The sequence below is a fragment of the Bos taurus genome, chromosome 5, assembly GCF_002263795.3.
Source record: "Bos taurus isolate L1 Dominette 01449 registration number 42190680 breed Hereford chromosome 5, ARS-UCD2.0, whole genome shotgun sequence".
Classification (NCBI taxonomy): Eukaryota; Metazoa; Chordata; class Mammalia; order Artiodactyla; family Bovidae; genus Bos; species Bos taurus.
Genome location: NC_037332.1, coordinates 97,831,934 through 98,408,649, shown reverse-complemented (window position 1 = coordinate 98,408,649; position 576,716 = coordinate 97,831,934). Strand labels below are relative to the sequence as shown.

General features: G+C 43.0%; 2 protein-coding genes, 1 long non-coding RNA gene and 1 other non-coding gene across 9 annotated transcripts; 2 read left to right on the top strand and 2 right to left on the bottom strand.

Annotated features, from left to right (window-relative positions):
* Positions 1–20,643: 20,643 nt before the first annotated feature.
* On the bottom strand, positions 20,644–23,733 carry LOC112446828 (uncharacterized). The gene is made up of 2 exons (XM_024992909.2): positions 22,500–23,733; positions 20,644–20,690 (listed from the first exon to the last, which is right to left on the bottom strand). Exons 1-2 carry the CDS (start codon positions 23,425–23,427, stop codon positions 20,644–20,646), a joined length of 975 nt encoding a protein of 324 aa, XP_024848677.2. The 5' UTR covers positions 23,428–23,733.
* A 159,441-nt stretch (positions 23,734–183,174) lies between these two features.
* On the top strand, positions 183,175–471,923 carry ETV6 (ETS variant transcription factor 6). Of its 6 annotated transcripts, XM_024991434.2 has the most exons (9): positions 183,175–183,516; positions 185,892–186,086; positions 305,729–305,858; positions 413,316–413,480; positions 430,037–430,171; positions 448,008–448,553; positions 462,098–462,240; positions 464,122–464,222; positions 467,872–471,923. In XM_024991434.2, exons 2-9 carry the CDS (start codon positions 185,952–185,954, stop codon positions 467,975–467,977), a joined length of 1,461 nt encoding a protein of 486 aa, XP_024847202.1. In that variant the 5' UTR covers positions 183,175–183,516; positions 185,892–185,951; the 3' UTR covers positions 467,978–471,923.
* On the top strand, positions 204,187–289,033 carry LOC132345336 (uncharacterized). The gene is made up of 2 exons (XR_009494627.1): positions 204,187–246,525; positions 246,846–289,033. It is a non-coding gene; the product is annotated as an uncharacterized lncRNA (long non-coding RNA).
* Positions 471,924–571,489: 99,566 nt separating the features above from the next.
* Positions 571,490–571,562, bottom strand: TRNAQ-UUG (transfer RNA glutamine (anticodon UUG)). Its single transcript has one exon. It is a non-coding gene; the product is annotated as a tRNA-Gln (tRNA).
* Positions 571,563–576,716: the final 5,154 nt, after the last annotated feature.

Sequence of the window (576,716 nt, the reverse complement as noted above, 5' to 3'; positions counted from 1 at the left end):
CATTCTAATCATAGGAGTCCCAGAAAAAGAAGACAAAACAAAAGACCATGATAAAATACTTGAGGAGATAATAGTTGAAAACTTCCCTAAATCGGGGAAGGAAATAGTCACCCAAGTCCAAGAAACCCAGAGAGTCCCAAACAAGACAAACACAAGGAGAAACACCCAAAGACATATATTAATCAAATTAACAAAGATCAAACACAAAGAACAAATATTAAAAGCAGCAGGGGAAAAACAACAAATAACACACAAGGGGATTCCCTTATGGATAACAGCTGATCTTTCAATAGAAACTCTTCAGGCCAGGAGGGAATGGCAAGACATACTTAAAGTGATGAAAGAAAATAACCTACAGCCCAGATTACACTACCCATCAAGGATCTCATTCAAATATGAAGGAGAAATCAAAAGCTTTACAGACAAGCAAAACCTGGGAGAATTCAGCATCACCAAACCAGCTCTCCAACAAATTCTTTTTTTTTTTTTAATTTATTTTTTTAATTTTATTTTATTTTTAAACTTTACATAATTGTATTAGTTTTGCCAAATATGGAAATGAATCCACCACAGGTATACCTGCGTTCCCCATCCTGAACCCTCCTCCCTCCTCCCTCCCCTACCCTCCCTCTGGGTCGTCCCAGTGCACCAGCCCCAAGCATCCAGTATCATGCATCAAACCTGGACTGGCAACTCGTTTCATACATGGTATTTTACATGTTTCAATGCTATTCTCCCAAATCTCCCCACCCTCTCCCTCTCCCACAGAGTCCATAAGACTGATCTATACATCAGTGTCTCTTTTGCTGTCTCGTATACAGGGTTATTGTTACCATCTTTCTAAATTCCATATATATGCGTTAGTATACTGTATTGGTGTTTTTCTTTCTGGCTTACTTCACTCTGTATAATAGGTTCCAGTTTCATCCATCTCATTAGAACTGATTCAAATGTATTCTTTTTAATGGCTGAGTAATACTCCATTGTGTATATGTACCACAGCTTTCTTATCCATTCATCTGCTGATGGGCATCTAGGTTGCTTCCATGTCCTGGCTATTATAAACAGTGCTGTGATGAACATTGGGGTACACGTGTCTCTTTCCCTTCTGGTTTCCTCAGTGTGTATGCCCAGCAGTGGGATTGCTGGATCATAAGGCAGTTCTATTTCCAGTGTTTTAAGGAATCTCCACACTGTTCTCCATAGTGGCTGTACTAGTTTGCATTCCCACCAACAGTGTAAGAGGGTTCCCTTTTCTCCACACCCTCTCCAGCATTTATTGCTTGTAGACTTTTGGATCACAGCCATTCTGACTGGCGTGAAATGGTACCTCATAGTGGTTTTGATTTGCATTTCTCTGATAATGAGTGATGTTGAGCATCTTTTCATGTGTTTGTTAGCCATCAGTATGTCTTCTTTGGAGAAATGTCTATTTAGTTCTTTGGCCCATTTTTTGATTGGGTCATTTATTTTTCTGGAGTTGAGCTGTAGGAGTTCCTTGTATATTTTTGAGATTAGTTGTTTGTCCGTTGCTTCATTTGCTATTATTTTCTCCCATTCTGAAGGCTGCCTTTTCACCTTGCTAAAGACCTATATATAGAAAACTATAAAACACTGGTGAAAGAAATCAAAGAGGACACTAATAGATGGAGAAATATACCATATTCATGGATTGGAAGAATCAATATAGTGAAAATGAGTATACTACCCAAAGCAATTTATAGATTCAATGCAATCCCTATCAAGCTACCAACAGTATTCTTCACAGAGCTAGAACAAATAATTTCACAATTTGTATGGAAATACAAAAAAACCTCGAATAGCCAAAGCTATCTTGAGAAAGAAGAATGGAACTGGAGGAGTCAACCTACCTGACTTCAGGCTCTATTACAAAGCCACAGTTATCAAGACAGTATGGTACTGGCACAAAGACAGAAATATTGATCAATGGAACAAAATAGAAAGCCCAGAGATAAATCCACGCACATATGGACACCTTATCTTTGACAAAGGAGGCAAGAATATACAATGGATTAAAGACAATCTCTTTAACAAGTGGTGCTGGTAAAACTGGTCAACCACTTGTAAAAGAATGAAACTAGAACACTTTCTAACACCATACACAAAAATAAACTCAAAATGGATTAAAGATCTCAACGTAAGACCAGAAACTATAAAACTCCTAGAGGAGAACATAGGCAAAACACTCTCCGACATATATCACAGCAGGATCCTCTATGACCCACCTCCCAGAATATTGGAAATGAAAGCAAAAATAAACAAATGGGACCTAATTAAACTTAAAAGCTTCTGCCAACAAATTCTAAAGGACCTTCTCTAGACAGGAGACACAAAAACGGTGTATAAACTCGAACCCAAAACAATAAAGTAAATGGCAATGGGATCATACTTATCAATAATTACCTTAAACATAAATGGGTTGAATGCCCCAACCAAAAGACAAAGACTGGCTGAATGCATACAAAAACAAGACCCCTATATATGTTGTCTACAAGAGACCCACCTCAAAACAGGGGATACATACAGACTGAAAGTGAAGGGCTGGAAAAAGATATTCCATGCAAATAGAGATCAAAAGAAAGCAGGAGTAGCAATACTCATATCAGATAAAATAGACTATAAAACAAAGGCTGTGAAAAGAGACAAAGAAGGACACTACATAATGATCAAAGCATCAATCCAAGAAGAAGATATAACAATTATAAACATATATGCACCCAACATAGGAGCACCACAATATGTAAGACAAATGCTAACAAGTATGAAAGGGGAAGTTAACAATAACACAATAACAGTGAGAGACATTAATACCCCACTCACACCTATGGATAGATCAACTAAACAGAAAATTAACAAGGAAACACAAACCTTAAATGATACAATAGACCAGTTAGACCTAATTGATATCTATAGGACATTTCACCCCAAAACAATGAATTTCACCTTTTTCTCAAGCACACATGGAAACTTCTCCAGGATAGATCACAATCCTGGGCCATAAATCTAGCCTTGGTAAATTCAAAAAAAATTGAAATCATTCCAAGAAACTTTTCTGACCACAATGCAGTAAGATTAGATGTCAATTACAGGAGAAAAACTATTAAAAATTCCAACATATGGAGGCTGAACAACACAGTGCTGAATAACCAACAAATCACAGAAGAAATCAAAAAAGAAATCAAAATATGCATAGAAACGAATGAAAATTAAAACACAACAACCCAAAACCTATGCTGCTACTGCTGCTAAGTCACTTCAGTCGTGTCCGACTCTGTGTGACCCCATAGACAGCAGCCCACCAGGCTCCCCCGTCCCTGGGATTCTCCAGGCAAGAACACTGGAGTGGGTTGCCATTTGCTTCTCCAATGCGTGAAAGTGAAGTCGCTCAGTCGTGTCCGACCCTCAGCGACCCCATGGACTGCAGCCTTCCAGGCTCCTCTGTCCATGGGATTTTCCAGGCAAGAGTACTGGAGTGGGATGCCATTGCCTTCTCCCCAAAACCTATGGGACACTGTAAAAGCAGTGCTAAGGGGAAAGTTCATAGCAATATAGGCATACCTTAAGAAACAAGAAAAAAGTCAAATAAATAACCGAACTCTACACCTAAAGCAACTAGAAAAGGAAGAAATGTAGAACCCCAGGGTTAGTAGAAGGAAAGAAATCTTAAAAATTTGGGCAGAAATAAATGCAAAAGAAACAAAGAGACCATAGCAAAACTCAACAAAGCCAAAAGCTGGTTCTTTGAGAGGATAAATAAAATTGACAAACCATTAGCCAGACTCATCAAGAAACAAAGGGAGAAAAATCAAATCAATAAAATTAGAAATGAAAATGGAGACATCACAACAGACAACACAGAAATACAAAGGATCATAAGAGACTACTATCAGCAATTATATGCCGATAAAATGAACAACGTGGAAGAAATGAACAAATTCGTAGAAAAGTACAACTTTCCAAAACTGAACCAGGAAGAAATAGAAAATCTTAACAGAGCCATCACAAGCACAGAAATTGAAACTGTAATCAGAAATCTTCCAGCAAACAAAAGCCCAGGTCCAGATGGCTTCACAGCTGAATTCTACCAAAAACTTAGAGAAGAGCTAACACCTATCCTACTCAAACTCTTCCAGAAAATTGCAGAGGAAGGTAAACTTCCAAACTCATTCTATGAGGTCACCATCACCCTAATCCCAAAACCTGACAAAGATCCCACAAAAAAAGAAAACTACAGGCCAATATCACTGATGAACATAGATGCAAAAATCCTTAACAAAATTCTAGCAATCAGAATCCAGCAACACATTAAAAAGATCATACACCATGACCAAGTGGGCTTTATCCCAGGGATGCAAGGATTCTTCAATATCCACAAATCAATCAATGTAATACACCACATTAGCAAATTGAAAAATAAAAGCCATGTGATTATCTCAATAGATGCAGAGAAAGCCTTTGACAAAATTCAACATCCATTTATGATTAAAAAAAAACCCTCCAGAAAGCAGGAATAGAAGGAACATACCTCAACATAATAAAAGCTATATATGACAAACCCACAGCAAACATTATCCTCAATGGTGAAATATTGAAAGCATTCCCTCTAAAGTCAGGAACAAGACAAGGGTGCCCACTTTCACCACTACTATTCAACATAGTTTTGGAAGTTTTGGCCACAGCAATCAGAGCAGAAAAAGAAATAAGAAATAAAAGGAATCCACATTGGAAAAGAAGAGTAAAACTCTCACTCTCTGCAGATGACATGATCCTCTACATAGAAAACCCTAAAGACTCCACCAGAAAATTACTAGAGCTAATCAATGAATATAGTAAAGTTGATTGATATATATCAACTTTATATAGTGAAGTTGATTGATTTATATCCTTGAATCATATGACAGGATATAAAATCAACACACAGAAATCCCTTGCATTCCTATACACTACTAATGAGAAAACAGAAAGAGAAATTAAGGAAACAATTCCATTCACCATTGCAATGAAAAGAATAAAATACTTAACGAATATATCTACCTATAGAAACAAAAGACCTATATATATAAAACTATAAAACACTGGTGAAAGAAATCAAAGAGGACACTAATAGATGGAGAAATATACAGTGTTCATGGATCAGAAGAATCAATATAGTGAAAATGAGTATACTACCCAAAGCAATCTATAGATTCAATGCAATTCCTATCAAGCTACCAACAGTATTTTTCACAGACCTGGAACGTTTTTATAGAAATACAAAAAAATCTTAAATAGCCAAAGCAATCTGGAGAAAGAAGAATGGAACTGGAGGAATCAACCTGCCTGACTTCAGGCTCTACCACAAAGCTACAGTCATTGAGACAGTATGGTACTGACACAAAGACAGAAATAGAGATCAATGGAACAAAATAGAAAGCCTAGAGATAAATCGACACACCTATGGACACCTTGTCTTTGACAAAGGAGGCACGAATATACAATGGAGAAAAGACAATCTCTTTAACAAGCGGTGCTGGGAAAACTGGTCCAACACTTATAAAAGAATGAAACTAGAACACTTTCTAAGACTATACACAAAAAATAAACTCAAATGGATTAAAGATCTGAATGTAAAACCAGAAACTATAAATCTCCTAGAGGAAAACATAGGCAGAACACTCTCTGACATAAATTACAGCAGGACCCTCTATGACCCACCTCCCAGAGTAATGGAAATAAAAGCAAAAATAAACAAACAGGAATTAATTAAAAGCTTTTGCACAAGGAAGAGAACTATAAGCAAGGTGAAAAGACAGCCTTCAGAATGGGAGAAAATAATAGCAAATGAAGTAACTGATAAATAATTGATCTCAAAAATATACAAGCAACTCCTGCAGCTCAATTCCAGAAAAATAAACGACCCAATCAAAAACTGGGCCAAAGAACTAAACAGACATTTCTCCAAAGAAGACATACAGATGGCTAACACATGAAAAGATGCTCAACGTCATTCATTGTCAGAGAAATGCAAATCAAAACCACAATGAGGTACCATTTCACACCTGTCAGAATGGCTGCTATCCAAAAGTCTACAAGCAATAAATGCTGGAGAGGGTGTGGAGAAAAGGGAACCCTCTTACACTGTTGGTGGAAATGCAAACTAGTACAGCCACTATGGAGAACAGTGTGGAGATTCCTTAAAACACTGGAAATAGAACTGCCATACAACACAGCAATCCCACTGCTGGGCATATACACTGAGGAAATCAGAATTGAAAGAGACACATGTACCCCAATGTTCATTGCAGCACTGTTTATAATAGCCAGGACATGGAAGCAACCTAGATGCCCATCAGCAGACGAATGGATAAGAAAGCAGTGGTACATATACACAATGGAGTATTACTCAGCCATTAAAAAGAATACATTTGAATCAATTCTAATGAGGTGAATGAAGCTGGAGCCTATTATACAGAGTGAAGTAAGCCAGAAAGAAAAACACCAATACAGTATACTAACACATGTATATGGAATTTAGAAAGATGGTAATGACAACCCTGTATGCAAGACAGCAAAAGAGACACAGATGTATAGAAGAGTCTCTTGGACTCTGTGGGAGAGGGTGAGGGTGGGATGATTTGGGAGAATGGCATTGAAACATGTATATTATCATATGTGAAACAAATTGCCAGTCCAGGTTCGATGCCTGATACAGGATGCTCGGGGCTGGTGCACTGAGATGACCCAGAGGGATAGTATGGGGAGGGAGGTTGGAGGGGAGTTCAGGATGGGGAACACATGTACACCCTTGGTAGATTCATGTTAATGTATGGTAAAAACCAATACAATATTGTAAAGCAATTAGCCTCCAATTAAAATAAATAATTTTTTTTTTAAGAAAAGAAACATGAAAGAAATGGAAGTTAGATACAGGAAGCTTGGGGCTGGTGCACTGGGATGACCCAGAGGGATGGTATGGGGAGGAAGGTGGGAGGGGGTTTCAGGATGGGGAATACTGTGTACACCTGTGGCGGATGCATTTTGATGTATGCCAAAACCAATACAATATTGTAAAGTGAAAAAAAAATAATTAAAAAAAAATTTTTAACTGCAACAGCCTATCTCTATAACCTCCAATATCAATGGACATAGCAAATTTTAGTATCAAGCTTTTTGTATCATTAAAAACATAATTCTGGGACTTCCCTGATGGTCCAGTGGTTGAGACTTCATCTTCCAAAGCAGAATGTGTAACACATTCAATAAAGATTTTTTTAAATGGTCCACATTTAAAAAGAAAACTTTTAAAAAACATAATTCTTATATAAATTATTCCAAAATAATATTAGTACATTTCTAAATTCATCCTGTGAGGCTCACAAAACAAAACATATACCGGCAAAAATATTTCACTAGGAAAACCTCTCAGTAATATCTAAAGTAGTCAACACTGTGTTAGAAGACTAATACATCATGTTGAAAGAGGATTGCAGGGTGGTTCAGTATTAGGAAATGGACCCTCTCCCCACTACTGATGGACTCAAAATTTTTACTGAGAAGTTCAAGAAAAATCAGAAAAGAACTCTTTCACCTGAACAACCACCAAGTTGACTAACCCACAGTCACTTCTAGCTCTATTTGCTGGCTTCTCTCCCATTGCAGTTGAAGTCTTCTTCCTCCTTTTACTTCTACTCTGAATTTCAACCCATACTGGCTAGTCAAGGGCTTTGCTGCTACAATTATGTCGCTTTTCTCCCCCTGCATCTTCCATTTCTACTTTTCTACAGCACCAGTCCAATCAGCACAAACCCATGGTAACATCTCCCATTTTTACAAACCTCTCCCTAGACCCTTAATTTAGCCTCTCCATCTAGCACACTGTGTGTCTGCCATCTTTATTGCAAAATTTCTTGAAAAATATGCCTAAAGTTAGTGCCCCCAGCTTTCTCACCTCCCATTTTTCTCTTCCAATCATTCCATTGTTGTTGTTTAGTCATTCAGTTATGTCCAACTCTGCAACCCTATGGACTATAGCCCACCAGTGTTCTCTGTTCATGAGATTTCCCAGGCAAAAATACTGGACTGGGTTGCCATTTCCTACTCCAGTTGATAGAAACTTGTGTACTCACCATTCCCCTTTTTTTAAGGGTTATCCGTGACCTGCATTCTACTAAATTTAATGGTCGGTTCTCAGGCCTCATCTCACCTAACTCAGCAATTTGGCAACATTGATCATACCCTTCTTTAGTGAACACTTTTGTAATAGCACCAGTGACTTCATGCTCTCTTCTAGGTTTTCTCCTACCCTACTGCTTACCTCCTACAGTCACAACGTTATATTTGCCTAACTTTTCTCCAGTTTAGTAAATAGCACCTACATTCACATATTTGCTGAAGTTAACTAGGAATCATTCCTGACTCTTCTCTTTTCCTCACACATCACATTACATCTCATCAAATAGTAAATTCTATTATTTAGAAACTCAGCCTTCAAAATAAACCTGAAATACAGCCATTTTCCATCACTTTCATTGCTATTTTCCCATGTAAGCAAGCACTGTCTCTAGCTTACTCCCATAGCCATTCCACTCTTGCTCCAAAAGTCAGTTCTCCACCCCAGACTCTTCTGTCCATGGAATTCTCCAGGCAAGAATACTGGAGTAGGTAGTCATTTCCTTCTCCAGGGGATCTTCCCCACCCAGGAATCAAACCCAGGTCTCCTGCATTGCAGGCAGATTCTTTACCATCTGAGCCACCAGGGAAACCCAACAGTCATTTTAAGATCACATTACTCTTCCATTTCAAAATTTCCAATGGATTGCCACTATTTTATCCCATCAGAAAAAAAAAATCCAAGTTTGTTACTATGGTCAGCACCATACTGTCTGAATTTCCTGACTTCTCTACCTAATTCTGTGCTCCATTCTAGACCCACTGATCTTCCTGGCATTTATCCAAAATTCCAAGCTTTTTCATTTGTCAGTCATGCGTCCTCACTATTCAAATCTGCTCAGATTTCACCACTTTAAATCCTTGTTTGAATACACAAAAAATATCCATCTCATTACCTACTTTAAAAAAGTTTTTTCTTCTGATAGATTTTTTAAAGACCTAATTTTTTAGAGCAATTCTATGTTTATAACAAAATTAAGAGGACAGTAAGGAGATTTCCTATGGACTTGTGCCCCAGCACATGCATAGCTTTCCCATTATCAGTGTCACAAGAGTGGTATATTTATTAGAATTAATAGGTACTTCCCTGGTGGTCCAGTGGTTAAGAATTCACCTTGCAATGCAGAGGACACAGGTCAATCCTTGGTCCAAGAACTAAGATTCCACATGCCACAGGGCAAGCCCGTGCTCTGCAATTACTAAGCCTTCATACCACAACTACAGTCTGTATTCCACAGGAAAAGATCCCACATCACACAGCGAAGATCCCACAGGCCACAACTAAGACCCAATGCAGCCAAATAAATAAGCAAATATTAAAAATACATTAATTAAATTAAAAATACAATTGATCCCATATTGACACATCATAATCATCCAAAGTTCATACTTCACCTTCAGGTTCACTCTTGGTGTTGTCCGTTCTGTGGGTTTGAACAATGGATAATAACATACACATCTACCTTTTTAATATTATATAGAGCATTTTCACTGTCTTAAAAATCCTTCACCATCCGCAGTGATTTTGGAACCCAAAAAAATAAGTCAGCCACTCTTGAGAGTCCCTTGGACTGCAAGGAGATCCAACCAGTCCATTCTGAAGGAGATCAGCCCTGGGATTTCTTTGGAAGAAATGCAGCTAAAGCTGAAACTCCAGTACTTTGGCCACCTCATGTGAAGAGTTGACTCTTTGGAAAAGACTCTGATGCTGGGAGGGATTGGGGGCAGGAGGAGAAGGGGACAACAGAGGATGAGATGGCTGGATGGCATCACTGACTCGATGGACATGAGTTTGGGTGAACTCCGGGAGTTGGTGATGGACGGGGAGGCCTGGCGTGCTGCAGTCATGGGGTCGCAAAGAGTCGGACATAACTGAGCAACTGAACTGATATCTCCCTGTTTTTTTAAATTACATTTTCCTTATTGGAGAAGGAAATGGCAACCCACTCCAGTGTTCTTGCCTGGAGAATCCCAGGGACGGCAGAGCCTGGTGGGCTGCCATCTACGGGGTCGCACAGAGTCGGACACAACTGAAGTGACTTAGCAGCAGCAGCAGATGACATGTGATGTGGAGGATCTCGTCATATGCTTGTTGCCATCAGTTTTCTTTGCTGAGTTATATGCTATGGTTTTTGGTTCATTTTTAATCAAGTTGTTGTTTTATTATTGTTGAGCTTTAAGAATTCTTTGTATATTTTGGATAATGGTCTTTTATCAGGCGTGTCTTTTGCAAATATTTCTCCCAATCTATGACTCCTTTTCCAACTCTCTTGACTGTCTCTTTTCAGGGCAAAAGTTTTTAATTTTAAAGAATCCAGCTTATTAGCTATTTTTTTCATGCATTTTATATTTGATGTGATATCTAAAAAGACATGCTTTAAAAAAAAATTAAAATAGTCATCACTGGCAGATAGCCAGCATTCAAAATCCCTACCTCTTTGAAATCACCCTCTAGTGTAATTTCTTACTATATCACACCAGAATTAGCCTGTGTGACTAATAAAATATGGCAGAAACGGTAGTATGTCCCTAGTAAGATTGAGCTATAAAGGACATTGTGGCTTCATCAGGGTCACTCTTTCTTGCCCTGTCTGTCTGTCTGTCTGTCTCTCTCTCTCTCTCTCTCATCAGTTGCTTTGGGAGAAGCCAGGAGTCTGAGCCCTGTAGAGAATACCCATCCTTTACAAGTGAGTCTCTTGGAGGCTCCCTCATTTGGTTTCACAGAAGGGAAAGCACAAGAGGGGGAAAGAAGAAAAAATCTTGTACCTCCAGTACTTCCCACTTGACTTCTTTTCTTTTACTTTCCTTTTTTGTTGTTGTTGTTGTTGCAATGGGTCTTCATAGCAGCATGCAGGTTCTCTAGCTGTGGCATGGGCTTAGTTGCCCTGCCATATGTGGAATCTTAGTTCCCCAACCAAGGATTGAACCCACATCCTTGCATTGGAATGTGGATTTTCAACCACTGAACCACCAGGGAAGTCCCCTACCTGACCGCTGATAACATCTTCACTATCCCCAAATTGTTTCTAACCTGGCCTGAGGTGGGGTGAATGACAAGGGTGGGTCTGCTTCCTCACAGTAAGCCCTGCACTAAGGTGTCAAGCTACAAGTACTAAAGAGTCTTTGGGGTGGGGGTGTGTCTGTGTGTCTGTGTGTGTGTGTGTGCTCAGTTGTGTCTGATTCTTTGCGACCCCATGGACTATAAACCTCCAGGCTCTGCTGTCCATGGAATTTTTCAGGCAAGAATACTGGAGTGGCTTGCCATTTCCTCCTCCAGGGGATCTTCCTGATCCAAGGATAGAACCCACAGCTCCAGTGGCTCCTGCGGCTCCTGCATTGGCAGGCGGATTCTTTGCCACTGGGCCACCTGGGAAGACCAAAAGAGTCTATGGTAGTGACTATTTTTAGAATGAGAAAGATTTCATTTATAAGTGTATCCTATAATCACCAAGGTAAACTCTACTCCGTAACTAAAATCACCTGTTAATTACTTACAGTTCCTTCCTTGAAAACCTTTTTGTTTTCCTGGAGTTAATAATTATCTTTTTCTTCATTTGCTTGGTTTTCTTTAACATCTAAGTCTTCCTGCAACTGTCAACAGACCCATAAAAATCTCTCTCAACACAATTTTCCTCACCTTTAAATTTATCAGATAATTTGCTTTTGTCCTGGAAATTCCCTTTTCTCCTTCTTAAGTAGGATGATGTACATCCTGAGTTAAAGCCTTTCTCTTTCTTGGTTTTCTTCTTTGTTGGGTGAAATATGTCCTACCATATCTTCTTACAAATGAGTGCAAGACAAGCAAAGTATTTTGAGATTTTTATGTCTGAGAATGACTTTACCCTAGCCTCATGCTCAATTAATAATCTGACTAGATATAAGATCCTAGGTTAAAATTATTTTTACTCAGAAGTTTTACAGGACAAATCCCTGAATTCCCACTGTTTTTCCACTATCATTCTGATTCTCGATTCTTTGCATATGACTGCTTTTCTCACTGAGAACTTCAGTATCATCTTTTTATCCCTAAAATTTAATTGGATATAAATTGGTTGATGTGGATTATTTTTCCATTTATTGTATGGGGCACTCAGTATTCCAAGATGGTCTCCTGTCCTGTGGTCTGCACTTCAGAAGGGGTCCCATGCAAACACCAGAACAAAGGCATTATTTTTTTCCTTTCATTCTCATTAGAAAATATTTTTAAAGTTCAGCAAGTACATTTAAAAACAAGAATTGTGAGAGAGAGGCACAGATTGAACATGGGGCCCCCAAGGCCTGAGTACACAGGATTGAGCATGTGTTAAAAGGTTCAGTATAAGTGCACATCTTCTGTCCTGGTACATCAGGCAACAACGACAAAAATTACTTTTGCATAAATTTAGTGAAGTGAAGTCGCTCAGTCATGCCCGACTCTTTGCGACCCCATGGATAGTAGCCTGCACCAAGCTCCCCTGTCCATGGGATTTTCAAACCAAGGGTACTGGAGTGAGTTGCCATTTCCTTCTCCAGGGAATCTTCCCAACCCAGGGATCGAACCCAGGTCTCTCGCTTTGTAGACAGATGCTTTACCATCTGAGCCACCAGGGAAGTCCTTAACTTCCCTGTGCATAAACTTAGTCACCTAAGTGACTAAGTGCATAAACTCAGTCACCTCAAATCAACCAAAAACACATCTAGGCAGACAGGTTCGCCCACCTCCCCCCTACTGTAACTACTCTCCCAGTCGCCCCTGTGCTCAGTGGTATATTTAGGAGAGATGCTTAAAAATTCCTGGAAATCCTTTTCCAGAACTGAGACAAGGGGAAGGGAAACTTGTCCAGCAAGTTCCCAGAGGAGCTTGACCAGGTCAGTCCTGGGCCTGACTGGCCTCCAGCCTGCTGTTCTGCAGACACCCTGCCCCGACCCCCCTGAGCTTGCAGAGATGACCCAAGGGAACTCATGGATCACTTGGTCTCTAGGCTTGGTCAAAAGGACAGTTTCCAAGGAACAGGCTTTGGGAGTCAGACAGCATAGGAAACTCAACCTGAACCTAGGGTCTAACTTAGCTTGTAACATGTGAATATTCAGAGTTATGTATGCAGGCCTCCATTTGTATTCCTGCACTGGATTCGGCAATGTTAAGTGTAAGACTGTAGATAATAATTGGACAGTTTCAGCATGGAGGAACATCCTAAGTTCTTGAAAATGTATCACATCACTTCACTTATCGTTTCTTTCCCACTATATTCTATTTTCTCTGAACTTTGTGTTAGTTTAATTTTTTATCACCTGTTGACCATGCCTTTGAATTTCTGTTCTATTTTAATGAAGGAGTTCCTTAACTTCATGTTCCATTTAACTTATCATCAACTGTATTTACAAGGGCCAATATTTCTTTTCATCTTCTGGTTGATTATTTAGCAGCATCCCATTCTTCTTTCAAGGATGCAATGTGTATTTTTGTCTCTCAGAATATATTAATTACAGCTTCTTAAAGGCTAGGAGCTGACTGTGGCTCAGACCATGAACTCCTTATTGCCAAATTCAGACTGAAATTGAAGAAAGTAGGGAAAACCACTAGCCCATTCAGGTACGACCTAAATCAAACCCCTTATGATTATACAGTGGAAGTGAGAAATAGATTTAAGGGCCTAGATCTGACAGATAGAGTGCCTGATGAACTATGGAATGAGGTTCGTGACATTGTACAGGAGACAGGGATCAAGACCATCCCCATAGAAAAGAAATGCAAAAAAAGCAAAATAGCTGTCTGGGGAGGCCTTACAAATAGCTGTGAAAAGAAGAGAAGTGAAAAGCAAATGAGAAAAGGAAAGAAATAAACATCTGAATGCAGAGTTCCAAAGAATAGTAAGAAGAGATAAGAAAGCCTTCCTCAGCGACCAATGCAAAGAAATAGAGGAAAACAACAGAATGGGAAAGACTAGAGATCTCTTCAAGAAAATAAGAGACACCAAAGGAACATTTCAGGCAAAGATGGGCTCAATAATGGACAGAAATGGTATGGACCTAACAGAAGCAGAAGATATTAAGAAGAGATGACAAGAATACACAGAAGAACCATACAAAAAAGATCTTCACGACCCAGATAATCATGATGGTGTGATGACTCACCTAGAGCCAGACATCCTGGAATCTGAAGTAAATGGGCCTTAAAAAGCATCACTATGAACAAAGCTAGTGGAGGTGATAGAATTCCAGTTGAGCTATTTCAAATCCTGAAAGATGATGCTGTGAAAGTGCTGCCCTCAATATGCCAGCAAATTGGGAAAACTCAGCAGTGGCCACAGGACTGGAAAAGGTCAGTTTTCATTCCAGTCCCAAAGAAAGGCAATGCCAAAGAATGCTCAAACTACTGCACAATTGCACTCATCTCACACGCTAGTAAAATAATGCTCAAAATTCTCCAAGCCAGGCTTCAGCAATATGTGAACCGTGAACTTCCAGATGTTCAAGCTGCTTTTAGAAAAGGCAGAGGAACCAGATATCAAATTGCCAACATCTACTGGATCATGGAAAAAGCAAGAGACTTCCAGAAAAACATCTATTTCTGCTTTACTGACTATGCCAAAGCCTTTGACTGTGTGGATCACAATAAACTGTGGGAAATTCTTCAAGAGATGGAAATACCAGACCACCTGATCTGCCTCTTGAGAAATTTGTATGTAGGTCAGGAAGCAACAGTTAGAACTGGACATGGAACAACAGACTGGTTCCAAATAGGAAAAGGAGTACGTCAAGGCTGTATATTGTCACCCTGCTTATTTAATTTATATGCAGAATACATCATGAGAAACGCTGGGCTGGAAGAAACACAAGCTGGAATCAAGATTGCCGGGAGAAATATCAATAACCTCAGATATGCAGATGACACCACCCTTATGGCAGAAAGTGAAGAGGAACTAAAAAGCCTCTTGATGAAGGTGAAAGAGGAGAGTGAAAAGTTGGCTTAAAGCTCAACATTCAGAAAACGAAGATCATGGCATCTGGTCCCATCACTTCATAGCAAATAGATAGGGAAACAGTGGAAACAGTGTCAGACTTTATTTTTCTGGGCTCCAAAATGACTGCAGATGGTGACCGCAGCCATGAAATTAAAAGACGCTTACTCCTTGGAAGGAAAGTTATGACCAACCTAGATAGCATATTCAAAAGCAGAGACATTACTTTGCCAACAAAGGTCCGTCTAGTCAAGGCTATGGTTTTTCCTGTGGTCATGTATGGATGTGAGAGTTGGACTGTGAAGAAGGCTGAGCGCTGAAGAATTGATGCTTTTGAACTGTGGTGTTGGAGAAGACTCTTGAGAGTCCCTTGGACTGCAAGGAGATCCAACCAGTCCATTCTGAAGGAGATCAGCCCTGGGATTTCTTTGGAAGGAATGATGCTAAAGCTGAAACTCCAGTACTTTGGCCACCTCATGCGAAGAGTTGACTCATTGGAAAAGACTCTGATTCTGGGAGAGACTGGGAGCAGGAGGAGAAGGGGACGACAGAGGATGAGATGGCTAATGGCATCACTGGCTCGATGGATGTGAGTTTGAGTGAACTCCGGGAGTTGGTGATGGACAGGGAGGCCTGGCGTGCTGCGATTCATGGGGTCGCAAAGAGTCGGACACAACTGAGTGACTGAACTGAACTGACTGAAAGGTTTCTTCTACTCCTCATATTGTCTATTTCCTCTTAATTCTTTTACTCTTTCTTTACTTGAGCTTTATTTGATAGAGATTTTCCTCAGATGTCTGATGTTTGTTTTCTGTTCACATGTCAGAGTTAGATACTAAGATGATCAAAAAACTCTATGTGCATGAAAAGAATTTTTGTAGAATCTTGTGCCTCACAGTAGGATGATTGAATGGCATGATAGCTTGTTGAGACTTATTTCCAGATGCTGTCTCTCAGATAGCCCTGAATCTTCAGAAGAATCTTCTGTCTCCTGTTTGGGAAGCATAATCCTCATACTGGCACTTTGGAGCTGGCTAGAGGTTGGACATCCTCCATTTATTATAATTTTTATTTATTTGTAAAGGTTTTTTTTATATACTTAGTCACTCAAGTCATGTCTGACTCTTTGTGACCCCATGAACAGTAGCCCACCAGTCTCCTCTGTCCATGGGATTCTCCAGGCAAGAATACTAGAGTGGGTTGCTATTTGTTTCTCCATTTTTTGATGTAGACCTTTTTTAATTTAAATTTATTTATTTTAATTGGAGGCTAATTACTTTATAACATTGTATTGGTTTTGCCATACATCAACATGAATCCGCCACAGGTGTACTCGTGTTCCCCATCCTGACACCCCCTCCCTCCTCCCTCCCCGTACCATCCCTCTGGATCATCCCAGTTCACCAGCCCCAAGCATTCTGTATCTTGCATCGAACCTGGACTGGCAGTTCATTTGTGTAGACCATTTTTAAAGTCTTTATGGAGTTTGTCATAATATTGCTTCTGTTTTCTGTTTTGACTTTTTGGCCCTGAGTCATGTGGGATCTTTTCTCCCCAGCCAGGGATCAAACCCATACCCTGTGCATTGGAAAGTCAAGTCTTAACCACTGGACCACCAGGGACATTCCATCTCCATTTATTTTATAGGCTTTCATTGACTGTCCAGTTTTTTATTAGAATCTCACTTGTATCTTCTAATGTAACAGTTGTCCCCAAGTCTAGTGCCCCTTTGATTCAGTTTTCCTATAGAATAAACCTACTCTCTCCACTGCAACAAGAGAGGATATGAACCTGTTTCCTACCACCTGTCTCCCCACCATCATCACTCCTCCTTTAATCTAATCTCACCAGGGTTCTGTAAGACCATCTGCTTACTTCTATTTGGTACCACTGTACCCACCCTCAGATGTGCACAGCTAACGGAGTGTTACCTTTCTCCTTTCTGGTATATCACTAGCCAATTTGCCAGGTTCCCATCTGTGTGTGTGTGTGTGTGTGTGTATATATATATATATATATATACATATATATGTATATACATATATATACATATATATATGTTTATATATACATATATATATATATTTACAGCCTGAATATATTATGGCTTTTAATTGTACTATATATTTTATCAAAAATGATATTGCATTTCTGTTTCTTTACCTGTTGTTTTTGTTTAGACTTTGAGGGAAAAAAAGGATAGGAAATGTTTTACTATTAACCGTTAAGTCACTCTCAGCTATATTTTAGGAAAGCAGTTGACCAATAGGCTAAGAAAGCAAAGCAAAATGGCTGCTGCCAAAGGCTTATAAACAAAGGCTCCTGTTCCCATCCTTCCACTCAAACAAGTCACATTAGGGTAATGAATGACTTTCAAGTTGCTGAAGTCAATGGACATTTTTCAGTCATTATATTAACTTGCTTCTCAGGAATAGGACATTTCATCCTATTTAAACACTCTTCCCTTTGGCTCCATGATGCTGTATATACCTGTTTCATATCTAACTCTCTGATTGCTCTTCTTACTTCTTTCATTTATCAAATATTTATCAAATATTTCTTGAGTCCCTCCTATATGCCAGCTATTCCACCAGGAGTTTAGGATGTAAGGATGAATACAAAATCCTGATTCCCACTATCTAGGATTTAAAGACTTGCATGTCCTTTGCAGATGCATCTCCTTACATTTAGCCATGAAATTATGAAATTCCTCTAATTTTGTTTTAGATTATTTTCTCATTATATACTATCATCTTAGAAATTTTCATCCTTTAAAAAAAAACAGTGACAGGTATGTTAATCAACTTTATTGTGGTAATCATTTCACTATGCATGTGTATATCAAATCATCGTGCACTTTAATTCTATACAATATTTTTTATGGAACTTTTACAAACTTTTGTATCATTCTTGCCCAATGAATATGTTAAATTACACAGCAAAGGGAGGAATAAAGGTCATTAGTCAATTGACCTTGAAATAGAGATTTTCCTAGATTATCCAGGTAGGGGCTCAGATGTGCAAGACAAGGGACAGCATGGTACATGTTGGTGACTCTGTGATATATTATGAGAATCAGTCAACTTTTGCTGGCTTCAAAGACATAAGAGTGCTATGGGAAGTGGGAAAGGAAATTGATTCTTCCAGAAAGTATCCAGAAAGAAACTCACCCCTGCCAACATGTTGTCTTTGTTTTTTAATATAAATCTATTTATTTTAATTGGAGGCTAATTATGATATTGTATTGGTTTTGCCATACATCAACATGAATCTGCCACGGGTGTACACATGTTCCCTATCCTGAACCCCCCTCCCACCTCAATCCCCATACCATCCCTCTGGGTCATCCCAGTGCACCAGGCCCGAGCATCCTGTATCATGAAACTCAGTGAGATACCTTTCAGAATTGTGAGCTACAAAACTATAAAATAAGAGGTTTATATATTATTTTAGTCTACTACGTTTGTAGTAATTTGTTATACTAGGAATAGAAACACCAATATATTTTCCATAGGCTCATTTCATACTTTTCTGTGGCCGGAAAGAGTTAGGATCTGATTACAGAGTCCCTTGGACAGCAAAAAGATCAAACCAGTCAACCCTAAAGGAAATCAGCCCTGAATATTCATTGGAAGGACTGATGCTGAAGTTGAAGCTCCAATACTTTGGCCACCTGATGTGAAGAGCTGACTCATTGGAAAAGATCTTAATGCTGGGAAAGATTGAGGATAGGCATCGAAGGGGAAAACAGGGAATGAGATGATTGGATGACCTCATCGACTCAATGGACATGAGTTTGAGCAAACTGGGAGATAGTGAAGGACAGAAAATTCTGGCATGCTGCAGTCCATGGGGTTGCAAAGAGTTGGACACAGCTCAGCAATTAAACAACATAAAGTATGTATCAGAGAGGAATAAAATGGCTATTGGTATGAAAACAAGGCAACTAAGCAATATGTTGCCTTGTAAAATAACCTCCCCCCTCAAAATTCAGTCAGTGCAGATGAACATGTATTGAGCCTGTTTTAAATGGGACATGTTTGAGAGATGCTTTTCTTCTGTCTGTGTATTGTCAATCCCTGCCACTCTGTTTATCCTCAAGTGGGTACATTCTCACTAGTCTTTTATAATTATCCAAGCTCCTATGATGGAATGGAAGTCTTGTTCAAAGGCTCAGAACCTTCTTGGAAAATTGTGGTTAATAGAGCAACAGTCACAGGTATGAGAATCTGCTTCATTTTCTAAACTGAAAAACAAAACAAAAACAAAGAAACATGAGTTCCCAAGAGACAAGAACCTAGTGTTCAAAGATCAGGCTCATCTTTCCAATTTCCCACTGTGACCATGGGCATGTGACTTAATTTCTTAAAGGTGTAAATTCCTCGTTCTCCCTCCTCTTCTTTTAGCCTTAAGCAATATACCTGCACACCATCCAGGTTTACATTTTACTACATGAAGAAAGCACTTTAGAAATTTCCCAAAATGCCAGAAGTGAGGCAGAGTATTAAAACAGGGACCTCCTAATTGAGAGCTTCTGGGTTTTATGACTTTTAATTGAATTATGCTGCTGCTGCTGCTAAGTTGCTTCAGTCATGTCCAACTCTGTGCAACCCCATGGACTGCAGCTTACCAGGCTCCTCCATCCATTATATATATTTATAAATCAGAAAATCTGATGCCTTTTCCTCAGGCTGTCCCTTAAAAACATTCCATGGACTGGACTAGAATCCTCATATTAGAGAGACAGGAAATCTTGAAAAACTCAGAAGAGAGAACTTGTTTATCCTACGCCTATTCAATGACTGAAAATCCAGACAGTTTGACTTAGAAGGTAAACCTCAGAGAGGAAAAAAGCTGTCTTTCATCTCTGTATTAAAATTATAGCTGATCTCAACATCTTGAAAGTTTTAAATTGGAATCCTTTCCAAGTGGATTAATACCAGCATTGAAAATGGTATGAAATTCCTAATAAGGTATTGGAGACAAGAGAGAAGAAACTTACCAAAAAACACTGCATTGGACTTGTTCCTTCCCGTAGAGATACTGGGTCATCTGTAATTAAGAAATGGCTTTTATTCACTTCCAGTAAATATCATTCAGAGTGTATCTTTAATTCAGCTCACAGCCTCAAGTAGCCCCCTAGGAAATGTAGGACTCCACTGAGAATGGCAGCAAAACCTCCCTCCTCCTAACTACCGAGTCACCCTGCCATGCCTGAAGTCCTACCAGTGGAAATGAAGCACAACAGCACTTCATGAGAAAGAGTTGGTTAAAGGGCTGGTCTCCACTGACACTGGAAGAAGTCCCTGAGAGTCGCACATGACTGGTCATACCTTCATGTGAAGAACCATATTCTCTCTTCTCCCCCAAAAGTAGATTCAGCTAGTAAACATGGTGCCTGGCTGAGAAGGGTGTAGACATGGTAAGAGTACCTACCCCAGTCCCACTTCTTGAGTCTGTCCTGGAGTGCCTCCCAAGAAAAAAATCCCTCAAAGACCAAGAAGAGCAAAAAAGAGAGGTCTTTGAACTTGCCTTATGCTTCAGTCACAGGCTCTTCAGAATAACCAGCAGTGACACCTTCTAGAAATAAAGGAGTAAATTTCCTGATTTAAAAGGTTAAAATCTCCATAGATTTACTCTTCCTATTAAAAACCAAAGCTTCTCAATATATACATGTATCAAATAATTGTTACACACCATAAACTTATAAAATATTTTATGGCAATTATATCAATAAAACTGGGGGGGGGGAAACTATTAAAAAATAAATGTATTATAGGAAAAACAAAACTGCAAAGCTTATTGGTAATTGGCACAGTTAAAATGATCTCTAGATAAACAGGTTACAGGGTCCAATACATTAGCAGAAATGACCAAATGGATCTGGGCCATAAGACTGCTTCATACTCCTACATTCAAACACGAGTGTTTTCCTAAAATCCCATGGGATGGAGGTGGTGGTGGGGATGGAGGAGGGACAAAGAACTAACTCACATTAACTTTTCAATCAATTACTACAGACTGGGTAGTTAGAGCATAGTACTCAGGTGGAGCTCCATTTTGCAAATGAGGTATACTCTACAAGGAAGATAATTAGTGGAAAAGGAAGAATTTAAAGCCAGAAAAACAATCTTGTTTAATTGGCCCTTTGAAAGTGAAAGTGAAGTCGCTCAGTCATGTCCGACTCTTTGCAACCCCGTGGACTATAGCCCACCAGGCTCCTCTGTCCATGGGATTCTCCAGGCAAGAACACTGGAGTGGGTTGCCATTTCCTTCTCCAGGGCATCTTCCTGACCCAGGGATCGAAGCCAGGTCTCCTGCATTGCAAGCAGACACTTTAACCTCTGAGCCACCAGGGAAGCCCTTTGGCCTCCACTAAAATACAATTTCTAGATTCCTTCAACTAGTATCTAAAGTACCCCGTATGCTTAGAGCTGTGTTGCAAAACAGTAGATTTCAATCAGTGTTGGCTATTATTTAAGACATAAGAATCAGACTGTTTAGAAATTTACATTTGCAAGTAAGAACCAAGGGTCTTTCTTAGCAAAAATTGCAGGCATTCCCTCAGACTATTGGGGTTTGTTTGTAGGGGTAGAAAGCATTGAAATCTTACAAACTCTTGGCTGAGTGGCAGGCAGAAAATTGGAAAATAATGGTGGCTTAGGAGAGGGTTGGACAGAGGTAGGAACACTGCTTAATTCCAAAAGCTTTTAAATCAAAAAGCTTCTGTTCAGTCTATATTTAAATAAGATTTACATTTAGTGTAATATTTACTTCAAAATTCTATATGAAATGAATTGTAATCAACTGGAAAGGAAAAGGAAATTGTTAACCCCTTTACTGATACCACTTCCATCGGCCCTACAGAGACATGAAGTAGCTTGTCCTTTCTAGCAAATCCCAGAAAGTGGGTCCCAGAGTTCAGATCAGGACAGAACTTAGAGCTGGAGCTAGGTTGATATTCAACTGATTTCAATTCCTGACATTCTGTGAAATACTTCAGTTTTCCTCAAGTTTCAGTGAATTTTTGACAAAATTTACTCCACCTCAGAGAACAAAGCCACAAAAATACCCCCAAATGTATAAATCATGATAGCACATTCCTTTGCAAAGAGCTATAAACGAGGAAAGGGAAAGCAGGGACACATTTCTACATTTTTGAAGAGAGGAATCCTCACTTGTGACCTGATTGGCTTCTCTCTTAGAGCTGAGGGTGTTTAATTCCATATTAGCAGGCAATTCTAGGAAAACAGAATGGAGGATGGGTGTGGTCACAGGCTTATGCTGGGAATCAAGTACACTGGAAAAAAGCAGACTTTCCCTCAATAATACAAAAGAGGGAGCCCACCAATCTCCACCCAGGCTTCCTGTGCCAGAACCCTCACTTACCAAAAGTCTGTGTGTTCTCCAGATACACTTCAGTGGTTGTTTCTGTATCTTCAGTGAAGTCATGGTGAGTGGTCAAGTCTGATAGGCCAGTGGTTGACTCTAAGCCAATGGTTGACTGTAGGTGAGTGGTTGACTCCAGGTCAGTGGGGCTAGTAGTTGACTGTAGGCCAGTGGTTGACTGTGGGCCAGTGGTCGACTCCAGGTCAGTGGGGCCAATAGTCAACTCTAGGCCAGAGGTTGACTCTAGGTCTGTGACTGACTCCAGGTTAGTTCGGCCAGTGGCTGACTCTAGGCCAGTAGTTGACTCCAGGTCAATGGGGCTAATGATTGCCTCTAGGCCAGTGGTCGACTGTAGGCCAGTGGTCGACTGTAGGCCAGTGGTCGACTCCAGGTCAGTGGGGCCAGTAGTCAACTCTAGGCCAGAGGTTGACTCTAGGTCTGTGATTGACTCCAGGTTAGTGCGGCCAGTGGCTGACTCTAGGCCAGTGGTTGAATCCAGGTCAATGGGGCCAGTGGTTAACTGGAGGCCAGTGGTCAACTCCAAGTCAGTGGGGCCAGTGGTTAACTCTAGGCCAACTGTCAACTCCAGGTCAGTGGGGCCAGTGGTTGCCTCCAGGTCAATGGGGCCAGCTGTGGACTCTAGGCCAGCTGTGGACTCTAGGCCAGTTGTCGACTCTAAGCCAATTGTTGACTCGAGGCCTGTGGTTGACTCTAGGACAGTTGTTGACTCCAGGTCAGCAGGGACAGTGGTTGACTCCAGGTAAGTGGAGCCAGTGGCTGACTCTAGGCCACTGGTTGACTCGAAGCCAGTGTACTCTATGTCAATGGTTGACTCGAAGTCAGCAATGAATTCTTGAGGAGATAAGAAGAAAAAACAGCTCAAGTACTTTCTAGTGAGAATATTTCCACCATCTCCACACCCTTCCATTCATAGCTAGATCTTTTTCCAGGAAAAACATAGAACAGAAAAGGGTATATTGAATCATACTGGTCTCCCCACAAGTTTCTCTTTTACCAAGTGCTAGAATGTCCAGAAGACTAACTACCAGGAATATGCTCATAGGCTACTACTCCTCCCTCTTTGAGGGGCTGGTTTAGGAAGGAGCATTTTATACTATGCCTCTAAATATTAATCAGTCAGACTGCAATGGAATAAAATTTCAAAAACTCTCCTATATAATTCTTTCAATTCCTAAAACAAAATTATCAGAGAGGGCAAGGAGCAAGGACAACTATTTCCAAGATGCAAAAGCACGGATGGATTTGACTCTAAAATAGGGCCTCCTACCATTTTCATTTAGCAGGCTATATTTAGTACTTCATTTTCCAGTCTGCCCCAGAGAATGCATAATCCGGTCATTCTGGAACTTGTGAACCATAAAAGCATCATAACCTGATGAACTTACAACCTGGGCCTGCTTGGGCTGGAATGAAAGACTGCAGTCCTCATGGCTGCCTAGCCCAGCAGGTTGTGGGCAGCCTGCCAATGAGGCCAAAATCATGAACTCTAATTTAGTAATTTGCTTTATCATTCTTTCATATGCAATAAAAAAAATCCAGACCCAGCAGTGGATAAATTGAGAGCTACAGGAGAAGAACTGGGAGAAAGTAGAGGGGAAAATCAGCACTTATATTAAAATGAATGAACACCCCTCCTCTTTTTTGTGTTTTTAAAAAATTAATTTTAATTGAAGGGTAACTGCTTTACAATGTTGTTTTGGCTTCTACCATACAACAACATGAATCAGTCATAAGTATATATGTCCCCTCCCGTTTGGAGCTCTCTCCCACCACCTCCCCTGACCCTATCTCATCCCTACAGGTTGTCACAGAGCAACACGTTGAGCTCCCTGTATTTGCCACTAGCTATCTATGTTACATATGGTAATATATATGTTTCAATGCAATTCTTGCAATTCATCCTATCCTCTCCTTTCCTCACTGTGTCCACAAATCTGTTCTCTATGTCTGCATCTCTATTCCTGCCCTGCAAATAGGTTCATCAGCATCATTTTTCTAGATTTCATATATATGCATTAATATGCATTATTTGTTTTTCTCTTTCTGACTTACTTCACTCTGTATAACAGGCTCTAGGTTCATCCACCTTACTGGAACTGACTCAAATGTGTTCCCTTTCATGGCTGTGTAATATTCCATTATATATATAGACCACAACTTCTTTACTCATTTGTCTGTTGATGGACATCTAGGTTGTTTTCATATCCGAGCTATTGTTAATAGTGTTGCAGTGAACATTGGGGTCATTATAAGTATAATGTCCCAGTCATTCTGGGACATGTGTTTTTTCAATTATGGTTTTCTCAAGTTTTATGCCCAGTAGTGTGATTGCTGGGTCATATGGTAGTTCCTAGGTTTTTTTTTAAGGAATCTCCGTACTGTTCTCCATAGTGGCTGTGTCAATTTACATTCCCACCAATGGTGCAAGAGGGTTCCTTTAAATTTAAAAGCTTTTGCACAGCCAAGGAAAATATAAGCAAGAAGAAAAGATAGCCCACACAATGGGACAAAATAATTGTAAATAGAATGACTGACAAAGATTCACTTCCAAAATACACAAGCAGCCCAGGTAGTCCAAGATCAGAGAAACAAACAACCTAAACAAAAAAATGGCCAGAAGACCTAAATAGACATTTCCCTAAAGAAGACATACAGATGGCCAATAAACACGTGAAAAAAAGCTCAATATCACTCATTATTAGAGAAATGCAAATCACATCTCTAATGAGGTATCACCTCACACTGGTTAGAAAGGCCATCATAAAAAAGAAAAATCTACAGACAAAAAAATTGTGAAGAGGATGATGAGAAAAGGGAACTCTCCTCTTGAGAAATTGAGTCCAGGAAGAAATGGAGTGGCCCTGATAGTCGACAAAAGAGACCAAAATGCAGTACATAGGTGCAATCTCAAAAACAACAGAATGATCTCAGTGCTTTTTCAAGGCAAACCATTCAGCATCACAGTAATCCAAATCTATGTCCCAACTCATAATGCCTAAGAAGATGAAGTATACTGGTTCTATGAAGACCTACAAGACCTTCTAGAACTAATACCAAAAAAAAAGATACCCTTTTCATCATGGGGGATTGGAATGCAAAAGTAGGAAGTCAAGAGATACCTGGAATAACAGAGAAGTTTGGCCTTGGAGTACAGGGCCAGGGCTAACAGAGTTTGTCAATAGAACACGCTAGTTATAGCAAGCACCCTCTTCCAACAACACAAGAGAAGACTCTACACATGAACATCACCAGATAGTCAATACTGAAATCAAATTGATTATATTCTTTACAGCCAAAGATGGAGAAGCTTTATACAGTCAGCAAAAACAAGACCTGGAGCTGACTGTGGCTCAGATCATGAGCTCCTTATTGCAAAATTCAGACCTAAATTGAAGAAAGCAGGGAAAACCATTACACCATTCAGTGAAGGTGAAAGTCCGACTCTTTGCAACCCCATGGACTATACAGTCCATGGAATTCTCCAGGCCAGAATACTGGAGTGGGTAGCCTTTCCCTTCTCCAGGGTATCTTCCCAACCCATGTATAGAACCTGGGTCTCCCGCATTACAGGCAGATTCTTTAGCAGCTGAGCCTCAAGGGAAGCCCATGCCATTCAGGTATGACCTAAATAAATCCCTTATTATTATAGTGGAAGTGATGAATAGATTCAAGGGATTAGATCTGATAGACAGATAGATCTGAAGAACTGTGGACAGAGGTTTGTAACACTGCACAAGAAGCAGTGACCAAAACCATCCTGAAGAAAAAGAAATGCAAGAAGGCATAGTAGTTGTCTGAGGAGGCTTTACAAATAGTTGGGGGGGAAAGAAAAACGAAAGGCAAGAGACAAAGGGAAAGATACATCCAACTGAATGCAGAGTTCCAGAGAATAGTAAGGTGAGATAAGAGAGCCTTCTTAAATGAACAATGCAAAGAAATAGAGGAAAACAATAGAATGGGAAAGACTAGAAATCTCTTCAAAAAAACTGGAACATCTCATGCAGGATGGGCACAATAAAGGACAGAAATGGTATGGACCTAACAGAAGCAGAAAATATTAAGAAGTGGCAAGAAAACACAGAAGAACTGTACAAAATAAGTCTTAATGACCCAGATAACCATGTTGGTGTGGTCACTCACCTACAGCTGAACATCCTACAGTGTGAAGTCAAGTGGACCTTAGGAAGCATTACTACAAACAAAGGTAGTGTAGGTGATGGAATTCCAGTTGAGCTATTTCAAATCTTAAAAGATGATGCTGTTAAAGTGCTGCATTTAATATGCCAGCAAATTTGGAAAATTCAGCAGTGGCCACAGGCCTGGAAAAAGTCATCTTTCATTCAAATTCCAAAGAAGGGCAATGCCAAAGAATGTTTAAACTATTGTACAATTGCACTCATTTCATATGCTAGCAAGAATATGCTCAAAACTCTCAAGCTAGGCTTCAGCAGTATGTGAATAAAAATTTCCAGATGGAAATATGGGTTTAGAAAAGGCAGGAAAAAGAGATCAAATTGCCACCACTCACTGGATCTTGAAGAGAGCAAGGGAATTCCAGAAAAAAATCTATGTCTGCTTCATTGACTATGCTAAAGCCTTTGATTGTGTGGATCACAACAAACTGTGAGAAATTCTTAAAGAGATGGGAATATCAGACCACCTTACTTGTCTCCTGAGAAGCCTGCATTTGGATCAAGAAACGACAGTTTGAACCAGACATGGAGCAACGGACTTGGTTCAAAATTGAGAAAAGAATACGTCAAGGCTGTATACTGTAACCCTGCTTATTTAACTTCTATGCAGAGTACATCATGGGAAATGCCAAGCTGGATGAAGCACAAACTGGAATCAAGATTGTCAGGAGACATAGCAACAATTTCAGATATGCAGATGATACCACTCTAATGGCAGAAAGTGAAGAGAAACTAAAGAGCCTCTTAATGAGAGTGAAAGAGGAGAATGAAAATGCTGGCTTGAAACTCATTATCAAACAAACTAAGATCATGGCACCTGGTCACATCACTTCATGACAAATAGAAAGGGAATAAGTGGAAACAGTGACAGATTTTATTTTCTTGGGCTCCAAAATCAATGTGGACAATGACTGCAGCCATGAAATTAAGACACTTGCTCCTTGAAAGGAAAGCTATGACAAACCTAGACAGCATGTTAAAAAACAGAGACATCACTTTGCCAACAAAAGTCCATACAGTTAAGACTATGGTTTTTCCAATAGTCATTAGAGTTGAACCATAAAGAAGGCTGAGCACCTAAGAACTGATGCTTTCAAATTGTGGTGCTGGAGAAGATTCTTGAGAGTCCCTTGTACTGCAAGGAGATCCAACCAGAAGGAAATGGCAACCCACGCCAGGACTATTGCCTGGAAAATGCCATGGACAGAGGAGCCTGGTAGGCTACAGTCCATGGGGTCGCAAAGAGTTGGAAACAACTGAATGACTTTAGTTCACTTCACTTCACTTCAATCCTAAAGGAAATCAACCTTGAGTATTCATTGAGAGGACTGATGCTGAAGCTGAAGCCCAAATACTTTGGCTACCTAATACAAAGAACTGACTCACTGGAAAAGACCTGATGCTGGGAAAGATTGAAGGCAAAAGGAGAAGGAGGCAAGAGAAGATGAGATGGTTAAATAGAATCACCGACTCAATGGATAGGAATTTGAGTGAACTCCCAGAGATAGTGAAGGACCCAGGGGAGCCTGGTGTGCTGCAGTCCATTGGGTCACAAAGAGATTGGACACAATTGAGTGACTGAACAACAACAGGAAGGACTAAAAGAGAAAGAGCCTTGTGGGAAAATCAGCCTACCACTGGTTCTGGAGACACTGATTCTTTCCTCCCTCAAGCGGCACAAATTTCTGCTCCAGACCCACTGATTCCCACCGCATGTGTCCCAGCCAGTGGCTAGAGCACTTTGAATCTTACTCTCCTGTAAAGTGAGAATATACCTGAGGACTTTTTAACCTGACCAAAATAAAGTCTCTTTTAGCACCTGACAGTGAAGGGGACCATAAGGAAACCCCAGGAGCCCTCTCATCATCAACCCTAATTCCATCTATCATTCAGGTAGCCTGACTATATGAGGCAGGTTCAAAACACAGCCTTAATCTTAGCCAAGCCACTCAAATTCCCCAAGGCCTCAGAGCTCAGCTGCCCATCCCCACCACGCTTTAGAAGGCCTCTGTCTCTATCTCACACATACACACACAAATACACTCACACACACAGTGAATGGATTTTAGCCCTCTTCTTCAAAAGATTCCCGATGTCCACTCACCCTGAAGCAGTGCAGGGTAAGTCATAGCCAGAGCGAAGCAGGTGGAGAGAAGAAGGGCTTGCCGGAGCATGATGCTGGTGGTGCTGGGTGGAGAGCCCAGGAGGCTGGCAGAGGTGGGGAGGCCAAGAGTGCGGGACTGCAACTCCACAGGACATTTAGACAACCTCAGGCCCAGATCTCTGGAGTCAGCATTCCCAGGGGGATGGGGGAAGGAAAAAAAAAAAAAAAAACTTCAGTCACAAAGGATGAAATTGCCCTGGAGCAAAGGAGGGAAAAGGTAAGTGGAGGGGTGAGGGGCAGAAGGAGGAAGCAAGGAGTTTGGAGGAAACCATCAATGAGATCCTTGTTGATGACACTAGAGTCCTTTGCCCCATTTACCACCAGGGGCAGGGCTTCTTCTTCCACCAGATCGCAGACACTTCCCTCCCGACTCAGGACTGCAGGTGTATCCTATAGCATGCCTCAGCATGTGTCTTGTGCTCAGTCATGTCTGACTCTTTGTGACCCCATGGACTGTAACCTGCCAGGCTCTTCTGTCCATGGGGATTCTCCAGGCAAGAAAACGAGTGGGTTGCCATTTCCTTCTCCAAGGGATCTTACCCACCCTGGGATCAAACCCACATCTCTTGTGTCTCCTGCATTGCAGGCAGATTCCTTACCTGATGAGCCATCAGGGAAAGCTGTAGTTGGGAGCCTAATATTGCTTTACTGAGCCACTGAAATGCCACTGTTTGTCAGGCTGTGAGACTAAGAACTGTGGTGAGAGCCTGCTGGCTACTTTGGTGCTAACTGTCCAAGCCAGGCTTCAGCAATGCATGAACCGTGAACTTCCAGATGTTCAAGTTGCTTTTAGAAAAGGCAGAGGAACCACAGATCAAATTGCCAACATCCCCTGGATCATCAAAAAATCAAGACAGTTCCAGAAAAACATCTATTTCTGCTTTATTGATTATACCAAAGCCCCTGACTGTGTGGATCACAATAAACCGTGGAAAATTCTGAAAGAGATAGGAATACCAGACCACCTGATCTGCCTCTTGAGAAACCTATATGCAGGTCAGGAAGCAACAGTTAGAACTGGACATGGAACAACAGACTGGTTCCAAATAGGAAAATGAGTATGACAAGGCTGTATATTGTCACCCTGCTTATTTAACTTCTATGCAAAGTACATCATGAGAAACTCTGGGCTGGAAGAAGCACAAGCTGGAATCAAGATTGCCAGAAGAAATATCACTAACTTCAGATATGCAGATGACACTACTCTTAAGGCAGAAAGTGAAGAAGAACTAAAAAGCCTCTTGATGAAAGTGAAAGAGGAGAGTGAAAAAGTTGGCTTAAAGCTCAACATTCAGAAAACGAAGATCATGGCATCTGGTCCCATCACTTCATGGCAAATAGATGGGGAATCAGTGGAAACAGTGGCTGACTTTATCTTTTTGGGCTCCAAAATCACTGCAGATGGTGATTGCAGCCATGAAATTAAAAGACACTTACTCCTTGGAAGGAAAGTTATGACCAACCTAGACAGCATATTAAAAAGCAGAGACATTACTTTGCCAACAAAGGTCCATCTAGTCAAGGCTATGGTTTTTCCAGTAGTCATGGATGGATGTGAGAGTTGGACTGTGAAGAAAGCTGAGGGCCGAAGAATTGATGCTTTTGAACTGTGGTGTTGGAGAAGACTCTTGAGAGTCCCTTGGACTGCAGGGGATCCAACTAGTCCATCCTAAAGGAGATCAGTCCTGGGTGTTCATTGGAAGGACTAATGCTGAGGCTGAAACTCCAGTACTTTGGCCACCTCATGCGAAGAGTTGACTCATTTGAAAAGACCCTGATGCTGGGAGGGATTGGGGGCAGAAGGAGAAGGGGACGACAGAGGATGAGATGGCTGGATGGCATCACCAACTCGATGCACATGAGTTTGAGTGAACTCTAGGAGTTGGTGATGGACAGGGAGGCCTGGCGTGCTGCGATTCATGGGGTCACAAAGAGTTTGGACTAATTGACTGAACTGAACTGAACTGAGAGCCCTGTGCTAACAGGCTTCTAACTCCAGCAGACCCCTGCAAGAGAACCGTGATCAGAATGATAACTAGTGCAACTGTTATAACCACAGAAATACCTAAAATGGTAAGATTTCACATGTGCCACTCTCACTGGATATTCACCATGATTCTGTGCGAGAGTCACTCTTATTCTAATTTTTTTTTTTTTTTCTGGTGAGGAACCTAGAGGCTGAAAGACTATATGACTCCAGATTTCACCTGAAGATACTCACGCCCTTCGTCCATTCCTTGAACATGGAGCTCTTAGCTGTGAGGACTGGCTCCTGCTAATGACCTTCCCAGTCCTCTAGGGGGCAGCAAGAAGCTGGAAGGCGTCCTTAGCTGAGCACTGAACCCTCCTCAGTTCAGTTGCTCAGTCGTGTCTGACTCTTTGCGACCCCGTGGACTGCAGCGCGCCAGGCCTCCCCGTCCATCACCAATTCCCAGAATTTGCTCAAACTCATGTAATTGAGTCAGTGATGCCATCCAACCATCTCATTCTCTGTTGTCCCCTTCTTCTGCCTTCAATCTTTCCCACCATCAGGGTCTTTTCAAATGAATCAGTTCTTCGCATCAGGTGGCCAAAATACTGGAGTTTCAGCATCAACATTTGTCCTTCCAATGAATACTCAGGACTGATTTCCTTTAGGATGGACTGGTTGGATCTCCTTGCAGTCCAAAGGACTCTCAAGAGTCTTCTCCAACACCACAGTTCAAAAGCATCAATTCTTCAGCACTCAGCTTTCTTTATAGTCCAACTCTCACATCCATACACGACTACTGGAAAAACCATAGCCTTGACTAGAAGGACCTTTGTTGGCAAAGTAATGTCTCGGCGTTTTAATATGCTGTCTAGGCCAGTCATAACTTTCCTTCCAAGGAGTAAGCGTCTTTTACTTTCATGGCTGCAGTCACCATCTGCAGTGATTTTGGAGCCCAAAAAAATAAAGTCTGCCACTGTTCCCACTGTTTCCCCATCTATTTGCCATATTTGCTAACCCTCCTGTTAGACACCAAACAGGCTGAAGAAACAGAAGTTTGTGAGGCAGGCTCACCTAAGTCGGCCTCTGCCCATTGAAGCCAGGACTGTTACCTGGAGAGGAGGTCTGTAAAATTCCAGTCACAGGGTCAAATCCCGTGAGACCTTTTGGTCTTTTTCTTTACTTAAAAGGTCACGGCTGATTCCTGCTCCTCAGAAACCACGGGGCTGACAATACCTCTCAGAAATAGTAATAAGAGCTAATAGTTATAAAGAACTTAACTGTTGGCATAGGCATATGTTTCTTTATCCTAATGCCAAACCTAAGGTAATCTTATTATTCTCCTTTTCCAGATAAAGAAACCATGGCACAGAGAGGTTAAGGAACTTTTGAAAGTAAATGTTATAGAATCAGAAAGCAAACCTTTGGGCAGCCTGATGCTGGGGCCTCTGCTTTCAACCAGCTCTTCCGTTTGTGCCCCCAGCCCGGTTGTCTGGCTGGGCTCACTGACAGTTTTGTCCTAGGAAATGTGGTACTGCACAGGCTCTACCTTCAAGGCAGAAGGAAAACAACAAATTCTGCTTTTCGGAAACTACATTTCCTTGGCAAGGCCTGTACAATGAAGTGTAACCAAACCCAATTGTCAGGAGCCTAAGAAGCAAGAAGCTCATGAAAAAACTTGCAGGCTAATGACACTAGCAAACAATAGACTCAAATTGGACAATCATACAGCAAGTCACTGGCTGGTGGAAAAGGAAGGATTTCATCTGGGTCAGCACAATGTGAGAGTGTTTCCTACGCTAGAAAAGTGGAAGAATCGGCTTCCAAATGTGCAAAGTAGAATCTCTGGTCTCTTTAAGGAGTTGCAGGACTTAGACCAGAGTCATCAGAAATGACCAACTTCTTCTAGAAGCTTCCTTTAGAAGCTTTGTTTCAAAACTCAAAAACCAAAAAATGTAGACACTGCTTTAGATGTTCTTCCAAAGCTCAGATGGTAAAGCATCTGCCTGCAATGCTGGAGACCCAGGTTCAATCCCTGGGTCGGGAAGATCTCCTGGAGAAGGAAATGGCAACCCACTCCAGTATTCTTGCCTTCAAAATCTCATGGACGGAGGAGCCTGGTAGGCTACAGCCCATGGGGTCGCAAAGAGTCGCACACAACTCAACAACTTCACTTTCCTTTCTTCTTTTTCCAAAGATCATGGTACAATTTTTATGTGCCTCAGTTTCGACTGGAGTTAGTGCAAGTACAGCTTCCAGGTGACCATTGTATTGAAATATGGGAGCAAGTTGGTCTCCTTTCATGAAAATGTTTTATTCTTTCTCATCACTTGAACATAGTTAGGTCATTAACACAGTGGGTTCCAGAGACGTCTCTGCTAAGGTGGAGATGTAATAACATTGTCAGGTTACAATTATAGGGTCTTTTTATTGATATGGCTTTGTAGGTCTGTTTTATAGTATTAAAATAATTTGGCTTTCTTAACTTTTTACATTGCTATCAACTGTTATAGAATCATATCATCTCAAAGCTTGAAGGTATGTATTAAACTGTACCCAGCTCAATCAAATAGCCAATTCTTTTTTTAAAGTGAGAATAACTTTTTCTTTAAATAACATCCCTAGTAATGGAGAACTCACTGCATTGAGAAGAACAGTTCATCTTTGGACAATTATTCCTCGCAGTGGAAAAAATGTGTCTTCTTGCAATTTCAACCTATTTGCCCTAGTTTTATTCCTGGGGTGCATACATATATATATATATATATATATATATATATACACATATATATGTATATATATATACATATATAAAATTAGACCCTTTTTTCCCTCTCTTCAGATATCAAAAGTGGCTATCATTTTACTTTCAAATTTCTTCACCATCCTAAAATATAATGGAAGTTTCTTACTATCTTATTCCCTCAAATTTCTCCAAAACCTAGCAAAGTGTCTGGCACATCAGAGGTGATAAAAATATTTATTAATAATTTAATGATAGATGACTCTTGGTCTTTAGTCTCTGGTCGCATTAATCTGTGGTCTTCTGAAAAGGAAACACTATAATTGAAACAAGTTAACACAAATTTGATTTAATTAAAGAGAAGAAAAAACTTTCACTATCCTTCTTTCTAGAAAATTTGCACATTAAATGCCAAATTAACTGCTAAAATGTAAGCCTGGCAGGAAGTGTGGAAAGTTTCCTGAAAGCACAAAAGAAATGCAAAAGCTTTTGCAGCTACTTTCTCCAGAATGAGATCAGTTTCTGGCAAGTGGGCTGAGCTGAGGATTGACATCCTTCAGACATGCCTCTATGTGCGCGTGCTTGTAAGTTGTTTCAGGCATGTCTGACTCTGTGCAACCCTATGGACTATAGCCCGTCAGGCTCCTCTGTCTATGGGATTCTCCAGGGAAGAGCGGGTTGCCATGCCCTCCACTAGCACCATCTCACCCTCAACAGGTAGAAGCCCTGGAAGCACCTAGCAGCTGTGGAGCCAGCAGTTTGGCCCAGGGCAAAGTGCTCCTTTCATTCTCCATTCCAAACTCTAACAGTCATTCTCCCCTTAAGGGGCAATTTCCAGAGAGCAAGACAAGTTTCTCCCTTGAGGATCTAGGTGTCCAGAATGACTACCTGACCTCACAGATTATATACCGATAAAGGTTAGCCTAGTCTTTTTAGGGCCAGTCAAGCATTTTTCCAGCATATGATCAGTGACCTAGCAATTACACTAAGTATCTTGAACAATTCAAAAGAAACCTCAAAATCGATTGTTTCTCAGAGATTATAACCATGGAGTAAGTTTATTTATTTTTACATTTACATTACAAAGGCAGTTTATAACATGATACTGAGACTCCCAACCCAGTGCTAGATATACAAAAAATGTCATTTACTTAAAAAAACATTTACAGAGTCACTGAAATACCATGACTAAAGCAGAACAGGCACTAGACAAAAGGTCAAAACCACAGACTCTGGCGTCCAGCAGCCTGGACTCCATCCAATATATCCTGGCTCTGCCAGTAATAATTAAGCAACCACGGACAAGTTACTTAACTCATAGGAGTGCAGTTTTTTGTTTACATGAAGATAAAAATAGGTTTACTTTATTGGATTGCCATAAGGATTAAATTAATGTGTTCATGTAAAATGCCTAGAATAAGGAAAACCATAAGGAAAATGAGCTATTATTAGGTGCTAAAAATTAGCTACTGTTAGGTGCTAAAAAAAAGGCTCAGGTCTCCAAAGAGTTGATAATATTAAGGTGGAAATACAAAGAAGCATCATCCTGAAAAGTTCCATGGGGAAGGTGGAACAAGTTAAAGAGTTAATATTCACTCGAGTTTTTATTTACTTATTTTATACATATATATATATATATATTTTTTTTTTTTTTTCTTTTTTTTGCTGTCCTGGGTCTCCTTTGGCCTGCGGCCTTTCTCGAGCTGCAGATGTGAACAGGTGCCACTCTCTCCTTGTGGTACACGGGTTTCCCACTGTGGTGGCCTCTCTTGTGGAGCTCAAAGGCACACAGGCTCAGGAATTGTGGCACATGGGCCTGGTTTCTCCATGGCATGTGGCATCTTCCCAGACCAGGGATCAAAGCTAATCCCTTTCATTGGCAGGTGGATTCTTAACCACTGGACCACCAGGGAAGTCCCACTTGAATTTAATATATTCCTGGGCTAATAGAAAGAAGGTAAACAGAAGGGACTCTAGGCAAAAGAAGTAATGCTGTATTGGAAGAGACAAAAAAGGGCACGAATAATAATGTTCAAGGTGTCATGTCATGAGAACGATAATCAATTTAGGAACATAGAGGAAATATATATTAATTGCTAGATTCTAAACCACTGAAAGAGGGTGCTGTCTTCATCAACTTTGCATTGCCCACTCCTACAGAGTCTATGATAGTCACATAATGATTGCCAAATAATTATTAGTTATCTGTATTGAACTATAACATGGGATAAGTGGGAAGGCATCATTATTCAAGCAACAAAATAGAGCTAAAAACTTGAGTTTTGGACTGTGAATCCAGGTCTTTGTGAGAACTCAGTCTTGTGCAAGTTACTTGAACCTTCAAAATGCAGGCGACAATAGTAATCATTTCACAGGGTCATTGTGAATGTTAAATGTAATTTAATCCATTTACTCCATGGATTAAATGTAATTACTGTACTGTAAATGATCAATGATTGGCAGCTATCATTATTATGACTTGAAATGGGCCTTGAAGAATGAATTAAAAGTGCAAGAGTGGCTATTCTCATTCAAAAGAAGTTCCTGACTGGAGAACATAGTGAGAGCATGAAAGGAAAGAGGGTAGAAGGAGAGAAGTTTATTTAAAAAAAAACAGTCTGAAATGGCATTTGGGACCAGAACAAGAAACGGGTTGAGTCATTATTCTGCCAGCAGAATGGAGTCCTTAAGGTTGTTAAATCAAGGACTATTCTGGTAGAGTCATGCTTTAGACAGGCTAACCAAACCTGCACAGAAAGAAAACAGGTCAGCTATGACGCAGCACAAACAAGAACTGCTGCAGGTTAAAAAGTGTGGTGGCCTTAGGCATGAAAGGAAATACACAGATACCAGAGACATTACACAGAAAACTAACCAATCTGATCACACAGACCACAGCCTTGTCTAACTCAATGAAACTAATGCCATGTGAGGCCACCCAAGAAGGACGGGTCATGGTGGACAGGTCTGACAGAATGTGGTGCACTGGAGAAGGGAATGGCAAACCACTTCAGTATTCTTGTCTTGAGAACCCCATGAACAGTATGAAAAGGCAAAATGATAGGATACTGAAAGTTTTCTCAAACTTATGTCCATTGAGTTGGTGATGCCATCCAACCATCTCATCTTCTCTCATCCCCTTCTCCTCCCACCTTCAGTCTTTCCCAGCATCAGAGTCTTTTCAAATGAGTCAGTTCATCGCATCAGGTGGCCAAAGTATTGGAGTTTCAGCTTCAGCATCAGTCCTGTGAGAGGTTGGAAAAGGTAAATGAAAGAACTTCAGTTTCCCCTATCACATTTCGAGTTACATAAGGAAAAAGAAAGAAAAGGTTTGAGTGTGTTTTGCTGACCTCTCCAAGAGATGTAATACAAATTCACCATGGAATTTTATTCACCATTATTTTCCTTACAAATGAGCCTCCTCTTAACAACAACAAAACTCATTTAGATAAAGTTGAATAGAGGTTAAAGGATCGATAAAGAATGAAAGAGCCCATATTTCATTATAAGATTTTATATAAGCTGATGGATGTTCACTGAACTTACTGTGGTAATCATTTCATAATGCATGTTAAGTCAAATCATTGTGCTGTACACCTTAAATTTATACAGTGCTATATATCAATTATATCTCAATAAAACTATAGAAAAATAACATATTTATTCAAGTAAAATGAACATAGTACCTGATAAAAATTTCAAACAAGGCTTAAAATATAAAATTGTAATGGAAAATACCTCTGCTTCCTAACCCTGAAACCATGATTAACAGTTTCTTCTATTTCTTAAAAAAAATTCATTATTCTTACTGCTCAATACTCATGGAGGATTATAGTCATCCTATATGACTATATATAGTCTCTTAGAATATGAGATATTCTAAATTTTATTCTTAGATTCATACATTTAACAAGTATTTGAGTCTTATTTTATCCAGGCCCTGCTTCACTGCTTAGTTGTTTTTTTTTTTTTTTTTAATAAAGTGGGAGGTTCTTTAAAGTCTATAATGCCTTACAGTTTTCATAAGTTTAACACACGTAATTTCATATAATCCCATAATGACCCTTTTTCCCCCTCTAGCCCTTTATTTACCCTCTCCCCTTCCTCTCCCCACTGGTAACCACTAGTTTGTTCTCTATATCTGGGAGTCTGCTTCTTTTTTGTTATATTCACAAGTTTTTTGTATTTTTTAGACACCATGTATAAATGGTATCCAGAGAAGGTGATGGCACCCCACTCCAGTACTCTTGCCTGGAAAATCCCATGGATGGAGGAGCCTAGAAGGCTGCAGTCCATGGGGTCACTGAGGGTCGGACACGACTGAGCAACTTCCCTTTAACTTTTCACTTTCATGCATTGGAGAAGGAAATGGCAACCCACTCCAGTGTTCTTGCCTGGAGAATCCCAGGGACGGGGGAGCCTGGTGGGCTGCCGTCTATGGGGTCGCACAGAGTCGGACACGACTGAAGTGACTTAGCAATTAGCAATAAGTGATATCATACAGTATATGTCTTTTATAATTTATTTCACTTAAAGCATAATGCCCTCCAAGTTCATCCATGTTGCTGTAAATGGCAGAATTTCATTCTTTTTTATGGCTGAGTAGTATTCCATGATGTGTGTGTGTGTGTGTGTGTGTGTGTGTGCCACATCTTCTTTACCCATTTCTCTGTTGCTTACATATTTTGGCAATTGTAAATAATGCTACTATGAACATTGGAGTGCATGCATCTTTTTGAATTAGTGCTTTTGTTTCTTTCAGATATACATCCAGGGGTGGAATTGCTATATCATATGGTAGTTCTATTTTCAATTTTTTGAGAAATCTCTATGCTGTTTTCCATAGTGGCTGCACCAAATTACATTCTCACCAACAGTGTAGGAGTGTTCCCTTTTCTCCTTAGCACCAGTTTTAACCATTTGAGCAAACTTTCTGATTAATAACCCAGCATACTCCCTATGCCCCCTGGAGTTCATTCATTTAACATATATTGATGAATCACCTATTTTTTTTTTCAGAATTTTTCACTATTGCAAGGGCTTGAAGCTATGTATACAAATGAAGTAAAAGATATAATATGACAAGAGCCTTAAGGAAGCATAGGGTATTCTGGTGATCCAGAGGAGATAGAGATTACACTCACTAATAATGGTTAAGTCAACAGTTGTTCAAAAACTCAGTGAATCAGGAAGTATGATAGACTCTAGTGACATAAAGACATAAAGACTGTCTCTGACTCTAAAGATATTCTTGGCTAGTTGTTCAGGAAGCTTTCATAAAGGAGGTTACATTTTAATTTGATCTTAGAAGGTGGAAAGATTTCATTGGGGGAAATGATGGGTGAAACAGGGAGGATTATCGATGGGTAAAACAGGGAGGATTATCAGGAAGAAGAAATAATCCAACTAAATACACATAGAGGCAAGATAGGAGAGCAGAGGAATATTCAGGGAGTAGCAATTAGGCTCATTTCTCTTACAGGGTGGTTGCAGAAAACATAAGGAATTTGAGACCATAGAATGGAATGCCTACCCCAGACCAAAGAGATCTGACTCATTGGTAGATAATAGCCTGTTAGTGAAGGGCAACCCTGGTGGCTCAGTGGTAAAGAATCCACCTGCAATGCAGGAAATTCAGGTTCAATCTCTGGGGTCTGGAAGATTCCCTGGAGAAGGAAATGGCAACCCACTCCAGTATTCTTGCCTGGGAAATACCATGGACAGAGGAATCTGGCAGTCTACAGTCCATGGGGTTGCAAAGAGTCAGATGCAACCAAGCACACATGCATGAAGGCTTGTTAGTAGATTACGCTGATCCAACTCATATTGTATGAAGACAATCAGAGAGAATTTTAAAGAAGAGAAGAGGTTGTTACAGTAGCACAGTCAAGACGTTAAGTAGAAAGAATAGCATACAATCAGCAAATTAAATTTGTGTGGATGGCATGGGAAGTGAGGGTCCAGGGAGTGGGAAAACAACACCAAATTTTAAAGACTAAATTATTCCAATGACATACACAGGCGGTCAAACCAGGAACCAATTTCTGAATGCTGTTAGGAAGAGAAGAGCTTGGGTGAGGAGAGAATTTTCAGCAGGGGGCAAGATCAGTTTGGCTAGTGGAAGTTATTTTGCTTTAAGAGAATCTTCATGGGAATATTCCATAAGCAGCAGAAACCATGAGGCTGAAGTCCATGAGATTTTTCTTTATGCGTAGTTATGTGTGATTCATTTGCTCTGAAGTGATGACTGTGACCAAAGAGTAGATATGATTCCAAGACAGATGGGGAAAGACAGGAAGACTAGGAAGAAGCTTGGTATAGGAAGTTCTTTCATTTAGGACGACCAAGGAAAAGCCAGCAAAGGAGACAGAGAAGTAGAAAACCATAATGTTACGTGGACAACGAAAATGAGGAAGGAGAATACTTCAGGGTGATAGTAAACAGCATCAGATGCAGCCAAGACAGGTCAAGAATAATAAAATTAAGGAAGTAAGCAGAGGAGAAAAACCAATCAAGAGACAATGAGCAGGGGGCAGTCCTAAAATGGAGGAGGAATAGGATAGAGAGACCACTTTCTCCCCCACAAATTCATCAACAGAACATTTGAACACAGCAAATTCCACAAAACAACTTCTGAATACTGGCAGAGGACATCAGGCACCCAGAAAGGCAGCCCATTGTCTTTGAAAGGAGGTAGGACAAAAGATAAAAAGAGAGACAAAAGAGGTAGAGCCAGAGATCCGTCCCAGGAAGGGGGTCTTAAGAGAAGTTTCCAAACACCAGGAAACACTCTCACCAGAGGGTCTGTGGGGAATCTTGCAATCTCAGAGGACAACATAACCAGGAGGAAAAATAAATAAGTAATTAATTAAAACCCACAGATTACATGCCTAACGGCAACTCCCAGCGCTGCAAGCTACCAGCAAATGAGGGCTGAACAGGGAGGCACTGGCTGCATTGCTTAGGGCACACCTGGCCAGAGCGCCCTGAGGGCAATCAGGGAACTAACGTAAGATAGCGACCCAAACTCTGGGGTAGCCAGAGAAAGAGAGGGAAAAAAAAAAGAGAGAGAGAGAGAACTGTCCTGCAAAAAGCCCTAAACTGAGGCACTGCCAGGCCCGCTCACAGAACAAAGGACTGAGTGAACACCAGAGGAGAGCTAGCAGGCTGCGGGCTGATCCATTCCCTGCCGGATACAAGCAGGCGGGGTGGGGGTGGGGGGGTGCGGGCAGCCAGAGGTGGAAAGGGGCAATCGTGGCCCCAGAGAGGCATCCTCTACCACACTGCAAACAGGCTCCATTGCTAACCAAGAGTTCTTGGGACTCTGGACAGTTGACATCCCCAGGAAGGTCGCAGCCAGAGATCAGCTCCCCAGAAGAGACACATGGCACACCTGAGAAGATGCACCCGTTGTACACCCAGAAAACTGAGCGGCTTGGATGGGGAATGCGATGAGACACACCGCCCACCTAGGGGCAACTGCGCTCGCCAAGCACCTGGTCACCTGAGCTGCTCAGACCTGGGAAGGGCACAAAACGCAGGCCCAACCAAGTCTGCACCTTTGGGGAGTACTCCAGAACCTGAACCTCAGCGGCTTAGACCTGGGAAGTGCATGCAACCCAGGCCCCGCCTCAGAGAGTTCCCTGCAGAGCAACCTTGAGTCTGAGCAGTGTAGACCGGGAAAGCACACACACCATGAGTGGGGCAAACCCAGTGTGGCTGAAACACTGCAGCACTCCCCACACACGCCAGTGATATTTGTTTGCAATGTTCCTCCCTCCCCATAGCACGACTGAACAAGTGAGCCTAAATAAGTGACCACCTTCGCCCTCCTTGTGTCAGGGCAGAAATTAAACAGCAAAGAGACCAGCAAACAGAAGAAGCTAAAATAAACAGAGGGAACCACTCTGGAAGTGACAGGTGCAACAGATTAAAACCCTGTAGTTAGCACCAACTACATTGGAAGGGGCCTATAGATCCTGAGATCTATAAGCTGGATCAAGGAACTATCTGAAACTGAACTAACCCCACACTGTCCACAACAGCTCCAGAAAAATTCCTAGAAATATTTTTACTATTATCACTTTTTTAATTTTAAAATTTTTTTATTTTTAAGTCCTCTATTACCACTTTAATTTTCATTTTTATAATCTATTATCTTGCAAAAAGAAGCCCATATTTTTAAAGCAAACTTCATGTATATATATATTATAGTATATATTATATAATATATATTACTATATAATATAATATTATTTGTTTATTGTTATATTATAATATTATTGTAATAAATATTATTATTTATTATAATAAAGTATTGTTATAATATTATTATTTATTATAATAATAAAGTGTTACCATATTATTATTATAAATATTATTATTTATTATAATAATAATAAAGTTTTGTTTTGTTTTTTTAATATTGTATTTTTGAGAGTCTAACCTCTACTCTAGATTTTTAATCTTTGCTTTTTGGTATTTGTTATCAATTTTGTACCTTTAAGAACCCAATCTTCAGTACCCATTTTTACTTGGGAGCGAGATTACTGGCTTCACTGCTCTCTCCCCCTTTTGATTCTCCTTTTTCTCCACCATGTCGCCTCTATCTCCTCCCTCCTCCTTCTCTTCTATTCCCAACTCTATGAATCTCTTTGTGTGTTCTGGGATGTGGAGAACACTTAGGGAACTGATAACTGGCTGGATCTTTCCCTCTTCTTTTGATTCCCTTTTCTCCTCCTGGTCACCTCTGTCTCCTTCCTCCTTCTTCTCTTCTCTGTATAACTCCGTGAACATCTCTGAGGGGTCCAGACTGTGGAGAGCACATAGGGAAGTAATTACTGGCTAGCTTGCTCTCTCCCCTTTTGATTCTCCCTCTTCTCCTCCTGGTCACTTCTACTTCCCTCCTCCCTCTTCTCTTCTCAATGTAACTCTGTGAACCTCTCTGGGTGTCCCTCACTGTGGAGAAACTTCTCATCATTAACATTGATATTTTATCATCAGTGCTGTACAGATGGAGAAGTCTTGAGGCTACTGTAAGAATAAGACTGAAATCCAGAGTCAGGAGGCTTAAATTCAAAACCTTAGAACACCAGAGGAATCCTGACTCCAGGGAACATTAATTGATAAGAGCTCATCCAAAAGCCTCCATACCTACACAGAAACCAAACACCACCCAAAAGCCAACAAGTTCCAGAGCAAGATATACCATGCAAATTCTCCAGCAACACAGGAACATAGCCCTGAGCTTCAATATACAGGCTGCCCAAAGTCACACCAAACCCACTGACATCTCAAAACTCACTAGTGGACACGTCATTGCACTCCAGAGAGAAGAAATCCAGCTCCACCCACCAGAACACCAACATAAGCTTCCCTTACCAGGAAATCTTGACAAGCCACCCTTCCAACCCCACTCACAGTGAGGAACCTCCACAATAAAAGGAACCACAAACTGCCAGAATATGGAAGGGCCACTCCAAACACAGCAATCTAAACAAGATGAAAAGGCAGAGAAATATTCAGCAGGTAAAGGAACAGGATAAATGCCCACCAAACCAAACAAAAGAGGAAGAGATAGGAAAATCTACCTGAAAAAGAATTCAGAATAATGATAATGAAAATGATCCAAAATCTTAAAAACAGAAAAGAGTTACAGATAAATAGCCTAGAGACAAGGATTGACGAGATGCAAGAAACCTGGAAGAAGGACCTAGAAGAAATAAAAAACACTCAATATATAATGAATAATGCAATAAATGAGATCAAAAACACTCTGGAGGGAACCAACAATAGGATAATGGAGGCAGAAGATAGGATAAGTGAGGTAGAAGATAGAATAATAGAAAGACATGAAGCAAAAAAAGAAAGAAAGAAAGAAAGAAATGAAGCAGAGAGGGAAAAAAAAAAGAATTTAAAGAAATGAGGACAACCTCAGAAACCTCTGGGACAATGTTAAACACCCCAACATTCGAATCATAGGGGTCCCAGAAGAAGAAGACAAAAAGAAAGACCATGAGAAAATACTTGAGATAATAGTTGAAAACTTCCCTAAAATGGGGCAGGAAATAATCACGCAAGTCCAAGAAACCCAGAGTCCCAAACAGGATAAACCCAAGGCGAAACACCCAAAGACACATATTGATCAAATCAACAAAGATCAAATGCAAAGAACAATATTAAAAGCAAGAGAAAAACAACAAATAACACACAAGGGGATTCCCATAAGGATAACAGCTGATCCTTCAATAGAAACTCTTCAGGCCAGTAGAGAATGGCAGGACATACTTAAAGTGATGAAAGAGAAAAACCTACAACCCAGATTACTATACCCAGAAAGGATCTCTTTCAAATATGAAGGAGAAATCAAAAGCTTTACAGATAAGCAAAAGCTGAGAAAATTCAGCACCACCAAACCAGCTCTCCAATAAATGCTAAAGGATCTTCTCTAGATAGGAAACACAGAAAGGGTATATAAACTCGAACCCAAAACAACAAAGTAAATGGCAATGGGATCATACTTACCAATAATTACCTTAAATGTAAATGGGTTGAATGCTCCAACCAAAAGACAAAGACTGGCTGAATGGATACAAAAACAAGACCCCTATATATGTTGTCTACAAGAGCCCCACCTCAAAACAAGGGACACATACAGACTAAAAGTGAAGGGCTGGAAAAAGATATTCCACGCAAATAAAGACCAAAAGAAATCAGGAGTAGCAATACTCACATCAGATAAAATAGACTTTAAAATAAAGTCTGTGAAAAGAAACAAAAGACACTACATAATGATCAAAGGATCAATCCAAGAAGAAGATATAACAATTAAAAATATATATGCACCCAATATAGGAGCACCACAATATGTAAGGCAAATGCTAACAAGTATGAAAGGGGAAATTAATAATAACACAATAATGGTGGGAGACTTTAATACCCCACTCACACCTATGGATAGATCAACCAAACAGAAAATTAACAAGGAAACACAAACTTTAAATGATACAATAGGCCAATTAGACCTAATTGATACCAATAGGACATATCACCCCAAAACAATGAATTTCACCTTTTTCTCAATTGCACACGGAACCTTCTCCAGGATAGATCACATCCTGGGCCATAAATCTAGCCTTGGTAAATTCAAAAAAAAATGAAATCATCCCAAGCATCTTTTCCGATCACAATGCAGTAAGATTAGATCTCAATTACAGGAGAAAAACTATAAAAAATTCCAACATATGGAGTCTGAACAACACACTGCTGAATAAACAACAAATCACAGAAGAAATTAAAATATGCATATAAACAAAATGTAAACACAACAACCCAAAACATATGGGACACTGTAAAAGCAGTGCTAAGGGGAAGGTTCATAGCAAATCAGGCTTACCTCAAGAAACAAGAAAAAAGTCAAATAAATGACCTAACCCTACACCTAAAACAACTAGAAAAGGAAAAAATGAAGAACCCCAGGGTTAGTAGAAGGAAAGAAATCTTAAAAATTAGGGCAGAAATAAATGCAAAATAAACAAAGAGACCATAGCAAAAATCAACAAAGCCAAAAGCTAGTTCCTTGAGAAGATGAATAAAATTGACAAACCATTAGCCAGACTCATCAAGAAACAAAGGGAGAAGAATCAAATCAACACAATTAGAAATGAAAATGGAGAAATCACAGGAGACAACACAGAAATACAAAGGATCATAAGAGACTACTATCAACAATTATATGCCAATAAAATGGACAACTTGGAAGAAATGGACAAATTCTTAGAAAAGTACAACTTTCCAAAACTAAACCAGGAAGAAATGGAAAATCTTAACAGATCCATCATAAGCAGGGAAATTGAAACTGTAATCAGAAATCTTCCAGCAAACAAAAGCCCAGGACCAGACGGTTTCACAACTGAATTCTACCAAAAATTTAGAGAAGAACTAACACCTATCCTACTCAAACTCTTCCAGAAAATTGCAGAGGTAGGTAAACTTCCAAACTCATTCTATGAGGCCACTATCACCCTAATACCAAAGCCAGACAAAGATGCCACAAAAAAAAGAAAACCACAGGCCAATATCACTGATGAACATAGATGCAAAAATCCTTAACAAAATTCTAGCAAACAGAATCCAACAAAATATTAAAAAGATCATACATCATGACCAAATGGGCTTTATCCCAGGGATGCAAGGATTCTTCAATATCTGCAAATCAATCAACTTAATACACCACATTAACAAACTGAAAGATAAAAACCATATGATTATCTCAATAGATGAAGCCTTTGAAAAAATTCAACATACATTTATGATAAAAAAAAAAAAACCTCCAGAAAGCAAGAATAGAAGGAACATCAGTTCAGTTCAGTTCAGTCACTCAGTCATGTCCGGCTGTTTGCAACCCCATGAATCACAGCACGCCAGGCCTCCCCGTCCATCACCAACTCCCAGAGTTCACTCAAACTCATGTCCATTGAGTCGGTGATGCCATCCAGCCATCTCATCCTCTGTCGTCCCCTTTTCCTCCTGCTCCCAATCCCTCCCAGCATCAGAGTCTTTTCCAATGAGTCAACTCTTCACATGAGGTGGCCAAAGTACTGGAGTTTCAGCTTTAGCATCATTCCTTCCAAAGAAATCCCAAGGCTGATCTCCTTCAGAATGGACTGGTTGGATCTCCTTGCAGTCCAAGGGACTCTCAAGAGTCTTCTCCAACACCACAGTTCAAAAGCATCAATTCTTCGACGCTCAGCCTTCTTCACAGTCCAACTCTCACATTCATACATGAAACTCAAAATGGATTAGAGATCTAAACATAAGACCAGAAACTATAAAACTCCTAGAGGAAAACATAGGCAAAACACTCTCTGACATAAATCACAGCAGGATCCTCTATGATCCACCTCCCAGAATAATGGACATAAAAGCAAAATTAAACAAATGTTGGTGGATTCATGTTGATGTATGGCAAAACCAATACAATATTATAAAGTAATTAGCCTCCAATTAAAATAAATAAATTTAAATTTTAAAAATAATAAAAAAATTTTTAAATGGGACCTAATTAAACTTAAAAGCTTTTGAACAACGAAGGAAACTATAAGCAAGGTGAAGAGACAGCCTTCAAAATGGGAGAAAATAATAGCAAATGAAGCAACTGACAAAGAATTAATCTCAAAAATATACAAGCAACTCCTGCAGCTCAATTCCAGAAAAATAAAAGACCCAGTCAAAAACTGGGCCAACTGACTAAACAGACATTTCTCTGAAGAAGACATACAGATGGCTAACAAACACATGAAAAGATGCTCAACATCACTCATTATCAGAGAAATGCAAATCAAAACCACAATGAGGTGCCATTTCACGCCAGTCAGAATGGCTGCTATCCAAAAGTCTACGAACAATGAATGCTGGAGAGGGTGTGGAGAAAAGGGAACCCTCTTACACTGTTGGTGGGAATGCAAACTAGTACAGCCACTGTGGAGATACCTTAAAAAACTGAAAATAGAACTGTCATATGTCCCAGCAATCCCACTGCTTGGCATACACACCAAGGAAACCAGAATTGAAAGAGACACGTGTACCCCAATGTTCATCACAGCACTGTTTATAATAGCCAGGACATGGAAGCAACCTAGATGTCCATCAGCAGACGAATAGATAAGAAAGCTGTAGTACATACACACAATGGAGTATTACTCAGCCATTAAAAAGAACACATTTGAGTCAGTTCTAATGAGGTGGATGGAACTGGAGCCTATTATACAGAGTGAACTAAGGCAGAAAGAAAAACATCAATACACCATACTAACACATATATATGGAATTTAGGAAGATAGTAATGATAACCCTATATGTGAAACAGCAGAAGAGACACAGATGTATAGAACAGTCTTTTGGACTCTGTGGGAGAGGGCGAGGGTGGGATGATTTGGGAGAATGGCATTGAACCACGTATATTATCATATGTGAAATGGATTGCCAGTCCAGGTTTGATGCATGGGACAGGGTGCTCGGGGCTGGTGCACTGGAATGACCAAGAGTCATGGGATGGGGAGGGAGGTGAGAGAGTTCAGGATGGGGAACACATGTACACCCATGGCTGATTCATGGCAATGTATGGCAAAACCACTACAATATTATAAAGTAATTAGCCTCCAATTAAAATGAATAAACTTATATTTTAAAAAAGAGACAATGAGCAGTTGTTAGTGGGGGGGCAATTATTTGGGGGTTTAGGTAAAAAGTATTGAAATCAAGACAACAAGCCCCAAAAGAAGGTGTTTATGCTAATCCCTATATCACCAAACTGAGACTTAATTACAGTTTCAGTTCTTCTAGAAATGGAATCTTAAAGCAGTCAATCAGGGTTCTCTTGATGAGCACTATTTAGGTAATGTGCCTGTTAGACTCTTTGCCAATACCTGAAGGAAAGCAACTTTGCCATAACCAACCTGGTTGGATGGTTGGTTGGTTGGTTGGTTTTTTGCTTTGTATAACTTTCTTGTTCCTGCTTGCTTCTGTGTTTGAGTTTTTCACCTAGTACATCTCCTGGGAATTCCTTTCTATCTGCTAGATTAGATGCAGCCTGATTCACAAACTGTTGAATGAAGTCAATAAGATCTTTGAATTCACTCAGGTGAATTTTGTTTTTTAACAGTTGACAAGAGCATAGACAGAGATAAGGGAGAGAAAAGAATAAGAGAATCAAGGTATTAGATGGTGAAAGTGTTGGGATAAATGACCACACAGAGTTGCAAAAAATATGTGTAATTACCTATTTACACTTCTGTTTTCTCCCATTGAAGTAAGCTGCTTTCAGGAAAGGACCAAGAGCTGTTCATGTCTGCACCCCAATTAGAGACTGCTTCTTATCATTAATATGCATTCTTCTATTTTCTCACAGAATCACAGAAGCTCTGATGCTTCACTGGGCATTTATGACAGCCCAACAGAAGACTGCACTTCCCAGAGGATATGAGCAGAAGTAATGTGTGAAACTTCTAGGTTTTGTTCTTAAAGGGAAGAGACATATCCTCATTTCCACTTGCCCCCTTTCTGCTGCATGGGATATAGGTATGGTGATGGCTCATCTTGAACCATCTGGATGAAGGCAACACCATAGGGATGGCAGAGAAGATACAAAGGAAGGATTCTGCATTCTTCTCAAAGTTGTAGAACATGGCCATCATACCAGCTCCGAGAAATAAGCCCCTGTCCTGTTCAAGGCCCTGATGGTGTAGTGTGAGGAGGGATACACTGGCATTGTACCCCAAGTAGCCCGGACTAATCCACATCCCAACACTCTGCATAGCTTCTACTGGTTGCTTCATAAAGATGCAAGGGAAGGAGGGAAAAGATGTCTAAGAAGACATTTTAGATGTTGGCAGGACTTTAGCAGGAAAAGGAAATGCTGCTTTGAGTTATGAACACACAATTTCATTCCTTGTGTCTCCATTTCTTTGTACCAAATCAGGTTATGAAAAAAAATCTCCAATGTGATCTTGCTTCAATTTGCTATTAATTTAGTGAAAAGTTTTCTTATTACAAGTCTAGTCTTAAAAGAGGCAAGGACTTATTTTGATTTCTAGCCTTCTGTTCTGAGATGCATGAGATTTACAAATGTTTCAAAGGGCTTTCAAATCCAAATTCACTCTGATACCAATACTGAGAGATCGGCAGAGTGCATATTAATATTTTTCTACAAGTGAGCCCCCAGCATATTGTTGCCTCCATAAATAGTTAAATATTGAGTGCTAACCAAAGAGATAGAAATCCAAAATGGTTAATGACCTGCTCAAGGTCATAGCTCTTTAGCACAATGCCAAGTGGTAGAACCAAAACTTCTAAAAACCTTTTTTTTAACAACTGCTTATCGATTTATTAAATAAAAGTCTTCTTCTAAAACTCTTTTCACCTCTAATCATAACAGACTTAGTGGACAATAACCTCTGATGGCATAAACCATCTCACCCAGAATAAGGTTTCTCTTGAAACACTTTGAGGCATCCAATTCCTCATTCTTTCTGTTTGAAACCCAAAACATCTCGTGATTGGCATTTTGTTCCACCATCACTTCTGGGGAAGTACATACAAGCACATTTTCCTAATCTATTTTATACCTCAAATGGGAAATTGTGAGAGGCAAGGAAAATTCTAATTCATTTCCAAGAAACTAAGATCGATACTTTCTCAACTTATCCCACTCTTTGCTTCTATGAAAAGCAGTTCTTCCCATAAGAACAAACACCCTGTTCATCTTCATTCTCCATCTTTAGCTGGAAGCCCTACCATGAGCATGTAAGCTTGCAAGTTCTCCTGCTTAAAGCACAAAACCATATTTGATGGCTTAACTGATAATTTTTCTAAGAACTACAGGAAAAATCCATGGAATTTTAATCCTGGGAGCATTTCTAGAAGGAAAGCCAGATAGATGTTTTGCCTTCCAGGCCTTTGTGGTTTATGATAACGGTACCTCATTTGGATGGCCTCTTGCAGGCAATTACTCAATATCAATGATAAGGAAACACTGCTGTGTTCTTTCCATCCTCCGTGGCCAGCAAGAAGTTCCAGTATGCCTAGTAAGATCAATTCCTTTTTTTTATATCCTCAACCACGTTCTTCATATGGTGGGAGACCAATAAAGTAAATACTCATTGAATCCATGAGCGAATAAATGAAGAAACTGACCTTTTCAAACCAACTTTGTTTATAGTCTCTGTCCTCAATTCAGGGGGCCATTCTATGACAGCCATTCTGTGTGATCCAGCAATGGGTACTCCCAAACAAGAAAAGTACATGTAACACAAGCCCAGAGATCCAGGAAGCCAGGAAAAAAGAACCCAGGAAATACCGACATGTATCCTGCTTTTCCATACAAAAAACAAATACAGGTGGGTGATATGGATGGGGTGAGCAGCCTGAGATCAAGCAGAATGCTAAATTCACAATTCAAGCTGCGTTTTAGATGAAACCTGCAGGAATTGTGCCCTGCCTGTACTTCTGTTTTTAACTAGTTAGGGGAATTTAATGGAAAGTGGAGCAGCGTGGTGCCCCTAGGTCTCTGGCTAACGACTAAACATACTAGAGGTCTGTTTATGGAGGTTATTGTGTCCTGACCCTAGAAAAGCAAAATCAAGGCTGGAGTATTTTACCCTTTAGTCAGCACAGATATTAATCCTGGCAGGCAGAATGTATGTTATTTAGGCTTCCTAAATGCACCATGAATAGAAATCAAAAAGGAAAACTACCCAAATTTCTGACCTGTGAATCAGTATTACATGGCAATACCAATAGTTCCTGCATTTATGTGGAATTTGACAAGTTACAAAACAGTTCCTAAACATCATCTTATTTGAGTCTAACAAGATCCTTGTGTTAGTTATTATTCCAATTTTACTGAGTATCTTCAGGACTTGATTCTGGTTCTTTAGAGGTAGGAAAAACAGGTTGATCCACACTTCCTTTTAAAGAACAGTTATTGGTTCCTTTGTCTGAGGTGATGCCAACTTCACACCCTAAAAAACAGCAACCTGAACCAAAATGACAGGGAGTGAAAAAGGAAAGTTCTTGAAGTCCTGATAAAGGCAGCTATCCAGGCCATTACTACATGAAATCAAACCATCCTGCAATTGTTATGGTCGGGGGAGGGGGACCAGAGACCGGGGTAGGGGTCCCTGTCTGTAAAACCTCAGAAACCCAGAGAGTTTAGGATAGATACGAACTCAGCGATCATCTGGCCTAATACCTTCATTTTAGTGAGGAGGAAATAGAGATTCAGAAAGATTAGGTAAGATTATTTGGCTTCCAATGACAACACTGCCTTTTGGCAAATTCCTTAACATATCTCTGCCTCAGTTTTCCCATAAGGAATATGGGAATACCAATACCTACCTCCTGGGGTTGTGATGAGAATTAGGATACTTAGCAATACTGAATATTTAGTAAGTACTAAAAAATACCATACTGTAACCATCATCATATACCAAGAGCACATAGAAAAGTGGGGGCTAAAATATGACTCTAAATACAGTATTCTTTCCACCACAGGACACTATCTAATTCCTCAGGAGGAGCTCTTCCACCCCCCACTGTGAGGCGCCAAACGCATTAAAAGTAAATTCTTGTTTTCCACATCTAAATGCATGGTAGAAATTGGATACAGAGAAGTGATTCAGAGGCAATGGGCACATAAGAAATTTGGTATTAGATAGACATCCACCATCAAAATCAGGTATCTGAAATCTGTATTTGGATGAGAGTTTCAGACAAAAGAGCTACAGGAAAAGAAAAAAAAAAAAAAAAACACATGGTAACCTCAGTAGTAACAGGATCAAAGAAATTATGATTCACTCTCCTCATTTCTAGTGGCTGTTTTCCCATTGTTCTGTATGTGAAGAGGAGGTGGGGGGGAGTGTTGTTGTTGTTGTTGTTGTTTTGAAAGTTATTGCAGACAAAAAATAAAATAAACTTACCCAGGGGATAGAGGGAAGGAAAGGACGAACAGGCAGAGCAGGGTGGTTGTGGTTTAGTTCCTAAGTCATGTCTGACTGACTCTTTGCAACCCCATGGACTGTAGCCCATGCAGCTTCTCTGTCCATGGGTCTTTCCAGGCAAGAATACTGGAGTGGATTGCCATTTCTTTCTCCATGGGATTTTCCCAACCCTGGGAACCTGCGTCTCCTGCATTGCAGGCGGATTCTCTACCAAGAATCCAAGAATTATCTACTGAGCCACCAAGGGAGATTTAAAGGCAATGAAACCACTCTCTGATACTGTAATGGTAGACATGTGTCATCAGTTCAGTTCAGTTCAGTCGCTCAGTTGTGTCCGACTCTTTGTGACCCCATGAACCACAGCACACCAGGCCTCCCTGTCCATCACCAACTCCCGGAGTCCACTCAGACTCACGTCCATTGAGTCAGTGATGCCATCCAGCCATCTCATCCTCTGTCGTCCCCTTCTCCTCCTGCCCTCAATCCCTCCCAATATCAGTCTTTTCCAATGAGTCAACTCTTCGCATGAGGTGGCCAAAGTACTGGAGTTTCAGCTTTACCATCATTCCTTCCAAAGAAATCCCAAGGCTGATCTCCTTCAGAATGGACTGGTTGGATCTCCTTGCAGTCCAAGGGACTCTCAAGAGTCTTCTCCAACACCACAGTTCAAAAGCATCAATTCTTTGGCGCTCAGCCTTCTTCACAGTCCAACTCTCACATCCATACATGACCACAGGAAAAACCATAGCCTTGACTAGACGGACCTTTGTTGGCAAAGTAATGTCTCTGCTTTTCAATATGCTATCTAGGTTAGTCATAACTTTCCTTCCAAGGAGTAAGCGTCTTTTAATTTCACGGCTGCAGTCACCATCTGCAATGATTTTGGAGCCCAAAATAATAAAGTCTGACACTGTTTCCACTCTTTCCCCATCTATTTCCCATGAAGTGATGGGACCAGATGCCATGATCTTCGTTTTCTCAATGTTGAACTTTAAGCCAACTTTTTCACTCTCCTCTTTCACTTTCATCAAGAGTCATAAATTTGTCCAAATTCATAGAATGTACACTAAGCGTGAAACCTAATGTGGACTTTGGATGATGGTGTGTGAGAAAACTGTAAAGCATTTAAAGAATATTTCATTCAATAATTTTTTAATTTTAAGCAAACTTAGGTGTCTGAGTGCATGCTAAGTCACTTGAGTCATGTCCAACTCTTTTTGACCCTATGGACTGTAGCCCACCAGGCTCCTCTGTCCACAGAATTCTCCAATCAAGAATACTGGAGTGGGTTGCCATGCCCTCCTCCCAGGGATCTTCCCAACCCAGGAATTGAACCTACATCTCTTATATCTCCTGCATAGGCAGGTGGATTCTTTACCACTACACCCTCTGGGAGGCCCATGTCTGAGTATAGCACTGACTGATTCCATCTCAAGGCCAAATGTCCATGAAATAATGTAGGTAACAAAACACAGTTGTTTCACGCAAAAGGAGCCTACTAGACTCCTTACTAGAAAGAGTCTCACTAGAGGAGAAATAAGTCACAGCATCCCAGAAATACTCTGCTACAGATGCATATGGAATAGAGCCACAGACTGTTAGTCTGTAAGAACCTAGAGAAGAAGGTCCATCTAAATATCCTCGTCTGTTCTCCAGAACTTAGCCCTATGCCTGGAACATGGTAAGTTTTAAAGCTTAATAAAGAACAGGGAGAAACTCTCTGAGATAGAATATCCATGAGATTAGTATTGGTGTGATCATAAGACCCCATTTATCCAGTGTGGCATCGGGATCTCCTTTGATGAGATGGTCCACAGGAATGAAATCAGATTCTGGAGCCTGTTGATCTAGGTCCCAGGCACCCGCAGCTGCCCCACGAAGCACAGGGCCTTGGTTTCCATGGTGTAGCCAAGCAGCCCTTCCCCATGAGACAGCAGGATAAAGGTCTGATTTTTCAGCTGTCCTCTGATTGGAAGGAGCAGTGTATCACCAGGGCCCAAGCCCCAAGGGCACAGTGCTATGGCTGTAATCCCACTAAAGCCCATAAAAAGAGTTTTAAAATCTTACTGGAAGTAGAGCAAGAATCCCAGACCCCTGAAAACAGTATTCAAAAGAGGAATTTACTTATTAATTTTCCTATTTTTATTTTTATTTTTTCTCTTTCTCGTCCACTGGATTCCCAAGCAGGCTACTGCTTATCCTCCCACTCATATCAATCAGGATTGCCCTTCCAATTGTACTCCTCACTGGAGTTAATTTAGGGCTATTCTGACTTTTCTTTGGATTTCTCAATAGGTTCTTTCCTGGACTCTTCACTCAACAGTTCAAATGACTCTTTGGTGAACTCCCAACTGAAATCTTGTTCCCAAATGTCACTGAATTATCCACCTATGTGTCTCAATCTGTGGGCACTGTCTCATGCAGAAAACATGAAATAAAAGGCAACCAAGCAAATACAAGCCAGAGACTGAGCAGTTCAGCAAAATCTAGGGTAAGCCTTTCTCCCATAGCCCTTACTCTGAGACAGGAGCAGAGGGCACATCCATGGCTTTCCACCATCTGGAAATTCCTCTATCTGTGCTGCAAGTCATTGGTCACAGGTGGACATTGAGTACTTGCATTTTTCATTTTCTTTAATTTTAATTAATTTATACAGTTAACTACTGATCATGGCTATGGTACTAGACAGTTTATAGCCTTTGCTGCACTACTTGTGTGACAGAGAGAATTAATTCTCATTTAAGGAGCAAAATGCCTTTTCCCTGCTACTTGTCCAGTCAAATTTCTCTTGTCAGGAATGGAAATTTCCTCAGGGGAAAAAAAAATGAAATAACTGAGAGGTTTGGACTTCACTAGCACAAACAGCTGAACCACTCCCATAGGACCATTCTCATGGTCCAGCTCTATCTGACCAAACTGATTGTCATTTTTTATTGCCATATTTATTTATTGTCCAAATTTATTCTTATTGCAATGTGTGCATACTCAGTTGTGTCCAATTCTTTGTGACCCCATGGACTGTAGCCTTCCAGGCTCCTCTGCACTCCACTTTCCAGTGGAGAAGAAGAATTGATAGATGAGCCACTAAAATTCATTGGAACAGTCACCAGAGGCTGAATGAGTAGGAATCATTAAGGGACCAAATCAAAGATTTCAAAGCACATCAAGAACAACAAAGACTGTTGATCAAAAGAAAAATACACAACCTAAAAGTTGCAAGTTGAGGGGTTTTTTTTTAACTTTTTATTTCATATTGGAGTATAGTTGATTGGCTTCCCAGGTGGTGTGGTGGTAAAGAATTCGCCTACCACTGCAGAAGACACAAGAGACACAAGTTCGGTCTCTGGGTCAGGAAGATCCCTGGAGTAGGAAATGGCACAACTGAGCACCCACAGTAATAGTTGATTAACCAATGTTGTATTACTTTCAGGTGTACAACAAAGCGATTCAGTTATACATATACACACATCTGTTCTTTTTTCAAATTCTTAGATTGTTACAGAATATTGAGCAGAGTTCTCTGTGCTAGACAGTAAGTCTTTGTTGGTTATCTATTTTAAATATTTGGAGACCTTATTGAGGGCTTTTGAGCCCAGGAGACAGCCTCTCAGATAACCCTGAGGAACTGCTCCACAGAGGAAAGGGGAGAGTCAGGATATATATATTAATATTTCATGGGGGGAAAAAACTTGTAGTTGAACATCAAAAGAGTACTGCTAATCAAAAGAACAGACATCTCAAGTTAATGATTTTTGTTCTTTTCAAAGTATGAGAAATGGCAAGGATCTGGGGTCATCCAAATTTTTCCTCAGATGTGCATCATAACCATCTAGGCCAATATCCAGAGCACAGAGTTCTTCCTATTTTCCTCCACCTTGAATTCCCCACAGGGTGCACTGTCCTGGGTGACTGCAGTGGCTGATGGCTTGATCCTGGTAAAACTAGAATGGCAGGCAGTTTTCCTTTCTTTACAGAAGGCAAAAGGGGAAAGATTATTAGAATCATTAAATATAGTTGTCACTTTCAAATAATAATTACTAAGTACCTACTTACAAGTATTAAAAGTATTAAGTATAAGAAATATTAAGTACCTACTGGGAATTGAGCAGAAATAACCAGTTTGGTAATTCAATGGAAGGATTTGTAAGAAAGGCTAGTACAAAGCATCAGAGATTAATCCAAATCATTATGACCAGGTCCTCTTACTTGTAATAATCAGAAAAATAAATAAAACCAAAAGGATTCAGAAAGAAAATACCCACAGATAATGAAAAACGTGAAATATATTCTGTAGCTTATAAAGTACATTCTAGAAACATATTAGTATTAGCAAATCCAGCTAGCTGTTAGCTATGTTTTGGCTTTAAAATTAGTTTTCCTCCATTGAGGACATAAATTCAGGGATGGGGAAGGTGAAGATGAGAGGAAGACTGGAATTCAATAAAATCCATTAGAAGGTAAGGAAGAGGTAAAAGGGAAAATCAGAGCTAAACTGATCTCAGGGGCAAGGTGAGAGGATGAGAAGTTACTGCGTTTGAAGAAACTCTGAGAAGTAACAGGATGAAGGAAATCTTCACATATCCTATGCAAACCAGGCCGGATGAGGAAGCTGAGGCACAAGAGAAGTTAAGTAACTTATCCAAAAACACAGAACTATTTATTGTCAATTTCAAGGGTTAATGAAACATCCATAACAACCTTGCTGTATATTATTTTGATAGAATTTCAATCCTCTTGTTTATGACTTCTGTGGTTTCAATCCACTTGTTTACGGCAAAGACAAAGAGCTTTTTGACAAAGAGCTGATTTTAGGAGTAAAGCTGTTTTGCTATAAGAATGAAGTAAGCTGTGTTAGGATGTCACCATCTCATCTATTCTTGATAAGCACTCAGTGATCGGCTGCTGAGGGGCTGCCTTAGAGACTTATCAATAAAAACATTTGTTGCTCATCACTAAGTCGTGTCCGAGTCTCTGCGACACCATGGACTGCAGAGCACCAGGCTTCCCTGTCCTTCACTGTCTCCAGAGTTTTCTCAAACTCATGTCCATTGAGTCAGTGACGTCATCCAACCATCTCATCCTTGATCTCCTCCTTCTCTTCCTGCCTTCAATCTTTCCCAGCATCAGGGTCTTTCCCAATGAGTCAGCTCTTTGAATCAAGTGGCCAAAGTATTGGAGCTTCAGCTTTAGCATCAGTCTTTCTGATGAATATTCAGGGCTGATTTCTTTTAGGATTGACTGGTTTGATCTCCTTGCAGTCCAGGGACTCTCAAGAGTCTCCTCCAGCACCACAGTTGGAAAGCATCGTTCTTTGATGCTCAGCCTTCTTTATGGTCCAACTCTTACATCTGTGCATAACTACTGGAAAAACCATAGCTTTAACTATAACAGACATTTGTTGGCCAAGTGCTGTTACTGCTTTTTAATATGCTGTCTAGGTTTGTCATATAGCTTTTCTTCCAAGGAGCGTCTTTTCATTTCAAGGCTGTAGTCATCGTCCACAGTGATTTTGGAGCCCAAGAAAATAAAGTCTCTTACTATTTCCATTTTTTCTCATCTATTTGCCATGAAGTGATGGTGCCAGATGCCATGATCTTAGTTTTTTGAATGTTGAGTTTTAAGCCAGCTTTTTCACTCTCCTCAACATATGAGGCACTTAAGTGAAGGAAACATTTAGGCTATAAATACCCAAAGTTTGTAAGGACTACGTGAGAGCTTCCTCTTGGCAAAGCTACCCTTTGCTGATCTAGTCTCTAAAGACCTTAGTGCTTTAGCTCCTGTCTTGGTAAAGTCTACCCTCTCATTGGCAGTGGCCAAAGCTATGCAGCATTCTGAGAAAAAGCCCATCTTGGCCCCCAACACCAACACACCCTTGTTCCTGAGCAACTGCTCTAACAACATGGGAATTTTCATTCGAGTTTCACCACTGCTGGGCAAACCCGATTGTGGTCGGTTAAGCCAACTCTCATAAAACGTGTACACCTCATATGAATTTGAACTTTATTTCTATCACCTCCCTTTGCCTGGAAACAACAGTGTAATTAATCTGTCATTTGTTTGGGGTATGTGATTTCTTTATTGGCTTATTGAGATGTTACTAAAATCCTGGTCTACAAGTCCTGGTCTCAGGACTTGAAGCTCAGATTCTTCTCCTTTTTTAAATGTTTATTTATTTTGGCTGCACCAGGCCTTTTTTGTAGCACATGGGATCCTCCTTGCTCATATGAGACGTTCCAGTTGTGGGACTCAGACTTCTTAGTTGTGGTGTGAATGCGGGCTCTAGTTCCCCAACCTGGGACTGAACCTCGGGCCCCTACATTGGGAGCACCGAGCCTTATCCACTGGACCACCAGGGGAGTCCCAAGGCTCACGTTCTTGATGTCTTCTCTCAGAAAGAATTCAGTGACAAATGGAGTGATAGGTAAGAAGTGGATTTATTTAGAGAAAAACACACCCCTCACACAGAGTATGGATCTATCTCAGAAAACAGGAGGCCCAGAAACATGGGATGGTTAGTTTTTATGGGCTGGGAAATTCCACAGGTTAATGAGTGGGAAGATTATCCCAACTATTTCAGGGAAGGAGTGGGGATTTCCAGGATTGAGCCACTGTCCACTTTTTGACCTTTTATGGTTGGCCTCAGAACTGTGAAGGTGGTGTCACTTAGCTTATGCTAATGTATTACAATGAGCATATCATGAAGCCCAAGATCCATTGAAAGTCAGATCTTCTGCCATCTTGGACCTAGTTGGTTCTTCCCAATTTTTGTCATATCCTATGGCTATGTTATTCTTTTAAAGTTTGTGCCCTGCCCCTTCCCTCCTGTTTCATTACCCTATGTGCTGTTGGTTTGTGAAACTGTTGTAATTCCTGCAGTGAACCTGAGTTCAATTAACTACTGGCAGAGACCATTTCAGCCTGAGCATAATTTACTGTTCCCTGAAGCAAAACAAGTATCAACAGATAAGATTCATCAAAAACTGATTCACGGCTTATAAACAAGACCTGAGCTTAGCTCACAACCTTCCAGCAATTTTTCTTTACCCCAAATTCTTCCACCCAAATACTAAGGGAACAAGGGAGAGGGAAAAAAAACTCACATAAACAAGCACATAACCACGGTGATAAGAAGCAAGCCAAGGTCTTTGATCATTCTCCATTCTGTTTCCAAAAATACACCAGAGAGTAGGAGCCAGGAAAAGGAGTAGAAGAACTGCCAGGACTGTGGGCTTAGTCCAGGGTCCTGGGCCAGGAAGGATGTCATCTTCCTAACTGAGCCCAGCCCACAAGGCCCAGGCTACACGCTGCAATGTTCCTATTCACTGAAAGTGAAACAAGCAAACTTGTGTGGAATAAGAAGAGGAAGAAGAAAAAAAGATGAGAGAGACTCCAGGAGAACAGAACATCAGGGTCAAGTGAGGACTAGATGATTCCCTGAAAAAGCAAGCAAGATTTAAAATGCATGTGACCTGCAGCAGGAAAGCACATTTAAATAGCCAGAGCCTCTGAATGTCGTCAGCCACATGCACTGCTCCTGAGTCACTGAGAAACAAACCTGGAACAGACAATGGAAAGCAGAGAAGACCATCCCCTGCTCCCACAGATTATACCGTTCACTGCTCATGCTGCAAGGCACTTGGGAAAAATTGGTACCTCATTGTGATTTTCACTTCCCAGGTCTCACCTGCCAGGTTCTTTGCTCCTGAACCTTGGCTCAAAGGTTCAGAAACCTCCACAAGGACTCCAAGAGAGATTTGCAATTCTTCCTTTAGATTTTGCACAGCGACAGAGTACACCCACCTGTTCAGAGAATCTGGGCAGTCAGAGTGGCCCTGGCCTCCTTTTCCAACTATCTAACCAATCCCCTCAATTCATCTCTCCCCTTGTTCCTTCAGCTGTTCCATTATTTTAATAAGAAATTCATTGAGTGAGCATGATTCACCTTTATGATAAGGGGTAAATTATTTTCTAAAGAAAATATAAACACTGCCATCCTTTTTTACTTGTTCTGACATGCATATTAACTTGTTCAACAAATATATATTGAGTGTCAGACGTTGTTCTAGGTATAATAGTAGTAGAACATGAAATAGGCTTACTTCCTGGCATCATGGTGAAGAAAGACATCAATAAATAAATAAGTAAATATAAGTAAGCTAGATAGAATTAGTGGTATAGAAAAAATCAAGGAAGGTTTATGGATAGTGCAGGTGTGGCAGGTCTGGGGTAAGTCAGTGGATATGCTATTTTGCATAAAGGCTCCAAGAAGGGCTGTCTGAGAAAGGCTTCAACAAAGTGCGGGAGGGAGACGTGTGCTCTCTGGAGAGGTTTCCAGGCTGCAGGAAGAGTAAATGCAAAGGCCCTGAGGTGACATGGGAATGGGCTTGGTTAATTTTCTTCATTCCAAGTTGCCTGGTCTTCTCCCAATATAGTATGAATAAAATTAAGAGCCACCACAGAGAAAGAAGCATCAGACACAATCCTTGTGGATGAAGGAAGCAGTTAAATGTTAACACAAAGGTCTAAGATCCAAAATGATAGACATCATGCATGCTAAGTCGCTTCAGTCATATCTGACTCTGTGTGACCCCGTGGACATAGCCCACCAGGCTCCTCTGTCCATGGGATTCTCCAGGCAAGAATACTGGAATGAATTGCCATGCCCTTCTCCAGGGGATCTTCCTGACCCAGGGATTGAACCCATGTCTGTTATGTCTCCTGCATTAGCAGGCAGGTTTTTTACCACTAGCGCCACATGGGAAGTCCTTCCTTGGTGAAAGGCCCTCAAGAGGAATCAAATATTCATACAGTTATTAACTAATTTATGCGGTAAGTATTTTTGAAGTAAGCTAAAGAAGAAGGCTGAGGTAAAGCTGGAGGAGAAACTAAACGGACTCAGGGAGCAGAGAGGAAAGAGAGGGAGCCAGGAGAAGGGAAGAGTTAGAAAGGGTTGTGAAAGAACCTCACCAGGGAGACAATAAAAAACTGTTCAGTTCAGTTGCTCAGTATCGTCCGACTCTTTGTGACCCCATGGACTGCTGCACACCAGGCTTCCCTGTCCCTCACCAGAAACAAAGGTAAAAGGAAACAGGAAAAAATCTGAAGAAACCATGTTGCAGAAAGATTGGAGAAGGCTCAGCATATGCAGTGATGCTAAACTCATACCAAGGATGTCATTATTCACAAAGATCCTGTCAGCCTCTCCTTTGTGGCAGGAATCATTGCCATCTGACATTTCAAGTACTGATTCCCACCTGGCTGGTCACTTGGCTTTGCTGGTAACACATTCCTTGGTTTAATAAATCTCCATATCTCTTATAGTCAAAACAGTAATAACTAAACCATTAATATTGGTGATCCTCTATAGTTTGGTTCTATAACAAGTCCAGCTTCACAAAGTAATAGTCATTCCCAAGTCTGGAAGCAGGGTGATATAACATGGAACAACAGACCGATTCAAAGTCGGGAAAGTAGGACATCAAGGCTATATTTTGTCACCCCGCTTATGTAACTTCCATGCAGAGTACATCATGAGAAATGCTGGGCTGGAGGAAGGAAAAACTGGAATCAAGATTGCCGGGAGAAATCAATGACCTCAGATATGCAGATGACACCACCCTTATGGCAGAAAGCGAAGAAGAACTAAAGAGCCTCTTGATAAAGGTGAAAGAGGAGAATGAAAAAGCTGGCTTAAAACTCAAAAAACGAAGATCGTGGCATCCAGTCCCATCATTTCATGGCAAGTAGATGGGGAAATGATGGAAACAGTGAGAGACTTTATTTCTGGAGGCTCCAAAATCACCGCAGATGGTGACTGCAGCTATAAACTTAAAAGACGGTTGCACCTTGGAAGAAAAGCTATGACAAACCTAGACAGTGTATTAAAAAGCAAAGACATTACTTTGCCAGCAAAGGTCCATCTGGTCAAAGCTATGGTTTTTCCAGCAGTCATGTATGGATGTGAGCTGGACCATAAAGAAGGCTGAGTGCTGAAGAATTGATGCTTTTGAACTGTGGTGTTGGAGAAGACTCTTAAGAGTCCCTTGAACTGCAAGAAGATCAAAGCAGTCAATCCTAAAGGAAATCAATCCTGAATATTCATTGGAAGGACTGATACTGAAGCTGAAACTCCAATACTCTGGCCACCTGATGCGAAGAACTGACTCATTAGAAAAGACCCTGATGGTGGGAAAGATTGAAGGCAGGGGGAGACAGGGATGACCAAGGATGAGATGGTTGGATGGCATCACCGACTCAATGGACATGAGTTTGGGCAAACTCCAGGAGAAGGTGAAGGACAGGGAAGCCTAGTGTGCTGCACTCCATGGGATCACAAAGAGTCAGACAAGACTGTGTGACTGAACAACAACAACCGTTCATCATTTTTTTTTTCTCAAATATTTATCAGGCACTTATGTGCAAACTTGAGAAGAATAAGTAATCCCTCCTCTTACCCTCTCCCATCCTCACTGGTGAGGAAAACAGGGAAGGGAAGAGCATTGGATCCTAGGCTTTGATTTTGCAATCTAGTTTAGGAGGCAGATTCGTATCAAAGCAAGACAAGGAAAAAACAATGCTGAGAGTTCAGAAGGCAAGTGATTAGAATCAGGGTTTGAGAAATCTGTGTTACTGACAGTAGCATTTGGTATACATGTTGACAACTGGGAAATTAGGGGAGGTAAATAGCACTCTGAGGCTGAAGTTCATCCTGTGTTCATGTCAAACCACTAAGAAAAGACAAACAGGTAGCCTCTGGGTAGCAGGTGGTTGGCTGACCAGAGACACTTTATCTGAAGGGATATACTGGAAGGATGTCCTAACTCTTCCTTGAGGCCTTAGAATAGGAATTCTTTATGTAATTGCTCCCATTTATACAGAAAGGAAAAATTTTGTTCTGATTCTTCTGTCCGTAATGATGAAATGAGATTTCCAATTTCACTACTGTCAGGTCCACCCCTCTCCCCACAAATTCTTGCTCATCCACCTTTTACTGAATACCTAGTAATGCCTCACAGGCTGCTGAACAATGCTCAGAAAAAGAAGAAAATTGCTTAAGTTCTTCCTGTCAAGATTTCAGAGACTTATGAGAGAGGCCTAACAGAGAAATAATGGCACCTTGATACAGCTGGTGAGAATGCAGGTCTATTTTTTTTTTAATTTTTATTTTATTTTTAAACTTTACAATATTGTATTAGTTTTGCCAAATATCAAAATGAAATAAAATCCAAGGAGATGCAGTGTAAAAGTTCAGTAACCGTGGCATTGGGGGAAGGAAGATCTTGAGAAGAGCCTGGTCTGAGACACTTCAGAGACAGGGGATTTGCCAGTAAGGGGTAAAATAAGTGTTGAAGACTGATGGAGGGAACACATGAAACAGATTAAAGGCCAAGTGGGTTTAAAACAAAGTGGTGCTCTGCCTATGTTTTCCTTAAGAGTTTAATGGTGTCCAGCCTTCCATTCAGGTCTTTAATCCATTTTGAGTTTATTTTTGTGTACGGTGTTAGGGAATGTTCTCATTTCATTCTTTTACAGATAGTTGTCCAGTTTTCCCAGCACCATTTATTGAAGATGCTGTCTTTTCTCGATTATATATGTTATAGATTAGGTGCCATACCTGTGTGGGTTTATCTCTGGGTTTAGTATCCTGTTTCATTTATCTATATTTCTGTTGTTGTGCCACTACCATATTGTCTTGATTACTATAGCTTTGTAGTATAAAATCAGAAAGCCTGAATCCTCCAGCTCCATTTTTCTTTCTCAGGATTGCTTTCGCTATTCAGGGTCTTTTGTGTTTCCATACAAATGGTAAAATTATTTTCTTCTAGTTCTGAAAAAATAACATTTGTTTGACCTGCCTCCTAGAGTCATGAAAATAAAAACAAAAATAAGCAAATAGGATCTAGTGAAGTGAAGTAAAAGTCGCTCAGTCATGTCCGACTCTCTGCAAGTCCATAGAATTCTCCAGGCCAGAATACTGGAGTAGGTAGCCCTTCCCTTCTCCAGGGGATCTTCCCAACCCAGGGATCGAACCCAGGTCTCCCACATTGCATGCGGATTCTTTACCAACTAAGCCACAAGGGAAGCTCAAATAGGACCTAATTAAATTTAAAAGCTTTTGCACAGCAAAGTAAACCATAAACAAGAAGAAAAGACAACCTCAAAATGGGGAAAATGTTTGTAAAATGAAGCAACTGACAATGGATTAATTCTTAAAACATACAAGTAACCCATGCAGCTCAATATAAAAAAAAAAAAAATGAACAACCTAGTGGATAGCAAGGAGATCAAACCTCTCAATCCATGAGAAATAAAGGAATAAAAAATTAAAAAAAAATAAAAAAAATAAAAAAAAAAAAAGAAATCAACCCTGAATATTCATTAGAAGGACTGATGCTGAAACTGACTGAGGCCCACATGTTTGGCCACCTGATGCGAAGAGCCAACTCATTGGAAAAGACCCTGATGCTGGGGAAGATTGAGGGCAGGAGGAGAAGGGGATGACAGAGGATGAGATGGTTGGATGGCATCACTGACTCGATGGACATGAGTTTGAGCAAACTCTGGGAGATGGTGAAGTACAGGGAAGCCTGGCATGCTGCATTCCATGGGGGTCTCAAGCAGACACAACTGAGCAACTGAACTGAACTGAACCAGAAAAATGGGCAGAAGACCTAATAGACATTTCTCCAAAAAAGACATATGGATGATCAATAAACACATGAAAAGATATTCAACAACACTAAATGTTAGAGAAATGCAAATCAAAACTACAATGAGGTTTCACCTCACATGGTCAGAATGGCCATTATCAAAAAATAAAATCTATCAACAATAAATGCTGGAGAGGGTGTGGAGAAAAGGAAACCTCCATGCCCTGTTGCTGGTGCTGCTGCTGCTGTGTCACTTCAGTCGTGTCCAACTGTATGCCCACCAAGCACAGGCATAGACGGCAGCCTACCAGGCTCCACTGTCCCTGGGATTCTCCAGGCAAGAACACTGGAGTGGGTGGCCATTTCCTTCTCCAATGCATGAAAGTGAAAAGTGAAAGTTAAATTGTTCAGTCGTGTCAGACTCTTCACAACCCCATGGACTGCAGCCTACCAAGCTCCTCCATCCATGGGATTTTCGCCATTGCCTTCTCCAAACATGCCCTGTTGATGGGAGTGTAAATTGAGAACACTATGGATAACAGTGTGGAAGTTCCTTAAAAACTAAAAAAAGAACTACCATATGACCCAGCAATCCCACTAATGGGCACATACCCAGAGAAAACCATAATTCAAAAAGATACATGTGCTCCAGTGTTCATATAGCACTATTTACATAGCCAGGACATGAATGTCCATCAACAGAGAAATGGATAAAGAAGATGTGGTACATATGCACAACGGAATATTATTCAGCCATAAAAAGGGACAAAATGTCATTTGTAGAAACACAGATGGACCTAGAGACTGTCATACAGATTGAAGAAAATCAGAAAGAGAAAAACAAATATCATATATTAGTGTATGTATGTGGAAACTAGAAAATTATATAGGTGATCCTATTTACAAAGCAGAAATATAGACACAGGCATAGAGAACAAATATATATATACCAAAGGCAGATAGGGTGGTTTGGAATTGACATATATACACTATTGATATATGTGTTCAGTTCAGTCCAGTCGCTCAGTCGTGTCCAACTCTTTGTGACCCCATGAACCACAGCATGCCAGGCCTCCCTGTCCATCACCAACTCCCGGAGTCCACCCAAACTCATGTCCATTGGGTTGGTGATGCCATCCAACCATCTAATCCTCTGTCGTTCCCTTCTCCTCCTGCCCTCAATCTTTACCAAATCAAGGTCTTTTCAAATGAGTCAGCTCTTCGCATCAGGTAGCAAAGGTATTGGAGCTTCAGTCATCATGTGATGACAGACTTCCACATCAGTCCGTCCAATGAAAACCCAGGACTGGTCTCTTTTAGGATGGACTGTTGGATCTCCTTGCAGTCCAAGGGACTCTCAAGAGTCTTCTCCAACACCACAGTTCAAAATTATCAATTCTTCAGCACTCAACCTTCTTTATAGTCCAATTCTCACATCCATACATGACCAGTGGAAAAACCATAGCCTTGACTAGACAGACCTTTGTTGGCAAAGTAAAGCAAAGTCTCTGCTTTTCAACATGCTGTCTAGGTTGGTCATAGCTTTCCTTCCAAGGAGTAAGCGTCTTTTAATTTCATGGCTGCGATCACCATCTGCAGTGATTTTGGAGCCCAGAAAAATAGTCAGCCACTGTTTCCCCATCTATTTGCCATGAAGTGATGAGACCAGATGCCATGATCTTAGTTTTATGAATGTTGAGCTTTAAGCCAACTTTTTCACTCTCCTCTTTCACTTTCATCAAGAGGCTCTTTAGTTCTTCTTCACTTTCTGCCATAAGGGTGGTGTCATCTGCATAGCTGAGGTGATTAATATTTCTCCTGGCAATCTTGATTCCAGCTTGTGGTTCTTCCAGCCCAGCATTACTCATGATGTACTCTGCATATAAGTTAAATAAGCAGGATGACAATATACAGCCTTGACGTACTTCTTTTCCTTTTTAGAACCAGTCTGTTGCTCCTTGTCCAGTTCTAACTGTTGTTTCCTGACCTGCATACAGGTTTCTCAAGAGGCAGGTCAAGTGGTCTGATATTCCCATCTCTTTCAGAATTTTCCACAGTTTATTGTGATCCACACAGTCAAAGGCTTTGGCATAGTCAATAAAGCAGAAATAGATGTTTTTCTGGAACTCTCTTGCTTTTTCCATGATCCAGTGGATGTTGGCAATTTGATCTCTGGTTCCTCTGCCTTTTCTAAAACCAGCTTGAACATCAGGAAGTTCACAGTTCACATATTGCTGAAGCCTGGCTTGGAGAATTTTGAGCATTACTTTACTAGCGTGTGAGATGAGTGCAATTGTGTGGTAGTTTGAGCATTCTTTGGCATTGCCTTTCTTTGGGATTGGAATGAAAACTGACCTTTTCCAGTCCTGTGGCTACTGCTGAGTTTTCCCAATTTGCTGGCATATTGAGTGCAGCACTTTCACAGCACCATCTTTTAGGATTTGAATTAGCTCAATTGTTATTCCAACACCCCCTCTAGCTTTGTTCATAGTGATGCCTCCTATGGCCCACTTGACTTCACATTCCAGGATGTCTGGCTCTAGGTGAGTGATCACAAAATCACGATTATCTGGGTTGTGAAAATCTTTTTTGTACAGTTCTTTTGTGTATTCTTGGCACTTCTTAATATCTTCTGCTTCTGTCAGGTCCATACCATTTCTGTCCTTTATTGAGTGAGCCCATCTTTGCATGAAATGTTCCCTTGGTATCTCTAATTTTTCTTGATTACACATATTGATATATGTGTAAAAATAGGTAACTAAAGAGAGCCTGCTGTATAGTACAGGGAACTCTGCTTAACGCATTGTGGTGACCTGAATGGGAAGGAAAAACAAAAGGGAATGGATATGTGTATATGTATGGCTGATTCATTTTGCTGTTAGAAACTAACACAACATTGCAAAGCAATTATACTCCAATAAAAATTAATTTTTTTAAGAAAAGTAATGGGTTTGGTGAGTCCAGATCACACATTTCTGTGTGAGATTTACTGGGAAGCCAGAGAGAGATGAAGGGCCCTGAGAGTCCTATTAGGAAGCCTGGGTTCCACCCTGTAAGTCAGTCAGCAAATACTCCTTATTTCAAATCCACAGGGTGACTTGCTGAAAATAGGAATTTCTGAGCCCTACTAAGAGTGTCGAGCCAAGGAATCTACAGGCTGTTTTTAACAGCCTCCTCAAGTGATTCTTTTCTATACAAATTTTTCTAATATAATTTTGTTTATTTTCTTATTTATTTTTGCCTGTGCTGGGTCCTTATTACTGCGGGGGCTCTTCTCTAGCTGTGGTTGCAGGCTTCTCATTGTGATGGCTTCTCTTGTTGTGGAGCATAGGCTCTAGCGTGCACAGACTTCAGTAGTTGCAGCTCCCGGGCTCTGGAGCACGGGCTCAGTAGTTGTGTCTCATGGACTCAGTTGCTCCACGGCAAGTGGGGTCCTCCTCGACCAGGGATTGAACCCGTGTCTCTTGCATTGGCAGGCAGATTCGTTATTACTGAGCCACTAGGGAAGCCCCCTCCGCAGGTGATTCTTTAGTAAAGTTTGATAACGAAGGCTAGAGTAGGGGGAGCTTTGAAAAAATTTAACATGAGAGAAAAGTAAAAAAATTGACATTTATAAACATTGCATATGTACATACTATATATGGGTGTATGTGTGTGTATTATAACTAACCTTTGTACTGGTTTAAAATTATTTTCCATGGGTAGGCATCTCATTTTCCCTATTAGCAGAGAAAGACCATACTTACCCCAACATGCACTATCAACTAATTACTCCTCCTCTGACCACAGCCAACAGTGCTTCAGGGCCTTAAAACACAGAGGCAGGAGTCCCCAAGCAAGGGAAAGGCTGCACCTAAGACCCAGGCTCATCCCGAGATCCACACTGGCTGCAGCATCTTCAGCACCGCATCCAACGGTCCAGTGTTGAAAGGCTGCTACCTGATCTGCCATAAGTCTGATAAATCTAATCATGGCACTCCCCCTCCTTAATGGCTTTCTACTGTCCACAGGAATAAGGTCAAATGCCAGGGTAAAACATAAAAACCTGTCTCAGTCTATCCCTACCCACTTTTCCTAATTTATTTCTTACCAATATCATGGGTTCACTTGAGGGACCAACCACATGGAACCACTTATCATTCCCAAGTATGTGACGTATATTCCCATCTCTTTATCTTTGCACATGGGGCTTCCCTGATGGCTCAGTGGTAAAGAATATGCCTGCCAAGCAGGAGAAGCGCAGGTTTGATCCCTGGGTTGGGAAGATCACCTGGAGAAGGAAATGTATTCCAATCCAGTATTTTTGCCTGAGAAATCCCATGGACACAGGAGCCTGGTGGGCTATAGTCCATGGGATCGGACATGACTTAGTGACTAAACAACAACAATCTTTGCACATGCTATATTTCCTGTGAGACACTGACTATCCTGACTCCACACTAGTCTCTGCCTGGGAAACTCTTAATCATGCTTCAAGATACAGCTTAGATGTTATATTCTCAGTGAAGTCTTCCTTGATTCCCTCTGAGAGAAATACTTAAGAACTGTGGTTTTTAAAAGCCCATAATGTAGAATTAACCATCTTAGGATTTCCTTGGTGGCCCAGTGGCTAAGACTCTGCACTCCCAATGCAGGGGGCCCAGGTTCGATCCCTGGTCCGGAAACTAGATCCTGCATGCCGCAACTAAGACTTGGCTCAGCCAAGTAAATAAAAATTACCATCTTATCCATTTTCTTTGTTTTTCAAGGAGTGCTTAATTACAAAGTAGATAACATATGTTTATCTAGCATGTGTTGTTATTGTGATCTTATTTGCATTTTCCAAAGATAATTATTGTGGCAGTGCAAAGGATGGTTTGGAAAAGGAACCAGAGGAGCAGACTCTGTCATCTAGACATTAAAACAAGGACATTCACTGAGAAACACAGGATGCACAGGGTCGGGGCTGGTGTTGGTGGACACACCGTGGGCTGATGGTGTCACTCTAAGACCCAGATCTTTTCTACCACCACCGGCTGCTTTCCCAGGTCTCTTGCCCTGGAAATGGCTGCCCTGGAATGGCTCTCAGAGCAATCATCTCTTTCCAGGGGCAATCACTGAGTGATTAGGACAGTTCTGGACTCCTCCCTCTCCATACCATCCCTCTGGGTCGTCCCAGTGCACCAGCCCCAAGCATCCAGTATCGTGCATCAAACGTGGACTGGCAACTCGTTTCATATATGATATTATACATATTTCAATGCCATTCTCCCAAATCATCCCACCCTCTCCCTCTCCCATAGAGTCCAAAAGACTGTTCTATACATCAGTGTCTCTTTTGCTGTCTCGTATACAGGGTTATTGTTACCATATTTCTAAATTCCATATATATGCGTTAGTATACTGTATTGGTGTTTTTCCTTCTGGCTTACTTCACTTTGTATAATAGGGTCCAGTTTCATCCACCTCATTAGAACTGATTCAAATGTATTCTTTTTAATGGCTGAGTAATACTCCATTGTGTATATGTACCACAGCTTTCTTATCCACTCATCTGCTGATGGACATCTAGGTTGCTTCCATGTCCTGGCTATTATAAACAGTGCTGCGATGAACATTGGGGTACACGTGTCTCTTTCCCTTCTGGTTTCCTCAGTGTGTATGCCCAGCAGTGGGATTGCTGGATCATAAGGCAGTTCTATTTCCAGTTTTTTAAGGAATCTCCACACTGTTCTCCATAGTGGCTGTACTAGTTTGCATTCAATCTTTTTCTTTTAACTAAGTTTATTTTAATTTTTAACTGAAGGATAATTGCTTTACAGTATTGTGTTTGGTTTCTGCCAAACATCTACATGAATCAGCCATAGGTATACCTATATCCCCTCCCTCTTGAACATCCTCTTCTGGTCTCAAATAGCATATTCTTTCCCCTACGTCTGCTCGGTGTACCAGTAGAACTCTCTAAAACAAACAGAGCTCACATCTCAAAAAAAGAGACTAACACAAGACATAATAGAGTATAAGGTAAATAACAAATCCAGGTTTAAAATACTTTTCAGAAAAAAAACTTGCATCAGTAACTGCCTTAATGTGCCTGTGAATTAAGCACCATATCTAGGAAATCCAAACCCATGGCTCTATTTTCTAAAAAAAATATTTTTAAAAAAATGTATTAGTTTCAGGTGTACAACAGAGTAAATTATTTTTATTCATTGAGAAGTGGTCACCACTATGAGTCTAGTTACCTCCTATCACCACACCACCCAAAGTTATTACCGTATTATTGACTATTCCCTATGCCATTCTTTGCATCCCTGTGATAGTTATCTTATAACTGGAAATGTGTACCTCTTAATCACTTCACCTGTTTCATTCATTCCTCTCCCCTCTTCCCCCATGGTGACCATCTGTTTGTTCTCTGTACCTTTGAGTCTCTTTCTGTTTTATTGCATTTGTTGATTTGTTTTGTTTTGTAGATCCCACATATAAGTGAAATCATATTTCTTTGACTTGTTTCACTTAACATATATCCTCTAGGTTGATCCATATGGTTACAAATGGCAAGAATTTTTTTATGGCTGAGTAATAGTTATCTATCTATATATATTAATATAATAAGTCTTCCCGGGTGGCTCAGTAGTAAAGAATTTACCTGCCAATGCAGAAGACACGAGAGATGAGAGTTTGATCCCTGGGTGGGGCAGATCCCCTGGAGGAGGAAATGATAACCCACTCCAGTATTCTTGCCTGGAAAATTCCATAGACAGAGAGGACTGGCAGGCTATAGTTCATGGAATTGCAAAGAGTCGGACATGATGGAGTGACTGAGTTCACACACACACACACCACACACACACACACATATATATATATGTATATATACCATATCTTTATCAATCTGTCAATGGGCACTTAGGCTGCTTCCATATCTTGACTATTGTGAATGACGCTGCAATGAACATTGGACTGCATATATGTTTCTGAATTAGTCTTTTTGTTTCTTCCCGATAAATACCCAAAAGTGGAATTGCTGAATCATATGTAATTCTATTTATAGTTTTTTGAGGAGCCTCCACATTGTTTTCCAGAGTTGCTGCTGTGTTCACATTCCCACTAACAGTGCACAAGGATTCCCTTTTCTCTGCATCCTCAGCAACACTTGTTATTTTTTGTGTTTCCAATGACAGCCATTCTGACAGGTTTGAAGTCATGTTGCAGTTGTGACTTGCATTTTCCTGATGATTAGTGATGTTGAGCATATTTTCATGTGTTTGTTGACTGTGAGTCAAGTGAAAGTCGCTCAGTCATGTCCAACTCTTTGCAACCCCATGGACTATACAGTCCATGGAATTCAGAATACTGAGGTGGGTAGCCTTTCCCTTCTTCAGGGGATTTTCCCAACCCAGGGATCAAATCCAGATCTCCTGCATTGCAGGTGGATTCTTTACCAGCTGAGCCACAAGGGAAGCCCTATTGACTGTGGTTCCATACATTATGATATACCACTCATCAGCGATTGTTTCATAGGTATCTCCCAGGAAACACTGGCAGAGGTTTTTTGGTTTTTTTTTTAATATTTAAATGACTTCAGCAGGTATGTTTCTCCAAATACTCAAAAATTCCATCCATCCTTGGCAAGTAGGCCTGCCTAAAACAAAACTGAAGATTTTCCGAATGAAACACGCTCAAATCCAAATCTTTTTTCTATTCTGTTGGTTTTCATACTAACTAGATAAACTTCAACTAAAAATGAAAGAAACAAAAAGTTTGGTTTGCACTCATTCTTTAGAAGAGAATGAGGTAATGCCCTGAGAATGACACACTTCGGACTTCATTGCCTGAAGGAAGCACAGCATCAACAGGACACTGTGTTAAAGTTCAGAGTCTCGTTCTGTGGGATTTGGATGGCGCCCGAGGCTCTGCATTTTAACAGACCTTACATTTGGAGCAGCAAAACCCTGGAAAACCCCTGAGTGCTCTACTGCTGCTGCTGCTGTTGCTGCTGCTAAGTCGCTTCAGTTGTGTCCGACTCTGTGTTACCCCACAGACGGCAGCCCACCAGGCTCCCCCGCCCCTGGGATTCTCCAGGCAAGAACACTGGAGTGGGTTGCCATTTCCTTCTCCAATGCATGAAAGTGAAAAGTGAAAGGGAAGTCGCTCAGTCGTGTCTGACTCTAGCGACCCCACAGACTGCAGCCTACCAGGCTCCTCCGTCCATGGGATTTTCCAGGCAAGAGTACTGGAGTGGGATGCCATTGCCTTGTCCGCCTGAGTGCTCAGGGTTACATATATTGACAAACGCTGGCTCCCCTCAGTTACCAATAAAATAAATTATTAATCAGACAGGGCTTCTCTGTTGGCTCAGTGACAAAGAATCTGCCTCCATTGTGAGAGACTCCGGTTCAATCCCTGGGTCAGGAAGATCCCCTGGAGACGGGACTGGCAACCCACTCCAGTATTCTTGCCCAGAAAATCCCTAGGACAGAGGAGCCTGGTGGGCTAAGTACATGGTGTCACAAAGAGTCGGACACGATTGGGTGACTAACACACAGCACAACAGTTAATCGGGTAAAGTCAAGTTGCTTGCTCACCACCATAAAGGACACACATAACTACCTAGACTAAGTCCTAGTAGCAGCTCAAAGCCAGGGGCAAAGTCCAGATACTTATGACATTTTGAGGGTTTTGTTAAAGGTGGGTCTTTCAATATGAAGACTTGATAACAATTTGCAAAGATTATGAAATAGTAATAATTAAAGATTGGTGGACAGCAAAGATTTCCAGAGAGTCTTGGGGAGTAAACAGCTGTTTGATGCCACCTACTGGGAAGAAGTCTGATTTTGCAGGAGTTTCCTAGAACAGCAAAGACTTGGTGAAGACAATAATAAATAATACATAGTAAATAATACAAGGAGGAGAAGGGGATGACAGAGGATGAGATGGTTGGATGGCATCACCGACTCAATGGACATAAGTTTGAGTAAGCTCCAGGATTGGTAATGGACAGGGAGGCCTGGCGTGCTGCAGACCATGGGGTCGCAAAGAGTCAGACATTACTGAGCAACTGAACTGAACTGAACTGAAATAATACAAATATTAAAGCCTTATTAATAATAAACTGTGTGGGTATAAGTGGTTTTGGTTTCTAATAGAGATGTGCACTTGACATATGATACACAGTATCCACAGTTTCCTGCAAGGAGTCAGGCTGGGCCTAAAGGAAGCAAGGAGAAACTCCATGTATCAGAGAGAGCCACCTTCTGGCTCTTACGGGTTTATAAAAACAATCTATGTGCAATGATTGATTTTAACAGAATGACTAGGCTGCCACCTATTGATATATTTTTAAACTTTTCAAACGGTTTATAGAAAGCGTACTTTCAGGTAAGACACGAATGTGTGTGTGCTCAGTCGTGTCCGACTCTTTGCGACTCCATGGACTATAGCCCACCAGGCTCCTCTGTCCATGGGATCCTCCAGGCAAGAATATCGGAGTGGGTTGCCATTTCCTACTCCAGTCGTTGGCACTGCTGAATTAGCCCCAGTCGCCCCGGTGGAGGCACAGGATGGTCAGCCCTCCACAGTCTGCCCATGCCTTGGTTTCTCACTCACTGTGAAGGACAACTGGCCTCTTTGACTTCAACAATAGAGTTGTTTGTTTGTTTGTTTGGAGTACAGTTGTTTTATAATGTTTGTGTTAGTTTCTGTTGTTCAGCAAAGTGAATCAGTTATACAAATACATATAGACAACAGAGTACTAATTAGGGGATCTGTTTGGCTGGAGTAACAAAGACTAAATGTAATGATGACTTAAACAAGGCTGATGTTTCTCCCTCATAACGGTCCATGTTGTTTCCTCTGTGAAGTCAACCAGCCCTGGCCCAAACTCCCTCTGTATTTTCACTTTGTAATCCTCCACAAATAGTTTCCATTTCATGGTCCAAAATGCTGCTCCAGTTCCCATCACTTTTCCATTCCAGTCGAAGGAGAAAGGCAGGGCTTCCTTTTGTGTGAATAAAATAAACTGTTCTCATTTTTAAATTCCAAATATCCAGGCTGGAATTATTTCTTTCCCTACTTCCTTTTCTTCACCATGTAAAATATAGCTGTGGTCTCCATGAAACACTATAGGCAGAGATGAATAGGTTTTAGCCATATGAAGAGTAATTTGCATATAATGTGACGGTCCCAGTAATGTTTTGGGGAGAATATAGAATTTCTGTGCTCTGATCAACTTTATGCATCAATTTTTAAATTAAATTTAATTTATTTTTGGCTATACTGGGTCTTCGTTGCCTTGCATGAGCTTTCTCTAGCTGCAATGCTTTGCATGGGCTTTCTCTAGTTGCAGTGAGCGAGGGCTACTCTGTTGCAGTATGTGGGCTTCTCATTGTGGTGGCTTCTCTCAGTGAGGAGCACAGGCCATGGTGCATGGGCTTCAGTAGTTGCAACATAAGGACTCAGTAGTACTGGCACATGAGCTTAGTTCTCCAAGGCATGTGGAATCTTCCTGGACCAGGAATCCAGTCCATGTCCCCTGCATTGGCAGGGAATTCTCATCTACTGTGCCACCAGGGAAGCCTGTATGCATCAATTTTTAAAGTCAAGCTTATTGAGTTCTAATATCTATACAGTAACATTTACCTTTTTAAAGTGTAGAGCTTGATGAGTTTTGACACTTGAATACAGTTGTTTAATCACCATCACAATGAAGATATAGAAAAATTGGGTCACTCCAAAGAGTTTTCTTATCTTCAAAGTCAATCCCCCCGCCACTATCCACTCTCAACTGCTGCTCCCATTAATCTGATTTATTTTTTTATAGTTTTGCCTTTTCCAGAATGTCATAGGAATTGAAACATATCATACTTGGTTTCTGTGTCTGACTGTTTTCACTTAACGAAATGCTCTCAAGGTTTATTGGCGTTGTTGCCGGGATCTGTAGTTGTTGCTTTTTATTACTGAGTAGTTAGCCACTGTATGGATGCACCACAATTTGTTTATCCTTTGATCAGTGGACAGACATTTAGATTGTTCTGGATTTGAGGTTATTATGAAAGAATCTGCTATAAACATTTTCATGGGGGCCTTGATGTACATCTATGTTTTATTTCCCCTGGCAGTGGGGTTGACATGAACAGTTTTATGCTTAACTTCCTTTTTCTTTTAATCCATTTTTTTGGCTGCACTGGGTCTTCATTGCGATTCGTGGGCTTCTCATTGTGGTGCCTTCTCTTTTGCAGAGCGCAGGCTTCAGTAGTTGAAACTCAGGCTCAGTAGTTGGAGCACACAGGCTTAGTTGCTCCACGGTATGTGGACTCTTCCCAGACGAGGGATCAAACGCATGCCCCCTGCACTGGCAGGTGAATTCTCATCCACTGCCCACCAGGAAGGCCCTATGCCTAACTTTTGAAGTAATAACAAAGCCGTTTTCCAGAGTAGCTCTCCCATTTCATATTCTGCCCAGAAACTCATAACAGCTCCAGTTTTCTCCACTTCCTCAACAGTGCTTGGTCCACTTAGTATTAGTCATTGTAGTGAGTGACTCATTTAGTGACTATGTAATGGTATCTCCTTGTGGCTTATAACTTTTACTTCCTTGGTGACTAATGATGTTGAGTGTCTTTTCACGTACCTGTTTATCACCTTTATTCAAGTGTCTGCTCACATTGTTTGCCCAGTTTTTAATTGGATTGTCTGTCTTAGTATTGAATTGTAACAGTTCTTCATATACTGTGGTTAGTATCCCTTTTTTTCATTTATGCTTTACCAATATATTCTCTCAGTCTCTAACTTATCTTTTAGTTATCTCAACAATGAAAGATGTTTATATTGATGACGCCTAATTTATCTTATCATTTTTTCTTTTGTAGTTCATGTTTTTTGTATCCTATTTAAGAATTCAAAGAATGACTTAAATTCTTTGCACTTGTTGTTAAATAAAACAAAGCTATATTAACCAATATAGTATAATATTGACATAAATGTAAAAATATAGATCAAAGAAACAGAATAAAGTCCATTTGATGCTTGCTGTTATCACACCTAATATATTCATGATTGCTTAGAACTCATTAAGTAGTCAGTATTCACATTTCTCCCAGTCTCTCAAAATACTTTTTCCACTGGTTTGTTTGAATTGTAATCAAAATAAGACCCTAACTTTGTAATGAACTGATATATCTCCTAAGAATTTGTATCTATGCCCCCCCTCTTCATCAGTCTTTTTCTTACTTCTTTATATCAATAGAAGAAACTGATTATTTGTCGTATAGAATTCCCCCACAGTCTAGCTTTTGCTAAGTTGCATCCCTGCAGTGCCATTTAATGCATTCTTCTGTTCCGTTTGCTGTGAACTGGTAGTTATATCCAGGGCCTTGATTAGATTCCAGGTGAATTTTGTTGTTGTTTTTCCACAAGACTATATCATAAGCAGCAGTGCGTTCTCGCTTCAGGAGGCACTTAATATCTGTTCTTCTCTGTTTCAATATTACCAGTCATTGAGAATCATAACACAGACCCTTAAGGGTGTACTCTCTTGCCAGTCCCTTCTTTGTGCCCACTCACCAGACTAGCATGCAGTAATGAGCACCAGACATATAGAAGGGAGTTGGAGACATGAAAATAGGTAACACAGGGATTGGCCCAAAGAAGTTTGCAATCAGCTAGGGAGAAAACTAGGGTGGGAGACATAGGAGAGCTATTACAGTGCCACCTAAGTATTGAAATTGAAGAATCTCAATATAACTAGAAACCATAGAGGGAGGGCAGTCTTCACCTTGCCACTTATTAGCACAAGAAAGCCTTCAAGTTATTTCACACTCATGTTTTCCAATAAATTAATAGGGCAAAAGAGCACCAACTGTGAGTGATAGTTGCTCAGTCATGCCTGACTCTTTGCAACTGCATGGACAGTAGCCTGCCAGACTCCTCTGTCCATGAAATTCTCCAGGCAAGATTACTGGAGTGGGTTGCCATTTCCTTCTCCAGGGGATCTTCCCGACCCAGGGATCCTGCATTGCAGGAGAGTCTTTACCATCTGATCCACCAGGGAAGACTACTATTAAGAGACATTTCTAAGTATAAAGACAGGTCAACGTAAAAAGTATCACCAGATACATGCTTGACTTTATCTTATAATCTATAGACAATACATTAGAATATGTAATGAATCCATACACCTTTTCCTAAGGAATACCCAAGACAGAAGTAGCAATAAAGTTATAAATGGCAGTCATCAATAAGATGAAATAACTTAGATGAAGCTTTTCTCTCTCGAAGAGATGGGGACTGGCAAGTGGTCAGGAAGGAAATACAATGTGCTTTTAACTTTGTATGAAAAATAATGTTCAGTTCCATGTTGCTAAACATAGTTCTGTTTTTGCCAAATAAATCCTCTACTTCAAATTACTGTTCAAATGCTTTATTAAAACTCCTCTTCTGGCCTTTGTTTTAGAATTTGTTACTTTTGTTGCCACCTCCTGATTGTTGTCCTCTGAAGCTTCTACTTTTTTCCCACTGTCCCCTGACACCTCGGTTGCTCTCACGCTGTCCCCTGAAGCTTCCATTGCCTTCCTGCTGTCCTCGGAAGTTGTGATATCCTTCCCGTGGACCTTCTAATTCTGGTTGCTCCGTGGCCACAGAAAGCTTCCAGCGCCGTGAATCATGCCACTTGTCCTGTACTTCTGTTACTGATGCAATAGGGATATCAAAGCAAATACCCTGTTTTCCTTTGAGAAAGACCATTCCCTTCACTTTGGAATCAATATCCTCACCTAGCTGCTCTTTAAGTTCCTTCCAAGCATAACTAATGTTTGGCATTTCAATTGAGCACCAAATGAGCCACTAAAACATCTCAGCCCCATATAGTTTGGTTGCAATATGACGTAGTAGAAGAATATGAAGAAAATATAGAGGACTTCCCTGGTGGTATAGTGGGATGAGAATTCTCTGCCAATGCAGGGGACATGGGTTCAATCCCTAGTCCAGGAAGATTCCGCATGCTGCTGAGCAACTGAAGCCCATGTGCCACAACTACTGAAGCCCGTGTGCCTAAAGCCCATGCTCTGCAACAAGAGAAGCCACTGCAATGAGAAGCAAAGAGTAGCCCCGGCTATCCACAACTAGAGAAAACCTACTCGCAGCAACAAAGACCCAGCCCAACCAAAATAATAATAATTAACAAATAAATAAATTATATAAAAAAGAAAAGATAGGAACAACAAACTTGATATTGTCAATAATCAACATTATTTTACCTCTTGTACCTGTCTTCTGCACCAACATCTAATGTAATCCTAGGTTATCTTAGCAGAATTACCATGTCTCTGTGTAATGATTTTGGCTCTATTCTGCCCTGGTCAAGCTATTCCATGAGAACTTCCGGAGGAGATATGTAAAGAATAATACAGTCTGAGGAGAGAAACCTTTGAAGAAAAGCTATGACAAACCTAGACAGCATATTAAGAAACAGAGACATTACTTTGCCAACAAAGGTCCATCTAGTCAAAGCTATGTTTTTTCTAGTAGTCATCTATGGATATGAGAGTTGGACCATAAAGAACACTGGGCACTGAAGAAGTGATGCTTTTGAACTGTGGTGTTGGAGAAAACTCTTGAGAGTCCCTTGGACTGCAAGGAGATCAAACCAGTCAATGCTAAATTAAATCAGTTCTGAATATTCATTGGAAAGACTGATGCTGAAGTTGAAACCCCAATACTTTGGCCACCTGGTGAGAAAAACTGACTCTTTGGAAAAGACCCTGATGGTGGGAAAAATTGAAGGCAGGAGGAGAAGGGGACGACAGAGGTTGAGGTGGTTGAGTGGGATCATCTACTGGATGGACATGATTTTGTGCAAGCTCTGGGAGTTGGTGGATAGACAGGGAGGCCTGGCGGGCTACAGTCCATGGGGTCACAGAGTCAGACATGACTGAGCGACTAAACTGAACTGAACTGATACACCCAGGACTTATTTCTTTTATTTTAGAATTTTGCACCTTTTGACCTGTTTTAACAATTTTACCCACCCCCCCTACCACCATCGCCTGGCAACCACCAATGTGTTCTCTGTTTCTATGGGTTTCTGTTCTTAGATTCCACGTGTAAGTGAGACCATACAGTATTTGTTTCTGTCTGACTTACCTCACTTAGCATAGTACCCTCAAGGTCCACCCAGCTATCAAAAATGGCAGCACTTCCATCCCTACCTTCTTTCTTGACCACATGCACCCTTCCACTTCCCAGATCCTTAGAAGTCCTTCCCTTACATCTCAAAACTTCCCCCAGTGTTTGCCCATATTTTCCTTCCCTTTTATCTTTTTAAGAACATCTTCAACTGCTTCTGGCTCTTTACTCTCTTCGGCCCTCCATAATCTGAGCTTTTCACATATTCCTATTCTATCAAAAATATTCTTCGCAAAGCTCACTCTTGACCTTCCTAATCATCAGGAAGTAATTCAGCCAAAGTAGAGCCTCTGTGGCCCTAGTGGCACGGGGAAAGGAAGTGATGAACCCTGAGATGAAAGAAGGAAGAGACCGACAGAGGCCTGGTCCATGGTTTCGCAAGTGAAGTCCATGGGCCACCTGCATCAGAAACACCTGGGGACTGAGAAAAATGTATGGCCTTAGGGCCCACTCCAGACCAGTGTATCTAGAATTTGGGATTCTTCCCAACCCAGGGATCGAACCCAGGTCTCCTGCATTGCAGGGAATTCTTTAGCAGCTGAGCTACCAGGGAAGCCCATAGAATTTGGGAACATTAATAAATTTTATTTTATTAAGTTTAATAAATTTTATTTATTAAGGTAAAATCAGTATTTTAATCATGTATTTTTGTTGATATTTACATAGGAAATCTAAGAAGCACTGGGCTACATCATGAAGATTTGGCCAGAGGGTGAACACTCAAGCTGGCTTCACATCCACTTGCCATTTTATCATAGTTTGTTGTTGTTACTGTCTTTGGTTTGAATACTTCCTTGTTCGGGAAATGAGGTGTTCTAGGTTCACTTTGTACTTTCTCTACCCAGCCCAATTTGGCCAATACTTCAAGGAGTTCTGATGTCTTTTACTGGAAAATGGCCATTAGAAGTGAATAGCTGGACATGAGATGAACTCTTTGCTATTGGGCTGTCACTGCTCTCAAGCCTCTTCAGTGTACAGAGCTAAGGAACACAGACAATACATGTATACACACAATCATACATGCGATTGCATTCATATCTATGCCTATACCTATCTAAACCAGTCAATCCTACAGGAAATCAACCCTGAATATTCATTGGAAGGACTGATGCTGAAGCTGAGGTTCTAATACTTAGGCCACCTAATGTGAAGAGCTGATTCACTAGAAAAGACCCTGATGCTGGGAGAGATTCAAGGAAAAACTAGAAGGGGACAGCAGAGGATGAGGTGGTTGGATGGCATCACTGACTCAAAGGACATCAGTTTGAGCAAGCTCTGGGAGATAATGAAGAAGAGGGAAGCCTGGCGTGCTACAGTCCATGGGGTCGCAAAGAGTAAAACACGACTTAGAGACAGAACAACAATCTATCAATATCATCCATCAATCTGTCTAATCTATCTGTCTATCATCTATCAGTCTCTATCATCTAACAGTCTCTATCATCTAACAATCTCTATCATCTATCTATCTATTTATGTATCTACATGCTAAAAACCACGAATTGACTGATGGGAAGACAAGAGAAAAGTTACAAGCACAGTGGAAATTACAAGTACACAGAGAGAGGAAACTAGAATGATCCCAGTTTCTTCTCTCTGTATACTTGTAATTTCCATCTGAGACACTGAAAAAAAACTGGCTTATAGTATATTTACCTGTTCTACCAGTCCCAGTGTATGTAACTTTTCTCCCATTTTCCCTGCCAATCCCTCCTGCTCCAGCCCTGAACCCCATTCCAAGCCATCCTCCCTTGGGGTGCCTTCCTTAACTTCCCTGGGCTCGGACACCTCACATCAGGCCACACTCTTGCCTCCACATGCGCAGTCTTCACTGGGTTTAGGCTCGAAAACCCAACTGGGCCACTGAATTCCCCCCTCCTCGACCACACTGCAGATGGTTTAGGACTGAATTTTTTAGGAAGGGATGAGAAAGGAAGGTGAAGAGAAGTGAGAAGAAGGATAAAAGAGAGAAAGGAGTGGGGGAAGAAATAGGAAGGAGATGTAATACATTTAACAGGGAAGCAAAGTAGATAAGAGTGGGTTAGAGACAGCACTAAGGAGTCATATTCCAAGCCATGGATGGTGAGTTTTACAGGAGTATGGCAGCAACGGAGAAGAGTCAATATGAGAGATATTTAGGAGGTAAAATGGACCGAACTGGACAATAGATTAAATACAAGGGGCAAGGGAAGGGAGAGGTTCATATTAAGGATGATTCTGAGGTCTCTGACTTCATAATTATATGGATAATGATGCCCTTGCTAGGAAGAATACTGGAAAGGACCAAATTCTGCATATGGACACAATTTGTACTTCTCTTTTATAGCATTGCTTCTATATAATAGAAGTAATATACAATGTGCGCAAATAATATACAATAGAAGCATTGTACTTCTATTATAATTATACACGTGTAAAATTTTGAAATCAAGGCTTTTTAATAATAATCTCTTTATCTTTGGCTGTGCTAGGCCTTCATTGCTATATGGGCTTTCTCCTCATTGCAGTGCATGGGCCTCTTGCAGTGGCTTCTCTTATTGCAGAGCACAGGCTCTTCGGCATGTGGGCTTCAGCAGTTGCAGCACATAGGCTTCAGTAGTTGGAATGAATGGGCTCAATAGTTGAGGTTCCTGGGCTCTAGAGGACAAGCTCAATAATTGTGGCACACAGACTTAATTGCTCCACAGCATGTGGGATCTTCCTGGATCAGGGATTAAACCCGTGTCTCCTGCATTGGCAGGCAGATTCTTTACCATTGAGCCACCAGGGAAGCCCTGAAATCAAGGCTTTTCAAAGCTTAGCAAACTAAGGCCCACAGGTCAAATGAATCATGGCCCACAAGCTAACAAAAACGGATATACAACAAAGACTGTACGAGATTTGCCAGTCTAAAATATTTACTCTGTGGCCCTTTGTAAAAAGAGTATGTGGACCTTTGCTTTCATAGTTCATCTTGCTTCATGAGATAATGAATACATGTTTATAAAAATAGATTTTATACTTAAAACATTCTCCAAGGAATTTAAATTGTAAAGGAAAAATAATATATAAGGAAGCATAAATTTCATGTATAGAAAAAGAGAAAAATGTGTATTTTAAAACCGGATAAAATGGAGAACTTCCTGTCGATTTAGTCAGTCAATAAAAATTCATGGGGAAGGAGAATTTGTAAGAATTTTAAAGTTCTCCTTGTGTGGTCTAACTGAAAAAATTTAGGCAATCTTGAATTTTTGTGGCAGAATGAACATATTTTTTACTCTTGCAAAATTATACACTGTGAATAAGAAATCATATTCTCCTAAACATCAAGTTTTATTGCTCATGAACTTCTCAGTTTCACCTTTACTTCCCTTTAACTAGCAAAAAATACTCTTTAAACTAAATGTTAGCCCAATAATGGCTCAACAATTTAGTAAATGTGAAGCCATATTCCATTATCTTGCTTACGATTACAATTGCATTTATACAGAACCCAGTAATTTTTCCATGTAAGAACAATTGCTTCACCTCTTCTACAGACCCCCATCAGAGTTTACATTGTTTTAGAGATTACATGTTCTGTAATCTCTACTTAGAATTAAGGCTTGGATATTTTTGCAGTTGATTTCCTTCGATAATTAACTTCATTTTGTCTGGTTTTCTTAAGAGGCAGGTTTACAGGAATTGCCATGTAAATGAATATGCAAGTTGGTAACTAAGGATACTATGGTTTTACTAGGACAGCAGCCAAGTCCATCTGTGTACATACAGGTGGTTATAAGCAAAACATACCAGTCATGGAGAAGGAAGTAAGAAAGAAAGAAAAGAGGTAGAAACCCCACCCTGTCCCCTCCATACAAGGAATTCGACTTTAAGCACTCAGTTTAACGAAGGCTTCCTTTATAAGGCATTTCCTTACCCCTCTGCTGTCTGATTTAGAAGTTAGAATCAATTACTTCTTTTCTTATACCCCATTACACCTAGTTCAAGTATCTATTCTAACAATTACAGACAATTGGCTTACATGTCCACTTCCGTCCGCCAGGCTGTAGGCTCCTTAGGGAAAGGACTGTACTTCAGCCTTGCCAAATTCAATGCTAGCCACAGAGCATTTTCAACAAACCTTTGTAGATGAGTAAATGCACCCCAGTGTCTTTGCCTGGAGAATTCCATGGACAGAGGAGCCTGGAGGGCTACAGTCCATGGGGTCGCGGAGTCGAAAATAACTGAAGCGACTTAGCACAGCTCAGACAGCACAACTTGCTCAATGCGGGCTTATCTGCTTTCTCATTTGCAGCCAAACTAAACCAGCCTGAACCCTGAGATCCTTGACTTCCCATGTGCCTTTTCTTGGGGTATCAGGGAATGCTCATAATCCCCCATCATGCCTCTCTGCTCCCAAAATAGTCCCTTTGCCTGGAGCACCCTGGCCTATCCTACCCACACCCACACAAATCAGCAAGAAAGAGTTTTAATGGATTTAGAGATCATGTGCTCCTACCCCTCCTGTCTATCCATAAAAATCCACTTCAAGCACCACTTCCTCCATAAAGACTTTGTGGTCACTCTGTCTCACAATACAGAAAGACACTTGGCACTTTGGAACTCCCCTATGGCAATCATTGCATGTGTTAGACTTATTCCTGGGCATGTTTTTCACATCTGCTACAGGGCCAGGTTGAAAACTATAAATTTTAAAATATTTTGGTGTCCTAAAAATTAAACAGTAACATCTGTAATTTCTACAATTAAAGCTTTTATGCTTTGGGAGGAAAGCACATCATTCTTTCAAACAAAATGAAAGTTTGTTTCTCTGCTCTTCAAGTTTCCCAAGTGTCAGCTTCCTGTGTGTAATGGGTATTTACTCATCAACCTTGATTCTCAAGAACACAGCGGCCTGTGAGCATTTTCAGGAAAGACAGCCCTACTCCTCTCAGTGAGCCTTCAAAGGGTAAGCAGGGGACTAACAGCACAGTAAATGTATGACGAGATGACTAGAACTAGCATTTACTCAATGATGAGCAAGAAATAAGTTTAAACAGCCCCATCCAAATCTTTTTAGTGTGCCATGGAGACCACACATCTCCCATAACACAGGAAACAGCGCAAATCTTGAGAAGCCAGCAGTACAAAAAGCATAGCTTCCTATCTTTCGTCTCCCCACCACTCAGTGCCCTTGGCGGGGAGCCACCTGCTTCCAGCTTTGTTTGGAAAAGGATTTATGGGACAGTGGCATTAACATTGTGCAGACTAACGCATCTTTGGATTTTTCTGGAGGCCACTGCTGTTTCTTCTGCTGGAGTCCACTTAGCAAATATCTTGGGAATGCAGTTTCTCTAATGTCTTGGAAGTTTCTCTACATTTGATTCCTGAAGCATCACTTTCCACATCCTCAATCAGAAATCAGAAGGTACCTAGCCCATTTCCTGTGTTCAAGGCAGCACTAAGCACCAAGAGCTGTAGGCTCCTGGGCTGCTGCCAGGTTGGGGCATGGGCAGAGAGGATGCAGAGCAGAGCAGCACTGACTCTACCTAGTCTTTTAGATCGGTATTACCAGGACCAGACCAAAACACAGACCCGTGTCTTCTCGGGCATCTTCTAGTTAGTCCAGTCAACAGTTTTCAAAACACAATCTGTGGGGCTTCCCTGGAGGCTCAGTGGTAAAGAATCCGCCTGCCAATGCAGGAGACACAGGTTCGATCCCGGATCCGGGAAGGTCCCACGTGCTGCCAAGCAGCTAAGTCTGTGCACCATAACTACGGAGCCTGTGTCCTACAGCCCCGTGCTCCACAGAGAAGCCACTGCAGTGAGGAATCCACACACCGCAACTAGGGAGCAGCCCCTTTTTGACACAGCTAGAGAACAACCTGGACAGCAATGAAGACCCAGCTCAGCCAAAAATAAATGAATGAGCAAATACAATTATATATATTAATATATATATGGCTGCCCTGAATTCCTAGAAGTTTTCTGAAGGATGGAGGTCTCTGAGAGATGCCTACAGAAAGGGCAGCACCGGACAGGAGAGAGAATGGAGTGGGCAGAGCTTCAAACCACTGACTCAAAGCAACCCTTCTCTTGTGTGTCTTACTTTATAAAATAGCTTTTAAATTTTATCTTTTATTATTAAAATTGCCCAAAATACATGAAAATAGGGAGAACCCAAAACACTACAGCTTTCAACAAAATAATGCCTTACTTGTTTCTACTTTTCTTATAAGAATTTATGTGAAATAAGACTTCTGCTACTATTTTTTTTTTAAATACTGGGTTAGATAACTCACTTCCAGTATAGATTATAGTTTGCTGGCTCCAATTGCTGCATCGTGAATTTAATCTATTGAAAGGGAAGTGTCAGGTCTAGGGGCCAGTCTTCATATTTGCAGAGCTTCCATTGTTTTAAATATTTATTTATTTGGCTGTATCAGGTCTTAGTTGTGGCACACAGGATCTTGGTTGCGTCACGTGGGGTCTCTCTTGTGCACTGACTCTCTAGTTGCAGCACAGGCTTAGTTGCTTCACAGCTTGTGGGATCTTCCCAGATCAGGGATTGAACCTGTGTCCCCTGCATTATAAGACGGATTCTTAACCATTGGACCACCAGGGAAGTCCCAAGATTCCATTGTTTTTGACCTGAGGTAATTTCTCTCTTCAAGATATTGCATTGAAACAAACAAACAACAAAAAGATATTGCATTGAGTTCCCACTACATTATTTTTTCACATTTAAAATCCTCCTCCTCATGGGATTTCCCTGGAAGTGTAGTGGTTAGTACTCTACTCTTTTCTTGCTGGGGGGCCTGGGTTTGATCCCTGGTTAGGGAACTAAGATCCCAAAAGCTGCACAAGAAAACAACAACAAAAAATGCCTCTCATTCGAAATTCAGTGCTTTTGATTATGGTACTCAAGAGGATCTAACACCTTCCCCTCACAGTCTGTTACTTAGAGTGAATCACCCTCTGTGATGCCCTCGTGTGGTCCCCTCTCAAGTTGCCATGGCAAGCCAAATACAATGGAACCTTGATAAGCTTGCATGTGGGACTTGTCCCTTTGGAATGCTCTTTGTTGAATCCAAGCCCTCATGCTGGGAGGAAGCCCAAGCGACCACACGAAGAGGCTGCTGGTGAAGAAGATTGAGACGCCTGACTGACAACATCAGCTGAGCAGAGCAACCAGCCAGCAACAAGCACTGACCCCCAGCCACACAAGCAAGACCAGTAGAACCTTCCAGCCACCCCAGGGCCCCAGTCAATGCTCAAAGGACGCAGAACTGCCTAGTCAACCTCTAGAATCATGTGAAGTAGTCAACTCCATGTGATATGAAGTTGTTGTGTTAAGCCACTACATTTTAAGATGTCTTATCTTGCAGTGGTAGATAATGAAAGCACATGGCTCCACTCTTCCTAGACCAAAAAAAAAAAAAAACCACAAAAATTATCTTTCAGTTCAGTGTGTGTGGGTTTCGGTCATGTCCAACTCTGTGACCCCATGGACTGTAGCCCGCCAGACTCCTCTTTCCATGGAATTCTCCAGAATACTGGAGTGGGTTGCCATTTACCACTCCAGTGGATCATCTCTACCCAGTGATCCAACCTGCATCTCCTGCTTCTCTTGCATCGGCAGATGGATTCTTTACTACTGAGACATAGCAAATACACAGTTTTTAAAATTTTTTAGCATCAGTTTATTTATTTGGCTGCTCTGGGTCTTAGTTGGGGCATGTGGGATCTTTGATCTTTGCTGTCACATGCAGTATCTTTAGTTGCAGTGTATGGGATCTAGATTCCTGACCAGGGCTCGAATCCTGGTCCCCTTCACCGAAAGGAGCATGGAGTCATAGCCACTCGACCAACAGGGAAGTCTCTCAATAAGCATATATTAAGCGTATGCACATAGCAGAAGCTAGCTAGATACTGGAACCACGATGGCAAAGAAGTCCATTCCTGTCCCAGGGATTCATTACCCGGTAGGAGAGACAGACATCTAAACAAATAAATACAGTGGAGAGTCACACATGCAATAGTAAATGTGTGTACAAGAAATAGGACTAATAGGAAGGAGTAATTAACTATTGAGAAAGACTGCCAAGAAAAGTTTCTTAGAGGCAAAAACACCTCAACAGGGTTTATAAGGGTGAATTGGGAAAAAGCAGGTGGGGAATCATGAGAGTGTGATGCAGAAAAGGTAGTAATAGAACATGATGCGTGCAGACACCTGCAAAACCTGTCTCTACTGAAAGGACGAGGGAGGGAAAGGTGAACATGAGAATGTACAGAGGTGCACAGAGGCCAGGTCACGGTAGCCTAGGAGAGCTGCTCCATTCAACTCCAAGGGCAATGCGGAAAGTGAGGAAAGGAATTCCAGGCAGGGTCAGGCTGTTCTTTTTTTTTTTTTTTTTTGGTCTTCGTTGCTGTGCACAGGCTTTCCTTAGTTGTGGCAAGTGGGGCCCACTCTCTAGTTTCCAACTTCTCATTGAGGTGGTCTTTCTTGTTGTGGAACAAGGTTCTAGGCTTGTGGGTGTCAGTAGTTCTGGCACACAGGCTTAGTTGCCCCACACCACGTGGAATCTTCCTGGACCAGGGATCAAACCAGTGTCCCCTGCATTTGCCAGTAGATTCTTAACCACTAGACCACCAGAGAAGTGCCTTAGCTCAGGTATTGAAAGATCGTATGGGCTGCTATTTTCAGGATAGAGCATCAGAAGCAAAACCAGAAACAACAGCACTTGTTAGAGGCTTGAATTCGGGCAGTGAAAGTATAACTGAGGGGAGAGAATGGATTTGAGGAATACTGAAAAGGGAAAAATTTGGTAAAAAGAAAAGTGAAAATAATTTTGTGTTTCACCATCCTCTTTTTCAGAGCTGGTGTGCTAGGGCTGCAGACAAGTCTGGCATAGCTGGGAGAATGGCTTCTCACAAGAAGATTAAGCAAGTAAGTAAATATTTTGGAAGTGGCAGAGCAGTTTCTCACTGTTGCAGAAAGGCGTTGTAAATGTGGAGAGAAGAAACTGCAGTATTGGACTGGAATTTGGAGATATCAGTTTGAAGTCATGGTTGTTTAAGATTACATGATAGACGATGGGCTTCCCAGGTGGCGCTGTGGTAAAAAACCCGCCTGCCAATGCAGGAGACTTAAGAGACAGGGGTTCAATCTCTGGGATAGGAAGATCCACTGGAGAAGGAAATGGCAACCCATTTCAGTCTTCTTACCTAGAGAATCCTGTGGACAGAGGAGCCTGGCCAGCTGTGACTGAAGTGACTTAGTACTCACGCATTTACATGGTAGGATAGATAGATAGATCCATAGATATGAAAATAAGTATGAACAGAAAAGTGTGTTACATTTCCTAGGTGTGGGCACCAAAAGGGCTCAGAAGCAATGACAGCCGGTTGCACTGAAATCCCACCATCAAAATCTCAGTTTCTGGTTTCTTGGGAAAATGTCTGATTCCAAGGCTAGGGCAGGAAAAAACAAGATTAGTCTGGAAATACAGAAAGTAAAGAAGCATTCAGAGAACTGTGAGGACATGCCCAAAGAACACAGGAGCCCGCTAAACGGGGCTTCCATTAGCCAGAGCTGGGATGATTTGAGCACCAAAATAAATAATGACACTGATTATAATCCATCAGGGAAAAAAAATCAAAATTCATGAGTTCATAATTATATAACTACATAAATAAATAAATATTAGGGAAAAGAGAAAGCCTCTACCTTATAGCAGATAAATATAGACAGAATGATGGAATTAGAAAATCATGACTTGGCAGCCATCCAAGTTATTAGTAATAACTAATAGTAATAACATTATTAGTTATTACTAATAACTAATTTAGGTAGAATCATCATTGGATGCTAAAACTTGCAGGGAACATTTGATAAGGATATGAACATAGTCTCAAGGCACATCCCCAAATATTTATCTGATTATTTAAAAGTACAAAATACTTACTATTTAACTTGAAAATGAACAAAGTTAGCCGGCTCCATCTTAAGTGATAAAATACAACATGACCAGGAACAGGATAAATTGACATTGTTCCTTTTGATAAACTAGAAAACACAGCATTACTTCCAGGAAATTCCTGCCAAAAATGCTCGACCCAAATCTAGTAATGAGAAATATCAAATCAACACGTGGTAAGGGACATTCTACAAAGTAATTATCCTGCTCTTTAAAAATTGTCAAAGTTGTGAAAAACAAGGAAAGAATGAGGAAATGCTCCAGATTGAGGGAAACACTTGCTAAATACAACACATGATCCTGGGTTGGCTTCTGAAATTATAAATCACATTATTGAGATGATGTTGAAATTTGAATGAGGCCTACAGATCAGGTGGCAGTATTACCGCAATATTTCCTGGTCTCGATGGTTTCATTCTGACTAAATAAGTGTCCTTGTTTTGAGGAAATACACACTAAGTGATAAACGGTGATGGGACATCATGTCTGCACTGCTCTCAACTGGCTCAGGAACAAAACAACAGTACTATGTATAAGCATACAGATGGAACAATAAAATACATGAGGCAAGGTGTAAATAATTGAAGAGTCTGGGGAAAAGGACATGAAAGTTCTTGTGCTACTCCTGCAGTTGTTCTATACACATGAAGTTATTTTTAAACAAAAAAATATGTTTAATGTGTTAATATTCTAGAAAATGCAAACTCATCTAAAGTGACAGAAAGCAGAGATGACTGGTTGTCTGAGTGGGGAGGGACCGAGGAAGGAATCAGGATTACACAGAGACACAAGGAAACTTTGGGGGGTAATGGATATGTTCATTATCTTGATTGTGGTAATGACTTCCCTGGTGTATGTCAGAACTTACACTGCACCGTTAAAAATCTACTAATAAGTAAAATAGAAGAAATTATTTTAAAAATTCCTGATCCCTGTCTAGGGAATCAAACCAACTTTTTCTGGTCATGTGAGTCCATATTCCTGGAACACCTTATCCCAGGAAACTCCTCTATCTTATCCACTGTTCTGTAAGCAAAAAGACAGTGGACTTCCATCTCCTCCATTGACTCTTCCTTTACCAAAATCTGCTGTCTTTCATTGATTCAGCAAATCTTATTGTTGAATATTTTTAAGGAGTGACTTTTTTTTTTAAGTATAGCTGGTTTGCAATGTGGTGTTAATTTCTGCTGTATAGTAAAGTGATTCAGTTATACATATATATTATATATATGTATATATATATTCCTTTTAGTATTTTTATGGGCTTTTTTTCCTATTTCACGCACTCCCTAATCAGTACATTTTATTTTTTTTATTTACTTGGCTGCATCGGATATTAGTTGCTCTGCAGCATGTGGGATCTTAGTTCCCCTACCAAGGATCAAACCCATGTGCCCTGCATTGCAAGGTGGATTCTTAACCACTGGACCACCAGGGAAGTCCCCTTATCATTGAATTTTAAAGTGTACTAACCTTTACCATTCATACAATGGAAGTATACAATCTTTTCTATTGCTATTATTAATCATTTAAGATATTCATTTTTATGTTTCTGGCTTATTTTTACATCAGAATTGAAGGTCAGATGTTTAAGTTTTCAGAGAATATATACTGTGCGATGCAGAATTGTGTGATGTCTACCTTGGTGCAGTCAAGGGAGGAGAGGCAGGCAGGAGGGCAGCACAGGGAACGTGGTTGGATTCCAGGGTGGGCTTCCAGCCCTGGTGCCATCACTAACCAGCTGTCAGCTGTGGGCCAAGAATGCTTTGCCTCCACCTGAAAGTAACACAACACTGTATACCAACTATACTTCAATTAAAAAATTTTCAACATATAGCAAGATTCATCTTACCATTGATGACATCTTACAATTATAAGGGGCTTCCCACGTGGCGCTAGTGGTAAAGAACCTGCCAGGCTACAGGTAAAGAACCAAGTAAAGAACCTGGCAGGTAAAGAACCTGGCAAAGACCAGGTAAAGAACCAGGCTACAGGTAAAGAACCAGGTAATGAACCAGGCTACAGGTAATGAACCAGGTAAAGAACCAGGCTACAGGTAAAGAACCAGGTAAAGAACCTGGCAGGCTACAGTTCATAGGGTCACACAGAGTCGGACACGACTGAAGCAACTTAGCACACACATGTAAAATTATAAATGGCAACACTTTTTTTCTTAGTGGTGTTTAAACTGAAGGTATATCTTGAATGATTAAAAAAAGCAAGGGGAACTAGTCTGGATTAAAGGAAGTAAAAGAGAAATGACAACCTAAAAAAAGAGAATGTTTTGCCTCATCTGTTCGGATCTAGATGTCCCACATGTCAAAACAAGGGGTGGATTAAATGTCATATAATCCACCAGTAAAATGTTCTCCACCTTTAGATTATTTGAGGTGTGACCTCTAGATGGAACCCCTGAGCCCATGTCCATGCTGTTGCTTTATAAGGAGAGGCGGTGAGGCAGCAAGAAGCCCAAAAAGCATGGATGCAGATGATCCTGTGGTTGATGCAACATGCAGAAAGAATGCAAAGTTGTCCCCTGCAGACAACCATATTCTTGTGTCTTTAACATCTGGGCTGGGAAATTAGAGATCAGAGGAAGTCAGGCCAAAGAGAAAGCCACAAATGTTTTTTCATTCTCCCCTTTACTAAACTCCAAGGCCCTTTGACATGAAGTATGCAAATCCTGTGTGATTTTCTGTGTTATCTGAAGTGAAACTTATTTTGAGTTTCACATGTTTTTAGCCAAATGTATTCAAATGAATATTATTTTTTAAAGAAGGGGGATGTGTGTCACTTATGTCAAAGGCATTCAAGGATGCTAAAAAGAAATGTTTTTTTTTTAATTTGAAAATAAAATTTCTATGAAATCGATCAAAATGGATGAGAATTTTAAAAAAACATATCAAACTATAAGCTGATAGAAAAGATTTTATTTTTGTGGCATTTGTGTATGCTAATACAAAATGTTCTGTTCTATGTTCTGTTAACACTTAAACACAGAAGCAACAAATGCTACAGGATAACTGATTCTTTATTCAGTGTTTACAAGTTACACGTGTAAGAAGTGACATACTCTGTGCCCCTCAAATAATCCTCTGCTCTTATTGCTGACCTTTTCTGATGAATATTTTTCAAAACTCTTTCTAAACTGACTTCAGTGTCTCTATTGGGAGATATTCCCTTCCACTGTGCACCTTTAGCAGTCAGATACTCTGCCTTTGGGAAGAACATATCCAGACACTTAAGGATGATAAATGATAATGGTGGGATTCAGGCAGCATCATTCAGATTCAGCAAGAACTTAATGAGAAAACAGTATGTGGCAGAAATTTCAATTCCTTTATTTATTTCTCATAATACCTTTGTTCATGGCAAATAGATGGGGAAACAATGGAAACAGTGAGAGACTTTATTTTGGGGGGCTCCAAAATCACTGCAGATGGTGACTGCAGCCATGAAATTAAAAGACGCTTGCTCCTTGGAAGAAAAGTTATGACCAACCTAGACAGCATATTAAAAAGCAGAGACATTACTTTGCCAACAAAGGTCCATCTAGTCAAAGCTATGGTTTTCCTAGTAGTCATGTATGGATGTGAGAGTTGGACTATAAAGGAAGCTGAGCACCAAAGAACTGATGCTTTTGAACTGTGGTGTTGGAGAAGACTGTTGAGAGTACATTGGACTGCAAGGAGATGAAACCAATCAATCCTAAAGGAAATCAGTCCTGAATATTCATTGGAAGGACTGATGCTAAAGCTGAAACTCCAATACTTTGGCCACCTGACGCGAAGAGCTGACTCATTGGAAAAGACCCTGATGCTAGGAAAGATTGAAGGCAGGAGAACAAGGGGATGACAGAGGATGAGATGATTGGATGGCATCACCGACTCGATGGATATGAGTTTGGACAAGCTTCAGGAGTTGGTGATGGACAGGGAAGCCTGGCTTCCTGCTGCAGTCCATGGGGTTGGGAAGAGTCATCTGACACAACTGAGCGACTGAACTGAACTGAATATCTTTGTTGATTACCATTTTTAATGACATTTTATAGACTGTGAGACAGACACTTAGAGATGGTAGGTAATTTGCACTAATAACCAAAGTGGGAAAGCCAGAATTCATACCAATGTCTCTTGAGGTCAAACCCAGTGCTTCCCAATTCTCCAAGGTACAACTTATTACCTGAGTCTTAACAGAGAAGGCAGAACTCTCACAGGTGAGTAAGCATGAAGGTATGGAAAGGTTTGGGCTTCCCTGGTGGCTCAGTGGTAAAAAATCCACCTGCCAATGCAGGAGATGTAGGTTCAATCCCTGGGTCAGGAAAATCCCCAGGAGAAGGAAATGGCAGCCCACTCCAGTAATCTTGCCTGGGAAGTCCCGCTGACAGAGGAGACTGGCAGGCTACACTCCATAGGGTTGCAGAGAGTCAGACATGACTTAGCAACTGAGCATGCTCGTACACGTGGAAGGGGTGTCTTCCCTCCTTGTTAGAGATACTCTTCCTTTTCATAATTATCATTCTTCTTTCACCAGCAAAGAGGAATATGTAGGGGACAGACCACATGTAGGCACTTGTCATCAATAATGCAGAGCTATATAATGTCAACAGTCAGCAGCAGATGAGGAGAAATCATGTAAAAGCACTGACTGACAAATAGGAACACAAGGAAGGCACCACAGCTGCTGAAGGGTCACCTCCATCGTCCCCAACCCAAGGAAAACGTGTCTGTGGGACTTGGGCTGAAGCTCAACACAGTACCAGAGACCTGGTTTTCCTGTCACTGTTGTTGACAATGATGATCTTGTAAAGGGATGGTGCAGACAATGAATTCTCTGAGCAGCACAGAGAAGGATTTTCTCTAAGTGTTCTTCTTCTCACCCACAAACTAGTGCAGGATGTCCCACTCAGCCTATAGTTAGGAAGGCAGCTAGACCTGACGTTTAGGGAGCTCTGCCTTCCCTCAGGAGGGTGAAGGAGGGGAACCTGAATGCAGAGAGTATCTACCATTTTCCCTAAGGCCTCATAAAGTGTCCGTCTTCCTTACTTCCTGCAGTTCCTGGAACAAGACTGAAGGAATTGTGAGCTGTACTCATCAGCCCTCTAACTTTCATATCAAACTGAGCACATTGTCCTCTAAGTAGAAATCTCTCACAAGGAGAATGTCGGTCCCTGTGAGTAGCCAGAAAGGTTGGTCCATACATCTAACCTGTAGGTAGAAGAGAGAGCTGGGCTGTTCCAGTCCACTCCCCTAATAACTTCCCAGCCCCATTCAGTTCCGTGGGCAGCAGATAAGACAGAGGCTGTTAACCCAGCCTGCTGACCAAGTCTCCACAGGTCCTTTTATCATGGCAAGTCTGAACTGAAAGAGAAATTTTGTTGCAGTGTTTCTTTTCTTTCTCTGAAGCTATCTCTGCTCCGAGTGATGGGTGCAGCCTCCTGCTACAGATGGCAAACCGCCCCCTCCCATGGTGTTTCTGGTCACTGGCTTTTGTGCTGGCTCCGTGGGAGGAAATTCCTTCTTGACCTCAGCATTCCTTCCTGACAATTACCATATGCCTTTAGAGACCTGGGAAGCTTCACCCTGGTTTGCACTGTCCCTGTGGAGGCCATTCTTATCCAGAGCAGGACTGAAAGCTTGCTTTTTTCATTATAAGCTACCTTGTTTCTGTGAGATTCTGTGGAAGTGAAGGACTAATGCTAAAGCCCCAATTCTTTGGCCACCAGAATGGAAGAGCCAACTCATTGAAAAAGACCCCGATGCTGGGAAAGATTGTGGTCAGAAGAAAAAGGGGCCGACAGAGGATGAGATTATTGGATGGCATCACTGACTCAATAGACACGAGTTTAAGCAAACTCCAGGAGACAGTGAAGGACAGGGAAGAGTGGCGTGCTGCAGCTCACGGGGTCACAAAGAGTAGGATATGACTGAGCAACTGAACAACAACAAAATCGTGAATTGCACAAATTATTCCATCCATTAAAAAAAAAATATTTCATCTAAATCATTTAAAGCATGTTGCCTTGTTGCTAGGGCTTCCCAAATGACTCAGTGGCAAAGAATCTGCCTGCAATGCAGAGACTCAAGAGACACGAGTTCAAGCCCTGGCTTGAGAAGATGCCCTGGAGGAGGGAGTGGCAACCCACTTCAGCATTCTTGTGTGGGAAATCCCACATACAGAGGAGCCTGGTGGGCTACAGGCTATGGGGTTGCAAAAGAGTCAGACACAACTGAGCAACCAAACATGCACGCACGCCTAGTTGCTGGCCTGTGATGACTGGCACAGGTAGCCAGGCTGAGTTTAATTAAAGGATTTTCCTGTCAACAGCTGAGAGTAGCATTCTCATCTCTAACTCAGGAGGAGACTTTGATTAAAGTAGACGGCCATTACCTCAGGGAGCAGGCCCTCCTCCTGTCTCTACCCCTAGATTCTCCGCGTGTCATCCTTACCCTACACTCCCCTGGGAAGAAGAGGGGACTGGAAGGAAATGCTATGCTGCCCAGGACCACCGTCTGCACAAAGGTAGAGAAGACGTGCTCACAAAACAGTTACACAAGGCTTAAGTGGGTATTCTAAAAGCAGTGAAATCTTTAAAAGTTAGTAAGGCAGCCTATTTTTTTTTCCAATTTTACTTATTTACAAGGTTACCTGCAAGGTTTTGCTTGTTTCATTTTTGTTGAATTGTTTATTTTGTGAATAGGAAGACATGCATATAGTAAAAGGCTACATAGCAAAAGTAATCTTCCTCCCACAGATCTGCCAGACTCCTGCCCCAGTTTCCTTGCCCTCCATGTGCTTAGTGACTCGGTCATGTCCATCTCTTTTGCAACCCACCAGGCTCCTTTAGTCCGTGAAATTTTCCAGGCAAGAATACTAGAGTGGATAGCCATTTCCTTCTCCAGGGGATCGTCCCAACCCAGGGATTCAACCCTCATCTCCTCCTTTGTAGAGGAGATGCCTCCTGTGTTGCAGGCAGATTCTTTACCGTTGAGCCACCGGGGAAGCCCAGTTTTCTTGTACATTCCTCCAGAGATATTTCCCTCAGTTATAGGCTGTATGTGTGTGCACTCATTGTTTATCTGAAATTCAAATTTAACTGAACATCTTCTATTTTATCTGGCAAACTCACACTGGGCATCTCTGCTTCTAGACCTTCTCTGGAACAGAACTAGAATATATATAATTTTAAAAATATAATATAATGCAGAAATATAACATGTAATATATTAATAGCATAATATATAATAAATAAATATACATATAAAGTATATTAACTCATGTTTATATACATATCTGTTATTTCTTTATTTTATCTATAATATATAGATAGAAATACATCTATTATTTCTATATTTATTATATATCACATATAAATAATATATGTTTATATTAACCTCTTTATATAAATATCCATTATTATTTCTATATCTGTGTAAATATATATCTCATATATATCCAGTCCATCCTAAAGGAGATCAGTCCTGGGTGTTTATTGGAAGGACTGATGTTGAAGCTGCAACTCCAATACTTTGGCCACCTGATGCATAGAGCTGACTCATCTGAAAAGACCCTGACGCTGGGAAAGATTGAAGGCAGGAGGAGAAAGTGACAACAGAGGATGAGATGGTTGGATGGCATCACTGACTGGATGGACATGAGTTTGAGTAAACTCCGGGAGTTGGTGATGGACAGGGAGGCCTGGTTTGCTGTGGTCCATGGGATCATGAAGAGTCAGACACGACTGAAATGAGCTGAACTGAACATATCCATTGAGTCAGTGATGCCATCCAACCATCTCATCCTCTGTCATCCATCCCCTTCTCTTCCCACCTTCATTCTTTCCCAGCATCAGGGTCTTTTCAGATAAGTCCATTCTTCGCATCAGGTGGCCAAAGTATCAGAGTTTCAGCTTCAACATCAGTCCTTCCAATGAACACTCAGGACTGATCTACTTTAGGATGGACTGGTTGGATCTCCTTGCTGTCCAAGGGACTCTCAAGAGTCTTCTCCTACACCACAATTCAAAAGCATCAATTCTTCAGCACTCAGCTTTCTTTATAGTCCAACTCTCACATCCATACATGACTACTGGAAAAACCATAACTTTGACTAGATGGACCTTTGTTGGCAAAGTAATGTCTCTGCTTTTTAATATGCTGTCTAGGTTGGTCATAACTTTTCTTCCAAGGAGCAAGTGTCTTTTAACTTCATGATACTAGATTAGAGTCAGGGATATCATTTATATATGTGCTATATATATTTATAACAAATATAAATGTACATATCAAATATATAAGTTAAATATGAGTTCATAATGATATCCCTGACTCTAATCTAATATCATAGGGGTCCTTCTAGTGTCCCCCTTGCTTATCTGTAACTTCCTTATCAGACAGTGAAAAACCCAGCCCCACTATCTGCCATCCATTTACTCATGTGTCCATTATTATTACTTACTGTGCATGTAAAGTGGTTTCAGAATTGCTCACTCATACCCGCATGAGAAACAGATTTACCACATGGAGCACACTGTTTACACACAGCTCCTTTTGCCATCAACCTTACAATTCCCAGTCCAGACACCAGTTTCCAAAGTCACTTAGGTGACTCCTCCCTGATTCCCTTCACAGTTGTTATGTTTCCACTTGTAATACAGTTGGATTTATACCTCAGTGAAAGTCTGCTTTCCATCCTGGGATCCGCAACATCCTGGTGAATTTTTTAATAACTGTATACATAAAGGTCACTGTTTGTTTTTGGAGCTTTTTCATATTTTTTAGATTTATTATTTGTTTGGCTGCACTGGATCTTAGTTGCAGTGCATCTAAGTTGCATCTTAGATGCAGGGCATCTTTAATTGCAACATGCAAACTCCCAGCTGCAGCCTGTGGGATTTGGTTCTCTGACCAGCCATTGAACCCGAGCCCCCTGCACTGGGGGAGTCTTAGCTACTGGACCACCAGGGAAGTCCCACGGTCACTCTTTGTGACATATAGTTCTATGGATATTAACAAATGCAAGGTCATTTATCCACCATCTTAGAATCGTAGAGCATGGTTCCATCACCCTGAAAATTCTTCCATGAATTTTCTTTGTGGTCAATCCCTGTTTTCTACCCTGTGGTGTTTTCTACGCTTAGAGTGTTGCCTTTTCTAGAGTGTTACGTAAATGGAATCATAAAACATGTAGCCTTTGGGATCTGGCTTTATTCACTTAGCAAAACGCATTTAAAATCTATCCATGTCAGTGTGTGAATCAATAAATAGCTCGTTCTTCTTCATAGCTGAATAGTATTCCAGTATATAAAGTTACCACAACTTGATTATCCTTTCACCTTTTGAAGGTCATTTTGGTTGCTCCCTGGTTTGGGAGATTATAAATAAAACTGCCATAAATATTTCCATACAGGTTTTTGTGTGAACTTAAATTTTCAGTCCCCTTGGGTGAATCTCTAGGAATGTGATTGCTGGGAGGCTGTGTGTGTTTGTCCCTGTTACAGTTACAAATGTGGCAGGACAGTCTGCACATGTAACAGTGAGAGTGTAACTCACCACTGAGGTGCAGGAGATAGCAGGTCTAGTAAGTCTGGAAAGTCCAGGCCTCAAAAGGCTCCCTTAAACAGAGGTGGGCAATGAGCAAGCGTTTTTGTTTAAGGGTCAAAAAGAGAATGTCCCAGTTGAGCATCAGCCTGTTGAAGACAATCCATAAACAGAGTCATGTGTCGTGAATCACAGTACCACTCTAGAAGAAATATAATGATTTAATTAGGTATTTTTAAAATATTATTTATTTTTTGTTTATTTCAAGTGCTGTGCTGGGTCTTAGTTGAAACACACAGGATCTTTGATCTTCAGGGCAGCGTGCAAACTCTTAGTTGCAGCATATGGGATCTAGTTCTAAGACCAGAGATGGAACCCATGTCCCCTGCATTGGGAGCTTGGAGTCTAATTTTATGTTATCTATTCTGGTTCCCTTCACCAACCCCTGCCTCCTGATCAGTAGGGATGGGGGGAGGAAGATTCAGCTTGCTCTGGTAACTTACACAATCTCTTTAGAAAAATTTTAAGTTATAAATAAGTCTGGGGAGAGGCATGAGGGGCCCTGGTCTCATGACCTTCCTTAACATGTGCTGGCTGACATCAGCTCCTCTCCAGAGCATTGACCCTTCTCCCTCTGGTCACTGAGTTCCCTGAAGGGATCCGATGCTGAGCTCTATAGCTGGAGGACTTGTGACTCCTGTTCTTTGAGCTTGCTTGATTCTCTCGCACTGCGAGGGGACTTGGGGGAGTGCAGGGAAGTGAAACCTCAGGATCTCTGTCTGATCATGCTGGATCAACAGATCTGCTTGGACTAGAGATCTCTTCAAGAAAATTGGAGATACCAAGGGAACATATCATGCAAAGATGGGCACAATAAAAGACATAAATTGTATGGACCTAACAGAAGCAGAAGCCATTAAGAAGAGGTGGCAAGAATACACAGAACTATACAAAAAAGATCTTCATGACCTAGAAAACCACGATGGTGTGATCGTTCACCTAGAGCCAGACATCTTGGAGTGTGAAGTCAAGTGGACCTTAGGAAGCAGCACTATGAACAAAGCTAGTGGAGGTGATGGAATTCCAGCTGAGCTATTTCAAATCTTGAAAGATAATGCTGTGAAAGTGCTGCACTCAATATGCCAGCAAATTTGGAAAACTCAGCAATGGCCACAGGACTGGAAAAGGTCTGTTTTCATTCTAATCCCAAAGAAAGGCAATGCCAAAGAATGCTCAAACTACCACACAATTTTTTGCACTCATCTCACACACTAGTAAAGTAATGCTCAAAATTCTCCAAGCCAGACTTCAACAGTAAGTGAACTGTGAATTTCCAGATGTTCAAGCTACTTTTAGAAAAGGCATACGAACCAGAGATCAAATTGCCAACATCTGTGGGATCATCAAAAAAGCAACAGAGTTCCAGAAAAACATCTATTTCTGCTTTATTGACTATGCCAAAGCCTTTGACTGTGTGGATCACAACAAACTATGGAAAATTATTAAAGAGATGGTAATACCATACCACCTGACCTGCCTCCTGAGAAATCTGTATGCAGGTCAGGAAGAAACAGTTAGAACTGGACATGGAACAACAGACTGGTTCCAAATTGGGAAAGGAGTACATCAAGGCTGTATATTGTTACCCTGATCATTTAACTTATATGCAGGGTACATCATGCAAAATGCCAGGCTGGATGAAGCACAGGCTGGAATCAAGATATTGCTGGGAGAAATATCAACAACCTCAGATATGCAGATGACACCACCCTTATGGCAGAAAGTGAAGAAGAACTAAAAATTTCTTGATAAAAGTAAAAGAGGAGAGTAAAAAGGTTGGCTTAAAACTCAACATTCAGAAAACTAAGATCATGGCATCTGGTCCCACCACTTCATGGCAAATAGATGGGGAAAAAATGGAAACAGTGAGAGACTACTTTTGGGGGCTCCAAAATCACTGCAGATGGTGACTGCAGCCATGAAATTAAAAGATGCTTGCTCCTTGGAAGAAAAGCTATGAAAAATCTAGATAGTATATTGAAAAACAGAGACATTACTTTGCCAACAAAGGTCCGTCTAGTCAAAACTATGTTTTTTCCAGTTGTCATGTATGGATGTGAGAGTTGGACCATAGAGAACACTGAGCACAGAAGAATTGATGCTTTTGAGCTATGGTGTTGGAGAAGACCCTTTAGAGTCCCTTGGACTGCAAGGGGATCAAACCAGTCAATCCTAAAGGAAATCAGTCCTGAATATTCATTGCAAGGACTGATGCAGAAGATGAAACCCCACTACTTTGGCCACCCGATGCAAAGAACTGAGTCACTGGAAAAGACCCTGATGCTGGGAAAGATTGAAGGCAGGAGGAGAAATGGACAACAGAGGATGAGATGGCTGGATGGCATCACCGACTCAATGGACATGAGTTTGAGTAAGCTCCGGGAGTTGGTGATGGAGAGGAAGCCTGGCAGGCTGCAGTCCATGACGTTGCAAAGAGTCAAACATTACAGAGCAACTGAACTGAACTGAATTGATTCTCTATGCACTGTGTGGGGACTTAGGGGAGTGCAGGGAAGTGAAACCTCAGGATCTCTGTCTGATCATGCTGGATCAATAAATCTGCTTTGCATGGCTGCACCTCAGTCCAGCACAAGGCAGCTTGGAAGGCAGTATTCTCACACAGGAGGAGGTGAGGATGGGTAAGGTGAAATTGGCAAGAGGCTGGAGATAGGAGGCTGGAGCCCACCCTACCCTTGGTGACATCATCCTAAGCTATTGCATCTCAGGTCTGTGGACTAAACCTAGGAGACAGCAAATCAGATCACAAGTGCTATACTCTCAGGCACCCCCCTCCATCCTCTATGGGTCTTAGCATAATCCTTCGGGGCAAGAAAAGACCTGGCTTTCTCCCTTCCCATTCTTGCCAGACCACCCATAGGTAAAGCTCAGTGGTCTATTCCAGGATGGGCAGTTACAGCTTCAAATGTCACACTTGGAAGGCACAGTGGAGTAGGATTTTTTGCTCTTGTGTTTATGAGGACTTCACAGCTGTGCTAAAAGCATATACACAGACATGATCAGACTACTAAACTCTCATCTCAGTATTTCCAACTCACAGGAGAACAGTGGTCAGGGATAAAATTAAACATTTTAAAGGGAATTTCTCATCTGGCAGAATTCTATCACACAAAAAGTCCCTGAAGATGAGACTGCAGAGTAAGATTCTGAGGGACACGTTTATTAACCAATCAAGGAAAGCTGTTCACTGACAGCAAATTAATTAAATCCTGTTTGTTTGTGGCAGCCAAAGAAATGTGTTCAAAGGAAATAAACTTCTTCAAGACTATCAGCCTTTTGGTGACAACAGTTGCTGGCAGAGCTGAGGGCATTGGGAGCAACATCGATCGTCAATTAAAAAAACAAGACAGATGATTGGAGTGGTTTTCCTTGGCTCTGGATGAGTCAACAGATGTTTCAAATGCTCCTCAGTTGTTTAGTCAAGGAGTTAGTGCAGAGATGACTGAGAATCAGGCTCTGGGAATAGTCTGAGAGGAAAAAGGCCCTTCATCGTGCACAGAAATCAACCAGGGTGACTTGTGAAAAATGTAGATTCTGATTCTGTAGATTTCAGATTCTGCTTTTCTAACAAGCTCCCCAGGATGTCAGTAGCATTCTTCTCCTGGACCACATTTTAATAAGCAAAACTGGCATGTATTTAGCAAGGGACAAGCTTTGCAGCTTAAAGCTGTCACCTGTGGGTCGGGCTAAGAAATGCATAGGGTAGTGAAAATTAAACCTAATGCCTAAAGGTATTTTGTGTAATGTTCTAATTCTCTTTTCTTTTTTTAAAAAAGTGATTTTATTTATTTATCTATTTTTGGCTGTGCTCTGTCTTCGTGACTGCGACGGCTTTTCTCTAATTGTGGCAAGTAGGGCTTGTCTTTAGTTACAGTGCGTAGGCTTCTCATTGCGGTGGCTTCTCTTACTGCAGAGCGTGGGCTCTGGGGCACACTGTCTTCCGTAGTTGCAGCACATGGGCTCAGCAGTTGCAGATCCCAGGCTCTAGAGCACAGGCTCAATAGCTGTGGCACACGGGCTCAGTTGCTCTGCAGCATGTGGGATCTTCCCAGATCAGGGATCGAAACCATGTCTCCTGCATGGGCAGGCAGATTCTTTACCACTGAGCCACCAGGGAAGCCTATTTTCTCTTTTTTTTTCTAATAACTATGTATTTATTTATTGGCTGCACTGGGTCTTCATTGCTGCACGGGCTTTCTCTTATATGGCAAGTGGGGACATGAGTTTGAGTAAGCTCCAGGAGTTGGTGATGGACAGGGAAGCCTGGTGTGCTGCAGTCCATGGGGCTGCAAAGAGTCAGACACGACTGAGCGACTGAACAGACTCTAGTTGCAGTGCGAAGGACTTCATTTCAGTGACTTCTCTTGTCACAGAGCACAGGCTCGAGGGCGACCAGGCTTCAGCAGTTGTGAGTGCATGGGCTTAGCTGCTCCACGGCATATGGGACTCCTTCAGGACCAGGGGTTGAACCCATTGCCCCTGCATTGGCAGGCAGATTGTTAACCACTAGACCACCAGGGAAGCCCTCTAACTTAATTTTCTTAATTGAAATATTGTTGACCACAGTATCACGTTACTTTCAGGTATCAACATATTGATCTGACATTTAATCACATTATGAAATGATCACCACAATAATTCTAATAGTCATTTGTCACCTTACACAGCTATTATAATATTATTGACTATATTCCTTATCCTGTATATTACCTCCCTTGGACTCATTTATTTTATAACTGGAAGTTTCTGCCTCTTAATCCCCTCCACTTATCTCCCTACTCCCCTCCCCTCTGGCCACCACCAGCTTGTTCTCTGTATCTACAAATGTTTCTGTTTTGTCTGTGTGTTCATTTTTTTATATTTTTAGTTTCCACATATAAATGAAATCGTACAATATTTGTCTTTCTGTGTCCAGCTTACTTCACTTAGCATAATACCCTCTAGATCTATCCATGTTGTCACAAATGGCAGGATTTCATTCTTTTTAAGGCAGAGTAATATAATATATATAACATCTGCTTTATGTGCTCATCCATCGATGATGCTTAGGTTGTTTGCCTTTCTTGGCCATTGTAAGTAATGCTGGGTTCTAACTTTAAATGATTGGAGATGATACGTTGTGTTGAGGTTTTAGCGGGATGGTACATAACACATCTTTTCCCTGTCTGAATTCAAAACTAATTGAGATATAAAGCATATAAAGATCAAAATATCCCATTTAATACTGATAAAGTTACTTAGAGAGGTTGTCCTAAACATGGGCTTGCTAATGTTCCTCTGAATTGAGTGAAATGAGTTAACTTTCTGAAATAACAAGCCAGACCCAAAGAGACAAAGCCTGGGACACAGACTCACATCAGTAGCCAAGAACTGGTGTGAACACACACTCTCTGCCGACAGCACATCCCCAAAAGAGAAGGAGATGGGCTGAGTTCACACCCTCAGCCCCTGGGGGAGGAGCTAGTGGGGGCTTCAGAGAGAGACTGGGTGTGTGAAAGTTCCTCCACCTGGAGTGAGGAGAACCTGTGACCTGCTCAGTCCTTAGATGGCTGAAGGAGAACCTGGAAGGGGGGTGAGGAATTATAACACATTTGCAAGCAGTAGGTAACTCCCGCATCTATTTATACTCTCAGCCCAAGGTTTTGCTAACATATCTATTACAAAGAGATCTATTTCCACCCCCCCAAAAAAATACAAAATAGAGCATGCATCCACATCCTGACACAAGACTGGGAAAGAAAGTTAATTAGACTTTCCAGTTTCTGGAGACCAAAATTCAGTTCAGCTCAGTTCAGTCGCTCAGTCATGTCCAACTCTTTGCGACCCCATGAATCGCAGCACACCAGGCTTCCCTGTCCATCACCTACTCCCAGAGTTCACTCAGACTCATGTCCATCAAGTCAGTGATGCCATCCAGCCATCTCATTCTCTGTCGTCCCCTTCTCCTCCTGCTCCCAATCCCTCCCAGCATCTGAGTCTTTTCTAATGAGTCAAATCTTCGCATGAGGTGGCCAAAGTACTGGAGTTTCAGCTTTATCATCATTCCTTCCAAAGAAATCCCAGGGCTGATCTCCTTCAGAATGGACTGGTTGGATCTCCTTGCAGTCCAAGGGACTCTCAAGAGTCTTCTCCAACACCACAGTTCAAAAGCATCAATTCTTCGGTGCTCAGCCTTCTTCACAGTCCAACTCTCACATCCATACATGACCACAGGAAAAACCATAGCCTTGACTAGACGGACTGAAACACCCAAATGGAAGAAGAGTTTCCAAATACTAGAGAATCCAAAAAATTAAATTAAATTAAAACTGACCAATGTCATTTACTCGTGGCCCCACTTGATCATTGATTCTCCATCTATGTATTAACTGTTCACCTGTACCTGTGATAACTCCATGCTCCTCCATGCTCTTGACTTTATAGTAGAGCTGGAGACCCCTTGCCCAGTCCATCTTTATGACCAGACTCAGGAGCCCCTCACTGTTTTTCACATCTTCCAGTGCCTCACCTGAGAGTGTTTTCCACTGTCTCTTTACCTGGAGAGAGCTATGTTCACCCCCATCAAATTACCATGCATTTTGTTCCTCCAGGACAATTTGACTCACTTCATTCTAGAGGGTCTCCCATCTCTCCTTCGGCAGATTCACTTCTTTGATTGATAAGGTAGTTCACTGCATTTGAATAAGTCACTAAAGTAGTCTGGAGTTGACAAAAAAGTGACACTACATTAACAAAGAAGTGACAGTAAATTGTTCTCTCTTTTTAAATATTTCTTTATTTGGCTGCCCCGGATCTCCATTGCAGCATGCAGGATCTTTAGTTGTAGTGTGAGAACTTTTAATTGCAGCACATGGGGTCTAGTTCCCTGACCAGAAATCGAACCCAGGCCCCATACATTGAAAACATGAAGTCTCAGCCACTGAACCACCAGAGAAGTCCCAGTAAATTGTTCTTATATGTTCCTTCAACTCTGGAATCCTGTGATTTGGTGATGGTGATTTTGAGTTCTTAAGAAAAAGCAGAGCTATTATTTTCATGATCTTAGCAACCTTTTTAAAATTATTTTAATCTAAATGATTGATAGATTATTTAATCTAAATCAAAACATCATGCAAAGTCTAGACACAGAAATCAGTGGAATAATAAATCAACTATTTAAAACTGAGAATTTGATGGGTGGTTTCTTTGTTTTGAGCTACAAGTGGCTTTGCTAAATGTGACAGCATTTACATCTACTTAATTTAGAGCTCTAGTGGTGGTTTACAAAAAGAGAACTTAAAGCAAGTCAACCATATAATTTTTTGTTAATTTGTATGCTGAATAGCCATTTCTGTTCTAGTAGCATGCAGCTGGAGGTTTTATAGGACAAAATGCTTTTATAGGACAAAAACAATTAATATGTGCTCACTGACATAATTTATCTGCAATCATTCCTCAATTACTGTATTTTATTTAAATTTGGATAGTGTCTCCAAGGGTGTGATTTTTCATAAGACATTGGGGGACAGAGTCTTAGAATTAGCTGGAGTCCTAATGTCTAGCTTTGTGTTTGCTGCTTTTTTGCCATCCTCTGAGGGTTTCTTGGATTGCATGCCAATTGTATGCCTTTCCTTTCCAGTTATATTCATCTATTTAATTTGGTGGAACACAGTTAGAGGTTTGGGTCATCCCTGGTGGCTCAGCAGGAAAGAATCTCCCTGCTTGTGCAGAAGACTCGGGTCCTGACCCTGGATCGGGAAGATCCCCCAGAAAAGGAAATGGCAACCCACTCCAGTATTCTCTGTCCTAGGAAATCTCATGGACAGAGGAGCCTGGCAGGCTACAGTCCCTGAGATCACAGGGTCAGCCACAGCAACTAAACAAGTTAGAGGTTTAACTCCAGAGATTAAGTTGGTGCAGCTAAATATATGAGTTCAGAAACAGGAAGTTGAAATCTTATTGCCAGATAACGTCTCCTTTCTTGGGGAAGTAAGAACGAAATTTACTTGCTGAAATTGTCAGCTCTGTGAGAAACCTGAAGATGATCTACCATTCCAGTATTTTTACAGATGATACTACAGGGCAAAGGAGTGGTTTGGTTAACATTTCTCTGAGAAAGTTTCATAGGCAAAAGAACCAGAGAACTCAGGGGTATTTCTTGAGAAAAATAGTAGTTGAGCTTGGAAGTAGACAAGAATAACACTTTCATAAGATAAGTAAGAAGAGCAAAGATGAATTAAAGAAAATGATCTAGAAGATCTTCATGACCCAGATAATCACAATAGTGTGATCACTCACCTAGAGCCAGACATTCTGGAATGTGAAGTCAAGTGGGCCTTAGAAAGCATCACTATGAACAAAGCTAGCAGAAGTGACGGAATTCCAGTTGAGCTATTTCAAATCCTGAAAGATGATGCTGTGAAAGTGCTGCACTCCATATGCCAGCAAATTGGGAAAACTCAGCAGTGGCCACAGGACTAGAAAAGGTCAGTTTTTATTTCAACCCCAAAGAAAGGCAATGCCAAAGAATGCTCAAACTGTCGCACAATTGCACTCATCTCACACACTAGTAAAGTGATGCTCAAAATTCTCCAAGCCAGGCTTCAGTAATACCTGAACCATGAACTTCCAGATGTTCAAGCTGCTTTTAGAAAAGGCAGAGGAACCAGAAATCAAATTGCCAACATCCACTGGATCACCAAAAAAGCAAGAGAGTTCCAGAAAAACATCAATTTCTGCCTTATTGACTATGCCAAAGCTTTTGACTGTGTGGAACACAATAAACTGTGGAAAATTCTGAAAGAGATAGGAATACCAGACCACCTGACCTGCCTCTTGAGAAACCTATATGCAGGTCAGGAAGCAACAGTTAGAACTGGACATGGAACAACAGACTGGTTCCAAATAGGAAAAGGAGTACATCAAGGCTGTATATTGTCACCCTGCTTATTTAACTTATATGCAGAGTACATCATGAGAAATGCTGGGCTGCAAGAAGCACAAGCTGGATCAAGATTGCCGGGAGAAATATCAATAACCTGATATGCAGATGACACCACCCTTATGGCAGAGGAACTCTTATGGAAGAAGAACTCAAAAGCCTCTTGATGAAAGTGAAAGAGGAGAGTGAAAAAGTTGGCTTAAAGCTCAACATTCAGAAAACAAAGATCATGGCATCTGGTCCCATCACTTCATGGGAAATAGATGGGGAAACAGTGTCAGACTTTATCTTGGGGGGCTCCAAAATCACTGCAGATGGTAATTGCAGCCATGAAATTAAAAGACACTTACTCCTTGGAAGGAAAGTTATGACCAATCTAGATAGCATATTAAAAAGCAGAGATATTATTTTGCCAACAAAGGTCCATTTAGTCAAGGCTATGGTTTTTCCTGTGGTCATGTATGAATGTGAAAGTTGGACTGTAAAGAAAGCTGAGCACCAAAGAACTGATGCTTTTGAACTGTGGTGCTGGAGAAGACTCTTTCGAGTCCCTTGGACTGCAAGGAGATCCAACCAGTCCATCCTAAAGGAGACTTGTCCTGGGTGTTTATTGGAAGGACTGATGCTGATGGTGAAACTCCAATACTTTGGCCACCTCATGCAAAGAGTTGACTCATTGGAAAAGACCCTGATGCAGGAGGAGAAGGGGACAACAGAGGATGAGATGGCTGTATGGCATCACTGACTCAATGCACATGAGTTTGGGTGAACTCCAGGCGTTGGTGATGGACAAGGAGGCCTGGCATGCTGCAATTCATGGGGTTACAAAGAGTCAGACACGACTGAGCGGCTAAACCGAACTTAACTGACTGATCTAGAAGAAATGATAAATGTCAATTAATTCCAATACTTTAACAGATTAAGAAATGAGGTCAGAGGGGTTAAGTGCTTTACCCCAGGGTCACACAGAGAGTCAATGTCAAGAAAGTCTTAGAACCCAGGGTATCTCTCTCATAGCACCTCATTTTATTCATTTTTTCACTATGAAATTATCTCAAATAATCATTTTTTTTTTGTCTAAAAAGAGAGGAATTAAGTATCTGTAGTATCTCAGAATGCATTAGAACATGAAGCAGATAGAGGATCCATTTTCTCTCTGATATAGTGATTTCCTGAAAATAATTGAGATAATTTTTTGGTTCAATTAAATTACCATGCACCTTTATGAGAAATGTATTAAGATAGGAGATAAAAGTGGTACAATATAAATAAGAAAATGGCTCTGACCCCTCAAATGTTTATTCATTTACTCTTTGCTGCTGCTGCTGCTGCTAAGTCGCTTCAGTTGTGTCCAACTCTGTGCGATCCCATAGACAGCAGCCCACCAGGCTCCCCCGTCCCTGGGATTCTCCAGGCCAGAACACTGGAGTGGGTTGCCATTTCCTTCTCCGAAGCATGAAAGTGAAAAGTGAAAATGAAGTCAGTCAGTCGTGTCCGACTCTTTGCAACCCCATGGACTGCATCCCACCAGGCCCCTCCATCCATGGAATTTTCCAGGCAAGAGTACTGGAGTGGGTTGCCACTGCCTTCTCCATCCTTTACTCTACTGACTGATAATTGTGAAAAATGACAAATAAGAAGTTTCAAATGTACTGAGGATTTAAGGGGAAAAAGAAATCAGATGTTAGATCCTGATGTTAAAATTATATTGTTAAAAACTTATACTCTTAATAAAGACTTAATCACTTGGGAAGAATGAAAAAGATTGAAAAACATTCTAATTAAAAATAAGTCTATCTTACAGAATCTTTTAAGATAGATTAGCTTAATTGTGGTCAAATGAATTTATTTCTGCCCCAAAATGTTGATACAATGTGGTTTCATTTCGTGCCTGTACACAGTCTTCAAGTGGCAGAGCTTATCCATACACACACAGATCTTCCCCTATGGTTTTTCTTGAGAACTGTTTCAGCTTCCTGACAAGGCACTTTTCATGTCTTGCTTCACCCAACATTGCGACTTTAGATAATCATTAGTTAAATCATCATCTCACCAAAGCAGAACAGCGGGCCCTAAGAAATGTGAGAATGAAAGACTGGGGTCTTAACATTTACAAATCTAAAACAAATCTACTGTATGCATTAAACAATGTATCTTGCATTCACTCAACCAATCAACATTCACTGAGAAAACACTGGAGGTGAAAACATGGTAATAATAGAGCTAGAATCACTAAGAAATACAGAGAAACCAAAATAATAGATTGTGATGTATCATGAGAAATATGGTCAGGGAACGTAAGTCTTTGTTGGAAGTCAGAGAATGCTTCTTATAGGAGCCAACAAAAGAATTAAACCTTCAGAACTTCCCTGCTGGTTCAGTGGTTAAGAATCCACCTTGTAATGCTGAGATTCAGCCAGATTCTTGGTCAGAGACTTAAGTTCCCACATGCCCTGAAGCAACTGAGCCTGCCAGCCACAAATAGAGAGTCTGTGCACCCCAAGAAAAAGATCCTGAGTGTCGCAACCAGGTCCCAATGCCGCCAAATAAATATTAAATATTTAAAATAGTAAAAATTAATTAAACCTTTAATTACGTTCTCCATCCACGTGACTTCCACTATCCAAAAGCTGCTTTTCACTAAACAAATATTTACTTAGTAACTGTAGACACTATTGGGACCATTAAGAAAAGTGAAGAAAATAGGTGGCATGCTTTGAGTTTAGATTAAGAAGCATGTCTCAGAATGTAAACCTCTTTTCCTCATTCACTATTTATTGTTTTACTTGACAGACTTTAATGAGCAGATGAGAGTCATTGAATACTAGTAATTAATAAGTATATAAACACTTGAGAGTGCTGTTAAAGTGTTTAAAAGTCCTTAAGAGCCGTTACTAGGTCACACATGTCCTGAGTCATCTTATTTACCTTATGAATTCGCCTGGCAAACCTTGTTTTCATATGCAATGCAAAGGTGGGGTTCAGGTCAGTCTGTGTGAAAACAATTACAAATGGATAGCCCTGAATGCCTGAGGTTGTACTTTTTTTTTTTTTTTTTTTAAATAAAGTTTAGTATCTTTTCTTCTTTTTGCTTCACTGGGTCTTTGTTGCAGCATGCAGGTTTTCTCTAGTTGTGGCTCTTGGGTCCTCTAGTTTCTGTGTGCTGACTTAGTTGTTCTGCAGCATGTGGGATCTTAGCTCCCCAACCAGTGATCAAACTCTCTTTCCCTGCATTGGAAGGTGGATTCTTAACCACTGGACCACTGGAGACGTCCCCAAGGTTGTTTTTTTTTATATATATAATTTTGTTTATTTTTATTTTGGCTGTGGTAGGTTGTTGTGGCTGTCGGGCTTTACTCTAGTTGTGGCCAATGGGGGCTACTCTTTAGTTGCAGTGCGCGGTCTTCTCTTTGCGATGGCTTCTCTTGCTGTGGAGCACAGGCTCGAGGGCACATGGACTTCAGTAGTTGGGGCTTCCGGGCTCTAGAGCACAGGCTCAATAGTTGTGGTGCAGGGGCTTAGTTGTTCCAAGGTATGTGGGATCTTCCTGACTCAGGGATCCAACCTGAGTCCCTGCATTGGCAGGCGGATTCTTTACCACTGAGCCACCAGGGAAGCTCCCAAGGTGCTCTAAATGGAAAAACAATAACAGCATCAGGCATCCCATTTTGGGCCATATTTTTCCCCACATGCTGCACATTATAGAAAATGTATAGTTAGTCCAATTTTTTTTATTTGCTTGGCCATAAATACTCTGATCTTTGATTACTCAAAACACAGAATTTCCCCCCCTTAGATTACGTTGGTGGGGGGTAGGAAAAAAGTATTCCAGGTAAAAGGACCCAAAGAGAAACACCAAATTATCAATAATAGTTGTCTTTGGATCGTGGGGCTATGGGTCATTTTATTCTGTTGTATATTTTTCTATATGCCCAAGTGCTCTACTGCAGAAGGAAATGGCAACCCACTCCAGTATTCTTGTCTGGAAAATCCCATGGATGGAGGAGCCTGGCGGGCTACAGTCCATGGGTTCGCAAAGAGTTGGACACGACTGAGCAACTTTCACTCACTCAAATTCTCTATAATAAGCATAATGTGTGTAGAATCCAACTAAAATGGAGTCACTCATATCAGGAGCAAAATGAAGATAGTCAGTGCAGGCACTTAAAGGAAATTTAACCTAACCTTACAGGAATTTACAGCTCTTCTCAGAAATCAGCAGAGGACAGCAGCCAAGCCCCAAATGCTATCTCAGGACTTCCTTCTTCCCCTGACCCAAATAAAAACAGAGACCTCTAGGCAACCAACAAGCTGAAAAAGCCAAATAACTTCCGTATTTATCCCATAAAAATCCTGGTCTGTGAGCAACTCAGAATTGCTCCCATAACCTTAAGTTTCCTAACTTGCAAGTCAAAAACATTACAATAAACTCATCTTTGTGCTTTGGTTTCTTCGGTATGCAGAAATTGGTTTTCGATACTTGCTTCTTTAAAAACTTGAAACTAAAATTATTAAAAGATCCTAAGACAGTAGCCTAAACACTGAGCAGTACCTTCAAAAGCATTAATACTTTTGTAAGAACAAACTCTTTTTGTAAGCAGTTTGCTGTGGTCTGTGTTTAATTTAGATCTCTTTATTATGCTGGCTACAGTTAGCCCTGAATCAGAGTGCCCAAGGACCAGAAACCTGTCAGGAGACCAAGCAGCAAGAGTAAAAGACACCAGTGAGGTGGACAGGGTTGTAGAGAACTAACAGTGGGTCTAGAAACTCTGAGTTAAACAGCAGTGGAAAGAGAAGTGGAAGCAGAGAGCAGCTGAATCATCATGATGTCAGGGCATTGCATGCAGAGCTACAGACAAGATGACAGGATGGATAGAGCTGCTTCTTATCAGAAGAGCTTTTTTAGTGCTCATCAAGACCTCCGTGTCTTGCTCCTCAGCCCTGTGGCTGACGAGATCTTGCTGTTCTTTCTCTGCTTTGCGTATGAATGTTCTTATACTACAAACCATCAACTGAGACAACCTGAAGATGTAGCTGCTCCTTGCAACCTACAAGAAGCTAACTGGCATAGACAAATATTTAGGTTGTATCCACTGAACCAATAAACAGACAGAGCTCTGTGGTAAACCGCCCAGAAGATAAACATTTCTGTTTAAAGTTATTTGCTTAGGGTTGAGTCCTAGAATAAAAACTGACAGGTCAGAGGGTAAAGAACTTTGTGAATACTGCCAAACAGCTTTTCATAAATTGCTCTAATTTCTATGAGGGTTTTTTTTTTATAACTTTTAATTTCTCACATATGCATTTTCTGTTTCCCGTGTCTGGATGGCTGACACTGATTTGGTCGACCCAACTTTCATTTGCATCATGATTCTTCCCTTACTTGACTTTACTATGTTTGGGGCAGAAGCTAAATTTTGATTTCCACTTTCCCTTGTTGATGTGAAAAATAAGTCTTCTAGTTCTTTCTCCAAATTCTGCCTTCTTCCTCCTTGAACTGCGGTTAGACACGGTAGTCATTGTGAAAAACAGAAAGATAAAAGCCACCTGCTAAGATATATGAGCCAAAGGCTTATGCCTTGGCCATTGGTGATGCTTGGAGCCAATGTATCAGCCCTAGACTGATTCCCATGGGACATCTTTTTTTATGTGAATGAAACAGTTCTTTCACTTGTTAAGCCATTGTAGTAGGTTTTTCCATTTCTTGTTGCTAAATGCAATTTTGACTATTATACACACTTTTCATGACTTCTATGTTGCAGATGTCTATGGTTTGCTGCAGAAATTTTCCCAGTTTGTTGTTTGTCTTTTAATTTGTTTTTGATTATTTAATATACATATGGTTTTATGTTTGTGCTTAAATGTACCCATTTTTCTGTTATTTATTCAGTCAAAAAATTGAAAAATGTTGTTAACAATTTTGAAAGTTATTGAAGAAATAAACAACACATAGTCTATCAACTGTAAAACAGAAGGCAATGAAGAATAAAGACAGAACATATATATATATATATATATAACTTAGTATCACAACATGTATATTAATAATAGTGAAAATGGGTTCAATTTCTTAAACTTCCTTATTAAAAAACACTTTGTTCTCAAACTGGCTAAACACACACACCTATGCACACACACCCATGCACATACAATCGTGCTGTTTATAAAATGTCCCCAAACCAAAATGACTAAAAACTTTGAAAGCAAAAAGGTATACAAGGATATACCAAGAAATTAAATTTAAAACAAGGATTAATCTTGGGCAAAATACAACCTAAGGTGAAAAACAATAAATAAGTTCAAAACAACCATTTTGATAAAAGTGCACCATGATATGTCATGTAATTTTATTCATAAACACTAGATAGTTATATACAGAGCAAAACACAATAGAAACACAAGAGGAAAATTACAGAAACACAAATGCTCTGGGACATTTCAGGTAAAATAAGCAATACATAAATATTAAGAGAGCTGAGTAATATAATTAGCATGTTTGATTTAATCAATGCTTACAAAATTATGTTTGCTCCAAAATAGTATGCCTTCTTTTTTAGTGTGCCTGAAGTATTTATAATCATTTAATATTTTGCCAGAAGATAGTTTGGAGAAATTATACGTTGAACAGATCATAACATGTTCTCTCAGCATAAAGCAAGAGAAATTGACTTTAAAATTTAAGTAAGTTCCATAAAATATCTTTTGAGTGAAAGAGGAAATTCACTGCATGCATATGTCACATTTTGCTTATCCATTTATCAGTTTATGAATTTTGGGGTTGTTTCCACTTTGGGGCTTGAAAAAAATCATGTGTAACGCTGCTATGAACATTTGCATCAAGTTTGTGTGTGAACATGTGTTTTCAACTCTCTTGGGTACATACCCAGGATTGGAATTTCTGGTCATATGATAACTATATATTTAATTTTTCAAGGTACAGCCAAACAGTTTTCTAAAGCAACTGCACCATTTTACATTCCAACCAGCAATGTATGAGGGTTCCAACGTCTCTACATCCTCCCCAACACTTGTTATTAAACATCTTTTGATAATACAGTTATCCTAGGGGTGTGTGAGTAATACCTCATTATGTTTTTTATTTTCATTTCCTTGATGATACTGACCTTTTTTCCTGTACTTATTGGTAATTTGTATATCTTTTAAGAAATATCTATTCAAATACTTTGCTCATTTTTACTTGGATTATTTGCCTTTTATTACTGAGTTTTGAGGTTTCTATATACTTTGGTTACAACTTTCTTATTAGATTTGTAAATATGTTCTCCCATAATGTGGAGTTTTTTTCACTTTCTTGCTAGTGTCCTCTGAAACAGAAAAGGTTTTTTTAAAACTTTATTTTATTGAACTATAGTTGATTTACAATGCTGTGTTATTTTCTAAGGTAGAGCAAAATGATTCAGTTATACATACATAAACATTCTTTTTCCTATTCTTTTCCATTATGGTTTACCACAGGATATCGAAGATAGCTCCCTGTGCTCTACAGTAGGACCTTGATGTTTATCTGCACTATATATAACAGCGTATATCTGCTAATCCCAAACTCCCAATCCATTCCTCCCCCACTGCCTTGACAATCACAAGTCTGTGCTCTATGTCTGTGGGTCTGTTTCAGTTTCGTAGATAAGTTCCTTTGTGCATTATGCATTCTACTGCATTTACCAAATACACATGTGCATGTATGTGTGTGTATGAAAGTATCAGGCATAAGATTAAGTCAAACACGTATATAACCTCTCATGGCTTGCTGAGGCCAGTAGTGAAAATGGGGGAAAAAAAAAAAAAAAGACTCTTGGATATATTAAGAGGGTTTGATTTGGTTTTGTTTTTGAGCGATCCCAGAATCAGGTTTATGGATGTGTATGGCTCTCTGAGGCTCATTTGATGCCAAGGAATAAAGGCAGATCTCTTCCATGAAGTTATGAAAGCATGACACCTCCATGGGCAAAGAAAGGTGAGACTGGAGAGGGAAGATATTTAATACTAAACAACAGGGAAGGGCCAGGCAGTTATGGACTTAACAGGGAGGGCTATGTGTGGACCAGGCTTTGCTTGTGCCAGTAACTGGACACCATCTGTTTGTACGGGTTTTGTTTTCCCTGCACCACCCTGGGTGATGCAGAGTTCAGCCACTCACTGTGTCCACTTAGACTAAATATTTTTCTTACAGCTTAGTGGAATTAAACTGGAGATTTAGAAGTCAGAGAATATGACATTCTGTCATCTTGCCATCTGTCTTGCCTTCTGTCTCCTTCGATCTCCTCTTCTCATTAACTTCCCTGCTCCTTCACTGGTATAAAGTCTTCCCTTTGTCTTATATGTACTAGTTTGGACACCAATATTTTTTATAACACGGCCAGTTTAGGAGCCCAGTCCTCCCTTCCAGGACAATTTAAGCATTTTCTTCCAGTCAGATCCCTCTCCCAAAATGCAATTTTTGTGAATTCAAGTTGTCGTATCAGGGGCTTCCCAGGTGGCAAAGAACCTGCCTGCCAATGCAGGAGATGTAAGAGACACGGGTTCAAACCCTGGGTTGGGAAGATCCCCTGAAGGATTCTTGACTGGAGAATCCCATGGACAGAGGTGTCTGGCGGGCTACAGTCCCTAGGGTTGCACAGAGTAGGACACGACTAAAGCCACTTAGCATGCAAAATTGTTTCATCACCTCACATAATTAACTGTGTATTGAATATATTTGTTCTTGTAGTAGGTTAATATTTTGATACTTAACTATGTGTTTTTTTTTTAATTCCTTTTACTCATCTCTTTTTCCCCCACCATTCAAGGAATGTTAGAATTTTTAGAGATACAGATACAGAGATGTTACAGAGAGAACAATTAAATCCTAAACAGTTAAGCTCCTGAAAGTAATTTGTAAAGTCTAATTTGTAAAGCAGACAAAAAGTTCTTAAAATCCAGTAACTGAGAGAAAAAAATGGAGGTTTTTTTTTTTTTTTTAATTCCCAAAGTCTGGCTTTAAATATCCACAGCCAATGCCTGGAGGATCAAGAACATAGTATCTACACCATAACCACAGAAGAGGAGGCCGCGATGTCAGAAGAGCCTGAAGGAGATAAGAGCTTGATCAGCAGACAGGAAAGTGAGGATTGTGGGGGATGTGCTGAGGGCTTATTTGTGGGGCCTCAGGCTGTTCGAATCCTTCCTCCAAGGTCAAGTCTTTGCAGAAAAGCAGAATAAGCTTAAATCCGTTTGAGGCATTCCAGAGCAAACAGAACCACTGCACGGCTTCACAGACAACCTAAATGACCGTAAACCTCAGAGAGCAGCCTGAGTTTTCCTGAGCAGCAGAAGGACCAGTAGTGGTCAGGATAGGGGCATCGGGGCCCATGGAGTTCTCCCAGATTCTCCTACATCCACTGGGCATGATGCAGGGGCAGGAGCTGCGATCGCCAGGCTCCCTGAGAGGGCAGGGCTTAAACTGAGGATGCCGGATTAGGAAGAGGAAGACAGAATTTAGATGGGACAACTGGGGTCCGTGGCACCGCTCAGCAGGAGCAGAAAGTAACACTCAAGCCTGGAAGGTGTGATTACAGATGTCAGCACAGACAGAGACACCCGCCGTGCAGACTCACACACCCGCCCCGATGCTACAAACATCCCCCAAATAGAGGCCTGCCAGGAGTAAAAGAACTAGAGCAGTAGGGATGGAGGGTGAATTTGAATTACCAGTAGGAAACTGAGTTTTTAACTGATTGTAAATTAAGGATACAAATAGAGAAATCATTAAATTTTTAATAAAGCCATCTTCTGATAGTACAAAGTTTGTACTCCCAATTTACTCAGGACAGTTACTTGGCAGTAGCCACTAAAATTAAAACTGCACAGACCCTTTGACCCAGCAACCCCAGTTTTAAGAATCTACCCTTTAGGGACTTCTCTGGTGGCCCAGTGGTTAAGAACCCACCTGTCAATGCAGGGGACACGGGTTCATTCAATCCCCAGGCCAGGAACCAGGATCCCACATGCTGTGGGGCCACTGAGTCCATGTACCACAACTACTGAGCCCACATTCTAGAGACTGCAAGCTGCGACTGTTGAACCCATGTGCCACAACTAGAGAAAGCCTGCGTGTAGCATCACAGAGCCTGTGCACCGCAGCAAAGACCCAACACAGCCATAAAGAAAGAAAGAACCCATCCTTTAGAAGTAAAAGAGCCAGGATTCAAAGGCATGTGTAAAAAGTCTTTATTTTGACAATATTTGAGGTGCCAAAACCCTGGAAATAGCATGAATATGTATCAGTAGAGGATGGGTGGATAAAGAACTGTGTATCTATTTCCTGAAACATTATGTTGAAATATTAATATGTTATTAAATGAAAAAAGTTGTAGTGTAAGTATATTATCTCATTTTTGTTAGCCAAAGAGAGAGAGGTCCTTACATACGCTATTATAAAAATGTAAAAGAGACCTCAAAGTGTAGCCATTGGCTCTTTTATGGGTGGTGTTGTAAGGAGGAAAGAGCACTCATTTTTTATGCACTTCAGTATTGTTTGACTTGAAACAGAGAGAAGGCTCTGATTTTGTAATATGTTTCAAGTAATAAAATAGAAATGTGGGAAAAATGGATATAAGAAGGAGAAAAAAATCCCTCAGCTTAACAGTTTCAAATGATCCCCTCAAAAGCTTCTGTTTAAGAAATGAATATGATTTTGAAAAATTAGATTTTCATTTCTCTCTTGTCTGTCTTCTCTTAACTCTGCAATAAACTATGGTGAAACGGTGTGGGGGATTCTTAAAATAAACCATTCACACTGGAGAATATACTGAAGAATGAAGGTTTGATGTTAACTGCTTCTGAGTCCTACTTTAAGGGCTGCTTTGCGTTTGGGGAGCTGACCCCCCCTCCTTGCCTGGCTAACACCCCCTCACCTGCGAGCTTCTCTCCTCCCCTCTGTCCCATGTCTCCCTGGTCCCACATTTAACCACCTTCCATCTCCAGCCCTCCTTTCCTCTGACTTAACTTCTTTGATCTTTTTAAAAAATTTTTATTGGAGCATAGTTGATTCACAATGTTGTATTATTTTCAGGTATACACTAAAGTAAGTCAGTTATACATATCCATATATCCACTCTTTTTTTAGATTCTTTTCCCATATAGTTCATTACAGAGTATTGAGTAGAGTTCCCTGTGCTATACACTAAGTAGGTCCTTATTAGTTATCTGTTTTATATATAGTAGAGTGTATATGGAACTTCTCTGGTAGCTCAGTGGGTAAAGAATCTACCTGCAATGCAAGAGACCCCAGTTCGATTCCTGGGTCAGGAAGATCCCCTGGAGAAGGGATAGGCTACCCACTACAGTATTCTTGAGCTTTTCTGGTGGCTCAGACAGTAAAGAATCCACCTGCAATGCAGGAGACATGGGTTTGATCCCTGGGTTAGGGTTTGATCCCCTGGAGGAGGGCATGGCAACCCACTCCAGTATTCTTGTCTGGAGAATCCCAAGGACAGAGGAGCCTGGCAGGCTACAATCCATGGGGTCACAAAGTGTTGGACATGACTAAGCATACTCCCAGTCTCCCAATTTATCCCTCCTCCCCTCACCCCCTGTAACCGTAAGTTTGTTTTCTACATCTGTACCTTTACTTCTGTTTTGTAAGTAAGTTCATTGGTACAGTTTTTTTAGATTCCACATATAAACAATATGATGTTCATCTTTTTGTGTCTGACTTCTCTCAGTTTGACAATCTGTATGTCCATCCGTGTTGCTGCAAATGGCATTATTTGTTCTTTTTTGTGGCTGAGTACTATTTCTTTGTATATACATATCACATCTTCTTTGGAGGTTCCCAGGTGGCACAGTGGTTAAAAAAAAAATCTGCCTGACAATGCAGGAGATGTAAAAGATGTGGGTTTGATCCCTGGATTGGGAACATCCCCTGGAGTAAGAAATGGTAACCCACTCCAGTATTCTTGCCTGGAAAATTCCATGGACAGAGGAGCCTGGCAGGCTACAGTCCATGGGATGGCAAAGACTAGGCCACAACTTAGCAAATGAACGCACATACACTACATCTTCTTTATCCATTATTCTGTGGATGGACATTTGGGTTGCTTCTGCTGTCCTGGCTATTGTAAACAGTGCTGCAATAAGCATTGGGGTGCATAGATCTTTTTGAATTATGGTTTTCTCTGGGTATATGCTCAGGAGTGGGATTGCTGGATTATATAATAGGTCTATTTTTTAGCTTTTTAAGGAGCCTTCATACTGTTCTTAGTGGCTATACCGATTTACATCCCCACCAACAGTGCAGGGAGGTTCCTTTTTCTCCACACCCTCTTCAGCATTCATTGTATTTTTTTTTTTTAATGATGGCCACTCTGACTGGTGTGAGGTGATAGCTCATTGTACTTTTGATTTGCATTTCTGTGATAATGAGCCAGGTTGACCTAACTTATTTCCTCCCCATTCATGGGGGCACCTGGAACCCATGCCAAGTAGCACACAAGCTTTTTTCATGAAAATCACTTCATCTTCAGAAATGGGATGAAGGAAGGGGGCAGGGTTGGATGGGCCACATCTAAGAACAGTTCAGGAGTGGAGGGTTCCAGGCTGTGTTAAAGATGGCCTGTTCAGTTCAGCTCAGTCGCTCAGTCATGTCCGACTCTTTGCCACCCCATGAACCGCAGCACGCCAGGCCTCCCTGTCCATCACCAACTCCCAGAGTTCACCCAAACCCATGTCCATCGAGTCCGTGATGCCATCCAACCATCTCATCCTCTGTCGTGCCCTTCTCCTCCTACCCTCAATCCCTCCCAGCGTCAGGGTCTTTTCAAATCAGTCAACTCTTTGCATCAGGTGGCCAAAGTACTGGAGTTTCAGCTTCAACATCAGTCCTTCCAATGAACATCTCCTTTAGGATGGACTGGTTGGATCTCCTTGCAGTCCAAGGGACTGGCAAGAGTCTTCTCCAACAACACAGTTCAAAAGCATCAATTCTTCCGCACTCAGCTTTCTTTATAGTCCAACTCTCACATCCATACATGACCACTGGAAAAATCATAGCCTTGACTAGACGAACCTTTGTTGGCAAAGTAATGTCTTTGCTTTTTAATATGCTGTCTAGGTTGGTCATAACTTTCCTTCCAAGGAGTAAGCATCTTTTAATTTCATGGCTGCAATCACCATATGATGTGATTTTGGAGCCCCCAAAAATAAAGTCTGACACTGTTTTCACTGTTTCCCCATCTATTTCCCATGAAGTGATGGGACCAGATGCCATGATCTTCGTTTTCTGAAAGTTGAGCTTTAAGCCAACTTTTTCACTCTCCTCTTTCACCTTCATAAAGAGGCTTTTTAGTTCCTCTTCACTTTCTGCCATAAGAGTGGTGTCATCTGCATATCTGAGGTTATTGATATTTTTCCCGGCAATCTTGATTCCAGCTTGTGTTTCTTCCAGTCCAGCGTTTCTCATGATGTACTCTGCATAGAAGTTAAATAAGCAGGGTGACAATATACAGCCTTAATGTACTCCTTTTCCTATTTGGAACCAGTCTGTTGTTCCTTGTCCAGTTCTGACTGTTGCTTCCTGACCTGCATACAGGTTCTCAAGAGGCAGGTCAGGTGGTCTGGTATTCTCATCTCTTTCAGAATTTTCCACAGTTTATTGGGATCCACACAGTCAAAGGCTTTGGCATAGTCAATAAAGCAGAAATAGATATTTTTCTGGAACTCTCTTGCTTTTTTGATGATCCAGCGGATGTTGTCAACTTGATCTCTGGTTCCTTTGCCTTTTCTAAAACCAGCTTGAACATCAGAAGTTCACGGTTCATGTATTGTTAAAGCCTGGCTTGGAGAATTTAAAGCATTACTTTACTAGCATGTGAGATGAGTGCAATTGTGCAGTAGTTTGAGCATTCTTTGGCATTGCCTTTCTTTGGGATTGGAATGAAAACTGACCTTTTCCAGTCCTGTGGCCATTGCTGAGTTTTCCCAATTTGCTGGCATATTGAGTGCAGCACTTTCACAGCATCGTCTTTCAGGATCTGAAATAGCTCAACTGGAGTTCCATCACCTCCACTATCTTTGTTCGTAGTGATGCTTCCTAAGGCCCACTTGACTTCATATTCCAGGATATCTGGCTCTACGTGAGTGATCACACCATAATGATTATCTGGGTCGTGAAGATCTTTTTTGTACAGTTCTTCTGTGTATTCTTGCCACCTCTTCTTAATATCTTCTGCTTCTGTTAGGTCCATACCATTTCTGTCCTTTATCGAGCCCATCTTTGCATGAAATGTTCCCTTGGTATTTCTAATTTTCTTGAAGAGATCTGTAGTCTTTCCCATTCTATTGTTTTCCTCTATTTCTTTGCATTGATCGCTGAGGAAGGCTTTCTTATCTCTCCTTGCTATTCTTTGGAACTCTGCATTCAAATGGGTATATCTTTCCTTTTCTCCTTTGCTTTTCACTTCCCTTCTTTTCACAGCTATTTGTAAGGCCTCCCCAGACAGCCATTTTGCTTTTTTGCATTTCTTTTCCATGGGGATGGTCTTGAGCCCTGTCTCCTGTACAATGTCACAAACCTCTGTCCATAGTTCATCAGGCACTCTGTCTATCAGATCTAGTCCCTTAAATCTATTTCTCACTTCCACTGTATAATCATAAGGGATTTTGGAAGAGGGCCCGTAACTGCCAGTAATTTTAGCAAGGAAGGAGAGAAAAGGAAAACATGAACTAAAGCCTAAGAAAGGATCAGAATTGGGAGAAGAGGTGACAGAATGGTCTGTCAAGCTAAAGGGCAAAAGAAAAAAAAAAAAAACAAACAATAAACAGTGTATCAGGAAAGAGATTTGACAATTAATTTGTCCAACCTGGTGTCTGCCTCTGGCCCTCCTCCACATAGTGCACACCACTGAGATCAGAATGTGTTCTTCAGTCTCAGAGTCATCAAGAGGAAACCCAGCTTCCTATATTGGAGGTTCTGGGGGTGGGAGTCTACCAGCTAGAAATAAGTATATTTTCCACTTCAGGATTTAATTTAGGGTTAAAGGCATAAAGTAAGAATGCATTTCTTAGACAAACGCGTTTCCATATTCCAACAGTCATTCTTACCTACTTACTCAGAATATTTTTGGTGTGATGACATGAGATAGAAGAAGGGGGTCTCCCCTACACATGATTTAGTGCAACCAAATAGTCTAATAACCAGTGCATTTGTGCTCAGTCACGTCTGACTCTGCGACTCCACAAACAGTATCCCACCAAGTTCTGTCCGTGGAATTTCCCAGGCAAGAATACTGGAGTGGGTTGCTATCTTATCCTCCAGGGGATCTTGCCCACCCAGGGATCAAACCTGAATCTCCTGTGTTGGCAGAAAGGTTCTTTATCGCTGAGCCACTGGGGAAGCCCCTAATAACCGAGTAAGTAAATGTTTTCTGGACAAAATATTAGCAATTCTTAGGAAACCCTTGGCTTGAAGCGGGGCCAGATGAGAAGAGGCCTTGCAATCACTGGTGGACTCAGTACTAGGCTCCTCTTCCATGATGAAACCATCCCTGAAGTTGTTCAACTCCCTCTGAGAACGGATAACGCAAAACAAATGACCTATTTAATGCCTCAGCCTCTGAACCCTATCTTCTGCCCCGCATTCTGAAGCAGCCCAGAGGATCTGAACCAGACGACTCATGAGGAAGTAAGTAAACTAGCCCACACAGGACACTGCCCTCCTCACACAGAAGTGAGAGTAAATTCAAAACTGGATGGAAGTGTTTGCTGCAAAGGCCTTTGCTGCCCATGTTAAGCAACTCAGGCTCACACTCCCAGTGTCCTGGCAAGAAGCTCTCTCATAAGAGCGGGAAAAAGGCCAAAGAAGGACAAAACCTCCAAAACAGAAGCTTGGCAGCAAAACTGTGGGAGGGAGAGAAATGAGGCAATTGCCCTGGGCAAATGGGCAGGTGACTCAGCATGCCTGCAAGAGAGGAGTCGGAGGTTCCGGCGAAGTTAGGGCTCCTGTTCCCATGGGGCTGGTGCAGCGGAAAAGGGAGGGTTTCGTCTTCAAGGAAAACGCCGAGGTCCCAGGGTGCGAAGCTGAAAAGGTGGACGGACCTTCACCAAGGAATTTCTGGTTTCTCCGTCCATGCCTAGGGTTAAACGCTGTGAAAAAGCAAATGTCCAGCAGGTGGCAGCACCAGATAACTGGAGTAAACAGAGGCTGCAAAGCGAGGCCGACAGCTCCCCGGCACACTCTGCAGCGTAAAATACTCCACTCTGTGACTTTCCTGGTGGGATTTCATTTAGACATCAGCCCGTCGCTCCCTAAAAGGAAGAGCACTGAGTTCATTTTTATGTTCCCAGCACCTATCACTGTGCCTGGCACATGCTTGGCTGTATCTGTAGATTGAATGAATCAATTAATCAATTGTTTCTTTTCCCATATATACAATTTTAAAATTCCCCTAAACTCAGTGGTAAAGAATACGCCTGCCAAGCAGGAGACACAAGTTCAATCCCTGGGTCAGGAAGATCCCCTGGAGAAGGAAATGTATTCTTGCTTGAAAAATCCCATAAACAGAGGAGCCTGGTGGGCTACAGTCCACGGGGTTGCAAAAGATTTGGACACAGCTGAGCGACTATACAACAACAAAAACAAAAAAACTAGAGAAAGGTCATCATTGGAAGTGATCCTATTCCCTTCTTATCCCATCACTACTACAATTTTTCTGTCAATTACAGATTTAATTAGTTTTAGCAGTAGTGATAATAAAGCCCCAGACTGGATTCATTCTCTATCCACCCTTCTGCCTACCTGCATTCTTTTTAATATAAATTTATTTATTTTAATTGGAGGTTAATTACTTTACAATATTGTATTGGTTTTGCCATACATCAACATGAATCCGCCACAGGTATACACATGCCTACCTGCATTCTTAAGTGATAGTCATTCAGTCGTGTCAGACTCTGCAACCCCATGGACTATAGCGTGCCAGACTCCTCTGTCCATGGAATTCTTCAGGCAAGAATACTGGAGTGGGGTGCCATTCTCGACTTAACTAATATATCCCTATCTTTCAGAGACTTTTAAAAAAATCATGAGTTTAAAAAAACAAGCAAACCCTGAGATTTATAAGGAAGGCAGTAATCATTCTCTGATTAGGGTTCTGTTGTTGTTGTTTTTAACCAAGGACTCATTCGCCAGCTATGCTTACTTTAAGTTTTACTCTTAAAAAAATGTTTCTTCCATTGGCCCTTTCCAAAATACATTACTGTGATGTGTGGCTTGTGCTTTTTTAGAATAGTTACTTACTAGTAATTTGAAGTAATAAAGATAAGGATTAAATAAAGTAATATGCGGGGACTCCCTGGTAGCTCAGCTAGTAAAGAATCTGCCTGCTGTGCAGAAGACCCCAGTTCAATTCCTGGGTGGGGAAGATCCCCTGAAGAAGGGATAGGCTACCCACTCCAGTATTCTTGGGCTTCTCTGGTGGCTCAGGCAACGGTTAAGAATCCACCGGCAATGCAGGAGACCTGGGTTTGATCCCTGGGTTGGGAAGATCCCTTGGAGGAGGGCATGGCAGCCCACTCCAGTATTCTTTCCTGGAGAATCCCCATGGTCAGAGGAGCCTGGTGGGCTACAGCCCACAGGGTCACAAAGAGTCAGACATGATGAGCTACTTAGCACAGCACAGCACAAACTAATGTGTAGTGAGAACCCACTGTGCACCAGGCCTTGTGCTGTACTGGTTTAGGGTGAAGACTGCCTATCACTCCTGACATAGAGTAAAAAAATCCTCACCCTTTGCCTAACCAGCTACACAGAACAGCTATGCTGGACACCAGAATAAGACCTTCCATATCTACCTATCTTTCCCTAAAAGCTAATGACAGGATCTTTGCTAATAAAACAGTGTCAGTCAACAACAGTGAGTTGGAGTGTGAGGGATGTTTTATGAATACCTGTGAGTTCTTTGAGGGCAAGAATGTCATGTTATATATTTTCATATCCCCTACACCTCACCCAGAGTTTGGAACACATTAAGGCCTCAATAAATATTCGCTGAATGTGTGAAGACTATCAGGGTATTTCTCATTGAACAATGGTACTTGAATCAGAGTCATGTTCTCAGCAGGAGAAAAAAAAATACTAGAGCAGATCATGGGAGCCATCACTCAGTAGACTCATGAAAATGGGCCTAGAACCAAAAAAGTCTGATAGCATCATGTGGAGACAATGACACCCTTGATTATCTCTCCCATCTCAGGAACTCCTATCCTCACCCTGTTCAACTTTGTTACACCTAATCATTTTGCTGTTGCTTTCACACCTTTATTATATATTAAATGCAACTTTCCTGAACTCAAGGAGTCCATATGAGTCCTTTCTATTCATAGGGGAAAGTTCTAAGTTAACATTACTCTCCCTAACTCTAAAAGAATTTTATATCCTGAAAACAGTTATCTTAAATAGTGATGGTTCCCAGCTTTAGGCTTAATTCCTGTTGTCTTCCCATTCTGCACATTCTCCGAAGGTACTCTCATCCACACCCATCATTTCTATACCAGTAACTCCTGATCTTCACCTGTAATTTAGGTTTGTCTCCTGAATTCCAAGTTCATACACACAGCTAATCACCTACTATAAACCTCGACCTCGATGTACCATAGCTACCTTAGATACATCATTTGTGTGTGTGTGTGTGTGTTGCTTATTGGTGTCTGACTCTTTGCAACCCCATGGACTACAGCCCACCAGGCTCCTCTGTCCATGGAATTCTCCAGGCAAGAATATTGGAGTGGGTTGCCATTCTCTTCTCCAGGGAATCTTCCCAACCCAGGGATCAAATCCAGGTCTTCTGTATTGCAGGTGGATTCTTTACCATCTGAGCCACCAGGGAAGCCCTAAGTACATCATATCAAAGATCAGTTTCAAGAACTTCTGGTTTAAGATGTAGATTGAGCATATCCATTTATTCTTTTTTCCAAAAACTATATTAAAATCATAGTAAAGAAATAAAAATGTGTGGACACCCTCCACCAACCCCATTCAACAAAGAAAATGGGAGAGAAGCATAGGAGTAGAGATTCCAACACAGTTCTGAAAGTCAGGAGGTGAAAGAAGAGGGGAGAGCGATACTCAGAAATGAGCTGCAGCCTAGAACACCAACAGCAAGACCACAGTCAATGGAGGAGTCCGTCTGCCTGGAATAAACACTCTCAACTCACAGATTGCAAACTGTAGAGAAGGCAAGAGAATGAGACACGAGTGGAAAACAAACAAAAGCACTTCAGGATCTTCTGAAATATTAGGAGTGATGTTGCATCTATAAAGCAAAAGCAGGATAAAAGATGTGAGTGCCACAACTTCACATGTCTCCACCAACCTCCTACCTCAGTAAACACCACCATCATCCACCCAGTTTCCCAAAGCCAGAAAGTTGAAAGTGACCCTTAATTTTTCTCTTCTCCTTATGCCTCAGCCAGTAAGAAAAGAGTTGATTCTGACTTCTCTTTCCCCACAGCCATAGTCTTTAATAGACTTTTATTACGTATTCTCTGGATTGTTTCAAAAGCTTTGTTACTGTCCCTTCTGACTCTAGGTTGAAGCCTTTTCAAGTAATTCCCTCAGATCTTCTAACTCCTAATCAACCAGCATCTGGAATACTGCCTTTCCATCACTGAGTGCTCAGTGGTTATCTTGAATAATATCTGACCATTTGTCTAGTCCCAGATTTTCACTACTTCATATCTTGTTCGCTGCATCCCACTCATATGAACTTACTTTCAGTTCTTCCTCAAGACGCGTCTCCTTTTTAAAACATGCTCTGTTCTCCCTCCCTGGAACCCCTTTCTTTTTGCTGGCGTGGGAACTCCCTTGAGGCTCAACTTGAGTGTTACTTCCCCTAAGGAAGTTCCCTAACTTCCCTGGACTGGTGTGGGAATCCTGGCCCTTCTATGTCCTCTGTGTATCTCATCCACCTCCACTTACAGCATTTTTGTGTTAAATCATAATTGTATGTTTCCTGTCTCCCTGAGACCAGATGGAAGGCTCTTTGGGTCCCATGAATGAATGACAGCATCCATTCTGTGATAATGATCGTAATCACAGCAGAAGGAAACTCAAGAAACCCTCCATATAGTCCCCACCCTTGGGATCATTGAGATATTATCACTTTCATTTAATTAGAGATTAAGTGAAGAAAGATGGTAATGCTAACCCTATATGTGAGACAGCAAAAGAGACACAGATGTATAGAACAGTCTTTTGGACTCTGTGGGAGAGGGAGAGGGTGGGATGATTTGGGAGAATGGCATTGAAACATGTATATTATCCTATGTGAAATGAATCGCCAGTCCAGGTTCGATGCAGAATACAGGATGCTCGGGGCTGGTGCGCTAGGATGACCCAGAGGGATGGTACGGGGAGGGAGGTGGGAGGGGGGTTCAGGATGGGGAACATATGTACACCCGTGGCTGATTAATGTCAATGTATGGCAAAACCACTACAATATTGTAAAGTAGTTAGCCGCCAATTAAAATTAATTTATATTTTAAAAAAGAGATTAAGTGATTTATTTATGGTTACAAAACTGGAGCATAGGGCTTGTATGTGTGATGGAAAAGAGGCAGGATGGGGAGAGCATGGTGGTTATAACTAAAATCCTGGTTTCCTATCTTTTTAAAAAAAGTTTCATTGGCATATAGTTGTCTTACACGTTGTGTTTAATTTCTGCTGTACAGCAAAGTGACTTAGTTACATACGGTAGTGGTTTAGTCACTAAGTCGTGTCTGACTCTTGTGACCCCATGGACTATAGCCTGCCAGGCTCCTCTGTGCATGGTATTCTCCAGGCAAGAATACTCAGTTATTTATATATATATATATATATATATATATATATATATATATAAAACAAGCAATGCTTCCACAGGTTATCTCATTCATTTCTTCCCCTAATTCTCTCCCTTTTAAAAAAAATATTTATAGTTTGGCTGCTCCAGGTCTTAGTTGTGATGTGCGGGACGTATGATCTTCCTTACAGCATGTATGATCTGTAGTTGCAGCATGTGAACCCTCAGTTGCAGGACCTTTTAGCTGAGCATGTGGGATCTAGTTCCCTGACCAGGAATCACACCCAGGCCCCCATGCGTCAGGAGCTCAGAGTCTTAGCCACGGGACCACCAGGTAAGCTCCCCCTTTTTAACTTTTTAGATGAACCAAGTTGGGCTTTTGTCATTTACAAAATCCCAACTTAAATATTTTATTTTCACCACAGGCTTCTCCTTCCCGTGAACACATAGGAAAGCATTTCACCAGTTACCAAACCATGTGAGTTCTACCTCTTCACCACCTCATTTTCTTCACCAAACTCAGGTGCTAGGTTTCCTTAACCCAGACTCCAGTCTCACCTCCTCTAAACACCGTCCAATTTCTGTCAAATAACTTTCTAGAAAAAAAATTCTTCTTTTCCTTAACCCTCAGTGGCTTCCTAGGACTCAGAATAAGAACAAAGCTGCTCAAACAGGCTCAACATGCTACGATTCTGCATTTGCTTTCTCTTTTGCTTCATCTCTCCTAACATACCCTTCAACCAAAGATGATCACTCACCCACCAGCTAAATATTTTCTGAACTTTCCTGCTTCTGTTCTTGTCATTTTCTCTCCACTTTGCAAAGATACAAATCCTACCCATTCTTCAAATGTCACCTTCTTCAGAAAGCCTAAAGCCTCTCAGACAGCAGAAAACTGCATTTCCTTGGCTTCTACAGTGCTTTAAACCTCTAGCAAAGCACGTTTGCTATGTGCTATAGTACGTTCATACATATTATCTTCCCTGTCCTCAGGGAACTTTATAGCTTAAAAAAGAAAATAATATGGTTAACCATTTGGACTAAAGCTTTCCAGAATGTGCCATCCCAAAATGTGCCTCTTTGGCATATGGATTATTTTCAGCTAAATGCAATTGAAAACCAGCAGATGCAGGAGACTCTTGACAGTCCCTTGGACAGCAAGGGGATCAAACCAGTCAGTCCTAAAGGAAATCAACCCTGAATATTCATTGGAAAGACTGATGCTGAAAGCTGAAGCTCCAGTAAGTACTTTGGCCACCTGATGTGGAGAGCTGATTCATTGGAAAAGACCCTTATGTTGGGAAAGACTGAGGGCAAGAGGAGAAGGGGACAAGAGGATGAGACTGTTGGAAGGCATCACGGATTCAATGGACGTGAGTTTGAGCAAGCTCCGTGAGACAGTGACGGACAGGGAAGACTGGTGTGCTGCAGCCCATGGGGTCGCAAAGTGTTGGACACGACAGAACGACTGAACAACAACAAGATGCAGGGAAAGCTCTTTACTTTCCCCAACTGCCCAGAAACAGAGTAAAATATTCCCCTTTTGTAATGGAGATTTACATTTATAAAAGAAGTCTCCACTTAGAAAGGGGTCATACCAGCAAGAGAGCTACTCCCTAAGACAATTCACCACCTGGGAGCCTCTTATCTGCTTTACAGGAAAACCTCATAACCCACGTTTACCAGGCTTTCCTCTCCTCCCCTTTCTACAACTTGCCTCCTCCATCCAGAAGCTCAAAATCCCTTTTTCTTTGTTTATCCTAAGATGGTATATAAGCCTCAATCAGCCGGCCACTTCCTTGAGCTTTCATTTCTTTGGAAACTCATTGCACCTATACATAATGAAGTCTGGGTTTTTTTGTTGTTCTCTTATTAATCTATTTCTTATCAGTTTGATTGGAGAAGTGGGCGGCCAGTGAACCTAGGGAGGGTAGAGAAGAAAGTTTTCCTCTCTTGCATTACTCAACAGAGTCTTTCTGCACTACATACAAACAAACACCTGTGATGCTCTCGATATGACTTGGAGGTTTGGCCAGAGGGATTGTTTCTCCTCTCATTATTTAAAATCTTAGTTCAGTGTTGGAATCAATGCTTATTATGGAATCTGTGAAACAATGATTATGAAATTCCAGATAATTATAGCATTTTCTATTGTTCTGTTCTCGTGAATGTTTTCTGCACGAGAAGTACCAATTTAAAATAAAGTCTAGAAGGAAACTGAATGTCTGAGCCTATCCTATTAAAAAAAAAAAAAATTGCCTGCTTGTCTCCTTCTTTGTTTTTTTTTTTGTTGTTGTTGTTGTTGTTGTTGTTTCTTCTTTCTTTCTAAGAGACAATCTACATGCAAGCTATGGCTCGGGTGTAATTATAAGTGCCAAATCGAAGTCAGCTCTTATTTACAAGTCCTTTGCCAAGTCAGCAGTCCATCTCCTCCTGTCTGATGTACACAGACTGCACCCAAACCAGTCTGAGTCATATTATTTGTTTGCCATGACAATGGAGCATCTGATAGCATCTACTCCCTTTCTTGGTTCAGATCATGAATGTGGCTCCTCTCAGCTCTCTAAGTCACCAGCTTTTGAGTATTTACAATCTGTGACAGTACAAAGAAATGGATTTTGAACTCTAAGCAGCCCATGGTAGAAGCAGGGAAGCCACAGCGGAAGCAAAACCAGAGTGGGTCCTGATAACAGTGAATTTTCTGTAAGTGGGAAGGAGTTATGAAAGGTGGCAGAGAGGAGTGACAATAGATGACTAAAAGCAAAGGAAGCTTATAAAGAAAGCGGGACATTTGCTTATGGATGGACAGGAAGGAGAGAAAGCATCGTGCCCAGCAGCCACTTAGAGAAGCGTCTGCACAGGGATTAAAAAAGGGCTTTCTTCAAGTTGAGAAGAAATAAGGAAGTTATTCTCTTGAAAAGGTCGTGGTAATTTTAAAGCTGTGAGTGTGTGTATGCTCAGTTGTGTCTGACTCTTTTGTGACCCCCATGGACTGTAGCCCGTCCAGGCTCCTCAGTTCATGGAATTTTCCAGGCAAGAATACTGAAGTGAGTTGCCATTTCTTTCTCCATTTAAGGCTATGGGATGACATATTTAAATGGTTTGACTGGAATTTGGCTAAGTCCCTATCTGCATGCAATTCTATATAAACTGAGTTTTACAGAGTCTTTGTTTCTGGGTGTTTACAGCCTGAATCTCGATCTCCATTTTTGCAGATGAGCTGTATTGAGAACATTGGTTTTCAGACTCTCTAATCCTGGTTTTTCAACCGGGCAGAGCCAATCAGCCAGCCCAGTTTTTGCTGGGTTAGCACAGTTAGTAAGAACCGAAGCAAACCTGATTAACTGGATGGGGACTCCTGCGCCTGGCTTGCTGAGGAAAGTAGGCAGATGTTGCTGATACAGAGTCGAAGAATCTGTGGGTAACTGATCCAACACAGAATCTAAGAGTCAGGATATTGGAGTCAAAGTTGCATCTGGTTTGTGGTCAAAACAGCAGGAATCTGAATCTCTGTAGTGTGGACTTTGAGCAAATCACTCAATTTCTTTATGATTCAGTTTCCTGTGACCTTGAACAAAACACTATTTCTCTCAGATTTGGCTTCCTGTGAAAAATCAGAATATGAAGTTGTTGTGAGGATTAAATGAGATCAAGTATGTGAAAGTGTTTTATAGTCTGCAAAGTGTTATATAAACATAAGGCATTATGAATTTTGGGTTACGGTCTTGAAAACATTATGATTAAGCAATGGTTTCTATGAGTTTCTGAAAGCAGATGACTCATGCACATTGTGTGTGGAAAGGATGAGCCATTTACTAGCTCAACATTAATTCAAATTAATTCAAATGTTTATTAATGGCATACTAGGTATCAAGAGTGCTTTAAGTGCTGGAGATATGCTGTGAAAAGAACAGGTAAAAATCCCTGTCCTCATGGGCAGGATGAATGATAAGCAGACTAGTAAAAACAGAGGAGGGCTGAAAAAATTCCTCGTGTAAAATCTGGGGATCCATTATTGTGAAGTTAATGTAGAATGGTTTTCAGTTGATAATATAAAGATAATGAGACAGGTAGTCCAGTGGCTAAGACTTCGGGCTCCCAATGCGAGGGAGCATAGGGGAGGGTGCGAGGAGGGTGGGTGGGCAGGGTACAATCCCTGTCAGGGATCTAGACCCCACAAGTTGTAACTAAGAGTTTGCATGCCATGACTAAAGATCCCACATGCTGCAACTAGCCCCAGTACAGTCAAATAAACAAAAATAAATATTAGAAAAAGATAATGAAATACAGTATCAATAGACAGGGAACTGAGGAAATCCCAACTGTCAGGAGGAGGTCACATCCAAACTCCTTTCACCTCCCTGCCCACAAGAACTTTAGCTGGTTAAGAACTGAGAACAAAGGCTGGGCAGAGGCTGGGAGTCAAGGGCTTTATAGCTGGCATTCATGTAAAGAGTTTAAGGGGATGTGTCTTAGAGAAAAGTAACACAGGGAAGGGAAATAGGGAGGGCCGTGGTTGGTGAGGAAGAGGATGGTCAGGATGGCTCACTGAGAAGGTAGCATCTGAGCAGAGGCCTAAAGGAGGGGAGAGAACCATCCACGCAGACATCTGGGGCATCCCGTGCTCATAGGAAGGACAATGAATGGAAGACCCTGAGAGGGGAGTAGGCCCGCTGTGCGTGAGAGACAGCAAGGTACCAGTGAGCTTGTAGTGAAGTGAATGAGGCGGGGGAAGAGCAAGCAAAAGGCAGCATCGGAGGGAATGGGGCCACATGTGGGGGCTGGGAAAGACGCTGGATTTTACTTTGGTTGAGATGGTAAACCACTGAAAGATGTTGAGTAGGAGAGTAACATGATCTGAAGGTTCTGACAGGATCACCCAGGCCACCGTGTAGAATACTAATTACAGGGAACAAACGCAGAAGCAGAGAGAGCAGAGGGAAACTATTGAAATAACCCTGAAGAGAGATACAGTGACTTGGACCAGGGTGGAACCAGTGGTGGTCAGAAGTGGATGAACTTGGAATACATTTTGAAGGTAAGACCAACAGGATTTGCTGACAGATTGGATGCGGGTGTAAGAGAAAGGCAAACATGTAGAACGACTCTAAAGGTTTTAGCCTGAACAACCGGAAGGTCCAATTGACTTTTTACTGCCATGAGGGTGAGCAGGGGTGAGTGGGGTTGGTTTGAGAAGTCAAGGATCATTTTTCTGTTTCTCTTCTGATTCTGTTAAGTGTGGGAGTTCAAATTTAACGAGCAAGTGAAAATCACTCAGTCATGTCCAACTCTTTGTGACCCCATGGACTGTAGCCTGCCATGCTCCTCTGCCCATGGAATTCTCCAGGCAAGAGTACCGGAGTGGGTAGTCGTTCTCTTCTCCAGGGGATCTTCTCAACCCAGGGATCAACCCAGCTCTCCAGCATTGCAGGCAGATCTTTTACTGTCTGAGCCACTAGGGAATCCCAAGAATACTGGAGTGGGTGGCCTTATCCCTTCTCCAGGGGATCTTCCTGACTCAGGAATCAAACCAGGGTCTCCTGTATTGTAGGTGGGTTCTTTACCAGCTGAGCTACCATGGGAAGCCCTGGTAAATGAGTAAAGGTGGAGAAAGAAAATAGCAAAGTTAAAGAGAAATGGCATTCCAAGAGTAGGTTGAAGCTATAGGTGCAAAAATAGAAGGGTAGGGGATAGGTCTACCTAGCAAGCTTTCTAGAAGCAAAGGGAGATAACTGGGTTGAAGAGTTGGGAGGAGCCAGGGAGTTGGGATAACGCAACAAAGACTTGCACCTTGCTGTTGTAGGTGTCCATTACTGGGGCCCAGGAGGGAGTGTCAGGTGAAAACTGGATGGTGGACCATATCATCTCATTAAGTCATAGGATGTGTGAGTGAAGAGCAAGCAAGAATTTCAGCAAAGACAAGCCAGTGGTCTTGGGATGGGGGAGGAATTGACGGCATATCTTGAGAAGGCAATGGCAACCCACTCCAGTACTCCTGCCTGGAAAATCCCATGGACGGAGGAGCCTGGTGGGCGGCAGTCCATGCGGTCGCAAAGAGTCGGACACGACTGAGCGACTTCACTTTCACTTTTCACTTTCATGCATTGGAGAAGGAAATGGCAACCCACTCCAGTGTTCTTGCCTGGAGAATCCCAGGGACGGGGGAGCCTGGTGAGCTGCCGTCTACGGGGTTGCACAGAGTTGGACACGACTGAAGCGACTTAGCAGCAGCAGTTTGAGGAAAAGGGTTCAGTTGAGAGCATGTCATCCATGTGGCATGAAAACCAATATATTTTTTAGGTGCTCTTCCTTTTGGCTCACTGCCCCATCCAATCTATTTTTTAGTTCTGTAGGTTCTACTTCCAAAGTGTTTCTTGGATCTGTCCATTTCTACTGTTTTCCACTGCTAATACTCTAGTCTAGGTGACTAAAATCTCTTCCCATTAATATCGAAACAGCCTCCTAAATGTTTCTCCGTGTTTATCCTTATCTCTTTGTAATCTATTTCCCACATAGATGTAGGAGGGAGCTTATTAAAATGTCAATCAGCTCTTGATAGTTTCCTTAAAATTCCTCACTGACTCCCCATTGCCCTTAGAATAAATAATTGTGATAAAGATAGCACATCTATGATACATACTGGCCCTCTACTAAGAGCATTACGTGTAGAAATTTGCTTAATATTCAACCCTATGAGGCAGGAACTATTATTATAATGTATATGTATCAAATGAGGAAGCTGAAGCACTGAAAGGTAATTTTTTCAAAAGGCCTGCCCTAACCTGTTTTCCCAGAAACAGAGGCTGAAGTAAATGCATATGTCCCACAACTTAACTAGAGAGTGCACCCTCAGGAAGCAGGAGTGAAGTCGGGTCAGGAGGAAGTGATGGGGCCACTGTGTGGTATCCAGTCCTACTGATGGCTTGATTGTGCCTGAACAACTCTGAGAAGCTATGTGAGGGCATCCCTGGTGGTCCAGTGGTTAAGGATCTGCCCTTAGGGATGCAGGGAACATGGGTTCAATCCCTGGTCCAGGAAGATTCCACAAGCCAAGGAGCAATTAAGCCTATGTGCCACAGCTACTACGAGCTATAACTACTGAAGCCCATGCACTCTAGAGCCAGAGCTCTGCAACAAAGTGTAGCCCCCACTTGCCACAACTAGAGAAAGCCCGAGCACAGCAAAGAAGACCCAGTGTAGCCAAAATAAATAAAATAAAATAAAAGACATAGTTATTTGGCATAAGTTAAGGAAAAGTGGTTATCACAATAAATTTAGTTAAAATCCATTACCACACATAGTTAGAATTTTTTTCCTGTGATAAGAACTTTTAAGATTATTCTTTTAGGAAGCTTCAAAGATGCAACATAGTATTGGTAACTATAGTCACCCTGCCGTACATTACATCTCCAGGATTTATTTATTTTATAACTTTAAGTTTTTACCTTTTAACTGAAACCATGTAACTCAGATTGGGACGTGAACTCAAGCACTGGAACTTGAAGCCAGCCAAAACCCACACTGGGACTTCAACCTTTTAACTGAGATCACACTTGGTCTCAGAACTTAGTGAAGCTCAGGTTCTGGATATCTCATGGCAGAAAGAATTCAGTGAGAAAGTGACAGATAAGAAGTGGAGAAACACATTCCACAGAGACAGTGTGGGCCATCTCAGAAGCTGAGAGTGGCACTAGGGTATGGGGTTGTCAGTTTTTATAGGGATGGGTAATTTCATAGGCTAATGAATAGGAGGGGATTTCAGCGATTTGGGGGAAGGGGTAGGGATTTTCAGGTTTGGGGCCATCACCCACTTTTTGGTGGTTGGCCTTGGGACTGTCATGGCATCTAGCGGGGTTGTTACTTAGCTTACCGTGAGCACATAGGTCCAGTGGAAGCTGACTTGTCTACAGTCTTGAACCTAGTTGGTTCTTACCAGTTTATGTCATGTTATGTCATGCTTTTAAACGTTGTACGTGTCCCCTTCCCTCCTGTTTCATAACCACCTGCACCCATTTTACCAGCCCTTCTCACCTCCAACCTCTGGCAGCCACCAAAGTCTTCTGTTGATTTATGAGATCTTTTAAATATTTTTTAAAAAATTTAAGCTTTCATTTAAGTAAAATCATACAATATTTTAGTTGGCTAAAAGCTAAAAAGTCTTTGTTCAGTAGGTAACCTAACTTGTTCTACCTATCAGAAACACAATTGGGATCCAAATATTTTAGATAAACCAGTACATTCTATATTATTTGTATCTAACTCACATATAAAATTTTTAAATGAATGCTATAAGATTCCTTTGTGCTATAAGATTCATTCATTCATCATATTATTCACTATAATGCTGTTTGTGTCTGTCTGAATGTTTATGTCTACATGTGTATATTTTCTATATGTGATATTTTTCTACTTATGGATGGTATTGCCAAAATTCATAAAAGAACTCTGCTTTAATTGGTTTAAAAAGGAACACTGAAATAAGTATTCCTAAAACTGTCAGGAAAAGAGGAATTAACCCAAATTGGTTGACTTTTCTTTTTTTCCAAGTCCATTTGATCTCAGATAATGTATGGTCATAAAACTAGTTTAATATTGCTGGTTAAAGAAAAAAAAAAGTTGTGTCCTGAAAGTTGTTGTCATTAAATATCATGCAGACATACAATTTTATTATATTTGGGTTTTTTAGTCCAATTAGAATATGTTATCTCTACTAGCTGTTTAAAATTATAAATTTATTCTAAGGCATATGTTTAATCCTTAGTTTCTTTACTCTCATGACTTTTAATATTTTCCTAACACACATGTTATAAAATTTGTTAACAAGAAAACAACCTTAGATGAAATTTTCATGAACAATTCAAACATAATTGTTAGCAATATGTGTGTTAAATGGAAGTGGGTAACAAGTTTTTACATGAGCCTTTCTGCTTAAGAATATTTTCCAAAATCTTTTGGGTATCTTAAAACTTTGAAGTTATACTCAGTTAAGTTAAATGATGTTCTTTGATTATCTAAAATCATTTCCAAATAAGATAAAATACCAAACCTTAACTTGCTAAACATTTAGTTTAATTTTATTTACTTTGGCCTCGTTATAGACCAACTTAAGATATTTGGGACTGTCAAAAAATGTATTATTTTATCATATTGAAAAACTTTACTATGAAGAAACAGATGCCTCTAAAAATTATAAAATTGCTATATTCATAAATTTTCTAATTTAACACAGAATGCTAATATATACATACATACATAAAACGTGTGTGTGTTCACATGTGTTCACAATTGCTTACTTCCTTGCTTTCCCTGGAAATTAAGGTTACAAAGGGTTAAGAATTCTAATCCACATATGTAAATTAGCTATTAAGAATAATAAAAATGTAGGGAAAACCCCTGTGTACAAAGTATGCAAGAAAAATAAAGCAGGATGTGAGACATGAAGGATACTTTTTTAAGAAAAAGGAGAGTAATTTTATCCTAAACTATTAGTTTAAGGTTACTTAAAAGTTGTTTCAGATGAGAAAGAGGAAAATAAAGGGCAAAAACCTAGACAGATATATTAGTTGTTCAGTCATGTCAAACTTTATGACCCCATGAACTGTAGCCTGCGAGGCTGCTCTGTCCATGGAATTCTCCAGGCAAGAATACTGGAATGGGTTGCCATTCCCTTCTCCAGGGGATCTTTCTGACCTTAGAATTGAACCCGGATCTCCGCACTGCAGGCAGATTCTTTACTGTTTATAGGATGTTTAAAAGGAAAGAGAAAGAAGGTCTTTTCTCATGTGGTCAAGCTGGCCAAAAGTATTCATCAGAAGATTTTAAAATGAATTTTAATATCAATAGTGTACTGATACAGAACTGGAGTTTGATTACTGGTCTGTTCTTAATATGATACTGTAACAAATTTTTCTTTACCTGTTGAGTGGTTCAGTGGTAAAAATAATCCACCTACCAATGCAGGAGACCAAGAAAAAGCCATGAAGCTTTCGTGCTCCATCATTTCGCCTCACTTGGCAGCTCCCAGCCCCACTGACGGTGTGCTGTCATCTCCAGAGCCATTGTTCAGCCTGGGTCCCTCCTAAACTAACGAGGAAAGCGAGTGACATGAACATGCAAGAGGTGGCCACAGACTGTGGCCAGAAACACAGGACAAGGAATGACACAGGAAGCTTCATCTCGCCTTCAGTGGCTTTTTCTTTACAGTATTGTTTCATTTGGGCTTCCCTGGTGGCTCAGTGGTTAAGAATCTGCCTGCCAATGCAAGAGAAGTGGGTTCAATCCCTGGGTCAGGAAGATCCCCTGGAAAGGAAAGTGGCAGCCCACTCTGAATTTCCCATTCTTGCCTGGGAGAAATCCCATGGACAGAGGAGCCTGGAGGGCTCCAGTCCGTGGGATCACATAGGAGTCAGACATGCCTTAGTAACTAAACAACAATAATCTGCCTAGGAAACAAAGATTCTGTATCTGATCAAAATAATTTCCTGTGCTTTGTACTCTCTATATTATGTTTTTGATTACTTAAGAATACAGACTTCTAAATATTGGAAGTTCGAAGTTGTGTCTTTTTTTTTTTTTAACAGTCATGTGACCTGTATTTGCCCTTGAATCTTTTATTGTCACTTTGGTTATCTTTTATTTTTAATATTATTTATTTCTTTGGCTGCACCAGGCGTTAATTGCGACACTCAGGGTCTTTAGTTGCAGGACCTTTTTTTTTTTTCCTTTGTCAGTTGAGGCATGAGGGATCTAGTTCCCTGATCAGTTGGAAGTGCAGAGTCTTAGCCACTTAGGTCCAGTGGCCCAGGGGCTGGGGACCTCTGCTATAATGAGCTTTCATCAGATTTTTAACCATGGGCATTTTAAAGTTTGTCATTCACACACAAATAATGTCTTACACTTCTTCGTTCTGGAAGTGGTAGCAGTCAACTCAGGTGAAAATGCTTCACCTCAGGGAGATTCACAGAAAAGAGCCAGATGAGTATTCTGGAGAGCAGATTTCTGATAACATAAAAATCATGACAGTGGACTGGGTAAATAAAAATTCAAAAAACTCTAATGGGGCCTTATGGTCAGGCCACCCAAGATGGCTGTTCTCTTTCTCTCTCTACATTCCCTGCTCCACCAGTATCTGCTTCACCTACACTCTTTGCACATAACTGACCTTAGTTCATACTTGCCCCAGGCCCCAGCTAGTGACTGTTCTTATCAAAGGGGTGGGGAGGGGGCTTGCCCATTTGCTGGTTTCCCTGGTAACTAATAAGCCAACCTGACATGACTTTCTCCTATACATGGCAATCTCTCCTTTCCCTGCCAGGAGCAAAGACCTCCACCATGTCCTGCCTGTCACCCGCCACACATGGTGGGGTGTTGCTCCAGGACCTTGCTTCAGGCACGTAACTTTCCACCATCCATTAAATCACTGATGTCTCTGTCACTGACACTGGTCTCTTTCTTCAGTCTTAAACCTGGGCAAGTACAGCCCTTGTAGGTCTATGGGTTGCAGCCCAATAGAGAATCTGATGAATTTATAAAATCGCTAACTCCAAATCAAGCAAAGCAAGAGTAATTTCCTGGGACTGAATGTACTGATAAGGATTATTATAATTTTTCCGGCCTTTTTGTTTGAAACATCACTGGTTCTTTGATGTTTCATTATTCAGATTTAAGGAACCACTTTTCTTTTTTAAGCTATCTTTAACTCATAGAAATATGTTAAAGTATGCTATGTGAATAAAGATGAAATATTTACTTTTTTCTTTCTACCAGATCCCTCATGAATTTGGAAGCTCTTATTAAATATTCTCATTTTCATGATAATATAATTACTTGTTAAATAAGAATCTGATGTTCTGGGAAAGTACATGGCAGTCCAGTGGTTAGGACCCCACAGCAGGGGCCATGGGTTTCATCCCTGGCTGATCCCTGATCAGAGAACTGAGATACCAGGCAGCAAAAAAAAAAAAAAAATCTGTTGTGTTTATTAATAGGACACAGTTTGAAACATTGGTTATATTACTAAGGCTTTCATTGGAATGGTGAATTTGAGAATGATGTGCATAAAATAAGATATGACCAGAAAGCTTCAAGAACTAAGGTTCACTGTAGGGAATCCATGCTTACAATGCCCTCTTAGAATACCCACCTGGCTTATACGCTTCCTAGTCTTACAGGTAAGTGAGAAAGATTACTTCCTAATGGACACAGGAGCCTTAAACACCTGAGAAAGGAGGAATGCACCAAATCTATAGGTACTGAAGATGAAGACTGATGATAAATTCTTGGCTTCACATCATACCCTGAAAAGGCATTTAAAAATCTAATCTGAGTTCCCTTATTTAAAGTTCCAGCAAAGCAGACTAAAGAGAGCCTAAATCACTTCAGTTCAGTCGCTCAGTCATGTCCAGCTGTTTACAACCCCATGGACTATAGTACGCCAGGCTTCCCTGTCCATTGCCAACTCCTGGAGTTTACTCAAACTCATGTCCATCAGGTCGGTGATGCCTTCCAACCATACCATCCTCTGTCGTCCCCTTCTCCTCCTGCCTTCAATCTTTCCAGACATCAGGGTCTTTTCCAATGAGTCAGTTCTTCACATCAGATGGCCAAAGTATTGGAGTTCCAGCTTCAGCATCAGTCCTTCCAATGAACACCCAGGACTGATCTCCTTTAGAATGGACTGGCTGGCTCTCCCTGCAGTCCAAGGGACTCTCAAGAGTCTTCTCCAACACCACAGTTCAAAAGCATCATTCTTTGGTGCTCAGCTTTCTTTATAGTCCAACTCTTACATGCATACATGACCACTGGAAAAACCATAGCTTGGACTAGACAGACCTTTGTTGGCAAAGTAATGTCTCTGCTTTTTAATATGCTATCTAGGTTGATCATTTTTTCTTCCAAGGAGCAAGTGGCTTTTAATTTCATGGCTGCAATCACCATCTGCAGTGATTTTGGAGCCCAGAAAAATTAACTTTGTCACTGTTTCCATTGTTTCCCCATCTATTTGCCATCAAGTGATGGGACCAGATGCCATGATCTTCATTTTCTGAATGTTGAGCTTTAAGCCAACTTTTTCACTTTCCTCTTTCACTTCCAAAAGAGGCTCTTTAGTTCTTCCTTGCTTTCTGCCATAAAGGTGGTGTCATCTGCATATCTGAGGTTATTGATATTTCTCCCAACACTCTTGATTCCAGCTTGTGCTTCATCCAGCCTGGAATTTCCCATGATGTACTCTGCATATAAGTTAAATAAGTAGGGTGACAATATACAGCCTTGACATACTCCTTTCCTGGTTTGGAACCAGTCTGTTGTTCCATGTCCAGTTCTAACTGTTGCTTCCTGACCTGCATACAGATTTCTCAGGAGGCAGGTGAAGTGGTCTAGTATTCCAGACCATTCCATATCTTGAAGAATGTCCCAGTTTGTGGTGATCCACACAGTCAAAGGCTTTGGCATAGTCAATAAAGCAGAAATAGATGTTTTTCTGGAACTCTCTTGCTTTTTTGATGATCCAACAGAGGTTGGCAATTTGATCTCTGGTTCCTCTGCCTTTTCTAAGTCCAGCTTGAACATCTGAAAGTTCACAGTTCACATACTGTTGAAGCCTAACTTGGAGAATTTTGAGCATTATTTTCCTAGCATGTGAGATGAATGCAATTGTGCAGTAGTTTGAGCATTCTTTGGCATTGCCTTTCTTTGGGATTGGAATGCAAACTGACCTTTACCAGTCCTGTGGCCACTGCTGAGTTTTCCAAATTTGCTGGCATATTGAGTGTAGCACTTTCACAGCATCATCTTTTAGGATTTGAAATAGCTCAACTGGAATCCATCACCTCCACTAACTTTGTAGTGACGCTTCCTAAGGTTCACTTGACTTCACATTCCAGGATGTCTGGCTCTAGGTGAGTGATCACACCATCATGATTATCTGGGTCATAAAGATCTTTTTGGTACAGTTCTTCTCTGTGTTGTTGCCACCTCTTCTTAATATCTTCTGCTTCTGTTAGGCCCATACCATTTCTGTCCTTTATCGAGCCCATCTTTGCATGAAATGTTCCCTTGGTATCTCTAATTTTCTTGAAGAGATCTCTAGTCTTTCCCATTCTATTGTTTTCCTCTATTCTTTGCACCACCCACTCCAGTGTTCTTGCCTGGAGAATCCCAGGGATGGGGGAGCCTGGTGAGCTTCCGTCTATGGGGTCCCACAGAGTCGGACACGACTGAAGCAACTTAGCAGCAGCAGCAGCAGCAGTCTTTGCACTGATCACTGAGGAAGGCTTTCTTATCTCTCTTTGCTCTTTGGAACTCTGCTTAAAACCAAATAAGTCCAAGATGGTGGAGGAACCAACTTCCACTAGACCTTGAGCCTCAGTATACACTCACTGTAACATATCAGCAAGCTAAATGCCACTCCTTCAGGCACCATTACAGTTCCAAGGCCAACTATAAAGATCAAAAAGTGGGCGGTGGCTCAATTCCTGGAAATCTCTGCCCCTTCTCCAAAATAGTTAGAATCCTCCTCCCACTCATTAGCCTATGAAAATACCCAGCCCAGAAAAATAATCACACCATATTTTGAGGCCACTCTTCCCTTCTGAGATGGCCCATACTGTCTGTGGAGTGTGTTTCTCTGTAAATAAATCCACTTCTTACCTGTCACTTTCTCTCTCACTGAATTCTCTCTGTGATAAGAAATCAAGAACCTGAACAGAGTCCTGAGACCAGGAATATGATCTCAGTTAAAAGATTTGGGGTTCAAGTCCCAATCTGGGTTACACTGCTTCAATTCTAGAGAAAGAAATTCTTTCACAATGAAAAATAGAGCACATCCTTATGGGTGGTTGGATTCTAACCATGTTTGCTCACTTCATGCTTTTTTCACCTCTTAGTAAACAGGCTCCTGCTATTTTCTACATTTTGTCAGTAATTAAGATCTCTAATTTATCTCTCAACTTTCTTATTTCACATCACTGAGAATGAAAACCTGACTATCCGGATCTTGATTCAGTTCAGTTCAGTTCAGTCGCTAAGTCGTGTCCGACTCTTTGCGACCCCGTGAATCGCAGCACACCAGGCCACCCTGTTCATCACCAACTCCCAGAGTTCACTCAGACTCACTTCCATCAATTCAGTGATGCCATCCAGCCATCTCATCCTCTGTCGTCCCCTTCTTCTCCTACCCCCAATCCCTCTCAGCATCAGAGTCTTTTCCAATGAGTCAACTCTTCGCATGAGGTGGCCAAAGTACTGGAGTTTCAGCTTTAGCATCATTCCTTCCAAAGAAATCCCAGGGCTGATCTCCTTCAGAATGGACTGGTTGGATCTCCTTGCAGTCCAAGGGACTGGCAAGAGTCTTCTCCAACACCACAGTTCAAAAGCATCAATTCTTTGGCGCTCAGCCTTCTTCACAGTCCAACTCTCACATCCATACATGACCACAGGAAAAACCATAGCCTTGACTAGCTGGATCTTTGTTGGCAAAGTAATGTCCCTGCTTTTGAATATGCTATCTAGGTTGGACATAACTTTCCTTCCAAGGAGTAAGCGTCTTTTAATTTCATGGCTGCAGTCACCATTTGCGGTGATTTTGAAGCCCAAAAAAATAAAGTCTGACACTGTTTCCACTGTTTCCCCATTTATTTCCCATGAAGTGATGGGACCAGATGCCATGATCTTAGTTTTCTGAATGTTGAGCTTTAAGCCAACTTTTTCACTCTCCTCTTTCACTTTCATCAAGAGGCTTTTGAGTTCCTCTTCACTTTCTGCCATAAGGGTGGTGTCATCTGCATATCTGAGGTTATTGATATTTCTCCCAGCAATCTTGATTTCAGCTTGTGTTTCTTCCAGCCCAGCGTTTCTCATGATGTACTCTGCATATAAGTTAAATAAGCAGGGTGACAATATACAGCCTTGACGTACTCCTTTTCCTATTTGGAACCAGTCTGTTGTTCCGTGTCCAGTTCTAACTGTTGTTTCCTGACCTGCATACAGATTTCTCAAGAGGCAGGTCAGGTGGTCTGGTATTCCCATCTCTTTCAGAATTTTCCACAGTTTCTTGTGATCCACACAATCAAAGGCTTTGGCATAGTCAATAAAGCAGAAATAGATGTTTTTCTGGAACTCCCTCGCTTTTTCAATGATCCAGCGGATGTTGGCAATTTGATCTCTGGTTCCTCTATCTTTTCTAAAACCAGCTTAAACATCAGGAACGTCACAGTTCACATATTGCTGAAGTCTGACTTGGAGAATTTTGAGCATTACTTTACTAGCATGTGAGATGAGTGCAATTGTGCAGTAGTTTGAGCATTCTTTGGCATTGCCTTTCTTTGGGATAGGAATGAAAACTGACCTTTTCCAGTCCTGTGGCCACTGCTGAGTTGTCCAAATTTGCTAGCATATTGAGTGCAGCACTTTCACAGCATCATCTTTCAGGATTTGAAATAGCTCAACTGGAATTCCATCACCTCCACTATCTTTGTTCGTAGTGATGCTTTCTAAGGCCCACTCGACTTCACATTCCAGGATGTCTGGCTCGAGGTCAGTGATCACACCATCGTGATTATCTGGGTCGTGAAGATCTTTTTTGTACAGTTCTGTGTATTCTTGCCACCTCTTCTTAATATATTCTGCTTCAGTTAGGTCCATACCATTTCTGTCCTTTATCGAGCCCATCTTTGCATAAAATGTTCCCTTGGTATTTCTAATTTTCTTGAAGAGATCTCTAGTCTTTCCTATTCTGTTGTTTTCCTCTATTTCTTTGCATTTATGGCTGAGGAAGGCTTTCTTATCTCTTCTTGCTATTCTTTGGAATTCTGCATTCAGATGCTTATATCTTTCCTTTTCTCCTTTGCTTTTCACTTCTCTTCCTTTCACAGCTATTTGTAAGGCCTCCCCAGATAGCCATTTTGCTTTTTCCATGGGGATGGTCTTGATCCCTGTCTCCTGTACAATGTCACGAACCTCCATCCACAGTTCATTAGGCACTCTATCAGATCTAGTCCCTTAAACCGATTTCTCACTTCCACTGTATAATCATAAGGGATTTGATTTTGGTCATACCTGAATGGTCTAGTGCTTTTCCCTACTTTCTTCAATTTAAGTCTGAATTTGGTAATAAAGAGTTCAATGTGTGAGCCACAGTCAGCTCCTGGTCTTGTTTTTGTTGACTGTATAGAGATTCTCCATCTTTGGCTGCAAAGAATATAATCAATCGGATTTCGGTGTTGACCATCTGGTGATGTCCATGTGTAGAGTTTTCTCTTGTGTTGTTGGAAGAGGGTGTTTGCTATGACCAGTGCGTTCTCTTGGCAAAACTCTATTAGTCTTTGCCCTGCTTCATTCCGTATTCCAAGGCCAAATTTGCCTGTTACTCCAGGTGTTTCTTGACTTCCTACTTTTGCATTCCAGTCCCCTGTAATAAAAAGGACATCTTTTTTTGGGTGTTAGTTCTAAAAGGTCTTTTAGGTCTTCAGAGAACCGTTCAACTTCAGCTTCTTCAGTGTTACTGGTTGGGGCATAGACTTGGATTACTGTGATATTGAATGGTTTGCCTTGGAAATGAACAGAGATCACTCTGTCCTTTTTGAGATTGCATCCAAGCACTGCATTATGGACTCTTTTGTTGACCATGATGGCTACTCCATTTCTTCTGAGGGATTCCTGCCCGCAGTAGTAGATATAATGGTCATCTGAGTTAAGTTCACCCATTCCAGTCCATTTGAGTTTGCTGATTCCTAGAATGTCAACCTTCACTCTTGCCATCTCTTGTTTGACCACTTCCAATTTGCCTTGATTCATGGACCTGACATTCCAGGTTCCTATGCAATATTGCTCTTTACAGCATCACACCTTGCTTCTATCACCAGTCACATCCACAGCTGGGTATTGTTTTTGCTTTGGCTCCATCCCTTCATTCTTTCTGGAGTTATTTCTCCACTGATCTCCAGTAGCATATTGGGCACCTATTGATCTGGGGAGTTCCTCTTTCAGTATCCTATTATTTTGCCTTTTCATACTGTTCATGGGGTTCTCAAGGCAAGAATACTGAAGTGGTTTGCCATTCCCTTCTCCAGTGGACCACATTCTGTTAGATCTCTCCACCACGACCTGACCATCTTGAGTTGCCCACGGACATGGCTTAGTTTCATTGAGTTACGTTAGAACTATCTAAAAGCAGACCTCCTTAACTGCCTCCTGAGAAATCTGTATGCAGGTCAAGAAGCAACAGTTAGAACCAGACATAGAACAACAGACTGGCTCATAACTGAGAAAGGAGTATGTAAAGGCTATATATTGTTACCTTGCTTATTTAACTTACATGCAGAGTACATCATGAGAAATGCCAGGTTGGGTGAATCACAAGCTGGAATCCAGATTGCCAGGAGAAATACTTGCATCAGAAAGTGAAGAGGAACTAGAGCCTTTTGATGAAGGTGAAAGAGGAGAGTGAAAAAGGTGGCTTAAAATTCAACATTGAAAAAACTAAGATCATGGCAGCCAATCCCATCATTTCATGGCAGATGGATGGGAGAAAAGGGGAAACAGTGGCAGATGTTATTTTCTTGGGCTACAAAATTGCTGCGGATGGTTACTCCAGCCACAAAATTGAAAGACACCTACCCTTGGAAGGAAAGCTATGACAAACCTAGACATCATGTTAAAAACCTAGACAGAGTGTTAAAAAACAGAGACATCAGTTTTCCAATAAGTGTCTGTCTAGTCAAAGCTATGGTTTTTCCAGTAGTCATGTATGGATGTGAGAGTTGGACCATAAAGAAGGCTGAGCACCAAAGAACTGATGCTTTGTGTGCTGGAGAAGGCTCTTGAGACTCACTTGGATAGCAAGAAAATAAAAACTAATACAATTATGTAAAGTTTAAAAATAAAATAAAATTAGAAAAAATAAATAAAAAAAAAAGAAAATCAAAGCAGTCAATCTTAAAGGAAATCGGTCCTGAATTTTCACTGGAAGAACTGATGCTGAATCTGAAGCTCCAACACTTTGGCCACCTGATACAAAGAGCCAACTAACTGGAAAAGACCCTGATGATGGGAAAGATCGAGAGCAGGAGAAGAAGAGGGCAACACAGGATGAGATGGTTGGATTGCATCACTGACTCAATGGACATGGGTTTGAGCAAACTCCCGGAGACAATGAAGGACAGGGAAACCTGGAGTTCTGCAGCTCATGGGGTCACAAAGAGTGGGACACAACTTAGTGACTGAGCAACAATAACAAAAGGGCTCTGCAAGCTAACATCAGACCCTTTCATGCTTTGCTCTGAAAAAAAATAACCATGACTGTGACATTGATATACATGCCATCACCAAAGACATTCAGACTGCAAACCAGGAAATTCAAAGTAAGATTGTGACAGTCATCCTCTCTCCATCATCTAACCATGCTTTGAGCCCAACATCCAAAAATAATTTTTACTTCTTTTCTAGTCCTCAAATCTGGGTTTATAATTTGCTCTACCCATGAAACTCTGAGTTTTTGTTTGTTTTGTTTTAATAGAAATGCCTTTTACTGGGTGTGCTCAGTCACTCAGTCATGTCTGACTCTTTGCAACCCCATGGACTGTAGCCTGCCAGGCTCCTCTGTACATGGAATTTTCCAGGCAAGAATACTGGAATGGGTTGCCATTTCCTTTTCCAGGGGAATCTTCCTAATCCAGGGCTTGAATGTGCATCTTCTGTATTGCAAGTGGATTCTTTACCACTGAGCCACCTGGGAAACCCCCTTTTTCCTGGGAGAGAGGGGTATTCAAAAGGCAGACTGAAGGTTGGCAGAATATGCTGCCCCCAAATATGCCTCTTTAGCATATGAATTTTTTTGAGCTAACAGAAGCAGAAGATATCAAGAAGAGGTGGCAAGAATACACAGAACTATACAAAAAAAGATCATCATGACCCAGATAATCATGATGGTGTGATCACTCACCTAGAGCTATACATCTGGGAATGCAAAGTCAAGTGAGCCTTAGGAAGCATCACTACAAACAAAGTTAGTGGAGGTGATAGAATTCCAGTTGAGCTATTTCAACCCTAAAAGATGATGCTGTGAAAGTGCTACACTCAATATGCCAACAAATTTGGAAAACTCAGCAGTGGCCACAGGACTGGAAAAGGTCAGTTTGCATTCCAATCCCAAAGAAAGGCAATGCCAAAGAATGCTCAAACTACTGCACAATTGCATTCATCTCACATGCTAGGAAAATAATGCTCAAAATTCTCCAAGTTAGGCTTCAACAGTATGTGAACTGTGAACTTTCAGATGTTCAAGCTGGACTTAGAAAAGGCAGAGGAACCAGAGATCAAATTGCCAACCTCTGTTGGATCATCAAAAAAGCAAGAGAGTTCCAGAAAAACATCTATTTCTGCTTTATTGACTATGCCAAGGCCTGTGACTGTGTTGATCACCACAAACTGGAACATTCTTCAAGACATGGGAATACCAGACCACCTTACCTGCCTCCTGAGAAATCTGTATGCAGGTCAGGAAGCAACAGTTAGAACTGGACATGGAACAACAGACTGGTTCCAAATGGGAAAAGGAGTACGTCAAGCCTGTATATTGTCACCCTGCTTATTTAACTTATATGCAGAGTACATCATGAGAAACGCTGGGCTGGAAGAAACACAAGCTGGCATCAAGATTGCCGGGAGAAATATCAATAACCTCAAATATGCAGATGACACCACCTTTATGGCAGAAAGTGAGAAAGAACTAAAGAGCCTCTTTTGGAAGTGAAAGAGGAAAGTGAAAAAGTTGGCTTAAAGCTCAACATTCAGAAAATGAAGATCATGGCATTTGGTCCCATCACTTGATGGCAAATAGATGGGAAAACAATGGAAACAGTGACAAAGTTAATTTTTCTGGGCTCCAAAATCACTGCAGATGGTGATTGCAGCCATGAAATTAAAAGCCACTTGCTCCTTGGAAGAAAAGATGATCAACCTAGACAGCATATTAAAAAGCAGAGACATTACTTTGCCAACAAAGGTCTGTCTAGTCCAAGCTATGGTTTTTCCAGTGGTCATGTATGCATGTAAGAGTTGGACTATAAAGAAAGCTGAGCACCAAAGAATGATGCTTTTGAACTGTGGTGTTGGAGAAGACTCTTGAGAGTCCCTTGGACTGCAGGGAGAGCCAACCAGTCCATTCTAAAGGAGATCAGTCCTGGGTGTTCATTGGAAGGATTGATGCTGAAGCTGAAACTCCAATACTTTGGCCACCTGATGCGAAGAACTGACTCATTGGAAAAGACCCTGATGCTGGGAAAGACTGAAGGCGGGAGGAGAAGGGGGATGACAGAGCATGAGATGGTTGGATGGCATCACCAACTGGATGGAGGTGAGGTAGAGTAAACTCCAGCAGTTGGTGATGGCCAGGGAGTCCTGGCATGCTGCAGTCATGGGGTCGCAAAGATTTGGACATGACTGAGCGACTGAACTGAAAGGCAATTGAGAGCCAAAAGTTGACGGAAAAAACTCTTTACTTCCTCCTAACTGCCTAAAAATATAGTAAAATTTCCCTTTTTGTGCTGGAAATTTACAATTAAAAAGGAAATTTCCATTTGCAAAGGTCTCTCACCAGAGAAATAGCTGCACCCATAGACAAGTCTTATTTGTCTGAATAAGGACCTGAAGGACTTATTTGCATAAGGAATCAACCCTTAGTTATCTATGGTTCCTCCCTTCTCCTTTCCACAACCTGCCTCCTCCACCCAGAAGCCGCAGCTCTTTTGTTTAGCTTGAAAGTGTTAGTCACTTAGTGGTGACTTTGCAACCCCATGGACTGTAGCCCGCCAGGCTACTCTATCCATGAAATTCTAGAGGCAAGAATACTTGAGTGGGTAGCCACTCCATTCTCTGGGGGATCTTCTTGACCAAGGGTCTCCTGCACTGCAGGCAGATTCTTTACTGTCTGAGCCACCAGGGAAGCCCTGCTGCTGCTGCTGCTAAGTCACTTCAGTTGTGTCCGACTCTGTGCGACCCCATAGACGGCAGCCCACCAGGCTCCCCCGTCCCTGGGATTCTCCAGGAAAGAACACTGGAGTGGGTTGCCATTTCCTTCTCCAATGCATGAAAGCGAAAAGTGAAAGTGAAGTCACTCAGCCGTGTCCAATTCTTAGCGACCCCATGGACTGCAGCCTACCAGGCTCCTCCATCCATGGGATTTTCCAGGCAAGAGTACTGGAGTGGGGTGCCATTGCCTTCTCTGAGGGAAGCCCTAAGATGATATATAAGCCTTAATCTGACTGCCTCCTTGAGTTTTCATTTCCTTATAAATCTCTGTGTCTATGTGGGTGTGTGCATGCCAAGTCACTTCAGTTGTGTTGGACTCTGCAACCCTATGGACTGCAGCCTGCCAGGGTTCTCAGTCCATGGGATTCTCCAGGCAAGAATACTGGAGTGGGTATCCACTCCCTCCTTCAGGGGATCTTCCTGACCTAGAGATCCAACCTGCATTGGCAGGTGGGTTCTTTACCACTCGAGCCACCTGGTAAGTCACTGTATTGTCTATGTATATTAGCAAATCTGTGTTGTTGTTTTTTTTTTCTCTCTCTCTCTTTCTAAACTTGTTCTTATTAGTTTAATGGCGGTGGGGGAGGGAGGATGCCCAGCCAGTGAACCTAGGAAGGTAGAGGGGAAAAATGGGTTTTCCTTCCCTTTGTAGGCAAAGCCCCTGGGGATGACTAAGACCAGAGAATCTGAAGGTAGCTCACAAGAACTGGCTGAGGCATATAGATAGTAAGTAATAAACCTGGGATTGAGGCTCTGGCTGCCTGGCCTCAAAGTCCATCCATTTCGTTGAACTTGAAATAATTTATTAAATTCTTTGGGGAACTTCCCTGGCAGTCCAGTGGTTAAAACTCTGTGCTTCCATCAAAAGGCGTACTGGTGTGATCCCTGGTCAGGGAACTAAGATCCCACATGCCAAGTGGTGCGGCCAAAACAAACTCGTTGGTAACTTGTTTTTTGTCAGTCACTTCAGGAAGCCTGGGCTTCTCTGGTGGCTCAGATAGTAAAGAATCTGCCTGCAATATAGGAGACCCAGGTTCAATCCCTGGGTTGGGAGGATTCCCCTGGAGAAGGAAATGGCAACCCACTCGAGTATCCTTGCCTGTAAAACTCTGCGGACAGAGGAGCCTGGTAGGCTCAGTCCATGGGGTATTGGTAGCAAAGAGTCTGACACAACTGAGCAACTAACACTTTCAAATGTAACTTAGTACAAGTCAGCTATTGGAACCAATATTGCCCGAGAGCCTGCTATGTATCAGGCTTTAAGCTACACTGTGCCTGTTAGTCCTTGCAAAAATGCCGCTGAGAAATCAGGAAGCCTCTTGGGCCTCCCAGATGGTGCTAGTGGTAAAGAAGCTGCCTGCCAATGCTGGAGACCAAGAGGCATGGTTTTAATCCCCGAATTGGGAAGATCCTCTGAAGGAACAAATGGCAACCCACTGCAGTATTCTTGCTGGGAAAATCCACGGACAGAGGAGCCTGTGGGCTGCAGTCCACAGGGTCACTGAGAGTCAGACGTGACTGAGCGACTGAACACGCATGCAGTCAATACTCCAGAAAGCTTCTTGAGGAAAAGACAGTGTCTATCTTATCTGCCATTATATCTTCAACAAGGAACTCAGTGCCTGACCCAAGGAGATGCCCAATAAATATTGTAGAATGAATGAATTAAAAAGGGTCCCTACATGGGATTTTAATGGGCTATTGTCCATACCATTATTCAAAATAAAAACACTATTGAGTTACTAAATGGACAGATGAGAAGTACTGGTAAGTGAAGGTAATAGACAGGAAGGCATAAAGCTTGCTCAAATTGTTTTCCAACTCTAGGAGACTTGAACTATGGAGGACATCATTCAGGAAACAGGAAGGAAGCAAAATCAGGAATTCCTTAGGAGGTTCCAGAAGGGAAATATAAAGAATCTGACACATTGTACGACACACAGTAAGTTAGATAAAGATGGTTTTTGAAACTGTGAACCTGAAACGGGTTACAGAAGTCCAAAAGTCCTGTACAGTATTATACAAAAACGTGCTTCTTTACATCCATATGCAAATTTCTAGACAATGATTTGTCTCACATTTAGGAAGAAATCCAGAACTTCCACCTGGGTAGGAAACACTGATTACAGCAACTATAGATTATCTAGACGACATTCTCAGTTTGCAAATAAAGAAATCAACTCCCCCAAATGTTGTGGGACCTGTTGAACAGGCAGACAATAAACTAGGTGACAAGAAGAACCAGAAGTCAGGTCTCTCAATTCCCAAGCCTGTATTCTTTGCTGTGCCTCAACGCCTCCCTGAAATTAAGTTAAATACCATGCAAAGGAAAAAAAAAAAAAAGCTTAATTTCTTTGAAAAATGAAGAAGAAATCCAAAAAGATTAATTACAAAGGTAAAAAGCAATAGAACCATTAGGCTGAAGGAACCCCGAGATGCACCTAGTATTTCCCCAATTTCAGGAGAAGCACCTCTAAATATTCCCGAATGTATGTTTTTCAAGGTGGTTAAGGACTGTGAAAGAAAGAAAAGTGAAGTTGCTTAGTCGTGTCTGACTCTTTGCGACCCCAGGGACTGTAGTCTACCAGGCTCCTTGGTCCATGGGATTTTCCATGCAAGAGTACTGGAATGGGTTACCATCTCCTTCTCCAAGGACTGTGAAAGAAAGGACCAAAAAAATCAGTCATTCATCTGAGAAACAAAAAGAACTAAGTTATCTTTATTCAAAACATAAGTATGAACGAATATATATCAAAGTTATCCACACCCAAAAAAATTTTAAGACTAATAAAGGCATAAGGTGACAATCTGTCAAAGTCTAAGGCTTATCTATGACACGAAGTATAAGAGCAACACACTGTGTTCATAAATACTAAGATAGCAAAGCATTTTAGACATTTGATCATCTTTCACAATGTGATCTCAAGGATAAAGTAAGTAAATGACATCCACGCCCTCCAGTCCTCATGTTCGGCAATTAATCAACTTTTGCTCAGAAAATATCAGGCTATTTGAAGACCTAAATTCAAATCTTGCGTTTGCCACTAATTCTCGGACTTGGACAAGTCAACTTCTCTGGTTCTCAATTTTTTTGATCTTCAGAGTGGAAAATTTTTCAAACTTTTTTTTTTTTTTTTAACGTAAAAAGGGTTTTATTTGCAGGAGAGCCGAACTTGAATCAAACCAGCCAAACCCCATGTGGTCATGTGACTCCTCCTCCTCTTCCTCTGTTGCAGCCGGGCGGAGACTGCCAGGGCTCCGCCCGCGGGCACGCTGGCCAGCTTGCCGATACCCTAGACAATGACGTCCTCAGTGTTCTTCCTGTTCAGCTCACTGATGACCTTGTTGAGCCGATCGTCATCTGTCTGGATGCACATGCTGTCCAGGATCTTTCCCATGTCCTTGGAGCTGGGGGAAGAATTGCCCCAGCGGGCGGCAAGCAGGTAGGAGGCCACGTAGCGCAGAGAAGCCTTGCACGTGCGACCTCTTCAAAGTCGGGGGCGGAAATCTCAAGCTATTTTCGATTTTTTTTAATTTAATCTTTTTGGTAACCACTTATAGTAAGATATGTTTCATATTCTCTGCATGAATAAACGTATATGATTATAACTGAAACAAACTTTCCTGAAAGAATATCTACCCTATTCAATGCACCCTGGTATTTTCTATTCTATTAGACTAGGTCCTGCTTCTTTTTTAAGAAATGCAAGTTATGACCCATGAAATTGATTTCATGACCTGCACGCGGGTCACAGCCTACAGTTTAAAAAACATTATGAAAAACATGAAAGTCACTAGAAGGTTTTTTATTCTAATAAACTCTCTGTGAGAACCACAGGACAACAGTAAAATCAATTTACTTGAATTTCTGTTTTCCCTCCCCACCCCCATGTTGAAGGTGATGATAGGTTCTGATGAGGAATTACTGGTGGGAAAAGGGAAGGAGAAGATCTGAGCATCCATGAAAGGAAATTCTGCCAATAAGTAATGTAACACTGACCCTAGAAAAAAAGACAGAAGACATTTACAACTAAATCAGAAAAGTTTTCATTGATATTTGTAAAGACTTCCCATGATCTGTTTTCAGAGCTTCTTAAGAGAATGTTTAAGAGAAGGAAGAGGCTGAGGGGATAGGAAGGAGAGAGAAGAAGAAAAAGAAGAAAAGGATTAAAATGGGTAAATGCTCTGTGTTGGTGGATGTCCTAACCCCTCTGACCTTCATAGGCGCTAGGCTCAGCTCTCATGAGAAACGCCCTCTGTATGCGTGAACGAGGATCTTCTGAGTCATGTCAGTGGCCCCCACTGCTAGAGCACTCTTTTTAAATCATTAATACAAATCTAATCATTATATTTCTGCTTAAAGTTCTCCAGAATATAACCTGCACCCTTCAGCATGGCACACAAGTCATTCATAATCTGATCACATCTGATTACACATTCCCCCTAACCGCTTCCCATCATCCCCGCCCCCTCTCCCCCAATATCATCAGTTACATCAAGTCCTGGAGTTCCCCAAGGTCCGTTATCATGCCTCTAATTGTTTCTTTTAACTCTTTCCTCTTTCTAGAATGCTTGTGAGAGCTTACCTCTCCAGGTCTTCAAGTCTCAGTGCACATGTCCTCTCTCCATCATTGCCCACCTGGTCTGTTCTCTAACACTGTGCTTACCCCAATCCCAGATGCTAAGGCCATGTATTGCAATATGTTTATCTTCCCCCTAGACCATGATGTCCTTGAGAGCAGGGATCATGTTCACCCTATTCAGGGGTGAACAGTGCCCAGCACATAGTAGAAATTCCACAGGTATTTGTTAACTTAATGAATATGAATAAGGAAGGACTTTCTTGTGTTCTACCTGTTTCAAATGCTGAGAGTGAGTGAAAGTTCTGAAATTCAGTGATGATGCTTGCCAGTCAAGTGTAATCAGATTAAGGACATAATCCTTCAGGCTTCCAACAAAGCCTTAGCTAAATTTTTACGTAACAAGTAAAGTGTAAGCGATCTCTGGTTTAAAAAGATAATGATTAATCGGAATGGGAACGTGAAAATTGAGAGAATGATGTCTTAAAACAGTCCCTCCAAAAAAGTTGGAAATTAGAAGTGGAAAGAAGTCAGAAAACCGCAGTGGAGAGTTACCAGAATTTAGAAAATTTACTATTTCAGCTATATCCCCTTTTTTAATGGTAAACATAAATTTTGCTAATGGTAAAAATCTTATGTGTGAAAGAAAGCAAAACACCTCTAAAACTTTAGCTGTAATCCTACTTTGATTGTTAAAAGAGTACGATTTTACTAAGATGATAGATCCTTTGTGTGAGGAATAAGTAACGTGGGATCAGGATAATTAACTTTTAAATATGGTAAATAAAATAAGAGAGGATAAGCTAAAACCAACAAGGAAAAAATAAGAGGAACAAAGATAATGAGTGTTAGCCCAAGGAAGGAAAAGAATAAAATATCTAAATATTAGAAAGTGAACAGGACTTGGCTGGTGGTCCAGTGGTTGGGAATCTGCCTGCCAATCCTGGGGACATGGATTCCATCCCTGGTCCAGGAGGATCCCACATGCCACGGAGCAACTAAGCCTGTGTGCCTCAACTTGCCAGATCTGTGCTCTAGAGCCTGTGCTCCGCAACAAGGAAAGCCACCACAATGAGAAGTCCAGGCACTTCAACAAAGAGTAGCCCCCTCTCGCCAAAACTAGAGAAAAGCCTGAGCACAGCAGTGAAGACCCAGGTCAGCCAATACACAAATAAATAAAAAGCAGCCTTTAAAAAAAAGGAAAAGAAAATGAACAGAAGTGAGCCCAACAAAAGCCCAAAATAAGGAATAAAAACAGATCATGATTCTAAAGCAGCCAGGCAGACCCTTCTGGAATTGAAGCCATCTTAGATCTGGTGTTTTAACAGGAAACACAGGAAGACATAGGAAGGAAAAAAACATGCTTCCACTAAATTGCTGATAAAATGCAGGTAAGGGACTCTAAAAGCCCAGGGATGTGGCTTAAATCTCCTTGCCTCTGTGACACACAGGATATCTCAATTAGATGATGGTTTCATTTCCTAAAGAACAAAGGAACTGAATAAAGTAAATGAATTTATTGTTCATCATAGAAAATAAAGAAGTCAGATGTCAGAAGTATTTCTCAGTGATTCAAATTCAAATTCTGATCCTTGGGGAACTCTCTGAAAAAAAATCTACAAGCACATGAAAAAATACCAGTAAAATTATATGAATTCATGAGGATAATTCAAGATACTGATATGCTTACACTTTCATTTTTTGGGGGGTTTCAGCCTAAAAATTACAGATGGCTATCTGTTAATGACTGATTTTGGAAATTGTTGACCTATATACCTTATCAAAAGCTTCTACAATGAAAATAGTACTACTTCATTACAATAGTAAGGAAGAAAAATCCCCTGATTTCCAAAAATTCTGAGTCGAATAACATCTAAAAACTTGGTTTATTTGATCTTTTTGATAGAAATATGAAAAATGTGATGATCCCATCAACTCAAATGATTACTCAGATAATCTCCAGGAAATCAGAAGAGCATCAAATCCAAACTCTTGAACTAGAACTCGGAGGACACCATGCCAACAGCCGTGATGGCTTTCATATGCTTCCTTCTGGGTGGAGGTGAACTTTAATGCTACTTGACAATAAGTAATCAAGTATGGTTAGGAGATTTTTAACTAATTTAGTTATTGACTGTATTATTACCAATTTCCTTGGCTCAAAAAACAGAAACCAACTCAACTTAGACTTTTTTTTTTTAAGTGGGTTTATTTTTAAGCACAGAGAGAACTCATATAAACACTACTCAATCCAGCTCATGGGAGCTGAGGATAAGAACTGGTAAGCTGTCAGCCTGGAAGTCATGCACTGTAGGTCCTGGAACCCCATGGCCACTCTTCTTTGCTTGTTTTTCGGAATATCTGCCCCCATGCTTATCTTTGCAGACCAGATCCCTTTACTTATTCAGTATTTCTGTTCTATGATTTTGGCTGGCACATGGCTTTTTGTAGCCCATAGAACTGACCCCGAGGATGGTGCTACATAACAGATAGGTCCCTCAATTAACACAGACTCTGCGAGACCCAGTTCCATATTGGTTACAAGAGAAACTACCGATTGTCTCAGCTTGGGTGAGGTATCCATACATCCCTCTTCCAGTCTGCCGTGGAAGAGAAACCAGCATGCATTGTATCCATGTGGCCACCTAGGTTCACCTCTTCCCCAGAGGCTTTTCTGGGGCTCATTTCCAAAGAAAGGGACTTTGTGCTAAAATGCACCCAAAATGTATGTATTGTGTTTTACTGTGCAACTTTGGATAAATCATTATGTTTAGTAATGTGATGAACATGTTACTGTGTAGTTTTTCCCTGCCTCTCCCCACCTGGTCACCACATATCCCATTATTCCTTGCTTTGACTGCCAAGAGCCCCAGCCCCAAACTTTTCCTCACAACTACAAAGCCATCTCCAAAAGCATCTGCTCTCTTTCTCCCCGTCCACAGTCTTATTCCTGTTTCAGCCTGCTCTTTCTTTGCTGAAAGACAGCTAATTCATACTAAAGTAGTTACTACTGATGAAGTAACTTTACAGCAAGCCATTCATCTTCTCACTGACTTCATTTACTTAATCTTTAAAAGTGACAGGGCCTGGATTGACTCTTAAGTAAATTTCTAGTATAATACAACTTTTTAACTTCCAAAGATTCCCCCCTACAAGGCTATTTGCATTTTTTAAAAGCATTCTAAATGGTAATAATAGTTAACATCCATTTAGTGTTTCTTATATGCCAGACACTTTTCTAAGAGCTTTACACACAGTAATTACTTTAATCCCTGATAGCTCAGCTGGTAAAGAATCCACCTGCAATGCAGGAGACCCCAGTTCAATTCCTTGGTTGGGAAGACCCGCTGGAGAAGGGATAGGTTACCTACTCCAGTATTCTTGGGTTTCCCTGTGGCTCAGCTGGTAAAGAACCTGCCTAGAGTGCGAGACCTGTGTTCCATCCCTGGGTTGGAAAGATCCCCTGGAGAAGAGAATGGCTGCCCACTCCAGTGTTCTGGCCTGGAGAATTCCATGGACTGTTATAATCCATGGGATTGTGAAGAGTTGGACATGACTGAGTGACTTTCACTATGTTTAATTGGAAACATTTTTTCCTATCTTAGTAATACATAAAATTGTGTATTTGACAACCAATAAAATCTTAAGTTAGATGAAATTCACTGTATAATGTGGAAGACGGGGCTGATATTTTGGCTCTTCCTCAGTCTGCCATTCTTTTCACCAAATATTCATGTGCACCCATCTTGTTGAGTTTTAACAACTCAACATTTAAAAAACTAAGATCGTGGCATCTGGTCCCATCACTTTATGGCAAGTAGAAGGAAAAAGTGGAAGCAGTGACAGATTTTAATTTCTTGGGCTCCAAAATCACTGTGGATGGTGACCGCAGCCATGAAATTAAAAGATGCTTGCTCCTTGGAAGGAAAGTCATAACAAACTTATGCATAAACCTCTGCATATTAAAAAGCAGAGACTACTTTGCTGGCAAAGGTCCTTATAGTCAAAGCTATGGTTTTTCCAGTAGTCATGTATGGATGTGAGAGTTGGACCATAAAAAGGCTGAGCACCAAAGAATTCATGCTTGCAAATTGTAGTGCTAGAGAAGACTCTTGAGAGTCCCTTGGACTGCAAGGAAATCAAACCAGTCAATCCTAAAGGAAATCAACCTTGAATATTCATTGTAAGGACTGTTGCTTAAGTTAAAACTCTAATACTTTGGCCACTTGATTGAAGAGCCGACTCACTGGAAAAGACCCTGATACTGGGGAAGTCTGAAGGTGAAAGGAGAAGGGGGCTGCAGAGGATAATATGAATAGATAGCATCACTGACTCAATGGACATGATTTTTGAGCAAACTCCAGGAGATAGTGAAGGACAGAGGAGCCTGGTGTACTGCAGTCCATGGGGTTGCAAAAAATTGGACATGACTTAGCAACTGAATAACATTTTTTCTTACCACCATTGCTACTAATGGTCTGGGTCACTGGGCCAAACACTTTAGTTGTCTAAGGCTCAGCTTCCCCTGCTGTGAAGTGAGGGCTTTGGGCTGATTCTCAAAATGCTGTCTCTAGATCAGCAGCAGCAGCAGAACGGAAGAACTTGTTAAAAATACAGATTCTTAGGTCTCATCCCAGATTTACTGAGGCTCTGCCACCTGTGTTGTAACAAGCCCTCTGTCAGAGAAACCTGTAAAGTTTGAGAACCACTGAGAAAGCCACCAGTCAACTGATCTCTACGTTCCTTACAGCTGTAAACACTCTTTACATGCATTTGTGCTCAGTCATGTCCGACTCTTTGCAACCCCATGCACTGTAGTCTGCCAGGCTTCTCTGTCCATGGGATTTTCTAGGAAAGTATACTGGAGTGGGTTGCCATTTCCTTCTCCAGGGGATCTTCCTGACCTAGGGGATCGAACCCAAGTCCCTGTGTTTCCTGCATTGGCAGGAAGATTCTTTACCACTCCACCACCTGGGAAGCCCTCTAATTCTAAGTAAACACTCTAATTCTGAACAAAAGAGGAAAGACAGCTGGATTAACCTAGTTGCTGGCATGAAAGATGTTTTAAAAGATATTCAATCGGACAGAAAACAACTGTTTCGAATGAGGCAGGTGTTTGCTTAAACTATTCAGTTTTATGAGATTTGAGAACACCATGCACAGGTAAGGAGCTTTCCAACAATGAAATGAAATGAACTGAAGCAAAGTTAGAGACCACAGGTGGCCAGATGAGGACTGTCACAAATGCCCAGCAGCACTTTCCCTAGGAGGGTATATACATAAACACACACAGGTTCATGGCTCACACTAGGTTAGAAGGGTTCCTCCCTTTCAGTGTTGAAGCTCTGCATTAAAAAACAAAACAAAACACTTAGTAAACTGCCTCATAAATGAGCTTCTTTATACTAACCATGCTTACGTTTACAAAAAAATCTTCAAGGTTCATTGTAAATTTTAGTGGTGTCAGAGGGCTCAAAGGTTTTGAGCTATAATACCAAAAAGCAAAGCAAAACAAACAAAAAACACAAGCAAAGAAGAAAAATAAACAAGGAAACCAACCCCAGAATCAACTTCTCTCTGTCCGGCACTGTTGGAAGATGAACAAGACGGCAGAAATGAAAGAGCTCAGCTTACTTTCTATAACATCCCCTTTTGGTCTTCCCTCTTTGCTTTCAGGGTGTGCTGTGCGTGCTCAGACGCTCAGTGATGTCTGACTCTGCAACCTCATGGACTATAGCCTGCCAGGCGGGACCTGCTCTAATTTCTTTTCCTTATTGGTCATTTATGCCTATTAATTCATCGACTTAACACATAAGTATGAATAAACTTGATGATGTGCTGTGTCAACCACGCATTTTTATTGTGTTTTTCATAATGAATTCCAGAATAAAAGGTTCTGTCATCTGTGAAGGTATCACCTAATAGGTAGGGAAATTTTTGAGTGGCGCAGAAAAGCCTCCAGGGTCAGTAAAGAGAGCTCTGAAAATCATCTTAGTATATTTGGAAGCAATGGTAGCAGGGCAGGTGGAGAAACAGGGGACGTGAAGAAGGGGAAGTGAGTAGCAGAGGAGATAGAGTAGGAAGGAAGATGAAGTGGTGGAGCAGTCCAGGAGCCAGTGGTGAAATATTCATTTTATACTGGCCTCTTTGCTAAAGAACATTCTCCCACAGGAAGTAAAACCTGCAGGTTGATCAGGCAAAACCACCCATATCAGTAGTTACGAAATCTATAAGGAGTCTCTTCCAAGACTGAAGACTTCTTTCCCCACAGGTGAGACCTTTCCCACCTACCTGTTTTTGTGCTCCATCTTTCTGTGCCTGAGTAGAGATCAGCTCCTCTCCCATCCCCCTAATCATAGTCCATTTTCTGTCCCAGGAGCTGGGGCTACTGTGTTAATTGTGTTGGTTGGGCTCATGTAAGTGGTACGATGCAGACAGGGTGGATGGAGGGAGAAACCTAACCCATGCTTTCCTTACCAAACCCTGTGTTAGGGCAGGGGGTGCCTTTTTCTAATTCACACAAAGATACCCTATGAGCTAGCCACAGCCATGCCCCTGCATTCTGTTTTTGGGCATATATGACACTATAGTATTTTTAAAGAAGGTCCTCTTAACGTAGTGCTTAGATTAAGCCAGGCTTCTCGCTCCTTCTGTTAAACATTCTGACAAGTGTCGGTGGCATGTCCTTGCCAGCAGCTGGTAGAGGCCCTCCAGTATGTTCTGTTGTGTTATATGTGTATCAAGCACCCCCATTTGTTCCCAGACTGGTTTCTACTCATAGTACTTGTTGTTTTAATTATCTAAATTAATTAAATATTGAAAATACTGATGACAGCATGAAAAAAAGAATTGTAGTTTCTGTGAAAACTAAGTTTGATACTTTGCAAAGATTGGAAAGAGGTGAGTAGTAGATGTTGATAGAGTTGTGAGGGGCAGCTATAAACACCTGCCAAAAAAAAAACAAAAACAAAACAACGCAAAGTTTACCATTCTAGGTTTGAATTACTTTATATGTGATTAGAAGTCCTTGATTCACTTGAGAGAAAGTCAAGCAAGAAATCACAAAACATGAATGATGGGCAGAGTTTATGAAAGAAAGGTGTCACTGCAATCCTCAGACCCACATTAACAACAAAAAATAATAAAACTTAAAAACTTACCCCATATCGGAAAACATATATTTATATTTTTTAAATTGAAGTGTAGTTGACTTACATTATTGTATTAATTTCAGGTGTACAACAGTGATTCAGTATTTTTACAGTTTGTACTCCATTAAAAGATATTACAAGATAAAGATAAAAAATTCCCTGTGTTATACAATATATACTTGTAGCTTTTCTGTTTCATACATAGGTATTTTATGGTGTCATGTCTTATATTTAAGTCTTTAAACTATTTTGAGTTTATTTTTGTATATGGTGTGAGGGTCTGTTCTCACTTCGTTGATTTGCATGTAGCTGTCCGACTGTCCCAACACCACTTGCCGAAGTGTATTGTATATTATATATTCTTGCCTCTTTGTCGAAGATTAATTGACCTTAGGTGTGTGGGCTTATTTTCCAGCTATTATGTTCCACTGATCCATATGTCTGTTTTTGTTGCCAGTACCACCCTATTTTGCTTACTGTAGCTTTGTAGTGTTGTCTGAAATCTGGGAGGGTTACGCCTCCTGCTCTGTTCTTTTTCCTCAGGGTGGCTTTGGCAATTCTGGGTCTTTTATGATTCTATATAAAGTCTATGATTATTTGTTCTATTATGGGTAATTTGATAGGGATCTCATTAAATCTGTAGATTGCTTTGAGTAATATGTCCATTTTAAAAGTATTAATTCTTCCTGTCCAAGAGCTTAGGATAGCTTTCCATTTCTTTGAATTATCTTCAGTCTCTTTTATTAATGTGTTGTAATTCTCAGCATGTAAGTCTTTCAACTTCTTAGTGTGGTTTATTCTTAAGTATTTTATTTTCTTTGATGTGATTTTTAAAGGAGGTTATTTATTTACATTCCCTGATATCTCATTGTTAGTGTAAAGGAATGAAACCAATTTCTGTATGTTATTGTTTTTTTAATTTTATTTATTATTTTTTAACACCAAAAGCATTTTGAACTGGGATATAGCCAGTCAACAATGTTGTGACAGTTCCACGCGAACAGCAAAAGCACTCAGCCATCTTTATATTAATCTTGTATCCTGTTATCTTGGTGAATTTGTGTATCAGTTCTAGTGGTTTTTACGTGGAGTCTTTAGAGCAGAGACCCTTAAGTTTGAACGCAGTTGGCTCTGATCCCTTCCCCTGTCCCCACACCTGGATCTTTGCCCGAGTGGGGCCCGTGTGGACTCTCAGCTTATGCTGGTCATGAACAGAGGTCCAGTGTACTGCCTGTGCGGGTGCCCATGGCTCTGCTCAGAGCAAGTCTCCTTTGTCTTTCACAGTCAATTGCTACCCCAGCCTCCACCCTCCTGCCTGGTTGTAAAATCCCTCCACAGAGCTGGCCAGCTGGCGTGGACCCTAAGCATGTACTGGGAAGTGAGCTGCAATGGAGCAGCCATCATCAGAGATCTGGGCTGCTGCTGAGGCCCTGCCTGAGTAAGAGACAACAGTGGGTGCCGCCACCCAACCTGGACTCCTCCCCAGGGTGAGGTTGCTTCTGTGTCCTACAGCTGAGTCTTCCCTCAGCGTCCTAGATCCAGTGCCATGCCATTACATGGAGTGAGTGGGAGCAGATGATTCGCTCAACCATGGCCAGGTATGCCGATAGGGGTCATGGAAGCCCAGAAGCCACTGGAGCAGACCTCTCTCCTCCTGTTCTGGGGGCAAAGCCAGCGTGTGAGCACTCCTTGCAAGTGGAGTCCAGCCATCTCACAGCCTTTTGTTAGTCTCAGAGTTCCTCCAGTCAGGAAAGTGGGCTGTCTTCCCTGCCTAGGACCCCACGACTGTGGAGTCCAGTGTAGGTCAGACCTCTCCCTCCCCAGGGCGTGTGTCCTCTTCCTCTCCGTCCCCCTCCCAGGGACACAGGTTCTGACCTGGCAGCTTCTCTTCCTTTCCTACCCAGTTACGTGTGGATCTTTCTTACAGCCTTGTTGGCCCAGAAGTCTTTTTGCCAGTCTCTGGTTCTTTTTCAGTGAGAATTCTTCCATATGTAGATGAATTTTCAATGTGTTTGTGGGAGGAGGTGCGCTCCACCTCCTCCTACTTTGCCAGCTCAATCTGAAACCCCTATTTATGTGCTTTATTTTATTATTATTATTATTATTTTTTGGCTGCATCACATGACTTGTAGGATCTTAGTTCCCCAACCAGGGATTGAACCAGCGCCCTTGGCAGCAAAAGCACAGAGTCCCAACCACTGGACTGCCAAGGAATACTCATCTATGTATACATTTTCAGGTAAAACACATGTTTAAGAAACCTGTGTGCTATTTTAATCAGTTTTTCCAATTAATCCAACATTAACCAATACCTAGTCCAGATCATGTCATGTAAGAAGGCTTCTCTAGAAATTTTAGAGTTTAATGAGATTTGTGTATAGTAGCTCTTCCCCTGTGAGATGCCCTTCCATGAAACTTTAAGTATACTGTACTATGTCCGTCTTTGCTAACAATATTTTAAACCTTTTCAAAAATTTTAAAATTTGCTAAACAGTGTTTTCAACAACACAGCAATCACTTATCACACAAGAAAAGAGTCATCCTTGGGGCTTCCCAGGTGGCCCAGCGGTTAAGACTCTGTGCTTCCATTTATTGCAGGAGGCGTGGGTTCGATCCCTAATTGAAGAATTAAGGTTCCATTTACTATGGCCCAGCCAAAAAACGAGAAGTCATCCTCAATAGCAGTCACATCTATACCAATTTGAAATATAAAAAGTGTTATTTTGAGTCTAAGTTTATGAAATATTACTTTACTATGGATTAGAACAAGACACACATTCTATCTGGCAACTTCAAATCAATATTTGGCACCTCTGCTGGGAATTCTGTAAAAATTGCCCTTTATGTTCAAACTGACAAAAACAGCTGGATATTACAAACTCAGAACTTTCTTAGGAAAGATAATTTAATGTGTGGTTAATTATTCATTAAGGGAGGAAGGAAGAAGACTGGAAAAGAAGTTTTGTTTCATTATTTCCCAACTATTTGGAATCAAAGAATCATGCAATTTGGAACTAAAGAGAAACTTAGAGGTCAGCAGGTTATGCTTCTGTCTTGTGGCAGAAATTTCCTCTTTAGATCAAATGGTCCCCATTCTGTTTTATTACCATCAAAAATGAGGTGTTCCCCATATTGGAGAGAAATATGCTTCATTCTTGAACAACTCAATTTAGAAAATTCTTTCTTGCTATCAATTTTATGCTGTCATATTGTCACCTCTACTCTTAGATATTAGTTCTGAAATTTGCAGTTTGAACACTTTGATCCTTGCATATTTTGAGGAACTGGATATATTTATCCCGGAGAAAACAAAATGTGTGTGTATGTCCTAGGTGGATTGTGGGTAAGAGTAACCAGCTTTTTAGTATAGAGGAAAATGATCTATGTGTTAGTTTAACAATTAAGCAATGTGGAGGCATGCCTTTGAAAGTAGTAAACTCATTTGTTGCAGAAGAGAGCAGTGATTATCGACTGGGAAATCTTCAGGATGGGATTCTTACATCAGATAGAAGGGCAAGGTAAGAAGCCTCTAAAATTCCTTCTAAAATTCCTTACTATACTTGACACTGTCCATAACTTTCTACTCCATAACATACTTGGTTCCTTCAAATATACATATATGTTATAGCTTCTAGATCTCTACACTATTCTATGTTGATCTGTTGTAAAAGCATGTTGATGTAATAATATCCTTGAAATTTTGTATTCAAAATTAAAATTTATAATTGGCAAACATGTTGCTGAAATAGGTCATCAGGAAATGGCCTCCCCTTGGTGACTTTGATACTGCTATTAAAAATCAATATTTGGGAATTCCCTAGTGGTTCAAGGGTTTGAACGGCACACATTCACTGACAAGGACCTGGGTTCAATCCCTGTTTGGGGAACTAAGATTCCACAAGCCTGCACCAGGGCGCAATGTATATATGAAATACAATGTATATATGAAATACAATGTATATATGAATACATTGTTGCTAAAGAGCTTTGGAAGACAGCAATTCTACCTAAAATGGCCAGAATTTATCCTTAGAACTAGAATGCCACTGACAAAATAATAATTGATTACTTTGTAGCCTATTTAAGGAAATAAGAACCAAGAATCACTTATTTGTAATTCCAGAAAACCATGAAAAACTATTTTTTAAGACTAATTTGGTGGCAGAATCTGATATGAACCACCAGAGGCTACTTGATTATCTGTATTTATCCTATTTATTCTGAACATTCACATGTTTGACTGCTGAAGTATTTAGATGTTTGATTCAGAAGTATACTGTATTACCTTTCTAAATCCAAAAGATCTGAATTCAGAAACACATCTGGCCAAAGAATTTTGGCTTGGGGGCTATGAGCCTGTCATGTGTGACAGAAGATTGGTGGTGAGCATCTGTGTTATTTGGGGTCATAAGAGTTGGACACAACTTAGCAACTAAACCACTGCCACCAGCGTCTGTATATTAAAAAGAAAAGGATGTGATTCTACTTGCAGGAGTGTGGTGCTCCACACATTCTGAAGGATCCAGCAGTACAAATAAAAGCAATTATATCCTGAGTAAACCACGTCATGCTGGGCTATCAAACAGTAATGGAAATCTTCAACACCCACTCCCCTACCCCTGCATACACACACAAATACAAAATAACTAGATAGAGACCAAACACATTACAAATCAAGGGGGAAAATGGAAAAAAAATACAATCATTGCAAAGATTTTAAAATGACATATTAATCACAGTAGGCTACCTCATGCTATGATGCTAAATCAGCTTGATTATCTCACTGACGTAACACAAATGAGATTGATTTTCTCTCTCTTACTGCACATGAATCCAGATCGGAAGGAGACCCTGCTCCATAGTTACTGAAGGGCTTGGTGGATGAAGGTTTTGCCATGTGGCATATGTTGTTGCAACAGGATAAAAGAACATGTGGAAAACTCTGACCCTTCCAGCTTTGGATGGAAGATGATATGTCACTTGCATTCCTGTTGTTCAGGATTACTCACTTTGCCTCCCCAAACTTAAGTGTTCATATGGGTAAGCATAAAAAATGTTTGCCAATCATGACCATCTTTCCCATAAAAGGAAAAAAAAAAGAAACAGAAAAGATGGGACAAATAGGAATTTAAAACAACATGGTACAAACAAGTTCAGAGAAATCTATAATTACAATACACAAATGGAGTATACTCATAGTAAAATAGCAGGGCTCCCCAGGTGGCACAGTGGTCAATAATTCGCCTGCCAAGAGGAGACATAAGACACTCAGGTTCAGTCTCTGGGTTGGGAAGATCCAGTGGAAGAGGAAACGGCAACCTACTCCAGTATTCTTGCCTGGGAAATTTCATGGACAGAGGAGCCTAGCAGGCCATAGTCCATGGGGTCACAAAGGGTCAGACATGACTGAGTACGCCTACATAACCAAAAAAACAGGTAATGTCAGAAGGGATTGTTTTAAAAATCTGCTTATATGATGTTTAGAAGAGATCCATCAAACATGTTAGAACAAATAAAGCCTAAAATAAAAAGGCAAAAAAGGATAAAACAGGAAAATATTTAACAGATATGGCTATATTTTTATTAGAAGTATAAAGATTAAAAAATTATTCAGTTCAGTTCAGTTGCTCAGTCGTGTACAAGTCTTTGCAACCCCATGGACTGCAGCATGCCAGGGGTACCCTGTCAATCACCAACCCCCAGAGCTTGCTCAAACTCATGTCCATCCAGTCAGTGATGCCATGCAAACATCTCATCCTCTGTTGTCCCCTTCTTCTCCTGCCTTCAATCTTTCCCAGCATCAGAGTCTTTTCCAATGAGTCAGTTTTTCACATCAGGTGGCCAAAATATTGGAGCTTCAGCTTCAGCATCAGTCCTTCCAGTGAATATTCAGGACTGATTTCCTTTAGGATGGATTGGTTGGATCTCCTTGCAGTCCAAGGGACAGACTCTCAAGAGTCTTCTCCAACACCTCAGTTCAAAAGCATCAATTCTTCAGCATTCAGCTTTCTTTATAGTCCAACTTTCACATACATGACTACTGGAAAAACCATAGCCTTGACTAGATGGGCCTTTGTTGGCAAAGTAATGTCTCTGTTTTTAATATGCTGTCATGGAGAAGGCAATGGCACCCTCCCTCCAGTACTGTTGCCTGGAAAATCCCATGGATGGAGGAGCCTGGTAGGCTGCAGTCCATGGGGTTGCTAAGAGTCGGACACGACTGAGCGACTTCACTTTCACTTTCCACTTTCATGCATTGGAGAAGGAAATGGCAACCCACTCCAGTGTTCTTGCCTGGAGAATCCCATGGACGGAGAAGCCTGGTAGGCTGCAGTCCATGGGCTCGCACAGAGTCAGATACGACTGAAGTGACTTAGCAGCAGCAGCAGCAGCAGCAGCTTGGTCATAGCTTTTCTTCTAAGAAGCAAGCATCTTTTAGTTTCATGGCTGCAATCACCATCTGCAGTGATTTTGGAGCCCCCCAAGATAAAGTCTGACACTGTTTCCACTGTTTCCCCATCTATTTGCCATGAAGTGATGGGACCAAATGCCATGACCTTAGTTTTCTTAATGTTCAGTTTTAAGCCAACTTTTTCACTCTCCTCTTTCACTTTCATCAAGAGGTTCTTTAGTTCTTCTTTGCTTTCTGCCATAAGGGTGGTGTCATCTGCATATGTGAGGTTATTGATATTTCTCCCAACAATCTAGATTCCAGCTTCTAGATTGTGCTTCATCCAGCTGGCATTTCTCATGATGTACTCTGCATATAAGTTAAAAGCAGGGTGACAGTATACAGCCTTGATGTACTTCTTTCCAATTTGGAATCAGTCTGTTTTTCCATGTCCAGTTCTAACTGTTGCTTCTTGACCTGCATACAGATTTCTCAGGAGGCAGGTCAGGTGGTCTGGTATTCTCATATCTTTCAGAATTTTCCAGTTTGTTGTGATCCACACAGTCAAAGGCTGTGGTGTAGTCAATAAAGCAGAGGTAGATGTTTTTCTGGAACTCCCGTGCTTTTTTGATGATCCAACAGATGTTGGCAATTTGATCTCTGGTTCCTCTGCATTTTCTAAAACCAGCTTGAAGTTGGTTCATATACTGTTGAAGCCTAACTTGGAGAAATTTGAGCATTACTTTGCTAGCATGTGAGATGACTGAGATTGTGCAGTAGTTTGAACATTCTTTGGCATTGCCTTTGGGATTGGAATGAAAACTGATCTTTTCCAGTCCTGTGGTGACTGCTGAGTTTTCCAAATTTGCTGGCATATTGAGTGCAGCACTTTCACAGCATCATCTTTTAGGATTTGAAATAGCTCAACTGGAATTCCATCACCTCTACTAGCTTTGTTCATAGTGATGCTTCCTAAGGCCCACTTGACTTAGGATGTCTGTCTCTAGGTGAGTGATCACACCATTGTGATTACCTGGGTCATGAAGATCTTTTTTTATATAGTTCTCCTGTGTATTCTTGCCACCTTTTCTTAATATCTTCTGCTTTTTTTGGTCCTTTATTGTGCCCGTCTTTGCATGAAATGTTCCATTGGTATCTCTAACTTTCTTGAAGAGATCTCTAGTCTTTCCCAATCTATTGTTTTCCTGTATTTCTCTGCACTGGTCACTGAGGAAAGCTTTCTCATCTCTCCTTGCTATTCTTTGGGACTCTGCTTTCAAATGGGTATATCTTTCCCTTATTCCTTTGCCTTTCGCTTCTCTTCTTTTCTCAGCTATTTGTAAGGGCTCCTCAGACAACCATTTTGCCTTTTTGCATTTCTTTTTCTCGGGGATGGTCTTGGTCACTGCCTCCTATACAATGTCACAAACCTCTGTCCATAGTTCTCCACGCTCTCTATCAGATCTAATTCCTTAAATCTATTTGTCACTTCCACTGTATAATCGTAAGGAATTTGATTTAGGTCATACCTGAATGGTCTAGTGGTTTTCCCTACTTTCTTCAGTTTAAGTCTGAATTTGGCAAAGGAGTTCATGATGTGAGCCACAGTCAGCTCCTGGTCTTGTTTTTGCTGATTGTATAGAGCTTCTCCATCTTTGGCTGCAAATAATATAATCAGTCTGATTTTGGTATTGACCATCTGGTGATGTTTAGAGTCTGGTCCATGTTTCGAGTCTTCTCTTGTGTTATTAGAAGTGGGTATTTGCTATGATCAGTGCATTCTCTTGGCAAAAAAATGATTAAGTATTAATATAAAGGGGGACACGTAATAGTATTTTAAAAGCCCAATTCTCTAGTAAGATATAAAAATTCTAAACTTATGTGCACCTACTACAACAGTATCAAATTATAAAAGTAAAACCTGATAACACGAAGAGAGAATATGCCTCACAAAGCTTAAAGTAGTTACTACATGACTTTTTATAAAAAAAATTTGTAGTCCACTGTACCTGGACATAAATAATCTCAACAAATTCCAAATATCAGCATCAAGTAATGACCATCTTTGAACTGGAATGCTATTAAGATATCAATAAAAAAAATAAGTTTAAAAATTCCATGCTTCTGAAAAAATGAAAAAGAAACCACAGTTGAAAATAATGCACACGTGAAAGGAGAAATGATAATGGAAATTTTAGACTACTCTGAAGTAAATGACAATGAAACTGTTATGTATTAGAATTTGATAGATGGCCAAGGATGAACAATTAGGACCTCAGTAAGGGCACTAATTACAGTGCTTATAAACAGGCCAGATGTGTTTAAATCCAAGAGTTTAGATACTTGGGCGGAGACAGTCTAGTAGGTCACCTTGGGAAAACAATAGAGAACCATTCATTATGTTGAGAATAGGTAAGTAAAGTGGGGGTGGGGGTGGGGAATCAAACATTTATCAATCTTTTCCTACGTGATTATACTGGTAAGCAGTCAATGATCAATCAGCTGGAAACACTGGTGCGGGTGGACAAGTTGAGGCTTGCAGAGAAATCCAAGAGAGCAATCATATTCAGATGCCCAAGTGAGCCTCTGAAAGGGAGCTTGTGGAGCAATCTGTGGGCTGGTCATGGGATTCAAGAGCGAGGACTCACTGCAGTCCCGTGGTGACCTCTGAACCTAACCATCACCAAACTTGACTGCAACAAACCTCTGAAAGCTGTGACCACGACTTCCACTCTGTCTTCCAGTTTCCTGCAGGCGTTCCTGTAGCCGATACTAATTCAGAACCAGAAGGGAAAGGGGATTCTAGAAAACAGCCCCATTTAGAGTAGTCCACCGTTTCTTAATCTGGCAGCTGTGCATCTTCTTTTCAACCACTTCTAAATATGGATAATAGCAAAATCATGTTTCCACTTAAGATGTAACTACCCTCACACAACTGCAAAGACACTTACCATCTCCCCCAGATGATCCACACATGAGATCCACTTTTCAATGATAGTCCTACAGCAGGACCTCACTCATCCTTTAATATCCTGTAACTGTTAATATTGTATGTTACATGGTAGATGAATGGGAGAGGAAAAACGAAACCAACAAGCCGTGTGTGTGTGTGTTGCAGACACAGGCAACAGCTCTTCTCACCCCCACACATTCATATCAAAAAGAAAATACACTCAATACTACCATCCTCATTTCTGCAATTGGTCACCTGATCATTAATATTTGTAAATCTCCTTTCCCCACTATCCATTTAGTATTCTCTGCACTCAGGAAGCACCTCAGCTTTCCTGGGGTATCACCCAAATTTTAATTCCCAAAGGATCTGTAGCATTTGCAGTCCTGCTGTATTGGGTTGTTGTTTTCTATCAGGCTTTCCAGATGCTCAGTGGTAAAGAATCTGCCTGCCAATGAGGAGACACAAGACACACGGGTTTGACCCCTGTATTGAGAAGATCCTCTGGAGGAGGAAATGGCAGCCCACTCCAGTATTCTTGCCTGAAGAATCCCATGGACAGAAAAGCCTGGTGGGCTACAGTCCATGGGGTTGCAAAGAGTCAGACAAGACCAAGAACACACAGTTTTCTGTCAACTTTTTCCATGGTGCATATGAATATGAAGAGGTATTCCCAGAGGATCCATTGTTACTCCACCTTGCTCCCATTGTGTGGTAGCAACCCAGTTTCCCCTTGAGGATCAGGATCAGTTACACTAGCTAATATATATTAAGCCCATTTTTTTTTCTCCTGCTGGTTGGTTCAGTGGCATGAGAAACTCAAACTGTCCAGGTTATAGTCTCAGCTTCCACTTTGGTAGAAGCATTGCCGTGTCTATGGTGAAAACACACTTCCTTGGGAACTAAGACGTCTAAACCAACAGAGCACACCATTCAGAGGATAGGAAGCATCATTTTTACTAGTGGAGCTCTGGAGTTCAGAATAAAAGCAACCAGTTCCATTTCTACCGCTTGATTCTTGGAATGGAGAGAAGCACCACAGGGTGGCTGCTTGCCCAGTGCATATACACTGGAAGAATTTACTCCACCCTTGCACAGTGGTGCCACCCAGCTGAACCACAACTGAGTCTTCAAAGGGCCATCTCACTATCCTAGCAAGCTAATTGCTTCAAAGTAATGGGGAACATCACAGCTCAGTGAATTCCATAAGCTCAAGCCCATTGCTGCCGTTTGTTTGTGTGCTCAGTCAGTCAGTCGTGTCTGACTCTGCAACCTCATAGACTGTAGCCCGTCAGCTTCCTCTGTCCATGGGATTCTCCAGGCAAGAGTACTAGAGTAGGTTGTCATTTCTTCCTCCAGGGGGATCTTCCTGACTCAGGGATCAAACCCGTGTCTCCTGGGTCTCCTGCATTGTAGGTGGATTCTTTACTGCTGAGCCATTGGGTTGCTGTCCTTTACTTGATACAGAATCAACTTCCTGTCCAGAAGTGATGCTGTATCGAATACTCTGAGGATGAAGAGGGCATTTTTTAAGTCCACAATCAGTGATTTTTCTCAAAGCTTGGCAGACAAAAAAGGTAAGTCCATTTCCAGTTCTGACCACTGGAAGGGTTTTTTGTGACCACTATCCTTTAGAGCCACTCCAGAGTGGGGCAGTATGGCCACAGTTGTCCACTCTCAGCTGATATCAGCATGTTGACTGAAAACCACCTGAAAACAGGCCTGAACTTTGTCTTCATTAGTATAGTGGACACAGAGAACTTCCAATGAGGCTGTAGGTGTGGGTTGAGAGACAGGAGGCAGTTTAACAGGAGTAAGAACAATAGGAATCTGAGCCAGTAGCTCAGGCAACTTCCTTGTGCCTTTAGGACCTGCTTGTGCCCAAACCTGTATATACTTCCACTCACACTGGAGCACTGCTGTGTGTGCCCAGCCCAGTGGCTTCCTGGGTTTTGTCATGGGTCTTTCAAATTTCAGTGGGTCTTCTGGATCAAAGGGCTCAAAGGGCAGAGGAGCACCCACACAGCATGGGTCTGTTGTAGAGTCTTCTTTTACACTGGGCCCCACTGAAAACTGGGAGCCAGTAGAAGTAATGCTTCTTCCTCTGGGGTGGGAAGGGTTAGATCCAGCAGCTTATTCTTCCCCTTAATAGAGATATCATGACCATGCCCCAGATTAGAGAGGGCAGTCACTAAGGCAGAAAGCCCCTGAGCTTTTGTGCAATTTATTTTTACCCTCTGGATAGTTGCTACTTCCTGCTGATCAGGTCCGGTCCATATGCTGTCACTGCCATAATGAACGAAAGTGATATTTTGTGGAATGCAGAGGCAATCCATGTCTCTTCAGACTAAATGATGATACAGGGCTGTAGTGTTGATAAAGGCTTGAGACAGGACAGTGAAGTGTATTGTCACCCCTACCAGGTGAAAGCTAACTATTCTTTGTCGTCTTTACTATGAGACAGGGGATCTTCCTGACCCAAGGATCAAACCCAGGTCTCCTGCATTGCAGGCAGACACTTTACCCTCTGAGCTACCAGGGAAGTCCCCCCTTACTATGAGAGATAAGAGAAAAAGTATTCACCAGGTCAAGTGCTGCATAATGGGTACCAAGGGTGGTACTGATGTGCTCCAAAAAAGAAACCTCATTTGCAAAAGCAGATACTTTTGGAATCATGACTTGATTAAGTTCACCATAACCCACCAGCATTCACAAAGACCTGTCTCTCATTCACAGGCCAATAGGTGAAATGAATGGGAACGTAGTAGAAATCACGACTTCTCCATCCTTTAAGACTTTTATTGTGGCCACAATCTCTGTAATTCCTCCAAGAATGCTATTACCTTTAGTCTGTTATTTTGGCAAGAAAAAGTTATTCTAGGAATATCTTTTTTCTGGCCTTTAGTTTTTAGTCTTAACTGGAGGATAATTGCTTTATAATGTTGTGTTGGTTTCTGTATACACTTTCTGGTCTTTTTTTATCATAAATCCCTCACTTCATAATTTGGGGAACAACATGGGGATCCTACCATTTGGTGAATATATAAATTCCAACTCTGTATTTCAGACCTGGGAAAATCATCATGGAGCAGATTTGGGTATCTACCAAGACCACTACTCAAGCCGAAACTCCACTTATTGAGTTTCTAGGACTCAGTGTTAACTCAGAGCCAGTGTGCAGTAACTGCCCCCAATTCTGGTTGTTTCTCCTTCCCTAATGCTCAACCATACTGGTAAGTGGCCACAAGTGCCTTCGGGGAATGGTAGGTAGAGGCTTATAGTACATATTTTTGGGCAGTGTAGTGGGTTTCTTTCTTAAGGAGAGCTGCTTCCCCTTAATTTAAGGGGCTCTGTATCTACTCAGTCTGGACCAAATCAAGTCTGGGAATAAGTCAGGGACCCAGCACTGTTACTGGGACACAAATCACAATTTTTGACTCTAGACCTAGAGCTTTTTTTGTGTATACAAACCAAGTAAGACTTTATTAGGATGTCTATTTATTTCAGTCCAAGGGAGATCACAATAAATTAGCCAGTTACAAAGATCAAACCATTCTGATGACCAGTTTAGTTCTGCTGTCCATTATGACAACCATGTTCTCTTTTTTTCTGGTAGGTGACACCATCCTACAGCAAGTGTAGGCAGAAAGTGAAGAGGAACCAAAGAGCCTCTTGATGAAGTTGAAAGAGAAGAGTGAAAAAGCTGGTTTAAAACTCAACAATCAAAAAACAAAGACCAGTCCCATCCGGCAAATGCGTGGGGGAAAAATGGAAATAATGACAGATTTCATTTTCTTGGGCTCCAAAATCACTACAGATGGTGACTATAGCCATGAAATTAAAAGATGCTTGCTCCTTGGTAGAAAAGCTATGACAAACCTAGATAGTGTATTAAAAAGCATAGATAGCACTTTGCTGACAAAGGTCCGTCTAGTCAAAGCTATGGGTTTTCCAGTAGTCATGTACGGATGTGAGAGTTGAACCACAAAGAAGGCCGAGTGCCTAAGAATTGATGCTTTCAAACTGTGGTGCTGGAGAAGACTCTTGGACAGCAAGGACATCAAACCAGTCAATCCTAAAAGAAATCAACCCTGAATAGTCATTGGAAGGTTGCTGGAGCTGAAACTCCAATACTTTGGCCACCTGATGTGAAGAGCAGACTCATTGGAAAATACCCTGATGCGGGGAAAGACTGAAGGCAGGAGAAGGGGATGACAGAGGATGAGATGGTTGGATGGCATCACCAATTCAATGGACATGAGTTTGAGCAAAATCTGGGAGACAGTGAAGGACAAGGAAGCCTTGTGTGCTGCAGTCCACGTGGTCACAAAGAGTCAGACAGGACTAAGCGACTGAACAACAACAACAAAGATAGTTAAGCCATGTGACTTAGCACCTGTCACTCCAGTATCCCACCATTGTCAGTGAATTCAATGGCTCACAGAGAAAGACTACTACAGAACTCCACAGGGATGCTGGTGTTTGCTTCAACAATGCACTACTTAAAGCCTCATGGAAGGGAGTGTCTTCTGAACCCTCCCAAATCATAATTAGGGGACAGTTGCACAGTTCTCACAAAACAAATCCACTCCAGCATTCTGATTGCTTATCTTTTGGATACCTTCCATCTATGCAGTGTGAGATGGATTTTTAAAAAGGTGATCTTCAGGTACTACTCGATGGAAAACAGTTTCATAGTTTGTGTGTGTGGGTGGAGTTTTGAGTAATATGGGACAAGGCCTGAGGATAGAAATGGGTAATGAACTAAGAGATCTGAGCAGAGATAGGCGATTCAGCAGTGATTATACATGAACTATAGAAGTTAGGTGCTGAAAAAAGGGGAGTGGCAATAATCCAAGCTGAAGAGTTAGTGCTTCTGGAAAGATTAAGAATCTGTGAAATGAAACAGATTTGGGACGAGGCAATATTTATGGCATAAAAGAGAGCAGCATGTCAAAAATTATTTTGAGGTTCATTAACTTGGAGGTTGATAATATGGTGGCATTAGTAAGAGAGATGAGGACGCCATGGGGAGAAGGCATATGGAATACAATAGTTTGAAGGTTAGATGGGGAAAGACGTGATAGAGGACTGAAAAATGCTAAAAATATAAATGGCTGGACGGGCCTATGGGAAGCTGATCATTTTGCACAGTGATTTTGTTTTAAACAACTGAAAAAAAATTTATTATTTTTTGGCCAGACTGCATGGCATGTGGGATCTTAGTTCCCTAGCCTCCCTGCATTAGGAGCAGGGAGTCTCGACCACTGGACCACCAGGGAAATCCCTGGCAGGGACTCTTAAGGTTTAAAAACCATTGTCTTATTTGGATAAGCATAAACACTTCTCGTCTTCTTTCCCACCCCACTAGTTATAACAGAACCCTTTTAAAGAAGCATGCCCACTGGGTTAAGGAACGCTGGAGTGGCAGAGATACGTGGATGGTGTTTCTTTTTGCAGTCTATGTTGTTAAAATGTTATTATTTTCATTGTAAAAATATAACTATATTATGATAATGACTATGTTTTTAAATTAAGCACATCCACTTTCCACATGTTCTTAACTGTTCATTCTTCCCCACTATTCCGCCCCCCTCATCACTCTTGTAGGATAAAGATTAGACATTCAGGTTCCTCTTCCAGTTTGTAGAAAGTCACAAGAGACTGTAATTCATTCCCTAACACCCCAAACAAATTACATAGTCTACACGCTGCTGCTGCTGCTGATAAGTCGCTTCAGTCGTGTCCAACTCTGTGCGACCCCATAGACAGCAGCCCACCAGGCTCCGCTGTCCCTGGGATTCTCCAGGCAAGAACACTGGAGCAAGTATAGTCTACATAATTACCCCCCCCCCCCCAAAAAAATCAGAGAGATGAGAGAACAAAGAAACCTCAGTGAATTAAATTTCAGAAAATGACAGTTCTTCAAATGAAAGAAAAGATCCGCATTGGTTCTCACCATTGACTGAATTATAGACAAGAGGACCCCACCACAGATGATGGCAAGGAGAAATCAGCCTAACTTTTAACAAATTTTAATGGCTGAAACAGCCATTTAATGGCTGAAAGCAAAACTATACTATCTCACAATTCTTTCCCACTGATTTTCATGAACCACTGGGATCGGACCACAAATAGAAGGACAGTGAAGAAGAGCTGAGAGACACTTTCAGAGACACATTGGACTTTCAGTTAAGACAGACTTACAGATGGTGGGAGAACTGAGAAAACTCATGGCACTCCAGGCCTTCAGCTAACAAAATTGAAGGTCAGGGCAGGAGAGAAGGGAGCACCTACTCAAAGGCTTGAAAGATAATGAAGATACCAAGCAAGGCAGAACAGCTGAGATAACAGCACTCAGACAGTATCTAAGAAAAGTTCTGATCCTGCCTGAATCGAACTGCAAAATTACAACAAAGCTCACATCTGGCTCGATTATAAATTGTATTAACTCAGCTCCAGTTCTTATAGGAGAATGTGTGTACCCCTTTGGGGCGGGGGAAATATCATTTAATTCATTCTCTACTGTGTATTTTTACATAATGTATGTATTTTTATATAAAATGTCCAGTAAAAAAATCAATACACACACACAAAGGTAAGAAAATGTAACCCATGGTCAAGAAAGGAAACCAATAGGAGTTAACCAAGAAAACATTGTATTTGAGAACTGTAACAGTATAACAATGCTAAAGGACTTAAAAGTAGAACTCATGTTTAATGATATGGGCAACTTCAGAGAAATGATGAAGAATATTAAAAAATGGAAATGCTAAAAATAAAAAAAACAGTATCAGAAGTAAAGAACTAGATAGGTTTCATAGTAAGTTGGATGATACAGAGGAAAAAACTTAGAAAAGAGATAAATAGTCATAGAAAGCATCCAAATAGAAAGTTAAAGGGAAAAAAGAGTATTTAGGTCTATGGAACAATGTCATATGGTCTAACGCTTGCATCAGCTGGAGTAAAAAAAAGAATAGGACAAAGAATGGACAGAAAGAATATTCAAAGAGCTAATACATGAGAATTTTCCAAAACTGATGAAAGATATCAACTTATAGGTCCAGGAATAGTTGCCAACATCAAGAATAAAAAAAACAACTACCAACCCCCTATATGTAGGCAAATCCTAGTCACAATTTTGAAAACCAAATTTATAGAGCACATCTTAAAGACAGCCAGAGAAAAAAAGACATTATGAACTGGGAGCTAAAATATGAACTACAAATGAATCTTAATCAAAAATAATGGAGACAGAGATGGAATGACATGTTTAAAGTGCCAAAAGGAAAAAAAAAAATCCGTCAACATAAAATTTTATATACAGTTGAAAATTATCCTTCAAAAATGAATGTGAGCTAAAGACATTCTGACAGACAAAGCTGAGAAGACTCTGTCTCCAATAAGAAATGCCAAAGAGGTTCTTGAGGACAAAAAGAAATAATACTAGATCTGCAAGAAGGAATAAGAAAGTACCAAAAAGGATAAATAGTTGGGCAGATGAAAAAGAGACACATATTTTAGTACCTTCATTATACACATATATTTACAATATTAAGAAAAAAGTATCAACCACTACACAATGTATGGTGGGTTTCATAATAGGTAGAAATAAAATATAGGACAATATCATAAAGGATGGGAGAATAATAATGAAATTATACTGTTGTAAGTTTTCTTATATATCCATAAGTTAGAATATTATTTGAAGATAGACTGTGGTAATTAAAGACACAAATTGTAATTTCTAGAGCAACCACTATATTCAGCATAGAAGCAGAACACTAGAAAGACCATCTAGGAATTTAAATGGAACATGAAAAAAATACCTTACTACCCCCAAAGAAATCAGGAAACAAGGAATAGAGAAACACCTGACAAATGGGAACGAATGAACGAAAAGAACGTCCTTCAACCATAATTACTGAGTAGTTTGGAAATTAGTTTGTTATAGACTTGATAATGTTTTTCATGAATTCAACCTAAAACTGCAAAACAAAATACAGCTAGCTATATGTGAAGCTCATACTGCAGTTAAATTATTTTGACACAATTAACATTGTTTGAATCACAAATAATATCAAGCTGCTTTATACACTTCAGTTCAAACAAGTTTAAAAAAAGTTAAACAAGAAGCAAGATCTCCATTCTAACACAAATTTGCAGCAGTTCTATTTTTCTGAGCTCAAACTACAGTTCCAACAGTGGTTTTGGATTTTGACGCAAGTGAAAAAGACATTTTCGTACTTAAAATCCACTTCACTGTGCAATTGAGGCATTTCCACCTAATTTTCAATTGGAAATGATTAACCTGCAATGTAATGGCATTCTAAAGGTGAAATATCAAGAGAATTTATAGAATTCCAATAAAATTGTATAACTGCCTTATAAGCAATAAATACGCTCAAGTAAAACCATATGCTCATGGATTGATGTATTTGGCAGTATCCTATCTGGGTGAAAAGATATTTCCAAATGAAATAAGTAAAATCTCATGAGAGATCCACATTAACAGATAAACCTTTGCAATCAATTGTGATGATAGAGAACATTTACTTTAAACTGATGTTTAACTTAGTGAAATGTTATCCCCCTAAAAAAGAGTTCCATTCCTCTCATTGTTAGACTTGTATTACAACTCTTATTATTACACCTTATATCTTGTTTGTTTTCTCAATTGTTACATAAGTAACTACAAAATCTAAATTTTGTCTCTTGAGGCACAAAGCCTAAAATATTTAATATCAGGAGCTTTCTAGAAAGAGATCACCAGCCCCTGGATAAATGCAACATTTGCCACAGCAGCTACTGCAATATTTTGCTTTGGACCACACACACTCATTTAAACGACTTTTGTGAGTCACCTGGAGAAAGTTAGGAGAGAGAATAAAGTTGAGCGTTAATTCGGTCCTGAGGTTAAATAATTGTAGCTAACATTGAGCAGGTAAAATATATAGCAAGCACTCAGATAATCACTTCGTATATATCTGCTCATTTAACACTCACAGGAATCTTAAGAGATAGGTACTATTCCCCACCCCCCAGCCCACCCCACCCCATTTTACCCAAGCTGAGAACGTGAGCTGTCAAAGATCATACTGGTAAGTAAGGGATGTAGAGGTTTATAGGACTTAACCCAGCAATGGGACATCAGAACCAATGCCAGCAACACCAGCCATGGGATCAAAGGCAGATACGTGTGTGTGGATTGGGATGGGGGGCAGCAGGTGGTTCAAGGCAGAGGAGTTGGTGTGGATGTGAGCCCTCCCGGGAAGAATAGGACTACCAGCTACAAGGACTTCTGAGGTCCTCGGAGACTCACAAAATCCCATTATTCCCACCTTCCCAGAAACAGGGCTTTCCCATTCCAACCCCTTAAATAAATCCTGGTTCAGAGTGTTCTTCGAATGAGCGTGTAAAAAAGTCTGCACAAGATTTATCACGTGGAGAGATGAAGGGAAGTGGTAGGAAAATGGGGAGGCTCTGGGAAATGAGTCGTGGTCTATATATTCATAATTTAATACACATCCATACGTTAAAGCCGAAAGTACTAACAGGGTTTAGAATTTACATATAAATTAATGACGTGTCCACTTCAGCGGTGGACGCTTCGGAGCATTTTCAGAGACTATAAACAACAATAAAAATAATAGAGTGATCAGACAACACGTACTCAAGGATAGAACCTTCAGCCCCACCGGCTTTAACCTCCTCTCAATTGTTTTCCCAGCCAAATATTCTTCCCACCCTCCCGGCAGGATCCCGGGGGTCGTCCCATCTGGCAGTGACGGCTTCTGAGAAGCGGTCCGGGGAGGGCTATTATCTCCAGGAACCCGTTCTGTCAACTTTGTACTCGAGTCCCCTTTGTCGGTTGGTAGCGGCCGCTATTGCTTTAAAAGGACAGCGGATTTCGAAAGACGGAGGAAGGGTGGCTGGGGGTGGTGGTGGTCAGGAAAAGGAACTCAACCGCCTTTGATAACTGCCCAGCAGCCTTCCCTTCTCCAGGACGCGTGCTCGGCCGGGCAGCGACCGCATCCCCAGCCGGGCGGGTGCGCGCGCGCACCTAGCGTTTTCTGGGCGCCCACCTCGGCGGGGAATTCCCCCCCGCGGCCGGGCGGGCATCTGCGGGCAGCAGCCCCGCTTTGTCTCCGGCGGCGTCGCGCTCCGCCGCTCGCCCGCTCGCCCCTTTTCCCCGGTGCGGGCTGTAACCCGATCTCCCATTTCCTGGTGGATTCTCTTAAAGAGGCCGCGGTCTAGTAGCAGAACAAAGGCTATTGTTTTATTTCCTCCTTCGGGTTCCGCGTCCTTACCGGAATGTCCCTTCCTATATAATTATTTTCATTGCGTCTGCGCTCGGCTCGGGGTGGCGGGGGAGGGGGGGGGGCGGAGGAAAAATTAAAAAAAAAAAAAGCCCTGTGCCTTTCAGTGTATCTAAGAGACGGAACTAGGGGAGGGGGAGGCGTTGATCCTGTCCGGAGGGTTCTGGGGCCCCGAGCGCGAGCCCGGCGGCGGCCCAGCGGAGCTTAGCACCCCCGCGCCCGGGCCCTGGGGGCCTCGCGCACCGTCCTCCGCCCCCGCCCGCCGCGCCGGCCTCTCTCCCCCTCCCCCGCGCGGCTTTTATTTCCCGACGCCGGGCTGTAACCCGAGCTTTTATTTCCTGGTGGCTCCTTTAAGAGGCAGAGCTCAGTGCTGGGAATTCACGTCAGTTTCTGCACTGAAACTCTCAAGATCAATGAGCAAAGAGCTTTCTCAGTTCTGCCTTTCAGTTTCTCTCTTCCAGGAAGGAAAACATTCGAGAGAGAGAGAGGGAGGGCGAGGGAGAGCGGCGGGAGGGCGGGGGGCGGGGGCGCCGGCCCGGGTGGGAGGAGAGAGCGGGGCAGGCCGGCCGGGCTAGCGCCCCGGGTCGCCGCGCCGCGACCTGCAGACCCCGCCGCCGCGCCGCCCGCTCCCACGCCCCCGCCACCCCGCGCGCGGCGACTCGGCCGGCGCCCGGCCCGCCCCGCCCCGCCCCGCGCGCTCGCGGCCCCCCGGGGCGGCCGCCGGGAGAGATGCTGCAAGAAACTTCTTAAATGACCGCGTCCGGCTGGCCGTGGAGCGTTTCTGGGTTGGGGAGAGGAAAGGAAAGTGGAAAAAAAACTGAGAACTTCCTGATCTCTCTCGCTGTGAGACATGTCTGAGACTCCTGCTCAGTGTAGCATTAAGGTAAAGATCTTCTCCCCCTCCCTCTCCGGGGTGGAAAGCCTTGAGCTGCACCGGCCCGGCTGATCGTGCCGGGCTCCTCCGATCCGAGGGGGCGGTTGCAGTCGCTCTGTTCGCAGGAAATTATTTGGGGCGCCGGGGAAGGAGATGCAGCTCTCGGCGGCGGCGTACCCTTTAGTGTAACCTTGCTGCTTCCCCGCGCCCGCCGAGCCCCCTGTCGGCTCCTGCGCCCCCACCCCACCTCCTTTGCTTTATTGACAAGGAAATGCCGGTCACAGTCGGTCAGGAGGAACCCGAGTGGTCCTCAGGTCTGCAAAACACCCCGGTAATTAGTGCGCTTAAAAAAAAAAACAACCCTGCTCCCTACTCCTACTCCCAACATGTGATCGAAATGTAACTTTTGTTCCCGAGGGTGGTCTCCTTAGAAAAAAAAAAAAGTTCTCCGGCTCTATCGAGGTTGGAATCTTTTTTTTTAAGGGTTCCGCGAGTCTGGTCAGACAGTCTCTCCCCCGCGGGCCCCCCCCCCCCCCATTGTAATTGCAAGCGCTTGTCGGAGAGACAGTAGTGCTGTCAGCTTTTCCTGGGCATTGCACAATGAATTTCTTTCTTTTCTTTCTTTCTTTTTTTTTTTTAAACCAAGGTGAATAAAGTTGCTGAATGGTTATTTTACTCTCGTAGACATCTGAACGTTGAGCAATCCAAAAGTAGAAAACTCCTGTGATGCAGGGAGAATGATTGAAGTGACCAGGCAGAATGACCTTCCCACTTTGACAGTGCAGAGAGGGTAGCTAAGAGTAGAAATCTCCCAGTCTCTGGCCAAGATTTGCAGTCTGGTAAATGCAGGATGGTGGAGGATGTTTGCAAACACAGTACTTATCTTCCAAGTAGTGGTGTGTGTGAGCATTTATGTACATGTCTGTATGTCTGTAAAGGCTAGTGGTGCTGCGGTTTGTTGCTTCTAAAAAGTTGTAAAGTTTGCCACCGTGAGGAGGCACACTGATTTGTCCATCTCCCCCAATTAATTTTCCCTTCCCTGCGTTCGGTGTGCACTTTGATTTCACTGTTCCATCAATGCTCAGATGGAAAAGCCCTCTTCAGTGAGAAGCTGAAGCTGCTGAAGTTTGTTTGTGGCTTGGCCCATTTAATATGTTCATTGAGGGGACCCTGCAGAGACAATGAACAAATATCCAGTTTTCTTCATCCGTGGGGCATTTTGGGAAACGTCTCTCCTGTTTTAACATGGCATTTACATAGGATCTGTTTAGAGGAAAACACAACATTTTCTCATATTTGCTCATTAGGGTTTCATAATTATACTCAGGTGTTAGTATTTCTTACCAGGCACGATTTCTAAGGGGGTTTGAATTAGGGTTAATGTGAACTGAAAAGGTGGGTTGGATTTGTTTTTGCCTCGCACAAAAAGCGCTTAGTGGAACTTTCGGGTTTCTGTGTAGGTATCTGGGGATAGCAGTATGTCTGCGGTGGAGAGGGTGTCAGAGTAAAGAATTTAGGTAGGTTGATACTTTAAAACCAATTTCTTTTGCTGAATAAATTCGATTCTGTGAGTTCAGAAAAATCCTTGGGTATGCCTAATCTATCTGATACTTCATAACACAGAGGTAACTAAATAATAGGATATTAAATCTGTAAATTGTATTTAGCTCAACGACAATAAATCTGACCTCAGGAGAACTTGAACAACTATGGGAGAGTGATTTTGGAGTGGAGACAACGAACAGCAAGCCGTTTTGTGGTTTGCTAGCTCTTCTAAAGAGACTGCATAAGCCCGCTCTTCTGAGGGGCTCGGGGCTGCAGGCAGAAATACCAATGAGGGGCTCATCTCATGGTACCTCAGTGGAAGACTACAGCAACTCTTTCCTTACATGCACGGAGGGAACCAATCCCAAACCCAGACAGCGCAGTTTCTTCACTGTGACCTAAAAATTGCAGCCATGGTTTGTGTTATCATTTTCTATCTTATCGTTTACCCTCTCCATTCTTTTCGAAAGCTTCTTTTCTTGATTTCTGTGTTTCTCCGTAATTAGAACAGATCCAATGGTCTTCCCTAGTAGTGAAAGTATCACTTTTAATTTGGATTGTCCTTTATAGAACCGGTCTACGACTGCTTACTTGGACCGTGCATATGTTTAAACGCACGCACGGGAAGTGCATTTTCTCATGGAGTTTGTTTAGTTTGCAGTGTTCCAGTAAGAAGCTCTGGAGATCAAGGACTGGGATTATTCTAGCTCGTCTGAAAATGTTCTGGTGATTGTGTGCGGTGTTTCCCTGAGTCCCTGGGATGTGGTACAATGACTGCATGATAAAAAATGTTTGCCGGGAACCCACTAGTACAGCGATTTTTTTTTTTTTTTTTCTAGAGTCCAGTAAACAATAAAGTTTTCTGTGGAGCAGAGAATGAGTGTCAGGAGCTTTAAAAGATGAGCTCATGGCTCTGCTGTCCTGAGGACATGTGGCATGGAAAGCTCTCTGTGGAGAGTTTTCCCTCACCTCTCCTGTCTGCTCCTAAAATCTTTCACCCTGGCTTGTATCCTCTACGAGCAGCTGGTCAGCAGGCAAGTAAATTCCTCAGCAGCTGGTATGATGGAGCACAGAGGAGCCCGACCAGAGGCAGCCACAGGGGGAAGTACTCTGTTTACTTCTGAGCAGTGTCAGTTCTGCTAGAAAAAGAGTAGTGTATGATTTCGGTGGAATTTCCAAGGTGAAAGTTTCTGAATCAGTCAGTCAGTGACACCTTTATATGTATCGCTTGCGTGGTGGTGGTTGCTGATGAGTGCCTGATACTGGCTCTCATGTTTCTTTTGCACTTTATAACCATCTTCCCGGCACCCTAGGGAAGTTATCAGACACATGTTTACAGCAGAAGACAGGTGGACCAGCCCAAGGTCACCCAGACTAGGACTGCGCCCCTCTGTGTGTCTGCACTGGGCACTTTCATCATGAGAGATTAAATGCTTCCATTCCCGACCATTTGGGGGCTTTTGTTTGTTTGGCTTTTTTTTTTTTGGTCTTTCTGTGTGGCATAAGCGACTTTATTGCCCCACCAAGGATGGAACCCATGCCCCCTGCATTGGGAGTGTGGCATCTTAACCACTGGACCACCAGGGAAATCCCTGGGGTTGTTTAAATGTAAGGACTAACTATATAAAAAGTCGACTGTTTTTTATCAGGGGATCGTGTGGCTGACTGCTAGGCATGGGAGGAAGGAAGAGGCTGTCTTTTCCATCATCAGTCTTCACCTTCAAGTCACCTGTTGAGTTCTAAGTTCAGCCAAGTTGTAGTGGAAAGCAGTTATGACCCAGCGGACCCAGCCCTATCGGGGAGGGCTTCCAGAATACGATAGAAAACAGTCAGATAACTTCCCTGGTCCCCTCCCTCTCTTCCCTCTGTATGGGCTGGCTTTCTTAGTGGAATGAATTCTCTTTCTTACTCTCTAGGAGACTCCCCTCTGGACCCTGAGCTCCTTGGGTTGAGTGGTGATTATCTTTTTGTGTCTGGTGCCCACCTTGGCATCTGGCTTAGATATATGTGTCAGTCACATTGGCTGACTTGCAGTGAGGCATGGAAGGTGATCAGGGCCCCTTCCTCTCTGTCCTGTGTGCCTGGAGTGACTTAACGCTGCATCCACAAGCTGGCATGAAGTGGTTGTAGAGTCACTCTGCTGACTCAGGGAGGCCTGGGGCACTCCCTAGGGCATCATCAGTAGAATTTTGACCTTATAATTTTTCTTACTTTGGTGATATTTTCAAAAACTGCTTTAGTGTCTAAAAATAAGCAAAAACGTGGAGTTGAGTAAAAGATAAAGGGGCTTGAGGAATCACTGGAGAAGGTCCAGCTGAGGAGACTTCTAAAGTTTTCACTGGGTTCTTTAGCAATTGAATTAATTAGAGACTCGGAGTTGGGAGGCTATAAAGATCACCTGGGCCAGCGTCTTTTATGGCAAAGAGGTCCACATGGCTAAATGGTTTGCTTCAGCTGATATGTGTCCGAGGCAGAGCAATGCAGTCCTCTTGGTTTTCAATCCCCTGCCCCGTACTGGCTGGGTTCACAGGTTCGTCCCTATAAAAGGCCAAAGAAATTCGATACAATAGACTGTGCGCTCTCTGGCACTTCCTAACTTGGTCCATTTTAATCGCAAGCCAGCTGGTATGAGGGCATGGAGGTCTGTGCCAAGTAAGACGGTGTGTGGGGGAGCCCTGGGTCGAGAGGGTATATTGTTAGATGTGAGAAGAGGAAGGAGTAGGAGTGGGGGATGAGGGAAGAAGGGCTCGATGGGCTTGTCTTTGCACCACCATCTACCACAATAACTTTTCTCTGTATTGTGGTGAAAAGCATGTAACATTAAGTTTACCCTCTAAACCATTGTTGAGGGTGCAGCTCAGTCATGTTAAGTCTCTTCCCATTGTTGTGCAACTGATCTCTAGAACTTTTCTGTCTTGCAACACTGAAACTCTATACCCGCTCAACACTAGTTTCCCCTCTACCCTCCTCCCAGCCCTCAGTCACCACCTTCCTATTTTCTGTTTCTGTGATTTTTGTCTCCTTTAAAAGTTCATAGGAGAATTATACTGTATTTCACTTAGCAGAATGGCCTGGAGGCTTGTCCATATTGTAGCATGGGACAGGGTTTCCTTTTTTTCAAGGCTGTTTTACATTCCATTTTGGCTTCCCTGGTAGCTCAAATGGTAAAGAATCTGCCTGCAGTGCAGGAGACCTAGGTTCGATTCCTGCATCAGGAACATCCCTTGGAGAAAGGCATGGCAACCTACTTCAGTGTTCTTGCCTGGAGAATTAATTCCATGGACAGGAGCTTGGCAGGCTACAGTCCATGGGGTCGCAAAGAGTCCGACACGACTGAGCGACTGCCACACACAGCATTCCGTTTTATGTATATGCCATATTTTCTTTAATCCGTTCATCTGTTGAAGGACATCTGTGTTACTTCCATCTCACGGCTGTTGTGAATGAGGCTGCAATAAACATGGGTGTACAAATGACTCTCTTGAGATTCCGCTCTGAGTTTTGGATATATCCCCAATGATGGAGTGCAGTGGTACTTTTTTTTTTTTTATAGTATGTGAGAAGGTGGTACTTGTGTTTTGGGTTGAGGGCTCTGGGCCTCTTTGCTGGGCCTTTTCTGAGAAATCCTGGAGGGGAACCTTAGGCTCAAACATACACCTTAATTTATACATAGTGAGGCTCTGTGTTTCAAACAGCATCAGCTGAAAACATGGCAGCTAGTCCTAGAGAAATAGCTTACCTCTTTAGCATAGGTAAGTCGAGGGGAAAAACAGCCCAGTTTCTAGAATTTTCTAAGGAAGCTAGCACTAAAACAGATTCTGTGCAGCCAAGTTGACCTGCGTTTACTCACGCTGAGGCAGGTTGGAGGCAGGTTGGGGACCAGCATCAAGAGCCTGTGCGCCTGTTATGGATATTGAGAAGTTGCTCTTTGGTGTGACACTCCCAGCAGAGTGAATCTGTGTCAAACGAAGCCCCGTGGGGCATGGGGTGTACAAACAATGTATTTGTGAATGCTACTTTAGGAAAAGCACTGGTGCTGATTTCCTGGCAGAGGCCCTCACTGCCATATTTGTTATGAGACGTGTGTAAGAAACCAAGCTCTGTGTGGATTTATTGAATAGAATGAGTGTAAGTTGATGCGGGGTTCCCATGCCAGGAGGGACCCGTCATAAAGACCATTCGCTGCCAAACCTAGTATTTGGGGAGAGAAAGACTAAAGTTAGAATGGCAGCCTATTAAAAAACAAACACATTTTTGTTGATTTCGGAACATACAGAAACCAGCCTAATAAATGTGGCTTTCTGGGGGCATCTCAGTCTGCGCCTCCATGAACAGGCAGAAATGACGTGTCCACACCATCCTCTGATTAGAAATGACGGATGCTGTGTGCTCAAGACGGTGCCTTCTGCATCAAAATAGTACCACCCATGTGTTATTTGCTCTGCTAATTTGCTTGATCAGTCTTTTCTTCTTAGTGAAAGTATATGGTTCAGCCTGGTCTCTGTTTGAGGCAGTGTCCCCAGTCTTTTTGGCACCAAGCACCAGCTTTGTGGAAGACACTTTTTCCGCAGATGGGGGATGGGCGCGTGGTGGTGGTGGTGGGTGGTTTTGGGATGACTGAAGCACATTTCATTCACTGTGGACTTTATTATTGTTACATCAGCTCCACCACAGATCATCAGCATTAGATCCTGGACGTTGGGGACCCCTGGGCTAATGATCTGGAATTTGGGGAGTATGGGTGGAAAGGGCGATGAGGCATTAGTCTGTGTGTGTTAGGTATGAACCCCCTAGAAGCACAGACTGCTCAGTCAGGTCTGTGGACTAAACTGGAACACCTGCATTTTGGGAGCTTTCTAAAGTCTCGATGGGCTTCTCTGGTGGCTCAGAGAGTAAAGAATCCACCTGCAGTACAGGAGATCCAGGTTCGATCCCTGGGTTGGGAAGATCTCCTGGAGAAGGGCATGGCAACCCACTCTAGTTTTCTTACCTGGAGAATTCCACGGACAGAGGAGCCGCTTGGGCTACAGTCCATGGGGTTGCAAAGAGTCAGACATGACTAAGCAACTAACACTCTCACTTTTCACTTCCTTTTATAAAATTTTAATTGGAGGATAATTACTTTACAATGTTATAATGGTTTTTTATAATGGTTTTTGCCATACATTGGATGCATAGGCATATATATGTCCCCTCCCTCCTGAACCCCCTTTCCCACCTCCCTCTCCACCCCATCCCTCCAGATCTTCTTGAGCTTTGGGTGCCTCGCTTCATACATCAAACTCCCACTGGCTATCTATTTTATGTATGGTCATGTGTATGGTTCAATGATATAAGTCTAGGTAATTAAAGGGGTTTGCGTGCTGCTCTGGAGGTCATCCATCCTGCATTTCTTCTTTCTCCTCGTCCTCCATCTCTACTACCATCACTTATTGGATCCTGCTGTGTGCCAGTCCTCAGACTAAGTGTTTTATGTGCATTATCTTATTTCTTCTTCACAACTCCCTCTGGGAGGCAGATTTTCTCCCTATTTTACAGAAGAGGAGCCTGCAGCAGTTAAGCGATGTGTTGGCCTGCCATCTCCCAGGCTGTGCATGGAGAAGCTCAGGGCAGCATCTACCTTCCCTCCTGACCCCAGTCTCAAGGCCAGCCTCCTTTGTGAAGAAAGTTAGAGAACTGAGAGCGATGGGGTGATGGTGGCGCTTCCCACAGGCCAAGCTGAGAGGCGGGAATAGAGCTGGCAGGGAGGTCTCCTTCTGCTTGGGTGGGTGGTTCCTAACCAGCCCTCTGGGGGCAAGGTAGCCAGATGGTCACTTTGCACACAGCACCCTCCCTGGAATGGATGTCCAGGTGTCCTGTTTCTACACCAATCCCTGATGTTGTCTTGTGATGCTTTGTATTTGGGTGGGTTCATTTGGGCCCTTTTCATGTTTTTCTTAGAAACCTTTCCCCTCTCTACTTTCCCGTCTGTGTGTGCTAAGTCGCTTCAGTCGTGTTAGACTCTTTGCGACCACATGGACCATAGCCTGCCAGGCTCCTCTGTCCATGGGATTCTCCAGGCAAGAATACCAGAGTGAGTTGCCTTGCCCTCCTCCCGGGGATCGTCCTGACCCAGGGATCAAACCCACGTCTCTTAAGTCTCCTGCATTGGCAGGCAGGTTCTTTAGCGTCATCTGGGAAGCCCGCAACATTCCCCCAGTAACTCCTTATGCCATTGTCATGTGATCAGGTGGGTGACAGGCTGGGGCCATGGGAGCCAGACACCTTGGTCATACCTTCCTCAGTCTCTCCTTCCACTGCTTTTTATTTTTTTCCAATTTAAAAATTTTTACACAGTTCATGAATGCAGTACGTTTTAGAGACCTTCCCTCTTAGTTTGCTGTACAATGCAGGGAGCTCAAACCTGTGCTCTGTGACGACCTAGCGGAGTGGGATAAGGTGGAAGGTTCAAGACGGGAGGGGTCATATGTATGCCTGTGGCTGATTCATGTTGATGTGTGGCAGAAACCAATACAATATTGTAAAGCAATTATCCTCCAATTAAAAAATTTTTAAAAACCCATCCCTTTCGCTCATCTAAAGATACTGTGTGATTTCTTGGAATCTGTCTGATGTCGCTTCAGGGATTCCCTGATTTCCCCCACCACCAAAGGAATCGTCTTTTTTGTTTTCCTCTCTCCTGATAACCTGATGCCACTGCCCTTGTTCTGATTTCCTGAAGACAGGCTGTGGGCCCTCTGACTTGATGCATTTCTGGATTTGAGCAGCTTTCACGAAGCCTGTCTTGAGAGCAGATGTAGCGAAGGAAGCAGACAGAGTACGGTGTGGAGGGAGTTGAGGGATTAAGAAACTCTAAGTCCCAGTTCTCATGAAACAGAGGAGGCAACTGAATCCTGCAGTATTTAGATGTGTGTGTGTGCTTAGTCGTGTCTGACTCTGTGACCCCGTGGACTGTAGCCTCCCAGGCTCCATGGGATTTTCCAGGCAAGAACGCTGGAGTGTGTTGCCATTTCTTATAGCATTTCAGTAGTCTGCCTGAAATGGGTAGAGATGTGGTACATATTTACAATGGACTATTACTCAGCCATAAAAAGGAACAAAATTGGGTCATCTTTAGTGACGTGGATGGACCTAGAGTCTGTCAAACAGAGTGAAGTAAGTCAGAAAGAGGAAAACAAATATTGTATAGTAACGTGCATGTGAAATCTTAAAAGCTGGTACAGATGAATCTATTTGCAGGGCAGGAACGGAGGTACAGCCTTAGAAAACCAGTATGAACACGGTAGGGGATGAATAGGCAGGTTGGGATTGACGTATATACACTACCATGTATAAAAGAGAGAGCTAGTGGGAACCTGCTATATAGCACAGGGAGCTCAGCTCAGTGCTCTGTGGTGACCAGCAGGGCGGAGGGGACTGGAATGGGGTGGGAGGGAGGTCCAAGAGGAAGTGGTATATGTATACATACAGCTGATTCTCTTCTGTGTATGGCAGAAACTAACAGAACACTGTAAAGCAACTATACCCAATTTTAAAAAATGAAAAAAAACACCTGCCTGAGATCACATTGCTGTTCGTAGCTGAGCCAGAGTCAGTCAGGTGTTCATGATCCCAGGGCCGTGTCCCACTGACACCAGGAAAGTTGACAAAAAGCAGACAATAACTCAGCCCAGCTTCGTCGTGGGGACTCCTGTCTAGAGAGTGAAACCGGTTTGTCTGGCACCACACAATGACTGATGGTATTAATGATCATCATTATGACCTCCACGTTAAAGACAGTCTTTATGAGGTTTAGGAAGTGAGGAAATAGTGTTGTGCATTTTGGAAAGCTAGCCAACGAACAGGGCTGGCATAGAAATAACGTTACCTTTTAAAAAGGCTACACTTCGGTTATCTGGACCAGTGACTTACGAAACATATTACTTTCCTCTCCAGTGAAGACAGGAAAGAGCTACTCAATAAATCTGCACGTTCAGCAGACTTTGTGTGTTCCCCGGGGGTGTTTTCCCTTTGTATGTGGGAGTCAGACACACGGAAAACGATCTGATTTCCTGAATGACCCGCAAAGGGTGTGCGGTCCCTCTGGTGTGAGCGCTGTGGGTGCCGGCGCATAGGGATGTGAGCACTGTCATCGTAATCACCGCTGTTTCAGAGTTTGATTTGCATTTTATTCTGCCTGATAGCTGTTCATTGGTTCTTATCTGTAATGCTGATTTCCCTTAAGGGGATTGTAAGTTCTTGAGAAGAGGGTACCAGTCATTGCTGTACCATGAAGGGCTTCTAGGGGAAGGACAGACCCTGGAGTAGATAGACCTGAGTGTGAATCTTGCTTCTTAAACGTATTCATTAAAAAAATTTTTTTATTAGAGTATAATTGCTTTACAATGTTGTGTTGGTTTCTGCTGTACAATGGAGTCAGCTATTTGTATACATATATCCCCTCCGTCTTGAACCTCCCTCCCTCCTGAACCTCTCTCCTATCCCCTAACTTGTTCATCTTAAGCTTGAACCTGGTAAGTCATCTGAAGTGGTAATAAAAATATCTATCACAGGACTTACCTGGCTGTCCAGTGCTTAAGACTTCATCTTCCAGCGCAGGGGGTTGTGGGTTCGATCCCTGGTTGGGGAGCTAAGATCCCACGTGCCACGGGGCCAAAAAACCAAAACATAAAACAGAAGCAGTAGTATAACACATTCAATAACGAATTTAAAAAATGGACCAACTCAAAAAAATCTTTAAACAAGCAAAAAACAGTCCTTGAAGGCTGTTGGCAGTGCCTTAACATTGTTCAAAGCAAAGCAAAATGTAGTTCTTCTCTCTCTTTGTATATCCTCCCATCAGAGGAATCTAGAAGGGGTGAGAGATTTTCTAGTCCTGTAATTTTCCCAACATTACATCGTTGGGAAAACAGAGGCCAGAGACATCCTGGTATTGCTAGAGCTCCCGTGGCTGGTTCTTGGCCCTGCCTGAACCTCCAGGCCTCTTAGGTTGGCTGACTCCCAGCCAGGGCTCTTGTCACTGTCCCTTTGAGCTTCTCCCAGGCTTGGGGTTACTCAGTCAGCTCTCAGCAAAGCTCCGATTTTTGACTCTCATTGAATACAAGCCTCAACAACAGAAGAGACGAGCCAACTGCAATTACATGGTCGAAACAGATGCCGCTTGCATCTTAAAATTGTGAGGGAATAGCTCGCATGGTTCTGAATAAGTTTCCAGAGATGAAAGGAAAAAAACCCGAAGCCTGCAAATACTGTGCAGTGCCTCTGATGGGCATTATTACTCAGCCCTCAAGTATTCAAACCTATTAAAGGATCTGCTCGTTCATACAGTTACTTATTATTTGCAACCGGGACGAGACTCCGGAGGGAGCATCCATTCTTCAGTCTGCTTTTGTGTGGCAGGCAGCCCCGTGGCTGTCTGACCACAGAGCAGACACTGTTTGCAGTAGATGGTGAATTTTCTGGTTCCAAGAGTCTGAAGTAGATGGTTCTTCTTGGAGGTTTAAATGGGAGAATTTGAAGAAGCTAAATTTGTAACTTTCGGGTATCAGGGAACCTTGATTTGTTGTAGAGGTTAAGGGAGGCTGGGGGTTGGGGGCCTTCCCAGGTGGTGCTAGTGATAAAGAAAGTTCTTGCCAGTACAGGAGATGTAAGAGATGTGGATTTGATCCCTGGGTCGGGAAGATCCCCTGGAGAAGGAAATGGCTACCTACTCCAGTATTCTTGCCTGGAGAATCCCATGAACAGAGGAGCCTGTCAGGCTACAGTCCATGAGGTCGCAAAGAGTCAGACACGACTGATGTGACTTAGCATGCATGCAGGGAGGCTGAAGTATTTGTTATCAGCAGCTGTGATTCCTTTTGCTGTGGACTTACAGTGTGTTCCTGAGTTTTCTGCTGTATATCCATGTTAAATGAGAAGATGACATGGAGCCTGCAAAACCTCCCCCCCCCCCGCCCCCCGCCTTCGAAAAAAATTTATTTGGCTGCTCCAGGTCTTAGTTGCGGCATGTTAGACCTAGTTCCCTGACCAGAGATCAAACCTGGGTCCCCTGCTTTGGGAGAGTGGAGTCTTAACCACTGGACCACCAGGGAAGTCCCAAAATGGCCCTTTTTGAGAATACTGTAGAGAATGTTCAAGGCCTCCTGTGTTGACTCCTGGAAGCAGGTGTAGGCACTTTTAAGCTGTTGAGGACAGAGCTTAGGTCTGGAGAGAGACCCGGTTCCTCTGCCCTCGCCCTGTTGGTGATTTTCTGCTCAGCTGTCTGTGCACTCTCCAGTGGGTTATGATGGGACCTGGTGACTTTATCTTTCTGAAGACTTTTCTGTATCATGAGGTCAGTAATCCCCGATTCTGTCACATCCCCTCTGCGAGGAAGCAACAAAGTTGAGATACTGACTCTCAAGTATTTCCGGAAAGAAGTGAGCTACAGATAGAAATCTGCATTGTAACTTAAAAGTCAGCCCCCCAAGAACAGCTTGTCAGTCTCTGAAGTCACCCGTGTGGGTCTAGGTGTGCAGTGGTGGCCTCGCATGTACCTGCCAGACTCTAGTGTGCCAAGAACAGGCATCCCTGGGGTCCCTGTTGAAGATTCCAGGTCAAGAGAAAATTTGGAACCAGTATCATCCAAAGGCTCCTAATAGCTAATAATTAGTACTTGAAGAAATAGATCTGCCACTGGTGTGGGCAAGAGGAGCTGTACCCGAGACTTGATGAAAGAGGAGCAAGCGTTTCCTGAGCACCTTTCTGGGCTTCTCTGGGGATTTTGCACAAGGGAAGGCAACGTTTTTTTTTCCCACGTTACTTCCTTCCTTCATTGTTCTAGACCGTATATCTTTCCCAGACACTATCCTTGAACATCATATCAGCCTCCTGCCGGAGCAAACCACAGGGTAGCGTCTCCTGACTCAGCCATCTGGTCCTGCTCTGTCTTCTCGTGTGCAGGCTTGTGATCACTGGCCGGCACCCCCAGGGACAGAAGTGAGTTCTCTTTTCTTGGGCCTCTGTGGGTGCGCTCGTGTCCAGCTTCCTGCCCCAGAGTGGGTACATCTGGTTTTGAGAAGTGGGCATGTGAAGGGATCCCGGGTGCATTTTGTAGTTACCGTATCCTCCTTTTGACTTACGATCTGGGAGATTTTAAAAATCCAGGTCAGGAGTTCACTTGACTGGTGTTCTGCTTGGAGACAGTGGCTCTCCTAACAGCCTTGATAGTCATGGCCAGTGATGGGCAGGGACAGCAGGGTCCCTGGTGGGGACCCTGCAGGGACATCCCTTCAGGGTCACTCTCACTTCATGCCTCTTAATCTAGCCTGTCTCTGAGCCTCGGTGAACTGGGGGGGAGAGCCATCGTTTGGGGATGAAATCTGAATAACAAAGGGCTCCCCCGTCTGGGTGAGTTCCCCTCTTCTCCTGGATGTGGAGACCTGAATGACCTGATGTAGCTGACAACAGCTCAGATTCCCTGGCAAGCTGCCAGCTCCGTATTTGACTCTGTCCAGGGCTTCCCTTGTGGCTCAGCTGGTAAGGAATCCGCCTGCAATGCGGGAGACCTGGGTTCGATCCCTGGGTTGGGAGGATCCCCTGGAGAAGGGAAAGGCTACCCACTCCAGTATTCTGGCCTGGAGAATTCCATGGACTATACAGTCCATGGGGTCGCAAAGAGTCAGACAAGACTGAGTGGCTTTCACTTTCACATACCCCTGGTCCTTCCTTGGGTCTGCTGACTTGAATGCTTTAGGCTGAGGTGGAAGGAGAGACCATACTTGTTGGGAAGGCAAAGAGTCTTTGCCCTGAGAACCAGGAAACAAAGGCTCGCCCTCTGAAGCTGGCATGCTGCTCTCTTGTGTCTCCGAGGCTCTGTGCTCCTGGCCAGGCTGTGTGAGCGGTGAGCGTGCTGCTTGGTGGCAGGAGTCCCCTGTGGGTCAGACGCAGTTTTTGAACACGATGGAATTCAGGGGGAATGCTGGCGAGCCCAGAAAGACTGGAGTGATGATCCTCTAATCTTTTTCAGCATGCTGCAAGGGGATCTTTAACTTTGAGCCAGATGGGAGGGAGATGGGTGTTGGGTTACACCTCAAATAGGGCACCTATTAGTACACCCGTCTATGTGCTCCCACCCTCCCTGGCACCTTGGCTCTTCTAAGCTCCCTATCCTAGAAAAATGCATAAAGAACCACTGACATCGATGGCAGGAGATTTATTTCTCCTTTCTTGGTACAGGGCTGCGGGCCTTGCTTGGAGATGGGTGGCACTTAAAAAGACTTAAAAATGCAAGAAGGGAAAAAGGCAGAAAGCCAGGCAGACCCCACCGAAAGGCCCTGTTATTCCAGCAGAGGGAAGAGGTGGGCCCCCGGGCACCAGTCACTCTTAACCTGAGCTGGCTCTTCTGAGAATTCGTCTGTCTTGAAAACCTTGGTAAAAATGGCCAAATGGAGCTTCTGTTAAGGTAGGGGGAATGCCTGCATGTGCTTTTGTGGTTAGCCATGGTGTTGAACAGTCCGGTTTAAGGGGAAAATGGTTCTGGGTACGTTTCCATTTCAACTGTGGTCTTTAAAGGTTTACTGCGAAGGGGATGGGTGTGGGAGAATGTGAGTATAGTCGTCTGGCCTCTTGGTTAATTTTATCTAGGTTACAGGTGAGAAATGAGTTCACAACACCTCCTGTTTCTTATTTGGGTCTGTTTTAGGGTGAGTCTAGTTTGGGCAAATCTCCTTTTTCCCAATGCACATATTTGTGGACTGCCAGCTTACATACCAAGTGGATTATTAGAAAAAATCCACTTCACAGCTCTGGCCCCTAGAGTGGTGTCTGATTCTTACAAGACTTAGGTCTTGTAAACCCTAAGTTTACCTCTTCTCTTCATCCTACTGGGATCCCACGTGGGGCTGTGTTGACAAGATTGTGCCACGTTGGGCAAGTTTTGACCACACACTTTCCCAGGCACAGTGAGGCAAGTGTGGGTTCAGCTGGCTGCTCCTAGGCAGTTGATGGTACTTGGCATATCAAGGGTTTCTGTTATGCTGTTTGCCAGAAAGGTAATCTCTCAACTGGTCCGAGTGTCCCAGGGCACACATGTTCGGCTTTGGGGGAAAAGTCACAATTTCAGGTTCACTCTTTGCTTGCATCTTGTGTACATTAATGGCCTCATAGCTGAAGTGCATTGAACTATTGCTACACTGTCCAAAGCCTGCAGCGTAGCTCCTTTGAGTCAGGGAAAGGTTTCTCTGTAAAGTTACTGAAGGCTGAAGCTTGAAAACTAACACTGGAGGTTAGAATCAGCGTGTTCTAGTGGGAACAGTGCAAGGGTAGCTGACACCAAGCCTTTCTGCACTATTTTTAATCCTAGTCGGGACTATATGGGATGGCTTGTGCCTTCTTGGATGTCATTCTGCTTTTATTCCAGGGGTTTCTTCTTGTGACTCTGTATATATGTGTGTATTGCATGTGCATAGAATCATATGTCCCAGAAATTATGGCATAATCTGTTTTCCAGTTTATAGAGTGAAAGATTGCATGAATCCCAGCCTTGTGACAGAGAAATCTTATATGTAGATGTAAAATACTTCTCCTTGGAGGGCTGGCTTTCTGATGGGCTATAAACGGATTGTTAAACAGCAATGCGAGGGGTTGTTAACAAGCTGTTTCTGAGAGCATCACCCTGGTCTGGTCTGAAAAGGTAATGTGTACATATTGCAGCTATGAAACAGTTTGCCTGTGGTGCTTATATGTTGGTAGGGTGGGTGTGTGTGTATTTTCAGTGGTGAATGAACTGAAAAGATAATTTTTAAAATCAAGGTCCCTGGTGGCTCAGAAGGTAAAGAATCTGCCTGCAGTGCAGGAGATCTAGGTTTGATCCCTTTGTCGGGAAGATCTCCTGGAGAAGGGAATAGCTACCCACTCCAGTATTCTTGCCTGCAGAATCCCATGGACAGAGGAGCCTAGCGGGCTACAGTCCATGGGGTCACAAAGAGTCAGACACAACTGAGCAACTAACACTTTCACTTTCTTTCGTAGTTGATTTACAATATTGTGGTTTCAGGTGTATAGCAAGGTGATTTGGTTATACATGTATGTATGTGTATACGTGTGTATATTCTTTTTTCCGATTCTTTTCCTTTATAGGTTATTAGAAGATACTGAATATAATTTCTTGTGCTATGCAGTAAATTCTTGTTTATTTTGTAATAATGTATATCTGTTAATCTCAGACTCCTAATTTATCCCTTTCCCCCTTTCCCCTTTGGGAATCATAAGTTTGTTTTCTGTCTGTGAGTCTGTTTCTGTTTTATAAATAGTTCATTTATATTTTTTTAGATTCCACATATATGTGATGATGTCATATAATATTTATCTTTCTCTGACTTCACTTTAGTATAATTTCTAGATCTGTTCATGTTGCTGCAAATGGCATTATTTCATTCTTTTTTATGGCTGAGTGGTATTCCATTGTACCACATCTTCTTTATCCATTCATCCATTGATGGACACGTGTCTTGGCTATCGTAAATAGTCCTGCTATAACACTGGGCTGCATATATCTTGAAAAGATAATTTTAAATGTTTTTTATTTGCTCCTATGTCAGTGTCCACTTTCTCCACTGGGATATGTTTTGGTTGTTGGTTTTTTAAGCTGGCTTAAATGAAGCGGTATTCGGTCAGTACAGTGTGTGAATCAACCAAACTTCAAAAAGCTTTAGTTAATGTTCATGGTAACACCCTGTGTGAATAATAGCTGCCTTAAGGTTTTAGAATCACCTCCCAATAAGCAAACTAACATCTATGTTCCAAGTTCAGCGAAGCAGAGTTCCTCTTATGTGTCAAATCTTATTTGAATTTCTTGTCACATTCAGGTGACATAGCTGGAAATTGGTCCATGCCAATTTCTGCTACTATTGGATTTTAATGAGCACGCTTTCTTGTTACTAGGTTGCCATGCTTCTACTGTGTTCACAGCTGCTGTGTTGAAAAACAGGCGTCTGTTATAATCCCCTGCCTGGATCAGTTTGCTAGTCTGGCAATACCTTATTATTATTGTTTTTTATTTACTTATTTTTGTCTCACATAGGTCAGAGGTGTTGATGAGCAGGATTAAGGAGAGAGAAGATGGTAACTTTTCTTGGTGGAGATTTCTGTTAAAAGAATCTAAGAATTGTAGCATGTAAAGATAGAGCTAAAGAAAACTGTTCAGGATTCGAATCACAGGGAGAAGAGCCAGGACGAGCATAGTAATAATAGTTCTGCCAAGTCACCTCTGCCTCATTCTTCAAAGGCCAGTGTGGCCACAAAGCCATCCAAGACATGGGGAGTGAGTGATGACTGTCCTCCGGTCCATGGAGCACTCACGGACTCATCCACAGTTGCTTCTCCACACTTCTGGATCCTGTGCAGTCCACACCCCATGTATCTTGTGCTGTCCTTTCTTCTCCATCCTGACTAGCGCTGTCTTCCCTCTGGCCCTGGACTCTTCAGCTGTCTCCCATCTGGTCCTCCTACCTCCACTTCCTGCTCCTTCGAAACCAACCCAGAATAATTTTTTTTTGTTTATTTAGCTGCATCAGGCCATAGTTGCGACACATGGGATCATTGTTGTATTATGCAGGATTTTTCATGGCGGTGCATGGGCTTAGTTGCTCCACAGGCATGTGGGATCTTAGTTCCCCAACCAGGGATCAAACCCACGTCCCCTGGATTGCAAGCCAGATTATTAACCACTGGACCACCAGGGAAGTCCCCAAAATGATTCATTGTAGATAAGAAATTGATCACGTTCTTTCTGACACTGCAGTTCAAAATGCAGCCCAGCTGTTTATCATGGCAGCGAGGCCTTGGACAGGCTGACTTTCTAGAATCATCTCCACTCCCCCCACCCCCATTCCACATTGTACTCCAACCAGTACCTGCCCTCCTCCCAAACCACATGATGAACTTTTATTATTATTATTATTATTTTAATTTTTACAGTGCTGTGTTGCACACGATGAACTTTTACGCCTGGAGTCTTGCACAAGTCCTTCTGCTGCCTGGTAGCAACTTGTCATCTTAAGCGTTCCCTGGTGCTGTTGGGTACATCATCCTTCAAAGTCACTGAACTTGTCTCATTACTGGCACTGGTCCCGTTATAGTTTAATTGTGTATCATCCTCTAGCTGAAGTGAAAACACACTGAGAGCAAGAGATTGATGAATGGATTCATTCTCTCTTCTCATTGTGCAGAGCCGTGCCTGGTATAGAGAAGATCCAGTGTCCTTTATTTAAATTGAATTTTTTAAATCAGCAAATATTTATTAAGCTTCTTTATGTGCTTGGTGGTTGCTAGGCTCTGTGCTACATATGAAAAGTATTAAGTTGAAAACCTTGCACAGTCAGCATGCGTGCTAAGTCGCTTCAGTCATGGCTAACTCTTTGCAACCCCATGGACTGTAGCCCGCCAGGCTCCTCTCTGTCTGTGGAATTTTCCAGGCAAGAATACTAGAGTGGGTTGCCATTTCCTCCTCCAGGGGAACTTCCTGACCCAGGGATCCAAGTCACCTTTCCTGAGTTGGCAGGTGGGTTCTTTACCACTGAGCCACCAGGGAAGCCCATAGGTCCACATGTTCCCAATGAATAGGCACATCTATGATACTGCTGAGGTCATGAAGGGTGTGCCTTTTCAGAACACTTGGCTCCTACAGCTCATACCTGGATGACGTGGTGGTGTCAAATTTCCTCCTGCCATTGTCCTCCTGGTCTAGTGTCTCCACTGCCAAGACTATTGATGGAGAGGCCGTTCCCTTCTCGTCCACTTCCTCTCTCTCCCTTCCAGCCTTACCAGACCCAACGGTAAGCTTACTCTTCTGGGGACTTGGGAACCTGTGCTTAGCAGTGAGGAGAGCTGGGTTCTTGAGAATTAACGCAAACCATCTAGTCTTAGGATTCTCTGCCTTCTAGTCCTGGAAGGAATTATGGTCCTACTCTAGCAACCTGCTCAAGATGAACTTTCCAACTTCTGTGACTATCTTTAGGGCCATCAGTCACTGTTTTCACTTGAAGTTGCTTAAAAATTGACCTGCCCGGAGGAAGATTTCAGGACGTGTTCCTTAGGGAGCTGTTGAAATAGAAACAGGAATGAAGTAACCAATGCCATGCAATTGTGTGGGCGAGGCATCCCCCTCCACCAGGAGTTATCATATTTTCCAAACCCTAAATTGTGACATTTGATCTGATAAAGGACTTCTCAGTGTTTTTCGTTTTATGTGGCAAGGCTTACAGATATTTTAACAGTTTAGCTCTTGTCGAAAAGAAAATCGCGTGAGATTAGGCCTGTTGAGGAACAGGCTTCCTGCCAGCCGGCCCACCAGTGTGGCCAAGGTGACACTTGGTGACCAAAGACACCGCGCTCTGTACTTCCTCCATTTCTACCACCCTTGGCTGGTATCAAGAAGGATGAGTGAGTCTGTTTGTCTTTCTTCTGAATGAAATTTGCAAGGACACTTAAGCCTTCTGCTTTAGGGCAGAATCCGATCATGGGCTGCGATCAGGAAGAAGCTCTCTCCCGAGGTATCAGATTGCGTGCTTGCCCAGTCAGGTGTGTTCCCTCTGTTCAACACTCACAGTATTCTCCCTGGCCATCTTCAGAGCAGGATGTTGGACTGCTTGGCCAGCAGCCTGATTCCTCTGGCAGGTCCTGCACTCTGAGATGGCAGGCAGTTGTCTGGGGTGCTCTTGAACTTGGCTTTTCTCCAGCCATGTTGGACAGACCTCAGGGCCATGTTTTCAGACCCCCACAACTCTTTGCAACTCTCACTTTGCAGGAGACTTTCTCTTAGGTGCTTAGCACTATTCTAAGAGCTTTATTATTTTTTTTTTAACTTTTTATTTTGTATCAAAGTATATATAGCTGATTAACAATGTTGTGATAGTTTCAGCTGGACAGCAAAGGAACTCAGTCACACGTATACATACATGTGTCCATTCTCCCCCAGACTCTGCAGGGAATTTGAAATTGGGTCTAAGTGAATCCGCGTGCCAACGCAGGAGAACCTGGTTCAATCCCTAAGTCGGCAAGATCTCTGGAGAAGGAAATGGCAAGCCGTTCTAGTATTCTTGCCTGGGAAATCTCATGGACAGAGGAGCCTGGTGGACTTTGGTCCAATGGGGTTGTAGAAGAGTCGGGCGCAACTTGGCGACTAAACAAAAACAGCTAAGTGTGTACACACACACTCATGCATGTACACAAACACATATACACACACATTCACTCCTTTAAAGAGTTTTGCCCCAAAAACGAACAAAAAAAAAGGCAGAGGAGTTTTACATAAATTCACTTTCCTTTTCCTGGGCTTTACTTGGGTTCCAACACCACATTCAACCCACATGCATTCCCAGAACATCAGAATGCTGTTCTCAGCTAGTAGTCAAATTCTTTAAGACCTGCAGGAGCCAATCTCAAGCTTGTGTCATAAGTGACTTTGAAGTGTGATTGAAAAGAAGTTGGGGAGTAGGAAGAGACGGACTTTTTCTTTTTCTTTGCTCAGGCCATGGCTGTACAGCCTCTTACACAATAGGATAATTATCCCTGGATTCCCAGGCTGGCCGGCCTGAGTCTTCTTCCTTAGCATCTCTATCTCCTGGGGCCCAGTGTTTCCTTCTGTCTCTATTCTTAGCCGACACAGCTTTCCCGTTCAGTTCCCAGGTCCCTCCTCATCTTCCCCCGGTCTTTCTTCTCCCAGTAAAGTTATTTTGGGGAGCACTTCCCATGTTCTATTCAGATGTGAATCTTCTTTCTCTTTATTAAAATAAGATTTTCTTCTTCATTTCATCATGCATGCTTCTTCCCAGAATATAATAAACCCTTGCCCTCCAGCCACATAATGTCTGGTTTGTGAACCTTTAAAACAGGGTGTGCTGGGAATTCTCTTCAGTAGTTAAGACTATCTGCTTCCACTGCAGGGGGCATGGGTTCAATCCCTGGTTAGGGAACTAAGCTCTCGCATGCTGAGCTGTACAGCCAAAAAGTAAAAACAAAAGCAAAACACCAAGCAGTAGGGTGTGCTGATGTGAATTCCCCAAAAACAGGTTTGCTCTATCCCAGGACCGGGCATTCACATACCCTGGTGCCCACTTGCTCATCTTTGCAGTCTCTTACCCTTTTTCCTTTGATGATTCTGCCCCAATCACGTTCCTCCCCCAAATTACTATTTTATTTATTTGTTTTATTTTTAAAAGTTGAGGTATAGTTGCTATATAATATTATAGTGTTGCAGATGTACAGTATAGTGATTCACACTTTTTAAAGGGTTATATTCCATTTATAGTTGGTATAAAATATTGGCTGTATTCCCTGTGTTGTATATCATTGTGATTTATTTTATACCTAATCGTTTGTGCCTCTGAACTTCTTACCTCTAGATTGCCCCTCCCCCTTTACTCTCTACACTGGCAGCCTCTAGTTTGTTCTCTGTCTCTGTGAGTCTGCTTTTTTTTTGTTACATTCGTGAGTTGGTTGTATTTTTTAGATTGTACACACAAGTGATATCATGCAGTATTTGTCTTTCTCTATCTGACTTATTTCACTTAGCATAATGTGCTCCAAATCCATCTGTGTTGTGCAGATGGCAAAATTTCAGTCTTGTTTTATGGCTGAGTAGTATTTCATTGTGGAGAAGGAAATGGCAACCCACTCCAGTATTCTTGCCTGGAGAATCCCAGGGACAGAGGAGCCTAGTGGGCTGCCGTCTATGGAGTCGCAGAGTCGGACACGACTGAAGCGACTTAGCAGCAGCAGTATTTCATTGTATAGGAATTCTCCAGGCAAGAATACTAGAGTGGGCTGCTATTCCCTTCTCCAGATGATCTTCCCGACCCAGGGGTTGAACGTGGGTCTCCTGCATTGCAGGCAGATTCTTTACTGTCTGAGCGCAGATTCTTTACTGTCTGAGCCACTTTCAAATGACTATATATAAGCCACTTCTTCTTTATACATTCATCACACTTGGGTTGCTTCCAAATCTTGGCTATTGGAAGTGGTGCTGCTGTGAGCATTGGGATGCGTGTATCTTTTCAAATTTGTGTTTTCTATTTTTTTTTTGGATATATATCCAGGAGTGGAATTGCTGGGTCATGTGTTAAGTTCTATTTCCAGTTTTTTGAGAAACCTCCATACTGTTTTCAGTACCTCAATTTACATTCCTCCCAACACTGTACAAGAGTTCCCTTTTCTCCATATTCCCACTGGCATTTATTATTTAAATTCTTTTTGATGATAGGCATTTTGACAGCTCTGAGCTGATAGCTCATTGTCCCAAATTACTGTTTTTATACTTACTTGTTCAGCTTGGTTTGTTTATTTTGTAGTTTATTGCTTCGTTTTGTCCTTTAAGTTTTTCTTATTCTTGAGGGTACACTGATATTCCTTCCTGTTAGAGATTTTTTATGCCAGTTTTCATTACCTAAATTTGCTAAATGGACATAATAGTGAGTGTTTGGTACTTATATCAAGCTTGCCTTTCAGAAATAAGGAAAGAAAAAGTAGATTTTTGGCAGCTTTCAGTATAGTGATAATTTCAAATTTATAATAACTGAGAAATAGTTCATGTGATTCTGATAGAGTAGAAGCTTGAAAGTTATTCTTTTTGTAATTTATGTGGCTCTCATTCAGTTTGGGTAAGAAACCGAGTTTAACTGTAAGAGTTTTTCAAATAATGGCCTTAGAAATTATTATAATTACTGCTTTAATTTCAGCAACTAATAATTAATTTCTGTATGTTAAAAGAGTTTTAATGGTGAAATATTACTGTGGAGTATTATCCTATTGGGAATTATAATTTTCTCATTTTATAGTAGAGCTTATAGTGCATGATGTATTACATATAAGTACTGAAACTGCACTTCCTTAAATAGGCTTTCCTAGTCAGACTTTTACTGAAGTCACCATACTCTCTGACATTTCATTACTGCCCATTTGTAAGATTTTTTGGTACAAGAGTAGTTTCAACATACTCTGTTCTGGGAATAAAGGGAAAGAGTTGAGGGAATTCTGTTTGAGTCATACCAACCAAAGAGCAGCCTCATTTTGGGAATGAAAGCAGAGAAGTCCTCACTCTTCTAAAAATAGTGGGGAGAAGATTTAGGGAGGTTTGAAGACCAGCACAGCTATCGATTCTGATTCCCTCCTTGTAAATGAGAAGTAAAGCTTGGCTTTAGTTTGGTGGGGAGGTGAAATTTCCTTCCACCTAAAAGCATGACACTGCCATAAGCATTACTCTTTGACACTTGTCTTGTAGGGTTAAAAAATGTTCTTTTCAGGATTTTCATCATTTCTAAAAGCTACTGTAATTTTATTAAAACCATATGTACTTTTTGGTGAGGGATAAGTGAGGAAGTGGGGCTTCCCTGGTGGCTCAGTGGTAAAGAATCCGTCTAGCAATTCAGGAGACCAAGTCGGGTTCCATCCCTGGGTCAGGAAGATCCACTGGAGAAGGAAATGGCAATCCACTCCAGTATTCTTGCCTGGAAAATTGCATGGACAGAGGAGCCAATGGGGTCGCAAAGAGTCGGACACGACTGAGCGCTCATGCACCAGAGAACTGGGGTCTGGCTCAGCACTGCTGCATGTAGTCTGAGCATTAAGAGGGTGCCAGTCAGAAGCCTCGTTGCTTTGACTCTTTCGTTGCACCCAAGCTTGCTGTTCAGACCTTGGGTCTCCTGTGTTGGTGATGAAGGATGGCAACAAGCAGCTTCGTGACATCTGTCTAGCAGTTCTGACTACTGAGCACTTGTAATTCAGAAGATAGTTGTTAGAGTTTAGACACTTAGAGCTCCAGCTTTAAGGAGTTTCAGACAGGGCTCAAAGTAGAACCCAGGTCTTCTGACTCCCTCCCAGTTTACTGATTTCCAACTCAGAAGTTGTTTTCATTTTAGGCGTGTTTTCTAAATAGCAGATCTGCTGCTGCTGCTAAGTCGCTTCAGTCATGTCCGATTCTGTGCGACCCCAGAGATGACAGCCCACCAGGCTCCCCTGTCCCTGGGATTCTCCAGGCAAGAACACTGGAGTGGGTTGCCATTTCCTTCTCCAATGCATGAAAGTGAAAAGTGAAAGTGAAGTCGCTCAGTCGTGTCTGACTCTTAGCGACCCCATGGACTGCAGCCTACCAGGCTCCTCCATCCATGGGATTTTCCAGGCAAGAGTACTGGAGTGGGGTGCCATTGCCTTCTCCAAAATAGCAGATCAGTTCAAGTCAAATCACTCTACTTAGTGGGAAGAAGATTTTTAACCTCAACCAAGTGAACAGAGTGAATACATCTGCTTTTCAGTTGGGTGTTTTGGTCATGTGAAGAATATCACAAACTCAGAAGGTCTTCATTTTTTTAATTAAAAAAAAATACCCAAAGTGATTAGGACCAGTAGAGTGGGAAATAGACCTTATACATAACACACCATATTCTCCCCTGTTTGGTCACCTGCAGTCCCCTTAGATGTTTCAGGGCTCATTTTATTTATTTATTTTGACTGCCCTGGGTCTTTGTTGCTACATGTGGGCTTTCTCTAGATGTAGAGGGTGGAGGCTACTCTTCAGCTGTCGTGTGGGGGCTTCTCATTGTGGTGGCTTCTCTTGTTGCAGAGCACAGGCTCTAGGACATGCAGGCTCCGTAGTTGTGACATCGGGCTTTAGTTGCTTAACAGCTTGTGGGATCTTCCCAGACCAGGGATTAAACCTGTGTCCCCTGCATTGGCAGGAGGGTTCTCAACCACAGAACCACCAGGGAAGTCCTCAGGAAGCCTCCTTTTAAGGTGAGAGGTTGTTTTTGGCCCTCCTGACCACCCTGTTTCCTTCAGCTTAAAAAACGTGATGGTAAGTTTTTAATTTTACAATGTACTTTGATGCTGAAAAGGAACCCATTCCTAGCCCAAACTGAATCGCCTCTGAGATCCTATTAAAACAGAGAATGCCCTGAACACCACTAGATGAAAATGCTTTTCTAGGATGAGCTCAAAGCATTTCATCCTCCAAATAAAATCTATCTGCTCGCACTTAGATTGTTCAAAGGCAGATGGTAGGCAATTGAAACAGAGAGGCAAGCTGGCAAAAGGAAAAATAAAACCACAAATATCTGTACATGAAGGTGATATACGCCCTTGCCAGCCCCCCTCCTAACTTCGTTAACACAGCAGTGTAGCAATTAAGTAACACGGGAACTCAGACTCATATGGCTAATACAATTGTCCTCCGTTAATGGGGTGAAACAAAGCTTGCATATGATATACAGTGCTGTTCACCCAGAGGCAGAGCTCAGGGAGACTTTAAAAGGGAATCAGCAGAGGAGCCCATAAAGGATGGTGCCCATACCTGATAGCCACCTTACTGCAGCCTCACTGACCCTCACCTCCTGTCATTGGGGTCCCTGGTATGAAATATTTGCTCTTTAGAGTTACCACGTCTTAAGGAAAAGGACCTCACTGTAATACTGAGCTTCAGATAGGAGTGAGGAAAGGAAGGTGCCCAGCAGATTGACTCAGAACATCGCAAGCCTGCACTCCAGTTTCCTTGTTTTTGTTTGGTCGCTAAGTCATGTCCTATTCTTCGCGACCCCATGAACTGCGCACCAGACTTCTTTGTCCTTTACTATCTCCTGGAGTTGCTTTGTGGGAAACTCCAAATTCACCCGGGATGCACACCGTTGCCATCTCATGGCTGCATGATGATGAGAAAGTCCTTTGTGAAACCCTGGCGCTCCTCACTAACCTTGAACTTGAACATTCAGTGACAGAAGGGAAGGGCGAGTGTCTCAGCTGCTGGAGACAGTACTTGTGAGCGGCTCTCTTGTGGCCCATTTGTGTCCCCAGTGGTACCAGGCCTGAGTGCATGGGAATGAGAGGGGTGGGCCAGGCCGTGACGGAACAGCACTTGAGGCAGGTGGGCGGGCTGAGTGAGGAAGGGGTGTGAGGGGCAGGATGCCAGAGGGGTTTCCTCTGCGAGAAACAGTCTGGGACGTCTGTGAGGAGAACTGGGCACCTCTGGGGAATAGTCGGAGGAAAGAGGTGACGGTGCTGAGCAGAATGAAAGAAAGGCTCTCTTAGTATTGAAGGAAACCACTGTGAGGACATTAAACTACAATTTCATTTAAGAAGTCAAGTGTTACAAATTTTTTCTTTAATTTTTAGTTGTGCTGGGTCTTCACTGCTACCTGTGGGCTTTCTCTAGTTGTGGCAAGTCGGGGCTGCTCTTCATTGTGGTGCTTGGGTTTCTCATTGTGGTGGCTTCTCTTGTTGCAGAGCATGGACTTTAGAACACTTGGGCTTCAGTACTTGTGGTGTATGGGCTTAGTTGGCTCATGGCATGTGGGGTCTTCCCAGACCAGGGATCGAACTCATGTCCCTTGCACTGGCAAGTGGATTCCCAACTACTGGACCACCAGGAAAGTCCTGATTTTTTTTTAAATTTTTACTTTTTGCCCGTGGGCACATCAGATCCTAGTTCCCCCACTAGGGAGTGAACCATGCCTCCTGCATTGAAAGTGCAGAGTCTTAACCACTGGAACTCCAGGGAAATCCCAAGACATTAAACCTTCTGCTGACTAAGTAACTGATGGACCACTCAGAAGAGTTCCATATGTGAAAAGATAAGAAAGTGAAAGTTGCTCGGTTGTGTCCGACACTTTGAGGCACCATGGACTATACAGTCCTTGGAATTCTCCAGGCCAGAATAATGGAGTATTTTTCCCTTCTCCAGGCGATCTTCCCAACCCAGAAATCAAACTGGGGTCTCCTGCATTGCAGGTGAATTTTTTACCAGCTGAGCTACCAGGGAAAAGATAGCAAAATCAGGACACAAACCTTGAACTTTTCAGTCCCACGAGTTCACATGAGGAGCAGTGACATTGGAGAAAGGAACACACCCCTTCACAAATCAGTGTTTTGTGCGCCAAGCCCTCCACGTCATACAATTGTAGTTGTTCCAAACACGCCGCTTTATCTCTTACATAAGAGAGCTGCTCTCACTTTATTGCTGGATTCCATTTTCAGTTCTTTTTGTGCCTAATGGTCCCGCACGTGATCCTGGTTAGAAATTGCCAGCGAGGGTTGTTAGAATGACCTTTCCTCTCCCCCCAAGCCCAGTCAGAGCCGGGCCCCTGGTCTCCAAAGCAGGATTTGGCAGAGATTCACCACTCTCATGAGCGCAGCTCAGTGATAAAGCTCAGGAATGGCGTGGCCGGATTGTGGAATTCGGTTGGAGCAGGTGTCATTCTTATCCCTCCGCCAATGCGCACGTACCCCAGAGACTTTTTCTTTACTCAGAAAGAATGACGTCCCTGCCCCCTTCTCTAAAAGGGACCGGGTAACAGTAACACATGTGTGACTGACACGTTTTACCTTTACCTTGGGGACAGCGAGCCCCCCTTCCCCCCGCCAGCCAACAATAAAGAATCCAGCCAACAATAAAGAGCCTGGGCTCGCGTGGCCAGATCGTTAGTTTCCTTCCTTTCCCGCCTAGATTTTTGGGAAGCCCTGGCTTGCTCACTGCATAGGCCCTGGGACATAGTGATGTAAAATGCCAGAGGATGTGCAAACAGGCGGCTGGAGGGAGAAGGAAAGCAGGAATTCTGGGCCAGAGAGTAGATAGCTGGCCGGTGGCCCAAGAAAGGAAACTCGGGCTTTTTAAAGTAAAAAAAAAAAAAAAAGTATTCTTTCATGCATGTTTTTCATAGCATCGTAGCTCCACATTAGAGAATTCCAAGAGCGGTCGATCATAGCATGCCTGTCCTCAAGGGTTTACGATCCAAAGAGGTTTTTCGTGTCAGGAAGGTGCACAGAAAACAGAAAAGTAGAAGCACCCTTGGCTCAGTGCCATCTGTGCTTCTGCTAAAATCTGTCCTGTGGCTTCAGGCTTCGGGGATTTTGGGGGGTTTGTTTCTGGTGTTTTCCCTTCGATGACTCGGTTGGTTGTGCAACCCCACGTTTGGAAACAAACTGCTTCCTGCTCCTCTATTCTAGGAGAGCATGAACATCCATCTCCCAGCCTGATGATGGAGGCGCGGGCGAGGGAGGAAACGGCTCAGCCTTTGCTTTCTCACTGCTGTCCCATTCTCCAAGATCCAAGAACGGGGCCCTGGAGCTAAGGAGGCTCCGGGGCCGTGTCCTCGCCTCGATGAGGGTTGTAGGGAGCCTGGCCATGTTGTGATGGGAGATGCCACCATGCCAAGCTCAGTTGTGTCCGACTCTGTGTGACCCCATAGACTGTAGCTCCCAGGCTCCTCTGTCCATGAGATTTCCTAGGCAGGAATACTAGAGTGGGTTGCCATTTTCTTCTTCTCCAGGGGATCTTTCCGACCCAGGAATCAAACCCAGATCAAACCCCTGCCTTGGCAGGCAGGGTCTTTACCCCTGAACCACCCTGGAACCCCTGTGATGAGAGTCACGGCCCTCCTGATTTTGGAGGGAAGCCGAAGCCCCGTCCGTCAACACTTACTGAAGGAGCACCTTCTGGGTTGTGCAGGTAAAGCCAGGCCCTCCTATAGCTCCTGGGCGGGCCTCGCCTCTCCGTGTGCACATGTTTGTTTATAGTTACAGACCAAGCTGTAGCCACAGAGGTGAGCCTGGTTCTCCACCCCACACAGGTTTATTACTACAAGGAACAGGAACATGGGAATGTTTTCTTAAGGTTTGCTGTTGCCCTAAAGTACCTGTAGCTTCAGGGTGTTTTTACCTTGATCTCAGAATTGCCCAGAGAGGATTCAGCCAGGAACCAGGTGGAGATGGCCATCTGTACTTGTGCTCCAGAGAGCAAAAAATAAAGCAAGCAATCCAACAACAACAACAAAAGCCCTTGCAAGTCCTTTAGTGATAGTGGTATATGTTTGAAGAGTATTCTGTGCCACTGAGCAGGGGCATCTGTACAGTTCAGTCCTTTGGAAAATGCACTTTCCCAAACTTTATGATACAGCCTTCTAAAGGCAGCACATCGTGTACATGCAGAGGAAACCTGATTTGAAGCCCAAACATGGGCTTCCCCTCCCTCCCTCAGAAAAAATTACCTAAAGAGGAGCTGCATGTACGTAGAAATTAATAAATGAAACAATTGTTGTTAAGTCGCTGAGTCATGTCCAACTCTTTTGGGACCCCATGGAACGTAGCCCTCCAGGCTCCTCTGTCCCTGGAATTCTCCAGGCAAGAATATTGGAGTGGGTTGCCATTTCCTTCTTCAGGGGCTCTTCCTGACCCAGGGATCAAACCCGAGTCTCCTGTATTGGCAGGAAGATCCTTTACTGCTGAGCCACCAGGGGAGCCCAAATGAAACTTGTAAAGAAAAAGCTGCTAAAGGCGAGTTGAAGATTCCTATGTCATTCCTTGCCCTGTGTTTCTGGCCACAGTCTGTGGTCACCTCTTGCTTGTTCATGTCACTGACTTCCCTCATTAGTTTGAAGGGACCCATGCTGGGAGATGCCTCTGAAGGCAGATAGTCAGCTGGGGCTGGGAGCCGTCAAGTAAGGCGAAGTGATGGAGCTCACAAGCCTAATGCCTTTTTCTTGGTCTGCGACATCTACCTGTGTTATCTGACTGCGCTTGGACCCCACCCCCTCCTCTTTTCTGGAACTCACTTTACCCACACTGGCCCCCAAAGATTCTAGCAGATACCACTGTCTCCTCTCCCAGCCTTTGCATGTACCATTCAACTTCCAGAAACATCCCTCCCATCTTTCTTCTCCTGACTGCTATTCATCCTCAATCTCACCTCCAGGAGACTATTCCTAGCTCTCAGAGTCTGGATGAGATTTCCCACTCAGATACTCCAAGTGCACCCTTTATTATTATTTTTTTGTAATTTATTTACTTTTGGTTGCACTGGGTCTTTATTGCTGCTCACGGGCTTTCTCTAGTTGCTCAGAGTGGGGCGCGGCATGTGGGCTTCTCATTGCAGTGTCTTCTCTTGTTGCAGAGAACAGGATCTAGAGTGCACTGACTCCGTAGTAGGACCTCACAGGTTCTAGAGCATGGGCTTCAGTAGCTGTGGGCCTCCAGCTTAGTTGCTCCGTGGCACGTGAGATCTTCCTGGACCAGGGACAGAACCTGTGTCCCCTGCATTGGCAGGTGGATTCTCAACCCCTGGACCACCAGGGAAGTCCAGTACATCCATTTTGAAACTTCCATCCCCTGCTCTTGGAATTGGCTATTTATATCCATCACCTGACAACAAGCCCATTAAATCAGGGCTCACCCCGGTTTTGTGTCTGTGACCACAGCGTTGGCCATAGGAGGTGCTCGCCCACAAATAAATGACAGGATGTGTAGAAAACAGACCACGGCCTTTGATTCTCTGCGTAGCTCAGTGCCTGATGTTCTGTGTGCCCTGATCCTTCCTGTTGTCAGGCTCCACAGGACTGTCTACTGAGCGGATCTGCAGTGTTGTCAGATGTAGTCAGGTTGTCACAAGTTTGCTTATGCAGAGGACATCATGGAGTTTTTTATTTTTAGTTGTGAATGCAGAATCTTGAGTTTTGAGTTATGCATGAGCTGCAGTGTTTTTTTTCTTTTTTTAATGGACTTTCTGCTTACTGTGAAATCCAAACCCAGTCATCTGAAGGAAGGTCTCCTTTATCATTTGGTCCTTTCTGCAAAGACACTGCAGGTCTCTGGATGTTCCTGTAAGACAGGAAAAGCCCTCACGGATCAATTCTAGTTGCTGCCTCTGGAAAAGGAGAGGAAATAGATCGGTCTGGCTTTTCAGGAACTTTTCCTCTCTCTCCTCCTGCCCCTTCTCCTACATCACCACCTCCTCCTTCTTTTCCCTGTCTCTCTGCCAGTAATTACAAAGCTGAACCGAAGTCCTGCTGAGAATCCAAATTCTTTCCTGGTCCTGAATAAGAGAATAGCACATGCATCTTGTTGCTTCAAAAATATACATACATATACACACATGTGCACACACAGACATGCATACACATACGCATACACACACAGACACACACTACCTTTGGCTTGAAATGATGGCCCTATATGGAGACCTGTTTCTTGTTTCCTAAGCAGTTGGCCAGTTAATATGTTTATCTTAACCTTCCTTGCTTGGTATCTTGGGTTGTAGCTGAAAGAACATGAGAGATGGGAGTCCAGCAACATGGATTAATTGGATAAATACTGAGCACCTATGTGTGATGTTCAGGATACTGTTGGAATGTCCATAGTGAAGAAGATAGGCCTCTGACTCAGCAGCTTGGCTGTGTAATGAAGTCAAGTTAGTGCCAGTTTGTGACTTAGGGGACCAGTCATTTATCCTCTTTAATCTTCCTGTTTCTTCACTCTAAAAGGATAGTAGCACCTACCTAAGATTGCTGTGAGGAGAGTAACACCTGCTTTATAGAGCTGCTAAGAGCATCTGCTATGTTAACATTTGTCACATCCCACCTGACAAACTCCTGTTCATCCTCCAGGTCTCTCAAGCCCTCCAATCTCCCCTGGAAGAGCTCTGTGCCCCAGCTCTCCCCGGCCCCTCCCGCAGGTGGCTGTGGCATTTGGCCCCTCGCTGTGGTGCCTGCACCTGGTCCAGACTCTTGTGGATGGACATCCATATTGTACCCATCTCTACAACCCAGGGCCATGGGGTGTCTAGCACACAGCACTTTTAAAATTTTATTTTATTGAAATATAGTTGATTTACAATATTATTTTCAGGTACACAGCAACGTGATGCAGTTCAGATCAGATCAGATCAGTTGCTCAGTCATGTCCGACTCTTTGCGACCCCATGAATCGCAGTATGCCAGGCCTCCCTGTCCATCACCAACTCCCAGAGTTCACTGAGACTCACGTCCATCGAGTCAGTGATGCCATCCAGCCATCTCATCCTCTGTCGTCCCCTTCTCCTCTTGCCCCCAATCCCTCCCAGCATCAGAGTCTTTTCCAATGAGTCAACTCTTCGCATGAGGTGGCCAAAGTACTGGCGTTTCAGCTTTAGCATCATTCCCTCCAAAGAAATCCCAGGGCTGATCTCCCATTCATCCTTTTTAAGATTCTTTTCTCATAGGTTATCCCAGAATATTGAGTAGAGTTCCCTGTGCTAGGCAGCAGGTCCTTGTTGGTTATCTGTATAGAGTAGTGTGTATGTGTGATATGCATATGTGTATGGTTTTTTATATGTATATATGTTCTTTTTTGCATTCTTTTCCATGATGGTTTCTCACAGGACATTGAATATAGTTCCCTGTGCTATATATTAGGACCTTGTTGTTTAACCGTTCTATGTGTAACTTTGTATCTGCTAACCCTGAACTCCTAGTCCATCTCTTCCCAAATCCTCCCTGCCCCTTGGCAACCACAAGTCTGTTCTGTTTCGTAGATCAGTTCATTTGTGCCGTATTTTAGGTTCCACTTATAATTGATATCATATGGGATTTGTCTCTTCACTTAGTATGACACTTAGTATGACACTTAGTATGACAATCTCTAGATCCATCCATGTTGCTGCAAATGGCATTATTTCATTCTTTTTTATGACTAATATTCCCTTGTATGTTATTGCATCTTTATCCATTCATTTGTGGATGGATATTTAGATTGTTTCCATGTCTTGACTGTTGTAAACAGTAGACATAATGCTCGATGCATGTTTGTTGTTGAATCAATTAAAGAATAAGGCTTATGAATGACCAAGTACCACAGATATCATCTAATGAATATAAGAACTTTGGGCAAGAAAAATAGAACAAAAAGACAGCGTGCTTGGAGGCCCTGGAGAATGAAGGAGAGCCTGGCCTTATTACAAAGGTTGTAAAAGTGTGATGCTTTCTACCATGGATGCCGAGGTAAAGAACCCCCCTGAGATCTGGGAAGAAGTATACTGAGTGTTTAATCTGGAGGTGACCACACAGTTTCATTAGCTAGTGAGGCTCACAGATCTAGGTGGTTGGCAAGGTGAGGCTTATTTTGGTTTTTTTAGGCCATATTCTCCACAACTCACGGGCTGACCTTCTTCCTCCAGTTTCATCTCATCTCGCAAGAAGAAATACGTTTCTCTTCTTGGAGTCATCTTTTTTCTGCTCTGACCCTACCTCTTTGTTGCTGTTGTTGTCCAAGCAAGCAAGAGCATTCATTTGAGTTATTAACGACATTTGAGTTGAAAAGACGGTGTTCTTGTTCATTGTAGGATGTGTGTGTGTGTTTAAGTGTGTAATATCTTCAACGTGGCCTGAATGTGCGGAAAATAAAGAATAAACACATTTGGGAGAAGATTATGCCTTTTTTTTTTTTTAAGTCTTCATTGAATTTGGTACAATGCTGCTTTTGTTTTATATTTTGGTTTTTTGGCCCTGAGGCATGTGGGATCTTAGGTGCCTGATGAGGGACTGAAATCTCACTCCCTGTATTGGAAGGTGAAGACTTAACTACTGGACTGCCAGGCAAATTCCAAAGCTCATGTCTTGAAGGATTATTTTTTTTTTCCTTTTTACCCACCTCTCTAGGGCTTCCCCGGAGAAGGCAATGGCACCCCACTCCAGTACTTTGCCTGGAAAATCCCATGGACAGAGGAGCCTGGTAGGCTGCAGTCCATGGGGTCACTAAGAGTCAGGCACGACTGAGCGACTTCCCTTTCACTTTTCACTTTCATGCATTGGAGAAGGAAATGGCAACCCACTCCAGTGTTCTCACCTGGAGGATCCCAGGGACGGGGGAGCCTGGTGGCTGCCGTCTGTGGGATCACACAGAGTCGGACACGACTGAAGTGACTTAGCAGCAGCAGCAGCTGGGGCTTCCCAGGTGGTGCTTGTGGTAAAGAACCCACCTGCCAGTGCAGGAGCTGTAAGATCTCTGGGTTGGGAAGATCGCCTGGAGGAGGGCCTGGCAATCCAGTGCAGTATTCTTGCTTAGGGAATCCCATCGACAGAGGGACCTGGCAGGCTACAGTCCACGGGGTCACACGAGAGTCGGACATGAATGAAGCAACTAAGCATGCACCCGCCTCTTTGATCTCAGCATTGAAATGATAGTAAGGTCATATGGTTGTGTGAAAGATCTTCTTTGCAAGGCTGCCGCAAAGTTCACTTAGGGAATGTTAAATGATCTTGATGTCTCTCCATTCTATAAATAAATCCTTTTTTAAATGGGGCCATCACGGGATTTGACTGTATTTAGTTTTGTCATTCTCTCATTCTCTCCTCTCCTCTGGCACGTTTAGGAAGAATTTCCCTCATTGGTAACATTCAGTGATGTGTGTCTTCCATGGACCATTGTCTCTGTCTAGGTGTCAAAGCTAGAGGAACAGGCAGTTCCTTACTTTCAAGCATGCTTGTTCTAGGGTCCGTGGGGAGGGACCACGCTCCCACTTGGATTCATCATTATGACATCCTCTGGGTCTCATGCAGCTTCTCATCATACTACTCGTATTCTTGAGTTTACAGATCTCTTCTCACTGATTTCATTTTCATTTTCCATCACGATGTACTTGGACTAGTACTTGGCTGGGAATTGGGATGAGCTTTGGGTCAGAGACTCAACATTTCCGGTTGGTAATTTTCTCCTGTGTAAAAGCTGAGACATCTAGGTTGATAGCTCCCTGACTTGAAGGGTGTTTTGACCTTTGAATGCTCAAAGAATGGTGTGGGATTTCTGTCTTTCATATCTTATGCTTTGGGGGAGCATTTTGTTCAGCCTGTGAGTTATTAAAAAAATGTGTGTTCTCATGAGAAAGGGAACTACACTGATCCTTTCAGGTGGTGGCCGCTAAAAATACAAACCCTACAGTTGTTGGGGGGCAGTCAGTGTATTTTAGCTCTATCGATAAAAATCTGGAGACCAAATTGCAAAGTTGATCCATGCCTATTATTTAACATCTTCAATGTTTACTTTTTTCTCATTTCTAAGAAGCTTCTGATGGTGGAGTGTTTTGCATCCTCTTTTTTTTTTTTTTAAGATTTATTACTTTTTGACTGCAGTGGTGGTCTTCGATACTGCTTTCTCTAGTTGTGGCAAGCTGGGGCTACTCTTTCTCGTGGTGTGCAGGCTTCTCTTGTTGTAGAACACAGACTCTAGGTGCTCAGGCTCAGTTAATTGTGGCACACGGGCTTAGTTGCTCTGTGGCACGTGGGCTCTTCCTAGACCAGGGATCAAACTAGTGTCCCTTGCACTGCAAGGCGGAATCTTAATCACTGGACCACCAGGGAAGCCCCACGTCCTCTGTTTTTGATTAAAAACCCCTCTGCCCCTTAGTGATGATTCTATAGTCGATCTCATCCCGAAAGGTCCATATTCCACATCCAGCTGGGTCTGGGACTGCTGCAGGGCAGTCCTCGAATATAATGTGACTCAGCTGAACACATTGATTTCTCACAGCCAGGGATTAACTCCCTCTATCGAAGGGCCATGCAAGAGGAAGAACAGAGAGCATAGTATTAGTTAAAATGACGGACTGTCCTTATTTCATCTTCCGGCAGCAAAGCGATCTGCTGGGAAATTAATTAGAGCATTTCCCCAATGGTGTGATGATCCACTTCTCCTCCTGGCTATAATTTGAATGCTCCCGGGGTCTTCTAGACAGTCTTGCCTGTGTCGGGACCCAGATGTTGAGTAGCCACCCCACCTCTCCATCATTCCCCGTTTCCTTTGAGGTAGGAGAAGGCAGAGAGAGAGGTCAGTTCCTCCAAGGGACTCTTGGACCTTTTATTTCAGGCTTGTTGTTTAAGAAGGCTTTTCATGCCTCTGTGGGCTTCCCAGGTGGCTCAGTGGTAAAGAATCCACCTGTCAACGCAGTAGATGCAGGAGACTCAGGTTTGATCCCTGGATGGAGAAGATCCCCTGGAGGAGGAAATGGCAACCCACTCCAGTATTCTCGCCTGGAAAATCCCATGGACAGAGGACCCTGGCGGCCTACAGCCCATGAGGTCGCAAGAGTCAGACACGACTGAGCATTTACACACATACTGTGATGCTCCTTACTTTCTTCACCTTTCCTTCTGGATCCCAGGGTTGGCCAGGAAAATATGCTTCATCTTTAGTATCATATATAGGTGTTTAGGAAATTTCACGGTCCTCCAGTTGTGGTCTGTGCTTCCTGGTGGCACAGGAGCAAGCTGAACTTTTCTCTGGAAGCCTGCCAGGCCAGCCTGTCTTCTGTGCATCCCATTGAGTGTGGGCTTCACTGCTTTGTAACGTGGCCAGCATGCTCCCCACACGTGAAGCTGAGAGTGGTCTTTGTCAGGCTGAGGCAGCTCTAAGCCACATGCATCTGGGTTCCATAGCAGCTGAAGCGCCAAGTTGGTTGGGTTTCTTTGTTTTTCAGGTTAGTTTTTGTTTGGCTTATATATTGAGGAGCAGACACAGATGCCCCCCACCCTTTTCTTTCTGTTGCACTTGCTAGAGATTTGAGGTCTGTGGCCTTAGACAGTCGTTTCCCTACATCGTTAAAGTTAGCTATTATTGCTTTTCAGTGTTATGCCCCTTTCTGGTGGGTTTCTGGTATTTTTTTGTTTTGTTTCCACACATCATAAAGTGCATGGGAAGTCCAGTGACTTGCGTGGGATGATGCCAAAAAATCAAGAGGTAAGACTGAAGTTGGGAATGAAGTTCCTGACTGTAAGTATGATATTCATCATCACCAGTGGCTAAAGGCTTCAGACCACAATTCAGTGAGCAAATCCGTACTCTCTCTCTCTCTATATATATATGCATTTTGTCAATGCTAGGCCTCATATTATTTTTTTTAATGTATGTATTTATTCATGGCCGCACTGAGTCTTTGGTGCTGCACTCAAGCTTTCTCGTATTGCAGTGAGTGGGACTACTCTTTAGTTGTGGTGCTCGGACTTCTCATCGTGGTGGCTCCTTTTGTTATGGAGTGCCGGCTCAAGGATGCTCCGGCTTCAGCAGTTGCGTCACACAGGCTTAGTTGCCACGAGGCATGTGGGATCTTCTCTGACCAGGAGTTGAACCTGTGTCCCCTGCATTGGAAGGTGAGTTCTCAACCCCTGAACCACCAGGGAAGCCCAAAGGCTAGCACTTAGTTCAAGATTGTGCCTTGATTAGATTCAGTTTATTAGACATAAGCTCATGAAATTTGTTTGAATTTCTACCAGACCTTTTTCACTTCACATCTCACAGTTAACGCACAGGTGTAGCCACACTTTTCATACTGATGCCTCCATTATAAATAAGACATGTAAATTATACTGCAATTAAAGTAAAATAAAAGTGTAAAAAGAACTCTAACATTAAATGAAGTTTTTCTTCCTTTCTGGAGAAATTATTTCATCCAGTATTCCCATTATTAATTCATTTATTGCTCCATTTTTAGCCATGATGCATATACCAGTAGACTGTGTGTACATGCAGTTGTGTGTTAGTCGCTCAGTTGTGTCCGACTCTTTGCAACCCCGTGGACTACTGTAGCCCACCAGGCTCCTCTGTCCGTGGAATTCTCCAGGCAAGAATACTGGAGTGGGTAGCCATTCCCTTCTCCAGTAGACTGTATCACTGTCTAATATCAGTTCAGTTCAGTTGCTCAGTCATGTCTGACTCTTTGCAACCCCTTGGACTGCAGCATGCCAGGCTTCCCTGTCCATCACCAACTCCCGGAGCTTACTCAAACTCATGTCCATCAAGTTAGTGATGCCATCCAATCATCTCATCCTCTGTCATCCCTTTCTCCTCCTGCCTTCAATCTTTCCCAATAAGTCAGTTTTTTTGCATCAGGTGGCCAAAGTATTGGAGCTTCAGCATCAGTCCTTCCAGTGAATATTCAGGACTGATTTCCTTTAGAATTGACTAATTGTCTAATTTATAGGTAGGCTCCGACTACTAGGAATAGAAAAAAGAGAGCGGGCAACAACTTCCCCATCAGACTTCTTTTTAAGTCTGACTGTTCCTTTCTGTAACTCTCACGTCTCAAAGAACTGAGGGCAAACTGTGAACCTGAGTTTAAAGTTTGTCTTCCTAGAAATGTCATCAGAACATAAACTCAGAAACAGACTGCCCACAGAAAAATTCCCTCAAGAATTATTACTCTCTTCCCGATGTTACTTGTTTTCTTGTGGGGTTCCATACAACAGAATGTACTTCATAAAGTTCCCTCCAAAATTTCCATGTTTAGTTCCTTCCAAAAGGAACTAAATAAATGCCTCTGGGAAGAGGTATTTCATTCATTACTATGCAAACATGGTTATAAAGAAAGCCTGACCTTCCTAAACACTGTGTTGCAAAATGAATTGATAATTAATCCCTCAGGTGTGTGTTGACACATGGACAGAGAATAAGGATGATCATTTGTTACAGACGCGGACAACGGAGTCACAGTGGTTCAAGGAAGTTGGCCCTGTGTGTGAGAAATTTTAGCAACAGCATGACCAATTAATTTCACTTATTTTTCCTTATAGTATTTGCCCAAGATGAATTTAAATGTCATGTATGTGTCTAAAAGTTCTTTGAATAACTTACAAAATAATTGTAAGTGATAAAATGGTATTTTTTTCCCTTACTGGTAGATAAATCAGTGTGTCATAGATGAATTCTCATCTATGGCTTGCTTTGACTCATTGCTAATTGGATAAACTCAGTGAGCCTATCTACTTTTACTCTGCTCTGAAAATAATTCTTTGTGGGTTTTCTCCTTTGATACTTCCCTGGTGGCTCAGACAGTAAAGTGTCTGCAATGCGGGAGACCCGGGTTCGATCCCTGGGTTGGGAAGTATCCCCTGGAGAAGAAAATGGCAATCCACTCCAGTACTATTGCCTGGAAAATCCCATGGACAGAGGAGCCTGGTAGGCTACAGTCCATGGGGTCGCAAAGAGTCGGACACAACTGAGCGACTTCACTTACTTCTCTATCCTAAGATTAAATAAGTATTTAGTTAAATATATGGAAAACTACATATTTCATCTTTTCAATTAAGCTTAAGATTTTATTAGAGAAATTTTCTGAAGAAAAGAGAACAGTAGAATGAACTGTATATGCTCATTACTCATTTTCAGCGCTGATCAGTTCATGACTGATCTTGTTCTTTGTAGGTCCTCTGGCCACCCTTCTCACCTCTTTCCCACCGTGTTATTTTGGGATTATTATTGGATTATTTTCCCATCCTTCCCATGGTGTTACCTATGAATACTGACGTATGTGTCTTTAACAGATTTTTTTTTTTGAATATACAAAATGTCATTAGCACACCTAACAAAGCTAACAGTAATTCCTTCATGTTACCTAATTGAAACCTGAATTCAAATATGATAACCTAGTGTTTTAGGCACTAAGAACACAGCTTATAAAGGTAAAGCCTAGAAGGTTTTAATATACGTAAGCCAATGTTCTGGTGTGAGGAGACAGACACAAAAGGAGTAAAACAAAACCAAGATCATTTCTGTGAATGCTGGGCAGCAAATACCGGGTAACAGAGCAGCCCGGGTAGAGGGCAGGGCTGTTCCAGGTACGGTGGTCAGGGGAGCCCTGGGGAGGCGTCCTAGGCGCCAAGGCCCATGGGAGGCAGGAGCTGGGAGCAGCTTCCAGGGCAGACAGATGTGTCAGTTAGCATCATCCAGTCAAGCAAACTTTTTCACCATTTATATTAGCTTTAGTTATCATCTGTAATATGTAACTTTTCAGTGTTTCCCTTCTTGGCAAGGTCAGTAGAAAGAAGCATCCAGAGTACACTGATATTGAACTATTTTTAAAAAATACTTTTATTTATTTTTTGGCTGTGCTGGGCCTTCTTGCTGTAGTTACCGCGAGCGGGGTCTCCTCTCTAGGTGCGCAGGCTTCTCACTGTGGTGGCTTCTCTTGTTTTGGAGCGTGGACTCTAGGGCCAGCGGGCTTCAGTAGTTTCAACTCAGGGGCTCAGTAGGTGTGGCCCCCAGGCTCGAGAGCACAGGCTCAGGAGTTGTGACTCCCGGACTTCGTTGCGCTGCAGCATGTGGGATCTTCCCAGACCAGGGGTCGAACCTGTGTGTCCTGCATTGGCAGGCGGATTCTTTGGCACTGAGCTACCAGGGATGCCCCTGATATTGAACTTTGTGATATTCTTTGGCTTATTTCTTTGTCAGTTATGCTTAATTGCCTCTGGACATTTCAGGGGGAAAATGGAAAATTCAGGCTACTTAAAGACCTTTTAAAATACATAAGCTGCTAAGGGCTCGAATCCTTCTCTGTCTATAATAATAGAGCTCTAATTTCTGCAGGACAGTTTCCCTCTTGAGATTTTGGGCACTTCTTGATTCTGGGTAAATTAAAAGTGACAACTTTTTTTTTTTCCTGTAACTTTTTAATACTTCTCCTTCTTCTCTGGGTAAAAACCAGGAAGTGGGAAATGAATGTATAGAAACCAACAATACACATACACAAGTGTATGTTTTCATGAGCATATGAATAGATATGCGGGTAATTGGGAGAAGGGAATGGGTACAAAGGGAAGATGGTCTTTGTCAAATTTTATTTAAATGTAATAGCAAATTAGGGTACATTCTTGTCTTAATCTTTTCTGTAATAAAGATAAAATGGGGTATTATGTTCAAATGATTGAACAAAAGTGGATGATTCTGGCATTTTTCTTCTCAGTCATTAACAGAAGCATTTGAAAGAAGCATTCGTTACATACACACACACACACAGAGTTTGTCAGTCTTTCTTCAAACACAGCCAGCCACAGTCAGACTAAACATTGGTAGACATTTCATTTCGTCCACAGAGGAGATATTTGTTGATTCACATATTTTCTTTGTACAAGAACAGCTTCAAGGTTAGTATTCATCACTGAATGTAACCCAAAGTAAAATTCCATTGTGTCGTAAGACAACTTAAAATGTTATCTTTGATTTAATCTAGAAAGCTATATCATCTTCACTCCTAAAAAGGTTCTGGTGTTTTAGGTTTAACCATTAGCTACATTAAAGTCTGTGGATAGTTTTGCAATGTATGAAATTACTACTTATTCCCACTTATCTTCTGCATCTGCTAAACATCAGCGCCCGTGTATTCCCTCAGGGACTAACTATTGGATTTTTCTTCCCAGGAGCTGCGATACCCTTAGGTGGGTTAGAGAGGTTATGGTAGATTCAGTTCATCTTTATTTACTTAACCACTCTTTCAGGGCCTGAAGGTGTCAAAGGAAAACCAGAAAATTATTGTTTACATCTGTCAGGAATTCCCCGTTTTCTCTTTTATGAACTTCATGCCCTTCAGAGATCATTCTGCACACCTTGATTGTCAGGAGAGGTCTGGGATGAATTTGGAGTGATACAAGATTGCCTATCAACAACTTGGCTGTGATTCTCAATGCTCTGTAGTATATGTTTCCCTTAATATTTTAAGCTTGCTTAGCAAATTTCTTTTTTTTTAATAAAAAATTGGGAAGACACATCTTTGGGAGTTCAACACTCAGTCAAGTTCATGGAGTGTGAGAAATCAACAGACTGAGTGAGCTAATGCATATGAAGGACTTAGTACAGCTATAGCCTAAGTAGAGCTTCATGGGTATGAATGTGTTGTTGTTAAGTAGCCACCATTTATTGTGTTCCCGCATTTAAGACCCTTTCAAACATTGTAGGGAAATAAAAACACATGAGCTGCAGTCTTTACCTCCAAGGAACTTGTAGCCTGATGGGGAGATGAGACATATGTAAGTTTCGTAAGGAACACCAATTGCGAATGTGTGCTAGAGAGGTTTATTTATTTCTTTTTTTAAGTGTTTTTGGGACCATTTTAAAAGTCTTTATTGAATTTGTTACAATATTGCTTCTGCTTTATGTTTTTTGTTTTTTTGGCCCTGGGGCATGTGGGATCTTAGCTTCCCTACAGGGATTGAACCTACATTCCCTGCATTGGAAGGCAAAGTCTTAACCACTGGACCACCAGGGAAGTCCTGCTAAAGGGATCTAAAAGAGGGAGAGAATTCATTGCAGTAGAACTAGAAGACTAATGACAACTGGCAACATTTATTGAGTGCTTACTGTGTATTCAGTACTGTTTGAGGATTTTACAGGTGTTTACACGTCAGCTATGTGAGAAGGACATTATTTTACAGATGAGGAAACTGAGGCAAGGTTTGCTCACTGGCCCAGGGTCACAGGCCGAGGAGATGGTGGAGCCCCTATTAGATTCCGGGCTGCCTGACTCCAGAGCCATAGTCTCATCCATACCAGGTGGGCTAGGGACCCTGCTGCAGGGGGCACCTTGTGGGCAAAGGAAGAAGCTGGAGTAGACAGGGAAAGAGTGGAAGGTGAGGTTTCAGAGGCATATTTAAAAAGCCTTCAGTGCAAGTCAGAGGCATTTGGACTCCATGGTAAAAAAGTAATGGAGAAACAGTGAGTGAACTGAACAGGAAAATGACATGGTAACCCAGCACCCTGGGAGGTGGCTCTCACAGTGAATGCTGGGTGTGCTGTAGGGCAACTATTATGGCTTGATTCTTGTGACCGTCTAGGGCTTCCCTTGTGGCTCAGATGGTAAAGAATCCGCCTGCCATGTAGGAGGCCCTGGTTTGATCCCTGGGTTGGGAAGATGCCCTGGAGGAGGGCACGGCAACCCTCTCCAGTATTCTTGCTAGGAGAATTCCATGGACAGAGAAGCCCAACAGGCTACAGTCCATAGGGTTGCAAAGGGTTGGACACGACTGAGTGCCTAACACACACACTTGTGGCTGTCTAGAAGTTTACCTGATTTCCTGCTAGCCCTTTCTCCCTTGGCCTGGAGGGATCAATAACTACCAAATCTCTGTCGTCAGGGTGTATGAGTTTGGTGTCCCACACATCTTTATAGCAGCTTGCCCATGGGCTAAATGCTGGAAGATAACCTGCCTTCTTAGCTGGCAGAAGGGAGAGCCCCAGATGATGTCACTACCCCTCTGAGATCCCTTGACTCTTCTCTGGATTTGGGGCCAAAAAATGCAAAACCACATTTCAGAGTAATCTTAGAAACTTGGGAGGAAGGTGGTGGCACATGGAGAACCTTCCAGAATAACTGTAGCCCCAGCTGCCCTTCCAGGCCTGGCTCTGGGTCCCCAGGGCCCAGGTAGAAGAATCCTTTGTGATCCCTGCTCAGGACTGCGTGTATTTAGAGATCAAGGTTATGGGGAGTAGCCACAGTTTTCTACTCTATGCTGATTAGATTCATCTAGAATCAAAATAAGGGTCAAAAATAAAGCCGAAGTGGGGAATCACTTGAAGAAGACAGAGCTTCACTTTGGAGGATTTGGGGCTCCTGAAAGTGTGGGAAGAACTGGAAACAAAGGTTGCTTTCCCCATCTATAAAGTTTTAGACCAAGAAAATATGTGATTAAGAAATGTTTTGGCAAGATCTCACCAAGATTATTTACTGGGAAGGAGGCCCAGGGCAGGAAAGGAAAGGCCCAGCCAGGTAGGAAAATGGAGGGTGTTTGCTGGGGGTGTGGAAGAACATTCTCAAGTGTGGAAGTAGCGTGAACATCCGTGTCTGGAGGGCGAGGAGTATCATAGTGCAGTTTTGTGCTGTTGAAGACTTCCCCCCAAAGCCAAAATAAATAGAGAAAGGGACCTGCTTGAAATGTGGGACTTGGAGAGCAGTGGTGGGAGTGGGGGATGGTTAAGCATGCTTTAGTGTTTAAAGGCACAGCACAGAACATTTACGTTACTGTTTTCTTTTAAATTATGGTCTACCTCTCCAGGGCTTCCCTGGTAGCTCAGATGGTAAAGAGTCTGCCTGCAATGCCAGAGACCCAGGTTCAATCCTTGGGTTGGGAAGATGCCCTGGAGAAGGAAAAGGCAATCCACTCCAGTATTCTTGCCTGGTACATGCCATGGATGGAGGGTGCTGGTAGGCTGCAGTCCATGGGGTCTCAAAGAGTTGGACACGACTGAGCGACAACACCACTAGCTCCTCTCCTGTCTCGTCCAGGAAGAAAACTCTGATTGTTTGCCATCATCCTGGCATGGGAGTGTGTCCACAGTTATGCTAACGGGCAGGTTTAGGTGAGCAGACAGGATTTGCCTTTCTGGTTCTAGTGTTTCGCTGCCTGGCTTTTTATAAAAGAAAAAATCAACTACCAGCAACTAAAATTTCAGGTTAGGCGCTTGGTTGGAGGGAGTTTGGAGCAGCAGGCATTCTTTGCCATGTTTTGTGTGTGCGTGGACATTGAATGCATTTCACTGTCCTGGCTGACCACGTTTCCCCCTGGGGTACATCCTCTCCAGAGTCCTTTGCCTCCCACTGGGAGACTTGCCTCCCTGCTCTGTGTTTCTCAGACCTCTGCTGCACCTTTTGTCCAGGGCATATGGTCCAGACCATCCCGAGAGCTTGGCCTGCTTAGTTTAACTTCTGGAAGAAGGTAGAACTTATTGATTTTCATACGCTAATACAGGGATATTCTTGCCCAAAGCTCCACATTCTCAGTGTCACAAGCATGAATTTATGATGCCATTTGGAAAGGGTCAGAATATTCAAAAACGAGATTGGTGCTGGTCTGTGAGTGCTGTGTCATGCTGAGGTAGCCCACGTGTATCCTGTGTTCTCCAGAGCTTGTATTCTTCCTGCCAGTGCCAAGAGGAAGAAGAAGGCTCCGAGGATTGACAGTGGGAGGTGTGGATGCAGATTCTTGCCTTTTTTCAGTTGGTAACCTAGGCTGGGCTCACCCCAGCTGCCAGGGGTAAGCCAGGGGAAAGTGCAGAATGGGGCATGAGTTATCCTCTCTAAGCCCTTCTCACCTCCTTACAGGACACTTTGTAGTTTGCATAGATGCAGGTGCCATACTACGATATTCCTATAACTTAATTATTATTTTTTGTTTTGTTTTGCTAGTGGACTTCTATATAAACAGTTAGGTTAATCATAGTCCTTACTTCGTGATATTTCCTAAATGCTTCCCTGGTAGCTGAGATGGTAGAGAATCTGCCTGCCATGCAGGAGACCCAGATTTGATCCCTGGGTTGGGAAGATTTCCTGGAGAAAGGAATGGCTTTCCACTCCAGCATTCTTGCCTGGAGAATCCCATAGAGAGGGGAGCTTGACAGACTATAATCGTGGGCTCACAGAGAGTCAGATACGACTGAGTGACTAACAACTTTCACACTTTTACTTCATTATATGTTATCTTTATTTAAATACATTTTTAAAAATAAATCTTTATTTAAATTAAAATAATAAGTAACCATAAACCGATCTCCTGAAACAAAAGCTGAGATCTTAAAACTAACCAACACGTGCTCACCAATATAGAAAATAAACTACTGGATACAGAGGGGAAAAGGAAGGGGAAGGGGGAAATAGGGGCATGGCATTAAGAGATACAAACTATTGTGACGCAAAAGCAATAAAGATATTGGACAACACAGGGATTTGTAGCCATTATTTTGTAATAACCGTAAATGGAATATAATCTATAAAAGTACTGAATCACTATGCTATACACCTGAAACTAATATAATATTGTAAATTAAATATTTTTTAATTTAAAAAGACAAAAAATATAACCTACATGTGATTGGATGATGGTCCTCCCCACATCTTAGTCCCCTTCCTTCCCATCCCCAAAGTAACACGTCACCTGAATCCCGTGTGTGTCATCCCTGACTTTCCTTTCTGTGTTCTCTCTCACCTACAGGTGTCCTAAAAGGGACTCCATAAAACATACAAAAAGTATGTATTGATACAGATGTGTATTTTAATTTTAGTTGTCTTTTAACGCCGTAGAAAGGGTATCAGGCTGTGTATAGTCCTTGGGGTCTTTTTTACTTAACATTTTCACCGCTGTTGTTCATCTGCATTGTTCCATGTCACCGTGCGTCATTGCTTTATCTGCTCTAGAATGTTCCCTTACATGGTGCTACTCTGTTTAGTCATTCAGCCTCCCGATGATGTGCCCGTAGATTGGTGCTGAGATTTTGATAATTGCAAATGTGTTTGCTCTAAGTATTCTCATACATAGGATCGGTTATCTGTGTGCAGGGGATTGCTTTGTATATTTGACCTCCCTCATTGTTTTGGAAACCATCAGTTCTGTGAGCTGGGGAAACATTTAATGGAAGCAAAATCTCAGTGCTTTTTATTTCAGTTGGATGTGAAGAAGTAGCACGTAAACTTCGTATGAGACTAGACACCATCTGTTTCCGCGTTATTCCTCCGACCATCTTCTCAGTCCCACCCGATGCTTGAAATGACTCTGGCGGCACCCAGCAGGCACTTTCCTTATATGTGGCTTCGACGCAGTCAGTGCTTGCTGACTTTGACTTATATTTTAAACTCTTTGATGGGAAAACCATGTCCCTCTGAGACCAGTCTCTTCTGGTCTACTCAGATCAGTTCTTTGCACTGTTTCATTTAGCACCTGCCACGAACCAGGGAGGCACCATCTCAGTAAGGCAGGGTTCTTGCCCTTAAAGAACTTCCTGTCTTGTGGGGAGAAGATGTGTCCAAAGTGAGCATTTTAATGCATTAATGATGTGTGCTGTAACGCTTGGGTCATAGGGGAAGAGGGCTTACCTCTCCCTGGGAGAGAAGGCTTCTGGGGGAGGGAGGAGGAGAATGCATTGGATCTGATATTTGGAAAATGAGCCTGAGCTCACAAGATAGATGGGGGACGCTGGGGTGGACTGTTTTGGGGGAAGTTAGAGGCCTGGAGAGTCTGGCACACTTAGGCCCTGGCAAGTGGTTGGCTTTGACTGGAACTTGCACTTCGTTCAGTTAAGTGGAGGCCATGAGAGATCAAATGTGCGTGTGTTTTGGAAATGTCTTCAGTTTCCACGGTTATGGATCAGGGATCCCTGGCTCCAGGATCTAATAGCTGATGATCTTAGGTGGAGCTGATGTAATAATAATAGAAATAAGTTGTTGTTGTTGAGTTGCTAACTTGTGTCCAACTCTTTGTGACCCCACGGACTGCAAAACTCCAGGCTTCCCTGTCCTTCACCATCTCCTGGAGTTTGCTCAAATTCACATCCGTAAGTCGGTGATGCTGTCCAACCATCTCATCCTCTGTCGTCCCCTTCTCCACCTGCCTTTTGTCTGTCCCAGCATCAGGGTCTTTTTCAATGAGTTGGCTCTTTGTGGTCAGGTGGTCAAAGTATTGGAGCTTCAGCATCAGTCCTTCCAATGACTATTCAGGGTTGATTACCTTAAGAATTGACTGGTTTGATCTCCTTGCAGTCCATGGGACAGTACACGATATATGTAATATGCTTGAATCATCTGGAAACCATCACCACCAAACTGCCCCCTGGCACCAAAAAGACTGTCCTAGGTAGACCAGAAAAGTCATTTCCAATCACTTCCAAGCCCTGCCTCCCAGTCAGTTGGGTCTTTGGTCCTCAGTGATGTCCATTGTCCTTCCCTCATGGCACACCCAGTTGGCTAAGAGGGCAGGCCTAAGTCTGCGCCCAGAGGAGGGGAATAATCCTGGTGACCTCTGTCCCACTCAGTCTGTTTGCCTGGACAGTGGAGTTCGCCCACCCCAGCATTCAGGACCAGTCTGGGGTCACAGAGTAGTGTTTTCCTTTCCAAGATAACTCCATCAACACAGTACAGGTCACAAAGCCAGCTTCGTACTTCCTGTGTCTTTTCACCCCAGGACGTGCACTCTGCCCTGTCTGTGCCCCCAGCTGCTCTCACATACTTGCTTTCTAGTGATAAGCACTGGGCTTACTCACGGCCGTCCCTGGCCATCTGTTCTCAGAGACTCTGGTGAGCAGAGGGAGCAGTGATTTTGGGGAAGAGAGAGTCCCACAGCGGGCTGATGGGTAGCAGAGGTCTCTTCTCGGAGAAAACAGCCAGTCCTCTACAACCAATTCTCCCTCTAACTAGAGAGATTATGCAGCTACAGTGCGCACATGTACACACCACACACACATACACACACATACTTGGGGAGAGCAGATAGAGTTGTACCAAAGAAAAATTTTATTTGAATGGATGCTGGTAGAGAAACACTTTTTATTATGCTGCAGCATAATATAGTGTTATTTTGGATGATTTGGGGGGAAGTCTTTTTTTTTAAATATTGATTAAAAAATTATTTTTATTAATTTATTTGGCTGTACCAAGTCTTTGTTGCCACATGCAAGCTCTTACTTATGGCATGGGGGATCTAGTTTCCTGATCAGGAATCAAACCCAGTCCCCTGCATTGGGAGCATGGAGTCTTAAGCTCCTGGACCACCCAGGAAGTCGTTGGGGCATGTCTTTATTTTTTAGGTTTGCCTTGTTAGAGATCTAATGTCTTGGTATACTTCTAATTACCTAGCACAGTGGTTAAAAAATTTTTTTAATTCAGTGGACCTGCCCACCGGGTTTGAATTCTGTCTCTGCCATGATTTAGTTCTGTGACTTTTGGTGTATTATTTAACCTCCGAGGTTCAGTTTGCTCAGCTGAAAATATGGGCCACTAATATATAGCTCCTGCCCGGGGTTATTGTGAGGGTTATGTGAGATGTAATGGATGCAAAATATATTATGGTGGTTTCTATATGAAATGATTTGAATTTTGGACCCACATGATGCTTTGGAAGACAGCTATGCTAAGCCCTATATCACCACCACCTCGGCTCATATGTTTGCTTTAAAAAGAAGATTCAGTCCCTCCTTTAAGCTTTGCCAGTCAGATGGCCATCTTGAAACCAAGTGGACTGTCTTCTGTAATGCTGGGTACAGTTTTAATATTAGTCAGTGCCAAGACTAAAAAGGAGGGTGATTATATACAGACCGGGTGCCCACATCTGCCTGATCGTGGCTCTCTCCCACTTTCAAAACAGTGCTTGGAAGGTCTCCTCCCATTAGGAACTTTCCCAGTGAAAACGCTTTTTCCACCTGGTTATTGTCTCTGTGTTTGTGACAGCCTTCTCTCTGCTTTCGTGTATTTAGCTCTGCAAAGTCACAGTCATTTATCCACATGTACTTAGCTGTGTGTTTGTCCCATCTCTCTCTCTAGAAGATATATTCCTGCTGGTCCAGGGAATAAGATGTTCTTTTCCCTCCAGGAAACAGTTGCCGTTGATGTTCATTTTGTGTCCGTGTATCACTGTGCCTTTCTTCCCTTTGATCGCCATGTGATTAGAAAAATAAATGGGGGCACTGCCAGGTGGCTCAGTGGTAAAGATCCGCCTGCAATGCAGGAGATGCAGTTCGATTCCTGGGTCAGGAAGATCCCCTGGAAGAGGAAGTGGCGACCTATTCTACTATTCTTGCCTGGAAAATCCCATGGACAGAGGAGCCTGGTGGGCTAAAGTCCGTGGGGTCACAAATAGTCGGACAGGACTTAGCAATTCAGCAACAACGGCCCACCATGTACGGCATCTGTAACTTTTGTATCCTCAATTTCATTGAAATCTGCCAAAAGATAAGGAAGACGGGCCCATTTGAGACATTTCGTTCCCTGGTGTTTTCCAACATGTCAAACTGATCTCTTGGCCTTTCTTTTCAGGATGTGGCCAAATCTAGCCCCAGTTCAAAGGAAATTACTGTGATTTGAACATATTCTAATAAATGGAAATGTAGATTTCTCAACCTAATGGGAGTTAAATATTGAAGTGGGAAATATGGATCAACAGGGTTACGACGGTGTGGAGAAAGGGGGCCGAGGAACAGTGATGAGGGGAGGAAGGGAGCACAGCCCCCGGGGTCATGTGCTGTGTGCTGTGTTTAGTCCCTCAGGCGTGTCTGACTCTGCTATGGACTGTAGCCCGCCAGGCTCCTCTGTCCCTGGAGTTCTCCAGGCAAGAATCCTGGAGTGGATTGCCATGCCCTCCCCCAGGGGATCTTCCTAAAGCAGGGATTGAACCCAGGCCTCTCACATTGCAGGCAGATTCTTTACCATCTGAGCCACCAGGGAAGCCCTCAGGGGTCATGGTTTCACACAATCGGGCCTCTCTCATGGGGTGTTAGAATTCTTTCTGCCGGACGCTTTGTCCTGGGTTCTCTCTGGTTTCAGAAGCATGATTTGTTTCGAGGCAGAGCTGGGACCAGACCTGGGCTTCCGGAATCCTCCTCTAGGCCCATTTCTGTTAATTGACCCCCTTTCTCCCTTCCCCTATGCATTTGCAGACATGGGGAACCCCAGGATGTCAGCCGATGAATCTCAAACTGCCATAAGAATAGAAGTTTCTGTGAAAAACCTATATTTAAAAAATTGATTTATGATGTTTTACAATGTTTACATTGATTTACATATAAGTATTGTGTTAGGTGTACAGCCAAGTGATTCAGTCATATATCTGTGTGTGTGTGTGTGTGTGTATTGTTTTTCAGATTCTTTTCCCTTATAGGTTATTATAAAATATTGAGTATAGTTCCCCATGTTATACAATAGGTCCTTGTTTGTTGTCTTTTTTATATATACTATTTTATATCTAGTAGTGTGTATGGTGGCTCAGACAATAAAGAATCTGCCTGCAATTCCGGAGACCTAGGTTCGATCCCTGGGTTGGGAAGGTCCCTGGAGGAGGGCACGGCCACCCACTCCAGTATTCTTGCCTAGAGAATCCTATGGACAGAAGAACCTGGTGGGCTACAGTCTGTGGGGTCACAAAGAGTCGGACACGACTGAGTGATAAGCACACACATGCACAGTGTCTACACGTTAATCCCGAACTCCTAATTTATCCTCTTTCCCACTTCCCCTTTGGTAACCAACCATAAGTTTGTTTTCTCTATCTGTGGATCTACTTCTATTTTGCATAGATGTTCATTTGTATCATATGTTTTTTTTAAAGATTCCACATGAAAACCTTTAAATCCATTTCTTCAATAAAGGCACATGATATTAATATTTATAATCAGAAGAGGACAGTAAAAAGTGCTTTTAAGAGATGAATAGAGGGAAGTCACAGCTTCTGTCCCTAGCCTTTTTTGCCCTGCATAGCGTGGCAGGGCAGAAAGTGTCGGGGTGCAGCAGGACTGCCTGCCTGTGTCTCGCTCTGCTGCTTGGGGACCCCCTCTGGTCTCTGCTGAAACCCTCCCAGGACAGTTCTTCCTAAAAATAGCACCTACCCAGCCACCGCCACTCACTCTTTAGTTTCCCTTCCCTGCTTTATTTTTCTGTTTAGCACTTGTCACTCTCTGACTTTGATTCTTTTTTTCATTTTTAAAGACTTTATTGAATTTGTTACAATACTGCTTCTGTTTTTTGTTTTGTTTTTTTGGCCGTGAGCCATGTGGAATCTTAGCTCCCTGACCAGGGATCAAACCCGCACCTTCGTCATTGGAAGGCGATGTCTGAAACACTAGAGCACCAGGGAAGTTCCAAATGTCATTTTTTACTTATTATTTTTTCCTTCCACTAATACGTAAACTCCACAGGAAGAGGGATTTTCACTTCTTTTGTTCACTGCTGTATCTCCTGCACCCAGAGCAGTGTGCAGAACACAGTAAGCAAATATTTGTTGAAACGATGAACGTGTGAACTTTGGGCAGGAAGCTCAGCCTTCTGTGCCTTCGTTTTGTGAGTCAATGAGGAATCAAAAATAAAGCTACTTCTTCAAGTGCAATGAGCATTAAGGGATTTCATCCGTGTAAAATACTTAGAACCAGCCTGACACAAAGTAAATGCTCAATAAGTGGTCTCTGTTATTAAAATAATTGCTAAATATTTGACTTCTTCACATGAAGAAGTCTCTCCTGCAGGCAGAGACTGTTTGTTTTGTTGTTGTCGTTACATTACTGCTGTTTTTCTTTTTTTTTTTTAATTTTACTTTTTTTTTGGCCGTGAGGCCATGTGGGATCCTAGTTCCCATACCAGGGATCGAACCTGCACCCCTGCTTTGGAAGTCGAAGTCTTAATCACTGGACCACCAATAAAGTCCCCCAGAGACTGTTTCTTTATGTCATCTTTTAATTCCTGGTAGTGATGTGGCAAACACCATGATTGGTATTCAGTGTTTGTTAAATAGATAAATTGTAGAGAAATTGTAGGCAGTCCCTCTGTTACATGTTAGTTACATTTGAATAGGTTTCTTTGCTTTCTCCCCACCCCTCCCCCCACCTCTAGCTGTTGTGGTGAATCCATGTGGAAGGAATATGATTACGATCTGTCTTAGCTCATCCCTTAAGCAGTGGAGCCAGTAATTTATTTTTGTTGCCGTGACTTGGCTGAAATTTCTTGAGGACTGACAGCATTGACGGAAACTTGACGGGTGATGAATGTCACTCCAGCCTGTAAGATCCCCATCAGTTACTTGAGATCTCTTTCATTCATAGTGGTTCATAGAAATCTTTCTCTGCAAGGGGGGCTGCCCAGCAGAGGCTGTCGGCATTCGAATAGACAGAAACGTAAAAAGGAAGGTTAGAAGAGAAACTAACTCCTCCTCCACTGTTTTCAAGAAAGAGGTTAAAATTTGTCAAAAAGATTCAGCTTTTAAACTTAAGCCAGTCATTTTAATTCCATGGGCCTCATGGTTTTTCCAGTAAAATTAGAGAATAGGACTAGATGATCTCCAAGGAACTATCTTGCTTGTTCAATTTCCTGATTCTGTGCAAAATGTTTCAGAAGGCTCCAGGCTGGTTAAGAACTTAAGGTCAGAAGTTTAAATGAAGATCCTGATAAAATGGAAGGGATCGTCACTGTAGGAGCATCGAGCAAGTGGTGGACTGTGTCTTTTTGCAAGAGGAACTGGGAAATTATAGTATTTAACTAGAAAATGAATCAGAACCCACATCTTAACAGAAGGCTTTTCCGAGTTCCTGGTTTGGGTCTGTTTATTTGACGTGAACTAAGTTGCATGTTGGCTATTCCTTCTGGATGACTGATTTGTGGGCCTTTCCCATAACTTAGTCCCCAGAGACCCCAATCATGCCCATAAGGTAATGCAATTTGGCAGGAGGATTTGGACCCAGACAAAATCTCTTGCCCAATTTGGTTTCCAGAAAGGCTGACTTACCTAATTTGAAAATAAATTGAAAACAAAACCTTTGGTTGTTACTTGTTTGGTGAAATGCCACAGAAAACTGTGGGTTGTTTTTTTTTTTTTTCCATACCCCATCACTGTGGAGAAGAGTTACCATTCACTCCTAAATACCTTGATTTACTGTCTCTCCTGCCAGCCAAGATGCAACTTAGTTCACGTTAAATAAACAGACCCAGTATGTGTTCTAATAAGCTAAATCACTATAGCAATGACATTAAATCATAGGACTGTGTGTGTGTGAATGTATTTTTGCCTATATATGTATTTTTGTACCATGTGTATCTACTGGCATTCCCAGTCTCCACATTAATACTAATTTTCTATTGTTGCATATTACCTCACCAAAAACTTAGTGGTTTAAAACAACACACATTTATTGGGTTGGCCAAAGAGTTCTTTTGGTTTTCTCCATAAGATGGCTCTAGTAGAGCTTAGTTGTTTTTAACTTTATTCAGAACACTTTTTTTAGATTATATTGTGACAGCTGTCATATCAGAGTACATTATTAAAAAAAAAGATCAAAATTGGCGAATTTTTGTTTAGCCATTTTAATACTAAGGATGGAATAAAACAACATTTTAGACATATTATGCTTTGTTATTTCAAGAAAGGTAGAAACACAGTTGAAATGCAAAAAATTTGTGCAGTGTATGGAGAAGGTTCTGTGACTGATCGAACATGTCAAAAGTGGTTTGCGAAGTTTCATGCTTGAGATTTCTCATTGGGTGATGCTCCACAGTGGGGTAGACCAGCAATCAAATTGAGGTATTAATTGGAAACCATTAATGTTATACTACTCAGGAGATAGTTGACATATTCAAAATAACTAAATCAAGCATTGAAAGTCATTTGAACCATCTTGGTTATGTTAATCGCTTTGATATTTGGGTTCCACATAAGTTAAGCAAAAAAAAAAAAAAAGAAAGAAAGTATTATTGCCACATATGATTCTCTACTTAAACCTAATGAAAATCTCTTTTTAAAACAAATTGTGACAGGCATTGAAAAGTCGATACTGTACAATAATGTGGCATAGAAGTGATTGTGGGGCAACCAAAATTAATACCACCAACCATACTAAAGGCTGGTCTTCAATCCAAAGAAGCTGCTGTTGTGTATATCCACGGTGGAATTGGATGAGACCCGTCTATTATGAGCTCTTTCCAGAAAACGAAGCAATTAATTCCAGCAAGTACGACTCCTAGTTGACCAACTGAAAGCAGTATTTGACAAAAGCATCGGGAATTAGTCAACAGAAAATGCATAATCAATGCGTATGCATTGATGACCAAGCGAACGCTGTTACAGCTTGGCCAGTCAGTTCTGACTCATCCTCCATATTTACCAAATATTGAACCTTTGGATTTCCATTTATTTCTGTCATTACAAAATTCTCTTATAATAGAAAAAACTTAAATTCCTTGGAAGACTATAAAAGACACCTGAAATAGTTCTTTGCTGTAAAAGATTACAGAAGATGGAATTATGAAGCTGCTTGAAAAATGGGCCAAGGTAGTGGAACAAAACAGTGAATACGTTGTTCAAGGATGTTCTTGGTGAAAGTGGAAAAAAATATGTCTTTTATTTTTAAAAAATAAAAGCCAAAGGAACTTTTTGGCCAACCCGGTACTTCCACACAGTCTCTGTAGGTCAGGAATCTTGATCATCTGTTTAGGGTCTCACAGCCTGCAATTCCCGTGTCAGCCAGGACTGTGGTCTCATCTGAGGCTTGACTAGGGAAGACTCCACTTCTGTTGGCAGAGTAGGGCCTTGTGGTTCTAGGACATTGGGTGTCAGTTTCTTGTTAGCTGTTGGCTGGAGGTTGCCCTCAGCTCCTTATCATGTGGGCCTCCCAACACAGTCATCCCACACATGACAACTTGTACCCTCAAAACTAGCAAGGGAGTTAATGTTTTCCTATATAGTTCAAGTTTCATTATAGATGTAACCTCAGTTTCCCTTCTGTTATTCTTGTTAGGTAGGAGTAGGGAGAACCAGAAAGCTCCAAAAATTTGCAAACCAGCTACTGGTTGCATTGGAGTAAGAATACAATTTGAGTAATAACAAAAACTCACATTTGTGTGCATGTGTGCAAAGTTGCTTCAGTTGTGCCCGACTCTTTGCGACACTATGGACTGTAGCCCTCCAGACTCCTCTGTCCATAGGGTTCTCCAGGCAGGAATACTGGAAAGAGTTGCCATGCCCTCCTCCAGGGCATCTTCCTGACCCAGGGATCAAACCTGTGTTACTACACACCAGATATGTACTTAGAGCTTTATGCCACTACAGGCTCGTTTAGTTCTGAGCGCTACCTTCTGAATAATGGGTTACTATTACTAAACTACTTAACAGGTAGAGAAATTGAGGGTTATAAGTTATATAACCTGCCCAAGGTTCACAGACAGTGTCCAGGCGTGAATATAGGCAGATTACCGAAGGCACTAACATCCTACTCTGAAGATCTTTGAAAGAAAAAGTGAAAGTCGCTCAATCGTTTCCAAGTCTTTGTAACCCCGTGAACTGTAGCCCACCAGACTCCTCTGTCTATGGAATTCTCTAGGCAAGAATACTGGAGTGGGTTGCCATTTCCTTTTCCAGGGGATCTTCCCAACCAGGGATTGAACCTGGGTCTCCTGCATTGCAGACAGGTTCTTTACTGTTTGAGCCACCAGAGAAGCCCACTACTGAAGATCTTTACATTAGAATATAACGTAGAGAAACAGAATTCTTCCACTCCTTTATCAGATGCTTACATCGCTTCAGCGTTGCAAAAGGATACTTGCAATAAGTTGTGTTGTTTCTTTTCTTTATTTGTTTCTTTGTGGCTGTGCTGGGTCTTTGTTGCTGCATGCAGGCTTTCTCTAGTTGTGCTGCACTGGCTTCTCATTCAGGTGACTTCTCCTGCTGTAGAGCACAGGCTATAGAGTATATGGGCCTCAGTAGTTGTGGCACATCGGCTTAGTTATCCTGTGGCATGTGGAATCTTCCAAAGCAGGGATTGAACCCGCGTCCCCTGCATTGGCAGGTGGATTCTTTACCACTGGACTACCTTCTTTTAAAATAAAATGGAGGGACAGTGTTCTTTCTTTTCTACTGAATGAGGCTTTCTCATTTTCCTGAAGACATATGGGATGAATTGAAGGAAACCATAGTTTAGTGGGATTTGCATGTTTTAATAACACTTCCAAACTTACAAACTCCTTGAAGTTGATAGGCTATAGCTTGTTAATATTAATTCATTGAAAATATTCATTTTAATTCAGCATTGTGCATTTTACTATTCTGTAAAACACCAGTAATCTGGGAAAGACAGAATAAGTCTGTTTCTTCACCCTGTAAAACCATTTATGTAGATAGAGTTTGTTGAGAGATGGGAAGGATTTGATTGGAGTATTAGAAACTGAAATTTTAGAGTAAAAATATCTAGTTGTGTATATGTATTTCTTCTCTATTTCTGGAAACCTAGAGAGTTATCCTGCAAGATACTGTAAAAATCTATAAATACCAAGGGGAAATAAAGTACAGAGAAGATTTGTTGATTATTGAGTTTTTTCAGGAGTAACAGAATGGAACAGCTGCAGATAGAGGTCAAGAGGAGAAAAAAATATCACACTAGGTCAGATCCAGCCAAAGGGTTGTGGCCACTTTCATGTCATATAGCATGCATTACATATTATTATTAAATATTATATATATGTTATATCTTATATATATGTATATGTTGTATGTTATGTTATATATATGTGTATATACATGTATATACACAATGTGTATCTGTATATATACTTGTATATGTGTATATATATGTTATGTATTATATATATTAGGTATATATGTTACCATCGTATGGCAAACCTGAATGAACTTTTTAGCCAACCCAATATAATGCTGCTGCTAAATCACTTCAGTTGTGTCCTTTCTGTGCGATCCCATAGACGGCAGCCCACTAGGCTCCTCTGTCTCTGGGATTGTCCAGGCAAGAATACTGGAGTGGGTTGCCATTTCCGTCTCCAGTGCATGCTAAGTCGCTTCAGTTGTGTCCGACTCGGTGCGACCCTATGGACAGCAGCCCACCAGGCTCCTCCATCCATAGGATTCTCTAGGCAAGAATACTGGAGTTGCCATTTCCTTCTCCAACCCAATATAATAATAGTATATAATATATATAACCAATATAATATATAACAGTATATATATCTATAGCATGTAGGATGCCAGAGTCCTTCAGCTGGAAGGACGTAGAGCGTACCAGGAGCCCTGTCTTTACTTGCTGGTGGGGATGCTAAGGTATATAAATGCACCAGGGTCAGCATCCAACTTCCTTCATTAAATGTCTCTGATGTCGCCTTCCCTGAACTTCTGTTGGAAAACTTCCTTGAACCGTCTGTTGTCCTTTCTCCTAGACTATGTTTGTATTTCTTTTTATAAACCTCAATCCAAGTCAGCCCAGTGCTGTAGTTATTTGGGTAGATGTCTCATTCTTCCTAGGATACTCTAAGCTCTTTTCAATCAACTTGGATGTTTTTCAGCATCTGCCGAACATGAGGCCTGGAACATTGGAGATGCTCAAAATCTACTGGTTGTATTGAGTGGAAGGTATTGAATGCATTGCACGTACTCTCACTATGGAACTCAGACTTCCAGCCATTAGTTCTAAAACTTCATTATAAGGCTCTGAGGGGGATGCCCTCATTCCTGGAATCAGAGTTTGTGAACCAATTCAAATATACTGTATCTGCTACCCTTCATGTGCCTATACTTTTAAAATTTTAATTATTTTGACTCTCAGCCATTGTCTCTGCACCCCCCCCATATGGTAAAATATACATAACATGAAATTTACCATTTTAACCATTTTTATGTGTACAATATAGCATCACTAGCTACATTCACATTGCTGTGCTATAGCCTCCACTATCCATCTCCAGAACTTTTTGATCTTCTCCAGTGAAACTCAGTACCAGTTAAAAAGAATGGCCCTTCCTTATATGCATACAATGGAAACTACTCAGCCATAAAAAAGAATGAAATAATTCCACTTGCAGCAAAATGGATGGACTTAGAGATCTATCATACTAAGTGAAGTCAGAGAGAGGAGAGAGACAAAAACCGTGACATCACTTATATGTGAAACCTAAAATATAACACAAATGACCTCATTTATGAAACTGAAACATACAGACATAGAAAACAAACTTATGATTACCAAAGTGGAAAGGGAGTCGAGAGGGGATAAATCAAGAGTTTGAGATTAGCAGATAGAAATTACTATATATAAAATAGATAAACAACAATGTTCTACTGTATAACACAGTGATGTATTCAGTATCCTACAATAAACCTTAATATTCAGTTCAATTCAGTTGCTCAGTCATGTCTGACTCTTTGCGACCCCATGGACTGCAGCATGCCAGGCTTCCCTGTCCATCACCAGCTCCCGGCGTTTACTCAAACTCATGTCCATTGAGTCGGTGATGCCATCCAACCATCTCATCCTCTGTCATCTCCTTCTCCTCCTGGCTTCAATCTCTCCCAGCATCAGGGTCTTTTCAAATGAGTCAGTTCTTTGCACCAGGTGGCCAAAGTATTGGAGTTTCAGTTTTAGCATCAGTCCTTCCAATGAATGTTCAGGACTGATTTCCTTTAGGATTGACTGGTTTGATCTCCTTGCTGTCCAAGGGACTCTCAAAAGTCTTCTCCAACACCACAATTCAAAAGCATCAATTCTTCGGTGCTCAGCTTTCTTTTTAGTCCTACTCTCACATCCATACATGACTACTGGAAAAACCATAGCCTTGACTAGATGGACTTGTTGGCAAAGTAATGTCTCTGCCTTTTAATATGCTGTCTAGGTTGGTCATACCTTTTCTTCCAAGGAGCAAGCATCTTTTAATTTCATGGCTGCAGTCACTATCTGCAGTAATTTTGGAGTCCCCCAAAATAGTCTCTCAGTTTCCATTGTTTCCCCATCTATTTGCCGTGAAGTGATGGGACCAGATGCCATGATCTTAGTTTTCTGAACGTTGAGCTTTAAGCCAACTTTTTTACTCTCCTCTTTCACTTTCATCAAGAAACTCTTGAGTTCTTCTTCACTTTCTGCCATAAGGGTGGTATCATCTGCGTATCTGAGGTTATTGATGTTTCTCCTGGCAATCTGGATTCCAGCTTGTGCTTCATCCAGCCCAGCATTTCTCATGATGTACTCTGCATATAAGTACATGATGTACTCTGCATATAAATCATAATGATAAGAATATGAAAAAGGATATATAGAAATATATGAAAAAGTGAAAGTGTCAGTTGCTCAGCCATCTCCAACTCTTTGTGACCCATGGACTATAGCCTGTTAGTCTCCTTTGTCCATGGAATTTCCCAGGCAGGAATACTGGAGTGGGTTGCCATGCCCTCCTCCAGGGGATCTTCCCAACCCAGGGATCGACCCATTATATCACTTCCCAAGCCACTAACAGAAACTAATACAACATTATAAATGCACTATACTTCAGTAAGAAATAAAAAGAACATCCACGTCATCCCTCCCTCTCATCCCTTTTCACCACCATTCCCCACTCCAGTACTCTTGCCTGGAAAATCCCATGGATAGAGGAGCCTGGTGGGCTGCAGTCCATGGGGTCGCTAGGAGTCAGACATGGCTGAGCGACTTCACTTTCGCTTTTCACTTTCATGCGTTGGAGAAGGAAATGGCACCCCACTCCAGTGTTCTTGCCTGGAGAGTCCCAGGGACGGGGGAGCCTGGTGGCCTCCCGTCTATGGTGTTACACAGAGTCAGACATGACTGAAGTGACTTAGCAGCAGCAGCAGCAGCAGTACCTCTGTTTCTGTGGATTTGACTCTTGTAGGTTCCTCATGTAGTGGAATAATACAATATTTGTCCTTTTGTAACTGACTTATTTCACTTAGCGTTTGGGGTTCATCCATGTCACAGCATGTACTGAATTTCATTCCTTTAAGTCAGCCAGTGTCTTTTTTTTTTAAAATAATTTTGTTTATTTATTTTTCCTGTGTTAGATCTTGGTTGCTTCGAGGCCTACTCACTAATTGTGTGCAGGCTTCTCACTGTGGTGGCTTCTCTCGTTACAGAGCACAGGTTCTAGGACATGTGGGCTTCAGTAGCTGTGGCTCCTGGGCTTTAGACCACAGGCTCGGTATTTGTGGGGCACAGGACTTAGTTGCTCTGGGATCTTCCTGGACCAGAGTTCGAACCTGTGTCACCTGCATTGCCAGGCGGATTCTTTCCCTCTGAGCCACCAGGGAAGTCCCAGCCATTGTCTTTTAAGACTCGAGAGTTTCAGTGTTTTTAGTTTTTGTAGCCAGAGGTGGGTTTTTCTTCCAGATCTATCCTTGGCCTGTTCCTGGAATGACTGTTCCAAGGGCATGCCCTATTCTTCTTGAATGGTCTTTCTTCTGGGGAGCTGAGTAGCAAAACTGCAGCAATTAATGTCAGAGCAACAAATGAGCACCTACTGTGTGTCAGAGGCTGTATGTCTGACCAGAGATTGATGGTGCTGTCTTTTGAAGGAGACAGCTGTATACTCTGCTAACTACAGTGTCATGTGCTAAGTGCTAGAAAAAGGACGAGAAGGGATCCAATCATCTGCTGAGGACTGTGAGCAAAATTTAAGAAAGATTCAAAGAAGGGGTCATATTTCAAATGCGCCTTAAAAAAAAGGATGGGATTCCATGAATGGCCTGAACCATGGTGAGGTAAATACGTGGTTCATTGGAAGAATGGAAAAGGACTGTGGATGTAGAAAGCAGAGGAGGGTAGAGGGATGGTGGGGGGCTTAGAGGAGCTTGAACACCTTGCTGAGGAGTTCACTTTGGGGGAATGGGTCACTTGGTGGCTTCATGCAGTTAGACTGACCTGATTGGATCCTGGGTTGACAGGGTGGCAGATGGAACTGAGTAGGAGAGATGGGGATTGGAGAGCAGTGTGTACAGAGGAGAGCGGGAGTGAGGTGACAAGGTGGTTGCTACGTTTTAGGCAAGGGATGCTGGTGGCCTGGACCGAGGCAGCTATGGACAAGAGTTTGCTCATGGTCGGTAGCGTTGGGTTTGTTGACATCAGAGTTTGTTGGACCACCTCTGCCTAACCTTTTTTTTTTTTTTTTAAACATTCTGAAATTCTTATTTCAGCTTCAATTTAGAGTTTTGTTTTTGTGAAATTTTCATTAGACCTCTCATTGTAACCAGAGTGGCAAGAAGGCATTGATTTATAAAAGACAGCCAGACAGATTCCTACCTCCAGGCTTTCCACTCAGTAATGCACTTTTTGGAAGTAGTTTTTTTTTCCCATGTATTATTAGTCTTTATTAATATGAATATATTATAAATACTACTTTAAAGTATTTTAAGATAGTATTTTACCACCCTGTAATTTATTTTTCCCCTTTTCCTTGTCCTGCCCACAATATGACAATGAAGACCAATAATTATTAAATCCATCTGTAAGGTAGATGTATTTAACTCAAAATTCCAGTCTTCCCTAACCCCTACCCTAAGTTCTGAAAAAATTATCCACATTTGCTAACTCTATTTTCTCTGGGAAGAGGGTAGTTTTTAATAGTCTTCCATGCTCTAAGTGATGTGGGATCTAACACCTAGAAAGATACGATTGTCACGATTGAAATACACATAGAATAGTTGCAGTCCAACCATAATTAGAACAAATCAGCCGGGGCACCTCGGGGGTTCTCTCTGCTCTCCCCGTGATCTCTTGGTAACTGGAGAACTCAGGCAGACTTTCTTGTGAGTGAGAAAACTGGAACTTTGAAGTGCGTGGGTGCTAAGTTGCTTCAGTCGTGTCCAACTCTTTGCAACCCTATGGACTGTAGCCCCCCAGGGTCTTCTGTCCATGAGATTCTCCAGGCAAGAATACTGGAAGGGGTTGCTATTTCCTCCTCCAGGGGATATTCCCCACCCAGGGATCGAACCCACATCTCTTACATCTCCTGCATTGACAGGTGGGTTCTTTACCACGAGCGGCACCTGGGGAGCCCTGTAACTTTGAAGAACAAAGCTCAAAAATTGTTGGCACAGCCAGTAGAGCTTCTCTAATGGTTCATAAAGAACTCAGGTCTTAGGAAGTGCTTTCATAGTCCACTTAACAGGAAAAGACAGTGTCCCTGCCCATAGGCAGTTTATATTCTAAGTCATAAAATGTTAGCAGTTACGCTGGAAAATTAGAAAAAAATGGAATTCAGTCAATACTCTTAAAGAATGATGTGTCAGAGGTCCCCAAACATTCACATACACAAAGGGAAAATACTACTCAGTACAAATATTGAAAGAAAATACCCAGAAGTCATTAGTCAACTAAAAGCTGATTGAGGAAAAAGTGCTGAAATATACTAAAAATAAGATGAGTTTCAAGGAAAATAACCCTTTTGCTAACCTTTGCATTAGTCAGTTCCTTATTAGAATATTCTTTCCCATTTTAGTCACTGCTTTAAAAGTGTGTCTAAATATAGAAGATCAAGAGGAGTGGGATTAAAATAATTTAAGATGTAGGACATGACTTTTAAAAGAAAAGGTTAGAGAAATCTGGGGAATTAAAACGGGCTGACTTTGTTATCTTCAATATAAAAATAAAAAATAAAAAGACTATTTATGAGTAAGCCAGTGTGAATGATACCAAGAAGTTTAAACCATGCACTCTGCCCTGAGGAAGGTTTAATCCAGTGGCCAGGTTTTTACCATGCAGTTGACTAATCCAAACATTTTTTTTAGGTTCTGAAGAAGCACTCAGTGAAAGAAAATGCATGTTAAGTTCTGGGAGTTATTTTGAATGATCCACAGAGCCTAGCAGAATGCCTTGTAACCACCCAGTGCAAGGTGAGGGGTTTCCTTCCTGGAGGCTAAAAGGGCTGAGCCGGAGAGCTTCCTGAAGGGTTTGGACCGAAGGATCTCGATTATGTAATCCCTTTCCATTTTAAGATTGAAAGGAAAGTTTAGCGAGAGATGGGTCATTGACTGTCCTGTGAGTATAAGAGTCAACACCCAAAATAAATGTATATTTCTAAGGCTTTAAAAAAAAAAGCTGTCTTGGTCATCCCAAAGGATATTCAGGTTCTCCTTCTGTGTTTTTTTTTTTTTAATTTAATTTTTGTTTTATATTGGAGTATAGTTGATTTACAGTGTTGGGTTAGCTTCAGATGTACAGCAAAGTGATTCAGTTATACATATATCCTCTCTTTTTCAGATTCATTTCCCATGTAGGTTATAACAGAATATTGAGTAGAGTTCCTGGTGCTATATAGTAGGTTCTTGTTGATTATCTGTTTTATGTATATTTCATGTATATGTTAATCCTAAACTCCTAATTAACTCCCCCCACCACCGACCTTTCTCCTTTAATAACTATAAATTTGTTTTCAAAGTCTAAGTCTGTTTCTGTTTTGTGAGTTCATTTGTTTCCTTCTGTAGTTTTTAATCTCACTTGATTGTGGCCTTCTTAACAATGATGACAACTTGCAAATATTCCTTTATTTCCCCTCTCATTCTTTTGTCTGTCTCGCCCTTACAGGATGAGCACCATGAGGACAGGCACCCTGTCTGTTTGGCTCGTTACTATTTTTTCTGGCATCAGGCACAATGTCGACACATAATAGATACTCAAGAATAGTGGTTGACTAAACGGGAAAAGAGCTTGAAAAAAGTACGTGTATATGTGTAACTGAACCACTTCCTTGTACTGAAACTGTGCTGTACCTGAAACCAATACAACATTGTGAATCAACTAGATGACAGTATAAAAAAAAAAAAAAAGAATAGTGGTTGAATAAATGAACAAGTGGGAGTGCCCCGGGGAGAAGAGGAGGGAAAAGGGAAGGAAGGTGCTACAGAGACCAGTCAGCGGGTCATCGTCTCCTGGAAGGGATGCTTACCTGGGGGTTAAGGGAAGGGAGAGGGCATGAAAGTAGAAGGAAGGAGAGTGAATTCACAAGGCCTTGTCTCCTTCTGTTACCCCTGCATTAGGTAAGAATGAGAGTCATACGGTGTCATAAAAAGCAGGAGACAACATGGGCTAGTCCGCAGACACCAGCTCTTGGAAGCAGTTCATGATGACATGGCACTGGATAAAGTTTGTTAATTTTTTTTTTTTTTAAACAGCCAAAGGCTCTATAAAAACCTAGTTTTCCTGGTTTGTAAATCACCTGAGAATTTATTTGTGTGTGTGTGTGTGTTTTAAGCATCTGACTCCTGTATTTATATTCTCTGTCCCTGGCCTTCAGATATTTTCTGAGTGACTCTAGATTAGATTATCTGCATGGAGCTAATGGAGCAATTTTGCGGCCAACTGCCTCTGTGCTTTGGGCTGTCCAACTCTTTTTGTCCTGAGTAGAGAAAAAAAAAATCTTGATTTAGTCTGGTCTGGTCTGTTTTAGTCTGACTTAAGAACATAAAGTCCCAGATCTTAGGATGCTTCACTCAAAACATTCACATATTAACAAAAGGGCAAAATAAAATAAGAACAAAAAAGCACCTCTTCCCAAACAAACAATCCCACCCGTACCCAAATAATTCACCTTTTACAAGCTGCCCTGTGCTGATGGAGCTTTCCAGGGAAATTTTTTTTTTTTTTTTTTGGAACCACTGAGTTCCCTCCTAGCCAGAACAATATTCCGAGGACTACAGAGACAATTCTGACTCCACCATCCCACCACACTCTTGCCATCTCTGGACTCTCTTTATCATGAGAAGATTGGCTGGGAGCCCATTCAGCTGCCTGCATTTATCTGCTTAAAATTTTTTTTACTTTATAGTTGATTTACAATATTGTGTTTCAGATATACAGCTTCAAATTCTTTTCCATTAAAGGATATCAGAAGATAGTGAATATAGTTTCCTGTGCTATATAGTAGGACCTTGTTGTTTCAGTTCAGTTCAGTCACTCAGTCATGTCCTACTCTTTGCGACCCCGTGAACCGCAGCACACCAGGCCTCCCTGTCCATCACCAGCTCCCGGAGTCCACCCAAACCCATGTCCATCGAGTCGGTGATGCCATCCAGCCGTCTCATCCTCTGTCATCCCCTTCTCCTCCTGCCCTCAATCTTTCCCAGCATTATGGTCTTTTCAAATGAGTCAGCTCTTTGCATCAGGTGGCCAAAGTATTGGAGTTTCAGCTTCAACATCAGTCCTTCCAAAGAACACTCAGGACTGATCTCCTTTAGGATGGACTGGTTGGATCTCCTTGCAGTCCAAAGGACTCTCAAGAGTCTTCTCCAACACCACAATTCAAAAGCGTCAATTCTTCGGCATTCAGCTTTCTTTATAGTCCAACTCTCACATCCATACATGACCACTGGAAAAACCATAGCCTTGACTAGACAGACCTTTGTTGGCAAAGTAATGTCTCTGCTTTTTAATATGCTGTTTAGGTTGGTCATAACTTTCCTTCCAAGGACTAAGCATCTTTTAATTTTATGGCTGCAATCACCATCTGCAGTGATTTTGGAGCCCCCAGAAAATAAAGTCAGCCACTATTTCCACTGTTTCCCCATCTATTTCCCATGAAGTGATGGGACCAGATGCCGTGATCTTAGTTTTCTGAATGTTGAGCTTTAAGCCAACTTTTTCACTCTCCTCCTTCACTTTCATCAAGAGGCTCTTTAGTTCCTCTTCACTTTCAGCCATAAGGGTGGTGTCATCTGCATATCTGAGGTCATTGATATTTCTCCCTTGTTGTTTATCTATCTTATATATAGTTGTATGTATTTGTTAATTCCAAACTCCTAATTTATCCCTCTGCACCCCTTTTCCTTTTGGGAACCGTAAGTTTTCTATGTCTGTGCGTGTGTTTCTGTTTTGTAAATAAGTTGATGTGTGTCTTTTTTTTTTTTTTTAGATTCCACATGTAAGTAATATATAATATCTGCCTTTCTCTGACTTACTTCACTTAGTCACTAAATATAATGATAATCTCTAGGTATATCCTTGTTGCTGTTGCTATAAGTGGTAATATTTCATTCCTTTTTATGGCTGAATAATATTCCATTATATATATGTGTGTGTGTGTGTGGAGAGAGAGAGATACACACACACACACACACACACACATCATATATTCTTTACCCTTTCATCCATCAATGGACACTTAGGTTACTTCCATATCATGACTGTTGTAAATAGTGCTGCTGTGAACACTGGAGTGCAGGTATCTTTGTTAGAGTTTTCATCTTTTCCAGGTATATACCCGGGAGTGGAGTTGCTGGATCATATGGTAGCTCTATTTTTAGTTTTTTAAGGAACTTCCGTACTCTCCTCCATAGTGACTGTGCCAATATACCCTCCTACAAGTGGCGTAGAAGGGTTCCCTTTTCTCTACACCTTCCGAGCATTTATTATTTGAAGACTTTTGGATGATGACCATTCTGAACCGTATTAAGCGTTTTTAATAACCACAGAAGCACAGAGAAATGACAGTGAGAGACTTGAACCTATGGATTTTTCCAGAATCATTTCAAGAAATTAGTGTTGTGGCAGGCCTCCTGTGTTCTGGAGTTGTCTCTGAGCTTCTGTGGTTTTAAACATCCTTGAGGGTCTGTGGCTCAGAGGTCTCCTGCCAAGACCTCTTCAGCACAAGGATGATAAGAAGCAAGTGTTCCTTCTACCGATGCGCCTGTGTCTGAGCCCTTGGAAGGAGAATAACAGCGCCTTTCATTTGTCAAGTTGCTTCTAAAATATTTGCCTTTGTTATCTGGTTCCATCCTGATAATAACCGTGTGAGAAAAGCAGTGTGGTGTCCTTCTTGTCCTTGTCCACATGCGGGGAAGCTGATGCCCAGGGAGGTTAAGTCACCCTGTTTGGTAAAGGGCAGAGTGGGGAGCAGACTCTGTGTCTTTTGGCTGCAAGAGACACAGCCTGCAGTGCCAGGTGGGCTTTCGTGAAGCATCCCGAAAACAAACAGCGGGTGGAGAGCCTGATGCTGAGAACTTTAGCTGTTAGAGGCACGTGCACAATCATTCTTCCTCATCAGTAAAATAGGGAATCCATGTCCTCTGGGCCTCGGTGGTGGTGGCCCATCTCCATGGGCACTCTTCTCTAATGACTTGAAGTTTAAGCGCTGGAGAAACAGCAGGGCCAACTGGACTGTCATTTGAGAGCGGGACAGATAAGAGAGTGAGTCTTAGGTGGACTGAACTCCGAGGAGTTCTTACATTGACAGGTGGCAGGGCTGGCAGAGCCGCTGACGGCCTTACTTCCTGCCCCCTAACTCTCCTTCCAGGCCCAGACAATTAGGAGCTGGGTGTTTCCTTGGACAACTGACTGCATCCAGGCTGTACTTCTTTGCTTTCTGATGGGGCACGTGTTTACCTTTCGAGTTCTATAAACGGAGTCGGGGGGTGACGTCTAGTCTGCAGTGGACCTGGGGCCTGAAGTTGGGCTCTCTTGTTCGGGGAGCCCTCTGTTCTCTCGTGAACACTCTGTACAGTCGGGTGGGCCTGCCCGCCAAGGGACCAACTCCCGTGTGTTTGAAAAGGAAGACAAACCTGTATGTTGGAGAAAGGGCCTATTGTTCCCAGGGAGTGCTGGTGGCCAACTTCTCAGGCTCCTTTGGCTGGCTCTGAAGAGGGAGCTGAGGTCAGAATGCTAATCAGTGACTTGCGAGACACCAGCACTCAGACCTCAGGAACTCGCAAGAAAGTAAACAAAAGTGCTCCATTTCAGATTCCAAAAGAAGAGCCAGCGGGATCAGAGAGGTGGAGATGAGAAAAATGTGTGGCTGAGGAAACACAAAAGTTCTCACCCCCTGCTTCTCTGAAGCAAAAGAAAGAAAGCTTGCGGTGGAGAGGCTAGTTCTCCATTAGGGGACTTGCCGAGGTGGGCGGCTCACCCTCTGGGAGGTGGTCTCCTGAGCTCAGAGCGGGCGCGTACCTGTGGGGATTCCCCCTGTTCTGAACTACAGGATTGCCCCACCGGAGCTGGACACAGACTTCTTGACTCTAGTTGTGCCCTGCATTTCCGGTGACTCATTTTATGCCCTCAGTTTCCCCCGCCCTAGTTTCAGGCTGAGGTTGAGAATTCTGTCCTCTTGAAGGAGCACTTTCTGCTATACGTGAGACATCTGTGGGTGGTTGGAACCACGGTGTAGGTCCTAGGGGTGGGTCCGTGAAACGGTCTCAGTTTGGGTTAGCCCGGATGGAGTTCCTTCTCTGTAGGGAGAGAACTCTTTTCCTCTCTATGACTGCCCTTCAGTCTCCTACATGGAGATGTGTATATTCTTTTCTTTAAATTGGGGTATGGTTAACTCACAATGCCCTGTTAGTTTCTGCTGTACAACGAAGTGAATCAGCCACACATACACATATATCCCCTCTGGGGCCTCCCTCCCACCGCTCATTCCACCCCTCATCCCACCCCTCTAGGTCATCACGGAGCACCAAGCTGAGCTCCTTGTGCTATACAGCAGCTTCTACTAGCTGTGTATTTCACACATGGTCAGGTATATATGTCAGTCCCAGTGTCCCAGTTCATCCCCCATCCTGTCCACACATTCATTCTCTCTATTTCTGCCCTGCAAATAGGTTCATCTGTACCATTTTTCTAGATTGCATGTATATGTGTTAACATATGATATTTATTTTTCTTTTTCTGACTTACTTCAGTCTGTATGACAGACTCTAGGTCCATCCATGTCTCTACAAATCACCCAGTTAATTCCTTTTTATTGCTGAGTAATACTCCATTGAATATATGTACCACATCATCTTTATCCATTCACCTGTTGATAAACATCTAGGCAGCTTCCATGTCCTGGCTGTTGTAAAAGTGCTGCGGTAAACATTGGGGTGGACTTTTTTTTGGGGGATTCAGTGCCAGTTCACACAAACTCCAACTCCTCTACATGGCAGGTGGCCAAAATGATCTATCCTTCAGTCCAGCTTGGTGGAAAGAGCACTGGCCATGGAGTGGAGGAATCTGGGTCTAGAGCTTACCCTGTCAGTGACCTGAGTTGTTACTCAGCTGGTTATGTCACCTCACAGGGCCATATTCACCTGTTAATTGAGGCTGGACTAGACCATTACTAGGAGAATTTTAACCTCAGCCTTCTCTCCTTCTAAACTATAGCATATTAATTGGCCTTTGAACAGGATCTGTTCATAAGTGGCTTGAAGCCTATCCATTCCTCTCTAACACCTATATTTGTGATTCTCCCAGCCTGATTCCCTAGTTTGGCAAGTAGGGAAGTCATCTCCATCTGTAGGGAGCACACATCAAAAGCTCCACTTGCTCTCCAGGCTAACATTCTATTCCCACAGAGGAGAGCACACACCACCACACACAACCTTGATCTCCTCTAACCAAGACTGGAATAAGCCAGAGCTGGGATTCATCGGCTTCCCAAGTAGCTCAGCAGTAAAGAATCCACCGGCCAATGCAGGAGACACAGGTTCAATCCCAGGTCAGGAAAATCCCCTGGAGGAGGAAAGGGAAACCCACTACAGTATCCTTGCCTGGGAAACCCCATCGGCAGAGGAACCTGGTGGGCTACAGTCCATGGGGTCCCCAGAGAGTCAGACACAACTTAGCAACTAAACAACAACGGGGCTTATGGGACTCATGGGGGCAGCTTAAGTTCAGGGTTGTGGAGTCCTGATGAGAAAAATTAACAGTGTATGGACCAGGGATTGAAGACAAATAAAGCACTCCTACTGTTGGCTCTTTGGGGGAGTCCTGTTGCCTCCTAGGGGCTTCCCAGGTGGCACAGTGTTAAAGAATCTGCCTGCCAATGCAGGAGACTCCAGTTTGATCCCTGGGTCCAGAAGATCCCTTGGAGAAGGAAATGGCAGCCCACTCCAGTATTCTTGCCTAGGAAATCCCATGGACAGAGGAGCCTTGGTGGGTTTCAGTCTGTGGGGTCGCAAACACAAGTGACTGACATGCACACAGGTTGCCTCCTACCTATTGATTAGACTAGGCTGGAAGCTGGATGGAAGATCAGAAATTTGTTTGGGGACTTGGCTAGACTCGCCATGGTGCCATAGCATGTTTCTTAAGGACACTTGAGGGGTGAGGTTCCACATTCCTGGGAGCTGTTTCCTCCTGGTTGCCTGCAATCTGAACATCTCCGAGGCCCTGGGCTCCCATCTGTCTTGTGTACACCTCCTTCTACAAGCCTTGTGTGTTACCCTTATTAACAGGATACCATTTGTGGTACACCACCATGTGGGATGGGCATTGTTTCATTCCAGGCTTCTAAAAAAGTCACGCATGTGACTCTACCTGGGTTCTGATGCCTCCAGCTGACTTTTGGAACTGTTCATGCCTTCTGTACAGCTGAAACCCAGCGCCACTCAGGCCGCTCTGCTATCCCGCCGGTTTATTTTTGTTGCCCTTGCCCCCGCCCACCTTGTTTTTCAGCCTTCAGTGAGTTTTTATTGAGTTATTCAGACATTCAGTCAGACTCTGGGGGGGAATAAAAAGATGTTGTAAGAAGCTGTCTCAGAAGTTCACAGATTAAAATCCATTTGAGCAGCAAAGGGCTAAGCACATGAAGAGTCATCTAGAGTGTCAGTCCACGGATGGAGGAGATGACGTGATTAGAGAAGGCACGAGTTGTGTTCAGGAGTGGTCAGGGGGCTGATCTTGCAAATGGCCTGAAGACTTGGTTTTTCTCCCTTTGTCTCAAATGTAATATTTGATATTATATATAAGAAGATATGTACATTACAGAGCATAGTGATAAAATGACCCTCCAGCCTTGCCACTGAGTTAGCTACCATTCTTTAATTTAGTGGATTTTAGTCCTTTGCCCTTTTTGAAAGTCTTTGTAGAACCCATATGACTTCATTGGAGATCTCATAATTTTCTGTGAAACATGAGGGTTCAGTTCCTCAGTTGTGTCCGACTCTTTATGACCCCATGAACTGCAGCACGCTAGGCCTCCCCATCCATCACCAATTCCCAGAGTCCACCCAAACCCATGTCCATTGAGTCGGTGATGCCATCCAACCATCTCATCCTCTGTTGTTCCCTTCTCCTCCTGCCCTCAATCTTTCCCAGCATTAGGGTCTTTTCAAATGAGTCAGCTCTTCACATCAGGTGGCCAAAGTATTGGAGTTTCAGTATCTGAAGGCAATAAGGGCATATGTGATGGTTGATATTATGTGTCAACTCGGCTGGGCCACACTGCTCAGATATATGGTCTACTGTTATTCTGGATGTTTCTGTGAAGATGTTTACAGACGAGATTAACATTTAATTTTTTAAAAAGCGGTCTTTATTTTTAGCTGCATTGGGTCTTCATTTCTCTGCACAGACTTTCTCTTGTTGCAGGGAGAGGGGGCTACTCTCTGGTTGCATCGTTTGTGCTTCTCGTTGCTGTGGCTTCTCTCATTGCGGGGCACAGGCTCTAGGCTCATGGGCTCAGTAGTTGTGGCGCATGGGTTTAGTTGCCCCACGGCATGTGGGATCTTCCCATACCAGGGATTGAACCTGTGTCCCCTGCATTGGCAGGTGAATATTAACCACTGGGCCACCAGGGAAGTTCTAACATTTAACTTGGTGGACTTTGAATAAAGCAGGTTGGCCTTCATAATGAGGGTTAGCCTCATCCAATCAGTTGAAGGTCTGAATAGAGGAAAAGACTGACCTCTCCCAGGGAGGAGGGGATCAGCAGACAGCCTTCAAGCTTGAACTCTAGCATGGTCTCCTGCCCAGGTCTCCGGCCCTCCCTGTAGATTTTGGAACTTGTTGGCCTCTGTAAACCTATGAACCAATACTCCTATGTATACACACAGATGCCTTTGGTTTTGTTTCTCTGGAAAGCCCTGACTAATACAGCATGTCACGCTTCTCCACATGCCACATAGGCAGCCTTATAGAACTGACGTGCAGGGACTCCTTACATCAGTAGGGCAGCAGTGTATTAATCACATGCTGGGAAAGCATTTGGCTGACTCTAGCCTAGGCCTGGAAGAAAAGCCCTTGGAGCAAAGGCAGCCCTCTTTTCTCCTCTTTAGCTCTTCTCCCTCCCCGCCGCCCCCACACCCCCGCTGTTCGGCCTGGCTTATGAGATCTTAGTTCCCCAACCAGGGATTGAACCTGTGCCTTCTACAGTGGAAGCATAAAGTCGTAACCACTGGATACACCAGGGAAGTCCCCTTTCTCATCTTTAGTGCTCTGTCCCCATCCAAAGTTCTCTAGCTTTCCCTGATCACTCAGAAACCCTCTCCTACCCCCGACTCCCACCCCAAATACACCCATCTCTTCGCAGCACGTATGCCCAGCCACACCTGTGTGTCCTCATACCTTCTGTGTGGAATCTTGTTCTGCCTGTCACCAGGTTCATTTCTCCATCCTAATTGCGGAAGGAGCAGAAGTAACTCCATTTAAGTGTAGAAATCTTGTGTTTTTTACTCTTAACTGTATAAAATACTGTTTTTGTTGGGGGGGACTTTATTTTTTGCTGTATTTGCATAACTTTATTTTTTAAATTAATATTTTGGAGTGCAGTTGATTTACAGTGTTTTGTTAGTTACAGGTATACAGCGAAGTGAATCAGTTATACATATATCCACTCTATTTTAGGTTATTTTCCCATATAGGCTGTGTCACAGTGTTGAGCAGAGTTGCCTGTGCTATACAGTAGGTCCTTACTAGTTATCTGTTTTATATATAGTAGTGTGTCTATGTCAGAAATATTCTTTCTAAACTACCTCCCTTCTCTCAGTGTGGTGACCTAACTGGGAAGGAAATCCAAAAAAGAGGGGATATATGTATACATACAGCTGATTCACTTTGTTGTACAATAGGAACTAACACAGCATTGTAAAGCAACTATACTGTGATAAAAATTAATTAAAAAGTAAAACACTTCCCTTCGTTTTTCTTCATATATCCTGCTTCCCCCTCTTCTCGACTCTCAGGGAGATGCTGGGATGTGGAAATACTGTTTTTGACCCCAGATTCCTTTTCCGAGGGAGAGAGAATGTTCATGGATGCCATTGTTTTCTGCAAGACATCAATGCTGCACCCTTGACTGGGCAGACATTTCTCCCTAAAGCATTTTCAAAACACCTGTCATACGAGGTAACAATGGCTTCTGGGCCCTTTTAGGGGCTCGTTCGTAACTACTCAGAAATGAGTAAAAAAAAAAAAAAAAAAAGAATACTCATCTGAAGTGTGATTTGTATGTCATTTCCTTGTTTTCTTCAACATCATTATTTTTGAACCAGCAAGTATTCTGATCAACATTTTTTGAGGAAGAATTGTGCAGTATTTCCCAACCTCCTCTTCCCCCTCTCCCCCCGGCCCGTGGGTGGAATTGCATCACTGAATCACTTTTCTCTATTTTTTTTTCCCCCCGCTTTCTGTCTCCTATTTTGTCAAGGCTCCAGCAACCCCATTTGGTGTTTTTCAGTCCTGAAGTTTTATCGTGGCATCTGTGATTGTGTCAATTTCCCATCATTATTTCCCAGCCCATCAAGGAAGCCTCCTAGAAACAAAGCACTTTGGTTAATCCTCAGGTGAAAGTGTAAGCCTTAGTAAACAGGGACCCTCCTGTCTCACTTTTTTAGCAGCCCTAGAAGTCAGAGGATGGTGATCTTATTGGCTGTCGGCAAAGTGAAGTGCTCTCCTTTTATTTGCCTTTGCCTTATTCCCTGTTTCATCCACGCATCTGTTTTCACGGATAAAAATGCTATTAAAGCCATCCCACATGTGATCAGAGGTGTAGCATTTTAACCTGGTCTGAGACTTAAGATGAATGCCAGCTCTGCAAGTGGCTTGTGCAGAGTAAAGGGCTGGATCCCAGTCTCCATCCATCATTTCATAGGAGTGTGACCTCGGGACACCTCTCAGAGATGCATCACGCCATCCTTGGTGGGGATGATGTTACTGGTTGTTCCATCTGTATCAGTCAGGGTTCTCCAGAGAAACAGAACCAATAGGGTGTGTGTGTGTAAGTATGGAGAGAGAAAGACTGAGTTCTTTGGCCGATGAGGTTGTGGAGGCTGGCAAGTTGACTAGACTCAGGGACGAATTGAGGTTGGCAATAAGGAGGGTGAATTCCATCTTCCTGGAGGACCTCAGTCTGTTTGTTTGTTGTTTTTTTTTCCCCCCCGATTAAAAAAGATTTTGTTGGAGCTTATATAGGGGGCTCAGAGGTAAAGAATCCACCTACCAATGCAGGAGACACAGGTTCCATCCCTGGGTCGGGAAGATCCCCTGGAGAAGGAAATGGCAACCCACTCCAGTGTTCTTGCCTGGAAAATCCCATGGACAGAGGAGCCTGGCGGGCTACAGTCCATGATGTTGCAAAAGAATCAGACACGACTTAGTGACTAAACAAGAACAAATATGGTTCATTTACAATGTTGTGTTAATTTCTGCTGTACAGCAAAGTGAATCAGCTATACATATAGCCTCTCTTTTTTTTAGATTCTCTTCTCATGTAGGTCCTTATAGAGTATCGAGTAGAACTCCCTGTACTATACCGTAGGTCCTAGTTTTTATTTTTTGGTCCCACCATGTGGCATGTGGAATCTTAGTTCCCTGACCAGGGATCAAACCTGTGCCCACTGCAGTGAAAGTGCCCAGTCTTAATGTCTAGATGGCCAGAAAATCCCCTGAGTCTCTTTTTAATTAAGGGCTTCAACTAATTGGAAGAGATCCACCCACATTGTAGATGATAATACGCTTTACTCAGAGTCCACTGATTTAAATTTTCGTCTCATCTAAATGTAACCTTCACAGCAACATCTGGACTGGTGTTTGACCACATGTCTGGGTTCCATGACTCAGTCACGTTGACATGTAAAATTCACTCTCACACCAGCTCTCAGGGCTTTTTATGAGCATCAACTGTGAATAGTCAGGAGCTGAAGGCATGGGAGGAGAAGGGGACGACAGAGGATGAGGCGGTTGCATGGCATCACCGATGGGATGGGCATGGGTTTAAGTAGGCTCCAGGAGTTGGTGATGGACAGGAAAGCCTGGCGTGCTACAGTCCATGGGGTCACAAAGGTTCGGACACGATGGAGCAACTGAACGGAACTGAAGGCATGTGGGGAGGAGGCAGCCATCCTTTACCTCCTGAATTTTTCTTCTCTTCTCTCACTTTTACCTCTTCCCTCCTGTTTCCCACCTAGACCCTTCTTCTCCCACCCAGTCCACTTGAGATGGGAACACTTGTGAAGTGAGAGTAAAGGAAAGCAAGCCAGTATAGGAAGAATTTATCATGGAAAGAGAAGAGACCTTGAGGTCACACAGACTGGAAGTTGATCTTGCCTTTTTGTGATCAGGGGCAGATGGACAGGTGTCTCTGAGCTTCTGGTCACTTCTCTCTAAAATGAGGATAATATTTATTGGATACAATTCTTGTGGTGATTAAATGACCTCACAGGTCCTTGTGTGTTTCCCTCACTTTCAAACGTTTGCCCATCTGAGTGTTTTTTCCTAGATTTAAAACATTACTCATTTTGAACTCCTTCAGGTCTCATATGCCTAGACTTTCCATTAAGGTCAGGTTAACTATTTTACAATGATTGTAAATTATTGTTTCAGTGAAGCCTCCCAATGAATATTCTCATAGGCTAGTCTCCTTTGCTGTGTCTTAAATGTGCAAACCACGCTCTGACCACAGAGCCTTAGCGCTCACTGTTTCCTCTACCTGTAGCCCTTCTCTGTGGCTCAGAGGGTAAAGCATCTGCCTGTAATGCAGGAGACCTGGGTTCGAAATCTGGATCAGGAAGATCTCCTGGAAAAGGGAAATGGCAACCCACTCCAGTATTCTTACCTGGAGAATCCCATGGACAGAGGAGCCTGGTGGGCTGCAGTCCAAGAGGCCACAGAGCGTCAGACACGACTGAGCAACTAACACTCCATGTAGTCCTTCTCTCAGGCCGTGACTTGGCCTATTCTTACACGTCTTTCAGGTATCTTCTCAAATGTCACCTCCTCAGAAAGGTGTTTCCTGAAATCACCTTATATAAAATAATACAATCTCTCACTTTTGCTTGTACTTTGCTTTTTCCTATCATAGTATTCTCTGAAATAAATATCTATTTTCTATCTACACCTTTCACTAGTGGACGTGCTCAACCTTGGATGTGCATTATAATCACCACGGGAGTTTTTTTTTGTTTGTTTTTACAATCCTAACGCACTCCAGAACATTGAAATTAGAAATGCTGAGGAACAGGCCCAGGCATCAGTATTTTCAGAAGCTTTCCAGGTGACTCCTGTATGCAGCCCTGTTAAGAACCAGTGCTCTGGTCTAGAACCTTACTCCAGAGAATGAGAACTGCTGGTGTCAGGATCACCCAGAAGCTTATTAGAAATGCAGGTGCCTGGCCCCACCCCAGGCCTCCTGAGTCCAGTCCCACTGCTTGGCAAGATCCCTGAGTGATTCAGATGCCATTGAAGTTGGAGATGCAGTGCCCTGGGATGTAAGTTAGTAGCCACATCCTGTGGCATTCTTAGTGCTCAAACAGTGCCCTGCACATAGTAGGCACTCGTGTGTGTACACGAGCCTGTGTGCTCAGTTGCTTTAGTTGTGTCGGATTCTTTGCAACCCCGTGGACTCTAGTTCATCAGGCTCCTCTGTCCATGGGATTCTCCAGGCAAGAATACTGGAGTGGGTTGCCATGCCCTCCTCCAGGGGATCTCCCTGACCCAGGGATTGAACCTGTGTCTCTTCTTACCTCTCCTGCCCTGGCTGGAGAGTTCTTTACCACTGAGCCACCTGGGATGCCCAGTAGCACTCACTAAACACTTATTAAGCAGATGATGGATTAAAGTTAGAGATCAGAGGGAGAAGGAGGTGATAAGGGAGAGATAAGGGAGAGGGGACAGAGAAGGAGAGGGAAAGGAAGACAGAGAAGAAAGCCTTGCCCTGCCCATGTTCTCTGGGCACAAGAATGGGCGGGGCTGCTCTCTGCTCTCTCCTCCCAGTGAAAACCTCACCAGCCTCCTGCTTATCATCTCATAGGCTTGCCTCCAGCCCGCTCTACTTTCCAAGGTGATGGCTGACTAAGCAAAGATATTGTGATAATGAATTGCCAAACTGCCCGGCCCTGCTTCTTCTCCTCAAGCATAGATTTGATTAGGAGCCTGGTGAAACCAATTAACCAATTAAGTAATAATTCCTTAAGACTTTATGGACTATCAACCACATGTGTGGCTTACCGTGCCTTGGGAGGCTAAGAACCAAAGAGGGAAAAGACACAACTCCCAGTCCAGCAGGAGAGAGATGCGCGGAGGTGAATGATTATAATAGCCACTTGCTGTAAGGCACATGTATATGTGTAGACAGACTATTGTGGAAGGTCAGGAGGAAATGATTATTTCAGTTTAGGGAATTGGAGCAGACTTCCTGGGAGGCTACAGAGGCCTCGTGCATGGACCACACAGCCAGACAGGTCACACATCTAGCTACATGTGCCCTGCAAATGCCTAAATGAACTGTCTAAACAGTTAAGGGGCTTCCAGGTGGCTCAATGATAAAGAATCCTCTTGCCAATGCAGGAGACTTGGGTTTGATCCCTGGGTCCTTGTTGCTTACTTCCCACGACTTAGCGACTTAACAACAACCAGCCCATCTAAGCTGTGTTCTTTATTGCCATGCCCTGCTGGCTCCTGACTCAGCACTCCCTCCCACTCCTGCCGATGAGTTGATCTTTTAAAGGAAGGTCAGACATTGTTCTCCTCATTTCTGGACAAAGGTTTGTTCTCTCTGATTATCATAAATTGGGGTTTTGTGAGAGCTGATTCTCTAACTTGGTCACAGTTAACCCAGCATGACCTTTGGAGGTACTAAACTCTCTTGAGTTCCTTAAAAAAAACCTGAAGTGTAAGAGGGGAAAACAAACTCAAATCTGAGAATTTCTCTCAGGTTTCCTTATTAGGTTTCTTCTAAAAATTAAATAGTCAGCAGTTCTTTCTTCACATAAATGGGAGAGCCCTGGGAAGAATGGTGACCCTTGACCTGGCTGTATCCAGCCTACCATCTTGGTTAAAGGGAATTTGTTCTCTGGGTCTGATTGCTGGGTAAGATTGAAGGCAAGAGGAGAACGGGGTAACAGAGGATGAGGTGATTGGATGGCATCACCGACTCAATGGACTTGAGTTTGGGCAAACTCCAGGAGATAGTGAAGGACAGGGAACCCTGGCGTGTTGCAGTTCATGGGGTCGCAAAGAGTCGGACATGACTTAGCCACTGAATGACAACAACAGGGTCTCCTACTGAAAAGTTGAAGAAAGCAACAGCTTGCTCATTACCCTTATGTGTCAGAACATGTGGGCCCAGTTTGGTGGAGATTGGGGAGTTCAAGGCTGTGATCTGGTTACTGGCTTTTGCCACCCAGACGAGTCGACCTGAATGAGTGGGCTGCATCCAGACTGCTTCCGTTTCTGCACTGGTGCTTCTATTAGTGTTGGGTGGAAGTTGGTCCATTTGGGGTTGAAACTGGTGGACGTGGGTGGAGCAGGACTGGTTTCTTTCTTTCATACTCTGTTCTGGGTCTGCTCCAAAGAGGCTCAGAAAGACTCAGCGTGCAGATCAGCTGCCCACCTACCCTCCACATCCCCTTTATCTGGCTGTGAAATAAGGGACCCAGTCAGGAGAGTCACACTTCTCCCTTCCAGCTCTAAAATTCTGGGATTCTTCTTTTACTTGGTGAGTAGCCTAACCATCAGAGCTGCTGGGTCAGGTTTTACTTCTTTCTTCCTGTATTGAGTAATTCAGCACCTGTTGGCGTCATCCAGTCCGGAGAACACCTTGGTGGCTTCAAAGCAGTGGTATGAAGTCTGTAAAGAACCCTGTCTTATGCGTAGGTGCAGATTTTTATCTCTTATATCTAGAATAATTCTGTGGATTTTGATGAAAGGGCCGGCCTGGCTCAAAGCAGGCTCTCCCCCGAGCAGCTGTTTCAGAAGGTGGCGTGGGCACTGCTGGCCTTCTGTGTACAGAGGTGAGAGCTTCCCTGGGCCTCAGGGAACGACCTTTGTTTTGCCTGTCCCTGCTCTTCCCATCTCCGGCATGTTAATCACATTCTTCTGGTCCCAACACAGCAGCATCTTCTCAACTTCATTTTCTTCCTTTTGCCAAGATGCAGACACCCAGCTCTGCTTTCCTGAGAGAGGACAGACCTGGAGCCTAGGGTACCCTGTTTCCAGTCTTGTTGGCAGTTGCTTCTGGTCTCTCGTCTCATCACTGGTTAGGACGAGTCAGTGCTGAGTGACACACAGCTCGTCAAATATACCTGCTTCCTGCTGATCTCATGGCTTAGGAGGAGAGGCCATGCACGAGGATCAGACAGACAGGGGTGACAGGCAGGGGTGCTCTGAAATATTTCCTTTACTTAAAGAGAGCAACTGCCCTTTTGAGAAGGACGCAGTTGTTTTCCTCCTAGTATAATACTGTCATGCTGTGTGTGTGTGTGTGTGTGTGTGTTGAGTAAAGAGCATCCATCCATCTCTTGCTGTCATGTCTGAGAACATACATAAAAGATGCAACCCTGTATGGCTGCAGGTTATCGCAGGACAGCTGTGGACACGTTCAAAGAAGCAGTGTCTTCTGGAGGTGAAAGCTGAAAGTTGCTCAGTCACCTCCTACTCTTTGCAGCCCCGTGGACTGTAGCCCGGGCTCCTCTGTCCATGGGATTCTCCAGGCAAGAATATTGGAGTGGGTAGCCATTTTCTTCTCCAGGGGATCTTCCCAACCTAGGGATCAAACCCAGGTCTCCTGCATTGCAGGCAGATTCTTTACTGTCTGAGCCAGGGCTCCTTTTGAAAAAACTTAGGAAAAGGCCACTTCTTAGAAGATACACTTGGGTACAGCTCTCCTGCTATAGTTTATGGTCGTTGATGATCATTGGGGAGTTTGTGCCCAGCCAGACCCTAGACCATGAGTGGCCCCAATATTCCCACCTGTCGTCCTGGTCGCTGTGGGGTCCTGTCCTGTAAGACTACCAGCTCTGTAGCTGACAGAGCCTGAACTGGCGGCCGAGGATGGACAGCCTGAAAGTGTAGTTGTCTCCATTCCAACAGCCCTCATCTGCTGCACATGTCTCTCCAGCTGTGGAGCAAAGGAAAAACCAACAGACGGTGAACTTTTTATTTATTTGGCTGCATCGAGTCTTAATTGCAGCACTTGGGATCTTTCACTGTAGCTCACAAGACTCTCGAGTTGTGGCACATGGGCTCAGTTGTTGTGGCAGGAGGGTTTGGTTGCCCGACCAAAGACAGAACCTGCAGCCTGCATCGCAAGCCGGATTCTTAACCACTGGACCATCAGGCCAGTCTCTGAAGGCAAACATTTTTAATGAGCTTCTTCTCTGAAACACCAGGGGAAAGTCAGACTTTGTATAAACCAGTGGGTGAGAGAATGAGGCCCGTAATCAAAGATATGAGATGGATGTGGGGAGTGACTGAAGTGAGCAGTACTTGGTGGGGGAGTTTGAGAAGCTGTTGCTGGAGCCACCGTTGCCGGTGGCATTGCCCCCTCCCCGCACCCTGTGTGCCCACCTCTCTGTAGGTCAGTCACCGTTCGCACAGGTCGGAAGCCTCACTCACACCCTCCTTGGCCACACCCTGCTTCTACTGGCACAGCTACCCTGGCTTACTAGGTGGTTCACAGTGATTCTTTGACTGAAGTTCAAGTGCTCAGCAGGACTGGCTGCTCATCTTGTGAGGCCCAGGGCAAAAGGAACGTGCAAGGTCCCTTGTTCAGAAGTTCCAAAGGATTTCAGGATGGCCTCGGCAGACAGGCCCAGACACAGGTCCTGTGGAACTGTACACAGGAAGCCAGCCTGGCACTTAAGATTGTAGCTTGGAATTAGCAGGGGTCGCTTTGAGGGGCTATCTGCCTCTCAAGTCCCATCACTGGGCCATCCCCACCCTGTGATTCAGAAAGAGTCATTCAGACAGGAACTGCCTGGGGTCTGGGCTCACGTCTCTTTTCCCTGGTAGTTGAGGCTGAGCAGGGTGCATTTGTCCAGTGTTTCATCTAGTTTGGTAGGGCAGCCAATGGGGTTTCTCTGGCATCTCCAGGCCTGGCAGTAGACCAAGTGAGCTCAAGGATGTTGAGGCTTCCCGGGGGCTGGCCACAGTGCCCTCCTGCCCATGAATCCATGGGGAGAGGGGACCCACTTTCCTGGAATCTAGGATCCATTCGCTCCAGGTGGGAGGACTGCATTCAAATTAGGAGGCCCCGCCTGGGTCTCCAGTGTCACATGGATGTCTTTTGGTGGAGAAAACAGGGTCCTTGCTCCAAATTATTTTACAATCTCTCAGGCAAGGGAATGCATAGAAAAATCCCAACAATCTTGAGATCCATGAAACATAATGATATTCTAGGCTTAGGATGTGCCAGAGACAACAAATGCTGTGGACTGGGGAGGGAAGAGATTTCCACCCCCCCCGCCGAAGGACCAGCTTTTGTAGTATTTCCTGCACTGAGAGTACATCACTCACCAGGAAAGCAAGAAAGGAGCCAATGCCTAGTGATGAAGCAAGCCCATTTGCGTGTTTATAGGATGCTAATTGCTAAGTCACTTCAGTCGTGTCCGACTCTGTGCGACCCCATAGACGGCATCCCACCAGGCTTCCCCATCCCTGGGATTCTCCAGGCAAGAATGCTGGAGTGGGTTGCCATTTCCTATCCAATGCATGAAAGTGAAAAGTGAAAGTGAAGTCGCTCAGTCGTGTCCGACCCTCAGCAACCCCATGGACTGCAGCCTTCCAGGCTCCTCCATCCATAGGATTTTCCAGGCAAGAGTACTAGAGTGGAGTGCCATTGCCTTCTCCGATAGGATGCTAAATAAAGGTGAATTTCTCTCTGGTCAGTACCTGGAGGCCTTGGTGCTTCTTCCAGTGAGAGACTCAAGGTGCTGTGGCTCTTTGGGGGTGCTGGGGCAGAGTTGCAGCGGACAGCCTGGCTGGTGAGGCTTGGGGAAGAGAAAAGGCAAGTTGAGGCACTAAACCCAGCAGTGGTGGGCTGGGCAAGGGGACAGGAGCAGACACCAGGGAGTGGAAGATGGGGATTGAGACTGTAAACAGGTCTCTTCCTTCTTCCTCCCATCTGCTGGACCGTTCGGCTCCTTCCCTCCCTGAAATGGGAAGCAGCCATGTGGTGACACCGAGGGCATGGCTTGGGCTGCGTGGGCATCCTGGCACGCTTGCCTGCCCTGAGTCATCCGGGAAGTCAAGGCGCCTCTTCCGACCTCCTCTCCCCTCCGTGGCCTCAGGCTTCTGCTGTGCAGGAAATGCCTGTTCTCCCAGCAACCCGAAGCTGTGAACGAGATCTGCGGGCGTCTGGACAGATTGGGTAAAGGGGTGGGAGCTGATTTATTAGAGCGGATGGAAGGGAGAAGGGTAGACACCTGAGGATGTTATGAGGGGCTTCTGACCACGCTGTTAGCACATCCAGGTACGGCCTTCATCTTTAAAAGTCAAAAATAGTGATTAGCACAGTCATCTCCCAGATGCATTGGGAGCACTGTCTCTGACAGAGTTCTGTGTAGATATAAAAAATCTTATCAGTAAGGCTAACTTTTTTTAAAATTGAAGTATAGTTGATTTACAATGTTGTGTTAACTTCAGGTATACAGCAAAGTGATTCAATTATTTATGTATATATATTTATATGTAAATTTATATATATATATATATATAAAATACATATATATTTTTCAGATTCTTTTTCAGGTTATTACAAGATATTACATCTAGTTCCGTGTACTTTACAATAGGTGTTTGGGATTAACCGTGGCTGACTTGGGTAGTAGAAAGAGCATAGTTTTGTCAGGCAGAGAAGACAGCTCTGTATTCGGATCTGTGGCACTTACTAACTTAAATTCTCTAAGCCTTGGTTTTCTTTATAAAATCAGGATAAAAGCTTCTTGCCCAGTTGTTTTAGAATTAAGTGATTATGTTCCTAAGGTGGCCAACAGAAGTTCTGGCACCCTGGAATATTTTTGTTCTCAGTTGTATCTGACTCTTTGTGACCCCATGGACTGCAGCATGCCAGGCTTCCCTGCTCTTCACTGTCTCCAGGAGTTTGCTCAGACCCACGTCCATTGGGTTGGTGACACCATCCAACCATCTCGTCCGTTGTCGCCCACCCCTGCCCCACTGCTTCTCCTTCTGGAATATAGCAGGTGCCTAATTCACGTCAGATCTTTTGTTTCTCTTATGAGCATTGAAGATGGGTGTATTCCGTTAGGTGAGGTTAAGTTAGAAAGGTAGGGAAAACCAGGGTTGAAAATGGGACCTGTAGAGACATCACCACTTCTGAGCCTCTCTTGCTGTCATCAACATTGTCCATGACCTTGGCATTTTTAAGAGCTGTAATTTAAGAGATCACAGGCTACCTCTAGAAATTCTAGAATGTGAGTTATGCTTCTCTTTACTTGTCAGTGAGCTAAAACTATAAAGTTAGACTGGCCTGATGGTGTGTGATAATTAGGAGTGGGGTTCGGGGTGGTAAGGGCATGGAAAATCAGAGCCTGTAGATCATCCCTGTGTCTCATTTTAGCCGATAACAATTCTTTTCCCACCAAGTCTTCACCAGAACTGCTAACAAGGAGAAAAATTGACTGGTTTGAGGTTAGTCACCTTTCACTCTTCCCTGCTGATCCTCAGCAGAGGTGCTAATGAACAGTGAAATGGCCAAAAGGTGGGCTGCTCCAGGGCCCAGACACACAAGGCTTTGGTCATCTACTCACTGGGTCATTGGTTTGCATCATTGAATTAACTCCTGGAGAAAAGGACAGAGAACACCACCTGCCCTGGATCACTGGAAGCTAAATTAACACACTAAAGGCAAAGTTCTCAAGTTCCCTTTTCATCTAGTGGTAGATACTTCGGGTCACCGCTCACTGGTGGTGAGTTGCCATGAAGGAGTTAAACCATCCTAAGAATATCCAGGGATTCTCAATCCCTCCTCACTTCTTTATGTCACAGGATGAAATCAGAGAAACCGTATTGACTTTTCTGAAAATGATGACCATTAAGACTGCTCTCCCAAGCCCCAACTGCAGGCTGTGCCCTAAACTAAAAGAAATGGAGGACCCAAGTATTTTGACCTTTGCCCATTGCCTGGTGAAGCCACTGAGGGAGACGTGTTTTATTATCTGCCTTACTGTAGCCACTCAGTGGAAATGCACTGTACCATCATGAGTGGCATGGTGCTCAAGCTTTGCTGTTCGTCACAGTCACCTAGTTGTTTTGTTCCGTCACTCAGTCATGTCTGACTCTTTGTGACCCCATGAATTGCAGCACGGCAGCCTTCCCTGTTCTTCATTATCTCCCTGAGTTTGCTCAAACTCATGTCCAGTGAGTCGGTGATGCCATGCGACCATCTCATCCTTTGTCGTCTATTTCTCTTCTGTTTGTATTGAGTCTGCTTAGGATCAAGGATTTGCGAATCTAAAAAGTTTCCAGGTTCTGGGGACCAAACCTTGAGAACCTCAGGTTTCATGGATGAAAGGTGAGAAGGGAATTAGACACTTGGGTTTGACTACCCCCTGCCGCCCACTGCCCCCATCTCTCACCTGATGGTTGTATGACTGGGTAGTTGGAGCTGACATATCCCTTGGTACCCATTTTCCCTCGTGTATGAAGTGGAAATACTGTTATCTCGTAGGCCTGAGCATTAAATGAATTAACACATGGTAAGCCCTTAGCTTCCCTGGTGGCTCAGATGGTAAAGCATCTGCCTGCAATGCAGGAGACCCGGGTTCAGTCCCTGGGTCAGAAAGATCCCCTGGAGAAGGAAATGCAACCCATTCCAGTATTTCTGCCTGGGAAATCCCATGTACAGAGGAGCCTAGTGGGCTAGTCTATGGGGTTGCAAAGAATCAGATATGACATAACGACTCAACAACAAGCCCTTAGGTTATTACCTGCCATATGGGATGTGTTCAGTGTAGCCTAGCAGTTCCAGGTCCTTATAACCATGCCCAGGGTTTACTGAGCACTTTCTGTATGCCAGAGACTGATTGAGTACTTTACAAGGATTATCCCGTTTAATACCCACAGTCTCTCCTCCCTTTTTCTCTTCCTGCTTCTCTTCTATTATCCTTTCCTTCCTACCTGCCTCCCATTCTCTTGCTCTCTGTAATCAATACTGTAACAACATTAATAAAATTCTCTCGTTTGTCATCATCAGGTGTGACCTCCAAGAGTCTGGCTCTCTGAGGACTGCCCCCTTCTTCATTTTGATATTCCAGGGTGGTACCAGGCACAAGTAGGAGCTTGGTTGATTACGCTAAATCCTATCATCCTTACAAATCAAACAGGTTTTATCCATCGGGGTTCCCATCTGGTCCTTCATCCTGTCCTGCTTCTCCTTAACTGACACCTTGGTGAGTTTAGCCTCTGTCTCTTCCTCCTAGTGCAGGCACCCACATGCCCAGGTAAGTTGGCATTGCCAACCATCTACAAGGCTTTCTTGTCACTGGCTGCTGCCTGGAGTGAAATGAAAGGTTTTCACACATGTCGTCCCTGGGACAAGGCAAGGTTCTTCCTAAGAACCTCCAGGGAAGCCTGTGGGACTCCTGGTTGGGGAGGGAGGAGCCTACACTCCTGAAGGTCCCTGGAGTGAGCTGTGCGCCCTCACCCAATGCCTCCAGGAGCCCCCGCCACCCCACTCCTCACGTGTCAGCCCAACTCTGGGTCTTGTAGGGAAGTGTGTTGCCAGGTATGGCCCAGTTACAGTCGGTTTAAACTCACCCCTAAACTGGGACTGCCTCCAGATCGCAAGCAGGTCAGCTGCCCAGGTCTCCGGTTACTTGTGCGGCTCAGGTTTCCCTCAGACCGGTCCTGATGGGGGCCTGTTTGGCACAGTCGATGTGGTCAGGGCTGATGGCAAGGTTTAAGATTTCCACATGCAGCCTCCTTCGCAGGCAGCACCTAGAGAGTGTGTCCTGAGGCTTGGGAAGGGAGCTGCCTTCCATGCAAGGTGTGTTCACGCACCTTCAGTATCTGGAGCCGATTTTGTGGATCTCTGCAGGTCAACGCTGCAGAAAGTTATCTCTGGGGAGAGTCCATAAACCATGTGATGTTTCAAGGGTCCATTTTCTCATTGTCTTGCTTAACTTGACCCATGACTGGGTGTTCAGAAGCCTTGATTGAGAAGCTGCCGTGTGTCCGACTTTCCACTACATATCCATGAGGATGGGTAGGAGGATATGGAGATTGACGAGAGCAGCCCTTCAGGAAGCCTTTTTGCTCTGTGTTATCAGCAGAGGGTTGAATTGCTATAAGAACAAGGAGTTGGGGGAAGAGGACCTGAGATATAATGATAAGCCTTAGAGAAGTAGAGAGAAAGTCTTAACTGTTTAGACAGTTCATTAAGGTATTTGTAGTGGAGTATAGCTTGACACAGGACCTGTCTGGTTGTGTGTTCTACACATGAGACCTTTTGCAGCCTCCTCTGCTTTTTTTTTTTTTTAATCTCTCTCCATCTACTTTTTAAAATTTTATTTTATAAATTGGAGTATAGCCGATTAACAATGTTGAGATAGTTTCAGCAAAGGGACTCAGCTATACATATGCAGTGGCAGATTTTATTTTCTTTGGCTCCAAAATTACTGTGGATGGTGACTGCAGCCATGGAATTAAACGATATTTGCTCCTTGGAAGAAAAGCTGATAAACCTAGATAGCGTATTAAAAAGCAGAAACATCACTTTGCTAACAAAGGTCCATAATAATCAAAGCTATGGTTTTTCCAGTAGTCATGTACGGATGTGAGAGCTGGACAATAACAAAGGGCTGAGCACTGAAGAATCGATGCTTTCAAATTGTGGTGCTGGAGAAAACTCTTGAGAGTCCCATGGACAGCAGGGAGATCAAAGCAGTCAATCCTATTAAGGAAACCAACCCTGAATATTCATTGGAAGGACTGATGCTGAAGCTGAAGCTCCAATACTTTGGCCTATCTAGCAAAGAACTGCGGAGAAGGCAATGGCAACCCACTCCAGTACTCTTGCTTGGAAAGTCCCATGGATGGAGGAGCCTGGTGTGCTGCAGTCCATGGGGTTGCGAAGAGTCGGACATGACTGAGTGAATTCCCTTTCACTTTTCACTTTCATGCATTGGAGAAGGAAATGGCAACCCACTCCAGTGTTCTTGCCTGGAGAATCCCAGGGATGGGGGAGCCTGATGGGCTGCCATCTATGGGGTCGTATAGAGTCGGACACAACTGAAGCGACTTAGCAGCAGCAGCAAAGAACTGACTCATTGGAAAAGACCCTGATTCTGGAAAGGACTGAGGGCAGGAGGAAAGGTGGCAGAGGATGAGATGGTTAGATATCATCACCAACTCAGTGGACATGCATGTGAGCAAACTCTGGGAGATAGTAAAGGACAGAGGATATCCTGGTGTGTGCAGTCCATGGGGTCACAGAGTCAGACACAACCTAGCAACCAAACAACAACATACATATATGTGTGTATCCATTCTCCCCCAAACTTCCCTCCCATCGAGGCTGCCACATGGCATCGAGCAGAGTTCCCTGTGGTCTACAGTAGATCCTTGTTAGTTACTTCTCACACCACCTTTGACTGGGTGCTTCGCCTTAGTGTGAATTTAGGTAAGAGGAGACCCCCCTTATCACATGACACCCAGGTTTCAGGTGGGGCTGCTCTAGTGTCCCATAGATGAGCTTTGTCCTCCTGCCCTGGGTTCTTCAACTTTCCATCTGGGAAGACTGGAGTCTTATGACCATGCATTTCTTCTATCTAAACTGGATACCACCTGCTTCCTATCCACTCTGTCATCAGGTTTCTCCAGGATCCTTTCCTTTGCCTAGAATTGGCAGAGAGCTTTAAAGACTTCTGTTTCTTTTTCTTTAAAAAAAAAAAAAAAAAAACAACTCAATACCTAGTCTGGCACTAAAAACTTACATTTCCTGCTGTTATGTGTGGAATGGATTGGGCAGAATGGAATGGATTGGACAGAATTCCAGGTCTGAGTTGCAGGAAGATTCTTTTGTTTTGCACTGCACATTGCCTAACATGAGAGAAGCTACTGACAAGGACTTGGCAGTCCTGAAGGTTTGTTTGGAATGACATTTGCCTTAATAAGTTTTGTAATAGACAAGGATGGGATTTCCCTTTTACCTCCTTTTTCAACAAAGTTACATGCGTTAAAGGTCCATCTCAAAGGCAGTGTGGTGGTGGTTTAGTTGCTAAGTTGTGTCCAACTCTTGCGACCCCATGGACTGTAGCCTGCCAGGCTCCTCTGTCCATGGGATTCTCCAGGCAAGAATACTGGAGTGGTTTGCCATTTCTTTCTCCAGGGAATCTTCCCTACCCAGGAATCAAACCCGGGTCTCCTGCATTGCAGGCAGATTCTTTACCGACTGAGCTACAGTGGAAGCCCCAAAGGTAGTATATATGTTTTTAAATTTCGGAATAGTGTTTCCCGGCTGAATTATGACTTCTTCCTCTTTGTCCCACAGGACTCTCAGATAACACTTTTCTTTCACGTTTGGTTCGCTGTGTCATTTTGAACGTGTATTACCTTCCCGTGTGAGTCCCTTTGGTGGCCTCAAGGGCAGGCAGGAATCGCGTCTTGTCATTTCCACGTATAAGTGTGAATCCACAGTGCCTTCCGTTGGCACACAGTATGTACCCGGGAAATGTTTATGGTCTCAACAAGTAGACTCTAGAGGAATGCACTCAAGAAATGATCAAGTGAATGGATAACTTGGTTTCTGAGCATTCTTAAGGGCATTCCGGATGGCTGAGGGGTGTGTTAGAAGAAGGGGCGTGAGCAGCTAGTGGGCCAGAAGGGGATCAACCATATCCACAGCTCATAGTAGTTTCCTCTGGAAGCATTACCAGCTATTATGGGATGTTCAGTACCCTGGACCACAGTTGTCAAGTTGGGCACCCACTCGGGGTAGACACGATGAAAGCCATGTCTTCTTCATAGTCTAAGTGGGAAGATAATGTAGAAACACAGAATAATTTGAAAATATGAATCAGTTCAGGCTAGAGAGAGGAAGGCAAATGCCTCCTGTGTGCCAGATATTGTGTAATTCTGAGGTGGGAGTCCTTGACACACACACACACACACACACACTTTCATTTAATCTGCATAGCCTTCCAAGATGGGTGTCTTTCTCTTCAGTTTACAGATGAGGAGGCTGAGATTCAGGGGCCAGGTCGCTTGTGCCAGGTCTCACAGCTTGTAAATGTCAGTGCTGCTTGTAGGGAAGAGTCTTATGAGTGGAGGGTAGGCAGACGATGCATGAGCAGGGGGTGATGGACACCTGAGGAGGCAGCCTCCTGGCAAATAAACAAACACCACTTGGGTGACAAGTTGTTGAACGTGGAGTTTGTCTGACTCTCCCAAGAGGGAGCCTGGTGGGCTTCTCTGGTGGCTCAGACGGTAAATAATCTGCCTGCAATGCGGGAGACCTGTGTGCGGTCCCTGGGTTGGGAAGATCCCCTGGAGAAGGGTATGGCAGCCCACCCCAATATTCTTGCCTGGAGAAGCCCATGGAGAGAGAAACCTGGCGGGCTGGTGTACAGGGTCACAAAGGGTCAGACACAACTGGGCGACTAAGCACAGCGTAGCAGGGAGCCTGGTAGGGAGGGAATCTTGTATGACACAGATGTGCCCACATCCCATACACCCATCCTTTAGGGTCTTCTCCTCTTAAGGGCAGCATAGCTGGGGGCTTCTGCTCTATTTGTGGTGTCCATGTTCCCTTCCATCATTTAACTTCACTGTGTTCCAGGTCCCCCTCATCCATGTCACTTGGGAGGAATAATAATTCTAAAAAATTAGAGAATAAGGAATAAAAAGAACTAAGAAAATAACATCCTCCAGCATATGTAGAGCTGGCTTTCCAGTTACAAGGCTTGATTAAAAGTGTGGGGAATGCATCTGATTTACAAGGTTATAAAAAGTGAAGAAATCTGAGTCTCAAAAGTTCTGTAGTGGCTGCATCACACGTGTGGGGAAGAAGCAGACCTGGTGGTCCACAGGTGTGTGCAGGAGCCCCAGGCAGGTGCCCCTCAGATGCTCCACGGGAGTGGACCCAGGTGGGAGAAACTGGCTCTGTTTCTAGTTATGAGACTTGGTGACCTCTAATGCAGTAAATGGTGCTTATGTAAAGAAATCTGTTGGCTGTGTACCCTTCTTCCAGCTGGACGTTTGTTCAACACAGAAGCAAACTTAGGATGGATTGTACACTAGCAAGCACTGGTGAGTCTCACAAGACGACAGTCTACATCTTAGAGAATTGGTTTCCTATAGTTTGTGGTGATAAAGAAGATAGGGCTGGTCTTGAGGCTTCTTGGAGATTGCCCTTCCAAGTTGCGATTATGACAACTGGTTTTACTGTTGAAATTGGATCATAGGCACTTATACTGGAAGGAAATCATTTAAACTTATTTATTGTTTGTTAAACATTCAAACCACTTTAACAGATTTATTTTCAATGGAGCCTTTTTCTGTAGTAACTAATACCTGTTCCTGACCTCTTCAGGTCATCAGCCCTACGCTCACGTAGTCGTTCCATAGTTATTATTGATGTTTATTTACAATTTGATATGCCACTTTTAGCATTGTTTAATATCAAATTAACTGTAGGTAGTATTGTGTGTAGAGCTTTGTAGTTTACAAAATATTTGGCATATGTTCTCTCTCTCTCTCTCGTTTTTTGACTCTGTGACATTCCATGGAACTGATTGGCAGTAGCTGAAGGTTCAGTTTCTAGACTGAGCTCTGCTTTAGGGTGAGAAACCATAGCAATCAACATGAACCAGCTTCAGCCTTATCTCTGTTTCCTGCTCAGGCAGGTAAGATCTGCTAAAGGAAGGAACAGTTGCCAAATAGCCAGGTGTGCCAGTTTGTGGCCTAGAAGGGGCAGCTGTTGGTTGAACTTTGCCCATGTTTTCCAGGTTTTATCTGATCTCGGGGTGTACTCCTGTGGGTAGGAGCATTAGGATCAAAAGACCTGTTCAAAGGCTTTGTTCTTTTAACCATATACTTTCTGCCATCTTGGAACAGGTGAGGGTTGAGTTGCAGAGTGGTAGGTATGGGTTCATGCCTAAAAAAATAGTCTCCCAGGATCTAAGAGGGTTGCTCTGTGGAATCTTTACTATGAATGAAAAGGAGGTGTGACAGGAGTAGTTAGTTTCCATTTCTGTTTGGTGAGATTGCTTCCAGTTTGAGGAGTCTCTTCTTAACCTTGAGGCAGTCTTAGTAGGACTGACTCATACCATGGGTTAGATATAGTGGCTTGGTTCATTCAGTCTTGACCTTGGTTAGATACCATTTTGAACTCTGGAAAGAACTGCGCCCTGGGCTGCTATTTCATTGGTTTTCCTCTCCACAAAGTAACTGATGTCTTTTAACAATTTTTGGTACCTTATACAACCGAAGTTGAAGGTCATCTCTTTCTTTTTAGTGAAAGGTATCCATTTTCCCCGTGTTTTGCTGGATGTGAGGGTCAAGCCAGGAAGACTGGCTGTCCGGGGCTCTATCCCTATGATTTTTTTTGCTGATTCACAAAGGCATTTAATTCCTCTCTCCCAACTTTGTCTAGATCTGAAAAGTAGAGAGGGGAATTCATGAACATTTTTGTCCCATGGGGGATTTTTCTGTGCAACTAAAAATCAGTGTTGATGCAACCACAGGACTTGCCGCTGGGGCGGGGAGGAGGGCAGCATTTTACTCTCTCTGGAAAGAAACCAAAGTAATGACAGAAATGGTGCACTTGACTCTGACCTTACTTTTGACAGTTTTTCCCTTTACCATCCTTCAGAACACACTCCACTCTCTCAGAGACCCGCAGCAGGCCTGTGGCCAAGTCTGTGGCCTACGCTTGCCTGTGTAGGCCTCCGGGATTGTGGTGAGAAAACCCTAGCCCTCTCTCGCTTCCTGATACCTTGGCACTTGGGAGGCGTCTGGAAGGAAAAGTGGTAGAAAAGCAGCCCAACCTGCTCGACAAGTCTTGTATAAACAGGGCAAGTCCAATAAGGCTCCTGGTCTGGAATTGCTCAACTCAAAGAGGCCAGTTGTACTGTGTACAAAGGTACAAGTCACCCAGGCCCCTGGGAGCCCTCAGGAGGCCTGCAGGCATGCAGGACCAGGAGTTCTGGGGACTGAGGGGCCATCACAGCCCAGGCGGTGAGCTGAGCTCGTTGACGATGGACTCTTCGGTGAGGTGGCGTCAGTACCTGGACTGGCCGTGTGCCTGGGTGGACATCTGACAGTGTTCCTCCTGTCAGGTCCTCTGGACTTCATCCTGCAGGTGCAGCTCTTTCCACTCAGGAAGTTGGTGGGATTAGCAGGCTTGGTTCCATTTCCCCCTTTTGCTTTGGAGGGCATGTCAGTCAGTGCATTAGAGAGGAAGTGGATGGAGGGGAAGCCTTTCTCAAGGGTCCTCAGTGGGCTACATTTGCCCTTTTCTAGAAGATTACTTTATATTTGAAACATGCTTCCAGGAGATTAGAGGATGGGAGGACGCCTTTCTCAAATATGAGTAGAGGGCAGCGTTAAGCCATTCTTGTGAGGAGGGAAACCCGTTGACATGCCCCCTCCCCGTGGTGTAAGCCCCTCCTTGACTCACATCCTTACCACTCCATTCTAGGCTGAGTACTTCCCATGTACTTGGTGACCCAGAAAAGGGGAAAGTGAAGCTCCCTTTGGGGCATTGCTGTTTGTGATTAGAAAGCACTGCTCAGGAGAAATTAAATAAATGTGAAGTTTTGGGGGAGGGCATGGCAACCCACTCTAGTACTCTTGCCTGGAGAATCCCATGGACAGGATAACCTGGCGGGCTACAGTCCACAGGGCTACACAGAGTCAGACACGACTGAAGTGACAGCACACAGCTCTCTTTCTGTGTTTCAGCAAGTATAAGGATTAAGTCCCCAAACCCGTTTTTGATCTTCAGGTGATTGATAAATGAAATGAAAATATACTCTCCTTATTCAGTATTGTATTCTCTGCTACTATCAGAGTACTTAAAAACAACAGAATTTTTTTTTTCTTGAAAATACAACTAGATGCTTGAGTGCACAGGTACTACTTAAGTGCATGTATTTATTGTTTCTAATCAGATGGTTTTCTACTTGTGCACAATTATATGTATAAAGAATTTAGGATGTTTACAGAGAAAAAGGGCTATTTATTTCTCCATAATATTTCTATCTGACAGCAAGGGCTGGCTAAACTTTGAAATTCCCCACTGTTCTTAAGAGAAGAGGGAATAGTTTTTTTGTTTTTCCTTTTTTCCTATCTTCTTGGCCAATAAGGAATAGCAAATTTCAGAAAAACATGGGACGGAACAGGAAGTGTTTAGAGGTTTAGTCATACTTGTTAGGTATGAAAAAGCCCCGCTGCCTTCTCATATTGTTTCTTTTATGGACTTAACACTTCCTACTTTGAGAATACCTTCCTCCCCCAGGGCTTGATGCTCTTTACAGTCATTAATCTTCATTCTGCTTCTTTTCGTAAAGACTTGAAATGTTAACTACCGCTTAGCTAGTGTCACACCAGCCAAAACATGCAGCTAAATGCATTTTATCTCTGTGGATTCATTAGCTCAGTTGAGAATGTGGCCCTACTCAAGGCAGTTGAGGGGCCCATTTGTCCTGGTTTCTTTGGGACTTTCCTGGCTTTAGCCTTGAAATCCCAACATCCCAGGAATCAACTCAACCCCAGTAAACTATGGTCTGTCATCCAAGACTGTGACAATGAGGGTCACCCTAGGTAAAGAGGCATCCTTTAGCGGACTCCTTTAGAGGAGTCTGGTGGGCTACAGTCCATGGGATCGTGAAGAGTCAGTACAACTGTGACTGAGCATGCATGCACTGCACTGCTCACACAGCACCCTCTAGGTCATTTCAGCACCTGGCCAGCTGTGTGCCTGCTCAGTCGTGTCTGACTCTTGTGACCTCATGGACTCTAGCCTGCAAGGCTCCTCTGTCCATGGGAGTTCCCAGGCAAGAAAACTGGAGTAGATTGCCATTTCCTTCCCCAGGGGATCTTCCTGACCCAGGGATCGAATCTGCGTCTCCTGCACTGGCAGTAGGATTGTTTTCTGCTGAGCCAGCCACGTGGGAAGCTAGAGCAGTTTAGTACACACACCTTTAATGCCATGGCAATGGAATTAGGGAAATTTACAAGATATGTAGGGCTTTCTTTGTGTCTACAAGTTAAAAATTCATGTTTCTTGCTTGTGGATTTTTTGTTTTGTGTTCTGTCTACCCTTTTTTCTTTTTACGGCAGAATATGGTGAAAAATGAAAACAGGAACTGATCACTACCTGATTCCTGAAACAAGAAGTGTGATTGCAGAGACTTCTGTTGGTCTCAGATTTTTCCTCTGAAAAATGAGGATGCTGGTCTCGATTTCTAGGGTCCCTTTCTGCTCATACTTATCGTGAGGAAAGAAGTAGGAAGTAGGAAGCCAGAGAGGCCAGAAAGAAAATGGACTCTGTCTCCTTCCCTAAGCTCTACTCACAAGGAGAACAGTTTCCTTTAAGTGTAAATCTCTCCAGATATGAAGGGCATCTTCATCCATCATATTGCACCCCTTCTTCTTCATCTGTTGTTTGAAAGTGCTGCATTTTCAGAGCTGGGGAAGGTGTGGGTGGCTGCCCTGGTTCTCTGGGGGTACCTACCACACAGTCATCCATTCCAAATTCCACCTCTGGAGGTCCTAAGGCAACCCTTGCTCTTAGCACACCTAATGCTGGGCCTAAATACATTATCCCCCTTGTCAGAATGTGCTTTTTTCTGTTTAAGTTACCCAATTCCAGATTTGCAATCACCTTGGGAAACACTGAAACTTTAAAAACCTTTCTTTTTTTTCTTTTTTTTTTAACTATCTTCCCTGAGTCTATGGTACCACTTGTCATTTTGCCAAAGATCCTTCCTCCTCATTTTGAGGGAGAAAAATGTAAAAGCGTGGCTTTAGAATCTGACCTACCTTGATTCAAATTCTAGCCCCACTTGTTGTGTGATGTTGGGAAAACCAGTTTAGCTCTGTGAGACTTGGTGTCTTTATTTCTGAAACAGAAATGTCTCAATGTCTTCGGTATTTGGCACATAGAAGGTGCTGAATGTATTTGGTAGACCTCTTTATTTTCCTTTGGGCTTCTCTTGTGGCTCAGCTGGTAAAGAATCTGCCTGCAATGCAGGAGACCTGGGTTCAATTCCTGGGTTGGGAAGATCCCCTGGAGAAAGGAATGGCTCCCCACTCTGGTATTCTGGCCTGGAGAATTCCATGGGCTGTATAGTCCATGGGGTGGCAAAGAGTTGGACACGACTGGGCGACTTTCACGTTCACTTTCTTTTCCTTTAGCCCTTCTTCCTGCACCATGCTCCCTGGCACATCACTTTGTTTCCATTCTTTACCTTCTGTTTAATTTCAGAGGCTACAGAAAAGGTGTCTGTGACAGGCGAATGGATAGTGAGTGGCTGCTCATTAAGTACATCAGACTCTCCTCCTGACAATTCATACTGGGCTATGCTGCCCCCTGAATGTTTGTGTAACCAAGTGGGAAAGAAGTGTCATTAGCAAGAACCAGTTACCTCCATGCAGAGAATGAAGTGTGTTCGTTATTGGAGCAAGGCAGACGTTCCCCATACCACCAGCCCCAAGCTCCATGATCCTGAAGTTGTTTAGTCACTCAATCATCCAGTCCGACTCTTTGTGACCCATGGACTGCAGCACGTAGTCCCTCTCTTCACCATCTCCCAGGCTTTGCTCAAGCTCATGTCCATTGAGTCGGTGATGCATCCAACCATCTCATCCTCTGTTGTCCCCTTCTCCTCCTGCTTTCAATCTTTCCCAGCATCAAGATCTTTTCCAAAGAGTCAGCTCTTCACATCAGGTGGCCAAAGTATTGGAGCTTCAGTTTCAGCATCAGTCCTTCCAATGAATATTCAGGACTGATTTCCTTTAGGATTGACTGCTTTGATCTCCTTACTGTCCAATGGATTCTCAAGAGTCTTCTCCAGAATCACAGTTCAAAAGCATCAATTCTTTGTTGCTCAGCTTTCTTTATAGTCCAACTCTCACATCCATACATGACCACTGGAAAAACCGTAGCTTTGACTAGACAGACCTTTGTTGGCAAAGTAATGTCTCTGCTTTTTAATATGCTGTCTAGGTTTGTCATAGCTTTTCTTCCAAGGAGCAAGTGTCTTTTAATTTCATGACTGCAATCACCATCTGCAGTGATTTTGGAGCCCCCCCAAAATAAAGTCTGTCACTGTTTTCACTGTTTCCACATCTATTTGCCATGAAGTAATGGGACCAGATGCCATGATCTTAGTTTTCTGAATGTTGGGTTTTAAGCCAAATTTTTCACTCTCCTCTTTCACCTTCATCAAGAGGCTGTTTAATTCCTCTTCACTTTCTGCCATAAGGGTAGTGTTGTCTGCATATCTGAGGTTACTGATATTTCTTCCCAAAATCTTGGTTCCAGGAAGAGTTGATCCATTAACCAGTACAAATGATGCTGAGAGGCAGCCCCCTGCACTGATCCTTGTGACAAACAGTGGGAAACCTCTTCTCAGTGACCTCTTGATGTTCTATCTGTAGCCATTCAAATGCTCATCCAAAGAAGCAAAGGCATGTTTTCTCTTTGGGCAGAGCATGGGTAACAGTGTTACAGAAAGTCCCTTGAGATCTCTCTACCCCATCTAGAGGGATGGAATGTCTGATCCTCCTGAGACATGCAGACCTAGCAGTGGCCATGTCTGCTTATTGCAGGATCTTTATAGGAATTGAGTCTTCTTTTTTTTTTTTTCTGTTTTTATTTATTTGGCTGCACCAGGTCTTTAATTGTGTCACGTGGTGTCACGTGGGATCTGTTCCCTGACCAGGGATCAAACCTGGGCTCCTTTCATTTGGGAGGGGGGAGTCTTAGCCACTGGACCACCAGGGAAGTCCCAGGAATTGAGTCTTTTGATTTCCATTTTCCCTTGTTTTTTTCCGCTTGAAAACAGATGATTTGCAAGCTACTTAAAAGTGACTTAAACTTGCTAATGGATAATAGTTTTGTTGGGTTGGCCAAAATGTTTGAGTTTATCTGTGAGGTCTTACAGAAGTACATGACTGTTGTGTCTTTTATTACACGATTCTCCGTGTAATTATATAATATTTTGAGCTTACCACAAATGAAACCACCAAACCATTTCAGAAACAACCATCTCTATAGTTGTGCCTATTTGTCAGTCCTGAAGATTTATACCACCACACAGACACGTGTTTTTGTCATTGATATTTGTTAAGCTGTTTACGCACGAGGCCCTGTGCTGAGTTCTAGTGTATTAGCTCCTTCACAACCTTTTGAAATAGATAGAACCAGTGTTTCATTATCACTGGTTCATTACCAGCATCATTATCCCATTTTCAAGAAACTGAGGTATGGGGAGTTTAAAAACTTGTCCAGAGTCATGCACGAGCCAAGGTTCAAAACAAGTCTGAGTATCCCAAAGCTGTAAGCTCTTCACCACCACCCTCTACACTCAAAAATATTTTTAAAACTGAATGAAGAATTCTAAGAGAATGGAAAGCATGGTCCTTAGATTTTAATGTCTTTTGTGATAACTATACGAAAGCCATACGAAACCTGCTGTTTTTCAAATGTCACTGAAATGAAACTTGAAAGGCTCTGCTTTTCATCTTCTACTTAGTAAGAATGAGTAAATGTCTTGCTAATTTATGGCATGTGTCCTGAAGGTGGCCCCCTTTAGTGACACCAGTTCCTGCTTCTGAGCCGCCTCCTTCCTTCCAGCTCCTGTGTGCCAGTGTTTATCTGCTATGTACTCCACCTGCCCCTCTCTAGGCATTTAAAAAAATTATTTGTTTGGCTATGCCAGGCCTTAGTTGCAGCATGTGGAATCTAAGTCCCAACCAGGGATGGAATCCGGGTCCCCTGCGTTGGGAGCGCAGAATCTTAGCCACTGGACCACCAGGGAAATCCCATCTGTAGGCATTTGTAGACCCAGCAACATTCACATTGAAACTTCTACTAAAAACTCTTCACTGCAACATTGGTGCACAGACCCGGGGTGGTTGACCTCAGATTGGAAAAGCCTCAGGCTTCTTGATACCCATGTATACCATACCTTAGCCAGGGCTAAGGGAGATGGTCTTTGGAGAACTTCTTAGATCAGAGTTGGTGGGTCACCTAACATGCTTTCTGGAGTAGTAAGGATGGGTTAAGGCTAGGAAAGGTTAGGCCCCATGTCAGCACCCAGTTATCCATGTCAATGTGTCTCCTTCAAAAGAATTTCAAAAGTAGTCCCTTATAAGACAGTACATTTCCTTGAGTTTTACACCCTTCCTTGGTGTCAAGGAAAAAAGGACCTAGGTTTTTCTGTCCTTAGGCTCTGGGCTCAAAGACCGGCTTGTAACTGATTAACATTATGCAAGGTATGCAGCATTGCTGAATCCTAATTGTTCAGTCTCTAAAATGGGAATTTAAATATCATGCTTATTTGATTGGTGGAACGTTTAAGTGAAATGATGTATGTGTGTGTTACATAAGAGTTGATATTATAGTAAACAATACTTTCTTTTCCTTTTCTTTTAAATTATTTTTCCCCCTTTAGATGTTAAGCTCCTTAAAGATGATAGAATTTTTTTTTTTTTTTACTCATGTCCATATTCTCAGCAACGGAGGAGCCTGGTAGGCTGCAGTCCATGGGGTCGCTAAGAGTCGGACACGACTGAGCAACTTCACTTTCACTTTTCACTTTCATGCATTGGAGAAGGAAATGGCAACCCACTCCAGTGTTCTGGCCTGGAGAATCCCAGGGACGGGGGAGTCTGGTGGGCTGCTGTCTATGGGGTCGCACAGAGTCGGACATGACTAAAGTGACTCAGCAGCAGCAGCAATGTCAGACATGTTCTTGATGAAGCAAAGAAAAATCTTTCAGGAAGGTCTTCAGATCATTTGTTCGTTCACTTACCAGTCACTAGCTGTGTGTCTACAGTGTATCAGGTGAATGCGGTCAACAGCAGAAACAAAGACTGTGTCCCCGCTCTTGTAGTCTAGCTGGAAGAGAAACCTTACACAGTTATAGAGTAATGAACAACTTTGATCCTTGAGGTGAGAGCTGAGTTTTGCACATTGCTGAAATCATTTGGCATCAAGTTCAATGAGTAAGGCTTCCAAGTTAAAATGGTTCTTGGTCAGATCCAAGACATGGTATGAAACTGTTACCTGTTGTTGCTTCTGAAACTCCCAAAGAGGTGTATTTAGGGTGTTCTTAAGGAGTGATGGCATCATTGGAATAAGTATAGTGATAGTCACTCAGTCGTGTCTGACTCTGTGACCCACAGACTGTAGCCCACCAGGCTCCTCTGTCCATGGAATTCTCTAGGCAAGAATAGTGGACTGGGTTGCCAGTTGCTTCTCCAGGGGATCTTCCTGACTCAGAGATTGAACCTGGGTCTCCTGCATTCAGGTAGATTCTTTACCATCTGAGCTACATTATCAAGTCTCTCTCTCTCTCTCAGCTGCAGGGTTGAGATAGGAACTTTGTAGGAAAGGTGTTGCAGGAATGTGGAATGGCCTAGAATAAGGCCTAAGAACAAGTTACATTAACTGGATAAGAGGGCAGTGAGCATGTCTTCTACAGAGAAGTAGCAGGAGAAGGGCAGCATTGGCAGCTTGTAGCAAGACTTTTGTGTAGACAGTTGAACTTAAAACTGTGTCCAAAAGTCACTGGATGGCCCCAGGGGAAAACACAGGACAAAAGATGAGTTTGTATTGGCATCAAGAAGTGCGCTGCATGAGACTGTCTAATGAGGCTCGTTCATTCGTTCAGTAAATATGTAAGGAGAGTTGTGAGCCCAGAGGTGCCGCTCTGGGTACAGGATGGGCAGTGTCCCCTGCTCAGGCCAAGTTTGCTGCCAATGACAACCTTGCCTTCCGGGTGAGAGGGTGGTCCTGGGGCCCCCATATGTTTTGGGGAACTGAGAGACACGTGAAGGTGAGATAGACCTCCCAACCATGGATGTGGACACAGAAAAATGGAAGTTGAAGCTCTAGCAAATGATTGACCTCAAAACAGGGAATTGGAAAGGAGGAGACCCAGATTCAAAGTCAAGGGCAAGGTCTGCTGAGGGCGTCAGGCAAATGTGGGTGGAAGAGACTTGGCTGGGACAGGGCAGGATAGGAAGTTCCAAAGGGGACCATCCAGCTGAGCCCTGGATGGGGGAGGAAATGCTGAAAGCACCGAGCTGGAACGATGGAGTTAAAAATCTTGTTTAGTTGCTAAATTGCATCCAATTCTTTGGAACAACCCAGAGTCCTAACCCACGGACTGCATCACACCAGGCTCCTTTGTGTTCCACTCTCTCCCAGAGTTTGCTCCAACTCCTGTCCGTTGAGTTGATGATGCCATCCAACCATCTCATGCTCTGCCACACCCTTCTCCTTTTGCCTTCAGTCTCTCCCAGCATCAGGGTCTTTTCCAGTGAGTTGACGCTTCACGTTAGGTGGCCAAAGTACCCACAGTCAGCTGTAAGAATTTTTCTAAACACCCTTATTGAACTAGAAAGTGTGTATCGACGGTGGTTTGAACAGAGTAAGATTTTTTGTTTAGGTCATAGGATACTCGGGGCCAGGCAGAGATTCCCAGCTTATCAAAGTTTGTCCTGTAATCTGATGAATCACACTCCAGGCCAGCTTCTGGACATCAGACTAATGTAGTTTTCTAGTCTGAACTGAGGAAAATTCTACCTGTCCTTCTCTTCCCAACCATGTAATGCTTAATGTTTGTACATGAAAAGGGTATCATACAGTGAGACAGTGCATATGAATTTTTTTAAGCTCTGCTTGAAAGGAATGGGCAAGCCAATCAGCTTGAGTCTTTGGACCTTGGTCTGAATGCTCTGAGAACCACTGCATAAAAATAATAAGGTTGGCATAGCCTTTTTACCTATTTTAACTCAATCGATTGACTCAGAACCTCACCAATCAGTGAGCAGAGTTGTCTCCATTTTATAGCTGAGGAAACTGAGATTCAAGTCTGCACTTCCCCACTTTTTGTACATTTTGTGGGTTAAAAATTTTTTTTTTCTCATCTTCTTTTTTTTAAATTTTTATTTTATATTGAAATTTAATTGGTTAATAATGTTGTATTAGTTTCAGGTGTATAGCAAAGTGATTCAGTTACTCATATACATGTATCTGTTCTTTTTCAAATTCTTTTCCCACTTAGGTTACTACAGAATATTGAACAGAGTTCCCTCTGCTATACAGCAGGTCCTTGTTGGTTATCTCTTTTAAATATAGCAATGGGTACATGTCCACCCCTAACTCCCAATCTATCCCTCCCCCACACCCTTCCACACCCCTGCCCCCCGTTCCCGTTAACCATACATTCATTCTCTTAAGTCTGAGTCTGTTTCAAGGTAAATTCATTTGTGTCATATTTTAGTTTCCACATATAAGTGGTATCATGTGGTACTTGTCTTTCTCTTTCTAACTTAACATCACTTAGTATGATAATCTCTAGGTCTGTGTATGTTGCTGCAAATGTCATGACTTCATTCCTTTCAACGGCTGAGTAATAGTCCATTTTATCTAAGTACCACATTTTCTTTACCCATAGTTGCCTATTTTCTATAGCAATTAACTTAGAACCTCATCAACCAGTGAGCACTGTTGTCTCCATTTTGTAGTGGAGGAAACTGAGACTTGAGCCTGCACCTCCCATTTTTATAGTTTTTATAGTTTTAGAGGGAGTAATCAGTGTGGAATATGGAGTATTTGTTCAGGGTTCTACTTATGTTGTTTTCTCCTCTTGTGAGTAGGGGAAAGGAGATAAGGATGGTTAACATTGTTGAAAGAATAAAGGCAAGTTGCATTAAAATTGTAAGATTAGTCTTAGAAAGAGGCTGAATCTGGTGGTGGGGGGAGGGGATATGCCTTATCAAAGGTCCTTATGAAACATTCTTCCTTTTAGAAGGTCCTTCAGATGGAACATCAGTCATAGCCTAGGGAGCCTGTGTTCCTTTTCAACATCTGTTGTACCTGCTGTGTGGAGTCAGGTCAGGCATGTGAGGATGGGTCAGACCCAGACTTGCTCTCAAGGGGTGTTGAATCGTGTCTTTTACTCTATATGGAGCTTTCCTTCTGCTTCAATTCTGTTTTTTCCTAATTAGAAGCATCTTGCCTCTGATGAAGGCAAAGTATCTTTTGAGAAGTTTAAACCTCTGTTTTTATGGGACAGAATTCTGGATGGTAGAAATAATTAGTATTAAACCATGTGCCCCAGAGCTGGCTTATATTTCTGGGCCTATCTTAAGGATTGTGGCCAAGTTCAGGAGTGACCCACACGAGGAAAGGTTGCAATGCACAGTGACAGTTCATGCTGGGGAGGAGAGCTGAAACGCTGCAGTGTGGTGTCCCGCGAGAACTCGTTTCTCAGCCCCCAGGGAAGTTGGTTAGGTAGTCAAAGGGAGAGAGAGAAAGAGACATATTGATAGAGAAGAAGGCAAAAGACTTGACCTGATGGAAACTCAACTCTATATTTTTGCTTAGTGCTGGGAGCACATGGTCTCTGAGTACAGAAGCAAGAAGGACTTCTAGACCCTTCATCCTTCTCTATAGATCGCTGTCAGTCTGGAGAACTCTGATGACTGCCTCTTGCAAGTGGGAGAGGAACACGATCATCTGTAGCCATTGCCCGTCCAGAATTGAGGATGCTTCTGAAAGGATGTGCAGTCGCATCCTGCCTCCGCCTCCGCTCATCCCTGTCTGTGCTCATTGCCCCGGGACCTAGCCTCAGTGTGCTGTGTGGTCACCAGCAGCTCCATGAGGCTGTGAGCACTGCAGGTGGCTCGTGCAGTAGAGAAACTGAATTCTTAACCTATTCAGTTTTAATTAATTTGAATTTTTAAATGTACTGGGTCACTTACTAAAAATCTTTTAAAAGCTGTTTGGAACAGCATTGGGTATGCAAATTTACCTTTTCAGCTATAAATTCTGTGAACTTTGAAGACAGATCAAGTTTTTCCAGTGAAAATTTACTGAGAGATTTGAACTAGAAACTAGACAGTACATTTCAGGGACTTGGTATTAAAAAAAAAAGTAGCATCTCAATAACGATTTATTGATTATATGTTGAAAAAATAGTTTTGGCATGTTGGCTTAAATGTAATAAACTAATTTTAATTTCTGCATCCACTAGAAAACATAAAATTACACATGTGGCTTGCGTTATATTTCTGTCAGATGTGCTTGTCCAGATAATGCCTTATGGGAAGTGGGATCAAAACTTCCTAGGGGAAGTTGCTAGACTACAAAAATTAGAGATACATTTTTTTAATTGTCTTACTGTGGTCTTTTATGAGGATGGATTTATGACAGTTGAGGGTAAATTCATTGAGAAGATAGCTTTGCTTGTGTTCGTCAGAATGATTTTTAGATGCTTTTCGCCCAGTCAGAAACCACAGGTTCTCATGAGAGCAAAGACCTATATACTACATACTGTCTTGCTGATTCATTCACCTTTCCTTCAGGCAGAAATCTTGGTGATTGTTAGCATCGATTTGATTGGCTTGTGGCAAGGAATATAAAGTAGTACAACTAGAGAGAATTCCTTAGTGATAAAGGAAATATTAGCCCTTTCTAAGCTCTTGTTTCAACCCTACAAGGTGCAATTGATTTTTAGAGCCTGTAGTTTAGCTTTTTGGTTAAACTTTCCAGATCTTCCTATTGATAGATTTCAATTGTTGGCATCTCCGTGTTGTAACTGTTGACACCATCCTGAGGCTTGGCTAGCAATGCTTTCATAGTGTAGCTTGCAAGGTGCTTCCTAAAGATGCAAAGAGAATCACTGCCCACCCTAGGACTTTGAACAGCTAAGTGAATTTCAGATGATAAAGCCATCTTTATGCCACCATGCTATCGTGTATGTTTTATAATTGTATTTTGCTTAAAGGAACAAGAGTTAAAATACTAATAACCTGAAGATGCTTGGAAACTGTTGAAAATTTTGTTTTATTGGAAAGACTTCAGTTCCCAGTGGCTTCTTTGGAGTATGTTTGTATCAATTAATGAATAAATAAATCAGCCTGGTTCTTAAGTGTGCTCCCATTCTGCTTAAGGGCCACTTTGTGCACAGACCTGACCGTGATGACCAAGAGTTTAAACAACACCATAGGCAGAAAGTTAACTTGGGAGAAAGATGACATCTTTGGGCTTAGGACACTACTCCCTCCAGAGCAGTTACAGAATTCATTCAAGAACCTTGTCAACCCATCCACCTCAGTTCCTACACCTGTCAAGTAGGTTTTGTGCCTGTTCTGGTGACAGGACTCCTAGGGGTGTTAGGAGGACAGTGCAGTATGTCATGGAAGGACTTTTCATGATCTTGGTGAAGAACTTGGCAGACTCAAGTCTCTACTACTAGTCTCCTAGTTTCGCGTTCCAAGATTTCATGAAGAAGTCAGCTGCTTAGAAGTCAAGACCTTTCTCCAGAGTATAGTTAGTTGACAGTTTGTGTGCAAAAGTAGACCCTATCACTAGTAGTAAGGCTAAAAGTCATAGTTGTTCAGTCATATCCAACTCTTTGTGACCCCAGAGACTGTAACCCGCCAGGCAGCTCTGTCCATGGGATTTCCCAGGCAAGAATACCAGAGTGGGCTGCCATTTCTTCTCCAGGGGATCTTCCCAACTCAGGAATCGAACCCACGTCTCCTGTGTCTCCTGCATTGGCAGGCGGATTCTTTACCGTCTGAACCACCAGGGTAGTAAGGTTACTTTGGGGATAAGCGGTGTCCCACTTGGCGTTTTTGAGGGGCATATGGGCAGCCCTGACAGCCATCGTGGGGCTCATCCACCTCACCTGGGGAAAAGAGGCTCCCTAGACTCCAAGGTGCTGGATGTGGGTTCATTCTTGAGCTGGAGAAAGGAGGTCTGGGGTCTGAGCATATGGAGACAGACAGACCCTTCTGGGTGGGAGAGGGGAAGGGAGGGCAAGCTGGAAGTGAAGTGGGTCTTTGTGTCCTCTAACTTCTCCACCAATAGGCTTCTGTTAAGTCCGGCTTCTGCTGAGAACAAGGGCTCCGGGTGGAGCTCCAGAAAGTGAAGCCGAGCAGCCTCCCTGGGGGTGGGGCTGGGGGAACTCCAGAGGCAGTTGGGAGGGAAGAGGAACCGCTGTAGACACACCTGTCTGTGGCATCGGCTCCTATGTGGGTCAGGTCCTCATCAGGCAGGAACTTCCTGTATTACACTGATAATCTCTGTTTTATGGTTAAAGGCAGAACAATAGCCGTTTACTCAGCAGGGAAGGACAATTAGTAAATGGGTTAATGAGGTTTCTACAAAACTATTGTGAAAGATACTCATTTAGCCCTTGTCTGGATTTACTCATTTATTGATTGAAGATGCTGATTCTCGGCCTTACCTCTCTGCATATTGGAATCCCGCATAGATTTTGGGGGGGGGAGCAATTACAGACAACCGTTGTATTTATATTCATATTCTTTTCCATTACGGTTTGTCACAGGGTATTGAATGAAGTTCCCTGTGCTATGCAGTGAGACATTGTTTATCCATCCTACATATATACAATAGTTTCTCTCTGATATAACGGACACTAGAATTTCTTTTGCCTTAAAGTTTCTTCAGATGATTCTGATGTGCAGCCAGGATTCAGAATACCTGTGGTAAAATGTGTGTTTCCCAAAAGCTTAGATGATCGGGAGTCCTTGAAGTACGTGGAAACTTGAGCGTATTTTTCATGTACTATTGAGCACGGTAGTTTTAATGAAGGCACAGGATCTTATGTAAATGATTAATTAGTCTTAATAGGGCTGCAGGAGTGCAGCACATGAGTTTATTATTTCAAGTCACTTTTATTCTGTTAATCACTGTTGTCATCACACGCATGCACACACCATCCTATATTTCACTCTCATTCTTAAGTCATTAAGTTTTTAGAGTGCTGCTGGTACTAATGGTCAGAGAAGGCAATGGCAACCCCCTCCAGTACTCTTGCCTGGAAAATCCCATGGGCGGAGGAGCCTGGTGGGCTGCCGTCTATGGGGTTGCACAGAGTCGGACACGACTGAAGAGACTTAGCAGCAGCAGTACTAATGGTATTTTTCCTATTAGTACTCCTCCTCCTCAGTGGAACTTGTTTTTGATCATCAGTGGCCCAAAAATACAAAAAAAAAAAAAAAAAACAACCAAACTCCTAGAACTTTCTAACTGTGACCACAATGAAAGGGAAGATGCCTTTTCTGAATCCCTATAAGGAGACGTGTGTCTATAAAAATTAGGAAATTTCTATGGTTCCTGGCAAAGTATATGAGAAATTACTTGCCAAGATGGTCATGACTTCTGGAAAAATTTTTCTAAAAGAGGAAATGTAAGTGTGTGACTCTTAATTGCCATTTGGGGTTGTCTCTAGGTTACTTCTGAGTTACAGAGGCTGCCGGGTGTTGGTGGGGAGGGATCAAATCTGCCCTGATTTCTCAGTCAATCGTAGAGTGAGGTCATCTTCCATCCTCATTTGTGGTTTCAGTTAACTTAATTTTCCTTTCTATAACATGAAGTCAGGTTGAATTCTCAAGGCATCCATAAAAAGGTAGTGCTTTATTTAGGACTTCTCAAATTTCTCATTGTAATAATGCCTTGCATTTATAGAGAGCCTTCCTTTCAAGAAAGCATAATATTTCATAAGCTTCATCTCACTTATCCTTAAAAATAGCATTCTGTGATGGTAAAGGTTGGGAATTGTAATGCCTGTTTCCTTAGCATATACTGAGACTTATTTCCTTTACATTGATTTTTTTTTAATTGGAGGATAATTGCTTTACAATATTGTGCTAGTTTCTGCTGTACAACAGAGTGAATCAGCTATATGTATACATGTATCCCCTCCCCCTTCAGCCTCTCTGCCACCCCACCTCCATCCCTCCCTTCCAGGTCACCACAAAGCACTGAGCTGAGCTCCCTGTGCTGTACAGCAACTTTCTGCTAGTTATCTATTTTACATATGGTAATGTATATATGACAATGCTACTCTCAATTTTTCTCACCCTCTCCTTCCCTCACCCCATGTCCACAAGTCCATTCGCTGCATGTACATCTCTATTCCTTCCCTGCAAATAGGTTCATCAGTATCATTTTTCTAGATTTCATACATGTGCATTAATACACAGTATTTGTTTTTCTTTTCCTGACTTACTCTATGTGACAGACTCTGGGTTCATCCACATCACTATAAATGACTCAGTTTCTTTCCTTTTTATGGCTGAGTAATATTCCACTGTGGGCTTCCCTGATGGCTCAGATAGTGAAGAATCCACCTGCAATGCAGGAGACCCAGGTTCAGCCCCTGGCTTGGGAAGATCCCTCGAAGAAGGTAATGGCTATTCGCTCCAGGATTCTTGCCTGGTTATTTCTTTGGACAGAGAAACCTGGCGAGCTACAGTCCATGGGGTCGCAGAGTCGGACTCTACTGAGTGACTAAAACTTTCACTTTTAAATATTCTGTTGTATGTATGTAACACGTTGTCTTTATCCATTCATCTGTAGATGGACATCTAGGTTGCTTCCATGTCCTAGCTATTGTAAATAGTGCTGCAGTGAACATCAGGGTGATGATTTTCTCAGGGTACATGCCCAGTAGTGGGATTGGTGGATCATATGGTAGTTTTATGTTTGGTGTTTTAAGGAACCTCCATACTGTTCTCCACAGTGGCTGTATCAGCTTACATGCCCACCAACAGTATAAGAGGGTTCCCTTTTCTCCACGCATTTTATGTTGCTTTTTAAGTATAGTGTTCTTATAGGATTTTGTTGAAATTCCTTTGGTAGTAAACATTTTCCAGACCTAAATCTTTTCCAGGCCTAATTTGCACTTGTTACTCTAGGTGTAGTTTACAGACCTTTTTCTATTTCTTTCTCAGCCTGAAGCAACCCAGGAATTATCTGGTATATGTAGAGCAAGGGAAGTGTTCAACTTGCCCCTGGCAGTGGTTCTGACCTAGCCTTTTCCCTTCCTGATTGAGGTGTGGGGGTGGGTGAGTGTCTAGTTCGAATAAGAGTACTCCAGAGAAATGCTGAAGAAAGTCTCTCTAAGATAACAGTCCCAGTGAAGTCTGCAGAAGTCCCTCAAGGTCCTAACTCGGTGCAGCCCATTTCCAATGAACTAGGCATGGGGCTGGGTGGGTGGGTGACTCCCAGTTCACTGGAAGTGGGCTACATATAGTTAGGACTTCAAGGGACTTCCTGGGGCTGTTATTTTAGAAACTTTCTTCATATTTCTCTGGAATATCTTTACTTGAACTAGAATGCACATCCTGCCCTGGTAACCAATCTTTAAATCCTAATATTTCTCATTCAGGGCTTGCCAGGTGACTCAGTGGTAAAGAATCCCCCAGCCAATGCAGAAGACACAGGTTTGACCCCTGGGTTGGGAAGATCCCCCAGAGCAGGAAATGGCAACCCACTCCAGTATTCCTGCCTGGAGAATTGCATGGGCAGTGGAGCCTGGGAGGCTACAGTCCACTGGGGATGCAAAAGAATCAGACACGTCTTAGCAACTCACCAACAACAGTTTCTCAATCAGTGTGTGGTCCATTTAAGCTGTCGAGATTTTGTGAAGATGTATCACAAGGCAAAAATATCTTTTCAATTGTAAAGGAGATCTGAGTTGCCTCCCCCTCCAACCATCCCTAGCCACCAGCTGAGGGTGTGAGTTGCAGCCGAAACTTCTCTTTCTTACTTTTATTTTTTTTTAACAAGACTTTCAGGTACAATCATTCTGGAAAGAAATGAAGATGGGGGCTAAGCCTAGAGTGATGCTGTAACAGAAAGAAGAGAGCTGCTTGGGGTCGGGGAGAAGGTTTATGAGGCAGAAGAAGGCAGGTAGAGAGGGAGGGAGGAGCGAATGGTTAAGTACAGATTCAGAGCATCTCTCTGGAGCTGCCTCTGCTGCTTCTGCCTCTGATCTGCAGTCTCCACATGAGCCTGACCCTCATCCTTTCCTCCGCCTAGATCTTAAGGTCCCATGAGTCCCCTGGGACACTGTGAGTGCAGTAGGAGAGCAGCCGTATGGCAGGTAGAACTGCCTGGAAGGTTTCTTTCCTTTAGGGGGAGAAATTGAGAAGCTCTCTCTAATGGCGCCCTTGATACAACTAAATAGTAACACTCGCAGTTCATTACTTGTTAGCCCCAGGCAGGGACACTGCAGACTGGCTAATTTTAATGGCCAAAGCATTAGAGGAAAAAGCATTAATGGAGTAGAAAGCAGCTAATCAAGAGCCGAACTTGGCCGCACTTGACTGTGCCCTGGATATAAGCTGCTTTTCATTTAAGTTCTTGTTGCTTCTGCTACTAGAATTAGTTAAGAAGTCCTTTGTTACGGCCTCTTAGACGCATCCATCGTTTGAAAGTGGACATTTAATTTCCAAATATATGGGAATTTTAAAAGTATCTTTGATATTAATTTATCATTTAGATGCTTTCTTTTCTAAAATCACCCTCTGTGTTTCTTCAGTCTTTTAACTTTACTGAGGCTATCAATGCCTAAGTTAAAGCATTCTCTTGGTATATGTCACATTGGGCTTGAAAATACAAGAGTTATTTTCAAATATCTTCTAATAGGGATTTCTAACATAATTCTGTGGTGATAAGAGAACAGACTCTGCATGATTTCAATACGTGAAATTTTTGCACCTTGTTTTATGTCCCTGGATATGTTCCAGTGTCTCCTAGTTTATAGTCTATGGGAACTTGAATAGGATTTCTATCCTGTTATTGTGTGAACACTATATAAATTATGTTGAATTGGTTCATAGTGCTTTTCAGGTCTACTACATCCTTTGACTTTTCTGTCTCTTCATTCTGTTAATTTTTGAGAGTTTGATATTGAAACTCCAACTAAAAGTCTTACTTAAAAAATAATTGTAACATGTAGTTGAACTAGGCTTCCCTGGTGGCTCAGTGGTAAACCTGCCTGCCAATGCAAGAGACGTAAGAAACACGAGTTTGATCCCTGGGTCAGGAAGATCCCCTGGAGAAGGAAAAGGCAACTCACTCCAACCTTCTTGCCTGGGCAATCCCATGGACAGAGCAGCCTGGCTGGCTACAGGCCACTGGATCCCAAAGTGACGGACACGACTCTGACTGAACACACACATATAGTTGAACTTTATGTAACTTTGTTCTGTATTTTCCAAGTCTCCTGTAAATTTGTTATCATACTTTTAAAAAATTAAACAAAAACATTTTTAAAAATTAGGAAGAAAGGATTCGGTGACCCTGCTTTCAAAAGGTGGATCAAAAGCTTAGGGGCATCCATGGATAAATCCCACAGCCTGACTGTTTTTCCCAGAGGCGACACTGGCTGTTTCTGTGTGAAGTCCCACCGCCTTTCTTACACCTGAGTGACACACTATCAGTAGGTCATGCACTTATGGGGTTTGCAGGATGGTGATGTGTGATGTTCACCTCATCTCCACCAGAGATGCCATCATCTGCATCCTGGCAGGGATTAGGGTGTAATCTGGGCTGTGGGGTGGCATGCATCTCATTTTCCCCATGGTGTCTTAAGCCTGTGACCTTGCCTGCCTCGGCACTGGCTTCCAGCCAAAGGAGCTGAGCATCCTTCAAGCATAGGCCTCCCTGGAAACCACAACCTGGCATGAAAAGAAATCACAGCTTGAGAGTCTGCTTACTATTCATGTCAGAAATATTTCAGAAATTCAGAAGAAAAAAAAATTCATAGCATCTCAGGGTTGGAAAGGATCTTAATTAAGATGTTTTACAATTAGAACAATAAAGAAAGCTACTTGCGGATTTGGCTTTGGTGCTTGTCTTCAAAAGGGGTGCTCCAAGTTGTAGATACTAGTGCTTTTTTCTAATTATATTGTGTAGAACCCTTGGATCGTGTGCAGGGCCCCCGGGGTGGAGGGTGGGGGGCTAGTTGATAGAGAAGGGAATCTATCTCCTGATCTTTTTTTTATTTGGATCTGTTCTGCCCACAATGTAATGAATAAGCATTGACTTGCTGGGAGATATGAGAACATGTAGAAGCAGCATCTTGGAGTTTAGTTATAAGGCACCTTCAGGTTCTACTTTAGTTAATTCCCAGCCCAGGGACCCCTTTCAGAATCACCCTTCAGCCTCAGCTTAAATTGGCTTGTTGTTTAGTCTCTAAGTTACGTCTGACTTTTTTGCAATGCTAAGGACTGTAGCCTACCTTCACTCTGTCTTACATGAGCCTTTATGTATTTTAAAACATCTGTGAGGATCTGTTCAATCTTTCTCCCCCGCAGGCCCCCACAGTGCCTCCATCCCTCCCTCATTTGCCAGAAGGAGAGGGTCAGTCTTCAGACCACTGGACCAGCCTTGCTGGATGGTGGCCATTGTGATGGGCTGCCGGACTCAGCACCTCCTCAGTACAGGGCTCGAGGCACCAATAGACCCCGAGTAGATGTTGACCAGGCCTTTCCTCCCCACTGCTCCTGTTTTCTCACCTGCACATTTAGATTTGTCACTCCTGGTTAGATGGAAAGGCATTGAGTAGGGAAATGGTTTTTGTGTTGAAGAAAATGTTAGAGAAAAAGGAACATAGAAATCCAGAAATTGAAAAAGGAGCATAAATATTCAGAAATCTCCTAAGATGAGCTTCCTGTACGAGGTGAAGTCCTTATAGGCACCAGTGATCTATAACTTCCCTGACGGCCCTGCTGAGGGAGCCCTCCAGGTAAATTGCACTCCTGGGTGGATTTCAGGGGTCATGCCAGGGGGCTCCCTCATACGTTCTGTTTAGTCCCCTTCCTTCAGCTAAAGGCACTTACTCCTTGCATCTCTGTTCCCAATATGAGAAGCCACGGCTTAAGGAAGTCAGCCTCCTGGCTCAGAGGCTTCTGTGGGGTGACCCTCAGGGACCCCACTGGAATATTTGCAATGAAATATTCCAAAACTGCAGCTGTTCTTATAAGCTTGAACTTACCTCATGGGATTCCTCAGAACTTTTGAAGCCACTGTTGATGAACTGGCCCAACTTGCATGTAATTTCTCATTTCTCCTCTTTTTACCAGCCATACCATCTCCTGAGCAGGTGCCTTGCAGAGATGGCTTACTCCCTGCCATCTTCAGATCAGGTTCTTCATGTGGAATGGGGGTCATGAGACTTCCTTTCAAGGTTACTGTGAGTCTGAAATAAAATAGAGGGCTCGTGAGAAGCATATACCCAGTGCTCCCTTAGTGCTACCAGCTTCCCTCCCTGGTTGTTGCAATGACTTTTTTTTTTTCCAACAAAGGTTGGAACATGTGTTCTGAGGAGTATATTTATGAGTGTGTATGTGCTCAGTCGCTGAGTCGTGTCTGACTCTTGCAACCCCATGGACCATAGGCCACCAGGCTGTTCTGTCCATGGGATTTCCCAGGCAAGAATACTGGAGTGGGTTGCCGTTTCCTTCTTCAAGGGATCTTCCTGACCCAGGAATCAAACCCGTGTCTCCTGCTTGGCAGGTGGATTCTTTACCACTGTGCCACCTGGGAAGCCCATATTTATATACAAGTACCTATATGTATTTATGGGTAAAGTGATACAGATGTTTTTAAATTAATTTTTATTGGAGTCTAGTTGATTTACAATATTGTGTTAGTGTCTGTGGTGTAGCAAAGTGAATCAGTTATACATATATCCCCTCTTTTTCAGATGTTATTCCCATATAGGTCATTACAGAGTATTGAATAGAGTTCTGTGTGCTATTTGGTAGGTTCTTTTTTATTTTTATTTTTTAGCATTTATTTATTTGGCTGCATCAGGTCTTGTTGCGGCACACAGGATCTTCAGTCTTCACTGTGGCATATGAGGCCGTTAGTTGCAACATGCAGAGTCTTACCTGCAGCATGTTTGATCTAGCTCCCTGACCATGGGTCAAACTCAGGACCCAGGTCTTAGCTACTGGACCACCATGGAAGTCCCCAGTTGGCTCTTACTAGTTATCTGTTGTATATATAGTAGTGTATGTATGTCAACCCCAATCTCCCAATTTATCCTTTCCCTCCTTTCCCCCTTGATAACCATAAATTTATTCTCTACACCTGTGACACTATTTCTGTTCACTAAATAGATTCATTTGTACCATTTTTTTAAGATCCCACATATAAGCGGTATCATAATATATTTGTATCTCTCCACCTGACTGAGTTTACTCAGAATGACAATCTCTAAATCCATCCATGTTGCTGCAAATAGCATCATTTCATCCTTTTTTTTTTTATGGTGGCTGAGTAATATTCCACTGTGTATGTATACCACATCTTTTCTATCCATTCCTCTGTCGATGGACGTTTGGGTTGCTTCCATGTCCTGGCCAGAAATTTTTAGTTTGGGGGCCATCTTTGGAATTCCGGGATTTAATGGGGGCAGAATTCATAATGTCTGGTCCAGACCTCGGCTCATAGTGGATGCTTGGTGAATGCTGAACAATTTCATAACAGTCATAGGGAGAATGAACCCTTAATGACATTTTACAGTAGTGCTTGATTGCAGGGCCTGTTGCCAATGCTTCTATTTATTTATCCATTTGTGCACTGATAACTCAGTTCTGGGCAAAAGAAAGATTGAAGGTGCTTTGACTTAATTGTAGCTCTTAAATACAATACACTGTCTTCTGACTTTAGAATGTAATAGGTAGGCCAGGAAGAGGAGAAAATGGACTATTTCAGTTATAAGTATGTAGTTGTTGTTCAGTCGCTAAGTCATGTCCAACTCTTTGAGACCCCATGGACTATAGGACACCAGGCTTCCCTGTCCTTCATTGTCTCCCAGTTTACTCAAACTCATGTTCATTGAGTCAGTGATGCTATCAAATCATCTCGTCCTCTGTCACCCCCTTCTCCTCCTGCCTTCAATGTTTTCCAGCATCAAGGTCTTTTCCAGTGAATTGGCTCTTGGCATTAGGTAGCCAAAGTATTGGAGCTTCGGTATCAGACCTTCCAGTGAATATTTGGGGTTGATTTCCTTAAGGATTTACTGGCATGTAAGTACGTAGGAAACTACATAATTCAGGTCCTGAATCCATCTTCTTGAGTGTCCAAAGGAAGAGCACTCCTTGGGGGGGGTGAAGCTGGGCTCCTAGGAAGGACTCCACTTCAGTGTGAGTGTAGATGGTGGGGTGCACCCTCCCTTCCCGGACTGCACGGGCATCTGGAAGACCAAGCCAGGGGTGTAGCTCCAGAGACCAGGAGTGTAGTTCCTGCCCACCCTGTTTTCATGGAATATTGCCATTTTTCTTACTCATTTATTTTTGGGGGCACTGGGTCTTTGTTGCTGCATGCAGGCTTTCTCTAGTCGTGGCGAGCTGGGGCTACTCTACAGCTATAGTGCCCAGTGGCTTCTCTTGTTGCAGAGCACAGGCTCTAGGGTGAGCGGGCTTCAGTAGTTGTGGCACATGGGCTTAGTTATTCTATGGCACAGGGATCTTCCTGGACTAGGGATGAAATCCATGTCCCCTATATTGGCTGGTGGATTCTTAACCTCTGGACCACCAGGAAAGTCCTCCATTTTTCTTCTGGAAGTGACAGCAAGCATGTTAAAAGCCGAAGATCAATTGGGGTGTAAAAGTCTATTGTCTCAGCACCCAGAAAGGATGGTTCCCTCAGGAGACGAGCTGGACTCTTAAGAGGAAAGCTGACTCGGGCCACTTGTTGGGACATCTACTGCAGCCTCTGTGGGTAGGAAAGATAGCACCACAACTGAACTGCTGTGATCTGATGTACCTGGTTTTCTCTTCCAAAATTCGGATTTGATTTCCTCAGATCCTAACGTTACTCTCCTCACCCCAGATCCTAAAGTACATGGATTCTTTCTGGAAAGATATCAAAGATGCTGTGAGCTGTGACAGTGTGTACATTTTAGCGAAGAGTGACGTCTACATCTTTTCTCAAGTTCTTTAAGTTGATCTTGCTAAATTTGGGGATGAACAAAATATTCAATGTAGTTTTTCAAGTGAAAGACGCTGGCATTCAAGAATGTGTTAGTTTAGGTTCTCATGTGTGCTATTTGCATCCCTGACACTAAAAACCTAGAAAACTGTGCAGCTCAAAATTCAGTCTTGTTCAGTTTTTTGGTGATGTGTTGCTTTTGCTTATTAATGACAGCTTATTTAATGAAAACCTAAACCACCACTTTGAATTATTTTGCAGCCAGAAGAGTGTAGTTAAATGATTGTGTATGCAGACTTCAGTTTAGTTGTTGTTGTTTAGTCACTTAGTCGTGTCGGACTCTTTGGGACCACATGGACTTTAGCCAGCCAGGCTCCTCTGTCCACGGGAATTCCTAAGCAAGGATACTGGAGTGGGTTGCAATAGTAAATCTCACCGAATAGTTTTTCATAGGAGAGATTTCTTTTAGTCTATAGAAGATGACTATAGTACAAGCCTCAGTTTTCCCAGGCAACTTTCCTCAAAGCCTGCAGGGTGGAAAGGAGATCCTTCCCTGGAAATATTGAATATTACCAGCATGACCACTGTGTCTTTGGTGCCTGTTGCTTTCTCTCTTGTCTGGGTTGCCAGTTTTCAGCACAGTAAAGGGACACCAAAAGTGTAACAGGACAAAAACTGCACCTGTAGCATTTTTACCGTATTTCCTTGGGAAATGGTCCAGAGATACCACTGTTTCCATGACAGTCTTTGTCCTCAAGGCTTTACTTGGGCTTCAGAAACCTCCACTGGAGTAGTTCTGGCACTCAGTATGGGGATTGTTTTTGGGAAAAGTTCCTAAATCAAGGGCATCTCAGCTCTATGGTTAAGGAATCTTTGAAATTGCCTCTAAAACATCTTTTTACAAATACAGTTGTCCCTAGATATCTGTGGGAGTCTGGTTCCATGTCCCCTGAGGATACCAGAATCCATGGATGCTTAAGGCCCTTACCAAAAAAGGCCGTAGTATTTGCATATAATCAGTACACATCCTCCTGTATACCTTAAACCATCTCTTGATTGCTTATAACAGCAATACCTATACGATGTAAATTGTATGTAAATAGTTCCAGCACATGGCAAATTCAACTTTTGCATTTTGGAACTTCCAAAATTTCTTTTTCCCCTCAAATGTTTTCGATCTGTGGTTGGTTGAATCCCCAGATGGGGAGAGTGGACTGTATAAGCAAACTTTGTTTCTGTTTTTCTTGATTCCAGAAATGCTTTATCTTTATTTCCAGAAGGTTCTTACTTAATGAGGAATAGGCTTTAAGCTCCTCAGGCCTGCAGCTTTTTCAAAGAGCTCATGGTATAAAAACAAATGCATGGATCCCTATGATTTCTAGAAGTGCTATATTAAATCACTTTGAAAAGGAAAGGTTTTTTTTTTGTGATAATAATATTCAGTTTTTAACTCTTGTAGTCTGTAAAATGCAGTCATAGAGAAGACTTGGGAGCAGGAAAAACACCATTCTCCTAACTGAACCCGGAATGCATGAGGTTGATTTACACTATTGTCACAGATTCTAAGCAGTCAGCTTAAAAATCAGCAGAATTATTACTTATTAGATGAATATTCAAACTACAATGAGGTACTACCAAACCTTAGTCAGAATGGCCATCATTTAAAAAAATCTACAAATAACAAATGCGAGAAGGGATGTGGAGAAAAAGGAACCCTCCTACATTGTTGATGGGAATGTAAATTGGTGCAACTACTATGGAAAATGGTATGGAGAGTCCTTAAAAAAATAGAAAAGTTGCCATATGATCCAGCAGTCCCACTCTTGGGTACATATCCAGAAAGAACTATAATTCAAAAAGATACATGCACCCGCTATGTTCACAGCACCAATATTCACTATAGCCAAGACACGGGAACAACCTAAATGTCCATCCACAGATGAATGGATAAAGAAGATGTAGTGTGTCTATAAAATGGAATACTACTCAGCTGTAAAAAAGAAAGAGATAATGCCATTTGCAACTACATGGAGGGTTCTAGAGGTTAACAAACTAAGTGAAGTAAGTCAGACAAAGACAAGTACCATATGTATCACTTATCTGTGGTATTCAAAATATGACACAACTGAATTTATCTGGAAGCAAGTTAGAACTGGACATGGAACAACAGACTGGTTCCAAATAGGAAAAGGAGTACGTCAAGGCTGTATATTGTCACCCTGCTTATTTAACTTATATGCAGAGTACATCATGAGAAACGCTGGGCTGGAAGAAGCACAAGCTAGAATCAAGATTGCTGGGAGAAATATCAATAACCTCAGATATGCAGATGACACCACCCTTATGGCAGAAAGTGAAGAGGAACTAAAAAGCCTCTTGATGAAAGTGAAAGAGGAAAGTGAAAAAGTTGGCTTAAAGCTCAATATTCAAAAATCTAAGATCATAGCATCTGGTCCCATCACTTCATGGCAAATAGATTATTCAAAAATCTAAGATCATGGCATCTGGTCCCATCACTTCATGGCAAATAGATGGGGAAGCAGTGGAAACAGTGTCAGACTTTATTTTGGGGGGCTCCAAAATCACTGCAGATGGTGACTGCAGCCATGAAATTAAAAGACGCTTACTCCTTGGAAGGAAAGTTATGACCAACCTAGATAGCATATTCAAAAGCAGAGACATTACTTTGCCAACAAAGGTCCGTCTAGTCAAGGCTATGGTTTTTCCTGTGGTCATGTATGGATGTGAGAGTTAGACTGTGAAGAAGGCTGAGTGCTGAAGAATTGATGCTTTTGAACTGTGGTGTTGGAGAAGACTCTTGCGAATCCCTTGGACTGCAAAGAGATCCAACCAGTCCATTCTAAAGGAGATCAGTCCTGGGTGTTCTTTGGAAGGACTGATGCTAAAGCTGAAACTCCCATACTTTGGCCACCGATGCGAAAATTTGACTCATTGGAAAAGACTGATGCTGGGAGGGATTGGGAGCAGGAGGAGAAGGGGACGACAGAGGATGAGATGGCTGGATGGCATCACTGACTCGATGGACATGAGTTTGGGTGAACTCCGGGAGTTGGTGATGGACAGGGCGGCCTGGCGTGCTGCAATTCATGGGGTCAAAAAGAGTCGGACATGACTGAGCGACTGAACTGAACTGAAGTGATAGACTCACAGTCATGGCAACAGACTTGTGGTTGCCAAGGGGAAGGTGGGGATGGGAAGGATGGATTGGGAGTTTGGGATTAGCAGATGCAAACTAGTATATAGACAATGGATAAATGACAGAATCCTACTGTATAGCACAGGGAACTAGTTCAGTATCCTGTGATAAACTATAATGGAAAAGAATATGAAAAATGTGTGTGTGTACACACATATCTGTATATGTGTATACATACATACACATACATGTGTGTACATACATATATGTGTATATATACGTACACATGTGTATATAAGTATGTGTATATAAACATACATGTGTGTGTGTGTATATGTATATATATATGTGTGTAGTTGCTAAGTCATGACAGATATTTTTTGTGACCCCATGGATGGTAGCCCGCCAGGCTCCTCTGTCCATGGGATTTCCCAGGCAAGAATAGTGGATCCCCTGTTCCAGGGGATTTTCAACCCAGAGATTGAACCTGTGTCTCCTGAGTTGGCAGGCAGATTCTTTACTGCTGAGCCACCAGGGAAGCCCCATGTGTGTGTGTGTGTGTGTGTAACTTTGCTTTATAGCAGGAATTAATACAGCATTATAAATCAACTACACTTTAATAAAATAAAGCCTTAAAGCAACGAGCAGAACTAGATGGGTACCATGTGATCCTTTGCAGTCAGGGAGGAGTGAGGAAAGGGATGGATGGAGCTCACTTTGGTTTCCGTAGCATGCCTGCTGCAACCCTAACTCCACATTCCATTTTTTAAAAAAAATTTAAGCTTTCTATAATGGTGAGTAACATTTACATTTCATCCTTTGCCTAAAACTATTTCTAGCTTTATTTTCTCTTTCCAGAGCTTGGCACCACTCCTTCAACCACCCCCCACCCCTGAGGTATTACCGTCGGCCTTAGAAATGGCATTGCTCCCTTTTGTTCTGCCCGCTGGTTTGATAGGTTGTGTCTGCACATTTGAGAGCAGCATGTTTTCCTTTTTCAGCATCTAAACAATCCTGTAACCGCATCACGGCATTTTTAGTCACACCATTGACCTCCGCCAGTGGTGAACCCCCCTCCAACACTTAAATGCATTAATATCACCGTCTGCAGCATTTTAATTTAATTAGAGCAGTGCTTATAATCCTCCTGAGGAAATGGTTATTCCCCTCTGTAATGTTAAAATAAAACACCTCTGCTTTTCATCCAACTGACAATTTGCTCTCGAGGTGAATGTACCGTAAACGGGTACTCGCCGTCCCTTCCTTGGGGTTGGGCCAGAGAAGCAGTTCTGAGAATGAAGAGGTTTCCTTTATTTGGAGAATTGGATGTTAGTCTCTTTATGTCTCTCTGCTTGGATGTCTCCATCAGAGATATTGGTATTTGTTTCGTATTTCTAACTTTTGACAGTCTGCTGATGTGCCATGGTAGATGGTAAGTGCACTGCTGGAGTAATAGATTTAAAAATGAAGACCACGTCAGTCACCCTAGAGATGAACAGAAAGAGAAACAAGGGAGATAAGTGTGTGGTATGGGATGCCCAAGTGAGTGTTTTGTCTTCCTTGGAACGGAACCCATAGGCTGGACAGCATCCTTTCCGTGGTCCGATGAGTGTTGTCCTGGCCGCGGAACCCAGGGTCACAGTCGGTGTGTTACTGCCACTAGCAAATTGCTCAAGGCCCTAGAAGCACATTTTACTTATCCCCCTCAGGGTCAAGGTACCCATTCTTTCTTTTGTTACTGACAAACCTATTCATTAAATCTTTTAACAAGAACTTCCCAACCCAGACTTACTGTGTTGCCACATTGCTGAGTGGAAACCTGTATCAGAAGTGAGAAGCATTCAAGGTCCATGATACTCAGTCTCTGGCCTTCTTTTTTAATAATTTTATTTATTTATTGACTGTGCTGGGTCTTCGTTGCAGCATGGACATTTCTCTAGTTGCAGCGAGCAGGGGCTACTCTCTAGTTTCAGTACGCAGGCTTCACGTTGCAGTGGCTTCTCTTACTGTGGAGCACAGGCTCAAGGGCGTGGGGGCTTCAGTGGCTGTGGCTCGAGAGCTCTGTAGTTGTGGTTCCTGGGCTGTGGAGCACAGGTTCAAGAGTTGTGGTGCACTGGCTTAGCTGCTCCTTGGTATGTGGGATCTTCCCGGACCAGGGATCATATTTGTGTCTCCTGCATTGGCAAGCAGATTCTTTACTGCTGAACCACCAGGGAAGACCTGGCCTTCTTTTTATGAAACAGCAAGGTAGTCTTCTTCTGGAATTGTTTGGATGTGGAGGGGAGGGCATGAAATCCTAGAGCAAGCCCTGAAGTGTGACATTCAGTGTCGCAGTGAAGACAGGGAACCACACACACGTAAACACGCATGGGGCTGCCTCCGAAAATTATAGTAAAAAGAAACTTGTTGTCATTGAGTCACCAAGTCGTGTCTGACTCTTGCAACCTCATGGACTGTAGCCTGCTATGCTCCTCTGTCCATGGTATTCTCCAGGCAAGAATACTGGAGTGGGTTGCCATTCCCTTCTCTAGGGGATCTTCTCAACCTAGGGATCGAACACAGGTCTCCTGCACTGCAGGTGAATTCTTTACCACTGAGCCACCAGGGAAGCCCCCAAAGAAGGTACAACATGATAATTTACCAAGTCAGAATATATACATTTTAAAGGTGATACCTGGCTTGACTCTTTTTCTCAGCAGGCTGGTGATACATTTTCCCAAGAAATAAAGTAGAATCTGCTTGGAGAGCTGGGTTTCTCCCTGCTCATCATCCTAGATGAAGATGGTAAGGGGACTGAGGTGGCTTCTCACTCACGAAGACTAGTTATAGAATCTTGTCTTCCAGAGAAAGTCACCGTCTTACGAAATGACATCTTTTTTTCTTCTCGTACTCATGCCTTGCCATTTGAAAGGTCTCTGGTTGCACAGGGTTTTCTTCATCAACAGTTTCACTTCTGCAAAAACCCTAACAAAACAGAAAGCTATTTCTGGGAATAAAGTAACGGTAGATAAGATATCAAGGCGTATGTTGGGACTGGGGTGGGGTGAGGGGTTATTCAAGGGTTGAAGTGTATGAAGAATTTGTTCAACTAGAAAAAACAGACTCCACTTAAAATATTTTAAAAACCTATCTCACCTTGAAAAACCCCTCAACAGATTTCATATGTTTCCCATATGTGTGTTTATGTCTTTGCCTTTTTCACCTCAAAAACCCCAAACCAAACACCAAAAATATAACTTATCCCTAAGTTAGAGTTGCTCAGAATATGTGTGATGTTTGGTAAAGTTCAAGAAAAGTGAAGTTGAAGGTTTTGCCCCTGGGTGACCTTTCACAGGACACCTCAGTCAATCTAGAAATGAAATCTAGGGTGTATGTGTCTTCCCTGAATTAAGAAATTCACCAGGAAACTTTAGGATGTGTGTTTAAGCAGAAATATTCCAAAGGCCCTAGTTGCCAGTTGAGGATGCCTCGGGGAAGGTATAGCAATTCCATTCGGAAATTACAAAAATATGTATATATTCATTTAAAATCGAAACTTCCTACCACAACCGCCTAACTTTCCAGGTTATGAGAAGAGAAGCTTTAATTTGGTTACAGGGCTGGGGGACCCCCCGCTTCCCTTTGCATATTTGATGGAGTATAAAGTGTTAGAGAATGCTTTGTAAAACCTAAACACCCCCTTGGCTTTATTTTAATCCGTAATTTTTCTTTTGCTCTTGATTTTTGTTTTCACAATGGCATCTTGCCGATCTCCCCTATCCCCACCCCCAACTTATTTTTGGACTGTGTGTGTCCCACTTTACTTTGCCCAGTTAAACCACAGAAACTAACGGAAGTTGTGTTTATGTATGGACTGCAAGTGAAATCAGTTGGTACACAGATCTAAGATGCAAATTGCATTACTCTCCCCAGTGAACAGCATAGTTAGTTTCTTGCCATTATTTGCCACATTTTAACTTTAAACTAATCCCTCCCAGCCCATCGCATTGTTTTAATGGATGTAACAAACACTGTCCTTTTGAATTTAAACAGGGGAGGTGCTGACTTTCCCCTCCCCCTTTCCTTGTCCGTTGAGTAAGTACCTTCAATTAAACCGAACTTCCTTAAATGCAGAGGATTCTTTGAATGAGCTCTTGAAATGCTTCAGAAGGAAAGGGAATATTGATTCTAAGATGGAGCACGAGGGGAGCAAGGAGATAACTGGTTGATGTGGCAGATAATTCGCAGCTATGAAGGAAAAAGTGAAACCCTGGAGGTTTTTGGTGGTGATGGTTGTATAATGGGATAGGTAGGTGATAGACAAATATTGCTTGTAGATTTATTAACTGAAACCTCAAACTTATAAGCTATCACTTTGGGCTCACCTCTCATTGGATATAAGTATGGAATCCTACTTTGATCAGAAGCTGGGGATATTGCCAGAGAAGAGAAAAATGGTTTTTAATGTATTGGTGACATAAATTATGTGACCGGGAAGAGTAATTTTTGAGGGAGGAGTCTTTAATGACATTCTCTTGGGATATATTGTTTCATCCCCTTCATCTTGCCTCCCCTCTTTACTGGAACAAACCACTAATACAAAGAAGAAAAAAAAAAAAATGAACACCTATTGACCCCAGTGCACGGGAAAAGCCCTATCTTAAAGCTTTTCAGCATTTTGTTATAAATCCCGAGTGCTGGCGATCTGAAAGGACAACTGCACAGAGAGGGGTCTCCTCTGAGAGGTGACCTGCACCCAGACGCCCCCACCCACCCCCTCGCGGCTGTCACCCCTCAGTTCCAGGCTTTCATTGTCTTTTCTCCCCTTCCCCTCTCTCTGCCCTTCTTTTTAACAGCAGGAACGAATTTCATACACACCCCCCGAGAGCCCGGTGCCCAGCTACGCTTCCTCGACGCCGCTTCATGTGCCAGTGCCCAGAGCGCTCAGGATGGAGGAAGACTCGATCCGCCTGCCCGCACACCTGCGTGAGTGTTCCTGAGTCCTGGATGGATGGGGGATGGATGGAATGGGTGGACGGACAGACTGTCAAACAGAAGGGTCAACCGCATGGGCTGAGGGAGGTAGGGCTGCAAGCCTGGGCAGGGGGCACGCTCTGAGATGGTTTTCCTACAGTTTCCAGAAACTCTTTTGGCATCATTCACCTCCCGCCACCCCATCCCCCAAAATGGCTTTGAAAACTGTGAGATTCCGAGATTCCTGGGTGTTCCGTTGTTTCTCTGTGCATTGATTTCACCTCTGACTATGACAGGGGCACTACAGGTTCCACTGAATCTCCCAAGAGGCAAGGTGAACTCTGGGGGAGAGTCTGTCTTCCTAAAGTTCACACTTCCTCCCCTTCTGTGTCTTCATTGCCCCGAAATTTTGCAGGGCTTCTGTGCCAGTCTCCCTGCCCCTCTGCTTTTTGCTGGGTACTTGGATTGAACTTTCTTTGCAGGGCTGTCCCCTCCTCTTCCACGGTCGTCGCTCTGTTCTTTCCTCTTATGCCAACACAGGGCCTTTCTCCCTCCCCACCTGTCTTCTCCGCCTCTCTTGTACCTTCATTGCCTCTACGGCTCCCATTGTGGGTACTCAGTCGCTCAGTCATGTCCCATTCATTGCAAACCCATGGACTGTAGCTCTCCAGGTTCCTCTGTTCATGGGATTCTCCAGGCAAGGATACTGAAGTGGGTTGCCATTCCCTTCTCCGAGGGATCTTCCGGACCCAGGGATGGGACCTGCATCTCTTGCATTGGCAGGCAGATTCTTTACCGGTGAGCCACCTGACAGCTCCCATTATTTTGTAATAGTTCTACCTTTCTCTTCTGAGTTTCCTCTGCCTCTTCCTCTTCCACTTCCCCTGCCTGAATCCTCAGCTGCAGCTGGGCAGGGCATCAGGGGCCCCACACTTGGGCTGCTGGGGCCAGGCTCCAAAGCACCTGACACCTGTCCCTTTCTTTTTTGTCTCTCTTCTGAGCTGCCACTCAGCCCCGATGATCCAGGGTGCTGGGTGTGGCTGGGGAGAATGGATCACTTGATTTCCACCCTGGCTGCGGTGTCCAAGAAAATGCTGGGTGCTCTGGCTTGACTGTTACCCTCGGAACACAGGTTCAGGTTATGGAGGACTCGGCAGGGGGAGGGAGTCACCTTGGCCCTTCCCTACTTGATTTCTCATGACTTGAATGGTTGTCTGGTTGTACCTGCTGTCTCTTTCTGCCACAGTCGTGCTCCCTGGGTTATTCTGCTCTTCATGGCTTATCCCTCCTGAGAAAGCCCAAGGCTGCCTACTAAGAGTGGGGAGCGAGAAGAGAAGATGCAGGCTTCTGTGTCCTCTGTCTGTGTCTACTCAGCAGATCTGATGACTGTGATGCTAGGAGGTACTGGGGGGTGTTACTGGCATATCCCTTCTCTTTCACAGTGAGGATGGTAGCTGTAAACTTCAAGGGGTTTTGGAGTATCCTTCACCTCCTTCAGCCAGCCTGCCATGTCTATCAATGTTTACAAATCTGGTATACTGTGGTCAGCACCTTCCAGCCTCAGTCTACCATCTTCTCCACAATGAACTTTAAAGAGATTAGGACTGTGAAGGTGTCAGGGTCATGACTGTGGGCACGGTCGTCTGCAGTATACTGGAGCGTTGTGGTACCAGTGAGTGTTGTGAGCAGACAGACTGGGAAAGAGACCACAGCCAGGTGTGAGCCTTCTTTTCTCCAGAAGCTTCTCTGTGATTAGGACATTCACTTCAGGATGGAACAGACTCAGGCCATTCAGACAAAGCATGCCTGCTACTAATCTCATTCATTTATTCATTCCACAAGCAGGTACTGATTACCTGCACTATGCCAGGCACTTTGAAGTAAATAGAGTAGACCCAACTCCTTGCCCTTGTGGAGCTTGGAGTCTCCATAAAGAGAGAAAAGGAAATAATAAACTCCTGTTCCAAATAGGCTGAGGTTTCTTTCATGGCTTTTGAATTCTGTACTGACACATTCACTGCCCCCCAACCCCGCCCCGCATCCCAAGAAAGCCCTAACTCTTGGTTTGCCGCTGGATGACTTTCACATATGGAGGCTCTTTTACCCTAGCACTGCCACTCCATAAAAAGTTATCATGATAAAATGCACTAACAAACAATGAACCGGCGCTCAGATCTTAATCCTTAACTAGTTCTGCTGTTAGACAAGCTGTTTGACTGTGAGTCAGTCATCATAACACTCAGTTTTCCTACCATGCAAGATGGCAATTGGGCAGGAGAATGTTTAACAGCCCTCTTACCTTGAAAATATTATGACCTCACCTAAGACATCATTTTCCCTACTTGGATCTGTTTCTTCCATACAGACATTTTAATGTTTTTTCTTGAGTAGACAGTTTCCTCATTGAGTCACAGCTGTGCTGTTCACCACTGTTTGGCCAGGCCCTGCCATGTGCCTAGCACATATGCATCATAGCTAATATTTATTTATTGGGATGACTCTGTAGCAGGCACTGTGTGAAGTCCTTGATGGAAATTATTTTATTTATTCTCCCAGCAATACTTGTAGATATTTTTTGTATATCCATGTCACACATAAGGAATTTAGGGTTTAAGAGAATGTGAGCAAACTAACAAGGTCACCCAGTCAGCAAGAGAGTCAGGGTTCAAACTCAGTTCTGTCTGACTGCAGAGCCTGTGTGTCTGTGTGTGTGCTCAGTCATGTCCAACTCTTCTGGAAACCATGGGCCATAGCTGGCCAGGCTCCTCTGTCCATGGGATTCTCCAGGCAAGAATACTGGAGTGTGTTGCCATTTCCTTCTCCAGGGGATCTTCCCAACCCAGGAATTGAACCCACGTCTCCCAAGTCTCTTGCATTGACAGGCAGATTCTTTACCACTGCGCCACCTGGGCTCTTATCTATCCTGCCACGATGTAAGTATATTTACTATGTACCTTTTGGATGGATGGATGAGTTCAGGGTTGACACTTAGCCAGTATTCACTGATGTGGCCAGAGGGCTGGTTTCTGGCTGGAATCTGTTCTAACTGGTGGATCAGTTGTCGAATAGTTTGCATTTCTTGCTTGGATAATGGATGGATGAGTAGATGGATGGTTGGATGGATACCCACGTAGAGAATTATCCAATATAGAACTGTAGCAGGGCACTGCTGGCCTTAAAACATAGTCAGTCGTTAGGTGATGGATTTAGGTTTCATGGTGATAGTTTTGTCTGAGTGCTACTCTCTGGGCAGCCTGACGTTAGGGCCCTCCTTGGCATCTGCATTGGCCATCTCGTAACACCACTGGTTCCCACATCTGGAACGAATCCTCCAGTTCCCAGGCTCTTGCCATCTGTCCTCAGCTGGGACTTTCCACGAGAGGCTGAGCTGCCCGCCTCTCTCGCAAGTTCCAAAACTCAGCTGCCCGTTGTGCTGTTTGAGAAACATCTCCTGAAGCCTCTAGGTTGGTTGCGGCTGGGCTGTACACTTGAGGATGCCTCCCAGCTGGGTTTCCAAGCTGAAAAGAAAATAAATCTTCTGACAAGGGAATTTGGTTATTGCTGTTCAAATCTGGGATTCCAGACAATTCCCAGTGGAATGCTCATGGAAAGTACGGGGAAGAATCCGAGAGCCAAGACAGCAGCGGGACATTTATGGTATTGCTAGTTCGAAAGCTTTTTTAGCTGCTTGTTTTAAAGAGACACTCACCAGCTTGGTATGCCTCCAGTGGCTTCTTTTCTCCCCTTTATCCTCATTGATCTCCAGATAAATCCTCTCTCTCTTTTAACCCTTCCGTTTCCTCCTTTCTGAAATCGATATCTAGCCTTTCCTGGTTAAAAGGGAAGGCGAGGATAGTAATATTCTTGTAAGGTTCTTGTATGGTGGGTTTCTCCCCATTTTGTTCTGCAAACACAGGGCCAAATGGAAGACACAGTGTGACAAATTAGGAAGCTGTTAAGAAGTAGAAAGTAATGCCTTTTCCTCTTACTTGCCTGTGATTAAAAAAAAAAAAAAAAAAAACAGTGATAAATAGGGCAACCTGTTAAATAGTGATTCTAGAGAACTTGATAGGGGCAGGCAGGGCAGTTTGGGCCCAGGAGAGGAGGGGAGCCCAGAGGAAAAGGGCTTGCCTGCCGTCCTTGTCTGGCCTCCTGGTCTGGCCTCCTGACCCCCACTCCCCACTCCTTTGCAGGAGTCCTCCAGCAGCTTCTTGGAACTTCCCTGCTGCACCAGGAAGCAAACACAAGTATGTTTATTGAAAAGACAGAAAGATATTTTTTTCCCCTTCCTTCCGTCTAAGGTATTAAAAAAATTTTTTTTTTTAAGCTTGAGGCTGGAGGAGCTGAAGTGTGACAATTACAGCAGGTAGACGAAAACAAAAAGTTCCATTCTTTAAAGGGGACATAATCCTTTCATGCGTCTGTGCTAAGTCCCTTCAGTCATGTCCAACTCTTTGCAGCCCCATGGACAGTAAACTGCCAGGCTCCTCTGTCCATGAAATTCTCCAGGCAAGAATATTAGAATGGGTTGCCATTTCCTTCTCCAGGGGATCTTTCCAACCCAGGGACTCAACCCAAGTCTCTAACATCTCCTGCACTGCAGGCGGATTCTTTACCATTAGTACCACCTGGGAAGTCCCCAAACCTTTCATGATACCTTGAAAAACTCATAGGACTGTGGTGCCCCCGTGAGTGGCTGGACAAGGCCGGTTTTGATTCTCTGAGCAGTGAAGGGCCTCATTGGACCTTCACGGTGTGAAGGAGAGATTCTTTCTAGTTTGTCTGCCCAAGGGTCACTTTTTTTCCCCTAAATTCATGGGTGGTGGGTGGCAAGGAGGACAGCAGAGATACCTTATGGGCTGATGCCAGCCCTGTGACATACTCAGCCTCAAATCACGATGTCCAGGGCCACCTAAGTGGTCACAAAGCATATATTTCAGATCTATGGGGCAGAATTGAAATCACTAAATGCCTTTACTTTATTAAATTCCTTTTCACATAATCATCTTGCATTTAGTTGACATGATCACCTCTAATCACAGGCTGAGATGATGCCATCTGCCTAGAGTCTCTGCCTTCCGTGGTGCCAATTTGTTCTTGTAAAATTCCTGTGGTTGATATTTAAAAATCAGAACCCAGGGCTCATTCATCACATTGAATCGGGTTATGGTGTATGATGTTGCAGGTTAATAAATAGCCGTAATAGCCACTCAGAGTTTTCTAGCGTCAGAACACCAGAAATAGTCCCTTAGCTCTCTCCTTCCTATGCTTGTGAATCTTCCAGAAATCTTGCATTACGGCTCCTACTTGCGTGTGTTTAATAATTTAATTTAATGCCTTCCTATGGAAACGTTCCCTGGTTGCTCACCCTCTTTGGCGATTTTGCACTCTCAGCAGAGTGTTGGAGTGTCAGAGAGTCATGTGACATACAGCACCCGGTTAGAGCCAGGGAGTGAAAGGAGATGCTGTGTCTCTCTTAGTTACTGAGTGGAGCAACCAACAATTTTATATACTTTCAAGCTCTTCCCTGTCCCAGAGAAGAGACAAAAAATGGGAATTAAGTATAATCATAGTTAGCGTTTTACACTATTGTAAGTAACAAAACGTGTTCATTTAATCATGCAGCCCTCCTAGGTGTTATTAATCCTATTTTATTGATTAGATTACCGGGGCTCAGATAGTTTTACTGAATACGGCGCCTGAAGAATCTGATGTGATTTCTGTTCCCAAAGTCACCACTTAGCCTTTTGGGGAGAAAACATGATGACAGAGTGTCACAGACTTGAAAGCAGAGGCAATGCTGACCTTTGGTGTCTGGGCGGCTGTGGGTGCGGGGACTTGGGGCAGCAAGGGCTCTAGGAATGCACTAGCCCGTTCATTGGTGCTGATCCTCCAGCAGGCTGGCTTCTGGCAGGAACAGGCGCCTGTCCTGATGGATAATCATTTTGGTTTTTCTCACCCGTTTCTCCTGCTCCTCCCTCTTTACTGTCCTGTGAGCTGAGGTTAAAGACCAGTATCTCTCTTGGCACTAGAAGAACAGCGCTAGCCACAGAGGACTCACCCGAGTCCACAACTTTCCTGGCATTTCATCAGGAGTTACCTCTTGGGATCAGGGCTCACTGCTCTTTCTGAGTTTCCGAGTGAAAAAGCACAGCAATAGAAAAGACTTGGGCTGGGACAAATGCAAGAGACTGGCCTCCCAGGGCTGCCTCTGTTAGATGAGTTCCCCTCTCCAAGACTCAAATTGCATAACACACCTACTGATGAGGGTTTCTTTTTAAATCTTTATCCCTAAATACTTCTGTGTATTTTTCTAAGAACAAGGGTATTCTCTTACATAATCACAGTATGATTATCAAAATCCACAAAATTTTTTGAAATATATTAATTTCAGATGTACAGTAATTCAATATATGTATATGTTGTGAAGTGATCATAATAATCTGAAAAGGGAAAGTATTAATTGCTCAGTCATATCTGACTCTTTGTGACCCCATGGACTGTAACCCATCAGGCTCCTGTGTCCATGGGATTCTCCAGGCAAGAGTACTGGAGTGGGTTGCCATGCCCTCCTCCAGGGGATCTTCCTAACCCAGGAATCGAATCTAGGTCTCCTGCATTGCAGACACTCTTTACCACTGAGCCACCAGTGAAGCCCATAATAAATCTAGTTAAGATCTGTTACTACATGTAGTTTCTCTTGTGATGAGAACTTTTAAGATCTGCTCTCTTAGCAACTTTTGTTTTTCAAGGGTTTAAAAAAAATTTTTTTATTGAAATAGAGTTGATGAGTGTTTCCTATACGTATCAGAGGTAGTTTGCGTGTAGCACCTAGCACAGTGCCTGGCGAACAGTGACCACAAACTCACTGAGAGCTCTATTTCAGTTTTCACAGCTAGTGAATCGCCTGTTTAGGAGGGGCATCCTCCCTTTCAAGGGCGGAGAGGAGCATGGATGTGCTTGCTTGCTTCATTAAAGAAAGGGCCTGGGGTTCTGCCTGCATGTTCTGAGGCTATTTCCTGAAGTCACAATGGAAACGAGGTCTATTTTCTAACTCGGTGATTCCTGGGAACTTGGTCCTGCCCTGGGGCACTCCACCCCAGGGCCTTGACCATTCCCACACCGCAAGTGTACTTCTGTCTGAAACTACTTTCTTTCCTTGCCTGGATCTGTCATCTTTTTCTTCAACCGTCCCCACTCTCCTCCCCAGACCCAGCAGATCCTCCCTGTCCTCAGCCAAATGTCAGGGCTCCCCAGATGCCTGTGGTGTGCTGTGACGTCACTGGCAGAGTTGAGGCAAGGACACAGAGAAGGATTTTCTTCTCAGTATCTCGACAAAGCAGTCGTGACTTCTAACAATGATGGCCAGCCACCAGCATTTTCTGTTGTGTTTCCCGCAAGCCTTCTTTGGGGGCCTTTATTTTCTAGTTTCAAATGCTTGAAGGCTCTCTGCTTTTCCAGCCTCGTGGGGTCCTGGGTAGCTACTTCAAAGAGCTCGAAGAGAAAAAACAGGCCACAACAGAACAGCCAGGATGCTTTTGGAAGGGAAATTTCCTTTTTGGGTTTGCTGTCTGCAAGAATTTCCGATGCAGGCAGACATTAATTCCTAGCTCCATGCTTCCTGATAAGGAAGCAACTTCAATAAATGCAGCTATTTATAGATGTCTTTTTTTAAAAAAAAGAAAAAAATATATAACCAGAGGTCTATTGACCTTTTCTTTCGCTTCGCATTTCATGCCGTGCGCTCCGTGTGCATTTAAGGCAGTTCCTCTGGCAAACGCTCCAACACAGTGGCTCTGGTCCTGCAAGGAATGGGGGAAAGGCTCTCACTTTCCTTGAAATTTTGAAGTAAACATCAGAAGCCTCTGGCTGTGGGTTGTCCTTACCTGGTGCTGTGGGTTATTTACCATGAGAGAGATAGAGAGATACCTGGCTCCATTCTACACCCAGTGTTGAATGCTTATGACAGATTAAGCGAGAGAGCCATCTAAAAAGCAGAGCCGATGGGAACCAGTCTGTTCTATGAATAGACTTGAACAACAGGAAGTAAGAAATGTTATTTCCATTTCTTCTGTGTCCCTTCTCCCATCTCCCCTTGGATCTTCCCCACTATCGGTATCACTGTGATCTTTCTCTTGGTGTTTTCGGGGGTTCTGCAGATTGACGGCTCCCTGTCCATCATCCTCACATCTGTCTACCTAACACTTGCCGGCTGGTCTGATAAAGATTCAACATCACGTTGGCTCAGATGTGCTCGGCCTAGGTTCCTCCCCACCTCCTCTATGTTATCACAAAGCATATTGATTGGGCCAAGTCTGTACAAATGTGAGCAAGTTTCCATCATCAAGTAACAGGTATGTTTTTCCCCCATTTGCTTCATGCCTGAGTTCACAGTAGCTCAGACTCTTGGAGTTTCTTTCTTTCTTTGTTTTTGGCTGTGCTGGGTTTTTGTTGTGGTGCACGGGCTTCTCATCGCAGTGGCTTCTCTTGTTGCAGAGCATGGGCTCTAGGGGCACAGGCTTCAGTATCTTCTCGCACCAGGGATCAAATCTGTGTCTCCTGCATTGGCAGGCAGATTCTTGACTACTGAGCCACTAGGTAAGCCCCCGCTTAGAGTTTCTGACATTACTTTGTGTGGTTTATCTTTATGTATTTCCAGAGGTCAGTGTTACCAAGGACCATTGAGTGTTGCTGATTTCACTTGTTAGCATCAGAGGATTCTGGTTTGGTAACCTGAAGCATCCATGTGTGTTTTTTTGGGGGGGGCAGGGGACTGATTTTTCTGGTCTCTTCTGAAGGAAGATAGGGTAGGATTTGAGAGATTTAAGCAATCCCTGTCCCTAACCACATGCTGACTGTAAATTCCCAAGAATAATTAGTCACCCCACCCCAATATTTACTGCTCCCAGCTTGGGTAGCTGGACTGAACCCCATTCTTCTGAAATTAGTCCTTGTTTCCTCTAGATCATGAACAGTTGTTGTTCAGTCACTAAGTTGTGTCTGACTGTTTGCGACCCTATGGACTGCAGCACATCAGACTTTCCTGTCCTTCACTATATCCTGGCGTTTGCTCAAATCCATTGAGTTGGTGATGCCATCCAACCATCTCATCCTCTGCCGCCCCTTCTCCTTTTGCCTTCAGTCTTCCATCAGAATCTTTTCCAATGAGTCAGCTCTTTGCATCAGCTGGCCACAGTATTGGAGCCTCAGCTTCAGTCCTTTCAAGATCATGCACAGAAATAGCCTCAAATGGGGCACTAAGATTTCAATCCTAGAAATGCAGACCACATGTGTGGATCCTGGATGAAGAGCTCTGGGTATGTGGTGGGTACAGATAGGATGCCTGTGAGGAAAATCCTCACCCATGCAGGGCTGTGCAGAGAACATGTTGTTTGATCAGTTTCTGCTGGGGCTGGATTCTCTGGGCTGGAGTAGGAGCTTTCACTATAATGGTTCACTTCAAACAAGAAGGGGAAGGTTTGCAAGGGGATAGATAACAGTCACTTTTTAAAACAAAAGATATCTAGGTAAGTGTTGGCGAACAGCATGCTCTTAAAAAATATTAGAGGGCTATCGGGTAATTATGTAGCTCTACTTGGCACTCCACTCCAGTATTCTTGCCTAGAAAATCCCATGGACGGAGGAGCCTGGTAGGCTGCAGTCCATGGGGTCGCTAAGAGTCGGACATGACTGAGCGACTTCACTTTCATGCATTGGAGAAGGAAGTGGCAACCCACTCCAGCGTTCTTGCCTGGAGAATCCCAGGGATGGGGGAGCCTGGTGGGCTGCTGTCTATGGGGTCGCACAGAGTCGGACACAACTGAAGTGACTTAGCAGCAACTTTATTTTATTTCATTTGTTTATTTATTTATTTGGCTGTGTTGGGTCTTGGTTGTGGCACTCAAGATCTTCATCGTGTCATGGGGGCTTCTCTAGTTGTATGCTCTCTCTGGAGCACGTGGGCTCAGTAGTTGTGGCACTTGGACTTTTCAGTGGCCCCCTGGCCTATGGCATCTTAGTTCCCTGACCAGAGATCGAACCTGTGTCCCCTGCATTGGAAGGTGGATTCTTAACCGCTGGACCCCAGGGAAGTCCCTGTAGCTCCACTTTAGAAGTAACAGGGTTAGGGTTTACCCATTTGTTTTCCAAGAGTGGCTTACCTTTGCAAATCAGTTTCTTTTTTTGTCATCACCCCCCACCTTACAGTTTATAAACGCTTTGGTTTTCCTAGGAGCTGTTCTGAGGTCGACTGTGTATGAGATACCACCTTAGGGAATCTGTTGCAATAGAGTGTGGAATGAGAAATCATTGTCACTACAGCTTACTGAACACTTTCTCAATGCCAGAAACTTTATGTATATTATTTTAAATAATCACTAATACTGCATGGTAGATGTTTGTCTGGTTTGTGTCTGAGTGGTGCATCACTTGCTAGAGTTCACACAGAGAAAGTGGAGGAGCCACAATTTGAATCCAGATCTAATTCCAAAACCCAGGCTTGTATTCACTTCACCATGTTGCTTCATAAAAATACTAGGAACTGTTGAAAATCATTTCCCTCTAGCTGTTGGTTAGAAAGAGAAAATGCAGACTTACAGGTTGATTTTATTTTTTCTAATTTAGGCAAAACTTATATAAATTGCAACAAGAAATGCCAAAGGAATAAAATCAGAGACAGACACTAAATCATCTTTTGAACTTAGAAGAAGATAAACTTTCAAATTCAAGCCTCTTTGTAGCCTGGTATCTGTAACTTATTTTCAGGTGTCGATAAAGGCTGGAGTGTTAAAAACAAAATGAAGTGAAAAGAGGTTCCTGTTGTTCACAATTTTCCATCTTTTTAAAAGTGATAATCTGCCTCACAGATTATTATTCAACAGTAGAAATGTTGATGGGCTTACGAATGAAAACATTTCACTTCCTAATGCTTTTCGTTAATCTCACACGCTTCTTCAGAAAAGTTGTCTGGCCTGTTGATGTCTTGGGTTTTACCCTCATGACCTGCATTCCAGGAAGCTCTATTGCAGAGTCACAGAGCCGTGGACGCCCTTGACAGGGGTCAGCCCTCCCAGCGTTGGCCCAGTGTGGTCAGTAGTAGGTGGGGTCGTCTTTAACACTTCACTCTTCCTCCCAGGGTCATCATTTCCTCACCCTGTGTATGTAACGTCCCTGGGTTCTTCCCAGCTTAACCACTTTTTTTTTGTTCTTTAATTCCAGAAGAGAAATACAAGGCGTATCAGCAGTGGCGCATTATCTATAAAATGCTCATGATTATTCACTTGATTTCATGTGCTCAACATCACATTTTAGTGCAGATGGTGGTATTTTAATGACGCAGGAAATTGTCTTCGGCTTTGGCTGTGATGGTTTTGTGAGGATGTTCTCCTGCAAAGAAATTTGGAAATTCAACTCCCTGACGCCGAAGGGTGCTTCCCCACGCTGCCCATGCTGAGATCAGTTGATGCTTTTGTGGGTTGGGAACCCGAGCCAGCTCGTGGGCTTTGCAGGTCTCCTGAAGGCTGCCTCAGCCACTTGCATCTTCCCTTGGTTCCCAGGACCTCAGAGTAGAACTACAGGCCCACTCCCCTGTCCTCCAAGCACCCCCCACCCCGACCCCGTTCTGGCCTGAGAATCGGCTGTGAGCCTGGCTCTTGGCCCAGTGCATTACGCACAGGTGTGACTTCTGGTAATTACCTCCTTGACCCCAATTGCATGATTTGTGGGAATCCCCTCAGCAGCTAGGGGCACGTCTGCCTTTCCTGTAACCTGTACAAACGATGGACTCGCTGTGCTCCCTCTCTCGGTGGCATCCATTGGGTTTCAGGCTTTCCAGATTGGCCACGCTCCCCTTCTTCTGCTGGTCCTACTGCATATGCACAATTAATTCCACATTAATAGTGGGAGTGGGGAAGCCCAGTTGGCCAGGGAATGGAGGCTTTCAGCTTCTCCAGTGAAAGCTTTCATGCTGAGCTTTAATGTATATTTCTATTCGCACAGCTCAGCAGAGAGAATCCGTGACACTTAGACCATCCCCTGAGTATGAAAGCTCACACCCAAGAAGCTATTTCTAAATGGAACCCCTGTACCAGTTACTCGAATCCTCTGCTCATTGCCACAGGCTGTGAAAAGGGGGTGTAGGATGAGGGAGAAAAGAATCAGCCGTGCTGATTCGTGAACAAAGCTGACGAGGGGTTTTATTTTGCTTCCTTCAGTAGCTCTCGAGTCACCAACATTGAGAGCTCTTTGCAGGGAAACAAATATGAGCCGATGATCTGGTGCCAGCCCTCTTGGGGACATGAAATGACTCTTTCTCCTCACGAGCCTGACGAGGAAGCAACCGTGTGGCCAGGCAGGTTTGCAAACCTGTTATTCTGATGACGAGCTGGAGGGTTCATCTGTCTTGGACGTATTTTCCTGGTAGATGACAACCAAGGGGAAGGAGGATAAATTGCTTCTCTTTCTTTTTTCACTCTGATTCCTTACACAGCGCTGTTCTCACAGCTCTGAACTCTCACACTTACTCTTTTCACTTCTCCTGTGAAGTGGCCGTGAGGTTGGCTCACGAAATCCCCACCCGGACAGACAGCAAGCTTATGTTCCCCTGTTTGCAGTTCCGCCCCGTGTGGTGGGGGCCACTTGCTGATCTTACAGTCTGGCTGTGATTCAATGGTTCACCCAGATATTTGGGGTTTACTTTTAGGAACACGAAACTAGAAATTCCCTGAGAGAGAGACACCCCACTTGAGAGTCATGGGTTAATCTTCCTCGTGTTCTCTGATGGTGCTGAGAGGAACTTCAGAGACCCACAGAAATCTGAACAGGTGTGAAATGTGTTTGGACTTTATAAAAGAAGAATTTTTTTTTTTATCTTTTGATTCCTTAGTAAAGAAGAATTTCACTTCAGATAAATCCAAATGAGTGTGCATGTATGTTTGAGTGTGTATATATGTTTGAGTGTGTATATAGGGGAGGATGGGGGGCTTCCCAGGTGGCGCTGGTGGTAAAGAACTTGCCCCCCAATGCAGGAGACATAAGAGACACAGGTTCAATCCCTGGGTTGGGAAGATCCCCTGGAGACAGGCATGGCAACCCACTCCAGTGTTCTTGCCTGGAGAATCTCATAGACAGAGGAGCCTGACAGGCTACAGTCTATTGAGTTACAAAGAGTTGGACATGACTGAAGCAACTTAACATGCACACACTAAGGGGTGGGGGAGTTTGGTTGGGAACTGTCTCAAAGCTAATACTCCAGACATCTGCTTCTTGGAGCTTCTGTGATGACTCCTACCACTCAGAGGGATCCAGGGAATGAAGTTGAACAAGTACAACTGGGCATTGTCGCGTTGGCATTGTACATTCAGCTGGGTAGCCATCTCTCATCTGCTGCTCCTTTGTTTGCTGAAGGAGTATTGAGATTCAGAAAGAGGCTGCCTTCTGCACTTGTATTGTCCAGACAGCACTACTCTGACTCCAGAACTGAGGGCTTATCATTGTCTGTGAACAGGGCCCATGTTATGCTTTAGAAAGTGTGATCACCAGCTGCCGTGGGATAAGAGTGCCTCGAACTTGAATATCTCCCAAGATGAACTCCTGTGGTACCTGAAATTCTTCTAAGATATATTCCTTTGGATCAAGCATTTTTTCCACCTAGCTCCACTTTTTTTTTTTTAATTTATTTGGCTACTTTGGGTCTCAGTTGTATCATGTGAGATCTTTCATTGCAGCATACAGACTCTCTAGCTATGGACCATGGGCTTAGTTGTTCCCTGGCATGTGGGATCTTAGTTCCCTGACCAGGGATCAAACCCAAGTCCCCTGCATTGCAAGGTGTATTCCTAACCACTGGACTACCAGGGAAGTCCCAACCTAGCTCCACTTTTAAAAGTGAATAATTGTGATAGCACATGATACATTGGATTGAGGTAGTTGATACCTGACATCCTTGATGTCTTAATGAAAATTAGTTTAACAAATCTCTTGAATCTTTTAAATTAAACAATCCATGGTTAGATCCATGGTCAGCACAGAAGGTCAAAGTAAGGGATCTGAGTTGGAAATAAACCCCATGATTTTGCTGGGGGCTGGCTTTCCCCATGGAGGAGACTAAATAAGATTAGATGGAAAATCCAGATCCCTAGATTTAGACAAAACATTGTGAACCTGGATCTGTGAGACCAAGATGAATCATCTGATGCTTCTTATGTCTAGCTGTTGGTCTCAAGACGTTGCCTGAATCTTTATTAGCTGAACAATGTTGGACCTCTCTAGCTCACTGTCAGCCTGAGAAGGTGTAAGTCATCTGCATTTTCTTGAGAGGAGTAGTGAACTTGGAGATGTAAGTCTAGATCCTTAAGCCTTTCAACCGTTCTTACCAGAGTGTCTCTGAGACTCTGGAATGACTAAATCATTGATTGCATATGTATAAGGGAGCTGTTAATCCAAGGCTCAAGTTGAAGGGGCCAGGAACACCTTGGCTTGTGTGGAAATTGAAGCAACTGGCCGAGCTGGGTGGCTTCTACAAGGAGTGGGCATTTGGCTTTGGGAGAAAGAGTCTTCAGAGCGTTCCATATGGAGCAGTAACTTCATTTATTGAGTGCTTACGGTAGGCACTTTTCACATGTATTATATTATTTAATCCTCACAACAGACCTATGAACTGAGTTTTATTGCCCTCACTTTACTGATGAAAGGTCAGGTTTAAAGAGGTTACGGAACTTGGCCGAAGTTACAGAGCTGGTAGGTGGCCTAGCAGGTCAGACCCTTCTCTTTACACCTCTCCTCTCGGTCTGAGCCAAAGACTGAGTCCCTAGACCAGTCTCTTAAAGAACTTGAAAAATGGTGTTGGATCCCCCTCTGTGATCCAACTGTGGTTAAAACCTCATAAATTTTAGAAAAACAGAATAACTCGCTAAACTAGAATCGTAAATTCACTCCTCAGAAAACATCCACCGCAACCTCAAACCTCAGGGTTAATATATTCAGATTTCAGTGGGCTATAGGAGTCTTGCTGGTCCCTTAAATATCTCTCTGTTTCCTGGTAAATAATATCCCTTACCGATTCCTGGCACATGAATAGCGTAACCAGATCAGATCCTATGACTCTGCCATTCAAGTTCAGTCTGAAGTACAGAGTGAAAATCCAGGATTGCCTTAGTTCCTCCTCTGTCCCTGTCTCTCTCTGTCCTGTCTCTTGTGATACAGTTTGAAGTTCATTATCACTCCCTCGTTTTGTTCTTTAGGTCTCTGTGTCGTTTTCCTTTTCACAACTTTTTTCTTTTAATGAAATAATTTGAAATGGAAAATTAAAAACTTAACTGTGAGTCTGGCAGTTTTCTGCTAATGCCTCTGTACTAAGAAGCTTCATAAAATATTATATATTATTCTTCACTTCAGCCCAGCTGCTCTGGGTGCTTACCCACTGAGTCATTCACAGTATGTCTGAGAGATTAATTTTTATAAGGCTGTGGTTTGGGATCTTTTCTCCCCTTCCATGTTTTACTTTAAGTCCTCACCGGGAAAGTTTGTGTAGGAAAAAAAAAAACCTACCACCCTTGATAAAAGGTCATTTGTCAATATACGTGCTTTAGGAACTGTAATTGGCTGTTTTATTTTTGTGTACCCTCTTGGTTTGAAATACTGCCATCTTTCTACCAGAAGTCTAAAATGTGTGTGGGCTTGAGGACAAGAATGGGTGCTTTGTATTGAAGTCTGTTGTGTGAAGTAGGTACGTCTTCATAGATGATTTTCTTTTTTTTTTTTTTTTTGAGTTTGCGCTTTTTGGAAGAAGTGGATTAAATACATAGTACATCAAATTCTACTTTAAATAATCCTGTGCAAACAGTGCAAACTCCGTTCCCTTTTCAGATTAGCCCCTTCCATTGATTCACATCAAAATTGTGCATGTGCAGAGTTTAAAAAATTAAATAATTCAGTAAAGCTTACGGTGAAAAATAATCAGAGATGCCTATTTCTTGATGAGAGTCACAGACACGATTCCCTCTTGGAGAATTAAAGCTCTGGGTGTGACACAGGGTGGTGGGGTTACAGGGCTCAGGAGAAGGAGGAAGATGGGGTGCCAGGGTTCATTTCAGTGGGGTCCCCACCCCCTGGGGGAGAGCCACACTGTTTATTCCAGCAGCCCAGCCGCTGCCAGCCAGCCAGGGGTGTTTTCAGGACTCAGCTGCCAAATTTCTTGAAGCAGCTCTGCTCAAAGGCATATGCTGGGCTCACTTCTGAGGGAAATTTCCTTTTTGGGGAAGTTGAAGCAAAGGAATTTCCTGTGTGGGCAGACAGAGCTTCCTGACTTGAAGGCTTCTTGGAAGGGAAACAGTTTCATAATGAAATGACAAATTAAAGACATACCAGCCGGGTTCACTTCAAAACAGCTATTGAGAGCGCAGGCAAAGCCCTATTATACTCCCTCACAGAACAAAAATAAATCCCATCCTGACAGGTTTCTGTATGCTGGATTATATCCGTCCCCCCACACCTTCCCTCACAGCCCTCAGCATCTCCCTTCCTCCCACCCCCGCCATTAGTCTCTATCTTTAACAGGCTCTGAGCAGCCAGCCGGGAGGCTGGGAGCATCGCTAGCCGCCTTTCTTTGTGGCTTCACCCAATCCTGACCAACACGGAGGCCTTATAGGTTCTGTGAGAGCCCCAGACTGCCAAGAAATGACCCCTTTCCTTCCTGCTTTGACACAAAGCGATAATTGAAAGTGTCTTCAACCATGGGGTTTAAAAAAAAAAAACAAAAAACCATTTCCTCAGGCTGGCCTTTACAATCTTGTAGGCAGTAAATGTAAGTGTTCTGGTCCTTGGAGCTGGGTTTCAAGTCTGGTTTGTTGAAGAAAATTAGGGTCTGTGTTGGGCAGATGATGTTCTTATAACCTGAACTTATAATTTTATGTATATGTATATATATGTTTATGTATAATTTTATGTAGTCAGCCAGCATTTTTTTTTAATTGACTTGAATATGCCTTATGCATTAAGTTTCTTCTTTGGTGGAACAGACTAGGAAAAGGAACAATGGCAGTATTATCTGAAGTCATTATTAATTGGTGGCCCAGAGGTTAAAGCATCTGCCTGCAATGCGGGAGACCCGGGTTCAATCCCTGGGTTGGGAAGATCCCCTGGAGAAGGAAATGGCAACCCACTCCAGTATTCTTGCCTGGAGAATCCCATGGAGAGAGGAGCCTGGTAGGCTACAGTCCACAGGGTCGACACAACTGAGCTACTTCACTTCACTTCTTCACTTTAATTAAGTAGAAAAAGTACAGATTTTGGAATCAGATGTCAAGCACCAGCTCTAACAAGAGACAGCAGTTGGGATGAGTCCATTTAACTTCCTGGCCTCAGTTTCCTTATCTCTGAAGTGGGTACAGCAACACCCATTTCACCTTGTTGTGAAGAAATTGAATTAGTCGCTCAGTTGTGTCCGACTCTTTGAGACCCCATGGAGCCCACCAGGCTCCTCTGTCCATGGAATTCTCCAGACAAGAATACTGGAGTGGGTTGCCATGCCCTTCTCCAGGGTATCTTCCCGACCTGGGGATCAAACCCCCGTCTCCCACATTGCAGGCAGATTCTTTACCATCTGAGCCACCAAGGAAGCCCGTTGTGAAGAAATGAGGAATTGTGATTTCAAAAACACTTCATACATTTATCTGAAGCCTTGGCCAAATATTAATAGCACTTATTCTTTAGTCACTATTGGGATCTTCAGGGATTGAAATACAATATTGGGTTGAAATAGCAGAACTGTAGAATTTGTAGGTCAGTTTGGCAGATGTTTATTAGAGGTGGGGAGGAATCAACAAAGTGTGAAGTGTAGAGAGGTCATGTGGTGTAGCAGAAAGAATCTTGAACTTGGGATCAGGAGGCCAAGGTTCAATCCTGGCTGCCACCCAGTGCTCGGTGGCTCAGGGTGAGCTGTTTAACCTTTATGAGACTCCATTGCTCATCTCTAAACTTAGGGGAACTCAAACTCTATGACTTTAATAAGTTCTGTCTGCTCTGACATTGTCTGATCAATTTTAAAAGGCCCCTGCCTTTTGCTGATAGGATTTATTCTGGAGAGGAAGGAAGAAATACTCCCTGTATAACTGATGAAGAAACTTGCTCAAGAAGCTAGATAATTAGTGTATATGATGTAAACAAAAAAAACCTGGGGCATACCAGATATGTCAGCAATAGAGATTCGTTTGTGTGTATGTAGGTGGGGGGCAGTGTTTCTGAGTGAATAATGACTTGAAAATGACTAGGGTTGTGGGTTGAAGGTGGCTGTTTCCTTAAGAGAATGTGTCCCAGGATTTTGGTTTACCTTCTCCCAGCTGCTCTGGGGGATACTCGGCTTGTTTCCAAATGGTTGTTTGTTTAAGCCGTTCCCGTTGTGGATATCCTTGTCCAAAGAGGCTTCCAGGATAGAGGGTGTGATGCTGACCGGTCCTGCCAATTAGGTTTTATGATGTGCTGATGTGTATTCATTTTAGGGCTGCCACGTTATTCTTCCTCTCATCTTACATTTGTATGAGTGAAGAACTATTACTGATTTTGCCTCAAAACAGTCTTTTCAGTACCTATTTTTTTTTTAACTTTTTATTTTCTTTTGGGAGTATAGCCAATTCACAATGTTGTGATAGTTTCAGGTGGACAGCAAAGGAACTCAGCCACACACATACATGTATCCATTCTCCCCTAAACTCTCCTCCCATCCAGGCTGCCACATAACACTGAGCAGAGTTCCCTGTGCTCTACAGTAGGTCCTTGCTGGTTATCCATTTTAAATACAGTGGTATGTACATGTGCATTCCAAACTCCCTGACCATCCCTTCTCTACATCCTTCCCCTCTGGCAATCATAGGTTTGTCCTCTAAGTCTGGGAATGTGTTTCTAGTTTGTAAATAAATTCATTTGTATGATTTCTTTTTCGATTCTGCATATAAGGGATGTAGTAGGAAATGTCTCCTTCTCTGTCTGAATTTTACACATTATGACAATCTCTAGGTTCCATACATGTCGCTACGAATGGCATTCATTCTTTTTCGTGACTGAGTAATATTCCATCGCACGTATGTACCACATTTTTTTTTATCCTTTCCTCTGTCAGGGGAAACTTGGGTTACTTCCATGTCTTGGCTTTTGTAAACAGTGCTGCAGTGAGCGTTGGGGTCAGCACTCATTTTTTATTTGACAAAACCAAAGTGCTAGGAAAACTAGATACCATGTAGAAGATGACAGTTGTAAAATGGTGACAAGTTGAGCCTTGAGTCAAAAGAGCTGATGTTTACTGAGTGTGTACTGTGTGTTACTGGAGCTTTAGTAAATCATCTCCTTCCTGTTATTCTGCCAACGAGCCTGAGAGGTAGGTGATAATATGTTCATTTTATAGATTCAGAAACTAGGGCTTTGAAATGTTAGTACCTGGCTCCAGGATACAGAACTGGTTGGTGGTAGAGTCAGACTTTGAATGCAGATCTGTCTGCTCTTGAACTTGTGTTCTTCCATGCTGCCCATCTGTGTCGTCCATTGTTATGAAATTGACCTCAGTGCCTAGAAGTGGAGTCAAAACTGTATCAGGTCCTGATAGTCAACATGCTCCTGAAAGGGCAGAAAAGCCTGCAGCTTTCCAATGGTGGAAAATCATATACCTGGGCGTAAACCAAGCAAACAGAGCCCTGCCCCTTGCCTCTGGAAGATAACCTGTTTGAGTTCATCACAGGGCCAAACTGGTCTAGAACCTCATTGGCCAGTTCTGGTCACACCTTGAAAAGTAGATCAGAAATCTGCTGACCATGTTTCAGGTGGTTAAGAACAATGCCCAGTGACAGACTGCATCCTTTTCCTTGTGAAATTCCTTGGATATATTGTTTGTGGCTCTCTGGGCTTGTTCGGAAGAAAATTAAAATCTGGTTCTGTTCAAGAAACATTGATTTGAACAAACACTATGCTCAGTGCTAGGAATACAAAGATGAGCAAGGTAGGAACTTGGTCTAAGGGAGCAAAGACTTGGATAATGATTCAACAAAACCAGTAATTACTGAGCTCTTACTGTGCCAGTAAATGGTAATTATAAGAGACAAATAAATATCTAAAAAACTTCCATCCAAAGATGTGTTTTAAATCTCTACAGAAAGAACTTTTTTTTTGTCTTGATCCTGTTTGATTTTATTAACTTTACAAGTAAGCTTTTAATGTGCGCTCTATTGTTTAAGCCCATTTTATTATTATTTTTACTTATTTGACTGTTGTGAAAATAGCTTTGGACTTTCTCCTCCTCATTCTCATTATTAATCTCACTTTTCTTCCCCCAAGAATATAAACTTTCAAAACAATTTTTCAATAAAGGCCACAATATTTTTAAAAAGTCACGTCTATTTAAAACACAGATAATATCCTAGAGAAAATCTGAGAGAAACATACGATTTTGACAGTATCTAATAATAAAAAGACAGTACTAAGCTGTTCTTTGGCAAATGTAGCAAATACCACATGTATGTCATTTTGAGTTCATATTAAGGGTAGACCTGGTGTCACTTCTGCAGAGAAATGTAATCGCTCATGTTGATGTTTCATTGGCCTTCTAGCTGCCATGGTGTCTGTTTTTTTTTTTTCCCCTTTAAATCCTTTTCTTCATTACTTCATTATTCCCCATTTGGTCTTAAGGCAGAAAAAAAGAAAGTACTGTTGAAACGCGTGCATGCTCAATCGTGTCCGACTCTTTGCAATCCCATGGACTGTAGCCCGCCAGACTGCTGTGCCCATGGGATTTTCTAAGCAAGAACACTGTTGAAATCCTCTGATCCAGTCTACACTTTAATGGGCTCCTGTGCTCTTCTGGTGGAGGAAGTAGGAGGGAAATGGAAGAGATGGATGATTATTTATTCTGTTTGGATGCGAGGAGCAGGGAGGCAGGGCCGGTTTAGAATAAGAGCTGGTGTACACTCTTCTGCATCCTAGTCCCATGGATGGGATGATTCCCTGGATGCTTTTCTTACCTGGCAGCATTGCAAGGGGAGAATCCATTAGGAGGAAGAACATATTAGTGGAGGAGCTGCAGGAGCTGAAGAGGTAGAACAGGGAGCAAGATGACTGACAGGTGGATGGAATTCAACATGCTTTCTGTTCAAAGTTTTTTCTAAAAAAAGGAAGTTGCTAATTAATGAGTTTGAGTTATAGCTGTTATTTGGGGCTTCCCTGGTAGCTCAGTGGTAAAAGAATCTGCCTGCCAATGCAGGAGACATGGGTTAGATCCCTGGGTTGGGAAGATCCCCTGGAGAAGGAAATGGCTACCCACTCCAGTATCCTTGTCTGGAGAATCCCATGGACAGAGGAGCCTAGCGGGCTACAGCCCATGGGGTTGCAAAAAAGTCGGACACAACTGAGCGATTAAACAACAATGCCACATAGCTCCTGTTTAATGCTTCTTGCTTTTCAGATCAGCAGAATATCAGTGAGCAGCTGTGGGGAGGAAGAACTAAATTCGCTGGGTCTTGAGATCCCTAAGTGGACTGCCAGGCTTTGAATGTTGGCAATTGATAGTGTCTAACTGGTGGCTCCAATGGTAAAGAATCTGCCTGCAGTTCAGGAGACCCAGGTTTGATCCCTGGGTCAGGAAGATCCTCTGGAGAAGGGAATGGCCACCACTCCCGTATTCTTGCCTGGAGAATTCCACGGACAGAGGAGCCTGGCAGGCAGCAGTCCATGGAATCACAAAGAGTTAGACACAACTGAGCCACTAATGCTTCAGCAACCACTTGCTTAACCATTTCACTGGCCATCAAGGCCCCAAGGGCTGAGGCAGTAGCCTAGGTTCAATTCTGATTTCGCGGAGCAACAGAAGCCCCGCCTCCTTTGCTCTCCTCACCCAGCGGGAGTTGCCTCCGCTCATCATAAAGGAAACCAGAGAACTTTGTGTTCTTATGTGGTCCAGGCCCAGCTTGAAGCCTGAGCTTGTGAACATGAGCCTGGCAGTCCCAGCCTCCCTCCCTTCCGGGACCCCTGTTAGAGGATCACAGGGAAGTCACATCTAGCTACTATCAACCAGATAGTCCACAGCCTACCTGCCAGAAACCTTAAGATTTAGGGGAAGTTAAAATAGACTTTCTTCTAGAAAAATGGAGGTCTCGCACAAATGTAGCCTTTTTCACCACTACCGAAAGAAAACCTTTTTGACTTCTCTGAATAAAAAATAAATAATGGCTTGGTTCCACCTTCCTGGTTGAGCCAGGGCACTTGCGTGGGACCCAGAGTGATTCTGGCAGGCTTGAACTGATGACCAGCGTCAAGTCTCTTTGTCTTCACATTAGAGACTTATTGTGACAATATTGCCATTGACCTGCCCCATCTAGGAAAGAACTCCAGTTTCTAAAAATGTAGAGATTAACTCCCAGTAATGCTTTAACAGTCCACAGCTCACAGTAATGAGCTAGTGTGTCAACAATATGTTGCCGATGATCAATAAGCGTTACCACCCTCCACATTTTACTCTGGTTCTTTGTGAAGTAGTGTAATAACTGAGTCAATCACTCCAACCTAGGGAGCAGTTGCTATGTGTGAACTTTGTTGTGTTAAAATCTTGAGACATCCTTTCTTTCCCTCTTTTCTTGTCTCTGACTATTTAGACTTCTAATGACATTTAAAAGTCAGTCTTCAAACAACTTTAGAGCTAAATCCTAGCAGAGACAAACTTTAAACTGGTGGGACTAGAGAGGAGGATAGAGTAATCCTCCTGGGAGTCAAAATGAGACACTTGTGTGTCTGGACTCGTGGCAGGTTTGTATGTTACCACAGTGATCTCCGTGGTAACAGATCAACATGGCGCAAGTGACAGCTCTATACTCAGAGCTTAAGGTTCCCATGAGAAAGTGGATCCTCACAGCAGATAGAGGGGAAGAAATCAAGAAATTAGGGGTGCACAGTCCCCTTCCTTGCAGAATTCTGAACATGCAGTTTCAGTTCAAATAACCACTGATACATCCTATTTAACCACTTGGGTTCCTCTGAGAAAGCTAAGATTCTTTCTAGAATGCATGGTGTTCTCTCGAATTCCAACTAAACTTGCATGAGGTTTAAACAGGCTTTCTTACTTAGCAAAGAATTATGTTGCCGTGGAATGAGAGTGTGATCTGGAGTTGGGAAGCCAGGCTTCCAGACCCGGCTGACTTGACCTGCAGGTCCTTACTTTATAGTTTCTTGGATTCCCACTAGTTCTAATCATCCAACTATACTGAAAAGCCCTAGAAGGATACACTGGCAGTCAAAAAAGCTGGTTAATATAATCTAGTGTATCATCCCCACCACCATCAAAGCTGTGAAGATGTGCCTGGAAACTTAGAAACACCAAGAAGTGGAAGGTGGGATTCACCTCTATTAAAGACTCATCTTTGAAACTAACAACTGCAATCTGTAGGCTGAGCAGCCACCAGAAGAATTTATTTTTCTGGAACCTTGGTGGTGGTAGTGGTGGTTCAGTCACTAAGTTGTGTCCAACTCTTTGTGAGCCCATGGACTGTAGCTTGCCAGGCTTCCCTGTCCTTCACTGTCTCCTGGAGTTTGCTCAAATTTGTGTCCATTGAGTCAGTGATGTTATCCAACCATCTCATCCTCTATTTCCCCCCTTGCCCTCCTGCCCTCAGTCTTTCCCAACAGTTCATTTGAAGAAAGAATCAGCAATCACACACTTATCTTAAACCACAAGAGAACCCTTAAACTTGTGAATTCAGAAGAACAATTATATAATTCAGTGATTTTAAGAGCATCTTCCCTGGGGCCTTCAGAGGTATCAGAGCAGCAAAGATAGTTTTCCGAGGTCAGGTCTGTGCCCGTGGTTGGGCTTGGGTCCACTCTGAAGTGAGCTTCTTTGTGACCAAGACCGCAGAGAGATTGGGTGATGGTGTCTGCTGTATACACTTAAAGGGAACTAGTTTTTCCCCTAAAGAGAAATTTCTTTTCTAAGGAATTTATTCCTGGGACTATGGGGAAATTAAATCCACTGTGAGTCAAGGAAGCAAGAGCATATTTCCTTTATAAGTCAGGTAGTGAACTTGGTATTAACCAAAGCAAACTGGCAGCCCCTTCTACCACCAAGTCAGAATAGTTCTTTACCCGCACTTTGCAAGGTTACAAAGAACTAACTAATGATGGCAGTGCTCAGTTTAAACGTGCTGTCACTCTCTCTGGTCTGTCTTTAACCAACAAAAGTATAAAGTATTTTAGAGTCATAATGTTGGAAGATTTGTTGATTACCTACATTGTAACTCTGCTTCCAGGATTGTTTTTAGGAAGGTCCATGGTCAGGATTTAAGTATAAAAATCTTCATCTAGATAATTTATCTAGTCACTTCTTTGTCTTTAGTTTACTTTATTGACATAATTTTAGTTCAGCAAGTGCTAAAAGAGCCATATGTGTGTGTGTGTGTGTGTTTGAAGTGAAGTGAAAGTCACTGAGTCGTGTCCGACTCTTTGCAACCCCGTGGACTATACACTCTATGGAATTCTCCAGGACAGGATACTGGAGTGGGTAGCTTTTCCCTTCTCCAGGGGATTTTCCCAACCCAGGGATCAAACCCCGGTCTCTCGCATCGCAGGCGGATTCTTTACCAGCTGAACCACAAGGGAAGTCCAAGAATACTGGAGTGGGTAGCCTATCCCTTCTCCGGGGGATCTTCCTGACCCAGGAATTGAACCAAGGTCTCCTGCACTGCAGGTGGATTCTTTACCAACTGGGCTATTAGGGAAGATATATGTATATGTGTGTGTTTATGTATGTATATGCATGAATATGTATATATGTATGTATATAAGTTAAGTTTTTTGTTTTTGTTTTTTTTGCTTGAGTATCAGCTTGAGTATGGTCTGTTGAAAATGGAAGAATTTTTTTTGCACATATATATATTCTTGTTAAAGTATTCTTTTCCATTATGGTTTACCCCAGGAGATTGGATATAGTTCCCTGTGCTATACAATAGGATCTTGTTCATCCATTCTAAATGGAATAGTTTGCATCTATCTGCCAACCCCAGATTCCCAGTCCATCCCTCCCTCACCCCTACTTCCCCTTGGCGGTAAGTCTGTTCTCTTATGTTTCTGTTTCATAGAGAGGTTCATTTGTGTCCTATTTTAGATCCACGTATAAGTGATGTCATATAGTATTTGTCTTTTTCTGACTTACTTCACATATGATAATCTCTCATTGCATCCATGTTGCTGCAAATGACATTATTTCATTCTTTTTTATGACTGGGTAGTATTCAAAATTAGAAAAATTCTTCAAGTGGTATCAGAATGAACAACATGGAGAGTTAGACTTTTAGAGCACAATTTATTATATCATTCCTATTCTAGAACATTAGCTGTCTCTGTTCAAATGTAAATATGCGTTGTTTTATTGATATCTGATGGACAGGGAGGCCTGGCATGCTGTGATTCATGGGGTCTCAAAGAGTCGGACATAACTGAGTGACTGAACTGAACTGATTTCATATTTTTGGTTGTACTCAGAGATAATTGAGAGTCATGATCCATTTGGGAGATTTTCTACATGGATCTGTCCAGATGATATTCAAAGCACCTTTCATAAGCTCTGACTGCTAGAGCTTTCGGAAGAAAAGGTTCTCATAGAAAAAGGAGGGCAGTTGAGTAAAACAGAGCATGTATTTATGAGAGCAAACTTCTTCCCCTCAAAAGAACAAATAAATAAACAAACAAACCCCAGGCCCCGTGATGAGGGCTGAGGTTATCCTGTGAATAAAATACAGGCACCCCTCTCTTTATTTCTTATGAAAATGTCTTTCAGAAAGTTTGTGTTCACAAGTATTAACTGAGCATCTCATGTGCCAGCACTGTGGAAAGCACGGTGAATGAGAGCAGATGGTTTTCCCTGTTAATTTGCGGAACTTATAATGTAGAGGGAAGACACCCACCCTACCAGATGCCAAAATAAGACATTCTTAACGCCCAGTGTTGTCTTTGTACGTTTATACACATTTCTGTTGTGGGAGCCACTGAAGAGCCCGAGGCACCTGAAAAAGCACCACACAAGCATCACATTTAAGCAATGGTCAGGGAGCCACTTGTGGCAGGAGTCCCCTGCACTGAGCATTGTGGTCTTATCACGTCCGTGTGTTACTGACTGCTTCATTGTGCTGAGCTGTTTCTTATAGTTCTTCAGGTCTGTCCCAGCTACTGTAATCTGTTTGTTTGTTTTAATCAATTCAGTTTTTTAGAAAAGTACAGTTCAGTCATTGAGTCGTGTCCGACTCTTTGCAACCCCATGGACTACAGCACGCCAGGCTTCTCTGTCCATCACCAACTCTCAGAGCCTGCTCAAACTCATGCCCATCGAGTCGGTGATGCCGTCCAACCATCTCATCCTCTGTCATCCCTTTCTCTGGCCTTCAATCTTTCCCAGCATCAGGGTCTTTTCCAGTGAGTCAGTTCTTTGCATCAGGTGGCCAAAGTATTGGAGCTTCAGCTTCAGCATCAGTCCTTCCAATGAACATTCAGGACTGATTTTCTTTAGAATTGACTGGTTTGATCTCCTTGTGGTTTAAGGGACTCTCTCAAGAGTCTTCTCCAACACCACAGTTCAAAAGCATCAATTCTTTGGCAGTCAGCTTTCTTTATAGTCCAACTCTCACCTCCATACATGACTACTGGAAAAAACATAGCTTTGACTAGACAGACCTTTGTTGGCAAAGTAATGTCTTAGAAAATTTATTTATCTATCTATTTATTTATTTATTTTTGGCCATGCTGGGTCTTCACTGATGCTTGAACTTTTCCCTAGTTGGGTGAGCTGGGACTAATCTCTAGTTGCTGTGTGTGGGCTTCACAATGCAGTGGCTTCTGTTGTGGAACATGGGCTCTTGGGCATGAGGACTTCAGTAGTTGCAGTGTGTGGACTCCCAGACTCTAGAGCACAGGCTCAGTAGTTGTTGCAGATGGGCTTAGTTGCTCCACTGCAATGTGGGCTTCTCGGACCAGGGGTCAAACCCATCTTACTTGCATTGGCTGGCAGATTCTACCCCTGAGCCATTAGGAAAGCCCTAATATGATCTGTTTGTTTGTTTGTTTTTAATTCATTTATTTTTTAATTGAAGGATAATTTCTTTACATAATTTTGTTGTTTTCTGTCAAACCTCAACATGAATCAGCCATAGGTATACATATGTCCCTTTCCTTTTGAAATTCCCTCCCATCTTCCTGACCATCCCACCCCACTAGGTTGATACAGAGCCCCTGTATGAGTTTCCTGAGCCAGACAGCAAATTCCTGTTGGCTATCTAATTTACATATGGTAATGTAAGTTTCCATGTCACTCTTTCCATACATCTCACCGTCTCCGAGGTTCCTAGAGTTTGGGGAACTGTTTAATCCACTTTCTGCACCATCAGCTGCAGCTCCGAGCTCCAGGCCTGGTACCTATGCTTGATGGGGATGCTGAAGCAGTACTGGGTCTGCAGACCATTTATCAGTGATGGAGTTGTCAGAGCTCAGAGTGTTTCCAAAGAGGGAGATCAGGACCACACTGAAGAAGTAGTTATGGAGTTATGGAAATTGATCTCTTCTTTGAAAGTGACCCTGCCAGCACTAAGTCCTTCCATGGTGGTGGTTTAGTCACTAAGTCATGTTCAACTCTTTGCCACCCCATGGACTATAGCCCACCAGGCTCCTCTGTCCATGGGATTCTCCAGGCAAGAATACTGAAGAGGGTTGCCATTTTCTCCTCTAGGAGATCTTCCTGACCCAAGGATTGAACCTGGACCTCCTGCATTGCAGGCAGATTCTTTACCAACTGAGCAAGTCACAGGGTGGGGACCTGACTTCTACCTCAGATTGTTTTTTTTAAAACCAATTAAAAAACCAATTTAAAACCCTTAAAAATTTTTTTCTAACTGTTTAAGCCCATTTATTATAAAAATTTTTATTGAGATATAGTTGATATACAATATTATCATTGTTTCGGGTCTTTAACATAGTGATTGACAACTTGTAAAGCTTATATTCCATTTATAGTTTAAAAACATTGGCTATTATTTCACGCACTGTACAATATTTCCTTGTAGCTTTTTTTTTCCTTTTTAATTAAAACTTTGTATTTTTTATTGGGGTATAACCGATTAACAATATTGTGATAGTTTCAGGTGAACGGTGAAGGGACTCAGCCATTTATATACATGTACCGATTATTTTATGCATAGTAGTCTTTACCTCCTAATTCCTTACCCCTATCTTGACCTTCTCACTTTTCCTCTCCCCACTGGTAACCATTAATTTGTTCTCTTTATGAGTGTATTTCTTTTCTTGTTATATTCACCAGTTTCACTTTTTTGACTCCACATATAAGTAATATCATACAGTGTCTGTCTTTGACTTTTTTCACTTAGCATAATACCATTCAACTTCATCTGTGTTATTATGAATAGCAAACTTTCATTCTTCTTTGTGGCTGTGTAGTGTTCCTCTGTGTGTGTGTGTGTGTGTGTGTGTGTGTGTATCACATCTTAATACATTCATCTGTTGATGGACACTTCCTTTGCTTCCATCCTTGGCGGTTGTAAATAGTGCTGCTGGGAACATTGTGGTGCACGTATCTTTTCATGTTAGTGTTTTCATTTTTTTTTCAAATATATATCCAGGGATTGCTGGGTCATATGGTTGTTCTATTTTTAGTTGTTTTTGGAAAACCTCCATACTGTTTTCCAAAAACCTCCATATTGTTTTCCATGGTGGCTGTGCCAATTTACATTCCCACCAGCAGTGTATAAGGTTCTGTTTTCTCCACATCCTCACCAATATTTGTTACTTGTGTTCTTTTTGATGATAGCCATTCTGAAGTATGAGATGATATCTTCTTGTTTGCATTTACATTTCTCTGATGATTAACGATGTTGAGCATCTTTTTACATGATTGAGCACTAAGATTAAATAACTCGCCAATAACAAATACCTATATACATACACAATTTAATACCTATGAACAAATACTTATATTATTTCTAGTGTGTAATATATATATATTTATTTATAGGTATTAAATAATATATATACTAGAAATAATAAAATGACAAAATACAAATTTGTATTTTTTTTAAACTAGCAGGATTTTTTTTTTAATATTAATTCTCAATTTAGATGGGGAGGGGGCTTCCCTGATAGCTCAGTTGGTAAGGAATCCGCCTGCAATGCAGAAGTGAAGTGAAAGTGAAGTCGCTCAGTCGTGTCCGACTCTTTGCAACCCCGTGGACTATAGCCTACAATGCTCCTCTGTCCATGGGATTTTCCATGCAAGAGTACTGGAGTGGGTTGTCATTTCCTTCTCCAGAGGATCTTCCCAACCCAGGGATCAAACCTGGGTCTCCCGCATCATAGGCAGATGCTTTACCATCTGAGCCACCAGGGAAGTCCTGCAATGCAGAAGCAATGCAGAAGACCACGATTCAATGCCTGGGTCAGGAAGATCCGCTGGAAAAGTGGAAGGTTACTCACTCCAGTGTTCTGGCCTAGAGAATTCCATGAATCGTATAGTCCATGGGGCTGCGTAGAGTCGGACACAACTGAGCGACTTTCATTTTCACGTTCACTTGTGGAGAAGACGAGATGTTACTTGCACCTGGCACAGCCGGTTACTCTAGACTTGCAGCAGCTCACATGCAGGAGACCTCCATATACACGTGGAAAAGAGGAGACACTAGCAGTGACGTGAGAACAAAAATATAATTCAGGGAGCATAACCATTGTAGAAACACTTCGATCGTGTGCAGAAAGAACCTTCAAACAGCTTTATCCATTGGCTCAGGAATTCTTTTCAAAAAACCTGTCACTGGGAAACAATATCAGATGCTGACAAAAAATTCTTACATGCGGATGAGCAGTGCAGCAGGAGCCAACAACACTGGATTGCTTAAGGAAATTGGGGCCAGGCTTGAAGCTGGAAAATTACCCAGCAGTTAAAAATCAGGTTTTTTAAATGCTCGTGTAATGTATTCGAAAAGGCAAGATACAGATCTCTCTCCTGAAAATAATCTCCTCTCTCCCCTCATTTTTAAACTATAAATAATAGACCAGAAGGAAATGCAAGGAAATAGTTACTCTAGGTGGTTATCTCTGAGTGAAAGGATTGTGGAAATAATTTTTTTCTCCTTTATATTATAATTTTTTTCTAGCATAATTTTCTAGCATAATTTTTTTTCTAGCTGCCCATGGGGACCTGTGAAATAGTGGTCACTTCTGTCTCCAGCTTTGCACTGAGATTGTGTTGAAATGCAGATCTGGGCTTGTATTCTTCAGCATCCTTCTCAGGACTGTCTTGCTACATGCAGCATGAATGCAGCAGCCTGCAAAACCCTGTGGGCTCTGGGTCCCACTCCCTTGCCAAACGGGGTCTTTTCCCATTTCCTGTATGGATCACATTCTCTCTCTTCTTCTTCTGGCGGCCCCTCTCTACACTGAGCCCTTACCCTGTGCCACCACCTACCCCTAACTCAGCAAGATAAATTCAGTATCATTCCAGTAGGTCCTTTAGTCCGGGGTTCCCAACCCCCCAGTACCATCCGTGGCCTGTTAGAAGCTGGGCTGCACAGCAGGAGATAAGCAACGAATAACTGAGCACAGCTTTATACCTGCTCCCCATCACTTGAGTTACTGTGTGAGCTCCACCTCCTTTCAGATCAGCAGTGGAATTACTGATGCAGTAGAACCCTACTGTACTTAATTCATTACCAAACCATCCCTCCCCACCATCCTGGTCTGTGAAAAAACTATCTTCCACAAAAGCAGTCCCTGGTGGCAGAAAAGTTGGGGACCACTGCTTTAGGCCTCAGCTTAAGTCACTTATTCAGGCCGGGCTTCCCCAAGGACTCACCAGCACGCTCACTGTGCTTCCAACATGCTCTCAGCTTCCCTGCTTAGAACACAGGTGCTCAGTCTGTCCTCCTCCCTGAACCACACAAGGTCCACAAGGGCTGGGACTACGCCGCCTGGGTTACCACTGCCTTCCCGCAACACAACAAGGGCTCAGCTCCCCAGGGATGCTTTCTGAGTACTGATGCGTGGCTGGATCTCCTGTGGTGGGACTGGGCCTTCTTTTCTCCAGAGGAGCCATGTCCAGTATAGGCAGAAGCCTTGGAGCCCTGCAGACCAGAATGTCACAGGGTCGCATTTTCCTCACCCCTAAGAGGAGGATCTCATGCCTGTCATTTGCAGGGCTTGTGAGCTTACCCGAGTCACCATCTAATGCATGTCAGGCACTCAGTAAGTGATCCTGTTTCCTGGGCAGCAGGCTTCGCACACCGCTGTTTTTGATATCACCTTGTCTATTGTAAGTCACTTGAGAGATTTCCCCAAAAGAAACTCCCCCACCTCCGAAAATCAGGTCTGGTCAGTGTTCCTCCTGAACCCTAAGGCCATGTTAGGTTTCTGGGGGGCAGCACAGCTTCCCATGTGTTGTTCAGTTGCTAAGTCATGGTCCGACACTTTGCAACCCTGTGGACTGTAGTCCGCCAGGCTCTTCTGTCCATGGGATTCTCTAGTCAAGAATACTAGAGTGGGTTGCCATTTCCTTCTTCAGAGGATCTTCTGATCCAGGGGTCAAACCCAGGTCTCCTGCCTGGCAGGCGGATCCTTTACCACTGAACCACCTGGGGAGCCTGTCCATGTGTATTTGGGCTGAATCGACAGAACCAGACTGAAGCTCTGAGTGATACCTACGTGTCCACCTGCCACCTTCTCATGCATACAAATCACCCCTCACTCAGCTTGCAACTGCTTGACACCAGCTGGGAAGAGGAGAAAGAGATCTCCCCTCTGGGACCCAAGAGCTCTTGTTTTATCCTTTCTGAAAATCACTCTTTCAAACACTGTTCAACCAGCCCTGTTGTGTCCACCTGGTTTGAATTGCACGGTATAAAAGCCAAGTTCTATCTCTGGATTAGAGCCCTCAATGTGGTTCATTTCAGGTAAAGGTCTTAGAGGCTCAGCTGTGCACCTCTAGGGCTGTCCCTTATCATAGTTTCCTGAACATTGCCAAACTGTCAGACCAGGGCTGGTATAGTTGGTTTATCTCCCAGACATCCAGAACCAGATTTATGTGGGAAGTAGATATTAGTGTGGTTTTCATCCTTCCTGTAGCTGGGCCCTAAATAGTTCAGAACTGGATCCAGTATTTTGCTCTGTTGGTGATACAGCTATTTGTTTTCACAGATTTGTGCTTTCAGCAAACCAGGAAACAGGTCTTTGCCTCTTCTCTGTGTATCTGTACACACACATCTCTGGGTTGGTCCATGCCTGTTTTCCTGAAGAAGTCCTCCTCCAAAACTCAACTTTTTATCACCCAAGCAATAATTTGCTATTTCACAGCTTGTACTTTCTCTGGTTCTCGGAGGATCATTGCAACAGAAAGGCAGCACGCAGGCCCTTCCCCAAAACTCAGGGCCAAATCTGCTGAGTTCCCATCTCAAAACCTTAAAATTCCTTTGACTTTTCCCGTGATGTGTGCTCATTTCAGATCTAAAACTGTACTTGAAAGCTAGTCTTGGTAATCATTCACATCAAGAAAGAAGTGAATTTCTCAGAAAAGAAATTGTGCTAAAAATAGTTCTTCCACAAAGGCCCACTTTCTTTTCTACCTGGGGAACCAAGACAGAGACTTTGCCAGGCTGGAAATGGCATAGTTCAAGTGATGCCACTATTTGGCTGCCTGCTGTTTTTCTCTTTTCTGCCAGAAGAAAAGCATATAATGTCATATTGAAGAATTTCCCCAGAGTTGGTAAAATAAGCACTGAGATAACCTTGCGTGCTTATTACTATGATACCCTGTAAACTTGGAGCCTTAGCGTGGTTCATGTCTCAGATTTTCCAGAGAGCCAGGTTTTTACTCAAAACCTGGTTGCAGGATTTCCCTAGTGGCCCATGGTTAAGAGTATGCCTTCCAATGCAGGGGGTCTTCCCTTGTGGCTCAGCTGGTAAAGAATCCACCTGCAGTGCGGGAGACCTGGGTTTGGTCCCTGGGTTGGGAAGATCCCCTGGAGAAGGGAAAGGCTACCCACTCCAGTATTCTGGCCTAGAGGATTCCATGGACTGTATAGTCCATGGGGTCGCAAAAGTCAGACATGACTGAGCAACTTTCACTTTTTCCAATGCAAGGGATGCAGTTTTAGTCCCTGGTCGGGGAACTAAGATGCCACATGCTGCAGAGCAACTAAGCCTGAGTGCTACAACTAAGACTGAGATAGCTAAATAAATGAATTAAAAAAAAAACAAAAAACTGGTTGCGTAGCAGTTCTCACTGTTACAGTTCAGCACATTATAAGAATCCTTTATGGGGGTAAAATGTATAAAGAGCATTGTGGAGGGTGACCTGTTTTCTTCTTCTGTGTTTGCCTAGTGTGCTGGATAATTAAATGAGTAGATAAAGTCTATATGAAGTAAAGTCTTATGTAATATCAAACAAAAAAACGTGATTTTTGGAAAGGTTTTGCCTAAGTGACTTTTTTCTGTGTTTATAACATTACAAATGTTCTGCCTTCAACCTTCTCGGCTCATGCTGCTGCTGCTAGATTCCTCAAAACAAAAGGGTTCATTAGGAATCATCCCTTATCTCTCTTCCTGGCACAGAGAAGGCTTTCAGTAAATACGTGCCCTGTGAATGAGCCAGTCGGTGAGTCATCATTTATCACACAGTCGATTAATTGAAGTGTAATTGTTATCTCTTATAATTTAATAGGATTTTGTTTTTTAACTTGGGATTTTTCTCTGTCACCAGGATGCCAGCTTTTGAGAAGAAGGAACATCTGGGTTTATGTCTGAGGTAGTTTTTAGGTTTAGTAACCTGTACCTTTTTTTTTTTTTAAATCATACTGGGGCAATAGTAAGTATACAGCCAAACTCATTCCATGATTTCACTGTTAGAAGTAAATAACAACAACAACAAATGTTATGTATAACTTAATCAGAAAAATTTATTGGAAAGATAGGTAAATCGTTGGCTCAACTGGAGAAAGGAAAAAAAAAAAAAAAAACGCAGTGGAGTCTGAGGTAGGCTGTGCAGCCAGGATCTCAGCCAGAATCATACCCCGGGGACAGTCCTCTTAGAATGCCACTGTGGCATGGCTGCCACTGGACATGCAGATTTCTGAGGCTGATGGTACCTCCATGAATACTTGCTCACCGTCCTGGGGAATCAGTCACTCCCTTCAGATTCAAACACCCAGGCGAGTACATCTGATTGGTCCAGGCTATTTCAGGGAACAGATCAAAAAGCCCTGCCAATGTTGGGATTTCCCCAAGCAGAAGGGGTTTGTGGATGTTGAGCAGACAAAAGGATTCTAGTATAAGATTGTAAGTTGTTGCAAAGCAGTGGGTTTTGTTTTATGTCCTGTGGACACTATTCACAGCAGAGTTAAGGGGGTTCACATGTATATTCCCTGGGTCAGCATACAGACTGTCAGTAGATTGTCTTCTCTGTTGGGGCTCCTCCACTCTACTCCATGCTCTGTGGTGACCTAAATGGGGAGGAAATCCAAAAAGGAGGAGATATATGTATACATACAGCTGATCACTTTGCTGTACAGTAGAAACCAACACAACATTGTAAAGCAACTATACTCAAAAAAAAATTAAGAAAAAGATGGGCCTGGTGGTTTGACAGGCAACTCTGTGGAAGTGTTTATTATACTTTTTTTAAAATGGCTTTTAATAATTTCTGATCCATACCAATGAGTCTGGAGCTGTGAAGGACTTCAAAGATGACATTTTTTCACCTTATCACCGAAGTCACATATGTGTCTCCAGCATCCCAGGTAGAGCGAAACTTTCGCCTTCTACCTGGATGTGTTCAGCAAGGTGCACATTCCCCCCCTCTTTTCCATCCTATTCTTGGAGATGTCTAGGCGGGATAAAGCTTTTCTGAAATTCTCTCTGAAATTCCTTGAAATTCTCTGTCCCTTCGCTCTTTGGTGCTAGTCTCGTAGTCTTTCGTCAGGTAGGACCAAATGGGGCATGTTCCATCTACATTAATTCTAGAAACAGACAAAATTTTAGAATCAAATGTGGATTCGATTCCCCTTTTTGCCATTTACCAGCTGGGTAAATTTTAGGCAAATATGTAATCTGATTTTTTTTTTCTTTTAAAAATGTTACTGAAGTATAGTTGACTCACAATGTTAGTTTTCAGGGGTACAGCAAGGGGAGTCAGTTGTACATATACATATAATCATTCTTCTTCAGATTTTTTTTCTTAGAGGTTATTACAGAATATTGAGTAGCATTCACTGTGCTATACCATAGGTCCTTGTTTGTTTTCTACTTTATGTATAGTAGTGTGTGTATGTTAAGCCCAAGATCCTAATTTATACTCCTCACCACATTTCCCCTTTGGAAACAAAAAGCTTGTTTGCAAAATCTGTGAGCCTGTTTCTGTTTTGTAAATAAGTTAATTTATATCTTTTTTTTAAACTTAGATTCCACCTGTGAGTGATATTATATGGCAATTGCCTTTCTCTGACTTACTTCACTTAGTATGGTGAAGTGAGGTCTATCGGTGTTGCTGCAAATGGCGTTATTTTGTTCCTTTTTATGGCTGAGTAATACTCCATTCTGGATATGTATCACATCTTTATCCACTCCTCTGTTGATGGACATGTAATTTGCTTCCATGTCCTGGCTATTGTAAATAGTGCTGCAGTGAACATTGGAGCACATGTATCTTTTTGAATTATGGCTTTCTCTGGATATATGCCCAGGAGTGGGATCAGTAGCTCTGTTTTAGTGTTTTAAGGAACTTCCATACTGTTTTGCATACAGTCTCTTCAATAAGTGGTGCTGGGAAAACTGGATAGCTACATGTAAAAGAATTGAATTAGAACACACTCACTCGAATACCATACACAAAATAAACTAAGAATGTAATCTTTTTTGAAATGTTTCCTCCTTGGTAAAATAAGAAAATTAGTACCTACGGTTGCAGGGATTAAAATATAATAGAAAGGACCTTGCCCTATGCCTGGTCTTTAGCAGATCTTTGATAGATGCTTAGCATGCTCCTTATTATTGGTCATATATTTGAAGATGATTCTCTTGACCCTTCAGGCCTGTTTTCTGTGTTAAACCTCTTTTCATTTGAAATGAACCCTCCCAAGTAACCGACCATTCTCATCTGCCTCCCAAGCTCCCTTCAGTCCCTGTTCTCCCAGCTTTACTAATGTTTGTGTGACAGTGTGGTCAGCGCACTCTTTGATTTAACAGAATGGGACTCTTACATCTTCTACAAGTATTTTTCTTCCAGTAGGTGCAAACTAATTGTTGAATGAGTAAACATGCAATTATTTTATCAGTGTGATGTAAAGTTAGGTTAGCACTTTAGTATCTGTGTTATACTCACATTGATCATTTTGTTTTTGTTTTTTTTTTTAGTTTTCTTTTTTTTTTAATTTTATTTTATTTTTAAACTTTATAATATTGTATTAGTTTTGCCAAATATCAAAATGAATCCGCCACAAGTATACCTGTGTTCCCCATCCTGAACCCTCCTCCCTCCTCCCTCCCCATACCCTCCCTCTGGGTCGTCCCAGTGCACCAGCCCCAAGCATCCAGTATCGTGCATCGAACCTAGACTGGCAACTCGTTTCATACATGATATTATACATGTTTCAATGCCATTCTCCCAAATCTCCCCACCCTCTCCCTCTCCCACAGAGTCCATAAGACTGATCTATACATCAGTGTTTCTTTTGCTGTCTCGTACACAGGATTATTGTTACCATCTTTCTAAATTCCATATATATGCGTTAGTATACTGTATTGGTGTTTTTCTTTCTGGCTTACTTCACTCTGTATAATAGGTTCCAGTTTCATCCATCTCATTAGAACTGATTCAAATGTATTCTTTTTAATTTTGATTTGACATATAGCTAAAGTCAGAATTCTCCTCTCTCAAGCTTTTATGGGTCTTTTTTTTTTTTTTTAAGTTAAATATTTGCTTTTACTTGTAATCCTATTAAATGTGCTTTAAATTGGCTGAGGTAATTTTGATCTTACATCTTCATCCCTGTCTAGAATTGCTTCTTTTTTGCTTTAGATGAGTATTCCCTGTAGGTCTTTATGTTAATCGTTTGGAAGCAAAAAAGATTGAATGGGATGGGATGAGTGAAAGAACACTGTGGCATGCCGCTGGAGACTGCCTTCCAGGTGGGCACTGACGATCTTTATCATTAACAAGCATATTGTGGTTATGTAGTGTTTTATGGCATATACATCTCTTTATATGCCCATGTACCACATATGCCATAAATGACACATTGTCATTTTTACCAGTATGTCCAGTGGTACTACATTTCAGTTTAACCCATAAGAAAGTGTCAAGACAAACTGTCAGACTATTTGCTGAAGTCAAAATGTACTTTTTGGCGCTCCTGAAAAATCTTTCCCAAGTACCCCCATTTTTGCTTTGCTAATCTCATGGTGAACCTAAAACCTTATAGTTAGGCTTACAGAAAAAAATCTTGGGTCAGAGATAATAAGCAGATGGCTAGTCAATTTACATACGCTCTGTGCTTTCAGCAGAGAAACAGAAGAATTGTAGTTTTGTGTGAGCAGAGTTTTTAAGCTGGAAAAACAGCTAGAACATATCTGAAATCCACTGAGAGAAAGTGTCTTGTACTCTTTTACTCGTGACCGTGTGTATATTTGTGTTTTCTACCCCATTGAAAACTTGTGGGGTTTTACATTTTATTTTTCATCTTAAAATGGACTCTGTGGAATGTTCAGTAATGTCATGAAAAAATGGACTTGAGGATCACTGGGAAAGGCTTGGGAACAATTCATTATGTAGATGTTTATGGTAACAGTTCAGGAGGAGACAGCGTTTCTTGCTTAACGTGCTTTTTCTTTTTCTTTCAGAATATTCTCCAAAAATTAACTTGTAACTATGATATCAAAAGAATATGTCCCCTTACTGTATAGCTCAGGGAACTCTACTCAATGCTCTGTGGTGACCTAAATAGGAAAGAAGTCAAAAAAAGGGAGGATATATGTATACATATAACTGGTTCACTGTGCTGTGAAGCAGAAACTAATACAACATTGTAAAACAACTATACTCCAATACAATTTTAAAAAATCATCAATGCCCCACTGAGGCATATTATGGGATGTCTCACCCTCAGCCCCAAGAGAGGATTGGCACTGTGGGGCCCTGGCCATCCACTTAACAGGGCAAAAGTAGGAACTCGTAGGAGTAGATGGTCATATCTGTGATTTAACAGGAAGAACATAAGAGCAGGAAGAAGAAAACTTGAATTTTAATCCTGACTCTTCAGAGAATTAGCTCTGTGATATTTGGTCAACTCAGCTTTGCCTCTTTGTCTTAAGCAGGAATTTTTATCCCAAAGAGTTGATTCAAATGAAACTTACAAAACTGTATTTCAAGTTGTAAAGCAAAATTAAATAGAAGCATTTTCAGCATTCTTTTAAATTATTTTCACATAGAATGACTAAATATCTGTTGGAAGAACGAAAAAAAACATGCTACCTTGGCTTGTATGTGTATAAAATGGTATCTAGGATGACCTCAGGAGTACTGATACAAGAATTGGAATTAAAGTATTTTGAGTGTGTGAGAAAAATATGGGAAGTGTACATATATGTAAAATAAAAACTGCAAATCTATTGACTCACTGAAGAAGGAGATAGGAAATAGTTTTTAGGAGACTAAGGGTATGTCATTCTAAGGAGTTTAGATTTAACCCTGAAAGCCAGGGAATTTAAAGAGGGGAGAGGAACTACCCTGGTAGTCCAGTAGTTAAGACTCTGTGCTTCCAATGCAGGGGCACGGGTTCAATCCCTGGTTGGGGAACTAAGATCCCACATGCCTCACATCGCAGAATAAAGATTAAAATAAAGGAATGACCAGATTCATGTCTAAAAGCTTTCATAGGCAGTAACACAGAGGATGAAATGAGATAAGAAGCTATGTATATGAAATGAATTTGAGCGAGTTCTAGTGAGGCAGATGAACCTAGAAACTATTGTACAGAGTTAAGTAAGTCGGAAAGACAAAATATTGTATATTAACATATATGTATGGAATCTAGAATAATGATGCTGATGAACCTATTTGCAGGGCAGGAATAGAGACACAGACGTAGAGAGCAGACCTAGGGACAGAGCAGGGGAAGGGTGGGACAAACTGAGAGAGTAACACTGAAACATGTACACTACCATATGTGAAATAGATTGCTAGAGGAAAGCTGCTGTGTAACAGGGAGCTCAACTCTGTGCTCTGATTTCCTAGAGGGGTGGGATGGAGTAAAGGGTGGGAGGTGGGAGGGAGGTGTAGGAGAGAGGGGGATATATGTATACTCATGGCTGATTCATGTTGTTGTGTGGCAGAAACCAACACGGTGTTGTAAAGCAATTATCCTCCAATTAAAAAAATTTTTTTAATAAAGTACAAAAAAAAAGATATATATGGGAAAAAATGCAAGTCCAAACTGAAATAACATCGAGAAGGGGGGATGTTGTGAATGGGAAATACTCAAGTGATATGGTGTGTTCAGTGAGGCAGGTTCGGAGACAGATCAGATGAGGAGGGTAAGGGAAAGAAGTTGAAAAGATGACTCTTTGGGGAGCCCATTATCTTGGGTGGCAAGATGTGAAGGAAGATGTTGCCGAGAGGGGCTCCCCAAGAGGTGGGAGGGAAATCACAGACCAATGCAAGAGAATTTCGGGAGGGAAAGAATAATCCCGCAGAGCCATATGCTATGGGGAAGTGTGGTGAAAGGAGGACTGAAGATGCCCTTGGCTTTTACAAGCAAGGAAGTCATCAGGGACCCAGGAAAAAACAATTGTTGAGGTGAGGAGAGGTGGGTAGAAACCTTATTTCTGTGGTTAATGTGGATAAAAGTGATTATAGGTGTCTCTTTGATAGACTATGAGTTGGAATCCATAAAAGAGAAGCCAGAGGGCAGCAGTGGTTGAAAAGAGTGTTTTGATTTTTTCTTTAAAAACAAAAAAAAGTCTACAGGGGGAGTATAGTTGGTTTACACTGTTCTGTTCGTTTCAGGGGTATAGCAAGGTGAATCAGTTATATATATATTTATCTCCACTCTTTTTTAGATCCTTTCCCCATGTAAGTCATTACAGAGTACCGAGTAGAGGTCCCTGTGCTGTGCGGCAGGTTCTCATTAGTTGTCTATTTTATATACAGTAGTGTGTATACGTCAGTCCCAACCTCCTAGTTTATCCCTCTTCCCCCTGGGAACCATACATTTGTTTTCTACATCTGTAACACGATTTCTGTTTTGTAGATCCATTCATTTGTAGCGTTTCTTTTTAGATTCCACATATAAGCAATATCATGTGGTATTTGTCTTTCTCTGTCTGACTTAGTTCACTCAGTATGATAGTCTCTAGGCCTATCCGTGTTGCTGCAGATGACATTATTTTGTTCTTTGTTATGGCTTGGTATATATCTATGTATCCCAGCTTTTTAATCTCTTGATGGATAGGTTTCCGTGTCCTGGCTGTTGTAAATAGTGCTGCATTGAACATGGGGATCCATGTATCGTTTCGAATCACAGTTTTCTGTAGATAATATGCCCAGGAATGGGATTGCTGGATCATATGGTAGTTCTGTTTTTAGTTTTTTAAAGAACCTCTGTGCTATTCTCCATAGCAGCTGTACCAATTTACAGTCCTACCAAAGGTGTAGGAGGGTTTCCTTAATGTTTTCTTTGTGTAACGGAAGATATTTGGCCATGAAGAATTGTTGGTGAGAGCTGAAAATATGGGAGAAATTGGAGGCGATTTACGGAACTGGGTCTTGCAGAAGTGGGAGAAAGGGCAAGATACAAATTAAAAATGGAGGTAGGTATTCTTTAGTGTTCAATAGGCGGAATAGCTATTCATTCCACTGGAACTAGAAGAAAAGCGGGTATAAATATAGGATAATTGTTTGAATGAGAGCAGGCTTAATAATTGATGGGAATTCCCCACAAAAATTCCTTTTTTTTTTTTTTTTCCCCGAGAAGATTGGATGGAGGGGATGGTGGTGAAGGAGATGGGAGAGTGGCTGATGGTTCAAGGTCCTGGCATTGAGTCCCAGTGGGAGACCCTGGCTTTATCTTGGTACCAATCTGTCTGTCTGTGTGGTCTTCCCTGTGCTGTTCAACAGCATGGTGTCGGAGGGGAGGCAGGACACGGTGAGACCCAGGCTGTCAGTAAATACAGAGTAGCAGCCATAGGAGAGGCAGCAGTTAACAATACAAAGAAGTGAGGAAGTGAGCTGTGTGCTTTCCCAGGTCAATGGGTTCCAAGTGCAGAGGGCAGCAAAGGCCTTGGGGAGGGAATATGTTCAGTGTATTAAAAGGAGAGCAAGGAAGCAGAGGACTGGCATACAGGAAGTCCCTTACGAACCAGCCTTTAAAGATGTGAACTTTTGAAGATGGGAACATACGCTGTCACGCCCAGTCACGTCGATTAGTTCATGTGTCTGGGGTGCGTCGTCACATGTGTGCATCCTCTACAAGTGCTTGTGCTTTTGTGTACTGTACAGGACTCTAGAGTACAGTAGTACAGTATCTTTTTAAAATTAATTTTATTTTTGGCTGTGCTGGGTCTTCGTTACTGTGCAGGCTTTCTCTAGTTGCAGTGAGCAGGGGCTGCTCCCTAGTTGCTGCGTGCAAGCCTCTCATTGTGATAGCAGAGCGGGAGCTCTATGGTACACGAGCTTCAGTAGTTGTGGCACGTGGACTTAGTTGCCCTTTGGTATATGGGATCTTCCTGGACCAGGGACCGAACCTGTGTCCCCTGCACTGACAGGCGGATTCTTAACCACTGGACCACCAGGGAAGTCCAGTAGCATAGTATCCTTATTTCAAGTCCAGGATATCTGGAAGCAAGAATAAAAGCAGCAGTGGTGTAACTTCTCAAGGTCCTGAAAATGTTTTCTTTATTTTTTGTTTTCTGTGTATTATTCGTGTGAAAAGTATTGCAAACCTATTACAGTACAGTACTGAATAACCGATTATGTTAGTTGGGGACCAAGGCTAACTTTGTTGAACTTATGAACATGTTCTCGCAATTGGAACTCATTCATATGTAGGAAAGAAAAATGAAGTCGCTCAGTCGTGTCCGACTCTTTGCGACCCCATGGACTGTAGCCTACCAAGTTCCTCAGCCCATGGGATTTTCCAGGGCAAGAATACTGGAGCAGGTTGCCATTTCCTTCTCCAGGTGACCTTCTTGACTCAGGGATTGAACCTGGGTCTCCTGCATTGTAGGCAGACGCTTTATTGTCTGAGTCACCAGGGAAGTCCATTGGCAGGTAGGTATAAACCCCCGACAGGGTTTCTGCCATTAGCCGTATGAGGTCACCGTGGGACCGCAGAGCAGGGCTCCTCACTTGCTTCATGCAGGGCGTGTCATTCGTTCACACAAGCACACTGCAGAGTTAGTAAAGTACAGCAGAAAACATGTTCACTAGGAGAACAAAGAACTAGAGCTCATTTGTAGGGGACTTAACCGTATTCTGACTTAGATTTTTAAAGGGTGATTCTAGCTGCTGTGGGGATAAGAGGAAGATTGGAGTGTTGAAAACAGAGAGGCCCCTTAGGAGCTGGTGAACATTAAGTCTGGAAAGACATGATGGAAGGTCAGACCAAGCATGTTCTACCTCAGGGCCTTTGCACTTTCTGCTTTCTGTGTCTGGGCTGCTCTTCTCCCCCATAGTCCCATGGTCCACCCTCCCCACCTTCAGATGAATGCTTAAATGTGAGGTCTTCGTAGCAGCCCTTACCCCTTCAACCCACATACGCAGTGTCACCTCCACCATTGAAATTCAGGGCTGATGGCAACACTGATATAAGGAAAACTAATATCAGTGTTGCCATCAGTTTTCCTTACTGTAGCTCCCATTTTGAAAAGGTGTGGTACATCAAGCTTCACATACCTTCCTCTGCAGAGTAGAAGAATGCCATGAAACCATGGGGCTGGTTTCTTGGCTCCTCATGTAGCAAACAGCCTTGCATTCGGCTGGCGCCAGTCTTTGCATCTTTTTTTAGCCCCGTCGCTCACACTCTTCACAATCTTCCAGCTTAAACTCTTGAGTAACTCTGGACATTGGAGTTAGCTGGGAACTTGAGAACCAGATGAAGGATACTGCCAATAGCATGCCTTATGTGCTTGGCATCTAATTTTGGCACTTGCTTTAGCAGGTTTGATTGCATAATTCAGCCATTGGCTACAAAAAATGACCACATATCCAGGGGGAAAGGAGGATTTGGAAGCACAGGATTCAGAGGATATGCTGGGTTTCTTGTTTTTTAAAATGTACCTGCATATCCAACACTCTTGGGATTATTCCAGATCTTACACATCAACCATCACTTCCTTTGGGGAATATGGTGTGCTGCTGTTATTCATGGTCCTTTCTACGAAGTCTCCATTTTTATTATATCTTTTGTGCCTGAATCCCATGTTTTGCAATAGTTTCTCTCCTGCAAAATCTGTATCAATTAAGTACAACTTAATTTGTTTTCCCACTTTTCCCTAATTAAAGACATGCTATATAAACTGCTATTTAGAACGTCTGATAAATATGAAATAACTGAAAATAGCACATGTAATTGACACCATTCCAGAATAAAGCAAGCAATTTTCAGATTTAGTCCTTATATTCTCATTGTATATCAATAATAGGATTTCTGACATATATACATGTCAGATGTATACATACACACACACACACACACACACACATATATAGGGGAGATACTATTTTCATGATTTATTTTACTTTCATTTAAATTTCACCTTTAAATACTGAATATAAGTATATGCTGGCCTTGTTTTCATATATTTGAAGTAAAGATAAATGGACAGTTTTTAAGGAGCACTGTATTGAACATGGCACAATATGTTAAACAATTAGATAATCTAAGGGATGGTATAACTCTGTATCCTTTTACACATTTAGTGGCACAAGGAAACCATAGGGACAAGACAGCAATTGGAGAGGAAACCCATTCGGGACTGACATGAGAGCCCTTGGTTGTGGACAGAATCTCCCCTTGACTTCAGAATCGAGACAGACTAAGAAGTCTGTCCGTATACAGAAACCACTGGATTCCTGGTTGGCAGGATGAACAGTGGCATCAGCAGAGATGATAAGAAATTGGCTCCTGCCAGTTGGGGTTGTGGGGGCCAGTCTGAAGTAAACATGGTGGGCAGGAGGCTGGAAATCGAGTTGAGTGTTGCGGCTGCAGGCCAGGAGCTGGAGATCAGAACCAGAGGCTGGAAGCTGAGTCTAGAGGTGGAATGATTAATGCATTCTCTGAGAATCCTGTTTCCCAGATAAGTTCCTAGGATGCTTTCCTTAAACAGGGGAATTTCTATATTTTGGGGTGTTTTTTTTTTCTGTTTATTTTTTTAATTGTTTTTTTTATTTTATTTTTTAACTTTATTGTATTGGTTTTGCCATTCAAAATGAATCCACCACAGGTATACATGTGTTCCCCATCCTGAACCCTCCTCCCTCCCCATACCATCCCTCTGGGTCGTCCCAGTGCACCAGCTCCAAGCATCCAGTATCGTGGATTTCTATATTTTTGAATGCACAAACATGATGTTTCTTGAGAACCCTCAGCTCATTTCTAGGGGAGAGATTTTTATGGTTGTTTGTTTTGATTTTATTTCTTAAAAAATATTTATTTGTTTATTTGGCTGCATCAGGTCTTCGTTGCATCATTTGGGTTCTTTTGTTGAGGTGCATGGACTCTCTAGTTGGGGCACACGTGTGCCAGAGCTGGGGCTCAGTCATTACAGCACATGGGCTTAGTTGCTCTGCAGCATGTGGAATCTTAGTTCCCCGACCAGGGATCAAACCCACATCTCCTGCATTGCAAGGCAGATTCTTAACCACTGGACCACCACCTGAATATTTACATCACTAATAAGTACCTGCATAATTGATACTGTTGCCAGTACTCAGATGCTGAAATTACCAACGGAGGTTGCTGGAGGAGACCTTAAGTCCAGTTGTGACCCCCAGACCCCAAAGAGTCTAAAAAGAGTAAGGGGGAGTATGTCCATGAGTCAAATTTAATATTCCACATGCCCCATGGTAATTCTATATTTGAGGACAATATTGTAAGGTTGGTTAAGCTAGGGAAGCCCAAGATCACTTGCTTTTGGCTGGAGTTACAGACGTGAGAGTAAATCAGTTATTCCTTGTAACTGTTCTTGGGGAAGAAAAATCTTTCAAAGACAGTGCCTGTAGCTACATTGAGCAGTACAGTTAGCCACTGGCCACATATGGCTGATAAGCACTTAAAACACAGCTAATCCTTCTTGAGCTCTGCTCTAAGTATAAATGTACTCCAGGCTTCAAAAACTCAGTATAAAAACCTTACAGATCTCATTACTCTTCAAACTGGTTACATGTTTAAATGATAATATTTTACATGTTGTTGTTGTTCAGTCGCTCAGTCGCATCCAACTCTTTGAGACCCCATGGACTGTAGCCCACCGGACTCCTCTGTCCACAGAATTTACCAAGCAAGAGTCTTGAGTAGTCTAGAGTAGGTTGTCATTTCCTGCACCAAGGGATCTTCTCAAGCGAGGGGTTGAACCCACATCTCCTGAATTAGCAGGCTGATTCTTTACCACTGAGCTACCTGGGAAGCCTATTTTACATATAGTTTGGGTTAAATGAAATGTTTTATTAAGGGTAATTTCAATTGTTTCTTATTCTTTTTTCCTTGGAGACTAAAACAATGAAAATCACATTATCTGGTTCATGTTAGATTTCTATCAGAAGTGCTTGTCAACAGTGAGAGATTTGTGGGTGGTGAAAAGGCTGGGACAGGTTCTTTTTGCCCACAAACAAAGTAAGATCAGAGAAGTTAGACCACTTGCTCAAGATCACACAGTGAGTTGGGAACTAAGCTAGGATTAAGCCAATATGTTTTCTATTACCCAAAACAGCCTCAAGGATCACAGTGATTTGTTTTACTGGTAAAATGGCTGCTTTGAGTAAAAGCCAAGACTCTTGTGTATAGATCGCTAGCAGTTTTCTGAAGCACAAGCCCTCAGTTCTGTCCTCCAGTATCAAATACAACCAAAAACAAAGAGAAAAATAGAAAAGGAAAGAAAAAAGCTTCCTCTTAAAGGGCCTAGGGAGAAATCCCAGTTTTCCTTCTTGAGTAGATTTCTTTCACACCAGCATCCTGGAATGGAACATTAATTACTGAAGAAAACCGCAGTAAGAAAACACTGACCAGGAGTCCAGCCTTCATTCATCATGCTTTCCCCTTCAACACAGCAAGAGTCGTTTCAACAAATAGCCATTAAGAGATTAAGGCCGACTAGGAATAAAATGTTTTGGTCCCCAGGCAGCTCATTTGACCTCATTTTCTCAGAATTAGGGCCCCCAATGGTATGTGTTTAGCATGAGGCTATGTTAATTCTACATCGTGTTACTCTGAAAAGCTTTTAAATATATTTCTAAAAATACTGAACTAATAAGACTTTAATGTGGCTAATAATCTTAGTAATATCTTGCCCACAAATGGGGTCTTTTTTTCCCTCCATGGTGTGTAACCAAACCCAATAATTCTATCATTTTAAAAAAATTGTAAAAAGTGATCTGTGAAGTGCAGCAACATTATGGGCACTTGTGGATTGTCATTGGATGAAAGGAAGCTTAGCATCTTGTGTGGTTGGCCCTGCGTCCCTTCTCCCCAGAGCCATCGTCACTTCTCCTCTGATCATTTTGATTCTTCTGATTATCAACATTGTTATGTATGGAGTTTAAATAGGTAACAATTCTACAACGTTAGTTACAAAAACCTTCCATGCCCCTACTCTGTTGTTCCCACTCTTGATTTCCTGCTCATTGGAGGCAAACACTTGTAAATGTTTGAACTGGTTCTTTTGTCATTTACCTCCAATTCTTGAACCACCTGCCAGTGTTGCTATTTTTTCATTTTTCACCTCTAGACATTATCTCATGTTATCCCATCATGGAAGATGAGTGTTTATCCTTTTGTCCTCTACTGCAGCCCCTACTATGGAAGCATTCCAATAATCATAATTTTGGATAGATCAGTATTTAGTGTTTACATCTTGTGATTAGATAAAGTTATTTGCATCATATACTCTGGTGGCTTATACAGTGAAGGATCTGCCTGCAATGCTAGGGGGCCCAGGTTCGATCCCTGAGTCGGGAAGATCCACTGGAGAAGGGAATGGCTACCAACTCCAGGTTCTTGCCTGGAGAATCCCATGGGTAGAGGAACCTGGCAGACTGTATAGTCCATGGGGTCACAAAGAGTCAGACAGGAGGTAGCTGAGCAACTAACACTTTCACTTTCATATACTCTATTAAGATGACTTTTCCTGTAACTTTGTTTCCTCTGGGGTTGATAACTATGATGTCCTTACCATTTTAATGCACATAGTACTTACTTTTTCATGTGCTTGTTGCTAATTCAGACTCTGCCTCACCACCCTCTTGGTTATTTGGATGCAGTAGGTTTCACAAACCTGAAATAGAGCCTCTCAGAGCCTTCCACCTGCTCTGATCTTGGCTTAACTTGGTGCCCAACAGCCATCTGGACCTTTCTTCCCTTTATCTCTTCTTTGAGTCTGATTCAGTTTCCTGAATGCCATGCTTTTCTCTGCTTTAGTTTATTCCCTATTTTAATAGAGAACCATTTCCAATAGCTTCCTGGAAGGGAGAGGATAGCTAGTAAATTTTTTGAGACCTTGACTGTCTGAAAATATCTTTTTTCCCTATCCTTGATCATTTGAGTATACAGCTCCAGGCAGGAAATGATTTTTCCCCCAGAATTTTGAAGGCATCGCTCCATCACGTATGGTCCAGTGGCGCCTTTGAGAAGAGCATGCCATTCTGACTCTCAGTCCTTGGTGTGTAACTGTTTTTGTTTGCCTGTTTGTCCTCTGAGAAAATGTTTATCCTCCAGGTTGTAGGATTTCCCTGTCATGTTCCATGGTATTGGGTCTGTGTTAATTGTTTCATGTCCTTTCAATCTGCCTGTTCATTTCTTTCAATTCTGGGAAATTTCCTCTTCTGTTTTCTTTCCCTGGGATTCCCATTATTAGGGAATCGGACCTGTAATTGTCTCACCTTTTTTGTGTTCCACCTGCTTATATTTTGAGATCTTCTTTGAGAGATCTCTGCACTTTATTTCCTACTATTTCTATTCAATTTTTATTCCTGACATCTTATCTTTAATATACAACTGCACTTTTTTTGTCATTGTTCTGGACATGTTCCTCATTATAGCATTTTGTCTTTGTTTCAGAGTTACAATATCTTCTCTTATCAAAACATAATTATTCTACTCTTTTCCATCTTCCCTACATTGTCTCTGTTTTCTCCATATTGCCGTTTTCTGTTTCTTGGCTCATTGGTTTTGTTTTGCTGTCTGCCTTTTATGCTCAAACTTCTGGCGATCTCTGCTTATTTGCTCATGTTGTCTGCTTGTCTGCTCAGTTGGTGGCACACTGAATGGAAATTCTACATCCATGGTTGGGCTTGTCCATAAGAGTAACCAGCCTGGGCATTTCCTTGAAATACCTATAGTGTGAATATCTCCGGGTTTTGGCTGCTCAGATTCCCCAGAGATGAATGATGCCAAGTCCAGCTGCCAACATCCTGGGAACGTAGTCTCCCAGGTCGGGAGGTCTCAATGGTCAATGTACACACATTCTTTTAATCCTCCGTGTATAAATGTTCAGTTAATTCCACTTAGTCGTTAGGTGTCAACTCTTCTGGATGTATTGTACTCTACTGACTCTGGTGCATGAACTTGTAATCTCCTGCCAGGGTAGGGGAGGCGCAGTAATACGATGGTCCAGGATTTCAGATGTAACCCACGCCACTAGTTCCAGGGTGCTGCCGTCTACATCGAACTATTTCACAGCTGTCCCTTCTATGAGAGTATAATTCTGCCTTCCCGGCTCTCCAAAGTAAATTACCATTGGTTCATCTGCTGTCAAGTTTTTGGCTTGTTTCTCTTTTATTCTCCACCCTTTCCCCCCGTAATTTCTTCCTCTCATCTCCTCTTCCTGGTGTCTTTGTCTTTGTGTCTTCTTAAAAATCTCTTTGCCGTTGTTTTAGAGGAGTCTGGGAAAAGAGAGTAGAGCTAAAATTAACTTCTTCAAACTCTGATAAACTCTGACAATCTCTCTGCCATAGGGAGATTGTCTAAAATATATGTTTCTTATATATGTCAACCTAAACCTTCTCAGGAAGAAACTTCACTGTCAGTTGAAATTATTATTACTATCAATAATTTTTTTTAACCCTTGACAAGTTCAACTTGTATCACAAATGTTGCTTGTGTGTAATTTTTGCAAGTTGCTCCTTAAGGGGCAGGTAGTTATCTCTTTGTGTTCCTATGTCCAGTGAATGGAAACAAGTTGTTTCATCTCCTTTGTTATAAGAAATCAAAGGAATAATCTGAGACTCTGTCCATCTCTTCCAGGTTGTCTACTTTATTGGCATATAGTTGCTCATAACAGTCTCTCATGATCCTTTGTATTTCTACATAGTCTATTGTAACCGCTCCTTCATTTCTAGTTTTGTCAATTTGATTCTTCTTCCTTTTCCCTCTTGATGAGCCTGGCTAATGGTTTGTCCATTTTGTTCATTTTCTCAAAGAACCAGCTTTTAGTTTCATTAATCTTTACTATTGTTTCCTTCATTTCTTTTTCATTTATTTCTGCTCTGATCTTTACAATTTCTTTCCTTCTACTAACTTTGGGGTTTTTTTGTTCTTCTTTTTCCAGTTGTTTTGGGTCTATAGTTTAAAGGCATAATTTAGATAAAATCCAGTTAGTTCAATTTTTTTGTTCTGTTTTTACACCAGCACCTTTTAATTCAATAAAGAAATCAACATGCAAATTAATAACAGACTAGTTAGCTTCTGTAAAGCTCTTAGTACCATGACTACCACATAGTACCATGTCAGTGTTAATTTCTACTGTTATCTTCATACTTGTTCATACTTCTGTTTCCTAGTACTTAAACCAAGGGTCCTCAGGTCCAGGTGTACAAGAGAGTCACCTGATGAGCTTTTTAAAAAGATTCCATTTTCCACCTTGGACCTACTTAATTAGAATCTTTGGTTGTGGATTCCAAGCACATAACAAGTTAGAACTCTAGTTTTGGGGAGAAGAGATAAGTGAGACATTTCAAGGATCCCTTAGAAGAAAGAAGACATCAGTGGATCATTGATGGCACTTACCATGTGGAGGGTAGTTCAAGAAGATAGCAAAGGAGTCAGTTCTGAGAGCTGAGACGAGGAACAAAGTACATATACAAAACAAAGAAATTTGTTTTATATTTATATATTTTTAATATATAATACATACACACACACGTATATACACACACACACAGTGAATACATGCACACAGAGCTTAGAAACCGAAGGTTGTGCTTGGCCCTCTTTCTGTTCATAGCATTTATTTATTTTTATTGGATTTTTGTGTTGTTTTTTTTTTGGCTGCTCTGTGTTTCATGAGGAATCTTAATTCCCCTACCAGGGATTGAACCCACAGCCTCTTCAGTGGAAGTGCGGAGCATTAACCACTGGACCATCAGGGAAGCCCTGGTACAGAACATTTAGATAATGTGTTGCTCTCTTTCTTTATGCTGTTTTGTCCCTTTGTTCAAATCAGGTTTTACCTGGAGAGAGTTAGAGGAGGTTCGTGTGGATAGGCATGCCTTTATTCCTGCTCTCACAGTAGCAGAAGTATTGGCCAGAGTCAGCTAAGCACTTACTTTAGACAAAATCCACACTCCTGAAGGGGAGCCATGTGATTCTGATAGATTACATTTAAATTAATCCTTGTTCAGATTCAGGTCTCATCTGCTAATGGGGTTCAATTTTCATTCATCTACTATAAGACCAAATAACCCTTATTTGCACCAAAGGGAGAGAATAGGAAGGAAATTTAAAAGCATTAGGTTTTATTTCCATCTAAGTCACTCAGAAAGCTCTAAACAGTTATTTTATTTGAGAATTAATAGCAACCCTTTGTTTAACAAAAGCAGTCAATGTTGGAAAAATAATTTATAGAATAGGAAATAGAATGATAGAATTGTATGTTATATGATTATAGTATAATTGGTAGAAATCCTAGTTGGTGGGGTGGGGGGGTGTACTATTAAAGAATAACCAGGTTCACACCTGCTAATACTTTAGGCTGTAAAAATTTTAACATCTGACTCTAAGGAATAATCCTTTAAAATCTATTTTTTCAAGTATTTTGAAATTCTGTATTCTAGTGTTGGAACAGTAGAGAATAATATCAGAGCTTTTGGTGGGTGAAATAATAATAGCAAACACTCCATGCTGGCTATGTGCCAGGCGTTGCCCTGAGCATTGTACATCCACTTACTTGTTGGAACCTTTAATTTATTGAATTTTTTTAAGCTTTTAATTTTCTACTTGTGTTTAGCCAATTAACAATGTTATGATAGCTTCAGGTGAACAAAAAAGGGACTCAGCAATACATATACATGTATCTATTCTCCTCCAAACTCCCCTCCCATCCAGGCTGTCACATAACATTGAGCAGAGTTCCATGTGCTATACAGAAGGTCCTTGTTGATTATCCATTTTAAATATAGCAGTGTGTACATGTCCATCCCAAACTCTGTAACTATCCCTTCCCCTTATCCTTTCCCGCTGGCAACCATAAGTTCTCAAGTCTGTGAGTCTCTTTCTTTTTGTAAATAAGTTCATTTGTATCATTTCATTTTTAGATTCCACATATAAGGGATGTCATATGATATTTCTCCTCTGTTTGACTTACTTCACTCAGTAAAACAATCTCTAGGTCCATTAGACACCAGTTTTCTGGACTTCCTTGGACTGCTCGCTCCAGGCGCCTGGTCCAGAGGACATTATGCTCCAGGCTGGGCTGGGCAGGACTGTAGAAAGTGTTTTAGAAAAACTCAAAGGAAGCCAATGGATGCCCACTCTTCCTTCTGCATGTCATCTCATAAAAACCAAGTTACTCTCTTAGGGGACTATTAGAACAGGTGACTTCAGAAAACTCGAGGACATTACTCAAGGTCACACAGATGGACAGTAGCAGCCAGGATTCAGTCCAAGTCGGATTCCAAAGCCAGCAGCATACCTCCCTGCCTCTGTTAATACCTTCTGCTCCGGTTTGCCTCTTGGAAGGTGGGAAGAAAGCCAGGGATGCATAGCTTCCTCAACTTGCAGTTTCCTTGTGCGGTGCTGTTTGACTCTTTGGTGGATTTCCCAGGTATCAACCTGGCTGCATGGTAAAGAAAGCCCAGGGAGGAAGGTACCATCCTCCTTTTGTGTCTAGAAGAAATAACCCTCTTTTGTATCAGAGAACTGTGCCCACTACCTCTGGGTTTTTCCTTCTCTCCTTTTCTTTTTTTCCTTTATCAAAAAGATACGACTGCTGAGATCATCCCAGAGAGATCTAGAATAAATACCATGAGAAAACGGTCCCTCTGGAAGGCATCTTGTTCTCTCGCTGTTTGTAATTGTGAAAAGCTCAGCAACTGGGCAGCTGGATGGGGATAAATATAGCCCACAGCACTGACGCCCGCTGAATCCTGCTTTCTTAGAAGCACAATGGGAGTCCACGGAAGTCCGGGGAAGGAGCAGTAAAGCCCAGCCAGTCAGTCAGCCTCCTTCCCTCCCTCCGCCCCTTTCTCTCTCTCCATCCTAGACCTCGGTGTGGGTGTGCTGGTAGAGGTAGCTCCAAGGTGCACTTAAAATAGCTGTGGGACCTGCGTGCTGGCTGAGCTCAAAGACAGGGGAGATGCTGCCTATAAAGCCAGCCCCTGTCTGACGCTCAGGACAATTTTGACCATTCTGGTCCAGGGACTCCTGGAGCACGTTCTTTTCTCTGCTGCGTGGGTACAAGCAAGTTTTATAATGTGAGCTCTGGGTGTCTGGTGCTTCACTGATGCTTGCATGCTTAGATATCTTATTCTAACCAGACTCAGCTGTCTAAAGCCTCAGAAATTAAAAATAGCCTCCCAGTGCTAGCTGTGGAATCAAAGGAGAGATACTCTGCAGAGAGGTCAGCGTTGCTCATGGCACCTGACTCTCAAAACTGTGGATTTCATTGCACCTATGTGTTTAATCTCGAGATCATTTTAGCCTTATGCAAAACTGTTGCCCCTTTGTTGGGGCTATGCAGAGTAAAACAGTCATCTCGGATTTGTGGGCATCAGTTTCATTAGGAGTCTGGATGTTGGCAGGAGAGAGCCATTATTTTCCTTGGTGGTTCCCAGAGACAAATGGTACCTTGTTATCTCCCCATGCAGATGTCAGTGGTATTGGCTATTGATGCATACATTTATTTGTCTTCTCTCTCCCACTTGGGAGTAAATACTTCAAAGGAAAGAACCACACTGTCTATGCTCATTGTAACTGCCCACAAAACTTAATTAAGCATCTTACACATCTTAACATGTTTTGCGACCATTGAATGGACCAAGGCAATATTTCACTAGTGTTCATGGCCCCCCTCTAGAAAATAGCATAAATACTATGTTATTTGCTTACCCTTCCATTGTTTGAGGTTCTGTGTTCATGAGTTGTCTAGAGTAAATCAGCATGCGCACGTTTGTGTGTGTGTCATTGGATGCAGATTGCATCGATGCTATTTTTTTTCTTTAATCTCGATGACTGCTTCCTTCAAATTGAACCTCAGAGTGTAATATTTGTAAAAACAAAGCAAGAGCAATTAAAGCAGAATATATTTAAAAGATAAATTTAAACATGAATAAAACTGGAGGGGACGACCCTGAAATTGATGTCCAAGAGCTCTGTCTGTCCGTTGGTGGACAGGGTGCCCCGGGCATGGCCTACCTTATGAAACTTCTTGCCTGCAATTCCCCGCCCTTGGAACCGGAGCCTTGTTAGCAGCAGAACACCAGCTGTTCTGGCCCTGGTAGTGACTCAGGGAGGAGGGACACTCTCCAGGGAAATCAGGCCACCACATGGGAAGTCTTGGTGCCAAAGTGGAACATCTTGAGTTACAGTTGGGAGCCACTGCAGGTTATACAGAGTTGACTTCCTAAAGACATTCACTGAGGACAGTGCCTGGCCTATAGTGAGAACCCAATGATCACTGGCCAAGGTGCAAAGAGGCCCCCGCCCTTATCTGTTAGCTCAAATTCAGAAAGCCGAGGAAGATAACACAGTGAACTTGATCTAAACGTCCACAGCAAATCCATCCTTTCAGCTGGTGGTGCTCAGATGACCTTGACCACATTTTTCAGATTTTTTCCCCTTTGTCTCTGAATGAAGACTCCTCTTTACACGAATAAAATGCAGACATCCCAGCCTCCAGTTCAGCTACTGACCTGTATAGAAGGAAGACGTTGCGAATGAAACTCATACGAAAAGGACTAGTTGTGATACGTTGGAGGCAAGAGGGTAGATTGAGTTTGAGGCTTTTCTGCCCAGAGCATGAAGGAAAGGAGAAAAGCACATTGAATAAGTCATCTTCTCCTCTTCGGCCAAGATTGACATTCACCTGTTATGCTTCATCTTCACAGTGTTACATACCAGCCCCGTGACATTTGTCATTTTTCTTAGCCCTCACAACAACCCACAAGCTCATTGGTATTACCCATAGCCTACAGATGGGGAAACTGAGTCTTGGTGGACAGATAGATGACTCGTCTGAGGTCTTCGAGCTAGTAAGTAGCAGAGTGAGAATCTTAACCCATGTCTTCTCAACCCTGCCTGATGGGGTAGGAATAAAAGAGTGGAAACAACTGACCAGCTCTCCCAGAGTGACCACAGGCATTAAAGGTCCGGATTGTCTTAAAGGTGGCACAAGTTCTTATCCATCACTTACCATTTTTTCCCTGTATAATTAGAGAGTAAAGTCAGGTACAATTTACTGATTTGTCTGACTTAGTAAACGCCATTTTTGGTACATCCCCTAATGAAGGGCTTCCCTGGTGGCTCAGCTGGTAAAGAATCCGCTTCCAATGTGTGAGACCTGGGTTTGATCCCTGGGTTGGGAAGATCCCCTGGAGAAAGAAACAGCTACCCACTCCAGTATTCTGGCCTGGAGAATTCCATGGACTATATAGTCCATGGGGTCGTAAAGAGTTGGACATGACTAAGTGACTTTCACTAATGAAGCCAATAGGGATCCCATAAATAACCATTAGATTAAGAAAAAGTACTTGCCCTTGGATTTGATCCCTAACATGGGATAACTGAGATGCATTGTATGTAAGACATGGTGGTGTCCACAGTCAAGGCTGATGGGGCTGGAGACCTGCAGTTAGACACATGCAGTGGGCTTACTCTGTTACAACAACTTTATTGACAGACCATACAGTTCACCTATTTAGAGTTCAGTGGCTTGTAGTATATTCACAGAGTTGCATCACTTAGCATTGAAACAGAGCACTAGCTGTGTATTGTCCGTGCCTGGAACCCACCAAGGACACTGAGGCTGTGCATTGACAGGTTTTCTCTCTACAAGCTTCCTTCATCTCTTTCGTTTTAAAGAATTGAACAGCACTGTGGGATAATTCCTTAAAGGAGGGCTTTATCTCCTTTTTAGGATATATTTATTTATTTGTCTACGTCGGCTCTTAGTTGTGGCATGCAAGATCTTCACAGCATCATGCGGAATCTTTCTCTGTGGTTCATGGGCTCTAGTTGTGGTGCAAAGGCTCAGTAGTTGCAGTGTGTAGGCTTAGTGTAGGCTTAGTTGCTCCACGGCCTGTGGGATCTTAATTTCCCAACCGGGGATCAAACCCACGTCCCCTGCATTGTAAGGTGAATGCTTATCCACTGGACCACCAGGGAAGTCCCTCCTCCTCCTTCTTGAGAAGCATTTAGACGTCCTTTCTTCAGTGGCAGATCCTCTGTCTCCTATAAAAACCTGGACGTCATTTGTTGGTCTTCCACTATGATGTTTCCAGCAAATCCAACTCATGCCATAGATAGGGCTGTTTTTGAGAGCCGGTTCATTCTTTCAGATACTAGTATTTTTAGTCATACAAAGCCTAACTCTAGTCTAGGCACTGGAAATGTAGAAATGAAAGAATGTTCTGTTTCAGAAATTCAGTTTCCAGACCTCAGCTGTGCTCACAGAGTCAGGGAAATTGGGAAAGTTTCAGTATCAGACCATGGGAGGAAAGCTGGGACTGTCATTGGTGAGTGTGGTAGGCAAGCCAGCTGTTGGTAGTTGGGATCTGGGGTCTAGCGTTAACTTTGGAAACATGGCTCCAGAAGCAGATAGCAGTTAATGTGTATCCCTCACATTGTATATTATATCCTTGGAGATTATTTTGTACCTAATAGTATACTGCTACCCCTGTATTAACCTGACCCTTTACAAGGTGTTTTCTTGGTTTGTTTTTGATAAAGGACAGGTTTGGGCCTGGAATCTGGGCAAGGCTGCACTTACAGAGAAAGGGGTTAAGTAAGCCCAGCAGGAAAGATTATAGGGTCATAAGGGCAGACCACCGGGCATCCCACTACAGCTAAAACCCAAGTAAAATAAATAGGGCTGATGTTACACACAGGAGAAAATGGACATCCCAAGACTGCATGACCTGAGGGAAAGGATTTCAGTTCTGTGGGTTTCATAGACTAAAATACAAGATTGATCAAATGCTTATGATACAAGATAGCTTTGGAGAAGGAAATGGCAACCCACTCCAGTACTCTTGCCTAGAGAATTCCATGAACAGAGGAGCCTGGTAGGCTGCTGTCCATGGGGTTGCACAGAGTCGGACATGACTGAAGCAACTTAACATGCATGCATGCATTGGAGAAGGAAATGGCAACCCACTCCAGTGTTCTTGCCTGGAGAATCCCAGGGACAGAGGAGCCTGGTGGGCTCTATGGGGTCGCACAGAGTCGGACACGACTGAAGTGACTTAGCAGCACCAGCAGGAAGATAGCTTTGTGTGGTCTGTTTATTTTTTTATTTATAGTAGAAACAAAAGAATATTCCCCTAGCTTTTCTTACCACACAAAAGAGTATCTTTACCCTTCAGACTATCTTTCTAACAAATACCTATCAACTATTATGTGTTAGGCACAGTCCTTTGTACTGAGATTCCAAAAGCAAATAAGATGGTTCTTGCCCTCAAAGACCTGGCCTCTGTGGAAGACAGATAACTAACCAGCAAATTAGAATATAGGGTGATCAGGGATGCAGTTCATGTCATTGATCCACAGAGGAGAAGCAAGTGCCTTAGGGAAAGAGAACGTGTTTAAGGTGGAATCATGAAGGACTGGTTTCTCCAGTAGGCATGTTCAGATGTGAGAGTTGGACCGTAAAGATACTTGAGCGCTGAAGAATTGATGCTTTTGAACTGTGGTGCTGAAGAAGACTCTTGAGAGTCCCTTGAACTATAAGGAGATCAAACCAGTCAATCCTAAAGGAAATCATTCCTGAATATTCATTGGAAGGACTGATGCTGAAGCTGAAGCTCCAGTACTTTGGCCACCTGATGTGAAGAACTGACTCATTGGAAAAGACCCTAATGCTGGGAAAGATTGAAGGCAGGAGGAGAAGGGGGCAGCAGAGGATGGCATCACCAACTCCATAGACATGAGTTTGAGCAAACTCCGTGAGATAGTGAAGGACAGAGGAGGACTGCATGCAGCAGTCCATGGGGTCACAGAGAGTCAGGCACGACTTAGCAAGTGAATAACAGCAACAAATGAAGGAACATCAAGGTCAAGATGGGTCTGAGGAAGACAAAAAGAAATGATGCATGCTAGTAAAATAAAACTGGGAAGGTAGGCCGAAAGGGCCTGCTATGCTTAGTGGAGGAATAAAATTTTACCCTCAAACCTGTGGGTGTCCTTGAAGGAGTTTAGGCAAGGAATTGACATGCTCCTTTTTTGTATTTAGAAAAAATACCTTGGGAATTATGTGAAGAATGATGTATGGTAAGACAGGAGTCAGAAACACCAGTTAGGAGGGAAAATGATGCTGGTAATTCACAAGTACTGCCTATGGCAGCTTCCCAAACTGTGGGCTCAGCTACAGAGAAGAAAGACAGGTGTGAAATAACTGGTTTGTGAGACACTCAGAAAAGTGTAGACTGAGGCCTTAGAAGTGGTGGGAGATAGGAAGAATTCTGAAATGAGGAAGTAAGTTCTATTAGGGCATAATTGGTAGCGCTTCCCAGGTGGCTCAATGGGTAAAGAACCTGCCTGCAAGTCAGGAGATGGAGGAGACGTGGGTTCAGTCCTTTTGTTGGGAAGATCCCATGGAGGAGGGCATGGCAACCTACTCCAGTATTCTTGCCTGGAGAATCCCAGGGACAGAGGAGCCTGGTGGGCTACAGTCCGTAGGGTCGCTAAGAGTTGGACACGACTGGAGTGACTGAGCAGGCACAGGGCATGTAGGTAAGGAAATTGTAAAGTGTTTGAAATCTAAATCCCTTTGCAGCCATGCTAATTATCAGGACCAAAATTTTCTCCAAGTGAAATTTTGCTAAGTGCTTTGAAGTTGGTCCCTGCCACTGCTCCCCACCCCACCCCAAGAAGTCTTTACTGTTACAAACTAAAATTCACATGTTACATAGCCATGGGAGTGATATTTACATTCTCACACATTTCAGATCTCTTGAGTCCATTTTGCAAGTTATTTATTTTCCTTTGAGATGGGAGTTAATTCAGTCACACTTTCTTCTCCTGACAATAACTGCTTTTTTTTAATTTTTTTTTTTTTTTTTTTTTTTTGCCCGAGGTAGCTTTCCCTCCAACCGTTTCTTGTTGTTCTTACCCAAGACCCAGTATCTGCCAAAACAAATGTATGTGAGTGATAAACGCTGAGAGGAATGTCTGTTGGACCACAGGAAATTTCCTGTTCAGGAAGAGATCTTGGGAACTTCCTGTGGAGGAGTGCATTGTGGGACTTTTGGCTGCAGGCCCTTGACCACAGCTGCAATTAACTAAAGTCAGGAGGGGGAAGGGAGAGGAAGAAGAGGAGACAGCTACCCACAGACATTTTTATCCATGTAGGTTGAGGAGAGAATGGGCTAATACAGCTTTAGAACTTGCCAAGAGCACTCCTTCATTGCCTCCCATCTTTCATGGCATTCCAGACACTTCCTTAGGGTTTTCCAAACAAGCAGTGTCCCATTGTCCGTGTGTGTCCTTCTGCCCCCGACCCCACACCTGGTAGCCTGCATGAAGCGCCTACCTCCTCGAGCACCCCCAACTAGTTGGAATCCACTCATCAGCCTCAGGGCTCCCTCATGACTACTGGTATCCAAGCCTTGGAGCGGGTAGTGCATGTTCTTCCCAGATACAAAAGAGAGTAGACATTGGGGTGTTTGATTTATTTCTATTTGACTCAGAAAACATGAGCTGTTATGGATTATAATGAAAGACAAGAGTGATAAATCCAGCTGATAAGCGTGACCAAAACCAAGAGGAGGACCCTGCATTTTGGTTGGTTCAATCAAGTATGAAGTTTTGAGGAATGCCTCATAGCCACACTTCTCAGCCCCTGAGTGGTCTGCCCAGTAGAGCTGGACATCACCCCCCGCCCCTACCCCAACCGGCCTGGAAACTTCAGTGGCACTTTGGCTAGGAGGTTGGTGGCAGACCTTGTCAAGGCCAGTAGGACCATGACTAGCTTTCCAAGCCCCAACTTAGGAAGGAAAAGTCCTTAAAAGGGAAAGTCACTTTATCTCTCTTTGCAGTTTCTCTGTCTAACCTGGGGAATTTAAAAAAAAAAAAAAAAATATTCCCCTCTCAGAATTGGGGTGAGAATTAAATCATGGACAGAAAAGTGCCAGACCCAAGGCAGAGGCTGAAAAAGCTAGATGGATTTTTCCCTCAAGTCTCTCTTTGGTACAAATTGGAAGTCACTGAGGTGTGGTTCTGGCCTGAGTCAGAGGGAAGGCTTTGAGCCTCAGCTCCTGTGATTTGCATTGAAGGAAGTTTGTCCTAGAGCGTCTGTTTTGCATCCAGGTACCTGTTATTTCTTTACAGCCTCCACTCACTGCTGTAGGGAGTCCATCTCTGAACAGCAGGGCTATGTTTGAGTTTCAGAACCAGTCACAGCCTGGTAGCAGCTTATGTCCTTGGGGAGTTTCAGCTGGGGTGGGGGAGGGGAGTGACCAGCTAAGGACTGACGAGTAGTCCACGCCATGTTCTGGGTCACATAGCAGGACCTTGTCCTTTTGTGCATCACCTGCCTCGCCATCCACCCCTCTCCCTCTCCCCTGATGGGCAGAGCCCCTGTCCTCTCCAGGGCTGGTCCCTGAACAGGAATTCATTGCTGTATGCTACTCAGTGCCGTGTCCACATCACCTGCTAGAAAGTGACTTCCTAGGGACAGGGGCCACGTCTGCCTCATGGTTTGTGCTCAATAAAGGCTTGGAAAGTGGAATCCACTTGATTTTAAGGGGAGGCTCCAGGGAGGCCTTCACAATGGGGATGAACCAAAAGACACTCATAATAATATCATACAGTCCCATAACAACCAGGCTGAACATGATTTATTATTAAAAATATGTGTCTGTGCACTCTGCTGACTGTATTGTCCTCTTTTGTTATTTGACCTACGGGCTCCACTGCACATGGTTAGTCTCTGTTTTCATGGCCTCCTTTCTTCAAAAGTTGCATTTTCTTTTTTCTCCCTCTCTCTTGGGTGGGGGGATTCCCCTCTTTGTAGTCTAGAAACTTGAAATGCAGGCCTGTTTTTGCAACAGGTCAGTAAACAAAAGACAGTGGTATTGACCCTTGAAAGAATGAACCTGCAGAATTATCTTGAAACGTGAGGTTCCAGTTTTAAAATTTTCTTCAAGGTTATGTGGCCAGAGGTTCACCAGAAAGAATTAAAAAGCCAGAGTATTGTGTGGCCAACATTGTCTGAGTGTGGCGTCTACCCCCTCCAGTAGTGTAAGTATCAATATGTGCTCAGTTGCTCAATCATATCCAACTCTTTGTGACCCCCTGGACTGTAGCCCGCCAGGCTCCTCTGTCCATGGAATTCCATGGCAAGAATACTGGAGTGGGTTGTCATGCCCTCCTCCAGGGGGTCTTCCCAACCTAAAGATCAAACCCATGTCTCTTGCATCTCATACGTTGGCCCACCACCAGGGAAGCTCACACGTATCAATATATCATGGTTTTAAAAATAAAATTAAAAAATCCAGATGAGACAAAGAATTAGCTGTGTTCACTGAAAAGTTGTCCTCATCATGGGGGACGAGTGATTTTGTTTTACGTTATTCTGAGGAGACTTCCCGCATGAGAATGGCAAGTATGTGAACAGAGAAACACGAATTCACTGGAAGAGAGCAAAATAGACCTCTAATTGACCTTTCGTTCTAAAACTCTGACCTTGGCAAAGTTTTTTTTCCCAAAGTTATCTGACTTCATTCAGGAGGCTGCTCTCTGGCTATGGCTTAGAGCATTCAGGCCAGTTTCCTACATTTTGAAGATATTCCTTACAGTTGGGAAAATAAAAGCTTGTTTAAGAAATCTTGATGCCTCCCCCCAAATATCCAGGTGTGTAATCAGAGTGCTCCCTTACCACAGCTGGTGCTCTGATTCATTCCGAGGGTCTTGACAGAGACTGGGAAACAGAACAGTCATCCCAGGGAGAGACCAAGCTATTCTTCAGGTAACACACTGTCATCCAGGCATTTGCTGTGGTGGAGATACTGTTATGATGAAGTGAAGACGTGAAAGTCACTCAGTCGCGTCCGACTCTTTGCGACCACATGGACTATAGAGTCCATGGAATTCTCCAGGCCAGAATACTGGACTGGGTAGCTGTTCCCTTCTCCAGGGGATCTTACCAACCCAGGGGTTGAACCCAGGTCTCCCATGCTGCAGACAGATTCTTTACCAGCTGAGCCACAAGGCTAGTCCTATTTTACATTTATATGATACTTTTGTTCTTGTTCTTGTTTAGTCGCCAAGTTTCGTTTGGCTGTTTTGTGACCCCATGGATTGGGATTTTCCAGGCAAGAATTCTGGAGTGTGTTGCCATTTTCTTTCCCCAGGGTATCTTCCCAACCCAGGAATCAAACACCTGTCTCCTGCCTGAGTCTCCTATATTGCAGGCAGATTCTTTACCACTGAACCACCTATGGCTTCCCAGATGGTGCTAGTGGTAAAGAACCTGCCTGCCACTGCAGGTAGACATAAGAGATGTGGGTTCAGTCTCTGGTCAGGAGGATCCCTTGGAGGAGGGCACAGCAACCCACTCTAATATTCATGGCTGGAGAATCCCATGGACAGAGGAGCCTGGTGGGCAACAGTCCATAAGGTCACAGAGAGTCAAACACAACTGAAACAACTTAGCCCGCAAGCATGAACCACCTGTAGTTCACCGATGTGAATGTATGGATTAAATTATCTCATTTAATCATCACCATCCTCCCTTGTTGTACAGTTGGGGGAAACAGACTCGGAGGTTAAGAGTAGAGGTTGACCAGCAGACCCTTCACTCTCCTTAGGTCTTTTCTCTCCAAGTTCAGTGTGGTCAGGCCCAGGGGTGAAAATGAATATGCACCAGTTAGTACGCAACGTTCTAACAAACTCCAGGCCAAAGGAAGTAAAAGGGCTTCTTTGTTCCCCTTCATTTCTCCCCATGCTGTCTGCCCCTGCCCCTCAGCTCCTGTTTGCACCCACCCCTGTCTGCCCACTCTGCCTTAGCCGCCTCTGCAGGTTCTGGTGGGGGTCGGGTGGGGTGCTGAGGAGCTCTTTGTTTGTGCAGTAAGGGCTTCCTCACAGGAAATTTCCGGTGATGGAAACTGTGCGGAAACTTCCTGTTGGTGAGGACGCTGCAGAGATCTGATAACACTAACCACTTAAACCTCCAAACTTCAGCTGCCCTGGAGGCTGGGAAGGTCCATCCCTGCTTTCTCACAGTCTGAGAGGGCAAGAAAGTACAAGTGTACAGAAGCCTCAAGAGTCTCACTCGGGCAGCATTTTCTCGAAGCAAAAACTTGTGATCAGCAAGTTGTCCTAGAAGATCAGCCCTCACAGTTAAATGGACTACTTAGATTATTTCTTTAAAAAAAAAAAAAAATATATATATATATATATATATATTTGGATGCACTGGGTCCTAGTTCCAGCACGTGGGAGCTAGTTCCCCAACCAGGGATGGAACCCTGGGCCCCCTGGATTGGGAGCACAGAGTCTTAGCCACTGGACCACCAGGAAAGTCCCCTGATTAGATTTCTAAAGAGACTGGTGTCTGCAGGGACCTTCTGTCTGGAAGCATTGAGAGGGCTCTGAAACATGTCTTGAGGTTCTTCCTAATCATATTAAATCCGGTTCTTTCTCATCATGTTAAAATACATCCCTATGACTCTTCAATGTTATGGGTTCGTGAGTACTACAGACACTTCAGCCATCACATATGGACAGGGAATTGTAATTAATCCTTTTTATTGGTAGACACAGTTGACAATGTATGTGACGTGGTTCTCTTAACACCAAGTGTAAATTATATTCGGTATGTACCGCAGAACGACCAACCTTGAGCACCAAGTTCTCCAGCAGGCATTATGTTCATTCGACCTGCTCTGGACCTCTGCTGCTTTATTTTGTTGTTTGTTATCATTTGGGCAAAGTTAATTATTCCTAACTCATCCCTTGGAGTAAAACTGAACTCTGAATATCTCCAGTGTTGAGATTTCTATAGGTTTCTGTAGGTGACTCTCATAGCCCAGCTCATTGTTTAAAAGCTTGGTCTCCTAATTAGGCTAAATTCACCCTGGTGACCTATAGCCTCATTACCACTTGCCCTGCCCTTGTCATATAATAAAAATAGTTGACCCCCCCGTCCTCTTTCTAGCTATTCCCATTTGCTTAGACAGTTACTGGAAGAATGTCTCTTAATCACTTGACCTGCCCCAAGCCAAGTTCATTTCTCTACAAATTTCTTAATAGGTGTTATTTCCTGGTTAGGGGCTAGGTGGCCTTCCTTTCCAAAGTGTCCTAGATTCAGTGGAAGCTTCTATGAGTCCCACCTCCCCAAACTTCTGCCACAAGCTGGGGGTCTTTCTTGCTTTCTTGATAGGAAATGATCATTCCAGCATCAGAATAAATCAATGAACTGGACTATTTATAGGTGGGGTTTCGTGGTTACATTCTTGCAAATTAGGGAAGCATGAAAAAAATTACAATTAGCCAGGAAGAAATTTGTTGGCTGATAAGAAGTCTGCCTGTTAGGTTCCTAGAAGACAGAGACCATTGTTTATCATTGTATACGTGATATTTTTCCATCTTGGCATATAGTCTTAGTACATGTTTGTTGAATAAATGAATCATAAAGGTAAAAAAGGAGCAAGGTTTTAGACAGTGTAAAATGCATAAAAGTTGTGAATGTTTTCACCTTATTTTAAGGATCAGCTGTCCTCATGAATTGAGTATTGATTTTCAAAGTGGTAAATTATCATTGATGAATGATACTGCATATACTTAAAGGCGAAGAAAAACATTTTTTAAAAATGCCTCAGAATAAGTTTTAAATATGGAAATGCAAAATAACGAATTAGTCTGGGCCACTTGGGAAAAAAGAAGGCCTGTTTGCAATATAACTTACTGTTGGTTTTATGTTTGAGTTCATATTGTAGACTGGGATTAACTGGAACAGGTTATAAATAGAGGCTGTCATTATAAACACTAATTAGCACAATTTGTCTACATAAGAATAATTGCCATTTTCAAAGTACTCTACCTTAAAATAGATTGCAGTGATGTCATAATAGCTATAGACCAGACTAAGATATTATTATTATGTCATTCTGCTGCTGCTGCTGCTGCTGAGTCGCTGCAGTTGTGTCCGACTCTGTGCAACCCCATAGACAGCAGCCCACCAGGCTCCCCCGTCCCTGGGATTCTCCAGGCAAGAACACTGGAGTGGGTTGCCGTTTCCTTCTCCAATGTGTGAAAGTGAAAAGTGAAAGTGAAGTCTCTCAGTCGTGTCTGACTCTTAGCGACCCCATGGACTGCAGCCCACCAGGCTTCATCAAAATTGTATTAAAGTACCATAAGACTGTCTGCTAGGTAGCCTTATATTTTCTGGAAGTCTAGTGTGTTAGAGGGACCACAAGCTTGGGATTCTCAGAACTAATTTTAGTTCTACCTTTGCTGTTCTAGTCATCCTTTCAACAGGTAATTTACTGGGTGAGTACCGTCTCCCATGAGGTGCTAGATGTGTATCGGTGACCTAGACAAATATGGCCCTTTCCTTCATGTTGCCCATAACAGTGTATAGTGAGGGAGAGTCCGGCTTCCCCAAGAATGAACACCAGCACGTAGTCCATTTTCTGCAGAGTAATCTGCTGTAAAATAGAAACCAAATAGGGTCATTTCACTGCTGCAGAACCTCCACTGGCTTCCAGTTACATTTAGAAACATTGTGAGCGTGAACCACCTGGCCCTGTATGATCTGGACCCGATAAACCCTGTGAACCTCTCCAGTCTCACCTCCTGTGTCATCTTTTGTTTTGCTCAGTCCTCTCCAGCCTTACTAGTCTTGCTTTTCTTACACCACCTTGCCTGTGCTCTCCCACCTCAGAGCCTCTGCGCTTGCCATCTGTCTGCCTATAAGGCAGTTCCTCCAGTTATTCCCATGGCGCAGTCTTTGCTCAAATATCAACTCCTAGAGAAGCTTCTCTGACAGCTTTATCCAAAATGGTATCTGCCTTCACTCCCTGTCCTCTTTACCCTGTGCTGTTTTCCCGTGTAGCACTTTTCACCACCTGATTTGTCTTTTTTTTTTTTTTTTTAATTGGGTGGTGACTCTTAGGAGTCTATTCAAAAAGGTGATTGGCAATTCATTGTGCACAGATTGGGCTTGATGCCTTCTGGGATCAACTGGGGTCCAGTTGGATGGGAATCTGGCTGTCTCATGGGAGGCTCCAGAAGTTTTGGGGCAAATGAGTTTGTCCCCAAAGAAGTCCTGTGGTCTCTGGCTTGTAAGGAGCCTGGCTGGGGAGGGGCTTGAGCTTGTAGAAGTCATTATGTGGATTCTCATTAAAATCCCCTGTGTTCTTACCTGTCCTCTCTCCTGGACCTTCTCATCTTCTGACTAAACCTGGTTCCAGCCAGCAAATGTTCTGTCATCTCCCCAAAGGAGCAGCTTCTGGACGGGGGGCAGGGCAATGGAGTACAGACACCCCCAGTGCCTCCCATTGCCCTCCTGTCTTCAGAAGCACTTAGAACCTCTAGTGTCTGAGGTTTGGGGGGTTCTGCCAGGAAAACCAGCTTGTTTCTTGCTGTCATATCCCCCCACAGGCAGATAGGGTTCAACTGTCCCGCTCCACTGAGTCAGATAGCAATTGTGCTCAGTCACTCAGTCACATCTGACTCTCTGTGATCCCATGGACTGTAGCCCACCAGGCTCCTCTGTCCTTGGGATTTTCCAAGCAAGAATATTGGAGTGGGTTGCCATTCCTACTCCAGGAGATACCAATTGTCCATCTGTTTTTCATGCTCTAAAATCTTGCATACCCCTCTTAATTGCCACTGCTGCATCTCCCATTCTGTCTCTTCATGGGTTTGTACCTTTTTTATTCCTTCTCTATGGTTTAGTGAGACCTCGGACAGGGGCAGGGAGAGACACAGGTATGACTCAGACAGATAGTTTCACTCCAGGGTAAGTGTATCCATGCAGCCCTCCAGGAGGCTTCAAAAGCACAAAACATGCAAACTTGGCCTAGTCTCTTGCATACATTGAAGAGATTTAAAAGCTTAGCAGGCGTTAGTTGGGTCAAGAGGAGGCAAGATTATTTCTGGGAAGGAGAACAAGGTGTGTGAAAACTCTGAGCCCAGAAGAGGATATGATCTTAAAGAAATAGAAAGATCAGCCAAATTCACATTTGGTGAATTTGCTGCAGGAAACCAGAGCAACATGTTATAGAACTGCAAGGGGCGAAGATGGTGAGGGAGAGTGAGGCAAAGTCACATTAAGGATATTGGTCTTTGTCCTAAAAGCAATGAGCAACGATGACTGTTTCTGGAGTAACCTTGGACCTCACAAAATCTCAGTTCTTCTTTTGTAAACCAGACACTGTACCTCATAAGAGTTAGGAGCATGAAATGATATCGTCTATTAATATTTACTGTTCTGCTAAGGGGCTGCAATGATCTTTTGGGACAAGTCACTGTAGCCCCTCAGCAGAACAGTATAATCAAGATGTCAAGTTGGGGAACAGTCTTTGCAGTCAAGTTAAGTGAGAGGTATAAAGAAATAGTTGAAAGTCATGGTTCTGGGACCTAAAAGTCTAATGAAAGGAAGTTTCTGTTGTTCACACCTCAGATGAAAGTTGACTTGGAAGATGGTGGAAAGGTTAAAGGTTTGACAGTATTCCAGTCATTTTGCGGAACATGCTGCAGGAAGATTAAGAAGCTTACCAATTAAAGAGAAAGACAAATACCATATGATACCACCTATAGGTGGTATCTAAAATAATATCACAAATGAGCTTACCTACAAAACAGAAACAGACTCAGAGACGTAGAAAACAGATTTGTGGTTGCCAAGGGGGCAGTGGTAGGGGAGGGATGGATTGGGAGCTTTGGATTAGCAGATACAAACTATTATATATAGGATGAATAAACAAGGTCTTACTGTATAGCACAGGGAACTATATTCAATATCCTATGATAATCCATAATGGAAAATAATATATACATATGTATAACTGAATCACTTTGCTGCACAGCAGAAACTAACAGAACATTGTAAATCAACTATATTTCAATAACAAATTTTTTAACATAGAAACTTATCAGTTGGTAGTTGGGAACGATGAGGAAGCAGACACCAAAGAAAGATGGGTAGCTCTTTAGCCCTTTGTCCTGTGTAATCAGTGTTGTTTGATAATGAAGCAGCCAGTCTAGGTTTCCATGTGAAAAAGTTTCATGAAAAGGTGCTAAATGCTATAGACAATAGACAGTAAAATATAAGAGGAGAGCTCCAGGAGCTTTTAAGCTTTAGTATATTTTTATTTGAATTGTAATATATTTGCTCTTGTACAGAATTGGTCATTGAGCTGCACTATCAGTGCAGGGATAAATTGACAGGTTTTGGTTCTCTGAACTTCACAGTGTACATACATGGTGTTCATCCTGCCAGCACCAAAGAAGCTGATGAGCTAGCTCAACTCTGTGAGCTCTTCATTTGAGCAGGGGAATCAGCCTTCATTCAAAACCTGACATTTCTTTTTTTTTTTTTAGATTTTTTAAATTTTTTGATGTGGACCATTTTTAAAGCCTTTATTGAATTTGTTACAATATTGTTTCTGTGTTATAGTTTTTTGGTTTCTGGCTGTGAGGCACATGGGATCTTAGCTCCCTGACCAGGGATCGAACCCGCAGCTGCTTGCGTTGGAAGGTGAAGGCTTAACCACCAGACCACCAGGGAAGTCCCAAGACCTGACATTTCTGAATATGCCAAATATTCTTTAGAAGACAGCAGAGACTTTTATAGTCCCTTGGTGGTGTCCCTCCCCAGTCAAGTCAACACACGGAATTGTAACACAGGTGAATGGTCTCAGTCTCTTAGAATTCTTTCTGGGTTTTAAAGATGTAGGCAGAGTCTGAGACCCACCAATGGCAAATCTCCAGGTAAGCTTAGGCTGTAAAGTTGTCTTTAAATAGTCTTGCAACTGCAGTAACTGTGTGGCTTTTTACAGCTCAGTACGAATTACTTGCAGTTGTAAATTGTAGTAGAAACAGGCATCTACTTAATTTTGATCTTAAAGAATTTCAAAGAAAATAAGTGCACGCTGGAGAGTAGGTGGATTTTGAGATCGCATGCTGAGCATCACTTTTTATGAAGCGCCTGCGGAAATGGGTAGTAGCAGGGAAAATTGGTAGAGTGAAGAAAAATCTAGATTCATAGGGGCTTTCAATGAACACGTGCGAGGCCAGGCTTCCGTGGCCAGGCTTCCGCTTAGGAAGCGGTGGCTCTGGCAAGGATCTCTAAGTGTGCAGGGCTCATTAGTCATGAGCAGGTGGGGCCCCAAGCTATTAGGGTGACAGCTGTGCCGTGAAACCTCAGAAATGAAAGTTGTTTTTTTTTTCATTTCTGAACCTGTTGAAAGGTGGATGAGAGAGAAAAAATAGTAGTCACATAATAAAATCATATGTAAAGACTAACCAAATAACCCATTTCGGGTTTTAGTCACTGCCAGGCAGGAACACATATTTAAAGAGGGGGAGGCTTTACCTCCATGTATCTATGTAAACTAACCACCTTTCCAGGGAACCACGATGCACCTGGCCAGGGGTGTTTTTCTTACTAGGGTAATGGCTGTTTGATTGGACTCACAGATTTTATTTTGTTTTTGGAACAGAAGAATGGCAGGTGGTATCCAATCGCCGTTAGTCTTGCCCCCAAGAAGTTTTGCAAAAGTAGGAGTTAACTTCCTGAACCAGAGGTACCTTAGCACATTCTGAAGTACTGGATTAGCCAAAAAACTCATTCAAGGGACTTCACTGGTGGTCCAGTGGTTAAGACTCCATGTTCCCAATGCAAGGGGCCTGGGTTCAACCCCTGGTCAGGGAACTAGATCCTACATGTCACAACAAGGACCTGATACAGCCAAATAAATAATTTGTTTTCCCTTTTTTAAAAGTTTGAGTTTTTCTGTAACATCTTACGCACTTTTTGGTCAACCCAATAATAGGAGCATATGTTTTTCTCTTTCCAAGCCTGCAGTGGCCTTTCCTGATGATCATCAACAATACACCCACCCATAAATCAAGGAAAGGATTATGAAAGGAAAACATGAAATTCACTTGAAAAAGAATAGCTCTAAGCCTTTTCTAGAATTTTCAGACTAAACCCTTTTTTTTTTTTTTTTTTTTTTGGTCATCAAAGTTCATTGTTTGCAAACATTTGTTAGCAAGAGTGGCATATGTAGTTCGGTCCAGAAGTCTCAACTCTGGGATTGGGCCCCACAAACCGCTGTTACTATGTAAGCAACTCTCGCTTTAACGTGAATTTTGTGTTTTTCGCCACAGTTGTGGTCACACCACCTCCGTCCACCCACCCCACCTCCGTTTCCCCCACGGGATGCAATAAGAAGGAGAAAGTGCCTGTTGCGGTATCCTAGAGAAATACATTGAAGGGGATAATAGCAGGCAACAAAGCACTAAGAGGAAAACAGTAGCTGAGAGGAGATGTGATATTGTAATTTATAATAAGCAGTAAGTATTTGGTCCCTATTTCTGGCGCAGGGTTCCTAAAACCCTTGGAATTTCCTAAGTACTGAGTGTGGTACAGATGTCTTTTGTTGTTAATGAGGTGGCTTTTGGAGACACTTAAAGATTCAGGTTGACTGCCAGGGGAACCAGTCCTGTGATTATAGAGGGTATTCATTATAGAGGGGCTGAAGGTTGAATCAGTAATCCATGGCCAATGATTTAATCAATCATGCCTATTTAAGGAAGCCTCCATAAAAATCCAAGAGGACTGGGTTCAGAGAGGGTTCTGGGATGGTGACCATGTGGAGGTGCTGGGAGGGGGCATGGAGCTCCTGCCCTTTCCCCAGACCTTGCCCTCTTCACCTCTTCCATCTGGCTTTTCCTGAGTTACATCCTTTTATGCTAAACCAGTGATCTAGTACGTAAAATCTTTGTTGAGTTCTGTGAGCCACTATAGCATGTGAATCAAACCCTAGGAAGAAGAAGGTGGTAGGACTTTCTGATTTATACTTCATTGGTTAGAAGCACAGCTGACAATCTGGACTTGTGACCGGCAGCTTAAGTTGTGGGGGAGGCACAGTCCTGTAAGACTGAGCCCTCTCTACCTGTGGAACCTGATGTTCCCTCTGGTAGATAGTATCAGACTTGTTGAATCCTAGGACACCATGCTGGTGTCCCAAACACTGTTTGATTTTGTGTGGGAAGTGGCCCTGCCCTCCCCCTAAAGAACCCCATACATTGGAATTGAATCAGTGAACCCAGGAGGGTACCTAGGAAATATAAAGGAGCCCTGGGAAGAGGAAGGATGGGTAGAGGAATGCGACTTTAGGGAATCATGGATACCTGGGTGACCTATTTGTAATGATAGAAATGGGAGGAAGGGGGGCTGGAGGTAAAGGGATGCTGGGGTAAGTAATGTTCAGCAAGAAGGAAGGAAAGAATAAAGAGGAAAAAAGTACTGTGAAATGGGAAGGAAAAGCACAAAAGGAATATAAGAAAGAACACAAAGAGACATGAGGGACAAGAAGAAAAGATGTAAGAGGGGAGGAATGAAAATAAACAAGTGGGAGAAGTGTATACTCAACTATTGATTTTCTATTCTAAGAAGTGGAGAATGATACAGATAATCCAAAATAATGGGTCCTTTCCAAGCCATCAATATGTTTTGACCTAGTATGCATCTTTATAATGTCATTGTTTTGTTTTTAATTTTTTTTTAATAAAACAGAGAAGCCACAGATGCATAGCTGATTGAGTAGCCCTAGCTCCTTATCTTCAATTTAGTTCCTTCCTGCATCTTCCTTTGGGTTGGGAGGGATCAATATCTACAGACAGCCGTTATTCTATAAGGAAGCCAAATCCCCACCCACCCACCCACCATAAAGCCCTGATCTTGGTGGCTGCTTGGGATGGGTGGGGGTGGTTAGAGCGGTTGACTTCAAGATGTCTGTGAGCTGACCCTGAGCCTGGCTGTGAACCCCAACCCCTTTTTCTCCTGAGTCCTTCAGGATTGTGATGTGCCAAAGTGAGACTTCACAGGGGGGTTGAGAGGACCACCAGAGCACCATGTTTCAAATAGAAAACCCCTGAATGTAAACCCAAGAGGAAAAACACTTCTTTATTCCAGAAAGAGCCCAGAAGACTCATTATTCACGTGCATCTGTGAAGACCTAGAAAGAGCTGAGCATAGGTGTGTGGGGGGTGGTGAGGGAGTGCAGGCATGAATATCTGTATCTCTGTCAGAGAGGCCCTGCAGCTCAGAACCAAGTACCTGTGTGCCATGATCCATGGTTTCTTTAAAAATTTAAGTGTAAGTTAGTATAAGACTTAGCCACTCTTGACCAAAAATACCTGTTGTGTCTTGAGGTTCTAGTTGGCAAGAGCCAATCTAAAACATGATGACTGTCACCATTAGTAGAATCCATGTGTCAGATTTTACTCTTTCTGATGAGGATTAACCTCCAAATGAATCCTGGATTGGGTCCATCTTTAATAATAACCTATTCCTTCTGGAAGGCTCAAACTTACTGTTTCCTTTTCCAATGCTTTTATGACTTTAAGAGTAGGATTCCTGGGCTTAGATGGACATTCCTGGTCATCTTGTCTACCCCTGCTGGGTTTTTGTGTTTTTTTTTTCCCACCTGTAGCTTCATTGAGTGGTGACCATCCACTTTCTGCCTAAGACTTCAGAGGGTGGGATATCCCACAGGCAGTCTTGTCATTTTGAAACACCACCGTCTGTCAGAAAGTTCTTTAAACTCTTTGTCATGTGACATTTGTTAACACAGAATCTCATGTGTTAATGTGAGTAGTACAGCAAATGATTGGTCCTCATGTGTTGTTTTTTTTCTTCGCCAACTCTGATCATTGCCCAGATATTGTTTTTAACAGGATCTCAACCTCAACTGATCTTTTTCTGCTTTTACTTCACTCTCTGGTGGTACCTAGATTATGAGCTTCATTTAGAATCTAACTAAAGAATGAGAAATCCTCTGTTACCATAAATATAATACTTGGCAGTCAATAGAAGAAGGAAAAATGATTTAGCAAAGACTTGTGACAATTCCAAGAAGCAGTGTCTTTTGGAACATTCCATGGTGACCCTGCCCCTGGAGTTATTTGCTTATCTGTCTGGTTTTGGAGTTTCCAGAAAAGACTTGCTGCCTTCAGAATACTTTCTGGCCCTCCCTTTAGTGCCTAAATTTCTACTCTTAGTATTTTACCCCTTGAACATGGATTTTTGTTTTAAAAAGCCCATAGCCTGGGAGATGGCTTATTAAGCGCTGGGGGGTCATTTCACAAGAACATTAATTATTTTTAGATCTCTTCCTGGAAGCATGTTTTAATTGATAGGGGGATGTGTAGATCATTAGACACACATTTTGAGAAGGGGTGGTGGGAAGGGAGGAAAGAAGAAAGGCAACATTTCTGAGTGCCTGTTGGGGACCAAGCACTTTCACACACGTAATTTTCCCAACAGTCCCTGTGAGTTGAATTCTACTTTTTGTTATTGTTGTTCAATTACCTAAGTTGTGTCCAATTCTTTTGCCACCCCATGGACTGTAGCCCACCAGGCTCCTCTGTCCATGGGATTTCCCAGGCAAGAATACTGGAGTTGGTTGCCATTCTCTTGTCCAGGGGACCTTCCTGACCCCAGGATCGAACCTGGATGTCCTGCATTGCAGGCAGATTCTTTACCATCTGAGCCACCATGGAAGCCCCCTATCTCCCTGAATTTGCTGAAGTTCATGTCCATTGAGTTAGTGATGCTACCTAACCATCGCATCTTCTGCTGCCCTTTTCTCCTTTTGCTTTCAATCTCTCCTAGCATCAGGGTCTTTTCCAATGAGCTGGCTCTTCGCATCAGCAGCAAGACAGAGTGTCCTGCTCAGGTCATGGGCTAGTCAGGGACAGGGCTGGGACTTAAACCAGAGCTGCATGATCTAAAGCCTGTGCTGCTGCTTATTCTGTGATATTAATACCTTGTGCTGTCATCAAAGGGAAAAGGGCAGAGATCTGGGGAGGTGAGATGGAGTTTGCCTCCTTCCGAATTTTGCATAAGGCTGACCTTGTCTGACAGCATCCCTGTGAAATCAGATGCACGTGCATGGCAGTAAAAATGTCCTCATGCCTTGGCTTTACCTGAATTTTATGTACCACTGTAAAGCGTTTTATTTGGAGTGAGGTATTTGTTCATCAAGAACCTTTCTCCACATGATCAGGATGCTTTTTATCACTTCCTTGTTCATTCTCATAGCTGGTCCCCCCTGTTGGAAAAATGGACGGTATTCCTACTCCTCGTGTGAACTGGCACAGATCTTGCCTGATTACCGGAAGGCTGGTGATGATCCCCTCTGAGGTCCCCTCCACCTCTAATTTCTTGTGGCGTTTTGGCTCTGTGCTGTCAGACTTGATCACAGTAAGCAGACTGCCTGTTTTCTACACTGGTCCCCTGAGGAAGGATATGGAAATGATTCTTAGGTACCTCCCTCATCAGTCACAGCCAGCAGTGCAGCCAACCTCCTTTAACTCCCCTCTTCTTTCCCATACTCAATCAAGGACATTCACTGCTTGTCTGGGGTTCTTTCTGGCCCCTCTCTCAGGCACTTCTCGGGAGAGCTTTGGGGTGGGAACACAGTCTCTGGTGAATTTCCCTGTTTCCCTGACATAGGCCACCATCAGACTTTGGGAAGCAGGTCTCTTCCACCCACCTCAGCATCCTTTCACGGCACCTACAAAACCACGGTTTCTCTGTTAAGTACACATCCCTAGGACTGTAACAAAAGGCATCTGTGAGCCCAAGAGCAGCAGGGGAGGGTACCACGAGAAGGACTGAAGATTTAAAGGGTTTCATTTCTTCCTTGCTGCAGACCGTATTGTGTCTGAATGCAGTTTGGAATCTGCTTCTCCAGCACGAGGGAAATAGAAATGAGTCCTAAAGCTGCCCAGGGACCCCAGCTGGTCTTTATCCTTAGAGCTTAGTGATTTCCTGCCACGCGATTGAGCGGCAGAGCTCCCTGACCTTCATGAGGCCCCAGGAAGCCCCGTGTGAATGTCCTCCCTTTGCCGAGCAGCTCCCTAGCCAGGCCAGGTCTTTCCAGCCAGAGCCCACAGCCACAGCTAAGCTGCCCTCCTGGGATGGCGGGATGCATTGTTTTAGAAGAGACGCAGGAAATCAGAAATCTCTATCCTCCCCCAATTGGGGAGAATTGAATTCTACGGAGAAAGTGGCCCATATTGAAAAAGAAAGCCTCTTCTCTTCCCTGCTTCTTTCCTCATCCCACCCCCAGGTCACCCCACCCCACCGTCCTGCATTTGCAGGAAGCTCCCCTGCCTAGGGATGCTGCTCCTTGTGACTGTGGATTTGGCTGTGCTGCCAGGTTCTTGCTTTTTCAGTAGCAGAGTTAATGTGGCCATGACTCAGAATGATGGGACCCCAGATGCTAAGGAAGTGAACTGACTTCTTTTCGGCTCACAGTGGACTCATAGCCAACAGAAGAGGTTTCATGTTCTAATGAAATGGCGCAGAAACTCTGTCCTTGGTGGCTAAGTGGTGTGTGTTATGGCTCTGATTCTCTCTCTCTCTCTCTTCTCCCTCCCTCCTTTCATCACCTCCTCCCTCTCTTTCTTCAAGTCAGAGCTAAGAACTCTAATTCCAGCCCAAATTCCTGTAAGCAAAGGGTCCTTCTGAACATGACCTTAAAAGAGTTCTTCTTTTAAGAATCCAAGTTGCATGTTGTTCCTTGGATGTAGGAAAGGCTGGAGAAATCTTCCACTCCATTTAAGGAGAGGCTGGATGCATGGTGGATAAGACCGCAGGCACAGGATGAACAACTTACAATTATATAATACCTTTCTTCCAGGGAGTACTGAGCACTTCCTTGTAAACCCTGCCCTATTCTCATAGAGCATGAGTTATTTCCTAGAAGTGATTTAGTCTTTTTTGGAAAAAAGCATTGATTTCTTTCAACTATTATGAACCCAGTTACAGTAAAACCTCTATTATCTGATCTTCTGTGACTTTGTAAAGCTATTATTAACTGGCACGTTATATATTTCACCAGTACAGTGACGACTGATGTTTTTAATAGTGACCTCAAACTTCTGTAATATCCTGCATTATCCTCTCAGGAATCAAAGAAAAATAAAATTATCTTCACTAGAGTTTGTTATGTTGTATCTATTTTGTTATATTTAAATCTTTTTTAAGGAAATTCAGGTCTACTGTGACTTCCCAGAGTAGTACCAACTTTATTTCTTTTTAATAATTTTTAATGAAATACAGTTGCTTTACAGTGTTGTTAGTTTCTACTGTACAACAAAGTCAATCAGCTATACATATACGTATATCCCCTCTTTTTTGAGTTTCCTTCCCTTTTAGATCTCACCGCAGAGCACTGAGTGGAGCTCCCTGTGCTCTACAGTGGGTTCTCATTAGTTACCTACTTTATACATAGTATCAGTAGGGTATATATGTTAATCCCCATCTCCCAGTTCATCCCACGCCCCTTGGTGTCCATATGTTTGTTATCTATGTCTGTGTCTCTATTTCTGTTTTGCAAAAAAGATCATCTATATCATTTCTGTAGATTCCACTCCAATTTTAAACATTTTATCCTTTCCTGGCTTTGTAAACCAAACCTTGTTTAAAAAAGAGAGAGATTCCAGTATTTTGGACCCAAACTACAGATGATCACTCAAACCTGACCAGGAGACAAAATTTCTTTCTCAGAGCAGGTATATCTCACCACCATGTGGACAGGGCATCGTAAACACTGCCCACAGTTCCTCTCTGAGATCTTAGCCCATCTCTGCTAGGTGTTCTGAGTCATGCCAGGGTTTGACACCATCATTCACTGACTGGCAATAGTTTAGTATCCACATCACGATAGCTCAGATCCATGACCCTGCTTCTCGAGCTCTGCACCTCTCTCTCAGGCTTCACCATGAGATCCGGTTTGTATCCTTTCCCCTGAAGGAAACCTTATATAGAAAGACAAATGCAAAAAACAATGTGGAGAGCTTAGGAAATTAGAATTCTACCAGCATCTTGGAAGGGGGTTAGTAATGACAAAAGACACCTGAGGAGAAAGAGATGTGAGCAGAATGCCCCTCCCCACTGCCTCTGCCTTGCCTCCAGCCTGATGCCAGCTGCCACCAGGGTAGTCCTGGTACGGGGCAGGGGACCTTGGTGATGCTTCTGCAGGCTCAGCTCAGAAAACCGAGAGCTGGCGCCCAGCCAGAGCAAAGGGAGAAGGAAACAGAGGCCCTAAAGCAACAGAAAAGGACATGCCCAGCTCTCCTGAGGGCAAGCAGTTCACACACTTGGCTGGAGAAGTCAAAGCATACCATGAACAGGGTATGTGCTTATCACTGCATGCGTGCTAAGTCGCTTCAGTTGTGTCCAACTCTTTGAAACCCAATGGACCTAACCTGGCCAGGCTCCTCTGTCCATGGGATTCTTCAGGCACAAATACTGGAGAGGGTTGCTGTGTCCTCCTCCAGGGGGTCTTTCCAACCCAGGGATCAAACCCATGTCTCTCTATGTCTCCTGCATTGGCAGGCAGACAGTTCTTGAATGCTGCCTATTGTAACGTTTAAGAACCTTCTTGTCTATTGTCTCATGTGATCTCACAACAGCCCCGGGAGGCGGGCTTGATAGAAAGAGTCACTCCCATGTTACAGAGACGGAAACAGCCTCAAAGACAGTGATGCCTTAGCTCAGCCCTTGTCAAACAAGGCAGGTGACAACCAGGACGAAAACACGAGGCTTTTGATTCCCTGGTGGCTCAGAGGGTAAAGCATCTGCCTGCAATGACGGAGACCTGGGTTCAATCCCTGGGTCAGGAAGATCCCCTGGAGAAGAAAAAGGCAACCCACTCTAGTACCCTTGCCTGGAAAATCCCATGGACGGAGAAGCCTGGTAGGCTACAGTCCATAGGGTCACAAAGAGTCAGACACGACTGAGCGACTCACTTTCACTTTTCAATTCATTATCCACAATCTCCTGATTGAATAGGGTCACCCTTTAAGATGACTGGTCCCCCAGGGCCTGTTTATAAACAGGTGGATACATGTGGAGAGTACCTTTGAGGACACTGAGCCAGGGGACCACCTCTGCTTTCAGAGTTCAGAGTATTAGACAAATCCTTGACTGAGAGCCAAAGACCTTACTTCTTATCCTGGCCCTCCCTCAAACTAGTTGGGCAGCTTTGAGCAAGCAACCAGTTACCTCCCTCCCTTCTGGGTGCTCAGCTGGAAGTAAGAACAGTAATGTCTGTACCACTGACCCCTCTGGCTGTTGTGAAAGCTGCAACTTTTGAAAGCCCTTTGTTGCCAGAGGTCTCCATTTCCCATGACTTGGTTCAAAGGAAAAGGGCATCCAGGTATAGGGTGTGGTGACTTAGATTTGAGAATTTTTTTGAACAGAATACAACAGATTCATTTGACCAGAAGCAAGTAAAGAACCCGCCTGCCAATGCAGGAGGCACAAGAGACACGGGTTCCAGAAGATCCGCTGGAGGAGAGCATGGCTACCCACTCCAGTATTCTTGCCTGGAGGATCCCATGGACACAGGAGCCTGGAGGGCTACAGTCCACGGGGTTGCAAAGAGTCACACACGTCTGAAGTGACTTAGCACAAGCATGGAGAACTGTATGCTGGTTGTGGTAGAAATGCCTGGAACCCTCAGCCATCATAGGATTCGAAACTCAAAAATGATGCAAAAGGCAGTTCCCTCCCAGTTTTTCTTTGTTCTGAGGATGACACCTCCGAGGATGACATGGCACATGTCTAATCCTTCCAGGGGATGTTAATTTATGAAAGACCTCACCAAGAAGCTGAGCCTTGAGAGATCTAAGTACATTTTGAAGGGTGCCTGGTTCACTGGACCAACAGCAGAAGCAGCCCATCCCGGGCAGAGCGGGTGGCATGCACAAAGGCCGGAGAACGCAGTGCCTCTGGGAACTGCAAGCCCGGCCACGCGGCTGGAGCCAGGTCAGCCAGAGGGCGACGTGGTGAGTTAGGCAGGCACTGAGGTGGCCCTGGGAAGCTTCTGAAAACATTTAAGCAAAGCAGGAACACAGCTCTGTGTCTGACAGAGATCGCTGCCTGAGACTCAATGCTCAGCTAAGTTTTATTGGCTGGAGGGCAGATCTCAAGGTGTGTGGAGACCAAAGGGGTAGGGAGTCCGAGGTTCTGCCTGGCCGTCCCTCCAGGAGCCCACCCTCAGCCATCCTTGTCCGTTGAGGCCAAAGGATGATGGGTCCCCGGGAGCCTGGAGCTCACTAAAAAAGGGTAGGAAGGAGCCGACCGAACGGTCCACACCACAGTTGATAACTTGCTAGCTTTAAGTCACTCAGATTCAACCATCTCCTGCTTTTCCTGGATGTTTCTCTGAAGCAAATGGAAACTTCAGTCAGACACCAACTTCCTTCTGTCCTTCCACTGGACTCACAGCCCGCCCAGAATTCAGGTGTTCAAAGTCCCAAGCCACAGATAGCGTGTGCCATTAGGGGAGAGAGCGAGGGGTATACTCTCCAGGCTTTAGAACTGCCTGGTGATATGCTATGAACTTGGGGTGTGGGAACATGAACTGTGGAGTCGGGCGGTCTGAGCTGAGTCCTGGTCTCAGTGCTCAGTGGACACAGGATCTCTGTAAGTCATGGAACCCCTTTGCCTGTGTAGGCACTTTCTCATCTAAAAAATAAATGAGAACAGTAGCATTCACCTCCGAGTGTGCAGGAGGATCCCACAGATAGAATCTCCAAAGCACCAGGTATACAGTAAAATCTCAGTTTATGTTTTGCCTTTTCACATTGGAAGTTTTCAGTAATTAATCTCTTAGAAACAAACAGAAGAGAGCCTGCGTATGTGGTGCTCCTACTTTACGGAAGCTGAAGAAGTAGGAGTTCGTGATGAACTACTTCAGAAAGAAAAATGTTTCTTAAGAGCCAAGCAAGGAAAACTTAGGATGAAGAGCCAATGAATAAATCAATTGATTAGAGTCCAAAATGCCCTATAGACTGACCTAATATTATGGTCCTAAGATCTCATCTCCAGCTCATTGCCTACCCAACCTATAGTAGGCTTTTCTAGCCAGAGACACAGACCTCATAGGGTGTATTCAATTTCAATGCATAAGTCATTATTACTGGTCAAAAAGCCTTCTTGTTCTTTCCATGGCCACAAAAAGCACACCTCAAGCCTGGCCCCATGCCAAGTCAAATGTGTGAACACAGGCAGAGTGGGTTCCGTGGAGGGGGTGGAGGGACCACCTCCAACATGAGTAGGCTTGTGTTTAGAGCTTATTGCATAGTGGGGAAGGAGGCACAGATGTGGATAACTCGTAATTTATCACAGCTTCTGCGAGTCCTGTATACATCTTCAGAGCATTCTGGAAGCAGAAAGGCGGGAGAGACATTTTTGGAAGAAGGTTTCAGGGAAAGAGTGATTTTAGTGCCAGGCCTTAAAAGAGGGGTGAGTTCCAGCAGGCAGTGCTGGAGGGAGATTGGGGTCCAGTCAGAAGCAGCAAGGTCATGCTGAGCAGAGGGCGAGGGGCTGGTCCCGGGCAGGTAGGAGGGAAAGTCAGGTGAAAGGTCTTGGACAGGGTCTGCGTTAGAGTGTTCAATGCCCCTGTCAAGAGAGTGGTTTTATTCTGATGCGTATTCAGTGCAGAGCCTTGAAGGTGTTTCATCAGAGGAGCAATGGGGATGGTACTTGAGGAGGTTTCTCTGGGAACACTGTATAGTCTCACTGTGTACTTGTTGTGTTTTGGTTTTATACCAGTTGCAGTCTGGAGCTCCGTGTCTGTGAGCCTACAGTCTGCATTTCCAGAAGACACTGGGTTTTTGTGTTTCCTCCACTGTCCCCAGTCAGCGCCTTCTTCTCTGATATGCAGTTGATATGCAGTCAGGCCTACAATTACCCTCCGTCCTCCCCTCATTCCCTCCCACTGTCTTTTCTTTTCCCCGCTCCCTCCTCCCCTCTCCCTCCTCTCTTCCCCCCTGTTCCCCTTCCTCCTCTCCTTGTCCTCCCCCTCCTCCCCTCTCCCCTCCCCTCCCCTCCTCCTCTTCCCCTCTTCCTCCTCCCTCTCCCTCCTCCCTTTCCCCCTGTTCCCCTTCCTCCTCTCCTTGTCCTCCCCCTCCTCCCCTCTCCCCCTCCCCCCTCCTCTTCCCCTTTTCCTCCTCCCCCTCCCTCCTCCCTTTCCCCCTGTTCCCCCTCCTCCCTTCTCTCCTTGTCCTCCCCCTCCTCCCCTGTCTCCCCTCCTTCCTCCCCCCAGCTTGTCTGCACTCAGGCCCAGCTCACTGCTCCCTCCAGTCACCGTGCAGCAGGTCTCCCCTGGCTGCACACAGCACCCTTTCCCCCTGAGCCCAGCTCCTGTGCCCCGGCCTCCCCAGCTGGTTATCCTCTCCCTTCTCTGCTCTCAGCCCTCTTTCTCATGTTCATCTCATTCCCTTCCATCTTGAAAGAAACCTGCCTGGACTCAACATTGCTCTTCACTACCACCCCAGCTCTTTTTCTCTCCTCCCAGCCAAGTTTTTTAAAAGAATCCTTGACACACGCTTCCCATTTCCTCACCTCCCGTGAATGCCTCCACCCTCTGTGAGCTGGTTTCTGTCCCCACAACACCTCTGCTCTGGCTAGAATCCCCAGATGCTAAATTCACTGGACGGGCCTTGGCCCTTCTTATCTTGCCTCTCGTAGTGAGTCTCACTGCCTCCTGAGATTCCCTCTGTCTTGGTCTGCAAGGTACCACCCTCCCTTGCTGTCCCTTCCATTCCTTCAAGAATACACCTGGGTTTTGTTTGTTTGTTTGTTTGTTTTTAAATTTGGCTATGTCAGGTGTTAGTCACGACATGTGGACTCTTCATTGCATCACACAGGATTTTTCATTGTGACTTGAGGACTCTCTAGTTGCACCACGGCTCTAGTTCTGGCACGGCATGTGGGCTCCTAGTTCCCCGACCAGGGATTGAACCCACATCCCCTGCATTACAAGGCAGATTCTTAACCACTGGGTGGCCAGCAAAGTCCCAGGTTTTTAAAACAGTTTGCTCCTTAAATGTTTTCCTTAAAACTCATCTAAGAATCACCAGTGTGACAGTGACTCCCAAATATCTTTTGTATCTCACCAAGATTTTTCTCTTAAGTACCAGATGGATACCACCTGGGGCTCAGTGCTAAAGAATCCACCTGCCAATGCAGGAGACATAAGAGATGTGGGTTTGATCCCTGGGTCGGGAAGACCCCCTTGGAAAGAAAATGGAGATCCATTCCAGTATTCTTGCCTGGGAAATTCCACGAACAGAGGAGCCTGCCAGGCTATAGTCCATGGGAACACCACTGACCGTGCACACAGTGGGCGTGTGTGCACAGCTGTGTGGCGCTGGACCTCCCCACCTCCACCTTGCTAGCCTGCAGTCGCCTCCGGTGAAACAGAATGACATATACTTTCTCCCCGTCAGTCCTCTGTGGACTGGGGTGGCCGGGCCCCCCTGTTTGGTGGCAGAAATCAGAAGCCTGGATTTTGCCTTTGCCGGCTTCCTCCACATTGAGTTCCTCTCCAAGTTCTGACAGTTCTGCCTCCCTGACATCTTGAGCCCTCTCTTTCTTTCTCCATTCTTTCTGCTTTGGTTCAGGCTAATGATATCTGTCATCTCCATGTCTACAGCAGCCCTCAGACTGATCTGGTACCAGTCTGGCCCTGTTCTTATTCATCCTCCACTTGCAGCTGGAATGACCATTGGAAAACAAGATCTGATTGTGTTACTCCCTTGTTTAAAATCCTTCAATGACTCCAAGTAGCCTTAGGATAAAGTCTAAACTCCTTAGTACAACAGACAGGCCCTTTCTAATAACGGCTAACATTTATCAAGTGCCTCATCATTGCCAGGCTCTGATCTAAGAGCCTGACACACGTCTCAGCATCCTGAGTGCTCACAGCGCCCCAGTGTGTCTTCTGTCACTGTCACAGTTTTACAGTTGTGGAAACTGTGTGGTCTTACCTAAGATCACACAGTTAGTGAGGTGGGGAGCCAAGACTTAAATCCACACTATGATACACCGTCTTTTCTTCACAGGTCATAGCTTCTCATTCATTCAAAAATACTTATTGAGTGCCTGCAATGTGCCAGAAACTGCTTGACACATCAGAGATAGAGTCAGAATCAGAACAGTTCTTTCACTGCCATCTTAAATTTTTATTTGTTTCTTTATTTTTGGTTATGCTGGGTCTTTGTTACTGTGTGGGCTTTCTCTAGTTGTGGTAAATGGGGGCTACTCTTTGTTGCAGTCCATGGGCTTCTCTTGTTGCCGTGGTTTCTCTTGTTGCAAAGTACGGACTCTAGGGCATGTGAACTTCAGTAGTGGTGGCTCGCAGACTCTAGAACACAGACTCAGGAGTTGTGGCACACTGGCATAGCTGCCCCACGGCACCTGGGATCTTCCCAGACCGGGGATGGAACCTGTGTCTCCTGCATTGGCAGGCAGATTCTTTACCACGGAGCCATCAGGGAACCCTCCTCTCTGCTATCCTAGATTTGTGTAACTAATTATACTAAACATCAAAAGATGTTTAATCAGGAGTCTACCTCGAACTTGTAACAGGCTTTTTGCAAGCATATTCAGAGGTTGGATGTCAGCATGAAGTAACTTTAATGATAGTAATATTTGCTTCATTTAGATAGTTTGCAGAATATATAATTATATTTAAAGGATTTTAAAATGTGCATAGTCTTCAATCCATTGAATCCCAAAAAGATAAATAATAAAGCAGAAGATAAAAATTGTTTACATCCTAATGAATAAAATGAATAGTAAACAAGATAAATAGTAAAATATATAGATTTGATTGTGATAGATGCTAAGGAAGAAAATAAAGCAGGAAGGAGAATAAGGAGGCGTCAGAGGACAGAGATTTGTAGTTTTATATGGAATGTCTGGGAAGGACTTGGAGAAAGTGAGGATGTCTGAGATCAGAATACTCCAGCTAAAGCAAAGCAAGTACAAAGGCCTCACATGAGGTAGAAATATGCCTGGTGTGTGAGGGGAGACACGGGTCAGGTGGCTCGAGCAGAATGAGGGAAGGGACAGGTAGGAGGAAGCAGGTTTGGACAGAGGTTAGATCATGTGGGGCCCAAAGGTTATTTTAAGGACTTTGACCTTGACCGAGTGAGAGGGAGGTCCCTGGGGGATTTTGAACAGAGGAGTGACATGTTTTACATGGCTCCTCTGGCTGATATATGGAGAAGAGACTGTAGGGGAACAAGGGTGGAAGCTGGGCGACCAGTTCGGGACCAGCAGCAGTAATTCCAGGTGAGAGGTGATGGTGAGGGGGACTGAGTGGCAGAGCGGAGGTGACAGGAGTGGTCAGATTCTGGATGCCTTTTGAAGGCAGAGCCAGTAGCACTTGCTGCTGATTGAATGACTGCAAGGTGTGGGGCGCTGGCGTGGGAAGAGTGGACTTGGCATTCTCTGAGGAGGGAGAGACTGGGGACAGCAGGTCTGGTCAGGGGACAGAGGAAGGGCAGTTTGGGATGCCCTAAGCCTAACATGCCTGTTAGGCATCAACATGGAGTTGCTCTGTCAGTTTCTCTCCTCATTTATTTATTTTTTTTAATGTATTGCTTTTAAATTTTTACTTATTATTACTATTCTTATTATGGCCATGCTGTGCAGCTTGTGGGATCTTAGTTCCTCAACCAGGGATTGAACCCACACCCCCTGCTTTGGGAATGCAGAGTCTTAACCACTGGACCACCAGGGAAGTCCCTATTTTTTTTTAAATATATTGTATATTAGTTTATTTGACTGCGCCGGGTCTTCTGTCTTCTTTGCAGCACGTGGGATCTAGTTCCCTGACCAGGGATTGAACCCTGGGGCCCCTGCATTGGGAGCACAGTCTTAGCCGCTGGACCAGTAGGGAACCCCTTGTCTCTCCTCCTTTAACACGTTCCATGTACATCTCGTGTTTTGTCCCACTGAGCTACTCTATGGTTCCTAAATTGGCTTTGCTCTTTCATGTGTCCAGATTTATGTATCCACCTTAAAAAATTTCCTCTGCCAGGAAAGCAGTCACCCCTTCCTTCAGTTCACAAACTCTTCCCCCGTCCTGCACTAATGCATGGATTTGTCAGTGTCTCTTTACATTCCTCTCTTCCTACCAGCATCCCTGTGTCATTCACCTGGGTGTACCCTGCCCCTGACACGGGATGTGGTGCACTGGGGGAGGGAGGGGCCCCTGGTTCTGTTAGATGTCTGGGTGAGTGGGAGAATAGGTGGACAGATGGACAGGAGAGCCCTCAGCACGGTTAGACCAACCGTGTTTTGATGGTAATGATGGGAATTCCCCTGGAGCAGTGCCAGGTGACATGATCGCCCCAGACTGAAATGAAAGAAACAGCAGGTGTCAGGAAGTTTCTGTGTTCATGCTGCCGTCTGTGCTAGAACACTCCAGCGTGGGTCCCTCTTCCCCACACTCTCCCCACCCTCCTGCCCCCATCCCGGCCCCTGATTTTATTGATCACAAGCCTCAGTGAACACACACCCTGTCGTGTATACATCCACATCTGCGGGGGAGATTTCTTTGTGAAACCGTAAGAGTGTTTAACCTAAGGACAAGATGTGAGCCTGCTTCCCCAAGCCCCGTCTGCTCTGCTAAAAAATAATAGGTCCTCATTCTTTGGGAAGCTGCCTCGGCCAGCCATTACTAACTTGGGCATCACTAATTCGGATGCCCATTCAGGCAAATGAGGAATGGCTGCAAAGTGCTTTTGTCCGTGACTTGCAAGCGGAGGGGAGAGCTGGGGGCGTGAAGTGAAGGGAAGGAGGTTAGATCGTTTTGAGCTTCATTTCATTTCCAGAAAGGACAGTCATCGCTTCCTGGAAGCAGCACTTGGCAACAGGCGTGGAGAATGGGAAAGATTTATTTATTTCTCTTTGCCAGAGCTCAATAACTCAGCTCAAGGATCGCAAATCGATACATTGCTTGCAAAGTTTCCAGGGACTGCATTAAAAAAGCCATTTTTTAAAAAAAGATCATTCTACGGCGACAGCCTCTGATGAGACCAGCCAGTCAGGGTTGGGTCAGGTCTTCCAAAGCCACCAGACCCTAATGAGAAAGGAAGGCTTTTGAAAAAGCAGGAAAGCAAAGTTTAGAGCTGACAGCAAATGGGCCACACTTGCAAGGGCTCCGACAGCCACACCCGGCTGCTCCGTGGGGCTTCTTCTCAGACGAGCAGCTGCGTCGCTCCCCCCGGGCTTCTGTGGGAAATATGTGACTAATGCATGGCTAGCTCCATCTTTCTTGGAGCTGGAATTGGTCACTGAGCAGAGGAAAGACTCACTCGGAGACACCATCACCATGATCTAGGGCTTCTGACATGTCTGGCCTGCAGGCTGAGTCACTCACAACTTGGTGAATTTTTTAAAATGCTGTAGTTTTTTGACATCTGGCAGTCTTGACTTTTTCGTGTGAGGAGGTGTGGAAAGACAGTGAAGAGGTCAGCTGTCTGTGTTGTGGTCATCGAGGCTATTGTTTTCATCCCCATTAGAAAGTCCTTCCCTTTGGAAGTGTTATCTTCACTGGAATAGTTCCGTAGTCTTCTCCATAAGAGAAGCTGGGTGCCCTCTGCCTGGAGACCCAGTGCCCACCGAAGCTCAGAGACATTTGCTATTGTGTCTTCTGTCCAGGTGCTGTGTCTGTGCTCCCTGCACTTGGGGCTGTCACCCCCTCTGGTGTGATCAGAGACCCCCCTCACATTTTTAATTCTTATTGGAATATAGTTGATTACAGTGTTATGTTAGTTTCTGCTGTACAGCAAAGTGAGTCAGTTTTTTATATATATGTATATACCCACTCTCTTTTAGATTCTTTTCCCATATAGGTCATTACAAACTATTGAGTTCCCTATGCTATACAGTAGGTCCTTATTAGTTACCTACTTTATACATAGTAGTGTCTTTGTCAATCCTGCTGCTGCTGCTAAGTCACTTCAGTCGTGTCTGACTCTCTCCGACAATCCTAGTCTCCCAATTTATCCCTCCCCTGCTCCTTACCCCCCAGAAATCATAAGTGTGTTTTCTACATCTGCAACTCTATTTCTGTTTTATAAATAAGCTCATTTATACCCCTTTATTTTAGATTCCACATATAAGCAATATCATATATTTGTCTTTCTTGGTCTGACTTACTTCACTCAGTATGACAATCTCTAGGTCCATCCATGTTGAAGCAAATGGCATTATTTCATTCTTTTTATGGCTGAGTAATATTCCACTGTATATATGTACTGCATCTTCTGTACCTACTCTTCTGTTGATGGGCATTTAGGTTGCTTCCATGTCCTGACTGTTGTAAATAGTGCTGTGATGAACATTGGGGTACATGTATCTTTTTGAAGTAATGGTTTTCTCCATATATATGCCCAGGACTGGAACTGTTGTATCATATGGTAGCTGTATTACTAGTTTTTTAAGGAAGCTTCATACTGTTCTCCATAGTGGCAGTACCAATTTACATTCCCACCAACAGTGTAGGAGGGTTCCCTTTTCTCGACACCCTCTCCAGCATTTACTGTTTGTAGATTTTTTGATGATGGCAGATTTTTTGATGATGGCCATTCTGACCGGTGTGACATGATACCTCATTGTATTGATAGTTTTGATTTGCATTTCTCTAATAATTAATGATGTTGAGCATCCTTTTCTGTGCTTTTTAGCCATCTATATGAGAGACCCCTTAGATTATCACACTTCTGCTTACTGCCATAAAACCCAGTGACAATTCACCAAGAGACACACAAAGTTTGGTGCCCTTTTTTTATGAGACACCAGAGGAACCCTGGCCTTGCCAATAGGAAGTGTCCTGAGATAGACTCTGGGGAGACAGCACTGGCAGCAGCATAGTTTTCAATCTCTTAGAACCCCTGGGAAAGAGCAGAGCAACTTAGTATCAAAACTTCATACCCATGAGCAGTGACAAAACTAGGGGACAAGATATCCCCAAGGAACAGTGGGACTTTTGGATGTTAGAACAGGAAAAGCACCCCAAATAGTGACTACTGCAAAGCATAGAGGGTCAGTATGAGAGGAACAGCTGAAAGTGGGAGTCCTTTTACTGATTCCAAGAGTGATGAGTACAAGTAGCCTGCAGAGAGGGGGCTTCCCTGATAGCTCAGCTGGTAAAGAATCAATCCACCTGCAATGCAGGAGACCCCAGTTCGATTCCTGGGTTGGGAAGATCTGCTGGAAAGGGATAGGCTATCCACTCCAGTATTCTTGTACTTCCCTGGTGGCTCAGCTGGCAAAGAATCTGTACACAATGCAGGAGACCTGGGTTCCATCCCCGGGTTGGGAAGATCCCGCGGAGAAGGGAACGGCTACACACTCCAGTATTCTGGCCTGAAGAATTCCATGGACTGTATAGTCCATGGGATTGCAACAAGTTGGATACGACTGAGCAACTTTCACTTTCACAGCGTGCAAGGGAGGTCTAAAGCAGCAGTTCCCAACTCTTTTGGCACCTGGGACCAGTTTCATGGAAGACAGTTTTTCCATGGATCTTGGTGGGAGGATGCAAGTGATGGGGAGCAGCTGTAAATACAGGTGAAGCTCTACTCACGCACCCGATGCTCACCTCTTGCTGTGTGGCCCAGTTCCTAACAGGCCACAGACCGATGCTGGTCCATGGCCCGGGGGTTGGGGATCCCTGATCTAAAGGATCTAGAGCCTTCCAGCCACTGCGAACTCTGGAACTAACCAATCAAGTCCTCCTCTAGGATGGCCATGTAGTGAGAAGCTGCCTGAAGTGAAATCAAGCTGAACAGGATAGGGACAGCAGAGACTTACAGGAAAAAAAACCCCATAAGGGAACAGAACCTGGAAACTTCAGCAGTCATATATTTGAACACACATGAACGAAATGGCAGAGAAGTGAAAATGAAAGTGTTAGTCACTCAGTCGTATCCAACTCTTTGAAACCCCGTGGACTGTAGCCTGCCAGGCTCCTCTGTCCGTGGAATTCTCCAGGCAAGAATACTGGAGTGGGTTGCCATTCCCTTCTCCAGGAGCTTTGTAAAGTTAGAACGACACTGTTCTAAAAGTTCAGGAAAATGAATTTCACATGGAAACAAGCAATTGCAAAGCAGCAAGGTCAAATCCCGTACAAAGCTTTTATATAAAAAGAAAATAAGGAGCAGACTACATTTCTAAAGAAAGCATGCCAAAAAGACATGGCTTTGAAACAATTCAGAACTGTGACCCAAGTCCAAATGAGCTGAAAGGCATTAAGAAATGATATAAAACATGAGGGAGGGAGGAACCAACATAAATCAGAATTATGAAAACTTAGATGACAGAGATCAGGAAAGAATTTAAAATTTAAAAAAAATGATGAGTAAACTAGTAAGACTAAAAGATGAATATATATAAAAGGTAATTTTTAAGAGAAAAACTGGAACATTTTTAAAGTAAAAGAAAAAAAGGGATTTCCCTGGCAGTCCAGAGGTTAAGACTTCACCTTCCAATGCAGGGGCACGGGTTCAATCCCTGGTCAGGGTGCTAAGATCCCACATGCCTTGCAGCCAAAAACCAAAAGGTAAAACAGAAGCAATATTGTAACAAATTCAATAAACACTTTTAAAATGGACCACATCAAAAAAAAATCTTAAAAACATAAATTTCAAGAGAAAGTGACATATGTTGAAGGGGGACAAAGGCATTTCAATATGTGGATAATAGGAACCTGTGAGGAAGGAAAACAGCAGTCTTGGGTCTGCATCACTCCCATCTCTGCCTCTGCACTCACGTAGCTATCTCTTCTTCCTTGTCTCTCCTCCATGTTCCCTCATGAGGACCCTTGTCCTTAGATTTAGTGTGTTAGTCGCTCAGTTATGTTCAACTCTTTGTGACCCCATGGACTGTACTCTGCCAGGCTCCTCTGTCCATGGAATTCTCCAGGCAAGAATACTGGAGTAGGTAGCTTTCCCCTTCTCCAGGGGATCTTCCCAGCCCGGGGATCAAACCCAGGTCTCCCTCACTGCAGGCAGATTTTTTTACCAGCTGAGCCACAAGGGAAGCCCAAGAATACTGGAGTGTGTAGCCTATCCCTTTGCCGGTGGATCTTCCTGACCCAGAAATTGAACCGGGGTCTCCTGCATTGCAAGTGGATTCTTTACCTACTGAGCTGTCAGGGAAACTCCCAGAGAGTCAGACGCCATAACCAAACCAGCGTGCAAGTCTTCTCCTCTCAGTGCCTCTAGCATCCTACTACCTGTGGGCTGCAGCAACTCCCACCAGCCCTAAAACTCGAGGGTTGCTCACGCTTCCCTTCTGACTCTTTTATCCAACTACCTCACAAAGCTAAGGTGTGAACCATTATGTTGATTTGATGTGTTCCTTTTGCTTCCCTGATAGCTCAGTTGGTAAAGAATCCGCCTGCAATGCAGGACACCTCCGTTTGATTCCTGGGTTGGGAAGATCCGCTAGAGAAGCGAAAGGCTACCCACCCCAGTATTCTGGCCTGGAAAATTTCACGGACTGTATAGTCATGGGGTCGCAAAGAGTCGGACACAACTGAGCGACTTTCACTTTGCACTTTTTTCCAGCAACCCCCTCCATAGAAGGCTCCATGCTTTCGTCCAAAGGGGTGAATAATATACAACTTAAGCTGGGATGACAGAACCAATGAGAAAGATATTTTGTGGCCAGGGAGAGTCCCTCAGTGCCCCATTGTGCCATGAGCCGGCCAGAGAGGGTCTACTTTGGCTCCCAGGCCTGCCCAGCCACCCCACCTCCCAGCATCTCAAGTCTTAGCCCAGCCCCGGGCCAGGTGTATAGCAGAAGGCATGTGTCATTGTCTCCAGCTGCATGTCTGCAGCTCTGTTGAAGGAGGTAAGGACTTGGTTTGGTTTTTAAATTTTTATGACTCTGTCTTAAGCCTGGAAATATTAGTAACGTTCACAGCTCTAACACTAGGGCATACAGCTGATAAGAAAAAAAGACAACTTTTTTTTTTTTTCTGAAAAAATTTTTTCATTGAAATATAAAAGTGCTTTACAAGGTTGTATTAGTTTCTGCGGTACAACAACATGAATCAGCTATAAGTATACATATATCCCCTCCCTTTTGAGCCTCCCTCCCACCCCACACCATCCCACCCCTCTAGGGCATCACCGAGCACTGAGCTGAGCTCCCTGTGCTGCACAGTAGCTTCCCACTGGTTATCCATGGGACACATGCTGGAGTATATATGTCAGTGCTCCTCTCTCAGTTTGTGTACTACAACATTTTAAGTGATTACATCTGTGAAAATAGATTCACATTTCCCCACAAATCCTCGAGGAAATGAAGGACCAATGGGATGAGGAGTGGAGTGAAATCTTGACACACACGAACATGCACACTCATACACACAATCATCTTTAAACACAGGTTGCTTCTCCGGGTTTGATGGGTTTTTTGTTCTGTGAGGCCTCCACAAAAACCCTTAAAGTGACTGCATCCTGCCTGTGTTCAGTCCGCCTGCCCCTCTTCTTGCTGAGTCAGCATCTGCTTGGGCAATCTCGGAAAACATTGACTGCCTCCCCAGGGAAGAGTCAGAGAAGAAGAGAAGGAAGACAGGGTCAGGGGAGTGTGGAATTCTCCGTCAAAGAAGACATTTTCCAGTGAAGCACGGTTTTGCCAAGTGTGTTAGGTTTCTTGAACCCCTGATGCCATCTGCCTTTTGGACGCTGGACGTGTTTGCTGAGGACTGTGAAGTTAGCATTGTGAAAGATAAAGGCTTCCTAGGGTCTCCGCATCCACCCCCAGTCTTCACTCCATCCTCAGAAGATGCAGTGACCATATTGACTGAGAAAGGCATCCTGAAAAAGGCAGCCTGCTTTTTTATTTTTTTAACTTTTTATTTTGTATTGGGGTATAGCTGATTAACAATGTTGGGATAGTTTCAGGTGAACAGTGAAGGGATTCAGCCACACATATCCATGTATCCATTCTCTCCCAAATGGATACATGTATGTGTATATATGTGTGTGTGTGTATATATATATATATATATATGTATGGCTGAATCTCCCCTCTCCTTGGGGCAAGGCAGCCTGCTTTAAAATCCGGGAGAGAAGGGACCAGGCACAACTGAACCACACACGGGAGAGACCCCGGCTGCCAGTGACAGGGCTCATCAGCCCATCCAGAGGGAGAGTGAGTTCTGCTCTGGTTACACTTTGCAAAGGAATGTTCTGCAGACCAGCAGGCACACAAGATGATCCTGTGTGGTTTAAGAGAAGAAGAGCAGAACAGATAAAGAAGATGTGGTACAATGAAATATTACTCAGCCATGAAAATGAATGAAGTTGTATCATTTGTAGAGATGTGGATGGACTTGGAGACTGTCACACAGAGTGAAGTAAGTCAGAAAGAAAAAAACTCATACTGTATATTAATGCATATATGTGGAACCTAGAAAAATGGTACAGAGAGCCTGTTTGCAGGGCAGTAGTAGAGACACTACTTTGGCCACCTGATGTGAAGAGCTGACTCATTTGAAAAGACCCTGATGCTGGGAAAGATTGAGGGAAGGAGGAGAAGGGGACGACAGAGGATGAGATGGTTGGATGGCATCACCGACACAATGGACATGGGTTTGGGTGGACTCCAGGAGTTGGTGATGGACAGGGAGGCCTGGCGTACTGTGGTTTAGGGGGTCACAAAGAGTCAGACACGACTGAGCGACTGAACTGAACTGAATAGAGACACAGACATAGAAAACAGACATGTGGACATGGAGAGGTGGGGAGGAGAGATGAGATAAATTGGGAAAGAAGTGGTGGCATATATATATGTGACCGTGTGTAAAACAGATAGTTGGTGGGAACCTGCTGTATAACGGGGAGCTCAGCTTGGTGCTCTGTGGTGACCTAGAGGGCTGTGATGGCATGATGGCAGGGGAGGGGGGAGATCCAAGAAGGAGGGATATGTGTGTACGTACATAGAGTTGATTTGCTTCGTTGTACAGCAGAAACTAATACAATGTTGTAAAGCAACTATATACCCCAGGAAATTTCTTAAAAAGTGAGGGCACACAAAGGATATTCATTCTTCTTTATCCAGACACCCAGAGTGGATCGTCTGTGTTCCATGACTCTTGCAAATCCAACGAGATCTTTAGGTCCTCTGCGCCCCATCCATTTCCACAGAGGAGTAAAAAACCTTGCACCAGCTTTCCCAACCCATTCTGATTTGCTTGCTAAATCTATTTGAGGAACGTTTCAACTCTCTTCATGTCTATTTTCCTACATATTTATTTCTTCTTAAAATTGGGCTTTTTGTGTGTGTGCATAAATATCAGTAGAGTTGAAAATAAAAATGTGTCTCTCCACCCAGCAATATGAGAAATTCTGCCCTTCATCGCCTCCTTCCTTTAGAAATTCATCTCAGTGGTCTCTTTCCATGCCAGCCCAGTTGCTTCAGCATTCATAAAGTTAAGATAATTTGCAGTGATTAACCTTCAACACTATGAATAAAAACTTGCAATATGTTAGCAATGAGTTCCAAAATACCTGAAGACGGGTCATCCCGTGTTTAAGGTCAGATATGTGCATTTCACAAGGAAATGACATCCAAGTTGGCTTTCATCATTTCGTTGCCTGCCCCCACCCGCCCTTCCACCCTTTGCAGAGTGAGAGGAGGTCAGCCTACCAGCCTCTCTCTTCTCTTCTCTTCTCCTCCCCCAAAATATCAGGAGAGATGTGTGTGTTTCTCTCCTCAAACCTAACTTGGTTTTTGCATTATAACCCTAATACATATCATCAGATCTCTTTGCATGTACAAGGCTAAAAAGTTCTCAACTGATTGTCCAAGTGTCCATAGGTAAACTGGAGCTAGTCCACAAACTTTGAAATTGCAGGGGAATGTTGGTGCGCATGGGTCTATGCATTTTCAAAGATCGGTTGTTGTCATTCAGTCACTCAGTCATGTCCGACTCTTTGCGACCCTATAGACTGTAGCCCACCAAGCTCATCTGTCCATGGAATTCTCCAGGCAAGAATATTCCAGGCAAGAATACTGGAGTGGGTTGCCATTTCCTTCTCCCGAGGATCTTCCCAACCCAAGGATCGAACCTATATCCTCTGCATTGACAGGCAGATTCTTTACCACTGAGCCACTGGGGAAGCCCAAAAAGGGTCAGTAGCGCTCACTGAATTCTCAAAGGGGTCCATTATCTCCCGGATCACTCTAGTCTGTCCTCTTCCCCTTCATCACAACACCATCCCCATTATCTCTTTTTTCAATGTAACTTTAGTTAAAATGTTGATATTTTGTTCATTATGAATTTTTTTTGCATTTATTGGGCAGGTCAAAAAATTCCTTCGGGTTTTTCCATAACATTGTACAGAAAAACCCAAAAGAACTTTTTGTCCAGCACAGTAGTTTGATTTTAAAATAACGCATTAAAACTATCATTATTGTTTGTGATTCCTGAGCTTTCGGGCACTGCCTTCAATTCTGCACCCGAAGTAAGCGCCTCACTTACCTCACCCTAATCACAGGCCTGAGTGGACTCTTACCCTGGCCTTTTTGCCTCCAGCCTCTCACCTGCTCCCTGCCTGTCTCTACATCTCCTCCTGAGCTGTTTTCCCAGCCTGCACACAGATGATGCCCACCCCTCCTTAAAACCTCATGGTGGGCTCGTAGCTCCCACCAGACCCTTCACACGGCTCACAAGAACCCTTGCTTCAGCTTCTGAGGCTCCAGTGAGCTTTAGAAAACATTTCAGTCTCTTGAACAGATGACAAAACACAACAGATTTGCTTTGGGGTCTCTGCCCTACCCAGCTCCCCAGAATGCATTGAGCACTTTCCACGGACCAGGTATAGTGCAGAGTCCTTTTTTAAAATTATTTATTTGTTTTATTTATGGCTGTGCTGGGTCTTCCTTGCAGCACACAGGCTTTCTCTAGTGCAGTGAGCAAAGGCTACTCTCCAGCTATAGGCTCGGGCTTCTCATTGCGGTGGCTTCTTTTGTTGCAGAGCATGGTCTCCAGGTCTTGCGGGCTCAGTGGTTGCAGCTCACAGGCTACAGTGTGTGGAATCTTCCCAGGCCAGGGATTGAACTCGTGTCCCCTGCATTTCAGGTGGATTCTTCACCACTGGACCCTCAGGGGAAGTTCAGTGCAGAGCCTTTGTATGAGTTATCTTACTTCATATTTAATTTTGCCCAAGGAGGTAAATACTGTTCTTGGCCTCATTTTACTGCTGAGGAAATTGAGATCCAGAGACATAACTTATCCAAGGCTACTGAGCAGGTGGCAGAACCAGTCTTTGAACTTAGGACTATCTGACTCCAAAACCCAAGTTTTTAATCTAAAATATTCCATGCCTCTCACCACATTGGGCTTGCTGCCTAAAGGCAGGAATGTAGGGGAATCGTCGAACTCATGTTTGTAAGAATGAATAGCGGGCCATGGGCCAGTTTTGCTGTCAATAGGTTTGCTGATAAAAAACCCCTCTGTGGCTAAAACTGAATGAAAGCCAGAAAAAATCCACAAAATGAAGTGTATAAGGAAAATTTTTTCCAGGGACTAGAGTGGGACTTTGGATCAAAACATGAACGTGTAGTATTCTTGCTCTTGGGGGGTTTGGCTGAAAAGACACTGTTATAATCTTCCAACCTCCACTTGGAAACTGAGTACTGAGATATAGGGTGACCCTGAGGACAAAAATAGGAAATGTTTGAGAACGTCCCATCCCCTGGTGATAGAATCTGTATGCCAAGAGCAGTGATGAACAGATAGCCGCCCATCCAGGGTTAGGGGCAGACCCAGAGGAATGAGAATGCTGAAGTTTATCAGAGTCCATCCAGGACTGGGGTGGGGGCCAGAACTCGGCCTGCAGGGAAGGGAAAGACATCAGAAAAGACCCCTGGGAAATGCTCTGGGAAGCAGCAGCTTAACAGGATCTGATGATAGTTTGTTTTATTTTGGAAGGTTTGTTTATCCTGAGGGAAACCCTGCCCCCTGTATCCCTTTCACAGAGGTCAGAAAGGGCTAGATTTCTGGATCCGCAGCTAAGCCAGACCTGCCAGGAGTTGAGTTTATGGTTAATTATTCCTAATCCCCTTGCATTTTTACAGTGCATTTTAGCGTGCATTAGAATGCAAGGGGCTTTTGTATCCTTTATTTGCTTTGACGGAGAGGAAGTTCACTAGGCAAATATAGAAGACCAGAAACAATTCTGGTTCTGGGGCCCATTGTGACCTTGGGGAAGTAACTCAACCTCTCTGAGCTTCAGTGTCTTCTGCAGATGCAGTTGTGCCAACCTGAGCTCTTTCACAGAATAGTTGCTAGGATGGCATAGGTGTGGAAGTGTTACCCACCTGGATTCTTGGCCTCCTTAATCAATAGAAATCAATCAGGGGCCAGATAGGAAATTCAGACAAGCCTTTATCGGGGTCCCTGCTGCAGCAGAGGGGAACGAGAACACATATGTTTCCTTTGCTTGCTTGCCAAGGAGGGGCGAACTGGTTCCTTATATGGGGTAAGGGTGTGTCCAGGGGTCGGGCCGGAGGGGAGGCTTAGGTGGTCTGCCCACCCCTTTGGTGGTGTTGAGTGCGGGGGTATGTGCAGTATCCTGCTTTTGCTTCCAACACCCTGTTTTTGCTCCAGCTCTTCATAAGTGGCTAAAGTTGGGTTTTGGTCTTTTTGTATCTTGTCCTTAATTTTATTGCCCCAACCACGCATGCACACCATTCTTTTTAATCCCTTATTCTTGTATTCTGTTGCTCACGGAGATTTGTCCAGGTACAAGCACTGCAGCAATGAGCCCCAGATCCCAACCTGTCTCAGAAGCATCTGGTAGTGGCAGTGAACCTCACGGATCAGAAGTGTCCTACCTGGTGAGAAGGGTGTTAGGAGAGGGTGGCAGTGCAGAGCTGTCCCATGGGTACGTTACTAGTATTGGGGTTCTTTTGTCTTACAGTCTGGCATTACCAGGGGACCATTGTGTGCCAGGCATGATGTGAGTATCACTGAGCAGTTGTCTTCAGCTACACGATTAGCGCTTTGACTTCCCAGAAGGTAGAAGCAGCAGTTGAGGGGCACTGGTAATTCGGTCTCAGGTCTAACAGATGAGGAATTGGTTGGCCAAGTAGAAATGATGGGGAATTGTGGTGAGAGTGAAAACATCATCTTGGAATTGGGGAAGGGAATTAAAAGGCATGAGCAGATGTCTTCTCTTGACTAGAAGAAGACAAATGATTTCAGTTGAGGGGAAAAAGTACCTAAGGATCCGTGATCTGAAAGGAGGCAAAACCAAGTCTAAAGAATCAGCATGCTCTTGAAAATGAAATTCTGGCGTATCAACTGCTCGGGGCATGAGCAGGAAGAAGACGATGAAAGAATCTGATGAAGCTGTTGAGGGGACATTCTCTGATGAGCTCCATTTTTAAACAGATCTTTTTAAATATAAAAGTAACACATGCTTAATAGGGAGTATTAGGAAAAAAGAATGAAAAGGAGACAGTAAACATCATCTGTCATTTGGTTGAGTGACGGTTGTTAATATTTTTATGTTGCATTATATTTTCCATAAGTTGTTTGAGATTATAATACATATGTACACATGTTATGTGGTGATTTTTCCATATGTGTAGATACTTTTTATAAATATTATGTTATTGGCTGCATCATATCCTACCAGAGATGTTGTTTATAGATTCCTTAACTATTTCCTTATGGATGTTCCCAGTTTTTTAAACTATTAAAAATAATACTGCAGTGAACATCTTTGTGCATGAACAGTTTCTCTTTGTCTGAAATTATTTTCTTAAGGTAAATTCCCCAAAGTTAACATTTATAGGGCCCTTGAACTATCACCACATTATTTACCAGAAGGATCATGCCAATTTATCATCCCACTATTTTCTGTGTACCAGTCTAATGAGCTCAGATTTTCTAAGAGGATGAAAGAACAACTTACTGGAAATAAAAAAAAATTTTAATACAAAAAATGACATTTTGCAATCTGCAACAACATGGATATACCCAGCAGGTATTTTGCTAAGTGAAATAAATCAGAAAGAGAAAGACAAATACTGTATAATATCACTTATATGTAGAATCTAAAAAGTACAACCTACTAGGGAATATAACAAAAAAGCAATAGACACACAGGTGTAGAGAAGAAATCAGTGGTCACCAGTGGAGAGGATGGGGAGGGAGGGGAAAAGATAGGAGGAAGGGAACAAGAAGTACAAACTACTAAGTGTAAAATAAGCTACAAGGATATATTATACAACACAGAGAATATGGCCAGTATGTTATAATAACTATATGTGGAGTATAATCTTTAAAGATTGTGAATTACTGTACACTTGTATAATATCCTACAACAACTATGTGTCAACAAAAAAATTTTGGATATATAATGGAGAGATTTTTATTTTTTTTTAACTTTATTTTGTATTTGAGTATGGCTGATTAACAATGTTGTGATAGTTTCACGTGAACAGCGAAGGGACTCAGCCATACATACACATGTATTATTCTCCCGCAAACTCCCCTCCTGTCCAGCCTGCCGCATAACATTGAGCAGAGTCCCATGTGCCATACAGTAGGTCCTTGCTGGTTATCCATTTTAAACACAGCAGTGTGTACATGTCCATCCCAAACTCCCTAACTATCCCTTCTCCCGCCCCCTCCGGCAACCGTAAGTTTGTTCTCCAGGTCTGTGAGTCTCTTTCTGTTTTGTAAGTTCCTTTGTATCCTTTCTTTTCAGATTTCACATATAAGGGATGTCATACGATATTTCTCTTAAAGGAGAGATTTTTTTAGATCTAGAATGTTAAAGCTAAGTAAGCTAAAAACAATGGGAGATACTTAAGAAAATGGTGTGTTTGGAGGGACAGTAAGAGAACAAGTGTGGTCTCAGCACCTAGACTGAGTTGGTGGCAAAGAGAGAACAAAACTGGACAACTTCTCTCTTTCCTCCCCCTCTTCCATCAAGGAGGGTAATTGTCAGACTGAAACAGGTAGTACAAACTGCCATAAGGGAATTGAAGCCCAAGGCGGATGAGTCGATTGTAGAAACGAATCTAAGTCATTCTAAATAGATTCAAGGCTCTTGGCCCAGACAGATGACACCCCAGAATAGAGAATTTACAAGGGTGAAAAGTCACTGATAGTGATCCCTAAGGTTTGCAGGAAATGAAAGAGATCCTAAAAGAGAGAATACGAACCACTGTTTACCCTACACTCAGAAAAGGAGAAAAGGGAATATGTACAGACTAAAAATAGCTGACCTGATACAACTTACAGATGAAATTCAGGAGAGATTTTCAAACATGTATGTTATGAGCACTTAGGAAAAGTTATTCCTTAGGCCCCAATCACCTTCTCCCTTTTTTCATCTTATTCAATAAAGGTGCTATAGATTTTGTAGTTATTGTATTTCTGGACATCAAGAAAGCATTTTATTTGAATTTTGGATGGTTCCTTTTATGGCTGAACTAGAAAGATGTATCTAAATACCGGAGTAGTTAGGGGGGTTGATCATTGAACACCTGTATGCAAATGGGGCGAGGGCTTCCCAGGTGGCACAGTGGTAAAGAACCCACCTGCCACGCAGGATATGTGGGTTATAGCCCTGGGTCAATAAGATCCCCTGGAGAAGGGAATAGCTACTCATTCCAGTATTTTTGCCTGGAGAATTCCATGGACAGAGGAGCCTAGTGGGCTACAGTTCATGGCGTTGCAAAGACTCAGACGCAACTGAGTGCAGGCACACACATACTCCAAATGGAGCCAATAACTTGATCAGTATCCGTCTAAAAGGAGGTGGCTAGTTTGTCACCAGAAGGCTCTCTTTCAGCCCTCAGCTAATCAGCACTTTGTCAGTAACCTGTTGAGGTAACAGATGCTTATCAAAGGCAAAGTTGACATGAAGCTGTGAAGTATAGATGATACTGGATATAGGTCTCAGTCTGGAGGGACTGCTGCAGGCTGGAATGATGATGGAAAATGGCAAGGTAAAAATCTAATACTGGCTAATATACTTTCTCCACAGGTGGGTTACAAACAGCAGCTATTATGTGCAGGATAGGGAGATTATAAAAATAATCATGGTGGTAACTATAAAATGCTCGCTCTATGCCAAATACTGTCCTTTGTATCTTCTATCATCATTGAATCATCTTACTCTATACTAGCTTTATGTCAAACACATTTGACAAACACATCATCTGTGATTCAGTGGCACTCGCTTGTCAACTTGAGAGTTGTCCTCATTCTCCAGTTGAGGCAAGTGAGACACAGAGAGGTTAAGAAACTTGTCCGAGATCACACAGCAGGGACACGGAGTTTCCAAGCTGGTGCCCCGTGCCTACTTGCTTAAATACTGTGAAAGTTCACACAATCACTGAAACTTCTCTGTCTCTCTCTTTTTTTTTAATCCTGAATTTAATTTAACGTCCTGCCAAAACACCAAAATAACCTTAGAGAGGCAAGGAATTAATAGGAACTTTGGGCTAGACCAACCGGGTTCAAATGTTGGCTCTTCCACTGGGTGTGTGACTTTGGCCAAGTCGCTTAACTTCCTAGTGTTCCAGTTTTCTCCTCTGTAAATAAGGATGGTGAATGTTTCTATTGTATAGCATCCCTGTGGGGATTACATGAGTTACAAACAGAAGACATTTAGAAAAGCGCCTGGCACACAATAAATGCTTCTAAGTGTCTGCTGTTCCAGACATCCCTGAGTATCCACGTGGCAGACTGATTCCAGGACCGCCCCCCGGCCCCCGCTAGATACTAAAATCCATAGATGCTCAAGCCCCTTACATAAAATCACATAGTATTTGCATATAACCTACACATACCTTCCCATGTACTTTAAGTTATCTCTAGATAACATTATAATTCCTCACACAATGTAAATGCTATGTAATCTGTTGTGACTATGATGTAAACGCAGCGTGAATAGTTGCCAGCACACAGCAAATTCGAGTTACGCCTTTGGGAGCTTTCCGAAATTTTTTTATTCTGAACAGTCTAAGGGGCCACTTGAGAATCCATATGGTGGGGTGTTGAGTGGGTCTGATTTTCAGTCCCAGCCCCACCAGTTCCGTTTATCGTGTACTGCAGTTTTGTCCTCTACAAAATGAGAAGAATCATCATTGTAGTGAAGACTTGTGTAAATGCTCAGTGTTCGCTATTATGAATAAAAACATTGTCCAGAGATAGAAAGGTTCTAGTCCTGCCTCTGGCACTATGTTTAGGAATGGGAGCCACAGAGGGTCTCAGGAGGAGGCAGGCAGGCTGGTGAGGCTCTGAAAAAGGCCGTACTGAACTTCTGTTTGGACCAGTGAAGGATGTTTAATCCAAAGGAAAGATGACTAAGCAAGGAAGTGATAGCTGTCCTCACTGTCAAGGGTGACAGAATGCTTCTTTGTCATCAGATCAAGTTATGAGACCCCATGGGAGGTTGGAAAGAGGAAACCTGGGGCAGCTTGAGGAGGGTTCAAACTCAACTTTTCCCAGCTTCAGTTTCCTCATGAGTCAGATGGGTGGGGGTTGTCTTCTGTCTTTTCTGCTTCTGTCCTCTAAGCCACTGATTCTGTAGCCAATTTCTGTGTATACAGACCGTTTAGCATAAAGGCTGCTTCTGATGAATGTTTACTACAGCAAAAGAGCTTGAATTGACTATTATGCAAACCAGCAAAATCCTCTAATGACTCTGAGCCCCTATTGCCTCATCTTTCAACTTGAAGTGAGACTGCAGTGGGTTTCACAGGGCTTTTTGGAGAATAACCTGAGGTCATCCATGTGAAAGCACCTTCTTAAAATGTTATGTTTATTATTGGGTAATTATAACCCATTACCAGGTTATAAATTTTCAAGAATTAGAATATAATAAAAACACTCATAAGCACCAACATCTATTTAAAGTAACTTAATCTGTTTTCCGTGATTCAGAGGAGCCTTCAGGAAGTTACAGTCTCTGGGTCATGGTCATGAGCGTGGAGTTGCTCTGTAGAAAAAGGTCCTGGCTGTTTAAGTTCTTTGGATTTTAGGATTCATATTAAGTGGAAGCATGTTGACCATATTAAACCCAAAAGGGAATAGAAATCACATACTCTAAGCCCCTCATTTAACAGATGAAACCACTGAACCACAGAGAAACTGAGTGACTGGCCCAGAAACACATGTTACTTAATGGCAGATCTGGGAGTAAGATCCAGGTCCCTGACTCCCAGCACGCTTTCCATCATTAGTTTAAACACAACTCAGAAAGTCTGAAATGAGGCTAAGCGTGTACTGATGAACGTGGCTGCTCCTTTGAACGTGGAATTGGAGAACTATCAGAAGGAAGTTTAAGGGTCTGGGTATGTCATTAAAGGGTACAGCCCCATGAACTTGCCTTGACCCACTTGGGGGGAAAAAAAAGTGCGATGGAATGCTTAGTAATTTTCTTAAGCATAGCAGTTCATTTCTTCTGTATAAAATCATTCTCAGCTACCCTCTGAAATTAAATGACATTCCAAATGCGGGTCTTAGGGTGGCTTTCGCAGGCTTGTTATGTACACAGGAAACAACATGATGTAGGTACAGTATAATAATGGTCTCTGTCTTTTTTCTTTTCACTAATGATCATTAACATATAAGTTCTCTAACTTAATTGTGGTTGTTTTTTTGTTTTTTTTTTTTTTGGCTTTGCCGGGGTTTGGTTGTGGCATGCTGGCTGTAATTCCCTGACCAGGGATCAAACCCAGGCCGCCTGTATTGGGAGCTCAGAGTCAGCTACTTGACCATCAGGGAAGTCCCTCTGTTAATGTTGCAAGTTAACATTGCAAGAGATAAGTGTGAAACAAGTTACTTGTGATGCAGCCTCCCTGGTCTTGCCTGTGTGCTATTACGCTGCTGCTGCTGCTGCTGCTGCTAAGTCGCTTCAGTCGTGTCCGACTCTGTGCAACCCCATAGACAGCAGCCCACCAGGCTGCCCCGTCCCTGGGATTCTCCAGGCAAGAACACTGGAGTGGGTTGCCATCTCCTTCTCCAGTGCATGAAAGTGAAAAGTGAAAGTGAAGTCGCTCAGTCGTGTCCAATTCTTTGCGACCCCATGGACTGCAGCCTATCAGGCTCCTCCGCCCATGGGATTTTCCAGGCAAGAGTACTGTAGCAGCTGTCTACTCAGGATCAGTGTCTACGCGGCGAGTGCCTATGAGCAAGTAGCTGGTGATGCAAAGCCTTCCTGGATGAGTTAAAAGCAGAGTCTCGCCTCCACCTCCTTACTCCCTTGTATAAATGTATTTCTCCAGGGATCTACAGGATTTTTGGCTCTATTTTTAGTTCGTTGATAACTTGAGAAACCTCCCAGGATCAAAATCTTGAATAGGGAGGATTCAGTTCACTCAGTCTTTTCTGAATCCCTAATAGATGTTGAAAATGAATCTGAATGGGAAGTGCGTGGGTCAGAGAATGTGGTGCGGAAGAACACAGACTCAGAAACCAAAACAGCCTGGTTTCGAATCCCAGGTCCTTTTGTGACTCTGGTTGCATGCCTTTGGGCAAATCCCTTAAATGCACTGGGCCTCAGTTTCCTCACCCTGAAACCTTATCTCATAGGGTTGCTGTGAGCATGCAGTCAAATCAACTGATACTCATAAAGTGCTCAAAATAGTGCTGGATGGTCAAAGTGTTTAAAAGATGACTCTGAGTCCAAGGCTATAACACACAGGCCTTAGGGTCTTAAGGTTTGAGCAAAGGGGGCTTGTTTTTCCTCAGTCAGAGTAGCCAAGCACATCCTACACCAGGACTTTTTAAGGAACTAGCAGGGGGACTTGCCTGTGAAGACCAGAGTTTGTTTGTTTTATTTTAAATGTGTTTATTTTTGGCTGTGCTGGGTCTTCATTGCTGCACACTGGCTTTCTCTAGTTGCGGTGAGCAGGGGCTGCTCTCCAGTTGCGGTGCACGGGCCTCTCATTGCAGTGGCTTCTCTTGTTGCAGAGCATGGGCTTTCGGGTGTTCAGGCTTCAGTAGCTGTGCACGGGCTTAGCTGTCCTGTAGCACTGTGGAATCTTCCCAGCCCACAGGGACTGAACCCGTGTCCCCCCGCATTGGCAGGTGGATTCTTAACCACTGGACCACCCTGGAAGTCCTGAACACCAGAGTTTATCATCAAGCCTCTTTCCAGCTCAGTGAATGTGTCCACATTCTCTCCTGGGAAGAGTGGTGGCGATTCTGATAAATGTGTAGCCTGGCCTCCAGCAGGTAGCTTGGTCTGTCGGGGTCACTTTTGTAAAACTGCTGGAATTGCCATGGTGTTTCCTGAACTGACTGGGACTCACCGGGTCCCCTGAGCCCACAAGCCCAGAGCCTTCAGTGGATCCCCTGGCAAGGGGGTTTCCGCGTTATGGTTTTGCTTTCTTCGGGGGCTGGGCTGTAGGAGAGATTAATGGGAAGTGAAAAGAGAAACAGTTGTTCTCAACCGGCAGGTCTGTTTGGAGTGTGTGACTCTTCTTGTATTTAGGGAAAAGATTACTCATGAGTATTTTCTTCCATAGAATATAAAGAACCTCAAATTACTACTTGCATCCCCCACCCCCTTCTCACCCGCCTCTCTTGTTTCAGTGTCTCCTCTGCAGAAACTTCAGCATTTTACTCTCGTTTCCCCTCCCGAGTGGGATTCGGTTCTGTATTTGCTTTGGCACTCGCACTTCCAATAAGCAGCCCCATCCTTTTTCCTGTTTCTGACCGAGCATCTTCTGCTCTGTGGTCCTCTCACCACCAGGCACTTCCTTCAGCCACGCTTGGCCGGTCCTCATATTTGTCCCCAAAGTGCTGGCTGTGCTCTCGCTGTTCGTGTGAAGGAGAAGAAAAGTCCCTAATAACTAGACACCCCGCTGTTCCTCTTCAGAGGTGACACCATGACTGTGGAAGCCAACTCTTAAGGCCTTTCTTCACTGGTTCAGAAGTTGAGATTTTGCTGAGCCTTTTTCATGCCCATCCCCACCTCTCTATGGTCCCAGATACGCATCTTTAAGGTCATTGGAAAGAGTTGGGGTAACTCCTATGTCCAAGAACCATTTTTTTTAACTTTTTAAACCATTTTTTAAACTTTTAAGAATACAGTTCTTAAAGGTCACAGTTATCACCAAATATTGGCTATATTTCCCCATCTTGTACCAGACATCCTTGAGCCTGTACATCCTTCGTACCTCCCACTTCACCCACCCCTATGTTGCCCCCCTGCCACTAGTAACTACTAGTTTCTTCTCTATGCCTGTCAGTCTGCTTCTGTTTTGTTATATTCACTAGTTTATTTTTCAGATTCCACATATAAGTGATATCATACATTATTTGTCTTCCTCCAGTTTATTTCACTTAGCATAAGGCCCTCCAAGTCCATCCATGTCCAAGGACCATTTTTCATAGGCATTGCTTCTTGGCCCAGTCAAGAGTCCAAAACAAAACCCTGAATTCTTTAGTTGCTGTGTGTATTCTAAAGATCGTAAAGCAGTAGCATATTGCATGGTATTATTTTACAGTGCCCCTTTATTCCCCATGTGACAAAAAAATATTGTGAAACTTAAAAACCAAGAAAAAAACTCTATGATGCTGTATTAGTCACTCAGTCATGTCAGACTCTTTGTGACCCTGTGGACTGTAGCCCACCAGGCTCCTCTATCCATGGAATTCTCCAGGCAAGAATACTGGAGTGGGTAGCCATTCCCTTGTCCAGGGGATCTTTCCCAGCCAGGGATCGAACCTGGGTCTTCTGCAAAGCAGGCAGATTCTTTACCATCTGAGCCACCAGGGAAGCTCATCTCTAATTTCAGTGCCCATAGTTCTTTATCCATGCCCAACACAGTGGACCAGTTTCAGAAGGACTCCCCCAGAGTTCAAGGGAACCAGCTGCCATTCCGTAAAACTAGACTTTGCAAAGGAGCCACCTGAAAGATAGAGCCACCGGTCATGCCCAGAGACCCTGGATCTTCTCAAGGGCACTGAGCTATTCCATTTCCTCATCCACCCAGAAGGAAAAGTAGCCCATCCAAATAGACCAGTTCTTTATGATGCCTGACAGATGAAAGGTCCTTTTTTCCAGGATCAGACTGAAGGACGCTGTCAGAGCACACTCACAGAGTCCCCTTAGCAAGTTGAAGTAACCACCAATAAATAACAGACTGAAGTTCCTTTTAGCAACCGTTGATTCTGTTGTATTTGAGCTATTAGATCATACAATATTTTAGAGAATAAAGCACTCCTGAGCATCTGGCTTTTAACCCATCAGTTCTCAAACAGTTGGTTTCAGGATTTCTTTTAATCCCTTAAAATTATTAAAGACCCCCAAAAAGCTTTGCTCATGTGGCTTTTATCTATCTATGTGTACTGTATTGGAAATTAAAACCAAAAATTTTTACTATTTGTTGTAATACATATCAAAAAATGTGTCAACTCGCTAAAAAGTAATAAGCCAAGTATATGTTAACATAAATATGTATTTATGAATATGTTTTCCAAAACCAAAAAAAAAAAATCAGTGAAAAGGTGGCATTGTCTTACATTTTTGCAAGTCTTTTTAATGTCTGGCTTCATTTAAAAAAAGGCTGGATTCTTGTGTCTGCTTTAATATCACATGCTGTGTAGCTGCTAGGAAATTCCACTGTGTGCTCATGAAAGATTGAGAATAGAACAACAACAGAAAAAACAAGTAACCTCTTCATATGGTTACAAAAAGTTTTGACTTCTTAGACACGCTGAGATGGTCTTGGGAACCCGGAAGGGTACCTGGTGCACACTTTGAGAATTACTGTTCTCTAAACCACTCATATGATATGTCAAAGGTTTCCCGCAACCACAGAATAAAATGAAAACACAGACTCACAGTCAGGCTTCCAGACAGAGATCCAGCCTGAGCCATCCTCTTGGGGGGCTGCCCTCCCTCCAACCCATTCCTGCCCCTACTCAGAGTTCAAGTGCCACCCCCACCAGGAAGTTGTAACATGAACAAGTACCTGTTATCCTTACCTTGCCCTCTCATTCCCAGAGGCTAGGCTGATAGTGTCCTCGAGACGAGTGAGTTGCTCTTTCTGGAAGAAGTTGCAGGGAACACTATATTATTTGGCATCTCTGGCAGGTCAAGCCCCACTCTGGAACATTCTCACTTCAAAAGGACACTGGGCTGCCATCAAATCAGTTCTGTGCATGGAATTCTCCAGGCAAGAATACTGGAGTGGGTTGTCATGTCATACTCCATGGGATCTTCCCGGCTCAGGGATCAAACCTAGGTCTCCTGCATTGCAGGCAGATTCTTTACCCTCTGAGCCACCAGGGAAGCCCTGTGATTCTAGAGTTGCATCCAAAGCCCACTGACATTATTATGACTCCGCATCCCCTCAGTGCTTCAGGCCTCTATAGAGCTGCACCTTCAGGACCGACTGGGAATCCACAAACCCCTGGAACTGCAGCTGGGCAAGGAAGAACAGGGCTGTGAGACCTATGGTTCCCTAGAGACACAAAAAGCAATTCTCTCCCCTCATACACACTTTGCCTCTAAATAAAAAATTCATTTGATATCACGCTTTGACACTCATGAAGCTAGAGTTCTACCTGAGATTCAGAGTTGAACCCTAAGGGCTCTTCAGACATGGAGACTCAGTTTTGTTAACCATTCAGAAATCTTTTCCCTTTATCTCGGCTGTCTAACTGATGAGATCTTTTTTCTCTCTTTTCTTTCTGCCTTGCTCTCTCTCCAACAGGCTTGCAGCCAATGTTCTGGAGCAGAGATGACGTAGCCCAGTGGCTCAAGTGGGCTGAAAACGAGTTTTCTCTAAGGCCGATTGACAGCAACACATTTGAGATGAACGGCAAGGCTCTCCTACTCCTGACCAAAGAGGACTTTCGCTACCGGTCTCCTCATTCAGGTGAGAGTCTGGACTCTGGACCTGGGCTCAGCCTGGGAAGTCTGGTCTCCAGCGCTGGCCTTTGTCACCACTCACGCTCCCAGGAGATCTCCACGTCAGGTCGCCGTGAATGCAAGGACAGTGACCCTGCTTAGTGGAGCGTGGATCCTGCTGATGAGGGCCAGTGTGAGGGGAGAAGAGGAAGGGTTTCCAGGTCCAGGAGAGACTTTTAGGAGAAGTGACCTAGTTCAGACCCACAGACCCTGGAACTTAAGGGATCCAAGTGTACCACCATAAAAGGAAGAAAATCCGTTCAAGAAGCCCTTTCTCTCCACCTTGCTTCTGATTCTGAAGTCTTTCAGAAGAGATGCAAACTGCTCAGTTAAAAACAAAGACAGGAGAGGGCAGGGAATGAGTGGTGCTGAGGCAGGAGGAGTAAAAGGGGAAGGAGAAACAAGCGAATGGGTGAGAAGGGCTGGGGAAGGTGGAGATCCTTGTAACTCAGACAACTTGAGACCTATATGCAAAGGGCTTTAGGTGATTTCTTTTGGAAGTTGTGAATTTTTGAAGTATGAATCTTATGTTGAATACTTTGTGTGTTGGTATTAGTCGTTCAATCATGTTGAACTCTTTGCAACCACACGGACTGTAGCCCGCCAGGCACTTCTGTCCATGGGATTCTCCAGGCAAGAATACTGGAGTGGGTTGCCATTACCTTCTCCAGGGGATCTTCCCGACCCAGGGATCAAACCTGGGTTTCCTGCATTGCTGGCACATTCTTTACCGTCTGAGCCACCAGGGAAACCCAAATAGTTTGTACAACTCTTGAAGGATACAGGTGACAGTTTCCTCTGGCTCATCTAACAAGAAAGATTTCTCGAAATAAGGGCTCCTAAAACCACATGTAAAAGTTTCCTTTAGTAGGAAGCTTTAGTACCTACAAAATGTATTGGTGATATGGATAAGAACTCAAGCAGACTTTCTAATTTCATTTCTCACACTTGATGGATTTTTTTTTTCTTAAATTTTTTGTGATGTGGACCATTACCAAAGTCTTTATTGAATTTGTTACAATATTGCCTCTGTTTTATGTTTTGGCTGCAAGGTATGTGGGATCTCAGCTCCCCGACCAGGGATTGAACCCACTCCACTCCCCTTGTGTTGGAAGGTGAAGTCTTAACCTCTGAACCACCGAGGAAGTCCCCTTGATGGATTTTTAGAAGAGATTTGGGAACTCCATATGTCCAAGGGGAACCCTGGTCTCGGGTTCTGCCTCTTGAGGACAGTTATTCGAGGACCCACGGGTCCTGCCTTGTCAAGTCTCCTTGCTGCCCCCACTTTGATGTCACTTGCCTGGCAGAGCTCCTTTCTTCATTGATTTAAGGGCAAAGGTCCCGCACTAGGTCTTGGCTTTGTCCCCAACTGTGTTCACCCTTCTTTACTCCTGGAGGCTGGCCAGGAGTTAATAAACTAGCTAACCGTCCTGAGGAAACGGCCTGTCACACAGGGCAAGATAAGGATGTGTATGGAACTGTAGCGTCGCCCAGCTTTTCCCAGTTGCAGCAGAACCGTTTAGAGGAGGAAATGATAAAAGGGAAGTTTCCCCCAGAAGTACAGATGTTCATGGAAACTTGAAAACTTCTACAGCTGAGAACCAGGGCACTGTGAAGGTTTTAGAAGGGACACAGACATACTTGAAACATTTCATCTTCCCTCATTGATTCTTTCTGTAGCCTCAGGATAAGAAAACTGTAAAACAACAATATAAATAAATAAAACCAACCTGAAAGGAACCTTGAGAGTTCCTTTTAATTTAATGCAAAAACACTTCCCTTTTCTGTTCCAGTGGGAACTCAGAGATTAGACTCAAAGGGGCAAAGTTACCCATCTGGAGGGAAATGTATGCTAACTCGTCAGTGTTCAGGAGAAGTCATTCATGTCGGGCAAACAAAGGAAAACACAATGATGTGTTTTAAGTTGACTTGATTTAGACCTTGGGCATGCTTTCCTCTTTGTAAATCTCTCTCTGCCTCCCCTCATATCTCAGGTATGCCCTTTTTTATATTTTATTTTTTTAACTTTCTGTTTTGTGCTGGAGTGTAGCCGATTAACAGTGATATAATAGTTTCAGGTGGACAGCAAAGGGGCTTAGTCATACATATACACATGTCCATTCTCCTCCAAACTCCCTTCTTATCCAGGCTGCCACAGAATCATTGTCAGGTGCTCCTTTTTGTTGCTGATTTTTTATTTCTCCAATGACCTCTCAGCTTTACTTAAAGCGGGGAGCAGAGACATAGCAAACCTGTCAGTACATCCTTGCCAGTTTGTCGGGTCTTTGCAGGGTGAGCCATGTGGGAGGCTGGAAGGGAGCTCACCACCCCATTGAAGGCAGGATCACACTGAACCTGAAGGCAGAGGCAGCTGGGGAAGGAGAGAGCAGCATGAATGGGCCTCAGAAAAGGAGTGGAGCTGGTCTGGAACGTGAAGGATGGAACTGCATGACGGGTCATTGCAGCAGCGTTAACTTAGTGGGTTTGGGCGGCCGTGAGGAATCCCACCTGGAGATGGAAGAGGCAGCATTAGGCTGGTGCGCTAGTTGGAACATGGTTATCATAGCCATGGTTAAGAGGGAGCAGTAGAAATTCATTCTGTGAGTGTTCCCTGAGTAGCTCCATGCCAGAGGACAAGAGAGCTGGCTGAGGAAGTTAAGGGAGAGAGAAGTGATTTCTAGCCGGGTTGTCAGATGAGGCTCAATTGTGTGGTAGCCGAGCCAGACTTTGAAAGCTGTGAAAGGTGAGCAAGAAGCGGGAGGGAAAGGTGTTGAAGAGGAAGTGAGGCCAGTTCATGTGGAGGAGGACCTTGGAGACGAGTTTTCGTTTGAAACACTGTTCATCATTACTCATCACCCCTCACCCTTGTCTGCTTGCCTCTTCAAGTTCTGCTACTTTCTCCAGGAACACTTTCCCTGACTCTCCCGTCCCCACATCCCTGGTTCCGCACATCTCTGGTTCCACCCTACCTTCCTTTCCTCCACGTCTCCCTGCCTCAATCTGGGTGAGGTGCTGGTCCTCATGTTTTTTCCTTTTGGCTGCACCACATGTGGGATCTTACTTCCCTGACAGCGAGTGAACCTGTTCCTCCTGCATTGGAAGCACTGAGTCTTAACAGCTGGATCACCAGGGAAGTCCTGTTGATCCTCTTTTCTGTTCAGTCGCTCAGTTGTGTCCGATTCTTTCTGATCCCATGGACCGCAGCACGCCAGGCATCCCTGTCCTTCACCATCTCCCGGAGCTTGCTCAAACTCATGTCCATCGAGTTGGTGATGCCATCCAGCCATCTCTGTCGTCCCCTTCTTCTCCTGCCTTCAATCTTTCCCAACATCAGGGTCTTTTCTAATGAGTCAGTTCTTTGCATCACGTGGCCAAAGTATTTGAGCTTCAGCATCAGTCCTTCCAATGAATATTCAGGACTGATTTCCTTTAGGATGGACTGGTTGCATCTCTTGCAGTCCAAGGACTTCAGATCTCCTTGCAGTCCAAGACTCTCAAGAGTCTTCTCTAGCATCAGAATTCAAAAGCATCAATTCTTTGGCACTCAGATTTCTTTATGGTCCAATTCTCGCATGCATGACTACTGGAAAAATCATAGGTTTGACTAGATGGACCTTTGTCAGTAAAGTAATGTCTCTGCTTTTTAATATGCTGTCTAGGTTTGTCATAGCTTTTCTTCCAAGGAGCAAGTGTCTTTTGATTTCATGGCTTCAGTCACCATCTGCAGTGATTTTGAAGCCCAAAAGAATAAAGTCTGTCACTGTTTCAGTTGTTTCCCTGTCTATTTGCCATGAAGTAATGGGACCAGATGCCATGATCTTCGTTTTTTGAATGTTGAGTTTTAAGCCAGCTTTTTTATTCTCCTCTTTCATTTTCACTTTCATCAAGAGGCTTTTTAGTTCCTCTTTGCTTTCTGCCATGAGGGCGGTGTCATCTGCATGTCTGAGGTTATTGATTTCTCCCAGCAATCTTGATTCCAGCCTGTGTTTCATCCAGCCTGGCATCTGGCATGATGTACTCTGCATATAAGTTAAATAAGCAGGGTGACAATATACAGCCTTGACGTACTCCTTTCCCAGTTTGGAACCAGTCTGTTGTTCCATGTCTGATTCTAACTGTTGCTTCTCGACCTGCATACAAGTTTCTCAGGAGGCAGGTAAGGTGGTCTGGTATTCCATCTCTTTAAGAATTTTCCACAGTTTGTTTTATCTCAGAACATTTCCTAATTCTGTCATGGCCCCTGACACACATACACAGGGTTCACACTGTGATACATGAGATTGTTTTCTATTCCATATCCTCTCTCAGAGTAGAAAGTTCAGGCTGCGTCCTGTTCAGCTGCCGTGTCTCCAGTGTCTAGCACAGGGCATGACATCTGGTTGGCACTCAATAAATATTAGGTGAATTATGACCCAATCCAAGAGTATCTTACAGCCAGTTAAGGAGTTTGGATGTTATTTTGCAAATAATAGGAAACCACTGAAAGGTTCTGATCAGGAGAAAGATATGATTGAAGCTCTCCCTTTGGTACAATCAGTCCCCTACATACAAATGAGTTCTATTCTGAGAGCATATTCGTTAAGTCCAGTTTGTGCATAAGTTCAACATACTTAGCCTCAGTACCCAACTAACACAATCTGCTATTTAGTACTGTACTATAATAAGTTTATAATACTTTTCACACAAATAATACATTTTAAAAAGCAATAAATAAAGCATTTTTTATCTTACACTATAGTACCATGACAGAGAAGGCAATGGCACCCCACTCCAGTACTCTTGCCTGGAAAATCCTATGGACGGAGGAGCCTGGTGGGCTGCAGTCCATGGGGTCGCTAAGAGTCGGACACGACTGAGCGACTTAGCAGCAGCAGCAGCAGCATAGTACCTTGGAAAGTATAGTAGTGTAGTCCAATGGCTGGCATACAGGGGCTGGCATCCAGTGAACAGGTAAGAAGAGTTACTGACTGGAGGAGGGAGAGGAGGCAGTAGATGGTGGAACAGAAGGACCATCAGCAATAAGAGATGGAGGGCAAGCACATTCACGTCTTTGAAAGTTTGCAACTTGAAGGTTTGTATGTAGGGGACTTGCTCTCTAGACACTTGCCATCAGTGCGTAGCGTAGATTCACTGGGCCACTAAAAGCAGGAAAACCAGGTACAGTGCTACTGCTACAGTCCTAATTTGAGACTCTGAAGTCCAGGACGGAATCAGTGACACCAAAATAATATGCTTTAGGCATGAAATGGTTATCCTGGCATTTTGGCCAAGTGATGCCAGAGCATTCAGGAAGATGTGCCCTTTTCTGCACAAGTCTGAGACAGAAGCCAGGCCAAGCTGGGAATAATAGATTTCAGAGCATCCCCCATTACATCGAGCTGAGACTAAAGATTAATCTATGCGGTAGGTAATTTAATTTTAAGGCAGCAACCAGAAAGCCATGGACAGAATATCAAGGTGATACCTGCCAGTATGGGCTATCAGAAAACTTGCCACAGAACAGGAGTATTGTCAGAGGAATTGGAAGACAGAAATAAGAAGATGATGAGATGACCCTTCCCATGAGGTAGGTAGCCAGCCAGCAAGGTGATGAGGGCGTGATATACCTGCTCACCTTCTCCTTAGGTAGAGACAATGTATAAATAGAAAACCTTGTTTCTCTCTCATATGAAACATTTGGCACTGCTTCTATTGACCTGCACTTTGCTCTTGCCTTCAACGTAGTAGATGTCACAAGGTCCAGATTCTACACATGTCTCTTCCACATATATCATCACCTCGTTTGCTCTTATCTTCCTTGTCCATAAAATGGAATTTTCACCCTGGGGATCCCAAACTCTCTTTATAGTTCAACCCAACTTCAACCACTGAAAGTGTTAAGCTTTGAGTAAGCATTACAACTTCCCACCTATAGGCAGTAAATAGATACTTTAGTCTCCTTCATGACTGTATACCATGAAAAAACCTAGACTTTACCCAGTTTTTTCCTGTCTTTCTTTAACCTTTATTGCTGCCTAAGACAAGGCAGCAGCAGCTTCTCACTAGTCATAGTGTTGCTAGAATGAAACAAAAGGATCTGATGGGCCATCACCATGAATGGAAGTTTACAGCTTCCTCCCGGCCATGTTTCCTGCCTGGCCTCACCCAGAGTTATGTTTTCTGTGCATAGAAATAACATTCCTTGACACAACTCATCCCATATGTAGACAGGAGAGAACAAGAGTTCGATGAATTATAATTAGTTGAACTATTAAGATACCTTCAGTCAAATACAGTAGCCTCCTTGAACCCCACATTCTCCAACCAATTAAACAAACTACATTTATGCTGTCCACTTTCAGGACAAATGTCCTCCCTTTTCAACCACTAGACTAAAACAGGGAACGTTCAGAATATAGTTTAAGATATTATCTCCAACAGAAGATGTCAAGGTTGAATATAAATGGTAGCTTTTCTTTGAAATAATCTTCTAATCAGGATATAGCAGGATGACAAATTTATAATATTCACAAAGTTAAGGGAAAAGTGTAAAAAAATCTCTATTTTATAAACCTTATCCAGACAGGATTATTTTACCTAGTCCTTGGGCAACTGGGTAGTTATCACATTAAATGGTCTGGGATGATTCAATTCAAAGGAGTTTCATTGAATTTTATGAATTTATTGAATGCCTTGAAATGAATAACTCCAATTGTTACTTGACCTCTTTGAGACTCTGAGAAAACACATTAATCCGAAGGAACAGACAAGTTAGCATTGATATTAACACTCTCATTTAGAGTTATCCATTGCAAGATACTCAGGTGGGATGTATTTAAGTATTCCTTATTTAAATGAACAAAAAGTGTTATTAATTTAATTCATATTAGACTTTTTATCAATGCTTTGTAAAAAACAAGAAACGTTCAAAGATCCTTCAGGTTAATTCAGCAAAAAATGTATTGGGGTTTTACTAAGTAAATGAGTTTTTAACATACTGGAGTGTGATGTTACAAAGTGTTTCTTCCTGTCCAGCCCACCAGCATCTTTTTCTTTGGAAATGTGTTTTGCTTGTGACTTTCAGATATATTAAATTTCTTTTAAAGGTTAAACTTAAATACTGGTCTGTATCTACATATGTTTCCTAGGAAACCAACCTGCCTATTAATCTCTATTAAGCAGTGGTAGGTGGTTTGCTGGCTTGAGTCCACTGGCTGCTTTAGTCTCAACTCACTGGGTTTCAGGGCATGGGTAACAGAGGGGAATTTTAGCCCTAAAGTGTGGGAGTTCCAACAAACATGACCCTTGACTGAAGATACCCAGAGTTGCCTCTCTCTTCTCTTCCTGTGTCTTTGAGCAAAACAAGCCAAAAATATGTGTATTGCCCATCAGCAAAATGCTCAGATAAATCAATTACAGGAGAGTCATGGAATTTGTTAGCATTTTGCTTATCCCATTGGTGAAATGTTGGTGATGACTGACTGATCGCTCTGCTATGCAGAGTCATATTTTAACATGTGAAACATACAGCACTTCCTGTAACTGACAGTGCATACTTATGTCACAATATTTAGATTTTCTCACAAACTTATTCTTTGGTTTACCTTACTTTATCTTCTGTATGCAGGTAAAGGCAGTTGTCTTTCTAGATGTCTTCCTGAGTGAGTCTCCTCTTAAATTTTCAGAGACTTCTCTGGTGGTTCAGTGGCTAAGACTCCATGCTCCCAATGCAGGGGGCCTAGGTTCAATCCTTGGCTGGAAACTAGATCCCACATGCTGCAACTAATTAAGATTTCACATACCCCAACTAAAAATCCTCCATGCTGCAACTAAGACCTGGCTCAGCCAAATAAATAAATAAGTAAATAATTAAATATATATAAAATATTTATGTTAGATATATATTATATATATAATATCCCAATTTTCCCACAACCTGCTCCCTTTTTTTCCCCAGGATCTCTGTGTCCAAGACATAGATATCAAATAAATTTCAAATATTTGTTCCTAAGTGAAAGAGGAATTTATTTTTATGGTCACAGAAAGCACTCTGTATTAAATTAAAAGATTTGTAATTCAATCAGGCTATAAAAATGGATTGAGTGGAATGCTTGGAAACGAAGATAGAGCAGAGCTGGAATACCAAGCAGTCCCACGATGGGAATGTTCTTAGACCACCAGTGGGATCTCCCAGGCCTGTGTCTGAGTTGGTGTTTTCACTGTTGAATTTATGAAACTGAAGGGACTGAGGCCTCAGACGTCATTTTGAACCTGTCACGGGTGGGAAAGAGCAGCAGAGAGTTGAATAGTGTCCCTCCCACACCATATATGCTGTTATTTTTTTGTAACTGGTCAGAGGGAAACTAAAATCTCTGAATAAAAACAGAAGAGAGAGAAAAAGAGAAGAGAACGCTTTGCACATGTAAGAATGTGTTACTTCTGATTATCTTCGTAGGAGGGTGTGTACATAGTAAATTGTCACCTCTGAAAAATGCGAGCTTTTAATAATGTGAAGATTCCGCTTTAAACCTACTGAACTCAAGGTAAACGCCGTGAAACCCCACGGGGAGGGGCTCTGGGTACCCCTGTTGATGACACTCTTCATTGGTCCGATTCTTCTGGAGAATCAGCAGTGTATAATAAGAACTTTAAAACTAATCGTACCCTTTCACTGATAACACCATTTTAGGAAAAGAAAAATCCCATGGAAGCAATCCAATAGGAAGTCAAAAAAGATACCCTTAGTAATTCTATTCATGACAGTGAAGACTGGAAATGCCCATACCACCCCCAGTAGGGGACTGACTGGCTTTAAAAAAACATGGAGAATATAAAAATAGAGGCATACACTGTAGCTTTGCAGCCATTCATTGAGTCACTTCAGTAGATCATTACAGGCCTTGTGGATCATGTTCGGAACTTTAAATGTTATTTTAAAAACAGGTGGAAGCCATTCATGGTCTGAAGCAGAGACTGGCATGGTGAAACCCAGAATTGAGAAGTGGGATGTAGAGCAGTCGGTAGACGCAGTGGCAAGTGCCCGAAACTAAGACATCCAGCGGGGAAAAGCAGGGGCTTCAAGGACTGTTTAGAAGGCAGAGTCTTGGTGATGTTGAATGAGAAGCAGAGAGTCAAGGATGAGTCCTGGTTTCCGACCCAGACAGCTGGGGATTTACTGCACTAGGAAGCACCGATGGTTGTAAAGGCGTTTATGTCGAACATGTAAGACATGTGGTGCCCGGGTGACAGGCAAGAGGACGTGTGTAGGAGGTAACCGAAGGTTCTGAAGGTGAGGAGGGGTGTCTGACTGAGCAGATGTAGTGGAGACCAGCTGACGGCAGCCATGGAGGGGCTGAGATGACCCAGGAGAAAGGCGATGAGAGGCCTGGGAGCCTTAAAGGGTGAGGAAGCAGCGAGAGCAGAAAACCAGGAGATGAGGCATGTCTGAAGCTGTGGGGTGTTCTAAGCGAGGGGGAGACAGTGACTAGTGCTAATGATGTTGCTGAGAGGCAGGTACATCACTCTTTGGCTTTGATGACCTGGAGGTGACCTCGGCAAGAGCACCGTTGTACCTTCCTCCCACCTTCCCCCCATCCCACCCCTCTGAGTCATCACAGAGCACCAAGCTGCGCTTCCTGAGCTGTACGACAGGTTTCCACTAGCTAGTTACGTTACACCGGAGAAGGCAATGGCACCACCCCACTCCAGTGTTCTTGCCTGGAGAATCCCAGAGACGGGGGAGCCTGGTGGGCTGCCGTCTGTGGGGTCGCGCAGTCAGACACAACTGAAGCAACTTAGCAGCAGCAGCAGCAGCTGTGTTACACATGGCAGTGCATGTACATCAGTCCCAACCTCCCAGTTCATCCCCTCCCCCACCCCATGTCCACATGTCCATTCCCTACATCTGCATCTCGATTCCTGCAAATAGGGAGGGGGTATACATCCATGGCTAGCTGATTCACTTCCTTGTACAGCAGAAACCAACACAGCATTGTAAAGCAACTATACCTCAATTTAAAAAAAAAAAAAAAAGCACTTTGGAGAGGGTTGGACTGGAGACCAGAGGGCCTGGAGAAGTGCACAGAGAGGGGCGTAGTGATAACAGAGTTGGACAGCTCTTCGGGAAGTTTGGCTGCAATGGGAAGAGAAACAGGGACAGCACCTGGAGGGGAAGATGAGGACAGAGGAGGGTGTGTGTGTGTGTGTGTGTGTGTGTGTGTGAGTGAGCACGTGTGTGTATGTGTGTGTAGAAGACAGAAAACACTTGAAGCTGCTTAAATGCTAAAGGGAAGAGACCCATAGGAAGAAGTTGACGATATACTGCACACCGGGACAGGGAAAGAAACGGTGAACTAGAAATATGTGTGTGAAATGATGTCCGCTATAAAAAAAATTCCATTCTTATGACTTTATGAAACTTATGTGTGTCCTTGAAAGACAAAAAGTACTGAAGCAGAGCAAATAGTTTCCAGATTTTTTTGGAGACATGTCAGTTAATAATCATCATAGTCACAAGGAATACCATCTCCTGAGCACACAGGAGAGCAGACCTGGGGCCGACGCTCATTCACATCATCTCATTTAATCCTCATAACAGCCCTGCCAAGTCTAGGCATTGTTCTCATTTGATACAAAAGAATATTTAAGCCTTGAACTAAGGCTCAAAGACAAAAGGTAATTTGCCTCAGGACATGCAGCTGATGAATAAAGGAACCGGGATTCAAACCTGGGACTCCCTTGCTCCAGAGCCCAAGCTCTGTCTTCTAAAAGTAAAGAAACTTAGGTAAATTTAACCCTCTAAACAGTATCTTTATGTTCTTGGTCTTCAGACACTAGTAAAATTGCTAAGGCAACTTGCAGCAGTTTTGTTCACTCTCTCTACTGCTTGTTTCAAACAAATTGCAAATAATAGAATTTAGGATTCTCGAAGTAGATGCCTAGGTTTTAACACCAAGGTCACTGATACAAAATTGTGTATGTGTTTAGTTAGTGGGTTTCTGTGTGTGTATGCAGGTATCTAGGAGTGTATCTAGGGTTTATAGGACCTGAAGTTATAATGTGAAGACACGCAGTTCTAGGTTTCCTTTTTTTTAATTTGTATTTATTTATGGTGTGCCGGCTCTCCGTTGCTGTGCATGGGCCTTCTCTAGTTGTGACAAGTGGGGCTCCTCTCTAGTTGCAGTGTGCGGGCTTTTCATTGTGGTGGCTTCTGTTGTTGCAGAACACAGGCTGTAGGCCGTGTGGGCTTCAGTAGTTGTGGCGAAGGGGCTTAGGTGCCCCATGGGCATGTGGGCTCTTCCTGGACCAGGGATCAAACCCATGACCCCTGCATTGGCAGGTGGATCCTTAACCACTGAGCCTGGAGGAAAAGTCCCTTAGGTTTCCTTTCATGGGACTATGCAAACAAAGGCCCCTGAAACTCACTGGCTTCACAGCAAACCCACCTGTGCATGTGGATACATGAACCATGTGTGTATGCCTGAAGATAGCGGGAGAAACCAACAAAAGCTATTGTCCCTTAAACAATAGCCTTGGTTTCATTGCTTAGTACAATGGAAGCATCTTTTAGGGTTAGTACTAGTTATGTCTTTTCTGGGAAGACAGGGAAGATTTATCAAGGATTGAACAGGCCAAGAGTTTCTTGAACAAGTGCCTTGAATTCAGGCCAGTGGTCATTCGCTTTGTTAGATATGTAGCACTATGGTTCGTGCTCTTTATACAGCAGGCAAATAAATATAACTTCTTTTTAAATATCTTCTTTATTCCAGAGATCTTTTTGTTAATATCACTTTTGCGATGTCATCTCCTGTGTGTATAAAGATTTTCAGAATGTAGCCAGAAAGCATACTGGCTGCTGGAGGAACTGGGGGCCAGTGAAGATGGAAAAGGATGGGGGGGCACCTTTATTTATTTAGGAAATGGTTGCAGATGGGACACACGTGCTGTGCTGCTCCAAAAGCCAAAAACTAGGAACCGAGGTACATGAGATTACAGAGGACGCCAGCTTCCAGCCCAAGAGAAGAACCTTCTAGCGACTAGAGCTGTCCAAAAATGGTTTGCTTATGCTGTGGCCGGCTGCCCGTCATGGAAGTACTCAGCCAAAGCTACTTCTTGGCAGGGGGCTTTTGCTGAACACAAGTTCGAATCCTTCTAAGAAACTTGTAGAATCCTAAGATTCCAAGTCATTATCGGCCACAAAATATTCCTGCCAGGCACACACAGCGACACACGCAGTGGGTTGGTTTTGCCCCAGAGTAGTGATGTTTGTGCTAAGCCAGCCCCGTTCCCCAACTGAGCTCCTGGTCGCCAAGGAAACATGTCTGTGGATGGACTGGTTCAGTACTCTGCGGTCTTAGAAATACGTTTTTCCCTAACCTGGGACCCTGGGCCCAGGCTCCTACCCTTTAGCTAGCTGTCACAGGTGTCACTTCTGAATGCTGTCTTACCAGTTCTTGCAATTTAGGTAAGGAACTGGCCAAGCTCTGCCTGACCTCCTCTCCCCGACTCACTCAGAGAGAAGCCTTCTCTGCCTGGCTCCCTTTGCCAATTTTGGGATGAAAGGCTGCAGAGAGGCAGCACAAGGGCCTGGGGGAAGTACAGGGCAGAGCACAAGTTGGTCCAGCTTAGCCCATCAAGCCAGGGTGAGGCATCCGGAGAGACCAAGATGGGCGAATGACCTCAGTCCACCTTGCCCTTTCTGAAAGGGGAACATAAACATGACCATGACCCAGATACTCCTGCTTTGTTCTCCCTCGGGATCCACAGGTCTGTCCTAAACCACTTCAGTAATATCTGCAATAATAGTGGAGATAGTGGTGGTCACATAGCAACTGGTGTTTGCTGGGTTCTCACTGTTTGTCAGATGCTGTGATGACTGTATTACATGATTACCTTGTTGGGTCCTCATAGGCACCCTGAAAGGTGGTGGTTGTTTAGCTGCTCAGTCATGTCCAACTCTTTGTGACCCCAGGATTGTAGCCTGCCAGGCTCCTTTGTCCATGGGATTTCTCAGGCAGGAACACTGGAGTGGGTTGCCATTTCCTTCTCCAGGGGCTTCCCTGGTGGCTCAGACGGTAAAGCATCTGCCTGCAATGTTCAGTCCCTAGGTCAGGAAGATCCTCTGGAGAAGGAAATGGCAACCCACTCCAGTACCCTTGCCTGGAAAATCCCATGGACAGAGGAGCCTTGTATGCTACAGTCCATGGAGTCGCAGAGTTGGACACAACTGAGCGACTTCACTTTCCTTTCTCCAGGGGATCTTCCCAACCCAGTGCTCAAACCCATGTCTCCTGCATCGGCAGGCAGGTTCTTTACCACTGAGCCACCTGGGAAGCCCTCCTGGGAGGAAGATGCTACTGTGCTGTGTTGTGCTTAGTCGCTCAGTTGTGTCTGACTCTTTGTGGCCCCATGGTCTGTAGCCTCCCCAGGGTCCTCTGTCCATGGAATTCTCCAGGCAAGAATATTGGAGTGGGTTGCTATTCCCTTCTCCAGGGGATCTTCCCAACCCAGAAATTGAACCCAGGTCTCCCACATTGCGGGCGGATTCTTTACTGTCTGAGCCACCAGGGAAGCCCAAGAATACTGGAGTGGGTAGCCTATCCCTTTTCCAGGGGATCTTCCCGACCCAGAAATTGAACCAACTCCTGCATTGGAGGTGGATTCTTTACCAGCTGAGCTATCAGGGAAGCCCAGATGCTGCTAATACTGCCATTTTACAGATGAGGAACTGATGCCTGGAGAACTTAAAGGACATCCGCTTTGTTGACTCGCTTTCTCTGTACCCACAGAGAAATGGAAAGAAAGTGATGGCCACTCCCCACTCAGAGCCCTTGGAGTGACCCCCAAGGAGGGGCCAGGTGTCATGTGCACCCAGACCCTGCTGCTTGACATCCTCCTCTGAGGGGAATGTTTGCATTTCGCAGAAAGTTCAGAGACCTGCTCAAGGTCGCCTGGTGCAGCGAGGCTTGTCCCGCAGGCCAGGCCCCAGGGCCCTCCCCGCACACCAGCCTGCCTCCAAACCCGCAGAGTCCACCACCCTCACACACACTCAATCTGCATTTCCTGGCCTCCCCTTTCTAAATGGGCACATTAATTACTGCCCATTTGTCTTAGTAATCATCTGGAACACTTTTTTTTTTTTTTTCAGGGTTTTCATTTTCTCTCGGGCTACTACCGAAATAAAGCTTTGCTCAAACCCACGGGATAGAACACCAGCTATGCGAGGCCATGTAAATGGGAAAAGTTCAGGAAGACATTTACGCTAAATCCCAAGAAACAAAGTGTTGATTAGGGACTTATTTTTGTGAGCGATTAAAATATGAATCATTAAAATAGGACGGTATTTCAGGCTCTGTATCCTGATCTCGTCAGCGACAGCATCACCATGACTACTGGGTCTGAATTAGATGAGCTCCAGAGCCTTTCCCAGCCGCTCGCAGTTGTGTGTCATCGCTCTCCCTTATACACACAACGCTTTCAAGTCTGGTTCAGAACACCTCTGCGGCTCCTCGCCCGTGTCAATGAAAGCAAAGACCCAGTGATATAAGGCCTTCCGTTCTTAAAGGTTTTTTGCTCTGTTTGATCACAGTCATAAAGAGTGGCAATAAAAGTATTGTTCAGTTGTGTCCAACTCTTCTTGACCCCTTGGACTGTAGCCCACCAGGCTCCTCTGTCCATGGGATTCTCCAGGCAAGAATACTGGAGTGGGTTGCCATGCCCTAACAGTGGCAGAGAGTTATATTAATATAATGACCAAAATTCAAAGATAGAGGAAGAAACAAAAGTGAAACCCAAGGGAATCTCAGGGATCACTTAGGATGGAGTATTATGGAGCTTTATTTGGTACAGATAGAAAAGGTGCAGAAGTTTGCAGAAACAAAGGAATTCATTTGGAGTGTTTCTCAGGTTCAGACTGAGTTGAAGGGGAAAAAAAAAAAAAAGTTTAGCCATAGCCCAAAATATGCAGTTAAATTAAGTTGTTAATTAAAGTATCTGTTAAAAATGGCTAAAATTAGAGACAAAAAGCCCATTGTTTGGTACAATTGTTGACTGCGTATCTGTGTGTGGAAGGGCGTAGGGGGACAGTCAGAAAAGCCTGCGGTATTTTTAAGATTAATCACCCACGTCGAAGGGGTGTTGAGGCACCCACCTGCGTTTTTGAACTTGGAGCTAAGTCAAAGGGGAGGGACAAGACCAGAACAGCTTTTCTTTCTTTCTTTCTTTTTTTTTTTTTTTGCTAATTAACTACTCAGTGGACACTTCAAATACAAAATATATCAGCACAGAAGGCCCCCAGTTCAAACCAGCCCCTACCATCCTCTGCGAGAGGCTGACATCCAAAGATGATTTTTAGAGCTGGTGGAACCTGGGAGCAATGCCTGTGTATATTTTTAGAAGGAAGCATAAGTTTTAGCTTCCCAGAATATGCTAGTTCATTATGGGGTATCTTTAATATTAATAGTTAGCACCTCTGATTGGATGTGTAATTTTTTTTTTTTTTCTGTATTTATTCTTTTCCTGCCTGGGATTGGGGTGGATTAGAAAAAGGCACTTTTTTTTTTTTCCTGTTGGGAAGATTTCTATGAAGAATCCATGAGTTGTCATTGAAACATTAAAACTTTTCATCCTTAATGACTTTATCTTCTTTGAATAAAATGCAAATAGATACAAAAAGTATTTTTTTTAAATAAAAGGAATAGCAATAAGTTGGGACAATTTAAGTTTCCAGTAAAGTCTGGTACATCCCTATGACAGGCTGTTATATTGCAGTTACTAAAGCAGTTGAATGATGTGGAGGGAAAAAGATACTCAACTATGATAAGCTTGATTCTAATTCTATAACTATATCATATACTGTTGTTGTTGTTCAGTCGCTCAGTTGTGTCCAACTCTTTGCAACCCCATGAACTGCAGCACACCAGGCTTCCCCATCCTTCACCATCTCCTGGAGTTTGCTCAAACTCATGTCCATTGAGTCAGTGATGCCATCCCGCCATCTCATCCTCTGTCACCCCCTTCTCCTCCTGCCCTCAAACTTCCCAGCATCAGGGTCTTTTCCAGTGAGTCAGTTCTTTGCATCAGGTGGCCAAAGTATTGGAGCTTCAGCTTCAGCACCAGTCCCTCCAGTGAATATTCAGGTTTGATTTCCTTTAAGATTGACTGGTTTGATTTCCTTCCTGTCTAAGGGACTCTCAAGAGTCTTCTCCAGCACCACAGTTTGGAAGCATCAATTCTTCAGCAAAAACATACTGTATATAGTATTAACAGGGTCCGTGTTTCTTAGGAATAGGATTATAGTTAACTTTTGTTTTCTTTCTCCCTTCCTATTCCTTTTTTGTATATGACTTTCATAATTAAAAAAGTTTTTTAAAAGTCCCACATGGCTCTGACCATCTGAGTATTAGTGCCACATCCTATCCCCTGCAAGCTCCCGGTGGACAGACCTACCTTCCTCAACACTGTGCCAGGCGCAGAGTCAGAGCTCAGCAAATAGTTGTTGAACGGAACACTCCCATTTCCCTGTTTCTTTCTCCTTTTTCTCTCCAGGTGATGTGCTCTATGAACTCCTTCAGCATATTCTGAAGCAGAGGAAACCTCGGATTCTTTTCTCACCGTTCTTTCACCCCGGAAACTCGATACACACGCAGCAGGAAGTCATCCTTCACCAGAACCATGAAGAAGGTACCCGGGAGGCGTCTCTCTCGTCCGAGATGTAGCCCAACCCCAAAGCTTCCGCTGTCTCTGTGTTCTTATTCACGTGATTCATTTTTCATTTGACCAACATTTATTGAGTACTGACTGTGTTTGAGACCCTAGGGGAAATGCCAAGGTGAATAATAAGATCTCTCTTTGGTTCTCTGCAACTCCCAGTCTCGTGGAGGAGATGAGATAGATACGCATGTCAATAACAAAGAATAGCTATAACAGGCACCATAAAGAGACGATGGAAGGGGAGATGACAGCCAGTGCAGGCATCAGGTTCAGCGTCACGAAGGAGGTGACCTGCAGGACTCCTTGAAGGTCTGATAAGCAGGAATGAAGTGGGGGAACATTCCAGGAGGACCCAAAATGGAGTTAGAGAGCAATCTCTAACTGGAATTGAGAGCAATAGAATAGAGAGCAATCACGTACCTTTGATGAAGAAAGATTTCAAACAGACCCCAAATAGGGAGAATAAACTAACGAGAGCCCTGTGAGCCATCCCCCTGTCTCAACAGTGATCCACATTTCGCTGCTGTAGAACCAGTCCAAGGAGGTAAGATTAGAAGCAGGATGTGGAGGACTTTGATTTCTGGGCTGTGGAGCAAAGTAATGGGGAGTCATTGAAGATTTTGAGCAGAGGGTCACATATGCTGGGGGAAGAAAAGAGACCCAAACCCTGTGAACTCGATGGGGGTCCGGGGGGGGTCTCGTCCTCGTGCTCGGAAGGCGGCGTCTTGCCGTGTGTTTGGTGGGAGGACTTAGTTCAGACGTTCAGGCAACGCTCTGCTCTGTCCAGTTACATGGTTCTTATCAAATTACTGGTAGAAAACAGAACAAAAGACCAGAATTGAATTGTGGCCCCAGACAGAGTTCCACAGCAGGTGTTTGGGGACAAAAATAGGGTGTAAAAAATCTTCCTCTGCTCCCTGTTCTGTTAAACTGCAATGTATCAGGCCTCCTGGGAGCATTTCCTCCACATCTTTCTGCCTGAATTGGAAACCAAAGTAATTCTTTTAAATGTATCCTTCAGACCAGATTATGAGGGGCCTAAAACCCTGTGTTTTTTGTTTGTTTTTCTAGAGGCATTTCCTTAAACTGATGGAGCATCCCCCAGAGCAGCACTATTTTTGTTTCATTGTTGGCAAATTAAAAAATGAGAAGTTATGTGTTTTCTTAATTAACACTTCACCAAACAGAGCCTGGCTCCAGGCGACCTGACCGGCATCTCTTTCGTGTGCCAGGCATTTCACAGTGGGTTCCCTCGCCTCCGTGATGGAGAATAAACCTGTGCTTCTTGCAGGCTCCCTGCCTGTGCCTCTCAGCCTGTCTTCCCCCAGCGTTACCTTTGCTGAATTTACCTGCTGCCTCTCAATCCCAGTTTGGTTTCTCTGCTCTTTTACCCTTCCTGCCCTATACATTTGCATAGTAGCCAATAGCTACTCCAGAGAACAGGAGGTGAGTTTACTGAAGCTTGATATTAGGGCAAGAAGCAGAGTATGTAGGCTGCGTCTTCAAATACAAAATGTGTGTGATGGCTTGTTGGGGGTGGTGCATGCGTGCTGGTCACTTCAGTTGTGACCCTGCGACCCCATGGACTATAGCCCACCAGGCTCCTCTGTCCATGGGGATTCTCCAGGCAAGAATACTGGAGTGAGTTGCCGTTCCCTTCTCCAGGGGATCTTCCCAACCCAGGGATTGAACCCTCGTCTCTTACGCCTCCTGCATTGCAGGCAGGTTCTTTACCATTAGTGCCACCTGGGAAATCCAGCTGGGGGCGGGGTTGTCTTTTATTTGTTTTCTCTTTGTCCTTTTGTCGGTTTTCTCTCTCTTTTTCTCATTATTTATAAAAAGGAAAATTCCTATTTGGAATTTCTCTTCCCCTTTTTATCCTCAGCTGTGATTGGTGGCCGATGGCCTCGCCTCATGACAACTCCCTCCTCCCCTCGGCCTGACCTGACTCCTGAGCAGGTGTGTTTGTTGTTCTCATTGGCAGGAGCCACTCGGTAGGGAACGCCAGCCCCTCTCTGAGCCCGTCTCCCACCAAGAAAATACAAATGCACTACCAAACATGCCCTAGTGAGCCATGCCCTCAAGTGCTGTGCTGTTGGCAGTAGTGAGCTCAGCAGGTAAAAAGATGGAGCTAAGGAGGCCAAGGTCAAGGGCTGATCAATCGCCCTGTGGACCAGATAGCTCTGCTTCAGACCTGCCCTTAAAAGTAGCCCCTTCTCAGAGATGGTTCCTTCAAGCTGTTGGCCAGGAATCATGATCGTGCTACCTGCCCTGCTCCTCCACCTGCTCTCACATAAGCAGGTGGACACACAGAAAGGAGCCTAGGTCTGTGTCAGATGGGATCACGTGAGAAGAGCTGTACTAGCCACAAGGTGATATGAGGCGCCTGCCGGCCCCCAGAACTCCAGATGTATGGGTGGATTTGGCGACAGAAAGGGACCAACTGGAGAGGTGAATGATGTGTACAAGATCCCTACCTCCAACCACCTTTCCTTTCTTTTCCATCAAAAAAAATATATATCCAGCTTAACATGAGTTGGCCCTAGGATCAATACTGTTATATCATGAATGAAAGGAAAACTGTTAGTTGCTCAGTCATATCTGACTCATTGCCACCCCATGGACTGTAGCCCCCCCCGCCCCAGGCTCCTCTGTCTAAAGAATTCTCCAGGCAAGACTACTGAAGTGGGTTGCCATTCCCTTCTCCAGGGGATCTTCGCGACCTAGGCATCAAACCTGGGTCTCGCATGTTGCAGGCAGACACTTTACCGTCTGAGCCACCAGGGAAAACTGGTAACACATTAATATGGGCATGTGTTCACATACAGAAAGATCTGATCTTGCGGGGGAGAAAGTTTGTAAAGTGAAATTATAAGCATCCAATATTACATCCCTAATGATTTGTGTTACATAATTGGGGTTACAGAACAATGTAAAAGTGTGTTGCTGTTGACTTGACACAGAGCTGAGAATGAAAAAACAGGACACTCCAGAGAGAATCAACTCAGCCCCTCAACAGGCTGGCACCGTGAGGCATGCAGAGACATGGAAACACAAAGCTTTATTCACTCCTCCACCCCACCTCCCCCAGGGTCTTCACCTCATCACTGCCATCGACTTGACCAATTCAGACATTCATGATTTCACAGCGGGAATTTATATCACAGGACAAGCGTATCTTGTTTATCCCAGCAACAGTTCCTTGCAGATACCCCAAGTGAGTACATTACACTGCAGTCTCGCCTTCTGTACTAGCATCCACATGGCAGTGCCAAGCCAGGAGGTCACTGTTAGCTCAGAGGCTCTGATGGGAGAGAAAGGTGACCTATGAATTCAGATCTTTCATTCTGTAAACATTCATTGTCTCTGCGATGTACACTGTTCTACAACTGTGTTATAACTTGGGCCTAAGCAGTACTCAAATTACCACCTTCGTCTAGGAGAACCAGCATTCTTCTCTTCCCTTACTTAGTTACTCAGCTTCCCTGGTGGCTCAGATGGTAAAGAATCTGCCTGCAGTGTGGGAGACCCAGGTTCGATCCCTGGGTTGGAAAGATCCTCTGGAGAAGGGAATGACTCCAGTATTCTTGCCTGGAGAATCCCATAGACAGAGGAGCGTGGTGGGCTACAGTTCATGGAGGTCGCAACGAGTCAGGCATGACTGAGGGACTAACATTTTCACTCTTACATAGCTATGGAAGGGCTGGGGAAGGCACTATTATAAAAGTAAGATAACTATATAACTTTTCATCTGTACCCAGACACTTACACCACTGAAATGAGACTCTAGACACATGGTCAGCTTAGAAATAATGTTCTAAAGAATGGGACCTGGCCATCAGGAAACCAGGTTCTAATCCTCTCTCCTGCTGTAACAGTCATAAGGGCTCAGTTTCTCATTTCTGTCACTCACCCCAGTTACAAGACAGGAAATTCAACCAAATGGTCTCAGATCTTAAGAACTCTCAAGTCCTAAGGACTGAGTCTCCCTGGGTGATACGAAGATGAATAAGACACGTTCTCTACCTTCAGAGTCATGAGCGACTAAAATCCAGAAAAACACAACAATGTCCTGTCTGGTGATGCTCAGAAATGCTGAGCATCAATTCTCGTTTATCTCATCTTATCAAGAACTTTTGATAATATTACCCCTCTTAGTAGTCAGACCAAGAGTAGCGTCATTCACTTGTTTCATGATGAAAACCTCATTTTAAGTAGATTGCTTTTCTTTGGTGGGTGACCCATTTTATCTGCATGAGATGAGTTAGGTGTAAGTTAGATAGCAATGTGGGGTATAGCTATGTGGGGTAAAGAACCTGCCTACCAATGCAGGAGATGTGAGTTCAATCCCTGGGTTGGGAAGATCCCCTGGAGAAGGAAATGGCAACGCACTCTAATATTCTTGCCTGGAGAATCCTGTAGACAGAGGAACCTGCCCGGCTACACTCTATGGGATCACAAGAGTGGGACACAACTGAGCGACTGAACAACAACAGATAGCTATGCAGGCAGGAGGCTACATATTTCACCAAAACCAGGAGGCACAACGTCTTTAGAAAATTCAGACCCACAAATGGTCGTGATGATGGTTATTTAGTTGCTAAGTTGTGTCCAACTCTTGGGACATCATGGACTGTAGCCCAAAAGGCTCCTCTGACCCTAGGATTTTCCAAGCAGGAATACTGGAGTGGGTTGCCATTTCCTTCTCCAAGGAATCTTCCCTACCCAGGGATCAAACCTGGCTCTCCTGCACTGCAGGCAGATTCTTTACCGACTAAGCTACCAGGGAAGCCCCTACAAATGCTTATAAAAATACATTTGTTTTGTTACAGTTATGATTAACTTTTGATACTTTGGGTTCTGAAAGCAGTGACTTTGGGCTCTGATGGAATATTTAAGGAGATAAGCTTTGTCCCAAAATATACACTGGATTGCCACTGGTCCTTTGGTATTAGAACTGCTTGAATGAGTGATTCCCTAAAAGCTCATTGAGTGATTAAAATATGCTTCTAATCCGGGCTGGTCTCTGAATGAGATCAGCTCTGCAAAGCCACCCATGTTGGACTGGATGTGCACAAGCTTCCAGGGAGAAAGAACAGGATCTATGTTTCTCAAATATGCCCATCTCACTACCTCTTTGGGGGACCCTCCTATAATGTCAGCCCTTCAGTCCCACCCTCTCCTGTGCTCCCATCTGAGAGACTGGGAGGTGATTTTTCATCACTTGAGTTTGAAACTGTTTGCACCTGTTGTGCTGTCACTGCTTTCTGCAGCCGTCAGCACGGTTCTAAGGTGAAAACTCTGCTCTGGGGCAGCTCCTTGCCACCAGGTTCTAAGGTGAAAACTCTGCTCTGGGGCAGCTCCTTGCCACCAGGTTCTAAGGTGAAAACTCTGCTCTGGGGCAGCTCCTTGCCACCAGGTTCTAAGGTGAAAACTCTGCTCTGGGGCAGCTCCTTGCCACCAGGTTCTAAGGTGAAAACTCTGCTCTGAGGCAGCCCCTTGCCACCGGGTGAATGTGGAAACTGGAAGTGAGGACGGGAAATTTTAGGTGTCAATGTGCTGCCATTCTCAGTTCTCCTCCCAGCTAGCCCATGGTCATGGCCCAGATAATACAGAGAAATCATTTCTTTGTGTAGGGTGGGGAGAGTGACTTGTATTCTGGGATAGACCACAGAAATTTTATTTACATGTCTGTTTTACTGAGGGAAACATTATCCCACTTTCCTCCCCTCGACTTCACCCATCAAATCCAGCTGCCCAAAGACTGCTTTGGAGGAAGGAATTCTTCTACAATTTTAATGAGATAATTAAAGGAGATGAGGTATATGAATCTACTTCATAATCCCAAAATAATAGTTAACATTTATTGGGTTCTTATTGTATGCCAGGTCCTTTTAAGCATGTAAGCTTTTCCATGTTTAAATCATTTAATCCTCACGACCACCCTATGAAGAGGGTAATATTATTTCCACTTTATAGATGAGACAGTCGAGGCTACCAGTGATAAAGTAGCCTGCCTCCAAATCACGTAGCTACCAAGTGGCAAAGCTCGACTTAACCCCAGGCCCGCTTGGCTCCAGCGCCTGTGTTCATTTCACAGCAATATCGATGAGCTGACCGGAATAATGTTTTTATTGGTTTTTTGTGTATTTGCAAGTACCCTGAAAATAGCACAAATGATTAAACAATGAGTAGAAAAATTATGGAGATTAGGATGCTAAGACAGATTCTCTGAATGGGGTACAAAAGACTGGCAGGTCCCAGCACTCCTGCTTATAATGTTCCTGTTTCACAATATAGATCTTCTCAGACTTAGGATGGGGGTGATAAATGCATGATAATAGCCTGATAAATGCATCTTTAAGCTGAAAATATCCTAAGGTGAAAATGCATTTACTACTCCTAGCTTGTCAAACAGCATGGCTTAGCCTAGCCTATCTTAAACGTGCTAGGAACACTTATATTAGCCTGCAGTTGGGCAAAATCATCTAATGCAAAGTCTGTCTGATAATAAAGTGTTGAGACTTCCCTGGTGGTCCGGTGGTTAGGACTCGGTTCTTCCAATGCAGGGACCATGGGTTCAATCCCTGCTCAGGGAACTAAGATCACACATGCCATGCAGTGCAGCCAAAAGATTTAATGATGATGATAAAGTGTCGACTATCTCATGTAATTTATTGAACACTGTACTGCAAGTGAAAATCAGAATGGTCATCTGGGTGCAGGGTGGCATCAGCTGTTTACCCTCGTGATCACGAGGCTGACTGAGAGCGGTTCTCACTGCCACCACCCAGCACCACAGGAGTATTCTCCTGTACATCACTAGCCCCGGAAAAAGACTGAAATTCAAAATTTTGAAGTGTCATTTCCACCTAATGAGTATCACTCTCCCACCACTGTAAAGTCAAAAAATTGCTAAGTCAATCCGTCATATGTCTGGGACCATCTATACTTGAAGCTGTCATATGTAAACCAAAAAAAGTCAGAGGTAACTTTTGAGACCCTAGTGTATGTCTTCAGTTAATGATGTTAAAACCTCATACTAAATTGGACTGAATTAACCCATTTGGATCATTGACTGCCCCAGGATAAATGGACTTAACAGGACAAAAATCTCCCATAGACAGACAGACAGGCAGACATAGATGTATCTATCTATCTATATATATATATTTTCCAATTCTTTTCCCTTATAGGTTATCACAAAATATTGATTACAGTTCCCTATGCTATTCCGATTCCAATTTTCTTAACCATTCCCTTTATTGCAACAACATGTACTTTGTGCAAACACCAGGTTTCTGCATCCAGACATAGGAAAGGCCTGTTCCCTGCCCACACCATTATCCTAGGACTTCCTCATGGGTTAACCAGGTGCCATCTATACCAGGACTTGTATGGGGAAATGCATTTAAAGTTCCAGCCTTAATCGAGAACACAGGCTGTTTTGAAAATAAGTGATGCCTACTCTTTGTGTACCTCACACATGATAGGTTCCCCACGAACCTTTGGAATCTTTCTATTAATCTGTCCGTCTCCTCTCACCCTCAGCTCTGACAGTCACCATTTTATGCTACCCTTTCATCCCTGTGACTGTGGAGTCCAGGAGAGGTAACAAGGTCCCACCAGGACTTAATGTTGTCCCCGGTGTCAGAGTATCCAAGCACCAGTTTACACTTTCCTCTGCACTAAGCTTCATTCCTCTCTTCCTTACCCCGCTTTCCTCTCCAGGGCCACCTCTTCCTGCTTTGCCTCTTATGTGTCATAGCCCAGGGCAGCATGACCTTTCACCCTTGGCCCGGTCCCTGATGCAGAATGAGGTTGTGATGGGACCTCGCGGAGACCCTGGGTGGTGCACAGAACTGCTTTTCATCCATCTGTATCATCAGCCTCCTGCTGAGGGGGACCCATGCCCCTTCCCTGCCTCCTCTGTCCTCCAGGGGTGTGGAGGCTATACTTAATCCAGAGGCTAGCTTGCTATATTGAGCTAAATGTTTTAGGGTCCAGAGATCCTTAATACACAGGAATAATTCTCCCTAGGTAACCAGGAAGTGTTCAGGAGACTTCCTCTTCAGTTCAGTTCAGTCACGCAATCGTGTCTGACTCTTTGCCACCCCATGGACCGCAGCACGCCAGGCCTCCCTGTCCATCACCAACTCCCAGAGTTTACTCAAACTCATGTCCATTGAGTCAGTGATGCCATCCAACCATTTCATCCTCTGTCGTCCCCTTCTCCTCCTGCCTTCAACCTTTCCCAGCATCAGGGTCTTTTCCAATGAGTCAGCTCTTCCCATCAGGTGGCCAAAGTATTGGAGTTTCAGCTTCAACATCAGTCCCTTCTCTTACCCCTTGGGAAATGCCACCTGATTTCTTTGAGATAAGGACTCAGAGGACTTCCCAGGTGACGCTAGTGGTAAAGAAACTGCCTGCCAATGCAGGAGAGATAAGAGACAAAGGTTCAGTCCCTGAGTTGGGAAAATCCCCAGGAGGAGGGCATGGCAATCCACTCCAGTGTTCTTACCTGGAGAATCCCATGAACAGAGGAGCCTGGTGGGCTACAGTCCATGGGGTCGCAAAGAGTTGGACATGACTGAAGCAACTTAGCAGGCGCTCACACAAGGGAGCTAGCGGGGCACTGGGTTCACCTCCAGAGAAGGAAGTCCTCTGATGACGTCATCTTGCTCTTTCCCCTCTGACCTTCGTGCTACCTTACCCCCTCCCTGTAAATGGCTCACAGTGTTTACCTCCAAATGGCCACTTGGCTCATCTGCAGCCTGATTGCTTGATTTCTCCATTCACTTCTCTTGTGGGGCTTTCTTGAGACTGAGGGAAACTCCTCTGCACCCCCTGCGAAGAGCAGAGCCAGTGTCCAGCCAGGAGCACAAAGCCTCCTCTATGGCTGCTGTGGACTTGCCCACGCTGTCTGCACTGAACCGCCAACAGCGGTGGCCCTTTGGAGGCCATCTGCACACATTGATGAAGATTAAGCCTCAGAGCCCTACATGTCCCCTGTTTTGTTTCCTTTTTAGTTTTTGGCTGCAACACAGAGCTTGTGTGATCTTAGTTCCCCGACCAGGGATCAAACCTGTGCCCTCAGCAGTGAGAGCGCAGAGTCCTAACCACTGGACAGCCAGGGAATTCCCATGTTTATTTTCTTTCAATCCCTTTCACCAAATGATTATAAAATTCTAGACACTTCCAGAGGATTTACTGTGTTTGACCTCGGACCTGTGTGAATCCTACACTCCAAGCAAGGGCAGTTTTCTTCTTGGGGCCTACAGGGGAATTCAGTGACCGCTGAATGTGACAGAGGAGTTGAGTGAAATGGGAACACTGAAATGGGCAGGCACAGAGTCGGTGGGAAGTCTTAGCTGAACGTCTTGGAAAGGCGATAGCGGGCATAGTCTCTAGGGCTGCCACACGCTGGATGGCTTGAACAACAGAATTGCGTTGCCTCATAGTTCTAGAGGCTGGAAGTCCAAGAGCAAGGTCTCAGCAGGATGGGTCCCTTCTGAAGCTGGGGGGATATCTGTGCTATGTCTCTCCCAGCATCTGGTGGTTTGCCAGCAATTTTTGGAGATCCTTGGCTTATGGGTCTTGCGTGGCTTACCTCCTGTGTCTCTTGATTCTTCATTCAGCACCTGTAGGCTTTTGTTGCTGTTTTGCCATGTCTGCCTTCTCCATGAAACTATGATACCCTTGAGAGCCAGGACCACGTTTCCTTACTCTTCATATACTGTACATCTGAAAGACTACCACACATATGGTTGGCATCGCCGAAAGGTCTTTGCTGCAGTTCGTATCATAAGGACTGTGACAAAACATACCTCTCTGGTCATGCAGCGTGTGCATGTCTGTGTCCAGCCTCCCCTATTCAGGGGGGCAGCAGTCATGTCAGAATAAGGGGCCCCCTACTCCAGTATGACCTTCTCTTACCTAAATATATCTGCAATGACCCTTTTCCCAAATAAGATCTTTCTGGAGTTCTAGGGGGTGGTGACTTCAACACATGAATTTGGGGGTGGGGAGCACAAATCAACTCATAACAGAAGTGACAGAGCCTGACTATATGTATGAAATCTATTTTCAATTCCATCTCAAGACCTAGAGTCTTTAATTTTTGTGTAGGTCTTTATATCACACATGGTTTCTGCTACTCTTTTACAAAACAGCTGGGAAATGGTGTTTTCAGTGAGAAAAAAATCTGGATCCCAGTGTACTGAGGATGATGAGTGAGAGTTACCTGCTGGGCCTGTTGATTTGTATCTCCCTGACCAATGGCTCTTATCATCATCCATAGCCTTAGGGATAACACAACAGGGAGATGTGATCCTGGTGCAGGAGATATAACTTGACCTTAGCCTCTTCTCTACCTTGGAAATTTCCTAGTCAAAAACCAAGAGTTTAACCAAAGGCAGTTTTGCTTTGTTTTTAAGGTCTACTAGTTATTTATTGGAGAAGGCAATGGCACCCCACTCCATTACTCTTGCCTAGAAAATCCCATGGATGGAGGAGCCCGGTAGGCTGCAGTCCATGGGGTCGAGAAGAGTCGGACACGACTGAGTGACTTCACTTTCACTTTTCACTTTCATGCATTGGAGAAGGAAATGGCAACCCACTCCAGTGTTCTTGCCTGGAGAATCCTAGGGACGGGGGAGCCTGGTGGGCTGCCATCTATGGGGTCGCACAGAGTCGGACATGACTGAAGCGACTTAGCAGCAGCAGCAGCAGCAGTTATTCATTACATAATGTGAATAAGTGGAAAGTGTTAGTCACTCAGTCACATCGGACTCTTTGGGACTGCATGGACTGTCCATGCAGTTCTCCAGGCAAGAATACCGGAGTGGGTAGGCATTTCCTTCTCCAGAGGATCTTCTCCACCCAGGGATCAAACCTGGGTCTCCTGCATCGCAGGCAGATTCTTTACCATCTGAGCCACCAAGGAAGCCCAGTGTGATTAAATGGGGTTGAATTTTGATGAATTTTAAGTAGAGAAACTTTACTAATAAATAAAAGGAAAAAGGATGAGAAAAGAAATCAGACTTCTTTTTGTGACCATCACATTTAAGGTCCTACCTTACTGGGGGCTTTTTGGTAGTGGGAAGAAGGGGTTATTTGTGTCTAGAAGAGGTCTACAAGGAGAAAAGTTTGGGGTCAGAAAGTACTTTCCACCAGAAGGAGGTCCCCTACCAGTCCCAGCTACATTCCCTGCCCCACCGCACCCCACCCGCTTTCTAAATCCCAAGTGACAAATTGTATGTGGCCTTTCCTCTCTCTTCCTTGTACGTTTCCCTACTGTATCAAGACCTTCAGACCAAGGGCAATGTGGATAATTTCCCAGTTTTCCAGCTGGGCAGTTCACCAAGAACAAACCCAGACATCAAGGCCAGACCAAAAAAACATCTTCTTGTTTTAGACAGAAGACTCCTACATCTAGGGGATTTAATGCACCCACTGTCCGCTGAGTGCATTTCCTGTGTCCGGAGCTTCTCTGCCTGGCGGCTCTGGTCTCATAAGTTTCCATACCCTGCTGCCAACTTATAATAACAGAGGCAGCAGGGTAGCAACATCAGAGCCCTCTCCATACGTGGGCGCGTGCTTTTTGCAAACTGAAACAAAGCTTGGAAGGGCTCATTGCAGACCTTTCAGCCTTGACAGTGCTTGTACCCAGACCACCAGGAGCCTGGAATTAAATACCCTCTGTTCCAGTTCTCCACAGTTAATGTTATCAACTTCATCAAGTACTTCCTCTTTCAGTGGTGTCTGCAGAGAAATAAATAAATCAAGCCCATCCAAGTCCTGTTTCTGCCCAGATCCTGAGTCAAAAGTAACATCAGAGTTGGATAAGCCAGAGCACTGTCTCCCTCCCTCATTGTTCCCAAAATCTGGGCAGGAACAGAGAGTGAAATCTCTCCAGGACATTACATCAGTTCCTCTTTTACCCTTGGCATGAAAAGTTCTTCCTCTCATAGTCCTCCCAGACTTCCTAAGGCTTGCCCCAAGTGCACACCCATCCACTGAGCCTTGACGCCTGCGACATCAAAGAAAACCTGCAGGTAACCAGGCTGCTGGCCAAAGCCTGTGTCCATTTTGAAATTTGTAAGACAGGAAATGGATTCAGGAAATAGGATTTCTCGGTACATGGTCTTCATCATCCTTAAGTATTTTTAAACCTTAATAAGCTTTTAAGGAAAGGGAGACATTCTATAAATGGCATTTAGAATAAAATATATGAAACTTCAAAATGTAACTGTCTTAAATATTGCTTACACTGATGATATTCTGTGACGTGGACAAAAGAGAAATTCATTTTTGTGGATGCAGAATTGAGATCTATATTAGCTATGAAAAGAAAAATTTGCCTCATTCCCAGATGATTGCAGGTCATTTCTGTCATACTAATAATTTCAGCCATTAAAGTTAACTCCCTGGGCTAATCAGTGTCCTGTAAGCTTTTGTCTGCACTGAGATTAAAGTGAGGAAGTTAGGACTTGTCATCCCAGCCTGTACCCTTGCAAGGTTGATTAAGCACTTTAATTCCTTTATAAAATCATAACCACTGAGCCATCATATCACCTGAAAACTAATAGTTCCTCAGTATCATCAGCTATTTTCTTAATGTCACATTTTTCCAGCTATTGCATAAATGTTTTTACAGTTGGTTTGAATCACAATCTAAGCAAGGATCTGTTTGTTCATTGCAAACAGTTGACGTGTTTCTTGAGTCTCTTTCAATCTATAGGTCTCCAGCCATATCTTTTCTAATATTTTGTTTTTTATTATCTATTTATTTGGCAGCACTGGGTCTTAGCTGAGGCATGCACACTCTTTGGTTGCAGCATGTGGGGTCTAGTTCCCTGACCAGGGATCAAATTCAGGCCCCCTGCCTTGGGAGCAGAGAGTCTTAGCTACTGCACCACCAGGGAAGTCTGTCCTTATTTTTCTTGTGCACACGCTTGCACACTCTCTTTCTAGGTGTTTAAAAAAGAAGTGAGCCATAGTTAGTATAACTTTCCCCCTGTGTATTTTCTCTCTGGTTGCTTTCAAAATTTTCTGTTTATTTTTGGTTTTCAGCAGTTTGTGTGCCTGGATGTGGCTTTCTTTGTATTTATCCTATTTGGAATTTGCTGAGCTTCTTGGATCTTTAAGTTTGTCTATTGCTGCTGCTGTTAACAAATTGAGGACAGTTTGGCCATTATTTCTTCTTCTTCTTCTTTTTTTTTTTTTGCCTCATTCTTTGTTTTTCCTTGTTTGACAATGTTACAGTGACTGTGCAGGAAAATCATCTCATTTTCTTAGATGAGCACATAAGTATTTAGGGTAGGATATCAGAATTTCTGGGGCTTCCCTGGTGGCTCAGTGGTAAAGAATCTGCCTGCCAATGCAGGAGATGTGGGTTCAATCCCTGGGTAGGGAAGATCCCCTGGAGAAAGAAATGGCAATCTACTCCAGTGTTCTTGCCTAGGAAATCCCATGGACAGAGGAGCCTGGCAGGCTACAGTCCATAGAGTCACAAGACTCAAACACAACTTAGCAACTAAACCACCACCATCAGAATCTCTAATTTGCTTTAAAATAATACAGTTTTTAAGAATGTGTTCAGTTCGGTTCAGTCGTGTCCAACTCCTTGCAACCCCATGAATCGCAGCACACCAGGCCTCCCTGTCCAATGTGTTGGTGGGAGGTAAAAACCCTCCTCCATTAAAAAAAAAAAAAAATTCTCACTTTCTTGAACTCCAATTACATCTCTTTTAGACCATTTCATACTGTTGCCACAGGTCTCTGAAGATCTATTTCTTTGTCTTTAATCTTTATTGATCTGTTTTCATATTTGCTAACCCATCTCCCATCTGCTAAGTCTGTCCAGTCCAGTATTTCAAGTACTGTATTTTTCAGTTCAAAAACCTGTTTTGAGAGTTTCCTTTTCTCTTCTGATGATCTTCATCTGTTATCAGTCATTACCACCATCATCTTTAAGTACTTGAACTTATTTATAATAGCTACTTTAAAGTTCTTATTTGCTCCTTCCAGTATCTAGATTATCTGAGTCTATTTCTATTGCCTGCCTTCCCTCTTGAATATGGGTCATATTTTTATGTTTCTTTACATGTCTAGGAAATCTTTAGTGGATACTTAATATTAGTTATAGAGACTCTGGATTATGTTATATTCCCCTGAAGAGTGTTGATTTTTCTGCTAGCAGGCAGTTAAATAACTGGCTGATCACTTTGGTTTTGTGGAGGCTAGATCTTATAATTGGCTAGGGAACATCTACTTCAGTTTTACCTTAAGTCCTCAGGCAGATCCCTTTTTCCTAGAGCACTAGTCCTTACTCCAAAGGTATGACCATTCTGGGGTAATAAATAGCCTGAGGTGTTTTCAGAGTCTTCCTTGATAGATCTCCAACTCTGAACTCTACCTCTAGTACTGTGACCAGCAGCTGAAATTTCTGCTCATGTCTTTAAACCATACAGCCGTTCCCTTTCATTGAGCTCCTTGGAGTTTCCCCTGCACATTGCTGTTCGGGAGCACGTGTTAAGGATTTGGGAGAATTTTATGTGCCCGTTAGTGGCTACTCCTTCTGAGGCTCCCTTCTTTATGGAAATTTTCTCACTCAGGTTGTTTTTTTTTTTTTTTCCCCCTTCTGGTAGATTCATACTCTACTCCCTGGCATCTCAAGCAACTTTCTGTTCTTTTTCTAGCTGCCCCAGACTACATGGACTGGGGAGGTCACTCTGGGTGAAAAAGTGAGTCACTGAGTCACGTCCGATTCTTTTCAACCCATAAGACTGTAGCCCACCAGGCTCCTCTGTCCATGGAATTCTCCAGGCCAGAATACTGCTGAGTGGGTAGCTATTCCCTTCTCCAGGGGATCTTCCCAACCCAGGCATCAAACCCAGTTCTCCCACATTGCAGGTAGATTCTTTACTGTCTGGGTGAAAGCTGTATAAATTTGGATCTCACTCTGGACAGTTCCTTTCTTGCAAGACTAAAATCCCCTCAATAACTTTTTTTTTTTGGCCACACCTCAAAGCATGTGGGATCTTAGTTCCCTGACCAGGGATTGAATCCATACCCCCTGCACTGGAAGCACTGAGTCTTAACCACTGAACCACCAAGGAAGTCTCTCAGTAACTTTTATAAATACATTTTATCCAGACACACAGGAAAGTTAGTCTGCTACAAGTCACTCTGCCATTATTGAAACTGGAATCCTCTTTATGAGGAGAAAAATGATAGCATACCGTAGTACTTCACCGTACTTTACTTATCTAACCATAGAGCCTGGAGACTGGTCCTTAGCACAACATCAAGGTACTCCTCATTCCATTTTATAGCTGTGTATCCTTCATCATTTAGAGAGAGACTCTCATTTGTTAAATCAGTCTTCTATTGGTAGCTATTTCAATGATTGTGTGGACCCTTAACCATGTCCAACTCTTTGTGACTTTATGGACTGTAGCCTGCCAGGCTTCTCTGCCCATGGGATTCTCCAGGGAAAAATATTGGAGTGGGTTGCCATTTCTTCCTCCAAGGGATCTTCCTGACCCAGGGATCAAACCTGTATTTCTGGCATCTCCTGCGTTGCAGGCTGAACCACCACTGAACCACCTGGGAAGCCAGTCCAGTGATTAAGCACTTTCATAGCAGCATGTTATATAGTGATTACAAAGTAAGCCCTTTGCTTTCAGGCAGACGATCATGAACAATATTCCTTTTGTTCACCATCTCATATGATTGGTGAGATCTAGTGGAGTCCCCATTTTCCTGTTATCCCTGTGTTAAGAAACCATCACCTTTGACTCTTGTGTGCTAACCCTATCAGATTCCCAGATCCCCTTTATATGTTCTTCATATAGATACTGACGTCATGGTGAAAGGAGATGACTTTGTCTTGCTTTACTTAGAACCATGGACAAGTCTTTGACCAGAACAAGGACCTGCAGGTATATGCATGCTTTTGGTGAAACAGCTCTGGGAATAGATGTGGCCAGAGAAACCTCACTGAGATGAGTGGGGGACTCTGGAGAAAGCTCCGTGTCTGTAGGCAGATGTCTGCACTTCTGACCCTGTTAAGAACAGGGCCTCCTAAAGCCATGTGTTTTCTGGTCCCTCCCTCATCCCAGCCCATGGAGCTACTTCTGCCACTGAGCTGTGTACACTCCTGATGTTGTCTTTGCTCAAACGTCTCCAGCTGGAGAGTTCCGGTGGGATAGGGTGGAGTCATCTATCATCAGGGGTCCACTCTTCCTCCTTTACTCTACCTGTCTGACCATTTGTAGGGACTGTGCATTCAGAAACAACATGCTCCTAGATCTTCTTTAAAGTGCAAGACTGTCATTCTGTAAATCAGGCCCACTGTGCCTGCTCAGAGCAGGGTTTAATATGACCCCCTCCCACCCCCCGCTGCCCCCCGCTGCCCCCAGTTTCTACATAGCAGAGAGGTAGACGCTGTAATGGACATATAAGGCTATAGAATCTGACTGGAGTCTGTCTGGCTGGGTGACCTTGGGCAAATTGCTTAACTTTTTATTTAAGAATATTTGTTTATTTGACTGTGTCAGTCTTAGTTGGGGCACACAAGATCTTCATTGCATCATGTGGGATCTTTTGCCGTGCGTGCTCGGGCTCTCAACTTGTGGTCCATGGGCTATAGACCGTGCGGGCTTAGTTGCCTGGTGATATGCGGAATCATAGTTCCCTGACAGGGATCAAATCCTTCTCCCCTTCATTGCAAGGCAGATTCTTTTTTTTTTTTTTTTAATTTTATTTAATTTTTAAACTTTACAATATTGTATTAGTTTTGCCAAATATCAAAATGAATCCACCACAGGTATACATGTGTTCCCCATCCTGAACCCTCCTCCCTCCTCCCTCCCCATACCCTCCCTCTGGGTCGTCCCAGTGCACTAGCCCCAAGCATCCAGTATCGTGCATCGAACCTGGACTGGCATCTCGTTTCATACATGATATTTTACATGTTTCAATGCGCAAGGCAGATTCTTAACCACTGGACTACCAGGGAAGTCCCTGCTCAACTTCTTTATGCCTCCATTTTTCTCTCCTGTTATAAACAAGAGTAATGGTAGCATCCTCTACTTGTGTGAAAGTATTAGTGGCTTCAGTTGTGTCCGATGCGTTGTGACTCCATGAACTGTAGTCCCCCAGGCTCTTCTAACCATGGAATTCTCCAGGAAAGAATACTGGAATGGGTTGCCATTCCCTTCTGTAGGGGATCTTCCTGATCCAGGGGTCAAACCTGGGGTCTCTTGCATTGCAGGCAGATTCTTTACCATCTGAGTCACCAGGGTGTGTTGTAATTTTAAACAATATAATCCAATCCATAGAATATACAGTAATTGCTTTATTTTCATCATCTTTATCATTAATAGCAACAACTCCTGGAAGCAGAGAATATGAAAATTGGGTTATGAAAATGTAAGTTGGTGAAAGCCTCTCTCTCGAGACCCTCAAGGGCCCTGAAAAACCACACTAAAGAGTCAAGTAACAAAAAGATAAAGAATGAATAAAGAATGAGTGTGTGGCTTCCTTGTGTTTATAAGCGACGAATGGGTGATAAATGGAATACTTGTAGACATTCTTAGCTTCTCCAGGGGCAGGAAAAGAATTTCAAGTATGTACAATTTAATGTTTTTTTAAGCGGGGAAGAAGACCCCACATCTGGGGGAAAAGGGTCTTCCTACACCTGTGCGTGCTCCATGCTTGTCACCTTTAGGACTGCTGTGGGGTTCCCTCCCCTGAGCATCCATCAGGGTCTCTGACTGTCCTTCCCTCTTCCCCACAGATAACGGTGTCCAGAGGACCTCAAGGCCGTCGGCCGAGAACGTACACCAGAACCCTCCCACCATTGAACTGTTGCACCGTTCCAGGTCGCCCATCACAACAAACCACCGGCCTTCTCCCGACCCCGAGCAGCGGCCCCTCCGGTCCCCCCTGGACAACATGATCCGCCGCCTCTCCCCAGCCGAGAGGGCCCAGGGACCGAGGCTCCACCAGGAGAACAACCACCAGGAGCCCTACCCGCTGTCAGTGTCTCCCATGGAGAACAACCACTGCCCACCGTCATCCGAGCCCCACCCGAGGCCCTCCAGCCCCCGGCAGGAGGGCACGCGGGTCATCCAGTTGATGCCCAGCCCAATCATGCACCCTCTGATCCTGAACCCCCGACACTCCGTGGATTTCAAGCAGCCGCGGCTCTCCGAGGACGGGCTGCACCGGGAAGGGAAGCCCATCAACCTCTCGCATCGGGAGGACCTGGCCTACATGAACCACATCATGGTCTCCGTCTCACCGCCCGAGGAGCACGCCGTGCCCATCGGGAGGATAGCAGGTGGGTGAGCCCCCCGCCCTCCCAGGAGCCCCCACGCCGTCCCAATTAGGTGCCCTCCAGAGGCTCTGGGAGGCCAGGGGGAGGGAGGCTTTGCCAGCAGGAGACGAAATTCCCTAAATGGGCTAGTTAATGAGGCGCTGGGCTGCCGGAGTTAATGAGCCTCAGAAATGTGAAGAAACAAATGTCCTCCGACCAGCTTACAAAGGGGAGTCATGTTACGACTGTGGCTAAGCAAAAACATTTAAAATCAAAGGTTTATGAGCATGTTAATGGCTCTGTCCCGGAGTTTCCAGTGGCTAATTAATGAGCAGGCACAGCACAGAGGACCTCTGTCTCAGATTCGGGCCTGGATTTCCATCCTCTGGGCAGTAACTCCATGTAGCCTTCACCTTGGGAAGAGGCAGGAGAGAAAAGTAGGATTAGGGTGTTGTTCGGTCATTTGGACAGAGGAAGCCACGCCCGAATTCTTTTCCTTTGATGATGACAAGCCCAAATTTGTTTCCCTAAGATGAGAAACCAGTGAAAAAAATCACCATGTGGTATTTCTGCTCATGTGCCCATAATTTACATGAAGTCATTCTCCAGAAGCTTTTATAATCCTCTCACCTCTTGGCAAAGTTAGGGCTTTTCCTAGAGCTTCTCTCTGGTCACGAGACACTTTTTGAGCACCTACTGTGTGCAGATAAACTCATTAGGACATAGAGGACACAGAGCTGATTAAACACAATTACTTCCTCGGGGATTTAAAATTTACTCTAAGAGACAGGTGTGAAAACCACTAAGGTATAAGACAGAAGGAGATAAGCCCTCTGCCCCATTCAGTCAAAGCACAAGTATTTATTGAGTACCTATTGTGTGGTGTGGATGCAATGCAGAGAGAAAGGTTTTTAATATTTTACTTATTTGACTGCGCTGGATCTTAGTTGTGGAATGCAAACTCTTAGTTGTGGCATGTGGGATCTGGTTCCCCCACCAAGGATGGAACCCAGGCCCCTTGCATTGGGAGTGTGGAATCTTAGCCACTGGACCACCAGAAAAGTCCCAATAAGGAGCATTTTGACTGGAGGAATTGAGGAAGGAAGATAGCTCGAAGTTGAAAGTGGTTATGGGTCCAGTAACGGGAGGACCGGCTAACCTGGTGGCTCAGTGGTAAAGAATCTGCCTGACAGTGCTGGAGACACAGGAGACATGGGTTTGATCCCTAGGTCAGGAAGATTCCCCTGGAGGAGAAAATGGCAACCCACTCCAGTATTTTTGCATGGGAAATCCCATGGATAGAGGAGCCTGGCGGGCTACAGTCCAGGGGGTCGCAAAGAGTCAGACACAGCTTAGCAACTAAAGAACAGTGCAAGAGAGACATGGAGGCAGGAGAGAGGTCAGACTGTTCAGGGAAACGTGAGGCATTCTCCTGCCTCCTTGACCTGATGCTGTAGGACTGAGATCCAGCTGAACCACAGGAGGAAGCAGGGCTCATAACATCATGATAACACAGGTCCTAAGGCTACTTTACCTCTGTCTTGACTCGCTGTCTCTTTTTTATTGGAGTCATTTGTTTCTAAATTTTTCTCTGGCCCCAAGGGCACCTCTGGTATCACCTCAATTTTACCACTATAAATAAGTTACATCAAGAATGTTGAATCAAGAAAACAAAGAGCTATGACTTACATGTTTCAAAAAGAAAAAAAAAAAAAAACTATGAAAAGTGAAATGGTCTATGCTTGGAATGTGATTCAAAAGCATCCCACAGGGCTGGAAGAGAGGAATGCATAGTTGTGGTGGTTCATTTGCTAAGTCATGTCCAACTCTGCAATCCCATGGACCGTAGCCCACCAGGCTCCTCTGTCTATGGGATTTCCCAGGCAGGAATACTGGAGTGGGTTGCCATTTCCTTCTGTGGGTAAAATAAGGTTAGTTATGACCCAAGGGCCATATGGCTGGGTATTGGATGCACAGAGATTTACATTAGTGTTCTGTCTACCTTTACATAAAGTTTTTTTAATGATGGAGAAAGAAAAAAAAAAACTGTGAAAAGAAAGAACAGGGGTTAATGTAGCTTTGCTTATTCTGCAAAGCATGTGCGTTTCCCATATAGTTGGAGGAAGAGGATGGGGTCAGTGTATTCCTGTGAATAATATAAATGACCTGCTTTGAGCTTTCCAGGCATCCCCTTCTTGTCTGTATCTGCCGTGTTTGTCTTTTTTTCTTGCATGGTCTGTACTGCAGTTCTGAACATTCTGAGGGTACTTGCTACTTGTTTCAGGACTGCTCTGCAAAAGGAGCTAGTCATTGCTGAATTCATTTTGTATGGAAGGGATCATTTACGGGGGAAACGATGGAGGAAACTGAGCGCAGAGAAGTGGAGGCCACGTAGTGGCTGGACGATGTGGCTGCAGGGCAGCCCTTGCTAGCACCATCCCCCCAACTTCCTAATCACATTTGTCTTGTCACCTCCTCTGTAATGCTGTCTTCGCCACAGACTTCTTAGGAATCCAAGATAAGCCCCATGTGTCAAGTTAAATTGTTTTGACTTAGAGCTGTTTTTCCCTTGTTTAGTAGGTCTAGAAATTTTTTAATATGGCTGTCTTAAAAATCGCTCTACTCTGTTGGTATATTCCCAGATTTCATAATCTCCATATGTCCGTGTTCAGTAATATGACCAAATCCAGGATTAGCTAATATAATCAAAAGGCAGTGTTTCTGAAGGGTGAAACAAGAGGGAAATCTATGGTCTAATATTTAGTCTTAATCCTGTGACCCTCTGAATAGAACCCATCATAATTCCAGGCTCCTTTGTTTCATTTGGGAGCTCCCTGTCTCTCCACCCCATTTTGGTATCTTCTTGGACAGCTCACATCCTTGTGGAATTTATTCTTTTATTGGCAGTTGAATTCATTGGGTGATTCTTATGTACAATGTAAAGTCCTTTCATTACTGAACAGTCATAAAAGCCCTTCAGATCTCTATAAAGCAGCTTTTAGGTGAGAAAACTTAGCTCCTTATGCTTTTTTTTTTTATTTATTTATTTTGAGAAGATAATTACAATATTGTGATGGTTTTTGCTGTACATCAACATGAATTGGCCACAGGTATACATATGTCCCCTCCATCCTGACCCCCCCCCACCCCATCCCTCTGGGTTGTCCCAGAGCACCAGCTTTGAGTGCCCTGCTTCATGCATCGAACTTGCACTGGCCATCTGAGCTGAGAGGGCACCAAACCTGCTGCTGTGTCACACTGACAGAGACTGTAGCTGGAGGATATGGGTAAGAACAGTACTTGTGACTGTGGATGAAAAGGTAAGGTCTTGTCCACTCAGACAGTCCTGGGGATATGCCTTTGGACACCTTCTGTGTTTATGGCGCTGCTCTGCATTCATAGGGGTTGGGTGTTCAAGGAGATTGTAAGACACGATCTTTGTTGCGAAAGAGCTGAAGACAAATGACTACAACTGCAGCTCATGGTACCTTCCAGGGACTCCCATTAAATGCTGTAAGAGGTCAGAGCAGGGGTGTCAGGAGGCCTTCACGGGGGAGCTGGCTTTTGGCTGGGCTTAGATGAATGCTTAGAATATGAACAAGTAGAGATTAGAGGGAAAAGAGGTCATTCCAGATGGAGAAAACTCCAAAGCAAGATAAGCCCCAGTATATTTGTTCTAGGTTTCACATAGAAATGTAAACTCCAGAATCCAGGTTTGTTAAAAACTGAATTTTTCAGTTCAGTTTTCTCATGTTTTAATCTCTCCAAAATAGGGACGCATCATACACTTAAGAGATTACATGCAAGTTGTGATGGTTTGCTTAGGTATTTACCTGGTGGAAAAACTAAAATATTCAGTAAATATTCATCTAGGAGGTAGTTGACAGTTTAAATACAAACCACAAATTACATCAATTGAAATAGAACATGTAGCTTATTTTGAAAGGTGGTGTTTATTTTTCAAAGAATAAGAAGGATGTTACTGAGTTTAACAAGTTGGAATGGCTGGCATTTGTGGGATAGAATGAGAAGATTCCTGGATTCTGTTTAATTTATTTTTAATTAGGGGATAATTGCTTTACAGTGCTGCTTTGGTTTCTGCCATACAATAATGTGAATCAGCTATAAGTACACATGTATCTTTCCCTCCTGGGTTGTTTTTTTTTTTTTTTTAAACTGAAGAGCCAGTGGTGTGTGCGATGCTGAGCAAGTTGCTTCTTTCTGTGCTATTTTCTATTATCTTCAGGAAAGGATTACTTGGGGGAGGTGAGAGCATCTGTCCACCTTTCTAGCATTTTCTTAGCCCACCAAAGTTTTACTGGCCTGCGTCTCACTGATGTATTTCAGAGCCAAAGACTGGTACTGGCCGTGAGTGCCATGAATTGAGGAAGGGTAACAAGGGTAATGTTTTGTTTTCAGTGTAATATTGGAAACCACTCTTACAACTCATTGACTTCAAAGCTAGAAGCATCTTTTACAGATGGAGAAACTGAGCTGCGGGCACGTCAAGCATTCAGCCTCGAGCTTCATCCAGGGTTCTTTCCAGCGCGTTTGTTTCCTTAGGCCCAGGGACTGGAAACGCTGGCCTATGGGCCAAGTCAGCCACCGCCTGTTTTTGTAAGTCAAGTTTCATTGGCACACGGCCACAGCCATTCACTTAGTATTGTCTGTGGCTGCTTTGGCGGGGTTGAGGAGGTACAGCTGACACAGGACGGCCCGCAAAGCCTGAAATATTATATTTACTGATGGGCCTTTTACAGAAAGAGTCCGCCACTCCCTGTTCTGCGGCACTGTCTGCTTTGAAATCATAGGTATAACGGAGGATTCAGGGGGTAGAAAATGCCGTCGTTGCTCTCCAGGAATTACACCTCAAAGAATGAGGCATGCCCGAGACATGTGGAGGGAACAATGGCAAGCAATGTAAGGAGGGAGATAAGTCCTGATGGCGGGCTGATTGCTGAGCCGCCCAGAGTACTTACAATAACATCATTAACATAAAATATAGCTGAAGAACAGAAAGGGTCAGGCTGCCTACTTGAACTGTGTGGTTCAGATCATTCACTCATTCCAAAATTCTCCCGTCTCTCTCTGTGCCAGGCATTTTGCTCGGTGATAGGGTGAAGCTTCTCTAAATGCCAAATGTTGTGTCTTCGCTGGCAGAAGGCAGTGTGCTTCTTACTTTATGCCATCAGACAAGCTAAGCGCCCTGCTTTGGTTTTAACCATAGACACCTCAGTTTTAAAAGAAAAAAATTGAAGTCATTTTGGCTTTCTTAAACTTCTACAATTCCACTAAAACCTGAGTTACCAGACTTCCTGTCTGCTTATCCCTTCCTTGGCCTTAATCCAAAAAGTCAGCTAAGGAAGCGAGATTCATTGGCAATGTGGTTGATAATCCATTCGAAGTCATTCATCTGTTCCACAAAATTGGGGGCTGTAGAAGCCTGTACAGAGTTGGTTGTTCAAAGCCCAAGGGCCATGCAAATAGAACATCTTGTCTTATGCTTACCTCACAAGTTTTGCTGCTGTTGTTCAGTTGTGTCTGACTCTTTGCGACCCCATGGACTGTAGCACACCAGACTTCCCTGTTCTTCACTATCTCCCTGAGTTTGCTCAGACACATGTTCATTGAGTCAGTGATGACATCTCTCGCTTTTTTCTGCAAACGTGAGCTTCTTCATGGTGTATGAGGATCTCACTGGTGAGTTGATTCTACTGCAGATAAAACAGAATTCTCCCCCACGCCACCCCCAGGCCCTGTGCACTTCACTTCCAGCCCTCTGATAATGCTGGCCTGGCAATCTGAGATCCTCAAAGGATCTGAGAATATATGTATTCTCTCTCAAGGTTGTATTTTTAACAGAAACAAAAGGTTTCTCATCAAGGAGACATCGAATCTCCCATATTGTTTGCCTGTCACAGAGCACCGTCCTCTTTTGATCTGGATTTATTGGCTGGATGAGCTCTGTGAGCACAGACGTTCACAGCTCTGGAGCCTCTAATCATGTGATCAGACATCAGATAAGCCCAAGACTCCAGGGACAGCACCTGGGGGCTCATCCTCACAACTCACATGGACTTGTATTGCTTCAGGAGCAGCCCTGAAGAGAGAAAGACCTCCTAAAAGGCCAGTCTTAATGGATTGTATCAAAGTGCTGAGGGCAGCCCTTGTGGTAAGGTGTGGCAGTATGCACACACACAGTTGTAGACACTGTATTTGGAAAAAAGGACAGGGTCGTGGGATATCTCCGTAAGCCAAGGGGTCTCGGGGATTTATTACCGGCTGGGAGAGCCATGTCCTCCCACACCGTCTCAGGCAGGTGACCCTCTGCTGACCCAGAGCCCTCTCTGGCGCCCGGCCCGGGGCCTTCATCCACGGCTGCTTCATATATGCTGCTCCTGGGGAAGAGCATATAGCCTCTGGAATCAACACGATTAGAATGTAGCCTTTGACTCCCAGGCTGAGGTACTTAAGATTGCTGAAGCCCAGTTGCCTTATCCATAAAAATGCAGATACTAATACCCATTTCTGGGCACTTTTGAGCACTAAAGAAACACTATGCAAATATTAGCACAAACAGGTTAATTTCTACGAGTTAATGTCCCTGCTCTGCTCAAGGGTTGAACAAGGGGAGGGCAATGGATACGGCCAGCACCACTGCCTGCCAGAGTGGGTGTGGGGGCCTTGACCCAAACAAAGCCTTGTGTCTGAACGTTTGTTCCAAGTGGCCTCTGACGTGCAGACCTTCAAAGAACCCTAGGTTCCTTGGAGACTGACTTCTTCCCTCCTGCTCACCTCCCCCGAGGCTCTGCCCACTGTATTTTGAGGAGACCCTTGGAGACTCTGGCAGACTCCACCCCAACAGGAGTCTCCCAAGTGTCCTGGCTTCACACACTCTATCTGAGTCACTGCACTTTCTTTTCATTGGGACCTCTAAGAAATCAGCCCTAAAAGAGAAGGAAGTTTCAGGATGGCCTTTTTAAAAAGATAACACAGTACCAGCACAGTAACGGGTAGGAAATACGAGAATGGGCTTGAGGAGACTATAGGTTCCAGTTTTTTTTAAGGGCGTGCGTTTCTGGAACAGCATCCCTAGTCCCAGTGGTGCCTGGATGCAAATTCCCTGGCTGCCACCACATTTGGAGGAGGGGGCCGGGTCTTACTGGGATCTGTCCGGGGGTTTGATCTCAGCTATAAGGCATGATTGCAGATTCCTGCCTTTCCCAGCGTTGCTCCCCACCTCCTGCCACCAACGGTGAGAAGGTTTAGCGGCGTTTGCAGCTGCGGTCCCTCTGCTTCAGTGAAGCCAGGAAGCACAGATTTGTGTTCTCTGCCTCGGCTTCTCCCCCTCCCGGCTGGCTGCTGTGCACATATGGCTTCTGTTTCCCTACGCCACAGCAGAGCACAAGCAGTTGCCTGCTGTAAACACACCTCTGCGTATCAGCTTTCTGCTTCTAGGTAATGGCCCGTCTAGAATCAAGGCAGAAAAAAAAAAAGAAATAGCTGCAGACAGCCACCCCCCTGCAATGGTGTAAAACCCATGCTTCTGTAAGCAGGGTTTCTCAAGCTGGGCAGTCTCGGTATTTCAGCTAAATAATCCTTTGTTGGCGGAGGGATGGCATTCTTTTGTGCATTACAGTAAGTCCCCTACATACAAATCTTCCATGTTGCAAGCTTTCAAAGATGCAAACGTGGGATCCCATGTCTGGCGTGTATTCTCTAAAGTGGTTGTGCTCTTGTATACTTTGCTGTACAGCACTGTACAGAGTACAATATAGTAAGGACTCTATGTCTTTATGCAAGCCCGGGCTGTCCAGAAGCAAGCATAAAAGCAGCGGTGATGTAGCTGGTACTGCTGTACTTTTCAAGATACTGTGTGTGAGAACTCAGTCACTCAGTCATGTCTGACTCTCCTGTGAGCCCATGGACTCTATAGCCCACCAGGCTCTTCTGTCCCTGGAATTTCTCAGCAAGAATACTAGAGTGGGTTGCCATTTCCCTCTCCAGGGGATCTTCCTGACCCAGGGATCGAAACCCATGTCTCCTGCATTGGCAGGCAGATTCTTTACCGTTGCACCACCAGGGAAGCCTTCAAGGTACTATACTGTAATATTAAAAATGTTCATATTTTTTATGTACTATTTGTGTGAAAAGCATTATAAACCTATTACAGTACAGTACTATACACCCGATTGTGTTCATTGGGTACCTAGACACTGTTGGACTTGTGAACAAGTTGGACTTAAACAAATGCACTCTTGGAATGGAACTCATTCGTATATAGGGGACTTGCTATATATTGTATAAGCTCTTTAGCAGCATCCCAGGCCTCTGTCACAGCATCCTCCGCCCCAGATATAATGACCAAAATTGTCCCCAGACATTGTCAAATGCCTCCCCCACCGCCCCACCCCCCACAGCAGGCAAGATTGCCCCTAGTTTAGAACCACTGCCGTAAAGCAGAGAAGCAACTTTTTTGTTTTGCGTATTACCTACATGTTGCTTAATCTGAAATAAATTGGTTAGCTTTTCATAATAATTTGAAAGCAGTGAGACTGGGGCACTAGGCCCCTCCTTGTTGGTGATTATACCCACAGAACTCCAGTTTACAGACCTTCATTTAAAATTCCATTTGGGCAGTTAAGACAACCTAAAATTGCTTTCTTAGACTCTTTCCTGAAATTTAAATTAACCACCATCATTAAACATTCCCTGGTCAATGACTGGCCCACTCAGATTTTTTGAACATCAGTTTTGTCTAGCATGGTTTTTTTTTTTTTTTTGGAAACCATGTTGCTTATGTGTGACCTGCCCATCTTTTTACAGTGTCTGCTCAATAAGCTTGTACAACGAGTCTCTGGTAAGAGACAGGCGTGGGAGGGAAAATATTTCTCCCTAACCACAGAAAGGGTTTTTCTTTTTTTTCTTTTCTTTTTGACAATGCCTTTTAACTGTGGATACCCAGGGTACCTCACCCAGCAGGAAAGAGAACTCTCTTTCTGCAATTGGAAAATAACACTTCACTCCACTAAACCCTTTTATAAGCTTCCTCCCGTGGAAGAGAGAATCAAAATCGTGCCCATTTGTTTAAAGGGCCTTCCTTCTCAAGGCACGTGGGAATTTTAGTTTGAGACATGCACATAAAAGTAATGAACACTTTGTGATATAAGATTATTTTTCACATGCCTAGTCAAGTGTTTTGTAATGTGATGAACCTTTGTTTTCAAAGCCTGATGCTTTTTATTATATAGTAGTGTTAAGCATTTTTATTAATGACCAAAGAACATTGTATCTGTGCAGACTATGGATGGATTTTAACAAAACTGAAAAACAGCCGGTAGGCCATGGCAACAGCCTTCCGAGGACCCAGGGAACTAAAAAGAATCTGCCTTTTTATTTAACTAAAGTCTTAAAAATAACTCACTGGGCTTTGAATTTCAATTGTTTTTTTTTTTAAAGGAAAAAAAACTGTCAGGTAGTTATTTTTATCATCTGGCATAATTTTTAACTAAAGCAACAAAAGAATCAATAGTGTTATAAAAGCCACTTATACTGTGAGCTTGAACAACTGCTTTGTGCCACAAAATTCCTATTGCTACCTCTGTTAGTGACCGAGTAATTCAGTGTCTTGAATGTCAACATATTTTTATTACTCGGCTAAAGTTGACTTTGCTGGATTAAATGTCATTTAAAATGATCAATTGGCAGCTTGTTGGGGGCTCTTTTCACATTTATGAAAGGGAAAAGTTTGCAGGCTACAAATGGTCTTACAACTCGAGGTAAAGTCCATTCTCTGGAAAACCCTGCCTTCCAGGTACCAACCAAACACAGATCACATTCTAGACCTTTTTCAGTAAATGATCTACGGTGTGAAGTTCTCAGTTTGATGCCTCTGAAGAACCCAGCGTGGTAGGTACCCAGAACTGGTTAAGCCCTTACTTTGAGAAATGGTCTGGTTCTCACGTCACCGTTTTATGAGAAATAGAACGTACAAGGCAGTAAAAGAGAAGCAACAGAAACACTGAAAGTGAAAAATCCTTGAGCAGATGGTGTCAAGACAACACTCATCTTCCATTTTAGCTCCAGGAAGTTCTCGAGGTTGAGAGGACTGCCCATGTATCGTGGGCAAAAAAAGTTCTTTCTATCAAACTGCTAAAGATAACCAAATCAGTTTTTTTTTAATTATTAAACTCTATTAAAATGATTCACTCTAGAGAATCTTATACCCCATCCACAAGCATCCAAAAGGTGTCATCAAGCCTCTGGTGGTAAAAAAGATTGTAACCCTGTCAAGAAACATGGACAAGAAGCTCTTCACAAACCAACTTCGTTCCTCCTAGTGGAAGGGCATTTTTTATGATACCGTTTGGTTCTGTCAGATGGCTTCCACTTGGAAGAGATTGTCGGAAATTAAAACCCATCTGCTGTTTGACGGTAAGACACAAACTGGACAATTAAACCGCAATTCAGTTCTCTATTGGAGAAGGAAATGGCAACCCACTCCAGTACTCTTGCCTGGAGAATCCCATGGATGGAGGAGCCTGGTAGGCTACAGTCCATAGGGTCGCAGAGTCGGACATGACTGAGCGACTTCACTCTTTCACTTCAGTTCTCTATTTTTTCACCGATAATAAAATGATATAAGACGAGGAGGTGGCAGGGAGAATGACACTGCCTGCTTCACCACTTTGCCTGGAGTCGCCCTCTTACAAGTGCCTTCATAATGAGCTCGATTATTCTCAATCTGGGATCATGAGGCACTCACCTCCCAAGGTACTTCCTCTTCCTGGGACTGGTCCCCTTGCTGTCTCTCTGCTCCCCCCTCTGGCAACCATGAGCACAGTGTCAGGCAGGGTTGGTAACAGATCGCTGGCCAGCTTTCATAAGCGTAGGGTTCAAACGCCAGAAATTCTCTAAGAAGAACACCACAGGTCCTTTGGTGAAACACAAAAAACCACATGTCAACTTAATTTTTTTTTTTAACATGCACCATTTTAAAAATCTTTATTGAATTTGTTACACAGTATTGCTCCTGTATTATGTTTTGAGTTTTTGGCTGCAAGCCATATGGGATCTTAGCTTCCCTGATCAGGGAACGAAACAGCACTCCCTGCAGTGGAAGGGGGCTGGGTCTTAACCACTGGACTGCCAGAGAAGTCTCCACATTACATTTTAGATGCAGATCAATCAGGGAAAAAAAGGATACAGTAAGGGAAACTAAAGATGTATGGTCAGACTTCCTGGCAGTCCAGTGGTTAAGACTCCATGCTTCTACTCAGGCACCTCATGTTGGATCCCTGGGCAGGGAAGTTCCGCATGCCTCTCAGTGCACCCCCCTCCCCAAAAAATAAATGACTGAAAATGTAAAACTCTTAGAAGAGAACATAGGCAGCAGTATTTGTGACCATGGATTAAGCAACTATTTCTTAGATATGACATTTAAAGCATAAGTAATTGACGAAAAAATAGATTAAAAAAAAAAATCTGGTCATTTTAATGGATGTCCAATTTAAGTTTCACAGTTGCTGCCTAAAAGATACTCCCCTGGTGGCTCAGATGGTAAAGAATCTGCCTGCAATTCAGGAAGCCCAGTTCAATCCATGGGTGGGGAAGATCCCCTGGAGAAGGGAATGACAACCCCTCCAGTATTCTTGCCTGGAGAATCCCGTGGACAGAGGAGCCTGGCGGGCTACAGTCCATGGGGGTCACAGAGTCAGACACAACTGAGCGACTAACACTTTCACACTTTGCCCTCCTGGAAAATGCTGCGCTGGGTGCCAGCTCCTTCTGCTGTTCAGAGGGAAAGCTGGGTTTCACAAAGGACACACTCATCTTGCTTGGAAAAGTCCTAAGGCTTGACTCATAGACACCTGTGAACCAACTTCTCTGAGAACAGAGTTCTCAGCAGGATGTGTGGCACAGACTGTGACCTGTGTCATAAGCTGTGCCTTTGAGCTGATGACCAAACCCTCTAAACCCCAGCTTCCTCAGCCATGAAGTAGGAATAGCAAGAGCGCCGGCTGCACCGGGCGTCCTGAGGGTCAGAAGCAAGTGGCTGGAGGCATGCGTGGCCCCATGCCTGCAAGCAGAGCCCAGCATGCACCGTCATCGTGACACTCCTTACTGTCTTCTTCACTCGCATCATCGCTCATACAGTAGTCCCGGGAAGACGCACTCCCCTTTCATAAAGGAGGAACCTCAGGGAGATTTAAAACACTTGCTCAGTGCAACCTGACTCGATTCCTCCTGTAAACGTGTGCCCAAGGAGGGTGTGTTTTGTGCTCTGGGAGGTGAATGTGTTGGCTCTGAGGTAGCCCAAGTCAAGATTAGACATTCCCCTTGCCCAGGTGTGCCAGGCCTCACCTCAGAGCCAGGAGGCCCACAGTTCAGATCCTGGGGCACAAGAGGATTAGGAAGGAGGTGGCGCGCCAAGTGAGGGTTAGAAATAACACTGGTAAAGTGAAGAACATACGTACTGTGTCCAATAATTACACATTTACGACCAACCATGCTGGCCAGTGCTCCCGAAAACAACAGTGCACACCTGGGAACGTGAGTCTCTGACTCTCATCCCGAGGCTGGTCCTGCATCAACTGGAGCCGCAAAGTCCACATCTGTCCCCATGCACCTGTCAAGGCTGTGCCAGGGGAGCAGGCCACATCCCGTCTGGCACTAATCCAGTAAGCACTAGAACAAGGTCAAGGAGTGCAGTCTGCCTCTTCTTGTGGAATTTGCCAACCCGTAGCCAAAAGGCAAGGCCTAGCCCAGCACCCGGCCTGTGCTAAGGAAGATGTGTTGCATGACCAAGTGATCCAACATCTGTTCTGCACATGGAGAAACGGATTTTCTTTTTTTTTTCTCTCCTGGGTTCCTTTCTACCCTGATTCCATTATAATAAAATGATTTTTAAAACTTCCAAAGTAGCTGTAAGGTGACTGTTTTCTTAAACCACATGAGTCTTCCTTTCCCACAGCCAACTTCAGTCGTCACATCTCCATCTGTTCACTGTCTCCCCCCACCAAAGGACCTTCCACCCCACCACTGACACCACACCACCCTCTCTGGAACACGAGGGCACTCTCTGCCCTTTTACCTGCCAGCCTGTCTTCAGCCCCTTTTCAGAACCGATTCATTTCCTGTTAGAGCTTGTTCTTTCCCTCCTGTGGTCTCTACTCCAGTTCAAATCATGGGTCATGACCATAGACCAGTCCTTTCCTCTTTCCGGGTTGCTGCGTTATCTGAGGTTGTGGGGAGGGAGGGTCTGGGCCAGGATGGTCTCGAAGGCCTCCACAGGTCAAAGGTCACCATCTCCCAGGTCTCTCTGTGCCTTGGTCTCCTCACTGTAAAAGTTTTGTTGTTTTTGTTTTGGCTTGCGGGATTGAACCCTGGCCCTCCGCAGGGAAAACGCAGAGTCCTAACCACTGGACTGCCAAGGAATTCCCAAAACAAGGAGCTTGGACTCAATCCGAAGAAGGCAAAAGCGGTTCCTCGATTATTTTCTTGATTCTTGCTCTTCATACTTACAAGCAGCCTTGTCAACGGTGTTTTCTTGCCCTTTTCCTCTGTAGACTGTAGACTGCTTTGGGATTACGTCTATCAGTTGCTTTCTGACAGCCGGTACGAAAACTTCATCCGATGGGAGGACAAAGAATCCAAAATATTCCGGATAGTGGATCCCAATGGACTGGCTCGACTGTGGGGAAACCATAAGGTAAAAAGAGCATCAAACATTTGTCCCATAAACTAGGGCCCAAATCCAGTTTTTGTCCCTGGGTTGGAGGGTAATTGTCTGTCCTCTGCTTCCTAAGTCGGCCTGTAATTATTCAGTTTATTCCTCACTGGACAAACAATTAAGACAGTTGCAAAGGGAAGGAAGTAATTAAAGATGCCCCTTTCCATGTGTTCCTCGTGCCAGGCTACAGTTAACTCGGCATCTCCCGGTCTGATCGGCCTCGTGATGAGTAACCATTATTCCCTCACCACGGCCTGGGTCTGCTGCTGCCCACGCCAGCATTAAGAACTGGGGACCAGAGATGCACTGCAGCACTTTGTAACTCACGAGGGGCCTTTGGGAGGTGCCGCTTCTGTTCCACTCCGTTAGACACTCCCATGGTCACAAAAGCCCAGTTCTACACGGAAAATGCTTATCCTCTGACTGTAAAACATCTTCCTGAAAAGCAAACCCTGCAAGAATTCTGACTGCCCCACAGCTTTTCCAGCTTGGGAAGAGGGAATAGAATTTAAAAGATTTAGTCTTTTACAGTTTAAAAAAAAACCATTAAAGTAGATGTACTTTACATAGTACTTTTACATAGATGTAAAAGGTGGGTACAACAACCTCAACATCACGGATAGATGAATGGATAATGAAATCGAGCTGTATACACACAATGGAGTATTATTACGCTTTTAAAAAAGATTCGGCTGCATGTGGCAACATGGATGAACCTTGAGGACAGGATGCTGAGTGAAATAAGCCAGTCACAGGAAGACAAATACTGTCTGATTTCACTTAAATGAAGTTAGATCTAAAATAGACAAATTTCACTGAGTCCGGGAGTGGACTGGTGTTGCCAGGGGTTGGGAAGAAGGGGAGAAATGGGGAGTTACCAACCAGTGGACAGAAAGCTTCCGTTAATCAAGATGAGTAAGTTCTAGAGTCTGATGTACAACAGTGTACCCATAGTTAACACTGTATTAAGTGCTGTATTACCCACTTAAAACTTTAAGAGGACAGATCTCATGGTTGGTGTTCTTATCACAGTAAAATAAACAAAGAGTTCCCCTGTTTAAAAAAAAAATTGAGATAAATCAGTATTCCTACTTTAAAAAGTCACCAAGATCCAGGCCTGGCCACAGGCAGATAGACATGGGACAGAGCTAACAAGACACCATGAAGGCCCCACTCCAGATCAGCCAAAGGGGAGGGCCCAGGGGAGGCCCTGCCGAGCTCTGCCCCAGCTGCAGTTTCCCGGACGGCAGGCAGCCCGTGCTCTGGCCCCGCTAAGGAGAACCTGCCAGAGGCCATGACCAAATATGGCCAGGCCCCACGGACACCCTCCATCCCGTGAGTCACTGAGAAAAATCGCTCCACAGCTCCCACAGGGTGCCCTTGCCCCAGGGCTCGGAACCACTGTATTCTTGCTTCCACAACAGGAATTTAAACAAAAAAATCTCTTCCTTAAAATGACAAACGAGAAGCACAAGTTTGAGAAAGGTCACTTTTTTGTGTGTTGTTTTTTCTTTTTTAAAAAGGGCAAAAGGAAGAGAAATTCTCTGTGGGTCAGAAGGTGAAGGATGACCCCAGATAGGGGGACCCGCAGGAAATTCCTCGGGCACAACAGAGCTCAGTCCTGGGAGAGGAAGTCGGGGAGGCCGAGGCGGGATGTGCTTTGTTGGCTGGACTCACCTTAGGAGAGACCTCAGCCAGGGACACGTGGGACAAAGCCCGGGGTGGGCCTGGCAGGGCCACGGGAGCACCCTGTGGAGCTGGATGTGAATAACTCCTCCAGCGCCTATTGCTGAGGTTCATTTCATTGTGTCTTTGTGCTTTTTTTTTTTCTCTCTCTCTCTTCCTCCTTTGAACAAACAGAACAGAACAAACATGACCTATGAGAAAATGTCCAGAGCCCTGCGCCACTACTACAAACTAAACATTATCAGGAAGGAGCCGGGACAAAGGCTTTTGTTCAGGTAGCACTTCCTTTTTCTCCTTTCCTTCTTCTGGGAGGATATTGTTTTCTTGAAATAAGACGGAGGAGGGAGACTCTTGAGGTCTCTACCTGCCTGTCTGATCCTCAAAGCTATCAGTTGCTGCTCACTGGAGACAAGGTTGCTGGTTGGTTAGAATTTAAGAAGAAAAAATTTTTGTTTGCTTATGTCTGTCCTAGAAGAAAGCCAAAAGTAAATCAACACAGTCTGACTCACCTTTAAAATAATGCAGTGATCAAACAGTATTATCTGACATTTATATCCAGTATAGTTAAAGGGAGCAATCAGAGGAGCTAATGGCAAAGAAAGGGACTAAACAAACCTAGACCTCTAGGTTTCCAAACTGGACCAGTGTTTGTCATGACCTGTTAGTGAGTCATAAAACAGATTTAATGAATCAGTTTTTTTTTTTTTTTTTTTTTTAATGAAATAGAACAGAACTGAATAGGAAAATATCAGACTGTGCCATATGAATTAAGAGTGTGGATTCATGATGAAAATTATCTTTCTGGGGTAGTCGGGTGTGTGTGTGAGCACGTGTGTGATGAGTCATAGTGTAAAATATATTTATGACAATGCATTGTAAATATCTGAAAGCTGCTGGACTAGACATTCCTCTTTCTAGAATCCCTCCCAGCTTACAAGTTCTAACCACTTAAGCTACCGCCATAGATTGTGATTCCCAGGGAATCACATAGAGTTAGAAGAGGAAGAAGAAGGTATCTAAGGGACCAATCAGGAGAGGTAGACATAGTCCTCTGACACTGGTGGTAATTGATGTGTTGAGACCACGTGAAACTGAGGAGAAGGTGGGCCCCAGACCTTAGGTTCTGGGTTTTGGCAGGTGGGACAGAAGAGAGTTACAAATGGGGCTTGAGATGTAGATTGGGGTAGAAAGAGACTGAATGACTCTGTGTATGAGTGCACGAGCTCACTGGGATAGTTATCCAAAAGAGCAGAGAGCCTGGGTGTGAGTGCTGGGAAGGCATGGTAACCTAGGGGCAATAAAAACAATTGTGATCTTCGAAAGAAACAGAGAAGGCTTTTCAAGAGCTGGAAATAGAATAAAATGCAAAAAAGACCCCTCCTTTCTCTGGCTCTGCTGATGCCTTCTCTTCATCCTCCACCCTAAACTCAGTCCTTGGCTTCTGTTCCTCGCACGCTATACTAGTTTCCAGGATGAATGGATCCCATGACACAGCTTAGTTATCACCTCCAGGATGGGGCTCTCAAGTCTCTACATGCAGCTATAAAATCTCCCTGGAATTCTAAATCTTAACACATGATTGACCAGGGGATTTTTACAGAATCGAATTTATTATGGAATTGAAATACTGAAACACTCCAATCAATAACATTCGGGGAACAAAAGATGTATGAGTAAAGTCTCTGGTCAGTAAGTGACTAATGTTCAAGAGCTTCTTGTAAGAAAGATCCACTTAAATATCACATTAGTATCTCAGACATGAAATGTTCAAGACCAGCCTTCTTCCCATACTGGACATCCCCCTACCCTCAGAATTCCTGTTACATCAGCAGTGGCATCACCATTGTTTAAGCAACCAACCTTTACACCAGAGTTATCTTTGAGCCTTCCTACATCCCAGTCACCCCTGTGCTGGACTGTCCACTGGCTCCATTCCTACTCCAGTCTGTGTTGCAGGGGCTAGAAGACTGGGAACCTCATTTCCTGACATTTCTTACCACCAGGTTTCAGGTTAGAATCTACCAATGGCAAGTACTCCCATGAGACCTGGAAGATGAAAGCAAGGCAGACACATTATTATTGCTTCCTGGGCAGTGGAGGCTGATGTCTGTTCTTCACAATTGACACCTAGATTCAACAATCTCTCCCTCTGGTCCATTCCCCTGCCACCTAGATTCTTAATACACATTGCCAGCTGCCCTCCAACACTAATCTGGTTCCCTATGTTAGAAATGTAAATCACTTTAACATTTTAAATATACAAACCACCAAGTCTACCTCAAGTCTACTTCTCTTTATGAGGCCACCTTCAGTGGCTCAAACACAGCCAAATATCTTCTTCCATCATCTCTTGAGTTCCCTTGGCCCTATGCCACACCATGATTTACATTTTTAATAGCTGTACATGTGAACTCCTCCCCTCAAGTAGGTCATAAGTTCCTAGAAGGTAGAGGATTACATTTTATAGCAGTTTTATATAACCTCAGGAGGCTTTCAATAATGTTTCTGGACAAGCCTGGTGGGAAGTATCAGAAACTTACTATGGAAGAGCCATCCAAAGATAAGGTCAGACACAGCACATCTGAGGACTCAGCCTGGAGGGGATGATTAGTGACTTCAGATGTCGAGGGAGAAGTTTTAGCTACAGGATAAAAGCGGAAGATAGGCTGTGGATGCTACAGATCACCCTGCTTGAAAAGATGAGCAATAATGGGCAGAAAAGTAGTCAGAGGTGGAAGGCTCACAGGCTTCCAGTAGTGATTTCAATAAGACAGAAGGAAAGAAGAGCACTATTTGTGACAAGGGATTAGTCATTTTTGAGGAAATGAATGTCGAAAACCAGACTCACCCCAAAACGAAGGCTTCTCAGTATGGAACCGGGTATGTAATTGAGTTAAGTGTTCAATTGTAGGGACGCTTGGAGATTTTTGGCTCTTTGATGGCGAGACTGAGCTCAGAGAATGAGTCAGTCTCAGACAGGGGAAGGAGTCAAGAGGGTTCCAAACAAAGGCAAAGCTAAAGGTTTGGAGGTCAGCATGAGCTGTGACTTGCATCAGAAAAAAAGACTGGCCGGACTGGAATAGAGTTCACGCTCGTAAACAGTGGAACACAGGAGTTTCCTGGGTTGAGACGACAGAGAGGCCCAAGGAGCAGGCCAAAGAGTGAATCCTTGACAAGTCATCATAGGCTTTTGAATGTGGAGTGAGGACAGAAAATGCCTGTTCTAAGACAGGTCATATGGTACCAGGCAGACTATAGGGGAAGGGAATGGTGTGTAGGCTGTGGAAAGGGCCTTCCTACCGTAAGGATGGAACTTTTGCACCCAGGCTCCCTTCCTGAACCATGGTCATGGTCAGAATGTGCCACTGATGTTAATTCCGTATGAACCCAGTGACCGAGAAGATGAGGCTTGCTGCAGGCACCCAGCTGCCAAGGAAGACAGAATAAAGGGAGTGAATGGCTAGCATTTAGGGTGCATCAGTGATAACGCCAAGAAATGTCTTTCTCTTGGCCTTTCTAATTTCGAAAAGCTCCATTGTCTGGCCCTGTTACCCATTCCATCCAGCGTTTAATTGTATCCTTCAAGTTAGATTCAAGTTTTGAATACCATCACTTGAGCTTATAGTCTGCGATGGAGATGGGTATATATCTCCCAGGGTCCTCTCAGATGGTCGTGCAGGAATGCACTGCCTGCTCCATCTTCTTCACCATCCTCCCAGCCTTTTCTATAGTTATTTTGCCAGCTTTCAAGCAGTGAGAGCCTGGGGTATCTTTTTCTAAGAAAATGCTAGGTTAGCATTAACGACCAGGTTCAGTAGCCCTCCAGCTACGTAAAAGTGACGGGCTCCTCTTTTTAAAGAGTTCAAGGTGAAGACAGCTTTAGGGAACTGTAACCTCTTCATGCCACCGTTTCCTCTTCCAAAGGTTTATGAAGACCCCAGATGAAATCATGAGTGGCCGAACAGACCGTCTGGAGCACCTTGAGTCCCAGGAGCTGGATGAACAAATATACCAAGAAGACGAGTGTTGAAGGAAGTGGTTCCCAGCTTAGTGGGCCAGCAGCCAAGGGCACTCCCCCTCCCCAGGATGGATGGGGCAAGATGAAGCAGAAAAGAAGAGACATGGATGTGGCAGTAACACTCCTCTCGCCCAGCGCGAGGGATCCCGCGGAGCACCTTAGACAAACCACTCAGCAAAGACGGCGCTGGAATTCTGGCCGAGGGCACCAGCCTGGGACTCGCGTTCACGGTTCCTTCTCGATCGGAATCTCTTGTCTGTGATTCCTCCCCCTCCCCCTCTTGTTAGTTTCATGGTGTTTTTGTTCTTTTTTTTAAAAAGACCATGCAGTTTGACTTTTCATCATTCATATAGGGGAAGACATCCGAGGCTGTTTTCCTATGGAAATACGTATCTATTATATATATATATATCTATTTTTTGCAAATCTCACAAAGTGCAGAAGCCCAGCTGGTCAAGAGAGAGAATATTTGCAAAAGGGTTCAGGTTCCTCTTGACCCTGCCATGTGGATCAGGTTTGTTCCCATTGCTGTTGGGTCTTGGCTGGAAAAAAGAAAAAAAAAAAAAAAAGATGCTCTTACAAAAGATAAAGTGAAAAGGAGAGCTCTCTTCTCTCTCTGGCTCCCTTTCCTTCCTGGCCCCCAGCTCTGTCCTCCCTCCTCACTGGCTGTTGAACTTCAGATGCCCTTTCAGCAGAGTTCAGCCTCTTGGAGAGTCTTGGGAATTTTCGGCACCTGTATATTGGAATATGTGGTCTGGGTGCTTTGCAGCTGGCACCACAGAAATCAAACCCACATCCCAACGTCTGGCTCCCTGCCAGAGAGGCCCCAGAGATGCTGCTGTCCTCTGGAAAGATACATGTGAATCCAGCAGGCCACCCCAACCAGCTGTGAGGACCATGAGGCTTGGTGGTTCCCTGGAGCATAAGGCTGTCCAGATTATCTGGAAGCCCCAGCATCATGGGATTAGTTTGCAAGTGCTGCAGAGCGAAAAAAAAAAAAAAAAAAAGACAGCACAAGTCTTACGGTCCAGAGACTAGATGACAAGTCTTTGGTGGTGGTGTGGATTATCCCAGAGCAGGTTACAGAGGGTCTTCTCTGCTCTATCCCAAAGGCCATCTCGCAGTCAGTTTCATATCCTCACTTAATTTTTTTCCCCCCAATTCCTAGCATTTTTTTTTTTAAAGTTTCCTGGTCCCCACGGGACACAGGGCATTTGAGAGGGAGGATCCAGGAGTGTGTCGTCTCAGTTGTCAGCGGTGTTTGCCAAGCCTGGGCAGACGGGAAATTCCTCAGATTCCTCACTTTTTCCCTTTTTCCTTCTTCCCTTGCTGTGTTTCAAAATGGACTCGTGTGTGGCTCTTTTTCACCTCAAAGTAAGATCAGTCACATCTTACAAGGAAGGTGCCACCTCTTAGTACTTTTGATGATAACAGATATTTTTAGAAAGCTCTTGTTAGATTTTTTTTTTTTTTTTCCTTTTCTAGCCACTTAAATCAACTGTTCCAATACAGGCTCGGAATCCAATATTAGGAGTACGGTCTTTTTGTACTGGGAAAGATTAGACCTGCCTTACAAAGCACCCCCTCCTGGTTTCTCTCCGCTTCTTCTACTCCGTTGGGCGAGCATCTCATGGCCCCCCGGGTACGTGTCTGCACTGTCAGCGCACTTGCAGATGAAGCCAGCAGACCTCCAGGCATGTCCTCAAGCCATTTCTGATGGAGTCAGGCAGGCTGGGGTTGTGGGCACCCAGGCAGGAGGAATTCTCCCATCCCCTCCCGCACCCCCTAGCCCTACCAACAAGGGCACCAGCCTGCAGGGAGTGGGAGGGGACAAACAGATTGACTATTGTTCAAGGACACTGGAAACGTACCTGCGTCTTATGCGACCACAGAGAGATGCATGGAGGTGGCCGGCCTCCTCCCACCATCGCACACTCCCCTCTAGTCCACCTTCTAGAATGCTGGGCCTGAAGTGAGGTCAGGGACCTCCAGTGTGGGCTCGAGGGTCCCCTGATGAAGGAAGGGTTTGGGCTCAGTCTGCTCAAATGGGGATGAAACCCAGCGTGCTACAGATGTCTTTCAAGAGTGTCAGCAGCACACAGGGATAACCTTCCAGCCTGGAAGGTGACTGATGTTGGCTCTCAAATGGGGAGATTAAGCCAAATACCTGGGGAAGTCACTGAGTTGAAGGGCTGGAGAGAGAGGGTGGATAATCACTGAGTCTTTTTGCGTGATGTGACATCAGAGACCTGGGTGTGTCGCTGCTCTTCCCTGAGATCAGAGCATCTCACTCTGTTCACCCAGGTGTAAGGACTCGGGCTCTTGTGGTCCAAAGAATCTTAACAGTTGAATTGTGGAGGGGAAATTCCCCTTTGCCCCTAGGGTTTCTGTATTTAAAGCAATATCCTCTAAGAGTCTGTAAGACATAGGCTGGCACCGTCAGCCACTTGGAGAAATAGAAGGTGTCAACTCCAATCCAGTCTTTATTGTCCATCCGGATATTACCGTTACTGGTTTTCTGTTCATTCCCTTAATGGCAGAGGTTCTTCTCATTGGTTCTTTGAGGGAATCTTTGAGTGATGCTGACAGTAGGGACACAGCAGACCCGAAAGATTGCAGGTTCAGTTTAGCCAACTTGGGTGGAGCATCTGCTCGACACTGAATCCCAAGAGTCAGGCACCATCCTTGCCCTCTGAGCTCACCTCCTTCCTGCAGAATATCTCCAGCATGAAATGTCTCACTTCAACACTAAGCACTAGAGGTGACGAAAATCTCACCTGGGACCAAATTAAGGGTACGTTCATGGTCGGAATAGTTGGCCTTTCCCTGCTGCCATCATGGGAGCGCTTGGCTTGCAACATGAGAAACTGGAAAGGAAGGTGTAAAACAGTGCTGCAGGAGCGACCTTACCCACCAGCAGTGTCCAAGGCGGACATTCTCGCTTGGATCTTGAAATTCTCTAGCATCTTCTTTTCCCTACACCTTGAGGTAGCCAGGGTGTCTCCTTTCCATCAGAAGAAAGCAGTGGTAAGTGGCTGGACTGGCTCCAGGGGAGTAAAGTTATCTCTAAGATCTTTCTGTCCCCAGGTGACTTTGTCTTGCCTGAGGTAGCATCACGGATGCTCCGAATCCTTTGGCGGGCGGGCGTGGCCCCACGAGCAATGAGGAGTAACAACTAATGGATTACTCTCCTTTCAACAGTATGTCTAGAACCCCTGCCCCATCTTCCTACACTGAACTTTGTCCAGATGAGAATGTAGATTTAGCTCAAACTTAAAGGCCATGACAGGATGTACCTAAATGCCTAAGTAACCACCACCTCCACCGTTCACTGCCTAGGGTCCAACATATGTTTGAAAAGTTAGCTCTCCTTTTGAAGAAGGGAAATCTGAGTATCAGGCCACGTGACTTGTCCCAGGAGCAGACGGCATGCCAGGGTCAGAATTAGGACTGGGATCCAGCCCCGGTTATCCCCCCATCTGACCCATTCCCACCCGGGAAGCTGAAGATAAAAATTTGGGGAAACACACAAAGAACAAAGGGCAGTTTCTTGGCCCAAGCATTCGGTGCTAGTTTTCACCCACTCAGCCCGTTCCTCTTCTGAGCAGTAATGAAGGGATTGATCCAAGGAGCCGTGGGGGGTGAGCCGGGGGCGGGGTGGTAACAGTGGTCCCTGCAAACCACAGAAGACTAACCTTATACTCTTTTGGCCTCATCTGCATCAACACTAAACAACTCCCTGAATCTTTCGCACATGCCAAGTGGACACTTCACCATTTCTCTCTGTGACTGCAACCACCTGCAAACCAGACTGAATCTAGAATTTTTTTTTAATTTCTAATCTCTTGTTGTTTTATGAGGTGTGGGGTTTATAAGGGACTGAATCAAATGAATGTAACAAAAAAAAAGAAAAACAAAAAAAAAATGCCTTTTCTCAGGGCCAGTGAGTTGCAAATAATTTTTAAAGAAAAGCCTATAATTGCATCATCTCAATAAATTTTTTATAAAAAAAAAAAAAAATCTGAGTCTTTGTTTTTAATAATATGGAGTCAGGCAGGCCAGGTGGTCCAGTGAGGTGCATCCTGTCTACACTCAGTTATGGTGGAAAGTGTGGTCCTGGTTTCTCACTGGCAGGAAGCCTCCATCACAGAGAGGTCTGCAGGCAATCTTTGAACAAGCGGCACCGGAAAGGTCAGAGCACATAGTTCAAATCTGAGCGCCTGCCACAGGTGGAGAAATCTTCCAGAAGGAATCCCAATCAGAGATGCCTGGGTGCTGTGCTGTGCCAAAGCTTTGTCAGTTTGCTGCAGACTGACTTGACTCCAGGAGTTAAAGATCCCTGGGTCCTCCCACAGTAGAAGTGCTCCCTCAATTGAAATCACGGGTGTGCAAGTGTAGGTGATGAGGTCAGGAATGTAGGGTAGAACCTGTGACTATACCCAGGGCAATAAAGACCTGGAAGCCCAACCATCACACAACTCAGAGCCACCCCCACATTCAGAAGGTCTCCACCACGCTGACCAGTGGAGCCGCCTGCCCACCAGTAGCTGTTTATGACCCCAACATCAGACATCCTGCAGTGGATCAGAACTATCTACCTGCCATCAGCGGTGGGTAGAAACTAAAAATAAAGCAATGAAAGCAATTTACATTGTTTATAAGCAACTTGGATGTAGGTTGCAGAAGCAGAAATTTAGAATCAATGTTTGAAAACAACACTCAGAGAATGTTGTGAGGTTATTTTTATATTTTAACTTGTCCTATGTTATTCTATGACCCATGACCTGGAGGTCTTCTCAGGTGGCGCTAGTGGTAAAGAACCCACTTACCAATGCAGGAGACTTAAGGGACATGGGTTCCATCCCTGGGTTGGGACGATCCCCTGGAGGAGGGCATAGCAACCCAGTCCAATATTCTTGCCTGGAGAAACCCCATGGACAGAGGAGCCTGGTGGGGTACAGTCCATGGGGTCGCAGAGAGTCAGACACAACTAAAGCTACTTAACATGCATGCACACCACATCTAAGACCCAGTGCAGCCAAATAAACATTTTAAAAATACAATAATAAGGGTCTATGGGGTCACACAGAGTCGGACACAACTGAAGCGACTTAGCAGCAGCATGTATTTCCTAAGGTGGTAACAATGCATCTGAAGCTACTACTGTAACCAGTATCATATCCCCTGAGAACTGCTAGAAATGGAAATGATGGTTCCTGTGCCATCAACTGAATCGAAAACTTTGGGAATAGGGCTTAGAAATCTTGTTTACAAAGCTGTCTGTGTGATCTGATGCACACTCAAGTCTGGGAGCCACTGCTAGCATCAATCTATTCATCATAGTATGAAAAAGAGCATGTGGCCAATTAAAGTAAATACATTAATTGATGACAACTAATTGTCATGAATCATTCTCACAATAATGCTAGCTTTTTTCCCAATACTGTATATACTGTGGAAGGAGGCGAAATGGACCAAAGTCCTCTTCCTGCGTCCTCCAAACCTTTTAGGACATCTGTGTGCTATAAAGATCAGCTGTTTCAAAGGGTGACTCTAACTACTGACCTCCACTTGCAAATTAGAGCACAGCCATTCATCCCCTTCTATCCGCTATCTGCCTAACTAGCCTAGTCTAAAAAGAATCGTTCTCATGTACTGACTGCCCTTGGCTGGCTGTCTCTGGAATTGTTAAGCAGAGCCCAGGTGAGCACATGGCCCGGGGTTTTTTACAAGAGACTCCAGAACCACTGGACCAGATCAGCGCTTCTCAAACCTAAAAGTGATTCAAATCACCTGGGGATCTGGATAAAAAGCAGATTTTGTCAGTAACGTCACCATCTTTGGAAGCAGGGGCAGAAGATCTACTCTGCTCCCCTACTCTGTGGGTGAGGCTGGAGATACAGACTTTTTAACAGAAGATGCCCAGTAATTCTGATGAGGCTGATCCTTGAACCACACTTTGAGTAGCACAAGGCCAGCGATCTCCCGTGAAGCCCTGAGATTCTGACCTTCAAGCCACGCTGAGCTTGCCCTCTCTCTCTCTGGTGTATCCTGTTGCCAATTCCTTCTCTAGAATCGTCCCCAGGGCCAGGCCTGCTCTTCAACAAAGTTTGCTTGCTCTCCTTTTAGAGCAGGCACAAAAGTAAACACAGTGATCAAACATCTGCTGAGTAAAGGAATAACTACTCACATTCTGGACCTTCTCACAGACGTTCACAAGATGATTCATGGTCAGCATCATGGCAGGAAGGGAGAGAATTCCTGGCATCACTGCCTCTCTTTTAGCCTCTAGAAAGATCTTTTTTTTTTTTTTTCCCCAAAAATAATGAGAATTACCAATATAACACTGTAAAGCAATTTTCCTCCAATTATAAAACAACCACAAAAAAGGGTAGAGAGTTAGAGTTCACGTACATTCTTCACCCAGCTATCTCTAATGGTGACAACTTAGAAAGACCAATCCTGAGTAGTGTGAGCAGACAGAAAGCTGAGGAAGCCGTTCTTGTTCCAAAAGACAACAGGACAGATGACAGATCTTCTATGGTGCTAACAGCGGACAGTCCCAGGCATCGTCCTCAGGGTTGCCTCTTACATTCATCTTTTTTAAGGACCTCATTCCTGCTGGACTGATGAGGTAGATCTCTGCTAGTATAAACCATTGCATTCAGTTCAGTCGCTCAGTCATGTCCAACTCTTTGCAGTCCCATGAATCACAACATGCCAGGCCTCCTTGTCCATCACCAACTCCCGGAGTTCACCCAAACCCACATCCATCGAGTCAGTGATGCCATCCAGCCATCTCATCCTCTGTCGTCCCCTTCTCCTCCTGCCCCCAATCCCTTCCAGCATCAGAGTCTTTTCCAATGAGTCGACTCTTCGCATGAGGTGGCCAAAGTACTGGAATTTCAGCTTTAGCAGCATTCCTTCCAAAGAAATCCCAGGGCTGATCTCCTTCAGAATGGACTGGTTGGATCTCCTTGCAGTCCAAGGGACTCTCAAGAGTCTTCTCCAACACCACAGTTCAAAAGCATCAATTCTTTGGTGCTCAGCTTTCTTCACAGTCCAACTGTCACATGCATACATGACCACTGGAAAAACCATAGCCTTGACTAGATGGACCTTTGTTGGCAAAATAATGTTTCTGCTTTTCAATATGCTATCTAGGTTGGCCATAACTTTCCTTCCAAGGAGTAGGCGTCTTTTAATTTCATGGCTGAAGTCGCCATCTGCAGTTGTTTTGGAGCCCCAAAAATAAAGTCTGACACTGTTTCCACTGTTTCCCCATCTATTTCCCATGAAGTGATGGGACCAGATGCCATGATCTTCATTTTCTGAATGTTGAGCTTTAAGCCAACTTTTCCACCCTCCTCTTTCACTTTCATCAAGAGGCTTTTTAGTTCCTCTTCACTTTCTGCCATAAGGGTGGTGTCATCTGCATATCTGAGGTTATTGATATTTCTCCCGGCAATCTTGATTCCAGCTTGTGCTTCTTCCAGCCCAGTGTTTCTCATGATGTACTCTGCATAGAAGTTAAATAAGCAGGGTGACAATATACAGCCTTGACGTACTCCTTTTCCAATTTGGAATCAGTTTGTTGTTCCATCTCCAGTTCTAACTGTTGCTTCCTGGCCTGCATACAGGTTTCTCAAGAAGCAGGTCAAGTGGTCTGGTATTCCCATCTCTTTCAGAATTTTCCACAGTTTCTTGTGATCCACACAATCAAAGGCTTTGGCATAGTCAATAAAGCAGAAATAGATGTTTTTCTGGAACTCTCTTGCTTTTTCCATGATCCAGTGGATGTTGGCGATTTGATCTCTGGTTTCTCTGCCTTTTCTAAAACCAGCTTGAACATCTGGAAGTTCACGCATAAATTCTGCCAACTATTTATCAAGGTAGTAGATGACTACTCTCTTTCCCCAAACCCTCTTAGCAACACTCTTCAAGAATCCCCCGAGAGTCTCCATGCCTGTCCCTTCAACTAGAGTTTTGGCCATGAGATTCCATGTCAGATTACTTGAGTTGGTCTCTGCTTCCTGGGAGCACTAAGCACCTGCTCCTTGCTGACCCAATGGCAAGCGCTCTATGAGTGCAACTAGATGCCCATCTGCCATGGACTGCTCACCACCCTGTCCTTACTAGGGCTCTCAAAGGGCAAGAGGGTGTTTTATGCACTTTCATATGACCAGCCCCTCATGTGCTGCCTGGCTCATCTTTTTCTGAACAAGTGCTTTGATTGAGAGTAGAGTGAGAGTTCACTTGAGTTGGACAAAGATTTCTTAGATATGACACCAAAAACACAATCCATAAAAGAAAAAAATGCCGGGGGCCCAGTTTGTTCCCTGGTCGGACCTAGATCCCACATGCCACAGCTAAAGATCTTGCCTGCCTATTGCAATTAAAGCACCCATACATGGCAATGAAGATCCAGCACAATGCAAGTAAGTCCTGGCACAGCCAAATAAATGATTTCTTTAAGATTAACATTTCCATTAAGATAACTATCATTTAAATTATAATTTTAAAAATAAATTATAATCCATTAACATTTCCCTTAAGATAATTATAAATTATCATTTTAAAAATTAAGTATAATTTTTTTTAATTGTTGACAAATTGGACTTTATCAAAATTAAAATTTATTCTTCAGAAGTCACCATTAAATGAAAAGACAAGCTACAGACTGGGAGAAAACACTTCTCTTTTAGGTACAAAATAAATTAATCACGTGCACTGAACATATCGACATTTTTACTTTATCTAAAGCTACTCTGAAAGACAGTTATCTTTCCATTCATAACAGGTAGTTTTAGTCACTCACACAGAAAAGACAGAGATATATTACATGTCTGCTGAAATGAAACCATCTTCCAAATGTATTTTAAAATGATTTCTTCTGTCTGTCATGTTGGCAAAATAGTTTGCACTGTTCAGTAATTCGCATTCCCTCTTCCCTTTCCTTCTGCAAATCTCTGAAGTAGGCAGCATCCTGGGAAGCATATTAAAGGGTTTTTAAATGAGTTAATAAAAGAAATCCCTCAATCCTGATAAACAGCATTATTGGCTGAATCTTTGGTCTCAGAACTCAACCTATTGCAATTACAGGCAAAGAGATATATCCAGACAGTGGACCTTTGGGCTGGAGGAACAGCCTGCAAAGTCATCAAGGAATGATCTGCTGTGTCAGGAGCAGAACAGTGTTAGAGACAGGGCAGGATCAGTAAGGATGCTGATTTTGTCCATCTGAGGATCCTGTCAGCTTGAGCATCAATGTCCAACCTTCATTCTGCCAGTCACATCAGAGATCCCAGGTACAGACCTGAATTCATTGGTACCAAGTCTCTAATTCTGTATCCCTCACATAGTGAAAGTCACTCAGTGGTATCTGACTCTTTGTGACCCCATGGACTACACAGTCCAGAGAATTCTTCAGGCCAGAATACTGGAGTGGGTAGTCATTCCCTTCTCCACGGGATCTTCCCAACCCAGGGATCAAAGCCAGGTCTCCCGAATTGCAGGTGGACTCTTTACCAGCTTAGCCACAAGGGAAACCCAAGAATACTGGCACGGGAAGCCATTCCCTTCGCCAGCAGATCTTCGCAACTCAAGAATCGAACCAGGGTCTCCTGCACTGCAGGAGAATTCTTTACCACTGAACCACTGGGGATGCCCTTACATAGACTGGTTCCCAACACAGCAGTCGTAGAGTGCTTAAACAAAAGCAGTCAAAACACCTGCCTCCTTGCTCCCCGACCTCAGACAGTTGGCTTAACCTCTCTCTGCCTCCATGTCTTCAAATATCAGCTCTGCTTTTTATCAGTTCTACATGTTAGGAATACCCAAATAGATAACCTTCTGAAAAAGTTTCTATTGGTTTCATTTTATTTAGCTTGAGTTTGGACACCATGCACCAAGTACAACCCCGTTGCTCTACAGATGAGGGGTCAGAGCTTGGCCAGGTGAGGGGCAGTGTAAGCCACCCACACCCTGGGGGTGTCTGAGCCAGGGTCCCCAGCTCAGGATGCTCCCTGGACCACATTTTCAGCCTCAAAGAGCCCCTGAGCAGTCAATGAAATTAATCTGTTGCTCTGGACTCAAGAGAAGCAATTGCCTTGATTCAGCCTTCCTGAAGATGTTTTGATCCAGTTCTGTCCCGGTTCGATAGCTTCAGGAAATGTGTAGGTTTTGTTCTATTTTAAATTGCTTTGTGAGGTTCTTTGGTTTTGTTTTCTCCTTCTTGTCAAGGAAGTCCCAGCTCAGCCCAGTGCACAAAACAATGTTATTTGGGTTCAGTCTGGGGACTGGGAAATGAGAATGACACCCCTGAAAAGAGCCCCAGACACAGGGAAGCCCTAGAAGTCTGGGCGTTTGGAAAACCGGAAGGTCCAGCTGTGAGACACCCTGACCGTCTTTGCCCATGGCTGGCCTCCTGCTTTTCTGGAGTCCATGCACATGACCAAGGAAGAATCTCTTCTTTCCAGAGATGTGTGGGGAAGCAGGAGGAACAGCTGCTGTACTGGGTTCTAATCCCATCTAACCACTATCTCAAGCAGTTCACTGAAGTCTTGAGCCTTTGTTTCCTGGAGGACTATTTTCATCAATGAACCACTGAAATGGTTCAATGAAGAACATGTGTAACAATCTGGCACATCCACGTTATTTCTTTTCCCTCTTTCCTGCCTGCCAAACTCCACTCCACCTCAGTGTATATACACACTGCCCCGCCAGCACCTCGGTGGCTAAGTGGTTAAGAATCCGCCTGCCAATGCAGGACTCATGGGTTCAATCCCTGGTTTGGGAAGATCCCCTGGAGAAGAAAATGGCAACCTATTCTAGTATTCTTGCTTGGGAAATCCCGTGGATAGGGGAGCCCGGCAGGCTACAGCCCATGGGGTCTCAAAAAGTGAAACACAACTTAGCAACTGGACAACAACTGCCAGCATTACATTTCTATAGTTCTGATTTTATAGAACTCCACATGGGAAAATCAGCCAATGACAATTCCTGAGGGATATTAGACCTTTAGTTTCTAGTCAACTGAATTGTCCTGTCCCCTTCTCAAGGTACATACGGCCCTTAGTCAAAACCTTGAACAAAATGATGTAGTTACCTTGCAATACAACCTGGGGAGTCCTAACGGAGGAACCTCCCCCAGGATTAGAAATTTGCAATCTTATCCCCTCCCTGAGCCTCTTCCTCCTAGTAAAAGCCTGCAGAGGCCATTTGCATCCACTTGGAACTGGTTAGTCAAATCAGCAAATGAATGCAAACTCTCCAAGGAATTTGAAACCTGCTTTGGGCAATTCAGCTTGGAGTTCTTTCCTTTCCTTTCTCTAATAGCCCCTAACCCAGTTCCCTGCCTGAGGAAAACCCAGGAGAAAGGGAAAACTCCAGTGAGAGCTTTCTCCAAATTCACCTCCACCAACAGAAAGGTTTTCTATTGAAAGGGAAATTGGGTTTTGGATTAGGTGTAATCAGGGTTTTAGATGCTCAGATATAGCTCCCTTGTTGGGAAATGCCTAATTCTCTCCCTCTACTGCCAGTGTGACCACCATGGTCATCGTCAAATATTGCTTGGGTACCCATGGGCACCTGACCATCCTTGAGGACCATGGAGTCCTTTCCCATGAAGGGTATGGACTGACTCATCCAATATAAGTGTAGGAAGAGACGCGACTTTAGGGACTCCTGCACCTTGCCCTGACTCTTGGCTAAGACATTTGCCATGAAGAACACCCAGTTCAATGGAAACAATATAAATGTCCATCAACAGTTGAATGGATAAAGATATGATATATATGTACACACACACACACACACACACACACACACACAATGGAATATTACTCAGCCATAAAAAAGAATAAAATAATGCCATTTGCAACAATATGGATGAAACTAGAGATTATCATACCAAGCAAATTAAGTCAGAAAGGAAAAACAAATCCCGTATGATATCACTTACATGTGGAATCCAAAATATGACACAAATGAACTTATCTATGAAACAGAAACAGAGTCACAGGCATTGAGAACAGCTTGTAGTGGTCAAGAGGGGATAGAGGAGGATAGACTGGATGTCTGGGATTAGCAGGTCTTACAGAACAGATATTTTAGTCTGTATTACATATAGACTATTACATATAGAACAGATAAACAACATGGCCCTATTGTATCACACAGGGAACTGTGTTATATATCCTACAATAAACCATAATGGAAAAGAAAAAAAAATAAATAAACAAGGAGAAAGAAAGGATACCCAGTTCAGTTCTACGCTCACCTACAAAGACTTCTTCCATCTCAGACACTAAGGTGGCTTAACCAGTAGTCAAGCAGAAATTACACCAATGTGAAATAATTATATGGTGTCATGATGCAGCGGCTCCTTTAGTCTCCCTCCCTTTATAATTCTGGGTGCCAAGGTGCCAACATTTGGGTGGCTCCAACTTGCCAAAGCACAGCCCCTACTGGGAGCTCCACAGAGGAATCCTGTTCTTGGGAGACTGCTCAGGCCACAGCACAGTTCTAACAGGTCCAGCCCAACAGCCCCAGGCCAGTCAACCTCAAATTATTTTGAAACATTCCTGTCCTTTGTTTTTTGAACTTTTTTTTTTTTTTGAAGGAGCTCCAGGTGCCCCTGGTGATATGCAGCTTCTGAGATGGATCAGTAAGCCTCTTCAAATTAAGTAAGAGGAGGGTGGTCTGGAGAAAGAAACACAGGCTTTGGGATTAGCCAGAGCTGAGTTTGGAACCAGCTCTACCCACCCCTATAGAAATAAAGCATTAGTCACTAAGTCATGTCTGACTCTTCTCTGACCCAATGGACTATAGCACATCAGGCTCCTCTGTCCATAGGATTGTCCAGGCAAGACTACAGGGATGAACAGGCATTTCCTTCTTCAGGGGATCTTGCCCACCCAGGGATCTAATCCAGGTATCACGCACTGCAGGCAGACTCTTAATCAACTGAACCACCAATGTGACCTTGCAAAAACTATTCATTCCTTTTAAGTAGCCACTTTCTTTCCTACAGTTCTGAACGGTTTCTTTGAAAAGTGGAGAAAATGTATGTAAATGCCTGGCACATTACAGTTCAGTTCAGTCGCTCAGTCGTGTCTGACTCTTTGCGACCCCATGAATCGCAGCACGCCAGGCCTCCCTGTCCATCACTAACTCCCGGAGTTCACTCAGACTCACGTCCATCGAGTCAGTGATGCCATCCAGCCATCTCATCCTCTGTCGTCCCCTTCTCCTCCTGCCCCCAATCCCTCCCAGCATCAGAGTCTTTTCTAATGAGTCAAATCTTCACATGAGGTGGCCAAAATACTGGAGTTTCAGCTTTAGCATCATTCCTTCCAAAGAAATCCCAGGGCTGATCTCCTTCAGAATGGACTGGTTGGATTTCCTTGCAGTCCAAGGGACTCTCAAGAGTCTTCTCCAACACCACAGTTCAAAAGCATCAATTCTTCAGCGCTAAGCCTTCTTCACAGTCCAACTCTCACATCCATACATGACCACTGGAAAAACCATAGCCTTGACTAGATGGACATTTGTTGGCAAAGTAATGTCTCTGCTTTTGAATATGCTATCTAGGTTGCTCATAACTTTTCTTCCAAGGAGTAGGCGTCTTTTAATTTCATGGCTGCAGTCACCATCTGCAGTGATTTTGGAGCCCAAAAAAATAAAGTCTGACACTGTTTCCACTGTTTCCCCATCTATTTCCCATGAAGTAATGGGACCAGATGCCATGATCTTCGTTTTCTGAATGTTGAGCTTTAAGCCAACTTCTTCACTCTCCACTTTCACTTTCATCAAGAGGCTTTTTAGTTCCTCTTCACTTTCTGCCATAAGGGTGGTGTCATCTGCATATCTGAGGTTATTGATATTTCTCCTGGCAGTCTTGATTCCAGCTTGTGTTTCTTCCAGCCCAGCGTTTCTCATGATGTACTCTGCATAGAAGTTAAATAAGCAGGGTGACAATATATAGCCTTGACATACTCCTTTTCCTATTTGGAACCAGTCTGTTGTCCCATGTCCAGTTCTAACTGTTGCTTCCTGACCTGCATATAGGTTTCTCAAGAGGCAGGTCAGGTGCTCTGGTATTCCCATCTCTTTCAGAATTTTCCACAGTTTATTGGGATCCACACAGTCAAAGGCTTTGGCATAGTCAATAAAGCAGAAATAGATGTTTTTCTGGAACTCTCTTGCTTTTTCCATGATCCAGCGGATGTTGGCAATTTGATCTCTGGTTCCTCTGCCTTTTCTAAAACCAGCTTGAACATCTGGAAGTTCACAGTTCACATATTACTAAAGCCTGGTTTGGAGAATTTTGAGCATTACTTTACTAGCATGTGAGATAAGTGCAATTGTGCAGTAGTTTGAGCATTCTTTGGCATTGCCTTTCTTTGGGATTGGAATGCAAACTGACCTTTTCCAGTCCTGTGGCCACTGCTGAGTTGTCCAAATTTGCTGGCATATTGCATGCAGCACTTTCACAGCATCATCTTTCAGGATCTGAAACAGCTCAACTGGAATTCTATCACCTCCACTAGCTTTGTTCATACTGATGCTTTCTAAGGCCCACTTGACTTCACATTCCAGGATGCCTGGCTCTAGGTGAGTGATCACACCATCGTGATTATCTGGGTTGTGAAGATCTTTTTTGTACAGTTCTTCTGTGTATTCTTTCCACCTCTTCTTAATATCTTCTGCTTCTGTTAGGTCCATACCATTTCTGTCCTTTATTGAGCCCATCTTTGCATGAAATGTTCCCTTGGTATCTCTAATTTTCTTGAAGAGATCTTTAGTCTTTCCCATTCTGTTGTTTTCCTCTATTTCTTTGCATTGATTGCTAAGGAAGGCTTTCTTATCTCTTCTTGCTATTCTGTGGAACTCTGCATTCAGATGCTTATATCTTTCCTTTTCTCCTTTGCTTTTCTCTTCTCTTCTTTTCATAGCTATTTGTAAGTCCTCCCCAGACAGCTGTTTTGCTTTTTTGCATTTCTTTTCCATGGGGATGGTCTTGATCTCTGTCTCCTGTACAATGTCACGAACCTCATTCCATAGTTCATCAGGCACTCTATCTATCAGATCTAGGCCCTTAAATCTATTTCTCACTTCCTCTGTATAATCATAAGGGATTTGATTTAGGTCATACCTAAATGATCTAGTGGTTTTCCCTACTTTCTTCAATTTCAGTCTGAATTTGGCAATAAGGAGTTCATGCTCTGAGCCACAGTCAGCTCCTTGTCTTGTTTTTGTTGACTGTATAGAGCTTCTCCATCTTTGGCTGCAAAGAACATAATCAATCTGATTTCGGTGTTGACCATCTGGTGATGTCCATGTGTAGAGTCTTCTCTTGTGTTGTTGGAAGAGGGTGTTTGCTATGACCAGTGCATTTTCTTGGCAAAACTCTATTAGTCTTTGCCCTGCTTCATTCTGGCACATTACAGGTATTCAACAAATGATACAATTCTTCATGGATCCTCTCTCCAGAAAGTGGATGGATAGGTAGATATGGGATCTTCTATCCAAAGGCCTTATCTTCCATTCATCAAATCTTACCTAGCATCTCTCTTCACATTTTATTCTTTTTTCTATTCATTAGTCAAGGGAAAAAGATTATAAGAAATAACTTCAGCGTGGAGGCTGTTCTAGATCTATCTTTTTCCAAATGAACTGAACTCTTTCCCAATTAACAAGGTATTAATATATGGTGGGGCTGAGAAGCATTCTAGATTCCCAAGTAAAAACTTCATGCTTACATTATACTTACAAGAAGTGTTTGCACATACTATAAATCCTTATAGTGTAAAGGATTATAATAATCCTTTATAGTATACTATAAAACCCCATGAAAGGGACTTCCCTAGTGGTCTAGAGGTAAAGGCTCTGCACTCCCAGTGCAGGGGCCCCAGGTTCAATCCCTGGTCAGGGAACTAGATCCCACATGCCACAACTAAGAGTTTGCATGCTGCCACTAAAGATCTTGCGTGCCACAAGGAAAACTGGAGATCCCACATGCTACAATGAATACCTGGCACAGCCGAATAAATAAAAATAAGTATATATTTTAAAACCATGAAAAAAGAGACACAAGAAGGGGTGAAGTTACTTCGTAAAGTTCACATAGATAGAAGCAGGAGAGCTCGGTTTCAAACCAAGACCTTCCAATTCTCCTTTGCTTTTTTCTCATGCTCTATCATGTTATCCAGGACAGGAAACTCTTCAAACCACTGTCAGCCTTTGACACAGATCCCTCTTGATCTGGCTATTACAGAAGAGAACTCTTAAAGGAGTGAACACAGGATAAGTAAGTCAAGCTGGTGGGAAGAGTTGGGCGTGGCCATGATGTAGACTTTGGAGTCCTGAGATCTAAGTGAAGGTGCCTCTGGTGTCCACTAAGGCAGCAAGGAATAGTTTAAGAGCACCAGATGTGGGGCAACAGAGAAAGGGAACGCATCTGAAAGAAGCATGGGAAAATACTGGAAATAAACTTCTTGTAAGTCTTCATCTCACCCTGGGCCAGCTTCAGCTCTCTTTGGTACTATACTGACTTCACAGACTTCAATTTTTTTCCCATGGCCTTTTCTTGGGAAGGAGAGGGTGTGGTGAAGGGATTGAGGAGGAAAACTCTGGTGAACTCAGCAGGCAGAGGTGGAATATAGCCAGGAGCAGAGCTGTGTGCATTATCAGGGTAGGTGAAAAGGGCCAAAGCCCAAATCAAGAATATAAGCATTGAGGTATTTGAAGAGCCAGGAATAGCAAGGTAGATATGGGGTGAGAATGAGGATATACACAGAAGCAGCTTCTAAGAGTGAGGATGATCAAAACCATAAGTGTCAGAAGGTAATAAGAGAGGAGGGGTGTGTGTGTGTGTGTGTGTGCTTGTATGTACTCGCATGTGCTTGTGTGTGTGTGTGTGTGCATGTGTGTATGAACAAGTGATCATACTGCTATAGCAGTTCCAACCCCCACCAGCCCACACACACTGGGCAATGTTTATATGTCACTAAAAGTTCAGTTCGAGTCATAGGAATACAGAACATTAGAACTAGAAGGAATCTTACATCATTTCATGTAAATTGGAGCTCAAAGGAATTAATGACTGACCTGAAGCCACACAGCTACCCAGTGGCATAGCTAGCATGCTTCTGTATGGTTCACTGACTTTGGCACAAAGAGTAGGGAAAACACCTCAGCAAGGAATTAAAGGCAAAGAATAAAGAAAACAGTCAAGAGTTACCAACCAACAGCATAAACACAAAGGCGAAAGAAATGAGGAAAATATTCTCAAAAGCACACATTCAGATAGGAAAAGTCCCGTACTTAAGAAAATGATTTTGTCTTAGGAAAAACAGATCCTGAAAGCAAAAAAGGCATAGGATATAGTTCAGAAGGAAATGCAAAAAAATAAATAAATAAAAATATTAAGTTTATGGACAGTTTGATGCCAAAGTGTTATAATAAAGTGCATGCCATAAATATTTGATTTTTCGTGAAGAAATACAGGCAACTGGTTTGTGTGGGAGGAAAGAGGCTTTATCTGTGATTTAAATTTAAAAAGAGGATGAATAAACCAAGTTTATTAGCGGAAAGCTTGCAATTGGGTGTTCCAATAGAGTGGCTTCCTGCAGGCTTCTCAGCAATTTATAAATGTATCTGGACAGTTCCAGAAACAAGAAGTCTACTGAAGCTATAAACCGACCTTGGTTTTCACTCTTGTCCCAGAAATGATTAGGTAGACTAGTGCCTAAAATCTCAAAACTTTGAATGAACTGAAGTTAAAGCAAAAGTTATAGTATCGTAGTGTGGGGTAACATACAAAAATGTAATACATATGACAAATATGGCAAGAATGATAGCAAGGAAGGTGATAAATGGATCTATATGGTTACCAGGTTCTTATATTTTACAGGAAGCAATATAACAGTAACTCTGGAATTCTAAAGAGTTAAGAATATTATAACATCTAAACAATCATTTTAAAAATGAAAATAGGATAATAGATTAATTAAAATGAAATTGTTAAAAGTATACATTTAACCCAAAAGAAACCAGAAGAGAAACAATAGAACAGATGAGACAAATAGAAAACAAAGAATAGAATGTGGACAATCAAATTAATAAACACAATAAATGTGAAAAGACTAAACACTCCAGATAAAAGAGACTGCCAGAATGGCTAAAAAAGGCAAAATCCAAGTATGTGATGTCTGTAAGAAACACACTTTAAATATAAGGACCAAGGTAGACTAAAAATAAGTGGATAAGGGGGGGCCTCTAACATTCCACTTACACCAATGGACAGATCGTCCAGACAGAAAAGAAGGAAACACAAGCTTTAAATGATACAATAGAACAGATAGACTTAATTTATAAGACATCCCATCCAAAAGCAGAATATACTTTCTTCTCAAGTGCATAAGGAACATTCTCAAAGAAAGATCACATCTTGGATCACAAATCAAGCCTCAGCAAATTTTTAAAAATTGAAATCACATCAAGTATCTTTTCTGACCACAATGCTATGAGATTAGAAATCAATTACAGGAAAAAAAAAAACTATTAAAAAACACAAACATATGGAGGCTAAACAATACACTACTAAATAACCAAGAGATTACTGAAGAAATCAAAGAACAAATCAAAAAACACATACAAACAAATGACAGTGAAAACACAATGACCCAAAACCTATGGGATGCAGCAAAAGCAGTTCTAAGGAGGATTTATAGCAATACAACCCAACCTCAAGAAACAATAAAAATCTAAAACAACCTAACCTTACATTTAAAGTAACTAGAGAAAGAAGAAAAAGCAAAACCCAAAGTTAACAGAAGGAAAGAAATAAAAATTAGAGCAGAAATAAATTATATAGAAATGAAAAAAAGAAATAGAAAAAAATCAATGAAACTAAAAGCTGGTTCTTTGAGAAGATAAAAAAAATTGATAAACCTTTACCTTATCAAGAGAAAAAAAGAGGATTCAAATCAATAAAATTAGAAATGAAAACAGACACTACAGAAATACAAAGGATCATAAGAGACTACTATAATCTACTATTTGCCAATAGAATGGACAACCTGGAAGAAACTGACAAATTCTTAAAAAGATACAACCTTCCAAGACTGAACCAGGAAGAAATCAAAAATATAAACAAATCACAAATACTGAAATTGAAACAGTGATTTAAAATCTTCCTACAAACAAAAATCCAGGACCAGATGGCTTCGCAGGTGAATTCTACCAAACATTTAGAGAAGAGTAACACTCAGCCTTCTCAAATTCTTCCAAAAAATTGCAGAGGAAGGAACACTTACAAGCTCATACCATGAAACCACCATCACCTTGGTATTAAAATCAGAAAAGATATCACACAAATAAGAAAATTACAGAGCAGTATCATTGATGAATATAGACACCAAAATCCTCAACAAAATATTAACAAACAGAATCCAACAATACATAAAAAGGATGATTAAAAGGATCACACATCATGAACAAGTGGTATTTATTCCAAGGATGCAAGGACTCTGATTCAATATATGCAAATCAATCAATGTGATACATTATATTAACAAACTAAAGAATAAAAACCGTATGATCATTTCAATAGATGCAGGAAAAGCTTTGGACAAAATTCAACACCCGTTTATGATAAAAACTCCAGAAAGAGGACATAGAGAGAACCTATTGTTAGTTTTGTTTAGTTGCTAAATTGTGCCCGACTCTTTTGTGACCCCATGGACTGTAGCATGCCAGGTTCCTATGTCCATGGGATTTCCAAGGCAAGAATACTGGAGTGACTTGCCAGTTCCTTCTCCAGTGGATCTTCCTGACCCAAGGATAAAATCTGCATCTTCTGCATTGGCAGGTGGGTTCTTTACTACTGAGCCATCAGGGAAGCCCAGAGGGAACTTACTTCAACATAATAAAGGTTATATATGACAAACCCACAGCAAACATCTCTCTCAATGGTAAAAAAAAAAAAAAAAACTGAAAACATTTCCACTAAGACCAGGAAAAGACAAGGATGTCCACTTTTGCAATTTTTATTCAAGATAGTTTTGAAAGTCCTAGCCACGGCAATCAGAGAAGAAAAAGAAACAAAAGAAATCCAAATTGTAAAATAAGTAAAACTGTCACTGTTCACAGATGACATGATACTATACATGGAGAATCCTAAAGACACCACCAGAAAACTACAGGGTCAATCAATGAATTTAGTAAAGCTGCAGGATACAATATTAATGCACAGAAATCTCTTGCATTCCCATATGCTAACAATGAAAAATCAGAAAGAGAAATTAAGGAAACAATCCCATTTACCGTTGCAACAAAAAGAATAAAATACCTAGGAATAAACCTACCTAAGGAGGCAAAAGATCTGTACTCAGAAAACTATAAGATAATGATAGAAGAAATCAAAGATGATACAAATAGATGGAGAGGTATACCATGTTCTTGGATTGGAAGAATCAATATTGTGAAAATAACTATATTACCCAAAGCAATCTACAGATTCAATGCAACCTCTATCAAATTACCAATGGCACTTTTCACAGAATTAGAACAAAAATGTTTACAATTTGTATGGAAACACAAAAGACCCTGAACAATCAAAGCAACCTTAAGAAAACTGGAGCTGGAGGAATCCCGCTCCCTGACTGTAGGCTATACTACAAAGCTACAGTAATCAAGACAGTAAGTATTGGCACAAAGAGAGAAATATAGGTCAATGGAATAGGATAGAAAACCTAGAGATAAGCTCACACACCTATGGTCACCTAATCTATGACAAAGGAGGCAAAAATATACAATGGAGAAAAGACAGTCTCTTCAATAAGTGGTACTGGAAAAACACAACATGTAAAAGAAGGAAGTTAGAACATTCCCTAACACCATACACAAAAATAAACTCAAAATGGACTAACAATCTAAATGTAAGACCGGACACTACAAAACTTTTAGAGGAAAACATAGGCATAATACTCTTTGACATAAATCACAGCAATATCTTTTTTTGACCCACCTCCTATAGTAATGAAAATAAAAACAAAAATAAACAAATGGGACCAAATTAGACTTAAAACCTTTTGTATTGCAAAAACCATCACAATATTCTAAGGTAATAATCCTCCAATTAAAATACTTACTTAAAAATAAAAATTGAAAAAAAAAACCTTTTGCAAAGAAAACTGTGAAAGTGAAGTCACTCAGTCGTGTCCGACTCTTTGTGACCCCTTGGACTGTAGCTCACCAGGCTCCTCCGTCTATGAGCTTTTCCAGGCAAGAGTACTGGAGTGGGTTGCCATTTCCTTCTCCAAAGAAAACCATAAACAAGATGAAAAGACCATGCTCAGAATGGGAGAAAATATTTACAAATGAAGAAACCTAAAAGGAATTAATCTCCAAAATATACAAAGAGCTCATGCGGCTCAATATCAAAAAAACAAAGAAGCCAATCAAAAAATGGATGGAAGATCTAAACAGACATTTCTCCAAGGAAGACATATAGATGGCCAAGAGGCACGTGAAAAGATGCTCAACATCACTAATTATTAGAAAAATGCAAATTAAAACTACAATGTGTCTACAAAAAAAATTACAATGTGATATCACCTCACACTGACCAGAAAGGCCATCATCAGAAAATCTACAAATAGTAAACATCAGAGAGGGTGTGGAGAAAAGGGTGTGCTCTTGGTGGGAATGTAAATTAATACAGCCAGAATGGAGAACAATATGGAGGTTCCTTAAAAAATTAAAAGCAAAACTACCATATGATCCAGCAATTCCACTACTGGCCATATACCTCAGAAAATCATAACTCACAAACATGCACTCTAATGTTCATTGCAGTACTAATTACAACGGCCAAGATATGGAGGCAACATAAATGTCTGTCAGTGGATGAACAGATCAAGAAGATTGGTACATATACACAATGGAATACTACTCAGCCATTAAAAGGAATGAAACTGAGTAGAGACATGGATGGACCTAGAGACTGTCATACACAGTGAAGTCAGAAAGAGAAAAAACAAATATCATATATTAATGCACATATGTGGAACCTAGAAAAATGGTACAGATAAACTTAAATGCAGGGCGGGAATAGATATGCAGACACAGAGAACAGATGTGTGGACAGGGGAATGGAAGGTGGTATGGAATGAACTGGAAGATAGGGATTGACATATATACAGTACCACGTGTAAAACAGATAGCTAGTGGGAACCTGCTGTAGAGCATAGGGAGTTCAGTTTGGTGTTCTGTGGTAACCTAGATGAGTGGAATGGGGAAGATGGGAGGGAGGCCCAAAACAGAGGGGATATATTTATACACATAGCTGATTCACTTCACTGTATGGCAGAAACTAGCCCAATATTATAAATCAACTACACACCAATTTTTTTAAATGCATAAAAAATATGCTATACAAGCAGCAAGCATAGGAAGACAGAAGTGGCTATGTTAACAGAAGACAAAGTAGACTATTACTGGTGATAAAATCAGAGCCTCTGTAAATAGACATTAGTTAGCTGACTATAGAACCTAAAGAGTGAAAAAATTAAAAAAAAAAAAAGTTAAAGGGAGGACAAGATACAGTATGTACAGCATTTCCCCTAATTGCCTCTGCTAAGCTGCTTCAGTCATGTCCAACTCTTTGCAACCCCATGGACTATAGCCCCCCAAGCTCCTCTGTCCATGGGATTCTCCAGGAAAGAATACTGAAGTGGGTTGCTATGCCCTTCTCCAGGGGATCTTCCTGACCCAGTGATCGAACCCAGGTCTCCTATGCTGCCTGCATTTGCAGGTGGATTCTTTACCATTATCACCACCTGGGAAGCATAAAATTGCCTCTAGTGTATCTTGAAAATAATTTAAGACAACATGGTTCAAGCACACTCAAATTTCTGAGTGCTCATTATGAAAAATGAAAGACTTTAATTAGAAAATAAACTCAGGAAACACTGAGCTGGGTAGACCCTCCAGCCTTAGGTACAATTCAAATGAATGACGAATAATATATATTCATTAAGCAAATGTTTTGTTAAGTTCCTGCCATGTGCCAGATACCAGGCTAAGCATTGGATGAAGAGCATAAACACAGCCCCTGAAGCAGATAAACCAACAAGTCACTAACGCAGCTATAAGTTGTGATCATTGTTATCAAGAAAATACTTATGATGCTGATATAGAGAACAACAGATAAGAGAGGAAACCTGCTTAATATAGGTTGATCAGAGAAGGGCTTCAAAGGGGGTTGACATTTAGAAAAAGCCTGCACAGTGGGGTACAAAGGCACCCAGGGAGGAAAGGACTTCAGAGATTTTAAGTAACTGAGTCAGAGTGACTGGAGCCTTGAATAAGGGAGATAGGGAATCAACCTTATGGGAGAGTTCTGCCAAATCTTTAAGGACAAATCTTAAAGGACAAATCTTACATAAAAGTAGCCACAAAGTAAAAAAGCAGTAATACCTTCCTAACTCAAAAGTTCAATATAACCTTGACATTAAAATCATATAAGAAAAAAAATAAGGATGACATAAAAATGGAAATCATGGAACATCTCATTCATCAAATAGATATTAAAAATTCTAAACCAAGGGACCTTCTTGGTGGTCCAGTGGCTAAGAATCTACCTTGCAATGCAGGGGATGTGGGTTCAATCCCTGGTCCAGGAACTAAGATCCCACATGCTAGGGAACAACTAAGCCCAACTACTGAGTCCAGGCTCTCTAGAAACCTCCCTGACACCACAACTGGAGAGTCCACGCGCCGCAACGAAAGATCCCGCGAGAAGCCATGAAGATCCCGCGTGCTGCTACTAAGATCTGACACGACCAAATAAATAATAAATATGTTTTTAAAAATCCCAGATTCAGCAAAATAATAAGACTTCATAGGCCCTGGAAGGTATTATGAAACAGCTCGAAGCATTACACTTTGAACAGGGGCAAAACAATTCACAGTTGCTCATGATACTGAAATATTGACATCTGACTGGGATGTAGGACTTATGGTCCCAAAGACACCCAGCTTTCAGATTTATACTGCAAGAGAGAACTGGCTCCATGCAAATAGGTAGATTTTGCCTTTGGAACAGTAGCTTCTTTCCTATCCCTCAGCCCATGAGGTCACCTTGGGGGTAAAGTATTCACTAGCTGTAAAAATTCTCTATAAAATCATGGTAATACCCAGTTCCTTTGGCTGCTGTGATATAACTAAAAGAAACAATGCATGTGCTAAGTCACTTCAATCATGTCCAGTTGGTTTGCAACCCTACAGACTGTAGCCCACCAGGCTCCTCTGTCCAGGGGATGCTCCAGGCACGAATACTAAATTGGGTTTTCCATGCCCTCCTTCCAGGAGATCTTCATGACCCAGGGATTGAAAACACATCTCTTACACCTCTTGCATGGGCAGGCAGGTTGTTTACTACTAGTGCCACCTGGGAAGCCCAAAATAATGCATGGGAGATGTCCATTAGAGCATTTGGAAAAGAGTAGGAATTCAACCTTTTTGTTCTATCTGAAGAATGAAGGTTTTGGCCCTATGTTCTAGGATTGCTGGATTTTCAGGAGCACAGAGGGGGATGATGGAAACAGTGCTCCTGATGTAAAATCTCGATGAGGCTGGTGGTCCAGTGGTTAAGAATCCACCTGCCAATGCAGAGGACACAGGTTCAATCCCATCTAGGAAGACTTCACAGACCGCGCGGCAACTAAGCCCATGTGCCACAACTACTGAGCCCACACTCTAGAGCCCATGCTCTGCAACAAGAGAAGCCACTGCAACTAGAGAAAGCCTGTGTACTGCAATGAAGACCCAGCATAACAAAAAATAAAATAATTTAAAAAATAAAGCTTTAAAACATCTCAATGAGTGACACAAAGAGCAATAAATCAACCAGATTACAGAGCATACTTTGAGAGCAAAGTATCAGTTAAGAGATTAATTTTATTTATTCTCACTTTGAATTGCCTTTGGTCAGTTTTTTTCTCACTTATAAACATTATCTTTAATAAAACTTAGTCCCCAACAAATGATCTCATTAAATCCCTTCTCTTAATGACAGTAAAATTTACGAGATTGAATGTAGCAAATATAATAAACGTATTGCTTTTAAAGGACATCTCTGCCAATCCTTGGTCCACCTAAGTGAGTATCATTAAGTCTACACCAAAGCCATCTAACACTTAACATCTTGGGAGTTCAAAGTTCAGAGTCAGGTAGCATCCAAAAGACGAATCAAAAGGAGGAGCTCAGTCTGTTTCACTACTAGATAAAGCCCACTGACATTTTGTGAACCCTCCATGCCTAGTTCTCTCTGTTCACTTCTATAGTGAGGGGGAAATGATGGAATGATCTAGAAGCATCTGGAATAGCTAAGGCATTCATCATGCGAGTCCATTACTGGGACAAGGTATATATCACCTCTGAGAAAGCTATCACCCCATCTCTTCTTATAGCTCTTTCCATTATATTGCTGCTGCTGCTGCTGCTAAGTCACTTCAGTCATGTCCGACTCTGTGTGACCCCATAGACAGCAGCCCACAAGGCTCCCCTGTCCCTGGGATTCTCCAGGCAAGAACACTGGAGTGGGTTGCCATCTCCTTCTCCAGTTCATGAAAGTGAAAAGTGAAAGTGAAGTCACTCAGTCGTGTCTGACTCTTAGCGACCCCATGGACTGCAGCCTACCAGGCTCCTCTGTCCATGGGATTTTCCAGGCAATTGGGCACTCTAAAATTGCATCAGTCAGAAAGAAGACTATCTTTTTTAAAAAGCATCCAGAAACTAGATTCCAAACCACAAAAAGCTCAAAATTAGCTTTGATAGTGATTGGCTGACTGACTACTTAAATTATACTGGTTTCCAATAAAGAATTTTTTTATTCTGACTTGTTATATAATTATTTATTCATGTCTTTAAAAATTGCTGCTGCTCACCTCACTCCAAATTTCTTAAGCTCCAGGAAGGCAGGACCATAATTGACTCGTGTTATCTATGCTTTATTGCTCTTGTATCTGGGAAATATTCTCAGAAAAAAGAATCAAGACCTAAATGTCCCTGTGGGAGTTCTGAAGAAGGAACGGGGCAGAAAGGCTGATCTGGTCATCCAAAAAAAGCAATCCAAAAGGGGAGTGGCAAGCTGGGATCTGAACCAGGCAAATCAATAGCCAAGAACTGGGATGGAGGGAGTTGGGGAGAGGGGAAGAAACTCAAATGGGAAAGTGGAGTGGGGTTCCCAAAAGGTTCAGGCTCTTCCAACCACAAGATCACTGCTGTGGTCCTATTTCTAAGCCAGTCCTGTCTGGTTGGAGGAAGGGTATGGCCAGCAGTTTGAGGAAATGGGAAAATAAAATCAACTCCCAAAAGTAAAGAGATCCCATTAGACACAAGATATCTCTTAATGAGACAATAAATAGACTGACAGTAAGTAGATTGGGCTTCCCTGGTGGCTCAGAGGTTAAAGCGTCTGCCTGCAATGTGGGAGACCTGGGTTCGATCCCTGGGTTAGGAAGATCCCCTGGAGAAGGAAATGGCAACCCACTCCAGTATTCTTGCCTGGAGAATCCCATGGACGGAGGAGCCTGGTTGGCTGCAGTCCATGGGGTCGCAAAGAGTTGGACACAACTAAGCGACTTCACTTACTTACTCACTTAAGTAGATTGAACGATAAATAGACTGAAAAGATCAAATGTAAACACATTGCTTTTAAAGATACTTTTGTCATTCCTTGATCCATCTTAGAGTTCCTTGGGCTTTCCATTGGTAAGATTCACGTGTGTGTTACCTAAGAGAAGCCAGAGAGTTGACAATGCCTTCTAAGTAATTCTGACCTTCTGGTTGTATCCCATCCAGGCAAGCTGCCCAGCCACTCATTAGCCTGAATGGCTTGGTCAGGACTAGAGTCAGTCCTACCAGCTTGGTAGAACATATATCTCCACAGCCATCTTTGTTTCTCCCTGTCATAAACTGTATCCTTTCATCCCCCTTTAAAAACAGCTGGAGTAACAGGTATGGAATCCAGTTCAAGTGGCAATAAGCTATCCAGTTTTGAGGCAACAGCCTGTGCATGGTATGGCCAGTCTCTCTGAAACTGACCTAGGGCTTGCACTATGAGTCACCCACTGGAATCTCCTTTCTCCTTGCTGCTCTACTTGTTCCTGGAGTGTGATTCCTTGTACCTTTCTTTGGGGTAACCCCCAGCCTCTACCAAACTTTACCCTTGCCAATGGGGCAAAATTCCCAGGCCCTAACTGTACATAGACTTTTTTTTTTTTTTTTTTTTTTTGCTGTCTCGTATACCGGGTTATCGTTACCATCTTTCTAAATTCCATATACATGCGTTAGTATACTGTATTGGTGTTTTTCCTTCTGGCTCACTTCACTCTGTATAATAGGCTCCAGTTTCATCCACCTCATTAGAACTGCTTCAAATGTATTCTTTTTAATGGCTGAGTAATACTCCATTGTGTATATGTACCACAGCTTTCTTATCAATTCATCTGCTGATGGACATCTAGGTTGCTTCCATGTCCTGGCTATTATAAACAGTGCTGCGATGAACATTGGGGTACACGTGTCTCTTTCCCTTCTGGTTTCCTCAGTGTGTATGCCCAGCAGTGGGATTGCTGGATCATAAGGCAGTTCTATTTCCAGTTTTTTAAGGAATCTCCACACTGTTTTGAATATTCCATCCAAGCCCTCAGCTGAGACACTCCCCAGGCAGTAAAAAATAAACAAAGATAAAAGGAGCCATATCTAAATGCAACCCCTATGAAGTTCTCTGCAGTAATTTCATCTTCCAATAGGTATGCAAGGGCTTTGCTCCTTCACACAAATCACCGATTAAAGCTTGGCTGTCAGGGTAGCCAGTCCATTCTCACATTTACCTAAATATAAATCTGTAACAGAGGGATTTCTAGGAAGTAGAAGGTCAGAGAATGTGCTTTCTTCTAGAAACATATATTCCCTGGGTCAAAGAGGAAAATAACTCAAGGAGAATATTCTTACCCTCTTCTCAAACTCATATTTGTAAAATTCCCTACTGGATTCACTATAGCCCTAGTGAAACCCCAAACTAAAATTTTTAGCAAAATCCCCAAACTTATCCTATCTTCAATATTTTTAGAATTCCAAAAAAACCTAACAAATAATTCTTTGTCAGGCATACTGTTGATATAAAGTGTAAAAAAAAAAAGTTTCCAAAAACTGAAATTACAATTTTAAGTCCTGAATAACATATTTTCATCTTTGTTTTAATATACTTTATTTTTTAAGGGCCATTTTAGGTTCACAGAAAAACTTAGCAAAGGATAGGTTTCTCATAAACTCCCTGCCTCTACACATCCACAGCCTCCCCATTAGCACTATCCCCCAGCAGAGTGGTACATCTGTCACAATTGATGAATTTATACTGATACTTCATTATTACCCAAAGTTCATAGTTTACATTATGATTAACTCTTGGTGTATATTTTATGATTTTGGACAGATACATCAAGACATGTTTCTGCCATTATAATATCACACAGAATAGTTTCACTGTCCTAAAAATCTCTGTGTTCTGGCTATTCATCCTTTCCTCCCCTCAACCCCTGGCAACCACTGACCTTTTTACTGTCTCCACAGTTTTGTGTTTCTCATAATTTTATTGAATATATAGTTGGAATCATATAGTACCTAGCCTTTTCACTTGGCAATATGCATTATGTCCTTGAATTCCATGGACAGAGGAGCCTGGCAGGCTATAGTCTACAGGGCTACAAAGAGTTGGACAGGACTGAGTGACTAACACTTTCCCTTCATGCCTTTTCATGGCTTGATAAATCATTTTCCCTGCTGAATCATATTCCATTGCCTGGATGAAAAGTTTTTATCCATTTACCTACTGGAGAATATCTTGGTGGCTTTCAAGCTTTGCCAATTATAAATAAAGCTGCTATAAACATCTGTGGGACATTTTTGTTTGGACATATGTTTTCAATTCATTTGGATAAATACCATGGAACATGATTGCTGGATCATATGGTAAGACTATGCAAAGTAGCTGTGCCATTTTGTATGTCCATATTCCTTAGCAGTGAATGAGAGTTCCTATTGTTCCAAGTCCTTGTCAACATTGTGTTGTTCAGTTCAGTTCAGTCGCTCAGTCGTGTCTGACTCTCTGTGACCCCATGAATCGCAGCACCCCAGGCCTCCCTGTCCATCACCAACTCCCGGAGTTAACTCAGACTCACGTCCATCGAGTCAGTGATACCATCCAGCCATCTCATCCTGTCATCCCCTTCTCCTCTTGCCCCCAATCCCTCCCAGCATCAGAGTCTTTTCCAATGAGTCGACTCTTCACATGAGGTAGCCAAAGTACTGGAGTTTCAGCTTTAGCATCAGTCCTTCCAAAGAACACCCAGGACTGATCTTCTTCAGAAGGGACTGGTTGGATCTCCTTGCAGTCCAAGGGACTCTCAAGAGTCTTCTCCAACACCACAGTTCAAAAGCATCAATTCTTTGGCGCTCAGCTTTCTTCACAGTCCAACTCTCACATCCATATATGACCACTGGAAAAATCAAGGCCTTGACTAGATGGACCTTTGTTGGCAAAGTAATGTCTCCGCTTTTCAATATGCTATCTAAGTTGGTCATAAGTTTCCTTCCAAGGAGTAAGCATCTTTTAATTTCACGGCTGCAGTCACCATCTGCAGTGATTTTGGAGCCCCAAAAAATAAAAGCTGACACTGTTTCCACTATTTCCCCATCTATTTCCCATGAAGTGATGGGACCAGATGTCATAATCTTCGTTTTCTGAATGTTGAGCTTTAAGCCAACTCTTCCACTCTCCTCTTTCACTTTCATTGTGTTGTTAGTGGTCTGGATTTTGGCCATTTTAAAGGGTGTGTAGTGATCAGATCAGATCAGATCAGTCGTTCAGTCGTGTCCGACTCTTTGTGACCCCATGAATGGCAGCACGCCAGGCCTCCCTGTCCATCACCAACTCCTGGAGTTCACTCAGACTCATGTCCATCGAGTCAGTGATGCCATCCAGCCATCTCATCCTCTGTCATCCCCTTCTCCTCCTGCCCCCAATCCCTCCCAGCATCAGAGTCTTTTCCAATGAGTCAACTCTTCTCATGAGGTGGCCAAAGTACTGGAGTTTCAGCTTTAGCATCATTCCTTCCAAAGAAATCCCAGGGCTGATGTCCTTCAGAATGGACTGGTTGGATCTCCTTGCAGTCCAAGGGACTCTCAAGAGTCTTCTCCAACACCACAGTTCAAAAGCATCAATTCTTCGTGTAGTGATACTTCATTATTATCTTAATTCCCTAATGACATATGCTGTGGAGCATCTTTTCACATGCTTATCATCCGCATATGTTCTTTGGTGAGGTTTTGTTTGTGTTTTGGTTGCACCAGGCAGTTTGTGGAATTTCAGTTCCCTGACCAGGTATTGAACCCAGGCCCCTGGCAGTGAAAGTGTGGAGTCCTAACCACTGAAGCTGACTCATTTTTTAATGGAGCTAATTTCTTATTGTTGAGTTTTAATAGTTATTTGCATATTTGGGGAAACAGTCCTTTATCAGATATATCTTTTGCAAATGTTTTCTCCTGCTCTGTGGATTGTCTTTTTGTTCTGCTGACAGTGTCTTTGGCAGAACGGAATTTAATTTTAAGTAATCCAACTGATCAATGCCTCCTTTCATGGATTGTGCTTTCGCTGTTGTGTCAAAAAACTCATCACCAAACCCAAGGTCATTCTGTGTTAGATTTCCTCCTGTGTCACCTTCTAGACGTTTTATAGTTTTGTATCTACATTTAAATATGTGATCCATTTTGAGTTAATTTTTGTGAGGCATGTAAGGTCTAAGTTTAAATGCCCTTTTTTTTTTTCATGAAGTTTCCAGCACCATTTGTTAAAAATATCTTTGATCTATTACATTGCCTTTGCTCTTTTGTAATGATCAGTCAGCTATATTTGTGTAGGTCTTTTCTGGGCTCTCTGTTCTGACCTACTGGCCTATCTGTTCTTTTGCCAGAACCACACTGTCCTGATTACCATAGCTTTACAGTAAGTCTTAAAGTTGGGTAGTGTTGGTCCTCCAACTTTCCACTTCAATATTGTGTTGTCTGGCTGACTTTTAAAATTTATTAAAGTCTTTTTTGGGGGGATGGAAGCTTTACCACTGTAATAGTTCCTCAGTTTATCAAACATTTGTGTGTTTTAATTTTTTGCTGACCCAGAAACATGTGTGTTATTCTTCCACCCACACATAAGAAGACTCCAGATTACATTATACTTTGGTGATTGTGCTGTTTTCATAACCTCTACTCTGCTTCTCATCCCTTCAGTTTCCATCCAGCCTTTCTCCTTCATACCCAGTACCATCTAATTTTGTAGGAATAAATAGAGGTTTCCATAGGAACTATGGAAACTTTTACACTCAAGTTTAAGATAAATGGTCTGAGAGGTGCCGAGAGGAAGCTTGTGTTCCTTCTGTGGAGTGAGTTAGTCTCCTGCAGAAGCTCTAGATTTGGAAGCCTGATCTGGGCTGCCTCAGCACCCCAGATCCTTATCTCAGGATGTGAGTCACTATTCAGATACAACTATAATAATGACAACCACAATTAACGGGTAAATACAAACTCCATCTTTCGCAAAAACTCAATTCTGGGAGTTTTTCCTTATCCCTTCCCCTTTCCCTTACTTCACTTTTTATGAAAATAAGCAACTTAACCTCTCTCAGAAACTTTAAAATTATATAATAGATGCCACTATCAACAGTCCCCATAACCTGTGCCTGCCAGTGATACATTCCTCCCCAAATCCTCCATCCAGACACCTGCAGGTTACCTTTCAAATGTTTCTTTGCATCAAGAGATATGGGGAGGACTATAGCTTGGGAAGAATTACACAGTTCAGGGATTAGAATTGATCTAATGAAAGTGGATAAGACTAGTTTGCCTGGGGTCATTGAGTTGTAGCCAAGCCAGTTCAATGCGTCCAATTTCTATCTTATCACTTTTCACCCTTCATCAGGAGCAGGCGTACTGGAGAGACAGCTGAATCCACAAAGCCAGTATTGTCCATTGTGATTAAAAGAAGTGTGGGATTCACTTTTCCTAACACAAGGGGGAAACCAAAGCTGAGTCAACTGAGAGGAGGGCAAGAGGAGTCCCAGCCAGTGTCACCTCACCTGGAGAGGGACTCCAGGGAAGACTGGGGCTTCCATTGTACAGGGTTGGGGAAACACTAGAGGAACAGGGCTCTCATTGTTCCTCTTCCAGCCCTGAACTACCAAAGATGAGAGCTTCCTTTCTACTTATTACCTATTTGGTCCAGAGTTGCTGGGGGAGGTAATCAGACCGTATTGTCACATCCTGTGAACTCCCTGGAGAACTTAAGCAATAGTAAAGCATGTGGGATCCTTATCAACACTAACTCTCTCGGGTCCTCCTCTCCCATCTTTGTCACCTGGGCACAGCCACTCAACTCGGTTCAGCCATTCATTCACTGCTGCTGCTTTTTATTTCAAGTCCATTAGAAAGCTGATTCTAGGAAGTACAAAATAACATAAAAACCTGTGTCAGCCTCCCAAGTTTCAAAGCACGACCTGGGGATGGGGGGTGTTTAACATGAACTTGATCTCTTTGCAAATACCAGATCAACAGCAGTACATATCGATTCTGCAAACTTAAAACCATTACAAGAACCCTTGGTCTTCAGTCAACATTACTGTCCCTATTTTTAACTTTCCCCAGAAGCAAAAACACTAACTTTTTTTCCCTCTAGATTCTCTACATTCTTTTCCTTCCTTAACCTCAAGTCAGGACTTTTATTATTTTTCACATCAAAAAGGTGGCTTTACAAAATTTCTACAGATTTTAAGGATGTTAACAGAAAAAGCAAACAGAAATGGAAACATTACTTTTAAAAAAATGTATTCCTTCCCAGGAAGATCTAAACAGTGCAGGTAGTGGAAGAATATGGAGTTATTTCAAAATGTAGCATATTGGATTTAATCGTTAATTATGAGCACCAATCCAGTGTGACAATAAATTACCAGAACAATACAACAATAGATCCCAGTTACCAGTAAATAAAACACCTTTTACTTCAACAGGCTTCATTCTGAAAACATTCTCCTAAACCTCTTATAAACCTGATAATTACACTACTGTCGAGATAGAATTTTTTTTTTTCCTAACTTTTCCCCCATACCACTTGGACTATCTCACATCTGGTCAATAAATCTAAAATTCAGAGACTTAAATCTTAATTTTCTAAAATAAAGTTTATAAAAAGGCATCCATCAAAAGTTCTTATAATAGACTAAGCAATCTTGAGAAAGAAGAATGGAACTGGAGGAATCAACCTGCCTGACTTCAGGCTCTACTACAAAGCAACAGTCATGAAGACAGTATGTTACTAGCACAAAGACAGAAACATACATCAATGGAACAAAATAGAAAGCCCAGAGAGAAATCCACGCACCTATGGACACCTTATCTTTGACAAAGGAAGCAAGAATATACAATGGAGAAAAGACAATCTCTTTAACAAGTGGTGCTGGGGAAACTGGTCAACCACTTGTAAAAGAATGAAACTAGAACACTTTCTAACACCATACACAAAAAGAAACTCAAAATGGATTAAAGATCTAAACGTAAGACCAGAAACTATAAAACTCCTAGAGGAAAGCATAGACAAAACACTCTGACATAAATCACAGCAGGATCCTCTATGACCCACCTCCCAGAATATTGGAAATAAAAGCAAAAATAAACAAATGGGACCTAATTAAACTTAAAAGCTTCTGCACAACAAAGGAAACTATAAGCAATGTGGAAAGACAGTCTTCAGAATGGGAGAAAATAATAGCAAACAAAGCAACTGACAAAGAATTAATCTCAAAAATATACAAGCAACTCCTGCAACTCAATTCTAGAAAAATAAACTACTCAATCAAAAAATGGGCCAACGAACTAAACAGACATTTCTCCAAAGAAGACATACAGATGGCTAACAAACACATGAAAAGATGCTCAACATCACTCATTACCAGAGAAATGCAAATCAAAAACACAATGAGGTACCGTCTCACGCCGGTCAAATGGCTGCTATCCAAAAGCCTATAAACAATAAATGCTGGAGAGGGTGCGGAGAAAAAGGAACCCTCTTACACTGTTGGTGGGAATGCAAACTAGTACAGCCACTATGGAGAACAGTGTGGAGATTCCTTAAAAAATTGGAAATACGACCATAAGACCCAGCAATCCCATTGCTGGGCATACACACCAAGGAAACCAGAATTGAAAGAGACACGTGTACCCCAATGTTCATCACAGCACTGTTTATAATAGCCAGGACATGGAAGCAACCTAGATGTCCATCGGCAGACAAATGGATAAGAAAGCTGTGGTACATATACACAATGGAATATTACTCAGCTATTAAAAAGAATGCATTTGAATCAGTTCTAATGAGGTGGATGAACCTGGAGCCTATTATACAGAGTGAAGTCAGAAAGAAAAACACCAATACAGTATACTAATGCATATATATGGAATTTAGAAAGATGATAATGATGACCCTATATGCGAGACAGCAAAATAGACACAGCTATAAAGAACAGACTGTTGGACTCTGTGGGAGAAGGCAAGGGTGGGATGATTTTAGAAAATAGCATTGAAACATGTATATTATATGAAACAGATAGCCAGTCCAGGTTTGATGCATGATGCAGGGTGCTCAGGGCTGGTGCACTTGGATGACCCTGAGGGATGGGATGGGGAGGGAGGTGGGAGGGAGGGTCAGGATGGGGAACACATGTACACCCATGGCTGATTCATGTGAATGTATGGCAAAACCCAACACAATATTGTAAAGTAATTAGCCTCCAATTTAAAAAAATCGAAAAATAAAATTCATATAATAGAAATAGATGGATACTCCCTTGACAGCATTACATATTAATATATATATATACACACACACAAGATTACATAATATAGAAAAAATGTAAACACATTTATACATAAATATTTATCTTTATATACTTTCAACGTGTACCGCTTTTGATTTGGTATTTGCAAAGAGATCAAGTTTATGTTAAAACTCCCCAGGTTGTGCTTTGACACTTGGGTGGCTGACACAGTCTCTAATAAATTCATAAATAAGACAAGGCTGTCAACTATCACTATTTGTTCAATATCACTCTGTATTATTCAAATGATTTGGACAAAAAGAAAAAAATAGCAAGTGTATCCTTTGATGATACTATATTTTCTTGGAGAATGCACAAAAATTCACTAAAATTATAACAATAAGAAATTAAAGTTTCTACATATGTTTTCTACATAAGTTTTTAATATGCTGTCTAGGTTGGTCATAACTTTTCTTCCAATGATGCTACTGAGGGAATCCCCCCAAATTTCAAATACATAAAAATAATGTGTGTTCTTAGACAGGAAAACTCAGTATCATAAAGATGTCAATTCTTCCTAAATTAATCTAAAATATATGTCATCCTCAAAGATCAACAGAATTTTTTTTTTTGAAGTAGACAAAGTGATTCTAATGTTCATATGGGGAATAAACAGGCAAGAATTGCCAGGATAATTCTAGGGTGGAAAATAGTGAAAGAAATCTATTCTACCAATTTTTAGCTAATTAAAACATTGTGAGACTGGTACATAAATACATGAATAAAATAGCCTAGAAAATCAAGAAATTGATTCAAATTCATATAGGAATTTTGTATAAGATAAGGGTAGAATTTTAAATCTGTGAAGAGAAATTATTCAATAGTATTAAGACAACCAAAAAGAAAAAAGAAAACTGAGCTGTCATCTCATAAAAAATAATACTTGTATTCCAAAATTAGTAAAATAAAAAACAAGTGACTCAAAGATCAAAATGTAAAAAGTTAAGCTTTAAAAGCATTAGAAGGAAACAGGAGGAAATTGTTTCCATAATCTTGAAGCGACGAGAAGTCCTCTCTAATGCACCAAATGGTGTGACTCGTTTGTCCATTATATCCATTATCCACTCCCCTATTTCTTTGCCGGAGAAGGCAATGGCAACCCACTCCAGTGTTCTTGCCTGGAGAATCCCAGGGACGGCGGAGCCTGGTGGGCTGCCGTCTATGGGGTCGCACAGAGTCGGACATGACTGAAGCAACTTAGCAGCAGCAGCAGCGGCAGTATTTCTTTCCAGGTAAATACAACCTTAATTGTTCTCAGGATGGCAAGAGGCTCAACCTGCAAAGATGGGTCATGATGACAGTTCTCCACCCTGGTCTCCACCTTCCTAGCCTCCCTTACAGTTATGGTGGTTGTGTGACTTGGCCTCAGCCATTAAGACTTTGGTGGAAATCTGCTGGGAAAAATTCTAACTTTTCCAAGAAAAATATTATAAAACATGCCAGTACCTATGTCCTTGGAAAGGCTAGTCCTAAAGAAATCCTCTTGGGAACAGAAGGGAAAGATCAAGAAAGTAAAATAAGAGACATTGGACCTGAAATGGCTGAACAGTAGAACACTGCTAACAGCCACCTATCCCTACACTTCTCACCGTGAGACACACACACCCCTCCACACACACATGTCTAGTTACTTGAGCCACTGTGTTCAGACTTCCATTTCATGTAGTTGTGTGATATTTGCAATCCTAACTGACACGCTAAGAATATCATGGAACTCAGAAACCTTAAAGTAAAGCCTGAACAATTTAACAACATTGAATACACATTTTTCCAAAGAAGACATACAGACAGCCAATGGGCACATGAGAAGATGCTTAATACCACTAATCATCAGGGAAACTGCAAATCAAAACCACAATGAGATAATTACCTCACACCTGTCAGAATGGATAGTCTCAAAAAGACAAACAACGAGTGTTGGTGAGGGTCTGGAGAAAAAGGAACCCTGACACACTCTGGGAATGTGAACTGCTGCAGCAACTATGGAGAATGGCATGGAGGTTCCTCAAAAACTTTACAATTAAACTATCACATGATCCAGCATATGGGGGTTTTATCCAAAGAAAGCAAAGCACTAATTAGAAAAGATATATGGACCCCTATGTTCGCTGCAGCATTATTTACAATAACCATGATATGAGAGCAACCCAAATGCCCATCGAAAGATGAATGGATAAAGAAGATGCATGTGTGCATGACACACACAGCAGAAGTATTACTCAGCCGTAAAGGCGAAATCCTGCCATTTGTGACAACATACCAGAACATAAAGTGTACTGTGCTAAGTGAAATGAGTCTAAGATAAATGTCATTAAGATTTCACTTACATGTGGAATCTAGAAACAAAACAACGGAACAAATAGAACAGTCACAGAGCTGTAGTTACAAAGAACAAATAGGTGGCTGCCAGAGGGGAGGTAGGTGGCAGGGTCGGGGGACAGGTGAGAGATTAAGAGATACAACGTTCCAGCAGCAAAATAAATGAGCTATGGGTAAGAAATGTACAGTCTGGGGACTACAGTCAAAAAGTGTATAATATTTTGTATGGTGACATAACTAGACCTATACTAGACTTACTGTGGTAATAATTTTGAAAAGTATGGGAACACCAAATTACAAATTGTGTGTAGGAACTAACATAGTGTTGTAGATCAATTATACTTCAAAAACGATAAAATAAACCAACCCATAGAAACAGAGAACAGATGAATGGTTACCAGAAGCATGGGGTGGGGTAAAGCGAATTGGATGAAGGTTGTCTACAGATGAAAAAAAAAAACAGTTTAAGAGAAATAAATACTAGGGATGTGATATATTCAACTGTTGTTCTTTATTAAGTTGTGTCTGACTCTTTGAGACCCCATGGAATGTAGTCTGCCAGGCTCCCCTGTCCATGGGATTTCCCAGGCAAGAACACTGGAGTGGGCTGCCATTCCCTTCTCCAGGGGATCTTCCTGACCCAGGGATTGAATCCATGTCTCCCGCTTGAGCAAGCAGGTTATCACTACCCCACCTTAGAAGCCGCTTTCTTTTTGCAGCCTACCTTTATTTCCTAATTTCTCTAAATAATCAAGTACTACCTGTTATAAGGTATTATAAGTGTTTAGCAAAATCATGGATCTATTTTAGTGTTTCTTGTGTGCCGTATAGCAAAACTATATTTCCCTTGCATTTTCCTTGGGAGTTTGAAGTAGTGACACAGTTTAGAGATACCTCCTTGCATATTCTTTCTACACAAAGATGCATCATCTAAGAAGCATTATTTATAATAGCCAGGACACTGAAACAACTTAAATGTCCATCAACAGATGAATGGATAAAGAAGATACGGGACATATATACAATGGAGTACTACTCAGCCACAAAAGGAAACAAAACTGGGTCATTTTTAGATGTGGGTGGACTAGAGTCTGTCATACAGAGTGAAGTAAGTCAGGAAGAGAAAAACAAATTTGCATATTAACTCATACATGTAGAATCTAGAAAAATGGTTCAGATGAACTTATTTGTAAGGCAAAAATGGAGACACAGACGTACAGAATGGACAGGCAGACACAGAGGAAGAAGGTGAGGGTGGGGTGAATTGGGAAAGGAGCATTGGCGTAAATACACTGCCATGCGCAGACTAGACAGCTAGCGGGAAGCTGCTGTACAGCACAGGGCACTCAGCTCAGTGCTCTGCATCGACTTAGAGAGGCAGGATGAGGGCTGAGGCGAGAGGGAGGGGATACGTGTATTTGTTGTTGTTGTTCAGTTGCTCAGTCGTGTCTGACTGTTTGCAACCCCATGGACTGCAACATGCCAGGCTTCCCTGTCCTTCACAGTCTCCTGGAGTTTGCTCAAGCTCATGTCCATTCAATCAGTGATGCCAGCCAACTGTCTCATCCTCTGTCATCCCCTTCTTCTCCTGCCCTCTATTTTTCCCAGGATGGGGTCTTTTCCAATGAATTAGCTCTTTGCATTAGATGGCCAGATTATTGGAGCTTCAGCTTCACCATCAGTCCTTCCAATGAATATTCAGGGTTGATTTACTTTAGAATTGACTATTTTGATCTCCTTGCTGTCCAAGGGACTCTCAAGAGTCTTCTCCAGCACCACAGCTTGAAAGAATCAGTTCTTCGGTGCTCAGCTTTACCATCCAATATTCACATCCATACATATAGCTGATTCACTTGGTTGTACAGCAGAAACTAACATAACATTGTAAAGCAATTATATTCCAATTGAAAAAAAAATTTAAGAGACATTATGGTTGCATACACCCTCACACAATGAATATATTTTATTCATTTGTAGCATTTGATTCATTTACAGAATCAGGTTCTACAGGCACAGACAGATACTGTTTCCATGGACTTTACCTGGACCACATCCAGCTGTGTGGCTGAGCTCTGTATCACCTACATCCTTGTCATGTGGGCGTGAAGCAGGCCCAGGACAATGAGAGACTGGCCTGCCTTTGTCCTCTTGCCTGCCTGTCACACCTCTAGAAGCAGTTATTCTCCCTCAGTCTCTGTCTCTCCTACATTTCTTCTTTCTCTCTCCACACATGCACCTTCCCCAGATGTTTATTCTTTAATCTATGTCCTCTCCAGCCCTATCGACTCTCTCCTCTCTTCCCTCACCACACCCACCTTCAAAAGCACTAGACAAAGATCCCAGGTAAGGGTGGGCAAGGCAGCAGGGGAAAGAGGAAAAGAGCCTCAATCAAAACAGGTTTACAGGGCTCTGAAACCTTCTCTCAGTACCCGTTTGTGGTAATTTTTTTTAAGGGAAACATAGGTGATTTACACTTTGTGCTACCTTCAGCTGCACAGCAAAGTGATTCAGCCATATGTATATACACATTCTTTAATTATTTTATTTTTGGCTGCTCTGTGCCTTCGTTGCTGCACACGGGCTTTCTCTAACTGTGGCAAGCAGGGGTTATTCTTCCTTGTGGTGCACGGGTTTCTCGGAGCATAGGCTCAGTAGATGCAGCACGCGGGCTTGGTTGTTCCTCGGCACGTGGAATCTTCCTGTGCCAGGGATTGAACACACATCCCGTGTGCTGGCAGGCAGACTCTCAACCACTGGACCACCAGGGAAGGTCACATACATTTTTTATATTGTTTTCCATTATGGTTTCTCCCAGAAGATTGGATATAGTTCCCTGTGCCATATGTTAGGACCTTGTTGTTTATCCATTCTAAATGCAATCGTTTACACCTACTAATCCCAAATTCTCAGTCCATGCCTTTCCCTCCCCTGATCCCACCTACCAAATCAAAGTCTGCCCTGTATCTATGAGTCTGTTTCTGTCTTGTAAATAGGTTCATTTAATAAAATAATGTCATTCGCAGCAACACGAACACAACTAGAGATTATCATACTAAGTGAAGTCAGAAAGAGAAAGACAAATACCGTATGATATCACTTACATGTGGAATCTAAAATATGGGTGGCGTTTTTTTTTTTTTTTTTTTGTATCACTCTGCTTTATTTTATCGGTGCTCTTAACTGACACTTTCTAATTTTCTTTTTTTTTTTTAATTGTGGTAAAATATACATAACATGAAATACACTGTTGAGCCATTTTGAAGTGTACAGCTCAGTGGCATTAAGTATATTCAATGGTTATACAACCATCACCAACATCATCTCTGGAACTTTTTCATCATCTAAAAATGAAACTATACACCCATTAAAAATGAATTCCCCATACCTCACTCCCTGAATCTGGCAACTACCCTTTCTACTTTAAGTATCCATAAATTTGACTACACTAGATATTTCATATAAGCAGAATCACACAGTAATTGTTCTATTTGTGTCTCATTTGTTTCATTTAACATAACGTCTTCAAAGTTGATACGCATCAGAATGTCAGAATTCCTTTCCAAGGAATGTCAGAATTCCTTCTCAAGCCTCAACAGTATTCCATTGTTTGTACATACAGTATTTGCTTTATCCATTCATGTCTTAGTGGACCTGGGTTCTCAGCTATCAGTTTTTTCCCAAAGTGAGGATTCCCTCCCTGCCCAGATCTTTCATTCCTCGCCCACAAGCTCCCTGCTCAGGCACCGGGTCCTATACCCACCTCTCCCCTTTTTCTATACTCTCCCAAATGACAGCATCTATTTTCATGGTCTCAAATACCCTCTAGTGCTGATGGCTTCAGGCATATCCATTCAAACAGAACTTTTCAAAGAGCCCCCAAACTTCCACCGACCTTCACGCCTGACACCTCTCTTCATGCATGTCTCATCATGTATTCAAAACCAGATTTCCTGATTTTTCCTCACCCCTCCATTCTCAGGATAAAAGCAATCAGAGAACCCTTTTCTCAATCAGCTAGGAGACTAGAGGTTTAGCCTTTGGAGAAACTGAAGCTTGCCACCTCTGGACACCAGTCACAGAGGAGGGCAAGTGTAAGATTCAGATCTGAAAATCAGGCAATTTTTTTGGCTTGCACTGTGCAGCGTGTGGAATCTTAGTTCTCCCAACCAGGGATCAAACCCATGCCCCCTGCATTGCAAGCACAGAGGCTTAAGCCCTGGACCACCAGGGAAGTCCTAAAAATGAGGTAATTAAGAGAAAATCTGCATGTGCTGTGGCAGGAAGCAGACCCAGCCCCTTCCCCCTGCCATGCTCCCAGAACAATAAGAGTCAAAGGTGTGTTTCCAGACGAGAGACTGGAATTTTCTTCCCTGGAGAAACTGAGCGGCCCCACAGAAACGATCTTCAGACACTGATACAGGACCAGTTCCCTGTCCATTTCCTCTCCTGAGGGGCCTCCTAGTCACCAAGAACAAAGCCAGCCGTGCACACAGAGCTTTAATCCATGCACTAGGGTCTCTCTCTTGAATGTCAACAAACAGCCAAGGGTCAACAGGCATTTAAGGAAAACAGTGATCACGGATACGATCTAGAAACTTAGAGAAAAACGCTGAGAAAATGGCTAATTCAAGATGGTGTCTTCTGGGGGACAACACCGGGGAGGGGACTGGCACTTACAGTCATACCTTTTTTTTTGAGTATTGATTTTTAAAAATATGTATATATGTGTATTTTAATAAAAATAAATTTCTAAAAGGAGTACCATCATCTACCAAGCTGTTCAAGAGTGGAGAAATCTAGAAACTATTTCTGATTCCTCTCTTTTTCTCCTCCCATAATATCTATTCTATCTCTAAGACCCAACTACTTTCTCATCCTAAGTAGTTCTTGATCCATCTTTGCCACCATGATACTCAAACAAGCTCCCAGGACCTGTCCCCAGCTACACACAGTCCCTTTTCCTTTCCAATCCTGCCCCCAATTTATTCTCCTTTAGGGCATTAAAAGTGATATTTTTTTAAAAGTCTTTATTAAGTTTGTTACAATATTGTTTCTATTTGCTGTTTTGGTTTTTTGACCAAGAGGCACGTGGGATCTCAGCTCCCCGACCAGGGATGGAAACTGCACCCCCTGCATTGGAAGGCAAAATCCCAACCCCTGGACTACTAGGGAAGTTCCCAAAGTGATCTTCTTAAAATTTTGGTCACTAGGGTCACATAAAACCCTACCCTGAGAATGGATTGCATTGCAACAGTAACCCCAAGGCTGCTTGATCTGAACCCTGCCTGCCTCTTCAACCACAGCTGGCTTTGTTCACTCTCTTTCTTGGTCATTAGGCTTCAGTCTCACTATTTTCCTTTCCTTCAATACCTTTTAAAAGGCCAAAATCATTGCTGTTGTAGTCTTTGCATCTTCTCTTCCATATCCTTGGAGAGTTTTTGTCCTACTCTTTAGCTGGCTGCTCCCTTCCTGTCCTTGACATCTCAGTATAAAATATCACTTCCCCAGGGAGGCTTTCTCTGACCAAACTCTCAAAAATGAGTCGCCTATACTATTCTCCCATTCACCCTCCTATTGCTTCCTTCATGACACTTTAAAATTGTTTTTATTTTTTATCTAGCCATTTGCTTTATTTTTCTGCTCCCCTAGTAGAAAATTACCTCCATGAAGGCATGAACCATGCCCTACCTCTAGTATCTGCCCCAGCAGCTGTTTGAATCAATTATACCCCAAACTGAATGAAAATCTCAATGTGCATCTCTCCAGGCAGTTTTCCAGGTTGTGCTGCTCTTCAGAGTACAGCCAACTTAAAGGTTAAAGGAGTTAACAGATGTTCCCCACTGTGTGAGCATCATCCCCACTCCAAACTGCTAAGACAGTTCCCTATCTATATTGAAGGGAGCAGAGAACAGAAAAAAAAATACATAAAAATTGATTAGGGGGTAGGGAGACCACTACTTTTTTAATGATTCAATAAATCTTTCTTAGATAATAGGGAAGAAATCCTATCTTGAAGAGCTTTGGGGCATGGGAGTCAAATGTCAGTTTTCATTTGAATTGTATTAGGATGGGTGACATGATAGCTTAGTATTTAATCGTCATGATGACTATTACAGTTATAATAATGAGATTTTATTATTTATTAGGAAAACAGGTACCCAGACAATGAAAAGGGATAGACAGGTGAGAAAGCCTCAGCTGTGCTCTTTGACATTTTCAGTTATGTCTAAACCATATCTTCATTTAAAAAGACCTGTAGATTGGACAGTGCTGGAGACAAAATGTTTGTACTTTGTCTGACTTGGAAAGAAATATCTACTTTGTTACCTTAAAGTTCAATCCATGTCATCCGTATAACCTATCTTGCCCAAAATCACAGTGACTTATTTCAGGCACTATTGAACACATACTTGAAAAGAAAAGAATATACTCAGCTGATGCTGAAATCTGAAATCACACAATCTTCTCTCCTACTTATTATGGGGCAGAAGCTGAACTCCTATCTTGAGGGGAAAAGAAGGGTCAAATGATTCTTCAACATCCCTTCCAGCTCTAAGATTCCATAACTGTATGGTTCATGATTTGCTGAAGGAAACTAGCTTAGAAGATTGGGTTGTAGTAAGCTGTGAAACTCTCATAAACCCAGTCATAATTACTGAGCTACTAAATCTATACATTTAGTATCCTAGAAGATGCTTACTCCTTGGAAGAAAAGTTATGACCAACCTAGATAGCATATTGAAAAGCAGAGACATTACTTTGCCAAGAAAGGTCCATCTAGTCAAGGCTATGGTTTTTCCAGTGGTCATGTATGCATGTGACAGTTAGACTGTGAAGAAAGCTGAGCACCGAAGAATTGATGCTTTTGAACTGTGGTGTTGGAGAAGACTCTTGAGAGTCCCTTGGACTGCAAGGAGATCCAACCAGTCCATTCTGAAGGAGATCAGCCCCGGGATTTCTTTGGAAGGAATGATGCTAAAGCTGAAACTCCAGTACTTTGGCCACCTCATGCAAAGAGTTGATTCATTGGAAAAGACTCTGATGCTGGAAGGGATTGGGGGCAAGAGGAGAAGGGGATAACAGAGGATGAGATGGCTGGATGGCATCACTGACTCGATGGACGTGAGTCTGAGTGAACTCCGGGAGTTGGTGATGGACAGGGAGGCCTGGCATGCTGCAATTCATGGGGTTGCAAAGAGTCAGACATGACTGAGCGACTGAACTGATTCTAGAAAAAGGGAACGCCAGAGGAGCAAATATCAAATTTTGTATCAGCAGAAACCAGCAGGAATGAAATTCTACTTATTTGTTTATTAGGCAAAAATTCATTTAGCATTCACTATATAACTGGCACATCAGCCCCATCATTTCATGGCAAATAGATGGGGAAACAATGGAAACAGTAACAGACTTTATTTTCTTGGACTCCAGAATCACTGCAGATGTGGTGACTACAGCCATGAAATTAAAAGACGCTTGTTCCTTGGAAGGAAAGCTATGACAAACCTAGACAGCATAATAAAAAGCAGAGACATTACTTTGCCAACAAAGGTCCATTTAGTCAAAGCTATGGTTTATTCAGTAGTCATGTATGGATGTGAAAACTGGACCATAAAGAAGGCTGAGCACCAAAAAATTGATGCCTTTGAACTGTGGTGTTGGAGAAGACTCTTGAGAATCCCTTGGACTGAAAGGAGATCCAACCAGTCCATCCTAAAGGAAATCAGTCCTAAATATTCATTGGAAGGACTGATGCTGAAGCTGAAGCTCCAATACTTTGGCCACCTGATGCAAAGAGCTGACTCTTTAGAAAAGACCCTGATGTTGCAAAAGATTGAGGGCAGAAGAGAAGGGGATGACAGAAGATCAGATGGTTGGATGGCATCACCAACTCAGTGGACATGAGTTTCAGCAACCTCCAGGAGATGGTGAAGGACAGGAAAGCCTGGCGTGCTGCAGTCCATGGGGTCACAAAGGGTTGGACATGACTGGCTGAACAACAATATAACTGGCACAGTGCTTGAAATGAGGGACAGATACATTTTTTTTTAAGTTGCTATGCTCAGTGAGTAGTCGAGATAGACTAAAAATATGCAATTGTAGCACAGTCAGGTGAATGCTATTGTTGGAGTCAGAGCTGCAAAATTGTATAAGAATCCAGAGTAATGTGTAGCTCTATTGAGAAAGAGAAGACTTTATCAAGGAGATGCTATTTGAGCTGGGCTTTGAAGGATGAGTAGAAGTTTTCTCATGATGAAGGGAAAGAGATTCCAAAAGGAAGGAATTGAGAACAAAAACTTAGAGGCATGAATCAGAAGGATAGGAAAAGAAAAAGGAAATATTTGGAGTAAAGCAGGGGGTATATAGGGATGAGAGACTAAAATCAATCCAAACATGGAACAGATCATCAAGGAGTTTTCATGTCACACCAAAAGATTGCATTTTCCCCCTACAAACGGAGAGAAACTGACAATGATGCAATAATAGTAGGGGATTTTAACACCTCACTGGCATCAGTGGACAGATCATCCAGACAGAAAATCAATAAGTAGTCTTAAATGACATATTAAGAAAGCTGGACTTAATATGTGTCTATAGAACAGCCCATCCATAAACAGCAGAATACGCATTCATTTCAAGTTCACATGGAACACTCTTCAGGACAGATTATATGCTAAGCCACAAAACAAGCCTCAACAAATTAAGAAAATTAGAAATTATATCAAGCATTTTTCTAATCACAAAAGTATGAAACTAGAAATCAGCTACAGAATAAACAAGAGAAGAACACATACGTGCAGACTAAACAGCATGATACTGAAAAAGAAAACAATAGGTCAATGAGGAAATCAAAGAGGAAATTAGAAAATACCTTGAGATAAATGAAAATAAAAACATAGTTTTTCAAAAACTATGGGATGCCATGAAAGCAGTTCTAAGAGGGAAGTATGCAACAATACAGGCCTTCCTTAAGAAAAAATAAAAATCTCATATAAGCAATCTAACCTACCATCTAAGGAATAAGAAAAGGAAGAACAAATAAAGCCCAACATCACCAAAAGAAAGGAAATAATAATTATTAGAGAGGAAAAAATAAAGACCAAGAAAATAATAGAAAATATCAATGAAACCAAGAGTCCGTTTTTGAAAAAATAAATGAAATTGATATGTTTTTAGACAAGCTCATTAAGAAAAAAATGGGAGAGGACCTAACCAAACTAAGAAATGAAAGAGGAGGAATTACAATCAATAAAAAAAAATCATAATACTATGAACAGTTATATTTCAACAAATTGGACAACCTAGAAGAAATAGATAAATTTCTAAAAACATACAGTGTTCCAAGACTGAATCAGGAAGAGAAATAAACAGTTTGAACAGACCAAGCACTAGTACTGAAATTGAATTAATAATCAAAAAACTCCCAGCAAATGAAAAGCCCTGGACTGGATGGTGTCATGATGGAATTCTAACAGACAGAAAAGGAAGAGCTATTATCTGTCCTATCACACTATTCCAAAAAATTGAAGAGGGAGCACTTAAGACATTCATTCTAAAAGGTTGCCATTACCCTTTGTCTGGATACTAAAACCAAACAACACTATTAAAAAAAAAGAAGAAGAAATAAAGAAAATATACAGGCCAATATCACTGGTAAATTCAGATACTATTTATACCATGCCAGTATTCTTGCCTGAAGAGGATCCTGTCAGGATACAGTGCATAGGGTTGCAAAGAGTCAGACACAACTGAGTTACTAACTCTTTCAATAGGAAAACAGTTTTCTCAAAAAAACTAAAAATATAACTACCATATAATCCAACAATTCCACCCGGGGTATATATCCAAAGAAAATGAAAAACACTAATTTGAAAAGATACATGCACCCCAATATTCATAACAGCATTATTTAATAATAGACTAGATATGGAAGCAACCTAAGGGTCGATTAACAAATGAGAGGATAAAGAAGATGTGAGATATCCATATATAAATATATATTTATATACATTTATTCATACTTACATATAAATGTAAATACATACAAACACATGAAGGTGAAAGTGAAAGTTGCTCAGTCACGTCTGACTCTTTGCAACCCCATGGACTATACAGTCCATGGAATTCTCCAGGCCAACACACTGGAGTGGGTAGCCATTTGCTTCTCCAGGGGATTTTCCCAACCCAGGGATTAAACCCAGGTCTCCTGCACTGCAGGCGGATTCTTTACTACCTGACCACAAGAGAAGCCCATACATACAAACACATGCTGCTGCTGCTGCTGCTAAGTCGCTTCAGTCGTGTCCGACTCTGTGTGACCCCATAGACGGCAGCCCACCAGGCTCCTCCGTCCCTGGGATTCTCCAGGCAAGAACACTGGAGTGGGTTGCCATTTCCTTCTCCAATGCAGGAAAGTGAGAAGTCAAAGTGAAGTCGCTTAGTCATGTCCGACTCTTAGCGACCCCATGGACTGCAGCCCACCAGGCTCTGTCCATGGGATTTTCCAGGCAAGAGTACTGGAGTGGGGTGCCATTGCCTTCTCCCATACATCCACACAAAATGAAATATTACTCAGTCATTAAAAAGAATGAAATTTTGCCATTTGCAACCACATGGATGGACCTAGAGGACATTATGCTCAGCAGAATAAGTCAGAGAAAGATAAATACTGTGCTTTATGAGTTACATGTGGAATCTAAAAAATAAAATGAATGAATGTAACAAAAACAGACTCACAAACATAGAGAACAAACTAGTAGTTACCAACCGGGAGAGGGAAAGGGAGGGGCAAGATGGGGGAGGGAATTAAGAGATACAAACTATTATGTGTAAAATAAACAAGTGACAATATATTGTACAGCACAGGGAATAGAGCCAATATGTTATAATAACTTTAAATGGAGTATAATCTATAAAAATATTGAATCACTATGGTATACACCTGAAATTAATTTAACGTTAGAAATCAACTATGCTTCAATTTTTTAAAAAAGAAAAAAGGGCCTGCTTTAGCACATGACAATATGCTCAACTTCACATAAAGAGAGAAATTCAAACTTCTGTAACTTGAAACTAAACTCACAATGAGTATCATTTCTCATCTATCAAGATGGCAAAAATTCTAATATTTGAGAACACACTCAGTTGATGAGGCTATGGGAAAACAGACCTAGTATGCCGCATTTTAAGAATAAAGGGAAAATAAAAATGAGTATTATTTGCTTGTTTTTACAAAAAAGAAACACAAATATGAATCAGAAACAAATGCAAATGGTTACTAAGAAAGAGTGGATGAGAATGAAGTAGAAAGGATAAGAAAAAGAGTGATAGGCACCGAGTTTTGTTTTGTTTTGTTTTAAGTAAAACCTAAAATTGAATGCAAATGTCAAAAAGTAACTTTAGGAACAAGGAAAGGATGTTCCTCTCACCACTGTTTTTCATCATCATTCCGGATGTTCTAGCTAAAGCAATAAGACAAGCAAAGAATAGATGACGTATTTGAAAGGAAGAAATTAAACTGTCTTTGTTCACAGATAACAAGTCACCTATACAGAAAACCCAAAAAAATCAACAGAAGACTCCTGGAACTAACAAGTGATTGTAGCAAGGTTGTGGGATACAAGGTTAACATGAAAAAGTCAATCACTTTTCTACATATAAGCAACGAACAAGTGGAATTTGATATTAAAGATGCATTACCATTCATAGTAACACCCTTCAAAAAAGAAATCTTAGTTAGATCAATGGAATAGAATAGAGAGCCCAGAAACTGACCCACATAATAGAGTCAATTGATCTTTACAAAAAGCAAATGAAAATCCGTCTAACTTGTTGAAATATAACTGTTCATGATATTCTTTTATGATTGTTTTGGTGTTGGTTGTAGTACCTACTTTTTCATTTCTTACTTTGAGTCATCTCTCAATTTTGTTGTTGTTGGAAAAAACTATTTCATTTAACAAATGGTGCTGGAACAACTGAACATCCACATGGGAAAAAATGAAAATCTACACATAAACCTTACACCCTTCATGAAACTCAAAACAGTTCACAGATGGAAATGTAAAATGCAAAACTATAAAACTCTTAAGAGGTAACATCGGAGAAAAACTGGATGGCCTTAGGTTTGATGATGACTTGTTAGACACAGCACCAAAGTCATGATCCATGAAAAAATGAATAAGCTGGACTTCATTAATATTAAAAAAGATTCTGCTCTGTGAAAGAATGTCAAAAGAACGAGAAGATAAGTCACAGACAGGGAGAAAAATATTTACAAAAGACACATTTAAAAAAAAAAGGACAGTTATCCAAAACATACAAAGAACTTTTAAAAAATTCAATAGGAAAACAACTTGACTTTTAAATAGACAAAAGCTCTGAACAGACACCTCACCAAAGAAGATATACAGATGGCAAACAAGCATATGAAAAGATGTTCAACATCATATATCATGAGGAACTGCATATTAAAATGATGAGATACCAGTACACACATATGAGAAAAGTCAAAGTCCAAAACACTGATAATACCAAACACTGGCAAGGATGCAGAGCACTAGGAACATCCATTCACTGGTGGTGGAAATGCAAAATGGTACAAACACTTTGGAAGATAATTTAGCACTTTCTTACTAAACATAATCTTTATAATAAGGACAGAGATTAACAGAAGATGCTAAATGCCGAAACTACCAGCATATTCACATCATCTCAAAGCATTATCCATTGCTTAACAATTATGATTGCTTAACAATTGCTTAACAATTATGAAGGCAGAGTTACTTTTGCAATTGAAGGTATAATTGATATTTTCTTTCTCTCCTCTAGGGCTTTCTTTCTCTAGGGTGCTAACCAAGATTATTATCTGTGGTGCCTTTGTGTTGTATCAGTTTAGCTAAGCTGGTGTTCCATCTCTCAGAATTCCCTACCTTTACATCCTGGAGTAGAGCTGGCCACGAGAGAAACTGTCAGTGATTTAGAAGATGGACACCAAGTGGCATAGTCAAAGAAATGTCAAGGGTTGAAATACTACTGGGTTAAGGGCCATTCAACCTGTCTGCTCCTCCTTCTAATCCTCAGTGTTTCCTAGGCATTTCTAGGCTGTGAGGCCACTGATCTGGCTTAGGAAAGAAGCTCAGAATTAGACTGGCTTTTAAAATCTTCCTCCTTAACTTCTCTCATCATATCACAGCTTGTCCTGAAAGCCATGAAAAGAAAGAAAGAAAAAAAAAAAACCACTATTGGAAACGTCAACCTCACCCACAATGAGGGATCTGGGGATTACATAAAGCCCCTGCGTGTGTTGGCATAAAGGAAAAAGCTAATTTGAATATCTGTGACATCAATGGAACAGACACTAATTAGACAGATGGACGGTGGCATTTTTAGTATAACATGCCCTATAGGCCCCCAGAAAAATCGCTCAGCCCACCATGATGTTAGTGACTCATGGGTGTTAATAGTGACAGTTCATAACTCTGAGAATACAGCCAATTTATGCTTATCCACAAATAGATTATTACTTTGCCAAGTATTTGCACAGCAATCTGTTCTAGCCTAGGCTACCGTAGTCGGCCCCAGTTTGGGTGAAGTGAGGGCTTTAAAAGGGAACATCAACAGCAGGGGCAGGAGAGGAATATAGAGTGAAGGGTAAGGGGGTATTTTTATCTCAACATGTGTCTGACCATAGTCTAAGGTGACATATTAGTCCTCTGTGTCACCAGATATTTACTATTTAATATGCTTGGGATGCTGTGCAAGCCAGAAGGGACTCAAAGCTATAAAACAGGATTCCCTACTTCAGGGCTTACAGTTCAAACCAAAAACAGAAATACATGTATCAGTATTCATCAAGATGCCAAGTGCATGATGCAGCCAGTAAGTAGAAAACAGAAGAGATATTCCCTGTGCAGGTTTGACAGGTGAATCACAGGAATCAGGGAATTCTCCAGGGAGAAAGAAGAAAGCAAGAGGAGCAAGAAATACATATTCAGCATCTATCTACTAACAATAGGGCTTCCCTGGTGGCTCAGTGGTAAAGAATCCACAGGAGATGTGGGTTCAGTCCCTGGATGAGGAAGATCCCTTGGAGAAGGAAATGGCAATCTCTTCAGTATTCTTGCCTGACAAATTACATGGACACAGGAGCCTGGCGGGCTACAGTCCACGGGGTCACAAAGAGTTGGACATGACTGAGTGATTGGAGAAGGGAATGGCAAACCACTTCAGTATTCTTGCCTTGAGAACCCCATGAACAGTATGAAAAGGCAAAATGATAGGATACTGAAAGAGAACTCCCCAGGTTGGTAGGTGCCCAATATGCTACTGGAGATCAGTGGAGAAATAACTCCAGAAAGAATAAAGGGATGGAGCCAAAGCAAAAACAATACCCAGTTGTGGATGTGACTGGTGATAGAAGCAAGGTCTGATGCTGTAAAGAGCAATATTGCATAGGAACCTGGAATGTCAGGTCCATGAATCAAGGCAAATTGGAAGTGGTCAAATAGGAGATGGCAAGAGTGAATGTCAATATTCTAGGAATCAGCAAACTAAAATGGACTGGAAGGGGTGAATTTAACTCCGATGACCATTATATCTACTACTGCAGGCAGGAATCCCTTAGAAGAAATGGAGTAGCCATGATGGCCAACAAAAGAGTCCGAACTGCAGTACTTGGATGCAATCTCAAAAACAACAAAATGATCTCTGTTCATTTCCAAGGCAAACCATTCAATATCACAGTAATCCAAGTCTATGCCCCAACCAGTAACACTGAAGAAGCTGAAGTTTAACGGTCCTATGAAGACCTCCAAGACCTTTTAGAACTAACACTCAAAAAAGATGTCCTTTCATTATAGGGGACTGGAATGCAAAAGTAGGAAGTCAACAAACACTTGGGGTAACAGGCAAATTTGGCCTTGGAATACGGAATGAAGCAGGGCAAAGACTAATAGAGTTTTGCCAAGAACACACTGGTCAAAGCAAACACCCTCTTCCAACAACACAAGAGAAGACTCTACACATGGACATCACCAGAGGGTCAACACCGAAATCAGATTGATTATATTCTTTGCAGCCAAAGATGGAGAAGCTCTATACAGTCAGCAAAAACAAGACCAGGAGCTGACGGTGGCTCAGATCATGAACTCCTTATTGCCAAATTCAGACTGAAATTGAAGAAAGTAGGGAAAACCACTAGATCATTTAGGTATGACCTAAATCAAATCCCTTATGATTATACAGTGGAAGTGAGAAATAGATTTAAGGGACTAGATCTGATAGATAGAGTGTCTTATGAGCTATGGAATGAAGTTCGTGACATTGTACAGGAGACAGGGATCAAGACCATCCCCATGGAAAAGAAATGCAAAAAAGCAAAATGGCTGTCTGGGGAGGCATTACAAATAGCTGTGAAAAGAAGAGAAGCAAAAAGCAAAGGAGAAAAGGAAAGGTATTAGCATCTGAATGCAGAGTTCCAGAGAATAGCAAGAAGAGATAAGAAAGCCTTCCTCAGCGATCAATGCAAAGAAATAGAGGAAAACAACAGAATGGGAAAGACTAGAGATCTCTTCAAGAAAATTAGAGATACCAAGGGAACATTTCATGCAAAGATGGGCTCAATAAAGGGCAGAAATGGTACGGACCTAACAGACGCAGAAGATATTAAGAAGAGGTGGCAGGAATACACAGAAGAACTGTACAAAAAAGATCTTCACGACCCAGATAATCACGATGGTGTGATCACTGACCTAGAGCCAGACATCTTGGAATCTGAAGTCAAGTGAGCCTTGGAAAGCATCACTACAAACAAAGCTAGTGGAGGTGATGGAATTCCAGTTGAGCTATTTCAAATCCTGAAAGATGATGCTGTAAAAGTGCTGCACTCAATATGCCAGCAAATTTGGAAAACTCAGCAGTGGCCACAGGACTGGAAAAGGTCCATTTTCATTCCAATCCCAAAGAAAGGCAATGCCAGAGAATGCTCAAACTACCACACAGTTGCACTCATCTCATACGCTAAGTAAAGTAATGCTCAAAATTCTCCAAGCCAGGCTTCAGCAATACGTGAATCGTGAACTTCCAGATGTTCAAACTGCTTTTAGAAAAGGCAGAGGAACCAGGGATCAAATTGTCAACATCCACTGGATAATGGAAAAAACAAGAGAGTTCCAGAAAAACATCTACTTCTGCTTTATTGACTATGCCAAAGCCTTTGACTGTGTGGATCACAGTAAACTGTGGAAAATTCTGAAAGAGATGAGACTACCAAACCTTACCTGACCTGCCTCTTGAGAAAAATTTGTATGCAGGTCAGGAAGCAAGAGTTAGAACTGGACAAGAAACAACAGACTGGTTCCAAATAAGAAAAGGAGTACATCAAGGCTGTATATTGTCACTCTGCTTGTTTAACTTATATGCAGAGTACATCATGAGAAACACTAGGCTGGAAGAAGCACAAGCTGGAATCAAGATTGCCAGGAGAAATATCAATAACCTCAGGTATGCAGATGACACCACCCTTATGGCAGAAAGTGAAGAGGAACTAAAAAGCCTCTTGATGAAAGTGAAAGAGGAGGGTGGAAAAGTTGGCTTAAAGCTCAACATTCAGAAAATGAAGATCATGGCATCTGGTCCCATCACTTCATGGGAAATAGATGGGGAAACAGTGGAAACAGTGTCAGACTTTATTTTTTTGGAGCTCCAAAATCACTGCAGATGGTGACTGCAGCCATGAAATTAAAAGACGCTTACTCCTTGGAAGGAAAGTTATGACCAACCTAGATAGCATTTTGAAAAGCAGAGACATTACTTTGCCAACAAAGGTCCGTCGAGTCAAGGCTATGATTTTTCCTGTGGTCACGTATGGATGTGAGAGTTGGACTGTGAAGAAGACTGAGCGCTGAAGAATTGATGCTTTTGAACTGTGGTGTGGAGAAGACTCTTGAGAGTCCCTTGGACTGCAAGGAGATCCAACCAGTCCATTCTGAAGGACATCAGCCCTGGGATTTCTTTGGAAGGAATGATGCTAAAGCTGAAACTCCAGTACTTTGGCCACCTCATGAGAAGAGTTGACTCATTGGAAAAGACTCTGATGCTGGGAGGGATTGGGGGCAGGAGGAGAAGGGGACAACAGAGGATGAGGTGGCTGGATGGCATCACCAACTCGATGGACGTGAGTCTGAGTGAACTCCAGGAGTTGGTGATGGACAGGGAGGCCTGGCATGCTGCAATTAATGGGATCGCAAAGAGTCAGACACGACTAAGCGACTGAACTGAACTGAGTGACTGAGCAAACATGCACTAGTTTTACTATTAACAGCTACAATTTGGGGGCATTTAATAAATGTCAGCTGCTTTATCTGTCTCCCTCATTTAACTCTGCCACTATCCTGTGATAGTTGTGCTTATCCTCTGTGATAAGCAAACAAGTATGGTCTCAAATGGGCGGCTTCCCTGATGACTCAGGTGATAAAGTATCCGCCTGCAAAGCAGGAGACCCAGGATCAATCCTTGGGCTAGGAAGACCCCCTGGAGGAGGGAATGGCAACCCACTCCAGGATTCTTGCCTGGAGAATCCCACGGACATAGGAGCCTGGTGGGCTCCAGTCCATAAGGTCGCAAAGAGTCAGACATGACTGAGCGACTAAGCACACGCACATGGTCTCAGATATTACTCCCTAAAGGTCACACAATCTGTGGACAACTGAGGAGAACTCACAGAGGTTGGCCTGACTTAGAGCACACACTCTGCTTCATGGTCTGGACTCACTCTCTTGGATCTTTCCACTCTAGCAATGTGTCATATATGTCAGGTGTAATCCCCACGGGCTCTACCTTCAAGGAGAAAGTCATGCACACAAGATGGTGGGAAACACGAAAATGCCACACCAAGGGTGACTGAATGCCCGAATGTGTGGAAGAGCTCATCTGCACTGGCAGAGGAGAGCTTGGGGGTGATCATGGTACCATGGGGTGGAGATGCCATTCTTAAGGCATCAGGTCCCTCAAGCTGCCTCCATGGAGCCTGGCAGGTGCTCTCAGACAAATTTCAGTTAAAAAAAATCATAAACTGCAAGAAGCACTCCTCAAAGAGTCTCTTTATCTGATGCTGCACAATGGGACACCCTGATTATGCCGCAGTAGACACACGGCCTGTGAGTGGTCTGACCGGGCCAGGAGATTATTGACAGAAGACGTGGCTGCCATCCCCAAGGCTGAACCTCCCATCTGAGTGATGGCAGCTCTCCAGGGACAGAGGACATGCCCTGTGACTACAATGGGCCTAATGAGAGTCAGTATTTGCAGAGGAACTCAAGGGACAACAGATGAACAAAGTGAACCCAAAGATGGCTACTTCCCAGCCTTCATTTTGAAGTCTCTGCCCCAGGAAAGGAAGAACAATTTGGGGAAAGAGGTTTAACTCCTCAGTGAAAGGTGAATAATAAGTGGCAGTAGTTCAGTAAAGTTTAGCATTTCTGTCTTAGGATAAGACAAATCATCTCCCTTCCCCCTCGACTATAATTTTCTTCTGTATAATTTTCTAGCAGTACTCAGTAGGTTTGAAAGTCCCCAGCACATAGTCATTAGCTGTATAAACAAAAGCAGATTCAGAAGGAAGAGAACTGGCCAATAAAAACCCCAGGGATATGAACACATAAGAGTGTGATGTGAAGATGAACCCATAAACACCATGTGATCATGGACCTACATCAAGAACCAGGACTTCAGTCTCCAGGTATCCTGGGAGGCTCAAAGGGTCAGGAGTAGCAGGGAAATCCAGGAAGAAATCAAGTAAAAAATGGCTCTCACAGAACCCTTCTATCCTGTAGAACCCATTTTACACATAGATGGAGATGTAAACTGGTGAAGCCACTATGGAGAACAGTATGGAGGATCTTTAAAAAACTAGATGACTACATGAGCCAGTAAACTACCATATGTTTCAGCATACATTCAGAAAATACAAAAACTGTAGTCCAAAAAGATACATGCACCCCAATGCTGACAGCAGCACTATTTGCAATAACCAAGCCATGGAGGCAACCTAAATGCCCATTGACAGATGAACAATTGGAAAAGTGTGGTATATACATATACACACAGGAATATTGCTCAACCATAAAAAGGAAGGAAATAATGCCTTTTGCAGCAACATGGATGGACCTAGAGATTATTACAGTAAGTGAACCCAAAGATAAATATCATATGGTCACTTATATGAGGAATCTAAAAAATAATACAAATGAACTTATTTACAAAACAAAAGCTGACTCATAGAAAACAAAATTATAGATAAATTACTGGGGTGGGGAGAATCCTTCCTTTTTCTGAGAAGCTCAATGGAAGAGGAAGCACAGTTCTTTTTGAGTGATTGGAAAGGCTCAGTTGAGGTGAGATTTGAGCTGGTCTTGGGAAGATTTGTAGGAGCAAAGAAGCTGCAGGAGATGCAGAACCTTAGATTTTGATCTAAGGAAAATTTCTCTGGCATTTCCACAGAAAAGGATAAACTATTGGTTTGGCCAAAAGGTTCATTCAGGCCATTACCAATGTCTCTTCATACAAATGAACACCTTGAACAGGAAACAGAGAGCAAGGCCTGAGCCTTTGGAGTGGAAGCACTAATTCCAAGACTCTAGACTACCAGACAACTAACCCTAGGGAATATCAGATAGTGAGAACTCACACAAAGGAAACCACGTGAATACAAGACCTGGCATCACCCAACCACCAGTAGCACCCTGTGCGGGACGTTTCATCTAAACAACAAACAAAACAAAAATACAAACCCAAGCATCAGCAGACAGGATTAGTACCTCACCCAGCCTTGTCCATCAGAGGGAAAAAAAAAAAAAAAAACTCAGCACAAATCTCACCCTATACTAAGCTTACACAAACCACTGGACCAACCTGAGGAAGGCAGAAGTCAAAAGGAAGAGAGAATTCAAACTTGAAGCCTGGAAAAAGGAGACCTCAGACACAATCAGTTTTTAAAAAGTAATGAAAAGACAGAGAAATACTACACAAGAGAAGAAACAAATTAGAAACACAGAAGTCCAAATAAAGGAACAGGAAATAGGGAAACTACCTGAAAAAGAATTCAGAATAATGATAGTAAAGATGATCAAAAACCTTGAAAACAGAATGGAGAAAATGCAATAATCAGTTAACAAAGACCTAGAAGAATTAAAGAATACACATACGAGACAAACAACACAATTACTGAAAATAGAAGGAATCAATAGCAGAATATCTGAAGCAGAAGAATGAATCAGTGAGCTGGAAGATACACTGGTGGAAATAACTTCCGAAGAGCAGAATAAAGTAAAAAGAATGAAAAGAACTGAGGATAGTCTCAGAGACCCCTGGGACAATATCAAATGCACCAACATTTGAATTATAGGATTCCCAGAAAAAGAAGAGAAAAAAAAGGGGGGGAGGGTATGAGAAAATTTTTGAAGAGATTATAGTTGAAAATTTCCCCAACATGGAAAAGGAAATAGTCAATCAAGTCCAAGAGGAGCAGAGAGTCCCATACAGGATAAACCCAAGGAGAAACACGCCAAGACACATACTAATCAAACTAATGAAACAAAGACTAAACACAAAGAAAGAATATTAAAATCAGAAAGGGAAAAGCAACAAGTAACATACAAGGGAAACCCCACACATTTAACAGCTCATCTTTCAGCAGAAACTCTGCAAGCCAGAAGGGAATGGTAGGATGTATTTAAAGTACTGAAAGGGAAAAATCTACAACCAAGATTACTGTACCCAGCAAGGATCTCATTCAAAATTGATGGAGAAATAAAAAGCTTTTCAGATGACCAAAAGTTAAGAGAATTCAGTACCACCAAACCAGCTTTACAACAAATGATAAAAGGACTTATATAGTCAAGAAATACAAGAGAAGAAAAAGATCTACAAAATCAACCTCAAACAATTAAGAAAATGGCAGTAGAAACATACATGTATATCAATAATTACCTTAAATGTAAACGGACTAAATGCTCCAATAAAAGATACAGGTTGGCTGAATGGATACAAGAATAAGACACATATATATGCTGTCTACAAGAAACCCACTTCACACCTAAAGACACATATAGACTGAAAATGAGAGGAAAAATACATTCCATGCAAATGGGAAGCAAAGGAAAGCTAGAGTAGCAATCCTTATATCAGACAAAATCGATCTTAAAATAAAAATTACAAGAGACAAGGGAGAACACTACACAATGATCAAGGGAACAGTCCAAGAGGAAGACATAACAATTGTAAACATCTAAGCACCCAACATAGGAGCACCTCAATGCACAAGACAAACACTAACAGTCATAAAAGGAGAAATTGACAGTAATACAATAATAGTAGGAGACGTTAACACCCCACTGACACCAATGGAGAAATCATCAAAACAGAAAATTAATAAGAAAACACAAGTCTTAAATGATACATTAGATGAGATGGATCTAATCAATATCTTCAGGACATTCCATCCAAATGATGAAGAATACACCTTCTTCTCAAGTGCACATGGAATATTCTCCAGGATAGGTCTACCCACATCTTGGGTCACAAATCAAACCTCGGTAAATTTAAGAAAATTGAAATCATATCAAGCAAATTCTCTGACCACAACGCTATGAGACTAGATATCAATTACAAGAAAAAAAAAAAACTGTAAAAAACACAAACACATGGAGATTAACAATACATTTCTAAATAATCAACAGGTTACTGAAGAAATCAAAAGGGAAATCAAAAAATTTCCAGAAACAAATGACAATGAAAAGATGACAACTCAAAAGCTATGGGATGCAGCAAAAGCAGTTCTAAGAGTGAAGTTTATAACAATACAATCCTGCCTCAAGAAACAAGAAAACTATCAAATAGACAACCTAACTTTACACCTAAAACAACTGGCAAAAGACCCCCCCAAAAAAAATAGTGGAAGGAAAGAAATCATAAATATCAGAGCAGAAATAAATGAAAAAGAAATGAAAGAAACAATAGTAAAGATTAATAAAACTAAAAGCTGTTTCTTTGAGAAGATAAACAGAATTGACAAAACTTTAGCCCAACTTATCAAGAAAAAAAGAGATAAGAATCAAATCAATAGAATTAAAAATGAAAAAGGAGAGGTTACAATGGAGAGTGCAGAAATACAAAGGATTATAAGAGACTATTATGAATGACTATAGAGCAATAAAATGGATACCCTGGAAGAAATGGACAGATTCTTAGAAAAGTTCAATCTTCCAAGACTGTACCAGGAAGAAATAGAAATTGTGAACAACCCAATTACAAGCACTGAAATTGAAGCTGTGATCAAAAATCTCCCAAAAAACAAAAGCCCAGGACTAAATGGATTCACAGAAGAATTCTATCAAACCTTTCGAGAAGAGCTAACGCGTATCCTTCTAAAACTCTTTCAAAAAATTGCAGAGGAAAAAACATTTCTAAACTCGTTCTATGAGGCCACTATCACCCTGATATCAAAACCAGACAAAGACAACACAAAAAAAAGAAAATGACAGGCCAACGTCACTGATGAACATAGATGCAAAAATCCTCAACAAAATTTTACCAAACAGAATTCAGCAACACATCAAAAAGCTCATACACCATGGTCAAGTTGGGTTTATTCCAGGGATTCAAATTGCCAACATCTGCTAGATCATCGAAAAAGCAAGAGAGTTCCAGAAAAACATCTATTTCTGCTTTATTGACTATGCCAAAGCCTTTGATTGTGTGGATCACAAGAAACTGTGGAAAATTCTGAAAGAGATGGGAATACCAGACCACCTGACCTGCCTCTTGAGAAACCTGTATGCAGGTCAGGAAGCAACAGTTAGAACTGGACATGGAACAACAGACTGGTTCCAAATAGGAAAAGGAGTAGTCAAGGCTGTATATTGTCATCCTACTTATTTAACTTATATGCAGAGTACATCATGAGAAACACTGGGCTGGAAGAAGCACAAGCTGGAATCAAGATTGCCAGGAGAAATATCAATAACCTCAGGTATGCAGATGACACCACCCTTATGGCAGAAAGTGAAGAGGAACTCAAAAGCCTCTTGATGAAAGTGAAAGAGGAGAGTGAAAAAGTTGGCTTAAAGCTCAACATTCAGAAAACTAAGATCATGGCATCTGGTCCCATCAGTTCACTTCAGTTGCTCAGTCTTGTCTGACCCTTTGTGACCCCATGAACTGCAGCATGCCAGGCCTCCCTGTCCATCACCAACTGCCAAAGTCTACCCAAACCCGTGTCCACTGAGTCAGTGATGCCATCCAATCATCTCATCCTCTGTCGTCCCCTTCTCCTCCTGCCCTCAATCTTTCCCAGCATCAGGGTCTTTTCAAATAAGTCAGCTCTTCACATCAGGTGGCCAAAGTATTGGAGTTTCAGCTTCATGGCAAATAGATGGGGAAACAGTGGAAACAGTGGCTGACTTTATTTTTTGGGCTCTAAAAATCACTGCAGATGGTGATTGCAGCCATGAAATTAAAAGATGCTTACTCCTTGGAAGGAAAGTTATGACCAACCTAGATAGCATATTCAAAAGCAGAGACATTACTTTGCCAACAAAGGTCCATCTAGTCAAGGCTATGATTTTTCCAGTGGTCATGTATGGATGTGAGAGTTGGACTGTGAAGAAGGCTTAGCGCCAAAGAATTGATGCTTTTGAACTGTGGTGTTGGAGAAGACTCTTGAGAGTCCCTTGGACTGCAAGGAGATCCAACCAGTCCATCCTAAAGGAGATCAGTCCTGGGTGTTCATTGGAAGGACTGATGTTGAAGCTGAATGCACATGAGTTTGGGTAGGCTCCAGGAGTTGGTGATGAACAGGGAGGCCTGGCATGCTGCAGTTCATGGGGTCACAAAGAGTCAGACACGACTGAGCGAATTAACCGAACTGACTGAGAACATGGAAGCAACCTAGATGTCCATCGATAGATGAATGGATAAAGAAGTTTTTGTACATATACACAATGGAATATTCCTCAGCCATAAAAAGGAATGCATTTGAGTCAATTCTAATGAGGTGGATGAATCTAGAGCCTATTATACAGAGTGAAGTAAGTCAGAAAGAGAAAGATAAATATCGTATTCTAATGCATATACACAGAATCTAGAAAAATTATATTGAAGAATTTATTTACAGGGCAGCAATGGAGAAACAGACATAGAGAATAGACTTATGGACATGTGGAGTGGGGAAGAGAGGATGAGATGTATGGAAAGAGTAACATGGAAACTTACATTACCGTGTGTAAAATAGATTGCCAACGGGAATTTGCTGTATGGCTCATGAAACTCAAACAGTGGCTCTGGATCTACCTAGAGGGGTTAGATGGGGAGGGAGATGGGTGGGAGTTTCAAAAGGGAGGGGCTATATGTACACCTATGGCTGATTCATGATGAAGTTTGACAGAAAACAACAAAATTCTGTATAGCAATTATCCTTCAATTAAAAAATAAATTAATTTTTAAAAAATTACTGAGGGGTAAATTAGGAGTATGAGATTAACAGACAGGCACCAACATATAAAATAAACAGCAAAGATTTGCTTTACAGCTCAGGCAACTATATTCAATATCTTGTAATAACCTGTAATGAAAAAAAATCTGAAAAAAAGTATGTAAATATATACAACTGAATCACTTTACTGTACATTTGAAACACATTGTCAACCACCTCTACTTCAATAAAAATATTGGTCCTTATGTTTGATATGCAGGTCATGATTGATCTTAGCATGAGTTTGGTGGAATGATGGGGTTCAGAAGACAGACTAAGGTGGAATAAAGGGCAGAGACCAAGAAGACAGGGAAGCTTTCAGAGGAGTTTGACCATGCTATCAAGGGAGGGTCATGTATTTTTCCAAGATAGAAATTAGTTGAGTGTGATGAACAGTTCAGGGGCATGATCCAGTGGGGAATGAGAATCGATTATGGGGTCAAGAAGCTAATGGATGGACACTAGTAGACATTATACAAAGACAGCCTGGAACCATGCTCCTCAGCCAAGGTTTTCTCAAGAATCCACAATTGGAGGACCTCCCTGGTAGCTCAGGGATAAAGAATCCACCTGCCAATGCAGGGGACACGGCTTCCATCCCTGGTCTGGGAAGATCTCACATGCCATGGAGTGCCTAAGTCCGTGTGCCACAACTACTGAGCTTGTGCTCTAGTGCCCAGGAACTGCAACTGTTGAAGCCCATGCACCCTAGAGCCCAGGCTTGGCAATAAGCGAAGCCACTTCAATGAGAAACCTATGCACCGCAACTAAAGAGTAGCCCCTACTCTCCACAACCAGAGAAAAAGCCCTCGTAGCAATGAAGATCCAGCACAGCCAAAAAGGAAAAAAAAATATTTTTTTAAAAAGAATCCATAATCAACTGATATTGTTTTCCTTGATCTCCCTTTTGACCTGCTCAAGGACAAGAGGCTCAGACTGGCCATCTTTTCTGGCTGCCAGCTAATGAGTTTACCCCCTCAAAAGTGCAGACAAGATCTACTGTGTACAGACCATCTACAGTGCTTCCTAACCTACTCCACCTGAAAACACATGAGGAGACACTTCACATATGAAATAACCAACATGCAAACTAAGTAAATGTTTTTGTGATTTTTTGAGAAAGGCAGAACGAGACCGGGCCAGAGGTGCCATATGAGGTTGCCTATATGTAGGAAAAAAGGTGCCCCTTGTTCTCCCCCTAAGGAAAGCCAGGGAGCATGCAAAAGATGGTGGTGGGGAGTGGGTGTGGAAGGGGTGAGTAGAACAGAAAGTTAAAGGGTTATCTAAGAAGGAGAAATACCCTATGGGTTCCTTATATGTGGAATCTAAAAAGAAATGATACAAATGTTACAAAATAGAAAGAGGCTCACAGACTTAAAGAACCAACTTATGGTTGCAGGGTGGAAGGATAGGGGAAAGGGATGGTTAGGGAGTTTAGGACGGAAATGTACACACTGCTGTATTTAAAACAGATGACCAACAAGGTCCTACTGTATACCACAGGGAACTCGGCTCAATGTTATTTGGCAGCCTGAACAGGAGGGGTGTTTGGGGGAGAATGAATACTTTTACAAGGATAATTGAGCCCCTTCGCTGTTCACTTGAAATTATCACATTATTAATCAGCGATGTGTGCTAAGTCACTTCAGTTCTTTCAAACTCTTTGTGACCCTATGGACTGTAGCCCGCCAGGCTCCTCTGTCCATGGATTCTCCAGGCTATACTCCGATGTAAAATAAGAAGTTTCTTTTTTAAAGTTAAAGGGCTATCTGCTAAGAATGAAGAGACCACATATGTAAGAGATAGTAGAAGTTCTAAATCGTTGAAAAGAATGGGAGATGGACATGACAAAAGAAAGAAAAAGATTCCTGGGTATCCAGTGACCCAGTTGAGGTTGAGACACAAATAACAGTTTACCTGGCTCTGCGATTTCCTCCCACAAAGTGCTGAACTGCTCAGAGGTAGAGAGAAAGGAGGGGCAGGTATTTTGTTGGGTGGGTGCAGGAGGCAAGGAAGTGGAGAAGAGAGAAGCTCAGATGACCACAGGACATGAAAAGGGAAGGGAAAGAGGCACAGAGGGTACCTATAGGGTGTCCTAGTTAGAATCCACTTCTGCTGACTTAAACAGAGAGGGATATACACAGCTCAAAAAAATCACCGAGTGGTGTCAAGAAATAGCCTCTAGTTGGTGTTCAGGAACGACTCACCCCAACACACCATAGGCCTGGTCCATCAGATAGGCTGAGACTCCAACCCTAATCATTAAGCTTTAGCTCCAAGGTGCCCACCACAGCTGCTGGCTATAGAACCAAATGCCCCCAACAGCCTGTTCCAAGGAAAACAGAGGCCCCTACTCAGCCCTCTCTGTGTTAATATAACTCAGTTTTGAGTCAAAGTCTCTTACAGATGCATTAGGTTGGTGGAACTAAACCAAGTCTCTGCCCCAGGAAGCAAGGGAGATTGAGGACTGAACTGTGTGTTGCACACAGGACTGGCAAGGTCTGTCCTTTCTAAGAAGACAGAGGTGCTCCTTCTTCCAGGGGGACATGGCCCTGCCCCTGTGTCCAGCTTCCTGAGCAACGTGTAGATTGGGCTTCAGTCCACCCTTCACCCCTACCTCTTCAGGTGGCAGATTCCCTGCAGAACAGAAAGGATACACCCTTTCTGGGGCTTACTGATCCAGGAGAAGTCTTACAGGAGTCAAAAGTGAGTCTCCACAAAGTCAAGAGTACATGTGTGATGGGAAAGAGACCATGGGCTGAGGTAGGGGGAGGTGGGCAGAGCAGTGGGTATCATGGTCACAGCACAAAACACAGAAGCGGGGGGTATTCAGTGTGGGAACAAGAAGTTCCTGTTGGAGGTGGGCGAAGTACACGAGAGTCGAGGAAGCCTTGACCTCAAGGAAGCTGTTGGAGAGACACAGCATCTCTGTGGATGTAAAAAACCAGCCTGAAGGAAGAATAGGGGAGTCGGATTCCACAGTCGCTGTGAGAAAATGACAGGGAGACAGGCTGATGGCAACCAGCAGTGACCTCAAAACAGGAGGGGCTTCCTGCAAGGACAGACGTTGCAGCAAGGAGCAGACAAACCACCACACATCCCAGCTTTCCTCTCCTCGTCCACTTAGGCCTTCATTTAAGCAAATACTTACCAAACTTCCAAGTCTTAGCTCTAGCAGCCATAACAAAACACCACAGATGGGGTGGCTTAAACAACAGAAATCGATCACTTACAGTTCTGGAGGTCTGGCTGCAGGTCCTAGAGGATGGACAGCACTGGCCTGGTCAGGTTCTGGAGAGGAGAGCTGTCTCTTTCCTGCCTCTGCCCCCACTTCCCCGTGGAGGGAGAGCGGCAGGTTCTCAGGTGTTTCTTCTTAAGGACACTAATCCCCTTGCAAGAGCCTCACCCTCCTGATCTCATTTAACCCTGATTACCACCCAAAGCCCCACCTCCTAATATCACTGTACTGGGGGTTAGGATTTCAGAATATGAATTTGTGGGCCTCCCTGGTGGCTCAGTGGTAAAGAATCCGCCTGCCAATGGAGGAGATGAGGGTTCAATCCCTAGGTCAGGAAGATCCCCTGGAGAAGGAAATGCAACCCACTCCAGTATTCTTGCCTGGAGAAGTCCATGGACAGAGGAGACTGGTGGGCTATAATCTATGGGGTCGTAAAAGAGTCAGACATGAGTTAGTGACTAAAAAACAACAATATCAATTTGTAAGGGTCACAAATTCCACTCCACTGTCTGTGAACAAAGTCTATTCTCATGGAGTTTACTTATGCAGGGAGGCAGACAACAAACAAACAAACAAAACAAAAAAACTGGAAAAATAACTGCCATATGACCCAGTAATCCCACTGCTGGGGATACACACCAAAAAACCAGAATTGATAGAGACACATGTACCCCAGTGTTCACTGCAGCACTGTTTACAATAGCTGGACATGGAAGCAACCTAGATGTCCTAGATGGCAGATCAACAGATAAGGAAGTCGTGGTACATATACAAATGGAATATAACTCAGCTATAAAAAAGAATACATTTGAGTTGGTTCTAATAAGGTGGGTGAAACTGGAGCCCATTATACAGAGTGAAGTAAGTCAGAAAGAGCAACACCAATACAGTGTATTAATGTATATATATGGAATTTAGAAAGACAGTAATGACGACCCTATATGCAAAACAGCAAGAGAGACACAGATGTAAAGAACAGACTTTTGGACTATGTGGGAGAAGGTGAGGGTGGGATGATTTGAGAGAATAGCCTTGAAACATGTATGTTACCATATGTGAAATGGATGACCAGTGCACGTTCGATGCATGAACCAAGGCACACAAAGCCCGTGCTCTGGGAAAACCCAGAGGAATGGGGTGGGAGGGTGGTGGGAGGGAAGTTCAGGATGTTGGGGCACATGTACACCTGTGGCTGATTCATGTCAATGTATGGAATAACCACCACAATATTGTAAAGAAATTATCCTGTAATCAAAATAAATAAATACATTTTCTAAAATGAAATTTTAAATAAATAAATATATATATTATGTTAGGGTCACCAGTGCTATAAAAAAGTTAGTTTGGTGGGGAGAGGGGAAGCCAGGGTATTATAGTGTACAGAGCGGATATGGAAGAAGGGAGTGGGGCATCAAATATATGGTGCAAGGGTACCAAGTGCACAAGTCCTGAGACAAGCCCAAATTTGACTTGAGAAAATGGGGCAAAGAGATGGGAGAAGAGGACAGTGGTAGGGTTTACTGTAGTTGGAGTATAAGAGGGGCGAGCCACAGAGGAACACTGTAAGGACTTCAGCTTTTCCTCTGAGTGAGGTGAAAGCCACCACAGGTTAATGAAGAGAAAAATGACACGACCCGGAAACCGGAGAATGGAAAATCTACAGTGGAGAAAAGCTACACGTGTGGTGTTGCAAGGAAGCAGGCGGGGTTGGGGGTAAGCGGAAAGTGGATTGAGGAGGCTGAGCACACAGAGGTGAGGGCTCACAGGGCCCTGTGGACTTAGAGATGGGGAGGATAGAGGTGGGAGGATGCCTGGGAGATGCAGGGTTAAAGAGGTGAGAGGTGGCACCAGGCCAAGATGCTTTGAGGCAGGATGTGGCCAGAGTAGCAGGGAGATACCGGGGTCTGCGGGCAGAGGGCAGAACAGACTGTCCTGTGGAGCTGGGTTCTGGGCAAAGACTGTGGTAGATCATGGAAGCCACCAGGAGAAGTTCCCATGTGGCCCAGGACCTCTGGGGGGATGTGAGAGGTGGGGACACCTCCCAAAAGTGCAGCATGGTGCTCTGGGTTCCAGGAGGTCAACAGACTGTCTGGCCAACATCTCTCTTGTGGTAAATGTGGGGAGGTGGGAAGTAGAAATAAAGGAAACCTGGAAAGCTGTCCAGCCCAGGAAAGTCCTCACCCTGTGATGACTGATGAGGAGGGAGGAAGAGGTTTGGGGAGAGAGATGCTGAGCCAGGAAGGGAAAAGGGAAGTGAAAGGCTGCAACCTGGGATACTTCCTCCTCCCGGCTTCACCCTCCCGATGACCTAGACCCGCTGAGGACTCACAGGGAGGAGGCCACAGATTGTGGAGGCAAAAAGCCAGCGCGGATCTGATCAAGAACCAAGCCTCCAGAACTTCATTTGCAATTCGGCTGCTCCTTTGGCAAAAGGTCCCCTGTGCAGCTGTTCCACCCAGAGAGCCTCTGCCAGGTAAACTGCACGATGCCTCCCCAACGCCAGCCTGATGGCTACAGAATGTCGCTCCCGCTCCCAGCATTCCTAGCTCCGGGCAGGCTCTCTGGCCAGAGTTACAGTGGGCAGCAGGCGAGGGAGGGAGCCCAGGCTCAAGCAGGGAGCACTGGCCTGCTCTTCCTCGCCTGGTTGAGGCGAGCCCCAAAACGCTCTCTGATCTGAGCCCTCTGCCAGTTCTGGAAAGGTTGGGCTTGTCAGAACTCCAAAAAAGAGCAGGAGGCTACTTAGCTATAGATGAATAATAATTGGGCCTTTGTCTAACAGCGACTGTGCTGATGAATAATTAAAATTTTTATTACAATTGAGAAGCACTCTGCCCACATGGATGGTCCTGTGGGCTGTGCCAGGGGAAACACAGGTAATGAAAGAGTACCTTCCAGGTTCTGCAGTCACAGTCATCATTGTGTTTAAGATGGTTGGGGTCTTCAGAAAAGTTATGCGTTAAGCAGACCCAAACACTCTCTTCCTTTACACTTCTTTTCAGGATCTAATAAGATAAATCAGTTCGAGCAGAACATGGGCATGCAAATGGCTGAAGTAGCTAGAAGTGAAAACCAGGAGGCAAGAGATAAATAGGCCATTAGCCATTAGCCAGACAAGTATCCTTGAGTCATAGCCGATGATAAGGATGGTGATAATGATAAGAGGGCACAGCTGGCGTATAATGGGAGGCAAACTGACCTCAGGAGTCAGAACACCTAAGTTCAATAGCTTGCCTACTTCTCACCTGTGGCCTTGGGCAAACTTAACTCTGCAGACCTCCCTTTTTGAACCTATAAAATGGGGAAAATACTACTCGGTCCTTGTGATACCCTGAGGGCTTAACAAAGTAGTGTTAATGAGAGTATTTGGTGATTCTAAAGACAGCGAATGCAAGTAATTATAGCTTACAAATCAGAATTAAAGGCAACTGAGTCCAATCAGCTTGAGTTGTGATAGGCTGAGCGAATCAGGATTCAGAAATAGTGGAAAAGAAAATCTGTAGTATTTGGATTAGATATGAAATTACTGCAAAAATTCTATAGGGTTCAACTTAAATGCATTGAAAAAGGTAAATAAATCCCTCTCGTTGTTAAACAGCATTTCATCTTTCTCTAGTTTGTGAAGAGGGTAGAACACTTAAAGCGGGACCACTAGATGTTAATTATTTTTATGGAACAGTGCCTACAGAATTCATACATCCACCAATATATTCACGCAGTGGGAAGTAACCATGGGCAGGAGGAGCTGTTTTTGTTAAATGTATAAAAACTGAACGTTGACCATACCTCATCTCCTTTAATGCTCATAACACAGAATGAAACTAAGGCTCAGAGGAGCTCAGGTAACAAGATCAAGGTCCCAAGGTTACCAATGCATAGACCCACAATTAGAAGTTTATTTCTCTCTTAAAAGCCATCAAAGCATTCACTACACTATTCTTCATAATTCAGGTGGAGAGGCACCATTTACCATCACATGGTCCCTTTCCCTTATAATCTCCTGGGAGAGATGACAGTGCAACAGATGAATTCAGCAAGTATTTATTAAGTTCCTTTATTCAAAGTGCTGGGGAACCACTGATAAAGGAAAGAGATGAAACCCTGTTCTTGGGAGCAGCTATGAGGTGAGGACCAAGTGCGTGGTCTAGAGCCAGTGCTGGAGATCCTGAAAGCCCCTCATGACCCTTGGTGGTGAACCCTTACATTCTTGCTATTAGGTGTCCATGGATGCAGCTACCCCACCCCCACCCCCAGGATCCCCCACCAGACTGCAGCATCCAGAAGCTGGCTGACAGCGGGCAGACCAGCATGGAAATGGACAGAGCAGGGATCTGAAGTCCTGTTCTGGCTTCACCATTAGTGGGTCTGTGAACTTCTGTCTACCCCTCATCCACTGAACCAGTTTCCTTGTTTGTAAATGTGAGTATTGTTGACTAGAGAGGGGCTGGTAAGACATAGTCCAAAAGGACTTGAACAATAATACTAAAAGTTCACTTGTATTCACTGGCAACCCACTCCAGTATTCTTGCCTGGGAAATCCCATGGACAGAGGAGTCTGGTGGGCTACAGTCTACACGGCTGCAAGAGCCAGACATGACTTAGTGATTAAACCACCACCACCCATTATCCCTTTATGTTTCTGTTAATCAAACTCAGGATAGTTGGTTCTTAGCCATCTGTGGGGCTCCATTAAATACAAACTTCGAATATTCCAAACTGCTCCTATGTAGCAGGAGGAGTGTCTACCCCATAAGGAGTGGGTGCAGAAAGTGAAGGACCAGAAAAATGAGGCATCTTTTCAGGCCAGATCCTTCCTTCCACCTCTTCTTGGGCCCAGATCTATGTAACATATGCTGGAAGTCTGGGTATCTGCAATTAACAAAGGGTCAAATGGGAAGAGGAGGAATTTCTAAAACTTTTGATAGAAATGCTGAGGTATAGACAACGGAATACTACTCAGCCACAAAAAGAATGAAATGATGCATTGGCAGCAACATGAATGCAAACAGATATGATTACATTAAGGGAAGTAAGTCAGAAAAAGACAAATACCATGTGATATCACTTATACATGGAGTCTAAAATATGACACAAGTGTTTCTGTTTTGTAGATAGGTTCAGACTCATGGACATAGACATCAGACTTGTCGTTGCCAAGGGGAAGGAGGTTGAGGGAGGGATGGAGTAGGAAGTTGGGGTTAGCAGATGTAAGCTATTAGACATAGAATGGATATACAACAAGGTCCCACTGTATAGCATAGGGAACTATGTTCAATATCCTATGGTAAACCATATGGAAAATAAAAATAATATAAAGAATAAAAAGAATAGCTAGTGGGAAGCTGCTATATAACACAGGAAGCTTAGTCTGGTGCTCTGTGATGACCTAGAGGTGTGGGATGGGGGAGGGGGGAAGGAGGCTCAAGAGGGAGGGGATATATGTAGACTTATGGCTCATTCACATTTTTGTATGGCGGAAACCAACACAACACTGTTATGCAATTATCCTCCAATTAAAAATAACTTATTAAAAAGGGCAAAAGGAAAAAAAAACATAAAAAATATAAAGAAAGAATATATATATATATATGTAATTGAGTCATTTTACAGCAGAAATCAACACAACATTATAAATCAACTATTTTCCACTTAAAAAAAAAGATCTGCTGAAGTATTTAGCTACACTGGAACTTCCTTGACGCCAGGAGCTGCCCTCCGTGACTGTGCCCTAATCACTGAGCTCCATGGCTTGGAAATGCTGCCTCATCTCACAGAACAACAGACCAGCTGCCCCCACCTCCAACCAAATGGGCCTGGACATCTGGCCCATGTCGCTCCCAAGGGCCCCATCCTGAGCAACCCTCAAGTAAAATACTCCAATCTGCCATGTGGACTTGGGCCAAGGCTGCATGCTCAACGATTGGCCGCCAGCCGATGAGCTCCCCTCGACACAGGTCATGAAGAGTTGGCTGGTAGCTCAGTCCTTCTAACAACGAAATCAGATGTGACAGACAAGCAGTCAAATTTATTTGTGAAGCTCTCAACTCCTGTACTTAATCAGAAAGAAACAGAAACCAACCCTAAAAGGTGAACTTGGGGTGTTATGTAAACATGGCCTTCGTTGTTCTTGCTCTTTCCTTCTTAGCTGCCTCAAGTTATCTGAACAGGGAACTAGGCAATCTGCCCACAGGTCTCCAGGGATGAACCTGGATGAATGTCTGCTACCATTTTACTGAATTTGCAGTCTTCTGAAATTCAAAAACATTTGCAGTTGGCTCATCTCATGCCTGGTCTCCCCTGGTGGCTCAGTGGTAAAGAATTGACTTGCAACGCAGGAGACACAGCTTCAATCCCTAGGTCAGGAAGATCCCCTGGAGTAGGAAATGGCAACCCACTGCAGTACTCTTGCCTGGGAAATCCCATGGACAGAGGAGCCTGGAGGGCTACAGTCCATGGGGTCACAAAAGAGTCTGACACAACTTAAGGACTGAACAACATCTCATGCACATTGTCCCTACAGCATCACAGTGGGAGACTGTGATACTCGTGTCCTCAGCCTCCATCCTGGTGCCAGTGGGAAGAAGGGAGAGGAGACGGGGCAGTGAGAACAGGGGAGAGGGTCCTTGCCATTCAGGGAATCTGTCCATCCCTGGAGCTAGACCTGCTCACACAACCTCCTCCAAACAGCAAATCTGAAACCACCTAAGATGCCATCACAAGAAGCCTCCTGGTAACCACTGCATGAAGAAACACCATGACTTCATAGGCATCCAATTATTTAAAACAAACTTCCTTATATTGACATGAAACCAGCTTCTCTAGTACTTTCTTTCATTGGTCCATTAGATATACCATATTTATATCAGACCTTCAGAAAATATAAGTGGCCAAAAGAAGAGGAACAGGGGCCTCGATGCTCCCTTGCAGATCCTCCTCCTAATCCATCCCCACAGAGGCGTTTTAACTTCTTTCTTGAATTGTTTTGAAAAGTCAGGTCCTCAGACTCACATCTGCTGCTGCTGCTGCTGCTGCTGCTGCTAAGTCGCTTCAGTCGTGTCCGACTCTGTGCAACCCCATAGACGGCAACCCAACAGGCTCCCCCGTCCCTGGGATTCTCTAGGCAAGAATAGTGGAGTGGGTTGCCATTTCCTTCTCCAATGCATGGAAGTGAAAAGTGAAATTGAAGTCGCTCAGTCGTGTCCAACTCTTAGCGACCCCATGGACTGCAGCCTACCAGGCTCCTCCATCCATGGGATTTTCCAGGCAAGAGTACTGGAGTAGGGTGCCATTGCCTTCTCTGGACTCACATCTTGATCAGTTATAAAAGATTTTCCCTTCAGCGTACTGCTTTTCCTGGGCCCCTCATCTGTCTCCCTAGAAATCACATAACCCTCCAATCACTGTAATCCAGTCCATGGACACTAGAGAATTCGAGGCAAAGCCCAACATTAGTGACTGTGAACATCAGAAGCACAGTTTTGGCTGCTTCTCGATGCTTATTAGGGGCAAAATAAAACCCACAATGATAAACTTTCCATTTCCCAGTGGTGAGATCACGTGGTTCAATCCAGCAATGGCTTCTAGTTTTAACTTTTCTCCAAAATTATTTCTGCACACATATCAAGTCAGTTCAGTTCAGCCACTCAGTCATATCTGACTCTTTGCAACCCCACAGACTACAGCACACCAGGCTTCCCTGTCCATCACCAACTCCCAGAGCTTGCTCAAACTCATGTCCATCGAGTCAGTGATGCCATCCAACCATCTCATCCTCTGTCGTCTCCTCCTCCTCCTGCCTTCAATCTTTCCCAGCATCTGCAAACATGTCAAATGCTGCTCTAAATGATAGGGATATACTCTATGGACCTGAACCATCATCAGAAAAAAAATCACCCCCTCTTCTCACAGTCGTCTCCATCTGCCAGTACACTCCCTCACAGTGAGAAGGGAGATGGTAGAGAGCCAAATAGTAACTAGTTAATAATCCTGGGGACTTCCCTGGTGGTCCAGTGATTAAGACTTTGCCTTCCAAAGCAAGGGTTGCAGGTTCAAACCCTGGTTGGGAAGCTAAGATCCCTTATGCCTCTGGCCAAAAAACCAAAACATGAAACAGAAGCAACATTGTAATAAAGACTTTTTTAAAAATGGTCCACATAAAAAAAAAAAAAAAAATTTGACTCCACACATTTGCATGGAACAAACCTTTTGTTTTCAGAGCATTAAGTGGCTGAGAAAAAAGATCTTATAAAATCATAACCCATATCCATATATTCTGGAAGCTCTGTGGTATCTTTCCAGTGGGAAAGGATTCCTTTATTGTTGACGTGGATGATATTTTTGGCTCATTTTATGTTATCCAGTATTTCACCATGGAGAGTAAAGTACAGACTGTAAGAAATCAAATATCTGTGTATCCAACACCTAGCTTTCATATTATTAGCAAGTTACCATATATTGTTCAGGCTTTTTCTCTTCTTTTTGTAAAAGAAGAAAGCATCTAGGTACATGTAACGCTCTGTGAATGTTTTTCCCTGATCTCATGCACTTCCTTCCACTCCAGTAGGTAATCATTGGCCTGAGGCGAATGGTATCAGTCCCATAAAGACCTTTACAAAATACTTACTACATATATACACATATGGAAATGATGGGGGGCTTCCCTGGTGATCCAGTGGTTGGGAATCTGCCTTGCAATGGAGGGGACACTGGTTCGATTCCTGGTTCGGAAGATCCCACATGCTGAGGAGCAACTAAACCCTTGTGTGACGATTACTGAAGCCTGTGCGACCTAGAGCCCATGCCCCGCAACAAGTGAAGTCACTGCAGTGAGAAGCCCGTCCACTGCAACTAAAGAGAAGCCCCTGCTCACCGACCACAACTAGAGAAAGCCCGTGAAGCAACAGTCAGTGTAGACAAAAATAAAAATAATAAATTTTAAAAAGAAATGATGGGATTTGGAGTGGATATTTTACATTTTTAGTAAAATTATATCATTCTGTATGTACTATTCTGTACTTGCTTTTTTCACTGCACATTATGCTTTTGAAATGTATCCATAATGGTCCATGCAACTCTAAGCCACATATCCCAGCTGCTATTATTTCTATCTTTAAAAAGAAAATTTTCATTGACTTTGCCAGCCACTTGCTTCCCTGTCCTTTGTTCTCTTTACCCTTTTGGCAATAAAATTCCTTGAAAGTGCTGTCTACTCTCACTGACTCTAAGTTTTCTTTTGAACCCTTTCACTCCGTTGCAGTCAGGCCCTCGACTCCCCTAGCAAGAGACCCTGATGTTGACAGCTATAAATCCTTCTCTCAAGAGTGGCTGCCCTGCTTCATGAGTGGCCAACAAGAAGCCTCTCATCTCAGCATCTGCTGGCCCCACAGTTTAGAGGGACTCTCTTGGCTTCTCTGTCTGGAACTCTCGGACCTGGGGCCACACACCTCTGCAGGCTGGCTCACCTCAAGAGATCATCATTGCAGTTTGGCTGCCTCTGCTGCTGTGTGATCGTCCTAATAACACTGCACAAGTGAAGATACCCAGTCTAGAAGTCCATTGTGATATCTTCCAAGGACTTGCAGAAACATTATGTTGAGTTTTCCCTTCCTTTGTGGACACTGTCTCCTGAGAGATGGACAAAGAGCCTCTCTCCAGGACTTCCTACCCTCAGTGGCCCTTGGCTTCCACTCAGCCGTCCAGCAAAGCCCCTAGCATCTAGAAGGCTAGAGGCCCACAGGTGGGCCAAGAAGATTTTCCAGCCCATTTCTTCCATTCCTGGAAACATACTTCGTCGCAGTTTGCACTAAGGGTCTATGAATGCGGGCTTAGATTCCCATCGGGGAGAGGACTTGGAGCTTGAGAAGGAGCAAGAATGAACCATTTTCAGAGAATCTCAACTGTGAAAGGACACCTTTCTCATCCATGCAGATGCTACCCAGACCTTATCCGTGCACCCCACTCATGGAGAAAGATAGAGTCATACACCAAGAAAGGCTTCCCTGGTGGCTCAGATGGTAAAGAATCTGCCTGCAATGCAGGAGATCCAGGTTCGATGCATGGATCAGGAAGATCCCCTGGAGAAGGGAATGGCAACCCACTCCAGAATTCTTGCGTGGAGAATTCCATGGACAGAGGAGCATGGCTGGCTACAGTCCATGGGTTCTCAAAGAGTCGGACACGACTGATGACTAACATTGTATACCAGGAAGCCTAACTGTACTGATAAATTGCCTAGATGCACTAGCCAGATTCATGGAGCTGACAAGGCAGTTTCTTTCTTTTTCTTTTGTTCTGTTCAATTGCTTTGCATCTCAATTTATACTGAAATATGGGTAGATACACCTGAGTTCCAAGAGTCCCAGTGTCCTGCTCAGGAAATGTTGTAGAAAAACAAAACAGACACTGTAAATATTCTCTCCAAAGCCCAGCGCTGAGAAACAAATTACCTGTGCAGAGAAAACTGCAAATAGATGCTGCTTATCCTGTCAATATGCTTCCTAGACTGATTTTTGTTTTGCATTATGCTTTTCATAAAATGCATCCTAAAAAGATTTTCACAATGAAGCATGTAAATGTTGTAAGGACTGCAGAGAGAGGAAAATAACAAGAGATAGGGACAAAGAGAAAAATCTGAACCAAAGATTTTGGAAAGAAGGGTTATTGGGGACAAATAGAACATTTAAAAGTGGGTCCTATTTAATTAAATAATCAGAGAAGTAACTCAAGACAAGTAAACTGGCTTTCTTCTCCTTTCTGGACATTTCTCGTCTTGAATTATTTCTCCCCTGGGTAAGACAGCCAGGGTTTGAGTCTTGGCTCCCTCACATGTTATCTGTGACCTTGGGTGATTTATTTTACCTCCGTAAGATTCAGCCTCATTATCTGTAAAATAAAAGATAATTACAGGGACGTCTCTAGTGATCCAGTGGTTAAGCCTTTGCCTTCCAATACAGAGGGTACAGGTTCCATCCCTGGATGGGGTGCTAAGATCTCACATGCCTTGCAGCCAAAAACCAAAACATAAAACAGAAGCAGTATTCTAACAAATTCAATAAAGACTTAAAAAAAAAAAAAGGTAATTACAGCACCTATCTTTATAGTTAGCTATGAGCATTATACTGAATGAAGCACACTGCCTGGCACATCAAATGAATTCAGTTCATATCACTGGTAATAGTATTAATAGTCCCTTCATAAATTTTTCAGTACTCATTTCCTCCCATTTTAAACCTCCCTTGACCCCTCATCCACTCCGTCTACCTTCAGCCTCCCACCTCATCACTGCTTTCATTCCCATCTCTCTGAGCCAGGCTGACAAACTCCTTCACAATCTTTCCCAATCTCCCTTTCCAGCCACAGATACTTCCCTCACTCCGTAAACATCCTCCGTGCTGACCACACACTTCGTCCCTGACCTCAGTGATGACGGCTCTGTAGTGGTGCTCTGTCCTTACCTCCTTTGTGCTCTTTCCCTGGAATGCCCTTCTCCTCCTGCCATCTGACCCAAGATGATCAGTCCTCTCTCCAAGGCTCCAGAACCCACCTCTGATACTGCACTTGTCTCTTTGTATTGCCAAGTTGTCTCTGAAATATACGTCTCACCCAAATTGTGAGCAGTAGATCACTATATATTGGGTTGGCCAAAAATTTCCTTCACATTTGTCCATAACATCTTATGGAAAAACCCAAACAAACATTTTGTCCAACCCAATAGATCAAGATTGATAGACAGACAGATAGATGATAGAGACAGATTGCTGTGTTAGTTGCTCAGTCACATCCAACTCTTTGCAACCCCATGGACTACAGCCTGCCAGGTTCCTCTGTCCACAGAATTTTCTCAGCAAGAATACTGCAGTGGGCTGCCATTCCCTTCTCCAGGGGATCTTTCCATGTAGGGATCTAACTGGGATCTCCTGCATTGCAGTCAGACTCTTTACCATCTAAGCCACCAGGGAAGCCATAGAGACAGATTGACAGATGAAAAATAGATGATAAAGACAGATCAATAGAGAGATAGGAAGGTAGGCAGACAGATAACTACCTATATTAATCAAAGTATCTCCAATCAGTAAATACTTAGACATGCTAATAGGATAACTGTGTGAGCAGGCTATTTCTTCTGAGCCATTCCAGTCTTTCTAGGCCACTTGGAAGAACTTTCAGGGACACACAATCAATGCTGTCTTCTCTTGTCACTTACAAAACCAAAGTACATAGGACCCTCAGATCATTCAAGCAAACGTTCCAGATTGAAAACACCAAGCCTGCATTTGTTTCTCAAGTCAGGGTGAGTCTCCTCAGAAGAGGAAATGGAGCTGAGGGGTGAGATGCCACCAAGGGCCCAATTCCCCACTGTGAGATCCTCTGGTGACTTAAAAAAGTATCCTGGAAAGAATTACATGGTACATGCCTCACCCACTCCAGACCGTGACAAGATCAAGCTCTCAGCAGTCAGCGTGGCTCCATCCTAGGAGAGGCAACATGAGAGCAGAGATTTCCTGGGAAACCCTGGAGATTCTTTATCATCTCAGTGCAGCTGTTGGGAACCCAGAAAGGATCCACAGCTGAAGCCACTGTCCCAGATCAACATGTCACATAGCCACTTAAACTAGAAACCTGATGGCCATCTGGATGCAATCTATTCATACTTTGTGAGGTTGTAAATATACAGTGAGTAGGAGTCCAGTAAAATCTTATCATAGTGTTGATGCCCGGATACATGAAGAGTGCCCGTGACGGACGTTCCCTGATCTAAAGAAAGACATACTGTCTACACAGTCCAGGGTCCTGGGTGAAAGGATGCCATTGGCTAGAAAAATGAGAGAGAGGAGAGATGCATTTTCCAAAGGAGAGGGAGGAAATATACATTTCCCAGTATATTTTTTGCCTTTTTTTTTTTTTTTTTGGTTGTTGACTTTGTTCTATTTTACTATAATTCAGTTCTACTGGTAGCAGAGTAGGACTTACACATGAGGGGCACAGTTTCCCTGACTTTTAGTAAAAGATAGGTTAAAACAATGGCCTCAGAGCTTCCCTGATAGCTCAGTGGTGAACAATCTGACTGCCAGTGCAGAAGACATGGGTCCCATCCCTGGTCCCAAAAGATCCCACAGGCTGCAGAACAACTAAGCCCGGATACCACAACTACTGAGCCTGTGCTCTGGAGCCTGGGAACCACAGCTATCGAAGCCCACAAGCCTAGAGCCCATGCTTGACAACAAGAGAAGCCCCCGCAAGGAGAAGTCTGCACACCGCAACTAGAGAAAAGCCCACGCGGCAATGAAGACCCAGCACAGCCACAAATAAAATAACTAGTTAAATTATTAAAAGGAAAAAGAAAAAACAATGGCCTCCATGGCAGCCTCAGAAATAACAGATTAGCAAGTGAAAAACCAGGAAAGGTAAGTGACCCTCCCAAGGTCACCTGGTTAGTGGCAGAGTGGGGACCAGAGTCCAGGTGTCCTGGCCACTCGCCACCAGCCCTCGTTCCTCTGACAAAATCCCTTCGAGGTCAGAGCCGGGAACCCAGGAATGGTGTCACGGGGTGGAGACGGGGCAGGTAGGGGGCAGAGGCAGCAAAAAAGGCAGGGAAGGCACCCGGAGAGCCAGTTCTAGCATGAACTCCAACAGCCTGGGCTCCAACATTCCAGCTCTCCTTAGTGGCTGTGAGTGAGACGTTGGGCCCATTTACTTCATTTCCTGTGCCTCTATTTCCTTATCTGGAAAGTGGACGGATGATAATCTGGGTCACTCTAAGGTCTGGGGGACTCATTAAAGCTTTGGGAAGCAGGCCTGACAAACAGTGAGGATGGTGTTAAGTGTTATTATTCTGAAAGTGGCTTTACTCCTAGCCTTCTCCCAGTGCGGGAGAGACTGGCTTCCACCTGTTCCTTTCATCGTGGCCGTGAATTTGCTCTGGCATCAGCACTCCCAGAGTGGAATCCTCTATTAACTTTCCCAGGCCCGTGACCCATCTCCGCTTGGGAAACTTCAGTAGCTGCTTGCTTACTTCTTCTTCTTTTTAATATTTATTTATTTGGCCATGTCAGGTCTTAGTTGGTGGCACACAGGGTTTTTGTTGTGGCGCACAGACTCTCAAGTTGTGGCTCAAGGGCTTAGCTGCCCCGTGGCATCAGTTGCCCCTACTTCCCCAACCAGGGATCAAACCCATGTCCACTGTGTTGCAAGGGAGATTCTTAACCACTGGACCACCAGGGAAGTCCCCCTACTACTTCTTTAGAGGTTCCCTTCCACTGATGGGAAACAGCACCTATTAGAAAGATTCTTCTGTCATTGGAGTAACACAGATCTGCCTCTCTCTAACTTCTCTGGGATGGTCTTTTTTCTTTTCTTTTCTTTTCCTTAGCTTGTGGGATCTTAATTCCCTGACCAGGGATTGAGCCAGGGCCCACAGCAGCAAAAAACCAGAGCTATCACTTTGATGACAAATGTCAGTATAGTCAAAGCTACGATTTTACCAGTAGTCACGTACGGATGTGAGGGACCATAAAGAAAGCTGAGCACTGACAAATTGATGCTTTTGAACTGTGGTGCTGGTGAAGACTCTTGAGAGTCCTTTGGACAGCAAGGAGATCAAACTAGTCAATCGTAAAGGAAATCAACCCTGAATATTCACTGGAAGACTGATGCTGAAGCTCCCATACTTTGGCCACCTGATGCAAGAGCTGACTCATTGGAAAAGACCCTAATGCTGGGAAAGACTGAAGGCAGGAGGAGAAGGGGACAACAGAGGATAAGATAGCTGGATAGCATCAACGACTCAGTGGACCTGGGTTTGAGAAAATCTGGGAGATAGTGAAGGGCAGGGAAACCTGTCGCGCTGCAGTCCACAGGGTCACCAAGAGTCTAACAACTTTGCAACTGAACAACATCACAGCAGCAAAAGCTCTGAGTCCTAACCACTGGACCTCCAGAGAACTCCCCTCCCCGTTGGTCTATACTCCTGCCTTGCTTCTTGTACTAAGATAAACTTTCTCCCCAGACACTTGGTGATGGGTTGGAAACATAAACTCAAACAGTGCATGTGGCATGTTTTCCTAATGAACCAAACTGAAACAAAGACTTAGGAAGAGTAAGGGGGAGTTGGATTTTAGACTTGACCATTAATGTCTTAATATTTTAAAAAATTTTCTAATTTAAAATGCTTTCCAAACAAACAAGCATATTTTCATGGATAACTATAAAGTTCAGATCATTTCTTTATCAGAGATGACACAAAATTTTGCTTCCAAAAGCTCTGCCCCGGGCCCCCAGGAGTATCTGTTCACTTGCCTTTGACATTGGGAATTTCTAGATGGAAAAGCCTGAAACAGGCTGCTCTGCTGTGCAGCACTACAAAGAACAAGTCTAATTCCTCTCCCATGAGACCACTGGGTGAAATTTTCATAAAATCTTACAGCTGGAAGGAGACTCAGAAGTTGTCTAAATGTATCTTTCTTCTGCAGCAGGCCTGACAGATGGACACCCAGCCTCTCCTGGAGCAGGCTCAGAGCAGAGACCACATGGTAAACGCTGCCATCCCATCGCCGGCCAGCTCGAAATGTTAGGATGTTCTTTTCTTAAGCCGAGCAACATGCCCGAAGGCCTGGGAACGAGGCAGACCTGAGCTGGGCTTCAGGATGAGTCACTTAACCTCACTGGGCCTCAGTTTCCTCAGCTGTAAAATGGGGTGAATGGTGTTGGTCACCCCATAGGGACACTTAAAAGTGAAAATGCATTTAAATCACTTTACATTCTTCTTGACACATTGAAGGACTCAGTAAATGTGCACCATCATCACCAGCACCATCTCCCTAAGAGCTTCCACCAGCCAACGTTCCAGAGCCCACCTTGACAGCTCTGCTCCAAAACCATGTTTTAGACATTTGGTAACAGTTCATACACCCCAACTGTGCCTAAAAAGGCACTTGCCCTCAGTTAAATATACCTCCACCTTCCTCAACAAAGAAACATTCAGATGTTTCAGTAATGTCTCTTTATCAGAAAGCCACTTGAATGAAACCAGAACACTTTCTAACACCATACACAAAAATAAACTCAAAGTGGATTAAAGATCTAAACGTAAGACCAGAAACTATAAAACTCCTAGAGGAGAACATAGGCAAAACACTCTCCAACATAAATCACAGCAGGATCCTCTATGACCCACCTCCCAGAATATTGGAAATAAAAGCAAAAATAAACAAATGGGACCTAATTAAAATTAAAAGCTTATGCACAACAAAGGAAACTATAAGCAAGGTGAAAAGACAGCCTTCAGAATGGGAGAAAATAATAGCAAATGAAGCAACTGACAAAGAATTAATCTCAAAAATATACAAGCAGCTTCTGCAGCTCAATTCCAGAAAAATAAACGACCCAATCAAAAAATGGGCCAAAGAACTAAATAGACATTTCTCCAAAGAAGACATACAGATGGCTAACAAACACATGAAAAGATGCTCAACATCACTCATTATCAGAGAAATGCAAATCAGAACCACAATGAGGTACCATTTCATGCCAGTCAGAATGGCTACAATCCAAAAGTCTACAAGCAATAAATGCTGGAGAGGGTGTGGAGAAAAGGGAACCCTCTTACACTGTTGGTGGGAATGCAAACTAATACAGCCACTATGGAGAACAGTGTGGAGATTCCTTAAAAAACTGGAAATAGAACTGCCTTATGATCCAGCAATCCCACTGCTGGGCATATACACTGAGGAAACCAGAACTGAAAGAGACACATATACCCCAATGTTCATCGCAGCATTGTTTATAATAGCCAGGACATGGAAGCAACCTAGATGTCCATCAGCAGACGAATGGATAAGAAAGCTGTGGTACATATACACAATGGAGTATTACTCAGCCATTAAAAAGAATACATTTGAATCAGTTCTAATGAGGTGAATTAAACTGGAGCCTATTATACAGAGTGAAGTAAGCCAGAAGGAAAAACACCAATACAGTATACTAATGCATATATATGGAATTTAGAAAGATGGTAACAATAACCCTGTATGCGAGATAGCAAAAGAGACACAGATGTATAGAACAGTCTTTTGGAGTCTGTGGGAGAGGGAGAGGGTGGGATGATTTGGGAGAATGGCATTGAAACATGTATAATATCATATAAGAAACGAATCACCAGTCCAGGTTCAATGCAGGATACAGGATGCCTGGGGCTGGTGCACTGGGATAACCCAGAGGGATGGTACGGGGAGGGAGGTGGGAGGGGGGTTCAGGATGGGGAGCACATGTACACCCGTGGCGGATTCATGTTGATGTATGGCAAAACCAATACAATATTAAAAAAAAAAAAAAAAGCCACTTGAAAGTGTATTAAAAGATCCATATGGATGAACTAGAGAAATGGTTGAAGGTGAAAAGTGCCATGGGGGGGGGGGCGGAAAGTGAAACAGCAGACAAAGTAAAAGAAATGGGAAAATCAAGGATGGGTGGGGATGGCAGAGATGAAATTTAAAAATATGTGGTCAGGCATACACTGTGCTGTACTAAGCTGCTTCACTTCGTGTCCTGCTTTTTGCAACCCCATGGACTGTAGCCTGCCAGGCTCCTCTGTCCATGGGATTCTCCAGGCAGGAATACTGGAGTGGGTTGCCATGTGCTCTTCACAGATAGCTAGTGGGAAGCTTCTGTATAGCACAGAGAGCTCAGCTTGATGCTCTGTGATGACCTACAGGGGTGGAATAGAGGGGTAAGAGAGAGGGGATATATGTATACATATAGCTGATGCATGCTGTGGTACAGGAGAAACTAACACAACATCGTGAAAGCAATTATACCCCAATAAATAAATAAATATGTGGTCAGGTAGCTCCAGAGCTCAAGAGACTGAGCTTTCTCATATCTGATTGGAGGACAGGGCTTGGATCAGAGTTGAGGGGGACATCCTGCTCCTCCTGGGAGCTGAATCTGAGAACAACACTGGCCTGATTTACCCACCCTGCTGCAGCTGATAGCAGGAAGGGATGCAGCAGAGTCCAGCTAAGGCAGCCTAAGCCTCCTTGCTGTCCTGTTTCCAGCGTGTGGCTGCACAACGCCAGCCTCGCAGGAAAGGAGCAGAGGAGCAGGAGGCGGGGCACAGGCCTTCATCTTTACAACACACCTTGGCCCCTAAAAATCAGCCTGATGGGTGTTTCAGGCTCTCAGTTATTCAGTTAACTCCTCCTCTGGAAGGGAGGTGTGACCTGGGTGCTATGGATGGGATTGTGTCCCCCTAACATTCACAGTGAAGCTCCTACTGCCAGTGTGACTGTACTTGGAGATGGAGGTGGGTAAGTGAGGTCACTGGGGAAGCGGGGGAGGGTATCTGATTGAAATGTTGTCCTTATAAGAAGAGAGACACAAGAGTTCTCTGCCCTGTCCCTGAGTGCCTCCCCCCTATACATTGCAAAGAAAAGGCCCCAACAAAAGGGCAGCCATCTGCAAGCTAGGAAGAGAGCTCCCCCTGGAACCCAATCAGATCATACCTTGATCAAGGACTTCTAGCCTCCAGAAGTATGAGAAAATTAATTTCTGTTGCTTACGCCTCTCAGTCTGCAATATTTTGTTACAGCAGCTGCAGCTGACAGATACACACAGCAGAGCAGGTCCCCAAGAGAGTGATATTGTCAGTGGGAACTTTTTCCTTTATGGGTGGAGACAGAACACAGGGAGAGAAGAGGTCCCCACTGGAGAAAGAGTTAAAATAATTCAGTGCTGTGATTATAAAAGGTAAGAATGGAGAATAAAGCAAAATTTAAATAGAATGTTAGTATGTCCCTAGCTATGTGCTCGATATGTCAATTTATTCTTGGAAAAGGAGAAAGTGAAAGAAAGCCTTGAATAGGTGAAACATAAAGAAAGAAAACATTCAGTTAGAAGTTAAGTACTCTTAGAAGGAAAAAATGTAGAAGCGGTGATAGATTTTATTTTCTTAGGCTCCAAAATCACCATCGTCAGTGACTGCAGCCATGAAATTAAAACACTCCTTGGAAGGAAAGCTATGACTAACCTGCTGCTGCATCACTTCAGTCGTGTCCGACTCTGTGCGACCCCATAGACGGCAGCCCACCAGGCTTCCCTGTCCCTGGGATTCTCCAGGCAAGAACACTGGAGTGGGTTGCCATTTCCTTCTCCATTGCATGAAAGTGAAAAGTGAAAGTGAAGTCGCTCAGTCGTGTCCGACTCTATCGACCCCATGGATTGCAGCCTACCAGGCTCCTCCGTCCATGGGATTTTCTAGGCAAAATTACTGGAGTGGGGTGCCATTGCCTTCTCCAATGACTAATCTAGACAGTATTAAAAGGCAGAGACATTCACTTTGCCAACAAAGGTCGATATAGTCAAAGCTATGGTGTTTCCCAGGTGGCACTAGTGGTAAAGAACCTGCTCACCAATGCAGGAGACTTAAGAGATGTGGGTTCAATGCCTGGGTTGGGAAGACCTCCTGGAGAAGGGCATGACAACCCACTCAGTATTCTTGCCTGGAGAATCCCATGGACAGAGAAGCCTGGAAGGCTACAGTCCATCGGGTCTCAGAGAGTCAGACACGACTGAAGTGACTTAGCACACACATGGTATTTCCATTAATCATGAATGGATGTGAGAGCTGGACCATAAGGAAGGCTGAGAGCTGAGGAACTGATGCTTTTGAACTGTGGTGTTGGAGAAAACTCTTGAGAGGACAGCAAGGAGATCAAACTAGTCAATCCTAATGGAAATCAACCCTGAATATTCACATTCAGGACTGTTGCTGAAGCTAAAGCTCCAATACTTTGGCCACTGCTTATAAAGAATTGACTTACCAGAAAAGACCCTGATGCTGGGAAAGACTGAAGGCAAAAGGAGAAGGGGACGGTGGAGAATGAGATGGTTAGATAGGATCACCAACTCAACAGACATGAATCTGAGCAAACTCCAGGAGACAGTGGAGGACAGAGGAGTTTGGTGGGCTACAGTCTAAGGGGTCCAAAGAGTCAGACACACTTAATAACTGAACAGCAACCCTCTTTAAACCATACTCAGATGATGCAAATTCTAATGGAAAGGTTTTGAGAAATATTTACTGATTGCCTGATGTATTCTTGGTGCTGAGCTAAGTGCAGAAGATACAATTAAAGAGTGGGATATACATCCTGCTTTCCAGAAACTTCAGTGTTGTTTTGTTTTTTGTTTTTTTCCTTCAGGAAATACTTATTTTATTTAATTTATTTTTTTTAGTTTTTTTAAAATTTAATTTTATTTTTTAACTTTACAATATTGTATTGGTTTTGCCATATATCAAAATGAATCCACCACAGGTATACATGTGTTCCCCATCCTGAACCCTCCTCTCTCCTCCCTCCCCATACCATCCCTCTGGGTCATTTTAAAATGCAAGTCTATCCTTCCATCCTCCCTCCCCCTCTCTCTTTCTCCATAATTTATCAAACATTTATTGAGCCGGACCTTGGCTGTACAGCACAAAAGATATATAAAGGTAAGTTATTGGTCATATTCTTGAGGTATTCAAAGTCTCAAAACAAAACCAAGTTCAAAATAAAATCAGCCTGTGGAAGGGCCATTAGCTTTACAAAGATGAAAAAACTTAAAGATGATATCAAATTCCTCAGACGGGATCAGAGAAGAAGAAGAACATTCTGGGCAGAGGAGATGGCTTGAGCTCCAGGTCAGAGAGACCTGGACACACAGTGATCTTCTGAGAAGCCAAGTCCAGTCCTAGGAGTTCTGGGTGGGAGGGGCTGAGCCCTCAGTGGAGGTTTCCTCTCTGCCTGCAAAACCCTTCTGAGATGTGATTTTTGCCTGGAATGACTAACCTGATAAAACATCCAGAAATAGCTATTCTGATAAAAATAGCCAACCCCCCTCCCTTCAACAGCTTCTCCAAAGCTGCTTCGGTGCCTCCATCCTCCACGAATCCCCACCCCTTCCCAAGTTCATGACTGATAGCCTAGGCAGAGAGGAGCCAAAAGGGAAAACAGCTTAGTTTCTCTGCCCTGCTTTTCATTCCCTTTATGATTACAGTGTTTCCAGACCTTTAAGCCGCCTATTCCTGCTGCATCCCTAACAACTACTCATAAAGTTACCTCTTTAAAATGTTGGGCACTTAAATATATTTTTAAACTGATATTCAAAGCAAGTCCAATAAGTATTATTCATCTTTTACAAATGGGAAGACTGAAGCTCACAAGATTCAATTCACTTGCCTAAGGTTATAAAAGTGGCTGCTGTTGGAAATTTAAAACCAAGTGCATCTGACTATATAGCTGTGGTTATCAAAGTGTGGTCTCTGGGCCAGTTGCACCTCCTGGGAACTCCTCGCAGACCTACTGAATCAGAAATGGTATTGGAGGTGAGGCCTAGCAGTCTGTATTCCACCAAGCCCATGAGGTGATGCTAATAACACTAATGACTGAGAACCTTTGCTTTAAGTGTATACTCTTATCCCATTGTACATTCCTACATTCCTACTATCCAAATGCAAAAAATCACCATGGGGGAGTCATCTAGAGAAATACATCATTTTCACTTCTCCACCTTGATGCTTCCAAGGAATTAAAGGTAACACTTCACTCTAGGGGCTTCCCAGGTGGCTCAGTGGTAAAGAATCTGCCTGAAGATGCAGGAGACACATGTTCAATCCCTGGGTCTGGAAGGTCACCTGGAGGAGGAAAAGACAACCCACTCCAGTATCCTTGCCTGGAAAATTCCATGGACAGAGGAGCCTGGCGGGCTACAGTCCATGGGGTCACAAAGCGTTGGACACAACTTAGTAACTCAGCTAGCACACTGCACTCTAAACTCAAACACCATTCTCAGTTGGCTATCCCAGATTACTTATCAGAACAATCCGTCAACTGTTTAGGGTGGAAATCTGTGTTCCCATCCTGTGAGGAATTCCAGGACACTAGCATCTCAGCTTAGCTACTGAATCCAACCTGGAGTCAAGTTTCCTTTATTGGCACAACCCAACCCTCTGGAGACTAGCAGCTCATTCTAGGCACCACCCCAGAGGTGCTGCTCCAACTGCCCCCAGTCAATATTTACTGATTGAGTACTCCTCTGGGTGAGGTCCCTCGCTAGGCTAGCACTTGAGATGCATTATCTCAATTAATTCTTACAACAGCCTAAGATGCAGATACTATCAGCCCCATTTCAAAAATGAAGAAACAAAGACACAGAAAGATTAAGTAATTTTAAGAAGACTACCAGCTAACAAATTGTTACACTGAGACTCAAACTCAATTTTTTGTTAAACTTTTTTATTTTGTATTGGGGTATAGCCAATTATATAGACTATATAATCTAGACTACTAAAAGTCTCTTGGACAGCAAGAAGATCAAGCCAGCCAATCTCAAGGGAGACCAACCCTGAATATTCACTGGAAGGACTGATGCTAAAGCTAAAGTTCCAGTATTTTGGTCATCTGATGCAAATAGCCAACTCATCAGAAAAGTCCTAATGCTGGGAAAGATCAGTGGCAGAAGAAGAGGGAGTCAGAGGATGAGATGGTTAGAGGGCATCACCAATGCAGTGAACATGAACTTGGGCAAACTCCAAGAGTTGGTGATGGACAGGGAGCCCTGCTGTGCTGCAGTCCATGTCATCACAAAGAGTTAGACATGATTGGGCGGCTGAACAACAACACAGCTGATTAACAATGTTGTAATAGTTTCAGGTGAACAGCAAAGGGACTCAGCCATACATATACGTGTATCCATTCTCCCCCAAACTCCCCTCCCATCCAGGCTGCCATAGAGCATTGAGCAGAGTTCCCTGTGCTCTACAGGAGGTCCTTGTTGGTTATGCATTTTATAGATAGCAGTTCAAACCCAATTTTTGTCCCCCAAGCACTACCACGTTTCTAAAACAAGTCCTCTTTTTTGGTATACTTCAGGCATAACCTCTACATTTCAAGTTTCGAGTCCTCTTTGCAGCTAGGGGATCCAGTTTCCGGCTCAACCAGATTCTTCTCTGGCACCACTCTCCCAGCTGCCTTTCATCATCCCCTCCCCACCTGAGTGACACTCCATCTGGACCTACTTCCTGCTCACCAGGCTTTCACCCCCTGGTCACTCACTTTGTCTTCCTTCAGACCAGCTTAACCCCCTCTATGTGCTGCTCAGCATGGCATACATGCTAGCTTCTGCCAGTTCCCAGTTTCTAAGGCAATTTTTTTCTTATCTTACCATCTCTGCTTTGACCAGACACTTGGTACAACTTCAAACATTGTCGCCTGTTGTCTGGCTGCCTCACAAGAAACTCTTGGCCCACTCTGAAGCCAGCGCTCTTGAAGCCACTGTCACATTTAGCACCCTTAATATAGACGTTGTCTACCACAGAGTGGGGTGCGCTGTGAAGACAGATGAGACTCTGGGAAGAGGCTGTTTCTCTGCTTGTGATTTCTAGCCTGGTGGTGGAACCAATGCTTCCCAGGAGGTGCAGTGGTAAAGAACCTGCCTGCCAATGCAGGAGACACAAGAGACATGGGTTCAATCCCTGGGTTGAGAAGATTCCCCTGGAGAAGGAAATGGCAACCCACTCCAGTATTCTTGCCTGGAAAATTCCATGGACAGAGGAGCCTGATGGGCTACAGTCCATGGGGTTGCAAAGAGTCAGACACAACCGAGTGCACACACATACACAGTGGAACCAATACTGATTGGTGATAGAAACTGAAATGCCAAAACAAAGTGTGGGGGGTGCAGAGGGGATCGCAACTCCTCAGACTTGGCCACTAGAGTTCACTGTAGATACCCAGTAAACCAACAAAGTTGGGGAGAAGCCCCTTGGAGGGTCCTTTCCTCCAAGAATGATTAGGGGATAGGCCAGCTCAACCTTACAGGCAACAGGAAACTCTGCCCACAAACAAAAGGAAAAAGGAAGCTTCCAGAGTCCTGTTCCAAGTAGCCTCCCTAGAAGGACTTTATCTTTGGGGAAAATTCTGCAGAAGGAAATCTGAACTGAAGTTGTGAGTTTCCTTTGTTAAGAAAAGCAAATAACATGAAAAGAGAGAGAAGCAACGAGACAAAAGATTGGTCATCACAGATACAGATCTAATCTCTGGGATAAAATATACTGGAAAGAATCTAGATTTAAATACACAGAGAGAAGAGGTGGGAGAGGCAGGCAGAGGGGTTGAGGTGGGCAGGAACAGGGCAACAAGAGCCAAGGCTCAAGACAGGATGGGCCTGAACTCCGAGAGGGGCCATAAGGCGTCCTGGCCAACCAGAGAGGACAGTACAGAGTCAGGCCTGCAAGGGCAGATTAACGTCCTGTGGTATCAGGATAGTGTTTACTCAACCCATGGGTCATAGAGAGTTCTGGCTCCAAGTATCTAGGAAATGAGATCAAAGCATAGTAATAACAGTCAACATTTTTAAACATATACTCAAAACTTCTTAAGCCTTTTGCATGTATTAACTTATTTAAACCTGGCATGGAATAGATATCATTATTGTCATTCCCCTTTATAAGACACAGAAAGGTTGACTATCTCTCAGGTTCACAGTATGCAAGGCTCAGAAGCAGACGTGAATGCACACCATCTGTTTGCAAGGTCCCTACTCTTGACCACTACAGTTGACAGCAAAGAAGTCCACGAAGTTAGGAAAGTCTATCATCTTCTCTCTGTTGAGAAGAATGCAGGCCACTCCTGGAATGCCAAAAAGCTACAGCAGAAAAACTTGGATTGGAATCCTAACTCTACAACTGGACCTTGGATCTTGAACCTTATAGGGTTATTTGAAGTATTAAATGAGATTAGGCATGTCAAACCAGTCAATCCGAAAGCAAATCAACCCTGAATATTCATTGGAAGGACTGAAGCTGAAGCTCCAATACTTTGGGCAACTGATGGGAAAAGCTGACTCATTGGAAAAGACCCTGATGCTGGGAAAGATTGAAGGCAGGAGGAGAAGGGAGCAACAGAGGATGAGATGGATGGATGGCATCACCGACTCAATGGACATAAGTTGGACAAGCTCCAGGAGATGGTGAAGGACAGGGAAGTCTGGCATGCGGCAGTCCATTGGGTTGCAAAGAGTTGGACATGACTGAGCGACTGAACAACAACAGCAATAAGGCATGTCTCTGGCACAGTAGATGTAGATGGGAGATGGCACAGTAGATGCCCAGTAAATCATTAACACTAGCTTATATTCCTTGATGCTTCTCAGGGTCAGGCATTTTTTTTCAGGGGCTTAATACAATACATGTTTATTGCTCATAACAAAACTGAGAGGGTAACAGGCAGGAAGGCCAGGGGTCTCCAAAGGAAGGAAATAGCCTGCAAGTGTCAGACATTTTTATCTCTCTTAAGCGGCAGGAGGAAACAAACTAGCTATATTTTTTCCTTCTCTATACAAATTTAAAAGGAGGTTTCTCTTAAAATTCTGTGTTGCCATAATGACACCTGGTTTCACCTGAAGTTAACTATTCTCAAACCTTGAGACAACCAATGCATTTTTCTTATGGAAATGTTTGTCTTAAGCTATGCTAATGTACCATACATTTACCCCAAACTCTGTCTTCAAGTCGATTCCACCTCATGCCTCAGAACCTACTTGACAAACTAGTATGTTATACTCAGATATTGTTCCCCTTATCTATGTAAACGAAACTATTTGTATGGTAATCTGTCCTTCTACAAGATTTAAGTTAATCATTTTATGGCCCAGGATGAACCATTTGGTGCCAAGATTATCCCAAAATGCATCTTATGGGTGAGGGGCCTGGTGCCATTCTGAGTTTTAAGACATTCCTTTCTTTCACTAACAGACTGCTGCTGCTGCTGCTGCTGCTGCTGCTGCTGCTGCTGTCGTCACTTCAGTTGTGTCCGACTCTGTGCGACCCCATAGACAGCAGCCCACCAGGCTCCCCCGTCCCTGGGATTCTCCAGGCAAGAACACTGGAGTGGGTTGCCATTTCCTTCTCCAATGCAGGAAAGTGAAAAGTGAAAGTGAAGTTGCTCAGTCGTGTCTGACTCTTAGCAACCCCATGGACTGCAGCCTACCAGGCTCCTCCATCCATGAGATTTTCCAGGCAAGAGTACTGGATTGGGGTGCCACTGTCTTCTCCATAACAGACTGCTAGTGACTATATAACATCCAGCTGAAGACTAGCAGGGGGTACTCTTTCTGCCCCCTTCTGATGCCTATGTCAGAAGCTTTCTCTATCTCCTTTATACTTTAATAAAACTTTATTACACAAAAGCTCTGAGCAATCAAACCTCGTCTCTGGCCCCAGATTGAATTCTTCTCCTCTGGAGGTAAAGAATCCCTGCGTCTTTTCATTCAGCAACAATCTTTCAAAACCCAACATGGATTTTTTCTGGATAGGTAGCTTTCTAGATCACTCTCTTCTGATTAGTGACACAGGATATTGTTTCTGTCTTGCAAGAGAATGGTCTTCTGCAAAAACCCTCCATGGTTTCACATTCCAGAAGGCAGCTGATTCAATTCTCATTTCTGTTTCAGGGAGGAATTGAAATCTTTCTGATGAATTCAGGAGCCCTCAGAGCCTATTGGGTTCTTGCATGTTCGTGGGTCAGGAATGCAGGAAGGGCTTGCCTGGGTTCCTCTCTGATGGAACCTAGATACTGTACATGCCTTCTGAATTGAATTAAATGTGTGTTGGGGGGTGGTGAGTTTTATACCTGCTACACTGTAGGGCATGAAAAATGGTTCTGTTCAGCATCTTGCAAAACTGCTCAACACCTCACACTAGTAATAGTTGCTGAGCCCCATACAGATGAGGCTGTCACGTCCATCCTCTTTTAGTCATACGTTAATGAATGAAAGAGGTTCAAAAGGTTACAGTCATAAAGCAGCTTTCTTTTTTCTCCCACTGTCCTCTGTAAGTGGTTCTTTCTCTGGCATTAGCTGATATTTCAGACAGATCTAAGAGCTCTCCTGTCCTTCCAAGGCACATGGGTCATTTTCAGTCACAAAATAGCCTCATTTCAGTATTTGAAATGTAGTATGGTAGTAATCACAATTCTGAACTTTTATCTAAATGAGTGCCTCTCTCTTTCCAGCAGGGCAGTATTTCAGGGCACTTAGGGTTTGCCTACAGACAGGGAGGGCCGTGGGGACATCTTTCTCCCTGTCTTAACCCCTCTTCCTGGGACCCTCTCCCACTCACCAGCTGCTACTTCTGACCCCTTCTGATCAGAATCAAGGAGGATGGGAATTAGAGAAAAAGAGCATCTGTCTTGTATGGCTGGGACTAGTAAGACCTGGACTCGGGGCCATGGGGCCTGGAACACTTGTGAAGTTAACCACTGTGTGTGAGGGGATACAGGTGGCTATGGGAACCTCCCACTCAGTTACCTTAACACCAGGGTGACCGTATGGCCTGTGTGCATAGGCGATTCCGGTTTAACAGTTGCCCCAGCATACCTGTTAATAGCATCCCCTTTCTTTCTTTCTTTCTCAAAAGTGGCCCCATTTTGATAATCCACAAGGACCTACTGTATAGCACATGGAACCCTGCTCTATGTTATGTGGCAGCCTGGATGGGAGGGGAGTTTGGGGGAGAATGGATACATGTATATGTATGGCTGAGTCCCTTTGCTGTTCACCTGAAACTATCACTACTTTGTTAAACAGCTATATCCCAATGCAAAATAAAAAGGTTGTTAAAAGAAAGAAAAAATAAATCTGTAGACTGTAAAAAAAATAATAATAATAATCAAAATGAAAAAAAAAAAGTGGTCCCATTTCAATGATAAGCTAAATAATCATCCTACTTAACATGGATGACCACATTTCAACTTCCCCCTGACCTACTGGCTCCCAACAATCCACTCTACTGGTCACTGCATCCTTCCAGTGAGTCCCCATGGATGAGGTCCTCTCAAGAAACCTCCAGGCAGGCTCACCATCCACATGGCTCACATCTGGTGTCCACTGAAATGGATCCCCTTTTTCAGCTGGCCTAAGAAACGCAGCTCACAAGGACCACAGTCCCCTTGGTCTGTTGCCATTTCTCTCCCTTCTCAGGACTATCTTTTTCCCTACATCTTCACACTCCTCCTACTCTGGAGACTGTCCAGAACCACCCTGAAGCCCTTCCCACTTTGCCCTAAAGTGACAAGGGAACTCCTATTTCTCACCCCTGTGGTGGGAGTGAGCCCAGCACTCCAACAGCTGCCCCCTAGAGGAACCCTCAATCCAGGCTCTCCATTTCTGCTCTTTTTAAAGGCTGCCAGTGGGTGACTATCGATGCTGTCAGACCTGGTTTTACCATTTCTCAGCATGTCTTGAATAGTGATCCCACTTCATATTCCTTTATAACATGGTGTTACTTAGCACCTATTGTAATATTCTCAGACTTCAGGGACTCTGCCCATCTCCTAAGCAACAAGAAGAGTTGAATTTAACATCTAGTTACGTCTGATTTAATAAAGACGTGAGGGGAAAAAATACACCACCCAGGTCTCCTAAACTTTACAAAGAAGGTGATTCTTGTAGCAGGCTGTGGCCCAAAGCCAGGTCAGCTGCCAGAAATGCAATATGGACAATCCAAGGAAGGAGCAGAGCAAGTGCAGGGTCCCCACCACCAAGAAGAGGAGACAGATTCCATCAGGGCTTCAGTCACTGTCCTTAATTATTGAATTTTGCCCCAAAAGTTGGTTCGGGTTTGGCCATACATTGGAACAGAAAAACCTGAGTGAACTTTTTGGCCAACCCAATACTTCTTGAAGATGCCAGTGCATGTAGAATCTGAAAACCTAAAGCAGGCCTCTGGCATTCCATGTCTGAAATAAAGGATCTGTGCAAATTCTGTCTCAGCTTTGAGTGGGTGAACAGAAAATCTGCCTTAACACTAACCCTGTAATCGGGGAGAGCTGGCCACATTGCTAACTGAGACATGCACAGAGGTGTCAATCTCACTGGTTCAGTTTTCAGACTTCTGTCCAATTCGAAGAGCAGAGAGTGAAGTAGAGGGAGGATTCCTCCTGTGTCTGCTGCCGGGGGATCACAGTGGTACCCCTGAAAGCTGACAAGAGAAATCTACAAGTGTGACCTTATAGAGGCATCCCTGAGCTGTCTCCATTTTCCTGGGAGTAACCCGAGAGGCCTTGCGGGTATGCCTGAGCCACAGGCTGGATCAGAGGCTTAGCCAGGAACAATTTGCAAGGCCTGACTTTTCGCCTCATCCTGATTACTACACAACTTAAGCTCTGTAGAGCAGAGTGTCTTCAGAAACAAAGGAAAGCTTTTAGGATAATCCCACCTTTTCCCACAAGCCATGTTTTTACAGGAGGTTTTGTTTTTCTCCCAGCAGCAAGGTAAAGCAAGCAATTGCACCAACTTGTTCTTGGATCAATGACTCCATTGTGTGTCTCAGGGAGCCAAAGGGTTTTTTGTTGTTGGGTTTTTTCCTCCTCTTTCAGTGTTTGTTTGGAGCAGGAATTAAACTTGGCCATGGGGTATGAGGAAAAAGAACTAGAGAGACAAAGCTTCTCTTTCTTTGGTTGGGATTTGGATTTCTGTAAAAATCTATAGGTTTATAACTAAAATGGTTATTAAATATGTATTCACTTATACACATGTACTCTTTCAACCCTCCTTCCTGGTTCCCTCCCCTTACTCCTCACAGATGCACCAGCGGAGCTCTACACCCTAGAATACCCTTTATTAAGGTGCTAAAGTATTATGTGCCTGACATAGCTTGATCATCTTGCCAATAGAAACAGATGCAAGGTTACTGAGGTTCTGTCAAATGCTGGCAAAGAAAGGGAGATTCAAAAGTTCACATCAAACATGAACAAAGCTCCACATCAAAATTCTAGAATGTCCTGATCTACTTATGAACTGAGGAAGGAAATGGAGTTGTTCAGTTCACTGTTTCTTCTCTGTTCACAGACAGTGTGGGTAGATTCTACTCACAGCTCTGAGCTAGTTTGAGTAACTGGTATGAAGACAATGCAGTGTGAAAGTCTTTTAGCCAAATGGCACTGGGACAACTGGATGTCCACATGCAAAAGAATGAAGTTGGATCCTATATTGGTCAACTCTGGCCACCAGGACAAAATACCAAGACTGGGCGGCTTAAACAACAGAAATGTATTTTCTGTTCTGGAGGCAGAGAGTCCAAGATCAGGGTGCCATCATGGTCAAATTCTGGTAAGAGCTCTTTTCCTGACCTGAAGAAGGCTGCTTTCTCACTGTGTCCTCACATAGTGAGTAAAGTGGGGAGAGAAAGGTATCTCTCTCTCCCTCTTCTTATAAGGCCACAGTCCTACTGGAGTAAGGCCCAACCCTTATAACTTCATATCTTTAACTACCTCTTAAAGACCCTGTCTCCAGATTGGGGGTTACAGCTTCAACATATGAATTAGGAGGTGGACACAGTTCAGCCCATTGCAGTCCCTTCCTCACACTGTACACAAAAAATGAATTCAAAATAGATCAGAGGCCTAAATGTAAAAGCAAAACTATAAAACTTTCAGAAGAAAATATGGGAATAAATCTTTATGACCTCAACTTAGAAAAAAACTTAGAAATGACACCAAAAGGATAAATGGCAGAAAAAAAAGATACATTGGACTCCACGAAAATTAAACACTTTTGAGCAATGGACACCATGAAAAAAAGTGGAAGAACACCCCACAAAAAGACAGACATTTGCAAATCATTTATCTGATAAGTGACTTCTATCTAGAAGACATAAGCTCTCACAACTCAATAATGAAAAGGCAAATAGCCCAATTAAAACATAGTCAAAGGCTCTAAATAGACACTTCTCCAAAGAAGATACAAAAATGGCCAAAAACCAGGTAAAAAAATGTTTTTTATCATAAAACATTTGGTTCAGTTCAGTTCAGTCACGCAGTTGTGTCCGACTCTTTGTGACCCCATGAATCGCAGCACACCAGACCTCCCTGTCCATCACCAACTCCCGGAGTTCATTCAAACTCACGTCCATCAAGTTGGTGATGCCATCCAGCCATCTCATCCTCTGTCGTCCCCTTCTCCTCCTGTCCCCAATTCCTCCCAGCATCAGGGTCTTTTCCAATGAGTCAGCTCTTCGCATGAGGTGGCCAAAGTATTGGAGTTTCAGCTTCAGCATCAGTCCTTCCAATGAACACCCAGGACTGATCTCCTTTAGGATGGACTGGTTGGATCTCCTTGCAGTCCAAGGGACTCTCAAGAGTCTTCGCCAGCACCACAGTTCAAAAGCATCAATTCTTCAGCACTCAGCTTTCTTCACAGTCCAGCGCTCACATCCATACATGACCACTGGAAAAACCATAGCCTTGACTAGATGGACCTTTGTTGGCAAAGTAATGTCTCTGCTTTATATGCCATCTAGGTTGATAATAACTTTCCTTCCAAGGAGTAAGCGTCTTTTAATTTCATGGCTGCAGTCACCATCTGCAGTGATTTTGGAGCCCAAAAAAATAAAGTCAGCCACTGTTTCCACTGTTTTCCCATCCATTTCCCATGAAGTGATGGGACCAGATGCCATGATCTTAGTTTTCTGAATGTTGAGCTTTAAGCCAACTTTTTCACTCTCCTCTTTCACTTTCATCAAGAGGCTTTTTAGTTCTTCTTCACTTTCTACCATAAGGGTGGTGTCATCTGCATATCTGAGGTTATTGATATTTCTCCTGGCAATCTTGATTCTAGCCTGTGCTTCTTCCAGCCCAGCGTTTCTCATGATGTACTCTGCATATAAGTTAAATAAGCAGGGTGACAATATACAGCCTTGACGTACTCCTTTTCCTATTTGGAACCAGTCTGTTGTTCCAGGTCCAGTTCTAATTCTTGCTTCCACCTGCATCAGATTTCTCAAGAGGCAGGTCAGGTGGTCTGGTATTCCCATCTCTTTCAGAATTTTCCACAGTTTCTTGTGATCCATACAAAGGCTTTGGCATAGTCCATAAAGCAGAAATAGATGTTTTTCTGGAACTCTCTTGCTTTTTTGATGATCCAGCGGATGTTGGCAATTTGATCTCTGGTTCCTCTGCCTTTTCTAAAACCAGCTTGAACATCAGGAAGTTCACGGTTCACATATTGCTGAAGCCTGGCTTGGAGAATTTTGAGCTTTACTTTACTAACATGTGAGATGAGTGCAATCGTGTGGTAGTTTGAGCATTCTTTGCCATTGCCTTTCTTTGGGATTGGAATGAAAACGGACCTTTTCCAGTCCTGTGGCCACTGCTGAGTTTTCCAAATACTTTCACAGCATCGTCTTTCAGGATTTGAAATAGCTCAACTGGAATTCCATCACCTCCACTAGCTTTGTTTGTAGTGATGCTTCCTAAGGCCCACTTGACTTCACATTCCAGGATGTCTGGCTCTAGGTCAGTGATCACACCATCATGATTATCTGGGTCGTGAAGATCTTTTTTGTACAGTTCTTCTGTGTATTCTTGCCACCTCTTCTTAATATCTTCTGCTTCTGTTAGGTCCATACCATTTCTGTCCTTTATCGAGCCCATCTTTGCATGAAATGTTCCCTTGGTATCTCTAATTTTCTTGAAGAGATCTCTAGTCATTCCCATTCTATTATTTTCCTCTATTTCTTTGCACTGATCACTGAGGAAGGCTTTCTTATCTCTCGTTGCTATTCTTTGGAACTCTGCATTCAAATGGGAATATCTTTCCTTTTCTCCTTAGGAAAATGCAAATCAAAACCACTATGAGATATCATTTCACACCCTAGGATCACTAAAATCAGAAAGATGGATAATAACAAGTGTTAGCAACCACATAGAGAAATTAGAACCTTCATACATGCCTGGCAGGGACATAAAATGGTGCAGTTACTTTAGAAAACGGTCAGCAGTTCCTCAAGGTTAAACATAGAGTTATCATAAGAACCAGAAGTTTCACTTCTACCCAAGAGAAATGAAAACACACCTTCACACAAACATTTGTACACAATGTTCACAGCAGCATTAGTCATACTATCCAAAAAGTGGGAACAATCCAAATATCCATCAACTGAGGAATAAATAAAATGTGGTAAGTCTATACAATAGAGTATTATACAGCAATAAAAAGACCGAAATAATGACACCTGCTACAACACAGAGGAAACGTGAAAACACACAGATTCAAAGAAGCCAGTCACCAAAACTCCACATTGTGTTAACATGAGTTGATTTATATGAAATGTCCAGAGTAGGCAAGTCTATAGAGACAGAAAGATTAGTGGGTTTCCTAGGGTGGAGTGAGCTAAAGATACATAGACACACCCAACTTGAAAAACTACTTCACCTGAGATTTGAAACAAAATAAAAATTTAGGATAAAAATAGACGGGTTTGACACAACATATGGGATTTTACTCACTCTGGAAAAAGCATCAAAATATCTGACAGCTAGAAAAATTGAATTAGGGAAAAATATTCTCAGGAAAACGAAACCAGAGTTCAGATTATGTTAAGCTGAACCAAAGAAGACACTGATCTTGTTTAAAGGGCTAAGAGCACAGGGACACAGATTTGACCAAGCTCTGAATGCCTCTCGTTAGGAAGGAAACGGAACCCACACAGTCATGCCTTCCTTCCCAGGAAATGACCTCATCTGTAACATATGACTATAAAGAATAACAACACACTCTTTTTCCTGATAATAAAAGTAAGGTATTTAAGATATCAGAAAAAGTACAGAGAGAAGAAAAAGATCATTTGATCCTATACTGGGCTTCCCTGGTGGCTCAGATAGTAAAGAATTTGCCCACAATGTGGGAGACCTGGGTTTGATCCCTGGGTTAGGAAGATCCCATGGAGAAGGGCAGGGCAGCACACTCCAGTATTCTTGCCTGGAAAATACCATGGACAGAGGAGCCTGGCAGGCTGCGGGGTCTCAAAGAGTCTCCTCCTATACTAATATTTAGCAGAGTTCTTTCCTGTACATGTGGCTTCAGCGTCAAACTCATACAATACATAAAATGTTATATTCTTATTTTACATTTACTATCAACATTTCTAGGCTTCCCTGATGTATCAGTGGTAAAAGAATCTGCCTGTCAATGCGGTAGACATAGATTTGAACCCTGGGACAGAAAGATGCCCTGGAGAAGGAAACGGCAACCCACTCCAGTATTCTTGCCTGGAGAATCCCATGGACAAAGGAACCCGGCAGGCTACAGTCCATGGGGTCACAAGAGTCAGACACAACTTAGCAATTAAACAACAATCAATATTTCCATTATTTAAAACTCACGTAAGTATCACTTTCAACCAGAAGAACAAGCTGTCATTTATTTAACTAATTTCCTAATATGGGGAATTTCTCTTCTCAATCTTTTGCTATCATTAAAAACAAAATGAAGCAAAAGAAATTTTGAGCATAGGTTTAGGTCATGTTTCAAATTATTTTCTGGGATATAAATAATTTTATAGTCAAAAGGTAGGAAACTGCTTAATGATTCTTGCAGTATTTATCAAAAGTGTAATATAAACTAATCTATAAACAGTGTTGACAAGCCCATCACATAGCATGAGGACTTTTAAAAGTAACTCCCATTCCCTTTCTGGGAAAGAATTCTCATCACAGCATTATTGATGATAATGAAAACTGGATGAATAATAAATACCCATCAAGAGTAAAAAAGTTCAATAGATCATGATGGGTTATTTTTCAATTAAAACTTGGTATTTTCAAAGAATATTAAACAGCAAAGCAAAGTGATTTCTACAAAAATTTTTAAATGAAATGATGTGTATGACAAACACCAAATTGCTGGTGAGTTCAGGTAACAAAAAAGCACACCAGCAGGTGCCTGCATCTGGTCTGTGAGATCACAGGTGACTTTGTTTTCTGTTTGCACCCTTCTATATTTTCCAACTACCTAAACTGACAATGTGGACCATGTTTTAAAGTTCATTGCTTTAAAATACTAGCCTCATAAGTGAATTCCCATTCAGTGTGTATCCTGCAGAGAAAAGGTAAGAAAGGCCAAAAACATATGGGTACCAGTGAAAGCTGGGCTTCCCAGGTGGCTCAAGTTTAAAGAATCCAACTGCCAATGCAGGAGACACAGGTTTGATCTCTGGATCAGGATGATCCCCTAGAGAAGGAAACAGCAACCCACTCCATTATTCTTCCCCAGGAAAACCATGGACAGAGGAGGCTGGCGGGCTACAGTACATGAGTCACATAAGAGTTGGACATGACGTGGCAACTAAACAGCAACCATTGAAAGTCAGGGGGAAAGGTCTTGCTGCTCTGGCTTCTAGCTCAGCTCCAGCCCTACTGTTTGCAGGGTGTGCTGTATGTGGAGGTCTCACTTCCTCGCTGTTATAGGGAGCAATCTGATGACGTCCGGGTGCTCTGTCCCCAAGTCTTTGTCCTTGAGCGTGGCCCCCCACCCGGGACTGTGATGCAGCCATCTAATGAGCATTAAACATTGATTGCACACAAGGCAAGCATCCAAGAGAGTTCCACATTTCTTGCCAAGCACAGAAGGAGACGGTGAACTTTAGGGCAACACATGCATTTGGCAATCTAAACACGATCCTGGCTTCAAGGAAACCTCAACTTGGCCAGAAAGCGAAACACACCCAATATCACTGCCACTGTGTCTGTGAGTTTTCTAATACCATTCCCTCCAATGACCTCGGACTTGTCCAGCAGCCTCCTGGAGGTTAGAGCAAAGCTAAAATGAGAGGAAGGAGTTCCTCTGAAAAACAATAAGGTTGACAGAAAGTCCAGAGTCAGTGGTATAGTTGGGGCTTCCTGGCTTGTACACTGTTCCTAATGACTCATTAACTTTTCAGGCATTGACCACAAACTGAACTTCCCTGGACCTGGGGTTAGAATATTAGTAATGTATTCCTTAATGTATTCAGTTCCTTAACTGAAATGCTGGAATTCATTTATAATCAAGGAGGGAAAGTTATATTTGCCCTGGATGCGAAGTCAGGCTGACCATATTCTTTTCTTTCCAGGTTATCATCATCACATTTTTGGATGGTTTTTGCATATTTATCACACACAGGCAGGGAGAAATCTCTTTTCAGCCAGCAAGGACTCCGGTGGGTCTGTTTAACAGACCTAGACCAGTGTACCAACCAGTTACAGCCTCAGGGAAGTTACACAATAAACCACCCCAAAACTCAGTGGTTTCAAACAGCTAGGATTTAGTCTCCTACTCACGAGTCTGCAAGACTGATTACGGTTTGGCTAGTCCAGGCTGGGCTGGGCTGGGGGAACTCGCTTCGGGCAGCCGTTCAGCAGCGCTTGGCTCCAGACTACAGGCTGGGTTGAAGGCATTATATTTATTCTGGAGCCCAGGCTGATGGGGCAACAGCTGCCTGGAGGAAGTTCTCATGGTGGGTCACGGATGTACAAAAATTGCAGCCTGAATGTATGGGCTCTTCAAGCCTCTGTAATCCCCCATCCACTAATATTCCCTTTGGCCAAACCCAAAGTTAAGGGGCAGAACATATACTGCAACCACCTTTGCTATGAGGCCATAGCAAGGGCATTGATGAATACTCTCTTTGAATGCTGTGAAGAATTGAGAACAGTAATTTGATTTTCCACAGTGGTGATTAAATCTCCTCATATCAACCACTTCTTCGTCCTCTGCCTACTGCTGGTTTTCTCTAGTTTCCCAGGCAATGTCTGCACCCCTGCCAACAGGTGAGCCAAACTGCCAAGAGGTCAGGATTATCCACCCAAATGGAGGAGGACCAACTTTTCTTTTGGACGGTTCCGCCCAATCTGCCACATGTCAAGCTATCTTCATGGCTGGAAAGGGACACAGATACGCAAAATAACAGAGTAGAAAGAACTCAGAGCCAAAAAAGAGTAAGGGGGAAAAGAAGATTCAGCCATCTGAACTAGAAATGAACCTCAAATTAATCTCAACCAAGACATCCCAAGCAAAGGAGGGTCTCCTGGACCCTTTTTTCTAATTTTTGCTATTTTGTCAGAGAGGCAATAAATGTTCACTGTAGAAAAAAAAAAAAATCAGCTTGCTAAGCAGAAAACACATCATCCATATTTCCTATCACCACAGTTGTCCACTGCTCAATTTTTTCTTTGAACATGAAGTATAGAGGATTGGAAACCAAAGTAACAGTGCTGAAACAGTGTGGTGAAAATGTTAAGGCCTGAGGCCCAGACCACATAGACACAGAACCTCTTTTCAGCCCCCAAATACACATGCCTAGGTGAGTCCTCTCTTACAGATTTTTTTAAGGCTTATAGTATATGCATATATACTTCTGTCTTTGCAAAAACAGGATCATCTAATACATATAGTTTTAACCTGTTTCACATATCAGAATACTTTTTCATATCAACAAAGATGTATCTATATCATCATTTTATTTTTAGTTAAGCATAGTTGATTTACAATGTTGTGTTAATATCTGCGATTGAGCAAAATGAGGCCTATGTACACATTCTTTTTTATATTCTTTTCCATTATGGTTTTAAATGCTGCCTTATATTTCATGTGTGAATTACTATCAATTATCAAATCTCCATTGAAGGAAATTTAGGTTATTTCCAATTTTTCAGAATTACTTTCTGCATGTATTTTAACCCACATCATTTCATATATAAACTAAGGCATTTATTTTCATTTTCATATCTAAGCAATCTAAGAAGTGCCTTTATTGACAATAAATAGAAACCACCCTTGGGGGTGTTAGAATGTGGGCAGAAAGAAAGGAAACAGCGTGGTTGAGTGAGATTAGTCATTTTTGAAAGAGCATGTATGTGTATTTCACATATTGACTCCAATCCACTCAAAAGTTTAGAAGGCAGCTTAAGATTTGAATCAGCGTTAAGCACTCTTAAATTCAGATGTTCATTTGAGCCTCTCGGGTCTGCCAACCAGCTGGAAACAAAACAAGGGCAGCCTCCCTGTCTGCCTCCTGGCTATCCTGCCCTTGGAGTCATTTCTGGAAGGGCAAAGGAGTCCCACAGTCTCTTGTGCCACGGGGACAGAAACACCACCCAGCTCCTCAGCCCAGCTCCATCACCACAGCAGGCAGGGTAGGCCGGTCATTACTGCATTGGTCAGGAATCGCTCAAAGCCAGTATCAAGCTGGCTGACTGTGAGCAAACTCAGGCATTCAAGGGAAGGTTTTGGAAGGAAATAAGCCAACAAAACAGCACCAGAGACTAAGGGAGCATTCCTTTTCCAGCTCTCTTCCTAAAGAGCTAGCAAGGTGACACATCCTAAAGTGGGTATTGAGATTATTACCACTATGCCACAGAGTTTCAGGCACCAGGAGGATTTATTCTCTTCCTTCCACCCTTCTTTCCCCTAGAGTTTATTTTCTCTCTTTCCCATGGTAAACCAAGATTGTCCAGCATGTTAATGTGGACAAACATGTTTGTTCCAAAAATTGCAGTGCCATTCAGAAGCAAGAAAGAGCAACTCTCCCGTTAGTCTTTTTGGGGGTTTGTTTTGTTTGTTTGTTTGGCCATACTGCATGGCTTGTGGGATCTTAGTTCCCTGATCAGGGACTGAACCTGGGCCCTTGGCAGTCAAAGTGCCAAGTCCTAATCACTGGACCATCAAGGAATTTCCTCATTAGTCTATTTTATAACCTTAGATCAATGCTGCGACCTTCTTATTTTGAAATGTGGGCTCAAAATAATACATTTATAGAACATTGGCGCGTATGAGGTCCAAAGAGCTTTTATCCAATACCCTCATCCTTTCGGTGAACAATAAAGGTCTCGGAGAGGGGAAAAGACCTTCCTACGATCCCACAAAGCTGGTGGCAGAGCCCAAGAGTCTCGGCCCCCAAGCACTCTGTCCAGACTCCAAACTGATGCTCTTGCCAATGCCCCACCATTGTAACAGCCTTTTTGCCTGAATGCCTCCTAGGTGTGTCATGAAGACAAATTACTCTCTGGCTGTATGGCTCTTGAATTGTTTGGATAAACACTGAGTGTCAGTGTGCCTGATGGGCCCTAGTGGGAACTAAAGCTGAGAAGAAATGAAGCCCACCTTGGCAAAAACCATGGACAGAACACTCACCCCAGAGCCCGAGCTCTCTAGACACCCAGCAGGTAAATGACAGAGAGTTAAATCTCATCTATCAGTTAGGCTAAAAGAACAGTTAATTTCACACTTATCCACTTTACAGAAATAGAACCCAAGCTACAAGGCAGAAAGAACAAAAGGAACAGACCAGATACAGAGATTTTTCAGAAATTTTAAGCTACGGAAGAACAAAAAAATTTTTCTTCAAAGAAAATTTGGGGGCAGGGGACTGAAATACATGCAAAGCTTATTTTTAGTGCCCTTTACAGATATAAAGTCATGCTGTTCGTTTAGGAACATAAAAATGCATTATGTATAACTTGTTTCACTCATAAAATTACCATGTTTTTGTATATTGATATATTTAGACTGAGAGAACTGAAAAAAAGTTTTTATCATTTCTTTCTTGGTTATTTTCTTGGGCAAAAGGGAGTTATGGGTTTTTTGGTTGTTTTTTTTAAGTCCTCAGTGGGAAAACTTTTCAGAATTTTCAGAAACTTTTTACAATACTTACAGATTTTAGAGGATCTTTTAGTTCTTCCAAATCAACTAGCTCAAGTCTTTTTTTTTTTTTCTAATTTTATTTTATTTTTAAACTTTACATAATTCTATTAGTTTTGCCAAATATCAAAATGAATCCGCCACAGGTATACATGTGTTCCCCATCCTGAACCCTCCTCCCTCCTCCCTCCCCATACCATCCCTCTGGGTCGTCCCAGTGCACTAGCCCCAAGCATCCAGTATCGTGCATCGAACCTGGACTGGTAGCTCAAGTCTTTTAGGTCTTCAAGTTGTTGAATTCACATGGGTTCAACCAACATTCTCTCTCCAGGCAAGAGGTTAGCACAACCTGGTTTAGTGATGGTAAACCACTGTGAAACTTTAAAAAGTCCATTTTATCAATAGAAGTCCCACAGATCTGGAATTCGCTTTGCCCTCCAAGGCAAATTTCTTCCCTTCTATCCACTGCAGCACTACCTAGAACACATTTCTAGAAATGAGCAGGAGAAACCATAAGTTTAGACCTGACAGAAGCACACATCCTCTGCTGCTGCTGCTAAGTCACCTCAGTCGTGTCCGAGTCTGTGCGACCCCATAGACAGCAGCCCGCTCAGGCTCCCCCGTTCCTGGGATTCTCCTGGCAAGAACACTGGAGTGGGCTGCCATTTCCTTCTCCAATGCATGAAAGTGAAAAGTGAAAGTGAAGTCGCTCAGTCGTGTCCGACTCTTAGCGACCCCACCAGGCTCCTCCGTCCATGGGATTTTCCAGGCAAGAGTACTGGCATGGGGTGCCACTGCCTTCTCCGACACATCCTCTGGAAGGTCTACAAATGGGTGCCTGTCCCTTACTTCAACCACTGTCAACGTTCTAAGTCCTAGTTGTTACATTTGATGATCTGCAGTCATATGTGTGTGATTATCTGATCAACTTCTGACTTCCTCGCTAGAGCATAGCTGCCATCCTGGCAGGAGCCAGACCTTCTTGCTGACTATTTTGTCCTCAACACCTACCAATGACAGGAGATGACAGCAGTAAATATGTGCTCACTACCTCTTTTTGACAGCTCTTATTACTAGGGTTTTCCTCTGTACATTGAACTCGTATTACTCTCCCTGTATCTTCCACTCACTGGCTGGATTCTGCCCTCATCCATCCAGACTTCACAAGACACCACTTCAAATATGTGAAGACACGGGTCATTACCAACTCTTCTTTCCTCTAAGCTAAAGATCCTCAGTTTCTTCAGCAGGTCCCTATGTGACATGATATTTTAGATCCTTTGTTATCTAATGGCTCAGATGGTAAAGAATCTGCCTGCAATGCGGGAGACCAAGGTTCAATCCCTGGGTCAGGAAGATCCCCTGGAGAAGGGAATGGCAGCCCACTCCAGTATTCCTGCCTGGAGAATACCATGGACAGAGGAGCCTGGCGGCCTACAGTCCATGGAGTCACAAAGAATCGAACACAACTGAGCGGTTACACTACTACTACTACTACTACTATCCTATCACTGCTCTGGTTCTACAGACCCACAGAGCTACCAGGGAAGGGGAGCAGTTATCAGAATACAGGTTATTGACATATTAAATACTCTTCTGTCAAAAATGATTTCAAGGTCCAGGACTAGGCTGGAACTCTGTAATATTCTTCCCGAGAGAGCTGACTGGTGACCAAGACTGCTGGTTAACCCTCAATATATAATACATTCTTCTCTTTCTCTATGACAGTAGGGACTTCCCTCGTGGCTCAGATGGTAAAGCGTTTGCCTACAATGCAGAAGACCCAAGTTCGATCCCTGGGTCAGGAAGATCCTCTGGAGCAGGAAATGGCAACCCACTCTAGTACTCTTGCCTGGAAAATCCCATGGACGGAGGAGCATGGTAGGCTACAGTCCATGGGGTCGCAAAGAGTCAGACACGACTGAGTGACTTCACTTTTTTTTCTATGGCAGTAGAACCCCTGATTTTCAGCTGGACAAACAGCTGCCTACAGTAAAGGCTCTGTTCCTCAGCCTCTCGTGCTGCTAAGTATCACCATATGAAAAAGTTCTTGTCAATGGAGTGAGTAGGAATGTACTGGACAACCCTTAAGGACCTTCCCTAAGAGGTGGTATACACCTGTACCCTTTGTCCAGCTTCTTTACATTTCTTTTTTTCCTTTTCCTAGAATCTGAATGCCACCATCTTAGACTATGAGCCCAAGATCACACATGGCTGAGAAATAAGGTAAAGAGATCCTGGATCCCTCATACCTTGGGTTGTTTTTTTTGTTTTGTTTGTTTTGTTTTTTTTTTTTTTTGGTCACACACAGCCAGATCCTAATGGATAGTCTATTGCTTTGTCTTCAAGTAGTCTTGCTACTGAACCAAAACATAGTACAATTAGACTTGATCTTGCAAGCTGAGGACTCTCCCAGAACTTGTTACTTCCACGGGTGATGGTGGGTAGGGACACGGAGGGTATGACATGCTCTCTATGGCTTGACTGCAAAGAGGTTCCAAGAGCTGACTCTCTGCCCAGTTAAAAAAAAAAAAAACTACAAAGTAAAAGAAAGGAAGAGGTGCAAGCATATGAAGAAGGCATAGATGATATTTATGCTTAAGAGGATTAAGCAAAAGAGGATATACTATTTTTCTTCTCCTTCCAAAGTTTTGCTATCTAATGGTTGATTTCAAAGATTACTGAGTCAACAAGACAGGCCCCAGACAGAGAGGCTTACATGGGGACTTACCTGGTAGTCCAGTGGTTAAGACTTTACCTTCCAGTGCAGGCGGGGTGGGTTCAATCCCTGCTTGGGAAACCAAGACCCCACATGCCTCGTAGCCAAAAGCCAAAACATAAAACAGAAGCAATATTGTAACAAATTCAATAAAGACTTTAAAAAATAGTCTACATAAAAAAAAAAAAAAAAAACCAGAGAGATGCTCACATGGAAACCACTGAGAAAATGAGCAGGAGGAGCGCCATACCGCCAGTGTGGCTAAGGCTGGAGCCAATGCCATCTCAGAAGATGCCCCATCTTTGTGGGCAGAGGTGACTTGATGGGCTCCCAAAGACTGGAGTTTCAGCTTCCGTGTGACATTTCCTGACTTAACACCAGTTATCTGGTATTTCTTGCTAAAACTAAACTTTTATTACAAAACCATAACAAAAGTATCAGTAAGACGCAAATTATGACAGTTCCAAATTTTAAAATATTCCCAGCTATTATGCTTCCATTTAGAATACAGAAACTCACAAGAGATCATTGTTGCCCGCTAACATTAACAACAAGCTAGAGAAGCTACTAATCATAATTTTAAAATTCATCTGAATGCTTGAGGACACAAGGAAATCTAAAGTAAATGAGAAACAATTGTAGAAAGTGATAAACACTTCTTAGGAGAGACCGTGGCTGTCTTCATCCCTGGCAGAGTGAAAAGGAGAAACAGACAGACAGACTGTTTGAAACCAGTCAAACTTCATAAACTTCTAGCTCTGTGTGGACAAGCTTGACAGATTAGAATCCCAGTGAGCTCTGGCCGCAGAGCAAGTTGACACCACCCACCTGTTCTCCACAGGCCTTCAGTGAGCGAAGGGCAGCAGGCAGAAAGCTGGAGGTGAGACACTACCCCTACTTCCTACCCCACCAAGATGCACAAAGCCCTTTACTACGGCAAGGCAGCACCTGCTAAAGGCCGAGAGTGGGGCTGGAGAGCCAAGGGGAGGCACCTGGGGCACTTCGCTAAGAACCCTGAGGGCAGCAACATTCCCAAGGCTGGAGGTGAGGCTAGAGAGTGGGAAGAGACCCCTCCCAATTTCTCCAGGCCTTCGCTGATTGTAAGCCAGAGTCCCTCAATGGCCGGGGATGGCAGGAGAGCAGAAAGAAATACCTCAGAGGCACCTGAGTCTTTACCAACTATACCTCAGCAGCCTTCCAGAGGCCAGGAAAGCATGGGAGAGCTGAGAGGAACCCCTGCAAAATACTCTGAGACTTCACGGCCTACACTGCCGAGGGGATGGGGGCCAGGTAGAAAGAGATCTCCTTCGAAACTGAAAGCTAGAGGAACAGAGAGCAAAGAAAACTCCCAGACATGCAAAAAAGCTGGCAACTGGCTATGAAATATAAGAACAAGAGTCTACCAGTGTTTAGGTCCAAGTATCTCTGAAAGGAAAGGCCCACTCCTGCTTTGATCCTGAAGGTAA

What these genes read in the sequence shown, in the direction of transcription:
- LOC112446828 (XM_024992909.2), bottom strand. Translation starts at nt 23,427, where the DNA reads ATGGAAGGGTGTGGAGATGGTGGAAATATTCTCACTAGAAAGTACTTG. An exon ending in GGAGAACACACAGACTTTTG is followed by an intron (nt 20,691 to 22,499) that starts GTAAGTGAGGGT and finishes CTTTATTTCTAG; the next exon opens with AAGGTGTCACTGCTGGTTAT.
- ETV6 (XM_024991434.2), top strand. Translation starts at nt 185,952, where the DNA reads ATGAGCTCATGGCTCTGCTGTCCTGAGGACATGTGGCATGGAAAGCTC. An exon ending in CCGCCTGCCCGCACACCTGC is followed by an intron (nt 305,859 to 413,315) that starts GTGAGTGTTCCT and finishes TCTCTCCAACAG; the next exon opens with GCTTGCAGCCAATGTTCTGG. An exon ending in CTACCGGTCTCCTCATTCAG is followed by an intron (nt 413,481 to 430,036) that starts GTGAGAGTCTGG and finishes TTTTCTCTCCAG; the next exon opens with GTGATGTGCTCTATGAACTC.